This window comes from Anomaloglossus baeobatrachus, chromosome 1 (assembly GCF_048569485.1).
Source record: "Anomaloglossus baeobatrachus isolate aAnoBae1 chromosome 1, aAnoBae1.hap1, whole genome shotgun sequence".
In the NCBI taxonomy this organism is placed as follows: domain Eukaryota; kingdom Metazoa; phylum Chordata; class Amphibia; order Anura; family Aromobatidae; genus Anomaloglossus; species Anomaloglossus baeobatrachus.
In genome coordinates, this window is record NC_134353.1 from 852,995,044 (window position 1) to 853,571,759 (window position 576,716).

The 576,716-nt window shown below is 47.2% G+C and overlaps 4 protein-coding genes across 8 annotated transcripts in view; 3 read left to right on the forward strand and 1 right to left on the reverse strand.

The window, feature by feature from the left end:
- The window catches only part of HMGCR (3-hydroxy-3-methylglutaryl-CoA reductase), a 72,433-nt gene extending 41,391 nt beyond the window's left edge, over window positions 1-31,042 (forward strand). For all 4 annotated transcript variants that reach the window (XM_075325441.1, XM_075325463.1, XM_075325448.1 and 1 more), the window contains exons 14-20: window positions 5,694-5,851; window positions 7,009-7,114; window positions 19,143-19,313; window positions 19,769-19,909; window positions 19,995-20,153; window positions 28,908-29,062; window positions 29,591-31,042. In XM_075325441.1, coding sequence (XP_075181556.1) covers window positions 5,694-5,851; window positions 7,009-7,114; window positions 19,143-19,313; window positions 19,769-19,909; window positions 19,995-20,153; window positions 28,908-29,062; window positions 29,591-29,645 — 945 coding nt within the window. In that variant the 3' untranslated portion in view covers window positions 29,646-31,042. The remainder of the gene's footprint in view (window positions 1-5,693; window positions 5,852-7,008; window positions 7,115-19,142; window positions 19,314-19,768; window positions 19,910-19,994; window positions 20,154-28,907; window positions 29,063-29,590) is intronic.
- Window positions 31,043-133,084: 102,042 nt separating this feature from the next.
- On the reverse strand, window positions 133,085-235,267 carry CERT1 (ceramide transporter 1). The gene is made up of 17 exons (XM_075325475.1): window positions 234,978-235,267; window positions 226,525-226,659; window positions 208,777-208,893; window positions 182,013-182,120; window positions 181,713-181,851; window positions 172,199-172,279; window positions 171,377-171,534; window positions 162,963-163,055; window positions 162,295-162,378; window positions 161,483-161,575; window positions 159,192-159,287; window positions 158,976-159,108; window positions 158,811-158,881; window positions 156,819-156,947; window positions 150,555-150,681; window positions 150,230-150,367; window positions 133,085-135,668 (listed from the first exon to the last, which is right to left on the reverse strand). Exons 1-16 carry the CDS (start codon window positions 235,191-235,193, stop codon window positions 150,240-150,242), a joined length of 1,908 nt encoding a protein of 635 aa, XP_075181590.1. The 5' UTR covers window positions 235,194-235,267; the 3' UTR covers window positions 133,085-135,668; window positions 150,230-150,239.
- Window positions 235,268-243,690: 8,423 nt separating this feature from the next.
- On the forward strand, window positions 243,691-401,757 carry POLK (DNA polymerase kappa). Of its 2 annotated transcripts, XM_075325483.1 has the most exons (15): window positions 243,691-243,778; window positions 304,211-304,377; window positions 308,571-308,690; window positions 319,492-319,644; window positions 322,124-322,255; window positions 324,651-324,816; window positions 333,533-333,763; window positions 340,678-340,802; window positions 360,592-360,758; window positions 364,075-364,107; window positions 367,311-367,407; window positions 371,685-371,856; window positions 384,500-385,423; window positions 396,042-396,093; window positions 399,846-401,757. In XM_075325483.1, the coding sequence occupies exons 2-15, from the start codon at window positions 304,240-304,242 to the stop codon at window positions 399,928-399,930; spliced, it is 2,595 nt and encodes an 864-aa protein (XP_075181598.1). In that variant the 5' UTR covers window positions 243,691-243,778; window positions 304,211-304,239; the 3' UTR covers window positions 399,931-401,757. The 2 variants fall into 2 exon arrangements, with proteins under 2 accessions (XP_075181598.1, XP_075181607.1); XM_075325492.1 differs by lacking the exon at window positions 243,691-243,778 and having other exon boundaries at window positions 304,324-304,396.
- Window positions 401,758-434,913: 33,156 nt separating this feature from the next.
- On the forward strand, window positions 434,914-567,479 carry ANKDD1B (ankyrin repeat and death domain containing 1B). The gene is made up of 15 exons (XM_075342283.1): window positions 434,914-435,076; window positions 445,964-446,067; window positions 448,047-448,145; window positions 449,914-450,012; window positions 452,386-452,490; window positions 497,348-497,446; window positions 507,268-507,366; window positions 513,967-514,065; window positions 516,554-516,652; window positions 528,903-529,001; window positions 538,233-538,331; window positions 542,734-542,829; window positions 546,573-546,765; window positions 557,588-557,719; window positions 567,041-567,479. Exons 1-15 carry the CDS (start codon window positions 434,914-434,916, stop codon window positions 567,097-567,099), a joined length of 1,644 nt encoding a protein of 547 aa, XP_075198398.1. The 3' UTR covers window positions 567,100-567,479.
- Window positions 567,480-576,716: the final 9,237 nt, after the last annotated feature.

The window sequence follows — 576,716 nt, forward strand, 5'->3', positions numbered from 1 at the left end:
GGTTCCGGTTTACGTGGCTCGCTCCCACGATCCTCAGGCCTTCGCCGTGGACGCTCTGGTTAAAGACTGGTCCCAGTTTCGTCTGTCCTACGTGTTTCCCCCTCTAGCTCTCTTGCCCAGAGTTCTGCGCAAGATCAGAATGGAGGGCCGTCGAGTCATCCTCATTGCTCCGGACTGGCCCAGGCGAGCTTGGTACCCAGACCTGCTCCATCTGTCCGTAGAGGTGCCGTGGCATCTTCCGGACCATCCAGACCTTCTCTCACAAGGTCCGTTTTTCCGCCAGAATTCTGCGGCTCTCAGATTGACGGCGTGGCTCTTGAGTCCTGGATCTTGACGGCTTCTGGTATCCCCCCTGAGGTCATCTCCACTATGACTCGGGCCCGGAAGTCTTCCTCTGCCAAGATCTATCACAGGACTTGGAGAATTTTCCTGTCCTGGTGTCGCTCTTCTGGCCATCCTCCTTGGCCTTTTTCCTTGCCGACCCTTCTGTCCTTTCTACAGTCCGGTCTGCAGCTGGTACTGTCCCTCAACTCTCTCAAGGGACAAGTCTCTGCTCTGTCAGTGCTGTTCCAGCGGCGTATCGCCCGGCTGGCTCAGGTCCGCATCTTCTTGCAGGGCGCGTCTCACATCATTCCGCCTTACCGGCGGCCCTTGGATCCCTGGGACCTCAATTTGGTTCTCACGGTTTTGCAGAAACCCCCCTTTGAGCCTCTTAGGGAGGTTTCTTTGTTTCGTCTTTCACAGAAAGTGGTCTTTCTAGTGGCCATAACTTCCCTCAGGAGAGTCTCTGATTTGGCTGCGCTCTCTTCGGAGTCACCTTTTTTGTTTTTTCATCAAGACCAGGTGGTTCTTCGTCCGACTCCGGACTTTCTCCCTAAGGTGGTTTCTCCTTTCCACCTTAACCAGGACATTACCCTACCTTCCTTTTTGTCCGGCTCCTGTTCATCGCTTTGAGAAAGCGTTGCATACTCTGGATCTGGTGCGGGCGCTCCGGATCTGTGTCGCACCGCTGCTCTTAGGCGGTGCACCTCTCTTTTTGTGCTAACCACAGGTCGGCGTAAGGGCCTCTCTGCTTCTAAGCCGACCTTAGCCCGTTGGATTAGGTCAACCATTTCGGATGCCTACCAGTGTTCTCAGGTGCCTCCCCCGCCGGGGATCAAGGCACACTCGACCAGAGCTGTCGGTGCCTCTTGGGCTTTCAGGCACCAGGCTACGGCTCAGCAAGTCTGTCAGGCTGCCACTGGGACTAGCCTGCATACCTTTTCAAAGCACTACCAAGTGCATGCTCATGCTTCGGCAGATGCGAGCTTGGGCTGACGCATCCTTCAGGTGGCTGTCGCCCATTTGTGAAGTTAGGCTCCGCCTACTTCTTAGTTTTTCTGTTTATTCCCACCCATGGACTGCTTTTAGACGTCCCAATGTCTGGGTCTCCCATAGGAACGATAAAGAAAAAGAGAATTTTGTTTACTTACCGTAAATTCTTTTTCTTATAGTTCCGTATTGGGAGACCCAGCACCCTCCCTGTTGCCTGTTGGCAGTTTCTTGTTCCGCGTGTTATCACCGGCTGTTGTCATGGACAGAGTCTCCGGTTGTTCCGGTTCTTGCTCTGTTTTTACTTGTGGGTGGCTATTCTCCTTCAGCTTTTGCACTAAACTGGCTAGATCTGGTTCTCCAGGGGGTGTATAAGCTCAGAGGGAGGAGCTACACTTTTGAGTATAGTACTTTGTGTGTCCTCCGGAGGCAGAAGCTAAACACCCAATGTCTGGGTCTCCCAATACGGATCTATAAGAAAAAGAATTTACGGTAAGTAAACAAAATTCTCTTTATTCTACATACACACACACACTAGAAGGTTGCCCGATTCTAACGTATCGGGTAGTCTAGAATGTGTATGTAGGGTAGCAGATTGAATAATAATATAGCAAGTCTTGAATAATGGTTCATTTCTTGCTCGTTGGTCTCCCGCTGTGCAGCACGCATCGGCGTATTTGACAGTGAGAGACCAACGATCTGAATGGGCAGGGTAACTATGCAATTGGGTAACTATGCAAAGCGCTTTGCTTAGTTACCCGATGTGTACCATGGTTACCAGCGTACGCCGGCTCAAGCACACATGTGCCGGGGAGGCGGGGGTAAGGTGGTACTATGGTACACATTGGGTAACTAACGAAAGCGCTTTCCATAGTTACAGGATTGTGTACCATTTGTTACCAGCGTACGTCGGTAAGCTGATAATCATGGTACACATCGGGTAACTAAGCAAAGCGCTTTGCATAGTTACCCAATTGCATAGTTACCCTGCCCATTCAGATCGTTGGCGTCTCCGTGTGGGTCGAGGAATGCGTGCGGGGGGACGGGGCCAGGGCGAGCATCCAATGCGTGAGGGGGCGGGGCCTGGCCAAGCGTCCAATGCGTGCAGGGTGCCGGGGCGAGCGGCCAATCCATGAGGGGGGGGCCAGGGCAAGCCAAGCGGCCAATCCGTGCTGGGGGGCGGGGCCATGCAGAGGCCAACGGCCAATCCGCTGGTTGTCACCGTAAGGACACAAGTTTGGAGCAAGACAGACAGAATAAGATATATATATATATATATCTCTCTCTATATATATATATATATGTATATATCTATATATATCTATATATAATATATATATCTATATATATCTATATATATATCTCTCTATATATATAGATATATATATATATATATATATATATATATATATATATATATATATATCTATATATATCTATATATCTATATATATCTATCTTAATCTCTTAATAAGAAGCACATGAAATATATATATATATATATATATATATATAATATAAACAATATGTATATAAATTATATTTATATATATATATATATATATATATATATATATCTATATATATAATTGCCTTATTCTGTCTGTCTGTCTGTCTGTCTGTTCATGCTCCGAAATTGTGTCCTTACGGTGACACAAAGCTGATTGGCCGCTGGGCTCGCCATGGCCCCCGCCCCCCCCACACGGATTGGCCTCTCGCCCCGGCTCTCTGCAGGCCCCGCCCCCTCACGCAATCCACGCTCGCTCTGGCCCAACTGACACGGAGCCCCGATTCCCAGGTGAGTACACACACACATCACATCACACTCACTCTCACACTCACACTCACTCTCACACACACCTCACACATCACAACATGCTGGGATATCTCTTGCTTCTACACCGGCTCCGTCAGGATCCCGGCAGCGCCACACATAACCTTGCGATGCTGGGATCTTCACGGAGGCCGTGAAAGCTGGTAACCATTATACACATCGGGTAACTAAGGTCCCTTAGTTACCCGATGTGTATCATAGTTACCAGTGTACACCGGCTCGCACTCACTCTCATACACACCTCACACACACATCACATCGCATCCACACATCAAGGTCCTGCAGCTGCGGAAAATACAGACACATAACAGCACACACACACACACATACACACACAAATCAGATCACACTCACACACACCTCACACATCACATCGCATCCAAATACTCACAACATCCTGGGATATCGCTTGCTTCTCGCCTCGATACTGTGCTGTTGTGATCTTCCAGGACCTGCCGGAGGATCACATGGCCAGAAGCATGTGATATCCCCGGATGTTGTGAGTATAAGCGCGTATGTGCGATATCGTCAGTGTCTGTGTGTGTGAGTGGATGCGATCGGGTGTGTGTGAGTGGATGCGATCGGGTGTGTGTGAGTGGATGCGATCGGGTGTGTGAGTGTCGGCAGAGGAGCACGGCGTGCTGGAGGAGGCTGGGAGCAGAGACGCTGATCATGGGGAAGGCTGGGAGGAGAGAGGCTGATGCTGGGGGAGGCTGGGAGGGGGAGGCTGGGACGAGGGAGGCTGATGCTGGTGGAGGCTGATGCTTGGGGAGGCTGATGCTGGGGGAGGCTGGAAGGAGAGAGGCTAATGCTGGTGGAGGCTGATGCTTGGGGGAGGCTGATGCTGGGGGGAGACTGGGAGGGGAAGGCTGATGCTGAGGGAGGCTGGAGGAAGGAGGCTGGGAGGAGAGAGGCTGATCCTGGGGAAGGCTGGGAACGGGAGGCTGATGCTGAGGAGGCTGATGCTGAGGGAGGCTGGGAGGGGAAAGCTGATGCTGGGGAAGGCTGGGAGGACGGAGGCTGGGAGGAGAGAGGCTGATCCTGGGGAAGGCTGGGAAACGGGAGGCTGATGCTGGGGAAGGCTGATGCTGAGGGAGGCTGGGAGGGGAAAGCTGATGCTGGGGAAGGCTGGGAGGACGGAGGCTGGGAGGAGAGAGGCTGATCCTGGGGAAGGCTGGGAGAGGGAGGCTGATGCTGGAGGAGGCTGGAAGGAGAGAGGCTAATGCTGGTGGAGGCTGATGCTTGGGGAGGCTGATGCTGGGGGAGACTGGGAGGGGAAGGCTGATGCTGAGGGAGGCTGGAAGGAAGGAGGCTGGGAGGAGAGAGGCTGATCCTGGGGAAGGCTGGGAACGGGAGGCTGATGCTGAGGGAGGCTGATGCTGAGGAGGCTGGGAGGGGAAAGCTGATGCTGGGGAAGGCTGGGAGGAAGGAGGCTGGGAGGAGAGAGGCTGATCCTGGGGAAGGCTGGGAACGGGAGGCTGATGCTGGGGAAGGCTGATGCTGAGGGAGGCTGGGAGGGGAAAGCTGATGCTGGGGAAGGCTGGGAGGACGGAGGCTGGGAGGAGAGAGGTTGATCCTGGGGAAGGCTGGGAGAGAGAGGCTGAATCTGGAGGAGGCTGGAAGGAGAGAGGCTGATGCTGGCGGAGGCTGATGCTGGGGAGGCTGGGAGAGGGAGGCTGATGCCTGAGGGAGGCTGGGAGGAGGGAGGGCTGGGAGAGGTAGGCTGAGAGAAGAGAGGCTGATGCACACACACACACACGCGCGCACTGCACAACACACCACACACACACACACACACACACACACACACACTGGGAACCACAAACAACTGCCCTACACAGGACACCCACACACACAGACAACGCTGCACACACACAACACCCAACACACAAACACCGCGGCACACACAAATATACGCACATACCGCACAACACACACATTGCACAAAACATACCTCCCCCCAAAACACACCACACACACACAAACCACGCAACACACACACAACGCTACAGACACACAGCGCTCCACAAACAACGTAACACACGCAACACACATACAACACTGCTCTCACCCCCCGTCACACCCAGACAACACCCAGAACATGTACAGCGCCCTACACAAACACTTGGTAACTACAGACAACAACATCTCTCTCTATATATATATATATAATATATATATATATATATATATAGTATATATATATATATATATATATATAACAAAAATCATACATGAACTACACAATACGTAAATTCTAGAATACCCGATGCGTAGAATCGGGCCACCTTCTAGTATATATATATATATATATATATCTATATATATAGATATATATATATATATCTATATATATATAATATATATATATATATATATATATATATATATATATATATATATATATATATATATATATATATATATATATATATATATATATATATTTCATGTGTTTCTTTAGAAAATAATTTCTGCTCAACGGTATGACATCGCTGACTACTATGAGGTCTGTTGGGAAATGCTAAGCTTGTTTCCTTTTTCATAGCTGGGCGGAGGAGCGCACAGCCGGATCCTTGCTGATGGCATGACTCGTGGACCAGTTATCAGGTTGCCTTCAGCCTGTGAAGCTGCTGAGGTTAAAAGCTGGCTTGACAGTCCTGAGGGGTTTAAAGTTATAAAAGACACCTTTGATAGCACAAGCAGGTAGGTGAATTAATATATTATATAATTTATTGCTGTACACATCATAGCTATGCACCGTGCTGATTACTGCTATTGTGAAAACATGGGACAATCTTGCCTATGGTTTGCAGAAATACTTCTTATGTGATTTTCCCAAAATAGGGTAATATAAGTCTAATCGCTGAGCAGACCACTACTGGGACCCCCACAGATGACTAGAATATTTCTCCCAAGTGGCTTGTTCCTCTGCACATGACCATAGAATTGAGAAGATAGAATTGATTAGGGTTGAGCATGTGTCCTGTCACTCCACTGATTGTCTATAGGGGCTGAAGGAGTTACAGGAGAATACAGCGATCGGCTATCTGAGTCCTATAGCTTTTGAATGGAGGTGCACTATGCCTTTTTTATGTAAATTATTTTTATTTATTTTAACAAAAAAACAAAACCTCTTTTTCACCTATAATGGACTTTTTATGCATATTGCAGTAAAACTAATTGACTTATTTCTATTATGGTAGCAATTAGTGATTAGTAAGTATGATGATAATATATGTAGTACATGGCAGTCCCACTGCTCGGGTAAGGCCTAAGACACACGGCGAGAAACTGTGCGAGTGGAGTGTGATAAAACATTGCATTCCACTTAGATAAAACATTGCATTCCACTTAGACCAATATTAACCTGTATGTCAGCACTCGGCACCCATGAGCGATTTATTTTTCTCAGCCCTAATCGGACCGAGAAAACAATCGTAGCATGCTGCGACTGTAATGCGAGACTTTCTCTCGCACCCATTCAAGTGTGTGGGGGCGAGAGAAAAATCGCACTGTACTCACAGTACACCGGTGTACCACAAGTGCAGGGCCAAGAATGGCAATAGCCAGCTACGGAGGAGAGAGGGAGATAAATCCCTCCCGCCCCTCCTCAGAGCCGGCCCGCCCCCCCGCAGCTGAGGTCCGCTCCCACGGTCTGACCTCAGTTGCAGGGACATTAGCATGACACTCTGCTCTGCTGTAATGCCAACGTGAGCCGAGTGTCATGCGAGGGGATTGCAGTAGTGCCCCCGTGTGGCCCCAGCCTGAGAGGCTTTCCTGCAGGACCATGTTCAGTGACCACTCCTGCTATTTGTGTTGTTATCCAAACCTTCCCTCTTTAATCATCTTATTTACTGCAGGTTTGCTCGTCTTGGGAGACTTCAGACCAGTGTAGCCGGACGAAACCTATATATTCGCTTCCAGTCTAAAACAGGAGATGCTATGGGAATGAACATGATTTCAAAGGTAAACTGCCTTGTCTACTGGTAAAATTGTAACTCTTCTTGTTTGTATGTTTTTTGCGCACTGACATTTTCTTCAGCGCTCTATTGGGGAGACCCAGACGATTGGGGTATAGCTACTGCCCTCTGGAGGCCACACAAAGCACTACATCAAAAGTGCAAGGCCCCTCCCCCTCTGGCTATACCCCCCCCGTGATATCACGGGTTCCCCAGTTTTAGCTTTTGTGTGCGAAGGAGGTCAGACATTCCATGCATAGCTCCACAGATTTTAGTCAGCAGTAGCTGCTGACTATTTCGGATGGAAGAAAAGAGGACACATATAGTGTCCCCAGCATGCTCCCTTCTCACCCCTGGATGGTGTTGTAAGGTTGAGGTACCTATTGCTGGTACAGGGCTGGAGCCTGACATGCTGTTTTCCTTCCACATCCCCTGGTAGGGCTCTGTGGAAGTGGGATCCTGCCGGCCTCTCAGCTCTGACGCCGGGCTCCATCCACAGACCCATTAGAACCTGATGGAGACGGAGCAGGAGTACGATCAGGGACAGGCCCTGCATCATACAGGTACTCTGTGTCCCCGGCAGGCACAGACACACTCCGGGCTGGCTGGGTGTTGTAGTGCGCCGGGGACCGCAACGTTGGAGCTAGTGTCCCTACAGATTACTGGGGGATTGTTTGTGTATGGGAACGCAGCGCCGACCCCCTCTGGACCGGGCGGCGCTGCTGTGACTTGTGGTGCGCCGGGGATCCGCCGTCCGCGCTTTTACGGCGGCGGCGGTTATAAATTGAGTCCCCGGCTTTTTGGGCCTAGGAGCCGGCAGCTCCGATTCGTTCCCGCCCCCACCCTGTCATTCAGGGTAGGGGAGAGACGCTGTTCGCTAGCAGCGACGAGGGCTGGAGCCTGATTTACATGCTCCAGCCCTCACACTAGGCACAGAGGGAAGCAGGCTTCCCGCTCTTAGCCAGGAACGCCCAGGGCCCGCCCCCCTTCCTCTCAGGACGCCGGCAGCCATTACATGCAGTCTGGCTGGAGGAAGGACGCAAGGCTCTGGGAGACCTGGACTAGGGGCTATCTGGCGACCACACACCCGCTTTTTAAGCGGGCGGTAAGCGATTTTTCTGTGCTGGTCCCTCTAGTGCCTCACGGTGTATCGGTGTACTGTGTACAGATATATAGATATTGTTTTTCTTGCACTGTGAGGTCGCTTCTGGCTGCTCTCCCAGATCACTCTGTGGAAGCAGCAACATGCCATCCTCAAAACGCAAGGCTGCCAAGGCCTGGGCTGTGTGTACTGCGTGTGCTGCATGTGGGGCTGATCTACCAGCAGGCTCCCATTGTGTGCAATGCTCCGACCCGGTGCTGCTTCGCCAGCCGGAGTCAGGAGAGGTAGTGACCCAGGCTGAGACGCTTGTAAGTTCTGCCCCGGTGACAGGGACAGACTTTGCAGTTTTTGCTGATAATATGTCTCTGTCTATGGCAAAAATCCTTGAAACCTTGCAATCTATGCATGGGGCTCAATCTTTGGGCACGGCGAGGCCTCTGTCCTCAGGTCCCCCTCACTTGGAATTAATCCAGCCCACAGGGGGGTCCCCGGCTTCACAGGCCGAGGATTATGACTCAGATGATAGCCCCAGCCACCCTAAGCGAGCTCGCTGGGAAAGACCCTCGACGTCATCACACTGCTCAGGGTCTCAGCGCAATCAGTCTCCCTGTGATGTGTCTGATGAGAGTGATCAGGAATCCATTCCTGGAACCCCTCTCAACCTGGATACCCCTGATGGGGATGCCATGGTAAACGACCTTATCTCAGCCATCAATAGGCTGTTGGATATTTCTCCCCCAGCCCCTTCAGCAGAAGAGGCAGCGGCAGAGCAGGAGAAGTTTCGTTTCCTTTATCCCAAGCGTAAATTGAGTGCTTTCTTGGATCACTCTGACTTCAGAGAATCAATCCAGAAGCACGACGCTCACCCAGAAAGGCGTTTCTCTAAACGATCTAAAGATACGCGTTTCCCTTTCCCCCCTGAGGTGGTCAAGCGCTGGACACAGTGTCCAAAGGTAGACCCCCCGATTTCCAAACTCGCAGCTAGGTCCATAGTTGCAGTGGAGGATGGCGCTTCACTTAAAGATGCCAATGACAGACAGATGGACCTTTGGTTAAAATCTGTCTATGAAGCTATCGGCGCGTCGTTTGCTCCGGCATTCGCAGCCGTATGGGCACTCCAGGCTATTTCAGCTGGCTTAGCAAAAGTGGATGCTATCATACATCCAGCAGTGCCGCAAGTGGCGCATCTTACCACGCAGATGTCGGCGTTTGCGTCTTACGCTATCAATGCGGTCCTAGAATCTACCAGTCGCACCTCAATGGCGTCCGCCAATTCGGTAGTTTTGCGCAGAGCCTTGTGGTTAAAGGACTGGAAAGCAGATGCTGGTTCCAAAAAATGTTTAACCAGTTTGCCTTTATCTAGAGATAGACTGTTTGGCGAGCCATTGGCTGATATCATTAAGCAGTCCAAGGGTAAAGACTCCTCTTTACCACAACCCAGAACAACCAAACCTCAGCAGAAAAAGTGGCAGCAGAGGTTTCAGTCCTTTCGAGGTTCGGGCAAGACACCATTTACCTCGTCCAAAGGGACTCAGAGGACGCAAAGAAACTCAGATTCGTGGCGGGCTCACACGCGCCCCAAGAAAGCAAATGGAGGTACCGCTTCCAAAGCGGCTACCTCATGACTTCCAGCCCCCTCCCTCCGCATCGCCGGTCGGGGGCAGGCTCTCCCGCTTTTCCGGCATTTGGATGTCACAGGTCAAAGACCGGTGGGTGACGGACATTTTGTCTCGCGGGTACAGAATCGAGTTCAATTCTCGTCCTCCAGCTCGGTTCTTCAGAACCTCCCCACATCCAGACCGAGCAGATGCTCTGCTGCAGGCGGTGGACTCCCTAAGAGCGGAAGGAGTGGTGATCCCAGTCCCTCCTCAGGAACAAGGGCAAGGGTTTTACTCCAATCTCTTTGTGGTTCCAAAAAAGGACGTCTCGTTCCGTCCTGTTCTGGACCTAAAACGGCTCAACAAACATGTGCACGCCAGGAAGTTCCGGATGGAAACCCTGCGTTCTGTCATTGCCTCAATGTCCAGAGGAGACTTCCTTGCCTCAATAGACATCAAAGATGCTTATCTCCACGTGCCAATTGCTACAGAACATCAACGTTTTCTACGTTTTGTGATAGGAGACGACCATTTTCAGTTCGTAGCTCTGCCATTTGGTCTGGCGACAGCCCCACGGGTCTTCACCAAGGTCATGGCGGCGGTGGTAGCAGTCTTGCACTCTCAGGGACACTCGGTGATCCCTTACCTAGACGATTTATTGGTCAAAGCTCCCTCTCAAGAGGCATGTCAGCACAGCCTGAATGCTACGCTGGAGACCCTACAGTCTTTCGGATGGATCATCAACTTTCCAAAGTCGATCCTATCACCGACTCAATCACTAACGTATCTTGGCATGGAGTTTCATACTCTAGCAGCGATAGTGAAGCTTCCGCTGAACAAGCAGCGGTCACTACAGACAGGGGTGCAATCTCTTCTGCAGGGCCAGTTGCATCCCTTGCGGCGCCTCATGCATTTCCTAGGGAAGATGGTGGCAGCCATGGAAGCAGTTCCCTTTGCGCAATTTCATCTGCGCCCACTTCAATGGGACATTCTCCGCCAATGGGACGGGAAGTCAACGTCACTGGACAGGAAAGTCTCGCTTTCCCAGACGGCCAAGGACTCCCTACAATGGTGGCTCCTTCCCACCTCATTGTCTCAGGGAAGATCCTTCCTGCCCCCATCCTGGGCAGTAGTCACGACAGATGCGAGTCTGTCAGGGTGGGGAGCGGTATTTCTCCACCACAGGGCTCAGGGGACGTGGACTCCGCAGGAGTCCACCCTTCAGATCAATGTTCTGGAGATCAGAGCAGTGTATCTTGCTCTACTGGCCTTCCAACAGTGGCTGGAAGGGAAGCAGATCCGAATCCAATCGGACAACTCCACAGCGGTGGCATACATCAACCACCAAGGAGGGACGCGCAGTCGGCAAGCCTTCCAAGAAGTCCGGCGCATTCTAATGTGGGTGGAGGACACAACATCCACCATATCCGCGGTTCACATCCCAGGCGTAGAAAACTGGGAAGCAGACTTCCTCAGTCGCCAGGGCATGGACGCAGGGGAATGGTCCCTTCACCCGGACGTGTTTCAGGAAATCTGTCGCCGCTGGGGAGTGCCGGACGTCGACCTAATGGCATCCCGGCACAACAACAAGGTCCCGGCATTCATGGCGAGGTCGCGCGATCAAAGAGCTCTGGCGGCAGACGCCTTGGTTCAAGATTGGTCGCAGTTTCAGCTCCCATACGTGTTTCCGCCTCTGGCGCTCTTGCCCAGAGTGCTACGCAAGATCAGATCCGAGTGCAGCCGCATCATACTCGTCGCTCCAGACTGGCCGAGGAGGTCGTGGTATCCGGATCTGTGGCATCTCACGATCGGTCGACCGTGGTCACTGCCAGACCGACCAGACTTACTGTCCCAAGGGCCGTTTTTCCATCAGAATTCTGCGGCCCTGAACCTGACTGTGTGGCCATTGAGTCCTGGATCCTAGCATCTGCAGGATTATCTCAAGGAGTCGTTGCCACAATGAGACAAGCTAGAAAGTCGAATTCGGCTAAGATCTACCACAGAACGTGGAAGATTTTCTTATCCTGGTGCTCTGCTCAGGGAGTGTCTCCCTGGCCATTTGCATTGCCCAAGTTTCTTTCCTTCCTGCAATCGGGGTTAGAAAAGGGCTTGTCGCTCAGCTCCCTTAAAGGGCAAGTTTCGGCACTATCCGTGTTTTTTCAGAAGCGTCTAGCACGTCTTTCTAAGGTGCGCACGTTCCTGCAGGGGGTCTGTCATATTGTGCCCCCGTACAAGCGGCCGTTAGATCCATGGGATCTGAACAGGGTACTAGTTGCTCTCCAGAAGCCGCCCTTCGAGCCTCTGAAGGAAGTTTCCTTTTCTCGGCTGTCACAGAAAGTGGCGTTTCTTGTTGCGATCACATCGCTTCGGCGAGTGTCTGAGCTGGCAGCTCTGTCATCCAAGGCTCCCTTCCTGGTGTTCCACCAGGACAAGGTAGTGCTGCGCCCTATTCCGGAGTTTCTCCCTAAGGTCGTATCCTCTTTTCATCTTAATCAGGATATATCCTTGCCTTCTTTTTGTCCTCATCCGGTTCACCGGTATGAAAAGGACTTACGTTTGCTAGATCTGGTGAGAGCACTCAGAATCTACATTTCCCGCACGGCGCCCATGCGCCGTGCCGATGCACTTTTTGTCCTTGTCGCTGGTCCGCGCAAGGGGTTGCAGGCTTCTAAAGCCACCCTGGCTCGATGGATCAAAGAACCAATTCTAGAGGCCTACCGTTCTGCGGGGCTTCCGGTTCCTTCAGGGCTAAAAGCCCACTCAACCAGAGCCGTGGGTGCGTCCTGGGCATTTCGTCACCAGGCTTCGGCTCAACAGGTGTGCCAGGCAGCTACCTGGTCCAGTCTGCACACTTTCACCAAGCATTATCAGGTGCATACCTATGCTTCGGCGGATGCCAGCTTAGGTAGAAGAGTCCTGCAGGCGGCAGTGACACCCCCGTAGGGGAGGGCTGTTTTGCAGCTCTAACATGAGGTATTTCTTTACCCACCCAGGGACAGCTTTTGGACGTCCCAATCGTCTGGGTCTCCCAATAGAGCGCTGAAGAAGAAGGGAATTTTGTTACTTACCGTAAATTCCTTTTCTTCTAGCTCTTATTGGGAGACCCAGCACCCGCCCTGTTGTCCTTCGGGATGTTGTTTTGTTGTTTGCGGGTACACATGTTGTTCATGTTGAACGGTTTTTCAGTTCTCCGATGTTATTCGGAGTTAATTTGTTTAAACCAGTTATTGGCTTCCTCCTTCTTGCTTTGGCACTAAAACTGGAGAACCCGTGATATCACGGGGGGGGTATAGCCAGAGGGGGAGGGGCCTTGCACTTTTGATGTAGTGCTTTGTGTGGCCTCCAGAGGGCAGTAGCTATACCCCAATCGTCTGGGTCTCCCAATAAGAGCTAGAAGAAAAGGAATTTACGGTAAGTAACAAAATTCCCTTCTTCTTTGTCGCTCCATTGGGAGACCCAGACAATTGTTTTTAGACAATTGGGTGTATAGCTTCTGCCTCCGGAGGCCACACAAAGTATTACACTTAAAAGTGTAAAGCCCCTCCCCTTCTGCCTATACACCCCCCGTGCATCACTGGCTCCTCAGTTTTTATGCTTTGTGGAAGGAGGCACACATGCACGCATAGCTCCACAAATTAGTCAGCAGCAGCTGCTGACTATATCGGATGGAAGAAAAGAGGGCCCATACAGGGCCCCCAGCATGCTCCCTTCTCACCCCACTCTGGTCGGCGGTGCTGTTAAGGTTGAGGTACCCATTGCGGGTACATAGGCAGGAGCCACATGCTGCTTTCCTTCCCCATCCCTTAAGGGCTCTGGGTGAAGTGGGATCCTAATCGGTCTCCAGGCACTGGGACCGTGCTCCCTCCGCAGCCCCTGGGCAATCTGCTGGACAGGAGCCGGGTATCGTCAGGGACAAGGCCCTGCTACTGTGAGGTACTCTGTGTCCCCTTGGGGACCGCGCATGGAGCGCTTGTGCCATACACGCTGCAGCACTGCTGGGTGTGTTAGTGCGCCGGGGACTACCGCGCTGACCGCGCTTATTTGCCGGCCGCGCTTATAACTTTAGTCCCCGACTTTTGCGGCCTAGTACCGCATATTCCCGCCCCCAGGCCTGCCAGTCAGGGGAAGGGCGGGACGCTGCACAGGACGTCAGCGCTGAGGGCTGGAGCATACTTTGTATCCTCCTCCCCCCTCACTGAGCACCGTGGGGCACCAGATTCCCGCACTTTCTAGGGCACGCCCACGGCCCCCTCCTTCTCACAGAACGCCGGCAGCCATTCCTGTCAGCACATCTGAAGCTGGAGAGGAGAGCCTATATATGCTTATATGCTATACATTTACACTGTACGGTCGCACTGTTGATTTTTGGCTATATACCCTCCTGGATTGTACTCAGAGGAGACAACAGCATGTCGTCCGCAAAAAGCAAGGGTGCCAAAGCACAGGCTTACTTTGCAACCTGTACCTCATGTGCGGCTATACTACCGGCAGGTTCCACCGACCCTCATTGTGTGCAATGCTCGGCCCCTGTGGCACTTACTCAGCCGGAGCCTCTGCTACTGGTGGCCCAAGTGGAACCACCTGCTACCACTGTCCAGGTGACAGGGACGGAGTTTGCAGTATTTGCTGACAAACTTTCTGAGAGTATGGATAAATGGTCTGCTAAGATACTAGAAGCCTTGCAGTCCAGACCGGTAACTCAGGCCCCGGGCACTGTTGAATCATTGACCCCAGGCCCCCCTCGGTCGGAGCAGCAAAGTGCTCCTGGGGTGACTCATAGGTCCCAGGGTGAGGTCTCTGACACGGACCGCAGTCCCAGACCGCCTAAGCGGGCTCGCTGGGAAATTCCCTCGACTTCATCACACTGCTCAGGGTCTCAGCAGGAGGACTCTCTGGACGATGAAGCGGAGGTGGCAGATCAGGATTCTGATCCTGAGGCCGCTCTCAACCTAGATACACCTGAAGGAGACGCCATAGTGAATGACCTTATAGCGACCATCAATCAGGTGTTGGATCTTTCTCCCCCAGCTCCTCCAATTGAGGAGTCAGCTTCTCAGCAGGAGAAATTCCGTTTCAGGTTTCCCAAGCGTACAATGAGTACGTTTCTGGATCACTCTGACTTCAGAGAGGCAGTCCAGAAACACCGAGCTTGTCCAGATAAGCGCTTTTCCAAGCGCCTTAAGGACACACGTTATCCCTTTCCCCCTGACGTTGTCAAGGGTTGGGCTCAGTGTCCCAAGGTGGATCCTCCAGTCTCCAGACTGGCGGCTAGATCCATAGTTGCCGTGGAAGATGGGGCTTCACTCAAGGATGCCACTGACAGACAGATGGAGCTCTGGTTGAAATCCATCTATGAAGCTATCGGCGCGTCCTTTGCTCCGGCATTCGCAGCCGTATGGGCACTCCAAGCTATCTCAGCGTGTCACTCGCAGATTAATGCAGTCACACGTGCATCTGCTCCGCAGGTGGTGTCCTTAACCTCTCAGGCGTCGGCGTTTGCGTCCTACGCCATTAATGCTGTCCTGGACTCTGCGAGCCGTACGGCGGTAGCATCCGCCAATTCGGTGGCAGTCCGCAGGGCCATGTGGCTACGTGAATGGAAGGCAGACTCTGCTTCCAAAAAGTTCTTAACCGGTTTGCCGTTTTCTGGCGACCGCCTGTTTGGTGAGCAATTGGATGAAATCATTAAACAATCCAAGGGAAAGGACTCATCCTTACCCCAGTCCAAACCAAACAGACCTCAACAACGGAAGGTACAATCGAGGTTTCGGTCCTTTCGGCCCGCGGGCAGGTCTCAATTCTCCTCATCCAACAGGCCTCAGAAGGATCAGAGGAACTCCGATTCATGGCGGTCTAAGTCACGTCCTAAAAAGACCGCCAGAGGAACCGCTCCCAAAGCGGCCTCCTCATGACTTTCGGCCTCTTCACACCGCATCCTCGGTCGGTGGCAGGCTCTCCCGCTTTTGCGACGCCTGGCTGCCACAGGTAAAACACCGTTGGGTGAGAGACATTCTGTCTCACGGTTACAGGATAGAGTTCAGCTCTCGTCCTCCGACTCGATTCTTCAAAACATCTCCGCCCCCCGAGCGAGCCGATGCTCTTCTTCAGGCGGTGTGCACTTTGAAGGCAGAAGGAGTGGTGATCCCTGTTCCTCTTCAGCAACAGGGTCACGGTTTTTACTCCAACTTGTTCGTGGTGCCAAAAAAGGACGGATCCTTCCGTCCTGTTTTGGACCTAAAACTGCTCAACAAACACGTAAAAACCAGGCGGTTCCGGATGGAATCGCTCCGCTCCGTCATCGCCTCAATGTCCCAAGGAGATTTCCTAGCATCAATCGACATCAAAGATGCTTATCTCCACGTACCGATTGCACCAGAGCATCAGCGCTTCCTGCGTTTCGCCATAGGGGACGAACACCTTCAGTTCGTGGCACTGCCTTTCGGCCTGGCGACAGCCCCACGGGTCTTCACCAAGGTCATGGCAACAGTAGTAGCAGTCCTGCACTCTCAGGGACACTCGGTGATCCCTTACTTAGACGATCTACTTGTCAAGGCACCCTCTCAAGTGGCATGCCAACACAGCTTGAACATTGCTCTGGAGACTCTCCAGAGATTCGGGTGGATCATCAATTTCCCAAAGTCAAATCTGACACCGGCCCAATCACTGACATATCTTGGCATGGAGTTTCATACTCTCTCAGCGATAGTGAAGCTTCCGCTGGACAAACAGCGTTCACTACAGACAGGGGTGCAATCTCTCCTTCAAGGTCAGTCACACCCCTTGAGGCGCCTCATGCACTTCCTAGGGAAGATGGTAGCAGCAATGGAGGCAGTTCCTTTTGCGCAGTTTCATCTGCGTCCACTTCAATGGGACATTCTCCGCAAATGGGACAGGAAGTCGGCGTCCCTCGACAGGAACGTCTCCCTTTCTCAGGCAGCCAAAACCTCCCTTCGGTGGTGGCTTCTTCCCACTTCATTGTCGAAGGGGAAATCCTTCCTACCCCCATCCTGGGCGGTGGTCACGACGGACGCGAGTCTTTCAGGGTGGGGAGCGGTCTTTCTCCACCACAGGGCTCAGGGTACCTGGACTCAGCCAGAGTCCTCCCTTCAGATCAATGTTCTGGAGATAAGGGCAGTGTATCTTGCCCTAAAGGCGTTCCAGCCGTGGCTGGAAGGCAAGCAGATCCGAATTCAGTCGGACAACTCCACAGCGGTGGCATACATCAACCACCAAGGCGGAACACGCAGTCGGCAAGCCTTCCAGGAAGTCCGGCGGATTCTGCTATGGGTGGAAGCCACAGCCTCCACCATATCCGCAGTTCACATCCCGGGCGTAGAAAACTGGGAAGCAGACTTTCTCAGTCGCCAGGGCATGGACGCAGGGGAATGGTCCCTTCACCCGGACGTGTTTCAAGAGATCTGTTGCCGCTGGGGGATGCCGGACGTCGACCTAATGGCGTCCCGGCACAACAACAAGGTCCCGACATTCATGGCACGGTCTCAAGATCACAGAGCTCTGGCGGCAGACGCCTTAGTTCAGGATTGGTCGCAGTTTCAACTCCCTTATGTGTTTCCTCCTCTGGCACTGTTGCCCAGAGTGTTACGCAAGATCAGGTCCGACTGCCGCCGCGCCATCCTCGTTGCTCCAGACTGGCCGAGGAGGTCGTGGTACCCGGATCTGTGGCATCTCACGGTGGGCCAACCGTGGGCACTACCAGACCGACCAGACTTGCTGTCTCAAGGGCCGTTTTTCCATCTGAATTCTGCGGCCCTCAACCTGACTGTGTGGCCATTGAGTCCTGGATCCTAGCGTCTTCAGGGTTATCTCAAGAGGTCATTGCCACTATGAGACAGGCTAGGAAACCAACGTCCGCCAAGATCTACCACAGGACGTGGAGGATATTCTTATCCTGGTGCTCTGATCAGGGTTTTACTCCCTGGCCATTTGCCTTGCCCACTTTTCTTTCCTTCCTTCAATCCGGATTGGAAAAGGGTTTGTCGCTCGGCTCCATTAAGGGACAAGTCTCAGCGCTCTGTGTTTTTTCAGAAGCGCCTAGCCAGACTTCCACAGGTACGCACGTTCCTGCAGGGGGTTTGTCACATAGTCCCTCCTTACAAGCGTCCGTTAGAACCCTGGGATCTGAACAGGGTGCTGATGGCTCTTCAAAAACCACCTTTCGAGCCAATGAAGGATATTTCTCTTTCACGCCTTTCACAGAAAGTGGTCTTCCTAGTAGCAGTCACATCACTTCGGAGAGTGTCTGAGCTAGCAGCGCTGTCATGCAAAGCCCCTTTCCTGGTGTTTCACCAGGACAAGGTGGTTCTGCGTCCGGTTCCGGAATTTCTCCGTAAGGTGGTATCCCCCTTTCATCTCAATCAGGACATCTCCTTACCCTCTTTTTGTCCTCATCCAGTTCACCAATGTGAAAAGGATTTGCACTTGTTAGATCTGGTGAGAGCACTCAGACTCTACATTTCTCGTACGGCGCCCCTGCGCCGCTCGGATGCACTCTTTGTCCTTGTCGCTGGCCAGCGTAAAGGGTCACAGGCTTCCAAATCAACCCTGGCTCGGTGAATCAAGGAACCAATTCTCGAAGCTTACCGATCTTCTGGGCTTCCGGTTCCCTCAGGGCTGATGGCCCATTCTACCAGAGCCGTGGGTGCGTCCTGGGCTTTGCGGCACCAGGCTACGGCTCAGCAGGTGTGTCAGGCGGCTACCTGGTCGAGCCTGCACACTTTCACGAAACACTATCAGGTGCATACCTATGCTTCGGCAGATGCCAGCCTAGGTAGGCGAGTCCTTCAGGCGGCGGTTGCCCACCTGTAGGAAGGGGCCGTTTTACGGCTCTATTACGAGGTATTATTTTACCCACCCAGGGACTGCTTTTGGACGTCCCAATTGTCTGGGTCTCCCAATGGAGCGACAAAGAAGGGAATTTTGTTTACTTACCGTAAATTCCTTTTCTTCTAGCTCCAATTGGGAGACCCAGCACCCGCCCCTGTTTCCTTCGGGCTGTTGTTATTTGTGTACACATGTTGTTCATGTTGAATGGTTTTCAGTTTTCCGAACTTCCTTCGGATTGAATTACTTTAGACCAATTTATAGGTTTCCTCCTTGCTTTTGCACCAAAACTGAGGAGCCCGTGATGCACGGGGGGTGTATAGGCAGAAGGGGAGGGGCTTTACACTTTTAAGTGTAATACTTTGTGTGGCCTCCGGAGGCAGAAGCTATACACCCAATTGTCTAAAAACAATTGTCTGGGTCTCCCAATTGGAGCTAGAAGAAAAGGAATTTACGGTAAGTAAACAAAATTCCCTTCTTATATCTTGGTACAGGGCACCGAAAAGGCTCTTTCTAGATTACAAGAGGAATTTCCTGAGCTACAAGTTCTTGCCGTTAGTGGTAACTACTGTACTGACAAGAAACCGGCCGCAATCAACTGGATAGAGGGCCGGGGGAAATCTGTCGTGTGTGAAGCTACTATACCAGCAAATGTGGTGCGAGAGGTAAGAATTGAACACTTTGCTATTGCTCCGTTTTTGTTTTTGGTTTGTATATGCGCAGGAGTCAGTTTTTCTTCTGAGTGGCTAAAATGATTGTACAAGATTTGCACAATCTTGACTGATTATGAGCTGCAATTGGAGAGCAGGGGAAAATATTGTGGGGTTTTTTTGTTTTTTTTTCTAATGTACAACTTCTCTAAGGCCACTTGCACACGTTTCAGTATTTGGATATTTTTCCTCAGTCTTTGTGGCCAATACCAGGAGTGGGACAATCAGAGGAAAAGTATAATTTGTATAAACATAACAAAATGTATAAACATGAGCACCAATTCTGTATTTATCACCCATTCCTGGTTTCATCTTGCAAATATTGAGGTTAAAAACTCACCAAATACTCCATGTGTACACATGGCCTAATATGGATTTTGTGTCTGACACTAAATGTCTGACATCTGCAGGTACTGAAGTCCTCTACAGCTGCATTGGTTGAAGTGAACATCAACAAGAACTTGGTTGGCTCTGCAATGGCGGGCAGCATCGGGGGTTACAACGCACATGCGGCCAATATTGTGACTGCAATTTACATTGCCTGTGGACAGGTCAGATTATAGGAAAGTTGACTATATACAACAGCTCTACATGGAGTGAATTATATGTGATAACCTTTTTGTTTTTGCTTTATAGGATGCTGCCCAAAATGTTGGAAGTTCAAACTGCATCACATTAATGGAAGCTACAGGTCCCACCAATGAGGACTTATACATCAGCTGCACAATGCCTTCCATAGAGATCGGTACTGTGGGAGGAGGAACCAACCTGGCCCCGCAGCAGGCTTGTCTGCAAGTACGTATATTCAACTATTTAATTGAAGTCAAAACAATACTGCTAACACCTTTATAATATGGTGTGTTACATATAAAAGTCATCATTTAATAGGGTTTTCTGAAGACTCTGCCATTTTTAAGATCACCGGATGAACCATTTTTAGTCATTGCAGTCTCCTTAGCATTTCAGTTGTTGCACACAGACTGTAGTATTATATGGCAGCACTTTGACGAAGGTCTATGTATGTAATACATGGACTGCCTGCGTCTGCAGGTTTGAAAGCTGCAGCCTGTTAACAGCTCTCTACTATACACCGTGTGCAGAATTATTAGGCAAGTTGTATTTTAGAGGATTTTTTTTATTGGTCAACAACTATATTCTTAATCAACTTAAAAGACTCATAAATATCAAAGCTTAATATTTTTGGAAGTTGGAGTGGGTTTTTTTTTTTTTTAGATTTGGCTATCTTAGGAAGATATCTGTTTGTGCAGGTAACTATTATGGTGCAGAATTATTAGGCAACTTAATAAAAAAACAAATATATTGCCATCTCACTTGTTTATTTTCACCAGGTAAACCAATATAACTGCACAAAATTTAGAAATTAACATTACTGACATGCAAAAACAAAACCCCAAAAAATTTGACCAATATAGCCACCTTTCTTTGATGACACTCAACAGCCTACCATCCATAGATTCTGTCAGTTACTTGATCTGTTTACGATCAACATTGGATGCAGCAGCCACCACAGCCTCCCAGACACTGTTCCGAGAGGTGTACTGTTTTCCCTCCCTGTAGATCTCACATTTTATGGGGGATCACAGGTTCTCTATGGGGTTCAGATCAGGTGAACAAGGGGGTCATGTCATTATTTTTTTCATTTTTATTTTTTTTTTAGACCTTTACTGGTCAGCCATGCTGTGGAGTAGTTGGATGCATGTGATGGAGCATTGTCCTGCATGAAAATCATGTTTTTCTTGAACGATACCGACTTCTTCTGTACTACTGCTTGAAGAAGTTGTCTTCCAGAAACTGGCAGTAGGTCTGGGAGTTGAGCTTCACTCCATCCTCAACCCGAAAAGGTCCCACAAGTTCATCTTTGATACCAGCCCATACGAGTACCCCACCTCCACAATGCTGGCATCAAAGTCGGAGTGGAGCTCTCTGCCCTTTACTGATCCAGCCTCTGGCCCATTCATCCGGCCCATCAAGAGTCACTCTCATTTCATCAGTCCATAAAACCTTTGAAAAATCAGTCTTAAGATATTTCTTGGCCCAGTCTTGACATTTTATCTTATGTTTCTTGTTCAAAGGTGGTCATTTTTCAGCCTTCCTCACCTTACCTGCTCTGAAATATGGCCAAACTGGTGGCAAATGGCATCTTGGCAGCTTCACGCTTGATTTTCCTCAATTCATGGGCAGTTATTTTGCGCCTTTTTTGCCCAACACGCTTCTTGCGACCCTGTTGGCTATTTGCCATGAAACGCTTGATTGTTCGGTGATCACGCTTCAAAAGTTTGGTAATTTCAAGACTGCTGCATCCCTCTGCAAGACATCTCACAGTTTTGGACTTTTCAGAGCCCGTCAAATCTCTCTTCTGACCCATTTTGCCAAAGGAAAGGAAGTTGCCTAATAATTAAGCACACCTTATATAGGGTGTTGGTGTCATTACACTACACCCCTCCTCATTACAGAGATGCACATCACCTGATTTACTTAATTGGTAGTTGGCTCTCAAGCCTATACAGCTTGGAGTAGGACAACATGTATAAAAATTATCATGTGATCAAAATACTCATTTGCCTAATAATTCTGCACAGTGTAGGTGGGCCTAACCTAATGGGAACTAGGTCATGGATTCCCGTCTGTTAGATAGTCCGCACCCTCTACATATACATACCTCAAATAGGATCTGTATGGCCTTTATCAAGGATCTCTCAAAACAGGCACATCTTTCAAAAATGTTATCCTGTATTCCTTTCTGAATGTGTATGTGATGTAGGGTAGGTGCATTATATTCCAGTGCTTTACCGACATTATCATCACTGACCCTATTGGGGCTCGCACTATCAATATGTCATTGAACGTGGAGGAAACCCACACAAACAAGGAGAGAACATACAAACTCCTTGCAGATGTTCTCCTTGGTGGGATTTGAACCCAGGACTCCAAAGTAACAGTGCTAAGCACTGAGCCACCGTACTGCATTTACCATTTGCCATCTTCCCTGGTTTCCAGTGCCGCTCTTTTCCTCTTTTGGATTATGGGACTTCAGATCTGACTAGCCAGATCACTCAGAGGTTTGTGTGAACCAGAAGTTGCTTTCACAGTCACAAGTCTATTGGGCCGTATGCAGATTCTCCTAGATTTACATTAGTGGTAGTAACACTTTCCCATACAGCAGTTCCTGTGTGAGTGGTAAAGCTGAGGATCACTCACATGGGCCAGACGTCGAGCGGAGCATCGCTGGAAACAGGGGAAGATGGCAATTGGTAAGTATTTCTTTGTCGCTTCATTGGGAGACCCAGACAATTGGGGTGTATAGCCATGCCTCCGGAGGCCGCACAAAGTATTACACTAAAAGTGTAAAGCCCCTCCCCTTCTGCCTATACACCCCCCATGCTCCCACGGGCTCCTCAGTTTTTTGCTTTGTGCGAAGGAGGCAGACATGCACGCATAGCTCCACAGCTTAGTCAGCAGCAGCTGCTGACTATGTCGGATGGAAGAAAAGAGGGCCCTTCACAGGGCCCCCAGCATGCTCCCTTCTCACCCCACTCTTGTCGGCGGTGTTGTTAAGGTTGAGGTATCCATTGCGGGTACGGAGGCTGGAGCCCACATGCTGTTTTCCTTCCCCATCCCCCTTAGGGCTCTGGGTGAAGTGGGATCCTAATCGGTCTCCAGGCACTGAGACCGTGCTCCATCCACAGCTCCAGAGGATTCTGCTGGATAAGGAGCAGAGTATCGTCAGGGACATGGCCCTGCTACTTTGAGGTACTCTGTGTCCCCGTGGGGACCGCACACAGCAACACTCCAGCATTGCTGGGTGTGCTAGTGCACCGGGGACCGCGGCGCTGACCGCGTTTGTGCCATTACACACTGCAGCGTCGCTGAGTGTGTTAGTGTATGGGGACTACCGCGCTGACCGCCGCTGCCATTGCTATCACTGCGGCGCGGCTGGGACTGTTAGTGCGCCGGGGACTTCCGCGCCGACCGCGCTTATACGGCGGCCGCGCTTATAACTCGAGTCCCCGGCTTTTGCGGCCTAGTCTCTTTTTTCTTCCCGCCCCCAGGCCTGCCAGTCAGGGAAAGGGCGGGACGCTGTACAGGACGGCAGCACTGAGGGCTGGAGCATGCTTTGCATACTCCACCCCCCTCTCTGTGCACAGTGGGGCACCAGTTTCCCGCACTTTCTGGGTCACGCCCACGGCTCCCTCCTCTCCTCAGGACGCCGGCAGCCATTCCTGTCAGCTCCTCTGACGCTGGAGAGGGGAGACAAGCTCTGGGAGACCCAGGCAGGGATTCTGGTGACCACACAACCGCTTTAAGCGGGCGGTAAGCAGAACCTGAGGTGCTGGCCCCACTAGTGCAGAAGTGTACTTTATAGATGATTGTTTATAGGCTATACTTTCCACTGTACAGTGCACGGTTGATTTTTGGCTATATACCCTCCTGTGTTGCTCAGGGGAGACAACAGCATGGCGCCCACAAGAAGCAGGGGTGCCAAAACACAGGCTTACTATGCTGCCTGCGCCGCATGTACGGCTATACTACCGGCAGGTTCCACTGACCCTCATTGTGTGCACTGCTCGGCCCCTGTGGCACTTACTCAGCCGGAGCCTCTGCTAAGGGTGGCCCAGGGGGAACCACCTGCTAACACTGTCCAGGTGACAGGGACGGAGTTTACAGTTTTTACTGAAAGACTTTCTGAGACTATGGCTAAGATACTAGAAGCTTTGCAGTCCAGACCGGTATCTCAGACCATGGGCACTGTGGAATCATTGCCCCCTGGTTCCCCTCAGTTGGAACAACAATGTTCCCCCGGGGTGTCTCATAGATCCCAGGGTGAGGTCTCTGACACGGACCGCAGGCCCAGACCGCCTAAGCGAGCTCGCTGGGAAATCCCCTCGACCTCATCACATTGCTCAGGGTCTCAGAGGGAGGACTCTCTGTATGATGAAGCGGAGGTAGCTGATCAGGATTCTGATCCTGAGGCCGCTCTCAACCTTGATACTCCTGATGGTGACGCCATAGTGAATGATCTTATCGCGTCCATACATCAAATGTTGGAAATTTCTCCCTCAGCTCCTCCAGTGGAGGAGTCAGCTTCTCAGCAGGAGAAATTCCGTTTCAGGTTCCCCAAGCGTACAACGAGTATGTTTCTGGATCACTCCGACTTCAGAGAGGCAGTCCAGAAACACCGAGTTTGTCCAGATAAGCGTTTTTCCAAGCGCCTTAAGGATACACGTTATCCCTTCCCCCCTGACGTGGTCAAGGGCTGGACTCAGTGTCCCAAGGTGGATCCTCCAATCTCCAGACTGGCGGCTAGATCCATAGTTGCAGTTGAAGATGGGGCTTCGCTCAAGGATGCCACTGACGGACAGATGGAGCTCTGGTTGAAATCCATCTATGAAGCTATCGGCGCGTCTTTTGCTCCAGCATTCGCAGCCGTATGGGCACTCCAAGCTATTTCAGCGGGTCAAGCGCAAATTGACGCACTCACACGTACGTCTGCGCCGCAAGTGGCGTCCATAACCTCTCAAACGTCGGCATTTGCGTCCTACGCTATTAATGCTGTCCTGGACTCTGCGAGCCGTACGGCGGTTGCAGCCGACAATTCGGTGGTAATACGCAGAGCCTTGTGGCTACGGGAATGGAAGGCAGATTCGGCTTCCAAAAAGTGCTTAACCGGTTTGCCATTTTCTGGCGACCGTTTGTTTGGTGAGAGGTTGGATGAAATCATCAAACAAGCCAAGGGAAAGGAAACATCCTTACCCCAGGCCAAACCAAAATTACCCCAACAGAGGAGGGGACAGTCGAGGTTTCGGTTCTTTCGGGGTGCGGGCAGGTCCCAATTCTCCTCGTCCAAAAGGCCTCAGAAGGATCAGAGGAACTCCGATCCATGGCGGTCTAAGTCACGCCCTAAAAAGACCGCCGGAGGTGCCGCTACCAAGGCGGCTTCCTCATGACTTACGGCCTCCTCACACCGCATCCTCGGTCGGTGGCAGGCTCTCCCGCTTTTGCGACACCTGGCTGCCACAGGTAAAAGACCGTTGGGTGAGAGACATTCTGTCTCACGGTTACAGGATAGAGTTCAGCTCTCGTCCTCCGACCCGATTCTTCAGAACATCTCCGCCTCCCGAGCGAGCCGATGCTCTTCTGCAGGCGCTGGGCACTCTGAAGGCAGAAGGAGTGGTGGTCCCTGTTCCTCTTCAGCAACAGGGTCACGGTTTTTACTCCAACCTGTTTGTGGTTCCAAAGAAGGACGGGTCTTTCCGTCCTGTCCTGGACCTGAAACTGCTCAACAAACACGTAAAGACCAGGCGATTCCGGATGGAATCCCTCCGCTCCGTCATCGCCTCAATGTCCCAAGGAGATTTCCTTGCATCGATCGATATCAAAGATGCTTATCTCCACGTACCGATTGCTCCAGAGCATCAGCGCTTCCTGCGCTTCGCCATAGGAGACGAACACCTTCAGTTCGTGGCACTGCCGTTCGGCCTGGCGACAGCCCCACGGGTTTTCACCAAGGTCATGGCTGCAGTAGTTGCGGTCCTCCACTCTCAGGGTCACTCGGTGATCCCTTACTTAGACGATCTGCTGGTCAAAGCACCCTCTCAAGAGGCATGCCAGCACAGCCTCAACGCTACTCTGGAGACTCTCCAGAGTTTCGGGTGGATCATCAATTTTCCAAAGTCAAATATGACACCGGCCCAATCACTGACATATCTTGGCATGGAGTTTCATACCCTCTCAGCGATAGTGAAGCTTCTGCTGAACAAGCAGCGTTCACTACAGACGGGGGTGCAATCTCTCCTTCAAGGTCAGTCACACCCCTTGAGGCGCCTCATGCACTTCCTGGGGAAGATGGTGGCAGCAATGGAGGCAGTCCCGTTCGCGCAGTTTCACCTGCGTCCTCTTCAATGGGACATCCTACGCAAATGGGACAGGAAGCCGACGTCCCTCGACAGGAACGTCTCCCTCTCTCAGGCAACCAAAGCGTCCCTTCGGTGGTGGCTTCTTCCCACTTCATTATCGAAGGGGAAATCCTTCCTACCCCCATCCTGGGCGGTGGTCACGACGGACGCGAGTCTGTCAGGGTGGGGAGCGGTTTTTCTCCACCACAGGGCTCAGGGTACGTGGACCCAGCAAGAGTCCTCACTTCAGATCAATGTTCTGGAGATCAGGGCAGTGTATCTTGCCCTAAAAGCGTTCCAGCAGTGGCTGGAAGGCAAGCAGATCCGAATTCAGTCGGACAACTCCACAGCGGTGGCTTACATCAACCACCAAGGCGGAACACGCAGTCGGCAAGCCTTCCAGGAAGTCCGGCGGATTTTGATGTGGGTGGAAGCCACGGCCTCCACCATCTCCGCAGTTCACATCCCGGGCGTGGAAAACTGGGAAGCAGATTTTCTCAGTCGCCAGGGCATGGACGCAGGGGAATGGTCCCTTCACCCGGACGTGTTTCAGGAGATCTGTTGCCGCTGGGGGATGCCGGACGTCGACCTAATGGCGTCCCGGCACAACAACAAGGTCACGACATTCATGGCACGATCTCACGATCACAGAGCTCTGGCGGCAGACGCCTTAGTTCAGGATTGGTCGCAGTTTCAACTCCCTTATGTGTTTCCTCCTCTGGCACTGTTGCCCAGAGTGTTACGCAAGATCAGGGCCGACTGCCGCCGCGCCATCCTCGTCGCTCCAGACTGGCCGAGGAGGTCGTGGTACCCGGATCTGTGGCATCTCACGGTCGGCCAACCGTGGGTACTACCAGACCGACCAGACTTGCTGTCTCAAGGGCCGTTTTTCCATCTGAATTCTGCGGCCCTCAACCTGACTGTGTGGCCATTGAGTCCTGGATCTTAGCGTCTTCAGGATTATCTCAAGAGGTCATTGCCACTATGAGACAGGCTAGGAAACCAACGTCCGCCAAGATCTACCACAGGACGTGGAAAATATTCCTGTCGTGGTGCTCTGCTCAGGGTTTTTCTCCCTGGCCATTTGCCTTGCCCACTTTTCTGTCCTTTCTTCAATCCGGATTGGAAAAGGGTTTGTCGCTCGGCTCCCTTAAGGGACAAGTCTCTGCGCTCTCTGTGTTTTTTCAGAAGCGCCTGGCCAGACTTCCACAGGTACGCACGTTCCTGCAGGGGGTTTGTCACATCGTCCCTCCTTACAAGCGTCCATTAGAACCCTGGGATCTGAACAGGGTTCTGATGGTTCTTCAGAAACCACCGTTCGAGCCAATGAGGGATATTTCTCTCGCACGCCTTTCGCAGAAAGTGGTTTTCCTAGTAGCAGTCACTTCACTTCGGAGAGTGTCTGAGCTAGCAGCGTTGTCATGCAAAGCCCCTTTCCTGGTGTTTCACCAGGACAAGGTGGTTCTGCGTCCGGTTCCGGAATTTCTCCCTAAGGTGGTATCCCCCTTTCATCTCAATCAGGATATCTCCTTACCCTCTTTTTGTCCTCATCCAGTTCACCAATGTGAAAAGGATTTGCACTTGTTAGATCTGGTGAGAGCACTCAGATTCTACATTTCTCGTACGGCGCCCCTGCGCCGCTCGGATGCACTCTTTGTCCTTGTCGCTGGCCAGTGTAAAGGGTCACAAGCTTCCAAGTCAACCCTGGCTCGGATCAAGGAACCAATTCTCGAAGCTTATCGTTCCTCGGGGCTTCCGGTTCCTTCAGGGCTGAAGGCCCATTCTACCAGGGCCGTGGGAGCGTCCTGGGCCTTGCGGCACCAGGCTACGGCTCAGCAGGTGTGTCAGGCAGCTACCTGGTCGAGCCTGCACACTTTCACGAAACACTATCAGGTGCATACCTATGCTTCGGCAGATGCCAGCCTAGGTAGGCGAGTCCTTCAGGCGGCGGTTGCCCACCTGTAGGACGGAGCCGTTACGGCTCTATTATGAGGTATTATTTACCCACCCAGGGACTGCTTTTGGACGTCCCAATTGTCTGGGTCTCCCAATGGAGCGACAAAGAAGAAGGGAATTTTGTTTACTTACCGTAAATTCCTTTTCTTCTAGCTCCAATTGGGAGACCCAGCACCCGCCCCTGTTTTTTTGTGTACACATGTTGTTCATGTTGAATGGTTTCAGTTCTCCGATATTCCTTCGGATTGAGTGTACTTTAAACCAGTTTATAATTTTTTCCTCCTTCTTGCTTTTGCACCAAAACTGAGGAGCCCGTGGGAGCACGGGGGGTGTATAGGCAGAAGGGGAGGGGCTTTACACTTTTAGTGTAATACTTTGTGCGGCCTCCGGAGGCATGGCTATACACCCCAATTGTCTGGGTCTCCCAATTGGAGCTAGAAGAAAAGGAATTTACGGTAAGTAAACAAAATTCCCTTCTTTAAGGCTCCTACACTAAATCACATGCAAATTTAGAAAGGATTGTGGAATACAACTTTTCCGGTTAGAGTGCTTCATTTCATAAAAAATGTATGGCAAAAAATAAGCAAATATGGTGTTTTTAAGGCCAAATACATTCTGGTAGGTGTAACTGATGCTAGCTATATATTAACTATCCCTTTTTTTTTCCCTTTCTGTACAGATGCTAGGAGTCCAAGGAGCCAGCACAGACTACCCTGGAAAAAATGCCTGCCAGCTTGCACAGATCGTCTGTGGCACAGTAATGGCAGGAGAACTCTCCTTAATGGCTGCCTTGGCAGCTGGCCACCTTGTCAAGAGCCACATGGTCCACAACAGGTAATATTGAGGGTAAAACACTTTCAATAAAGGTGAAAACAAATATAAACTTGTAGAGAAACTTATTATATACTTTGCAAAACTGTAGTAAAATACCAGTGTAAAAACCAGTGGTTGTCCCCAGCTCTACAATTTGAACCCCCGAACAATCTCATCAGTCTGATCCATGCACTTCTCCTCCTACAGCTGTTCTATAGAAAACTGAGCTACTAATGCCACATGTGAGTGCCTCGTAACGGTCCAGCACATGTGAGGCTGTGCAACACCTCAAGCCAAAATGTATCTTCTGAACCAGACCTAAATAACATTCCTGGTTCTGTCGGCCCGCTCACCTATGGTTGCATACAACCGATATACCTAGAAAGATGAGCTTACCCACTGCATTCATATGACTGCACTGTCCAATGGTTGTAGCTTCAGAGACTTGTCACATTTCTGACTTTAAGCCTTCTCTTGACCAGTTGTACCATCTTTTATACATTGAAGAATATAATTCTTTTTTTTTTTTTTTTCTCTCCCTCTCCTTAGATCCAAAATTAACCTTCAAGACATGCCTGGTACATGCGTGAAGAAAGCTGCCTGAGCACTTACCACCTGCAGCGATTTCACTTGGCTCAAAGAAACATAGCAGGAAATCTAAGGGAACGAGCAGAATATTTAACGGAAACATTTCTATAAGTAAAGGTGCTTTGTCACCAGTGGGAAAAAAAGATGTACAGGCAACATGAGAAAAAGACCTAAGACAAGCCAGCATCAACCTGTGTTTATAAAGATCCACGCCCCTCATGTCCAGACTTGGAGGGTCCACTAATCACTGTCTTTATATGTCTACGGCGGGGCAAAAGCCAAATCAATGGAAGGCTCGGATCTCGCTTTGTAATTTTTTTTTTATTTTTTTATTTTTTTTTGAGATAGTGCTGCTTGCAAAGGACCTTTCACTTACTTTAAAGCTACTTTACAGTTCTGTTCAGAAAATGTCTATTTTTTATTTAATCGTATCTGTGTAATATACTTTGGTTTAGTTAATATAAATTAATTTATTACTGGTCTAGGTTCAGCTGCAGTCTTATGAGACAGTGCGATGTCAGCAAGTAAGCTAAAACTTAGCGTATACTGCCCCCTACTGACTTGATATACATACTCTGCCCATACCTGCTTTCAGCATCACTGTGGGAACTTATATCTGCAAAGTGACAGGTAGCGCGCCACAGATACAATATTGCATTGGTCACCAGCTGTTATTGAACTACCACTCCCAGCATGCTTCAACAGCCACACAAAGCCATTTTCCTTTCTACTCTAAACAAGCACAGTGTTATGAAAGTGTCCACAAGCCATAAATATACAGCTTGACATGTCGGCAGACGTGTGTGTGTCTATTTTTATCATTATGCTGCAGACCCTTCTTTTTTTTTTTCCAATCTGTTTTTGTTTTTTGGGTTTTTTTTTTGCTACTGGAAAAAGCAAAACCCCTTCAAAATTTAGAATTTCTGGTATTGGCAGCCAAATATTTCCTGGTGGTCTATCGCTACCTCATCAGCATCATTGTGACCATCTCCTGCCATACCCGATGCGATTATTCAGCCCGTGTGATGCACTCAGTCCAGACGTGGCCAACATAGAATCTGGGTACAGTTTTATACAACTGTTTAGAAACAAAAGTAGATCTTTATCATTTTTGAGATTCTCTTTTGTAACACATTACTTGTCTGTAAGATCCAGTACTTGGCATTCATTGGCTTAGAAATGTATAAATGACCCGGACGCAATGTGATATCTACTGTAGCTGGCGCCTGTGCCCTCTTTTTCTCATGCTGGTGAAGAGGTGACCTCTTTATGAATAAAGCATCTGTTTCTGTTGATTTTTCCCAATCTGGTGTTTTTTGGAAGTTGAACTAAAAGGTCAATTTTTTTTTTCTTGTATATAAAATCAAAATGATCTTTTTAAGATACTGGAATAAATGTAATTATTTTTTTACATTTTGTTGTTTGCGTTGGTGCCTGTCTTATTTTACCAAGAGTTGGTTCAGTGTGTGGAAATGGAAAGAAAAAAAGAGGGAGAGGGAGAGCACCACCTGCTGGTGGGATCACCTAGGTACAGAAACAGTGCATGCTGGAAGTGGAAAGAATATGCTGTATAATTGGGCTGCAGAAGCAAGATACACTCTTCCAGAGCTGTGGAAGTCAATAAGGGCTGTTTCACACATCCAGCTTTTCGCCGGCTCCAGCGCACACCAGTACAGTGTATACAGTACAATGGCAGCGCGACAAGCTTCAGTCACATGCGGTCGTGTGACCGGAGCATGTGACCCGGAAGCTGCCGCGCTGCCATTGTACTGTATCACACTGTACTGGAGTGCGCCGGATTCGGCGAAAAGCCGATTGTGTGAAACGGCCCTAAGCCAAACCTCCAACTCCTCAATTTCCCTGATTCAGACTCCCTCATACATTGCTCATAGTTTCATAGTTTTTAAGGTTGAAAGGAGACTCTAAGTCCATCTAGTTCAACCCGTAGCCTAACATGTTGATCCAGAGGAAGGCAAAAAAACCCCAATGTGTCAAATAAGCTCCAATGGGGAAAAAAATTCCTTCCTGACTCCACATACGGCAATCAGACTAGTTCCCTGGATCAACACCCTGTCATAAAATCTAATATACATAACTGGGAATATTATATTTTTCAAGAAAGGCGTCCAGGCTCTGCTTAAATGTTAGTAGTGAATCACTCATTACAACACCATGCGGCACAGAGTTCCATAGTCTCACTGCTCGTACAGTAAAGAATCCTCGTCTGTGGTTATGATTAAACCTTCTTTCTTCGGCGCTCTATTGGGAGACCCAGACGATTGGGTGTATAGCACTGCCTCCGGAGGCCACACAAAGCAATTACACTAAAAAGTGTAAGGCCCCTCCCCTTCTGGCTATACACCCCCAGTGGGATCACTGGCTCACCAGTTTTTCTGCTTTGTGCGAAGGAGGTCAGACATCCACGCATAGCTCCACTGTTTGTAGTCAGCAGTAGCTGCTGGCTATATCGGATGGAAGAAAAGAGGGCCCATATGGGGGCCCCCAGCATGCTCCCTTCTCACCCGCGGTGGTGCTTGTAAGGTTGAGGTACCTATTGCTGGTACAGAGGCTGGAGCCCACATGCTGTTTTCCTTCCACATCCCCTGGAGGGCTCTGTGGAAGTGGGATCTTGCCGGCCCCCAAGCCCTGGGGCCGGGCTCCATCCACAGACCCAGAGAACCTGCTGGATTTGGAGCGGGAGTGCCGTTCAGGGACAAGGCCCTGCAACTTTCAGGTACTCTGTGTCCCCGGCAGGCACGGACACTCTCAAGGCTTGCTGAGCGTTATAGTGCGCCGGGGACAGTAGCGCTGTGCGCTGGGGTTAGGTCACTGCAGCTTTGCTGAGTGACGTTACATGTTGGGAACTACTGCGCCGACCGCTACTGGAGCGGCGGCGCAGCTGCGACTTGTGGTGCGCCGGGGACTTTGCGCCGACCGCGCTTTTACGGCGGCGGCGCTTCTAACTTTAGCCCCCGGCTTCTGCGGCCTAGCGCCGCTTCGTTCCCGCCCCCACCCTGTCAATCAGGGTAGGGGAGAGACGCTGCTCAATTGGCAGCGCCGAGGGCTGGAGCTTTATTTACATGCTCCAGCCCTCTCACTAGGCACAGTGGGAAGCAGGCTTCCCGCTCTTCGTCTGTATACGCCCAGGGCCCGCCCCCCCTCTCCACAAGGACGCCGGCAGCCATTACACATGCGGTCTGGCTGGGGAAAGGCAGCAGGCTCTGGGAGACCCAGACTAAAGGGATTTCGGCGACCACACACCCGCTCCTAAGCGGGCGGTAAGCTGCACTTTAGTGCTGGCCCCACTAGTGCCTCAGTGTTATATTAGTGTACTTTTTTCTTGGTACCATATATATATATAGTTGCACTGTAAGGTCGCTTCTTGGCTGGACACCCTGTACTGCTCTGAGGAGGCAGCAACATGTCATCCGCAAAACGCAAGGGTGCCAAGGCACAGGCTGTGTACACTGTTTGTACTGCATGTGGGGCTAATCTACCAGCAGGCTCCAACGACTCTCATTGTGTGCAATGTTCAGTCCCAGTGGCACTTCGTCAGCCAGAGCCTATGGTGGTAGTGGCCCAGGCAGAGACGCCTGTGAACCCTGCCCCGGTGACGGGGACAGACTTTGCAGTTTTTGCTGATAAAATGTCTGTGACTATGGCAAAAATCCTGGAGACCTTGCAGTCCAGGCCAGTTGCTCAGACCATGGACACTGCTGTGTCTATGCTCTCCGGTCCCCCTCAGTTGGAAGTAATCCGTACTTCAGGGGGGTCTCAAGCATCACAGGCTGAAGTCTCTGACTCAGATGACAGTCCCAGGCAGCCTAAGCGAGCTCGCTGGGAAAGACCCTCCACGTCATCACACTGCTCAGGGTCTCAGCGACAAGAGTCTCTCTGTGATGAGACTGAGGACGGTGATCAGGATTCTAATCCTGAGGCCCCTCTCAATCTGGATGCCCCTGATGGTGACGCCATGGTTAATGACCTTATATCGGCAATTAATAGACTGTTGGATATTTCTCCCCCAGCCCCTTCTGCAGAGGAGGCAGCTGCACAGCAGGAGAAGTTCCATTTCCTATATCCCAAGCGTAAATTAAGTGCTTTTTTGGACCACTCTGACTTCAGAGAATCGATCCAGAAACACGACGCTCATCCAGACAAGCGTTTCTCTAAACGTTCTAAGGATACCCGTTATCCTTTTCCCTCTGAGGTGGCCAAACGCTGGACCCAGTGTCCAAAGGTGGATCCCCCAATTTCCAAGCTTGCGGCTAGATCCATAGTCGCAGTAGAGGATGGCGCTTCACTTAAAGATGCCAACGACAGACAGATGGACCTTTGGTTGAAATCTGTCTATGAATCTATCGGCGCGTCGTTTGCTCCAGCATTCGCGGCCGTGTGGGCACTCCAAGCTATTTCAGCTGGTTTAGCACAGGTGGATGCTTTCATACATCCAGCAGTGCCGCAAGTGGCGTCCCTAACTTCGCAAATGTCTGCGTTTGCGACCTATGCTATCAATGCTGTCCTAGAATCTACGAGCCGTACCGCTATGGCGTCCGCCAATTCTGTGGTTTTGCGCAGAGCCTTGTGGTTAAAGGACTGGAAAGCAGATGCTGGTTCCAAAAAATGCTTAACCAGCTTGCCATTATCTAGAGACAGACTGTTTGGTGAGCCATTGGCTGAAATCCTAAAACAGTCCAAGGGTAAGGACTCTTCCTTACCACAGCCCAGAGCAAGTAAACCTCAACAGAAAAAGTGGCAGTCGAGGTTTCGGTCCTTTCGAGGCTCGGGCAAGGCCCAATTCTCCTCGTCCAAAAGGACTCAGAAAGAACAAGGGAGCTCAGATTCCTGGCGGGCTCACTCACGCCCCAGGAAAGCAAATGGAGGAACCGCTTCCAAAGCGGCTACCTCATGACTTTCGGCCTCCTCCCTCCGCATCCTCGGTCGGTGGCAGGCTCTCCCGCTTTTGCGACATTTGGCTGTCACAGGTCAAAGACCGGTGGGTAACAGACATTCTGTCTCGCGGGTACAGAATCGAGTTCAGTTCTCGGCCTCCACTTCGGTTCTTCAGAACCTCCCCACACCCCAACCGAGCAGATGCCCTGCTGCAGGCGGTGGACTCTCTAAGAGCAGAAGGAGTCGTGATCCCTGTCCCCCCTCAGGAACGGGGGCGAGGATTTTACTCCAATCTCTTTGTGGTTCCAAAAAAGGACGGCTCCTTCCGTCCTGTTCTGGACCTAAAACTGCTCAACAAGCATGTGAACGCCAGGCGGTTCCGGATGGAATCCCTCCGCTCAGTCATTGCCTCAATGTCTCAAGGAGATTTCCTAGCATCAATAGACATCAAAGATGCTTATCTCCACGTGCCGATTGCTACAGAGCACCAATGCTTTCTACGCTTCGTGATAGGAGACGACCATCTTCAGTTCGTAGCTCTGCCATTTGGTCTGGCGACAGCCCCTCGGGTGTTCACCAAGATCATGGCGGCAGTGGTAGCAGTCTTGCACTCTCACGGACACTCTGTGATCCCTTACTTGGACGATCTACTGGTCAAGGCACCCTCTCAAGAGGCATGCCAACTCAGCCTGAAGGTTGCACTGGAGACTCTCCAGGCGTTCGGGTGGATCATCAACTTCCCAAAGTCAAATCTGTCACCGACCCAATCACTAACGTATCTTGGCATGGAGTTTCATACTCTCTCAGCGATAGTGAAGCTTCCGCTGGACAAGCAGCGGTCTCTACAGACTGGGGTGCAGGCTCTCCTTCAAAGTCAGCCGCACTCCTTAAGACGCCTCATGCACTTCCTCGGGAAGATGGTGGCGGCAATAGAGGCGGTTCCGTTTGCGCAGTTTCATCTGCGTCCACTTCAATGGGACATTCTCCGCCAATGGGACGGGAAGTCAACATCCCTGGACAGGAAAGTCTCCCTTTCCCAGACGGCCAAAGACTCTCTGCAGTGGTGGCTTCTTCCCACCTCATTATCACAGGGAAGATCCTTCCTACCACCGTCTTGGGCGGTGGTCACGACAGACGCGAGTCTGTCAGGGTGGGGAGCAGTCTTTCTCCACCACAGGGCTCAGGGTACGTTGTCTCAGCAGGAGTCCACCCTTCAGATCAATGTTCTGGAAATCAGAGCAGTGTATCTTGCCCTACTAGCCTTCCAGCAGTGGCTGGAAGGAAGGCAGATCCGAATTCAGTCGGACAACTCCACAGCGGTGGCATACATCAACCACCAAGGGGGGACACGCAGTCGGCAAGCCTTCCAGGAAGTCCGGCGGATTCTGATGTGGGTGGAAGCCACAGCCTCCACCATATCCGCAGTTCACATCCCCGGCGTAGAAAACTGGGAAGCAGACTTCCTCAGTCGCCAGGGCATGGACGCAGGGGAATGGTCCCTTCACCCAGACGTGTTTCAGGACATCTGTCGCCGCTGGGGGGTGCCGGACGTCGACCTAATGGCGTCACGGCACAACAACAAGGTCCCAACCTTCATGGCACGGTCTCGCGATCAAAGAGCGCTGGCGGCAGACGCCCTAGTGCAAGATTGGTCGCAGTTCCGGCTCCCTTATGTGTTTCCACCTCTGGCACTCTTGCCCAGAGTGCTACGCAAGATCAGATCCGATTGCAGCCGCGTCATACTTGTCGCCCCAGACTGGCCGAGGAGGGCGTGGTATCCGGATCTGTGGCAGCTCACGGTCGGCCAACCGTGGGCACTCCCAGACCGACCAGACTTACTGTCCCAAGGGCCGTTTTTCCATCGGAATTCTGCGGCCCTGAACCTGACTGTGTGGCCATTGAGTCCTGGATCCTAACGTCTTCAGGATTGTCCCAAGGGGTCGTTGCCACCATGAGACAGGCTAGGAAGCCCACGTCCGCTAAGATCTACCACAGAACGTGGAGGATATTTTTATCCTGGTGCTCTGCTCAGGGAGTGTCTCCCTGGCCATTTGCATTGCCTACCTTTCTTTCTTTCCTGCAATCTGGGTTAGAAAAAGGTTTGTCGCTCGGCTCCCTTAAAGGTCAGGTCTCGGCGCTATCCGTCTTTTTTCAGAGGCGTTTGGCACGCCTTCCTAAGGTGCGCACGTTCCTACAGGGGGTTTGCCATATCGTACCCCCGTACAAGCGGCCGTTAGATCCATGGGATCTGAACAGGGTACTAGTTGCCCTCCAGAAGCCGCCCTTCGAGCCTCTGAAGGAGGTTTCACTTTCTAGACTATCACAGAAAGTGGCTTTTCTGGTAGCGATCACATCTCTTCGGAGAGTGTCTGAGCTGGCAGCACTATCATCCAAGGCTCCCTTCCTGGTCTTCCACCAGGACAAGGTTGTGCTGCGCCCTATTCAGGAGTTTCTCCCGAAGGTGGTATCCTCTTTTCATCTTAATCAGGATATCTCTTTGCCTTCGTTTTGTCCTCATGCAGTTCATCGGTATGAGAAGGATTTACATTTGTTAGATCTGGTGAGAGCACTCAGAATCTACATTTCCCGCACGGCGCCCTTGCGCCGTTCGGATGCACTCTTTGTCCTTGTCGCTGGTAAGCGCAAAGGGTCGCAGGCTTCTAAGGCCACCCTGGCTCGATGGATCAAAGAACCAATTCTTGAAGCCTACCGTTCTGCTGGGCTTCCGGTTCCATCAGGGCTGAAGGCCCATTCTACCAGAGCCGTGGGTGCATCCTGGGCATTACGACACCAGGCTACGGCTCAACAGGTGTGCCAGGCAGCTACCTGGTCGAGTCTGCACACTTTCACCAAACATTATCAGGTGCATACCTATGCTTCGGCGGACGCCAGCCTAGGTAGAAGAGTCCTGCAGGCGGCAGTTGCCTCCCCGTAGGGGAGGGCTGTCTTGCAGCTCTAACATGAGGTATTTCTTTACCCACCCAGGGACAGCTTTTGGACGTCCCAATCGTCTGGGTCTCCCAATAGAGCGCCGAAGAAGAAGGGAATTTTGTTACTTACCGTAAATTCCTTTTCTTCTAGCTCTTATTGGGAGACCCAGCACCCGCCCTGTTGTCCTTCGGGATTGTTGGTTTGTTTGCGGGTACACATGTTGTTCATGTTGAACGGTTTTCAGTTCTCCGATGTTACTCGGAGAGAATTTGTTTAAACCAGTTATTGGCTTTCCTCCTTCTTGCTTTTGCACTAAAACTGGTGAGCCAGTGATCCCACTGGGGGTGTATAGCCAGAAGGGGAGGGGCCTTACACTTTTTAGTGTAATTGCTTTGTGTGGCCTCCGGAGGCAGTGCTATACACCCAATCGTCTGGGTCTCCCAATAAGAGCTAGAAGAAAAGGAATTTACGGTAAGTAACAAAATTCCCTTCTTCCTCGAGACGTAGCGGATGCTCCCGTGTTCCAGTTGCAGGCCTAGGTGTAAAGAGATCTATGGAAAGGTCTCTGTACTGTCCCCTCATATATTTATACATTGTGATTAGATCCCCCCCTAAGCCTTCGTTTTTCCAAACTAAATAACCCCAAGTTTAATAACCTGTCTTGGTGTTGCAGCCCACCCATTCCTCTAATAATCTTGGTCGCTCTTCTATCTACCTGTAAGATTATGCTATTTATAACCTTCTATACTTTTGCTATCAAGAAAAGCATCCATTCCTCTCTTAAATTCATTCAGTGAGTTGGCCAACAACACTTCCTCAGCAAGAGAGTTCCAGAGCCTCACTGCTCTTACCGTGAAGAACCCTCTTCTATGCTGATGTAAGAATTTTCTTTCCTCCAATCGAAGAGAATGCCCCCTTGTTCTTGTCATAGTCCTTGGTACAAACAGATCATGGGAGAGATCTCTATATGGCCCTCTGATATATTTGTACATATTTATTAGGTCTCCCCTAAGTCTTCTCTTTTCTAGAGTAAATAGACCTAATTTTGATAACCTTTCCGTGTATTGTAATGCACCCACTCCATTTATTATTTCAGTAGCCCGCCTCTGAACCCTTTTCAAGTTCAGTAATGTCTTTCTTGAGCACCGGTGCCCAAAATTGCACACAATACTCCAAGTTTGTCTGACGAGTGATTTGTACAGAGGGAGAATGATGTTTTCATCTCGTGCCCCCAGACCTCTTCTAATGCATCCCATCACCCTATTTGCTTTGGTGGCTGCTGCCTGACACTGGGCACTCCAATTTAGATTCTTATTGACTAAGATGCCTAAGGGTACCTTCACACTTAGCGATGCAGCAGCGATCCGACCAGCGATCTGACCTGGTCAGGATCGCTGCTGCATCGCTACATGGTCGCTGGTGAGCTGTCAAACAGGCAGATCTCACCAGCGACCAGTGACCAGCCCCCAGCCAGCAGCGACGTGCAAGCGACGTTGCGCTTGCACGGAGCCGCCGTCTGGAAACTGCGGAGACTGGTAACTAAGGTAAACATCGGGTATGGTTACCCGATGTTTACATTAGTTACCAGTGTGAGCAGGGAGCAGGGAGCCGCGCACACTAAGCGCTGGCTCCTTGCTCTCCTAGCTACAGTACACATCGGGTTAATTAACCCGATGTGTAATGCAGCTACATGTGCAGAGAGCAGGGAGCCGCGCACACTGAGCGCTGGCTCCTTGCTCTCCTAGCTGCTGTACACATCGGGTTAATTAACCCGATGTGTACAGCAGCTACATGTGCAGAGAGCCGGAGCCGGCAGCACAGGCAGCGTGAGAGCTGCTGGTAACTAAGGTAAATATCGGGTAACCACCTTGGTTACCCGATGTTTATCTTGGATACAGCTTACCTCAGCTGTCAGATGCCGGCTCCTGCTCCCTGCTCGCTTCATTTGTCGCTCTCTTGCTGTCACACACAGCGATCTGTGTGTCACAGCAGGAGAGCGGCTTTGAAGAAAACGAACCAGGGCTGTGTGTAACGAGCAGCGATCTCGCAGCAGGGGCCAGATCGCTGCTCAGTGTCACACACAGCGAGATCGCTAATGAGGTCACTGCTGCGTCACAAAAAGCGTGACTCAGCAGCGATCTCGGCAGCGAGCTCGCTGTGTGTGAAGCACCCCTAAGTCTTTTTCCATGTCTGATTTCCCCAGCAGTTTCCCATTTAGTAAGTAATCGTAGCATCTGTTTCTCCTTCCCATGTGCATAACCTTACACTTTATCTGTGTTAAACCTCATTTGCCATTTTTCAGCCCAATTCTCCAATTTACTCAAATCCATCTGTAGTTGCAAACTGTCCTCCTTTGTGTTAACTACCTTACATAGTTTTGTATCATCTGCAAATACTGATATTTTACTCTGTAAACCATCCACCAGATCATTAATAAATATATTAAATAGTAGGGGGCCCAATACAGACCCCTGTGGCACCCCACTAGTAACCCTGGCCCAATCTGAGTATGTGCCATTAATAACCACTCTTTGTTTTCTACCACTAAGCCAGCTACCTACCCATCTACACACATTTTCCCCGAGCCCAAGCTTTCTCATTTTACTTAGCAGTCTTTTATGTGGGACAGTGTCAAATGCTTTACCGAAGTCGAGATAAATGACATCCAATGATTCTCCTCGGTCCATGTGAGAGCTTACATCCTCATAGAAGCTGATCAGGTTAGTTTGACAGGAGCGATCCTTCATAAATCCATGTTGATATGGAGTTAAACAATTATTAACATTGAGACATTCCATTATAGTATCCCTTAAAAACCCTTCAAACATTTTACCCACAACAGATGTTAAGCTTACCGGCCTATAGTTTCCAGGTTCCCTTTTACACCCTTTTTTGAATATTGGTACCACATTTGCTAGCCGCCAATCCAGTGGAACAGACCCAGTTTCTATAGAGTCTTTAAATATAAGGAATAGAGGCCTGTCTATCAGATTACTTAACTCCCTTAATACCCGAGGGTGAATGCCATCAGGGCCTGGTGATTTGTCAATTTTAATGTTACTAAGTTGGTTCTGCACTTCTTCCTGGGTTAGGCAGGTCATACTTAATGAAGCGTTTACATGATCACTCTGCATTTCCCGTGGCATATGCTTTTCCTGTGTGAACACAGTTGAGAAAAAAAGTATTTAAAACATTTGCTTTTCCCACATCGCTTTCTATGATTTTACCCTCATTATTCTTTAACCCCTTCACGACCGCGAGCAGTAAAATTACGTCCTATTTTAACGTGACTTAACGACCAGGGATGTAATTTTACTGCCTAAACTTCATTTGATTGCCGTGGCCATAGCAACGGCTTTCAAATGATGGCCCCTGCTGTTTCTTACAGTAGGGGACCTTTGCTTGACCCCAGGGGGGGTGGCATCGCAACCCCCCATCGACGATCGTTGTGATTGGCTGTTCAAATCTGAACCGCCAACCACAACATTTGCACTGATTTCGGCAAAAATAATGCCCGAATTAGTGCGATACTATGAGATCCTGCTATGATCTATTGTAGCAGCTACAACAGATCATAGGTGGATCTCAAACGTGCCGCCCCTGCAGCACTGATTGGAGCGATCGTGCTATGACGCGCAATCGCTCCAATCAGTGTGCAATGGGGCGGTGTGATCTGCAGTTGGCCGCCCTCCCCAGGCCTGTGCTGGTCTGGGGAGCCTCCCCCAACATGTCTGCAGCGTGGAGTGGCTGGTACTTGTGGTACCACGCCACCGCTGCCGCCGCTAATGTCACAGTCTTCTTGCCTGCTCCACGTGAGTATTGCACTCTTCTTCCAGCCCGTGCGCGCTCCCGTTATGGCCCCTGCGCGCTCCCGTTATGGCCCCTGCGCGCTCCCGTTATGGCCCGTGCCCCCCCCCGATCTGCCCCCCCCCCACGCCCCGATCTGCCCCCCGACATCCCGATCTGCTCCTTCTGCGATCTGCCTGCCTCCTCCATCATCTCTATTCTGCTTCCTTCCTTCCTTCTTTCCTTGCTTCTCCGGTATCCCCCTCTGCTCTCTCGCCCCCCCTCTGCTCGCCCCCCCCTCTGCTCTCCTCCCCTCTGCTCTCCCCCTCCCCTCTGCTCTCCCCCCTCCCCTCTGCTCTCCCCCTCCCCTCTGCTCGCCCCCTCCCCTCTGCTCGCCCTCCCCCTCTGTTCTCCCCCTCCCCTCTGCTCTCCCCCTCCCCTCTCCCCTTGACGTCCTCTTACCTGCCTTCACCGGGTCGTCCGATTTCTTCACTGGCCCGATCACATCTGCCTCCATCTCTGGGTCCTTCCTGGGTCTTCTGCTGATCTGTCCAACGTCCTGCCTGCTGCTCCTGTACAGCTGTCTATCTCGCTTGCCTTCTGTTCCTCCTGCTACTCCTCTGGGTACTGTGAGTATAACTTTTTTTTTTTTTTTCCCTGTATCCTGTCCATTTTTACACCTCATCTGTCCATGCGTCCCGCCGAGCACTGATCACGGATGCAAATAACGGATCTGCATCCGTGGTCAATTTTTGGCGTGACTTTTTTTTTTTCCGTATCCCCAACGCGTTTTGTATTGCATCTGTCCGTGCGTCCCGCCAATTGCTGATCAAGGATGCAGATAACGGATCTGCATCCCTGCTCAATTTTTGGCGTGACTTTTTTCCGTATCCCCGACGCGTTTTGTATCGCATCCGTCCGTGCGTCCCGCCGAGCGCTGATCAGGGATGCAGATAACGGATCTGCATCCCTGTTCAATTTTTGGCGTGACTTTTTTCCGTATCCGCAACGCTTTTTGTATCGCATCTGTCCGTGCGTCCCGCCGAGCGCTGATCAGGGATGCACATAACGGATCGGCATCCCTGCTCAATTTTTGGCGTGACTTTTTCTTTTTTTTTCCGTATCACCGACGCTTTTTGTATCCCATCCAAATGTGCGTCCTGCAGCAGTCGATCAGCGCACCGCGTCTGTGCGTTTGAAAAGTCAAATAGCGTTCCTTCTCTTCTGAGCCCCACCATACGCCCAAACAATTTATTTCCACCACATATGAGGTATCTGCGTACTCAGGAAAAATTGCACAATACGTTTTATGGTGCAGTTTTTCCTGATACCGTTGTAAAAAAAAAAAAAAAAGCTACCTGGTTGATGCAAAAATTTTGTGAAAAAAAAAAAAATTTCACGGTTCAACGTTATCAACTTCTGTGGAGCCCCTGGGGGTGCAAGGGGCTCACCAAACATCTAGATAAATTCCTTGAGGAGATGGGGTCACTTGTGAGGGAGCTCCACTGTTTTGGCACCATAGGGGGTCTCCAAACATGACATGGCGTCCGCTAATGATTCCAACCAATTTTGCTGTCAAATGGTACACTTTCTCTTCTGAGCCCTGCCATGCGCCCAAACAATCTCAGGAGAAATTGCACAATACGTTTTATGGTACATTTTTTCCTGATACCCTTGTGAAAAAAAAAGCTACGTGGTTCAAGTAACAGTTTTGTGGCGAAAAAAAAATTGTATTCATGGCTCAACATTATCAACTTGTGTGGAGCCCCTTGGGGCTCGCTAAACATCTAGATAAATTCCTTGAGGGGTCTAGTTTCCAAAATGGGGTCACTTGTGGGGGAGCTCCATTGTTTAGGCACCATAGGGGGTCTCCAAAACGTGACATGGCGTCCGCTAATGATTCCAACCAATTTTGCTGTCAAATGGTGCCCTTCTCTTCTGAGCCCCGCCATGCGCCCAAGAAATTACTTTCCACCACATATGAGGTATCGTCGTACTCAGGAAAAAATGCACTATAAATTTAATGGTGCATTTTTTACTGATACCCTTGTGAAAAAAAGCTACCTAGTTGAAGCAACAGTTTAGTGATAACAATTTTATTTTTTTCTTTTCACAGCTCAACGTTATAAACTTCTGTGAAGCCCCCAGGTGTTCAAAGTGCACACCAAACATCTAGAAAAATTATTTGAGGGCTGTAGTTTCCAAAATGCAGTCACTTTTGGGAAAGCTCCATTGTTTAGGTACCTCATGGGGTCTTCAAACCCGACATGGCGTCCGCTAATGAGTGCAGCTAATTTTGCACTCAAAAATTCAAATAGCGCTCTTTGCCTTCTGAGTCCTCCCGTGTGCCCAAACATTTGATTTCCACCACATATGAGGTATCTGCGTACTCAGGAGAAAATGCACAATACATTTTATGGTGCATTTTTTACTGATACCCTTGTGAAAAAAAAGCTACCTAGTTGAAGCAACAGTTTTGTGGTAAAATTTTTTTTTTTTCTTTTCACAGCTCAACGTTGTAAACTTCTGTGAAGCCCCCAGAGGTTCAAAGTGCTAACCAAACATCTAGAAAAATTATTTGAGGGCTCTAGTTTCCAAAATGGGGTCACTTGTGGGGTAGCTCCATTGTTTAGGCACCTCAGGGGGTCTTCAAACCCGACATGGCATCCGCTAATGAGTGCAGCTAATTTTGCAGTCAAAAATTCAAATGGCGCTCCTTGCCTTCCGAGCCCTGCCGTGTGCCCAAACAATTGATTTTTACTACATATGGGGTATCAGCGTACTCAGGAGAAAATGCACAATAAATTGTATGGTGCACTTTCTCTTTTCTCCCTTGTGAAAATTTAAAATTTTATGGCTAAAGTAACATTTTTGTGTTTAAAAAGTAAAATTTTCATTTTTTCCTTCCACATTGCTTTGGTTGCTGTGAAGCACCTAAAGGGTTAATAAACTTCTTGGATGTGGTTTTGAGCAGAGTGATGGGTGCAGATTTTAGAATGGGGTCACTTTTGGGTATTTTCTGTCACCTCGGCCTCTCAAAGTCACCTCAAATGTGATGTGGTCCCTAAAAAAAATGTGTTTGTAAATTTTGGAAAAATGAGAAATTGCTGATGAGCTTTGACCCCTTCTAACTTTCTAACGGAAAAAAAAATTGTTTCGAAAATTGCGCTGATGTAAAGTAGACATGTGGGAAATGTTATTTAGTAACTATTTTGTGTGACATATTTCTCAGATTTATAGGCATATATTTTCAAAATTTGAAAATTGCGAAATTTTCAAAATTTTTGCAAAATTTCCTAAATTTTCACAAATAAACGCAAAAAATATCGGCCTAAATTTACCACTGACATGAAGTACAATATGTCACGAAAAAACAATCTCAGAATCGCCAGGATCCGTTGAAGCGTTCCAGAGTTATAACCTGTCAAAGTGACACTGGTCAGAATTGCAAAAAATGGCCCGGTCATTAGGGTGTTTTAGTGGCCGGGGGTGAAGGGGTTAAAGGGCCAACACCATCAATTTTAATCTTTTTTCTGTTTATATAATTAAACAATAGTTTGGGATTTGTTTTGCTTTCCTTAGCAATGAGTCTCTCAGTTTCTACTTTTGCTAAATATATTTGTTTCTTTTTCGCTCCTAATTGGGAGACCCAGACAATTGGGTGTATAGCTACTGCCTCCGGAGGCCGCACAAAGTACTACACTTAAAAGTGTAAGGCCCCTCCCCTTCTGGCTATACACCCCCCCGTGGGAGCACGGGTCCCTCAGTTTTTTGCTTTGTGCGAAGGAGGTCAGACACGCACGCATAGCTCCACTATTTAGTCAGCAGCAGCTGCTGACTATGTCGGATGGAAGAAAAGAGGGCCCATACAGGGCCCCCAGCATGCTCCCTTCTCACCCCACTTTCTGTCGGTGGTGCTTGTTAAGGTTGAGGTACCCATTGCGGGTACGGAGGCTGGAGCCCACATGCTGATTCCTTCCCCATCCCCATTAGGGCTCTGGGCGAAGTGGGATTTTACCGGTCTCCAGGCACTGAGACCGTGCTCCATCCGCAGCCCCTGGAGAAGCCGCTGGATATGGAGCTGAGTATCGTCAGGGACATGGCCCTGCTCCGTCAAGGTACTCTGTGTCCCCGTGCATACGCGCGCACACCGCAGCATTGCTGGGTGTGTTAGTGCGCCGGGGACAACAGCGCTGCTGCGCTTGTGCCATTTCCTCACTTCAGCTTAGCTGAGTGGGTAGACTCAGGGAGAACGGTCGCGCCGGCCGCTGGGACTGCGACGCGGCTGGGACTTGTGGTGCGCCGGGGACTTCCGCGCTGACCGTGCATATATCACGGCCGCGCTTATTACTACAGTCCCCGGCTTTTGCGGCCTAGTTCGTTCGTTCCCGCCTCCGCACCTGCCAGTCAGGAGGAGGGCGGGACGCTGTACAGAGCATCAGCGCTGAGGGCTGGAGTCTTTTTTACATACTCCAGCCCTCACACCAGGCACAGTAGGACGCAGTTTCCTGCACTTTGTTTGTGGCACGCCCATGGTCCGCCCCTCTTCACAGAACGCCGGCAGCCATTCCTGCCTGCACGCTGAGCTGCAGAGGGGAGACGGGGAGACCCAGACACGGGATTCTACGGCCTCATACCCGCTGTTCAGCGGGCGGTAAGCAGCCCTCAAGGGCTCACCCCCACTTGTGCCGTTTGTATACTGAGTATTTTGTGTTTGCAAATACTTTGTACTGTACGGTCGCTGGTGATTCTCGGCTATATACCCTCCTAGATTACAAGGAGGCAACAGCAGGTCGTCCGCAAAACGCAAGGGTGCCAAGGCACAGACATTATATGCTGCCTGTACCGCATGTGGGGCTGCTCTACCGGCAGGTTCCGCTGACCCCCATTGTGTGCAGTGCTCGGCCCCTGTGCAACTTGCACAGCCGGGGCCCCTGCTGGACGTGACCCAGAGTGTACCACCTGTGAATGCTGTCCAGGTGACAGGAACGGAGTTTGCAGCTTTTGCTGACAGATTGTCTATGACCATGTCAAAGATTCTTGAAACATTGCAGTCTAGACCAGTAACTCAGACCATGGACACTGTGGCATCATTGCTCCCTGGTCCCCCTCAGCTGGAACACTTCCAAGCTCCGGGGGTGTCACATGCACCCCAGGGTGACGATTCTGACTCAGACAACAGTCCCAGACAACCTAAGCGGGCTCGTTATGAGGGGCCCTCAACTTCGTCTCACTGGTCAGGATCCCAGCGGGACGAATCTATGGGTGATGAGGCGGATGTAACTGATCAAGATTCTGATCCAGGGACCGCTCTCAATCTGGATACACCGGATGGTGACGCCATAGTGAATGATCTTATAGCGTCCATCAATAGGATGTTAGATATTTCCCCGCCAGCTCCTCCTGCGGAGGAGGCAGCTTCACAGCAGGAGAAATTCCATTTCAGATATCCCAAGCGTAAATTAAGCACTTTTCTGGACCACTCTGACTTTAGAGATGCAATCCAGAAACACCACGCTTATCCTGAGAAGCGGTTTTCTAAACGGCTTAAAGATACACGCTATCCTTTTCCCCCTGACGTGGTCAAGGGTTGGACCCAGTGTCCCAAGGTGGACCCTCCAATCTCCAGGCTTGCAGCTAGATCTTTAGTTGCAGTAGAAGATGGAGCGGCACTTAAAGATGCCACTGACAGGCAGATGGAGCTCTGGCTGAAATCCATCTATGAAGCTATTGGAGCGTCGTTGGCGCCAGCTTTTGCAGCCGTATGGGCACTCCAAGCCATTTCAGCTGGGCTTATACAAGTCGACTCGGTCACACGTACATCTGCCCCGCAGGTGGCACCATTGACCTCTCAAATGTCTGCATTCGCGTCTTACGTGATTAATGCTGTCCTGGACTCTACGAGCCGTACGGCGGTGGCGTCAGCCAACTCCGTGGTTTTGCGCAGAGCCCTGTGGTTGAGAGAATGGAAGGCAGATTCTGCTTCCAAGAAGTGCTTAACCAGTTTGCCTTTTTCTCGTGACCGATTGTTTGGGGAGCGTTTGGATGAAATCATTAAACACTCCAAGGGTAAGGACTCATCCTTACCTCAACACAGACAAAACAAGCCCCAACAAAGGAGGGGTCAGTCTGGTTTTCGGTCCTTTCGAGGCTCAGGCAGGTCCCAATTCTCCTCGTCCAAAAGGACTCAAAAGGATCAGAGAGGCTCAGATTCTTGGCGGACTCAGTCACGCCCAAAAAAGACAGCAGGAAGAACCGTTACCAAGACGGCTTCCTCATGACTTTCAGCCTCCTCTCTCCGCATCCTCGGTCGGTGGCAGGCTCTCCCGCTTGGCGACATTTGGCTGTCACAGGTCAAAGACCGTTGGGTGAGGGACATTCTGTCTCACGGGTACAGGATAGAGTTCAGCTCTCGTCCTCCAACTCGTTTCTTCAGAACTTCCCCACCGCCCGACCGAGCCGATGCTCTGCTGCAGGCGGTGGCCGCTCTAAAGGCGGAAGGAGTGGTGACTTCCGTTCCTCTTCAGGAACAAGGTCACGGTTTTTACTCCAATCTGTTTGTGGTGCCAAAGAAGGACGGGTCCTTTCGGCCCGTCCTGGATCTAAAGTTGCTCAACAAACACGTAAAAACCAGGAGGTTCCGGATGGAATCTCTACGCTCCGTCATAGCCTCAATGTCTCAAGGAGATTTCTTAGCATCAATAGACATCAAAGATGCTTATCTTCACGTGCCGATTGCGCCAGAGCATCAGCGTTTTCTACGCTTCGTTATAGAAAGCGAACACCTGCAGTTCGTAGCGTTACCTTTCGGGCTGGCAACAGCCCCTCGGGTCTTCACCAAGGTCATGGCAGCAGTAGTAGCTGTCCTGCACTCGCAGGGTCACTCCGTGATCCCGTATTTGGACGATCTACTTATAAAGGCACCCTCTCAAGAGGCATGCCAACACAGTCTGGACGTGGCACTGAAGACTCTCCAGAGTTTCGGGTGGATTATCAACTTTTCAAAGTCAAATCTAACCCCGACCCAATCACTAACATATCTTGGCATGGAGTTTCATACTCTCTCAGCGATAGTGAAGCTTCCACTGGACAAGCAGTGCTCTCTGCAGACGGGTGCAATCTCTCCTGCAGAACCAGTCCCACTCCTTGAGGCGCCTCATGCATTTCCTAGGGAAGATGGTGGCAGCAATGGAAGCAGTCCCTTTCGCGCAGTTTCATCTGCGCCCTCTACAATGGGACATTCTCCGCCAATGGGACGGGAAGTCGACGTCCCTCGACAGGGATGTCTCCCTCTCTCAGGCAGCCAAGGACTCTCTCCGATGGTGGCTTCTTCCCACCTCATTGTCAAAAGGAAAGTCGTTCCTACCCCCATCCTGGGCGGTGGTCACGACAGATGCGAGCCTATCAGGGTGGGGAGCAGTGTTTCTTCACCACAGGGCTCAGGGTACGTGGACTCAGAGAGAGTCCACCCTTCAGATCAATGTTCTGGAAATCAGAGCAGTCTATCTTGCTCTGCGAGCCTTCCAACAGTGGCTGGAGGGCAAGCAGATCCGGATTCAGTCGGACAATTCCACAGCGGTGGCGTACATCAACCACCAAGGGGGAACACGCAGTCGGCAAGCCTTTCAAGAAGTCCGGCGGATTCTGACGTGGGTGGAAAACACAGCATCCACCATATCCGCAGTTCACATCCCAGGCGTGGAAAACTGGGAAGCAGACTTTCTCAGTCGCCAGGGCATGGACGCAGGGGAATGGTCCCTTCACCCGGACGTGTTTCAGGAGATCTGTCGCCGCTGGGGGATGCCGGACGTCGACCTGATGGCGTCACGGCACAACAACAAGGTCCCGGTTTTCATGGCACGGTCTCACGATCACCGAGCTCTGGCGGCAGACGCCTTAGTTCAGGATTGGTCGCAGTTCCGACTACCTTATGTGTTCCCACCTCTGGCATTGTTGCCCAGAGTGCTCCGCAAAATCAGGTCCGACTGCCGTTGCGCCATTCTCGTCGCTCCAGACTGGCCAAGGAGGTCGTGGTACCCGGATCTGTGGCATCTCACGGTAGGACAACCGTGGGCGCTACCAGGCCGTCCAGACTTGCTGTCTCAAGGGCCGTTTTTCCATCTGAATTCTGCGGCCCTGAACCTGACTGTGTGGCCATTGAGTCCTGGATCCTAGGGGCCTCAGGTTTATCTCATGATGTTGTTGCCACCATGAGACAAGCTAGGAAACCATCCTCCGCCAAGATCTACCACAGAACGTGGAAGATATTCTTATCTTGGTGCTCTGCTCAGGGAGTTTCTCCCTGGCCATTTGCATTGCCTATTTTTCTTTCCTTCCTGCAGTCTGGGTTGGAAAAAGGTTTGTCGCTTAGCTCCCTTAAAGGACAAGTCTCTGCGCTATCCGTATTCTTTCAGAAGCGCCTGGCGCGACTTCCTAAGGTACGCACGTTCCTGCAAGGGGTTTGTCATATCATTCCCCCTTACAAGCGGCCATTGGAACCCTGGGATCTGAACAAGGTTCTACTTGCTCTCCAGAAGCCACCTTTCGAGCCTATGAAGGAGATTTCCTTTTCTCGGCTTTCACAGAAAGTGGCTTTTCTGGTGGCGGTCACGTCTCTTCGGAGAGTGTCAGAGCTGGCGGCGTTATCTTGCAAATCTCCCTTCCTGGTGTTTCACCAAGACAAGGTAGTACTGCGTCCAATTCCAGAGTTTCTTCCCAAGGTGGTATCTTCCTTTCATCTCAATCAGGATATCACTTTACCATCTTTGTGTCCGCATCCAGTTCACCAATTTGAAAAGGGTTTGCATCTGTTGGACCTGGTGAGAGCACTCAGGATCTACATTTCCCGCACGGCGCCTCTGCGCCGTTCGGATGCACTCTTTATCCTGGTCGCTGGTCAGCATAAAGGGTCGCAAGCTTCCAAATCCACCCTTGCGCGGTGGATCAAGGAACCAATTCTTCACGCCTACCGTTCTGCTGGGCTTCCGACTCCTTCTGGACTGAAGGCCCATTCTACCAGAGCCGTGGGTGCGTCCTGGGCATTACGGCATCAGGCTACGGCTCAGCAGGTGTGCCAGGCGGCTACCTGGTCGAGTCTGCACACTTTTACCAAGCATTATCAGGTGCATACCTACGCTTCGGCGGATGCCAGCCTAGGTAGACAAGTCCTGCAGGCGGCGGTGGCCCACCTGTAAGAAAGGGCTGCCTGACAGCCCGATCACGAGGTATTCTTTTACCCACCCAGGGACTGCTTTTGGACGTCCCAATTGTCTGGGTCTCCCAATTAGGAGCGAAAAAGAAGAAGGGAATTTTGTTTACTTACCGTAAATTCCTTTTCTTCTAGCTCCAATTGGGAGACCCAGCACCCGCCCTGTTTTTTCTTAGGGTATTTGTTTTTCGGGTGCACATGTTGTTCATGTTGATAAGTTACGTTCTCCGATATTGTTTATCGGATTGAATTTGTTTTTGAAACAGTTATTGGCTTTCCTCCTTCTTGCTTTTGCACTAAAACTGAGGGACCCGTGCTCCCACGGGGGGGTGTATAGCCAGAAGGGGAGGGGCCTTACACTTTTAAGTGTAGTACTTTGTGCGGCCTCCGGAGGCAGTAGCTATACACCCAATTGTCTGGGTCTCCCAATTGGAGCTAGAAGAAAAGGAATTTACGGTAAGTAAACAAAATTCCCTTCTTTTTACACATTATTTTTTTCTCTATATATTTTTAATGCTTCTTCGCTGCCTTCTTGTTTTAGCTTTTTAAATGACTTTTTCTTATTATACATTGCCCCTTTTACATCCTTATTTAGCCACATTGGTTTTCTCCTGTTCCTAGCTCTTCTATTTCCGTATGGTATGGCTCGCTCGCAGTGGGTGTTTAATACCGATTTAAAAATTTCCCACTTATTTTCTGTGCTCCCATTTTTGAGGACATTGTCCCAATCAATTTGGCTAAGGTCTTCTCTAAGCTGATCAAACTTTGCTTTCCTGAAATTCAGCGTTTTTGTAACCCCCCTCCAAGGCACCCTACTGAAGGACAAGTGGAATTGTATTATATTGTGGTCACTATTCCCTAGGTGCCCATCCACTCGTACGTCTGTTATTCTATCTGGCCTGTTGCTTAAAATGAAATCCAGAAGGGCTGCCCCTCTGTCATGTCTGTGATAAATTTACTGTACTAAAATGGTAACATCTGGCTTTTCATCATTTATTATAATGCAATAATCAGGCTATTTATAAAACTTTAATAAACTGTAGATATGCAATACACTATGTAGTTAGTGGGGCGAAAAAACAGTTATCAACAAAAATGTACAGAATAACATTTGTGCAGTCTATGAATTTGTTGTAAGAAATGGTATCGCCTCCATCAGATCCTCCTTCATAGATGACCTCAAATCTGATCTCATTATTTTAAGGCTAGAGAACAGCCCCTCTACACTAACTTGGGTTGGTGGTGACCACATCGGCAACATCTCTAACAATCTCAAGGTATAAAGGAATTGCCTCATACACAGTCAGTGTTGATAAACGGTTGAACTCTTCTACTTCTTTGATAGCAAGTGAAATATTTTGCTAAACTTTTTTCCCTGCGCAACCTTTTGCTGCTCAATGTCATCCAAATACTTTTCAGAATTAAACTACTTATCTGACAGCACAGTTCAGGGTAAATGGGAGCCTCTCACAGTCGTTTGAGATAAATAATGCAACAAACCAGGGCTGCCTCTTGTCGCTGTACGTTCTGGTCATGGAGCATTTAGCTACAGCAATAAGTAAAAACCATTCCATCAAATGGGTTCCTGCGGGGGATGGAGAAGATAAATTGACCCTTTTTTGCTGTCGATTTACTTTTATACGTAACGTCACTGCCTAATATTATTAGGAACTTTACAAATTTGGGACCATGAGTAATTTTAAAACAAACTACCATAAGTCAAAAGTCCTCAATATCACGCTCCCGCTAACTGTAGTTGACCAATTGCGTGGATCCCTCCCCTTCCGCTGGTGCAGGAAATCCATCCAGTACTTGAGCATTAGATTGATGGATGATAAGGCAGGCCTTTTTAGCTCAAACTTTCTTCCAGCTCTGCAGGCTGTAGAGGCTGACTTTGGAAAGTGGAATTCATTGCACCTCTCCTGGTTTGGGCAGATCAACACAATTAGGCTCTGTGCGCACTAGAAAAGTGATTTTTCTCAAGAAAATTTCTTGAGAAACTTCTGGGAGTTGAAGATTTCCGCACCTGCGGAAAAATCCGCGGGAAAAACGCATGCGGATTTGCCGCGGATTTACCGCAGGTTGCTCCCTGCGGTTTTGCAATAAATAATATGGATAATCGATAGACAGATAATGGATAGAGTGAAAGATGGATAGATTAATAGATAGATAGGCCTGTTTCACACGTCAGTGATTCTGGTACGTTTGTGCTTTTTTTTAAACGTACCAGAATCCCTGACATACGCAGACCCATTATAATGAATGTGTCTGCTCACACATCAGTGATTTTTCACTGCACGTGTCTCCGTGCGGCGTACCCGCGTGTGCGTGATTGCCGCACGGAGACATGTCCATTTTTTTCTGGCATCACTGATGTCGTGGTCCGTGAAACACGTGCCAGAAAAAAACGTGCTTTTAAAATAAAAAACATTTTTACTCACCCGGCTTCAGCGGCGCTCTCTGCAGCCCGTGCAGCCTGCTGCTTCTGAGCCGGCTCATTACTGTCGCGCATATTCATGATGTACGACACAGCCGACCCGGAAGCAGCTGCTGCGGGGGTCAGCGCCGGCCGGATGCTGCACCGCGGGAGCGATCAGCACCATAGAGAGCGGGAGCGCGCACAGGTGAGTTAATCTCACTCTAAGTGCAATCACGGGCCACGGAGAACGGAGCCCGGATTGCACTTAGACAACCCACGTGTGCCGTAATTCACGGCACATGCAGGGACATGTGCATGTTTTACACGCCAGTGAAAAACGTCAGTGTTTTTCACTGACGTGTGAAACGGACCATAGATAGATAGATAGATGAGAAAGACCTATAGAATGTCCCACCTCCCTGCATTTTCTAAGCTGGCACCCTTTAGTGACTTTCATGTGGCACTAAGGCTATGTGCGCACGTTGCGTACAGTCACTGCAGAAATTTCTGCAGCGATCTGAAGAGCACATGTGCGCTTTAAATCGCTGCAGAAATGTCCGTAGTGAAAAAAAAAAAAAGCCGATTCCATGCGCTCCTGCCATAGACAGAGCAGGAGCTGCCGGCAAAGCGCACGGAAGAAGTGACATGTCACTTCTTAGAACGCAGCGCTTCGGCAGAAGCCGAAGCGCTGCGCTCTAAAACGCCACGTGCGCACGGCCCCTGCACAATCTCCATAGACTGTGCAGGGGACGCAGGACGCATGCAGTTACGCTGCGCTACAAAGCGCAGCGTAACTGCATGTATTTACGCAACGTGTGCACATAGCCTAAAGGGTGCTTAGCCTTGTATTTAGCCATAAAATAAATAAATAATTAAAAAAAAAACGACGTGAGGTCCCCCCATCTTTTGTAGCCAGCTAGGGTAAAGCAGACGGCTGCAGCCTGCAAACCACAGCTGGCAGCTTCACCTTGGCTGGTAATCCAAAATAGAGGGCACCCCACGCTGTTATTTTACATTAAATAAATAATTTAAAACAAAAAACGTGGGGTCCCCCCCAAATTGGATCACCAGCCAAGGTAAAGCGGACAGCTGTGGTCTGGTATTCTCAGGCTAGGGAGGTCCACTGTTATTGGACACTCCCCAGCCTAAAAATAGCAGGCCGCAGCCACCCCAGAAGTGGCGCATCCATTAGACGTGCCAATCCTGGCGCTTCGCCCCAGCTCATCCCGCGCCCTGGTGCGTTGGCAAACGAGGTAATATATGGGGTTGATGCCAGATGTGTAATCAAGCCAGATGTGTAATGGCATCAAGCCCTGGGGTTGGTGAGGTCAGGCGTCTATCAGATACCCGACATCACCAACCCAGTCAGTAAGAAATAAAAAAATAGACAACAAACAAAGTTTTATTTGAAAAAACACTCTCCAAAACATTCCCTCTTTAACCAATTTATTGAAAAGAACAATCAATTCCACGTCCGGCGTAATCCAATAAGGGGGGGGGGGGGCACGGCGATCCATACCATAGTCGCTGTCCCAGTCAATGAAGAACAGAATGTTCCCCATTGGCTGGGAGAGCAATGCAGTGACCTGAGCTAACATCAATAGGTCAGCTCAGGTCACTGCAGGGGATGACGAGCGCTGCTGCCAGGAGCATAGATGAGATCATTACCTTCTGTGATCATCTCCTGTACTGCTGACGTCAGCGCTGTCACTGACTTCTATGCCCGCCATGTTGTCAGCAGTATCGCGAGAGCCCGTGACGTCACCGCTAGTGACAGTCTCGGGCCGCTCGCGAGACGGGCATAGACAGCAGTGACCGCGCTGACGTCAGGAGGCAGGAGATCGGCACAGCAGGTAATGATCTCACCTCCTGACAGCAGCGATCGTCATCCCCGCGGCTCCCAGCACTGCAGGGTGTCAGTGTCTGCCTGCGCTGCCGCGTGACAGGCTGCTGACACTGCGGGCAGACACTGACACCCTGCAGTGCAGGCAGCCGCGAGGCCGGAGCAGGACACAGACTGCACGGGCACCTGGAGGTCGCACGGAAGTGCTTCTGTGCGGCGTCCAGGCAGTGTGACGTCTGTGTTTACTCTGCTCCGCTTCCTCTTCCTGGCATAATGACATCGCTTCCTGCAAAACCGCAGGCAGCGATGAGCATTACCGCAGGTAAATCGCGGCTATGCCGGGGGTATACCGCACATCATTTGCTACCTGCGGTATACCCCCGGAATTTCGCGATTACATTACAGTGAATGGAGTGAAATTCCGGGGGTATTCCGCAGGTATCTGCGGAAAATAATGGACATGCTCATTTTCTCAAGAAAGTTTCTCGAGAAAATCTTCTCAAGGAAATTTCTTGAGAAAAATCCGCACAGTGCGCACAGCTATTTTTTTTTTCTCATAGAATTTGCTGGGAAATGTCTGCACAAAGATTGCAGACATTTCTCAAGAAATTTCTGCAGCAAATCCGCGGGTAAATCCGCGGGCAAAACGGCCTAGTGCGCACAGAGCCTTAAGATGAACATCCTTCCCCGCCTCTTATATTTCTTACAGGCTATCCTCATCCTCCTGCTGGCATCATACCTCTCCAGACTAAAAGCGGCAATCACAAGGTTCGTCTGGCCGCACAAACATCCCCGCCTGGTCTATAAATTGAGAAGAAAATGGGGGCGGGTCTCCCAGACCTTCAGCTTTACAACTATCCCTGGGGACCTGCTTCTTGGACCACTATCCTAGGAGGACCGAGAGGTTGGTCACTGTAGACATGTCAAAAACAGACCTCAACCCTCTAGTACAGATCTGGCCCGTGCCCCTCTCTGGTCATAAATTTGCCGACCTGCCATTATTAACCAGGCAACTTGCCTTTTTTGTCGGGAGGACCAATTTTCGCTCGCCTGTCTCAGTCTACTTTTCCTGGCCCGCTCGTCCCAGTAATCAATAACCCGGCCTTTACAGCCGGGGTATCCAGATCCAACCTTCATAAAACAAAAGACCAGGCCCCAGTTATTCATGACTATATAGCTGGCTCGTCCATTAGGCCTCTCTTTTTCCTTAGGGTAGCGCCCCCCCCTGCCGCCAAGTTTCTATACGTAAAGATTAAAAGTTACATAAAATCTTTATCCCCCCCCAGGCAAACATTTTCAGACCACTAACCATGTTTGAGAAGCTGTCTGCAGAAAGAAGTCTCGCTATTATCTATTATATAGCTTGTTTCAGGACCCCTCACCGCCTGGACAGTCTTGCCCTCCTTTCCTCTTGTCGTGGTAGAGGGACTTGGGCAGGACCTTTACAGACATGGTACGAGACAGAAATTTCGCACTCAGAAGTCGTCGCTAAATGCTCTGTCACAGGAAAGGGGCTATAAGATTGTCTCCAGGTGGTACAGGTGCCCCTCCAAGATTTGCACTATGTTCCCCACTGCCCTCGACACTTGCTGGAGGTGTGAGCAGGGAACTGGATCATACCTACATATCTAGTGGGAGTGGCCAATGCTGAAGAGCTTCTGGGACGCTGCCTTTCAATTGATAAATTTTCCTCTGATGAACTCCGCCCCACACCAGAGATGGCGCTCCTTTCACTTGGGCGGGGGGTGGGTGCTCTATATCTGAATTTAAAAAGGATATGGCACGGCACGTTCTAATAGCGGCGAGAAGCCTAATCCCTAAGTACTGGAAACGGAAAGAGATCCCCTCGTGAACGGCACTCGTATCGGAACTCAACATGATTTATACAATGGAAGAGTTGATTGGTCAACAAATTGGTACACGGGAGAGGGTCGTTGAGATCTGGGCGTCCTGGATTATGCTTAGGGGGCTCCCAGAATTTCTTGTATGGCTCCGGGAAGTGGGTTGATTGACCCGAGTTGCCGTGGACCACACTCTAGGCATAATGTACTATCTCTTAGCTGCGGCTGAATCCAGATGGGAATCTTCTGTTCCTACTCTTACTATCCCCCCTCCTCCCACCCTCCCTGCATTTCCTCCCCTCCCCCTTCCGCCTTGTATGTTATGTCTTGTTTTACTGCCTTATAGCGATATTGGTCCATACTGAGCTTGACTGCCTTCGTGGGGCATCAGCCCTTTCTGTGGTAGAAATGGACCAGGTTAAGGTTCACCTCTGGGAGACAATAGGTTATTGGGGCATATTGTGACTTGGATGTGTTTTATAGTAACAATGAATGTAATAATGTAATATGCTTCAAGATCTTATGTTGAAAACCCAATAAAATTTGACATACAAAAAAAACTCATCTGATGAGGCTGAAGATATGGCAACAGTAGCAAAAGCAGGATCCAAGTCCTCTTGCTCTTGGCAGTCCTATAGCACACTAGCTTCTACCTCTATCACAGCTTCTTTTACTTTAGTAAGCTGTTGATCATCCAGCAATATATGATTGATGACTTGGGTCCACATACATAGCTGCCAGAAGAATTTTATTTTATAATAGCAGTGTCTCTCTCTGTTTTATTGAAGCAGCAATCCATCTGTGAGTAAACCTCCTCTTTGGGACAGGTAAAACAGCAGGTTTTCCTCTCCTTTATGAAAATGCCGGTCAAAATTCTCAGCTTGTAATGTTTTAGTTACTCTGAAAGGGTGATGAAACAATTCCTTCAATTTTGCCACTTATGTCCATTGACCTTCATTTAGTGTTACCTGATGGTTGGCTATATCTACAAAAAAGGATTTTAGCTCAAACAATCGCTCCATCATAAATAAGTGGTGCCCCACCGAGTGGCTTGATCGACAATTGCCTCTTTTCCAGCACGTCTCTTCAAGATGGAATCCATTTTAGGGGTTCTGGCGGCAATAACCAATTTCCTCACTTGGACATGCTGGAACTCTGATTGGCAGTCTTGCAGACTATTTCTTATTGCCACTTGCAGCGTGTGCACAACACAGCGCATGTGATAACTAGGAGAGAGATATGAAGCAGCTTCAACAAGATCATCCCATTCTAAAAGGATCATTTTGCTGTTTATTGAAAGTTTAGGGGTACTTCTCACATAGCGAGATCGCTGCTGAGTCACGATTTTTGTGACGCACCAGTGACCTCATTAGCGATCTCGCTGTGTGTGACATTGAGCAGCGATCTGGCCCCTGCTGTGAAATCGCTGCTCGTTACACACAGTACTGGTTCATTTTTTGGACGTCGTTCTCCCGCTGTGAAGCACACATCGCTGTGTTTGACAGCGAGAGAGCAATGATCTGAATGTGCAGGGAGCCGGCTTCTGGCAGCCTGCGGTAAGCTGTAACTAAGGTAAATATCGGGTAACCAAGCGAAGCCCTTTGCTTGGTTACCCGATATTTACCTTGGTTACTAGCGTCCGCCGCTCTCAGGCTGACAGTGCTGGCTCCCTGCTCCCTGCACACGTAGCCAGAGTACACATCGGGTAAATAAGAAAAGCGGTTTGCTTTATTAACCCGATGTGTACTCTGGCTAGGAGTGCAGGGATCCAGCGCTAAGCGGAGTGCGCTGGTAACCAAGGTAAATATCGGGTAACCAAGCGCTTTGTTACCCGATATTTACCTTAGTTACCAAGCGCAGCATCGCTTCCACGCGTCACTGGAGGCTGGTCACTGGTCGCTGGCGAGATCTGCCTGATTGACAGCTCACCAGCGACCATGTAGCGACGCACCAGCGATCCTGACCAGGTCAGATCGCTGGTGGGATCGCTGAAGCGTCGCTAAAGTGTGACGGTACCCTTAGGCGGGCTATGCACGTTGCGATGTCGCACGCGATAGTCCCTGCCCCGTCGCAGGTACGATATCTTGTGATAGCTGGCGTAGCGAAAATTATCGCTACGCCAGCTTCACATGCACTCACCTGCCCTGCGACCATCGCTCTGGCCAGCGACCCGCCTCCTTCATAAAGGGGGTGGGTTGTGCAGCGTCATAGCGACGTCACACGGCAGGTAGCCAATAGCGGCGGAGTGGCGGAGATGAGCAGGATGTAAACATCCCACCCACCTCCTTCCTTCCGTATAGCTGCCGGCGGCAGGTAAGGAGATGTTCCTTGCTCCTGCGGCTTTACACACAGCAATGTGTGCTGCCGCAGGAACGAGGAACAGCATCGTACCTGTCGCGGCAGCGTAATTATGAAAAAGTCGGAGCCTGCACCGATGATACGATAACGGCGCTTTTGCGCTCGTTAATCGTATCATCTAGGATTTACATACAACGATGTCGAAAGTGAAGCCGGATGTGCGTCACTTTCGATTTGACCCCACCGACATCGCACGTGCGATGTTGCAACGTGCAAAGCCGCCCTATAGGCCCCGTCACACTAAGCAACATCGCTAGCAACATCGCTGCTAACGAACAACTTTTGTGACATAGCAGCGATGTTGCTAGTGATGTCGCTGTGTGTGACATCCAGCAACAACCTGGCCCCTGCTGTGAGGTCGTTGGTTGTTGCTGAATGTCCTGGCCATTTTTTAGTTGTTGCTGTCCCGCTGTGAAGCACAGATCGCTGTGTGTGACAGCGAGACAGCAACAACTAATGTGCAGGCAGCAGGAGCCGGCTTCTGCGGAGGCTGGTAACCACAGTAAACATCGGGTAACCAAGAAGCCCTGTCCTTGGTTACCCGATATTTACCTTTGTTACCAGCCTCCGCCGCTCTCACGGTCAGTGCCGGCTCCTGCTCTGTGCACATGTAGCTGCAGGACACATCGGGTTAATTAACCCGATGTGTGCTGTAGCTAGGAGAGCAGGGAGCCAGCGCTAAGCATTGTGCGCTGCTCCCTGCTCTGTGCACATTTAGCTGCAGCACACATCAGGTAATTAACCCGATGTGTGCTGTAACTAGGAGAGCAGGGAGCCAGCGCTCAGTGTGCGCTGCTCCCTGCTCTCTGCACGTGTAGCTGCGTGCGCTGGTAACCAAGGTAAATATCGGGTTGGTTACCCGATATTTGCCTTAGTTACCAAGCGCATCTTCCATGCGGCGCTGGGGGCTGGTCACTGGTTGCTGGTGAGCTCACCAGCAACTCGTGTAGCGACGCTCCAGCGATCCCTGCCAGGTCAGGTTGCTGGTGGGATCGCTGGAGCGTCGCAGTGTGACATCTCACCAGCAACCTCCTAGCAACTTACCAGGGATCCCTATCGTTGTTGGGATCGCTGGTAAGTTGTTTAGTGTGACTGGACCTTTAGACTTGCTTTAAGAAGTACCTACCTTAATCCTACTTTCCTGTTCCCTCTAGGGTCTTCAGCAGTTCTGAGATGATTGCAGGCATTGTTTGTGTCTTTGTTTTTATCCTTAGAAGTAGTGAAGCTTCTCTTCTACAGATATCATGTAGCTGAAGTGCAGCACAGATTCATCTCGGCTAAAAGCCGAGATTGTTGATAAGGAATAGAACAGAGATTTATAAAACATTTCATAACTTTCACACATTCTTATGAAAAAAACATTCATACATACTCCATTTTATTATATATTTTAGGAGTCTGAGCATTTTATACCGACTCTGACTCCACCAAAATGGACACTGACCCTGACTCTCCGATTCAGACTCCACAGCCCTGCTCTCTTCATATAGAATATTTGTGCTTAAAGGGGACTAGATAACTGGGTTTTCCAGAATCCTGGCTTTTTTAGGTCATGGGCTGTCTAAAGTTGCAACTAATCCTGATTACCTAAATGGGCTAGAACTGTGGTAGCAAGAATAAAAAAAATACTTTATAATTGTTCCTATACATTCTCTATAAATAGCACTATACACTGGATAAGTTGGGCATATGATTAGGCAGAAGGTTGGGGGGGGGGGACAACAATGGTGTGGCTGACAATCAGAAGTATTTGACTGTGAGAATGACTTTGCATGTAACAAATCTACCTTTGTACAAGAACATTATGTCTAACCTCCATTATTTAGTGCCATAGAAACTGGTAAAGCGTCCACACTTGTTATAGAGTTAGTAGTGTCTGGGAAGAGAAGAAAAACTATCATAGTGATTCTAGATTCCAACATTCGTGTTTTCTAGTCTATATACAGACTGTGATGCACTAACTAGCCACTGGTCCCTGACCTTAAAGGGTTATGCCCATCTCCAAGATCCTATCCCAATATGTAGTAGGTGTAATAATATTAGCAAATACTTCTCAATTAGAAATGTAGTATAATTCTCCTGATTATAGCCATGTCTCTTACCTCGTGTGCACGGCATTGCAGTTTAGGTATCCAATGTTAAAAAAAAAAAATGAATCCTGCAAAAATCTTTTTTTTTCGTTCCAAAACTGACTAAGTTTGCACAACTTTTTTTTACCAACGGATTGCTGCTGGATCTATTCTGACGGATGATTACTGCACGTGTGAACTTAGCCGCCAAAGAGAGGCGATATTGCGCTTTGGGTTATAAATATGGTGACTATTGCGCTGTGCTCGTGTCTGAGTGATTGCCTGCACTGCTGGAAGTCTTTGTCTCAAATTAGAATTTCATTCAGCATACTGAGATGTCTTGTTCACGGAGAATTTAAAAAAAAAACACAAAAAAAACAACACCGCACACGCACCTCCGGAAGTGTCTTGCTATGGGCCTAAATCAAAACATTTCCAGAGGTGGGTGGGCAGTGTTTTTTTTAATTTTATTTTAAATTCTCCGTGAAGAAAATATCTTAGTACAATGAATGAAAGCCTAGTTTGAGACGAACAAAGACTTTTAGCGCCGACAATGCAGGTAGTTGTCGCGGGCGGGGAGGTACGCCGCTGCCGCACTCGCTAACGCTCGGGTCCGGCGCTGCTGCGGCTGCTGCTGCTCGGTGGCTCGAGCGGCACTCCTTGCCCGTGAGTGAAAGGGGTGGTTGGTTTGGGGGATTTAGTCCGTGACGCCACCCACGGGTTGTGGTGAAGATAGGCACCACCGCTGCTGGTGACGGGGATCCCGGAAGCGATGGTAGGGAGCAGCTGGAATGTTGTTTCCCCCCTCTGTGGGTAGGGGTCGGTGGTCCCGGGGCCCGGCGGTGTGACGGGGAGGCAGGGTTGGTGAGGTGCAGGGTTGCAGGGACAGCGCGGCGCGGTGCCGGATGGCACAGGTGTACTCACTCAGTAAGAGATGCACAAAGTCCTCGGTAAACCAAACGGCTGGATGGACGGGTCCCGCAGCCGGCTGCAGTGTCTCTCCCCGGACAGGTGATGGCGGCTATCTTTCCCTGCACCTTTGTGTACTTGTTTGACTACGGTGGATCCCCAACGGTAGTCCGCTCCCCGGTGTATGGATGCCGGAGGAGCCCTTTTGCCCGCAGGCGCTGGCCCTTGGGTCTCTAGCCTTAGGCGGTAGCTGTATACCCTCACGGTGTGGGCAGTTGCCTTCTGACCGGTCTTTGGCTGTTAGGAAACCCCTGGGGTTCCTGTCACACTCGGATTTGACTGTTGACGGCGACTCCAAGCCTAGTCGGGGTCCGATGGCCCTGCCTGTGTGTGCTGGCTTCACTTCGCTCCCCGGTCGGTACCGGCGGGCCAACGCCCAACCCCGGTCCTACGGTTCCGCGTTGATTCACCACTCCTGCAGACGGCCACCACCATCTGCCAACCTTGTTGTCAGTGCCTGGGCCCCAAACCCCGACACTCTTCACTTCAACCTCCTCCACTCAACTCCTGAACTCGACTGTCACTTTTCCCGCCTCCAGGCCTGGGAACTCCTCGGTGGCCGGGCCAACTGCTTGGCTCCGCCCTACCTGGTGTGGACATCAGACACTGGAGGGAGGCAACAAGGGTTTTGTGTTTGGCTAATGTTACTGTCTAATGGGGGTGGGGGGGTGTGAGTGTTATCTGTGATGACCTGGCTAGTCCAGGGCACCACATAATCACTCAGACACAAGCACAGCACGATATGCACCACGGGGATTTTCACATAATTTTCCAAGCTCGAGCCTGAGGTTCACTCATCTCTACTGCCAAGAACACTCGTCTCCGCAAGCATGTTGCCCACCTTCATGAGGTATGTTCAGGTAGATACAACTTTGCTAACGCCCCCCATACTCACTAGACTAAAGTCATGCCATACCTGCCGATAACGACAAGGTTGTTCCTGTGTATGAGAGAGATGGCCAAGACAGCCGCCAACCAAATGACCAGCCAAACCATTGTTTGGCCAAGAGCCATCTAATATGTATGGGCATGCTTTACTTGCTGCTTCCCATCTGTTACAGTAAACGTTTTATACAAGGTATGCCACTATTGCCAATGAAGTTCAAATTTGGAGAGAAAAGGGTTAATAAACTGCCACCGTAGAAAGGAGGATCCATGTAGAAGGGATGATTTTGTCTACGCGTTTCAAAGCCTTATGGCTTCTTCCTGAGGACAACTCATATATAACATCAGACATAAAACAGGGGGTATATATAGGAGGAGAAAGGGGCGGGCCAATGGCACACCATCATTTTTTTTTAGATTACTGTAAAATATTGCAGGGACACGCAAGCTGAGACACACTCTGCTTTAAAATAGACTATAGTGCAATAGCTTCAAGAAGCAGGTTTTACAAGTATTAACATGTATTCTGATCAAAAAAAAAAAATGTTAGGGACATACAAGACTTTATAGCTGAAACTAGGAATAAAGCAAAAAAAAATTCTAGCTCTTTTTTTGTATTTGTTCACAGGGATGTAATGATCTCAGTAGCAGAGGGTAAAACTGCAACCAGGTCGGGAGGTGCAGTGGACTCCGCAGTGTAGAAGGCCCAATTACAGATATATGGCAGTACTTTCTTCAATTTAATGCAGTTCAGCATGGACACCACAGGACTTCTAAGCATAGCACCACGCATAGCAGTGAATTAGTGGCTTTTGTGTTAAAAGTGGAGTGGGGTGTTCACACGGATGTTGCGCTGTAGACTCCAGTGCTGATTGCATGGGAGCTGAGTAGAGATGAGCGAACCAGTTGCAGTTGCACCAAACCCCTGGAGTCTAATGCCTGCTTTACATTCTTCAATATATCTTTCAATCCGTCGCCGGGGTCAAGTTGTAAGTGACGCACATCCGGCATCGTTCGTGCCGCAGTTGCGTGTGACACCTACGTGCGATCAAGATTGAAGGCAAATACGGTGATCGCATACACGTCGTTCATTCCTCAAATATTGAACGTTTGGTTGTACGAAACTAGTCAATTGTAACGTGTGACATCCATCATACGATTTATTAATTCCAACTTTGTAACGTCATAAGCTGTGGGGGGTGTCTTTGCATGTCAATTTTGTACGCCCAGCGCCATCAAGGTAATTAATCGCACATGCGTTACGGCGTAATGACTCCTTAAATAGGTTTTTGCAATGCTTTGTTAAACTGCAATGATGTATGTGTGTGTTTATACTGCTGTATTTCGTGCGAGCGCATCGGTGTCCTTATTGCGATCTTTCTCCATTGCATACATTGTGCTTTCCCTTTTTTTTTTTTTTTTTTTTAGGTAAGTTTTATTTTATAAATATTAATTTTTTTGTTGGTTTTTTTTTAAATTAGATTTGTTATTTTTATTGCCTAAAATCTTTAAGTTTTTTTTATTTTTTACATATAATTTTGGCTTTTAAATCAACTGTTTTTTTTATTACTGTTTGGTATTCATTTTATTCTATATTATTGTTGAAGGTTTTTTTTTTCTTTTTACAAAAGTTTATGCATAATAATCATTATAAAAAAATAGAAAGCCACACATAGCATTTATTTAAATTTAACAATATCATTTCCATTAGGTTGATCATGTTGTCAGATCAAGAATATGCTGTTTTAGCCATTGGGTTGGTTCACACAGCGTCCATAGAGGAGGAGGAAGAAACTAGGGCAGACAACCCACAAGTCCGGCGACTTTGGTCACGAGAATGGCTTATTCGACGACCAGTAATAACCCATATGCACCTCCTAAGGGAATTGCAAGACACCCATCCCCACGATTACCAGAATTATTTGAGGATGTCGGAGGATTCTTTTTTGTACATTAATTCGAAAGTTAAACCATTCATACAAAGGCAAGACACAGTTATGAGACCTGCGGTACCAGTTGAAGAGCGTGTAGCTGTCACCCTGCGTTTCCTGGCAACTGGACGCTCAGTAACGGACCTACAGTTCTCCTCTGCAATATCACGGTCCCTTCTCAGTAGCCTCATCCCCGAAACTTGTGTCGCTATGATAAATTGCTTAAGAGAATATATGCCATTTCCAAAAAATGCAAATGATTGGTCAAAAATTGCGGAGGATTTCCAACATCTATGGCAGTTTCCTAATTGCGGAGGCGCAATAGATGGGAAACACATCCGAATCACTCAGCCCCACATCCTTGCAAATTCCACGTTCTACTGGTAGTAGGAGAATGGAAGTCGTTGCCAATAGAGACCATTATTGTAGTTACTTCAACATGATCTGAAATATTGCACACAATATTGGTCAATTTAACACATACTACTAACGCACGTGTGACAGCAAATACACGACCTATGTACGATCTCAGTAAATCGCATATGCGACCTGGGCGTGACACATCGCATACGAGATCGCACACATAATTGCAAGGTGTAAAGCTGGCTTAAGGGGCCCAAATGGTCCCTCTGGCCTATAGGAAAAGATCAATGCTATAATAGAGTTGGGGGCCCTTATGGAGATTTTGCATTGGGGCTTATGAGCTTCAAGTTACGCCTCTGGTTGGAGGGCATTGAGAGCAGAGTGGGGTTAATTCAAAATTTGCTCTGGAGGCTAATGGACCCAGTTTAGTCACTATTCATTCACCATTTTGAATTTTCCTGCAATACATATTAAAACCAATCATTATTTGTCATCTCAATACTGGAAAATAGTAAAGATGATTATAAACCATTGACTACAAGATTTAGTGATGACAAAGCATATACAATACAGGTGCAAAAGAAAAACGGAGTAGCTCCCCCTCCACCCTCCCCACACACCAGTGGTGGATACCGCGTGTCTTCCTCCTAACTCTCCCTGCACCTAGACATGGCCATTGCCTGACCCCTTATCTTCCAACGGGTGTCACCGCTCACCTGCTTAAACAGGCCAATTGCTTTACTTTTAGGCCACCTTCACACGTCAGTGAAAAACACTGACGTTCTTCACTGACGTGTAAATCACGCACATGTCCCTCCGTGGTCCGTGATTCACGGCACACGTGGGTTGTCCATGTGCAATCCGTGATCTGTGATTGCAAATGGACATTACTCACCTGCCTTCGCTCCTGCTGTCCATGGTGCTGAACTCCTCGGCTCTGCAGCGTCCGCCCATCGCTCTCTGCAGCTACTTCCAGGTCGGCTGTTCCTGCTTTCATGAATATTCATGAGCCGGGCAGGAGCTGCAGAGAGCAGAGTCTGCACAGTGAATCGCTGCAAAGGTTAGTTGAAAATGTTTATTATTTAATGTCAGTGTTTTTCTGGTAAATGTTTCACGGATCACACACGGATCACACCATAGTGTGGTCTGTGGGTCATCAGTGATGCCAGAAAAAAACGGACTCGTCACCGAGCAGAATCACAGACACGCGTGTACGCTGCACGGAGACACGTTCAGTGAAAAATCACTGATGTGTGAGCAGACCCATTGATTATAATGTGTCTGCGTATGTCAGTGATTCTTGTGCGTATAAAAAAAACCACAAACGTACCAGAAACACTGACGTGTGAAGGGGGCCTTAAACAGAGTTACCATCACCAATCGTCAGGAGATGAGTAGCTGCTCCTGATCATTACCTTGATCCTTTTTTCTCAGTAATAAAGATATATTTCCGGATTTAGGGCTCTTTTCCACCTGTGATTTTCATGTGCGAGTGGAATCCTATAAAAAATTAGATTGCACTCGCACCAGTGTTAATCAATGAGGTAGCGTACTCTTGCTTATTTTTCTTCAACACGAATCATGTTCTTGGTGAAATCGCAGCATGCTGCGTTTTGCAGCGAGTCTCAGTTCACGCACCCCCATACAAGTCTATGGGAGCGTGTGAAATATCCACAGCACTCGCATGTTATGCAACTGCAGTGTGATATACGACAAGACAGACAGCGGAGGATATGGGGAGAAAGTGCTCTCTCCCTCTTCTCCGCACCACATCACAGTCGCATGACCCTCGGCTGACACCCGCAGCAGAGGGTCATTAGCATATCGCTTCCTATGCTCTCGCATTGGAAGCGGTACGCAAGTGGAAAAGAGTCCTTATGCCATACCTTCACTATCTTTCCTTTGATCATTTCATCGTCTCTATTTCTTTACATACAGCAAGTTCCTATGACAAAGGTCAGCATATTGACCGAAACGTTGCATTCAAACTGTTTACTCTGATTAATAAAGTCTTCCATAAAAATGTCCATGTTGGAGTGCCTGGTTCAATTATATTGATTTTCTATACCTATAAAAGTACCCGGAAATAAATCCAATTGATTTTGAATCAAATATAATCTTTATTCCAAGAAAAATACATAAAATACACAGCAGTATAAAATGTAGAATTGAGTATGTGGCACATGGAAATGACTGATAGTCACACAATGCACAACTGCCAACGTGAATTTTAAACCATCATAGGTAATTATTACATGAAACTTGACAGTGTGCAATAATGTTCACAATCACCAAACAGTGGGAACAATAAATATATCAGGGACTAGCTGTGCCACAAAATTAAATGGTGAAACCTACATTAATAGTAAGATGACATAGGCATAATATGATAGCAATGTGGAACAATGTAAAAATAAGTAAGATGGCAAATGAAAAAGAACTAAACATATGAAAGGGTATGCCCTTGGAGAAACCCACGGCGAAACGCGTCCGGGTATCTCATTGGTAAGGCTTTATTAATATGTAGCAATGTGGTATAATCGTCTATTGGCATTTGTTAGTTTAGTTACTTTTGTATCGGGGTTCTAATATTCTTGTCCCTGACATATCTATTATTATTATTATTCATTATTTTTCATTTGCCATCTTACTTATTTTCACATTGTTCCACATTGCTATCATATTATGCCTATGTCATCTTACTATTAATGTAGGTTTCACCATTTATTTTTGTGGCACAGCTAGTCCCTGATATGTTTATTATTCCCACTGTTTGGTGATTGTGAACATTATTGCACACTGTCAAGTTTCATGTAATAACTACCTATGATGGTTTAAAATTCACGTTGGCAGTTGTGCATTGTGTGACTATCAGTTATTTCCATGTGCCACATACTCATTTCTACATTTTATACTACTGTGTATTTTATGTATTTTTCTTGTAATAAAGATTATTTTTGATTCAAAATCAATTGGATTTATTTACGGGTAGTTTTATAGGTATTGATTTCCCACTGAGCAACTACTTGGTTGTTCTTTAGATGTTAAGTCTTCTTTCTTTGAGTAGTGGTCAATATTGTAGGTTTTCTATATTGATTTTCTATGGAGTTGGCCCCTACCAGAGCAGTCATGTTATCAGAAGTGCCGTGCTACTCTATATCAGTTTTATTTTGTATTTTAACTGATTCAAAACTTGAAAACTCTAAGTATTATGTTCATTCTTCGAGTGGCTTCCGCTCAGAATCTGCTCTCTCAGTGGAAGATATAGTAAAAAGACACCTGCGAAGACGGCAGAAAAACTGCTGGGGGAGCCTCTACAGGAAAAAAAAAAAGTCTCCATCTTTTTTGTGCAGAAGCCTTCTGTAAGAAAACTCCGGCTGCGGTGTCAGGGTCGAGCAGACACCGTGTGACCGCGCACATGGCCTCCTTGGGTATTTTTTCAGCATTCTGCTTTCATACTTTCAGCTTAAACATAAAAGTGCATCCAAAAATGTATTAATATATTTTTTCTGTATTTAGGGTGCTCACCTAGTTTTGTGTTTTAAAAACAAAACCATGCACAATGTATTATTAGGCCTCGGTTCCAATTGCATTTTGCACGGTCAAGTGCAATCCATTAAAACATCGCCTGCGCTAACATCAGTGTAAAACTATGGGGCAGTGCCCATCTGCTATTTTTTCTCATGCCATATTGGCATTAGAAAAGAATCTCAGCATGCTGCGTTTAGCAGTGAGTTTTACATCACATGGACTCATACAAGTCTATGGGTGCCTGTGAAACATCACACTGCACTCGAATGTCATCAGAGTGCAGTGCGATGTACGCAAAGACAGACAGTGGAGGAGATGGAGATGGAGATCACTCCCTCACTCTTCTCCACACCTGTGAACTGATTGCAAGATCGGATCACAGTTGCATTACACTCGGCATACGCTCGCAGCAGAGACTGAGCCGAAGGTCATTAGCATATTGCATCCAATGCTCTCACATCAGAAATGATACGCACGTGGAACTGAGGCCTTAGGCCTGGGCTTCATGGCAGCACATGCTTTGTGTCATCTCTGGCTAAGTGGGTGTAATTTTACCCATAATTCAACATCCATTATAAAGCTCAGCAAACTGCATTACACAGTCACATCCCTAAAGGCTTGTGCACACGTTGAGTATTTGTAGCAGATATTTCTGCACCAAAAATCAGAGTGTTGACAGAAAAATCTCTATGTAAGATACGTGTGTTTATTTATGCGCTTTTGATGTATTTATATTTGCATTATTTCACCATTCATTTAAATGGGTGAAAATGTCCAGAGAACTGGATGGATGGCCCATAAAACATCCACAGCGCACATTACCATTGTAGCCAATCACTGAACTGGGAAGCTTGTGCGGTCTACCTCAGCACAGTTGCTGTGCTCTGTGGCTGTCTACAAAGGTGATGTGCGCTGTGGACATGACAACACCATTGCAGTGCTGGAGTGGAGCTTTAACTCTAAGCACCCTGCCGCCAGTCATATACTCATCTTCCGGCAGCTTTTACCGAAGCCGCTCCAGTCCCACGGCACCATCTTGTGCCTGTAACTTCTGACTGGCCGGAAATCAGAAGTGACATCACAGGTTCCCAATCAATCTCTATGAGAGCCAGAACGAGGCTCTCATAGAAATGCATTGAGTTTTGACCTCTAGTGCGCTTCAGGAAACACTGGAGCTGCCGGCAGGTCAGATATTACCGAAGACCTACTGAAGTGGTGACAATAGCCACTGGAAGGAGAGTATAAGACAGGGGGCAGGTGACTTACATTAAAAGCACCACTCCAGCAGCGCAATTAAAAAAAAATCCCAAACTCTGGAGTGTTGCTTTAAGAGTCTCCTTTGGATAGTGGGAAGACATGGAGGGGTCTTACCTGGAGAGTGTGTTCCTCCTTTAAGGGTTCGCTCACATTGCTGCTTAAATCTGACAAGTGCAATGCAAGAAAAATATTTTATCATCCCGATTCGCATGAGAAGACAAATCGCAGCATCTGTGAATGCCTCTGCAAATCAGATCACATGCACAGATACAAGTCTTTGGGTGCATGTGACACATCGGGCTGCACTGATGTCATCTGAGTGCAGCCCAATTTACGCTGACATAGAAGATGGAGAGATTAATTCTCCGCACTTGTGATTCAATTCTCACGTGAGAGAATCAGAGGACAGTAGATGACACTCGGTTCATGCTCGCAGCGGAGCCTGAGCCGAGTGTCATTATTAGCATATCGCATCCGACTCTCTCACATTGGATGCTCTATGCTAGTGTGACCTCAGCCTAAGGCTGAAGCCACACTGGAATTAATGCGAGTCCTCGCATGACACTCGGCTCACGCTCACAGCACAGCGGGAGCTGAGGGTCATGTGACTGTGGACCGATCGTGCGATCAGACCACAGTTGCGAAGAGGGGGGCGGAGGAGAGGGAGGGATTTATCTTCCTATCTCCTCCGTTGTTGGCTGATGCGAGAATCGCACTGCTTCCGCATTACACCCGTGTAACACGAGAGCAGTGCGATGTTCCTCTCGCCCCCATAGACTTGAATGGGTGCATGTGCAACAAGATCGCATTCCACTTGCAGCATGCTGCGACTGTTTTCTCGGTCCGATTAGGGCTGAGAAAATAATCGCTCATGGCGGCCCATAGAGTAATATTGGTCTGAGTGGAATGTATTTTTTTATCGCATTCCACTTGCTCCTTATTACTCGCCGTGATAGCAGTGATTTTCAGATAATGAAAAAGTTCCAGACATTTCCTAGATAGTCACATCTTCTGCAAACATTACATTGTGTTTCCCAGTTCAAAAATATATTTATACTACATAATGCTAAAAGTAAGAATCTGTCACAAAATGTCAAAAAATGCATCTAACAGGCTCCTTTATGTTATTAGATACTATAACATTGGACTGTGTAGCTGGTTAATGACTGATTAAATGACTGGAGAGTCTTCCATGCCCCGAGCTGACATGAGACCACACTGCAGCCCATTCTTGTGCGCAGCACTAGGTGCCTCGTCCTACAGTAACGGTTTCCTCATCAGACCGGAGCGAACCAATGACTGCTGCTGACATCACATCTCCTCAGCATATGGCCTGATGCTCTCATTAACCCTCTGCATTCCAGCGATAAATATGCGTGTACACACACTATCATTACACATAACTGCAGCCGTCTCCTCGTTCAAAGGAATTTTATGGATTTGAAATTCTCACATTCTCAAATTCATAGAACGGAGAGGACGCTGCGCTCACTTCGAGGATATGACCACTTTTTCTTTTTTTTTTTTTTAAATGTATTTATTTTTAGCTAAAATCATTTTTCCATTTGGGTTTTAAAAAATTGCCCCAGTTTGGCTTTTCTAGACTATTCTCTGCACATTACCGGCTGCAGAAAGAGTTAATCGTGACTCTTCAATTTACTTTAATTAATTTTCCATTAACATGAAGTCTGTAGATCTTTTATTCTGCCGATATATTTTCAGCTCAACTTTGATGTTATCTGTAGTTATAAATCAGCTGTTTATTTACTTTGCATCACAGAGGCTAAAAAAGGCAAATGGTGATTCATTTTTAATGAAACCCAATTACAACAATAATTTTTAACTCAAAATACATGGATTTTAGTAAAAAAGCAAATGCCTTTAAAGGTTTACCACACCTTGTCCCGGCTTCACCATCTTTGTTACAGCTTATTGTGAAAACGCCAAAAGTCGCAGTATTTTTTTGCAATTCACACCATGGTCTGGGTAAGGTATTCAGACCAATGAAGCTTAGGAAATCAATATAATTTAAAATATGAATTTTATTCAAAATTCATTGTATTAAAAAGTATGAGTAAAAAGTTCCACAAAATAACTACCAGGGACATGGAAGAAGGCCAGAATTATATGGATACAATTACAACAGCACTATATAATATGTTATTTCAATTGACATAGAAAAGTAATAATACATCAAAATATTGAATCACAAATGGTGCATAAAAAAAATCAATAAGTATAAAGTGCTCTGTGCTATGCAAAGTCGCTGGTTAGTATAAATTATCCAAAGATATAATAAGTATAACCATTATTACTTCATACTTATAGCCAGATGCACTATATTTTATGATATGTAAACTTGCACAAATATGTGAAATGTGAATCACGGTATATTAATACAATCTATGCATAATTAAATAAGATTAAAGTGCTACGTGCTATGCAAAATCATTGGTAATTATAGATCATCCAGGTAGTATAATGTGCATATCTAGTGCTCCTCTATGCCTGAAACTAGATAACACGGTCATTCATGACACCCCCTGAAAATGAAGTGGCGAAACGTACGTTGGGGTAGTGGAACGTGGATCCAGCGGCCAGCAGTAAGTACTGCTTATCTATGTGACTCCTATATCTATGGGCATGAATGACCGGGTTATTGTGAATTTGTGAATCAATATTTTGATGTATTTATTACTCTATGTAAATTGAAATAATATATTATATAGTGCTATTGTAATTGTAACCATATCATTCTGGCCTGCATTCATGTCACTGGTTGTTATTTTGTGAAACTTTTTACTCATACTTTTTAATACAATGAATTTTGAATAAAAATTTATATTTTAAATTATTTTGATTTCCTAAGCTTCATTGGTCTGAATACCTTACCCAGACCATGGTGTGAATCGTAGTCTATTGAAGCATCATCACTTTTGTGGGGAAACAGAAGCAAATTGTTTAGGCCTATTGTGATTAATTAATTAATATTTTTTTGCAGTAGAAATTTTATTTATTTTCAAAACTTGTTACACCAATTGTCTGTTTTAAAAGCTTTGATGACTCGGTTCATAAAGTTTGGGACTCTCAGTCTTATACTTCAGTTTTTGTGCTTCATCTTCTGCAAAGAATCCAAGTTATTTAGTTTTGTTTTTACTATTAGTTTACATTGATAGCAAAGATACGGTTGTCAAATTTCTCACAATAACGAAATAAGTCATTTTTAGGAATTTGCCTGTGAATGATATTCCAAATAATTATATTATGTCCTTCTAGATTCTGAGGGGCGCAGCACTAAACATAATCCACATTCACCTATATCAGGGGTGGGGAACCTTTTCTGCAGTTCCTGGGAATTGGAATCTGCCCGCATTTTGCCGGCTGCCTGCCATTTAAAGCCTGACTTGTAATGTGAGCACGTGCACGCAACGTTCACTATTGAATGCTGCGTGCACATGCATAGAAGGATTACATGCTCATGCTGGCCAGGGCAAATGCGTACTTTGTGGGCGGAGTTAGCGCGTAATGTGCTCCCATCCCACACATGAGGAGCAGCAGGACTAGCATCGCCCAGCAATGTCTATGTATATGCCCCCAGCCATGTCTGTGTTTTTGCCCCCCAGCATCCCCAGTGATTCCTATGCCCCTCAGCCATGTCTATGTCACCCAGTGTCCGCAGTGATGCCTATGCCCCTCAGCCATGTCTACATCACCCAGTGTCCCCAGTGATGTCTATGTCCATCAGCCATGTCTATGTCACCGTGTCCCCAGGTATATCTAAGCCCCTCAGCCATGTCTATGTTACCTAGTGTCCCCAGTGATGTCTATGCCCCTCAGCCATGTCTGTGTCCCCAGTGATTTCTATGGCTTCCAGTGATATCTATGCCCCCCTGCCATGTCTAGGCCCCCAGTATCCCCAGTGATGTCTAATAATAATTCTGTGCAGCCCCCGAAATATGGTAAACATTGCCAAATGTCTTTTGGCAGACAAAAGGATCCTCACCCCTGGTCTACATAGTACAAAAAGTAGATATAGAGAGGGATTAGCCTTAAGCGGCTTATACTGTAGATAATATTCTCTTGCCATCAGCTTTAGTCTTCTTTACAGCCAGCAAAAAAGAAATACATAATCTACAAAACCTAGAATACAGTGTGCGCAACAGACGTATTCCCAATAAAGGCTTAAGAAGGTATTAGTATTAGTACATTGATATCGAACACACTTTGTTCCACACATTATTTCTACATGAAGTATAATATTATTTGGGGCCTATTATTAGGGGTGATAGATTAGGCCATTGAATACTCTTTAAGGCTATGTGCGCACTAGAAATGTGAAGTTTCTCAAGAAAATTTCTTGAGAAACTTCTGCCAGTGAAAGATTTCCGGACCTGCGGAAAAAATCCGCACCAAATCCGCATGCGGTTTTGCCGCGGATTTGCTGCGGATTTACCGCGGATTTACCGCAGGTTTGTCCCTGCAATAAATAATAAAGATAATCGATAGACAGATAATGGATAGAGGGAAAGATGGATAGATGAATAGATAGATAGATAGAGGGATAGATAGATGAATAGATGAATAGATAGATAGATAGAGGGATAGATGGATAGAGAGATAGATAGATAGATAGATAGATGGATAGATAGATAGATAGATAGAGGGATAGATAGATAGATGAGAAAAACCTATATAATGTTCCACCTCCCTGCATTTTCTAAGCTGGCACCCTTTAGTGACTTTCATGTGGCACTAAAGGGTGCTTAGCCTTGTATTTAGCCATAAAATAAATAAATAATTAAAAAAAAACGACGTGAGGTCCCCCCATTTTTTGTAGCCAGCTAGGGTAAAGCAGACGGCTGCAGCCTGCAGACCACCGCTGGCAGCTTCACCTTGGCTGGTAATCCAAAACAGTGGGCACCCCACGCTGTTATTTTAAATTATATAAATAATTTAAAACAAAAAACGTGCGGTCCCCCCCATATTGGATCACCAGCCAAGGTAAAGCGGACAGCTGGGGTCTGTTATTCTCAGACTAGGGAGGTCCACTGTTATTGGACACTCCCCAGCCTAAAAATAGCAGGCCGCAGCCGCCCCAGAAGTGGCGCATCCATTAGACGTGCCAATCCTGGCGCTTTGCCCCAGCTCATCCCGCGCCCTGGTGCGTTGGCAAACGGGGTAATATATGGGGTTGATGCCAGATGTGTAATATCACCTGGCATCAAGCCCTGGGGTTGGTGAGGTCAGGCGTCTATCAGATACCCGACATCACCAACCCAGTCAGTAATAATTAAAAAATAGACAACAAAAAAAGTTTTATTTGAAAAAACACTCCCCACATAGCCTCTTTAACCAATTTATTGAAAAGAACAATCAATCCACGTCCGGCGTAATCCAATAAGGAACGGCGATCCATACCATAGTCGCTGTCCCAGTCAATGAAGAACAGAATGTTCCCCATTGGCTGGGAGAGCTGTGCAGTGACCTGAGCTAACATCAATAGGTCAGCTCAGGTCACTGCAGGGGATGACGAGCGCTGCCATCAGGAGCATAGATGAGATCATTACCTTCTGTGATCATCTCCTGTACTGCTGACGTCAGCGCTGTCACTGACTTCTATGCCCGCCGCGTTGTCAGAAGTATCGCGAGAGCCCGTGACGTCACCGCTAGTGACAGTCTCGGGCCGCTCGCGAGACGGGCATAGACAGCAGTGACAGCGCTGACGTCAGGAGGCAGGAGATCGGCACAGCAGGTAATGATCTCACCTCCTGACAGCAGCGATCGTCATCCCCGCGGCTCCCAGCACTGCAGGATGTCAGTGTCTGCCTGCGCTGCCGCGTGACAGGCTGCTGACACTGCGGGCAGACACTGACACTGCAGTGCAGGCAGTCGCGAGGCCGGAGCAGGACACAGACTGCACGGGCACCTGGAGGTCGCACGGAAGTGCTTCTGTGCGGCGTCCAGGGAGTGTGACGTCTGTGTTTACTCTGCTCCGCTTCCTCTTCCTGGCATAATGACATCGCTTCCTGCAAAACCGCAGGCAGCGATGAGCATTCCCGCAGGTAATTCGCGGCTATTCCGGTGGTATACCGCACATCATTGCTACCTGCGGAATACCCCCGGAATACCGCAGGTACCTGCGGAAATTAATGGACATGCACATTTTCTCGAGAAAATTTTCTCAAAAATTTTCTTGAGAAAAATCCGCACAGTGCGCACAGCTTTTTTTTTTCTCATTGAATTTCATGGGAAATGTCTGCACAAAGATTGCAGACATTTCTCAAGAAATTTCCGGGGCAAATCCGTGGGTAAATCCGCAGGTAAAAAGCTCTAGTGCGCACATAGCCTAAAGGAAATTATTCAAGTGAAAATACTTCTTTGATTCTCACAATCTTGCAGGAGAATCTTAAATGTTATGGCCAAAATAGTTCAGTGAGGAAATATTTTGAGAGATCAGTTGTAATCAATACACGTGTCCATAAACCGTCTAACAAAAGTCTGTCAGTTTGAAACCTCAGCTTCACTCTATTCTCTTCAGATCAGTAAAAGGGTTTTCTGGTTTCTGAAAGGCCCTCTTCCCCAGCTGCAGTTTGGTTTCCAAAAACTAACTGTAATTTACTCACCCGCCCTGAATCCAGCTCTAAGGGGTACTTTGCACGCTGCGACATCGCAAGCCGATGCTGTGATGCCGAGCGCGATAGTCCCCGCCCCCCTCGCAGATGCGATATCCTTGTGATAGCAGCCGTAGCGAACATTATCGCTACGGCAGCTTCACATGGACTCACCAGTCCTGGGATGTCGCTCTGGCCGGCGACCCGCCTCCTTATTAAGGGGGCGGGTCGTACGACGTCACTGCGACGTCACACGGCAGGCGGCCAATAGGAGCGGAGGGGCGGAGATGAGCGAGATGTAAACATCCCGCCCACCTTCTCCCTTCCGCATATCCTACGGAAGCCGCGGTGACGCCGGTAGGAGATGTTCCTCGCTCCTGCGGCTTCACACACAGCGATGTGTGCTGCCGCAGGAATGAGGAACAACATCGGACCGTCGCGTCAGCGTAATTATGGATTACGGCGACGCTGCACCGATGATACGATTACGACGCTTTTGCGCTCGCTAATCGTATCATCGAACCTTTACACACTACGATGTCGCATGCGATGCCGGAAGTTCGTCATTTTCAATTTGACCCCACCGACATCGCACCTGCGATGTCGTAGTGTGCAAAGCCCGCCTAACTCTAGCTCTGAGTCTCCACCGCTGTACCCAGCGTATTTCATTGGCTGCAGCGCTGATGTCACATCAGTAACGCTGCAGCCAATCAGTGAACTTAGCGGCTCTGCCTGAGTTGATGGAAAGAGCCACTGAGCTCACTGATTGGCTGCAACTTCTTGCACTGTACACATTTTTGAGTGCTTTGGTCATTTGGCCCATTGCTGCATATAAACATATTAGTGGTTTTATATAATAAAATAATATTTTATGAAAAGATCTCATAGTCAAATTTGGGCAGCGGCATCTGAGAGACGTACATGTTTTATATTTCTATCAGAGTAGCCATATTAGGACTTGTCAAAGGGAACCAAACATCAGGATTTTCATGTATAAGGTGCAGCCAGTGCAGTACTGGCACTATCAGGCACAGGCTGTACGTACCATAAGGGTGCAGCTCGGGTGTTTAGTCAGTGAAATCCAACTTTATAAAGTTTGAAAATTCGTGCACTTTTTGATTGACGTGTGCACCACTCTCCTAATGTCTGGGCATGTTATGCACGTTTATCCCCGCCGCCTGTTTCTCCCTCTCTCCTAATATGCGGGCATGTTATGGACGTTTATCCCCGCCCCCTGCTGCCTGTTCCTCCCTCTCTCCTAATGTCCGGGCGTGTTATGCACTTGTATCCCCGCCCCCCCGCCGCCTGTTCCTCCCTCTCACTGGCCGTATGTAAATTTCTCTCTTCAGAAACATAGCGCCAGAGTTGGCACCTGCGCATAACGCTTATCTCCGGCGCCATGTTTCTGAAACCCGCTGTACTTAGCATTTTGCAGGAGAGGCCGGCACATGCACCCTCGCTTCTTCAGATCCCGTTGTGACCACGGGAGCGCGCATGGTCACAACAGGACTGCAGAACAGCTGATGAGAGGACGCAATTACCTGCAGCTAATCGCGTCCTCTCATCAGCTGTTCTGCAGTCCTGTTGTGACCACGCGCGGTCACATTGGGATCTGAAGAAGCGAGGGCGCAAATACTAAGTACAGCGGGCTTCAGAAACATGGCGCCGGAGATAAGCGCTATGCGCAGGTGCCAACTCCGTCGCCATGTTTCTGAAGAGAGAAATTTACATACGGCCAGTGAGAAAGAGGAACAGGCGGCGGGGGCGGGATTACACGTGCATAACACACCCGGACATTAGGAGAGAGGGAGGAACAGGCGGGGGGAGGGGCGGGGATAAACGTGCATAACCTGCCCGGACATTAGGAGAGAGGTGCACACGTCAATCAAAAAGTGCACGAATTTTCAAACTTTATAAAGTTGGATTTCACTGACTAAACACCCGAGCTGCCCCCTGATGGTATGTACACACTGTGCCTGATAGTGCCAGTACTGCTCTGGCTGCACCTTATACATGAAAATCCCAATGTTTGGTTCCCTTTAAAGTTTTTATTGTTACTTTTTTGTAACTTTTTTTTTGAAGGATAGCAGAGGGGAGGGGAAGAGAAATAATGCTAAGAACCAAAAAACCCCTCTACCATTTCAACACTATTTGTGCCATTTATTTCTTCCCGGAACCCACAGTGTGGCCAAAATAGCAAGTTACCTTTATTCTACAAGTCATTATGTGGAGCTACCAAATAACCTGGATTGTTGTAATTAAAATTTCCTGTCACTGAATACATTGGGGGACATAGCATCACCTTTTTGGCCATGCCACATACACCCCCCCCCCCTCCCTTTTAAGCCACTAGGCATTCAGTTTTGTTCCAAAAGTAGTAGGAAGCAAATAATGTATCAAATGGGCAACTAGGATTCAAATACACAAGTACATAATGTCCCACAGGTTGATGACCTGCTTCCGGTCTTCCAGAACACTGTCCTTTAGTATGAGGAACATAGGGCCCAATGCACAAGCAGAAAATCTGACAACAGCTCAAAGAATTTAATCCCGGATTATAGCCTGACCTAAAATCAGTCAGCATACCAGTTTTACAGACTTATTGGCAAAACTGTCATGCAAGATGATGTTGAAGGCACCATAATGTTCACCACGATGTCTCCAGACTTTTACATGTGTGCTCAGTCAGAACCTGCTCTCATCTGTAAAGACAACAGGACACCCATGGCAGATCTGTCAGTTTTGGTAAATGCATGGTGCTGGGCTGTGAGCAAAGGTCTCTGTAAGGCTACTTTCACACATCCGGTTTGAGCCGTGCGGCTCAATCCGGCTGTGAAACCTATGCAACGGATGCGGCGAAAATACCGCATCCTTTGCATAAGTTTTTACATGCGGCCGGTCCGTTTTTTTCCGGTTGCGGCATGCTACTGAGCAAGCGCAGTGGAAGAAACCGCATGCGGCGGCCGGATGCGTTTTTTTCCACATCGCGCCGCATCCGGCGTCCATAGGCATCCATTGAAAAATGCGCCGCATCGGCCGGATGCGGCGCGATGCGGTTTTTTTGCCGGAGCAAAAAACGTTGCAGGCAACGTTCCATCCGGCCGCGGCATCGGCTAAATCTGCCGCATGCGGCAAAAACCGGACCGAACGCAAGCCCATGCGACACAATACGGCACTAATGTAAGTCTATGCAAAAAAACCCGCAACCGGCAGCAAAAAAAAACGGTTGTGGTTTTTCTGCAGAGCGCCGTATTGTGCCGCAGAGCAAAAACCGGATGTGTGAAAGTAGCCTAAAGAACATTGGGCTCTCATGTCACCATCATAGATTGAGTTTGACTCTGACAGTTTGGTCAGAAACATGACCACCAGTAGCCCGCTCAGGTATTTTGAAGGGCTTCAGTTCCCCACAGCTTCTATAAGCCATCCCTCGATGATGGGCTGTTTCGGGGGATGGCTTAACGAAGCTGTGGGGAAGTGATATCCTGTTTGAGAATCCCTTCAAATGAAACATGACAAGAAGAAAGAAATAACAGACATAGGGAATAACGTTACAGGTAGAATGGTAGGAAATGTAATAATAAAGCAAACGAGAAAACTTGATAGACATTAAAGATAGATATTTTTAAAGGGTAAAGTTATCGGATATCCCCTTTAATCAGCAATAAATATAATCCATAATAGAGTATACATCATAGTCTACATAATAGAGCTGTACCTGTGTATTAGGCCTACACAGGTACAGCTGCAGCAACCGAAAGGACCCACTGTTATTAACAATCCGCAAAAATCTCTTGTAGTGTACTCTGGCGCCCTCTAGTGGTAGAATGTGATATATGACTTTCCAGTGTAAGGAAAGAGGAACACAGTACTGATATCACATAACAACCCAAGAATACCCCTACAGGAATTGGGGAAGAGAGGAACATTAACCAGCAAAAGTTGACTATAATACCGCAGTGTGCTGGGTGCTGTCACCTGTGGGTTTAGATGGGATCATACAGTGTCAGAATAACATAGCTGTTTGTTTAGGTTTTGCTGCTCAGGGCTATTCGCATGAATGGAGCTATGAATATCAGATACAGATCATCCACAGGTGCGGCAAGATTTTTAGAAGGAAGCAACCATGTTTTTCTTAACACCGCACAACCCCTTCAATATTACCAGGACAGCAACATCAGTCAGATCCCAAGACAAATGAAATATTCTGGCAATCCAAACTATCCCTACTTAACCCCTTCCCTTTCATGCACCCGCGGCCTTGAAGAGGTTGACTTGTGAAAACAAATTATCATCTATATAGAGGGTACCTGATCTCTGATTGATCATGGGGGTCCGACTGCTGTAACCTGCAAAACAGGGAATTGTTATCCCCATTAGAATGGAGCAGCAGGGGGCACGTGCTCGATCGCCGCTCATTACCAATGGGGCTGCATTTCGTCCGCTTTTCCAGCAGCCCCACAGAGGGGTAATGGAGCTGTGGTTCGGCATCTGACCTATGGCTTCATTTCATAACAGGGATAAAAATTCCCTATAAAGATGAAAAATCTTCGTTCTGCCAAGTGGTGGGACATTAACCATTCAGAAAGTTATCACAACCTGTGACTACGAGATAACTTGCATTCACTGGACAACCCCTTTAATGACCAATGTCTTTACCTAACAGGTTATAAAACCGTGGTAATTGTATATATTCCCATGAATTTAAATATGTCCAGGACTTAACATTTAGTGATCTATGTGTAGGAGGAGCTATTCACGAAACACAAACGTCACATACAGTATATCACAAAAACGGAGTACACCCTCACATTTTTGTAAATATTTTATTATATCTTTTCATGGCACAACACTTTGATACAATGTACAGTAGTCAGTGTACAGCTTGTATAACAGTGTAAATGTGGTGCCCTCTAAATAACTCAACACACAGCCATTAATTTCTAAACTACTGGCAACAAAAGTGAGTACACCGCTAAGTGAAAATGGCCAAATTGTGCCCAATAGCCATTTTCCTCCCCGGTGACATGTGACTCATTAGGCTATGTGCCCACGGGACCTTGTTTCTGCGGATTTTGCCACGGAAAACCTGCGTATTTTTCTGAATTTTCCAGATAAATCCGCAGGTTTTAGCATGTACAGTCACTCCCCATGTTATCCTATGGGACATGGGGAGTGCTGTGTCCACGCTGCGGAAAGTGCGACTGCCGAACATCCTGCGGATGTAGGCATCCGCATGTATAATTGTATGTCAATTATTCATGCGGAATTACCTGCGGATGTCCCGGCCCTCCGCTATGGAGATAAGAGGCCGGGACGTCCGCAGGTAAGCCGCATGAATGTCCGCATGTTTCCCACAGCTATTCCGCTGTAATCTAGCAGCTAAAAATAGCTGCGGATGCCGGCGGGCAGCTGCGGGAAACATGCGCTCGTACCTGCGGATACATCCGCAGGTACGAGCGCCCGTGGGCACATAGCCTTACTGTTACAAGGACTTAGGTGTGAATGGGGAGCAGGTGTGTTAGGCGGGAGTCACACTTGTGAGAGACTCGCGCAAGTCTCGCATCGCATCACCCAGCACGGCCTGATGGTCTCCGGACAGGAGCTTCTCAGCTGCATAGAAATCCATGCTGCCATCCCGCTCCTGTCTGGGGAGTGTGCGGCCATGCCGGGTGATGCGATGCGAGACTAGCGCGAGTCTCTCACAAGTGTGATTCTGGCCTTAAACTGGTTTGGTGTTGAGCTGCAACACAGTGGCCAAGACTATACAGCAGTTTAACAAGACAGGTTTCACTCAGAACAGTCTACGCCATGGCTGACCACAGAAGCTGAGTGCACGTGCTCAGCATTATACCCAGAGGTTGTTTTTTTTCAAAATCAACGTATGAGTGCTGCCAGCATTGCTGCAGAGGTTAAAGGGGAGGGAGTCAGCCTGTCAGTGCTCAGACCATAGGCTGTGCGCTGCATCAAATTAGTCTGCATGACTGTCGTCCCAGAAGTAAGCCTCTTCTAAAGAAGATGTGCAAAAATGTGAGGGGGTGTACTCACTTTTGTGATTTACTGTTTATTGATTGCCTAATGGCATCTGCAGAGTACTGCACCTTACATTAAAATATTGAAATGAATGGGAGACAGACTGCTGCTTTGCTCTGCTCCATATATTGTTTATATGGATACAATAAGTCATTAATTGTTAACCCTTTAATGTTTATTCCTTCCCTCCATTCCTCCCCCCACCCTTCCAAAGAAATGAGGGCTTCCTTTGGTGATATACTGTATATTTTAAGTATTCTTTACTGTCTTTATTTTTGTGTCAATGTTACAAAAAGACTAAAAACTGTGGGTAAAATAAATAATGCGGATTTCTACAATCTCATGTGTAATCCTTTTTTAAATAGAATGTTTTACTTTTGTTTGCCACATTTGTTCCAGTACTTGTGCTGGTTACATGTAGGCCAAATATACGTGTATGGTTTATTTATTTTTTTTTAGATTAGTAGATCATCTAACATAATTTCATATAATTTATATTTAAAGGGAACCTAACAACTGATGCTGTCCAAAATGTAGGCAATATTCTTTAATAGCCATCCCTGGCTATATGCACACATAGGCAGGGACCTGCCAATCCAGGGTAGTGGATGAGAAAAAGCTGCTGTGGACTTGCCTGTGTGACTATTAAAAGTATGTTTTCCTCTGAAACGCCACAGCATTGCAGAACCAAGCACACCTGGCTGGGATAATACAGTCAGTGCCTCTAAGTACTGGGAGACTAGGTCACAGATGCATGGAGGAGACAGGCTGTGGATAGCTTTGTATGTCATGGTTAAGGTTTTTAAATGGAGTCGTAGGGCAATGAGAAGCCAGTGAAGAGATTGGCAGAGAGAGGTCAGGGAATAGCGGGGGAACAGGTGGATTAGTCATGCAGCATAGTGTTGTAGCTGTTCTGTTTTGTCACAAGTCAGCTTATGGGATCACCAGTGAGGTTCTCTTGAGTTAGGCCTCTTCAGACCTAATCAAGATCGAGCGCTCGGAGAGAAAAGACCAGCATCCATGTGGGCATGATCAATTTCTTCTGTTTATTTCATCAAAGTACAGTTTATTTATACCATTTACAGATCAATGTGATATTGCAAAAGAAAAAGAAAAAACTTCGAGCTGAACTTTACTAATTGTTCATATGACCTTTAAGTTTTAGCAAAACAAAAATGTAGAGTCATGCATATGAGATAAGAAGAACATTTAGAAACCATAATAATCCTTGAGTCTGTCTCTTATTCCGTAGGCTCCATAATGACTATGAACTACCATCAGATATACTTACTAATAACAATAAATCTTTAATAAAGAAAAAGAGAAACTATTAACCCTTCTATATCAATAGTTTAGAATTGATTGTAGGGGTGTGAGAGTGTTCAAAGGGAGGCCATAGAGCAGGGGGTTGTAGTAGTCTAGGTGGGAGATAATGAGGGCATGCACTAGGGTTTTTGCAGCTTCTTGGTTAAAGAATGTACAAATATGGGAAATATTTTTGAGTTGTAGTGCATGTATCAGCATTCTTCCATGAAGACCACTTCTGGGAAGACTTCTCCGAACAGTAGACGAGTGTAGCTGGTACCATAAGATACTGGCAGTTCTGAGCTGATCTTACTGCTTTCCATCATCTGGTTTCGACGGGAAGCATGATGTGTTTGTCATCATCTGTAGTAAGTTTCATTGGCCATCCATCGCATCTCTAGTCCTCAACGTTGCTCATTTTTGGTGCGTGTTCAGAACAGCCTTCCCAGTAGGTCATGATCTCTCCTCTAGCAAAACTAGAAGCAAGAGGAGAGTCGAAGAGTTGCTGGAGAGTACAGACCAAGTATCCCACTGCTCATTACAAGTGCCAAGCACCGGAGCATGGTAGTGCTCGCTCTTCACTAGTGATAAGGCTATCACAGCTTCCTGCATGCCCTGACTGTTAGCTCTTAAGGTCCAGTCACACTAAGCAACTTACCAGCGATCCAAACAACGATAGGGATCGCTGGTAAGTTGCTAGGAGGTTGCTGGTGAGATGTCACACTGCAACGCTCCAGCGATCCCACCAGCAACCTGACCTGGCAGGGATCGCTGGAGCGTGGCTACACGAGTTGCTGGTGAGCTCACCAGCAACCAGTGACCAGCCCCCAGCGCCGCGTGGAAGATGCTGCGCTTGGTAACTAAGGTAAATATCGGGTAACCAACCCGATATTTACCTTGGTTACCAGGGCACGGAGCTACACGTGCAGAGAGCAGGGAGCAGCGCACACTGAGCGCTGGCTCCTTGCTCTCCTAGCTACAGCACACATGGGGTTAATTACCCGATGTGTGCTGCAGCTAAATGTGCACAGAGCAGGGAGCAGCGCACACTGAGCGATGGCTCCTTGCTCTCCTAGTTACAGCACACATCAGGTTAATTAACCCGATGTGTCCTGCAGCTACATGTGCACAGAGCAGGAGCCGGCACTGACAGTGAGAGCGGGGGAGGCTGGTATCAAAGGTAAATATCGGGTAACCAAGGACAGGGCTTCTTGGTTACCCGATGTTTACATTGGTTACCAGCCTCTGCAGAATCCGGCTCCTGCTGCCTGCACATTTAGTTGTTGCTATCTCGCTGTCACACACAGCGATCTGTGCTTCACAGCGGGAGAGCAACAACTAAAAAATGGCCCAGGACATTCAGCAACAACCAACGACCTCACAGCAGGGGCCAGGTTGTTGCTGGATGTCACACACAGCAACATCGCTAGAAACGTCACAAAAGTTGTTCGTTAGCAGCGATGTTGCTAGCGATGTTGCTTAGTGTGACGGGGCCTTTATCCTATTCAGCAGTGCTGGAGATTAAGGGGTACTTCTCACATAACGAGATCGCTAGCGAGATCGCTGCTGAGTCACAGGTTTTGTGAGGCAATAGGGGTCTCACCAGCGATCTCGTTATGTGCGACACTAAAGGCCCCGTCACACTAAGCAACATCGCTAGCAACATCGCTGCTAACGAACAACTTTTGTGACGTTGCTAGCGATGTTGCTGTGTGTGACATCCAGCAACAACCTGGCCCCTGCTGTGAGGTCGTTGGTTGTTGCTGAATGTCCTGGGCCATTTTTTAGTTGTTGCTGTCCCGCTGTGAAGCACAGATCGCTGCGTGTGACAGCGAGACAGCAACAACTAAATGTGCAGGCAGCAGGAGCCGGCTTCTGCTGAGGCTGGTAACCAATGTAAACATCGGGTAACCAAGAAGCCCTGTCCTTGGTTACCCGATATTTACCTTCGATACCAGCCTCCTCCACTCTCACTGTCAGTGCCGGATCCTGCTCTGTGCACATGTAGCTGCAGCACACATCGGATTAACCCGATGTGTGCTGTAACTAGGAGAGCAAGGAGCCAGCACTAAGCATTGTGCGCTGCTCCCTGCTCTGTGCACATTTAGCTGCAGCACACATCGGGTTAATTAACCCGATGTGTGCTGTAACTAGGAGAGCAAGGAGCCAGCGCTAAGCATTGTGCGCTGCTCCCTGCTCTGTGCACATTTAGCTGCAGCACATATCGGGTTAATTAACCCGATGTGTGCTGTAACTAGGAGAGCAAGGAGCCAGCGCTAAGCATTGTGCGCTGCTCCCTGCTCTGTGCACATTTAGCTGCAGCATACATCGGGTAATTAACCCGATGTGTGCTGTAACTAGGAGAGCAAGGAGCCAGCGCTCAGTGTGCGATGCTCCCTGCTCTCTGCACGTGTAGCTCCGTGCGGTGGTAACCAAGGTAAATATCGGGTTGGTTACCCGATATTTACCTTAGTTACCAAGCGCAGCATCTTCCACGCGGCGCTGGGGGCTTGTCACTGGTTGCTGGTGAGCTCACCAGCAACTTGTGTAGCGACGCTCCAGCGATCCCTGCCAGGTCAGGTTGCTGGTGGGATCGCTGGAGCGTTGCAGTGTGACATCTCACCAGCAACCTCCTAGCAACTTACCAGCGATCCCTATCGTTGTTGGGATCGCTGGTAAGTTGCTTAGTGTGACGGTACCTTAAGCAGCAACCTGGCCCCTGCTGTGAAATCGCTGATCGTTACATACTGTTCTGGTTTATTTTCTTCAAAGCCGATGTCCTGCTGGGCAGGATGCATAGCTGTGTTTGACACCTACCAAACAGCCTCCTATACAGGTCGCTCATCGTTATACAGGTCGCTGATCGTTACTGCGTCGTTGGTAAGGTCTGCCTGTTTGACATCTCACCAGCGACCTCCCTGCGACTTACCAGCGATCCTTATCAGGTTGCATCGTTTTTGGGATCGCTGGTAAGTCGTTAAATGTGACGGCGGCTTTAGGCTACATGCGCACGCTGCATCTTTTTGTGTTCAGAAACTGTAGCCAAAACTGCAGCCAAACTGTACCTTGACAGAAAGAGCATGAAAATGTCACAAAAAATGCTTGCAATTGTAGGTGCGTTTTTCACAACATGCGTTTTGGATGCGTTTTTGTAACAAATGTTGACAAAAGCGCAGGAAGAATGAACATGCTGCATTTTTTTGTCACAAACTTTTGACAAATAAAACGCTGACAAATAAACTGCAGTGTGCGCATAGCAAATCTGACTTCTCATAGACTTTCCTGGGAAGTCAAATGTCAGAAAGTTCTGACAACAAAACTGCAGCCAAAAACGCAGCAAAAAACGCAGCGTGCGCATGTAGCCTAAAGCCCATTAATGACTTTTATAAAAAGGGGTGTAGGCAGTCATTAAGGGATAATTATTACATGCTAGGTGCTAACATAATAGGCAGTTGTTCGGATATGTGTGCTTCGGCATACGTGAGCAGCATGTTATAGAGGAGGAGAAGGAGAACAGATCAATATACCGATTCTTATCCAACAAAACTATATATATAATTTCTATTTTTATTCATTAATATCACTGATGTTTCCATGCTTAGACGTTCTTGTGCGGTTCTACGCAGTCACTCACTGAAAGGACATCATATCCAGAAAACACCACGGAAAAAAAAAAAGCGCCTACTGTAACCATCACACTTTAGCGATGCTCCTGGTCAGGATCGCTGGTGCGTCTCTACATGGTCGCTGGTGAGCTGTCAATCAGGCAGATCTCACCAGCGACTAGTGACCAGCCCCCAGCCAGCAGCGACGCGTGGAAGCGATGCTGCGCTTGGTAACTAAGGTAAATATCGGGTAAACAAGCAAAGCACTTCGCTTGGTTACCCGATATTTACCTTGGTTACCAGCGCACACCGATTAGCACTGGCTCCCTGCACTCCTAGCCAGAGTACACATCGGGTTAATAAGCAAACCGCTTTGCTTATTTACCCGATGTGTACTCCGGCTACGTGTGCAGGGAGCCGGCACTGGCAGCCTGAGAGCGGCGTATGCTAGTAACCAAGGTAAATATCAGGTAACCAAGCAAAGGGCTTCGCTTGGTAACCCGATATTTACCTTGGTTACAGCTTACCGCAGGCTGCCAGAAGCCGGCTCTCTGCTCCCTGCACATTCAGATCGTTGCTCTCTCGCTGTCAAACACAGCGATGTGTGCTTCACAGCGGGAGAGCAATGTCCAAAAAATGAACCAGCACTGTGTGTAACGAGCAGCGATTTCACAGCAGGGGCCAGATCGCTGCTCAGCAGTGTCACACACAGCAAGATCGCTGATGAGGTCACTGGTACGTCACAAAAACCATGACTCAGCAGCGATCCGCTATGTGAGAAGTACCCCTAACATTATATCCCCCAGCCAATACCATATTGTAATCAGGCTTCAGCAGTAGCTATTGTCCTTGATCTGGTGGGGGTTGCATATATATTGTTCTCCTCTGCAGGAGGCTTCCCTAATACACAATCTCTGGAGACTGTGTCTAGAAACTTCTTTCTAACTAGGAGCTACAAGTAGCAAATGTTAAAGGGGTGGGTCTGAGCACTTCTCCCCATCCAGGGGGTGGATCTAAGGAGAGGTGGGAGATTCAGCCACATGTTTTTTAGTTTAGTTATGCTTTGTTCTGGGTGAAGGGCTAGGACCTGTGCTGAGGCCAGCTCCTTTTTTGCCCGTACATGGACGATTGGACATTGAGGATCAGCTGCCACGCTGCTGGATTTAGGGAACTCATCTGAGTTACATTTTTCTTGGCGTCGGATTGCCCCGGATCTGTTTCCTTTGTGTGGACTCTAAAGAACCATTTGGATATTGGATGTTTTATGCTCCCTGCCTCATTAAATCTTCTTGGATTGTTCATTGGTCTGGTATCCCTTACTGCTCTGCCGCATACCCCGTCACACCTACCATTTACCAATGCTTTATCACAATGCAAACGCAGTTGCTTAGTATTTTATGCAAAAAGATGAGACTTGTATAATTTGCACCCTGTCACGTTACAGCCTATGACACACTCACCAATTAATAAATAGCATTTCTGAATACTGAATGACCAGGAACCTTAATAAATAAAAATTATTACTGGTGTTCTATATTTTTGTGGAAAAACTTTCACTATATCAATCAGTTCAGCTACTTCTAGTGTGAGGAAAGAGTTAACCTTTTTCACTGACTTAGAAAATAATAGAAATTCATTCTCCCTGGCAAGACCGAACCAGACTTATTTGCGTAATAAACTATGAGACCAACTTCAAGGACGCAGAATGTTTTGACTTAGAGACGACTGAAAAACATTCTTGTTATGGAAAAAGAAACGTCATAGACTGTTATGGGAGTATAAGTCATTATATTAATTTCTCTTGCTGGGAATATGCAATCCACGCCTTAATGAATGTAAATTAATGAATATGTATGTTGCATAGTTACGCCCTAATCAACTTTGTATAACTTTGTAATGTAAACAATACCAATACACTTTCTATTCGGAGCCGCACATCTCCAGTCTTATGTGTATAACGGCGTTCGCTTGTTTTCATTGAGACGGAGTAGCAGAGGGGGGGTCACCGGTACCTTCTCTGCATTCGGACATCGCTGGCAACAGCTGTGACCGTTAGGTCAACCTAACATTATCTGGCGCCCGAACAGGGACCTGTGTTTCTAATCCCAGGACGCAGTGGACTATCTTGCCATTCAGAGGAGGAGTGGACCAGACGTGGGGACCAGAAACACCTGGCCAGGTAAGAGTTGAACCTTATTCTTCTCTTTATGCTCCCCACATCTGATCTCCCCTCTCCTCAACGCGCAAAATGGTACACTGTGAGTAGAAACTGGGTTATTGGCGGGTTTCCACTGAACTCTGAGAGAGCCTTGCCAGCTGATGTTTTCTGTGCCTTGTTTGTTTGTTTCTCTGTGTTTCTCTGCCTCTCCGTGTGTCTGCTCTCCTGCGCTTTACTTCTGTGCTGTTGTCCTTGTTGGTTGTCATAGATCCCATACATCAGTGAGTGTTGAAAGGGAATAGTGTACCTGCTCTGTCCAATGGATGTGATATTCACTGCCCTAGTGTTAGTGGGAATAGCCCTGTTTGCCATTGCCATCGGATATAGAGTGTACCTGTGGTACAAGAAGGGCAACCCAGCGCCATTCAACATTCTCAGCCCCCTCTGAACAGTTAGGACACCACCTTTCAGTAGGAATACAGATTAAGAGTCAGTCTCTGGGTACTTCCAGGAAAGGTGGTTCTAGACCTCACCTTAGGTAGGAATACAAAAGGAGTTAGTCTCTGAGTATCTCCAGGATAGGTAGGTTTAGTCCAAAGGACGTTCAAGGGTCTAAAAGCTGAAGAAGATAGACGAAGAATGGGACAAGGAATATCAAAAGACAGAAGAGCTGGATGCACCCTGCAACATCTCATTACGTGTTATCATGGCAAGAGGACAGCCAGTCAGTCCAAGGAAGTTTTCAAGACATTTGGATTGAAGGGAAAGGATCAATTGGACCCCAACAAATGGAATACAATAACAGCTACTAGAGCAGGAGTGATAGCAGATAAATCATGGACTAAACTGGTCAGAACTCTTTCTGACATTGCAAAAACAGCCCACGATCAAGGTTGGATATACCATGAAGAATCAGACACATGGGAAGAAGCTGGGAAGCAAGCTAATAAGGATCACCAGCCTCCTCCGTACCTGTCAGCTACTCCTGGAACGACTCCAAAAATAGCAGGATCCCCGGAATGGACCTGCACAAACTGTAGCCAACAAAATCCGGACTGGAGTGAAAAATGCCTAGCCTGTGGAGCTCCACAGCACAAGCTACAAGCCACAGCACCAGTGCCTCTTTATCCCGTAGTGGAAAGAAGAGTCCTGATAAGACCACCTGTTAATCCACAAAACCCAGATGCTCCTAGAGATGCAGTTCCCCGTACATATGAAGACTACGTACCCTGGACTCCAGCCGAGCAGATGGCTTTTCTGCAAAATGCTCCAGATCCGACTAGAAACCCAGTCAGTTTTTCACGTTACCTGAACCAAATACAGGTCTCCTACAGAAGCACTTGGTTGGACATGGAAGGTTTGTGTAGAGTTAAAATGTCTCCCGAACTGTATGCCAAACTCACTGCCCACCTGACAGGACATGCTCCGGACGATACCCTTAATGTGGAATCGGGCCAAGACTTCATGATAAGACTCAATCTCTTCTGCGCCCAGGAGCAAAGAACTAAGGGCACAATGGGACCAGTGCATCAAGGTCCTGTGGAGAATGTCAGCTCATTTTACTACAGATTGATGCAGTCATTCGCAGATGAAGAGCTGGACTTACAAGCGGGTGCAATACGTCGCCTGATGGTAAGATCCTTCATGGATGGAATACATGCACCTCTGGCAGAAAGATTGAAAGCGTGCTGCCCAGAATGGAGACACATGGAAGACATAGATCTTCTAGTTAACAAAGCAAGTGGCTTAGAAACCGACGCAAAGGATAAAAGGAGCAACAAGAAAGTTGTCATAGCAGCAGTGGACGGTCAGCCAGAAGGTACAAGAAGGAAGGCACCGACCTGCTACTATTGTGGAGTCAGAGGACGTGATCAGAGACTGTAGAAAGAAGAAGAGGGACACTCAAAACCAACGCGAGAGTCAGGAGGAGAAGACTGCCTGACTTGCGGCAGCACGGGATAGGGATGCCAGAGGTCCATTTAAAAATGTCCCCCTTCACATTGGCAACAAGGAAATAAGAGCTTTGGTGGACTCAGGAGCCTCACGCTCCTGAACCCCAGGAACCTAGTGCCTGAAGGATCCATCTCATCTGAAGCTACTGTAGTATCCGGATTTGATGGACAAGCCCAGATAATCCCAATAACACATCCACTGAAGGTGAAACTGGGACCACACATGTTCGTGTCTAAATTCTTAGTGTCCCCCCTGGGTGGAGATGCCCTAGTGGGAGCAGATTTACTATCAAGACTACAAGCTCAGATTGTATACAATGAAGATGGATCTGCTATCCTGCAAATTCCAGAAGATATCCCAGAAGAAATCCTGTGCACTCTCCAGATGATAGAAGATCAACCAGAATCTGAAGTTACACATGAAGTAAACACGGACCCAATACTTCTACAAGTTCCTGCAAAACTCTGGTCCACATCAAAAACTGACCTCGGCACACTACCCGTGCCCCCCGTAAAGGTTTCAGTAAAGCCTGGAATTACGCCACCGCAGCTGAGACAATCCCCCCTCCCGCTACCTCTCGCAGTGCATCTACCAGTACGTGGATGATTTACTACTGTGCTTCCCTAGTGAAGAGGAATGCTTACCTTTCTGGCAGAAGTAGGATGCAAAGCAAGCAGAGATAAATGCAGACGGTGGATTCCCAATGCGTCACTACTCATGCAACCGCTGTATGATTGCACAAAGAATATTCCTTTCTCCCTCACAGAAGAAGCTCAACAAAATTTTCAAAAGCTCAAGGAACTAGTGATTGATGCACCTGCTCTGGCACTCCCAAACTATGATCTCACCTTTAATCTGTTCATAGCAGAGCTTCAAGGATTTGCCGTAGGAGTACTCACCCAGAAGACGGACAAACATCACATAATCGGGTACTACTCCTCTCAACTCGACAACGTTACCAGAGCAGCACCAACCTGTGTCCGTGCTGTTACAGCAGTTTCAAACATACTGCAGAAAGCATCTGAGATCTCACTAGATTTCCCGACTACCATCCTTACCAGCCATGACATTTATGCTGTTCTCAATCAAGTGCAGTTGGAACATCTCTCCATGGCAAGACAAGTCAGACTCCAGTGCACGCTGTTGCTACCCCCAAACATCTCATTTGCTCGAGTTACAAGTCTAAACCTTGCTGATCTGCTGATCTTTACAAGTTTAGAGGGGGGGACAGAAGAGAGGACAGCAGAGAGTGACAAACGTACCAGCGCACCATTTGATCATGATTGTCAGGAACTCATTGAACATGAGGCAAAGCCCCTGCACAATATTCAGACAACACCGCTTACAAATCCAGACTTTGAATTTTTTGTGGATGGTAGCAGATACGCTGATGAAGCAGGCAAGTTCCACATCGGATTTGCAGTAGTGACTCTATATGCAGCCTTAGCCAAACAACCGCTACCTCCACGCATATCTGCTCAAGAAGCAGAACTTCTTGCCCTCATTTGGGCAATTGAGTTTCTGGAAGAACGAACAGCGAACATCTACACGGACTCAGCCTATGCACACGGCATTGTGCACGATTTTGGCACCATCTGGCAGACTAGAGGATTCCTCACAGCAACAGGAAATCCTATCAGACATGGAGCTTCAGTGAAGAAACTAATGGAAGTAGCCTTGATACCAAAACAGCTAGCAATCATAAAGGTTGCTGCCCACACCAAGGCTCAAACACCCGAGGCAAGGGGAAATCGCTTGGCCGACCAAACAGCAAAACAAGCAGCCTTACTCCCTTTGAAGGAGACGGAAACAGTGTCAACGACGGAGGAAGAAATGCAGAACCTCTTTGAGACACAAGAAAACGCCTCTGAGGAAGAAAAGGCCGGATGGCGGGCCAAGGGGGCAGAAAAGGTGGAGGGGATTTGGCGCCTAAACGGACTTCCCGTCCTGCCACGCAGTTGGTTCCTTGCCATTTTCCAAGTACTCCACTACCCCACACACGGTAGCACAAACTCAATCATGAACCAGATGCAACCATATTGGATAGCCCCCCCGGCTTCAGACAATACGCCTCCCAGAGAATAAAAGCTTGTCACATCTGTCAACAACATAATCCAGGCCAGCTAACTAAAACCCCGCAAAGACACATGCCAAAGACGTTCGCCCCATTCCAAAGAGTACAAATAGACTATATACAGTTGCCAAGACATGGCATCTACGAGTTTGTACTTGTCTGTGTAGACCTCTTCTCAGGATGGCCAGAGGCCTACCCTGTCAGCTCAGCCACGGCCCGAATTACAGCAAAGAAATTGGCCTGTGAGCTGGTACCCCGGTTTGGACTCCCTGAAGTCATAGAGTCGGACCGAGGTACTCATTTCACTGGACAAGTTTTCCAGAACACCTGTGCCCTGTTAGGCATTCAGTCAGCCTTACACACACCTTACCACCCACAGTCATCAGGGAAAGTGGAAAGGTTAAATGGAACTCTAAAGCTCAAACTAGCCAAGGCAGTGGAGGAGACTGGTAGACCATGGACAGAATGTCTCCCCATAGTTCTTTACTCTATAAGGACTACCCCACAGGGAAAGCACAGGCTCTCACCCTTTGAAATACTCTTTGGTAGTGCACCCAGATTAGGATGCTACTTCCCGCAGGAGTTACACCTGCAATGTGATAGCCTAACGTCTTATGTTGTTTCCCTGCAGAAGAGACTAACTGAAACCCATCAAAGGGTCTACTCTTCTCTACCTGATCCTGATGCCATTCCAGGAACCCACTCTCTAAAGCCTGGCGACCGGGTCTACCTAAAGAAGCACGTGAAAAAGACCCTTGAGCCACGATTCGAAGGGCCTTTGACTGTCCAGCTGACCACTCCAACCTCCGTCAAACTTGAGGGGGAGATCGACATGGGTCCATGCCAGCCACTGCAAGAAGGCCTAATACTGCTGATAAGTATTTCTATGTGTACTCCCTTTTTGGGGCCTTCTACACCATGGCAGAATACATTTGAGACCCATCATGAAGTGTTAGCTGAAAAACTTGAGATCACAGACTGCTGGATATGTACACACGCACTTGTGACAGCCTCTTCCATGCCATACTTAGCCATACCAGTCCCAATAAACAAAGTGTTTCAATGGGGAGGCTGTTACAACAGACTATCAGTGTTCCAAGTGTTACTCTGTTTACTAGTTGCTTATGTAGTGTTCAAGTTGCTAATGGCTTTGTTTTCCCGCTGCTTGAAGCAATGTAGATACAATGATTATTCAGCACCCGTAAGAAATCACTAATATGCCTTTTTTCTCTTCTCTACTCTTTCCTCTAGAAATCACCTTGGCGTATCATGATGAGACTCCTATCGAGAGGCATGCAGGCAGTCCTGGGTGACGGATGTGAGACGACACTCCCTGAGCACACCCGCGGCTCAGAAAGTATCTGGAGGCTAGCCTGCTTTCTCTATAGTCCAAAGCTTCTCGATGGCCCCCTGTCCATCAATCACGCCAATAGGGGGGATTGTGAGGAAAGAGTTAACCTTTTTCACTGACTTAGAAAATAATAGAAATTCATTCTCCCTGGCAAGACCGAACCAGACTTATTTGCGTAATAAACTATGAGACCAACTTCAAGGACGCAGAATGTTTTGACTTAGAGACGACTGAAAAACATTCTTGTTATGGAAAAAAGAAACGTCATAGACTGTTATGGGAGTATAAGTCATTATATTAATTTCTCTTGCTGGGAATATGCAATCCACGCCTTAATGAATGTAAATTAATGAATATGTATGTTGCATAGTTACGCCCTAATCAACTTTGTATAACTTTGTAATGTAAACAATACCAATACACTTTCTATTCGGAGCCGCACATCTCCAGTCTTATGTTTATAACGGCGTTCGCTTGTTTTCATTGAGACGGAGTAGCAGAGGGGGGGTCACCGGTACCTTCTCTGCATTCGGACATCGCTGGCAACAGCTGTGACCGTTAGGTCAACCTAACACTAGTATACCTGCAGATCAGACACAGTGTACCAATAAGACAGGCTATCTTTAACCCCTTCAGCGATTTTCTGTTTTTCATTTTCGTTTTTTCCTCCCCTTCTTCCGAGAGACATAACTTTTTTAAATTTCCATTAATATAACCATATAAAAGCTTATTTTTTGCAGGAGTTGTAATTTTGAATGATAGCATTAATTTTACCATATAATGTACTGGAAAACTGGGAAAAAAACCCCTCCAAATGTAGAGAAATAGTGAAAAAAGTGCAATTGCAAGAATGTTTGGAGGTTTTTTTTATTCACCATTTTTAATCTATGGTAAAACTGGTGTGTGACTATGATGCCTCAGGTCGGTACAAATTCGTAGATACCAAACATGTATACTTTTAATTTTATCTAAAGGGCCAAAAAAAATTTCAGAAGTTTGAAAAGAATAGCACTTTGTTGCCATTTTCCGGGCTCTGGGGCTGAGTGTCTGCTTATTTTTTGTGCCTTGAGCGGATATTTCTAATTATACCATTTTTGTGTAGATGTGCTCTTTTGATGGCCTGTAATTGCATTTTATCCCCTTCACCCCGGGCGATTTACTGTTTTTCATTTTCGTTTTTTTCCTCCCCTTCTTCCAAGAGCCATAACTTTTTCTTTTTCCATCAATATTGCCAATATCAATACTGAGGGCTTATTATTTGTGGGACAAGTTGTACTTTTGAAAGAAACCGTTAATTTAACCATCTAGTGTACTGGAAAACTGTAAAAAAAAAAAAAATCTGGTGATATTGCAAAAAAAAAAAAAAAAAAGTGCAATTGCACATTAGTTTTTGGGGTCTTTTATTCACAGTGTTCACTGTATGGTAAAACTGATATGTCTGTATGATACCTCAGGTTGGTACAAGTTCATAGATACCAAACATGTATACTTTTAATTTTATCTAAGGGGGTGAAAAAATTCAGACATTTGTCCCAAAAAAAAGAGTAGCACTTTTGGCGCCATTTTTCGAGACCCATAGCGTTCTGATTTGTTGGGATCTGGGGGTTAGTGATAGCTTATTTTTTGCGCCACCATAACAACGCATTGGCGGCCCGTGATCACCATTTAAGTTGCGCTGTTTGAAAGCATGATCTAAAGGGTTAACAGATCCACCTGCGCCTGTTAAGGTGGCTTTACACACTGCAACATCGCAAACAACATCGCTGTAACGTCACCGGTTTTGTGACGTAATAGCGACCTCCCCAGCGACATTGCAGTGTGTGAAACACATCAGCGACCTGGCCCCTGCTGTGAAGTTGCTGATCGCTACAAATCGTTCAGGACCATTCTTTGGTCCTTTGTTTCCCGCTGTGCAGCATGATCGCTAGAAAGTCTCAGGGTTTTAAGGGGACTTAAATGTGCAGGCAGCAAGAGCCGGCTTCTGCGGACACTGGTAACCATGGTAAACATCGGGTAACCAAGAAGCCCTGTACTTGGTTACCCGATATTTACCTTCGTTACCAGCCTCCGCCGCTCTCACTGTCAGTGCTGGCTCCTGCTCCTTGCACGTGTAGCAGAGTACACATCGGGTAATTAACCCCATGTGTGCTGTAACTAGGAGAGCAGGGAGCCAGCGCTAAGCAGTGTGCGCGGCTCCTGCTCCTTGCACGTGTAGCTACAGCACACATCGGGTAATTAACCAGATGTGTACTGTAGCTAGGAGAGCAGGGAGCCAGCGCTAAGCAGTGTGCGCTGCTCCCTGCTCTCTGCACGTGTAGCTGCGTGCGCTGGTAACCAAGGTAAATATCGGGTTGGTTACCCGATATTTACCTTAGTTACCAAGCGCAGCATCGCTTCAGTGCGTCGCTGCTGGCTGGGGGCTGGTCACTGGTTGCTGGTGAGATCTGCCTGTGTGACAGGTCACCAGCAACCCGTGTAGCGATGCTCCAGCAATCCCTGCCAGGTCAGGTTGCTGGTGGGATCGCTGGAGCATCTGACTGTGTGACATCTCACCAGCGACCTCCTACCAACTTACCAGCGATCCCTATCAGGTTGTATCGTTGTTTGGATCGCTAGTAAGTTGTTTAGTGTAAAGGGGCCTTTAACCACACATGTCTGCTGATCAGATCAGCAGACATGTGTGGGTAATACCGCTGGCACACCGCTGGAGCCTGCGGATTACTTGGAGGGAGGCGACTAAGGAAGTGTCAGTACGTCCTTGGTCGTAATGTGGTTAAAACAATGGCTATTAAAGCCTGCATATTATATACTACTCAAAAAAAGTTAGGGATATTCGGCTTTCAGGTGAGATTTATGGAAAACATAAAAAATTCACACTACAGTGATATTTTATCATGAAAATCAGGCATTACGTAGAAGCATGCAATGGTGATTTCCTCATCTCAATCAATTCATTGAAACAAAAGTAAACAACAGTAGTGGGTATAGCCCCCCAAAACGTCACTGTCTCAATAACTTATGTGGCCTTGAGTATTAATTACAGTTTAACGACGTATCCTGCTGTTCATAAGTCGAGTGATTGTCTGTTGAGGCATGGCATCCCACTCTTCCTGAATGGCGGCCCTCAGGCTATTAAGGTTCTGGGGTACAGAGTTACAGCCTCTACATGGTGACTCAGCTGATCCCACAGGTTTTCTATGGTATTAAGTTCTGGAGAAAGTGCTGGCCGCTCCAACTGAGGTACCCCAGTCCCCAGCAGCTATTCCCTAATAATGCAACCTCGATGAGCTGAAGCATTGTCCTCTATGAAGATGAAATTAGGCCTGTGTTGTTCATGGAGACGCACAATGACTGGATTAATGATGTTATTCTAGTAGTAGGGGCTGTCACTTTACCATTCACAAAGTGTAGTGCAATTGTGTATTGACTAAGCAAACCTGCCCACACTGTAACACCTGCACCACCACCAAAGGCTCATCTGGTGACAAGTGGCAGATGCACAGTGCTCTCTTTGACGTCTACATCATTGACAAAATCAACTTTCATCAGTGAACAGAACTGAGGTCCCCATGTCCCTCGTCTAGCGCAGATGATGCCTTTGCCTGGTGGAGTGGTCAGGTACCCTTACAAATCATCTAGCATGCAGAAGACGCTTATGTAAACAGTTTTGAATTGTCTGACATGACACTTGGGTGCCTTTCACCTCCCTTATATGTGCCTGGAGATGTGTAGCATTCATCATCCAGTTCCAAAGGGAATTTTTCACAATGAAGTGGTCATCAATGTGGGATATGGCCAAAGGACGTCCACTTCTGTGCTTTTCTGTGACTCTTCCAGTCTCTGTTACAACCTGCTGGTGATACTCTAAGCTCAGTGGCCCTTTCCATCTAAGAACATTCTGCTTGAAACCTTGCAATGGCAATGTACTGTTGATCATATGTCGTCTTGATCGAAAATATGTCAAAATGTGAACAGCATGAGGAGGGATATTTAAATACTAATTCTAATTTAATCCCGAAATGTATTGGGCGATTAATGGATCGAACACCTGTTCTGAATTTTTCCATTAAGCTCATTGTTAGAGAACCGCACGTTGTGCAAAAAGTACTGAGACATTGAAGTTGGACATGTGCATCCAAATGTTTAGAGAAGGTCACATTAAGGTCACCCTAAAAGGTTAGAGGGCATTTTAGGATCATTCTGAGATTTCACTCGAAAACCAAATATCCCTAACTTGTTGTGATTAGTGTATAACCAGCCATTGGTGCTCTTTGTATTAAATAGTCAAAACATGGTTTTGAACTCATCAATGGAGATATGCATGAGTGAGTAGTGCTCTACAAAGAGTATATAGATTGAAGCCTTAAGGCCCCGTTACACGCAACGACGTATCTAACGATATATCGCCGGGTCATGGATTCCGTGACACACATCCAGGATCGTTAGCGACGTCGTTGCGTGTGACACCGAGCGACCATTAACGATGGAAAATACTCACCAAATTGTCCATTGTTGACATGTCGTTCATTTTCAAAAAATCGTTGATTGTTGAGGACGCAGGTTGTTAATCGTTCCCGAGGCAGCACACATCGCTATGTGTGACGCCCCAGGAATGACGAACCAGAGCTTACCTGTGCACGCCGGCAATGAGGAAGGAAGGTGGTGGGCGGGATGTTATGGCCGCTCATCTCCGCCCCTCTGCTTCTATTGGGCGGCCGCTTCGTGACGCCGCACGAACCGCCCCCTTAGAAAGGAGGCGGTTCGCTGGCCACAGCGACGTCGCTAGGCAGGTAAGTCCGTGTGACAGCTCCTAACGATTTTGTGCGTCCCGGGCTGCGATTTGCCCGTGACGCACAAACGACAGGGGTGGGTACACTCACTAGCGATATCGCTGCGTGTAAAGCCCTCTTTACACCCTTTTATCAGGGAAAAAGCAGACACTTTAATACCATTGGTTAGAGTTCTCTGCAAACAGTTTTTGGTATTGAATCCACCTAATAACACATAGCATACCACTGCCTACCACTTACTCCCTTATTATTCTCACAGTTTAAATGTTATATTGACCATACTCCTCTCAAGCATTATATGTATGTTCACTATACCGACTTTTCCCTCTATGATCCTTTATCACTTGGTGCTGCATCAGACAATCCTAATGTAACAAAGTGCACATTACAGGTCATGTATATTCTCCATCCTGCTATTCCTCATTAGAGAGAACTTTGTCGGTCCTTGTATTCCGGCATCTTTAAAAATTCTCACTCATTGCATCAGACAATTGTAATGTAGCAGAAAAAGGGTTTATTGCATTTCCACTTTTTTTTGCCTTGTTTTAGGGTCTGATTTATCAAAGCTTTCACATTATACAGTAAAGGAAATAATTATCCCTTGCTAATTTTGTAAGTTTTACCACTGAAAAAGACATGAACAGTCTATAATAAGGGTAGGTTAATTTTAACAGTGAGCAATAGAATATCCACAATACACTGTGTTCCAAATTATTATGCAAAAAATATTTTTTCATATTTTCCTAAATTAACTTTATGAATTGCAGTCATTGTTATTTTCCAGTCATCTACTATTCGAGTATAATTGAAATGTTTTTGATCAAACTACCTATGAAAACAGTATATTTTTAAAAATAATAAACACTCAAAATGCACTCAAAATGCATGTTCCAAATTATTATGCACAGCAAAGTTTTCAACCTTTTTATTTTTATTTTGAAAAACAAAATGGTCAATTGTGAAATTTAAGCATTATCAGCTTATTACAAAATGAAATCAAACAGTTTTCAAGTCAAAACTTCATTCTAGGTGACGTTACATTTGCACATAGGACCCCTTGTTTGAAAGAAGTATCTGAACTCTCTCGTCCATTGAATTTGTCAGTTTTTGGATGGTTTGTGCTTCAATTGTTTTGCATGTGGACAGAATACCCTCCCAGAGCTGTTGCTAAGATGTGAACTGCCTCCCGCCATCATAGACACTCCTTTTGATGATGCTCCAGAGGTTCTCAATGGGGTTGAGGTCAGGGGAAAGATGGTGGCCACACCATACGTTTGTCCTCTTTTATGCCCATAGCAGCCAGAGATGCAGATGTGTTATTTGCAACATGAGGTGGTGCATTATCATGCATGAAAATGATCTTGCTGCGGAATGCACGGTTCTTCCTCCTGAACCATTTCAGGAAGTGCTGTTTTAGAAACTCCACATAAGATTATGGAGTTCATCTTTACCCCTTCAGGGATCCAAAAGGGGCCAACAATCTCTCTCCCCATGATTCCAGCCCAAAACATTACTCCACCTCCTCCTTGTTGGCGACTTAGCCATGTTTTCATGGGGTGTCCATCAACCAGCCATCCTCCACTCCATCCATTTGGACCATCGAGTGTTGCACGGCCCTCATCGGTGAACAAAACAGTTTGGAAGTCAGTCCTCATGTATCGTTTGGCCCACTGGAGCAGTTTCTGCTTGTGTGCAGTGGTTAGAGGTGGTCGACAGGATGGCTTACGCACAGCTGCAAACCTCTGAAGGACCCTGCATCTTGTTGTTTGGGGGACGTTGGAGGCACCAGCAGCTTCCAAAACTTGTCTGCTGCTATGACCAGGCATTTTAGCAGCTGCTCTTTTAAACAGATGCAATTGCCTGTTGGAAAGAGTCCTCCATTCTCCTTATCAGCACGCACACGCATGTGCTGCAAATCCGCTACATACTTCTTGATTGTGCGATGATCACGATGAAGTGTCTTGGCAATGTTGATTGTAGTCATGCCTTGACCTAAATACTCCACAATTTGTTGCTTCTCAGCAGCCGACACATCCTTTTTCTTTCCCATTTTGGCAAAAAATGTAGGCTGCTTAATAATGTGGAACAGCCTTCTTAAGGAGTCTTGCCTTTATTTGGACACACCTTCCAAACTAATTTGCACAGGTATCTGTAATTGCTTTCAGTGATATAAAGAGCCCTGACACACATCACCATCAATGAGTTTAAATGACAAACAAAACATTTCTGACCTTATCACTCCTAAAGTCTTTTTGCATAATAATTTGGAACACAGTGTAAAATTCAGAAAATCACATTGCATAAATTATATACATTTTGCAGAGAAATAAATATTTGATCGCTCTGGCAAACAACACTTAATACTTGGTGGCAAAACTCTTGTTGGCAAGCACAGCAGTCAGACGTTTTTTATGAGGTTTACACATGTCAGGAGGAATTTTGGTCCACTCCTCTTTGCAGATCATCTCTAAATTATGAATATTTTGAGACTGTCACTCTGCAAATTCTCTATGGGATTAAGGACTGGAGACTAGCTGGGACACTCCATAACCTTATTGTGCTTCTGTGACGCCCTGGACTAGTCAGGTAGTCACAGATAGGCCCCGCATAACACCGGTCCCCTAAAAAGGTAACAGCAGCCAACCACATTAAAACCTAGTCACCTCCCTCTGAGCTTGATGGTCACACCAGGGGGCAGAGTCAGGAGGTTGGCCACGCCCACCGAGGAGTCCAGAGGGCCAGAGGCAGGAGAAAGAGAGGAGTTTGTCGGTGGCCAGTTGACAGTGACAGTAGTCAGTTTGAGTTGAGAGGAGTAGAGTGCAGCAGGCCTGTGGTGACAGGTCTGCAGCGGAAACTGACAGGTGTGAGGGTCGTAGCCCGCACACCTTGGCTAGGAGGCAGGCAGTGGCCTTAGCCTGCAGGAGCCAGGAAGACGGCCAGGTAGAACTGTAAGGGACCGGGACAGGGTAGTGGCCCGCCGGTACCGAACCGGGGAACCGACTGGAAACCGGAGCACCAGGGGGGTACTCAGACCCGGAACAAGGCCCAGAAGCCACTGGACCACGTCAAATTTACTGATTGAGGTCTGGACTTTAGGTCCATTCCCATCCCAAGTCCCGACTGAAGGCAACAGCCTACCGAGGGGGATAGAAAGCCACCGCACAGGCAGAGAAATCCTACGGGCCAGCGTCTGCGGGCAAACGGACTCCACTGACACATACATAGCCGGGGAGCGGATTCCCGTTGCTGAGGCACAGGCAGTCTACACAAACACAACACGGTGCAGGAGAAAGGCCAAGACCACCAACCCGGGTGGGGAACCAGACGCAGCCGGCTGCGGGCACCGACCACCATCAACTTTGTTTACCAGAGACTTGTGTGTGTCAATAATTTTGAGTACAACTGTGCCATCCAGCCGCACGCCGCCCTGCACCGCCAAGCAACTACTCTCCCCAAAGTGGTCCCGGGGCCACCACCCCTGCCCACGGAGGGGCTAACATCTTGCTGCACGCCCATCTCCCCTGGGTGCCCAGGTAACTGCAGCGGTGGAGTCTACACTTTCACCACGTCCCGTGGGTGGCGTCATGAACTCAAACACGGCTCCGGCGTACACCTACCTAACCATCCCCCCATCAAGATCGCCAGCAACCCCCTTGCAGAGCGACGTGACCCTCGGGTCTGGAGGCGCTTGAGCCACCCACCAAACGAGCCCGGATCCGAGCGGCTCAGCTGCAGCAGAGCGCGGGGCGGTACACTTCTTTCTGAGCCACCCCTTTGTTGCCTTGGCTGTATGTCTTGGGTCATTGTCGTGCTGGAAGACCCAGCCATGGTTTTAATGTCCTGGTGGAAGGAAGGAGGTTGTTACTCAGGATTTTATGGTACATGGCTCCATCCATTGTCCCATTGATGCGGTAAAATAGTCCTGTGCCCTTAGCAGATGAACACCCCCAAAACATAATATTTCCATACCCATGATTGACAGTGGGGACGGTGTTCTTTGGGTCATAGGCAGCAATTCTCTTCCGCTACACACGGCAAGTTAAGGCCAAAGAGCTCAATTTTTGCCTCATCTGACCACAGAACCTTCTCCCAATCACTCTCAGAATCATGCACTTATTCATTGGCAAACTTCAGATGGGCCAGCACATCTGCCTTGTTGAGCAGTGGGACTTTGCGGACAGTGCAGGATTTTGAACCATAACGCCATAATGTGTTACAAATTGGTGACTGTGGTGCCAGTTGCCTTGAGAGCCTTAAGAGTCACCCCCCCCGTGTAGTTGCAGGCTGATCTCTCACCTTCCTCATGATCCTGGATACCCCAACAAGGTGAGAGATTTTGCATGGAGTCCCAGATCGATGTCGATTAACACTCATTTTTTATTTCTTCCATTTTCTTACTATTGCACCAACAGTTGGCTCCTTCTCCCACAGCGTCTTACTTATGGTTTTGTAGCCCATTCCAGCCTTGTGCAGGTCTATGATCTCATCTCTGACATCCTTAGAAAGCTCTTTGGTCTTGCCCATGTTGTAGATGTTCGAGTCTGACTGCTTGAGTCTGTGGACAGGAGTCTTGTATACAGGTGACAATTTAAGACAGCCGTCTTTAATCCCTTAACGGCCGCGGGCAGTAATATTACGTGCTAGCGGTCATAACTTTACTGTCCGCGGTCTGCCGTCGGCAGCATGCCACGATCGGCACACATCTCTGCTGATTTTCACAGCTGAGATGTGTGCCTGCTAGGCACGAGCAGAATGATTATCTGCTCGTGCCGTTTAACCCCTTAAATGGCGCTGTCAAAATGTGACAGCGCCATTATATTTGCGATCGCGGTAAACTTTTGCTTACCGTCTGATACGGGAAGTCATGTGACGTGATCACATGACTTCCGATAATTGTCATGGTAGCACAGGGTCATATGATGACTCCTGTACTTGCCATGAATTACTTTGTTTCACTTGGCCCACAGCCCAGTGAAGCAGAAAGTGAGCGTATCTGCTGTTTACAGCTGCGTAGCTGGGATCAGCAGATAGGGCAGAGTGATTGGATTGTTGATCGCTATAGCCCCCTAGGGGGACTAGTAAAATAAAATAAAAAACAAAACAAAAAAAAAACCCTAAAAAGTTCAAGTCGCCCCCCTTTCGCCCCATTGAAAATGAAAGGGTTAAAAAAATTAAAAACACACATTTGGTATCGCCGCATTCAGAAACGCCCGAACAAAATATAAAATCAATTAATCTTATCAGCAGTGTAGCAGCACAAAATTTCCAAATACCAAAATTAAGTTTTTTTGTCGCCACAACTTTTGCGCAAAGAAGGGAATTTTGCTTACTTACCGTAAATTCCTTTTCTTCTAGCTCCTATTGGGAGACCCAGACAATTGGGTGTATAGCTACTTCCTCCGGAGGCCACACAAAGTATTACACTTTAAAAAGTGTAACGCCTCCCCTCTGCCTATACACCCTCCCGTGCATCACGGGCCCATCAGTTTTGGTGCCAAAGCAGGAAGGAGGAACTTAAAAATTGGTCTAAGGTAAATTCAATCCGAAGGATGTTCGGAGAACTGAAACCATGAACCAAAAGAACCCTTCAACATGAACAACATGTGTACACAAAAGAACAACAGCCCGAAGGGAACAGGGGCGGGTGCTGGGTCTCCCAATAGGAGCTAGAAGAAAAGGAATTTACGGTAAGTAAACAAAATTCCCTTCTTTGTCGCTCCATTGGGAGACCCAGACAATTGGGACGTCCAAAAGCAGTCCCTGGGTGGGTAAAAGAATACCTCGATAAAAAGAGCCGAAAAAACGGCCCTCTCTTACAGGTGAGCAACCGCCTCCTGAAGGACTCGCCTACCTAGGCTGGCATTTGCCACAGCATAGGCATGAACCCGATAGTGTTTCGTGAAAGTGTGCAGACTCGATCAGGTAGTGCTGACACACCTGCTGAGCCGTAGCCTGGTGACGCAATGCCCAGGAGGCGTCTGCGGCTCTGGTAGAATGGGCTTTCAGCTCTAAAGGAATCGGAAGCCCAGAAGAACGGTAGGCTTCAAGGGTCAGTTCCTTGATCCACCGAGCCAAGGTTGACTTGGCAGCCTGCGACCTCTTACGCTGGCCAGTGACCAGGACAAAGAGCGCATCAGAACAGCGCGGGGGCGCAGTGTGCGAAAAGAAGAGCCGAAGTGCTCTCCTGAGATCTAACAAGTGCAATCCTTTTCACAATTGTGAACTGGATCCAAAAGAAGGTAAGGAGATATCCTGATTGAGAAGAAAAGGAGGATACCACCTTAAGTAGGAATTCCGGGACCGGACGCAGAACCACTTCATCCTGGCGAAACACCAGGAATGGGGCTTGCATGACAGCGCTGCTAGCTCAGACACTCTCCGAAGTGATGAGCCTGCCACTAGGAAGACCACCTTCTGTGAAAGGCGTGATAGAGATAACTCTGACAACGCTAAGAGCCAGGACTCAATGGCCACCCAGTCAGGTTGAAGACCGCAGAATTCAGATGGAAAATGGCCCTTGAAACAGCCAGTCTGGTCGGTCCGGGAGTGCCCACGGTCGACCCACCGTGAGGTGCCACAGATCCAGGTATCACGACCTCCTCGGCCAGTCTGGAGCGACGAGGAAGGCGCGGCGGCAGTCGGACCCTATCTTGAGTAACACTCTGGGCAGCAGCGCCAGAGGAGGAAATACATAAGTCAGTCGAAATTGCGACCAGCCTTGAACTGATGCGTCCGCCGCCAGCGCTCTGTGCTGGTGGTTGATGTACGCGACCGCCGTGGTGTCGTCCGACTGTATCCGGATCTGCCTGCCGTCCAGCCACCGCTGGAACGACTTTAGGGCTAGCTACACTGCCCTTATCTCCAGAACATTGATCTGAAGGGAGGACTCTGTCAGAGTTCAGGTTCCCTGAGCCCTGTGGTGGAGGAAGACTGCTGTCCACCCTGACAAACTCTCGTCCGTCTTGACCATAGCCCAGGATGTGAGCAGGAAGGACCTTTCTTTCGACCAAGAAGTGGGAAGAAGCCACCACTGAGGAGAGGTTTTGTCTGCCAGTGAAAGAGAGACGTTCCTGTCTAGGGACGTCAACCTCCTGTCCCATTTGCGGAGAATGTGCCATTGGAGTGGACGCAGATGAAACTGCGCAAGGGGAACTGTCTCCATTGCTGCCACCATCTTCCCTAGGAAGCGCGTGAGGCGCCTCAAGGGGTGAGACTGGGCCCGAAGGAGAAAGTGCACCCCTGTCTGCAGTGAACGCTGTTTGTCCAGCGGAAGCTTCACTATCTCTGAGAGAGAATGAACTCCATCCCGAGGTAAGTCAGTGAATTGGGTCGGTGTCAATTTTTACTTTGGGAAATTGATGATCCACCCGAACCTCTGGAGAGTCTCCAAAAGAATGTTCAGGCTGTGTTGACATGCCACCCGGGAGGGTGCCTTGACTTAGGAGATCGTCTAAGTAAGGGATCACCGAGTGTCCCTGAGAGTGTAGGCTCATCGCCACTGCAGCCATGACCTTGGTGAAGACCCGTGGGACTGTCGCCAGGCTGAAAGGAAGAGTCACGAGCTGAAAGTGTTCGATGAAAGTGTTCGACCCGGATGGCGAAACACCGGGAGCGTTGATGCTCTGGTGTAATCGGCACATGGAGATAAGCATCCCTGAAGTCGATTGATGCTAGGAAGACTCCCTGGGACATCGAAGCGATGACTGAGCGGAGAGATTCCATCCGAAACAGTCAGGTTCTCACGTTTCTGTTGAGCAGAATGAGGCCCGGAAACGGACCGGAATGATCCGTCCTTTTTTGGTACCCCGAACAAGTTGGAGTAAAGACCGCGACCACGTTCTTGAAGCGGAACGGGGATCACAACTCCATTTGCAGAGACAAGTCGGAGGATGAGAGCTGAGCTCTATCCTGTAACCGTGAGACGGAATGTCTCTCACCCATCGGTTTTTCATCCAATTGCTCGCCAAACAAACGGTCGCCAGAAAATGGCAAACCGGTTAAGAACTTCTTGGAAGCAGAGTCTGCCTTCCAGTCGCGTAGCCACATAGCCCTGCGGACTGCCACTGAATTGGCGGATGCTACCGCTGTACGGCTCGCAGAGTCCAGGACGGCATTCATGGCGTAGGACGAAAAAGCCGACGCCTGAGAAGTCAAAGACACAACCTGCGGAGCAGAGGTACGTGCGACCGCATTAGTCTCAGACAGACAAGCTGATGATAGCTTGGAGTGCCCACTCGAATGCGAAGACCGGAGCAAAAGACGCGCCTATGGCTTCATAGATGGATTTCATCATGAGCTCTATTTGCCTGTCAGTGGCATCCTTGAGCGATGAACCATCTGCCACTAATACCACGGATCTAGCCGCCAGTCTGGAGACTGGAGGATCCACCTTGGGACACTGAGCCCAACCCTTAACTACGTCAGGGGGGAAGGGTAACGTGTCGCATTAAGGCGCTTAGTAAGCGCTTGTCCGGAAATGCTCTGTGCTTCTGGACAGCATCTCTGAAGTTAGAGTGATCGAAAAACGCACTCTGGGTACGTTTGGGAAACCTAAACTGGTGTTTCTCCTACTGTGAAGCCGACTCCTCTATAGGTGGAGTTGGGGGAGAAGGACTAGCACCTGGTTGATGGACTTTATAAGGTCATTTACTATGGCGTCCCCTTCAGGTGTATCCAGATTGAGAGCAACGTCAGGATCAGAGCCCTGAGCTGCGACCTCCGCTTCATCCTCCAGAGGGTCCTCATGCTGAGACCCCGAACCGCGTGATGCAGCCGGGGAAGGTTCCCAGCAAGCCCGCTTAGCCTGTCTGAGGCTGCGGTCCGTGTCGGAGTTCTCACCGTGGGATCTGGGTGCCACCCCAGGAGCCCTTTGCTGTACCGACCGAGAGGGGCCTGGGGATGATGAACTCACAGCGCCCTGGTCCTGTGTTACCGATCTGGACTGCCAAGCTTCTAGTATCTTAGCAGACCATCTGTCCATAGACTGAGCCATGGAATGTGAAGCGACTCAGAGCGTTTCTCAGTCAAAATTGTAAACTCTGTCCCTTCCATCTGTGCAGTGGAAACCGGCAGTACCACCTGAGCCGAGGGTCCCACCAGTGCCGGAGGCTCCGGCTGAGTGAGTGCCACAGGGGCCTAGCATTGTCACAATGAGGGTAGGTGGAACCTGCAGGTAACATAGCCGCACAAGAGGTACAGGTCGCAAAATAAGCCTGTGCCTTGGCACCCTTGCTTTCTGCGGACGACATGCTGTTGTCTCCTCTTAGAGATATAGCCAAAAGCAAATAATGCTGCCGAATAGAGAAAATGTATACTATATATATATATATATATATATATATATATATATATATATATATATATATATATATATATATATATATATATATATATATATATATACATATATACATACACACACATACACACTACGGCACCCAAGGGGGTCCAGCATCTGACAACTGGTGTGGCTTACCAACCGCCCCAAGCGGTGGTGTGTCCACCAGATTCCCTGCCTGGGACTCCCAGAGCTGCAGAGCTCTGTCTGAAATCCTCCACCGGCAGAGGTAATTATAACAATGGCTGCCAGCGATCTGAGGGGAGGAGGGAGCCGTGGGGGTGCCTAATAAAGTGCGGGCATCTGGTGCCCCACAGTGCTCAGTGAGGGGGGAGGAGGATACCAAAGCATGCTCCAGCCCTCACTGCCGACCCGTCGGCCGTCCCGCTCTTACCCCTGACTGGCAGGCCCGGGGGCGGGAGTACATGTACTAGGCCGCAAAAGCCGGGGACTAAAGTTAAAAGCGCGGCCGGCCAACAGGCGCGGGCGGCGTGGTAGTCCCTGCTCACAAACCACACAGCAGCCGCTGCGGCGTCTGAAACACAGGCGCTGCATGCACCGTCCCTAAGGGGACACAGAGTACCTCATGGATGCAGGGGCTGCGGAGGGAGCCCGGTCCCAGTGACCGGCGACCGGTTAGGATCCCACTTCTCCCAGAACTGCGGAGCCCGGTCTGAAATCCCCCACCGGCAGAAATGATCATAACAATGGCTGCCAGCATTCTGAGGGGAGGATGGAGCCGTGGGAGTGCCTAATAAAGTGCGGGCATCTGGTGCCCCACAGTGCTCAGTGAGGGGGGAGGAGGATACCACAGCATGCTCCAGCCCTCACTGCCGACGTCCAGTCGGCCGTCCCGCTCTTACCCCTGACTGGCAGGCCCAGGGGTGGGAGTACAGTAGTAGGCCGCAAAAGCCGGGGACTAAAGTTAAAAGCGCGGCCGGCCAGCAGGCGTGGTCGGCGCGGTAGTCCCGGCTCACAAACCACACTGCAGCCGCTGCGGCGTCTGTAACACAGGCGCTGCATGCACCGTCCCTAAGGGGACACAGAGTACCTCATGGATGCAGGGCCCTGTCCCTGATGATATCCAGCCTCCTGTCCGTCAGATTCCCCCAGGGGCTGCGGAGGGAGCCCGGTCCCAGTGACCGGCGACCGGTTAGGATCCCACTTTTCCTAGAACTGCAGAGTCCGTTCTGAAATCCCCCACCGGCAGAAGTGATTATAACAATGGCTGCCAGCGTTCTGAGGGGAGGATGGAGCCGTGGGCGTGCCTAATAAAGTGCGGGAAACTGGTGCCCCACAGTGTTCAGTGAAGGGGGAGGAGGATACCAAAGTATGCTCCAGCCCTCACTGCCGACGTCCAGTCGGCCGTCCCGCCCTTACCCCTGACTGGCAGGCCCGGGGGCGGGAGTATATGGTACTAGGCCGCAAAAGCCGGGGACTAAAGTTAAAAGCGCGGCCGGCCAACAGGCGCGGTCGGCGCGGTAGTCCCGGTCTCAGAAACCACACAGGAGCCGCTGCGGCGTCTGTAATACAGGCGCTGCATGTACCGTCCCTAAGGGGACACAGAGTACCTTATGGATGCAGGGCCCTGTCCCTGATGATATCCAGTCTCCTGTCCATCAGATTCCCCCAGGGGCTGCGGATGGAGCCCGGTCCCAGTGCCTGGATGACCGGTTAGGATCCCACTTCTCCCAGAGCCCCTAAGGGATGGGGAAGGAAAACGGCATGTGGGCTCCAGCCTCTGTACCCGCAATGGGTACCTCAACCTTAACAGCACCGCCGACTCAGTGGGGTGAGAAGGGAGCATGCCGGGGGCCCTGTGGGGGGCCCTCTTTTCTTCCATCCGATACAATCAGCAGCTGCTGCTGTCTAAAATGTGGAGCTTGCGTGCATGTGTGCCTCCTTCAACACAAAGCATAAAACTGATGGGCCCGTGATGCACGGGAGGGTGTATAGGCAGAGGGGAGGGGTTACACTTTTTAAAGTGTAATACTTTGTGTGGCCTCCGGAGGCAGTAGCTATACACCCAATTGTCTGGGTCTCCCAATGGAGCGACAAAGAAATGCAATAACAAGCGATCAAAACGTAGCATCTGCGCAAAAATGGTACAATTAATGTCAGCTCGAGACAAAAAATAAGCAGTCACTGAGCCATAGATCCCGAAAAATGAGAACGCTTTGGGTCACAGAATATGGCGTAAAACGTGCGCCACTTTTTTCGGACAAACTTCCGATTTTTAACCATTTATATAAAAGTAAATCTATACATGTTTGCTGTCTACGAACTCGCACTGACCTGAGGCATCACACCCACACATCAGTTTTACCATATAGTGAACACAGTGAATAAAATATCTAAAAACAATAATGCTATCGCACTTTATTTGCAATTTTTTTGCATTTGGAATATCTTTGCAGTTTTCCAGTACACTATATGGTAAAACTTATGGTTTCATTTAAAAGTACAGCTCGTTCCGCAAAAAATGAGCCCTCACATGACCATATTGACTGAAAAATGAAAAAGTTACATCTCACAAAAAGAATGGCGAAAAAAAAACCGGAAAGCAAAAATCGGCCGATCGTGAAGGGGTTAATGCAGGTAACGAGTTGATTAGGAGCGTCTAAGTGGTCTGTAGGAGCCAGAACTCTTAATAGTTAGTAGGGGATCAAATACTTATTTCTCTGCAAAATGCAAATAAATTTATATCATTTGTACAATGTGATTTCCTGGATTTTATATTGGATATTCTCTCACTGTTAAAATTAACCTGCCCTGAAAATTATAGACTGTTCATGTCTTTGTCAGTGGGCAAACTTACAAAATCAGCAAGGGATTAAGTAATTCCCTTCACGGTAGTTCTGAAATAAAAGCTTTAAAAAGTCACAAAACAAGAAGTTGCGCCTAAATTTTGCTACGTTCTCTCCAGCTTCTCCCAGCTCCGACAAAATGGTAAAATGAGAAAGCTGGTCAATACCAGCGAAACGCATGGTGTCATTTGTTTTCCACCCTTTTGTATAATCTTCACCTGTACTCCACACAATTTATAGGTATTTATATTCTGTAATTATCTCATGTTATATTTATTGGATGTTTGATATTAGTATGGGGATTTACTTGTGTAATAGAACATGGTTTTGGACATTAAATCGGGGGTTCATATACAGTTTTTAGCTTTCGGATATGCTAAAAATGGGAATTTCTTGGCCTTTTTTGTCATTTGAAATTGATTTTTTTTCCCTTGTGCAATTTACTTTGTATAATAAACGTTTTTTTGGAAGTGCCTCGATTTTTGTGCGTGTGCAAGCTTAACTTTACTCTCATCCGCTGCTGTCCATTCCTGCAGAATGTCAGTCTGTCCTTGATGTTTTTCTTGGAGAGAACTTGCTTGCTTTCTGCCTTCTTATCAGAACAGCCTCAAAGAAGGGAATTTTGTTTACTTACCGTAAATTCCTTTTCTTCTAGCTCCTATTGGGAGACCCAGACAATTGGGTGTATAGCTACTGCCTCCGGAGGCCACACAAAGTATTACACTTTAAAAAGTGTAACCTCTCCCCTCTGCCTATACACCCTCCCGTGCATCACGGGCCCATCAGTTTTGGTGCCAAAGCAGGAAGGAGGAAACTTATAAATTGGTCTAAGGTAAATTCAATCCGAAGGATGTTCGGAGAACTGAAACCATGAACCAAAAGAACAATTCAACATGAACAACATGTGTACACAAAAGAAACAAATAGCCCGAAGGGAACAGGGGCGGGTTCTGGGTCTCCCAATAGGAGCTAGAAGAAAAGGAATTTACGGTAAGTAAACAAAATTCCCTTCTTCTTTGTCGCTCCATTGGGAGACCCAGACAATTGGGACGTCCAAAAGCAGTCCCTGGGTGGGTAAAAGAATACCTCGATAAAAAGAGCCGAAACAACGGCCCCCTCTTACAGGTGGGCAACCGCCGCCTGAAGGACTCGCCTACCTAGGCTGGCATCTGCCGAAGCATAGGCATGCACCTGATAGTGTTTTGTGAAAGTGTGCAGACTCGACCAGGTAGCCGCCTGACACACCTGCTGAGCCGTAGCCTGGTGCCGCAATGCCCAGGACGCACCCACGGCTCTGGGGGAATGGGCTTTCGGCCCTGAAGGAATCGGAAGCCCAGAAGAACGGTAGGCTTCAAAAATCGGTTCCTTGATCCACCGAGCCAAGGTTGACTTGGAAGCCTGCGACCCCTTACGCTGGTCAGCGACAAGGACAAAGAGCGCATCAGAGCGGCGCAGTGGCGCCGTGCGAGACACGTAGATCCGGAGTGCTCTCACTAGATCTAACAAATGCAAATCCTTTTCATATTGGTGAATTGGATGAGGGCAAATGAAGGTAAGGAGATATCCTGATTGAGATGAAAGTGGACACCACCTTAGGGAGGAAGTCCGGGACCGGACGCAGAACCACCTTATCCTGGTGAAATACCAGGAAAGGGCCTTTGCATGACAGCGCTGCAAGCTCTGACACTCTACGGAGTGAAGTAACCGCCACTAGAAATGCCACCTTCCGCGAAGGACGTGATAGAGAGACATCCCGCAGCGGCTCAAAAGGTGGTTTTTGAAGAGCCCGTAGAACCATGTTGAGATCCCAGGGTTCCAGCGGACGCTTGTAAGGTGGGACTATGTGGCAAACTCCCTGCAGGAACGTGCGGACCTGCGGAAGCCTGGCTAGACGCTTTTGCAAAAAAACACGGAAAGCGCCGAGACTTGACTTTTGAGAGAGCCGAGAGACAAACCCTTGTCCAATCCCAATTGAAGGAAGGAAAGAAACCTGGGTAAGGCAAACGGCCAGGGGGAAAACCCCCTCTCAGAGCACCAGGCTAAGAAGATCCTCCAAGTTCTGTGATAGATCTTGGCTGACGTTGGTTTCCTGGCCTGTCTCATAGTGGCAATGACATCTTGAGACAACCCTGAGGACGCTAAGAGCCAGGACTCAATGGCCACACAGTCAGGTTGAGGGCCGCAGAATTCAGATGGAAAAATGGCCCTTGAGATAGCAAGTCTGGTCGGTCTGGGAGCGCCCACGGTTGCCCCACCGTGAGATGCCACAGATCCAGGTACCACGACCGCCTCGGCCCATCTGGAGCGACGAGGATGGCGCGGCGGCAGTCGGACCTGATCTTGCGCAACACTCTGGGCAGCATTGCCAGAGGAGGGAATACATAAGGCAGTTGAAACTGCGACCAATCCTGAACTAAGGCGTCCGCTGCCAGAGCTCTGTGGTCCTGAGACCGTGCCATGAATGCCGGGACCTTGTTGTTGTGCCGAGCCGCCATGAGATCGACGTCCGGCGTTCCCCAGCGGCAACAGATCTCTTGAAACACGTCCGGGTGGAGAGACCATTCCCCCGCGTCCATGCCCTGGCGACTGAGGAAGTCTGCTTCCCAGTTTTCTACGCCCGGAATGGGAACCACGGAGATGGTGGAGGCTGTGGCCTCCGCCCACAGCAGAATCCGCCGGACTTCTTGGAAGGCTTGACGACTGCGAGTGCCGCCCTGGTGGTTGATGTACGCAACCGCCGTGGCGTTATCCGACTGCATGCGGATCTGCCTGCCCTCGAGCCACCGATGGAACGCCTTGAGGGCTAGATACACTGCCCTTATCTCCAGAAACAATGATCTGAAGGGAGGACTCTGTCGGAGTCCAGGTTCCCTGAGCCTTGTGGTGGAGAAAAACCGCTCCCCATCCTGACAGGCTCGCGTCCGTTGTGACCCCAGCCCAGGATGGGGGCAGAAGGATTTTCCTTTTGACAGAGAAGTGGGGAGAAGCCACCACTGAAGTGAGGTCTTGGCTTCCAGAGACAGAGAGACGTTCCTGTCTAAGGACGTCGGCCTCTTGTCCCATTTGCGGAGAATGTCCCATTGGCGAGGACGCAGATGAAATTGCGCAAATGGAACTGCCTCCATTGCTGCCACCATCTTCCCAAGGAAGTGCATGAGGCGCCTCAAGGGGTGCGACTGGGCCCGAAGAAGGGATTGCGCCCCAGTCTGCAGCGACCGCTGTTTGTCCAGCGGTAGCTTGACCATCGCTGAAAGAGTATGAAACTCCATCCCGAGGTACGTCAGTGACTGGGTCGGAGACAATTTTTGACTTTGGAAAATTGATGATCCACCCGAACCTCTGGAGAGTCTCCAGAGCAACGGTCAGACTGTGTTGACAAGCCACCCGTGAGGGTGCCTTGACTAGGAGATCGTCTGGGGAAGGGATCACCAAGTGGCCCTGAGAGTGTAGGATCGCTATGACGGATGCCATGACCTTGGTGAAGACCCGTGGGGCTGTCGCCAGGCCGAAAGGCAGTGCCACAAACTGAAGGTGTTCGTCCCCGATGGCGAAACGCAGGAAGCGTTGATGCTCTTGAGCGATCGGCACATGGAGATAGGCATCTTTGATGTCGATTGCTGCTAGGAAGTCTCCTTGGGACATCGAAGCGATGACAGATCGGAGGGATTCCATGCGAAACCGCCTGGTTTCTGTTGAGCAATTTGAGGTCCAAAACGGGACGGAATGAGCAGTCCTTTTTTGGCACCACGAACAGACTGGAGTAAAAACCGCGACCGCGTTCCTGAAGGGGAACGGGGATCACCACTCCTTCTGTTTTCAGAGTGTCCACCGCCTGAAAAGCGCAACGGTCCGTTAGGGGGACGGAGATGTTCTGAAAAAAACGAGTCGGAGGACGAGAGCTGAACTCTATCCTGTAACCGTGAGACAGAACGTCTCTCACCCATCGGTCTTGGACATGTGGCCACCAGGCGTCGCAAAAGCGGGAGAGCCTGCCACCGACCGAGGATGCGGTTTGGGGCGGCCGAAAGTCATGCGGAGGCCGCCTTGGAGACGGTGCCTCCGGTGGTCTTTGGAGGACGTGACTTAGACCGCCATGCAGAAGAGTTCCTCTGCCTGTCAGTGGCATCCATGAGGGATGAACCATCTGCCACTAATACTACGGATCTAGCCGCCAGTCTGGAGACTGGAGGATCCACCTTGTGACACTGAGCCCAACCCGTAACTACGTCAGTGGGGGAAAGGGTAACGTGTGTCATTAAGGCGCTTAGTAAAGCGCTTGTCCGGAAAGTTCTGTGCTTCTGGACAGCCTCTCTGGAGTTAGAGTGATCGAAAAAACGTACTCCGTGTACATTTGGGAAACCTAAACTGGTGTTTTTCCCGCTGTGAAGCAGACTCCTCCATAGGAGAAGATGGGGAAGAGAGGTCTAGCACCTGGTTGATGGGCGCTATAAGATCATTTACTATGGCGTCCCCTTCAGGTGTATCCAGATTGAGAGCAACGTCAGGGTCAGAGCCCTGAGCTGCGACCTCCGCTTCATTCTCCCTAGAGTCCTCAAGCTGAGACCCCGAAACGCGTGATTGAGTCGTGGAAGGTTCCCAGCGAGCCCGGTTAGCCTGTCTGAGGCCGCGGTCCGTGTCGGAGATCTCACCATGGGATCTGGGTGTTACCCCAGGAGCCCCTTGTTGTACCGACCCAGAGGGGCCTGGGAGCGATGAACTCACAGCGCCCTGGCCCTGTGTTACCGGTCTGGACTGCAAAGCTTCCAGTATCTTAGCAGCCCCTCTGTTCTAGACTGGGCCCTGGAATGTGAAAGCGACTCAGAGTTGCTCAGTCAAACGTGCAAACTCTGTCCCTGCCATCTGTGCAGTGGCAACCGGTGGTACCACCTGAGCCGAGGGTCCCACCAGTGCCGGATGCTCCGGCTGAGTGAGTGTCCCAGGGGCCAAACGATGATAGGTGGAACCTGCCGGCAATATAGCCGCACAAGAGGTACAGGTTGCAAAGAAAGCCTGTGCCTTGGCACCCATACTGTTTGCGGACGACCTGCTGTTGTCACCTCTTAGTAATCAGCGAGGGTATAAGCCAAAAGCAAATAGTGCTGCCGAACAGTGAAATCATATACCATATAAATTATATATATATATATATATATATATATATATATATATATATATATATATATATATATATATATATTTATATATATATATTATATATACACACACTTCGGCACCCAAGGGAGGCCAGCCCCCGATTGGGAAACTGGTGCCCCACAGTGCACAGTGAGGGGGGAGGAGGATACCAAGTATGCTCCAGCCCTCACTGCCGACGTCCAGTCGGCCGTCCCGTCGTTACCCCTGACTGGCAGGCCCGGGAACGGGAGTATATGGTACTAGGCCGCAAGAGCCGGGGACTAAAGTTAAAAACGCGGCCGGCAAACAGGCGCGGTCGGCGCGGTAGTCCCGGTCTCACAAACCACACAGCAACCGCTGCGGCGTTTGTAACCCAGGTGCTGCATGCAGCGTCCCCAAAGGAGACACAGAGTACCTTATGGATGCAGGGCTCTGTCCCTGATCATGTCCAGTCTCCTGTCCGTCAGAATCCCTCAGGGGCTGCGGATGGAGCCCGGTCCCAGTGCATGGCGACCGGTTAGGAACCCCCTCTCCCAGAGCTGCAGTGCACATTCTGAGATCCTCCACCGGCAGAATCTCCATATAACAATGGCTGCCGGCGTTCCGAGGGGAGGAGGGAGCCGAGGGCGGAACCACAAAAGTGCGGGAATCTGTGCCCCATAGTGATCAGTGAGGGGGGAGGAGGACAGCGAAGTGTGCTCCAGCCCTCACTGTCGGCATCATACCGACCGTCCCGCCCTTCCCCCTGACTGGCAGGCCCAGGGGCGGGAGTTCAATGCACTAGGCCGCAAAAGCCGGGGACTAAAGTAAAAACCGCGGCCGGCAAACAGGCACGGTCGGCGCGGTAGTCCGGTCAAAAAAAAAAAAATCACACCGCAGTCGCTGCAGTGTCTGAGGCCCAGGTGCTTCATGCACCGTCCCAAAGGGGACACAGAGTACCTGTAGATGCAGGGTCCTTCCCTGACGATACTCAGTCTCCTGTCCGGCAGATTCCCCCAGGGGCTGCGGAGGGAGCCCGGTCCCAGTGGCTGGATGACCGGTTAGGATCCCACTTCACCCAGAGCCCCTAAGGGATGGGGAAGGAAAACGGCATGTGGCGGCTCCTGCCTGTACCCGCAATGTGTACCTCAACCTTAACAGCACCGCCGACTCAGTGGGGTGAGAAGGGAGCATGCCGGGGGCCCTGTTAGGGGCCCTCTTTTCTTCCATCCGATCTAATCAGCAGCTGCTGCTGACTAAAATGTGGAGCATTGTGTGAGTGTCAGCCTCCTTCAACACAAAGCATAAAACTGATGGGCCCGTGATGCACGGGAGGGTGTATAGGCAGAGGGGAGGGGTTACACTTTTTAAAGTGTAATACTTTGTGTGGCCTCCGGAGGCAGTAGCTATACACTCAATTGTCTGGGTCTCCCAATGGAGCGACAAAAAAGCCTTTGCCACACTATACGAGGATGCACTGACATCTCCCATTCCTGAGCAATTTCTGTATTTGTTAGACTTTCTTGGGTGCCCTGAAGCCTTCACAGCATGGGTCCCAATTCCAGTCCTCAAGGGCCGCCAACAGTGCATGTTTTCAGGATTTCCTTAGTATTGCACATGTGCTAATTTAATCACCTGCACAGTTGATGATTCCAACACCCATGCAATGCTAAGGAAATCCTGAAAACATGCACTGTTAGCGGCCCTCGAGGACTGGAGTTGGGGAACCCTGCTTCACAGCATACGAACCTAGAAGTTCTTGATGATCCAGAAATGATATAGGGCCAATGTTACAAGCAGCAATGTCCTTGCTTGTAAAGCCTCTTTTGATGAAAAGTAAAGATGGCACATGTTTCCTTGGAGGTAGCCATGCGTAACAAAAGATGACACGGATTGAAAGCACTAGCCCCTTTATAAGAGTAGACCTGATTGTCTTACAAGTCAAATCAGCATTACAGAATAAAATCAGACGCCTTGTCCTCATTAAAAGGAATCAGTCAGCAGGTTTTTGCTACCCAATCTGAAGACAGCATAGTGTCAGGGTTAACATACATATTTCAGCAATTTATCTCTTATCACAAGGTGCGTTTTGGTTAACCGCAATATTTTAAGCTTCACTAGCTTTATCATTAGTCCACTGGAGTCCAACTCTGCTCCCCCCCTCCCCCCCGGTAATTAGCAGGTTTTGTCTATCGAAATGTACACTGAAAACTTTGTGAGCTTTTTAATCTCTGCTACATGCTAAATTTCAAATCTTATGATTACTGGCTGCAGCCATTCTGACAAAAAAGTGACATCGTTGGATTCAGGATCTCTTGGCCTACATTATGCTGCTCTCAGATGAGGTAAAAAAAAGTCCTAGCTGCAGACCGGACGGTAGAAAAGACAGAAGGGTCGGCAAAGAGAATGGCCAAAGAGGATGGTCGGTAGAGCGACACCAGGACAGGAAAATCTCCATCCTGTATATCCAAGTCCTGTGATAGATCTTAGCGGAGGAAGACTTACGGGCCCGAGTCATAGTGGAGATGACTTCAGGAGGAATACCAGAAGCCGTCAAAATCCAGGACTCAAGAGCCACGCCGTCAATTTGAGAGCCGCAGAATTCAGACGGAAAAACGGACCTTGCGAGAGTAGGTCTGGACGGTCCGGGAGATGCCACGGCATCTCTACGGACAGATGGAGCAGGTCTGGATACCAAGCTCGCCTGGGCCAGTCCAGAGCAATGAGGATGACTCGACAGCCCTCCATTCTGATCTTGCGCAGGACTCTGGGCAAGAGAGCTAGAGGGGGAAACACGTAAGACAGACGAAACTGGGACCAGTCTTGAACCAGAGCGTCCGCGGCGAAGGCCTGAGGATCGTGGGAGCGAGCCACGTAAACAGGAACTTTGTTGTTGTGACGGGATGCCATTAGGTCCACGTCCGGAGTGCCCCATTTGCGGCAGATTGACTGAAACACTGCCGGGTGCAGGGACCACTCACCACCGTCCACGGTTTGACGGCGGAGATAATCTGCCTCCCAGTTTTCCACTCCTGGGATGTGGACTGCGGATATGGTGGACTTTGAGTCCTCCGCCCATTGAAGGATGCGTTGTACCTCCATCATTGCCAGGCGGCTGCGTGTCCCGCCTTGGTGATTGATGTAGGCAACCGCTGTCGCGTTGTCTGACTGGACTCGAATGTGCCTGCCCGCCAACAGGTGCTGAAAAGCTAGGAGAGCTAGAAGCACGGCTCTGGTTTCCAGCACATTGATTGAAAGGGCTGATTCGGATGGAGTCCAAGTGCCCTGCGCTCTGTGGTGGAGACATACCGCTCCCCAGCCGGATAGACTGGCATCCGTGGTGAGAATCACCCAGGACGGGGCCAGGAAGGAGCGCCCTTGGGACAGGGAGAGGGGCCGAAGCCACCACTGAAGAGAGCTCCTGGTCCGTGGCGACAGAGCCACTAACCTGTGTAAGGAGGAAGGCCGCTTGTCCCAACAGCGGAGAATGTCCAGCTGCAGGGGGCGCAGATGGAACTGGGCAAAGGGAACAGCCTCCATGGACGCCACCATTTGACCCAGCACCTGCATCAGACGCCTGAGGGTATAACTGCGGGGCCTCAGTAGAGAGCGCACCGCTAGCTGGAGTGACTGCTGTTTGACTAAGGGCAACTTCACAAGTGCCGGCAAAGTCTCGAACTGCATCCCTAGGTACGTGAGACTCTGGGTCGGAGTCAGAGTGGATTTGGGAAGATTGACCAGCCACCCGAATTGGGCTAGAGTGGCGAGAGTGAGCGAGACACTCCGCTGACAGTCTGCGCTGGATGAGGCCTTGACTAGAAGGTCGTCCAGGTAAGGAATCACTGCCAACCCCTGTAGGTGCAGAACCGCAATCACTGCTGCCATGACCTTGGTGAATACCCGAGGGGCCGTGGCTAACCCGAGGGGGAGAGCCACGAATTGGAAATGATCTCCTATTGCAAAACGTAGCCAACGCTGGTGTGAAACTGCAATTGGCACATGCAGATAGGCATCTCTGATGTCGATGGATGCCAGGAAATCCCCTTGGGTCATTGAGGCAATGACTGATCGCAGAGACTCCATGCGAAAATGCCGCACCTGAACATGCTTGTTGAGAAGCTTGAGATCCAGGATGGGCCGGAAGGTACCGTCCTTTTTGGGAACTAGGAAGAGATTTGAGTAAAAACCTCTGAACCGTTCCCGGGCGGGAACCGGTACAATTACTCCGTTTGCCTGCAAGGCTGCCACGGCCTGTGAGAAGGCGGCGGCGGCCTTGGAGCAAGGGGGAGTTGAGAGAAAAAAAATCTGTTTGGCGGGCTGGAAGAGAATTCTATCCTGTAGCCGTGGGAGATTATATCTCTCACCCACTGATCGGAGACGTGTTGAAACCAAGCGTCGCCAAAGTGGGAGAGCCTGCCACCGACTAAGGACGTTGCTGGAGCGGGCAGGGAGTCACGAGGAGGCTGCCTTAGTGGCAGCTCCTGCGGTCTTCTGTGGACGCGCTTTTGGGCGCCAGTTGGATTTCTGGTCCTTGGCTGAGTTAGCGGACGAGGCCGAGGGCTTAGAGGACGACCAGTTGGAGGAACGAAAGGAGCGAAACCTCGACTGATTCCTACCCTGGGCAGGTTTCCTGGCTTTGGTTTGTGGCATGGAAGTACTCTTCCGCCAGTAGCTTCCTTAATAATTTCATCCAGCTGTTCTCCGAACAGCCGGGACCCAGCAAAAGGGAGCCCAGCAAGGTACTTCTTAGAAGAAGCATTTGCCTTCCACTCTCGAAGCCACAAGATCCTGCGGATAGCGAGGGAATTAGCCGAAGCCACCGCAGTGCGGTGAGAAGCCTCCAGCATGGCAGACATGGCATAAGATGAAAAAGCTGAAGCTTGGGAAGTTAAGGCAACCATTTCGGGCATAGATTCCCTGGTGAGGGAATGCATCTCCTCTAGAGAAGCAGAGATGGCTTTGAGAGCCCACACTGCTGCAAAAGTAGGGGAAACCGCGGCCCCCGCCGCTTCATACACTGATTTGGCCAGAAGGTCAATCTGACGGTCAGTGGCATCCTTAAGGGAGGTGCCATCAGCCACCGACACAACGGTCCGGGCTGAAAGCCTAGACACCGGAGGATCTACCTTTGGGGAATGAGCCCACTCCTTGACCACCTCAGGTGGAAAGGGAAAACGGTCATCAGAACCACGCTTTGGGAAGCGTTTGTCAGGACAGGCCCTGGGCTTGGTCACAGCGGGCTGAAAACTGGAGTGGTTAAAGAACACACTCTTTGCTCTCTTAGGCGAGGTAAACTGGTGCTTTTCTGCCAGAGAGGGTTGCTCCTCTGATACTGGCGGATTGAGATCCAGTACAGAATTAATGGAAGCAACCAAGTCACTAATATCTGAGTCACTCTCGGACAGATCAATGGGGTACATGGAGTTAGCCTCCGAACCCCCTGTAAAGGCATCCTCCTCATCCTGCGAGTCAGCTCTTGAATCAGAGCCGCGGGAGGAGGAGGGAGAGGGAACCCTGCGTCTCTTCTTAGGAGGACGGGGTCTGGGCCCTGATGAGGAATCCTCTTGTGAGCTCCGGTTCTGAGGGACCCTTAGCAGCAGAGGCACCCTGTGAAGGGGGCTGATGCATATTCATCAAAGTCCTGGACAGAAGTCCCATGGACTCAGCAAAAGACTGGGAGATAGACCTAGAAAAGGATTCTACCCAAGCCGGGGGTTCAGCCACAGGAGCAGGAGCAGCATGAGAGACCACTGGGGGTGAGACTCCAGGCTGTGGCACCGCCAAGTTAGAGCAGACATCACAATGTGGGTAGGTGCTCGGTTCAGGCAGCAGAAGCTTACATGCAGCGCATACAGCATAAGGCTTTGGAGCCTTGCTCCTCGTGTGAGACATGCTGCTGGAGTGGGGGCTCTGCCAGAGAATGAACCCCAGAGAGTATATACAGAGGTCCACAACCAGAGACCGGTTGTGGCTTACCAGACCGCTGGAGCGGTGTTGTGTGCCCTCCAGATCCCGAAGCCCAGACCCCCAAGCACAGCACCTCAGCAGGGATGCAGAGTGCAGAAAAGCCCAGCGCAGAGTGAACTCTGAGAAAATGGCTGCCGGAGCGAAGAGAGGGGGTGGGACTTGCTTGAAGAGCAATGAGGATGAGGAGACACGCACAGCAGTGGGGAGTGTCCCTCCCCTGTGCAGAACGGCCGCCGGGAGGAGCCGAGCCTGTCCCTCTGCATGAGTGACATACGAGGGCAGTGAACAGAAACTAGGCCTCCGGCAAAGCCGGGGCCTAAATTTGAGCGGCGAGGCCGACGCGCAGGCACCATCGGCGCGATTCTCGGGCGACAGCTAGAGAACGCGCCGGAAATGCCAATAAATACAGTAAGCACACTCTTCCCCAAACAATAAAGCACAGGGACCCCCAATATATAAACGTCTCAGGTACTTAGCTGCTGAGACGCAGTGCCAGGTCCCTGGGGATGAGTGCTCCGGTCCAGCAGAGTCCTAAAGGGCTGCGGATGGAGACCGGTCTCCTGCCAGGCATGGAGACCGTGCTGGCTCCCACTTCAAGCCAGAGCCCAGGAGGGATGGTGAAGGAGCACGGCATGTAAGGCTCCAGCCTAGGAAATCAACCTTACAACACCGCCGACACAGTGGGGTGAGAAGGGACATGCCGGGGGTCCAGACGTGGACCCGCACTTCTTCAATCTCATTCCAAAAGGAAAAAATCATATGAGAATGCATGTGTGGATGTATGCCTCCTGAACACAAAGCGATAAACTGGCTGGGTCTGCTCACCAGAGGGAGGAGCTACACTTTTAAGTGTAGTACTTTGTGTGTCCTCCGGAGGCAGAAGCTAAACACCCATGGTCTGGGTCTCCCAAAGGAACGATAAAGAAATCAACATCTAATATATAAAGATGAATGTGTGTGTGTGTATATATATATATATATATATATATATATATATATATATATATATGTGTGTGTGTGTGTGTGTGTGTGTGTATATATATATATATGTGTATATGTGTGTGTGTGTGTATATATATATATATGTGTATATGTGTGTATATATATGTGTGTATATATATGTGTGTATATATATGTGTGTATATATGTGTGTGTATATATATATGTGTGTGTGTGTGTGTGTGTGTGTGTGTGTGTGTCCGGGATTGGCATCTGCACAGTCGCAGCTATAGCCACAAAAGTTTGCACACTGACATGTCTAGATCCCCAGAGCATCATAGGCTATGTTGTGAGGTGAAATTTTAACCTCGCACGTTCCAATTTACCAATCAATTTTGCCCCTATCTACATAAATGGGGAAAAAGTGAAACAAAAAGTGTATCCGCACCGTCGCATTTACAATCACAACATTTTGCACAGACACCTCATGTGACTCAGGGAACGTCATAGACTAAAAGAAGCTTATATGTGAGGTAATAAGATGTCGGTGGGGAGACAGGCCGGGGAAAGAGAGACAGGCCGGGGAAAGAGAGACAGGCCGGGGAAAGAGAGACAGGCCGGGGAAAGAGAGACAGGCCGGGGAAAGAGAGACAGGCCGGGGAAAGAGAGACAGGCCGGGGAAAGAGAGACAGGCCGGGGAAAGAGAGACAGGCCGGGGAAAGAGAGACAGGCCGGGGAAAGAGAGACAGGCCGGGGAAAGAGAGACAGGCCGGGGAAAGAGAGACAGGCCGGGGAAAGAGAGACAGGCCGGGGAAAGAGAGACAGGCCGGGGAAAGAGAGACAGGCCGGGGAAAGAGAGACAGGCCGGGGAAAGAGAGACAGGCCGGGGAAAGAGAGACAGGCCGGGGAAAGAGAGACAGGCCGGGGAAAGAGAGACAGGCCGGGGAAAGAGAGACAGGCCGGGGAAAGAGAGACAGGCCGGGGAAAGAGAGACAGGCCGGGGAAAGAGAGACAGGCCGGGGAAAGAGACAGGCCGGGGAAAGAGACAGGCCGGGGAAAGAGACAGGCCGGGGAAAGAGACAGGCCGGGGAAAGAGACAGATAGAGACAGACAAAGAGACAGAGACGGACAAAGAAAGACAGACAGACAGGCAGACTGGGAAAGAGGCAGACCTGGAAAGAGACAGAGAGCACATTACTTGGCCAATTTACTTAAATCTGTGTGGAATATCTGTGGTGTTGAAATATATGTTGTGAAATGCTTTTATTAGCTTAGTTTTTACCTTTTAATAATTACATTTCTATTTGTTTTGTGGTTTGTGTGTGCAGAATACATTTTTGTTAATACATTCTATTTTATTAACAGCAGTTATTAACCCGGGCGAAGCCGGGTAGCACAGCTAGTTGTATATATAAGCCTCTCTGGCTACAAATAAGTATAGCAGAAACCAGCTCAAAGCATATTGTACATCAACTAATAACATAAGTTATTAAATCAGCCCCAGCCTATATTGAGCAATCTCTCTGGACAACAGCCCTGAATGGTTATCCAAGGTGCCCATATCTTATCAAATTTATTAATACAATTTCTTTTAACATACAATGTTTTTCAATATTACCAAATTTATTTTGTCTACAAATTTCGACCTTCCAGGGGGTCGCTCGCATACCCAGTGTTGTGCCAGTAGTTTTCTGGCCATGTACAGCAGCTAGGCTACGGCTATCTTACCATAATCTATGAGCAAGTCCTCGACATATCCTAGCGCACATGCCAATGGGATCAGCTCAATTTCAACAGAGTATACTCTGCTAATAGTGCTCATGACCGCTCTCCGGAATCGTGCAAAGTTTGGGCAGGACCACACCATGTGCAGTAGGTTTGCGACATTGGTTTAGCATCTATTAAATAGAGAAGAAGAGCGTAGCCCTATGTAGAATAGAAACAGTGAAGTTCGGTATTTATGATGGAGCAGATACAGTTGTGATAATCTATGTGGCTCACTCAGACAAATCAGGACAGGACCCACTGGTTATCCTGAATGGGTCCCAATAGAGATTAATCCCCTCAATCCCCTGGTTTGTACTATCCTGAGAATAATAAGGTTCTGGGGAATATCTTCATCAAGAGGAAGTCTCTCAGCTTGGAACGCGTGTCTCAATTGTACATATCAATAAAATTAGTTGAGGAAGGCCGAATTCTGCGTGCAGTTGGCAAAATTCCTTATTCTGACTGCCCACCAAGATATGAGAGAATCTATCCTGCTCTGCTTCCAGGTATGAAAGCCCAATAGCCCATGCATGTGAGGAAGCCACAGGGTCTCCCACATGGAGGTGTAGTGTGATATACTGGAGATTTCTGGTAGAGCTCTTACTTTCCACCATATTTTGTGCATCAAGACTACAGTAGGGAGATAAAGAGAATTTTGTTTACTTACCGTAAATTCTTTTTCTTATAGTTCCGACACGGGAGACCCAGACCATGGGTGTATAGCTACTGCCTCCGGAGGACACACAAAGTACTACACTCAAAACGTGTAGCTCCTCCCTCCGGGCTATATACACCCCCTGGATGACAATCTAACCAGTTCAGTGCAAAAGCTGAAGGAGGACATCCACCCATAAGTAGAGATAGAGTAAAACTCGGAAAAACCGGAACTCTGTCTACAACAACAGCCAGTGAAAACACACGGAACAAAAACTGCCAACAGGCAACAGGGAGGGTGCTGGGTCTCCCATGTCGGAACTATAAGAAAAAGAATTTACGGTAAGTAAACAAAATTCTCTTTTTCTTCATCGTTCCTATGGGAGACCCAGACCATGGGACGTTCCAAAGCAGTCCATGGGTGGGAAATAAACCAAACTGAGAAGTAGGCAAAACCTAACTTCACAAATGGGCGACAGCCGCCTGAAGGATGCGTCTGCCCAAGCTCGCATCTGCCGAAGCATGAGCATGCACTTGGTAGTGCTTCGAAAAAGTGTGCAGACTGGACCAAGTGGCAGCCTGACAAACCTGCTGAGCCGTAGCCTGGTGCCTGAAAGCCCAGGAGGCACCGACAGCTCTGGTCGAGTGCGCCTTAATCCCCGGCGGGGGAGGCACCTGAGAACACTGGTAGGCATCGGCGATAGCCGACCTAATCCAACGAGCTAGGGTCGGTTTAGAAGCAGAGAGACCCTTGCGCTGACCCGTGGTTAGCACAAAAAGTGAGGTGCACCGCCTAAAAACGGCGGTGCGTGACACAGATTCGGAGCGCCCGCACCAAATCCAAGGTGTGCAACGCCTTCTCAAAGCGATGCACAGGGGCCGGACAAAGAGAGGGCAATGAAATGTCCTGGTTAAGGTGGAAAGAAGACACCACCTTAGGGAGAAAGTCCGGAGTCGGACGAAGAACCACCTTGTCTTGGTGAAACACCAAAAAGGGGGATTCCGAAGAGAGCGCAGCCAAATCAGAAACTCTCCTGAGAGAAGTTATGGCTACTAGAAAAACAACTTTCTGTGAAAGTCTAAACAAGGGAATCTCCCTAAGAGGCTCAAAGGGGGGTTTCTGTAAGGCCGTGAGGACCAGATTAAGGTCCCAGGGATCCAAAGGCCGCCGGTAAGGAGGAATGATGTGAGCTGCGCCCTGCATGAAGGTGCGCACCTGAGCCAGTCGGGCGATACGCCGCTGGAATAATACCGACAGAGCCGACACCTGTCCCTTGAGGGAATTGAGGGACAGTCCTAGCTGTAGACCAGACTTTAGAAAAGACAGGATGGTCGGCAAAGAGAACGGCCAAGGAGCATGGTCGGAAGAGCGACACCAGGACAGGAAGATCCTCCAAGTCCTGTGATAAATCTTGGCCGAAGAAGACTTTCGAGCCTGAGTCATAGTGGAGATGACCTCAGAGGGAATACCTGAAGCCGTCAGGATCCAGGACTCAAGAGCCACGCCGTCAATCTGAGAGCCGCAGAATTCTGGCAGAAAAACGGACTTTGAGAGAGAAGGTCTGGGCGGTCTGGGAGATGCCACGGCACCTCTACAGACAGGCGGAGCAGGTCTGGGTACCAAGCTCGCCTGGGCCAGTCCGGAGCAATGATTATGACCCGACGGCCCTCCATTCTGATCTTGCGCAGAACCCTGGGCAAGAGAGCTAGAGGGGGAAACACGTAGGCCAGACGGAACTGGGACCAATCCTGAACCAACGCGTCCGCTGCGAAGGCCTGAGGATCGTGGGAGCGAGCCACGTAAACCGGAACCTTGTTGTTGTGCCGGGATGCCATTAGATCCACTTCCGGAGTACCCCACTTGCGGCAGATTGACCTGAACACTGCCGGGTGCAGGGCCCACTCGCCGCTGACCACGGTTTGACGGCTGAGATAATCGGCCTCCCAGTTTTCTACGCCTGGGATGTGGACTGCTGATATGGTGGACTTGGAGTCCTCCGTCCACTGGAGGATTCGTTGAACCGCCAACATCGCCAGGCGGCTGCGAGTTCCGCCCTGGTGATTGATGTAGGCAACCGCTGTCGCGTTGTCCGACTGGACTCGAATGTGCCTGCACGCCAACAGGTGGTGCAAGGCTAGGAGAGCTAGAAACACAGCTCTGATCTCCAGCACATTGATCGGGAGGGCTGATTCGGACGGAGTCCAAGTGCCCTTTGCTCGGTGATGGAGAAACACTGCTCCCCAACCGGAGAGGCTGGCATCCGTGGTGAGAATCACCCAGGACGGAGTCAGGAAGGAGCGTCCCTGTGACAGAGAGAGGGGCCGAAGCCACCACTGAAGAGAGCTCCTGGTCTGTGGCGACAGGAGCCACTAGCTTGTGCAGGGAAGAGGTCCGCGTGTTCCAACAGCGGAGAATGTCCAACTGCAGGGGACGCAGATGGAACTGTGCAAATGGAACCGCTTCCATTGACGCCACCATCTGACCCAGCACCTGCATGAGGTGTCTGATGGAATGACGGCGGTGCCTCAGCAGAGAGCGCACCGCTAGCTGAAGGGACTGCTGTTTGACCAAGGGCAACTTTACAAGTGCCGGCAGTCTCGAATTGCATCCCTAGGTACAGAAGTCCCTGGGTCGGGGTCAGAGTGGACTTGGGCAGGTTGACAAGCCACCCGAACTGAACAAGCGTGGCGAGAGTGAGCGAGACACTCCGCTGGCAGTCTGCTCTGGATGAGGCCTTGACTAGAAGGTCGTCCAGGTAGGGGATTACTGCCAACCCCTGAAGATGCAGGACCGCAACCACTGCTGCCATAACCTTGGTGAAAACACGAGGGGCCGTGGCTAACCCGAAGGGGAGAGCCACGAATTGGAAATGTTCCTCTCCGATTGCAAAGCGGAGCCAACGCTGGTGTGAAACCGCGATAGGCACGTGCAGATAGGCATCTCTGATGTCGATGGATGCCAGAAAATCTCCTTGGGTCATTGATGCAATGACCGATCTCAGAGATTCCACGCGAAAACGCCGCACCTGAACATGCTTGTTGAGAAGCTTGAGATCCAGGATGGGCCGGAAGGAACCGTCCTTCTTGGGGACTAGAAAGAGGTTGGAGTAGAAACCTCTGAACCGTTCCCGAGCGGGAACCGGAACAATAACACCGTTGGCCTGCAGGGATGCCACGGCCTGAGAGAAGGCGGCGGCTTTGGAGCAGGGGGGGGGTGGACAGAAAAAAATCTGTTTGGCGGGCTGGAAGAAAATTCTATCCTGTAGCCGTGGGAGATGATATCCCGCACCCACTGATCGGAGACGTGTTGAAACCACACGTCGCCAAAGTGGGAGAGCCTGCCACCGACCAAGGACGTTGCTGGCGCAGCCAGATAGTCAAGAGGGGGCTGCCTTAGTGGCAGCGGCTCCTCCGGACTTCTGAGGACGCGGCTTCGCGCGCCAGATGGGTTTACGATCCTTGCCTGCGGTAGTGGACGAGGCTGAGGGCTTAGAGGAACGAAAGGAACGAAACCTCGATTGGTTCCTGCCCTGGACAGGTCTCTTGGCTTTAGCTTGTGGCAAGGAAGTACTCTTCCCTCCAGTAGCTTCCTTAATTATTTCATCCAGTTGTTCACCAAACAGCCGGGACCCAGCAAAAGGGAGCCCAGCAAGGTACTTCTTAGAAGAAGCGTCTGCTTTCCACTCTCGAAGCCACAAGATCCTGCGGATCGCGAGAGAGTTAGCGGAGGCCACCGCCGTGCGGTGAGAAGCCTCCAGAATGGCAGACATGGCGTAGGATGAAAAAGCCGAAGCCTGAGAAGTTAAGGCCTCCATCTCAGGCATAGAGTCCCTGGTGAGGGAATGTATCTCTGCCAGAGAGGCAGAAACTGCCTTAAGAGCCCACACTGCCGCAAAAGACGGGGAGAAGGAGGCTCCTGCTGCCTCATATACAGACTTGGCCAGAAGGTCAACCTGGCGGTCAGTGGGATCCTTAAGAGAGGTGCCATCGGCCACCGCTACGACTATGCGGGCTGAGATTCTAGACACCGGAGGGTGAAGGAGTGGGGACTGAGCCCACTCCTTCACCACATCTGGTGGAAAGGGAAAACAGTCATCAGAACTACGCTTTGGAAAGCGTTTGTCAGGACAGGCCCTGGGTTTGGTGACCGTGGCCTGAAAACTGGAGTGGTTAAAAAACGTACTCCGAGCTTTCTTAGGTGAGGAAAACTGATGTATCTCTACCAGAGAGGCTTGTTCCTCTAACACTGGTGGAGTGAGATTCAGAACGGAGTTAATGGACGCAATCAAGTCACTAACATCCGCATCATCCTCAGACAAGGCAATGGGGTACCTAGAGCTAGCGTCTGAACCCACAGTAAAAGTATCCTCCTCGCCCTGCACCTCGGCCCGTGAATCAGAGCCGTGGGACGAGGAAGGAGAAGGGTCCCTACGTCTCCGTTTAGGAGGACGGGGTCCTAGAACATGCTCTGAGGGCTCTGCAGAGCTCGGAGCAGCAGAGGCGCCCTGAGAAGGGGGCTGATGCATGGTCAGCAGTGTCCGGGACAGTTGTCCCATAGAGTCGGCAAAAGACTGGGAAATAGCTCTGGAAAAAGATGCTACCCAAGCCGGGGGATCAGTCACCGGGGCTGGAGCGGCCGGAGGAACCCCTGAGGAGGCTCCAGGCTGAGGGACCACCATATTAGAGCAGGCATCACAATGTGGGAATGTGCTTGGCTCTGGCAGAATGAGCTTACATGCAGTGCATATAGCGTACAGCTTTGCAGCCTTGCTCCTAGTGACAGACATGCTGCTGAGGTGGAGGCTCTGCAGCAAGAATACACTCCTGTAGAATGCCCTGAGAGTGTATAATAAAAAGCCCACAACCAGAGGTTGTGGCTTACCAGACCGCTCTCTGTGTGCCCTCCGGATTCCACAGCTCAGACCCCCAGGGAAGCGTCAGCCTTCCTAAACAGCAGCAGCTGCAGCATCCAGCGCCGATCAGTGTAAGAACGCTGAGAAAATGGCGCTGGAAGGAGGAGGGGGGCGGGGAGAAGCCCAAGAGCGGGAAACCGGAGGGCCAAGGAGAGATACAGGGGAGGGAACATCTCCTCAGAGAGGAGTGTCCTCCCCTCTGCTGGCCGGCCGGTGGGCGGCGCCACGCTATGCATCTGCATGAATGACATGCAGGGAAGCCGAAACCGAAACTAGGCCCAAACTGAAGCCGGGCCTAGATTTTAACATGCGGCCGACGAGCAGGCACCCCCGGCGCGGTTCTCCGGAAAAACACCGAGAACCGGCCGGAATTACAGTAAAAGACAAAAAACATACTCTCCCCTCAATAAAAGTACCCGGGACCCCTGAAAAACGTCTCAATACTTAGCTTTTGAGACGCAGGGCCATGTCCCTGAGGGAAGGTCAAACGCTCCGTCCAGCAGGAACCTGACAGGGCTGCGGATGGAGACCGGTCTCCTGCACAGCAGAGAGGACAGAGACGGCTCCCACTTCAAACCAGAGCCTGAAAAGGATGTTGAAGGAGCGCGGCATGTGAAGGCTCCAGCCTTGTAAAGTCAACCTTAACAGCACCGCCGACACAGTGGGGTGTGAAGGGACATGCCGGGAGTCCAGATTGGACCGCTTTTCTTCCATATCTTTAAAAACAAAAATCTTAAAAATGAAAAATCAGAGAATGCATGTGTGTGTGTGCCTCCTGAAACACAAAGCATTGAACTGGTTAGATTGTCATCCAGGGGGTGTATATAGCCCGGAGGGAGGAGCTACACGTTTTGAGTGTAGTACTTTGTGTGTCCTCCGGAGGCAGTAGCTATACACCCATGGTCTGGGTCTCCCATAGGAACGATGAAGAAAATCATGTAAAGACAAGGTCTTATTATCATGAAATGTTGCATAAACGTTTTAAAATATTGTTGAAGCAGCAACCACTGGATACCACTCACCCCGTTGAATCGAAACAACCCAGAATATGCTTAAGTTGGGCCGCTACAAGGTACGCCCAGGGATTCGGAGCAGCCATTCCTCCTGTCCCTTTGCAGCTTTTCTAATCTAATTCTAGGAGCCTTGTTTCCCTAAATTAATTCTCTAAAAAGGCTACCTACTTTATAAAAGCATCTTTTCGGTATCCAGGCCGGGGCATTATGTAAAACATAGCAGCTGAGGCATCCAAATCATTATGAGATTGGCCTGTCCCACTACCAATAATGGCAATTTAACAGACACGTTCAGTTTGTTCTGAAATTTTTTAAGTATCGGTACAAGGTTCAAAGTTTCATATTCCGCCGTTTTGTTGTGATATGGATACCCAGACATTTAACCTCTGGTACCACTTGCAGGCCCAAGCTTGCATAAATTGCCACTGTTGTCTATCGGGAGCAGGACTGACTTATGCCAATTAATAACTAGACGAGACTATGTCCCAGACTTTCAAATGACCTCCATTGCTACCCTTAAACTAGATGTGGCATCCGCCAAGAACAGGAGTGCATCATCAGCATAGAGGGCCACATTCTCTTCCACATTGCCCTTTCGAAAACCCACCACACCCGGATGCTTCCTGATGATCGCCGCGAGGGGCTCAATTGCCAGTGCACAGCACAAGATTTTTTCACAAATGTATTTCAGTCCCAATCGTCCCCCTAACCCCCATCTGGATTTTTGCGCCATTTTAGTAGTACGATTTATCATGTAAATTTAAAAAACAGAAAACGCTTGTAACTTAGTGTAATACATTTATTTACAGAATAGCAAAAGTACATCACATTTAGTGCAAATGCAACTAATGATATTAAGATTTATATATTATTTTGTAAACGTCCCATAAGCCTTTGTAAAATAAAGCTTTCAAATTCAGCACTTTAAACGCTGGACAGGTTTGCAATGTATTATGGCTGAATGCACTGCAGGCTTTTCCATCACTGAAAGTGCCAAAGTCCACGATATTAACCAAATATAACCAAGCTTGTTCAACATTCATTAACTAGATTTAGAATGATCTTTTTTCCATACCAGGATAAGTGGCCTTTCAAAAAAAAATTTTTATACAAAATCACAAGACTCTTAAAATATTTGTCTATAGATTTCTGGTTTCCGATCATCTGCTCATTACCACGTAGGCACTTCTACTTCTGGATCATTTCTTGAACAGAGCTTTTTAGTGGTAAGGCAATATATATATATTTTAGTTATGTGCGTTGTATACAATTAAAAGCAAGTAAAACATCCCGCGAGGAGCTTCGGGGGAAAGAGACCCTCAAAGCACAAAAAGCCTGCGGGCAGCTGTTTATAAAGTTTTTACACAATACTTCAATTATATACATCTGTTTCCATATGCTCATTGTAACCTAGCTTATGAAAATGTTAATCATTCGGTAAGTGACACCAATATATACTGTAGATCTATTTCGACAGATGCACAAGACTGATATGAATCAATAGAAAGGAGGAGTCAGCTGGGATTCCTAACCACACTCACAATAAACGGGATGATAAACGTATGACGGACAGTGACTGATTAAAATAAAATGATTTTACATTGCAGGCTAGAACTATTTTGTTATGATTTCCAAATTAACACACATCAGACTTGAAAACTCTTGGAATCTTTTTTTGAGACTGTGCACCCACTTTCTTGGTGGCAAATGTGATTTTGAAGACTGTCGATAGCAAGGCTCAGGAAGCAGCTCACTTTGTGACACATGGACAAAACTTTTTTGATAACCTTTTTGAAGAAGGGCTTACACAGAAGAATGCATTCCAAAAGGGAGAAAAGAACCCCTCCCCTTCCTAATTGTGTAATCAAATCCCTTACCATATCCCACTAAAGCAAGATTGTCACTGAACAGGGATTCACATACAAACCTAACAAGTGATTTTGTGCAAGATTCACAGCTCTCCCCTTTAATCGTACAACAAACCTAGAAGCAAGTAGGATTGTAGATATTGCACTCATACAAAGGGGCAAACACTGTGCTGTGTACAGCTGAATAGGCCTATGGATCTACTGACAGAAAATGGTCATAAAAATAGAATAAAATTCACCACACGATATGACATCCAGAAACAGTATTAAAACAATATTGTAAGATGAAAAAAAAAAAAAAGTTTCTGGGCGTTAAAAGGCTCGCCGGTGATGGCTTTATTATTAGCGACCCCTGGCCTAAAGGTTGCAGCATTCAATAATGCACCTATTGGCTATACACTGATGGGATGGAGGCAAGCACATTGGGGTTGGAGCCAAGCCATTCACTGGAAACCATTGACTGAAGCACGAGGCGAAAATGTGTACCTCCGCCAATAATGGCAGCCTCCATTGTATTTAGATGACGGATACATTCACAGCTGTACTTCCGCTAGAGGTATGCAGTAAGACGGTTCAAGTCACACCAGAGATTAAGCTGCAGCAAAAACATTATCTATGGGGAAAAAAAAAAAAAAAAGAAAATAAAAGAAAAAAAAGAAAAAAAAAAAAGAAGAAGAAAATGACGGCCTGCAGACCCCGAACAAGACAAGACGTCTGGAAAGGACTCAATTTACACTAAACAGACTCCCAACTTGTCAAGGAGTGATCGTGAAATTTCTGGATCAAGTTACAGAACACGCTTCATTTTTGCTCCAAGTTATTAATGCAACTAAAAATACAAATAGAAATATATAGATTTATGAAAAAAATAAAGCTTTTAGAATTTTTTTTTTTTCGTAAAACTCCATCAGACTCAAGTCTTCATTGGAGTTACAAAAGGAAAGGCAAAGCCATAGCTTAAAACAGCCCTCAGTCATTACCATCACAAAAGCTAGCCATAAGCTAGCACATAAAGAAAGAAAAAAAAACAAAAAAAAAAACACCCCTTCCCCCCAATTACCCGTCAACCCAAAAACTGACTTCAAATAACCTTAAAAAACACCATGTGTTTCTGTTTGTGTACCCCTCACCATGCCCAGAAACACAAGACCGTTATGGCTTCATTATTTTTACAGGCCTATGGTAGGTAAGCAGTTTCTGGTTGTAGAAAATTAAAGCCTCCATCCTTACAGTTACTCATTTCATATGACGCTTCAAAGCAAGCAAGCAAATCGAAAAGGACCGAAAGAAAAAACACAACCATGTTATTTAGTAGTTTTAGAATTTGTACAAGAATCCAGAAAGTAGCAGAAGTCCAATAGTGTTTGATGTTCAGTCTCCTCAGAAAAATGTCTCCATATGTTAAGAAAAAAAAAAAGCCTTCAGATCACAAACTCCATCTTGAAGGTGTAAATTCAAAGCTTGATCCATCGTGGAATGTTCACACCGCCTCGTCATTTCACTGCAGAATGAGACAAGACTATTAGTCTAGAGAAGATGGCGGCAATGTACGGAGCAAGAAGAAGCCATGTAATTCCACTCATGACCCACATCTATAGGATACACAAGGTCTGTGTGTAGCCTCAACCTGAAAATGTTAGCCACAATTTCAATAGCTGTGATGAATTTATGATTACAATAACTTATCACTGTCCTGTGGGTAGGTGATAAATGTAAGACCAGTAAGGCTAAGTTCACACTTCCGTTGTTTTGCATCAGTCATAATCCGTCGCCTAGAGGAATTACGGTATCCTGGAAAATATTTTGCAGGAATCCTGTTTTTCCCCCATAGGTTTCTATTGGTGACGGATTGCGACTGATGATGCTGCGTTGCATCCGCTGCGTCGCGGTCAGTCACTTTTTAACTGACCGCCGGGCGGGAGCAACGCAGCCTGTAACGTTTTTTGAGCAGCGCGATCCGTAGGATTTTGCTGCGCATGCTCTCTCTGGCTCCCTGCCCCCGTAACCAGGATAAACAACGGGTAACCAAGCAATGCGCTTTGGTTAGTTACCCGATATTTACAGTGGTTACGGGTGCAGGGAGCCCGCGCTAAGCGGTGTATGCTGGTAACCAAGATAAATATCGGGTAACCAAGCAAAAAGTGCTCTGCTTTTAGTTAACCGATATTTACCCTGGATACAGTGTGCAAGGAGGCCGACACTTCACCACTCGGCTCCGCCCCCTCCCGCACTCTGCATATGTGTGTGTGTACACACACACACACACACACTTGCCCCAGCCCTGCAGTCCCCGCGGCACTGACGTCCTCAGCTCCACGGCCCCGCCCCCTCCCGCACTCCGCATGTAGACACACACAATCGCACACACATACACACACACACACTCACTCACCTGTCCCCAGCCATGCAGACCGCGGCACTGACTTCCTCAGCTCCGCCCCCCGCACACAACGGAGTCCGACAACGAAATTCTTTTCTTTGTCATCCGTTGTACAACACATCAGTCACATGCGTCAAGCAACGCATGTGACTGATGCAAAACAACGGAAGTGTGAACTTAGTCTCAGGAGATGGCAAACTGGAAGCAGAGTCATATGCCAGGCTCAAGCAATTCTCCCTTATGGGTCCAACAATTCATAAAAACCACAGTAAAAGCTCAAAAGTGTCCTAAATAACTGAACAAGCTACTTATACCAACCAGAACTGGATTAGAAAAGAAAAAGCAAATTCAGATCCATTGGTTGCCATGTGCAAATGTGGTTTACTAGAGGTGATCCAGTACCTCTGGCCGGCATCACATGGTACAATATATTGGGCGATATGTCGTCGGGGTCACGGATTCCGTGACGCACATCCAGCATCATTAGAGATATCGTGTGACACCTCCGAACGACTGAACGAGCAAAAATACTCACCTTATCGTTGCTCGTTGACATGTCGTTCATTTTCAAAATGTCGTTCCTCCTTCTGCGCGCCGGTTGTTCATTGTTCCCATGGCAGCACACATCGCTCCGTGTGACACCCTGGGAACGACGAAGACCGCTTACCTGCGTCCCGCCGGCAATGCGGAAGGAAGGAGGTGGGTGGGATTTTACGTCCCGCTCATTTCCGCCCCTCCGTTTCTATTAGCCGACTGCTGTGTGACGTCGCTGTGACGCCGAACGTCCCTCCCCCTTCAGGAAGAGGATGTTCTCCGCCCACAGCGATGTCGTCCAGGAAGTAAGTGCGTGTGACAGGGGGTTAACGACTTTGTGCGCCACGGGCAACTAATTGCCCGTGATGCACAAACGACGGGGGCGGGTACGATCGCTCGTGCGATCGCACGATGGATCGTACCGTGTGACGCCGGCCTCTCACTTTCACATTGGTGTAGACCTAATATTTTGTCTGCTGCTTGCCTGTGCACCTGTTCTATTATTCAGAATAGGCCAGTGTATTAATGGTCTGTCATACACAGTCAACAGATGGGGGATGTGAGAATAGAGGGTTTATCGTGTTAATATTTATTATGCGTTGCTTAGATAGCGGCATCATATTACGCGTTTTACATGGTGGTTTATTATCCCACCATTTATGATCTTTGGAGTGTGGGAGGAAACTAGAGAACTTTGAGAAAACCCAAGCAAACATGGGAAGAACCAGAGAACTTGGAGGACACCCAAGCAAACACAGGGACAACCATACAAACTTGTTGCAGATGTATTCCTTCGTGGGTTTTGAACCAGGACCCCAACGATACTAACTACTGAGGTACAAATTTTACAGAACCAGCATCACTATCCTTAGATTTGATTTAAACGGACGGATCTTTAAAAAGGGATCCGGACCTGGGGTTCACTAGGTGCACTGTCAGGATTCTCCAGTGTCGGTACCAGGTGGTCATGTGACCACAAGTATGCGATTTGCAGACTTCTGGCCACACACTGATACAAATGAATGGAGTGAGGTTGTGCAAAACTCAAACGAAGTTGTGCAAGTCTAGTAGACACATCTAGTCTAGTACTTTTATGCAAATCACATACTTGTGGTCAAACATCCGCTCCCACAGGAGTATACTGACAGCAGGCTATGTGCGCACAATGAGGATACACAAGTCTGCAGTCACACAAGAGAGACTGCAGACTTAAACTCAAAGCCTGGAGGTCTTTAATGTATGTAGCAGGCTGTGCAGCTATTAATCACCTATTAAAGGACAAGTCTTCAAGAAGAAGGGAATTTTGTTTACTTACCGTAAATTCCTTTTCTTCTAGCTCCAATTGGGAGACCCAGACAATTGGGTGTATAGGCTATGCCTCCGGAGGCCGCACAAAGTATTACACTTAAAAGTGTTAAGCCCCTCCCCTTCTGCCTATACACCCCCCGTGCTCCCACGGGCTCCTCAGTTTTGGTGCAAAAGCAAGAAGGAGGAAAAAGAATTATAAACTGGTTTAAAGTAACTTCAATCCGAAGGAATATCGGAGAACTGAAACCATTCAACATGAACAACATGTGTACACAAAAAAACAGGGGCGGGCGCTGCGTCTCCCAATTGGAGCTAGAAGAAAAGGAATTTACGGTAAGTAAACAAAATTCCCTTCTTCTTTGTCGCTCCATTGGGAGACCCAGACAATTGGGACGTCCAAAAGCAGTCCCTGGGTGGGTAAAATAATACCTCGTAAGAGAGCCGTAAAACGGCCTCTTCCTACAGGTGGGCAACCGCCGCCTGAAGGACTCGTCTACCTAGGCTGGCATCCGCCGAAGCATAGGTATGCACCTGATAGTGTTTCGTGAAAGTGTGCAGGCTCGACCAGGTAGCCGCCTGACACACCTGCTGAGCCGTAGCCTGGTGCCTCAAAGCCCAGGACGCGCCCACGGCTCTGGTAGAATGGGCCTTCAGCCCTGAGGGAACCGGAAGCCCAGCCGAACGGTAGGCTTCGAGAATTGGCTCCTTGATCCACCGAGCCAAGGTTGATTTGGAAGCCTGTGACCCTTTACGCTGGCCAGCGACAAGGACAAAGAGTGCATCCGAGCGGCGCAGGGGCGCCGTACGAGAAATGTAGAGTCTGAGTGCTCTCACCAGATCTAACAAGTGCAAATCCTTTTCACATTGGTGAACTGGATGAGGACAAAAAGAAGGTAAGGAGATATCCTGATTGAGATGAAAGGGGGATACCACCTTAGGGAGAAATTCCGGAACCGGACGCAGAACCACCTTGTCCTGGTGAAAAACCAGGAAAGGGGCTTTGCATGACAGCGCTGCTAGCTCAGACACTCTCCGAAGTGAAGTGACTGCTACTAGAAAAACCACTTTCTGCGAAAGGCGTGAGAGAGAAATATCTCTCATTGGCTCGAATGGTGGTTTCTGAAGAACCAGCAGCACCCTGTTCAGATCCCAGGGTTCTAACGGCCGCTTGTAAGGAGGAACGATGTGACAAACCCCCTGCAGGAACGTGCGTACCTGTGGAAGTCTGGCTAGGCGCTTCTGGAAAAACACAGAGAGCCCTGAGACTTGTCCCTTAAGGGAGCTGAGCGACAAACCCTTTTCCAGTCCAGATTGAAGGAAGGACAGAAAAGTGGGCAAGGCAAAAGGCCAGGGAGAAAAACCCTGAGCAGAGCACCACGACAGGAAAATTTTCCACGTCCTGTGGTAGATCTTGGCGGACGTTGGTTTCCTAGCCTGTCTCATAGTGGCAATGACGTCTTGAGATAACCCTGAAGACTCTAGGATCCAGGACTCAATGGCCACACAGTCAGGTTGAGGGCCGCAGAATTCAGATGGAAAAACGGCCCTTGAGACAGCAAGTCTGGTCGGTCTGGTAGTGCCCACGGTTGGCCGACCGTGAGATGCCACAGATCCAGGTACCACGACCGCCTCGGCCAGTCTGGAGCGACGAGGATGACGCGGCGGCAGTCGGCCCTGATCTTGCGTAACACTCTGGGCAACAGTGCCAGCGGAGGAAATACATAAGGGAGCTGAAACTGCGACCAATCCTGAACTAAGGCGTCTGCCGCCAGAGCTCTGGGATCTTGAGACCGTGCCATGAACGTCGGTACCTTGTTGTTGTGCCGGGACGCCATGAGGTCGACGTCCGGCACCCCCCAGCGGCAACAGATCTCCTGAAACACGTCCGGGTGAAGGGACCATTCCCCTGCGTCCATGCCCTGGCGACTGAGATGAAGGGAATTTTGTTACTTACCGTAAATTCCTTTTCTTCTAGCTCCTATTGGGAGACCCAGACGATTGGGTGTATAGTACTGCCTCCGGAGGCCACACAAAGCATTACACTAAAAAGTGTAAGGCCCCTCCCCTTCTGGCTATACACCCCCAGTGGGATCACTGGCTCACCAGTTTTAGTGCAAAAGCAAGAAGGAGGAAAGCCAATAACTGGTTTAAACAAATTCACTCCGAAGTAACATCGGAGAACTGAAAACCATTCAACATGAACAACATGTGTACCCGAAAAACAACCAAAAATCCCGAAGGACAACAGGGCGGGTGCTGGGTCTCCCAATAGGAGCTAGAAGAAAAGGAATTTACGGTAAGTAACAAAATTCCCTTCTTCTTCGGCGCTCCATTGGGAGACCCAGACGATTGGGACGTCCAAAAGCTGTCCCTGGGTGGGTAAAGAAATACCTCATGTTAGAGCTGCAAAGACAGCCCTCCCCTACGGGGAGGCAACTGCCGCCTGCAGGACTCTTCTACCTAGGCTGGCGTCCGCCGAAGCATAGGTATGCACCTGATAATGTTTGGTGAAAGTGTGCAGACTCGACCAGGTAGCTGCCTGGCACACCTGTTGAGCCGTAGCCTGGTGTCGTAATGCCCAGGACGCACCCACGGCTCTGGTAGAATGGGCCTTCAGCCCTGATGGAACCGGAAGCCCAGCAGAACGGTAGGCTTCAAGAATTGGTTCTTTGATCCATCGAGCCAGGGTGGCTTTGGAAGCCTGCGACCCTTTGCGCTTACCAGCGACAAGGACAAAGAGTGCATCCGAGCGGCGCAGGGGCGCCGTGCGGGAAATGTAGATTCTGAGTGCTCTCACCAGATCCAACAAATGTAAATCCTTTTCATACCGATGAACTGCATGCGGATAAAAGGAAGGCAAGGAGATATCCTGATTAAGATGAAAAGAGGATACCACCTTAGGGAGAAACTCCTGAATGGGGCGCAGCACTACCTTGTCCTGGTGGAACACCAGGAAAGGAGCTTTGGATGACAGCGCTGCTAGTTCAGACACTCTCCGAAGAGACGTGACCGCTACCAGAAAGGCCACTTTCTGTGAGAGTCGCGAAGTGACACATCCCTCAGAGGCTGGAAGGGCGGCTTCTGGAGAGCAACAAGGACCTTGTTTAGATCCCACGGATCTAACGGCCGCCTGTACGGAGGTACGATATGACAAACCCCCTGCAGGAACGTGCGCACCTGAGAAAGTCGTGCTAGACGCTTCTGAAAAAACACGGATAGTGCCGAGACTTGCCCTTTAAGGGAGCCGAGCGACAAGCCCTTTTCCAACCCAGATTGCAGGAAGGAAAGAAAGACAGGTAACGCGAATGGCCAGGGAGATACTCCTTGTGCAGAGCACCAGGATAAGAAAATCTTCCACGTTCTGTGGTAGATCTTAGCAGACGTAGGCTTCCTAGCCTGTCTCATGGTGGCCACGACCCCTTGGGGTAATCCTGAAGACGCTAGGATCCAGGACTCAATGGCCACACAGTCAGGTTCAGGGCCGCAGAATTCCGATGGAAAAACGGCCCTTGGGACAGTAAGTCTGGACGGTCTGGTAGTGCCCACGGTTGGCCGACCGTGAGATGCCACAGATCCGGGTACCACGACCTCCTCGGCCAGTCTGGGGCGACGAGTATGACGCGGCCGCAATCGGATCTGATCTTGCGTAACACTCTGGGCAAGAGTGCCAGAGGTGGAAACACATAAGGGAGCCGGAACTGCGACCAATCTTGCACTAAGGCGTCTGCCGCCAGAGCTCTGTGATCGCGAGACCGCGCTATGAAGGTCGGGACCTTGTTGTTGTGTCGAGACGCCATTAGGTCGACGTCCGGCACCCCCCAGCGGCGGCAGATTTCCTGAAACACGTCCGGGTGAAGGGACCATTCCCCTGCGTCCATGCCCTGGCGACTGAGGAAGTCTGCTTCCCAGTTTTCTACGCCCGGGATGTGAACTGCTGATATGGTGGATGCTCTTTCCTCCACCCACATCAGAATCCGCCTGACTTCCTGGAAGGCTTGCCGACTGCGTGTCCCTCCTTGGTGGTTGATGTATGCCACCGCTGTGGAGTTGTCCGACTGAATTCGGATCTGCTTTCCTTCCAGCCACTGCTGGAAGGCTAATAGGGCAAGATACACTGCCCTGATTTCCAGAACATTGATCTGAAGGGTGGACTCCTGCTGAGTCCACGTCCCTTGAGCCCTGTGGTGGAGAAAAACTGCTCCCCACCCTGACAGACTCGCATCTGTCGTGACCACTGCCCAGGATGGGGGCAGGAATGATCTTCCCTGTGATAATGAGGTGGGAAGAAGCCACCATTGCAGAGAGTCCTTGGCCGTCTGAGAAAGGGAGACTTTCCTGTCTAGGGAAGTTGTCTTCCCGTCCCATTGGCGGAGAATGTCCCATTGAAGTGGGCGCAGATGAAACTGCGCGAACGGGACTGCCTCCATTGCTGCCACCATCTTCCCTAGGAAGTGCATGAGGCGCCTTAAGGGGTGCGACTGACCCTGAAGGAGAGACTGCACCCCTGTCTGTAGTGACCGCTGCTTGTTCAGCGGAAGCTTCACTATCGCTGAGAGAGTATGAAACTCCATGCCAAGATACGTTAGTGATTGAGTCGGTGCCAGGTTTGACTTTGAAAAGTTGATGATCCACCCGAAAGTCTGGAGAGTCTCCAGCGCAACATTCAGGCTGTGTTGGCATGCCTCTTGAGAGGGTGCTTTGACAAGTAGATCGTCTAAGTAAGGGATCACCGAATGTCCCTGAGAATGCAAGACTGCTACCACTGCCGCCATGACCTTGGTGAAAACCCGTGGGGCTGTCGCCAGACCAAATGGCAGAGCTACGAACTGGAGATGGTCGTCTCCTATCACGAAACGTAGAAAACGTTGGTGCTCTGTAGCAATCGGCACGTGGAGATAAGCATCTTTGATGTCTATTGATGCAAGGAAATCTCCTTGAGACATTGAAGCAATGACGGAGCGGAGGGATTCCATCCGGAACCGCCTGGCGTTCACATGCTTGTTGAGCAGCTTTAGGTCCAGAACAGGACGAAACGAGCCGTCCTTTTTTGGAACCACAAAGAGATTGGAGTAAAAACCTTGCCCTTGTTCCTGCTGAGGAACAGGGATCACCACTCCTTCTGCTTTTAGTGAGCACACCGCCTGCAGAAGGGCATCTGCTCGGTCGGGATGTGGGGAGGTTCTGAAGAACCGAGGCGGAGGACGAGAACTGAACTCTATCCTGTACCCGTGAGACAAAATGTCTGTTACCCACCGGTCTTTGACCTGTGGCAGCCAAATGTCGCAAAAGCGGGAGAGCCTGCCACCGACCGAGGATGCGGAGGGATGAGGCCGAAAGTCATGAGGCAGCCGCCTTGGAAGCGGTTCCTCCGGTTGCTTTCTTGGGGCGTGAGTGAGCCCGCCAGGAATCTGAGCTCCTTTGCTCCTTCTGAGTCCCTTTGGACGAGGAGAATTGGGTCTTGCCGGAGCCTCGAAAGGACCGAAACCTCGACTGCCACTTCCTCTGTTGAGGTTTGCTTGATCTGGGCTGGGGTAAGGAGGAGTCTTTACCCTTGGATTGTTTAATGATTTCAGCCAATTGTTCACCAAACAGTCTATCTACAGATAGTGGCAAGCTGGTTAAACATTTTTTGGAAGCAGAATCCGCTTTCCATTCCTTTAACCACAAGGCTCTGCGCAAAACCACAGAGTTGGCAGACGCCATTGAGGTACGGCTTGTAGAGTCCAGGACAGCGTTGATAGCGTAAGTCGCAAACGCAGACATTTGCGAGGTTAGGGACGCTACTCGCGGCACTGCTGGACGTATGATAGAGTCCACCTGTGCCAGACCAGCTGAAATAGCTTGGAGTGCCCACACGGCCGCGAATGCTGGAGCAAACGACGCGCCGATAGCTTCATAGACAGACTTTAACCAAAGGTCCATCTGTCTGTCATTGGCATCTTTAAGTGAAGCCCCATCCTCCACTGCAACTATGGATCTAGCCGCAAGCCTGGAGATTGGGGGGTCCACCTTTGGACACTGGGTCCAGCGTTTGACCACGTCAGGGGGAAAGGGATAACGTGTATCCTTAAGACGTTTGGAGAAACGCTTGTCTGGGTAAGCATGGTGTTTCTGGACTGATTCTCTGAAGTCAGCGTGGTCCAGAAAAGTACTCAGTTTACGCTTGGGATACCTGAAATGGAACTTCTCCTGCTGTGCAGCTGCCTCCTCTGCAGAAGGGGCAGGGGGAGAAATTTCCAATAGACTATTGATGGCCGCTATATGGTCATTTACCACGGCGTCACCATCAGGAGTATCCAGATTGAGAGCGGTTTCAGGATTAGACTCCTGATCACCCTCCTCTGTCTCATCATGTAGAGACTCTTCTCGCTGAGACCCTGATCCGCGTGATGACGTGGAGGGTCTCTCCCAGCGAGCACGCTTAGGCTGCCTGGGACTGTCATCTGAATCAGAGCCGTCAGGCTGAGATGCCTGGGACCCCCTTGAATCACGGATTAACTCCAAATGAGGGGGACCGGGGAACGTTGCCGCAGCAGTGTCCATGGTCTGAGTAACTGGCCTGGCCTGCAAGGTCTCTAGTATCTTTGTCATAGTGAGAGACATTTTGTCAGCAAAAACTGCAAACTCTGTCCCCGTCACCGGGACAGGGTTCACCGGCGACTCTGCCTGGGCCACTACCACCATAGACTCCGGCTGACGAAGTGGCACAGGGACCGAACATTGCACACAATGGGGGTCATTGTAACCTGCCGGTAGATCAGCCCCACAAGCGGCACAAGCAGCGCTTACAGCCTGTGTCTTGGCACCCTTGCGTTTTGCGGATGACATGTTGTCGTCTCCTCAGAGCAAGATAGGGTATACAGCCAAGAAGCGACCTTACAGTGCAATATATATATACATATATATATGGTATAGAGAAAAAAGGTACACCAAAATAACACTGTGGCACTAGTGGGGCCAGCACTAAAGTGCTGCTTACCGCCCGCTTAACGCGGGTGTGTGGTCGCCAGAAATCCCTTGTCTGGGTCTCCCAGAGCCTGTGTCCGTTCTCCAGCCAGACTGCATGTAGTAATGGCTGCCGGCGTCCTATGGAGAGGGGCGGGCCCTGGGCGTGTGCAGACAAAGAGCGGGAAACTTGCGTCCCCCTGTGCTCAGTGAGAGGGCTGGAGCATGTAAATAAGGCTCCAGCCCTCGGCGCTGATTAATCGTACAGCGTCTCTCCCTTGCCCTGATTGACAGGGTGGGGGCGGGAACGAAGCGGAGCTAGGCCGCAGAAGCCGGGGACTAAATTTATAAGCGACGCCGTCGTAAAAGCACGGTCGGCGCTAAGTCCCCGGCGCACTACAAGTCGCAGCCGCGCCGCCGCTCCAGGGGCGGCCGGCGCGGCAGTCCCCAACACATAAAGTCACTCAGACAAACTGTAGTGACTGTAACCCCAGCGCGCAGCGCTACTGTGCCCGGCGCACTAGCACACCCAGCAAGCCTGGAATGTGCGCGGCCTGTTTGGGACACAGAGTACCTGAATGTCGCAGGGCCTTGTCCCTGAACGGTACCCAGCTCCGTATCCAGCAGGTTCCATGGGTCTGTGGATGGAGCCCGGCCTCAGGGCTTGGGGGCCGGTAAGATCCCACTTCCTCAGAGCCCCTCAGGGGGATGGGGAAGGAAAACAGCATGTGGGCTCCAGCCTCCGTACCCACAATGGGTACCTCAACCTTAACAAACACCGCCGACATAAAGTGGGGTGAGAAGGGAGCATGCTGGGGGCCCTAGTATGGGCCCTCTTTTCTTCCATCCGACATAGTCAGCAGCTACTGCTGACTAAACAGTGGAGCTATGCGTGGATGTCTGACCTCCTTCGCACAAAGCAGAAAACTGGTGAGCCAGTGATCCCACTGGGGGTGTATAGCCAGAAGGGGAGGGGCCTTACACTTTTTAGTGTAATGCTTTGTGTGGCCTCCGGAGGCAGTACTATACACCCAATCGTCTGGGTCTCCCAATGGAGCGCCGAAGAAAATCTGCTTCCCAGTTTTCCACGCCTGGAATGTGAACTGCAGAGATGGTGGAGGCCGTGGCTTCCACCCACATCAAAATCCGCCGGACTTCCTGGAAGGCTTGCCGACTGCGTGTGCCGCCTTGGTGGTTGATGTATGCCACCGCTGTGGAATTGTCCGACTGAATTCTGATCTGCTTGCCTTCCAGCCACTGCTGGAACGCTTTCAGGGCAAGATACACTGCCCGTATTTCCAGAACATTGATCTGAAGCGAGGACTCTTGCTGGGTCCACGTACCCTGAGCCCTGTGGTGGAGAAAAACCGCTCCCCACCCTGACAGACTCGCGTCCGTCGTGACCACCTCCCAGGATGGGGGTAGGAAGGATTTCCCCTTCGATAATGAAGTGGGAAGAAGCCACCACCGAAGGGAAGCTTTGGTCGCCTGAGAGAGGGAGACGTTCCTGTCGAGGGACGTCGGCTTCCTGTCCCATTTGCGTAGGATGTCCCATTGAAGAGGACGCAGGTGAAACTGCGCGAAAGGAACTGCCTCCATTGCTGCCACCATCTTCCCCAGGAAGTGCATGAGGCGCCTCAAGGGGTGTGACTGGCCTTGAAGGAGAGATTGTACCCCTGTCTGTAGTGACCGCTGCTTGATCAGCGGAAGCTTCACTATCGCTGAGAGGGTATGAAACTCCATGCCAAGGTATGTGAGCGATTGGGCCGGTGTCAGATTTGACTTTGGAAAATTGATGATCCACCCGAAACTCTGGAGAGTCTCCAGGGTAGCGTCGAGGCTGTGTTGGCATGCCTCTTGAGAGGGTGCCTTGATCAGGAGATCGTCCAAGTAAGGGATCACCGAGTGACCCTGAGAGTGGAGGACCGCTACTACAGTAGCCATAACCTTGGTGAAAACCCGTGGGGCTGTTGCCAGGCCGAACGGCAGTGCCACGAACTGCAGGTGTTCGTTTTCTATGGCGAAGCGCAAGAAGCGCTGGTGCTCTGGAGCAAATCGGTACGTGGAGATAAGCATCTTTGATATCGATCGATGCAAGGAAATCTCCTTGGGACATTGAGGCGATGACGGAGCGGAGGGATTCCATCCGGAACCGCCTGGTCGTTACGTGTTTGTTGAGAAGTTTCAGGTCCAGGACAGGACGGAAAGACCCGTCCTTCTTTGGGACCACAAACAAGTTGGAGTAAAAACTGTGGCCCTGTTGCTGAAGAGGAACAGGGACCACCACTCCTTCTGCCTTCAGAGTGCCCAGCGCCTGCAGAAGAGCCTCGGCTCGCTCGGGAGGCGGGGATGACCTGAAGAATCGAGTCGGGGGACGAGAGGTGAACTCTATCCTGTAACCGTGAGACAGAATGTCTCTCACCCAACGGTCTTTTACCCGTGGCAGCCAGGCGTCGCAAAAGCGGGAGAGCCTGCCACCGACCGAAGATGCGGAGTGAGGAGGCCGAAAGTCATGAGGAAGCCGCTTTGGTAGCGGCACCTCCGGTGGCCTTTTTAGGACGTGACTTAGACCGCCATGCGTCAGAGTTCCTTTGATCTTTCTGAGGCCTTTTGGACGAGGAGAATTGGGACCTGCCCGCGCCCCGAAAGGACCGAAACCTCGACTGCCCCTTCCTCTGTTGGGGTATGTTCGGTTTGGGCTGGGGTAAGCATGTATCCTTTCCCTTGGATTGTTTGATGATTTCATCCAAACGCTCGCCAAACAATCGGTCGCCAGAAATTGGCAAACTGGTTAAGCGCTTTTTGGAAACAGAATCTGCCTTCCATTCCCGTAGCCACAAGGCCCTGCGGAGTACCACCGAATTGGCGGCTGCAACCGCCGTACGGCTCGCAGAGTCCAGGACAGCATTAATAGCGTAAGACGCAAATGCCGACGTCTGAGTGGTTATGGACGCCACCTGTGGCGCGGACGTGCGTGTGGCTGCGTCAATTTGCGCTTGACCTGCTGAGATAGCTTGTAGCGCCCATACGGCTGCGAACGCTGGGGCAAAAGAAGCGCCGATAGCTTCATAGATGGATTTCAACCAGAGTTCCATCTGCCTGTCAGTGGCATCTTTGAGTGAAGCCCCATCTTCCACTGCAAGTATGGATCTAGCTGCCAGTCTGGAGATTGGAGGATCCACTTTGGGACACTGAGCCCAACTTTTGACCACGTCAGGGGGAAAAGGATAACGTGTATCCTTAAGGCGCTTAGAAAAACGCTTATCTGGACAAGCATGGTGATTCTGGACTGCCTCTCTGAAATCAGAGTGGTCCAGAAACATACTCTGTGTACGCTTGGGAAACCTGAAACGGAATTTCTCCTGCTGAGAAGCTGACTCCTCCACCGGAGGAGCTGAGGGAGAAATATCCAACATACGATTGATGGACGCAATAAGGTCGTTCACTATGGCGTCCCCGTCCGGAGTATCAAGATTGAGAGCGGCCTCAGGATCAGAATCCTGATCAGCTGTCTCCGCATCATCAACCAGAGATTCCCCCCTCTGAGACCCTGCACAATATGATGATGTCGAGGGAAAATCTAAGCGAGCTCGCTTAGTCGGTCTGGGGCTGGGGTCTGTGTCAGAACCCTCAGCCTGGGATCCATGAGATACCCCGGGAGGACATTGTTGGTCCAGCTGAGGTGGGCCAGGGAACAAAGATTCAACAGAGTCCCTGTGCTGAGATACCAGCCTGGACTGCAAGGCTTCTAGTATCTTAGCCATAGTCTCAGAGAGTTTTGCAAACTCCGTCCCCGTCACCTGAACAGTGTTAGCAGGTGGCTCTCCCTGGGCCCCTCTTAGCAGAGGCTCCGGCTGAGTAAGAGCCACAGGGGCCGAACAGTGCACACAATGAGGGTCAGTGGAACCTGCCGGTAGCGGGGTCGTACATGCGGCGCAGGCAACATAATAAGCCTGTGTTTTGGCACCCCTGCCTTTTCCATGGCCGCGGCGGTCAGTGCGGCAGTCCCTATACATAAACACACTCAGCAACGCTGAGTGTGTAATGGCACATATTAACCCGGTCAGCGCCGTGGTCCCCGGTGCACTAGCACACCCAGCAAAGCTGGAGTGTTGCTGTGCGCTGTCCCCACAGGGATACAGAGTACCTCCAAGTAGCAGGGCCATGTCCCTGAACGATACCCGGCTCCTATCCAGCAGGCTCCACAGGAGTTGTGGATGAAGCACGGTCTCAGTGCCTGGAGACCGATAGGATCCCACTTCACCCAGAGCCCTGAGGGGGATGGGGAAGGAAAACAGCATGTGGGGTCCAGCCTCCGTACCCGCAATGGATACCTCAACCTTACAACACCACCGACAAGAGTGGGGTGAGAAGGGAGCATGCTGGGGGCTCTATATGGGCCCACTTTTCTTCCATCCGACATGGTCAGCAGCTGCTGCTGATTAATCTGTGGAGCTGTGCGTGCGTGTCTGACCTCCTTCGCACAAAGCAAAAAACTGAGGAGCCCGTGGGAGCACGGGGGGTGTATAGGCAGAAGGGGAGGGGCTTAACACTTTTAAGTGTAATACTTTGTGCGGCCTCCGGAGGCATAGCCTATACACCCAATTGTCTGGGTCTCCCAATGGAGCGACAAAGAAAAGGGATAATAAAGTACAGCAGTGATCATTCCTGTTGGGTTAAACATGGTAACTAATGGGAACTGTCTAAACAGAGGAGACTAGGAGCCATCAGAGCACTACATTGTATTATTCCTAGGCGCAGGTTGAGGAACGAATAGCTTCTCTCTATCCAAAACAGAAAATATTAGTCTCAATAGTGCAATACTACATAAAAATTCTAGAAAGCTAGTTATCCTGCTTTTATACCTACATGCTACAACCCATAAAGCATCTTACCTGGCAATTGTTAGAAAAGTATAGGTTTGCCTGAGGTCTTCTCCTGCACATATGTAGTAAACCTTTTAAGAAATTTTGGGTATTCCCGTTTGGCCACTGCTCGTAGTACAGAGGCAGGAGCCCACCCTCCAGGATTCACTAAAGGAAAGACCAAAATAAGACGTCAGGATACAAAACTCACCAGTTACCATGAAGACAATTCAAATTTAAAAAACAAACAAAAAAAAAAATATGTGGAAATAGGATTAATGTCCCCACAGAATGGCGGGTGTGGAGACCTGGAAATATATACCTATCAGATCAAGCACTGAACAGCGGCTCTTACCATTAGCAACGTATGTAATTTTGCACTGAATGTTGTCTCTGCTGATTTCTTTGTTGCCCTCTGGTGGACTAACAAGAGTCTGACAGATCATGGCGATGTTGATTTTGGCACGTACACACCGGTTAAGCTTAAAAGAGAAGAAACAAAAACACATGAACAAATTAAAATCCAGAGCATTCAATAAAGAATCTCAGAAGTTCATATTATTGTGAGAATGCCAATTACAGCCCCTCCTGGCAAGAGTCGCAGCTGTGACCATGCGGTGCCTTCTGGCCTAATAGACTTTGTACTGCACCCGCTGAAGCCCGATATTATGAACTTGCTCTGTATTAAAGGGCTCGCTCTGGGTGGTTGTACAAAAAACACACATGCCGATGTTCACACGTTGGGCTTTTTTCTGTAGCCAAAACCACCTCTCTTGGCAGTAAAAAAAAAAAAAGAGTGGCTTCCAAAAAGCTGCATTTTTTGTTGTTTTATGGTGTGTTATTGTCTACAGTACATGTTTAATAAAATTAGTTTCCTTCATCACAACGAGCAGTAAAAAGCAGTGGTTGTGTCTTCTGCAGCGTTTCTGAAATATCACATTGCTGTCAATATTGCAAAAATGCTGTAAAAACGGTGAAAGACGGGGTATGTCCAGAATTCTGAGCCAATAGGTCATGGGAGACTGGAGCTCCAGCCAGACACTGCTATTTAACGGTTATTTTCCTGCCCCGTCCGAATAACAACCTCCTCCTGACATGGACCCCTGAGGGTGATGACTTCTGCTGTCGCTGCACCTCCACAGCAGGGTTTGCACTGGACATTTTTCTCAAAGTGTTGGCGGGCTTTGGCCTTGCGGCGTCATCTTGCCATTTGTCAGCACTCCTCTCTGCAGAAGAAACGGCAAGAGCCTCTGAGGTAGGAGAGGGTCCGGTCCCTGTGAAGGCAGAGGGGAAAGACCAGGGGAAATATTACACCCCCAGCCCTGAATCAGACTTTTCACACTTGCAGTCTGGGCTGGAGCAGAGTGTCTCGAGGCATGTCTCCCACATGCACCTGCAGCTCTGGGACCTTTACTATGTGGGGATTCTGCTGGGTCTTAGCCCAGGGCCTCGATATTTATGACCCCTTTGCCGACAAGACCAGACAGAACATGCCCTAATAAAAGACCCACATTGAAGGGGTTAATTGAGAGAACTCTGATATGGGGGGGTACTATTTTGAACACAGATATACCACCTATTCAGAGGCTGTAAGCTCTTCCCCTGCCCTACTGGCTGAAAACCATGGTCCCACCTAGTCTCCCCCTGAAAGGAAAAAGTTCCTTAGTCATCTCCCATCTAGAGAGGACTTAGCTCTTTAATTACTGAAGTCAAGGAAATGTGCAAGTCTGAAATTGCGTCCGATACAAGATGTGCAATATATTACAGGAAGACTTGACACTGGAAGAGGATCATGATGTTACCAGTGCAAGTACCTTGTTTCTACGAAAAGAAGACTGTCTTATATTAATTTTTGCTCCCAAAGATGGGCTAGGTCTTATTTTCAGGGGGTGTCTTATTTTTCCATGAAGAAGAATTCACATTTATTGTTGAACAAAAAAAAAAAAATGAACATTATATACTGTACAGTAGTGGTCATCGCAAACCATCCTAAACAGACAAACTGTGAATCTTATCAAGAATTTCTTGTTACTACCATTATTTCCATGTACAACATTCCCTGGTGTTCTGTTCGGACGGCATGCTTTTAAACAAAAACTTTGCTAGGTCTTACTATCAGGGGAGGCCTTATATTTAGCAATTCAGCAAAACCTCTACTAGGTCTTATTTTCAGGGGATGTCTTATTTTTGGGGAAACAGGGTATGTAAGATCTCCAACGGTTAATAACATCTCAAAAAAGAGAGGTAAACAAGTTCTAAACGCATACTGACAACCTTGATAACGGACAGGCTGTGCAATATAAGAGTACGGGGTATTCCTAAATTGATGGATCAGAAAGATACTAAGGATATGCGTCAAACTATTTTAAATTCTATTCTGGGAAATCTTCTGGCAACACCCATAAAGTTTGATAGAGCACATAGGGCTCTGAACACTAAGGGCTCCTTGCCTCATCCCCGTGAATTAATTTGTTGCTGACATGACTTTGAAATATGATGAAAGCCAGATCCCAGCGGTCTATCACATGTGCAATGAATCAGATATTCCCCGATCTCTCCCGCATAACCCGTCAGAAGAGGAGACATCTAAGACCTTTATTGAAGACCCTGCAGGATCAACAGTTCTCCTACAGATAAGTTTTTCCTTTTGAATTAACTGCTCGCAAGGATGGGGATATCGGCGACCCTGAGGTCCCTGGAGGACTTGTTCTGTGATAAGCTAGTCCTGTCATTACCAGATCGGAACTTATCGCTGCCTTCACATTCCTCTCGACTGGTGTGGTGTCAAGAGTGAAAAAAGTGGAAGGAAGAGCACAGAGGAGTACACAGCCCAGACCAACTCGACTTTGGCTAGAAGGAGCAGACCCAGCTCTTGATTGTCCAAAATTTTTGGGAGATTCTTCTTCTTAGATTCATAGACAGTTTGAAAAAGAATTGGTTCATGCTATTGCAGGTCATGCATAACACCACAAAGCAGTTTCCTTTTCTCTGAAGTGGTTTGGGTCTCCCATAACTCAATGGTGTCTTTTGCTTGGTTGGATGCTTTGATGGATTTCCATTAGTTTCTCTACTCTTTGGCCGTGGTGTCCTCCCATTGATAAAATATACCGTGTTTCCCCGAAAATAAGACAATCCCCGAAAATAAGACATCCCAGGAGTTTTCAGGGAAGCTTTAATATAAGACATCCCCTGATAATAAGACATAGCTGCGGTCAATAATGAAGTGTCATGCAGCGGTGAAAGAGTTAAAGACACTGCAGGACACTTCATTATAGGCAGCGGGCACCCCCAGAAGAGAGAAGACAGAAGAAAGAAGACCCCCGATCATACTTACCAGAAGCCGACCGGGAGCAGGGGAGCGCATCAAGGTCCTGCAGCGGCGGAACACACGCACGCACGCACGCACGCACACACACCTCACACACAACATCCGGCGATATCGCTTGCTTCTCGGCGTGCAGTGACCTTCCAGGACCTGCTAAGGATCACATGGCCGGAAGCATGTGGTATCTCCGGACGTTGTGAGTGTGTGAGCGCGTATGTGCGAAATCGTCAGTGTGTGTGAGTGTATGCGATCGGATGTGTGCGTGTATGCTGTCTGAGTGTGTGTGTGCGTGTATGCTGTCTGAGTGTGTGTGTGCGTGTATGCTGTCTGAGTGTGTGCGTGTGTGTGTGTGTGTGTGTGTGTGTGTATGCGATCGGATCTGTGAGTGCCGGCAGGAGGCAGACGAGCATGGCGTGCAAAACAGCTGCTGGGACCGCCCACCGGAGGGCACAGGGAGAAGTAGGTGTGTGCGAGTGTATGCGATCAGATGTGTGCGTGTATACTGTCTGATGTGTGACTGTGTGATCATAAGCGATCGGATCTGTGAGTGTCGGCAGGAGGCAGAGGAGCACGGCGTGCAGCACAGCTGCTGGGATCGCGGGGTGGGTGTGTGTTTGTGTGTGAGTGAGTGTGATCTGGTGTGTGTGTGTGTGTGTGTGTGTGTGTGTGTGTGTGTGTTCTGATGTCAGCCAGACGCAGGGGAGGCGTGCAGCGTACCTGATGGTAGATCACAGAAGGATCTTGGAGCCATACAGACGCCCTGGGCTGGTAAATATGACGATCCTGGGATGGGTGACGGTCTGCTTTTTGTGGGGGGTAAACTTACCCCCAACCATGTCGTCTCGAGAATAAGACACCCCCTGAAAATAAGACCGTGCTTTTTTTCAGGGCAAAAAAAAAAAAAAATATAAGACAGTGTCTTATTTTCGGGGAAACAGGGTATTTCGGGTTACTCTCGCTTTCTTTCTAAATACTAGATTGGTGGGGTCACAGTGCCATTGGGAAACATTGTTAAAATTGTAAGAATGCTTATGTTTTCTCCTCATGTTTTTTGTTGTCTATGTCTTCCCCTTTGCCCTGTTAGGTCTCTCTATATCCTTTATGTCAGATCAGCCACTCTTTCTGAAGGAAGGTATACCTATTGAAGAAATTATTGTACACGGTCCTTCGGGCTAGTCTGGGAAATGAATCTATGAGGAGACTCATGCGAGTGAGTATGGTTATGATTTGTATTGTTTCTCCTACATTATGTAAGTAATTATGAAACGTGTGGTTTCTCTCATCATAAGGGGTTTTAAGAGGCGAATTACACTTCGAGCGTTAAGGGGCACTGAAGGTGAATATTGCTTTTCTTCAGGCGACCCATAAACGACAAGTCAGGTACTTTTCAGTTCAGTATTAATCACTTCCTTAATATATATTCTGCTTTTAGCAACAACGGGGGACCAATATAAAAAAAAAAAAAAAAAAAAAGGGGAGTAGCCATATTAATCTCATACTGTTCAATCTGGGTGATTAAGTCTCACTTGGACCCAGGTGGTAGATTTATAATTCTTGAAGGTTTAATAAAAGGGTAAGCCCATCACTCTAATATTGATGCCCCAAACATAGGACAATTACACGTGTTCATAATTTTTTTTTGCTTCTGCAGAAACTACACCCTGCGGCCTTAATGATAGTGGTTGATCAATGCCCTCTTTTCTGAAATATCGGACAGGCTTTCATTTCAAAAAGGGTACGGTTCCACTTGTGTAAGACTTGCATGAGTCTCGCATCGGTATCTCCCGGCATGGCCCTCTCAGGAGTGTGTGCGGCTGTGCCGGGTGATACCGATGCGAGACTCATGCGAGTTATAGAACTAACAGAGTTAAATAGATGGGTAGAGTGCTCAAAAAGGGGACTAACATGTAATCTCAACCCTATTTTAAAAATGTGCAATTTTTATTAATATTCATTAAAATGTACCCACAAACAGACACAAACATATAAATGAGAATGGATCACGCTATCCTTGTAAATAACCAAGGAGTTTTATATACACACTCACTTTAGGAAAGGGAAGGGAAACTAATATAGCCCTATAAGGGTAGTGTATCCCTACCTAACAACGGAGGGTATGACACCATACGTTACCGGGCGCCCCCGTTCCACGTCGGCTCTCCCTCTCCCTGACCCTGATATAGGGATGGGATGGAAAGCCCTATAGTGGTGCTTGCACAGTACAATATATATGAGTTCCCAAATGGTAATACTCTTCCCTGTATTGTTTTCCTTAGATCAAGAAGGTATCAATTTACTGATCTACAACCAGGAATTCCTATTCATGATACTAGCACTGTACAAGACGTATAGACTTCTATTCCTAATAGATTATCTTTATGCAAGGTAGTGATCCATAAGAGTTATTTACAACCACATATGTTACAGGGTGGTATATCCCAAAAGTATATTACAGTCACCTAGAGTCATATCACAAGGGGCTCAGATAATCTCCTGGCAGGCCTGGATTCCTGCTTCTCAGGGAAGTAATTCATCTTTTCTCCCTGTTATACTATATTATATAGAATATGATTGGAGCAACCTTTTCTATTTTGCAGTAATTTGCAGGGGTGTCTGTATCCCATTTTTCTTTCAGCTCCTGGGGTATAATGGGGAGATTATCTGAGCCCCTTGTGATATGACTCTAGGTGACTGTAATATACTTGTGGGGTATACCACCCTGTAACATATGTGGTTGTAAATAACTCTTATGGATCATGGCCAGGTAATGTATTTATGTTGTAAGATTTTATGTTAATATTTAAGAGACCACTGTTGAATTTCATTCCATCTGATATAAGTATCATTGACATTTACAGTGCCATATAAACTACGTGACTATTTTTTCTCTACATGTGCTTTGTAAACATTATAACTTTAATAAAAAAAAAAAAATACTGTATAAAATAAAAACCACTGATAGAACTGACCCGCTGCGTCTTTCAAAAACACAGCAGTTCTCCATTTGTCAGGAAAATAAGCAAATGTGTATGAGATTTCTGAAATTTCAGCTTTTAATTTGCTTAAGACTTACAGAAAAATGCTGCAAAATCACGTGTGAACATAGCCCATTACTCTCTGCAGCACTATTCTTGCTGTACAAAAAACAAAAAAAAGTAAACCTGATGAGTCTCCTCAGGGACTACAGTATAGATTGGGATCTATTTAGAGACTAATCATTTTTTTTTCTACAAATGCAAGCTAACACTAGAACAAGCTTGGCATAATCTGCATCCATAAAAGCAATATACTCACAGGAGCGTTGTCATGGTCCACGGAGAAGTTGCACACAATCCAAGTGTCTGTTTCATTTTCACTAGCCGCTGGTATCATCCGGATTGCAGATAAATACAAGACGTCCCGCTGAGAAGCCGGCCACACTCTCTGCATAGCACACAATAGTGAATTTTCATTAATACAGATACTACAGCTCAAACACCATTATGTTCTTCAGACTGAACTTAGCAGGATCTTAAAAAGGATTTTTAACTTAAATGTTGTCTAACGACGACTGGGAATAGTCACTTTGACATTGCGAAAGGTTATCAAAAATGTCCCTTAATATAATTAAAAAAAAAAGCTAAACAAGACACTCCAATATGGTGAATAAACAATGATTAATTTAGTGGTATAACAGCAATCCAGAGTGTGACAACATTTCCGTCTAAATTAAGACTTTCATCAGTTCACAGATTGCTGCCTGGAAATGGGAGTGCAGGTGAAAGCAGGTGGTATCCAACCAAACGGAGAGGGCGCTACGCGGAATCCAACAACGCGGTATCCAACCCAACGGAGAGAGGGCGCTACGCGGTATCCAACCCAACAGAGAGAGGGCGCTAAGCGGTATCCAACCCAACGGAGAGAGGGCGCTACGCGGTATCCAACCCAACGGAGAGAGGGCGCTAAGCGGTATCCAACCCAACGGAGAGGGCATTACTTTCCATTGTGATGGATACCACATGCTTTCATCTGAGCTCCCATTTCCAGGCAGCCTTCCCACAGCAATTTGTGAAATGATGAATGTCTAATTACACAAATGTTTTCACACTGTGGATTGCAGTTACATCACCAAATAATTCATTGTTTATTCACTTTATTAGAGTACCTTGCTTAACTTTTTGAAGTTACAGGACTGGATGCTACTTGAGCACCCATAATCAGAAGTGCCATGTGCTTTTTATACCTTAATAGGATTAGTGACAGGATGCCCTAAACCCAATAGGCTCTTATAACTACTACTTCATCTGATATATCTGGTTCTGAAAACTTCCAGACACACACATTGACATGGAAATAATTATAGCAGCTCTATTTTTGAAGCGTTTATTCCCAATACCAGGTTATAATCTCACAAATCTTCCTTATAGAATTCTAAATACGTTTGCCAAGGCAAAGTATTTTTAAATATGCACCATTCTGCAGATCCCCCCCCAATTGCAATTGGAAATGTCCTCCTGTACTTCCAACGGTAATGGGCTGAACATACATGGTAATCTCATGTTCTGCCAGACTGAGGCGGTTCTTTCTAGGATCACCTTTCTCTGCAAATACTGCTGCAACTCTTTTGGGGTATATCTCTAGCAGCTTTGCACTTCTAGAGGATGAAATCCTTGCCCATTCCTTTTTGCAAAATGGCTCTAACTCAGTGAGATTGGATAGAGGCATCTGTAAACAGCAGTTTTCACATCTTGTCACATATTTTCAATGAGATTTAGGTCTGGACTGTGACATTCACATACGTGAATATGCTTCCTGCTAACAGGTAAAACTGTGCCCCAGGCTCAAGTCTTTTCCAGCCTCTAACAGGTTTTCCTTCAGGATTGCTGTGTATTTCGCTCCTTCCATCTTACCATTAACTCTGACAAGCGTCCCTGTCCCTGCTGAAGAAAATTATCCCAACAGCATGTAACTGTCACCACCATGTTTGACAGTGGGGATGGTGTTTTCAGGGTGGTATGCAGTGTTCATTTTCCAACACAAATAGCATTTTGCATTAGCCCAAAAAGTTCTACTTTGGTTTCATCTGACCAGATCACCTTCTTCCACATACCATGTAAGGGACACAGCTAGTAGGAAGCTTAATTACCTTTAAATGTTTCTTAGATAAGAATGCTAATACTAATAATAATTTATTATTTTTTATTATTATTATTATTATTATTATTATTATTATTATTATTATGTAGGTTAGTAAATCTCAAATTCCCAAAATTTGGGGTACCAGATTTTTAACATTGAAAGACATACCTTGTGCGTTTGGTACACAATAATTGACTTTGGGGATAGTTTTTCAACAACATGGAAATTTTCAATGGTTGCTGTGGGGACAAGACATAAAACAATGAATAAAATATAAAACAAAATAACCATGAAACACAATATTAGTATATTTGGCTCTAGAAATGGTCTTACTCTCCCAGTCGTTGCGTACATCAACATTCCAAAAGTGCTGGCACACTTCGTGCCCTGTGACTCCTTTCACAGAATGAGTGGCCTTCAGGGGGTCAAGAACAATGCCATTTTCTTCTACTTCCCTTCTATAAACCTGCAAAGATCAGATTTGTCAGACAGCAGATCGAGAAAGTAGTCATTTTATTTGGCGACTTGTATGATAAAGGATTCCCTTACCTTCATTTCTCCTTCTTCTACAACAAGTTGCCAGTTGGCATCTCCACCAACATCTTGTAGTGAGTACGTCATGTGGTTCTGTACCATCTCATCCACCTACAACAGAACAGTAAGTTATTCAGATAGTATGATCAGATTGTAGCACAGCACTGTCCTTGCACAAGAAACTATTAATCCTGAGCATTTAAAGGGGTTTTTAAACAATGCCATTCATCTGGTTACCGTTTATTTTTAAAATCACCCTCCCGGGTCTAGTGCTGAGTCTCCACCGCTGCTTCTGGTGTCTGTTACTGTCTGCAGCGCTGAGTCTCCACCGCTGCTCCTGGTGTATGTTACTGTCTGCAGCGCTGAGTCTCCACCGCTGCTCCTGGTGTATGTTACTGTCTGCAGCGCTGAGTCTCCACCGCTGCTCCTGGTGTATGTTACTGTCTGCAGCACTGAGACTCCACCGCTGCTTCTGGTGTAGGTTACTGTCTGCAGCACTGAGACTCCACCGCTGCTTCTGGTGTATGTTACTGTCTGCAGCGCTGAGTCTCCACCGCTGCTTCTGGTGTATGTTACTGTCTGCAGCGCTGAGTCTCCACCGCTGCTCCTGGTGTATGTTACTGTCTGCAGCGCTGAGTCTCCACCGCTGCTCCTGGTGTCTGTTACTATCTGCAGCGCTGAGTTCATGTCGACAACGATGTAACAAGTAAGATTGGTGGCCACTAATGAAAATAACAGACACCAGGAGGAGATGGGACTCAAGGAGGGTGAGTAAAGCAAAGTTTGTTTTTATAAAAAAAAAAAACCCACAAAAAACAACACTGTACCTAGAAATAAAGGTGTTTCTGAAAACAGAAAACCCCTTTAAAAGGGATTCTGTCAGGTTTTTTTACATTAAATCTGAGAGCAGCATGATGTAGGGACACATTCCAGCAATACTGGGCAGCTTGCCGCAGTTTTTGATACAGTCACAGTTTTTATCTGCTAGAGATCTAGCAGTTGACTGCAGAGCTCTGTATAACTCCGCCCACAACATTGATTAGCAGCTTTCTGTGCTGTGCACAATGTGCATAGGCAGAAAGCTGCCAAAAACTGGTGGGGGCGGGTTTAGAAAGAGCAGGAAGACAAAATGGCATCAAACAACTAGTCTTCTAGAGAATCTACTGCTACTAAAATACTGATTTTATTGAAACCTTAACAGTCCTTAGGGATACATCACTGCAATCAGGGTCTCTACATCATGGTGCTCTCAGATTAAATAGTTTACAGTCTATAGTTTATAGATTAAATAGATTTACTTGCTAATAAATTCCCTTTAAAAGGGGTTGTCCAGGCTTCAGTCCAAAGGCCACAGTCACTCGGTGACTATAGAGGTGTGAATCTCAATGACCAGCGTGCGTGCTTGTCAGGATTCTTCGGTGTCAGGCAGTCATGTAACCACAAATATGCGATTTGCATACTTCTGGACACATTCTGAGTAGACGTGTCCATCCGCACTCAATTCACTGGTATTGAGATGTGCCGACTAGACGTGTGGCCTATGACCGCATGCATGCAAATTGCAGGGGGCTCCAGGTAATCCTAACAGCGTGCACACTGCGTGCTGTGAGGATTCACAAGTCTGCGGTCACAGAGTGACTGCAGACTTTCACCCCAAGCCTGCACAACCCCTTTAAACTTTGATAATTTCACCTGTGTTCAAGTAAAAAAAAAAAAAAATAAATCTGTTGACAGCAAACAATGAAAACCAGTGAGATGAACAATTGGGCTTGGCTCAGTAACTTGTTGCACTCCAGTTGTCGTGAAACCACAACTGACAGGCAGTGGTTGTCTGGGAATGCCAGGAGGGTAGCTTCACAACAGCTGAGTGTGGAGGATTGCCAACACCTTCATTAGGAAGTAATGGAGCACATAAATGGAGGAGTAAAGAGAACGTTGTATTCAAATTATCTCATCATGGTAAGTGATGGCCTGGACTAGTCTGTACAGTCAGGAGGCGACAGTGGTCGGTAAAGCACAAAGTCTTTTAGGTCCCCCCCACCCCCTCTCTTCTATTGGGGTACTTGGACCCCCCTTTTAGAGACCACTGTCTTATTACTGCCATGTCAGTAATTACGATGTAAAGAAATTACAGTAACTGTCTTGTAATACTTTACAGGACACAAAATAGATCCTGCCACATGCTGCAGAATCCCCACTGATAGAAGGCATGTGAGCACCTATGTGATCCGAAGCTCATCCAACAAATGGCTGGCGTCCCTTCAGACACGAGCTTTTACACATAAGACCACCGTCAGTAGACTTACCGCTCGGACAAATCGGTGATTTTCCAAACCAAGGAATGCATCACTGGCTGGTAAAGATGAAGACAAGTGTGATCTAGTCTTTTCTGACTGAGACTAGAAAAAAAACAAAACGTTGTCATGATTGATATTTGGGACAATCCATGCATTTCAGAAATGACCCTATTTGTGTAGAAGATCACTTTGGTCTTTGGAATTGGCAATAATGCAATAAAGAAATCAGAATCAGGTTCATAAGGAACAAAGTATAATGTGTGGAGTTAGGTTTTTTGGGATCCTGCATGAGCAGTGGATGTCAGAGGACAGGTTACCAGGTCAAGGGTGGATAGCTCCCGTAATTTTAAGCCTCGCCCATGAATATCTAAATTTTTTCTTAAAATTTGCCATATTCTTTCAGAGATATAGGCCCATTGCATTTAGTGCTACTTTCTATGGTCTTTACAAGGGGGTGTGGCTCACAATGCAGACTAAGGACACGCCCCCAAGGGATCCTGTGACGACACCACTTTGTATAGTGCTAAATTAAAAAGGCCCATATCTACTGAGCAGTATGGTGAATGCAAAAAATAAAGCCAACAAAATAGTAAAACGAGCAGCAGGAATAAAATAAGAGTAAAAACTGATCACTTTTTATCTGGTGACGGGTCCCCTTTAAACCCCAATCTAGCATCTACTGGTTACAGCCCTCTTGTTAAAAAATGAGCACATCCCACCCGTCTATGCGGCATAATGTGCCATATACAGATACAAAACATTTCCTGATCTGCTTTCTATTGCACACAGTCCTTTGGGGCGACACATAGCATCACAAATACCTGCTCGATTTTGTCTTGTCGGTCCAAAGCGGCTTCAACTGCATCAAAGAATTCCTCCTCATTAATTAAACTGTTTGGTCCCTCCTGTCAATGTAAAAGTGAGGGTTATTCACCGAGCACTGACCGTTCCCCGCTTTCTAAAAATCTCGATTGGGCAGCAATATTTTCATAGCACGTCACATGCAGGATGTTTACCTTCTCACTTCTGAATTGCAAAGTGATTATTGTCTTTATTCCTGCTTCTTTATATTACTGATTAGTTAGGGTGAATCTGATGCCACACAGCCCCCCATAGAAGTCCCCCCCCTAGCCAATCAGCGGCCGCAGCCTTCTCATTCCATCTGAAACAAGATTCCTATTACGGATGGACTGGGAGGGCTGCAGCCAATCAGTAGACGCTAATCGGGTGCAGCAATCAAGGGGCTCCTTTGACTGACAATGCCAGTAGCCACGGCTTCAAGAGAAGATCAGATGTGGGCACAGTTACAGGGCCGTAAGCGGTTATTCACAATATCATGCAGTAAGGTGTGTACTAGAAACGAGTGGACAGTTAGTAAAACAGGTCCGGTTTCTACAGATATGAAGAATCACATGTGACATGGTCTGTCATCAATCTATCATATCACAATAAATCTCACAATTGGACTGGGGGAGGGTACAGTACATACTTCATAGTCTGGTCCACCAAAGTGAGATTTCTTCTTCAGCTCGGTCATTGCATTTTTGTAAGCTTCTTCCACTCTTCTTCTCTTTTCAACCTCCTAAAATAAGTAGAACTGGTTATGTATTGGAAAAAGAATGGATGAACAGGGTTGATGAAGCCATGGCGCAGTCATAGAAAGCTCCCACAGGCACCATCCCTGAGCAGAAGGTGGGATCTGGATGGCCGGCAGCTCCGCTCACAGGGCTAGCTCACTTGTAACCCTCGCCATATTTCATATGGTGCATCTTTACATTTACCAATTACGTTAATGGTATCTCATCTGTACGTATAGACATTAGAGCAAAAAGCTTTTTACTGATTATGTGAAAAACCCAGCGGAAATCCCTACATTAGCATTTTGTGGTTGTACTGCCTTAAAAGCAACTGACTCAATATCCATATTATAGTGTCCTGTAAATTATTACAAAGGGGAATCCATTACAGTAAGCTTAGGTTAAAGGTTATGTCATTCTACAAAAATTAACCTTAATGTGAAATTTTAATTAAAGTTTTGGATTTTAGTGGAGTGACAAACTGTCAGCACAAAATGACTGTTCAACCCAAGTACAGGCGCTCGGTGCACCATGGTGGCTACGTGATCAACGTTCCCGACTCTGACAACAGAGGAACCTCAGTGCGTGATGTGAGGATTCTCAAAAATGCAGACAGAGCGCGCCACACACACACACACACACACACACACACTGCAGACTTGTGGATTTACACTCTACAACCCCTTTAATAGTGATTTTGTGTCGTTAGACTTAACACAAAATTCAAAACATTAAACGTGGGTTAACATATTGATACAGATTTGGGGTTTGACCTGTTTTTATTTCAATTTTGTAGAATTAGGGCCTGTAGCTGAGCTTCACAAGAGTACCAAGATGTGATTAGGTCATCACATTGCAGAGGTCATCACGTTGCTCCTGTCAATGCAGAGGCAGCTGAGACAGCGAAGTTGAACAGTAAGCTCTCCATGGCGCAGCCAAAGATTAAATGTTATTACTGTAGGTGGGGGTTGTTAGTCTCAGGTGTGTCTTATGGAGATGGGGCAGTAGTGAGAGGTGTGGGACATTAAGGAGTGGTGGCAGTGTGAAGCAGCAGTATGAAGAGGTGGGGGACAGTATGGCGTTGTGGGAGCGTGGGGAACAGTATGGAGTGGGTGGGAGCATGGGGAGACAAAGGAGTTGTGTGGGGACAACATTGAGTGGTGTGAGCATGGGGGGCATTATGGAGTGGTGTGTGCATGGAGTTGTGGGGGGACAACATGCAGTGGTGGGAGCATGGGGAGAGGAAACCAGTATGGAGCTATGGGAGCATGGGGAGACATTATGGAGTTGTGGGGGGACAACATGGAGTGGTGGGAGAATGGGGGAAGAAGTCAGCAATGCATTGTGAGATCCATGAGGGACAGTATGAAGTGGTGGCAGCATGGGAGGACAGTATGGAGCTGTGATAACATGGGGGCAGCATGGAGTGTTGGGAGCATGGAGGGCAATATGGATTTGTCAAAGCGTGAGGGAACAGCATAGAGATGTGGGAGTGTGGAAGGACAATATAAAGTTGTGGAAGACCAGTATGGAGCAAGGGTGCTTTACACGCTGCGACGTCGCTAGCGATCTCATTAGCGATGTGACAAGCTAGATCGCAGATGCGATCTGCCGAGATTGCACATAGGTCGTTTTTGAGATCGCTAGCGATGTCGCAGTGTATAAAGCACCCTTTAGTGTTAGTATGGAGTTGTGAGTGTGAGGGGACAGCATGGAGTGTGTATGGAGTGGTAGAGTTTTAGGGTTAGAATGTAATTGTGAAGAAGGAGAACAGCATGAAGTGTTGGGAACAAGGGGGCAGTATGGAGAGGTGTGGGGGTGTGTGTGTGTGTGTGTGTGTGTGTGTGTGTGTGTGTGTGTGTGTGTGTGTGTGTGTGTGTGTGTGTGTGTGTAAGGACAGCATAAGGATGGTTTTGAGGCTATAGTCCACAATGGGCAGTATAATGATACTTTTATTTTCCAGGACGCCACATGACAGCACGGTAGGAGTTGCTCCTTTGACCTTTACAGGGACAGGAAACGCAAGAGTTTAAAAGCCCCTCCCCATCCCCCTTTCCTCAGTGTTTTTCCTGTCCCTGTACAGGACGGACGCAAGTCTTACCGTCGGGATGTACGGGGTCCAGGCGGATCAGGGGGGGGGCTTGCTCTCTCCTTCCGGCCTGTCAAGCAGCCCCTGGCCGACACCTCTACAGGAGAGGTCCCTCAGCCGGCCGGTGGAGCAGGAGTTCCCGGCAAAAGCCGCTTCCCTCAGGTGAGGGCTCTCGGCATCCCGCTGTTTGCCGCGGCCATGTGGCACTTCCGGGTGTGCACACGCCATGCGTTCCAGCCTGACACGCTGATGCATGTGCAGCGCAAAGTCTTCCGCATTTCCTGGTCGGAATATGGCGGCGCCCAGGAAGGCGGCGTGTGATCCGGGTCGGAACACTGGAGGCGGGAACGGGCCCTGTCGTCGCCCAAACAGGTATCAAACCTTGGGAACGGGGAAATATGCATTCTGTGTGTTTCTGTATAACGACCTGCTCACTGCTTATTACAATGGATGAAGGTGACAGGTCTGATGCTAGCCCCCCTGACGAGTCCCAGGGTCACGTAAGTGCAGGTGCGTCAGGAATCTGACCTGTAGTGGTGTGGGTAGAGCCTGATTCAGTCTCCCCTTCCGTTTAGGATTCTTCCACGGCACGCACCGGCACTATCCCTAAAAAAGTTCAGAGGAAGTCGGCCAGAATAAAAAAGTGTGCAGTCTGTCATTCACATCTGTCAGAGTCCTGCACTAAAATTGGAAATTTAGCCTTGGAACTTTCTAAGTAGATTATGCTGCATGGTGAGGTTGCTGCCTCATGTTTTGCTGGGCTCAGCAGACCTCATGTTTAAGTTCAGAATTTACCTGTTGATGGAACCTTGTGTGGATCCTCCTGTTGTGGTTTAATAACACATTTGATTCCACACTTATCTCACCAGACCAGGTTCTGTCTGATTTACTCCTTCTATAGGAGGGAAAATTGTGGATATAACACATTATCTCGCATTGGAACTTGCCCTCCAGCTGAACCTCAGGGTGAGTTAATTGGTTCAGGTGTGACTAATTTGGCATGTAGGATACCACTCATGCAGTAGGTGTATCCTGAAGTTCACAGGTGAATTACACTCTTAGGGGTATCTGATCGGGCCTCACACCTCTGGCCTCGCGCCTCAGGGTTCTGGCCTCGTGATGACTCTGGCTCACGCCTCACTGCTCTGGCCTCCTGGGGCCTCGCACCTCCTGGCTCCGGCCTCGCGCCTCCTGGCTCGTACCTCACAACTTGGGGCTCCGGCATCGCGCCTCATGGGTTTGGCCTCGGCCCACACGCCACACAGCTCTGACCACACGCTAGCTTGACGCCTTGGGACTGTCAAGGCCTCACTGCTTGACGTCTCTGGTCTTACTGTTTCTCAGCCTTGCCATTCATGGCTTGGCTTCACTGGCTTTGGGCCTCTGGGCTTGTACCTTGGGCCTCTGGGCTTGGGCCTTGTGCCTCTAGGCTTGTGCCTCTAAGCTTGTGCCTTGTGCCTCTAGGCTTGTGCCTTTGGGCTTCTGCCTTGTGCCTCTAGGCTTGTGCCTCTAGGCTTGGGCCTCTGGGCTTGTGCCTTGTGTCTCTAGGCTTGTGCCTCTGAGCTTGTGCCTTGTGTCTCTAGGCTTGTGCCTCTGGGCTTGTGCCTTGTGCCTCTAGGCTTGTGCCTCTGGGCTTGTGGCTTGTGCCTCTAGGCTTGTGCCTCTAGGCTTGTGCCTCTAGGCTTGTGGCTTGTGCCTCTAGGCTTGTGCCTCTGGCCTTGTGGCTTGTGCCTCTAGGCTTGTGCCTCTGGCCTTGTGCCTTTTAGGCTTGTGCCTCTGGGCTTGTGCCTTGAGTCTCTAAGCTTGTGCCTCAGGGCTTGTGTCTTGTGTCTCTAGGCTTGTGCCTCTGGGCTTGTGCCTGGTGTCTCTAGGCTTGTGCCTCTGGGCTTGTGCCTTGTGTCTCTAGGCTTGTGCCTCTGGGCTTGTGCCTTGTGTCTCTAGGCTTGTGCCTCTGGGCTTGTGCCTTGTGTCTCTGGGCTTGTGCCTCTGGGCTTGTGCCTTGTGTCTCTAAGCTTGTACATCTGGGCTTGTGCCTTGTGCCTTTGGGCTTGTGCCTCTGGGCTTGTGCCTTGTGCCTCTAGGCTTGTGCCTCTGGGCTTGTGCCTTGTGCCTCTGGGCTTGTGCCTGGTGCCTCTGGGCTTGTGCCTGGTGCCTCTGGGATTGTGCCTTGTGCCTCCGGGCTTGTGCCTCCGGGCTTGCGCATTACGCTTCATGCTTCTGGCATTGTGCGTCTGACATTGCGCTTGTGCCTCTGGCCTTGCGCCTCCGGCCTTGCGCCTCTGGCATTTGCGCCACTGGCCTTGCGCCTCTGGCATTGTGCCTTGCACCTCTGGCATTGTGCCTTGCGACTTGGGGCTTGCGCCTTGCGCTTCATGTTCCGGCCTTGCGTGTCTGGCATTGCGCCTTGTGCCTCTGGCTTTATGCCTTGTGCCTCTGTCTTGCGCCTCTGGCCTCTGGCCTTGCGCCTCTGGCTTTGCGCCTCTGGCCTTGTGCTTTGCGCCTCTGGCCTTGCGCTTCCGGGCTTACGCCTTGCGCTTCCTGTTCTGGCCTTGCGTGTCTGGCATTGCGCCTTGTGCCTCTGGCTTTATGCCTTGTGCCTCTGCCTTGCGCCTCTGGCCTCTGGCCTTGCGCCTCTGGCTTTGCGCCTCTGGCCTTGTGCTTTGCGCCTCTGGCCTTGCGCTTCCGGGCTTACGCCTTGCGCTTCCTGTTCTGGCCTTGCGTGTCTGGCATTGGGCCTTGCGCCTCTGCGCCTTGCGCTTCTGTGCCTCTGCGCCTTGGGCCTTGCGCTTCTGCGCCTTGGGCCTTGCGCTTCTGCGCCTTGGACCTTATGCCTCTGCGCCTTTGGCCTTGCGCCTCTGCGCCTTTGGCCTTGCAGTGGCCTCGTCCCTTGCGCCTCGGGTTGCATACTTCGCATTGGGTCTCTCGCATCGGCTTTGGTTAGAGGGGCCTCACACTTCTGGAACGGCACTTGGCTTAGCCGTAATAGGCTGTCATGTTTGAGTTGGCCTAGTTTTCTCCTTATTATGGCTCAGACCTGGAATCTGAGTTCAGCTACGGTCCTTCTTTTCTAATCAGTAGTATTCAGCGGTGCTTAATTGCTTAGCTCTGGTCTTTCTTTTATAACTTATGACTAAAGAGAAATGTTATCGAGTTCATCCTATGGTGGAAAGAACTGAATGTAGCCAATCATGGTAATAGCCCGTTTTACTGTGACAGGTCCTTTGATGGCAATTGGACTGGTTTTCTGGCCATTGTTCAACATCCAGAATCTCGTAAATAACCTGTGAGGTTTTCCAGCCTCTTGTGGCAGGGAACTCCATAGTCTCCCTCATAGGCTCGCTGTTCTCACGAGAAAACATCCAGGGTCTCACCACTGCCAAATGAACTATCACTCTGTGATTATTGGAGGCCCTCACTCCTCTGGAGGAAGTTCCCTGGTCACTATGGAAGACTGTGTGGTATGTTTACGCTAGTGTCCGATATAGTGGTACTTACAGGCTAATGGAGTATAGTGCATTTCTGGTTGGGTAGTCTACCCAGGTGGTAGTGGTTTTCTTTCCGCCAGCTCAGGGCAACACTAGTCTCCTGTGTTTGCTGCCACGGATATGGCAAACCACTTCTTTAAATTCCAATATATATACTGTATACAGTGTATCTATGAGGTTGGCCACCTACATTTTCTGGGACGCTTCCTCCCATCCAGATTCCATACCCCGCTGTCCTTGGCATCTGCATCTTGGGAACAATGCTTCCTTCAGGTGGTCGGATGATGTACTTGGCTTGCTAATATCGGTCGACGTGCCTTCCGGACTCCAACTCTTCACGTCTTTGGTTCATGATGGTCCTTCTCATTACTCGAGGTCCAGTAGTTATGCCTTGTCATCTTGGGCTTCTGGAGCCAGGATATGAACTCTGGCGGTACGGTGGGCTGGTCTGTGACCAGGGGTAATCGTTTGAACCTCGGAGAGCTGATGTCCGTACTGACCTGGTTTATTAAGCCCGGACATGTTTATTCTTGATCTAGCCGGTGGTCATTCTATCGGGCTGTGGTTTATTCATTCCTTGATAGGCTGTTAAGGACTTTAACTTCTATTCTATAGTTGCGGTGTTCAGAATGTTCATTAACCCATTTCGGGCATGTCTCACTGTCTCTGGTCGCTGTAGTGTAAGCTGTCTACCTCGTTTATTCTCAGTCCCAACAGGCAGAGCTCCTTCGCTCTTGGACGTCAGACGAGCAGTTCTGGCATATTTAGAGGCTACCAGAGTTGGCGCATAGCTTCTGCCCTCTTGGTGCAAATTGCGGGAAAGTGCCGAGGGAAGTCGATGTCTAAGACAACTGTCTCGGTAGGTTAGGGCCGCTGTTTCAGCTACTTACCAGTCCGCGGGTCGGGACCTCCCAACTCGCATTGGGGCCCACTCCGCCAGGGCTCTGTCCTCTTCTTGGGCGGAGAAGGTGGGGGTTTCCTTGGATCTGATTTGTCGTACGGCAACGTGGTCGGGTCCCCACACGTTTTGTAAGCATTATAAACTGGGCCTTCTCACCGATCAGCACATGTTGTTCAGTAGCAGGGCTTTGCAGGCTGTGGTCCCCCCCTCATGTGGATTACTTTGGCATTCTCCTACCGTGCTGTCATGTGGCATCCTGGAAAATAAGAATTACTACTTACCGGTAATGATGTTTCCAGGAGCCAACATGACAGCACGCTTATTTCCCTCCCGTCTGATTATGTACCGTGTGTTGTGCGTTCTGCATTAATAAAATGGTGTTATCTCCCATCCTGGTGTGGTACTTTAAAAAACACTGAGGAAAGGGGGATGGGGAGGGGCTTTTAAACTCTTGCGTTTCCTGTCCCTGTAAAGGTCAAAGGAGCAACTCCTACCGTGCTGTCATGTTGGCTCCTGGAAACATCATTACCGGTAAGTAGTAATTCTTATTTTTAAGGGCACATTGTCAGAAAGTGCGGCAGAATATAGTAGAAGAGGGAAGTCTACAGATATGAGCTCTGGGAATGAAATCTCATCATAGCATCTGTACTACATGGAGAAAAAAAGGATGAGTATGATTCAGAGAACATGTCTATAAAAGGTGCCTGAATGTAAATGATTATTTGTGATACTGCCTGTGTGTCATCAGTACTGTGGTTCACAGTCTGATGATGGCTGTTAACAAATCCCAGTATCTCCTTATCAGTATTATGGAGATAATGGGAGCTGAAGGTTCATGTGATGCACATACATACGGGGCTGATTTGACATTGCAGTTGACCTCTGTACTAAGCTTGTTGAAGTAGTCATGTACTGATGGTAGTTTACGTGCCAAATTCTTTTACTAAGTGTGGTTCTGCTGCTGAATTCATGTACTGAGAGTGGTTTTGAGGCTGTATTCATGTACCGACGGTGGTTCTAATGTTCTACACATGTAGCCATCCATAACTGGTCAGATGACATGCTACAAGGGTAGATTACAACTCAAAAATCCTCAAAACATGGTGTTTGGAGATTGAGAAGGATTTGAAGCATTTGTGCTGCAAAAAAAAAAAAAAAAAACTAAAAAAAAAAACCAAAAAAACAAAACAATGTCAACACACTAACTTAGAGTTTTCGGAGCAGAAGGTTAGAGCGTGATGACAATTGTGTTTTTTTTGCAGCAGAAACTTCAAATTAGTTGCGGTAATGTATTTATGTACCCAAGGTGATTTTGATCATGTATGTCTGTAAATACCCCTTTAAATCTTTTGTCATCGTGGTTTTATACAATTTGACCACGACACCTGTATACACCCCAACACCACGTAATTCTGATGAAAGAAAGGTGCACGAGGACTGGGCTCCAGCACCAATAGGAAAAGGTTAAAACATAAATTTTACTGTGCCATTAAAAACATGGTAAGAAAAAGCAAAAAAATAAGATTAAGGATCCATAAGCTTATGAATTTCAGTATAGCAACCCTTATTCATAGTTATAAGGTTTGCTAACCCAAAACCTATAAACTTAAGGATCCATAAAGGGGTTGTTCACTACTTGGCCAATCCCTCCTACTCCTTCCACATGTTTGGCCCTTTTACAATAATAAAGCTGGGTTCCAGGCTGGTGTGTTTCTTCGCTCCTTGCACCACACCCTGACCAAACAAGGTCTACCAAGGTTCCTGTGTGAACACAAGTGTCTCCCCACACTGAATTGTCCTCCCTACATAATCCTGAAGCCTATATGTAACCACACTGCAGATCACCATTACCTTGTCCAGCCTTTTTTGCCAGCTGTCCTCTCGTTTAACCATAAGGTCAATACAATGCGATAGAGTGGATAATATCCCGGCTGTAGTCGCCTTAAAGGTAATTGCTTCTCCTTTAAAATCAATTCCATTTATGCCCCTAGGCGTTACATGCGGGAACACTGAAATGCAAACAAATCACAGTCATACATCCTCAGCTATGTATACATTGTCACATATTGATATAGGGTAGAAGTGCTGTAAAAGTGCGGGTGGAAATAGGAAAATACTGTTAAAGAAATCGCTCCCTGTTCTGAGGACTGGCTATATAAAATGGGAGCAACGTACAATGTACAAATATAAATCCGCACACTCTGCTTTTGAGGATTTGATTTCCCGAACACTTGCTGTACAGCAGGTGAAATAGAAAAAAAAAAATACATGGAAAGTCAGGCATCTGAAAGTCTTCTAGAAAATTCTGATTTTTATTTATGCAAACTCCAGAAAACGTAATGAAGTCACAGCTTCATGATTAAAAAAAAAAGGATAAAATACCCGATTTCATCATGAAGCTGCAAATTCATTACGTTTTATGGATTTTGCATGAATAAAAATGTGAATTTTATTGATTTTTCAGATGCTGGATTTTCCATATATTTTTTTTAAAATGTATAATATAATACAACGAAGAGAGGAAAGCAGAATAAAGTCAGTGAAGACCGAACGGGGCTTATCTTCACTGGAAGATGCAAGATTACAAGTTACCGCAACCCGGGTTATGATTTCTGCATCCGAGACTCCAAGATAAGCAAGTAGCAAATTACTGTGTACAAGCAAATGGCTTACCTTTTTCCCTGTTCCCATTACTGCTGTGAATATAATCTCCACTGTGGTTTTGCAGGAAATCTTCTTCGTCATCTTCAACAACTAAAGGAAAAAAAAATCAATCAATAAAATAAAATTATATACCTATACACAAATACTATATATATTTAGATGTATTGTTCTTTTTTTTTTTTAAATCAAGTGCAACAGAATGGGTTCACACTACAACCTCCAAGGTATCACGAAACGTACCGTATTTTTTGGATTATAAGACGCACCTTTCCTCCCAAAAATTTGGGAGGAAAATGTGGGGTGCGTCTTAAAATCTAAATGTAGCTTACCGGGTGCTGCCGGCGCTTGTCAGTATGGCGCTGTTGTGTGCATCGGCTCCACTCTGCCCTGCGCGCGGCTGCTTTGTGCGGCGGGCGATCATTCTGAAGATGTCAGCGGTCAGGGATTCAAATAATGGAGCCTAGAGTCAGTGCATGTGCAGATTGAACTCTCAGCTCAGACGGTCATATGCGCACGCGCCGACTATGACCGCCATTATTTGAAGCCCTCACCGTAGACCGCCATCTTCAGAATAGCCAGTGACTCCCTGCCCCCCGCACAGAGCAGAGCGGCGTCACCGGCCCCGCACAGAGCAGAGTAGTCACTGGCCCCGCACAGAGCAGAGTGTAGTCACCGGCCCCGCACAGAGCAGAGTGTAGTCACCGGCCCCACACAGAGCAGAGTGTAGTCACCGGCCCCACACAGAGCAGAGTGTAGTCACCGGCCCCACACAGAGCAGAGTGTAGTCACCGGCCCCACACAGAGCAGAGCGTCTCTGGCCCCTCACAGAGCAGAGCGTCTCTGGCCCCTCACAGAGCAGAGTGTAGTCACTGGCCCCTCACAGAGCAGAGCGTCTCTGGCCCCTCACAGAGCAGAGTGTAGTCACCGGCCCCGCACAGAGCAGAGCGTTTCTGGCCCCTCACAGAGCAGAGTGGCGTCTCCGGCCCCGCACAGAGCAGAGACCACAGTGAGTATCTGGGCTGCGTCACCCCACTCCGCTGCTTCCCCCTCTCCCTGGTAAGACACCACCAGATTATAAAACGGACCTTATATATTTTTTTTTTCACCTTTTTTTCCTTCAAATTTGGGGTGCGTCTTATAATTCGGTGAGTCTTAAAAAAAAAAACCCTGAAAAGAACGGAATTTTGTTTACTTACCGTAAATTCCTTTTCTTCTAGCTCTAATTGGGAGACCCAGACAATTGGGTGTATAGGCTATGCCTCCGGAGGCAGCACAAAGTATTACACTCAAAAGTGTTAAGCCCCTCCCCTTCTGCCTATACACCCCCGTGCTCCCACGGGCTCCTCAGTTTTGGTGCAAAAGCAAGAAGGAGGAAATATAATTACAAACTGGTTTAAAGTAACTTCAATCCGAAGGAACATCGGAGAACTGAAACCATTCAACATGAACAACATGTGTGCACAAAAAAACAGGGGCGGGTGCTGGGTCTCCCAATTAGAGCTAGAAGAAAAGGAATTTACGGTAAGTAAACAAAATTCCGTTCTTCTTTTTCGCTCTATTGGGAGACCCAGACAATTGGGACGTCCAAAAGCAGTCCCTGGGTGGGTAAAATAATACCTCGTAAGAGAGCCGTAAAACGGCCCTTTCCTACAGGTGGGCAACCGCCGCCTGAAGGACTCGTCTACCTAGGCTGGCATCCGCCGCAGCATAGGTATGCACCTGATAGTGTTTCGTGAAAGTGTGCAGGCTCGACCAGGTAGCCGCCTGACACACCTGCTGAGCCGTAGCCTGGTGCCTCAAAGCCCAGGACGCGCCCACGGCTCTGGTAGAATGGGCCTTCAGCCCTGAGGGAACCGGAAGCCCAGCCGAATGGTAAGCTTCGATAATTGGCTCCTTGATCCACCGAGCCAGGGTTGATTTGGAAGCCTGTGACCCTTTACGCTGGCCAGCGACAAGGACAAAGAGTGCATCCGAGCGGCGCAGGGGCGCCGTACGAGAAATGTAGAATCTGAGTGCTCTCACCAGATCTAACAAGTGCAAATCCTTTTCACATTGGTGAACTGGATGAGGATAAAAAGAAGGTAAGGAGATATCCTGATTGAGATGAAAGGGGGATACAACCTTAGGGAGAAATTCCGGAACCGGACGTAGAACCACCTTGTCCTGGTGAAACACCAGAAAAGGGGCTTTGCATGACAACGCTGCTAGCTCAGACACTCTCCGAAGAGAAGTGACTGCTACAAGGAAGACCACCTTCTGCGAAAGGCGTGAGAGAGAGATATCTCTCATTGGCTCGAATGGTGGTTTCTGAAGAACCATCAGCACCCTGTTCAGATCCCAGGGTTCTAACGGCCGCTTGTAAGGTGGAACGATGTGACAAACTCCCTGCAGGAACGTGCGTACCTGTGGAAGTCTAGCTAGGCGCTTCTGGAAAAACACCGAGAGCGCAGAAACTTGTCCCTTAAGGGAGCCAAGCGACAAACCCTTTTCCAGTCCAGATTGAAGGAAGGACAGAAAAGTAGGTAATGCAAATGGCCAGGGAGAAAAACCCTGAGCAGAGCACCATGACAAAAATTTTCCACGTCCTGTGATAGATCTTGGGGAACGTTGGTTTCCTAGCCTGTCTCATAGTGGCAATGACATCCTGAGATAATCCTGAAGACGCTAGGATCCAGGACTCAATGGCCACGCAGTCAGGTTGAGGGCCGCAGAATTCAGATGGAAAAACGGCCCTTGAGACAGCAAGTCTGTTCGGTCTGGTAGTGCCCACGGTTGGCCGACCGTGAGATGCCACAGATCCGGGTACCACGACCTCCTCGGCCAGTCTGGAGCGACGAGGATGGCGCGGCGGCAGTCGGCCCTGATCTTACGTAACACTGGGCAACAGTGCCAGCGGAGGAAACACATACGGGAGCTGAAACTGCGACCAATCCTGAACTAAGGCATCTGCCGCCAGAGCTCTGGGGTCTTGAGACCGTGCCATGAACATTGGTACCTTGTTGTTGTGCCGGGACGCCATGAGGTCGACGTCCGGAACCCCCCAGCGGCAACAGATCTCCTGAAACACGTCCGGGTGAAGGGACCATTCCCCTGCGTCCATGCCCTGGCGACTGAGATAATCTGCTTCCCAGTTTTCCACGCCTGGGATGTGAACTGCGGATATGGTGGAGGACGTGGCTTCCACCCACATCAAGATCCGCCGGACTTCCTGGAAGGCTTGACGACTGCGTGTGCCGCCTTGGTGATTGATGTATGCCACCGCTGTGGAATTGTCCGACTGAATTCGGATCTGCTTGCCTGCCAGCCACTGCTGGAACGCTTTCAGGGCAAGATACACTGCCCGAATTTCCAGAACATTGATCTGAAGCGAGGACTCTTGCCGGGTCCACGTACCCTGAGTCCTGTGGTGGAGAAAAACCGCTCCCCATCCTGACAGACTCGCGTCTGTCGTAACTACTTCCCAAGATGGGGGAAGGAATGATTTCCCCTTCGATAATGAAGTGGGAAGAAGCCACCACCGAAGGGAGGCTTTGGTCGCCTGAGAGAGGGAGACGTTCCTGTCGAGGGACGTCGGCTTCCTGTCCCATTTGCGTAGGATGTCCCATTGAAGGGGACGCAGGTGAAACTGCGCGAAAGGGACTGCTTCCATTGCCGCCACCATCTTCCCCAAGAAGTGCATGAGGCGCCTCAAGGGGTGTGACTGGCCTTGAAGGAGAGACTGTACCCCTTGCTGTAGTGACTGCTGTTTGATCAGCGGAAGCTTCACTATCGCTGAGAGGGTATGAAACTCCATGCCAAGGTACGTCAGCGATTGGGCCGGTGTCAGATTTGACTTTGGAAAATTGATGATCCACCCGAAACTCTGGAGAGTCTCCAGGGTAGCGTCGAGGCTGTGTTGGCATGCCTCTTGAGAGGGTGCCTTGATCAACAGATCGTCCAAGTACGGGATCACAGAATGACCCTGAGAATGGAGGACCGCTACTACAGTAGCCATAACCTTGGTGAAAACCCGTGGGGCTGTTGCCAGGCCGAATGGTAGTGCCACGAACTGCAGGTGTTCGTTTTCCATGGCGAAGCGCAAGAAGCGTTGGTGCTCTGGGGCAATCGGAACGTGGAGATAAGCATCTTTGATATCGATCGATGCAAGGAAATCTCCCTGGGACATTGAGGCGATGACGGAACGGAGGGATTCCATCCGGAACCGCCTGGTCTTTACGTGTTTGTTGAGAAGTTTCAGGTCCAGGACAGGACGGAAGGACCCGTCCTTCTTTGGGACCACAAACAAGTTGGAGTAAAAACCGTGGCCCTGTTGCTGAAGAGGAACAGGGACCACCACTCCTTCTGCCTTCAGGGTGCCCAGCGCCTGCCGAAGAGCCTCGGCTCGCTCGGGGGGCGGAGAGGACCGGAAGAATCGAGTCGGGGGACGAGAGATGAACTCTATCTTGTAACCGTGAGAGAGAATGTCTCTCACCCAGCGGTCTTTTATTTGTGGCAGCCAGGTGTCGCAAAAGCGGGAGAGCCTGCCACCGACCGAGGATGCTACTAGAGGAGGTAGAAAGTCATGAGGCAGCCGCTTTGTTAGCGGTGCTCCCAATGGCCTTTTTAGGACGTGACTTAGACCGCCATGCATCAGAGTTCCTTTGTTCTTTCTGAGACCTTTTGGACGAGGAGAATTGGGACCGGCCCGCGCCCCGAAAGGACCGAAACCTCGACTGCCCTCTCCTCTGTTGGGAGAGGTTCTGCTTGGGCTGGGGTAAGGATGTATCCTTTCCCTTGGATTGTTTGATGATTTCATCCAGGCGCTCGCCAAAGAGCCTGTCGCCAGAAATTGGCAAACCGGTTAAACGCTTTTTGGAAGCGGAATCTGCCTTCCACTCCCGTAGCCACAAGGCCCTGCGGACTACTACCGAATTGGCGGTCGCAACTGCCGTACGGCTCACAGAGTCCAGGACAGCATTCATAGCGTAAGACGCAATTGCCGAGGTCTGGGAGGTAATGGAAGCCACTTGTGGCGCAGCCGCTTCAATTTTCGCTTGACCTGCTGATATAGCTTGTAGCGCCCATACGGCTGCGAATGCTGGGGCAAAAGAAGCTCCGATAGCTTCATAGATGGATTTCATCCAGAGCTCCATCTGCCTGTCAGTGGCATCTTTAAGCGAGGCCCCATCTTCCACTGCAAGTATGGATCTAGCCGCCAGTCTGGAGATTGGAGGATCCACTTTGGGACATTGAATCCAACCTTTAACCACTTCCGGGGGAAAAGGATAACGTGTATCCTTAAGGCGCTTAGAGAAACGCTTATCCGGACAAGCATGGTGATTCTGGATTGCCTCTCTGAAATCAGAGTGGTCTAGAAACATACTCTGTGTACGCTTGGGGAACCTGAAGCGAAATTTCTCCTGCTGAGAATCTGACTCCTCCGCCGGAGGGGCTGAGGGAAGAATATCCAGCAACTGATGAATGGATGCAATAAGATCATTCACTATGGCGTCCCCGTCTGGAGAATTAAGATTGAGAGCGCTCCCAGGATCAGAATCCTGATCAGCTGTCTCCGCATCATCAACCAGAGAATCCCCCCGCTGAGACCCTAAACAATATGATGTCGAGGGAAATTCTAAGCGGGCCCGCTTAGACGATCTGGGGCTAGGTTCTAAGTCCGAACCCTCCGTCTGGGAGGTATGAGATACCCCGTGAGGACATTGTTGGTCCAACTGAGGGGGGTCAGGGACCAATGATTCAACAGAGTCCCTTTGCTGAGATACCGGTCTGGACTGCAAGGCTTCTAGTATCTTAGCCATAGTCTCAGAGAGTTGATCCTTAAAGGCTGCAAACTCAGTCCCCGTCACCTGGACATTGTCAATAGGTGGCTCCCCCTGGGCCCCTCTTAGCAGAGGATCCGGCTGAGGAAGTGTCACAGGGGTCGAACACTGTACACAATGAGGGTCAGTGGAACCTGTCGGTAGCTGGGTCTTACATGCGGCGCAGGCAACATAATAAGCCTGTGTTTTGGCACCCCTGCCTTTTGTGGGCGCCATGCTATAGTTTTCCCTGAGTAACACAATAGGGTATATAGCCAGAAAGAACTGTGCTCATACAGTGTAAATTATATACAGTACACAAATAATGTACCCATACAATACAGCACCCTGGGGCTAGCACCACATGTGCTGTTTACCAGCCGCCTAAGCGGTTGTGAGGCCACCAGAGACCGTGTCTGGGTCTCCCATGAATATGTCCCTCTCTGCAGCGTCGGTGGAGCTGACAGGAATGGCTGCGGCGTCCTGACGAGCTGAGGAAGCTGTGGGCGTGGCCTGGAAAGAGCGCGAAACGGGCGCTCACACTGTGCACGGTGAGGGGAGTGGAGCATGTAAATCATACTCCAGCCCTCATTGCTGCACGCTCCGTGCAGCGTCCCGCCCTTCCCCTGCCTGTCAGGGCTGAGGGCGGGAGAGAAAAAGGGAAACTAGGCCGCAATGAAGCCGGGGACCGTAGTAATAAACGCGGCCGCCGTAAAAGCGCGGTCGCGTGAAAGTCCCCGGCGAACTACAAGTCCCAGCCGCGCCGCAGTGTCCCGTGGCAACGGCGGTCAGTGCGGTAGCCCTTACATATAAACACACTCAGCGACGCTGAGTGTGTAATGGCACATATAGACCCGGTCAGCGCCGCGGTCCCCGGTGCACTAGCACACCCAGCAAAGCTGAGGTGATGCCGTGCGCGGTCCCCATAGGGATACAGAGTACCTTTAAGATGCAGGGCCATGTCCCTGAACGGTATCGGCTCCTATCCATCAGGCTCCACAGGAGTTGTGGATGAAGCCCGGTCTCAGTGCCTGGAGACCGATAAGATCCCACTTCACCCAGAGCCCTAAGGGGGATGGGGAAGGAAAACAGCATGTGGGCTCCAGCCTCCGTACCCGCAATGGATACCTCAACCTTAACAACACCGCCGACAAAAGTGGGGTGAGAAGGGAGCATGCTGGGGGCCCTATATGGGCCCACTTTTCTTCCATCCGACCTAGTCAGCAGCTGCTGCTGACTAATCTGTGGAGCTGTGCTTGCATGTCTGCCTCCTTCGCACAAAGCAAAAAAACTGAGGAGCCCGTGGGAGCACGGGGGGTGTATAGGCAGAAGGGGAGGGGCTTAACACTTTTGAGTGTAATACTTTGTGCTGCCTCCGGAGGCATAGCCTATACACCCAATTGTCTGGGTCTCCCAATAGAGCGAAAAAGAAACACGGTAAGGCTAGTTTCACACTTGCGTTGAATGGTATCCGTTGCATTGCGTTGTGTGACGGATGCAACGGATGCTGCAAAACAACGGAATCCGATTTTATTTTTTTTTTATTTTTTACAGTTTACCGGCGGCAGACTATTGTGAACGATCAGCTGATCGCTCTCAGTAGCCGGCCGCCGGGTGATCAGCTGATCGCTCCCAGTAGCCGGCCGCCGGGTGATCAGCTAATCGTTCGGCCGCAGAGAATGTGTGCGGGGGCGGAGTGCGGGGTGGGTGGAGCCGAGCGTGGCCATGGCGCTGAGGACAGGTGAGTGTGTGTATATACACATGCGGAGTGGAGTGCGGGAGGGAGCGGAGCTAGGCAGGGAAGTGTCGGGCTCCCTGCATACGTAGCCAGGGTAAATATCGGGTATAACTAGGCAAAGCACTTTGCTTGGTTACCCGATATTTACCTTGGTTACGCGTGCAGGGACACAGAGAGAGCATGCGCAGTGAAATCGTGAGGATTCCGCTGCTCAAAAAAAAAAACGTTACATGCTGCGTTCCTCCCGCTGGGCGGAAGCAACGGAGCGTCGCCCAGCGGAAGCAACGCAGGTCCTTTTGGCACAATCCGTCATTCATACAAGTCTATGGGAAACAGCGGAATCCGTTAACGGATTCCGCTGTTTTCCAAAAGGGCGGATTGTGACGGAAGGAAAAAAACGCAAGTGTGAAAGTACCCTTAGTTGTAAATAAATCAAGTGGTTCTGACTTTGAGACTGGTTTGTCACGGTACCTTGCGGGGCGTGACGTGAACCCATTCAGTTGCACAATGCTGTGAGCTGTGACGTAGCTTTGGTTGACGACCTTTGTTGCAGCCAAGTTGCCATATGGCCCCGGCCTTATCAGTTGGGATCTACAGAATATCCCATCAGGAGTCTCTGTATAAAGTCTGCTTTAATTTGTTAAATATAGATTTTAGAAAGTACAATAAAAAAAAGTATATTTTGAGTGCTCATCCTGTGCTGTTGCCATCAGCCACATTTGCTGAAGACTTGTCCCTTGTGGCTAGCAGCCTCTAATACCGGCTGTACGGCAAGTTATCCCCTATAGCGAATGGCTGACGATCTGACTGCTGGGACCCCCAGGGATCCAGAGAACAGGATTCTGGAATCTTGCACACGGATGGAGGGAAGGTGCACATGCTGGGGGCCAAGAGGTTTTACACTCAGATCTGCACGTTTTCATTTATCATGTGGCCACGCCGTATAGAATGGTTATTTGGCACAACATGGTATCAATTAAACACTGAATAAAAGGGGTAAGGGAGTATCACACAAGTCATTGATCAACCCAAAGACAGCGCTGGGTGGAAAGGACTGACATTCTTCAATACACAATAGTATTTTCTCTTATTTTTATTGTCAAAGTTGTGCTTGGGTAATATGGGATTTTCCAGGTGTGGCTATACGGTATCTAGGGGGAGGCTGCAGGACCTTACCTGTGGCCAGCCAACAGAGGTGCCAAGAAACATAAGTCATGTAAATGACCAGGTCACAATATTAAAAGGGAATCTGTCACATCATTTAACATATGTAACCTATTAATATGGGCAGACAGGTAATAAATTGCAGAAAATAATCATTCCAGTATGCCTCATATCAGATGCCTTCTTGTAAAAAAATATCTTTCATCCCTTTATGTAAATGAGGTCTTCCAGGCTATGGGGCGGATGCTGCCCAGAGGATAGTGCTGACTCCTTGCTTCATTAGTGTGGCTTCTCCCTCTCATCAGCCTCATGGTATCCCTGTGATGTCTACTTTCCAGCCTCCTTTGGGCATTGGCTTCATGTGTCTCCTTCTAAGCAGGCGCCGGATCACTGGAGCAAAAGCAGCAGTGACTCTCCGGTGCCTGCACTGAAGACACATGAAGCCAATGCCATTAAGAGGGTGGAACGTCTGAAATTGTGGGTGAGCAGGCATGGGATTTCAGGACCACAACTAGATGTCACAGGGATAGTGTGACACTGATTGGCGGCGAGAGCTCCGCTAATGAAGACAAGAGGCAGTGCCATCTTCCAGGCAGCATCCGCCCCATAGCCTGGAAGACCTCAATTACATAGAGAGAATAAAGATGATTTTTCCACAAGACATTTTCTATGAGGCAGACAGGTATGAGTATTTTCAGCACTTTATTACCTGTCTGCCCATATTAATAGACTACATATCTCAAATGGGGTGACAGATACCCTTTAAGATGCATCAGCCAGAAGTTTACGTGGCTGGGCCTGATAGCAACACAGTACACCGTACCTTTATCACGTTCGAGCTCGTCTTTGCACACCGCATCTGCACAAGCATCAAAATACTTTTGCAATGTGTCGACCTGTCTGCACAGAATGTCGCGGAAAGTCTCCATTTCGGCAAGTTTCTCCCGTAGACTGTGTCCTTTCTAGCAAAGGATGAGGAGAAATACAAATGAAAGAATATAAAAATGGTAGAGGCCAAAAAAGAAGAAGAAAAACCCTACACAAGATCACAGCACTTTACTTAAAAATCATTGCAAAAACACACTTTATATAATAGCGGGTTATGACAATAAGTATATATTACCTTAAATGACGACGTGGAAGTAGCAGAATATCCGCTTGCTCCAGAAACCAGGGAAACCATTGAGCCATGCCTCCGTAAGCTGGACTCTGATCCATAGCCAGATTCAGACTGAAAGGGAGAAAAGCAACAAAGATGGGTCAATTTCTGACAATGTGCGCTGCAGCCTCCAACACAGATGAACAACAAGGATGAAGCTATAGAGATGACAATAGCATACAGCGATGATGCTGATGAGGACCGAGCCCCCGGCCGGTCACATGCACTGTACATGTGGCTGACGTCACTTCTATTATAGGGCACTGATGTCCTGCAGAGGTCACCGCTGCAGCCACTCACCACCAGAATGACAGTAAAAGCCACATATCAACTAACAATCATGTGCAGAGATCGGACATCGCATCCTTTACAATGAGGGAACATTTAACCAAGCAATGGAAAACATCTCTCGGGGTGAAGCCGCGAGGAGCCATCAGTGACCTGCAATAATGGAGCAGAGGTCCCATCTGTACTTTAGGTCCGGCCGGCTGGCTTTAGGACACCGGATCTGGCTGGCAGAGATGTGACATTTTCCACCATCTTTCTATAAACACATTTCCCGCATGATCCATAGCATTGGCTTTGTAATACATGGACAACAATTTGTGACGGTTTATGGGATGTGTCTGTGCCTAATAAAAGTAACATTGCTAGAAGGCAAAACCCAACAAGGAACCTCAGCGAGTAAAGCAAAGCACTGACCCTCAGCCCTCCAGTCCATCCCGTACACGCGGTGATCTGGTACCAGGAACACAACAAAGTCACAAGTGAAAGAATTGCAGAAAATTAACAAGAAAAAAAAAAAATTGAAAAACCCACATCTGCGGCAGCACGGTGCCTAGTAATCTGACCGAGCGCTACTCACATCAGAAAGGCACTCAGAAATGAGAGGATCGATAGAAAATGCCAACATGCAGAGCAATGCCAGACCAAAGTGCCTACCGCCTTAACCCCATCAGTGCCAAGCAGCTAGGAGAGGCAACTAGAGGGCACAACTACTGCTTGAGCGTCACCAGCAGTTACCTGGCCCCTGCCTAATGTCTAGGACACCGGCAGCGTGCAGAAAGTCAGTACAGTCCTGCCATTCTGGTTACCGGTCTAAACCCTGCTGCACTGCGTCACCTTCTCCATCACTTTGGATGTCCGAGCAGGATCCATGTTATGACTTCCTTTTCCCAGTAGTTCCTCCAGATAGAAGAGGAGATGAAGCACTTAAGCCACACCCAACGCCTTCAGATGCTCGCCAAGGAAGGAGGTCCAGGCTCACTAGTATGCAGCCTGAGGACACAAGGCGAGCATGCAGGGGCTGCTCACTCTGCGAGATGAAAGGGTTAAATCACACTAATGACTGAAGAGGCTCATGGGAAAATCCTCCAACTTTAACTGCATTTTCTCCAGTTGCATCCAGGGGACGCCAATCGATCGCAGATTCTATTTACAGATGCGACTAACGACGAGCCCCATACATCGCCGCAGAATAGGTTAGCTCTATGTCAGCAATGGGAAAATCATTTTCAACAGTTTATTTTCCAAAGAGAATACAATGGAAAAAAAAAAAAGTAACGATATATACGCACACAGTGGAACATCTCCAGAAGACCACCTATTGGATAAGACCACCCATCAACACCAATTTTCAAAAGAATTTTTTGGTAGATGTCTCACAATGGTGTTACTATAATAAAATCTGGACATTTCAAAGAGGTGAGACCAGCATCTAGTCCGGTGAGGTCCGTCACTCCTGCGTCCAGCATACTGAACATCTCTGGGGCTGCTTAGGCCCTGAATGGTCATGTCACGATTCTGCTAAGTGACCAAGCCTCTTTACATTATTGGCCCTAGGAAGCTGAAGAGGCACTAGATACTACAAAAGGATCCGCCCACTTGACAATTTATTGACTCTCCTGTTGAAGTGAATGAGCAGTCACCTCTCCACTAGTGGTGCGGCAAGACAAGGCCCCAATGCTTGGGTTAATCCTATTAACAGGATTGGCATGCAATTGTTTTTTTGTACATAGGTTTATTGAAGCTTTAAAGGGAATCTGTCACCAGGTTTTTGCTCCTCCATCTGAGAGCAGCATAATGTAGAGACTGAGAACCTGATTCCAGTGATGTGTCACTTACTGAGCTGTTAGTTTGATAAAATCAATGTTTTCTCTGCTGCAGATCTATCAGTTATACAGAGCTCATGTATATGCTGGACTATATGCAGCACGCCAAGTAGTCCTCTAATGATAACCAACTGCCAATTAAACACTGATTTTATCAAAACTACAGTAAGCAGCTCAGTAAGTGACATCGCTGGAATCTGGATCTCTGCCCCTACGTTATGCTGCCCTCAAATTAGGTGGGAAAAACATGGGGAGATTCCCTTTGATATTAATAAGCTTTCTGTAGACTAGGCTTTGAATATCAGATTCAAGGTGGCTTCATCTGTATTATTTTGGAGCTGTTGTAATGAAGCCCATTTCTATTTAGAAACAACCTCACCTCTTCAATGCCTTCAGGATCAATTTTCTGCAGAATTTTCTAATAAAAAAAACATTTTAATAAACATTGCAGAAAACCTCCCCATAAATCTCTCAAATAAAAAAGCTGACAGCCAGAAAGGCACCAATCCAGACTCTTAAATAGTTGCTATTTGTGCAAAAGAGCATAAGCAGCGCTCATCAAATTATACCACAGAGGTCCCCAAATCCTTTCCTTAGAAGCCACATTCGAGAGCCGCATTCTAGAAGGAATCATAAAAGCCCAGTAACCAATAGGAAACAGAAAACAAGTGAAAAAAGGGTCATAGGGCCCTGACTAACTGGGGTGAAGCTGCTGGGACTGGAGTCCTCTCTGAGTGTGCTGCCTGTGCAAAATAGCCGGCACCAGCTGCCACCCCCTCACTTTACACTCATCTTGGAGAAGGGCAGGTTTGGGGAAGTGATCTGAGCCCCGTGGATTAGGCGGAGATCAGACAAGCATATGAAAAATCATCTGGGTTCCTCCAAGAAAACTTGGGCTATCTTCATCTACATTATGTCCCGGGTGTCCGACTTTTCCGTCTGTTTGTCATCTGTTATTACACATAAACATTATAAAATGTACAAGATCAAACACTGTCTCTTAGGTTAATAATGGCAATGTATCCAGAAAAATCAGATGCTGCACAGATGATCTGTATGGGATCCAATTTAATTTGACTGGGAAAAGACTTGGAAGAGACAAGCGCGTGCTGCAAAAGCCCTACTGAATTGCATTGGTCAGTGTGCTGCCTGATTTTTACTTTGACGGCACATGTATAAATAACACACTGGAATGAAAGAGCCAATGTGTGTACTCCAATGCATAGAGGAGTAGGCAGTTGGGGAGGTAGGCGGCCGGGCAAGAACAACCCAGGAGGTAGGCGGCCGGGCAAGAACAACCCAGGAGGTAGGCGGCCGGGCAGGAACAACCCAGGAGGTAGGTGGCCGGGCAGGAACAACCCAGGAGGTAGGCGGCCGGGCAGGAACAACCCAGGAGGTAGGCGGCCGGGCAGGAACAACCCAGGAGGTAGGCGGCCGGACAGGAACAACCCAGGAGGTAGGCGGCCGCAGTGATACCCTACAGACCTCCTCACCACTTTGTCCTGCTCATGGCAGCTATGCCCACCACTAATGTACCAAGCTAGCAGATAGCAACAAGCCATGTTTAGTGGACCCCCATTACGCCATATGAAAGTCTATTTTGTTGCAACATATTGTGACGCCTGCCTGGAGCCACGGACTTGGGATCGGTGAAACAGGTGAATAGAAGCAACCGCCCACAAAGCACAAACCTGGACCCCGCAGCCCTTTAACCCCTATACAGGGATTTGGAATTACGTCAGGGCCCAGGTGATCACTGCCTGCGGAAGACTGCAGTCCTGAGAAGAGCAGCAACCAGGCAGGGTCAAATCCAGAAGGTAGAACAGGGACAAAAATCGTCAGGCGGGAGAGTGGTCAGATATCAGGCTAAAAGGTCAAAACTGGAACTAGCAGCGAAGTACAGGAACGGCAGGCAGAAGAGTGAGTAGGTGGTCAAGCCAAGGTCAATATACGGCAATACAAACAAACAGCAAGGAACCAGAGTGTAGCAGGGAATTACAGGGCTATATCTGGCACCTGCTAGCAGAAGGGAGAAAGTATAAGAGGGGTGTGGTGCCTTCCCATTGGCCCCAGCTAAAAGGTAGCTACTCCAGCCGGAAGGCACACACCACCACAGTCAACTAGTGGTACTGCAGGTCCTAGTGAAACCCAGCTTAATAGATGAGCGGAGCCTGCGCTCCCTGCACCCTCGTCCCCAGCACAGTCCACTGTGGTGACGCGGCGGCGGCGTCTGGTGATTGAAGCAGAAGTTGACTCAGGTGGAAATGCGACATATATTCTGCTACATATCACTGACCCTATAATTAATCCTGTCGCTATCCTATAATATATTTTTTCCTTTTTTTTTTTCAAAGGCAGCATAATACACAGCACTAGCCATGACCATGAATTCCCCTAGACATCTGTGGCCTGGGGCGGGCGTCTGTCTGTAACGTGAGGAGTCGGCAGAAGCATGTATTTGTGGCTGGAGATGCCCCGGCACAGTCGGCGACACACGGCAGGCTACTGAAAGCAATATGCTCCGGCATCTGTGCTGTTCTTGGCAGTCAGTGAATAGAACACACCCAGGAATAACAGAGGTGGAGAAGTCGCCTTCTGGTCAGCGAGGGGAGCGGGCCCAGCAGACCACACATTCCCATGTCTGTCCACACCCACGCCAATCATCTGTTTACACAGCTATGGAATTTGTAAGGACACACGGGAGATATGCGAGACCTGAGTAATAGGATACACATGTAATCAGCAATTTATAAAGCCTACGCACACAAGGGTTAAACCCCTCTAAATAGGCGGAGGAGAGGCCTGTCACTTATGCGATATTACACAATGTAATTTGTATAGAGGCTGCAAATAACCCCATGAGAAGTGCTAAAAATGCAAAGAGACCACCAAACGCAAACATCCTATTGAATAGGACTGCATAAAAATATCCAATAAATGATGAACCGCCCCACAAGAACCATGAGGATGCGGCTCCGGTCTATATTTTGACAGCTGGGATGCCCAGTAGAGCAGGCAGGATGGTTTATATAGAGCAGCATGGAGAATCAATTACCGGGACATTAATAATGTATGACTCCCGGGACGGTAACATAAAACGAGGCGCAGTACACACCGGCCAACACTAGATGGCGCTGGAGACACAGCCAGCAGAGATACAGTGGAGGTTACTATCGGTCATAGCCCAAAGGTAACACATCAGACCATACAACGCTGCATTAATATAATGAGCAGATAATAGAATACACACACTTGACCTATAACACAACCGCCCCTTCTTGTTTCCATCTTTCATGCAGAGAAATGGAAGCCGAGTTTTAAAAGCTTTTACTACAAACAAATTCTGGAAAGGCTCGAACTTGTTGTAGCCGCCAGGTAATCACGGATCTTAAGATTTCCATGATCACTGCCCACAAGCTGAAGACCGCATCCATCAGACATGGGTATGCATTGCTGCTGCGAGAAGAATCAAAGACACGTCCAAGACAGGACCAAGAAACCAGCTCACATCTTACCCCAATGAAAACGCCACATTCAGAGGAGCAAGAAACCAGCTCACATCTTACCCCAATGAAAACGCCATATTCAGAGGACCAAGAAACCAGCTCACATCTTACCCCAATGAAAACGCCATATTCAGAGGACCAAGAAACCAGCTCACATCTTACCCCAATGAAAGCGCCACATTCAGAGGAGCAAGAAACCAGCTCACATCTTACCCCAATGAAAGCGCCATATTCAGAGGAGCAAGAAACCAGCTCACATCTTACCCCAATGAAAACGCCATATTCAGAGGAGCAAGAAACCAGCTCACATCTTACCCCAATGAAAACGCCATATTCAGAGGAGCAAGAAACCAGCTCACATCTTACCTCAATGAAAACGCCACATTCAGAGGAGCAAGAAACCAGCTCACATCTTACCTCAATGAAAACGCCATATTCAGAGGACCAAGAAACCAGCTCACATCTTACCCCAATGAAAGCGCCACATTCAGAGGAGCAAGAAAGCAGCTCACATCTTACCCCAATGAAAACGCCATATTCAGAGGAGCAAGAAACCAGCTCACATCTTACCCCAATGAAAGCGCCACATTCAGAGGAGCAAGAAACCAGCTCACATCTTACCCCAATGAAAGCGCCACATTCAGAGGAGCAAGAAACCAGCTCACATCTTACCCCAATGAAAACGCCATATTCAGAGGAGCAAGAAAGCAGCTCACATCTTACCCCAATGAAAGCGCCACATTCAGAGGAGCAAGAAACCAGCTCACATCTTACCCCAATGAAAACGCCATATTCAGAGGAGCAAGAAACCAGCTCACATCTTACCCCAATGAAAGCGCCATATATTCAGAGGACCAAGAAACCAGCTCACATCTTACCCCAATGAAAACGCCATATTCAGAGGACTAAGAAACCAGCTCACATCTTACCCCAATGAAAACGCCACATTCAGAGGAGCAAGAAACCAGCTCACATCTTACCCCAATGAAAACGCCATATATTCAGAGGAGCAAGAAACCAGCTCACATCTTACCCCAATGAAAGCGCCACATTCAGAGGAGCAAGAAACCAGCTCACATCTTACCCCAATGAAAGCGCCACATTCAGAGGACCAAGAAACCAGCTCACATCTTACCCCAATGAAAACACCATATTCAGAGGACCAAGAAACCAGCTCACATCTTACCCCAATGAAAACGCCACATTCAGAGGAGCAAGAAACCAGCTCACATCTTACCCCAATGAAAACGCCATATTCAGAGGAGCAAGAAAGCAGCTCACATCTTACCCCAATGAAAATGCCATATTCAGAGGACCAAGAAACCAGCTCACATCTTACCCCAATGAAAGCGCCACATTCAGAGGAGCAAGAAACCAGCTCACATCTTACCCCAATGAAAACACCATATTCAGAGGAGCAAGAAACCAGCTCACATCTTACCCCAATGAAAACGCCACATTCAGAGGACCAAGAAACCAGCTCACATCTTACCCCAATGAAAACACCATATTCAGAGGACCAAGAAACCAGCTCACATCTTACCCCAATGAAAACGCCACATTCAGAGGAGCAAGAAACCAGCTCACATCTTACCCCAATGAAAACGCCATATTCAGAGGAGCAAGAAAGCAGCTCACATCTTACCCCAATGAAAATGCCATATTCAGAGGACCAAGAAACCAGCTCACATCTTACCCCAATGAAAGCGCCACATTCAGAGGACCAAGAAACCAGCTCACATCTTACCCCAATGAAAACACCATATATTCAGAGGAGCAAGAAACCAGCTCACATCTTACCCCAATGAAAACGCCACATTCAGAGGAGCAAGAAACCAGCTCACATCTCACCCCAATGAAAACGCCATATTCAGAGGACCAAGAAAGCAGCTCACATCTTACCCCAATGAAAGCGCCACATTCAGAGGAGCAAGAAAGCAGCTCACATCTTACCCCAATGAAAACGCCATATTCAGAGGAGCAAGAAACCAGCTCACATCTTACCCCAATGAAAGCGCCATATATTCAGAGGACCAAGAAACCAGCTCACATCTTACCCCAATGAAAACGCCATATTCAGAGGACCAAGAAAGCAGCTCACATCTTACCCCAATGAAAGCGCCACATTCAGAGGAGCAAGAAACCAGCTCACATCTTACCCCAATGAAAACGCCATATTCAGAGGAGCAAGAAACCAGCTCACATCTTACCCCAATGAAAGCGCCATATATTCAGAGGACCAAGAAACCAGCTCACATCTTACCCCAATGAAAACGCCATATTCAGAGGACCAAGAAAGCAGCTCACATCTTACCCCAATGAAAGCGCCATATATTCAGAGGACCAAGAAACCAGCTCACATCTTACCCCAATGAAAACGCCATATTCAGAGGAGCAAGAAACCAGCTCACATCTTACCCCAATGAAAGCGCCATATATTCAGAGGACCAAGAAACCAGCTCACATCTTACCCCAATGAAAACGCCATATTCAGAGGACCAAGAAAGCAGCTCACATCTTACCCCAATGAAAGCGCCATATATTCAGAGGAGCAAGAAACCAGCTCACATCTTACCCCAATGAAAACGCCATATTCAGAGGAGCAAGAAACCAGCTCACATCTTACCCCAATGAAAGCGCCACATTCAGAGGACCAAGAAACCAGCTCACATCTTACCCCAATGAAAACGCCATATTCAGAGGACCAAGAAACCAGCTCACATCTTACCCCAATGAAAACGCCACATTCAGAGGACCAAGAAACCAGCTCACATCTTACCCCAATGAAAACGCCACATTCAGAGGAGCAAGAAACCAGCTCACATCTTACCCCAATGAAAACGCCATATTCAGAGGACCAAGAAACCAGCTCACATCTTACCCCAATGAAAACGCCATATTCAGAGGACCAAGAAACCAGCTCACATCTTACCCCAATGAAAACGCCACATTCAGAGGAGCAAGAAACCAGCTCACATCTTACCCCAATGAAAACGCCATATATTCAGAGGAGCAAGAAACCAGCTCACATCTTACCCCAATGAAAGCGCCACATTCAGAGGAGCAAGAAACCAGCTCACATCTTACCTCAATGAAAACGCCATATTCAGAGGAGCAAGAAACCAGCTCACATCTTACCCCAATGAAAACACCATATATTCAGAGGACCAAGAAAGCAGCTCACATCTTACCCCAATGAAAACGCCATATTCAGAGGAGCAAGAAACCAGCTCACATCTTACCCCAATGAAAACGCCATATTCAGAGGAGCAAGAAAGCAGCTCACATCTTACCCCAATGAAAACACCATATATTCAGAGGACCAAGAAACCAGCTCACATCTTACCCCAATGAAAACGCCATATTCAGAGGAGCAAGAAACCAGCTCACATCTTACCCCAATGAAAGTGCCATATATTCAGAGGAGCAAGAAAGCAGCTCACATCTTACCCCAATGAAAACGCCATATTCAGAGGAGCAAGAAACCAGCTCACATCTTACCCCAATGAAAGTGCCATATATTCAGAGGAGCAAGAAAGCAGCTCACATCTTACCCCAATGAAAGCGCCATATATTCAGAGGAGCAAGAAAGCAGCTCACATCTTACCCCAATGAAAACACCATATATTCAGAGAACCAAGAAACCAGCTCACATCTTACCCCAATGAAAACGCCATATTCAGAGGAGCAAGAAACCAGCTCACATCTTACCCCAATGAAAACGCCACATTCAGAGGAGCAAGAAAGCAGCTCACATCTTACCCCAATGAAAACACCATATTCAGAGGAGCAAGAAAGCAGCTCACATCTTACCCCAATGAAAGCGCCACATTCAGGCCTGTACGAGAAGAAAACCTCATCACAGTAATACACAGGGCTGAAAAATGGCCGAAGATCCCATACAGGAACCATTAGAGAAGGGTGTAACGGCAATCCTCAAAATCTCTACTAATAGTACCATCCACCTGTTACCAGTGAACACATGCGGTACATGGCGGCACTGCGGGTCACAATACACCAAGAACCAATCTTACTACATATAGGTCGGTTATTTCCCTCTTAAATGTTGAAATTTGCTGTAACTCCTCTTTTCAGGTTTTTCCGTGTCCATGAGAAGCAACATCATTTCTGCCCATTACATGACTAGTATCCATCTTCACCAGTTTTCCCCTCCGGACTGATCTCTAAGCTAGTAGATGAAGACTCGCTGCTATGGTGGCAAGTGCCGGCCCTCTACATATATTCTTATTGCATTAATGGTCGTAGCCGCCCCCTGGACCATTCACCCTTCGTCACTCATCTTTCCCAAAAACGTTTTAATTAGATCTAAGCTGAATTTTATATATTCCCAGTTCATACAGAGACCTTAATGGGCACATAGAGTCTATAGTTCAGAGTTTTGGGGAGAACTTCTCGTTAGTCGGCAGTTTATACACTTTTTTTTCTTTAACAAAAAAAGTATTAAGTAGCTTAAGTTTTTTACGGGTATAACAATATGTGCTAACAAATGGAGTATGTATATAAAACTGCTGTGATGTCTTCCATACACTGAACACAGACATGAAGGATTCCTGCTCTCTCTTACGCACACAGGTGATCAAAAGCAGCGGGGGACGGAGACGCCACAGGGCGGCGGCAGCGGGGGACGGAGACGCCACAGGGCGGCGGCAGCGGGGGACGGAGACGCCACAGGGCGGCCGCAGCGGGGGACGGAGACGCCACAGGGCGGCCGCAGCGGGGGACGGAGACGCCACACAGCAGTACTGAGCTGTGTGGCTGTGAATCCTGCACTGGAGTCACATCAGTTGCATGAAGCTGCAGTGCAATCTGACGGGGCTCTCACTGTACTGAGTGATCCTTACTACTTTCCCCTCTCTCCATACTTTAATAGGCGTCCTCAGTGAGCAAACAGATTTGGGCAGTTTCACAGAGTGGTTGGTGAGTTCAAGCGCTGGGGGGGGGGCGAAGTGTCCCAAAAATGCCAGAAAGCCGCATGTTTCTCCTACAAGATATGGTAAAAAGTTTCTTATAGTCGATTTAGGCAAAGTCATTTGAAATGACAGTGAGCATGCAAGTCAAACGGGAAAAAACCCTTAAAATCGGTGATACCCTGCAGTTAGTCATCTTTCTATGGCGCTTGACACATTCACAACCAATCACTGGTAGAAAAAGTTAGACATTAACAAAATGAAGGCCATGAATTCTACAGATCGTTCTTATTGGGGACCTCAGAGGAACGCATGGATACGTGAAGCTGGAGTGTAGCGATCTGCAGATGTAATATGGGCACGGCACACAGATGAGGGTGGTCTGCACGCTGCGGTTTAGAGTACCCTCGGTGTTTAGGAGTAAAAGGGTTTTTTTGTTATTTATTTTATTATCTATTCTATTTGAGTCCTGGCATACATTCAGATATACTTTCCATGAGTTAGAATAGCAGGTACAACAGCAACAAAGTATAACAGTATCTGGTATACAACGTAGGGGTGCGGAGCGTGCCGGAGTGCTGCTTCCCCTTAAAAGTCAGTATTAATGTTAAAGGGTTGTTTTTTTTTTTATTCAATGACTAGGATAAGAAAAATTAAAAATAAAGAAAACATTTTTCTCACATGAGCCACTAGGGTTATTCTATACTGCTACTTACTGATCGTCAGGAAGCACATCTACATTAGCAGCAATAGACTGACAAAAGACTATTATTGAAGCAACTAATGAGTGTGTGCAAAAGCACAGCAAGCAGGGTCAGCGGTGACATCGCCTAGAGGAAATGGCTGCTACCGTGTTATCATTGCAATCCTGTCTGTGAAGATAATGAGGCTGCTGCCAAGTCTTCTGTAAAGAACAAGTAGTATGAATGTAAAAAAGCACAAGTGGCAGTGTGGAAAAATACAAGGTCTGTTTTTTGACTGCAATACAGATGAAAATTAAAAATACATTTGCCACCCTAGTTTTCTGACGTATCCCTATCAGCCGATTTATAAAGTGATGGATCCCACAGATTTCATAATCCAAAGGTTAGGCCATAATTTACAAAGAAACAGATTTGTGCCCTTTAAAAACGTACTTCCAATATCAGGGAGAGCAGCTATTGCCTGCATTTACACAGAAGTGGGGGAGCTTCTGGATTATCAGATGCCAGATTAACCCGTCACCTGTGCAGTTTCCTGCTGACTTTCTGCCACATATGTACTATATGCTAAGACTCCTAAGCACTCATCTGCTCGCAGGTCCGTTCATTGGCACCAGAGTATTATAGCGTCTGTCTTGGAGATGGAAGTCAGTCAGGATCAGACGTTCAGGACGAAAGCCGATTAACAACTACAGTCAGATGGAGGATGACGCACGTGCCGGAGACTGCTAATATATGTCGTGGAGAAACTAATGCCTGAGATTCCTCATAGGAACAAACGGCTCAGAAAATCAGAGGTTCCTAATGTTCATACCCGACCTAGATAACGTGTGAAGCAACGTCTCCGCTCCTGGTATCTACGGTGCGTTACATACAGACAGCTCTGAGACGTCTTATAAGGGGAGAGGCTCCTTATCGGTCAAGGGTATTGTACAATAATGGGCCACATGCGGCAGGTCGGAGTGATTACTTGCGCTTTTAGCATCTGTTCACATCAGGTTTATGTCCATAACTTGACATATATGGTGTAAAAACACCTGAAGAAAAGGAAGAAGGAGCTGTATATAACTGCGCGGGCATCTCTGCGCCGTCCCCCCCCCCCCCACGTGCCGGCATCTCGGCGCCGTCCCCCCCTCCACGTGCCGGCATCTCGGCGCCGCCCCCCCCCTCCCACGTGCCGGCACCTCAGCGCCGCCCCCCCCCCCCCCCAACGTTCCTGCATCTCGGCGCCGCCCCCCCCCACATGCCAGCATCTCGGCGCCGTCCCCCCCCCACGTGCCGGCATCTCGGCGCCGTCCCTCCCACGTGCCAGCATCTCGGCGCTGTACCCCATATCTGCTGAAGGTGGGGATAAAGACACTTTTTGGACCCCGTCAGCAAGTAGACGAGTGTGCCTGCTAAACTGGCATAACTAATGCGATCAGGGTGGGCATTTGCTATGAAAAGGGAGTTTCTCCTAATCCCCGTGATAAACCTGCCACACGTCATTTCTACAACCGCAGCAGCACGTGTACAGGGAGACTCGGAGACTCGGAGGCACATGTTCAGTGAGTCATGGGATGGTGAATCCTGGAACTGAAGTGACATGGCGGAAATCGTGTCCTCGTCGGACTGCAGGAAGCAAGCGCTTCACTTTACACCCTGCAGATTACACACACTGTTAGTCAGACACGGAATATAATCCAGGAACAATGAGCTGAGACTGAGGAAATATCTGACTAGTAACCCAGGAATGCCGGCCACTCATCGGAAGGGAACATCCTACAGCTACAAAGGCGAGGACTCCCCCTGGAACTGTATTGTGACAGATTCATGGATAAATCAGTGCGGCTGCCAGGAGCACACATGTAACAGATAGTGCTCACCCCGCAGATCAACTACAACACCCCCAAATTTAAAGCGGTTCTGTAATTTCACAATTACCCCAGAGCAGAGATCATACTTCTGCCATAAACCAGTTAAGAGCTACAGACAAACCACATAGCCTAAATAGGTTATGTGCGCACAGTGCGTTTTTAGGGTGTGTTTTTGGGCTGAAAACTGCATGATTTTGCTTCTCCAGCAAAGCCTATGAGTTGTCATTTTTTGCTGTCCGCACACAACTTTTTTTTTTTTTTTTTTAATATGTACAAGTCAATTCTTTCCTGTGTTTTTCTGCATTTCCCCCCCCATGCAATACATTGGAAAAACGCAGCCAAAAACGCGGTAAAAACACATGCGTTTTTACCGGTGCGGTTTTTGCACTTTTTGCCGTGGGTGCGTTCTTAGCGGCCAAAACGCAGCGTGCACACAGCCTTATACTCCATGGGAAAACCACACACAGTGCCAGGAGGGATAACAGAGGAATGATTTTACAATTAAATACGTAAAAGCAGTCCAGGGTAAAATACACAATCACTCGTCACTGATCTGCGGATGGTATTTACACCGTTACGGGCTTTTGGATGTTACAAATTGGGTTGATACTGGTAGATCTGTAAACCTGTAATAGGCAGCCTCAGCAGAAGTGGCTTGCAGGGATTAAGTTTAGTGTCTGTAGCAGATTATACAGATTAGAAAGACTAAGCATGTTACATCGATTACACTGCATCTGGACAGCGTAAGCCAGGAGTAACAGCACAAATAAAAGAATTTAGAACCATCCACAATGCTCTTTCCTACTGACAATGCGGAGGGTTCAGGTACTGTTTCGCCGTTTGCGCTGCCTCAGGTGCGCATACAGAATGACGTTCACTGGTGTACAGTCACACATACATATGAAAAGCAACCAATATTTCTCATTGCAAGCAGGGCAAAGACTGGCTGGATAGGGTGGGTGTAACCTGGGTGCAATGCCGAGGCCCCGATTTGTCAGTACTGGCATTAATTTCCTCTATTTTTCTTTTTCATTATTGAAAAGTAATACGGTACATTTAGTTCTAAAAATCATCCTCCTTTCTTTGAAACACACACTGACATGATCGGTGGCATTCTGATTCATTTTCCCAATTAGTGTGTACAAAATAGTTGCCAACTTCCCTAAAACATCTACTCAAAGAAAATTGGGAGATCTCCTGGACAAGTTGGCATATCTGTCAGAAGCCCCACAGTCTTGGTCTACAATGGCACCGGGGGCTCTGGGAAGAGCAGGGATGGGGGACAGTACATGGCTTAGGCTGCTTTCACACTACTTTTTTTAGCATGCGTCATGAACGTTTTTTTGCTGCAAAAGCGGATCCTGTTTTTGCAAAGAAAAACGCATGAGTTATTTTGCAGGATCCTGTCACTTGAAGGGGGGGGAGGAAGGGGAGGGGGAGGGAGGGGGGGGGAGGAAGGGGGGGAGAGGAAGGGGGGGAGAGGAAGGGGGGGAGAGGAAGGGGGGGAGAGGAAGGGGGGGAGAGGAAGGGGGGGAGAGGAAGGGGGGGAGAGGAAGGGGGGGAGAGGAAGGGGGGGAGAGGAAGGGGGGGGAGAGGAAGGGGGGGAGAGGAAGGGGGGGAGAGGAAGGGGGGGAGAGGAAGGGGGGGAGAGGAAGGGGGGGAGAGGAAGGGGGGGAGAGGAAGGGGGGGGAGAGGAAGGGGGGGGGGGGAAGAGGAAGGGGGGGGAAGAGGAAGGGGGGGGAAGAGGAAGGGGGGGGAAGAGGAAGGGGGGGGAAGAGGGAGGGGGGGGAAGAGGGAGGGGGGGGAAGAGGGAGGGGGGGGAAGAGGGAGGGGGAAAAGAGGGAGGGGGGGGAAAAGAGGGAGGGGGGGGGGGGAAAGAGGGAGGGGGGGGGGGGAAGAGGGAGGGGGGGGGAGAGGGAGGGGGGGAGAGGGAGGGGGGGGAAGAGGGAGGGGGGGGGAAGAGGGAGAGGGGGGGGGAGAGGGAGGGGGGGGGAGAGGGAGGGGGGGGGGGAAGAGGGAGGGGCGGGGAAGGGGGGGAGAGGAAGGGGGGGAGAGGAAGGGGGGGGAGAGGAAGGGGGGGGAGAGGAAGGGGGGGAGAGGAAGGGGGGGGAGAGGAAGGGGGGGAGAGGAAGGGGGGGAGAGGAAGGGGGGGGAGAGGAAGGGGGGGAGAGGAAGGGGGGGAGAGGAAGGGGGGGAGAGGAAGGGGGGGAGAGGAAGGGGGGGAGAGGAAGGGGGGGAGAGGAAGGGGGGGGAGAGGAAGGGGGGGAGAGGAAGGGGGGGGAGAGGAAGGGGGGGAGAGGAAGGGGGGGAGAGGAAGGGGGGGAGAGGAAGGGGGGGAGAGGAAGGGGGGGAGAGGAAGGGGGGGAGAGGAAGGGGGGGGAGAGGAAGGGGGGGGAGAGGAAGGGGGGGAGAGGAAGGGGGGGAGAGGAAGGGGGGGGGGAGAGGGGGAGAGGAAGGGGGGGAGAGGAAGGGGGGGAGAGGAAGGGGGGGAGAGGAAGGGGGGGAGAGGAAGGGGGGGAGAGGAAGGGGGGGGAGAGGAAGGGGGGGGAGAGGAAGGGGGGGGAGAGGAAGGGGGGGGAGAGGAAGGGGGGGGGGGGAAAGGAAGGGGGGGGAAGAGGAAGGGGGGGGGAAGAGGAAGGGGGGGGGGAAGAGGAAGGGGGGGGGGAAGAGGAAGGGGGGGGAAGAGGAAGGGGGGGGAAGAGGAAGGGGGGGAAGAGGGAGGGGGGGAAGAGGGAGGGGGGGGGAAGAGGGAGGGGGGGGGAAGAGGGAGGGGGGGGGGAGAGGGAGGGGGGGGAAGAGGGAGGGGGGGGGGAAGAGGGAGGGGGGGGGGGAAGAGGGAGGGGGGGGGAAGAGGGAGGGGGGGGGGGGGAAGAGGGAGGGGGGGGGGAAGAGGGAGGGGGGGGGAGAGGGAGGGGGGGGAGAGGGAGGGGGGGGAGAGGGAGGGGGGGGAGAGGGAGGGGGGGGAGAGGGAGGGGGGGGGGAGAGGGAGGGGGGGGAGAGGGAGGGGGGGGAGAGGGAGGGGGGGGAGAGGGAGGGGGGGGAGAGGGAGGGGGGGGAAGAGGGAGGGGGGGGGAAGAGGGAGGGGGGGGAAGAGGGAGGGAGGGGGAAGAGGGAGGGAGGGGGAAGAGGGAGGGTGGGGGGGAAGAGGGAGGGGGGGGGAGAGGGAGGGGGGGGGGGAGAGGGAGGGGGGGGGGAGAGGGAGGGGGGGGGAGAGGGAGGGGCGGGGGAGAGGGAGGGGCGGGGGAGAGGGAGGGGGGGAGAGGGGGGGGGAGCAAGACTTATCACGAGGCTGGTTTCTGGGCATGCTCAGTAGAGCAAGCAGGATCCTATCTATCAGCATGCCAGCGTTCACATGCGTTTGCGTGCAGTATAGTCAGGATCCAGCAATTTGCAGTATTTGGACGCAGCTCAAAAACGCTACAAGTAGCGTTTTTGAAAAAAGTTAAAAAACTGCAAGTCGCTGGATCCTCACTATAGCGCACGCAAACGCAGGTGAACGCGAGTCCATTGCAAATGCATTGAAATGAATCGCTCATTTGCACTGGACCAGTTTTTGCATTAAAAAAAACGTTCATGACGCATGTTAAAAAAACGTAGTGTGAAAGCAGCCTTAGCTGCCACAGGCCACAATTTAAAGGGGCTGTCTGCAACTTTGAATTCTTTAGGTGTGAACTGTAATAAAACAACAAAAAACTCATCATGTCACCTCCTTGAATCCGACGCAGGCCGCCCCAATAGTCAGTGCAAGCTTCAGAAATCCGGAAGTCACAGGACCCCTGAAGACTGTGATGGCTGAGGGGTCAGGTGACAGACGACTGGCGGATAACCCCCTTAAGGCGGTGTAGTCTTCATTTACAAGGTCTAAAAATCTATCAGCTTCAGTAAATCTGCTCCATTGTGCAACACAGAAAGCGCTATCTGACGTACAAAGGTCAATGTGCATCCGAACAAGGACTTTGTCCATCAAGACTGAGTTGGAAGGAGACCTCTCCCATGACGCGATGTGGTAAGATCCTACAAGACGAGCCTTGGCCTTCGTGTGTAATCTGCCCTATAATGACAGCAGGAACCCCAAGTACATGATTGCTGGTCTCCACTATTCTCCCTGATACAAGGAGGTGCGGTGTATATATTGCAGTGAGTGGTAACACTATAGTGCGTGTTTATAGATGGCGACTCGCTGCAATCACAAGCTGCAGATCTGTAGGGTATCGATTGCTGACATTTTAGAAACCATTTGCTCCATTACAGAAATCTCCGCTGTGTAGCAGGATGACATTGGAGATGGCAGATCAATAATTCTCATGTGTTTGTTTAGAAAAAAGACAGTAAGGACATGGCGAGACATAATGACTGACTGCCACAGAGGGGGGAGCGATAGCGGCAGGAGAGGATGCCGAGCCTAATGTGAGGAACATGGTCCGCACCGTCTATGGTCCGCACCGTCTATGGGGATCTGCAGCCTAGGGCTATGTACCCACGGGACATTGTACCCGCAGACTGTGCCCCAGGTTTGTCCGCAGGTTTTCCGCAGCTGCTCCCCGGAATCCGCAGCTATACGTTGCTGCAGGATTCGAGCATTCTTGTTGCGGTAAACCTGCGGGACAAGTGCAGAAATACCTGCGGACATCCCCAGCCTCTATCTCCATAGCGGAAAGGCAGGAATTCCGCAGATATTTCCGCATGAATAATTGACATGCAGTTACGTGCGGGTGCGGGACATCGGCAGCATTTTCCACAGCCGCACATACCGCAGCATTGATACAGCACTCCCCAAATCCCATAGGATAACATGGGGAGTGTCTGTACTTATGTAAACCTGCGGATTTAACTGGAAAATCCGGATAAATCCGCGGCAAACTCCACAGGTACGTAGTCCCGTGGGCACATAGCCTAAGGCCTCATGCACACAGGACTGCTCTACATGGAGCACAGACCTTACTGACCGGTGCCCCACCATGGTATCCACCATCACGTTATCGGAATTATAGAATACACTTTCTCTGAAGAAACGGCAGAACCTCTTTCATGACAAAGCAACCACCACAATAAGGACACATGAAGGGCCAGTGCCGTTTATCTTTACATATATAAAGGGAATGTCAGAAGTTGCTTTGTAATCAGAGGACGGCATGGTTGAGATACTGATTTCCGCAATATTTCCTTTATTAGGCTGTTTGCTGTTTTCACACAATGAACGTTTTATCACCAGGTGATTATCACTGCTAGGACTACAGTGCAGTGAGCCCTGGTCCAACACACACCCCCTCCTGTGATAAGCAGCCCACTGTCAAACTATGTACATAGATAGCTGTGGGTTAGCTTTCTGAGCTCAGCTACATCTGAGAATTCTGATAGTTTACGGCTTGCAGCAGTTGTGACACAAAGCGATACGTCTTTGTATTCAGGGTCTCTCTGCCCATGTCATGCTGCTCTAAGACGAGTTTGGAAATAAGAATTATTCTTACCGATAATTCGATTTCTAGGACCTTCCACGACAGCATAGGAGGTTGTCTCTCCACGCCCTAATTGGGACAGGAAGTTCAAGAGGTTTAAAAGGACCCTCCCACCTCCCACAGCCAGTGTCTTACAAAGAACCCATAGCATATGAGAAGTACCACATATTCAGGAATATATGAATACAAAGGGGGAGGGAATTACCTGCTGTCGTGGAAGGTCCTAGAAACCGAATTATCGGTAAGAATAATTCTTATTTCTCTAGTCCCTTCCACGACAGCATAGGAGGAATACCAAAGAATTGATACCTAGGGGGGGACCACAGCCTGCAGGACCTTCCTGCCAAAGGCCAAATCCCTGTTGGAATCCAGATCCAAACGATAATGCTTCGTGAAAGTATGGAGCGAAGACCACGTAGCCGCCTTGCAGATCTGCTCAGGGAAAGCCCCTGCCCGTTCAGCCCAGGAGACAGAGGTAGCTCTGGTGGAGTGCGCCGTAAATCCGGTAGGTGGAGAGAGATGCTGAGCGAGGTAGGCGTCTCTAATTGCCCGCACAATCCAGTTGGCGATGGTACTCTTAGCTACCTTCCTGCCCTTATTTCGACCAAAGGGCTGGATAAACAGGTTATGATCAAGCCGCCAAGAAGCAGTAACCTCCAGGTAGTGCAACACAGTCCTACGGACGTCCAAAGAATGAAACACTTCCTCACCGGGAGTCCGAGGATTCTGACAGAAGGAAGGCAGGATGATGGACTGAGAACGGTGGAAATCCGAAACCACCTTGGGAAGGAAGGAAGGGTCCAGCTGAAAAACAATGCTGTCATCTCTCACGGTCAGGTAAGGTTCCCGAATAGACAAAGCCTGAAGTTCTCCGACTCTGCGAGCAGACGTAATAGCCACAAGAAAAGCAGTCTTGTGAGAAAGAGAACGAATGTGACAAGAGCACAGTGGCTCAAAAGGTGACAGAGAGTCCGGTAAGGACCACATTGAGATCCCAGCGAGGCGTCAGGACCCTCTGACGTGGACAGAGTCTACTAGCGGACACAAAGAACCGACGGATCCAACGATGATCTGCCAGAGCCGTGTCAAAGACTGCACTGAGGGCTGACACCTGAACTTTCAGGGTGCTAGGCCTAAGGCCTAAGTCCAATCCACTCTGGATAAAGTCCAGAATCTGCGCAATATTAGGCCGAAGTGGGTCAGGAGGCCGAGAACCACACCAGGAGGAAAATCTCTTCCAGATTTTGTTGTAAATACTATTAGTCACTGGTTTACGGTTCTTCTGCAGGGTAGCCACAACCTTGTCAGAAAGCCCTTGGGCCTTCAGTGCCCGGGCCTCAGAAGCCAGGCAGCCAAGTTGAGTTTCTGGGGAGCCGGATGGAAAAATCGGACCCTGGGACAGTAAGCTGGGGTCCGAACCTAAGAGGACTGGGCCGTCTATTCCTAGAGTCATGACCAGGCTGTACCAACTCCTCCGAGGCCACAGCGGGGCTACCAGTATAGTTGGGACCCCCTCGACTCTGATCTTCCTCAGGGCCCTTGCGAGAAGAGGAAGAGGGGAGGAACGCGTAAGCGAGGCAAAAGGACCAATTGTGGCAGAAAGCGTCTACCCCTAACGCCTTGTCCCGTGGGTTCAGGGAGAAAAATGTTGCGACCTTGCGATTCCCTGCCGAAGCAAAGAGGTCCACCTCTGGAGCACCCCACCTTGCCACCAGAGAGCAGAACACCGCCTGATCCAGACTCCATTCCCCCGGATGAACATCCCGACGACTCAGGAAATCCGCCTGAAGATTTAGGGAGCCCTTCAGATGGACCGCAGAAAGGGATAGCAGTGATTGTTCCGCCCATTGAAAGATCCGGGAGGACACTGACTTCAGGGCGCCTGAGCGTGTACTGCCCTGATGGCGGAGATGTGCCACTGTTGTGACATTGTCTGAATATACCAGGACGTGAGAGTCCCGGACGAGGTCCTGAGCCGCAAGGAGGGCTTCCCTGACTGCCCTGAGCTCCCGGTAGTTGGAGGATTGGGAGCTGACGTAAGGACTCTAGACCCCTTGAAATGGGGAGTTTGCCACCATTGCACCCCATCCTCGCAGGCTGGCATCTGTGGTCAGTGTAACCAGGGGTGCCTGCGTCCAGGCAACCCCCACCTGCAGGTTGCTGGGCCGCAGCCACCAGAGAAGGGATGAGGAGACGGGCCCCGAGAGGCGAACCCGTCTGTTTAGGGACGACGGGAGTCTGTCCCAATGCGCCAGGATATGATCCTGGAGACACAGAGAATGGGCCTGAGCCCACCTGACTGAGGGAATGCAGGACGTCATAGAACCCAGAGCTGACATAGCCGCTCGAAGCGTCGGGCGAGCCTGCCTGCGAAGCTTTGATATTTTGGCTAACAGAGCTACCCTGAGGCCCTCCGGGAGAAAAGATGCCTGTCGGTCGGAGTCCAGCAGCACTCCGAGAAACTGCCGAGTGGAGGAGGGGGTTAACTGTGATTTTTTGAGATTGGGAATCCATCCCAGGGACCGAAGGATTCCTAAAGACTTTTCCACATGGCTCCGGAGGGTTGGAGCAGATGGAGCCATGAGAAGAAAGTCGTCCAAATATGGAACCAGACAGATACCCTGCAATCTTATGAAGGCGACCACCTCTGCCATGATCTTCGAAAAGATCCTTGGAGCCGAGGAGATCCCGAAGGGAAGTACATTGAATTGGAAATGAAGCACCTCCTCCCCGTGAAGAACCGCAAACCTGAGGTATTGCCTGTGACCCGGATGGACGGGCACATGGAAGTAGGCGTCTTTCAGATCTATAGAGGCCATCTGGTGGTGTAGACCTATCAGGGGAATAGCTGATTTTACTGACTCCATTTTGAACCGCCGGTACCTGACCTGACGGTTTAGACGCTTTAAATTGATTATTATGCGGACGTCTCCAGACGGCTTCTTGACAAGGAAGAGGCGGGAGTAGTGTCCTACCCCTTCTTCCCGACTCGGGACTGGGGAAACGACCCCCGAGTGCATTAGCTCTAGAATCTTTGCGTACAACAGAGCCTGTGAAACCTGCGACGCCAGAGCAGTGACTCGGAGACCCGGACGAGGGGGGGAGAGGAATTCTATTAGGAGACCTTCCGAGACGATCTTCAGAACCCATTGGCAAGTGGTTATGGACCGTCACCGGGGAAGAAACGCCGAGAGTCGTCCCCCCACCCGGGCCGAGTCACTGTTTGTCCTGCTGAGGACGTTGTTGATGGGGAGGGATGAGGATGTTTCTCCCTCTACCCTTAGATAGCTCCACCTGCCTGCCTTCCCTTTCCCTCTGGGCTGGGAGGCCTGAGGCCTCGAGGGACGAAAGGACCGCTTCCTGGTGGGTCTAGGATCAGGTAAGGCCTTACGATCGGTCGCCTTGTCCAGAATATCATCCAGGGCAGGCCCAAACACCAAATCCCCTTTAAACGGAAGGGAGCAAAGCCTCATTTTGGAGGTGGAGTCTCCACTCCAGGCCTTAAGCCAGAGGGCACGTCTGGCAGAGTTTGAAAGAACCGAGGTCCTGGCCGCCAGGCGGACAGATTCCACCGAGGTATCTGCCAAAAAACTGGTAGCCTTCCTAAGCAAGGGAAGGGATTCCAGCAATTCCTCCCTAGGGGTCCCTTGGGAAATATGAGCCTCCAACTGGTCTAACCACCTAATTAGGGACCTGGATACACAAGTGGAGGCAATGTTAGCCTGAATAGAAGAAGACGATTCCTCCCAGGATCGCTTCATTAGGCCTTCTACCTTCCTATCCATCTGATCCTTAAGTTGGGAAGTATCTTCAAAGGGAAGAGCCGTTTGTTTAGCTACCCTAGCCACCTGTACGTCTACTTTTGGGACCTCCCAATGTAATCCAGAAGGTTCTAGAGGAAACCGGCGTCTAGGGTCACTCCGTACCCGCCTCTCAGGAAATTCCCATTCCTGAGAGACAATATCCAGAATATTGGCATGAACTGGAAATCCTAATTGTTTGACTGTTTTCAGGCCAGCAAACATTTCATCCTGGATTGAGGGAAGAGACTGCACTTCCTCTAACCCCATAGTGCTCCGCACTGCCCCAATAAGATCCCCCAAATCTACTGAGGGAAACAGAAAGGACTGGTCAGACCCCCCAGAGGGAAATCCTTCATCAGGGCCCTCAGAGGTGGAATCAGCGTCCTCCTGATCAGACGGGGCCGACTGGAGTTTCCTCTTCTTTGGAGAAGAGGGTCCAGGAGCAGGGCCAGGAGCAGGGCCAGGAGCAGGGCCAGGAGCAGGGAGGGAGGCCAGTGAGGCCCGAATCTCCTGTTTCATCATGGACCGCAACTCGTCTACCAGGGACGGTTGTTCGGCCCTAATAATCTGGTCCGTACATTGTTGGCAAAGCTTTTTGTCCCATACTGCAGGGAGCTTCTTTATACAGAGAGGGCATTTTTTAATTTTTTCAAATCTGTCAGGTCTATCCGGCTTATCGGACTTGTCAGCCTTCTCTGACTTCTCAGACTTCTCTGACTTTTCATTTCTGTCAGTTTTCTTAGTGGCCTTGTCCTCCTAGAAAACACAGACCAGAAAGCCATAAATCATCTGCCTGAGACCTATGTCTGAGGGACCATCCCCCTCCATACTTACAGTAGCAGGGGGCACACTGGGTTCTGCAGATGCAGCTGCAGCGGAAGACATGACAGGGAGCACGGTTGCTTACCATGATCTGACGTCTTCACGGCAGCCCTTATGCAAAAGGGCCTGCCCCCCCCAGTGACGGCTAACGTTCCCCGCCTCCTGCATCCGGTCCCGGACAGGCCGTGTCAGCGTCGGCGTGTCCTCCACGCTGCCTCCGCAAACCGGAAACGCTCAACCGGAAGTTCGCTAGACCGGAAGTCCCGCCCCCGGGAGCACTTCCGGATCGCTCCGGCAGCGTGCATGCAGGAAGCGGCCGGCGGCTCAGGGAGGACGCCGGCCGGGGAGCTCCACAGCCTGCATCACCCCAGAGGAGTTCCGGAAGGCTGGAGCCGCGGTCCCCCACAGCGTGAGGGAACAGCAAGGGAGGAGCGGTGAAGGCCCGACCGATGCTGTCCGGCTTAAGGTAACAGGGGAAGGAAGAAAAAAAGAAAAATATTATACTGTAGTTCGCCAGCCACCAAAGCATAGGAGAAAATAAAAAACCTCTCCATGCCCCATGGGGACAGGAAAGACACTGGCTGTGGGAGGTGGGAGGGTCCTTTTAAACCTCTTGAACTTCCTGTCCCAATTAGGGCGTGGAGAGACAACCTCCTATGCTGTCGTGGAAGGGACTAGAGAAAAACCTGGTGACAGATTCCCTTTAAAAGGAATCTGTCACCAGGTTTTTGCTCGCCCATCTGAGAGCAGCATAATTTAGAGTCAGAGACCCCGATTCCAGTGATGTGTCACTTACTAAGCTGTTTTCTGTCATTTTGATAAAATCACTGTCTTCTCAGTCGCAGATCTAGCAGTTATACAGAGCTCATGAATATGTGGACTACCTGCAGCACGCCAAGTAGTCCTCTAATGATAATCTACTGCTGATTACACATTGATTTTATAAAAACTACACTATGCAGCTCGGTAAGTGACATCGCTGGAATCAAGATCTCTGCCTCTACATTATGCTGCTCTAAGATAAGGTAGAAAAATACTGATGACAGATTCCCTTTAAGTCTACCTACAACGTAAAATCTATGAAGACGACTGGCTGTGCGTATGTTTAGTCCTTTGTACCTTCCTTTAAATCACCTCAGATTTCCAAACAAAACCGGGGAGTAGCAGATCAGCGCTGGACCTGGGGATGGTGAGTAACACTCTGCTTTTATTTTTTGAATAGTGCCTGCAGCTTATAGAAGAAAGTTTTCTGAAAGAGGCAACCCCTTTAAATATGGTCGTGTCACAAATCTGCAACGCCCGGCTACCATAAATGCACAGAAATTCATCTTGTATCCGCACTGTCCTTGTCTCTGTGGGTAACAAGGACGCTTTCCGGGACGGTTGGCCCACAAGGCCGCGCGCTGATTCCCCGGAACGCAGGCTGCTTCGCCTCTATGTAATCCCCACCAGACTATCCTGCTCATCCAGTTTGCAGAGCCTTGGGAAGGAGCCAAGACTGCTCTTTTTAGACACAAGTTTACACGAAGCTCATGAATAGGAATCAGACTGAAAGCAAAGTCCACAAGGATCTCATGTTGTTTCAAGGAGGGCGGATTGTTGTGTCCAACATCTTGTATCCACTACGTGACCATTCACTGCGGAGACAGAAGCCCCCGGCCGCCTCCTTTCTCGCCCGACAGCGGCCATCATTAACACACTAAATCCTATTTATCTTCTGGAGTGCTCATGGAGTACAATACTTGACATAAACATGCGTTATCCCCTGTCCTATAGACGGCAGGTCAGGCCTTTCACAGCAAACCAAGAAAACACACAACAATGGGGCCAGTGTAGAGCAGCAGTCACCAAGCTCTGACCCCCCGGGGAGCGGACAGGTCTCTATACAACACTGGGGATTACTCCTACAATAAACTGCTTTATAGAGCCCCAAAAGCATTTCCACATTCTCTCTGCCCCATAGAAGTGACTGGGATTGATGGCAGTCGTGTGTCCCGGTAAACGGGGCAGACATATAGCTGAAATATACCACCCTCCACTCACACGGGCGCATTGGGACCTCCGTTCTCAGGATCAGTGGGGTCCCAATGCTCAGACTTCCAGCTACCAAACAGTTAACCATGGTCGCTTTCTATCAGAGACAATGGCGCTTTGATCTTCTGTACTGAAGCTCAGCACTATTCGATGGCGTGTGACAGCGCTGCAGTACCGCACACTACCACGGACAAGTGTGGCACTGTTTATTTTTTAAATCAGGTTCATTTTTATTAACCGCCGAAAAACACATAGCATAGCAAACAGTCCCTTTCCCTCAAAAAACAATTCGGGAAAACGGATTAGACCATCTCCGATCATCAAAACAACACTGAAATTATACAATAAAATAAACTAACTCCTCTTATCGGAGGGGTGGGGGGCGGCAGTGGTGGTGGAGCGGGGTCACAGGAGGTAGGGGCGGTGCTTGAGTAGGGCCATGCTGCTGGGGCTGCGATGGGGGCTGTGCTGGCTGCGGGGCGCAGTGTTAACTGTGTAGAGCAGGGCGGTGCTTGAGTAGGGCCATGCTGCTGGGGCTGCGATGGGGGCTGTGCTGGCTGCGGGGCGCAGTGTTAACTGTGTAGAGCAGGGCGGTGCAACGGGTGTCACATGCTCTGTTAGTGGTGCGGGCTTCAAAGAAATAGCGCCCGGAGACGGCGAGTGCACAGATGAGATCTTGAGCAGACCGCTCCTTCTGCGCACATGCTGACTGCGGGGGCCATTATTTGAAGCCCGCACCGATGACAGAGCATCTCACCTGCCACACAGCCCCGCTCCACACAGCCCCGCTCCACACAGCCCCGCTCCACACAGCCCCGCTCCACACAGCCCCGCTCCACACAGCCCCGCTCCACACAGCCCCGCTCCACACAGCCCCGCTCCACACAGCCCCGCTCCACACAGCCCCGCTCCACACAGCCCCGCTCCACACAGCCCCGCTCCACACAGCCCCGCTCCACACAGCCCCGCTCCACACAGCCCCGCTCCACACAGCCCCGCTCCACACAGCCCCCAAAGTTTTGGGATGAAAAGTGCATCTCAATCAAAAAAATATGATACCTGTAACTGTATGGACTTCCTATTAGTATGGAGGCTGGTATGAATGGATTCGCAGGGCCTGATCCATCGGCCACCTGTAATCTGTGACTGCTGGATGAGTGCTCGGCGGCCGCCTCTACCTCCCAGAATCCACTGATCTTTTTTTGATTAACCTGCCTGGTGCAACATCACTGCTGAGTAGCACAAGGCTGGTTAATCAAAAGAAGAGCTTCAGATGACAGGCACCCATCCAGCGACCGCAGGTTACTGATGTGGCTGATAGACCGGGCCATGCAAATCAATTCCCACTAATTCTAGGGAAGGCAGATTCTAAAAGCAGAAGAAAAAAAAATCATTTGGTCATCCATTACCTAGAAACAAATCAAACTATTGATCGTAGGAGCTGCAGCCACCCGTTACATGAAGCAGACCAGGAGGAGACCTGTAGCCTTCCGTCTGTATTATAGGCTTACCTTGTGCTGCTCTATGGCATCTATCCAGCTCTGACGGTGCTCGGGGTCCTGGGCGCGCAGGTACCACACGCTGTCATTAACACTGATGTCAAAACGGCATTCATCAAATTCATGGGGCTGAAAAAGAGAAGATGAGGAAAGTTATAAATCAGGCGAGATTCACCCTTCAGGCCATTACTCGGCCCTGGGACCCCCGGTTGTTCCTCCTACTGAGGAATGGGGATCACGTTTTGCTCAGATTTGTTGGCCCTTGTAAGACCAGGAGAGCGGATTCCCTCCCACAGAAGCTTTCTGGCAGTATTCATGTGGAAACCATGTAACAGAAACGTGTGACTGCTGCCACCTAACACCCCAAAGTACACATATAATTATGTCTCCTAATGCTCACACATACGCAGGTCACGGTGTCAGGAGATCTGTGCGGCAAAAGCACCATCACCGCGGCACATTCTCTGGTCTCTAAAACGGTTATTCTCCAAAACAAAGTTGTCATCCCCAATCCACAGGGCAGGGGATAGCCTGCTGGTTGCTGAAGGGGGGTCTGACCACTGGAAGCTCAGCAATAAGCCCAGTCTTGAATATAATGGAGGTACATAGGCGGCTAGGTGGGGGCTCACGCTGTACATAGGCGGCTAGGTGGGGGCTCACGCTGTACATAGGCGGCTAGGTGGGGGCTCACGCTGTACATAGGCGGCTAGGTGGGGGCTCACGCTGTACATAGGCGGCTAGGTGGGGGCTCACGCTGTACATAGGCGGCTAGGTGGGGGCTCACGCTGTACATAGGCGGCTAGGTGGGGGCTCACGCTGTACATAGGCGGCTAGGTGGGGGCTCACGCTGTACAGTGGGTACGGAAATTATTCAAACCTTTAAATTTTTCACTGTTTCATTTCAGCCATTTGGTAAATTCAAAAAAGTTCATTTTTTCATTAATGTACAACTATACCCCATCTTGGCAGAAAAAAAAACAAACGTCGAAATTTTTTGCAAATTTATTAAACAAGAAAAACTCTCAGACACTCCTATTTAACACTCAACTGGTGAGGTGGGGTTTGCAACACCCCAGGGAAATTCTGTTCAGCTGTCATTCATTGGAAAATGCTGGTATGAATCATCAATTTATTACATTTTCCGATATTTGTGAGTGTCAAATATTTGTTCTACTCATGTGTAATCAATCGCCAATAAGAAAACTATTAAAACAAACGTGATCTTTGCATTTTCTATGAAAATTAGAGATTTCTAAACACTGGGGTATAGGAAGCTCCACATCACCAGTTGTGTGACAAAAATCCCACCTCACCAGTTGAGGGTTAAGTCACATGCTGTCCATTTCCTTGTGATCCTCCTTGAGATGGTTCTACTCCTTCATTGGAGTCCAGCTGTGTTTAATGAAACTGATATAACTTGATTAGGAAAGGCACACACCTGTCTATATAAGGGTACCTTCACACTTAGCGATGCAGCAGCGATCCGACCAGCGATCTGACCTGGTCAGGATCGCTGCTGCATCGCTACATGGTCGCTGGTGAGCTGTCAAACAGGCAGATCTCACCAGCGACCAGTGAACAGCCCCCAGCCAGCAGCGACGTGCAAGCGACGCTGCGCTTGCACGGAGCCGCCGTCTGGAAGCTGCGGAGACTGGTAACTAAGGTAAACATCGGGTATGGTTACCCGATGTTTACATTAGTTACCAGTGTGAGCAGGGAGCAGGGAGCCGCGCACACTGAGCGCTGGCTCCTTGCTCTCCTAGCTACAGTACACATCGGGTTAATTAACCCGATGTGTAATGCAGCTACATGTGCAGAGAGCAGGGAGCCGCGCACACTGCTTAGCGCTGGCTCCTTGCTCTCCTAGCTGCTGTACACATCGGGTTAATTAACCCGATGTGTACAGCAGCTATATGTGCAGAGAGTGCAGAGAGCCGGAGCCGGCACTGGCAGCGTGAGAGCTGCAGAGGCTGGTAACTAAGGTAAATATCGGGTAACCACCTTGGTTACCCGATGTTTATCTTGGATACAGCTTACCTCAGCTGTCAGACGCCGGCTCCTGCTCCCTGCTCGCTTCATTTGTCGCTCTCTTGCTGTCACACACAGCGATCTGTGTGTCACAGCAGGAGAGCGGCTTTGAAGAAAACGAACCAGGGCTGTGTGTAACGAGCAGCGATCTCGCAGCAGGGGCCAGATCGCTGCTCATTGTCACACACAGCGAGATCGCTAATGAGGTCACTGCTGCGTCACAAAAAGCGTGACTCAGCAGCGATCTCGGCAGCGAGCTCGCTGTGTGTGAAGCACCCCTAAGACCTCACAGCACATGTCAGACCAAATGAGATCAAAAGGAAATGCTCAAGGAGCTCAGAGACAATTGTGGCAAGGCACAGATCTGGCCAAGGTTACAAAAGAATTTCTGCAGTACTCAAGGTTCATAAGCGCACAGTGGCCTCCATAATCCTTAAATGGAAGAAGTTTGGGACCACTGGAACTCTTTCTAGACCTGGCCGTCCAGCCAAAATAAGCAATCGTGGGAGAAGAGCCTTGGTGACAGAGGTAAAGAAGAACCCAAAGATCACTGCGGCTGAGCTCCAGGGATACTGTAGGGAGATGGGCCTTTATGGTAGAGTGGCCCGAAGGAAGCCTCTCCTCAGTGCAAAACATATGAAAGCCTGCATAGAGTTTGCAGAGAATAAACAAAAAAAACAAACAAAGATGAAATTTTTTGGTGATAATTCGAAGTGGTATGTGTGGAGAAAACCAGGCACTGCTCATCACCTGCCCAATACAATCCCAACAGTGAAACATGGTGGTGGCAGCATCATGCTATGGGGTGTTTTTCAGCTACAGGCACAGGATGACTGGTTGCAATTGAAGGAAAGATGAATGCGGCCAAGTACAGAGATATCCTGGAAGAAAACCTCTTCCAGAGTGCTCTGGACGTCAGACTTGGCTGAAGGTTCACCTTCCAACAAGTCAATGACCCTAAGCACACAGCTAAAATAACAAAGGAGTGGCTTCAGAACAACTCTGTGACCATTCTTGACTGGTCAAGCCAGAGCCCTGACCTAAACCCAATTGAGCATCTCTGGAGAGACCTAAAATGGCTGTCCACCAATGTTTACCATCCAACCTGATGGAACTGGAGAGGATCTGCAAAGAAGAATGGCAGAGGATCCCCAAATCCATTTGTGAAAAACTGGTTGCATCATTCCCAAGAAGACTCATTGCTGTACTAGCTCAAAAGGGTGCTTCTACTCAATACTGAGCCAAGGGTCTGAATACTTATGACCATGTGATATTTCAGTCTTTCTTGTTTAATAAATTTGCAAAAATTTCTACATTTGTTTTTTTCTGTCAAGATGTGGTGCAGAGTTTACATTAATGAGAAAAAGAGAAAAAAAAATAACTTTTTTGAATTTACCAAATGGCTGCAATGAAACAGTAAAAAACTTAAAGGGGTCTGAATACTTTCCGTACCCACTGTATATAAGGCGCTATCTGGGGGCTCATACTCTATAAGAGGGTATGTGAGGGCTCATATGTAGGGGTCTGTGTGTGGGCTCATCCTGTATATTGGGGGTCATACTGTATAAAGGGGATGGCAGCATACCCAATTCTGGTTAATATTAAGTGATATAAAACAATTTATAGTAATGTTAAGTGCAATGTTAATATTAATATTGAGCATAATTAATTTCAGCCTATTGATTCGACCTCCACAACAGGCACTGTCTTATATGGCCCCTAGGGAAAATTAATTGCCCACCCCTGGGCTACGGCTCTGCAGGCAAATGAAGAGCGATGTGCTCATCTATTTCCAGCAGTCCCATTAACTATGTATAGAGCGGATAGTGTGTGTGACTCTGTGCCACTCGAGACGCAGCCCCGGTTTCAGCTTTATCTTTTCCCAGTGATCAGAACGTTATTTCCTATGCAATGGAAAAGGGAGAGCTTATTTTTTAGAGGAATAACCCTTTAAGGCATCACTTTAAGCTTAAAGTACGAGAAACCGACCACTTGTTCAGCCTAAGGCCTCTCCTAACTCCCTTATACACCTGGATGATAGGCCAGGTATTCTCTATGGGGAGAGTGCAGCAAGTCACTAATGTGACTCAAAAGCATCAGGCGACAAAAATAATACCGCCGATGCTTGCAGCATTTGTAGGGAGCATTTCCCAGCATATGCTTCTGACAGAAGACTAAGTGACCTCTAGGCGGCGGAGAGGGGGTGGGGGGGGGGGGGAGTAATGTTTAATACAGGCAGACTATACGGCAATGAAAAGTCTCATGCGCATGTTGCAGATTCCAATCTGCAGTAGGCCAATCCTTGTAGCATTTGTGCAGCAGATGTTTCCCATACTAAGGCTATGTGCCCACGGGAGCTCGCACCTGCGGATATATCCGCAGGTACGGCCGCAGGTTTCCCGCAGCTGATCCCTAGATTCCAGCGAAATATCTGCGGTAAACCTGCGGACATTCCTGCGGATTACCTGTGGAGGTCCCGGCCTCTATCTCCATAGTGGAGGGCCGGGATTTCCACAGGTAAATCCGCAGGAATAATGGACATGCAGTTATGTGCGGCTGCGGGACATCCACAGCATATTCCGCAGCCGCACTTTCCGCAGCATGGACACAGACACTCCCCATGTCCCATAGGAAAACATGGGGAGTGTCTGTATTTGCTGAAACCTGCGGATTTATCTGGAAAATCCAGATAAATCCGCAGGAATAAGCTCCCGTGGGCACATAGGCTTAGGGTATGTGCACAGTCTTTGGTGCAGAAATTTGTGCATCTTGGCAGGGAACATGCAGAGGCAAAAACATGCGTTTTTACCATGTTTTTGCGCTTTTAATGCAAATTTTTAAATCCGCACCAAATCTGCAAAGGGAAAATAAGCAACGTGTGCAGGAGACTACAGGATTCTCATTCACTTTGATGGCGAGCAGAAATTATGAATAATCTAGGTAGAAAAAAAAAAAATCCGCCAAACCTATAAAAAAAATCTGCAACTTATGCACAGGCCCTAATGAGTGGGGACAAATCTACCCCCAAAACACATGTAAGAAACGCTCACAAAAAAAAGATCATATTTTACGTTGCGTTTTGACGGAGAGGCAGACATGGTGCAGATATTTCTGCACCTACTTAATATGTGCACATGCCCTGATAAAAGTCCTCAAATCACCACAGGTAGCTCAGCTGTCCAAGCAACAAAATGACAACAGTTTAAAAACCTTTAGGTGAGCTGTGCCATGCAAGCGAGGACGACACAGCCCCAGCTGGAGAGCCAAGACGTGCACACCAAGTCTGATGTCAGACCCCTCTCCTCACTGACTGTAGGAATACACTTACAGCTCAGTACGCTGGACCCTTTAGTGAGTGAGGTGGCCGTGACCATTAGTATTTGATTGTAGAGGAAATCATACTACTTGTGAGGAGCTGGCTGCGGATTAAAGACTATTGGACCAATGGGCATAGAGCAAAGCCAACAGCTCTAAAGGATTTGGACTTTTCACAACATGGAGAGCCAGTAATGTCAATCTTATTGTTTGCTCTTAAAGTTTAAAAGTACACAATTTGAAGGGGGAAGGGGTTGTAAATGTGTGTATCCTAGTTGGCCTCTAATGTTATCAGGCCTGCAGTATGATTCATTGTCTTGCATCTCTTGGGTGCTTGTGCATCTATTGTTATTCTCTGCAGGGGCCTCCCTGATATGCAATCCTGGAGACTGGCTGGAGACTGCCCTCCTTAATACTTGGAGATACATAAAAAAAAAAAAAAAAAGTGTGTAAAGGCCACATCTCACTAAGCAACATCGCTAGCAACATCGCTGCTGAGGCACGACTTTTGTGACGTTACAGCGATGTTGCTGTGTGTGATATCCAGCAACAACCTGGCCCCTGCTGTGAGGTCGCTGGTTGTTGCTGAATGTCCTGGACCATTTTTTAGATGTTCCTCTCGCTGTGAAGCACACATCGCTGTGTGTGACAGCGACAGAGCAACAACTGAATGTGCAGGGAGCCGGCTTCTGCGGACACTGGTAACCAATGTAAATATCGGGTAACCAAGAAGCCCTTACCTTGGTTACCCAATATTTACCTTCGTTACCAGCGTCCGCCGCTCTCACGCTGTCAGTGCCGGCTCCCTGCACACATAGCCAGACTACACATCGGGTAATTAAACCGATGTGTACTCTGGCTTGGAGTGCAAGGAGCCAGCGCTAAGCGGTGTGCGCTGGTAACCAAGGTAAATACCGGGTTGGTTACCCGATATTTACCTTAGTTACCAAGAGCAGCATCACTTCCACGCATCGCTGCTGGATGGGGGCTGGTCACTGGTTGCATCTGCCTGTGTGACAGCTCACCAGCGACCCGTGTAGCGACGCTCCAGTGATCCCTGCCAGGTCAGGTTGCTGGTGGGATCGCTGGAGCGTCGCTTAGTGTGACGGTACCTTAAGGGGTGGGTGTGATGAGCACTTCTCCAGGGGGCTAATCCCAGATGATGAAGACAAGTCACATGTTTGGTCAGGAAGTTGGTGCTGTGACATGGAGGGGGAAGATCTGTTGCTGCGGCCAGGTCCTGATGCCCATGAATGTACTATAGAGATTGAAGCTGGATACACACGTCTAGATTTAAGGCTATGTGTCCACGTTGCTTTTTACCTGCTTTTTTGCTGCTTTTTCAACTGCAGCGTTTAATGCCAAAATGGATGTGTTCTGCTTTTCAAGCATAGTCTATGGGAATTTATGGGTTTCTTGTCCGCTCTATGCTGTTCAAAGAGGTGCCTTTTTGTGGCAGAAATTTGGGCAAAAACTCTGCTTTGCAGTTCAAAACACAAATGGCAAAAACAATTGACCTGTTGCTTCTTTGAAAAGCAGAGTTTTTGCCCAAATTTCTGCCACAAAAAGGCACCTCTTTGAACAGCATAGAGCGGACAAGAAACCCAAATTCCCATAGACTTTGCTTGAAAAGCAGAACACATCCATTAAAAGCTGCAGTTGAAAAAAGCAGCAAAAAAGCAGGTAAAAAGCAACGTGGACATAACAATAGTCCTTAGGATAGTTCCTAAGGCTGTCGTCTTTAGCAGCTTTAAAGGACTACAGTAAATAAAAACGGTTGTATCATTAACCCACGACCTCAGATCTTCACACCTGTAGAGACGTATTTCGCGCTGGACCCGGGGTGTATTGAAATTCCAGTCAGTTCTGTGCAGACGGGTACAGCTGACAAGTCTGAATGAATGCCAGTGCTGTGCTGTTGACAAAGCTGGCAGAGAGCTCTTCTTTGAAGTCCCATGCAGGGCATGAAGTCAAGCTTTTGGAGGTTTGGCATCGGTAGTTGTGGCCTTCTTCTGTATGTAATGCTCCAACATTCAGACTACGAGCAACGCAGAAACGTCTATTGGATTATTCAGAAACCGCTCCATCATAGAAGGAATAGCTGACAGGAGAGAGGCAGACACTGAAGGGAGGAATCTCACGTATGGCTACTTTCACACATCAGTTTTCTGCATTCAGGCACAATCCTTTTTTTTTCCTGATCCAAAGGATCCGGCAAAAAAAATGTAAAACCGTATCCATCGGATCCGGTTTTTAACGGATCCATTATGCCGGATGTGTACAAAACCGGATCCGGTAGATACGGTTTGCATCCGGTTTGTCCGTTTTTTTGAAGGATCAGCTTTTTTAATTAATTTGGTGCATGCGCAGTTTACAAAAACGGATCCGGTAGCCGCATCCATTTTTTACCGCATTGCACCGGATCCGGCATCCATAGGCTTTCATTGTAAAACACGCCGTATCGCACCGGACCCGGCGCGATGCGTTTTTTTTGCCGGACAAAAAAACGTTGCAAGACACGTTGCCTCCGGCCGCCGCTTTGATTAATTTTGCCGCATCCGGAAAAAAACGGATGCAACACAAAGCCATCAGGTACAATCCGGTAACAATGCAAATCTATGGGGATACAACGGATGCGGTACCGGATCCGTTTAACCCGTTTTTTTTCCGGATTGTACCTGATGGAAAAAAACTGATGTGTGAAAGTAGCCTTACACCGTGGAGCTAGCCCCGCTCTCCAGCTCTAACAGAACGTCCCCGATTTAGGCTGGGAGCGATCTGTGACCACATTTTCTTTAATTAACCATCGTTCTGCTCAGCAGGCCCACAGATCAATACTAGAATATGTGCCGCACTGCTCAGGGCAGGAGACCAGACGGGCAGGACTCTCAGCTTTCCCATCCGAGGCCACCTCTGACCATACACCCCATCTGACGGACCAATAAAACCGACGGCAGCCTCTGCTTTTGGTTACTAAGATCAATGAAAATGAATCATTTCACCCGACGTGGGGCTGAGCAGCAATCATTTAGTTACCGGCGTCTAGAGGAAACGTAGGATACCCCAATGCCAAGTCCAAATGATATCTGCAATGTACGGACCCCAGTAAGGCTGCTTTAACACATCCGGTTATTGCTGAGCAGCACAATACGGCGCTTTGCAGAAAAAACGCAAGCGGGTTTTTTTTTGGCGCCGGTTGTGTATTTTCCCGTATAGACTTGCATTAGTGCCGTATTGTGCCGCATGGCCTTGTGTTGCGTCCGTTTTTTGCAGGATGCGGCATAGTTAGCACATGCGGCGGCCGGATGGAACGTTGCCTGGCACTTTTTTGTGCGGCGAAAAAAACGCATCGCGCCGGATCCGGCGCGATTTACAATGCAAGCCTATGGACGCCGGATGTGGTTTTTTGCACTGCGCATGCTCAGTATCAAGCCGCATCCGTCAAAAAACGGACAGGCCGCATGGAAAAACTTATGCAACGGATCCCGTTTTTCCGCCGCATCCATTGGATAGGTTTTTGAGCCGGATTGAACCGCAACGCAAAAAATGGATGTGAAAGCGGCCTAAGCAGACATTACAGAGAGACCAGCAGGCTGCTCTCAGAAATTTGGATAATGTGATGATCAATTTACTGATTATTCCAGAGGTTCTTGGGACAGAACGCCATCATTCACACCAGGAGTACGATCATACGAGCCGAGCATAGACTGGGCCGCATAATGCAAACACCAAAACTACACCATAACGCCACAACCAACACCAAGCATCAGACACCTGAGGATTTGGCTCAGTCTCAGCCATGGACACGCAGAACATGGAACTTTCCAGGCTGCCATGTCAGCTATAAGGTCTTTTCCCTTTTAGGATGAGAGATGTAACATTTACCCATTGCTGACAGAGCTATAGGAACAAAGTACACGAGGAGCCCTACTGAAAGAAAATCCGTCAGCAGGTTTTTGCTTTGTAATCTGAGAGCAACAATCTGTAGAGGCAGAGACCCTGACTACAGCGATGTGTCACTTGCAGGAGGGTTTACTGTCATTTTCATAGTCAATCACTGTTTTCTCTGCTGCAGACCCGAGCCCTGTACAACCCACCCTGGCCTCTGCCCACTTTTTAACAGCTTTCTGTGAACACTGTAGAGGAGACAAAAAGATGCTAATGAGTGGTGTGCGTGCACGGTGCGTTTTTGCGCGTTTTGGATCTTAAAATTGTATAACACTGCTTCCCCAGCAAAGTCAATGAGTTTTCATTTTTGCTGTCCGCACGTTGCAGTTTTGTTTTAGGAGCGTTTTTGTGGAGACCACAAAGATGGAACATGTCAATTCTTTGTGTTTTTGACAGCGTTTTTCACCCATGCAGTGCATTGGAAAAACGCAGGAAAAAAATCGCGGCAAAAAACATGGCAAAATGCGCAAAAATGCATGGCTATTTATGTGTTTTTACCGCGGGTGTGTTTTAGTGGCCAAACGCTGCATCTTTGTTGTCACAAAAAAAGGCAACGTGCGCACATAGCCTTATACAGAGCGGCTGACTAGTAGGCATGATGAGACACTTAGTCCTATAGTGACAATGTTCTAATAATAGCACAGCAGCACCCAGCCAAGTAAGTGACATCACTGGAATCAGGGTCTCAGCCATTAAATTATGCTGCTCTCAGATTACATAGCAAAAACCTAATGACAGATTCCATTTAATAGAGCTTACCCGACTCCTGAGGACAGTAGTCCTCACAAATAAGGGGAGCGCATGCAGATTTAGCCACAGATTTCTACTCTTTCTGCACGTCACCTTAAAGTGAACCTGTCATGTGCAATATGCACCCAGAACCAGGAGTATATTTCTAATCCCTGCCTAGCAGTCCCAGGGTATAGTAGCATAGATATAGAGAGCTTTAGAAAAAGTATTTCTAAAGATTCTTTATGTTATGCTAGTGAGGTCAGTGACTAGTCAGAAGGGCGTGTCTTCCCTTGGCTAGTGGGCCCCCTTAGCATGTTAGTACGCCCCTGTGGGTGTGCTAACATGCTAATGAATGCACAGTGTCAGAGGATGGTTGCGCTCACCTCTCTGCTGCCATGGGGTCCGACGCTGGACATTGGTTCAGTGCGCATGATTCCAAACTTCAGTCAGGCACACTACATGAGTTTGAAGCCAGGACGCGTACACCCGGCTTCATAGTGTGCATGACCGAAACGCCGGGATCATGTGCACTGAGCCGAAGTCCAGTACTCAGACACGATGGCAGCTGAGAGGGGAGTGCAACCATCCTGTGACGCTGCGCATTCATTAGCATGTTAGTACGCCCACAGGGGCGTGCTTACATGCTAAGGGGGCCGACTAGCCAAGGGAACTAACACTTTTGCGACTAGTCCCTGGCCTCTTTAGTATATCATAAAGGATCTTTAGAAATACTTTTTCTAAAGCTCTCCAACTGTCCCAGCCTATAGTAGCATAGATAAATAGGGATTAGCAATATGTGCCCAGGACTGCTCGTGGTTCTGGTGCATATTGGACCTGACAGGTTCCCTTTCAAGTGCCCTTTAAATATTTGCAAAACTGCTAATAGATCTAAATTGGGTCGTGTCCGAATAATAATCACGCCATAAGAGTCATTTACAATTGTGGCTGAATATCTCTGGTGATCAGACTTATGCACGCCAGCTCAAAGACATAGAAAACGAGTCGACGTCACAAACAAAGGCAGTACGGCGCAGAGCGGCTCTGAACGGCGCCCGACAAACTGGAGTGGAACGATTATATCAAATGCAGAATGTTCCTACATCCAATTTCGTCTAATCTCTTCCCCTCAGCCTTGGTGCGCGGCATAAATGAGGCTACAGATGACAATGGTGCATTCTCCATGCTCGTCTCCTCGCCTTTATGTCATTTCTTCGGGGAAACGCTTACAGCATAAAGCAGATATTTTAAAACCCAATTTCAGATCTCGCTCCTAAAATGCGCACATGAAAATCATTCTGCCGCGATTTCCAGCATTATGGCATTAGGAGCTGACAGCGGCGTGACTAAATCATGCTAAGATTACAATGGGGGACGTTATGTTCTGGTCACTGGGTGAGAAGTACAATGCGGCGGCTGACAATGAACTTCTTTAAAGGGACACGGCTTGGAAATAAAAAAATTAAAAAAGGGAAAAAAAAAGCAGATCTGACAAGCCTAGTTAAAAGGGATGGACTGGGGAGGCGCGGATTTTGGAAGAACGCATGATGTAGGGACAGGGACCCCAATTCCAGCTATCAAACACAGAGGGAAAAAAAGTCCCGCACCACACAGCGTTACCTTGCGGGGTGTCGCACCAGCATGGGAATCAGCTCAGGCACTCAGGGATCCCGGCTCAGAGGTGCACGTCTGTTTAGATAGAGGGCTCCATATGTAGTCTATAGAGGGCTCCATATGTAGTCTATAGAAGAGATAAGACTGCAGTCTCCGGAGTATGCCAAAAAAAATCTTCTTTATTCAATTATCGGTGCAGGGTAAAAAGCAGGAGAGGAGCTAGGTGCAGGGCCCCTCACGGACGACGGCCGTTTCGCGTCTAATCACGCTTCGACGCAAAACGGCCGTCGGCCGTGAGGGGCCCTGCACCTAGCTCCTCTCCTACTTTTTACCCTGCTCCGATAATTTAATAAAGAAGATTTTTTGGCATACTCCAGAGAGTGCAGTCTCATCTCTTCTATGGCCTAATTCCAGCTATGTCAATTGATGACCTGCCTGCTGTCATTTTGGTACAATCACTGTTTTCTCTGCTGCAGATCTAAATGATTTTTTCCCCCTAATCATGTAAATCCCTTTTAATATAGGTTTGGCTGTATAGTATGTGATACTGTAAAATGTCAAAGGTTCCTGTTCATTACACCCACCCAAGTAGGCTCAGAATAAAATGACTGAAAACTCGTTAGGTCTCATTTCACTGCCAAAAAAGCCCCGTGGTGCCAACGTGCGGCGCTCAAATGTTAAGCAGCTCCTACACGTCACCAATGTAAGCCTGGTGCCTGTCAGCCATTGTTAGGGTGGATTCAAATAGATCAGAAAAAAAAAAAAAAAAATGCAGGAACTTCACTCATCTGTGGTTGTCCCTCGCTGAACTGTCATGTGGAAAACATGATGAAATGGATATGTGCCAATGCTGCGTCCGACTATTACACAACTGAACATTTCCTACAACAGGACAGACATCTGCCTGTGACGAGGGCTGCGATGGCGACACGGCTCCGAGTAATCAATCTGCAGGACGCAATGAATGAGCCACAATGGGAGTCATGTGTCCAAACCGATGCAGCAAGGCATGGGGGCACGAGAGCCGGCCTCTGCATGGAATAATGGCCCCAATGCACCGGCTCCCGAGCTCTGGAGTGATCCCCGGCCGGGGGCTGGGGGGAGGAGTGCACTGTATTTAGGCAATAGGATGACTTTTCATATTTAGTGTTTCTTCACATAACTTAAAAAGGGGTTTTGCTCCCCCCCCCCACCTTAAATGCAGATGTTTGAGGCTAAAAAATATAGTTTTGCAACTGGGTGTCATTAAAAAATAAAATTTACACTAGCTCTTCAGGATTTTTCCTCCCTGCACATTCAACCTTCAGGTGGCCCGTGGTCATAGATCAGCTGAGGACCCCAGAAATAGACAGATAAAAAAGGTACAAACTTGGCAGACTGGCACAAGCTTACTGACCGAGTCTCAGTTAACTCATCCAGCAAAAGACAGTGCAAGACAAACTATAGGCATAGATAGGCAAACAGTGCAAAGCTTTAATAAAACTCAAGTGAAAAAAATTGAGCCCCATATGCATAAATTTAAGTAAAATAGATACTAAAGGTGGACAATCCCTTAAAGGCACATGCAAACCACTGCAGCATTCTCTATTCTGTGTTCCTCCAACTCAGTCACAAGCAGCGGAAGGAGTTTTCTGGGCACAAAATTCTGTATTGACTATAGATTGCAAAGTAGAGTGTGCAATGCGCACACTGTCATGATTCTCCTGTATTCGCAGGCCATGTGGAACATGACCGAAACTATGTAAATCGTACACTTGAGTCATGTGACTGTATGCTTGCATGGGGAATACAGAAGAATCCTAACTGTGTGCGTAGCACACTGTCAAGATTCAGCAGTCACAAATTTGTACAGAAACTGAAAACACCCTTTATGGCGCCCTGGGAGATTTTCTCATGGTGATCAGGGTTAGAGCCAAATCATATATTAGCATTTGAATTACAAGTGCATTTGTCAGACCAACTGAGCATCCACCATTAGAAAGTTTGGGCCTTCAGACTTGTGGTCAGAAGGGAAACTGCCAATACGGGCTCAAAAAAGTAGTCACATGTCCTGCATTCATCGGAATTAGACCTTAGAGGGAATTATCACAAGGCGAAACAAATACAGATGATGAATTGGACAGTCACAAATTTAAGAAAGTCCTCGGTGCCTTAAGCACAGGCAGCATGAAGACGTTGCCGACTGTTATTAGCGCCGTGCATGCTGAGAGTATCTACTTTAAAAAGTTGATCATGGATGAAGAGTCTCAGATGAGCCTTGTGACCTCTCCGTTCTTCACACCCCCCTCAGGCGAGCAGGGCCGGGAGACGCCTCTCGGACTAGTCATCTAGTCACATCGTCCCAAGCTGCCATTTCAGAGGGAGTACATGGCGGTAATAACAGAGCCGGCCTCTGATTCCGCTGTGGTCACTGCTGCATAAATCAGCGGCCACATTCCCTTTAAATCCAATGGTCCGTGTCTTGCATGGTGCTTATTTTTAGGAACATGGCACAGAATTGGATTGAGCCACGCATGATTCGTAGGCCGAACACTACAAGCGCTCCATTGTGTCAGGCTCCGGGCAGAGAACTAACATCCAGCCGTACTAGAAACCCAGGAATTCCACTCCAGTGAAAACTCCTTATGGTTCTTATCGTTATTATGCAAGAGGAAATCCAGTTGTGATCAAAGTCAGCTGCTGCTCATGTGACCGCACTCCACAAGACAAATGATTACTTTAGCATGTTCTTCTGAGCGTTCCCCTGTACGAGGACATTCCTCCGAGCACCGCCCTACCACGAACAATCCAGCGTATCCTCCATCAACCAGAGGCACACAGACAAGTGCTGGGGAAATCTACAGCCAGGCTAATGCATATTGGGGGTTACCTGACTCCCCAACAGCAGATGCACTGGCAAAAGACAGGAAACAACAAATAAAGGTCGGGCATGTTGGATTTTGAGATGCCCGATCCATTGTTCTCAAGGGAAATAAGCAGCTAAGAAAAGTATATGACAGCAGCTTATCCCCGACTCGCAAAGAGCACACAAGCGTGGATGTGCAGATAGAGGAGAGAATCTTAGCTCCTCTAAAGACCACTAAATAGGAGCGTCCATTGATCCTAATGGAAAGTAACATTGTACCCAGCGGTGTAAAAAAAAAAAAAAAGCATGACCCGGAAGGAGTTTGCTGCCATGACACAGTCTCGGGTGTGTACACCGCGTGCGCTCCTACCCCCCTGTCCCCTCCACAAACGTTTTTAATCTCCGGATTCTGGTCCCCATTGACTTATATGGGCACCGAATTCCAGAGCGGATCAGATTTTTTTTTAATTTTTTTTTTTTTTTTTTAATAGAGCAGTGATCCGCCAGTCCCGTTTTTTGCGAGATCGAGCAGCTTTAGTCTGAAAAGATGATTTGTCAGATCTAAGAAGTCATTACCAAAGGGATCTAGAAAGTTAAAGGGGCTTTTCAGACAGGGAAGAAATGTCTGCTGTCACTGTGCAGACGCAGAAAGCCGAATGGCAGTGTGTGATGAGCACATTGTCACGATTCCCCAAGGAAGTGGGCAATGACATCAATGTAAGGATGTGATTTGCACAGATGCGGCTATGTGCCGACTACACTGCTCGGCTTCTTTCAATGTCCTAGTGAGACCGTGCACTGACCGTAACTATGCAAATCAGATTATTGACCGCCCACTGGCATAGGAAATACAGGGGAATTGTGACAGTGTGCACATCAGATACCAGTATTTGGCAGTCAGCGGTCACAGGGTGGCTGCAGACTAGACATCTCAGCACAGAAAACCTCTTCAACTTTCTAGATCCCTTTGGTAATGATTTCTTATATCTGACATAAGACATGACTGATAGAGAAGGTGCTGCTTCTATATTTGTATTTGTGCCATGATTAATACAAAACTGGGTTTATTTTTGCAAACGTAGGCTAGTTTCACACTTGCGTTGAACGGCATCTGTTGCATTGCGTTGTGTGACGGATGCAACGGATGCGTTGCATATAATGGCACAACGGATGCAATGGATCGTACAAAACAACGGAAAGCTTTTTTTTTTTTTTCTCTTTTTTACAGTTTTACCAGCAGCAGACTATTGTGAACGATCAGCTCAGCGCTCTCACATGCCGGCGGCCGGGCGCTCAGCTCAGCGCTCTCACATGCCGGCGGCCGGGCGCTCAGCTCAGCGCTCTCACATGCCGGCGGCCGGGCGCTCAGCTCAGCGCTCTCACATGCCGGCGGCCGGGCGCTCAGCTCAGCACTCTCACATGCCGGCGGCCGGGCGCTCAGCTCAGCGCTCTCAATAGCCGGCGGCAGGGCACTCAGCTCAGCGCTCTCACATGCCGGCGGCCGGGCACTCAGCTCAGCGCTCTCACATGCCGGCGGCCGGGCACTCAGCTCAGCGCTCTCACATGCCGGCGGCCGGGCACTCAGCTCAGCGCTCTCACATGCCGGCGGCCGGGCACTCAGCTCAGCGCTCTCAATAGCCGGCGGCCGGGCGCTCAGCTCAGCGCTCTCAATAGCCGGCGGCCGGGCGCTCAGCGCTCTCACATGCCGGCGGCCGGGCGCTCAGCTCAGCGCTCTCAATAGCCGGCGGCCGGGCGCTCAGCGCTCTCACATGCCGGCGGCCGGGCGCTCAGCTGAGAGCTCTCAATAGCCGGCGGCCGGGCGCTCAGCTGAGAGCTCTCAATAGCCGGCGGCCGGGCGCTCAGCTGAGAGCTCTCAATAGCCGGCGGCCGGGCGCTCAGCTTAGCGCTCTCAATAGCCGGCGGCCGGGCGCTCAGCTGAGCGCTCTCAATAGCCGGCGGCCACCGAGAGACAAAATAAAGTTTGTGGGTTTTTTTTTTTAAAACCAAAAAAAAAAAAAAAAAAAAAAAAAAAAAAATAGAGGATTCTGCCTCTCAAAAAATGTTACATGCTGCGTTCCTTCCGCCCGGCGGACGCAACATTGGCCAGCAGAAGCAACGCAGGTACTTTTGGCACAATCCGTCATCCATACAAGTCTGTGGGAAACAGCGGAATCCATTAACGGATTCCGCTGTTTTCCAAAAGGGCGGATTGTGACGGAAGGAAATTAACACAAGTGTGAAAGTACCCTAATACAGTTATGCAAAACCACAGTATATTTCCTTTGGTTCTGTAAAACGATCATTCGGACACATTATCAATGTAGAAATCCTTGGATAGTGGCGGGTCCTGTTTGTTCTCTGCACACTGGTATGAATGGCGATTTGGGTGCACAAAGTGTCCCTGCAAACATCACTGGATCACTGGCAGGAAGTGTTGTCATGAGAGCAGAGGACTTTGTGACCTTTTCAGATCCAGGATCTCCCTTCCTATAGCTCTGCGCGTGCTAATTCAGGATGTGGTGGCACGGGGAGACGTCGTATGTGGCGACAGCCATTTTTAATGAAAACAATTAATACAACAGAGAACAAAAAACATGTCGTGGGACTGGCGGAGACGACTTAATAAAATCGGGAGGACATTATTTGTTTTACGAAAATGTCATAAAGAGAGAACGGAGCTTAGACACCAAGGCAAAGTCTATAATAGCCGCTTTACAAACAAACCAGTTCATTAACTTCTTATAAACGGCAGCTACCGGGGTGGCGGAGATTTACATTTAATACATCGCTGATGAAACATCACCCGGGAAGGCGGCTATTCAAGTGTCACACTAATCCCGGAGCTTAGTGCCCCGTGACCCCTGTGTGAACGGGATAATCAGCTCTACCCATGTACATAGTCACACATTGTGTGCTACGACACCGCAGGTCACCGGGATCATGGAGAAATTGTGCCCTTGTTCCCCCATAACAACCGACCAGAAACTCTCCTCCAGTCTCAGAACCTATAGACCGCCATAGGCCTTCATCAAGCAGGAATATTCATTTTAGTTTATTGTAAGTATGCAATACATTATCCCATACAATTACTATACAGCAAAATAAACCCTTATACTGCTCAGTTTACATTTTTTTTTTTTACCCAAAAAGCGTCATATACCACACTATTCCTACACAGCGGGACACGTTATGGGGGCTCATCCTCCGGAGAGCCGGACTAGGTATTCTCTACCGGTAACGGACGCCCATCACATACAGAGATTGGGGACAGTAACACTTACCGTGATAACTGCCTTGCTGAGGCATATGGAGCCCCGGCACCCGTACTCCGTCTCATCCTCAGATTTGTAGTAGCTTAAGGTATTACTCTTTAGGATCACCCATCGGTCCTGCCAGCCATGTATGTAGTTGGTCCACTAGAAAGGAAAAATACATACAATCAATATCTCAGGAACAAGAAACTAAAGCAAATAACCAAGTGTTGTATATAGACGGGCAGACATTGAGGTGACTATCACAAAGGAGATCCGTCACATGTTACAGTGTGGACACAGGGCGTGGGTATGTCCACAGGGGGCATAACGAGGGAAAGAGTGGCTGTATCATAGCATTACCTACTCAGGGATAATTCTGGAAAATTTGTCTCGTGTATTGTTGAGGCGCGCTCAGCCTGCGCTCTCTCCCTCCTGCCCCCCCTTCACACAGGCGCACTCAGCCCGGGCCCCCTCCCTCCCCCGGGTGCGCTCAGCCCGGGCCCCCTCCCTCCCCCGGGCGCGCTCAGCCCGGGCCCCCTCCCTCCCCCGGGTGCGCTCAGCCTGCGCTCTCTCCCTCCTGCCCCCCCTTCACACAGGCGCGCTCAGCCCGGGCCCCCTCCCTCCCCCGGGCGCGCTCAGCCCGGGCCCCCTCCCCCCTGGACGCGCTCAGCAAGGCAAGGGACGCGCTCTGCCCGGGCTCCCTCCCCCCCCCGGCGCGCTCAGCCCGAGCCCCCACCCCCCCTCCCCCAGGCGCGCTAAGCCAGGCCCCCCACCCCCCCCCTCCCCCAGGCGCGCTCAGCCCTCCCCCTCTCCCCTCAGCACGCTCAGCCCTCCTTCCCTCCCCCCCAAGCGTGCTCCGCCCGGGCCCCTCTCTGGCTCCCCATACTGCTGTATAAAGCAGCTTTGTTTCTGTAGCATACATGTGCAGGGGCCCCTGAGGACTGTCTGATAGAGCAGTAGCGACCATTTCAGAGTGGCGCTTGTAAACTCGATAAGCAAAGAGATTGTAAGCGCTGCACCCCTTTGCCTAGGGGACTGGCTACTTTTCATACACTGCAGTTAGCCAGTAACCTAAGGAATCAGCAGTAAACAATAACATTTGCAATTTCACTGAAACTAAACTTTTTTTTAATCATTCTCTCTAGCGTGGAAAATCAGTTTAAGAGTCTGTCTTCAATCCTATTAAAAAATAAAATCTCATGTAAGTGGCTTCCAAACCTTGGCTTCTCCCCAGACTATTTCCTGCCTTCAGCTGTACGGATATCAGAGCGTACTCATTTGGAGTACAGATGATGGCAGTGATGGGTCAGTGCTGTGTCCTCCTCAGTGTTCTGCTTATCAGAACAATCTCCTGCAGAGCTTATCCCCAGAAATGACACAGGTGCTGAGCTTACACTTTCACTGCCATCATCTGTACTCCAAACCAGTACAATCTGAAATCAAATACACTGGGGAAAAGCTGGCGATGGGAAAAAAAAAAAAAACACTGTTATACAGGAATTAAGACAAATTTCCTTATAATGTGATAATCCATGCAAAAATTTTTAAAAAAGAATTGTATTTACTAATGAGGAAGCAGTTGTTAAAGCCAGTCATGACACGTACACAGGATCTTACAAAACCCGGCAGACAGGTCGGAGACACTACGGGGGGACGATCCAGTAATACCTGTATCCCATGCGGTTCAGCAACTTTCCTTTACAATCTAGCAGTCGCCACGTAACAATAATGACGCAGTACACCACATGGAGGAGAAAATGTAGGGAGGGACTACCGGGACCAATATTGTTCCAGAAGCACAGCGACCGGTCAAAACATAAACAGGTAATATGAGTGGGGGGTGCAATGACCACCACTACCCCAGCTGGGACGCTGCTTGTGGAATCATCACAGACGGTCAATCAGAGGAGACTCCTCAGCCTGTCTGACGTTGTAAACTTGTTAGCTTAAGAAGAGAAATGGCTTTTATACATTTCCAGGAGGAATAACAGAGGAAGGATAAAGCAGATCTCAAGGAAAAGCTCCAACATAATTGATAAGTAATTGCTAAAGTAAAGTGTCATGGGCTGATGATTTTCCAAGCAATCATTCCGAGTTGTTGCCCCATGTGAACGTGACTGATCAGACGGGAGACCACTGCCACGTGACCCCCACTTCTGTACAAGTGACCAAGACCACTCCACTGAACAGGCGAGCGGCTGCCACACACCAGACCCCAACTATTTCATGGCAGCAGGATGATACCCCGACCTGCCTGATGCCCGTCTCTCCGAGCGGCCCCCTGGACATGCAGAATGTGGCCGGCTGTGGACGCAGGCACTAACGTACAGATCTAGAAGAGGTGGATGTCCTGTACCATCACTCGTCTCCTCTGCTACAATATGGCCGCATCCTCCCATCACAGAAGCCTCATCTACACACAGACTTCTGACCAATGCTACAGATGATGACGTTGATCTGCTCTAGTCATTTACACCAACACACATTGTATCCCCCGTAATCTGTGCGACTGTCCTAAAATAATACCCCCATTTTCATTTACAATTCAGACCAACCACAGACCGGTAAAGGTTTGACGATCAGTGGGCGTTTCACTCCACAGAACAATCAGTAACAGATCGTCCTGTGCACACAAGTGGACGGCATTCTCCGCTGCACATCATGTTTACCAGCTGCCAACAAGGATTTTTAAAGGAATCTGTCAGCAGGGTTCACCCCCCAATGTATTATATGCACATGTAGCTCTTTCAAAGACGTCCAGCTTTACACGGCCGGTCCGTTACTGAGAAATCAGCGTTTCATATACAAATGAGGCTGAGGAGCTTTCTGGGCATGGAAGCGCTTCTAAAGCCTCCACCACTCCAGCTCTAATCCCAGCTCAGCATTACTTCCTACTGATTGACTGATGGCTTCTTTCACACAGTCTAGAGATTGTCAGTCATGAGGCGGTGGAGCTGGCTGGAAAAAGAGCTGGAGCGACAGAGGCTTCAGAGGGTCTTCCAAGCCCAAAAAGCACTCCCGCCTCACTTACATACCCAAACACTGACTTCTAAGGAACTGCATGACTTGTCTTGGAAAAAGTTATATGTGCATAGAAATAGTTTAGGAGGTGAAATCCTGCTGATCGGCTTTAAGTGAGCTTTAAAATGATGTACTCCGATGAACCAGGGTTTTGTCTTGATTGTCACATGACTGGCAACCTGTTTATACGGGCCAAAACTTGAACGTTTCCCCCTCCGCCCGGGTCCAGTGCATCCCCCTATAGCTGCTTAGGAGACTGATTGTTTAAAAGGCCGCAGAGATGACATTGACTGCTAAGGTCAGTGATTGCCTGCAGCGGTGATTTCACCAATGAAGCCTGTAAACAATAACCAAAGTAGCAGGCGAGGGGCTGCACTGAACCGGGGGGGGGTGGGGGGTGTAGTATTAGAGCATTTTAAGATTTTAACCCCCCCTACACAAAAAAACCCCGCTCTTCCTGGAAAACACAAGTGCGTTGGGTCAATTTTCCGGTAGAGGTGTCAGATTTTATCAGATGGCTATGTACACAAACCTACTCGGGTGTGACTGGACAGGTCGCTGCCTTAGGGTGAGACACAGGATGTCCTCTCAGGTTGGTAAGAGCCAAAACGCACCCGAAAAAGTGCTAAACTAAAAAGAGTGATCATTTGCATCTCTATATATAACACTTCTTGTTTATATGTTCAGGGGTTTTTTTGGCTTCTTTTAACTGACGTTTCCTAAGACATGAAGTGGTTAAACATATTCAGACCTTTCGCCACGTGTCCTCCGACTGGAAGCCGTTTACTTATCTATAAAACACAACCAAATAAAAATGGCTGCAGGCGAAAGATGTGGCAAGAAACGGACCCCAAAATATGAAGATGTTTCAGGAGTAAAGACGTCAGCGTGTCCTTCCTCGTCTTCCTCCGTGGCGGGTTGGCTCGCACACACATGAAAAGAGTCGTGTGCACACAGAAAACCACCTCAGTCCTGACAGTGTGAACTGGAGAGCACATGGGCCCCATCCACATCACACCGGTGGGGGAGACACCGGGTACAATAGTTGGTAACAGGAAGGAAGTGACCACATCCTGGTGGTCCTCACATCGCACAAGACGAGCGCTCCCCTGTAACAGCACATGATCCAGGAGAAACAAGCTCAGAAATTATTTATTTCCTATCAGCCATGCAAAGGTCAGAAGCAGTGTGGCATAATCTGGGCAGCGCCTCCATTCACAAACATTAGCCCAGCGCCGTATACATAGAGTCAGGAGCCCTGAGGAGAAGCTGCTCCATACAGACACACCCAAGTGGACGCGAGACATTCCAAAGCCTTCTATTAGGACGTCTGATGATTTCCAACTGTAGCGGGGAGGACGGCACAAAACCGCTCACTACGAGGGGCCGACCGGAGAGCGCACACATCTGGCCACAGCACGAGTGGGGGGCACCTGACCCTACAGGAGAATTACACTGCACCTTCTCATGAATGGCCTCCGCCCGAAGGTGCCAGCCACACGCCATGATATGATTCAAAGCGCAGACTTTCCTATAAAAATAATCCGCACTACAGGACTCCGAGCAACCAATCATTAAGGGGTCTCCGATTCCAGGCCATAGTAACCACCAGCACCTCTAACAGAGACCCCTCCGCACCTGCGAAGGGGATAAAGGGGTGACGTCCCCTGTGCAATCCTGGCCGATATAATGGCTGAGGATCCAGAAGAAGAAACAGTAGGGGCTTGTTCACATGCTGCGTTTTTCTTTTAAGAGTAAATAAATGCTGCACTTTAGGGTTGATCCAGATGTCAGTGACCATCCATTCGATCTCTGACCACAAACACAGACTGGACCCGGGCGTCACAGCCTCATAGGAATATATGAAGTGTCATGCTCCAGGCAGGAGAGCCACGGCCGGTCCACACATGGCGGTCACAGATCAGTGTGTGCACGGACTGGACCCGGGCATCACAGCCTCATAGGAATATATGAAGTGTCATGCTCCAGGCAGGAGAGCCACGGCCGGTCCACACATGGCGGTCACAGATCAGTGTGTGCACGGACTGGACCCGGGCATCACAGCCTCATAGGAATATATGAAGTGTCATGCTCCAGGCAGGAGAGCCACGGCCGGTCCACACATGGCGGTCACAGATCGTTGTGTGCACGGACTGGACCCGGGTGTCACAGCCTCATAAGAATATATGACGTGTCATGCAGCAGGCAGGAGAGCCGCTGCCAGTCCACACATGGCAGTCACAGATCGGTGTGTATGGACTGGACTCGGGCGTCACAGCCTCAGGACAATGAGGCCGTCATGCTCCAGGCAGGACAGCCACAGGAGGTCCACACATGGCGGTCAGAGATCAGTGTGCACAGACTAGACCAGGGCGCCACAGCCTCAGGAATAAATGAGGCTGTCATGCTCCAGTCAGGAGAGCCGCGGCCGGTCTGCACACTATGGTCTCAGATCGGTATTCGCGGACTGGACCAGGGCGTCACAGCATCAGAACAATGAGGCTGTCGTGCTTCAGACAAAAGATCCGCGGCCGGTCCGTACATGGCGGTTAGAGATCACTGCACAGACTAGACCCTGGTGTCACAGCCCGAGGAATATACTGTATGTCATGCCTCAGACAGGAGAGCCGCGGCAGGTCTGCACACTGTGGTCTCAGATCGGTGTGCATGGACTGGATCCCAGCATCACAACCTCAGGAATATATGAAGGGGTCGTGCTCCAGGCAGGAGAGCCATGGCTGGTCCGCACACTGTGATCTCAGATCAGATGTTGGATAAGCCCTTAAAGGAACAGGAGCGAGAAGGAGATCTAGGGAATCTCAGGCATAACCTGGTTATTCCTTCCTTATGGATGTGAACTAAACAATCACATCTGCATCAGGTCAAATCTTTCAGGGTTTCCTGCAGTAATTTTCCTACAATCTGTTTCTGGTGCAGAAAAATGTGCTGCAAATACTCACTGTGCACCCACAGCCTGACATGAACCCGCCGGACAGCCGACATGTGGAGGGGTGCGGACATAAAGTCATGTAACAGGCGGCACATCGAATGCAGCGACATAAAGACGCACCAGGGATCACACAATGTAATAAAGGGTCAGTGCAAAACCCGATCTGTGTGCAGAGGAATAAAACCACTACATGGAAACAAATCAACAAGCAGTGACTCACGAGAGTGGAGGATGGGTGGAGTAGTCATTAATGGAGGTGAAGGACAGGTCCTATGTCCACGTAGACAAGATGATAATCAGGAGCTCCCGTTAGTTATTGCCCAGTGTAAAGATGGAAATCACCAGAGAAATTAGCAAAAGTTCTCTACAGTGCACACTGCACACGGTGTCCGTCAGGTGGACGAGCCCCATGTGATGTATGATTAGTACCAGCGTACTCTGCTGTGCACACTGTGTCCGTCAGGTGTACATGCCACATGTGATGTACGATTAAGGCCTCTGCGGTGCACACAGTGTCTGCCAGGTATATGTGCGATGTGTGAAATACGATTAGTACCAGAGTCCCCTGTGGGGCACACTGCACACAGTGTCCGTCAGGTGTACACTTAGTACCCAAGTCCTCCGCAGTGCACACTATGTCTGTCAGGTGTACAAGCCACATGTGATGTACGATTAGTACCGAAGTCGTCTGCAGTGCACACGGTGTCCGCCAGGTGTATGTGCTCTGTATGATGAACACTTACAACCCAAGTCCTCTGCAGTGCACAGTGTCCATCAGATGTACATACCCCGTGTGATGTACGATTAGTACGAGAGTCCTCTGCAGCGCGCACGGTGTCCGTCTAGTGTACATGACCCGTGTCATGTACCATTAGTAAGAGCGTCCACTGCAGTGCACACGGTGTCCGTCTGGTGTACATGCCCCGTGTAATGTACGCTTAGCACCTGAGTCCTTTGTAGCGCACACTGTCTGTCCGGTGTACGTGCCCCGTGTAATGTACACTTAGCACCAGGGCTGTGGAGTCGGTAAGCCAAACCTTCGACTCCGACTCCGACTCCTCAAATTCTCTTGCACCGGCTCCGACTCCGACTCCTACATATATTGCTTATAGTTAGGTGAAAAATTTATTGTAGTACATGAATATGTGTATGTGAACATTAGACATTTAATAATTTTTATGATACAATAATCAAGATATTTGGATAGAACATAAAATATATTTATTGGATACAACTTTAGAACACAAAAAACTGTAATAAATTGTAAATATGTAATACACTATGTAATATACAGTAGATTACATATATATCTTGTGTGTGTGTATATACACTGTATATATATATATATTATATATATATTACATATTTACAATTTATTAGTTTTTTGTGTTCTAAAGTTGTATTCCAATAAATATTTTATGTTCTATCCAAATATCTTGATTATTGTATCATAAAAACAATTAAATGTCTGATGTTCACATTGTACTACAATAAATTTTTCACTTAAATATAAGCATTATACTAAATGTTATTATTTAGTAAAATATTCAGCACATTCTGCATTGCACTCCTGTCCCCAATTTATTATATATTTTAGGAGTCGGAGTCGGTGCATTTTATACCAACTCCGACTCCACCAAAATGAGCTCCGACTCCGAGACTCCGACTCCACAGCCCTGCTTAGCACCCAAGTCCTCTGCAGTGCACACGGTGTCTGTCCGGTGTACATGTCCCGTGTAATGCATGCTTAGCACCAGAGTTCTCTGTAGTGCACACGGTGTCTGTCTGGTGTATACGTCCCGTGTGATGTACGTGCCCCGTGTGATGTACACTTAGCACCCAAGTCCTCTGCAGTGCACACTATGTCCGTCGGCTGTACATGTCCCGTGTAATGTACGATTAGCACCAGAGTCCTCTGTAGTGCACACGGTGTCTGTCTGGTGTACGTGCCCCGTGTGGTGTACGTGCCCCGTGTGATGCACGATTAGCACCCGAGCCCTCTGCAGTGCGCACCGCGTCTGTCACTGCCTTAGTTCCATTGAATGCCATCTAACAACTAAAAAGTTGATGCATTAAACATGCGCTTTTCTTTTTCAGCCCTGACGGGGTGGGGGGGGCAGTGCACCATATGGCGGTGGTTTCGGATATCGCCACCACATCTAATACATAGAGAAATCTGCTGAGCACCGTGGTCTATGTATCTGTCAGTCTGGTTACTAGGGAAACACTGCCTAGCAACCAAAGTGCTGTCCATGGCGTCCCCTCGGTTGTCTGTAGCAATCAGTTTCACGTGATCAGCACTATCACTGAACTGAGAACACGTCCTTATAGTGCCGATGTGATTGTTACGATAATATCGCCTACAATCTGCACAATCCCACCACAGATGAATAAAGGACTAAGCCAGCACCGTGCGCTATAATCTGCGATCGGACGGATCATATTGGAGCGATATCGGAGCGCACCGGACAGGCGCACGATGCGGTGTGTGAGCGGAGCCGGCACTCACCTTAGACAGGAGCCCGCACAGCTCCACGGGCGGCCCGGACTCGGTCTCCAGGTCTTCCTCTGACCCGGAGGAGTTCCAGCTCTGATTATCCGACATGAGCGGCTGCTCGGAGCGCTGCGCTGCGCCGGTGACGACGGTCCGGGGAGCCTGCAGGTAGTCCTGCCCCTGCTGGCCGCCGCTCCGTGCGCCGCGTACAGACCTCAGGTAAATAAACATGCGACAGAATCGGGCAGCAAACTAGCGAGAGCCTAACGCCGCCATGTTCTCCCCCAGACGTCACAGCCCTGTGGAAGGCGTGGCCGAGAGGGACGTACAGCTTTAGAGTCAGCCACGCCCCTTTTTTGTAACCCACCCCCTCATCAGCTCAATCGAACTTTGGCTGGCGTGACAGCCTAACCTGTCTGTGAAAGACCCCGCCCAGACGTAGTAAACGTAGGACGTTGTAGCCGCCATGTCAGGCATTGGCAGCGCCGTGTGACGTCACCGCGTTTCGGTTACAATTTCATAGCATTGTACATTTTGAAATCTTAAACTTTATTGATAATAAAAGAAAAGTACAAGAGGAAAAGTATTCTTTCTTCACAGTGTGGAGCTCCCGGACTTTGACGCCTTGACTCTAGTAGCTGCTGTGGGAGTCTGGGGTCACATGGGGCACCTCAGTGTGGAGAAACCACGCCCACATGTACATTGCTTCAGTTTTCAAATTTAAAGGGGTTTTCTTTAACCCTTTCATCACCAGGCGATTTTCCATTTTTCATTTTCGTTTTTTGCTTCCCTTCTTCCGAGAGCCGAAACTTTTTTATTTTTCCGTCAATCTTGCCATATGAGGGCTTATTTTTTGCGGGACGAATTGAACTTTTGAATGAAATCATAAGTTTTGCCATATAGTGTACTGGAAAATGGGAAAAAAAATAAATGTGGTGAAATTGCAAAAAAAAGTGCAATTGCACAATTGTTTTTTGGGGTCTTTTATTTACCACTTTCACTACATAGTAAAACTGATGTGTCGGTGTGATGCCTCAGGGCAGCACGAGTTTGTAGATACCAAACATGTCTAGTTTTACTTTTATCTAAGTGGTGAAAAAAAATCAGAAGTTTGTCCAAAAAAAGAAGGGCGCTTTTGTCACCATTTTCTGAGACTTGTAGCATTCTATTTTTTCGGGATTTGGGGCTCAGTGATGGCTTATTTTTTGTGTCCTGAGCTGATGTTTTTAATTATACCATTTTTGGGTAGATGCTACCTTTTGATTACCTGTTATTGCATTTTTATGAAATATTGCGGCAACCAAAAAACGTAATTTTGGCGTTTGGTTTCTCTTTCTTGCCACGCTATGTACTGATCAGATTAATTGATTTTATATTTTGATAGATCGGGCATTTCTGAACGTTGCGATACCAAATTTGTGTATATTTATTTATTTTTTAATTGTTCTATTCATAGTTTTTCAAACCTTTTTCTTTTACATCTTTTATTGAGTTACGAGTCCATCTAGGAGAAGTTATTACTGCACAGTCCCATCGCAGCATCGCTCTGATCAGGAGAAATGCTGATCTCCTGTGAGTGCTAGCACTCTGTCAGTTCTCACAGGAAGTGAGTCATGACAGTGTTAGTTGTCATCAGCTGACCCTGTGCTACCATGACAACACATTGGCGCCCCGTGATTGCATCACAGGGCCGGCGATGGCAGCGGGGAATGGCGCGATCCCCGCTGTGGCCTTTTAAATCGCAATCAGTGTTTGACAGCGTGATCTAAGGGGTTAACAGGTGTGGGTGTATCTCCAATCCACCTGCGCCTGTTAGCCACAGCTGTCTGCTGATTAGATCACCAGACGTGCGGGGAATACCGCAGGCTCACCGCCGGAGCCCGTGGTAACCGGGGAGAGACGACCAAGGACATACCAGTACGTCCTTGGTCATTAAGGGGTTAATGGGTATTCCCATCTCCAAGATCCTATCCCAATATGTAGCAGGTGTGAAAATAATATTAGCAAATACCTCCATTTAGAAATGTAGTATAGTTCTCCTGATTAGCTATGTTTCCTACCTCCTGTGCAGGGCATTGCAGCTTGGGTATCCATGGTTACCACTACTCATATAGAGACAGTTAGTTGCTCATGGTTGTAACCATGGACATCTAAGCTGCAATGCCCTGCACATGAGGTAAGTGACATGACTATAATAGATGTATTTCCTAATAATATTATTATAATTACGCTTACTACATATTGGGATAGGATCTTGGAGATGGGAATACCATTTTAAAGCAGTTTCCAGAATGAGAAATATATATTTTTTCCCCCCCTAGGAACATCTGCCCACACCTTTCTACAGCTCGTGTGTAATACTGCAGCTCAGCCATATTCATGTTAATGGATTAAAGGGGTAGGTCACAAACTCTTATTAATGGGGTTGACTCAAGTGTAGTAATTCTATCACATCCGTGATTGCTGGAGCCCTGAGAGTTGGGGCTCTGAAGAGCCCATGTGAATGGAGCTAAGGTCAACCATCCGCACGGCCGCTCCATCCACAATGGGACTGCACTGTGCTCGGATATCCAGCACTCATATTATTAATGAACAGATTGGAATGTGCATGATCGATCACCTCTCCAGTCACACCAGTACTAGGGATCGTGGGTTTCCAGCGGTCGGACCCCAACAATCAGCAAGTTATCCCTCTCGCATGATAGCGCGCTCTTTTAGGTGGGATGTAAAAGATCTCATGTGCCCATACCCTAACACCCACTTCTGCCTTCGCACCCTCTATATCTGCACCTCTGTGTTCATTCTCTGTGTCCACACATACACAGTGCATTATTGGAACATGTGAAACTATAACACAGCACTATTGCAAAAAATGTTTTATGCCTTTTGGAATAAGGTAATAGTCAATGGTCTAAAAATAGAGAACGTATTAGTGTTTTATTGATCTACAACGTCTGTGTAAATGTCTGCTGTTTCCGAACAACCTACCTTAAATAGCAGTTACTTAGATGTAGCTATAGTGTGATATTAATAATATAGGCACCAATGTCTGATGGTGGCGAACAAGCAGAGACCTGTGATCTGGAGAACGGGGGAATCGGTCATATTAAAGGGAATCAACCTGCAGGATTTTCCCATGTAAGGCTATGTGCGCACTTACCGGATTTTGCCGCGGATTTTCCGCGGATTTGCTGCATGTTTCGCTGCAGAAAATGTTCATAACATCTCTGCAGTGAATCACCAGCAAATCCTATGGAGAAAAAAAATGCTGTGCGCACTGGGCGGAATTTGACAGCTGCATGTTTTGCTGCGGGAATCCCGCAGCAAAAACAAGTGCATGTCACTTCTTTTCCGCACATCGCTGCGGGATTTCACTCCATTGACTCAATGTTAATCATGAAATCCCGCAGGGAATAAGTTTTCCTGCGTTATTCCCTGCGGTATTTCGCGGTTTACCTCCGGTAATGTGCATCGCTTGTCTGCGGTTCTGCAGGGAAGTGATGTCATTACAGGAAGAGGAAGCAAAGCATAGAGTAAACACACACACATCACAGACACATCACAGACATAGAACACAGACACATAGAACACACATAGAAAGAAAACGGAAATATAGAAAAAAAAGAACGTGGGCTCCGCTGCATATTTACCGTCCAGCCGAGGTAAGCACACAGCGGCGTCCCGGTATTCTCAGGCTGGGGAGGGAGAGGGGCAGGGATAATGTCCCCTGCCTCACTCCCCCTCCGGCAGCCGAGAATATCAGCCGCCCCCGGCACTGTCGCATGCATTATGCGGCAATACCGGAGTGTCCTCGGCTCTTCTTGCCACCGTGTAGCAGTGGTGGCAAGGTAATACAAGGGGTTAATGGTGATGGGGGACCACCGCCATTAACCCCAGGCTTGATCATGGCAGCGTCTATGTGACAGCTGACATGATCAACCCGTAAGTAAAGTGAATAAAACACAGACACCGAAAAATCCTTTATTTTAAATAAAACAAACAAGCCTCGTTCACCATTTTATTAACCCCCCCCAAACAAAGCTCCGGCGTAATCCATAGGTCCGACATAATCCACAGCTCCGGCTCTGGCGTCCTGCACTGCTGACATCCAGCCGCGACTGTCACAGACACAGGATGAATGCAGCAGACAGCAGAGGTAATTACCGGTCATTTCCCACGGCCGGTAATGTGAACTCACTGCCGACCGTGGGAAATGCAGCGATCTGTCCTCTATCTATCCCTCTATCTATCCCTCTATCTGTCTGTCTATCTATCTATCCCTCTATCTATTCTTCTGTCTATCTACTATCTCAGAATTAAATGACTTTTTTTTTTTTTTTCAATGTGCTTTATTGCATTGAATGCAATAAAGCACATCCCAACCCGCACGCGGCAAAACCGCGGCAATACCGCGAATAATACCGCGGTAAAACCGCAGCAAACCGCGGCAAACCGCATGCGGTTTTCGGGTGCGGTTTCCCGCGGTTTTTTACCGCGGGTGCGGTAATCTTTGAGGGCATGCGGAATTTTCTCAAGAAAATTCCATTTCCCAGTGCGCACAGAGCCTTAAGCAAAGGCAGTGCTATACTGGCACTAGGATGATGATTAAAACCTTACCTTCACTTTTCAGATTGGATCTTTGATTGCAGAAAAAAACATTCGTAAAGGTCCAGAAATTGTTGCAGTCGTTGATTGGTGTGTGCGGTGGAGTGGACTTTTACGGGTCGGGTCCTCTGTGTATATTCCTCATCCTGGCTTGCCCCTTTTCTTCATGTAAATTTCGCGCTGTGCCTCCATTACTGCTGTTGGTGGCAAATACTCATTGTTAGTGTAATGATGTCTTTAATAAAATGGCGCCAGAGCCATCGCATGTGTATTGACTCGCCCCAGGGCTATGGGGTACTCGGTCACGGGCGGTGTACTACTGGGACATGTCACTGGGTGGCTGTTGCCCAGTTCCGTGATCCTGGGGGTCACTTTAAAAGGGGTTATGTACAGGGGAATATTCAATAAAGTTTATGTCATGACGCCACTTGCGGGTTGCGGTTTTGGAGATAGAACCGCCGCTGCACAGTCTCTTGCCTCTGGGGCTGATGTTGATGGCAACCTGGATGTTGGGCCCTCCGCAAGTAGGGCCGGGGCCCCAGGGGGTAGGTGATGGAGTTAGGCGCGGAAAGAAGGTAGGCCACACAAGGGATTGCAGTGTAACTGGTTCTCTTTACTCACAGCTGTTAGATGGCTGGTACCCGGCAGAAGGCTGGTCCTCACTACTGGTCCCCTTAGTCCCAGTGCCGGTTTGGTGACCTGGTGGCTTCTTTCCCCTGCACCTTTCTCAAGTTGGTGGGTCCCCGTGGCTTGGAGCGTCTGGAGGTCCCCTCCTAGTTGTCTCTCTGGTCTGTATGGCGGGCAGTGTGAACCCTGTAGGGTCGGGGTTCCGTTCCGTTCCCTGGTTCTCTCTTTACTGCTGGTGCCCCCGGATTTCTAAGGTCAGTGAGGTACTGGATGGTCCCCTCGTTGTGCAGACTTTATCACGTCTCCCTGGAACGTAGGGCTCTGTACCCAGTCGGTACTATGGTTCCGGGAGTACTCCACCATATTCCACCAGCAACCACACGCCTGGGCCCTTAGGTCACCGTTACACTCTCCTGTCAGTGTGGTTACGTTTGTCTCCTCTCACTTACTAACTGTCTGACTGTCCATCCCCTCCCACCTGGTTGTCGTCTCGTGGACTGGATCGGCTCCAACCCTAGATGGCCATCCATTGGATCCAACTCTAGTCTGTCACCAGTCCTTGAGGATGGGGAAAAACTGGGATTAAAGTGTGCTTTGCTGTTACCGGCACTGGTCTTCCAGATCCCTGAGGGTACGCCCTGCATCTTTGACAGGATGCAGTACCTTGTAGTGCCCTGATGGGTTCAGGGGCGCTACATGTAGCACCCACGGGGCAAGGGGTCAAATGTTTACTTGTTGCCGGGCCTGGTGATGTCGGATCTGGGGATGTCACGGGAGGCCCTGCCTGGCTTCGTGGCCTCGAGGCGTAGAATAAAAGGGAGGATGATGATGGTGGGAGAGAGTTTGATAATGGGGATAGTTTGTCTTGTCTCGTGACGCCACCTGCAGTACACGGCCAGGGATTAGCCGCCGCTGCTCTCGCTGTCCTCTGGGGCAGATGGTTGTAGCAGCTAGGATGGTTCTTCTCCCCACAGGTAGAGCGGGCCCCGGAGAGGATGATGAGGGGAGTAGTGGCCGTTGGTGCCGAAGCGCGGGGCTCCAGCGCCGGCAAGGGCAGGCGGACACAGTTTCTGTGGTTTCAAGGTTTCTTTACTCACAGTCCCGGTTGCCATTCCCAGAGTACCGGTCTTCGCCGTGCTGGGCCCCAGTCGATCCCGAGCAATTTGAGGTCACCACCGGTGTTCCCACTGGGAGTCCTTTCTGGTCAGGGTCCCTCCAATCCTGGTATATGTGGAATGTGGAATGGGCTACGGGTGTTTCCTGCACTCTCCGAAGACCATTTAAGCATAACAGAGCAGTATACGTGGACTTCATACAGAGTAATAGGCAACAACTTCAAAGAACATATACATACACAGAAGACCAGAAGTCTTTAGATTTGCCTAAATAACCATATACCCCATAGTCCAAAAATCACCAATACATGCACACCAAATGCATATAAAAATATATTTTTATTGGGTCGGACATATGAAATCATGGTATATAGATAATAGTGACATATAAAACCAGGTTTAGCAGACAAATGAAGGCGAATAGATTCCCCATGTGGGGCCGCATGCAAATTAGTACAGGTACAGGTATATACTGGCTCCCTGATATGGTAAGTGCAAGGTGATTTACAAGTAAAGTGAACAACTTTAATTCACAGCAGGCGATATGCTAGACAAAAGTCAAAGGATCACCTGATAGAAGGATAAATGCATAGATATCACCACAGCACAGAAACCCAGCAGGGAGCTTACCTAGGTGGATGAAAGAGCATGCAGACACACATGGGGACCAGTCCCAACACGTGTTTCGTGTGATGAGATGACTTCCTCAGGGTACTGTGTGGTGTGCATGTATTGGTGATTTTTGGACCATGGGGTATATGGCAAATCTAAAGACTTCTGGTCTTCTGTGTATGTATACTCTCCGCAGACCCTGGACTCCCATGTAGCTGTAGAGAACCCGGGCTGAGCTACCTGCTCCAAGTTGCAGGCCCTATAGCGCTCCCAGAATTGTTTGGTAAAAGAAGATTGTGTGACGCCCTGGACTAGCCAGGTAGTCACAAACACAACATCACACACACACCCTCCCCTGGTTAGGCAACAACAGTCAAACAAAATCCTTGTTGCCGCCCTCCAAGCTTGATGTCCACACCAGGTGGGGCGGAGCCAGGCAGTTGGCCCCACCCACCGAGTTCACAGTCCTGGAGGCGGGAAAAGTAGTCAGTTTCAGTTAGTGATGGGCAGTCCGGCTCTTTTTGGTGATCCGGTTCCCATGGCTCCGTTCACCAAAAAGAGCCGGATCTTTCAGATCGTTCTCGGCTCCTTATTAAATATGTGTTCACCCCAGGTGAACATATATTTAAGATTATAGTAACGCCGCCAAAGCCCCGCCCACCCGCGGCTAAGCCCCACCCACTTACAAGTGGTAAATTAGATTGCTGAGTAGGCGGAGTTTAGCCGCGGGTGGGCGGGGTTTGACGGCGAATGAGCCGTTTAGATATTTTTAGTGGCTCACACTAGTGATCCGGCTCCTGTCGTTCACAGCAGGGAGCCGGATCTTTGTGTCGGATCGTTCGCAACCGACACATCACTAGTTTCAGTTTAAGTTGGGAGTTGAAAGTGACAGGAGAGAAACTGTTGGTGTCTGGGTAGGAGCCAGATGCTGGTAAGGAAGGTAAATATCGGGTAACCAAGGTAAGGGCTTCTTGGTTACCCAATGTTTACCGTGGTTAACAGCGTCCGCAGAGGCTGGCTCCTGCTGCCTGCACACGTAGCAGAGTACACATCGGATAATTAACCCAATGTGTACTCTGGCTAGGAGTGCAGGGAGCTAGCGCTAAGCGGTGTGCGCTGGTAACCAAGGTAAATATCAGGTTGGTTACCCGATATTTTCCTTAGTTACCAAGGGCAGCATCGCTTCCACGAGGCGCTGCTGGATGGGGGCTGGTCACTGGTTGCTGGTGAGATCTGCCTGTGTGACAGCTCACCAGCAACCCATGTAACGACGCTCCAGCGATCCCTGCCAGGTCAGGTTGCTGGTGGGATCGCTGGAGCGTCGCTTAGTGTGACATCTCACTTAGTGACCAAATGTAGAACTGTTGGAGGAAGGTTCAACTAGAAGACATAGGTCTTTTTTCAACCTATCTGTAACTATGTAACAAAAAAAAATAAAAAATAGTATATACAGTGTGACAGCACCAGGAATGGTCAGCATGCCAGCACTGTATAGTATAAATTTTGCCTCACAGTAAGCCCTCCATTTGAAATGGAGGGCTTACTGTGAGGCAAAATTTATACTATACAGTGCTGGCATGCTGACCATTCCTGGTGCTGTCACACTGTATATACTATTCTCTGCGTCAAAACTGTGCTGCAATCATTACCCTCCAGTGATCTAATTACACGTTCTAAACCTGTCTGTTTCCCTTATCAAAGATGGCGGCCATGGCTTCCTGTGTAGGAGGGGCTGTAATCTTCCAGGAAGAGAAGCTTCAGAGTCGGACAGTGTTCTGTATAGGAGGAAGCAACGGACTGTGTGTGAATGGAGGGAAAAATAAAAGTGAAGCTGCAGCTGATAGCACCCACTCTCTGGTAAGTGATCTATAGGGCTGTGCGGCGCCATCTTGTCCAGATGCAGGGAGGTCATTATGTGACTGGACTCTGCGGTCACCATCTGCAGAGATGTCCAGACTTGTCCCTGCTCCACGTCAGGGAACAATGACAGCTTATATCAGATGCTGGGACTTTCTGGTTAAGGAGAAACTACAACTCCCAGCATGCTGCAGATGTCAGGGCTTGCTGGGACCTGTAGTTTCACAACCTTATTCACTATATTATTACTAGTGATGAGTGAGCGTGCTCATTAACGATCAGGCACGACTCAAGAACCGAGTATAATGGAAGTCAATGGGAAATTCGAGCAATTGTAAATTGCGATGCTCAATGGAGAAACAAGCAGTGGTGACACTCGCCCCTCAGTGGATGGGCTGCAGCGGTTGAGCCGCACAGAGTTACATGCTTGGACATTTCGGGATCTGTTCACATGGGGCAGCAGTGGTGCAGAAACTTATTTTCAGAGCGGGAGGGAGGTTTTTTTTTTCTTATTTTTTGCAGAAGTTTCTGTAACCAATGTTTTGTGTGTGAATTATTTTATTCCGGATGTTTGGGCTCTTGCTGTGACTCTTGGTCCAAGCACAGCCGTCCGGGGGTCTCAGACCAGAGCTTGACAAGCCCACAGGTGTGTATAAGGCTACTTTCACACTTGCGTTTTTTTCCTTCAGTCGCAATCCACCGTTTTGGAAAACAGCGGAATCCGTTAATGGATTCCGCTGCTTCCCATAGACTTGTATGGATTACGGATTGCGACTGATGGACCTGCGTTGCTTTCGCTGGCCGACGCTGCGTTGCTTCCGCCGGGCGGAAGGAACGCAGCATGTAACATTTTTTGAGCGGCGGAATCCTTTATTTTTTCACTGCGCATGGCATGCTCACACTTTTTTTTTTTTATTTTTATCACAGAAACTTTGTTTTGTGTCTCGGTGGCTGAACGATCAGCTGATCACCCGGCAGCCGGCATGTGAGAGCGCTCAGCTGATCGCCCGGCCGCCGGCATGTGAGAGCGCTCAGCTGATCAGCCGGCATGTGAGAGCGCTCAGCTGATCAGCCGGCATGTGAGAGCGCTCAGCTGATCAGCTGGCATGTGAGAGCGCTCAGCTGATCAGCCGGCATGTGAGAGCGCTCAGCTGATCAGCCGGCATGTGAGAGCGCTCAGCTGATCAGCCGGCATGTCAGAGCGCTCAGCTGATCAGCCGGCATGTCAGAGCGCTCAGCTGATCGCCCGGCAGCCGGCATGTCAGAGCGCTCAGCTGATCGCCCGGCAGCCGGCATGTCAGAGCGCTCAGCTGATCGCCCGGCAGCCGGCATGTCAGAGCGCTCAGCTGATCGCCCGGCAGCCGGCATGTCAGAGCGCTCAGCTGATCGCCCGGCAGCCGGCATGTCAGAGCGCTCAGCTGATCGCCCGGCAGCCGGCATGTCAGAGCGCTCAGCTGATCGCCCGGCAGCCGGCATGTCAGAGCGCTCAGCTGATCGCCCGGCAGCCGGCATGTCAGAGCGCTCAGCTGATCGCCCGGCAGCCGGCATGTCAGAGCGCTCAGCTGATCGCCCGGCAGCCGGCATGTCAGAGCGCTCAGCTGATCGCCCGGCAGCCGGCATGTCAGAGCGCTCAGCTGATCGCCCGGCAGCCGGCATGTCAGAGCGCTCAGCTGATCGCCCGGCAGCCGGCATGTCAGAGCGCTCAGCTGATCGCCCGGCAGCCGGCATGTCAGAGCGCTCAGCTGATCGCCCGGCAGCCGGCATGTCAGAGCGCTCAGCTGATCGCCCGGCAGCCGGCATGTCAGAGCGCTCAGCTGATCGCCCGGCAGCCGGCATGTCAGAGCGCTCAGCTGATCGCCCGGCAGCCGGCATGTCAGAGCGCTCAGCTGATCGCCCGGCAGCCGGCATGTCAGAGCGCTCAGCTGATCGCCCGGCAGCCGGCATGTCAGAGCGCTCAGCTGATCGCCCGGCAGCCGGCATGTCAGAGCGCTCAGCTGATCGCCCGGCAGCCGGCATGTCAGAGCGCTCAGCTGATCGCCCGGCAGCCGGCATGTCAGAGCGCTCAGCTGATCGCCCGGCAGCCGGCATGTCAGAGCGCTCAGCTGATCGCCCGGCAGCCGGCATGTCAGAGCGCTCAGCTGATCGCCCGGCAGCCGGCATGTCAGAGCGCTCAGCTGATCGCCCGGCAGCCGAGAGCGCTCAGCTGATCGCCCGGCAGCCGAGAGCGCTCAGCTGATCGCCCGGCAGCCGAGAGCGCTCAGCTGATCGCCCGGCAGCCGAGAGCGCTCAGCTGATCGCCCGGCAGCCGAGAGCGCTCAGCTGATCGCCCGGCAGCCGAGAGCGCTCAGCTGATCGCCCGGCAGCCGAGAGCGCTCAGCTGATCGCCCGGCAGCCGAGAGCGCTCAGCTGATCGCCCCCGGCAGCCGGCTTTTGAGAGCGCTCAGCTGTTCGCCCCCGGCAGCCGGCTTTTGAGAGCGTTCAGCTGATCGCCCGGCAGCCGGCTTTTGAGAGCGCTCAGCTGATCGCCCGGCAGCCGGCTTTTGAGAGCGCTCAACTGTTCGCCCCCGGCAGCCGGCTTTTGAGAGCGCTCAACTGTTCGCCCCCGGCAGCCGGCTTTTGAGAGCGCTCAACTGTTCGCCCCCGGCAGCCAGCATGTGAGAGCGCTCAGCAGATCGCCGGGCAGCCGGCTTTTGAGAGCGCTCATCTGTTCGCCCCCGGCAGCTGGGTGATCAGCTGATCATTCACAATAGTCTGCCGCAGGTAAAACTATAAAAAAAAAAGCAGATTCCGTTGTTTTGTACGATGCGTTCAACGCAAGTGTGAAACTAGCCTACGCCTGTCACCTTCTGCAGCTCCTGGATCAAATTTGCATTTTCATGGGGTTCTGAAAAAGTTTTACAGCTCACTGGTTGTTTACTAGTTGCAGCCTTGTGCTGTCCGGTTTCCCTGACTATTTCATAATTTAGAAAGCTTTTTATCAGGTTTTTTTTATTTTATTTTATTTATTTACATTTGAAAAAAAAATTGACACTGCTGAAAATCTGATCCAGGCCATGGACATTGGTCCGATTTTATATTTCTACTTTTTTTTAATGTATGAGAAAAATCTGACTGAGGCCAACAATGTCCGGCGGATCAGACCTTTCCCTCCAAAAATAAAAGGGTCTGTAATAATATATGAAAAATCCTCCCGGCCATTTGGGGTGAGGGTAGGACATAGGGACGGTAATATTTCCCCCAATATAATTATCAGATTGTGGTCCGATAGAACATGGTGTAAGTACAGAAGACAGAGGTGACGTGAGATTTGCACATTATGCAGTTGTTTATTTAACCCCCTCCCACCCCCCAAATCCCAGTAAATGTGACGTGCTGCAATACTATGCTCAGCCTGTATAAATAGGACACATCGTGCAGTATGGCCTAATGTAAACTATGACGAGGCCTCTTTTAGCGGATCGTCGGGGATGCCAGGAACCAGACCCCACCCATCTAATGGCTCTCATTAGTAGGGAAAAATTAGGCTACGTGCGCACAGTGCGTTTTTCGCAGCGTTTTTGCGCGTTTTTAGCTGCCAAAAACGCACAAACGCAGCGTCAAAAAAACGCAGAGTGCGCACATAGCCTTAGAGGGTTGAATTTATTTTTTAAAGGGGCTGTCTATCCCTTCGATACAGATGGTCTAGCTTTAAGTTATCAATGTCATATTTGTGGGGACCGGCCATCTGTCAACCCAAACAGTTGTGTCGAGCTCCTGTTACGGACAGATATACAGAGCCGGTGTGCCGCAGAACGCCATACACTGTACAGTGGCCATTCTCCGGTACTGCAGCTCTTCAACCGTGTACCAAAAAAAATCTAAGAGGTTTGATCATTGAAGGTATGCTTTAATTGAAAAACAAAAATTACTAAAAGATGCTATTTTTTCCCCCTATTCCCGGTGATCTTCCATTTATAGTAAATCGATGATTTTCTTGCCTCTTTGATGTGTGTGGACGGTTTTCGTCTATTCTTATTATTATTGGATTTAGCCATTTTCCAGTAAAGATTTAATGTGACATTTAACTGAAAATTATAGATTTACCATCAAGATTTCACCTTAAACAGGACGTTCCGGTAGCGCTCCGTCATGTTTAAAAGTAGAAACGAGTATCGTTCACATGTTGTCACAGTGGTAGAATATTTGCTTTAATTTTCCCGGACATTTAAAAATAGAAACCATTAAAAAAACGTATCCAACCATGATTTTCATGAGAAAATGTTAAATCACAACCAAGTTGCCCTAATATTGCTGTGACTTGGGGTGGTGGGAGGTGTTTCAGGCTATTTGGAGATTTAAAGGGAATCTGTCACCAGGTTTTTGCTCCATCTCAGAGCAGCATAATGTAGAGACAGAGACCCTAACTCCAGCGATGTGTCACTTACTGAGCTGTTTGCTGTCATTTGTTTTCTCTGCTGCAGATCTAGCAGTTATACAGAGCTCATGAATATGCTGGACTACCTGCAGCACGCCAAGTAGTCTTGTAATGATAATCTACTGCTGATTAAACAGTGCTTTTATCAAAACTACACTAAGCAGCCCAGTAAGTGACACATCAATGAAAACAGGATCTCTGCCCCTACATTGTGCTGCTCTCAGATTAGATGGCAAAAACCTGGTGACATATTCCACTTAAGAAGGTTATCGCCTATTCACTGGGACTGATGGGGAGAACTGGGCACTTGTAGAAGAGGGGCAGGTTAGTCTATATCTTCCACTCCATTTCCCTCCTTCTGGCTTCAGTCTGATGGCCAGAGAATAGAACACAAGTCCATTGTCCTGGCAATTGTCCAGGTCTTATTGGTGCACACTGATCTATCACTGTTCAGAGGTGATAAGTAGTGGTGGGAGGACTCGCAGGTACCCGGGATCAGCGGGTCCAACCAGGTTTAAAAAATAAATAAATTAAACCCGATTCAGGCCCGGAATTGATCCCGGATATCAGGCTAGACGTCCAATCAGGAGGTTAAAAATGGTGGTAAAAGGGATAGGGGGATTGGAGCAGGCGCGTTATACTTACTGCTACTTCCGGGACCACTCATTAACCTCATACATAAGCACTGCTTCCACCGCCCGTCCCCACATCTTTGATTGGTTTCAGTCAGACGCGCCCCCACCCTGTGTGACAGTGTGTATGACTGCTTTCAATCAGAGGTGCTGTGTGTGTATCTATTGCTGTAAAAATACCTGCAGCCGCTCAGGTTTGTTGCATCCATTAGTTGTAACAATCCCGAAACTTTACCTGTGAGTCCTGATTGCCCTGGTGTGGTGGCAATTGGGGTAATAAGGGGTTAATAATGGTTCACAGCTACCACTAAACCATAGATTAGTAATGAAAGGTGTCTGAGACGCAAACACTGACAAAATGATTTATTTGATGTAAAATACAAACAAAGCACCCTCTTTCACCCCTTTATTAACTCCGAAAACACCCAGGTCCGACGTAATCCACAGAATGTCCGATGACGATTTCAGCTCTGCTACATCTGAAGTGACTGCATGCGGGTCTAGAATATGACCACCCGCTGTGAGCTTCAGGCAGAGACTGAGCCATGCGATGAGTGGTGATGTTGCTCAGTTTATTTGTGGTCACAGCTGGAGATTTCCATTTTCCTCCACCTGTCATTGCAGGTAAACTGACCTCAGGTGACCTCATTGATCTGAGCCATACACTAAAGGGAATCTCGCACCAGGTTTTTGCTCCCTCATCCGGAAGAAGCTGTATGGAGAGAGATCATGATTCCAACAATGTCACTTAGTTTATTGGATGCAGCAATTGTGACACAATCAGACGTCTTAGTTGTAGCAGAGCTCAGAGGGTTAAACCTGCCACAGACTTCTGTGTACTGTCATGGTTCCACCTCCCCGTCCACATGGCTAGGGGGATGAGCCTTCTCTCGGGCCTCACTTCCGGAGCTTGGATGCTTTAAATTCTGTCATCTCTGGTGAACCTATAAGCTTAGCACTGCTTTGCCTGTGATTGCTGGTCCCTGTGTTTCCTGATCCGTCCTTCCCCTGTGCGCTGTCTGTGTTCCGTCCCACCTCCCACAATAGCCCCAGTCGTTCCCCCTTCTCCTACCTCCCCACTCGGTTGCTTCCTCTGGTACTGACCTCGACCCCGCTTTTGCTCGTTCCTCCAGTTTTTCTCACCGTACTGTGTATGGCCTGGCCTGCCTGACCATTCCTCGCACGCCCCGTGGCCTCTGTATTCTGGCTGACTCTGCAGGGCAGTGCTCCCGCGCACACTGTGTGTCCACCTCCATGCTGATGCAGCTCTGTGTAGTGTCTTTTCCTGCAGGGCTCCAGCTCTCCCTGGTGGTAGCCTGACATGTACATTGTATAGTGTTAGTGAGCTGCTTATCAGAGGAGGGGGTGTGTTTGGACCACATGGCACAAGGCAGCTAGTCACAGCAATGATAATGTCCTAGTAATAAATCCTTCATTGTAAGTAAACAGCACACAGCCTAATAAATGGCACAGGGGCTGAAACACAGATTTCAGCACTATCTCTTCCTGCTTTCAGATTACATAGCAATAAACTGCTGATAGACTCCCTTTACACGTTGAGAAAAAAAGCTACGTTTTTTTTTCACCCTTCTTGGAATTTTTTTTTCCTCCATTTTTTCATAACAATATAAGTTAAATGTAATGGTTGAATTAAAAACGATTAATCATCCTGTAAAAGAAAAAGTCCTCGTATAGCTGTGCCAATGGGGGGGAAAAAAGGCAAAAAAGAAATTACTAAAAGCCCAAAACCCCCAAAAATCACAGTCATGAAGATTTTAAACCAAATACCCCTTTACTATACTAGTGAGACTGCTGTTTCTTTTGACTTCAATGAGTCTGTTGCTTATACGTTTAACACTAGACGTCCCAGAGAGGGGTCATTGAACATTTCTACCATTGGAATCCTATGGAGCTCGAAATTCCTGGGACTTCTAGTGTTAAAGAGGTAAAGGGGTTGTCTGGAATGAAGGGGAAAAAAAAACTAGCTAAAATTGGGAATACAGTGGAACCTCGCTTAACGAGTAACCCAGTTAGCGAGTATTTCGCCTAACGAGCAAAGCTTGCTGTAAATTTATAACTCAGTTTACGAGCAAGCTTTGCTGTACGAGCAAAATACCGCACACACTTCCGGTTCTGTACATCCACCGCGCTCTAACCCGCTCTTGCAGTCCACACAAACAAACAAACACGCACACACTTATATTATGCTCACCTTACCTTCCGTTCCATCGCTGGCCTCATGGTTCTTGTAGTTCGCCGGTACAGGATGTGTATCGGTAACCATAGCGACGAGGGAGGAACTTGCTCTGGCAGCGGAAGTTCCTCCCTCGTCGCGATGGTTGCAGATACACATCCTGTACCATGAGGCCGGCGATGGAACGAAAGGTACAGTACACATATTATGCTCACCTTACCTTCCGTTCCATCGGCGGCCTCATGGTACAGGATGTGTATCGGAAACCATCGCGACGAGGGAGGAACTTCTGCTGTCAGCCGCTACTCAAAGGCAGCTAGCTGGCCAATCGGAGGCATGCGGCTCCTGCCTTTGACGTCAGCGCTCTGGCAGCGGAAGTTCCTCATCGCGATGGTTACCCGATACACATCCTGTACCGGCGAACTACAAGAACCAGGAGGCCGGCGATGGAACAGAAGGTAAGGTGAGCATAATATGTGTTTGTGTGTGTGTGGAATGGCACAATAGGGGACCAGGATGGGACATTTAACAAGTTGTGGAACAAATTGTCTGCATTGCAATGATTTCCTATGGGAAATCTTGCTTTGCTGAACGAGTAACTTGGTTTACAAGCACACTACCAGAACGGATTGTTCTCGTTAACCAAGGTTCCACTGTATATTAAAGAGTTGATCCACATGTTACATTGATAGGATATCCTTAGGATAGGTCATTAATGTGTGATCAGCCGGGTCCAACAACATACACCCCTGCCGATCAGCTGCTCTTGGTGTTGGCGGTGGCAGCAGATGACCAGAAATGCTCAGTTCCGGAGCTGCTGATGGCGGCCGGGTACTGCACATCTGCCTCTCATTCAGATCAATAGAGGTGGATGTGTAGTACCTGGCCGCTATCTGAAGATGGGGCAGCGCTGGAACTGAGCATTTCCTGCTGCCACTGCCAGCACTGAGGACAGCTGATCGGGGCGGGGTATGAGGTTTCGAACCCCGGCCAATCACACATTGATGACCTATCTTAGGGTTGGGCCAAAAATGTAAAAGTAGTGGACAACCCCTTGAAGCATCACTCACCTCCTCAATCCCCCACGGTCATAATTTAAGGGTGAATAGGGATCACTGGAGCGGCGGTGGGTTTAATAGCTAGATAATAATTCTTATACGTTTTCAGTTGTTAGCCCTTTAATTATTTTAGTGCTAGTGCAGAAAAAAAAAGAGGCGTCTTTGTGTTTTTGAAGAATCCCGGGAGCGGTAATAGATGTCCATGGAGTAGTTGTAGTGGTTTCTCGCTTTTGAGTAATGGACGGTCTGGAGCTCTTTAATCTTAAGTGAAGCATTAATCTTCCAGAGCTGAGATATTGACAGGATTGCGTCACTAGTAATGTGTATTTAAAGGCTACCACTAAAAGGGCACTTCCAGCTACAACTACTATTGACATAATTGCAATGGGAAATTTTTTTGAAGGGTTAAGATGTAATTAGAAATGGGATTTGGTTAAAAAAAAAAAAATAACAGTCCTGATAGTTTACAAGTTTGAATAAGGCTCATAGAAATGAATAGGTTTCCTTGTAGTGTAGAAATGTTAGAAGCTCCATACATTGGTCTTCCTCTCTGGCTTTAAGAGGGGAGTCCTCCTAATATTTAACTTTATTCGCCTGACAACCCCTTTTATTCATTGGGTAGGAGGAAACTTACTGATTGTGGGGGTCCGACCGCTGTAACTCGCACCTATTTGCATAAAGAGGCACTTTTATCTCCATTACAAAATGTAGTCACCGGTTCGGACAACAGCTCCATTCATTCTCTATAGGGCTGCTAGAAAAAGCCAAGCGCAGCACTCAGCAGCCCCATAGACAATGAATGGAGCTTCGGTCCAACACACACTGCGCTCTATTCTGGTGGGCTTGAGAGAGCCACATTGGGACACCCATCATCAACAAGTTATCACCGAGTCTATAGATAGGTAATACCTTGTTTTTATCTGGCAACCCCTTTATTTTTGAGTGGTTTTAATCATCAGACGTCTCTGTCCTAAGACCCCCACCCATCACCTGAACCAAGGGACACAATTGCTCAAGTCATGATCAAATATACATCGATTTGCGAAACAGTTGCTTTTGAATGATGGACTCAAGACTAATCCTCTAAATAAACCGGTCACCACTAGTATATGGGCTATCACAGATAAAATTTGATTAAAAGTTAAAATCTTTGTGAGTTTTTCCTATTCAAAAATATGCATCTAGCCTTTTCAGAGAGAAAGAGGACAGGAGCTTTAGTGCCACCTACTGTAAATGGCAACCCTAAAGTTATTGTTCCTTTCCCCGTGACTTGGTATAAGAAGCCAAACTTGCCACACTGTTTAGAAACGACTATTTCAGGGTGGTTGCCCCTCATCAGTGCAAAACATGAGATCTGATTTGGCTGGGTGAGGAGCCTATGACAGAGGCGGCTAAGGGGAGACGTTTCTACTTGTTAAGAAAGCCCATATTGTGCCCATCCTTTAGGGCTAAGCCACACGGCGAGAAAATCGGTGCGAGTGGAGTGCGATAAAACATCGCATTCCCCTCGGACCAATTCTAGCCTGTGTGTCAGCACACATGGGCGATTATTTTCTCAGCCCTAATCGGACCGAGAAAACAATCGCAGCATGATGCGATTGTAAGCTGAGTCTCTTTCTCTCGCACCCATTCAAGTGAATGGGGCGAGAGAAAAATCGCACTGCACTCGCGGTACACCGGTGTACTGCTAGTGCAGTGCGAGAATGGCAATAGCCGGCTACACAGTAGAGAGGGAGAGAAATCCCTCCCTCCCCTCCTGAGTGCCGGCCCGCCCCCCGCAGCTGAGGTCTGCTCGCACGAACGGACCTCAGTTGCAAGGACACAGGCATGACACTCGGCTCTGCTGTACTGCCAGCACGAGCCGAGTCTCATGCAAGTGGATCGCAGTAGTGCCCGTGTGGCCCCAGCCTTAGTAATATCCTCATACTGGTCCCCTTCTTGTCCCATATTATGCCGTTGTACACACACACACATTATATATATATGTGTATATGTATATATATATATATGTATATGTATATGTATATATATATATATATATATATGTATATGTATATATATATATATATATATATATATATATATATGTATATATATATGTATATATATATATATATATATATATATATATACATACATACATACATACATACATACATACATACATACATATACATATATATATATATATATATATATATATATATATATATATATATATATATATATATATATATATATATATATATATTTATTATAAATATATGTGTGTGTATGTATATATTATAAATATATGTGTGTGTATGTATATATAACACACACACACACACACACACACACACACACACACACATCCTCTTACCTGCTTTTTGCAGACCGCAGGCACATAGACCCCTCGGTGATCCCTCGGTGATCGCTGCCAATACACGGGGCCGCCGCTGCTGTAGGTGCTTTACTTCAGTTGAATGTAAATCGTTCAAATGAAGTAAAGCGCTGACGACAACAGCGGGGGTCCCAGCACTGGCCGTGGTCACCGAGGGGTCTATGTGCCTTTGTCCGTAAGAAACAGGTAAGAGGATAGGTGAGAATAATTTTTTGTGGGACCCTCAATTGACTATAAGCTGAGGGGGTCTTTTTTTTTTTATTTTTAAAATGATAAAGTGGTCTGAAAAGCTCAGCTTATACTCGTGTAAAAAGCCTCTTAGACAAGGCGGTGTTGTAAAACTGTAAAAAAAACCCAAACATAACAGCAAATGATAAAACTGTATTCACGTGATGTTTAATGTCGGTATTCTATCTATTGGATTCCGATCTCCTGCACATAAACACACAGATAATAGTTTCTAAGGATACTTACAGCCTAATATTGGGGGGGATCTTTTCCTATAACTGCACTATACATAAAATAATCTACCAATTAAAGCAGCTGCTCATTCAAAAAGTGTCAACCATTTGGTCCATATCAATAAATTTTCAACTTTTGGCTAGACTTGTTATCACTTCTGATGACCACTGCCTCTACCCCTTATGACCTCACATTGCATATCGGTATACATTAATATGCAGTCAGTTTTCCCCTTACAGCTATAAAGCTTCTTCTCTTCTGTGAAGGCTTTCTACAAGATTTTGGAGGTGTCTGTGGGAATATTTGGCCATTCGTCTAGAAGAGCATTTGTGAGGGTGGACACTAATGTACCGCCCCGCGGGCTTGGCTGCGACCGCCGAGCCGCTCGGATCCATGCTCGTCGGTGGGTGGCTCGAGCTCCTCACGGACCCTGGGGTCACGTCGCTCTGTAAGGGGGTTGGCGCTACACGCAGGGGCTTCAGTGAGGAGTTCCGCGGCCGGGGCCGCAGTGGTTTGGAAGGGATTTAAGTTCTTGATGCCACCCACGGGTTGTGGTGAATGGATGGACACCACCGCTGCCGTTAACTAGGCCTCCCGGGGACGGTGTTGCGCAGCTTGGTGTTGACCCCTCCATGGGTAGGGGAGTGATGGTCCCGGGGCCCGAGTGAGGTGCTGAGGCGTGGGGACAGGTGCGTGCTGGATGCTGGTGCGGCGCGCGGCCTGAAGGCACTGGTGTACTCACTATGACACAATACACTGGAGTCTCTGGTAAACCAAACTGGATGATGAACGGGGCCCGCAGCCGGCTGCAGCTTCTCCCTTAACAGGTTGGTGGTTTCCGCCTTTCTCCTGCACCCCTTTGTGTGAATGTTTGACTCCTATGCCTAAGCAACAGTAGTCCGCTCCCCGGCTTGCTGGGTGTCGGAAGAGCCCTGTTTGCCCGCAGACGCTGGCCCCTTGGGTCTCTATGCCTTGGCGGTGGCTTTACCCTGTATGGTTGGGCTGTTGTCTTCTAACGGGTCTTGTGTGGGAAAGGTCCTTAAGTCCAGTCCTCAATCAGTTGATTTGACTCGGCACTGTCGGTTCGGGGCTTCGTTCTGGGTCTGAGTAACCCCTCCTGGTGCTCTGGTTTCCAATCTGTTCCCCGGTTCGGTACCGGCGGGCCACCGCCCGACTTTGGTCCCTATGGTTCCACCGGCTGTAATCCCAGCTCCTGCAGGCGGCCACCAACGTCTGCCTCCTTGCCAGAGGTGACTGGGCTCCAACCCAGACACCTGAGTAGACTATTGGCAGGCCTGGTCACAGGTCAGCCCTTGAACTCGACCTCTCTCCTTCACTGTCAATACTAGACTACTACACACTCTAAACTTGTGTCTCTTTCCCGCCTCCAGGCCTGTGAACTCCTCGGTGGGCGGAGCCAACCACCTGGCTCCGCCCCCTGGGGTGGACATCAAACCTGGAGGGTGGTGACAAGGTTTTGAAGTTTGGCTGCTGTCACCTTTTTTAGGGAGGGGGGTATGTGTGCGTGGGACTACCTGGGACGACCTGACTAGTCCAGGTCACACTAATATTGGATGTGAGAGTAGAGCTCAATCTCAATTCGAGTTCATCCCAAAGGTATTCAGTGTTGATCAAACTCACCCGAGCACAGTCGTGAGGAATAGAAAAGGGTCTTCTCCAAACTTCTCACAAAGATTGAAGCTACAATTGTCTACAATCTTATGTATGCTTAAAAATTAAAATTTCTCTTCACTAAGCCAACTCTTGGTAAGTAACTCCAGTCCATTATCCCGCCACTTCCAAACTTTACATCTGACACAATTCAGTCATGCAAGTAACGTTTCTGGTATTCACCAAACCTAGATTTGACCATCAGACGTGAGCTAGAGACGTGTGATCCATCACTCCGGAAGCCAGTGGTGGCGGCTCCATCCTGGCATTGTGCTTGGTGATCTAAGGTTTGCATGTACCTGTTCGGCCATGAGTCTCCTGGTGTGCATTTTTCGTGTTGATGTTAATACCAGAAGATACTTGGACTCTGCAGTTATGGAGTCAGCAGAGCGTTTGTGACATGTATGCGCTCGGAGACCCCGCTTTGTAACTTTTCATGGTCTCCACTCTGTGGCTGATTTGCTGCAGGTGATAATGGAATATTTAAGAGGGAAGAAATCTCATAAGCTGACTTGTTAGGGATAGGACACACTGCGAGTAAAACTAAAAAATCGCATTCCACTCGGACCAATGTTACCGTACGGGGTCGTTCCCATCTGTGATTATTTTCTCTGCCCTAATCGGACCGAGAAAACGGTTTCATCATACTGCGAGTGGAATTCGATCCGTATTCACTCGCACCCATACAAGTCTATAGGTGTGAGTGAGACATCGCCCTTCTCTGCCACACAAGGCTCTATTAGCTTTGACATGTCCTCCTCTATATTCAGGGTTGTTATACAAGTACATGCGTTTTTAACCTTAGAAATCACTTTTTTTTTTAAATGTTAATACTTATTTGAATTTGCCGGATAAACCTTGTCATATTTTGTATTTTAATATTGCATCTCCTGTTCCACCAAAGCCTCCAAGGTCGGAGTTCGGCACAACTCCTGGAGGAGTACAATTGCTTTCCTGGCTTTGAAATATAGGATATGTCTGTTTACTGAAATGCGTGGGGCAGCACTTACCACGAAAAGGTTTGTTTAAATCTCCTACTCAGGTTGGCTTTTCTTCAACTAGATATTTTATGGCTTTGTTTTTGTGTACTGACATGGGAACCCTATATTTGTAATAGGCCTTTGGTTCCTGTGTGTTTTTTGGGGCATAACCTTTTGTGCATTTTCCTTTATATGTCTCTGGATCACTTGTAGACTATTTCTGTAGATCCCTGCCACATTCCAGTGAGGATCCTGTGTCCGCGGCCAAATCGACTGAAGTTAAAGGGGAAACACTTGTAAAAACATCAGTTTCCAGAGTAATTATTCATTTTGGAGTCTTTAAAGCCCCTATTTTCTGGCCGCTGCTTAGTAAAATGAGACATGATTAGCAGTCGCTACTTATTTATTTCACCGTCAGCCCTTCCTGTCCCTGCTGCAGGGCTTAGAAATATGGCGTCAAGACTGCGTTCACACCTCGACCTGCGGGAGAGCCAAAATCGCTGCAGCTGAGGGCAGTGCTGTCCTTCCTTCTGATTTTTTTATTTTTTTTTTCACAATTTTCACATTATATAGCAAAAACAAACATACAAAATTGGCTGAGCAGACCCTATGAAAAACTCATACAGAGAACAGTCTGTCATGATCCTGTCACATTCAGTTCAGGAGACCATCGTCGAGTCGGTGCGTCATGGTCCGTACTCTACCTAAGGCCACGTGCACACGTTGAGTATTTGGTGACTTTTTTACCTCAGTATTTGGAAGTTAAAACCAGGAGTGGGTGATAAATACAGAAGCGGTGCTCGTGTTTCTTTTATACTTTTCCTCTGATTGTGCCACTCCTGGTTTTGGCCACAAATACTGAGGTAACGATGAGTGAACGATGCCAATAATCATGGAAGATGCTTTAAATTATTTGGAAACCACCACTTTGTTGGAACAGGGGAGATTGTCTTCTCCGTGGTCTTCAGAACTTTAGTCTGTTGTACTTTTTTAAGGGGCTGTCCACTACTTGGACAACCCCTACTCATTCAACTTGTTCACCCCGGTAAAAATAAATAAGCCGATACTCCTCTCCGGTGCGGCCACGGTTCCAGTGATGTCTGAAGTATTGTTCCTGGTGTCCACGTGACATTGTTATAACACGCGAGCCCCATGACCAATGAGCGCCCGGTGTCTGTCTCCTTGCTTTCAGACATTTGAGCAGGATGTGAGCGCAGCGCTGACTTCCTACTCAAACGTCTGAAGACGGGGAGAAGGAAGCCGGCGCTGATTGTTATGACACGCGAGACCCACGACCAATGTCACGTGGGTCCAAGAACGCGACTTCAGACATCCTTAGAACTGCGGCCACATCGAGGGGTGTATAGGCTTATTTATTTTTATGGGGGCGAACAACTGGAATGAGAAGGGGTTGTCCAAGTATTGGAGAACCCCTTTAACTTCTTTACTGAATTTTTGCATTGAAACGGCAGTTTCAGTGCGTGGTCAGTCGTACCACCTCAGTACTGCTGTGGATTTTATCTGTTCTGTGTGTACACAGTCTAATGGTGCTGAATCAGGGACTTCCTGGGACTCCAATTATAATTTTGCTGGTCTTCGTTATCCATCATGTGCAAATGTGAGCATAACTGTACCTGAGAAGTTTATTCCAATTTTTTTTTTATTTCTCTTATTTTTATATACTGTCCCTTTTTTTTTTTTTTTTTTTTTTAGGGTTGTCCAAGCTTTGGATTCAAGTCTTCAGTCTATGTGACTGCATACTGGTGAATCCTCACAGCGTGCACATTCCACGCTGTCGATATTCTCTAGTCCCGGGAATGTCAATTATGTGACCCCCAAGTATGCGATTTGTCTACTTCTGGCCTCGCTTAATACTTTTGCATTGTGAGAGGATGCGCACATATCGTTGGTACGTGATTGCATGTATGCAAATCTCATATTTGCAGGTGCTTGCCTGCCCGCCTCCGACTTCCTAGGATCCTGACAGCACACAGTGTGCGCACTGTGAGGATTTACAAGTCTGCAGTCACATATAGTGACCGCACTCATGAGCCTAAAACCTGAAGAACCCTTTTAAATAGAACACAATTCAGCTTATGCCGCTCTCTTTAGGGATTGATCCGGGGAAAAAAAACATAGTGTACAGTTTAGATGATAGACGCGACCACAGACTCCCTACTTGATAAATACTTTTGATCTAAATATCCCTTTAAATTCTAAACCCTCTTGTACCCACAGTGCTGAAGCCTCCTACATTTCACATGACTCTATCCATTAAAGTCTTATATTAGTCGGTCATGGCCAAGCTAAGATTCTTATCATTACAGCGTTATTGCCTTGCAATGCTGTCATTATGTAGCTGGAGATCAGATTAAAGGATAATAATGTATGGATTATTGCCATTGAAATATGCAACACTGGCATATAATGGAACATCAGTAAGTTGCTCGGTCTTGTTTCTCAGCGCCTGGCTTGTGCTTTTTAAGATTAATAATACTGAAAACCATAGGTAATAGAATAAATCCTGAAGGGAAAACACTTATTATCCAAGAATACAACGATATCTGAAAAAATTGTTACAAATATTGTATATTATAAGTTGTATTATTGAAGTGTAGACCTCATGCCTATATCACTAAAGAAAAGTGGTTAGGTGCGACTGTGCCAAAAAATAAAAAGGTAAATGGAGACATAGCTTGGGAGGAAGCCACAAATGGTGACGCTGCCCCGCTTCCACTGCCATCCATGATTGTAGTATGTACTTGGTCTCTTCAAGGGAATCTGACACCAGGTTTTTGCCACCTTATCTGAAAGCAGCATAATGTAGAGGCAGAGACCCTGATTCCATTGATGTGTCACTTACTGGGCTACTTGCTGTAGTTTTGATAATTTCCTGCTGCTAAAAACAGTGATTTTTATCACGAAAGGACTAATAACCCTACTGCCAAGTATTCCCCAATAGTCATGAACTCTGTATAATTACACCTGCACATCTGCAGCAGATAAAACAGGGATTTTAGCAAAATTGCAGCAAGCAGCCCAGTAAGTGACACATTGTGGGAATCGGGGTCTCTGTCCCAACATTATGCTGCTATCAGATTACATAGCAAAATCCTGATGACAGATTCCCTTTCAGGTGTCTAGTATTATTAATGCATTGCACTGATACAGTGGAGGGGGGGAATATATTTAGTCAGCCACGAATTGTGTAAGATCTCACCCCATGGAGGTTGAAATGACCACAAGAACGGTGAGGAAAAATCCTACAACCAGACGGGGGGACCTAGTGAACGACCTGCATAGAGCTGGGACCACCATAACAAAGGCTACCATCAGTAACCCAATACACCGTGTGCAGAATTATTAGGCAAGTTGTATTTTGGAGGATTTTTTCCAGCACCCATGACGGCACCACGAGAGAGGGGATCCGCCCTTCAAGGACAGGAAACCTCCAGAATAAAAAGGGCGGCACCTCTCCCCGCATCAGTTGGTTTCCTGTCCTTGAACAGGGAGCCTCCAGAGATCTCATCGATTCCAGAAGGTCCTGAGGGGCCGAAGATTCAAGTCCGGCGCCCGATCGACCGGCTCTGGCAGCGGCACGGGTCCTGCTGCGGTCGGCCGCGGGGCTGTGGAGCTGCAGCATCAGACCCATGGGGGTCCGGAGTGCGTGCAGAGCGCCCGATTGGAGCGCCAGGAGCCTGCGGGGCAGGTAAGTGGATCCTCCAGGGGACCTGTCCGCAGGGCTCTCCCGTCGCAGCATACCCACGGGGGTTATGTCTGCGCACGGGCTCCTTCCCTTCCTCCCCCCCTCCTCTCCTTACCGGCGTCCTGTTTTCTGAGGAGCTGTCAGTGGAGGACACAGTGTCCGGGCGCGTGCCGGCCGAGATGAGGGGGACGGCTGCTGCGATCCCTGCGGGGCGTCCTCGTGGCAGCTGAGGTTGGGGCGCTTCCGTGGAGCGCCATGTTGCGTGTGGTAGGAGATGTCCGGGCTGTGCGCAGGCGCGCGTTTGTTCCAATGTGCGGCCTGTGGAGCCGGATGGGACGTCCGCCGGAAGTGGGCGGAGTCGCCAGCGTGTCTTTGAAAATTAGAGCGGCAATCCTCTCTAGGGTGCCTGTGCTCTGTGGCCATGACGGACAAACAGTCGGCAGCGTCTCCTTCGCCTCCCTCCTCTCCAAAACCTCCCTCTGATAATGATACAGCCTCCCTGAAGCGGCAGCAGAAGGGGGGAAAGGAGGACAGTGTCGCTGGCTCAGGGGGCAAGCGTGGGGGGACGGATGACCGGTCCTCCAAACGAAAGGAACCTGACTCTCCTGACAGAAGACGGCCTTCTAGAGGAAGGAAGTCAGATGAGGGCCCTGCTGAACCGGTATAGCCTCTGGGCATCGGTGGGTGAGTGCACCTCGGATGTTCCGCTTTTAATGGCGGTCATATTGTCTGTTTTTTTTATAGGAGCGCAGTAAACCTAAGAAGTGTTTATCTAAATCCAGACATAAGGAATGTGCCTTGTGCTGTAAAGAACTTGCTGGTTCTTGGACTAAAAGATTGTGCAAGGGCTGCATTCAGCAAACTTTGTCAGAGGAACAGCCGGGATTTGCCTCCGATCTCCGGTCCATCATACGGGAAGAGGTCAGGGACTCCCTCCGATCCCTGTCTGGAGCGCAAAGTGCTGGGGGTTCCAGGGCTCCCTCGCCGGTCCACGAGGACTCTGATAGGTCTGATGGGGAATGTGATTCCTCAGGCTCTACTTCCCGCTCCTCCTCTGATAGTGACTCAGGGGGTCGCCAGTGCTTCCCACTCGATAATATGAAGAAGTTAGTTAAAGCGGTGAGGACCACCATGGGCCTCACGGATGAGAAACCTGAAAAGTCTATCCAAGATAGGATGTTTGGGGGCATGGAACAGAAGACACGGCGCTCCTTCCCGGTGGTGGATAAAATACAAGCCTTAATTGCCCGGGAATGGGAGAGACCTGATAAGAAGCATTCCATTCCTGGCGCCTTTAAGAGAAAATACCCGTTTGAGGAGGCCTCCTGCTCCACATGGGATAAGGCACCGAAATTGGATGTGGCTGTCGCTAAGGCATCCAGAAAGTTTGCCTTGCCATTTGAGGACATGGGCTCCCTGAAAGACCCATTAGATAAGAAAGCTGATCACTTCCTGAAGAATACCTGGGAAGCTGCCGGAGGACTAAGGCCCGCCATTGCGGCTACCTGTACGGCTAGATCCCTGACTATATGGATTGACGAACTGGAAGACCAGTTTAGATCCCGAGCACCTAAGGAGGAGATTGCGTCCTCCCTCTCCAAATTGCGGGGGGCGGCGGCCTTCCTTGTGGATGCCTCGGCGGACTCCACTAAGTTGGCTGCAAAGTCAGCATCCCTCTCCAATGCGGCTAGAAGGGCTCTCTGGCTGAAATGCTGGCCAGGGGATCTGCAGACTAAGTCTAAACTCTGCAATATCCCTTGTCAAGGTGAATTCCTGTTCGGGCCGGTGCTGGATGACATCCTGGAAAAAGCTAGCGACAAGAAGGGCGGCTTTCCCTTTCCCTCATTTCCTTCTTCACGGCGGTCCTTTCGGAGGAAGCCTGTTCGCCGCCCCACCCGACCGCGGGATCGGAATACCTGGTCCGATAGAAAGACTCAGGGAAAAGGGTTCATGTTCAAGGGCCCCTCAAAAGATCAGAATAAGTCGTCCAAGTGACTCGCTTTCCCAGGTCGGAGCCTTCCGGCCTGGGAAAGGATTTCCTCCAGTGCATGGATACTGGCCCTTATACGCTCCGGCCTCCGGCTCCCCTTCCTTCGGCCTCCTCCTCACCGATTCGTGGTCACCCCTCTGCGTCGTTCCCCGGCGGAACAGCTGGCATTGGAAGCAGAGGTCCGTCACCTCCTCTCCAAGAGGGTTCTAGTGGAAGTTCCCTCAAGGGAACAGGGAGAAGGGTTCTATTCCACCCTCTTTCTGGTAGGGAAGCCCGACGGTTCCTATCGCACAATCATCAACCTGAAAGCCCTCAACCGGTTCCTTCAAATAGACAGCTTCAAGATGGAGTCCGTGCGGTCCATAGTGAAATATCTGTATCCCCACTGTCACATGGCTGTCATAGACTTACGCGATGCGTATTATCATGTCCCAATCCACTCTCTCTTCCAATGCTTCCTCAGGATAGCCCTCCACATGGACGGTCGGGTCTGCCATTTCCAATACAAAGCCCTCCCCTTCGGTCTGGCCATCGCCCCGAGGATTTTTACGAAGATAATAGCAGAAATGTCGGCATATCTGCGTCAGGGAGAGGTACTTCTGATTCCTTATCTGGACGACTTCTTGATCGTGGGCGCCTCGGCTCTTCATTGCGCGGCCCTTCTCCGGCAGGTGCGAGTTTCCATGCGGGAGCTGGGCTGGTTGATCAACGAGGAAAAGTCCAGATTAATTCCATTGAAGGTTCAGCTGTTTCTGGGACTCACTTGGGACTCCGACACTCAACTCTGTCGGTTGCCTCCTTCCAAAATGGAAGCCCTTCGGACCCAGATAGACCGGACTCTGAGGCACCGGCGTCTGACTCTCAGGGGGGCGATGTCCCTCCTGGGCTCCCTGACTGCGACCATACCGGCCGTCAGATGGGCTCAGGCACACACCAGGGTCCTGCAGTGGAATATCTTACAGCATCAGACGGCTCACGGGGACCATCTGGACAGACTCATCGTTCTCACACATCGCACATTGCAGTCCCTCTATTGGTGGCTAGATCCGGTCCACTTGGGCAGCGGGGTGCCTTGGAGGGCGCCAGAGCCCGTGGTGGTAACCACCGACGCCAGTCTCTACGGTTGGGGGGCACATCTGGGCGCTCATTTCATTCAGGGACGATGGTCTGGAGAAGAAGCTCAAAATTCCTCGAATACAAGGGAATTGCTGGCGGTGGAAAAGGCGTTAGGTCATTTCATGCCATGGTTGAGGGATCAGCATGTAAAAGTTCTGTCGGACAACCAAGCGACGGTAGCTTATCTCAACCACCAGGGGGGTACTCGCTCCAGACACCTCATGTCCGTCGCGAGCAGGATCATGTCTCGGGCGGAGGCTCATCTGGGTTCCCTGTCGGCAGTGCACATCCGAGGGAAGGAGAACGATTTGGCGGACTTTCTCAGTCGCACGCAGTTTCACCAGGGCGAATGGTCTCTAAATCAGTCCGTTTTCAACAGGATATCGGGGATGTGGGGAGTTCCCGAGATAGACCTCTTTGCAACTCGGGCCAACAGGAAGGTTCCCCGATTCTGTTCCCTGGATCCAAGGGATCGTCCTCACTCGGTGGACGCACTGTTGCTCAAGTGGGACTTCCGCCTCGCATATGCCTTCCCTCCACTCATCCTCCTCCCTGCAGTACTCAGGAAGATACGGGAGGATCAGGCAGTCGTGATTCTCATAGCACCCTTCTGGCCAAAGAGACCTTGGTTTTATTGGCTGACGCGTCTGTCAGTCACCGATCCATGGGTTCTCCCAGACCTACCGGATCTCCTATCCCAGGGGCCAGCCTTCCACCCACAGCGCACCAGGTTGCACCTGACGGCGTGGCTCTTGAGAGGTCGTTGTTAGGCACTAGGGGGTTTTCTCAAGGTCTGATCTCCACCTTGATGCAGTGCAGAAAGCCTGTCACTACTCGCATTTATGGGCGTATTTGGGCGAAATTCCTGACCTCTTCGGGTGCGGATCCTACTGAGCCACCCTCCGTCCCGGTTGTCCTGGAATTTCTCCAGAAGGGTTGGGAACTGGGTCTATCCGTTAGTACCCTTAAGGTGCAGGTCTCCGCACTGAGCGCCTTGTATAACCATGCCCTGGCTGGTAATCCCTGGATATCTAGGTTCGTTAGGTCCTGTGCTAGGTCTAAGCCTCGGGGAACCATGCCTCTTCCGTCCTGGGACCTTAACTTGGTCCTTTCTGCTTTAACATGGCCCCCATTTGAGCCCTTAGATTCTATCTCTCTCAAGCATCTGTCCCTTAAGACGATTCTCCTGGTAGCCCTCACTTCTGCCCGTAGGGTTAGTGACCTTCAGGCCTTATCCATTTCTCCTCCGTATACCCAGTTTTTTGAGGACCGAGTAGTTTAAGTACTGACCCTGCCTATTTGCCGAAGGTGCATTCCCACTTCCATCGATCACAGGAAATGGTGCTCCCCTCTTTTTATGCCAACCCTTCTACTCCGGAGGAGATGGGATGGCACTGCCTGGATGTTAGGCGTTGTCTTCAAAGGTATCTGTTGGTCACCTCGGAGGGGAGGAAGGATAAGTCTGTTTGTAGTCTTCCAGGGCTGTAGGAAGGGGCTTAAGGCTTCTAAATCCACTTTGGCGAGGTGGATCAGGGATGCCATCTCGGTTGCCTACGCAGCCGGGGGGGAAGACGTACCTCCTGGTTTGAAGGCACACTCCACGCGAGCGATGGCATCTTCCTGGGCGGAGAGATCAGAGGTCTCCATCGAGCAGATATGTAAGGCGGCAACCTGGTCTTCTCCGTCCACCTTTTTTAATCACTATCGTCTTGATTTGTCGTTCACCGACATCACCTTTGGGAGGCTGGTTCTGCAAACTGTTGTCCCTCCCTAGGTCTTCCTCTCTGTAATTCTCTCGTGGTGCCGTCATGGGTGCTGGAAAAATACGTAATTACTTACCGGTAATGTGTTTTTTCTGAACCCATGACGGCACCCTTACATTCCCTCCCTGCACTTGGGGGTTGCTAGTTTGCTTCCCTTTTCACTCCTCTTCACTGGGCGGTTATGGTGGCGGGATATGTTTTTTAACGATGTTGCTTGTTTCGGAGGTCCTGTCATGCTTGGTAATCAACTGATGCGGGGAGAGGTGCCGCCCCTTTTTATTCTGGAGGTTTCCTGTCCTTGAAGGGCGGATCCCCTCTCTCGTGGTGCCGTCATGGGTTCAGAAAAAACACATTACCGGTAAGTAATTACGTATTTTTTTATTATTGCTCAACAACCATGTTCTCAATGAACCCAAAAGACTCAAATATCAAAGCTTAATAATATTTTTGTAAGTTGGAGTGTTTTTTTTTTTTTAGATTTGGCTATCTTAGGAGGATATCTGTTTGTTCAGGTAACTATTACTGTGCAGAATTATTAATAAAAGTGAAACATGGTCTGATAGAGCGCTAAGGAGGCCACAATATCGTTTGGATTCAGTAAATTTTAATTGTTTTATCAAAGCCACAACGCGTTTCGATATACACTATCTTTGTCACGTGGCCTCCTTAGCGCTCTATCAGACCATGTTTCACCTTTATTGATACCCTCTCCCCCCCCTTGGGGGTCCATGGCAAGAGCTGCTTAAATGGAGACTCAATCAAAACCAGGACCTTTTGGACGCCTATTTCCTCCACTAACCCGCGGCTGGATCAGGCACACAGGAATAGAGGGCTGCACAACCACATCAGGGGAGCAGTTTTAATTACCAGTCTCACCGCTAACCCTGAGACTCTTCACATGCGCTCCCTTGTCTTCACTTTTTATTTGTGCAGAATTATTAGGCAACTTAATAAAAACCAAATATATTCCCATCTCACTTCTTTATTTTTACCAGGTAAACCAATATAACTGCACAAAATTTAGAAATAAACATTTCTGACATGCAAAAACAAAACCCAAAAAAATTAGTGACCAATGTAGCCACCTTTTATTTATGATGACACTCAACAGCCTACCATCCATAGATTCTGTCATTGCTTGCTCTGTTTACGATCAACATTGCGTGCAGCAGCCACCACAGCCTCCAGACACTGATCCGAGAGGTGTACTGTTTCCCTCCCTGTAGATCTCACATTTTATGAGGGACCACAGGTTCTCTATGGAGTTCAGATCAGGTGAACAAGGGGGCATTGTCATTATTATTTCATTTTTTAGACCTTTACTGGTCAGCCACGCTGTGGAGTAGTTGGATGCATGTGATGGAGCATTGTCCTGCATGAAAATCATGTTTTTCTTGAACGATACTGACTTCTTCCTTCACCACTGCTTGAAGAAGTTGTCTTCCAGAAACTGGCAGTAGGTGTCTGGGAGTTGATCTTCACTCCATCCTCAACCCAAAAAGGTCCCACAAGTTCATCTTTGATGATACCAGCCCATACCTGTACCCACCTCCACCTTGCTGGCGTCTGAGTCTGAGTTGAGCTCTCTGCCCTTTACTGATCCAGCCTCTGGCCCATCCATCTGGCCCATCAAGAGTCACTCTCATTTCATCAGTCCATAGAACCTCTGAAAAATCAGTCTTAAGATATTTCTTGGCCCAGTCTTGATGTTTTATCTTATGTTTCTTGTTCAAAGGTGGTCGTTTTTCGGCCTTCCTTACCTTGGCCATATCCCTGAGTATGGCACAATTTGTGCTTTTTGATACTCCAGTAATGTTGCAGCTCTGAAATATGGCCAAACTGGTGGCAAATCGCATCTTGGCAGCTTCACGCTTGATTTTCCTCAATTCATGGGCAGTTATTTAGCGCCTTTTTTGCCCAACACGCTTCTTGCGACCCTGTTGGCTATTTGCCATGAAATGCTTGATTGTTCGGTGATCACGCTTCAAAAGTTTGGCAATTTCAAGACTGCTGCATCCCTCTGAAAGATATCTCACAATTTTAGATTTTTCAGAGCCCGTCAAATCTCTCTTCTGACCCAATTTGTCAAAGGAAGGGAAGATGTCTAATAATTAAGCACCCCTTATATAGGGTGTTGATGTCATTACACCACACCCCTCCTCATTACAGAGATGCACATCACCTGATTTACTTAATTGGTAGTTGGCTCTCAAGCCTATACAGCTTGGAGAAGGACAACATGTATAAAAATTATCATGTGATCAAAATACTCATTTGCCTAATAATTCTGCACACAGTGTACACCGCCAGGGACTCAGATCCTGCAGTGCCAGACGTGTTCCCCTGCTTCAGCCAGTACATGTGTGGGCCCGTCTGAAGTTTGCTAGAGAGCATTTGGATTATCCAGAAGAGTATTGGGAACATGTCATATGGTCTGATGAAACCAAAGTAGAACGATTTGGTAGAAACACAACTCGTCGTGTTTAGAGGAGACAGAATGCGAAGTTGCATCCAAAGAGCACCATACCTACTGTGAAACAAGGAGGTGGCAACATCATGCTTTGGGGCTGTTTCTCTGCAAAGGGACCAGGACGACTGATCTGTGCACAGGAAAGAATGAATAGGGCCATGTATTGTGAGATTTTGAGTGCAAACCTCCTTCCATCAGCAAGCAAGGGCATTGAAGATGAAACATGGCTGGTTCTTTCAGCATGATAATGATCCCAAGCACACCGCTAAGGTAACGAAGGAGTGGCTTCATAAGAAGCATATGAAGGTCCTGGAGTGGCCTAGCCAGTCTCCAGATCTCAACTCCATAGAAAATCTGGGGATTGAGTTGAAAGTCCGAGTTGCCCAGTGATAGGCCCAAAACATCACTGCTCCGGATGAGATCTGCGTGGAGGATTGGGCCAACATACCACTAAGGGCTAAGCCACACGGCGAGAAAAACAGTGCGAGTGGAGTGCGATAAAACATCGCATTCCCCTCGGACCAATTCTAGCCTGTGTGTCAGCACACATGGGCGATTATTTTCTCAGCCCTAATCGGACTGAGAAAACAATCGCAGCATGCTGCGATTGTAAGCTGAGTCTCTTTCTCTCGCACCCATTCAAGTGAATGGGGCGAGAGAAAAATCGCACTGCACTCGCGGTACACCGGTGTACCGCTAGTGCAGTGCGAGAATGGCAATAGCCGGATACGCAGTAGAGAGGGAGAGAAATCCCTCCCTCCCCTCCTGAGTGCCGGCCCGCCCCCCGCAGCTGAGGTCTGCTCGCACGAACGGACCTCAGTTGCAAGGACACAGGCATGACACTCGGCTCTGCTGTACTGCCAGCACGAGCCGAGTCTCATGCAAGTGGATCGCAGTAGTGCCCGTGTGGCCCCAGCCTAACAGTGTGTGCCAACTTTGTGAAGACTTACAGAAAACGTTTCACCTTTGTCATTGCCAACAAAGGATATATAGCAAAATATTGAGATGAACTTTTGTTATTGACCAAATACTTATTTTCCAACATATTTGCAAGAAAAGTCGTGCCACATCAGACGCGGTGATTTTCTGGATTTATTTTCTCATTTTGTCTCTCATAGTTGTGGCCTACCTATGCGGTCAATTACAGGCCAACCTCATCTTTATAAGTGGGAGAACTTGCGCCATTGGTGGCTGACTAAATATTTTTTTTGGCCACTATATATGTATGCTAGCTAGATATTAAGATATACTTTCTCGTCTGCTCTTTTTGTTTCGGTCATGCCCATTCTTATGGCTACCCTGTGCAACAATATGGTGCTTCCATATGGCACCACATTATGCACATATATTCCTTAGGCTGTGTTCACACTGAGTTTTTCTTAAGTGTTTTTTTTCTTTTTTTTTCTTTTTTTTTATTATATTAAAAACAGCTTTTAATACTAATGAATAGTGATAAGTGAGCACTATCATGCTCGGATACTCCTAATGAGCAGTTGATTCTCAGATGGTTGCGACTCAAGCACCCGAGTATAATGGAAGTCAATGGGGGACTTGAGAATTTTTACTTCATCATTAGTTACAAGTATGGAGCACTTGAGCATGGTAGTGCCCGCTCATCACTAGTTATGAGTACCGAGCCGCTGAGCATGGTAGTGCTCGCTCATCACTAGTTACGAGTACCGAGCACCTGAGCATGGTAGTGCCCGCTCATCACTAGTTATGAGTACCGAGCCGCTGAGCATGGTAGTGCTCACTCTTCACTAGTTACGAGTACCGAGCACCTGAGCATGGTAGTGCCCGCTCATCACTAGTTATGAGTACCGAGCCGCTGAGCATGGTAGTGCTCACTCTTCACTAGTTACGAGTACCGAGCACCTGAGCATGGTAGTGCCCGCTCATCACTAGTTACGAGTACCGAGCACCCGAGCATGGTAGTGGTCCTAATCAGTAGTTACGAGTACCGAGCACCCGAGCATGGTAGTGCTCCTCATCACTAGTTACGAGTACGGAGCACCTGAGCATGGTAGTGGTCCTAATCAGTAGTTACATGTACTGAGCACCCGAGCATGGTAGTGCCCGCTCATCACTAGTTACGAGTACTGAGCACCCGAGCATGGTAGTGCTCGCTCATCACTAGTTACGAGTACCTGAGCATGGTAGTGCCCGCTCATCTCTAGTTACGAGTACCTGAGCATGGTAGTGCCCGCTCATCTCTAGTTACGAGTACCTGAGCATGGTAGTGCGTGCTCATCACTATTCATTAGTAGTAAAAGCTTGTATTTTGTTTTTTTTTTGTGTATGCAAGACAAATGGATGCTGCACTGCTGATAAAAATGGACACAGAATATGATTGGATTCTGCCCACTGAGGAAAAATATTTGTTTGCAAAAGAGATGAATGCGTAAATGGGGCCTATATCATCAGCCATCGTCCATAAATCCTATTTATCAATCACAACTTATCCTCCCCATACAAATTAGTTGAGAATTGATGGAAATAGTCGTTTAAAACTTTACTGTTGCATTTTTTTCATACTTTCCCTCTGTGCAGGTTATTATATGGGCCACTTGAGCGAAAAAGGAAGGACTGAGCTATAAGCTGGCTCACTAATTCTCCTGCTCATCCGGCCATTTTTCTCTGTATGGCCAGCTTTTGGTATGTTCACACAACATTTTTTTTGTTTTCCGATAGTTCCACTTTGAAAACCCCCTGAATAAGTGCTAACTAAGCGCTCAAACGCCATTCTACGATGAAAAAGCTGTTAATACAGTCAGGCTTTTGAGCATGTTTTAAGGATGCCAACTGGTTAAAAGAAGTGACCTGACCATTCTTCAGGCATTCAATACAAGTCAGTTAGAACACTTACAAGACGCCCGTTGTCTTCTTGAGCATTATGCCTTCAGGTTAAGTTAATAAATCACTAGCCATTTCTTGACTTTGGAACGGAGTTTAAAATAAAAAAAAAAAAGTCTAAAACATGCCCCCAAAAATTGCTTGAAAAATGTGCAAAACAATGTACAAGTTGCCAAAAACAGTAAAAAAAAAAAACTCAAACAAAAAAAAGCTAAAAAAAAGATTCTCAAGTAAAAAAGTAATGCGTGTATTTCCTGAAGCATCCTACTCTTGAAAATCGTGTTTTTACCGCCCTAGATGGCTGATGGTGCGGCTGCCAGCCATCTCTCCATACACTGGAGTGCCCATTATTCTGAGCACTTCTGTGTTCTCTATGAGAAAGCGGCTGCAGACATCTCTGCCGGTGGCTTATCTCTGAGAGAACAAAACCTTCAATCCAAAATCCTACAAACCCCATCAGGAGCGACATTTCCGCCAACAATTATGTTTGGGGGCGCCAGGAAACTATCGACATGTCCAATGTGTTTTGGGGGGCTTTAAATTGTAAAAGTGCTATTTTTATTTTATTTTGTTTTTACTTTTTTATTTTGTTTCCCAAGTGCTGATTTTGAGGACTACCTGGGTGTGGACATGTGTTGTGATTTATTTGCCTTTCTCACCTGATTTAGCAGACTTTAATTTGTATGGGGGCCTTAAAGGGAACCTGTCAGGTGCATTATGCACCCAGAACCACGAGCAGTTCTAGGTGCATATTGCTAATCCCTGCCAAACTGTCCCTGTATATAGTAGCATAGATAAAGGGTATCTTTAGAAAAAGTATTTCTAAAGATCCTTTATGATATGCTAATAAGTGCAGGGACTAGTGTTAGTTCCCTTGGCTAGTCGGCTCACAGCATGTTAGCTCGCTCACAGGGGCAGACCAACATGTTATTCAGTGACCATTGCCCAGTGTCCTCAGCGGTGATGTCCGTTGTCACCGTTTCAGATGCTGAGTTTAGGCACAGTACACATGATCAGAAGTCCAGGCACTTCCGGTCATACGCAGTAGACGTCTCTGAAGATGGGACACGTACTCCCGGCTTCATAGTGAGTATAACCGGAAGTGTTGGGCATTCTGATCATGTGCACTGAGCCTAAACCCAGCGTCTGAAGCGGTGACAACGGACACAGGTACGCGCGTCACTGCTGATGACGCTGGGCAATGGGCATTGAGGAAGGGCTAGTCGGGGGATAGAATGCCTTTGCGACTAGTCCCTGCCCTCATTAGCATATCATAAAGGATCTTTAGAAATGTTTTCTAAATATCTCTTTATCTATGCTACTAGATACAGTGACAGTAAAGCCCCCGTAACACATAGCGAGATCGCTGAAACGTCACAGGTTTTGTGACGTATCCGTGACCTCGCCAGCAATATTGCTGTGTGTGACAAGCAGCAGCGAGCGGGCCCCTGCTGTGAGGTCGCTGATCGTGACACAACGATCAGGACCATTTTTTGCTTGTTGGTCTCCCGTTGTGCAGCACGCATCGGCGTGTTTGATGGCGGGAGACCAAAGAGCACCGGTTCTGAGTGTGCTGAGAGCCGTCGTTACATAGGTCGCTGATGGCTGGTCGCTGTGGAGATCTACCTCATTGACAGCTCAACAGCAACCATGTAGCGACGTTCCAGCGATCCTTGCCAGGTCGGATCGCTGGTGGGATCGTTGGTACGTCGCTATGTGTAACGGGACCTTTAGACAGGGATTAGAAATATACACCCAGAACTGCTCCTGGTTCTGGGTGCATGTTGCACCTGTCAGGTTCCCTTTAAGATTACTGCTCGGGTTCCTTATGTTATTTTAGGAGATTGGAAGAGGTCTTCAGTTATATGTACGCTGTCAAGGAAATTATCACCTGTTCTAGAATAGCGACCTTACATGTCACATGAAGCGCCAATCTACTACTGTCATCTGCTGGGACTGGGCACTCCGGAAGATTGTATTTGGTAATGCTTGAATAACGAAGTTACAATGGTGTGAAATTAGTTTTGTGTAGGTTTAATGGACGGCGGCTGAGAAATAATCCATTAGTGTGATGAGCCTGATGGTAAGAGCCACGGTCCGGCCTGCCCATGTTATCTCCATGTTCTAATCTCCTATGTGTGCAGTATATGGAGAAATCCCTGGGGAAGCGTGGTTAAAGGGAACCTGTCAGCAGAAATTTCGCACTAAACCTAAAAGATTCCCTTCTGCAGCTCCTGGGCTGCATTCTGGAAAGGTTCCTGTTGCTATTGTGCCCCCTTTGAGACCTAAATAAATACTTTATAAAGTCTTACCTTTTTGTATGCAAAACTTTTTTTATAGTCACGGGGGCGGGCTGTCTTGCGTCCGTTATTCTCCCTCCTGACGCTCTACGCCGTCCCCCATCGCTCATTTCCATAGTTGAGGACGCGACCTAGTGCTCCCGAGGTCCCCGCGCATGCCCAGTGCCACTCTCGCGGGACTGAGCACTGTGCACAGTGTGACCGCTGGTGACGTGATTGCGCTGGCATGAGATTATGGGCGTCGCTGTGATTATCAGCAAGTACCCGCCCATAATCTCGTGCCCGCACTTCTCACTCTGCCTCCACCGTTCTGCACTTTAGGGCTTGTCACTTTGCAAAAGACAATGTGTGCCTTTTTGTTTTTACAGTTTTTTTTACTGTGTACTTCAGTAAGCTCGTCTCCGCATCTCCTCTTGATCGGTGCTGTGCTGCTCCGCTCCTCCCATCTGTTTCCTGCTCCAGGGAAAGATGGGAAACAGGTGACGTGGGTTCATCTGGCCAGCGCTTGCGCAGAACGGTGGAGGCAGAGTGAGAAGCGCGGGCACGAGATTATGGGCGGGTATTTGCTGATGATAATCACAGCGTGACTATATAAAAAAGTTTTGCATACAAAAAGGTAAGACTTTATAAAGTACTTATTTAGGTCTCAAAGGGGGCAACAGGAACCTTTCCAGAATGCAGCCCAGGAGCTGCAGAGGGGGAATCTTTTAGGTTTAATGCGAAATTTCTGCTGACAGGTTCCCTTTAATGAGTTGCAAAGTTATCTAGTGGCGCTTTGTTGGGTCACTGGTGGAAAAACAAAACAAAACTCCCTCACATCACTAGAGTTATGACTGCAATATCAAAAGATCTCCTGCAGCTGCATTGCTTCTACATGATGGCGGCAGTGATGTAAAAATAACATGTATACAGTATATCACAAAAGTGAGTACACCCCTCACATTTTTGTAAATATTTTACCTCTTTTCATGGGACAACACTGAAGATCTGACACTTTGATACAATGTACAGTAGTCAGTGTACAGCTTGTATAGCAGTGTAAATGCGGTGCCCTCTAACTCAACACACAGCTATTAATGTCTAAATGAGTACACCTCTAAGGGTGCTTTCACACATCCGGATTTTTGCTCTGCGGCACAATACGGCGTTCTGCAGAAAAACCGCCACCGGCTTTTGTAACGCCGGTGGCGGGTTTTTTTGCATAGACTTACATTAGTGCCGTATTGTGCCGCAGGGGCTTGCGCTCGGTCCGGTTTTGGCCGCATGCGGCAGATTTAGCCGATGCGGCGGCCGGATCGAACGTCCCCTGCAACGTTTTTTGCTCCGGCAAAAAACACCGCATCGCGCCGCATCCGGCCGCTGCGGCGCATTTTTCAATGCATACCTATGGAGGCCGGATGCGGCGTGATGCGGAAAAAAACGCATCCGGTCGCCGCATGCGTTTTTTTCCACTGCGCATGCTCAGTAGCATGCCGCAACCGGAAAAAAACGGACGGGCCGCATGTAAAAACTTATGTAAAGGATGCAGTGTTTTCGCCGCATCCGTTGCATAGTTTTCACAGCCGGATTGAGCCGCAGGGCTCAAACCGGATGTGTGAAAGTAGCCTAAGAGAAAATGGCCAAATTGTACCCAATTAGCCATTTTCCCTCCTTGGTGACATGTGACTCTTTAGTGATACAAAGTCTTAGGTATGAATGGGGAATAAATGTATTAAATGTGGAGTCATCGCTCACACATTCTCTCATACTGGTCACTGGATGTTCATCATGGCTCCTCATGGCAAGAATTCTCTGAGGATCTGAAAAAAGAAATGTTCTACATAAAGATGGTCTAGGCCAGTGATGTCTAACCTGTGGCACTCCAGCTGTTGCAAAACTACAATTCCCATCATGTCTTCACAGCCAAAGCTTTTGCTTTGAATGGCCAGGCATGATGGGAATTGTAGTTTTGCAACAGCTGGAGTGCCACAGGTTAGCCATCACTGGTCTAGGCTATAAGAAGATTGAGAACACCCTGAAACTGAGCGGGGCTAAGGTCATAAATCGGTTTAACAATAAAGGATCCACTCAGAACAGGGCTCACCATGGTCGATCAAAGAAGTAGAGTTCACGTGCTCAGCGTCATATCCAGAGGTGGTCTTCAAAAGAGAAATATGAGTGTTTGCAGTGCTGCAGAGGTTACAGGGGTGGGGGTCAGGCTGTCAGTGCTCAGACCTTACGCCACACACTGAATCAAATTAGTCTGCATGGCTGTCATCCCAGAAGGAAGCCTCTTCTAAAGATGATGCACAAAAAAACCCACATTTCTTCGGCGCTCCATTGGGAGACCCAGACGATTGGTGTATAGCACTGCCTCCGGAGGCCACACAAAGCATTACACTAAAAAGTGTAAGGCCCCTCCCCTTCTGGCTATACACCCCCCGTGGGATCACGGGCTGCTCAGTTTTCAAGCTTTGTGCGAAGGAGGTCAGACATCCACGCATAGCTCCACTGTTTAGTCAGCAGTAGCTGCTGACTATATCGGATGGAAGAAAAGAGGGCCCATACTAGGGCCCCCAGCATGCTCCCTTCTCACCCCATTCCTATTGGCGGTGTTTGTTAAGGTTGAGGTACCCATTGTGGGTACAGAGGCTGGAGCCCACATGCTGCTTTCCTTCCCCATCCCCCTGAGGGGCTCTGAGGAAGTGGGATCTTACCGGCCCCCAAGCCCTGAGGCCGGGCTCCATCCACAGACCCGTAGAACCTGCTGGATACGGAGCTGGGTACCGTTCAGGGACAAGGCCCTGCAACATTCAGGTACTCTGTGTCCCCGTATGGACAGGCCGCGCACACTCCAGCCTTGCTGGGTGTGCTAGTGCGCCGGGGACAGTAGCGCTGCGCGCTGGGGTTACAGTCACTGCAGTTTCTCTGAGGGACTTTATGTGTTGGGAACTGCCGCGCCGGCCGCCCCTGGAGCGGCGGCGCGGCTGAGACTTGTGGTGCGCCGGGGACTTAGCGCCGACCGTGCTTTTACGACGGCGGCGCTTATAAATCTAGTCCCCGGCTTTTGCGGCCTAGCTCCGCTTCGTTCCCGCCCCCACCCTGTCAATCAGGGCAAGGGAGAGACGCTGTACGATAGTCAGCGCCGAGGGCTGGAGTCTTATTTACATACTCCAGCCCTCTCACTGAGCACAGTGGGACGCAGGTTTCCCGCACTTTGTCTGCACACGCCCAGGGCCCGCCCCTCTCCACAGGACGCCGGCAGCCATTCCTACATGCAGTCTGGCTGGAGAACGGACACAGGCTCTGGGAGACCCAGACAAGGGATTTCTGGCGACCACACACCCGCGTTAAGCGGGCGGTAAGCAGCACATTAGTGCTGGCCCCACTAGTGCCACAGTGTTATATTGGGGTATTTTTTTCTCTATACCATATATATATATATATATTGCACTGTACGGTCGCTTCTTGGCTGTATACCCTATATTGCTCTGGGGAGACGACAACATGTCATCCGCAAAACGCAAGGGTGCCAAGACACAGGCTGTATACGCTGCTTGTGCCGCTTGTGGGGCTGATCTACCGGCAGGTTCCAAGGACCCCCATTGTGTGCAATGTTCGGTCCCTGTGCCACTTCGTCAGCCGGACCCTATGGTGGTAGTGGCCCAGGCAGAGTCACCGGTGAACCCTGTCCCGGTGACGGGGACAGAGTTTGCAGTTTTTGCTGACAAGATGTCTGTCACTATGACAAAAATCCTAGAGACCTTGCAGTCCAGGCTGGTCACTCAGACCATGGACACTGCTGCGTCAATGTTCCCCGGTCCCCCTCAGTTGGAGTTAATCCGTGCTTCAAGGGGGTCCCAGGCATCTCAGGCTGAAGGCTCTGACTCAGATGACAGTCCCAGGCAGCCTAAGCGAGCTCGCTGGGAGAGACCCTCCACGTCATCACGCGGATCAGGGTCTCAGCGAGAAGAGTCTCTGCATGATGAGACAGAGGAGGGTGATCAGGAGTCTAATCCTGAGACCGCTCTCAATCTGGATACTCCTGATGGTGACGCCATGGTAAATGACCTTATAGCGGCCATCAATAGACTGTTGGATATTTCTCCCCCAGCCCCTTCAGCAGAAGAGGCAGCTGCACAGCAGGAGAAGTTCCATTTCAGGTATCCCAAGCGTAAACTGAGTACTTTTCTGGACCACGCTGACTTCAGAGAATCAGTCCAGAAACACCATGCTTATCCAGACAAGCGTTTCTCCAAACGTCTTAAGGATACACGTTATCCCTTCCCTCCTGACGTGGTCAAACGCTGGACCCAGTGTCCAAAGGTGGATCCCCCAATCTCCAGGCTTGCGGCTAGATCCATAGTTGCAGTGGAGGATGGGGCTTCACTTAAAGATGCCAATGACAGACAGATGGACCTTTGGTTGAAATCTGTCTATGAAGCTATCGGCGCGTCGTTTGCTCCAGCATTCGCGGCCATGTGGGCACTCCAAGCTATTTCAGCTGGTCTGGCACAGGTGGACTCTATCATACGTCCAGCAGTGCCGCAAGTGGAGTCCTTAATTTCGCAAATGTCTGCGTTTGCGACCTATGCTATCAACGCTGTCCTGGACTCTACGAGCCGTACCTCAATGGCGTCTGCCAACTCGGTGGTTTTGCGCAGAGCCTTGTGGTTAAAAGAATGGAAAGCGGATTCTGCTTCCAAAAAATGTTTAACCAGCTTGCCACTATCTGTAGACAGACTGTTTGGTGAGCAATTGGCTGAAATCATTAAACAGTCCAAGGGTAAAGACTCCTCCTTACCCCAGCCCAGATCAAGCAAACCTCAACAAAGGAGGTGGCAGTCGAGGTTTCGGTCCTTTCGAGGCTCCGGCAAGGCCCAATTCTCCTCGTCCAAAAGGACTCAGAAGGAGCAAAGGGGCTCAGATTCCTGGCGGGCTCACTCACGCCCCAAGAAAGCAACCGGAGGAACCGCTTCCAAGGCGGCTGCCTCATGACTTTCGGCCTCCTCCCTCCGCATCCTCGGTCGGTGGCAGGCTCTCCCGCTTTTGCGACATTTGGCTGCCACAGGTCAAGGACCGGTGGGTAACAGACATTTTGTCTCACGGGTACAGGATAGAGTTCAGTTCTCGTCCTCCGCCTCGGTTCTTCAGAACTTCCCCACATCCCGACCGAGCAGATGCTCTTCTGCAGGCGGTGGGCTCACTAAGAGCAGAAGGAGTGGTGATCCCTGTTCCTCTTCAGGAACAAGGGCAAGGTTTTTACTCCAATCTCTTCGTGGTTCCAAAAAAGGACGGCTCGTTCCGTCCTGTTCTGGACCTAAAGCTGCTCGACAAGCATGTGAACGCCAGGCGGTTCCGGATGGAATCCCTCCGCTCCGTCATTGCCTCAATGTCTCAAGGAGATTTCCTTGCATCAATAGACATCAAAGATGCTTATCTCCACGTGCCGATTGCTACAGAGCACCAACGTTTTCTACGTTTTGTGATAAGAGACGAACATCTCCAGTTCGTAGCTCTGCCATTTGGTCTGGCGACAGCCCCACGGGTTTTCACCAAGGTCATGGCGGCAGTGGTAGCAGTCTTGCACTCCCAGGGACACTCGGTGATCCCTTACTTGGACGATCTACTTGTCAAAGCACCCTCTCAAGAGGCATGCCAACACAGCCTGAATGTTGCGCTGGAGACTCTCCAGACTTTCGGGTGGATCATCAACTTTTCAAAGTCAAATCTGTCACCGACTCAATCACTAACGTATCTTGGCATGGAGTTTCATACTCTCTCAGCGGTAGTGAAGCTTCCGCTGGACAAGCAGCGGTCACTACAGACAGGGGTACAGTCTCTCCTTCATGGTCAGTCGCACTCCTTAAGGCGCCTCATGCACTTCCTAGGGAAGATGGTGGCAGCAATGGAGGCAGTCCCGTTTGCACAGTTTCATCTGCGCCCACTTCAATGGGACATTCTCCGCCAATGGGACGGGAAGTCAACTTCCCTGGACAGGAAAGTCTCCCTTTCCCAGACGGCCAAGGACTCTCTGCAATGGTGGCTTCTTCCCACCTCATTATCACAGGGAAGATCATTCCTACCCCCATCCTGGGCAGTGGTCACGACAGACGCGAGTCTGTCAGGGTGGGGAGCAGTTTTTCTCCACCACAGGGCTCAAGGGACGTGGACTCAGCAGGAGTCCACCCTTCAGATCAATGTTCTGGAAATCAGGGCAGTGTATCTTGCCCTACTAGCCTTCCAGCAGTGGCTGGAAGGCAAGCAGATCCGAATTCAGTCGGACAACTCCACAGCGGTGGCATACATCAACCACCAAGGAGGGACACGCAGTCGGCAAGCCTTCCAGGAAGTCCGGCGGATTCTGTTGTGGGTGGAGGACAGAGCATCCACCATATCAGCGGTTCACATCCCGGGCGTAGAAAACTGGGAAGCAGACTTCCTCAGTCGCCAGGGTATGGACGCAGGGGAATGGTCCCTTCACCCGGACGTGTTTCAGGAAATCTGTCGCCGCTGGGGGGTGCCGGACGTCGACCTAATGGCGTCGCGGCACAACAACAAGGTCCCGACGTTCATGGCGCGGTCTCGCGATCAAAGAGCTCTGGCGGCAGACGCCTTAGTGCAAGATTGGTCGCAGTTCCGGCTCCCTTATGTGTTCCCACCTCTGGCACTCTTGCCCAGAGTGCTACGCAAGATCAGATCCGATTGCAGCCGCGTCATACTCGTCGCCCCAGACTGGCCGAGGAGGTCGTGGTACCCGGATCTGTGGCATCTCACGGTCGGCCAACCGTGGACACTACCAGACCGACCAGACTTACTGTCCCAAGGGCCGTTTTTCCATCGGAATTCTGCGGCCCTGAACCTGACTGTGTGGCCATTGAGTCCTGGATCCTAGCGTCTTCAGGATTATCCCAAGGAGTCGTTGCCACCATGAGACAGGCTAGGAAGTCCACTTCTGCTAAGATCTACCACAGAACGTGGAGGATTTTCTTATCCTGGTGCTCTGCACAAGGAGTATCCCCCTGGCCATTCGCGTTACCGACTTTTCTTTCCTTCCTGCAATCTGGTTTGGAAAAGGGCTTGTCGCTCGGCTCCCTTAAAGGGCAAGTCTCGGCACTATCCGTGTTTTTTCAGAAGCGTCTAGCACGACTTTCTCAGGTGCGCACGTTCCTGCAGGGGGTTTGTCATATCGTCCCTCCGTACAGGCGGCCGTTAGATCCATGGGATCTAAACAGGGTACTAGTTGCTCTCCAGAAGCCGCCCTTCGAGCCTCTGAGGGATGTTTCACTTTCTCGTCTCTCACAGAAAGTGGCCTTTCTAGTGGCGGTCACATCTCTTCGGAGAGTGTCTGAGCTAGCAGCGCTGTCATCCAAGGCTCCCTTCCTGGTCTTCCACCAGGACAAGGTAGTGCTGCGCCCCATTCAGGAGTTTCTCCCTAAGGTGGTATCCTCTTTTCATCTTAATCAGGATATCTCCTTGCCTTCCTTTTGTCCTCATCCAGTTCTTCGGTATGAAAAGGATTTACATTTGTTAGATCTGGTGAGAGCACTCAGAATCTACATTTCCCGCACGGCGCCCCTGCGCCGCTCGGATGCACTCTTTGTCCTTGTCGCTGGTAAGCGCAAAGGGTCGCAGGCTTCCAAAGCCACCCTGGCTCGATGGATCAAAGAACCAATTCTTGAAGCCTACCGTTCTGCTGGGCTTCCGGTTCCATCAGGGCTGAAGGCCCACTCTACCAGAGCCGTGGGTGCGTCCTGGGCATTACGACACCAGGCTACGGCTCAACAGGTGTGCCAGGCAGCTACCTGGTCCAGTCTGCACACTTTCACCAAACATTATCAGGTGCATACCTATGCTTCGGCGGACGCCAGCCTAGGTAGAAGAGTCCTGCAGGCGGCAGTTACCTCCCCGTAGGGGAAGGCTGTCTTTGCAGCTCTAACATGAGGTATTTCTTTACCCACCCAGGGACTGCTTTTGGACGTCCCAATCGTCTGGGTCTCCCAATGGAGCGCCGAAGAAGAAGGGAATTTTGTTACTTACCGTAAATTCCTTTTCTTCTAGCTCCTATTGGGAGACCCAGCACCCGCCCTGTTGTCCTTCGGGATTGTTGGTTTTTTTCGGGTACACATGTTGTTCATGTTGAACGGTTTTCAGTTCTCCGATGTTACTTCGGAGTGAATTTGTTTAAACCAGTTATTGGCTTTCCTCCTTCTTGCTTTAGCACTAAAACTGAGCAGCCCGTGATCCCACGGGGGGTGTATAGCCAGAAGGGGAGGGGCCTTACACTTTTTAGTGTAATGCTTTGTGTGGCCTCCGGAGGCAGTGCTATACACCAATCGTCTGGGTCTCCCAATAGGAGCTAGAAGAAAAGGAATTTACGGTAAGTAACAAAATTCCCTTCTTTGCTGAAGACATGCAGACTAAGGACATGGATTACTGGAACCATGTCCTGTGGTCTGATGACACCAAGATAACTTACGGTATTTGGTTCAGATGGTGTCAAGCATGTGTGGCTGTAACCAGGCTAGGAATACAAAGACAAGTGTGTCCTGCCTACAGTCAAGCATGGTGGTGGGAGTGTCATGGTGTACTCACTTTTGTTGACAAAGAGCAGCGTTTTTACTTCCAAGAGAAGATTTTGGCAGCAGGAAAATGCAGCAAAAAACACAACATGTGAACGTTGCCTTATTGTCTACAGCTCTGACAACATGTTCACTCGCTGTAGCCAAACACCATCCTCAGCAGCTCTGCCTGAGCAGAGGCCACTAGCTGCTCGTTACCCTGAACTTACTGATTGGCTGCAGTGACAACAATAGTGGATATGGGGAGTAGCGGTGGCGACTCACTGCTGGACCTGAGGAGGGTGAGCAAAGCTCAGATTTTGTTTTATTTTTTTTTTTTTTTTTTTTTAACAAAGCTCCTAGGAGATTTCTAAAACCAGAAAACTGATAACTCCTTTGATGTTGACATTCCTTTTTATTATTATTATTTTTTTTTTAATATACAGTTATATGAAAAAGTTTGGGCACCCCTATTAATGTTAACCTTTTTTCTTTATAACAATTTGGGTTTTTGCAACAGCTATTTCAGTTATATATATATATATATATATATATATATATAATAACTGATGGACTCCGTAATATTTCTGAATTGAAATGAGGTTTATTGTACTAACAGAAAATGTGCAATCCGCATTTAAACAAAATTTGACCGGTGCAAAAGTATGGGAACCTCAACATAAAAGTGACATTAATATTTTGTAGATCCTCCTATTGCAAAAATAACAGCCTCTAGTCGCTTCCTGTAGCTTTTAATGAGTTCCTGGATGAAGGTATATTTGACCATTCCTGTTTACAAAACAATTCCAGTTCAGTTAAGTTTGATGGTCGCCGAGCATGGACAGCCGCTTCAAATCATCCCACATATTTTCAATGATATTCAGGTCTGGGAAATGGGATGGAGATTCCAGAACATTGTAATTGTTCCTCTGCATGAATGCCTGAGTAGATTTGGAGCGGTGTTTTAGATCATTGTCTTGCTGAAATATCCATCCCCTGCGTAACTTCAAATTCGTCAATGATTCTTGCACATTATTGTCAAGAATCTGCTGATACTGAGTTGAATCCATGCGACCCTCAACTTTAACAAGATTCCCGATGCCGGCATTGGCCACACAGCCCCAAAGCATGATGGAACCTCCACCAAATTTTACTGTGGTTAGCAAGTGCTTTTCTTGGAATGCCGTGTTTTTTGCCTCCATGCATAACGCCTTTTTGTATGACCAAACAACTCAATCTTTGTTTCATCAGTCCACAGGACCTTCTTCCAAAATGTAACTGGCTTGTCCAAATGTGCTTTTGCATACCTCAGGCGACTCTGTTTGTGGCGTGCTTGCAGAAACTGCTTTTTTGCATCACTCTCCCATACAGCTTCTCCTTGTGCAACGTGCGCTGTATTATTGACCGATGCACATTGACACCATCTGCAGCAAGATGAAGCTGCAGGTCTTTGGAGGTGGTCTGTGGATTGTCCTTGACTATTCTCACCATTCTTCTTCTCTGCCTTTCTGATATTTTTCTTGGCCTGCCACGTCTGGGCTTAACAAGAACTGTACCTGTGTTCTTCCATTTCCTTACTATGTTCCTCACAGTGGAAACTGACAGTTTAAATCTCTGAGACAACTTTTTGTATCCTTCCCCTGAACAACTATGTTGAATAATCTTTGTTTTCAGAGTTGTTTTGAGGAGCCCATGATGCCACTCTTCATAGGAGATTCAAATAGGAGAACAACTTGTAAGTGGCCTCCTTAAATACCTTTTCTCATGATTGGATACACCTGCCTGTGAAGTTCAAAGCTCAATGAGGTTACAAAACCAATTTAGTGCTTTAGTAAGTCAGTAAAAAGTAGTTAGGAGTGTTCAAATCAAGAAATTGATAAGGGTGCCCATACTTTTGCACCGGTCAAATTTTGTTTAAATGCGGATTGCACATTTTCTGTTAGTACAATAAACCTCATTTCAATCCAGAAATATTACTGAGTCCATCAGTTATTAGATATATGAAACTGAAATAGCTGTTGCAAAAAGCCAAATTGTTATAAAGAAAAAAGGTTAACGTTAATAGGGGTGCCCAAACTTTTTCATATGACTGTATATACTGTATGTGTGTGTGTGTATATGTAATATATATTAATATATAATATTTATTTATTTTTTAAATCTTTCTGTTTTCTTCAATTAGAAAACTCATAACAAAGACCCATACTTTGCAGCTGACCCCGAGCTTTTCGGCCTTACCTCTGTGGCCCACTGTGTGATTTCGTACACACTGTACATGTAGCTGAGTTTCGTTTTTCCTCCTCGCACTCACTAATTGTAAACTTGATTTGGACTAAACTTGATTATTTAATGATCATAAATAACGCTAAATTTAGATAACCTGCCAGGATATAAATAGTTGGGACATTTAGGATCCCTCCTGCCTAAAGAAGTATAATTTCCTTTTTACATATTGTCTCGATTGACGTTGGCTCCAGACTGTCTAACCCCCTAGGCTCAAAAATTGAACCTTTTTTTTGTCAACAAAGCTCTTTTCCATGAATGACTTGTGTCAGACCGTCCTTGTGTATGAAATTGGAGGCATACGGAGGTGCTACAGTAGTCCTATTATGGGTGACCTTAAAGGGGTGTTCCGGTCTCAGCAAGTGATGGCATATCGCTAGGGTTTACCATCATTTAAAGGGAATGTTACATGAGAAAATGACATGTTGTTATAATCAGGTATTTTGTGTTTAAAGGGGTTGTCCACTACAAGGACAACCCCTTCAGATTCCATATATTTCCCCCAGGTAAAATAATACAGGATTTGCTCACCTTCCGTACCGGCGCCCTTCCAGCAGTGTTCGGGTACGTGGTGTCGGGGCTCACCTGGGATTGTGACATCACACCAACCCCACATCCAATCAGTGTGGGTTCTTTCTCACCGCCTTTGGACCAAACAAGTTAATCAACAGGAAGTGAGCACAGCCACAGCACTCACTTCCTGTTGATTAACTTATTTGGTCCAAAGGCAGGAAGAAAGAAGCCGACACTGATTGAACGCATGACTTCACAACCCCACGTGAGCCCCTGGAACAACACCGCTGAAAGGGCGCCGGTACATGAGGTGAGTATAGGCTTTATTATTTTACCTGGGGGAAACATGTGGAATCAGAAGGACAACCCCTTTAAATGCATGTTTAAACATCTTAGGCAATTAAAATATAAAAAAACAATGTGTATTGAAAATAAACATGAAAAATGTTGTTTTTTCTACATTCATACATCCTGTTCTTTCAGGAATTCCGCATGTACATTAGCATCAATGAGCAGACTGAACCCATCTATTGTATCCAAGCATCTAATGATCATTTCTAAGGCCTAAAGGGCCCGTTACACGCTACGATATATCGAGCGATATGTCATCGGGGTTACGTCGTTAGTGACGCACATCCGGCATCGTTTGCCATATTGTAGCGTGTGACAGCTACGAGCGACTGTGAACGAGCAAAAATACTCACCTTATCGTTGCTCGTTGACACGTCACTCATTTTCAAAATATCGTCCCTCCTTCCGTGCGCCGTTTGTTCATCGTTCCCGAGGCAGCACACGTCGCTCCATGTGACACTCCGGGAACGACGAACACAGCTTACCTGCGTCCCACCGGCAATGCGGAAGGAAGGAGGTGGGCGGGATGTTACGTCCCGCTCAGCGAGTGTTAACGATGGAAGATACTCTCCAAATCGTTGATCGTTGACACATCGTTCTAATCCCAAATATCGTTGCTGTTGCAGGACGCAGGTTGTTCGTCGTTCCTGCGACAGCACACATCGCTATGTGTGACACCACAGGAACGAGGAACATCACTGTACCTGCGACCGCCCGCAATAAGGAAGGAAGGAGGTGGGCGGGATGTTACGGCCGCTCATCTGCGCCCCTCCGCTTCTATTGGGCGGCCGCTTAGTGACGTAATTGTAACGCCGCACGAACAGCCCCCTTAGAAAGGAGGTGGTTCGCCGGCCACAGCGACGTCGCTAGGCAGGTAAGTCCGTGTGATGGGTGTTAGCGATGTTGTGCGCCATGGGCAGAGATTTGCCCGTGAAGCACAACCGATGGGGGCGGGTGCTTTCACCAGAGACATCGCTTGCGATGTCGCTGTGTGTAAAGCCCGCTTAAGGCTGTGCACACGTGGCGGTTTTGTTTTTTTTGTTCTTTTTTGTTGTTTTTTTTCGTTTTTCATGCGTTTTTCTTTGCTTATTTTAATAAATAAAAGCAAGGAAAATGCGTCCCAGCAAAGTCTGAGAATCTTGACTTGCTGTGCACACGCTGCTTTTTTTTTTTTCCTTGCAGATATTGTTGCTGAAAAAAGAAGCAGCATGCCAATTCTTTCTGCTTTTTTTTCTGCGTTTCTATAACACCGGCAATGCTTTATTACTACAGTGGATGATATTGCAGCACTTTGCCTCACACACCGTGCATACAGCATGGTGTGTGAGGCTCTCCGGAGCTCAGTAACCCGGGAATGTCATGGTGACAACCCAGGGTTACTATGGCAGCGACTTGGTCCTTGTCATCGCATTACAGGGACCCGATCACCAGGGAGAGGTAAGTGATCCTCTCCCTGCCTTCTGAATGCAGCGTTCGCATTGATTGCAGCATTTAGGGGTTAAATTGCTGGGAGCAGTGCAAAGAGAGCCGGGTTCCGGATGTATCATCAGCCGCATACCTGGCAGCGATCATGGGGGTACAGAGCCTGAACCCCGCGATCGCCATGATTATAAAAGCACAAAAAGAAGCAGGAAAAACGCATGTGAAAAAAACCCAAACGCAATAAAAAATGCGTGTTTTTTTTCTGGCAAAATATAAAGAAGCACATAAAAAAAGCAACGGTTGGCACAGCCTTAATTAGGTTTCCCCGGATCGCCCGGCTATTCTTCTTGTAAACAGTTCATCATTATTGGTGTCACTTTTTTTTTTTTTTTTTTTTGCCTCTTCTCTTATTTCTTTTATCATTACACCAAAAGCAATTGTGACAATAGGAAATGAAAACTGTTTATCAGCCTCACAACCTTAGATTGCTTCCAGCGCTGCAAGGAGGAGTCGTTCCTTATTTTGCAAGAGTCTTTGGTCTTATTGAACAATGGAGATGATGGTTTTTTAAGATTTATGCAAAAGCCTTCAAAATGCTCTTTAAAGGGGTGTCTGCTTTCACTTAAAATTGGAAAAGAGGCAAAAAAAGTATTAAAATAACAAACCCAGCACTAGAGCTCCTTCAGACGAGCGAAATATACGGACGGAGTAAGAATCACAGCCCTGTAAGGCTACTTTCACACACCCGGTTTTTGCAGTGCGGCTCAATCCGGCTGTGAAACCTATGCAACGGATGCAGCGAAAACACCGCATCCTTTACATAAGTTTTTACATGCGGCCCGTCCGTTTTTTTTCTGGTTGCGGCACGCTAATGAGCATGCGCAGTGGAAGAAACCACATCCGGCGTCCATAGGCATGCATTGAAAATTGCGCCGTAGCGGCAGGATGCGGTGCGATGCGTTTTTTTTGCCGGAGCAAAAATGTGTCAGGGAACGTTCCATCCGGCCGCCGCATCGGCTAAATCTGCCGCATGCGGCAAAAATTGGACGGAACGCAAGCCCATGCGGCGCCAATGCAAGTCAATGCTGGAAAAAAACAAAACCGGCGGCAAAAAAAAAACGGTTTCGTTTTTTCAGCAGAGCGCCGGATTATGCCGCACTGCTACAGCCGGATGTGTGAAAGTAGCCTAACCTGCATATATCAGCAGCGCTGTTCACATGACAGTTTCCATGTGTGGGGGGTAAAAAAAAAATCCCCCCTCAAAAATGAGTCCATTTAGCTCTATGGTTAAAAAAAAGATCAGATCCCCATATGGATCATCTGCTTAGCCTCCGGGTTTTATAGACACACAGCCGTTATTATCCTAGGAAACTGTATTTGGTCTTGTACTTGTTAAGCTGTTGATGTATAAATTCGGATGTCATATGGACTTAAAAAATGGATACACAGATGACAATACAGATGAAGATTGTCCAAGGTTACGAGTTGAAAATTGAATGATTTGTCATTCACTCATCTGAGGGTTAGGAATGAGCAAACCTGAACAGGGCGGCTGCAGGCTGGTGTTTTTTGCCTGGGAAGGGTCAAATAACCAAGGCCTTCCCAGCCTGATATCACCAACCCTCAGCTGTCTTCTTTACTTTGGCTGGTAATCAAAAATTAAGGGGACTCCACTAACATTTCTTTTTTTTTTTTTTTTATATACTATCCACATTTATTTGCAGAACAATTGCGCTGCTCTTACCCTTATTTTGCTCACTTTTGCAGCCCATAACTCTTATTACGACCTGTTTATATCTATTTTACAGCACTAAGGGCGGCTTTGCACGTTGCAACATCGCACATGCGATGTCGGTGGGGTCAAATCGAAAGTGACGCACTTCCGGCCTCACTTTCGAGATCGTAGTGTGTAAATGCTAGATGATACGATTAACGAGCGCAAAAGCGTAGTTATCGTATCATCGTTGCAGGCTTTGACTTTTTCATAATTATGCTGCAGCGACAGGTACGATGTAGTTCCTCGTTCCTGCGGCAGCACACATCGCTGTGTATAACGCCGCAGGAGCGAGGAACATCTCCTTACCTGCCGCCGGCGGCTATGTGGAAGGAAGGAGGTGGGCGGGATGTTTACATCCCGCTCATCTCCGCCCCTCCACTCCTATTGGCCGCCTGCCTTGTGACGTCGCTATGACGCCGCTCGACCCGCCCCCTTAGGAAGGAGGCGGGTCGCCGGCCAGAGAGACGGTCACAGGGCAGGTGAGTGCATGTGAAGCTGGCGTAGCGATAACTTTCGCTACGCCAGCTATCACAAGATATCGTACCTGCGACAGGGGCGGGGACTATCGCGTGCGATGTCGCAACGTGCAAAGCCCGCCTAAGGTTCAGTTCCCCATTAATCTATACATAGGGTTTGAGTCCAGGGTCAAGTCCAGGTACCACACCAAACTTTTTTTTTTTTTTAACTAAAGCTTGGGTGTACCTGAACATCCATGGGGTCCGCTCATACCTACTTAAAGGGAATCTGTCACCACGTTTGTGCCACCTAATTTGAGAACAGTATAACATAGGGGTAGAGACCCTGATTCCAGCGTTGTGTCACTTACTAGGCTGCTTAGTGTAGTTTTGATAAAATCACTGTTTAATCAGCAATAGATTATCTTTAGAGGGCACTACTTGGTGTGCTGCAGGTAGTCCAGCATATTGATGAGCTCTGTATAACTGCTAGATCTGCAGCAGAGAAAACATTGATTTTATCAAAATGACAGCAAACAGCTGAGTAAGTGACACATCGCTGGAATCGGGGTCTCTGTCTCTATATTATGCGGCTCTCAGATGGGGGAGCAAAAACCTGGCGACAGATTCCCTTTAAGGTGCATTCACACCATCCTATGCACTGTGTTAACCGACCATCAGATGTGCACAGAACGCTTAGTAATAGATCATTCTCGACACACAGGCTCCAATTGATATTGATGAAAAATTCTCACGGTACTTCTGTGAGGGTGTGGGTGCTCAGGTAGGGTCCAAGTCCAAATACAGAAAGATTAGCACCAGGCACTCCAATTAATGTGAAAAAAATAATAAATTTTATTACAACGTCAAACCGTTTTAAGTTGTAATAAATTTTATTATTTTTTTCACATTAATTGGAGTGCCTGGTGCTAATTTTTCCAATCGATGTTGATGGCACAGGTCCTATTTGCGCAGGACAATGCACTGATTTGATGATCTTTTCAGCAGCCCAAAAATTATTTCACCCAACGAACAAGCATTTTGCTTATTTGAGAGGCGATCATAAAGCCTGTTTATACTGCATGATTGTCAAGAAAAGAGCATTGCAAGGGATGTTCATTCCAGATAATTGTGCGGAGATTGCTAGTATTGTCTGACAGTCTTATTTGTATGGGGGGCTTCATGACAGACCCTGACTGATGTCGGGAGAGAGAAGAGTCCGGTGTGTCACATTTTGTTGCTAAAACCGTGACACAGCTTTCTCATAGACAGCACAGCAGCCCTCGGCAGAGCGCGCCGGGGTATGGAGGAGTTGGGAGAAATGGCCAGCAGCCAAATCATCCTTTGGGCAGCTGTTATCTAATGTGAACGGGCGCCGACCTACATGACTTGCCGTGATCCTTTTTTTTTTTTTTTTTTTTTATTTCCCATCACACGTGGCTCATCTCCCGCCATCCTGTGTTCTCCTCTCCCTGGTGGCAATAGTGGAAACACATTGGCTTGGATACATCATTGCTTTTGCAGCTTTTTTTCATCTAATTTTGTGTTGTGCGCCTGTTTTTTGTTTTGTTTACGGACAATTCATTATTCTATTTGCGCCTTTTTGGAGTCTATTTTACATGTGCTCACCTGTGGGATTTTTTCCATGCAGTTTTTATCTTTTCATATGTTGGGACAGTTTGGAAATGATGCAAAATTCATAAAATAATGGTTTAAGGGAACCTGTCACCAGGTTTTTACCTGATGAGCTGCAGCCACCACCAGTGAGCTCCTATATACACCATTCTAGAATACTGTATATAAGAGCCCAGGCCGCACTGTATAACATAAAAAACACCTTTATAATATTCACCATGGGGGCGGTCCGGTTCCATGAAAGTCGCTGCTCTCGGTCCAGCACCTCCTCCGTTTTGTGCGTTCGCCATCCTCCTTCCCAGCCCCGTGTGGATGATGCATCCTATGTTATCCTCAAGGAGGTCTACCTTGTGCTCCTGCGCAGGCGCACTTTGATCTGTCCTGTGAGGTCTGAGCAAAGTACTGTAATTCGCAGGCGTGAGGAAAGGTCAAAAACCTCCTGCTAATGCGCACTACAATACTCTTCTCTGCCCTCAGCCTGCGCAGGAGCGCAATGGAGGTCTCTGTGGATGACACAAGATGGATGACACAAGTTTCTAAAGAAGACTTGCCAAGCCTGTCTCCAGACTAAACCCTATTGTGCATCTGTGGAGCCTCCTCAAACAGAAGGTGGAGGAGCGCAAGGTCTCTTCCATCCTCCATAATGACATCATGGAGCTGGTGGATGTTAGAGGAGCCAGCATCTCCTGTGAAGCTCTAGTGCAGGGGTGGGGAAACTCCGGCCCGCGGGCCGTATGCGGCCCGCCATGACCTTTTCTGCGGCCCCCGGGCACATTCCACAGTCTACAGAGCTCGTGAGGCAGCAGCGTCTTGCTTGCTGCTGGCCCTTTAAACCCTGTATGGCTTACGTCCTCATGCTAGCGTGAGGACGTACTTTGTGGGTGGAGTAAGCGCTCAACTCGCTCTTTTTCCACAGAAGAGAAGCTACTACCTCAGCGTCCGACAGGTGTGTTTGTGCTCCCATGCCTGTGTGTGCCCCTGCACATCCCCACTGCAGCCTGTGCTCCGTGCAGCGTCCCATCCACCTTGCGCATTCCCACTGCAGCGTCCCGTCCTCCTTGTGCATTCCCACTGCAGCCTGTGCTCCGTGCAGCGTCTCATCCTCCTTGTGTATCCCCACTGCAGCCTGTGCTCCGTGCAGCGTCCCATCCTCCTCACTCTCCCCCACGGCAGCCTGTGCTCCTCACTCTCCCCCACGGCAGCCTGTCCCCCTGTGGCCTCCCCACGGCAGCCTGTGCCCCTGTCGCCTCCACACTGCTGCCTATGCCCCTGCGGCCTCCACACTGCTGCCTGTGCCCCTGCGGCCTCCACACTGCTGCCTGTGCCCCCCTGGTATGTCAGAACCCCTAGCAATGTCCTTATATTTCTCCCAGCCCTCCCAAGTGATATATAATCCTCCCCAGTGATATATAATCCTCCCCAGTGATATATAATCCTCCCCAGTGATGTCTAGTCCTCGCAGCCCTCCCCAGTGATGTCTAGTCCTCCCAGCCCTCCCCAGTGATGTCTAGTCCTCCCAGCCCTCCCCAGTGATGTCTAGTCCTCCCAGCCCTCCCCAGTGATGTCTAGTCCTCCCAGCCCTCCCCAGTGATGTCTAGTCCTCCCAGCCCTCCCCAGTGATGTCTAGTCCTCCCAGCCCTCCCCAGTGATGTCTAGTCCTCCCAGCCCTCCCCAGTGATGTCTAGTCCTCCCAGCCCTCCCCAGTGATGTCTAGTCCTCCCAGCCCTCCCCAGTGATGTCTAGTCCTCCCAGCCCTCCCCAGTGATGTCTAGTCCTCCCAGCCCTCCCCAGTGATGTCTAGTCCTCCCAGCCCTCCCCAGTGATGTCTAGTCCTCCCAGCCCTCCACAGTGATGTCTAGTCCTCCCAGCCCTCCCCAGTGATGTCTAGTCCTCCCAGCCCTCCCCAGTGATGTCTAGTCCTCCCAGTCCTCCACAGTGATGTCTAGTCCTCCCAGCCCTCCCCAGTGATGTCTAGTCCTCCCAGCAATGTATATTCCTTCCAGCCCTCCCCAGTGATGTATATGCCCTCAGCATCTCCTGTGATGTATATGCCCTCAGCATCTCCTGTGATGTATATGCCCTCAGCATCTCCTGTGATGTATATGCCCGCAGCATCTCCTGTGATGTATATGCCCTCAGCATCTCCTGTGATGTATATGCCCTCAGCATCTCCTGTGATGTATTTACAGCAGTCCCAGCTGACACAAACGTGGAAAAACAGTTGTGAGAAGCAATAAGATCAATATTGAATAATATAGCCGCACCAAAAACAAGAAGCTTCAGCCGCCACGATGAGTTAATTGTTTGACTAAGTATAGCAGGGTAATTTTAAGTTGATAGTTTTGTGCGGCCCCCGAAGGTTGGTAGAAAATTCCAAATGGCCCTCGGCATTAAAAAGGTTCCCCACCCCTGCGAGTCTAGTGGATGACACTAGGGCAAGACAACGGCAATCGCACAAGGTGGAAGAGATGCTGGACCCAGAGCAGCAACACCCATTGGACCAGACCGCTCCCTAGGTGAGTATTATAAAAGTGATTTTTACATTATACAGTGCGGCCTGGGCTCTTATATACAGTATTCTGGAATGTTGTATATAAGGGCTCACTGCTGGTGGCCGCAGCTCATCAGGGAATAACCTGGTGACGGGTTCCCTTTTAATGACCGGAAAAACAAAAACATGTTTTACTCTGCCCCAAATTCATAAAACTTGTGCCATTTTTATGAATTTGGCGCAATAAACATCAGCGAATGCCACAAAACAGAGAAAAGTGACTTAAAAAAATGCAAATGAGGAATAGAGGTCATTGACTATAATTGTCATCCTGGAAGGTAAGGGAAGGAGACTGGCGGGGGATTTGGAAAAGAGGAGACGTGGGGGGATCCAGGGGCGAGTACCTGCTATTGATTAATTTATTATTTGGCAGTTGTATAGCACTTTATCAGACCCCTGTCCAGTTACATGGACTGACAGTATGGCCCATAGAGATCCTGATCCGACCGTCCATAGAGCGCTACTACTTTTCCATAGTAATGAATAAAGAGCCCCCAGGTGCACCGGTTGTAATACAGTAATAAAGCCCTGCAATATGGCCGCTTGCGTCTCCAGCCTTGCTATTTAACTCCTTTTACTCTCTTCCCACATGCACATACTGTATATTGTGCTCACATTAAGGAGGACGTTTTGCACATAAAATGTGACAGTGATGATAGGATTTGGATGCAAAGTGTCTGGATGTTTGGCTTTGCTGACAGTTTTCTCCTGAAATGCGCATGTTGTGTGGAGGATGAAGTGTGTCTAAATTGATCTTGACGTGCACCTCCGCTGCGGAGACTCGGTTCCCTGCAGTGCGAGACGCGCTTCCAACAAATCTTTCCTCAGTCAAAGAGTAATCAGATTGACTCGTGTGTCATCTCATAGACACACGAATGCCCCCCAGAGAAAAACAATAAGGAGCACTCGTTTTTCTGACTGTCTAGGTTCAGAAGTGTACTCCATGTTCCGAATAACTGCAAGTCGCTGCCAAGAACTTGAGCTTCAGCTATACTTTTATCTAGAGGTCTGTGCCTCGGGAGCGGATTACTGGTGCAACTACACCCTGTACATTTCTAACAAAACAAGTTTGGTCAAAATAGAAAACCCCTCTTAGTTTGTAGGGTGAAATCCTGCTGACAGATCCCCTCTATTCGTGTCCATGTAGCTCTTTCCAGAACAGCAATGCTTTACTATGGCCAGTCCGTTACTCAGAAATCTGTCCAGTCCATCCTTAAGGCCGGGGCCACACAGGGACTACTGCAATCCTCGCATGACACTCGGCTCACGCTGGCAGCACAGGGGGAGCTGAGTGTCATGTGAGTGTCACTGTGACTGAGGTCCGATCATGCGATCGGACCACAGCTGCGGGGGGCGGGCCGGCTCTTAGGAGGGGAGGGCTGACGCTGAGGAAGGACTGGCCAGTGCTGAGGAGGGGCGGGCCGGCGCTGCGGAGGGGAGGGAGGGATTTATCTCCCTCTCTCCTCCATAGTCTGCTATTGCCATTCTCGCCCTGCACTTGCGGTACGTCAGTGTACCGCGAGTGCAGTACGATTTTTCTCACGCCCCATAGACTTGAATGGGTGCAAGAGAAACCAGGAATGCATTGCACCTGCAGAATGCTGCGATTGTTTTCTCGGTCCGATTAGGGCTGAGAAAATAATCGCTCATGTGCGCTGACACACAGGCTAATATTTGTCCGAGTGTAATGCGATAAAACATCGCGTTCCACTTGCTACGATTTTCATGCCGTGTGTCTTAGGCTTAATGCAGCAGCCAGGGTCACCTATCTGGCTAACCGTTACTCGGATGCCTCTGCTCTGTGCCAGTCATTGCACTGGCTGCCCATATATCACAGGATCCAATTCAACTGCTTGTTCTCACCCACAAAGCTCTCCACACCGCGGCACCCCCCTACATCTCCACCTTTATCTGTCTATCACCCTACCCGTTTCCGTACGACTTTCGACTAACATCCACACTAATCCGAACCTCCCACTCCTGGCTTCAAGACTTCTCCCAAGCTGCACTGGTCTTCTGGAATACTCTACCCCAAGACACCAGGACGAACCACAACTTATTCAGCTTCAGACGCTCCCTAAAAACACATCTTTTTAGGGTGGCCTATAATACTCAATTCACTAGTCCCTCCACTACTTCTCACAACATAACTCTCCGTCAAACTCCACCGCACTTAATAGCATCACGGAGATTGGCTGATGACTGGCCCATGCAGCCTTTGTCTATCCCTATTTCTTTGAGATGGCTGGATTGTCGTTGTAAATAAGCCCCTGTCCCCCAACACTCCTCATTGTAGATTGTAAGCTCTTACAAGCAGGGTCGTCTTTATTCTTGTACTAATGCATTTTCTATACTATTACTTGTATTTGAACCTCTGAATTGTAAAGCGCTGTGGAATATGTTGGCGCTATAGAAATAAATATTATTATTATATGCAAATTAGGTTGAAGGACTATTTGTATATCTGGAACCTCTGTCACTCCAGCTCTGTTCCCCACCTAGCACCACCACCTGATAACTACCGTCCTGTCCGTGCTGTTATTACTTAAGGCCAAAAAGCTGTCAGTGAATCAGTATGAGGCACTGCTAGGCAGGGAATAGAGCTGGAGTGACGGACGTTTCAGATCTACAAACAGTCCTTCTGAGCCATTGCGTAACAATTCAAACATTCATTTCTCACTGCCTAAGGGACTGAGCATGTAAAGGTATTGCTGGACTTGTATTGGGAAGACCTACATGAACAAATAAATAGTTTGAGGGGTGAAATCCTGCTGACGGATTTTGTTCCAAATCTCTGTAGACCAATTTTAGTTTTCCTAACATCTGCTAAAGATCTATAATCTTTGTATTCATGTCTTCATGAGCAGGTTGGCTATATTTACGGACAGCTATTTTTAGGGGTATTCCAAAATCCACACTTGGGTCATGGTCTCACTTTTTTACCCCCATTTGTAATGAATAAAGAAAGTGCACATGCTGGACAACTCCTCTATTTTCTTATATCTTTTCATGAGACAACACTGAACATATGACACTGATACAATGTAAAGTAGTCAGTGCTCAGCTTGTATAACAATTTGGTAAATTTGGTGTGTCCTCTAACAACACACAGTCATTAATGTCTAAACCACTGGCAACAAAAGTGAGTACACCCCTGATAATTGCGAAATTGTGCCAAAGTTTCAATAATTTGTGTGACCACCATTATTTTCAAACACTGCATTAACTCTCTTGGGCATGGAAGTCACTAGAGCTTCACAGGAGATGCTGGATCCTCTAACATCCACCAGCTCCATGATGTCATTATGGAGGATGGAAGAGACCTTGCGCTCCTTCACCTTCTGTTTGAGGAGGCCCCACAGATGCTCAATAGGGTTTAGTCTGGAGAAATCCTTGGCAAGTCCAGCACCTTTACCCTCAGTTTCTTTAGAAAGGCATTGCTTGTTTTGGAGGTGTGTTTGGGGTCATTATCATGTTGGAATATTGCCCTGCGGACCATTTTCTGAAGGGAAGGGATCATACTCTTCTTTAGTATGTCACAGTACATATTGGCACTCATGGATCCCTCAATAAACTGTAGCTCCTCACAACCGGCAGCACTCATGCAGCCCCAAACCATGACATCCACCACCATGCTTGACTGTAGGCAGAACACACTTTTCTTTGTACTCCTCACCTTGTTGCCACCACACACACTTTTAACCATCTGAACCAAATGAGCTTGTTTGTCTCATCAGACCACAGGACATGGTTCCAGTAATCCATGTTCTTAGTCAGCTTGTGCTCAGCATACTGTTTGCAGGCTTTCTTGTGCATCAGTGTTAGAAGAGGCTTCCTTCTGGGAGGACAACCATGCAAACCAATTTGATGCAGTTTGCGGCTTATGGTCTGAGCACTGACAGGCTGACACCCCCCCCTCCTTTAACCTCGGCAGCAATGCTGGAGGCAGTCATATGTCTATTTTGAGAAGACAACCTCTGGATATGACGCTGAGCACGTGAACTCAACTTCTTTGGTCAACCATGGTGAGCCCTGTTCTGACTGGATCTTTTCTTGTTAAATCGCTGTATGGTCTTGGCCACCGTGCTGCAGCTCAGGTTCCGGGAGTTGGCAATCTTCTAATAGCCTCGGCCATCTTTTATAAAGAGCAACAATTCTTTTTTTCAGATCCTCAGAGAATTCTTTGCCTCGAGGAGCCATGTTGAACGTACAGTGACCAGTATGAGAGTGTGTGAGCGATAACACCAAATTTACCACTTTGCTCTCCATTCACACCTGAGACCTTGTAAGACTGAGTCACATGACTCCAGATAGGTAAAATATTTAATTGGGCACAATTTGGCAATTTTCACTTAGAGGGTGTACTCACTTTTGTTACCAGAGGTTTACATATTAATAGCTGTGTTATTTAGAGAGCACAAACACTGTTCTATAAACTTTACAATGTCAGATCTTCAGTGTTGTTCCATGAAAAGATATAAAATATGTTCAAAAATGTTGGGGTGTACCCACTTTTGTGATATAGCGTAGATGCTAGAAGTGGCTCCACAAATGAATTTCTTAGTTTGGAATATACATTTTTAATAATTTCCCCTAGTATTTTAGGCCTGTTTTTTATATGTGATGGACAAAAGTTATAAGTGAGTGCAGTTCTGTCACTTGTGGTGCTTAAATTTCGATTTCAACTGAGAATATCCAAAAATTCAGAAATCCAGCAAGCCATAAGATGCACATTATGGTGCAACGATTAGGTAAGCTTCTTGCATGATTGAAGAAAAAAGTTGCACAAGTTGTAAAAGACTTCAGACGTCGTCTTGCTAATATAAGTAGACCTAATGGGAACAACTAAAAAACTTTTTTTTTTTTATTGACATATAGATTTAAAGGGAATCTGTCGCCATGAACATGCAGTCCAATCTGCAGGCACCGTGTGTTAGAGCAGGGAGAGCTGAGTGGACTGATATACAGTCATTGCATAAAGTGTTAGTGCCCTTGAAATTGTTCCAGAAAATGAAGATTTTTCCCAGAAAATTATCACAATTACAGATGTTTTGTTAGACACATGTTTATTTCATTTGTGTGTATTGGAACAACATGAAAAAAGAAGAAAAAAACCCAAATTGGACATCATTTCACACACAACCCCAAAAATAGGCCGCACAAAATTGTTTGCACCTTTCCAAAATTGTGGGTAAACATTTGTTTCAAGTATGTGATTCTCATTCAAACTCAGCTGTGGCAAACTCACCTGTGTGGGCAATATGAAAATCACACTTGAAACAAGGGGACAAGTTGACTCAATCTTTGTATTGCGTGTCTGTGTGTGTCGCACTAAGTATGACGAACAGGAAGAGGGGAAAAGAGAGCTGACTGAGGACTTGAGAACCAAAATTGTTGAAAAATATCAATAATCTCAAGGTTACAAGTCCATCTCCAGAGATCTTGATGTTCCTTTGTCCACGGTATGCCACATAATCAAGACATTTACAACCCATGGCACTGTAGCTAATCTCAACAACACGGACGGCAGAAAAAAATTGACTAAAGGTTGCAACAGAGGATAGTTAGAGTGGTGGATAAGCCGCCGCAATCAACTTCCAAAGAAATTCAAATTGTCCTGCAGCTCAGGGTGTATTAGTGTAAGCGCCAACTATCCGTCAACATTTGAATAAAATGAAACCCTATGGCAGGAGATCAAGGAGGACCCCTCTGCTGACACATAAAAACCTGGACTGTGGTTTTTGCAAAATATACGTAAGAATTCCAAAATCCTTCTGAGAAAGTGTCCTGTGGGCAGATGAGACCAAGATAGAGCTTTTTGGTAAAAAAAAAAACAAACCCCATCATTCTACTGTTTACTGAAAATGTAATGAGGCCTACAAAGAAAAGAACACACTACCCACAGTTAAATATGGTGGAGGTTCAAAGATGTTTTGGGGTTGTTTTTCTATTATTTATGCTTAGTATGGCACACACGATACAAAGATTGTGTCAACTTATCCCCCATTTATCTGGTTTCAGGTGTGATTTTTCATATTGCCCACACCACTTACTTGTCCACACCTGTTATTTTACCACAGATGAGTTTGAACGAGCATCACTTGCTTAAAGCAAAGTTGTTTACCCACAATTTTGGAAAGGTGCAAACAATGTCAGGCCCATATTTGAGGTTGTGTGTTAAATTGTGTCCAATTCGCCTTATTTTTTTCCTGTAAATTTTTTTGTTTTTCTAATACACACAAAGGAAATAAGGGTGTATAACAAAACGTGTAATAATTTTCTGAGAGGAATACTTTGTTTTCTGGAACAATTTCAAGGGTGCTAACACTTTTGGCCATGACGGTAATATATTTTTGTGAGAAAAGATCCAGTCTATTCTGTGCTTTGATCATTCATCAGCTCTTTCCTGGGATTTTTAGTCCAGTGGGCGGTCCTATCAGTGACTGACAGCTTTCTTTATAGAAGTGTGCATTCTGAGAATGCTGTCAGTCACTGCTGGCACCGCCCACTGGACCAAAAATCCCAGAAAGAGCTGAAGTAAAAATAATGAAAACATAAGTTATTTTTTTTTTTCTTTCCCCACAATACTACACAGTGTGTCCACCCATATCCTGTCCACCACCATTAATTTGAGAACGGCGGCAGCTATAGGCATAGAAGTGGTGTCTAGGTATAGTAAAGTAGCCATGCGCTATGCAATGAAACCACCTATAGCGCCACCTGGTGGAAAACAACGGAGATAGCATTTTTATCTTGAAAACGGAACGAGATAGAGACAAAAAGTGAATTACAAGGTTGTAGGGCATCATCAATTCAATACGAATCGATACCTTGCATACAGAAATGCTATGATTAGAACGTGTAAAACTCACAAGGCTGCGGACGTGAAGCGATACCTCATGGAGACCTTCCTACAAGTCATTGGGTATGGTGGCTGCGTGGAGTGGCCTCCACACTCACCTGACCTGACCCCATAGGACTTCTTTCTGTGAGGTCACATCAAACAGCAGGTGTATGCGACCCCTCCACCAACATTGCAGGGTCTACGACGACGTATCACAGATGCTTGTGCAAACGTGTCACCTACCATATTGCACAACGTGCAGCAAGATACAGTATGCTGTCCAGAGTCCAGATGAGCATTGCAGCTCACGGTGGCCACTTTGAGCATCAAAGTTAAATGAGCGCCATATGCGTGACAAGCATTCAATGTTTTGGGGGGGTTATGGGTTTCATATCATAGCATTTCTGTATGCAAGGTGTCGATTCGTATTGAATTGATGCTGCCCTACAATTTTTAAATTCACTTTTTTTCTCTATCTCGTTCCGTTTTCAAGATAAAAATGCTCACTCCGTTTTTTTTTCACCAGGTGGCGCTATAGGTGGTTTCATTACGTAGTGCATGGCTACTTTACTATACCTAGACACCACGTCTATGCCTATAGCTGCCGCCATTCTCAAGTTAATGGCGGTGGACAGGATAAGGGTGGACACACTGTATATCAATCTGTTCTGCTTCTCCTCTATAACATTGTATCTGCAGATTAGACTGCATTTTCATGTTGACATGAAGAAAATAGGGCAATAGGGCACACTTTCTCCAAATTACTGCCAACCAAGGGCAGACATGTTGTCTCGGTTTCATGCAGTCGGACAATATGATAATGGAAACGTGGATACAAGTCTATCTAAATATTTAGACTATGTAATAGAAATGGGTAACATATTAAACAGGATTTAATTTAGTGATTGCAATCAACTGGCAAAGGCTGTAAAACCTGAAATGCTTGGACCGACTCCTAAGGAAATTCATTGCTTGGGGCTGTAATGTGGACTGATAACACTGGACGCATTGTTATATTGGATCAGGTTTATAATATAGCAGGAGTTTAGCAGGACAACAATGTTTTCGTTCCGGAATTAACGGAAGAGTAGTAATTACTCTGGATTACGTGCCGTGCCTGTACTGTGTGATATCCCCTTCTCAGGGACAATGGGGTCCAACCCCCAGATAACGTTCTGCTATCACCTATCCTATGGATACGTGGCAACTTGCCGAGATGAGCACGTAAGCTGTCTGAAAGAAAAAAAAATTGTCGTGCTTCATCGTGTCCCATGTAACGCAGCTATTTCCATAATAGATTAGATTTTTATTGCAGTGCAATATACAAACTAATCAACAAAACCCAAACCCTGCCCAGGACCCGGCACGGCACAAAGGAGCGAGAATGTTTCTTCTGATTATCCACTATCCTAAGGCCGGTTTCACATTGCGTTCTGATCTCCATTCAGTGGTCCTTTCGGGACGTCCGTCCGTTACCCCCCCCCCTTATGCAAAACAGGTTTTGTACGTATGCGCCAACGGGGCATCTGACTATAATGGAGCACCGTGTGCCCTGTCTCGCTCCATTATCGGGAGTATACGCCTTTGGAGGTAGACACCCAGACATAGTAGACTGAGTGTGGGTGTCAGCCTCCAGGAAGCGTACACTCCCGAAAGTGGTGCAAGACAGCGCACACGCTGACTCCATCTGCTCCATTATAATCAGATGCCCCATCGGCGCACACGTCCGAAACACGTTTTGCGAGGGGGTTCGGATAGAAGGCCTGATAGGATGTCCGTTCAGTGGTCCTAACGCAGTGTGAGGCTATGTGTCCACGTAGCGTATTTTCATGCAGTTACGCTGCGTTCTCACCGCAGCGTAACTGCATGCGTCCTGCGTTCCCAGCACAATCTATGAAGATTGTGCCTAGTCCATGCCCACGTGGCGTATTAGAACGCAGCACTTTGGCTACTGCCGAAGGGCTGCCTTCTAAGAAGTGACAGGTCACTTCTTTCATGCGCTTTGCATGCAGCCCCCGCTCTGTCTATGGGAGGGGCTGCATCCAGAGCGCATGAAATCGGCTTTTCAGTACGCACTGTTTCTGCAGCAATTTTGAAGCACACGTGTGCTGTTCAAATCGCTGCAGAAATTTCTGCAGGGACAGAACGCAACGTGGGCACATAGCCTGAAAGTGGACTAATTATTTTCAGTTTTCACAAATTTTGCTGCAGCCCATGAAAATCGGACGGCACTCAATGTCATGATTTCAGAGACCCATAGACAGACGTGCATTGCCGACTTTGATCTGATGATCGGATCAAAATCTGATATCTTCGCAATTTTCTCGAGTATGGGATTGGCGCCATAGACTATCGCAAGTACCAGTGCTCTCCGGGAAAACCATCAATGGCATTCGTACAAGATCATCGGATGTCAAAATTAGCCCTTGAGGCTCTCGAAAACATCCGAGCAACATGTTCCAAAGATAAGCCACAATGGCCAGACTGGCCGCGGCGCTCCTTTCCCGAGCATGCCCACTTCATACCTTTATTTATATGAGGATGTCACACTCGGGTTGTGAGACTCATGTCTACTCCGATAATCGTGGTCCATGCTCGGACCGTGTTGTACAGACATCTGCGTGAGCCCTTAAACATAGCCCTCATCCTGATTACTATTCAACATTGGCCCTGTTGCAGCTTTTCAGTAGGGTGACATGGGGTGATATGTGACTGCTTTGTGGGTGTAAATCAAAGTGATGAAACTGCTCCAGTTTTAAAAGTGAATGTTACATGGGTACATGATTTTCCTCAAAACCAGCTGTATCATCCTCAGAATAGTGCTGTCTGTTGTAATGCTTCTGTGGTTTTATGGGTGATTACAGCTGTTTTCTTGCAGAATCATGTCCACTTAATGATTTTTTTTTTTTATTTTTAAAAACTCCACTCTGATTTTCGTTTTCTGCCACCCTGTATGACCCTCTTACTTATACTAAGCCCAACAAATAGTTTTTGTTTTGGGTATCTTTTTTTTTTCTTTTGTGCATTTAGCTTCACGTATCTAAATGGTCATTCCTTTTTTTACACTGCTAAAACTAGCAGCAGCACTTGCTTCTCCTCAGTGCTGCACAGCCCTCCCTCCTCTCCTGTGTCCTCATGACAAGCCCACTCTTAATTATCAAGCTAATAACAGTATAGAATTCGCCTTATGCTCCTGTGCACCCCCCTGCTTCTGCACAGTAGGCTGCCTGACCGATTTTATCTTCTGCCGTCTATATCCTGTATAATTTTACACCATTAATAGCGGTTTTCTAGGTCCCTCTCAGCTCATCTCTTCTGCCCTACACCACCTTCAGGGTTTACAATAACTAGAAAGCGCTGAGCTGAATTTGTTGCCTTTTGCTCAGAGATTAGGGATGTGAAACTGCAAATGCTGCTTTATTGCTGCATATGGCAGATGATTATTTTCTGTCATATGCATCAACAGTGCAGCGTTTGTAGTTGTACATCATTAAACTGTCAGCAGCAGGCAACAAGTTGCTCAACTCCTCTCAGGCTCTTTATATACAGTCCCAAACTACAGGATACCACATATCTCTGTCCCATTCTACAGAATATCACTTTCTCAGCCCCTCTATATACAGCTCCATCCTGCAACACAACTCTCTTCTCAACCCCTCTGTGTACAGCCCCATTCTAAGTATATGTGTATATTATTATAAAATCACATTATGGTTTTGGGAATAAACCTTTAACACTAGAAGTCCCAGAGAGGGGTCATTTAACATTTCTACCATTGAAACCCTATGGAGCTCGAAATTCCTGGGACTTCTAGTGTTATGTAACTTTTATTTGAATAGACTTTCACCAATTAGGATTAAAAAGAGTCTGCAGTGTTTGACATTAAAGGGCAGATCATGACCATGTTTAGTAGAAAAGGTCCATTTGAAAAGATGGCATTATCGTCAGGTTTTTCATCATTTGCTTAACAGTTTTGCATTTTCTTAATGTCTCTACCGGAACCCATTTGGAATATCTTTAAAAGTAACGTGGTATGAAGAACACTAATTGTGAATTGTCTTTATCCTAGGCGGTGACCCACAATCTGAAATTCAGAAAATGGATTCCCAAAAAGAAAAAGACATTACTCCGAACAATGAGGGCTTTCAGTTCACAATGGGCCTTAATGACAACAAGGCTGGAATGGAAGGTCTGGATAAGGAGAAGATCAATAAGATTATAATGGAAGCCACAAAAGTGAGGAAACATGCACGCTGTATGCAGTGAATTATCCTAGAGCAAAAATGTTTTATCACCAAGTAGTATTAGGCTCTAATTGACACATTGGCATATCCAGTGATTATGCCAATGTTTAATTGCCTCTTTACGGTATTAAAAAAACATAAGTGCACAAGATAAGAGGAGTATTTCTTGTCTTTCAAAGTACATAAAAGTCGAATGCTGCTGGAATCAAATCTTACATCTAGGGATGATCAGACCCGTGGAAGTCCGGGTTCGAACAAACTTTAAAGATTGGTTTGGGACCTGGACTTACCCCTGGACACCATATAAGTCAATAGAGACCTGAACTTCTGTGCAGTCGAATGGCTATTAAATGGTTATAGTAAGGGGTAGGGGGCCGCAAAATGGGGGCTATTGCCCTGCAAGCAAATGTGAATAAGGAATAATAATTTAAAAAAAAAAATGAAGTGGGGTCCCACCTATTTTTGATAACCAGCATAGGTAAAGCAGACAACTGCTAGCTGCAACCCTCAGCTGTCTGCTTTACCTTGGCTAGTTATCAAACATAGAGGAGATCCCATGCCACTTTTTAAAACTATTATTATTATTATTATTATTATTATTTATTTATAGAGCACCATTAATTTCATGGTGCTGTTCATGAGAAGGGGTTACATACAGAATACATATACATATTACAATAGACAGACTGGTACCGAGGGTAGAGTACCCTGCCCTTGCGGGATTACATTCCTGTAGGATTTTGGGGAGGAGACAGTAGGTGGGGTGTTGGTCGGGCGGCAGTTCCGGCACGGTGGTGAGGCAGCAGCTGTGGTGTAGGTGAAGATTATAGGCATTTCTGAACAGATGAGTTTTCAAGTTCCATTTGAAGCTTGCAACTGAAGCAGATAAGCTGACGTGTTGAGGCAGTGAATTACGGCGGACAGGGGAAGCTCGGGAGAAGTCTTGGAGGCAGTTGCATAAAGAGCGAATGAGAGAGGAGGAGAGAAGGATATCTTGGGAGGACTGGAGATTGCGTGTTGGAGTGTACAGGGAGATTAGTTTGGAGATATACATAGGAGACAGATTATGGACAGCTTTGTAGGTCAGCGTTAGTTTGCGTTTGATACTGTGGAGGATTCGGAGCCAAGGGAGGGATTTGCAGAGGGGAGAAGTAGGGTGGTATTGAGAAATAATCATTTAAAAAAAAAAGGTGTGGCTCCTTCCAAAGTTAGCCAAGGTAAAGCAGATAGCTGAGGGCTGGTACTACCTGGCTGGGAGAGCCCATGGTTATTTGGCCCTTCCAAGCCTAAAAATAGCAGTCTACAGCCACCCCAGATATCCCGCATCACATTAGATACACCAATTCTGGCACTTTGCCCGACTCCTCCCGATTGCCATGGTGCGGTGGCAATCAGGTTAATACTTTTAGAATTTATATGAGCTGTGACTTGACAGCTGCCATCAATCCCAGGGTTAGTAATGGATAGGCGTTTATCAGACAACCCAGTACTAACCCAATAAGTGTAAAAAAAAACAACAAAAAAACACAAGCGAAAAAAAGTTGATTTGAATAAACACTCCTCCACACTCCCTCATTCACCAATTTATTGAATAAAGAGAAATTCTGGAAGTTACGACATAATCCAATGGACTAATGTCTTATGATGCCCATCAATTCCTATGGATCTTCATTCTGAGAATGGTTACTGCTGATTAGCGGCAGTCCAGAGGAAAAAGAAAGTTTCTAATGAGGCACCTTCAGGTATATGGAAATTGCACCCAAGAATAAACCAGACTTTTGCAAGTCCAGAATTCTCTTCCTGAGATCTTAGCTGATCTCTTTTGACTTTCCTATGTTGCTACACAAAGAAGCAGTGTGTTTCAGGAGTGCATTAAAATACATCCACAGGTGTGTCTCTAATTAACTCAGAAGTTGCCAATAAACCTATCAGAAGCTTCCAAAGACATGACATCGTCATTTGGGCTGTCCCATACTGTTTAAAGGCATAGTACCCTTCGTGTATGTAAACTTTTGACTTGCAGAAAGTAATAAAAATGCTTTAAAACATTCTCTATCATTATTCTGGCATTTGGCAAATATAAATAATTTTGGTTCCTAATTGACCAAAAACGGGAAAGGTTTATTCTGATCTCATGCCATATAGTGAGAAAAACATGCAGATATGCCTTTTTAGATAGGGCATGTAAACGTCCGGTTTCAAGTGTGTGTGTGTGTGTGTGTGTGTGTGTGTGTGTGTGTGTGTATAATGTATAATATATCTAATGTATGTCTGTAAGTTTCCTAATTATTGCGGTCTTCTGATCCTTGATTACGTATGTCTCGCCATGCTTGGCTTGTGTGTTTTCAATTTGGCGCGACTCCTCTGACAGCGCCATTTCTTCAACAGAAACAGGATGAAATTCTATATACTCGATCCTTCTTTTTGGAAGTGTCAGGACATTCGATGTGGGTGTGACCACATTACATCTAATGTGTTTGGGCACCTTTAAGGAGCTGTCCAATCTGGAGAATGTATGGCATGTCTATAGCGCATACTATACGTGTCCAGTACATGCAGGTCGCACCCCTGTGATCCTTATCTATCTCGCAAATGGGTCTTGTCTCCCACTTTCAGCAATGACTGCAGATATCAGTTGTCTTCATTTATTTCTTTTGGAGCTACCATAATCTTTAAAATTCCCATTGAAATAAATGAGGAGGACCATTCTCAAGACCGATATGGTAACTAGTGATGGGACCAAAATGTATTGGAAATAAGTGTCATATACTATCGATATGCCATAAATGTCCCAGATAGAACAACCCTCTTTAAAAGTAAAACATATTCTTGATATAGTGGGTTATTACCTATGATTTGATGGTCTCCGCTCCAAAACCAAAAATGGCCATAATTGGTTAGACAAGTAGCTCACCGGTAAAGGGAATCAGTCAGCAGGTTTTTTCTATGTAAGTTGAGAGCATCATGATGTAGGAGCAGAGATCCTGATTGCAGGGATGTCACTGGGCTGTGTTTTGCCGTTTCAGTACAATCAGTGTTTTGTCGGCAGGAGATTACTACTACAGGACAACTTGCCTTGTGCCCTAAAGGCCACGTCTCACTAAGCAACATCGCTAGCAACATCGCTGCTGAGGCACAACTTGGTAGCAATGTTGCTGTGTGTGACATCCAGCAACAACCTGGCCCCTGCTGTGACCATTTTTTAGTTGTTGCTCTCCCGCTGTGAAGCACAGATTGCTGTGTGTGACAGCGACAGAGCAACAACTGAATGTGCAGCGAGCAGGAGCCGGCTTCTGTGGACGCTGGTAACCAATGTAAATATCGGGTAACCAAGAAGCCCTTTCCTTGGTTACCCTATATTTACCTTCGTTACCAGCGTCCGCCGCTCTCACGCTGTCAGTGCCGGCTCCCTGCTCCCTGCACACATAGCCAGACTACACATCGGGTAATTAACCCGATGTGTACTCTGGCTCGGAGTGCAGGGAGCCAGCGCTAAGCAGTGTGCGCTGGTAACAAAGGTAAATGTCGGGTTGGTTACCCGATATTTACCTTAGTTACCAAGCGCAGCATCGCTTCCACGCGTCGCTGCTGGCTGGGGGCTGTGGTCACTGGTTGCTGGTGAGATCTGCCTGTGTGACAGCTCACCAGCAACCCGTGTAGCGACGCTCCAGCGATCCCTGCCAGGTCAGATTGCTGGTGGGATCTCTGGAGCGTCGCTTAGTGTGACGGTACCTTAATAGTCCATCCACACCACAGCACTGATTAGCAGCTCTTACTCACTACACATTGTACACAGAAAGCTGTGATGTGGGCGGGGATTATACACAGCTCAATAACTGTGTTCTGCTAGATCTGGAGCAGAGAAAACTGTGACTACCTACTGCACCTAGTAATATAAGTAATACATCGCCGAATTCAGGGTCTCTGCCCTTCCTCATGTTGCTGTCAGATTACATAGCAAAAACCTGATGGAAGATTCCCTTTAATAAATCTACTTCATTTACATTATTGATCAGTTATTAAAGAGGTGATTATTATTAAAGTAATATTAGTATATGCCATCATTTTTGGAAGTCACTGTTTTCATTTTGGGTGAATTTCTAAAATGTAAAGGTCTGACAAGTTGTGGAGAGACCCCGATACACAGGACCCTATTATAGTGTTGACTTGATCTGTGTATTTCAGGGCTCGAAATTTTATGACAATGAACTTAAGAAAGACCAACAAGTAAATCAGCGCATCGAGAAAATGCTGCAACAAAAGTCCCTGCTGACCGGTGCACAGATAAAGCAAGCCCAAATCCAGGTACAGTAATGCTCCATCCTCTGCCGCGTCCTTGGGAAGTATTCAGAGATTTTTTTATGCTTACGTTAATTCTTTTTTTTTTTTCTTTTTCCTTTTTCAAACTCTTGTGTTGGCAAATCTGTCATCCCGATTTGGTTTCTCTTAGTCTCCATCCATTGTCTTCAAAGGTTCTGATACTTTTGTTGCCAAGAATAGCGCGCCGTGTTGTACTCTTCTTGCCCTTGAAAAGAAAGAAACCTCAACAGAACCGTGATAGACCCCATTAAAAATCAGTAAGGTCATTTAGGCACCCTTCATATACACCACAGGATGTGGTGCAACATTGTGTCATCTGTTATTAAGATCATTATACCCCAGTAATAAAGATAACACATGGTGGCAGAGATGGTTTTGCCATAGGGCGGCATGGTGGCTCAGTGGTTAACACTGCAGCCTTGCAGCGCTGGGGTCCTGGGTTCAAATCCCACCAAGGACAACATCTGCAGGGCATCTGTATGTTCTCCCAATGTTTGTGTTGGTTTCCTCTGGATTCTCCGGTTTCTTTCGACACTCAAAAGACCTACAGGTCTACGATGAGCTCCAATGGGGACAGTGATGATCACGTCTGTGAAGAGCAGTAGAATCAATGGCCCCTTTCACATTGCGTTCTGACCTCCGTTCAGTGGTCTCATCGGGGCTTCTGTCTGAACCTCTCGCAAAACGGGTTTCTGATGCATGTGCCGACGGGGCCATTGACTATAATGGTGCAGATGGAGTCCCTATGTGCTCTGTCTTGTACCATTTTCGGGAGTATACGGTTTCTGGAGGCAGACACCCAGACACAGTCTCCTACGTCTGGGAGTCCACCTCCAGAGAGCGTTTACTCCCAAAAATGGTGCAAGGCAGAGCACACAGTGACTCCATCTACACCAATATAGTCAATGGCCCCTTCCGAAACCCGTTTTGCGGGGGGTTCGGATGGAAGCCCAGATAGGACCATTGAATGGCGATCACAACGCAGTGTGAAAGCGGCCTTAGCAAGTGACATGAATATGACTTGTTCTACAATGTAAGAATGTTAGTTTGGAGTGCCAATAATGGCCCCGCTTCTCTCCAGCTTTCCTCGAATCTATATGCTGTTGACTAATGCACATTTTAGGAAACATTTTTTATGCTTTTTAATGTTTTGTTTTCCCTAAACCTCTGAATGAAAAATTATAGATTGCAAAAAAGGGAAATATCTTTTCTTAATAAAGATAAGTAACTTTGCATTTTTTTTATGCTCCATGTTTTTATTCTGATAGCCCAGATATAGAGCTTCACGTACAGGGAATCTGTCAGCAGGTTTTTGTTTATGTAATTTGAAGGCTGCATTCTGCAAAGGCTCAAACATAAAATTCAGGCCTGCCTGTCTTGTCAAGGTGCAATCTGTTGTTTATTAGCTATATTTGTTTAAGCTGCAGGACTTATCATTGCTTGGACTACAATGTCACATGCAGCAGTCTGGCACGCCCCCTCTTCTGATTGATACCTCCCTGTTAATGTATAATCTCTATAGAGAGTCTGGTGTGGGCAGGGACAGCCCTCTCAGCTCTGCTACATGGCTAAATCTAAAAAATCTGATTTGTTTCAGAACGGCTGCAGCCAGTAATGTAAGTGAATCATCATTGGATTCAGGATCTCTTTGCCTACATCCTGCTGCTCTCAGATGAGGTAGCAAAACCTACTAACATAGTCCCTTTTAAAGTGTTTTGTCACAGTGCACAGGATAAGTGGTAGCATGCTGAATAGTGGAGTGTAGGGTGTCCCACCACTTGGACAGTGATGTATTGCAGTTCATGGTACCAAGTGATCCTTTCCCTAGGGGAAATCTAATATATAAAGCTGAGTGTATGTGTAATATATATATATATATATCTATATATATCTATATATAGATAGATAGATATAGATATATATATATATATATATATATATATATATATATATATATATATATATATATATATATATATATATTGTATATATATAATATATGTGTGTGTGTGTATATATATATATATGTGTGTATATATGTGTATATATGTGTATATATATATATATATAATATATATGTGTATATATGTGTATATATGTGTATATATATATATATAATATATATGTGTATATATGTGTATATATGTGTATATATATATATATAATATATATGTGTATATATGTGTATATATATATATATGTATATATATATGTGTATATATATGTATATATATATATATATATATATATATATAATATATATATATATAATATATATGTATATATATAATATATATATATATATAATATATATGTATATATATATATGTATGTATATGTGTGTGTGTATCCGCTAAAGGAATCCACAACGTCGCATTTACAATCACGAAATTTTAACTACAGTTTATTAATGGCAGATATGATTGATTGCTATAGGAACAAGGGAAAGTGTTAGGATAAGAAGCTTATGTGTGGGGTAAAAAGATGTCAGTGGGGAGACGGATAGACAGACAGGTGGTGAAAGAGATAGACTGTGACACAGACAGGCAGACAGGGACACAGACAGGGACAGAGACAGGCAGAGAGACAGACAAAGACTGATGGGGATTGAGACAGACGGGGAAAGAGACACAGGAAAAGACAAAGAGCTGGACAAAGACAGACCTGGGAAAGAGACAGACAGAGAGAGACAGACTGATACAAAGACAGACAGAGAGATAGAAAGAGACATAGACACACAGAGAGAGAGAGATAGAAACAGACAGACAGCGACACAGAGACTGGGAGAGAGTTACTATCCCGGGCAACGCCGGGTACTACAGCTAGTGAAAATAATTTTAAAAGGTTTTAAAAAAATAAAGCAAACAAAAAAGTAAAAATCTTCCCCATCCAAAAAGAAGAGATTGAAATGATTATAAAAAGCCTATCCAGTGTTGTCATGTCTATAAATGTCCCAAAAAAGGTAAATGATGTAAAGGAAAATAAGATAGAATTGGCACTTTTTGATTGCCGCACCTTCCCATCCAAACAATACAACTGAACCAATCAAACTGTTGTAGGCATCCCATAATTATACCAGTAAAGCAGAAATCAATCTCTTAAGCTCCATGGAGAGAATCCCATCATTTTCAATTTAGTTTGCTGTATTTTTTTTTTTCTTTTACCTTTTTTAATTACTTTTCAGTTTTACAACTTTTATCTTGAGAGCGGCAAAGTCCTCCTTCCACGTTTGCCTTTCACACTTGATAACACAAGGACCGGATTGTACTTTGTTTCAAACCTCAATTTATCCTGTGTTTCTTATTCTTTTTTTCGCCTGGCTTGCTGAAAATCTTGAAGGTCAAGGTTTAACAGTGCTTGACCGCGAGCTATTAAATAGATGTCCTATTGTTGGTGTGACGGGTGTGCTGTAAGCCAGTCATAGGTTCTGGTCATGCCTGGATCAAGAGTTTTATGAGTTTTGAAAATCATAAGACAAAGCTGGAATGCACTCAATCATTAATACCAGCGTGAAGAAGTTCTCAAAAACAAGTCTGAATCACGCAGCGCTCCACAAATTGTCTCCGCCTGATACTTGGTGGTAAAAAAAAAAGGATTTGTACATTTTTATGTTCCTCTTTTGATACATTGTTTTATTGGTTATTTGGCCAGCATTGATAAAGGAGCACAGCACCATTATGTGGCTTTTTAAAAGAATATTGAATACAAGTTTTTGGGGTGAGAAATAATTTTTGCAATTCAGTTTTCAGACAAGCTCTGATCTAGCCTCATGCTCCTCCACCGGCAGCCACTGTATGGACAAGAGTGCTGGGTAGTGTATAAGGAAAGCGAAAAAGAGAAAGTGGTCAGCCTTATCTGAGAATCCATCCGAGAGCTTGTTTGATGGACTAATAAGAAAGTTTGTAACTCTATCATTTTTTTTTATGAGCGCCTCTCAGCTGATTTATGGCCAAAAACTACCTTCTTCCAAAAATAAGACAGGGTCTTATATTGTGTTTCCAAAAAATGGCTAGGGCTTTTTTTGGGAGGGCTTATTTTTTTTCCATGAATAACAATAACACATTTATGCTTCAATTTACCTTGATGGCCAGCTTCAGCTTGACGGTGTATGGCCAGCTTCAGCTTGAAGATGTATGGCCAGTTTCAGCTTGACAGTGTATGGGCAGCTTCAACTTGACTGTGTATGGCCAGCTTCAGCTTGACGACGTATGGCCAGCTTCAACTTGACGACGTATGGCCAGCTTCAGCTTGACGACGTATGGCCAGCTTCAGCTTGACGACGTATGGCCAGCTTCAGCTTGACGACGTATGGCCAGCTTCAGCTTGACGACGTATGGCCAGCTTCAGCTTGACGACGTATGGCCAGCTTCAGCTTGACGACGTATGGCCAGCTTCAGCTTGACGACGTATGGCCAGCTTTAGGGTTAGTAACCTGAAACCCTAACTTACATTCACAATTGCTGGTGCAGTGTCAGTGCCTCTTATGGTAACACCTACTGGCACTCTCAAAACACCTTGCGGGGCAGTGCCACTCTTCTGCTCTATGTGGCCAGAAAGGGGGCAGAAGGCGGGAATCTGGAGCGGGACTTGGGAACGGTGGTTGTGATGTCACACGCGGCTGCTTCTGTGGGAGCGAGCAGGGTCGGCCGGGAGGCGGGATCCAAGAAGTGGCACTCGGGAGGCAGGAGGTGGGACCCTGGAGCGACAGCCAAGCCCACACCATAGCGCACTAATGGCCGGGGGGCAGGACCCAAGAGGCAGCATTCGGGAGGCAGAACTCTGGAGTAGCAACCAAGCAAACATCGTAGCGCAGTAGCGGCCAGGAGGCGGGAACCAGGTGACAACACTCAGGAGTTGGGACTCGGGAGCAGGTGAGCAGATTTTACCCTGCCATGATGGGAGTAAGCGGCAGTACGACCTGGGAGTTACATTATGCCTATTCCAGTGCCTCCAGCGCTAGGTTATGTCTCCATGATGTTAGTGACATAACCTAGCCCTGAAGGCGCTGACTAACTAAGGCTTTACTCTAAAAATCAAGCTAGGGTACATTAGAGGGGTATTCTCCAAGATCCTATCCGAATAATTAATAAGTATAATAATAATAATAATAATATTAGAAAATACCTCCAATTAGAAATGTAGTATAGTTCTCCTGATTAGCTATTCATGGGTAGGGCATTGCTGTAGCTTAGGATCCATAGTTATGACCTCTCATATAGTGACTGTTAGTTGCTACCGTGTTTTTCCAAAAATAAGACCTCCCCCAAAAATAAGCCCTAGCAGGGATTTTCAGCATTTTCGGAGAAAGGCTTAAATATAAGCCCTCCCCCGAAAATAAGCCCTAGTCCCGGATCAATAATGAAGTGTTCGTGCAGCTAAAAAAGATACAGATACTGCAGGACACTTCATTATAGACAGCGGCACCCGGCAATTACACTCACCCGACACTGAGCGGCAGGACCTGCAGTGATCACACACATCAGCTCACACACATCAGCTCACACACACACACACACAATCAGATCTCACTCACACACCGGATCGCACACACAGTCAGATCACACACATAAGCAGATCGCACACACAAACATCGGATCACACGCAAACATCAAATCACACACACACACACACACACAAACATCGGATCACACACACATCGGATCGCATACACACTCACCTCATCCAGCGACACCGATCTCTTCTCGCCGGGAGAATCCTGAGAGGCAGTGTAGTGGAGCGCAACGAACAGGACCTGCGGCCGGAAGTGACTTGCTCTCATTCCCTGCTGCCGTAAGTGCTGGATGTGATGTGATGTGATGTGTGTATGTGTGTGTCTGCAATCGGCTGTGTGTGCCTGTAATCAGATGTGTGTGCCTGTGATCGGCTGTGTGTGCCTGTGATCGGATCTGTGTATCTGTGATGGCTGTGTGTGCCTGCGATCGGATCTGTGTATCTGTGATGGCTGTGTGTGCCTGCGATCTGCTGTGTGTGATCTGCTGTGTATATCTGCGATCTGCTGTGTGTGTGTGATCTGCTGTGTGTGTGATCTGCTGTGTGTGTGATCTGCTGTGTGTGTGATCTGCTGTGTTTGTGATCTGCTGTGTTTGTGATCTGCCGTGTTTGTGATCTGCTGTGTTTGTGATCTGCTGTGTGTGCCTGCGAACTGCTGTGTGTGTTAGCTAGCAGCAGGGTAGGATGGCATGCAGCACCAACCGGAGATCACAGGAGGTCCTGGGAACCACGCAGACGTCCTGGTCTGGTGAGTATGAGTCTCCTGGGAAGTGGGGGGGGGGGGGTCTGCTTTTTTGAGGGGTAAACTTACCCCCAACCGTGTTTCTCCAAGAATAAGACCTCCTCCAAAAATAAGCCCTAGTGCTTTTTTGGGGGGCAAAAAAAAATATAAGACAGTCTTATTTTTGGAAAAACACGGTAGTAGTCATAACAATGCATACCTAAGCTACTAAAATGCCCTGCACATGAGGTAAGAGACATGGCTATATCAAGAGAACTATACTACATTTTTAATTGGAGGTATTTGATGCTATTATTATTATTACAGCTACTACATATTTGGATAGGATCTTTGAGATGGGAATACCCCTTTAGGCTATGTGCCCACGTGTGTGTGCTCTGCACCGCAGCATACAGTCACTGCATGTCCGCTTCAGAGCGCAGCTGAAAAGCTCCGTTCTGAAACTTTGGTGACTGCAGAGTTCGTGCGCTCTGGATGCTGCCTCACCCTATAGACAGAATGGAGACAGCATGCAAAGCGCACGAAAGAAGTGACATGTTGCTTTTTAGAACGCAGCGCTTCGGCAGCATGCAAATCACTGCGTTCTAAAACGCCACATGGGCATGGATTAGGCACAATCTTCATAGATTATGCTGGGGACGCAGGATGCATGCAGTTTATTTTTTTTGCCCTAAATACATATATTAAAGTAAAACAAAAAGCTGTCCCCAAAGGTGACCAGAACCTTTATAAAGAAGCAGTGCAATGATTTATTTGTGATGCTATTCGTCACTATTCACGGGCTAGCCATGAGGCTGGGTATTCAAGAGGTCTGGGGTCCGATACCAGGAGGGCTAGCAATAACAAAGGAGTGACAAAAAGGCATAGTCAGGTAATGGTCCAAGGTCAACATCCCAGGAAAGTAGTGGTTCAAGGCAAAGGGGCTTGGTGAACGGATCGTCAGAAGCAGAGTCCAAGGTCAGTAAACAAAAGCTCAGACTTTGCACAGGAACAACAGACACCACCAAGCTAAAGCTAAGGGGTACTTCACACACAGCGAGATCGCTACTGAGATTGCTGCTGAGTCACGTTTTTTGTGACCTCATTAGCGATCTCGCTGTGTGTGACACTGAGCAGCGATCTGGCCCCTGCTGTGAGATCGCTGCTCGTTACACACAGCCCTGGTTCGTTTTTTTATTGTTGCTCTCCCGCTGATAAGCACACATCGCTGTGTGTGACAGCGAGAGAGCAACAATCCTGAATGTGCAGGGAGCAGGAGCCGGCGTCTGACAGCCTGCGGTAAGCTGTAACCAAGGTAAACATCGGGTAACCAAGGTGGTTACCCGATATTTACCTTCATTACCAGCCTCCGCAGCTCTCACGCTGCCACTGCCGGCTCCTGCTCCCTGCACACGCTTAGTTAAGCGGTGTGAGCTGGTAACTAAGGTAAACATCGGGTAACCATACCCGATGTTTACCTTAGTTACCAGTGTCCGGAGCTTCCAGACGCTGGCTCCGTGCAAGCGCAGCGTCGCTTGCACGTCGCTGCTGGCTGGGGGCTGGTCACTGGTCGCTGGTGAGATCTGCCTGTTTGACAGCTCACCAGCGACCATGTAGAGATGCAGCAGCGATCCTGACCAGGTCAGATCGCTGGTTGGATCGCTGCTGCATCGCTAAAGTGTGAAGGTACCCTAAGACTGGCAGTAGTTAAAGGCAGAGAGGCAAGTAAATAGCAGGGTAATAACTCCAAACAGGAGACACATGGAGGAACCCTCGCACACCCCAGCCCTGATTAGGTAGCTGAACTGTCCATCACCATACTGACAGCTCAGCACGTCGCTGCCCAAGATTGGACGGCTGAACTATCACTGCGTCCAGACACGCCGATAAAAGGATTTGTGACGACATTTTTCCCACCCACGTAGGCACGTAATTGTCTATCATACTCTGTACCTCTTTTACTTAGGGTGTACTTACTTACCAGCAACGCCATCTTCATTTCCAGATTTCACCTTGCACATTTTTCTTTTTTGCTCACCTATAAATCCAATGAAGCCTCAAAGCAGCATCTCACAGGCGGTGGAGCCATCTCTGGCTTCTGTGACAATACTGTGATGATCCATGCTGCTAAATCTTTCTAAATGAGCTAATATATTATTAGTTTAGTCATTATGACTGTGACAGGAGCTGTGTAATCATAATCAGTAACTGTGATAGAAGGTTTTTTTCAGTGGAGAACTTCTTTGGTACAGTCCGTTCAGTTTAATCATATAGGAACTTCTGGAGATTGGGATGGTGATTCCCTTCAGAGACCATAGTCATGTACTTTCCTGGGTGTCACCATTAGATCACATGACCCAACTTAAGTAACGTATGCTAGGATTCTCCAGATAGCTGGGAATATGTATAAGCTACTACTACCGTAGCTGAATTATAGATATTGGTGGATAGTTCTGTCAGATTCCAGCTTTCAGCAGAATCATCAGCACTCAGGCCCTGTTTTACCTGGGACATGCAACAACTTTTATTTTTGTCATCCGCAAAATGGAGGATAAAGGAAAGAACTGATAAAAACCAAACCCAATGTCATACATTACAGTCTAGACAAACTGTAGACATTATAAGCAACCTGTCAGGTCCCATATGTGTTCTAACTTTTAAGCAGGGTGATGTGTGGCTTATTAACCCCTTCCTACCCATCCCTATATTGTAATAATATGTAATATGAATGTATAAAAATGTTTTATTACTTTCATGTTCCCTATGTAAATGATCAGAGGGTCTAGTCCCCTGGACGTCGCTTCGCCCCGTGGGCGTTTGCATGCTTTCTGTGATATCACTCCCCTGTGGGCGTGATACCATGGATTGACATGAGCGACGTACCGTCAGCTCCTTGAGAATCCAGCGCGTGCTTCTCATCTTCAGACGCGCTCTGTGCATGGTCGGAACCGCAGGAGTCTTCTGAGCATGCGCAGAGCGTGTCTGAAGCCGACAAGCAAGCACCTAGATAACAAGTCTGTGGGAATGGCAAGCGCGCGGAATCTCAAGGAGCCGATGGTGACATCGCTCATGTAAATCCATGATATCACGCCCACAGGGGCGTGAGACCACAAAAAGCATGAAAATGCCCACAGGGCGATGCGATGCCCAGGGGACTAGATCCGATGCTCATTTACATAGGGAACATGTAAGTTATAAGATGTTTTTTTTTTTTTTTATACATTCATATTACACAATATTACAACACAGGGATGGGTAGGAAGGGGTTACTAGGCCACGCATAACCCTGCTTGTAGGTCAGAACGCATATGGGACCTGACAGGTTCCCTTTCACAGTGAAAACACCACAATCTGCAGTCAACGTCATACAGTATAAGCCTGCAGCTGTCGGTATTACTCCAACACTAGTGATATGATGAATTAAAGAAAATCACTGTTGTACTACTTTAATGTACTGTGATTTGTAGAGCGACACCACAAGTCCCAGCAGTTCATGCACAATGCCAGGCATTGACTGTGGCACGTCACTGGTGTCTGGGTGAATCCACTCTCTTACATACTGCCGATCAGCAGGATCTGGCAAATGCGTAAAGAAGCCTGCCCCATATAGTATATACAGTGGAACCTTGGTTAATAAGAACAATTCGTTCTGGGAGTGTGCTTGTTAACCAAGTTGCTCGTTCATCAAAGCAAAATTTCCCATAGGAAATCATTGCAATACAGACAATTCGTTCCAAAACTTGTTAAATGTCCCACAAACACGTACAAACACACACAAGCACGCACACGCACATATTATGCTCACCTTAACTTCCGTTCCATTGCCGGCCTCCTGGGACTTGCTGTTCGCTAGTACGGGCTGTGTATCGGGTTACCATCACGACGAGGGAGGAAGTTCCACACCCAGAGCGCTGACGTCAAAGGCAGGAGCCGCTTGCCTCTGATTGGCCAGCGCGCTGCCTTTGAGTAGCGTCTGACAGCGGAAGTCCCTGCCTCGTCGCTATTGTTGCCAATACACATCCTGGAGCAGCGAACTACAGGACCCAGGAGGCCGGCGATGGAACGGAAGGTACACACATTATGCTCACCTTACCTTCCGTTCCATCGCCGGCCTCCTGGGTCTTGCAGTTCGTCGCGAGGATTCCTCCCTAGTCGCAATGTACCGGCGGACTACATGAACCATGAGGCCGGCGAAGGAACGGAAGGTAAGGTGAGCATAATACTGTATGTGTGTGTGCGCGCGTGTTTGTTTGTGCGTGTTTGTGTGTTTGTGTGGACTGCAAGTGCGGATCAGAGTGCGGTGGATGTACGGAACCGGAAGTGTGTGCGGTGAGTATTTTGCTCGTACAGCAAAGCTTTCTCGTAAACCGAGTTACAAATTTACAGAAAGCTTTGCTTGTTAAGCGAAATTCTCGTTAACTGGGTTACTCGTTAAGCGAGGTTCCACTGTACTGCCTATTACAACAATATGCGAAAAGAAGACACTGTGGCACTGGTTTTTGTGGCCATATTTTTCCAGTGTGAGCTAGTATTAATGTTGGCAATTTTATTTAGGTGGACAAACTGGCTCTGGAGCTTGAGCGGAGTCGTGACCTGAGCCGGGTCATTGTACACGTTGATATGGATGCATTTTACGCTGCAGTGGAAATGAGAGACAATCCAGAACTGAAGGACAAACCCATGGCGGTGGGGTCCATGAGCATGCTGGTGAGTAGTGGCAAACCGGATATATGAATGGTAATACATAAATGGTATTCATGGTTTGGCGGGCAGGAGCTGACACTCCTTAAAGCGGTAACTATAGGTTTTTATTATATTATTATTATTATTATTATTATTATTATTATTATTATTATTTGCACACATAAAATTAAGAAATTTTGTAACATATCTTATTGGAGAAATTAGCTTCTGTCTTCTCCTGGACTGATTACTCATTAATTGAGAATTCTGAGAATTAAAGTCTGTTTTTATTCACTACAGATTTTCCCTTTACGACATATAAGCTGACGGTTGGTGTTCATAAATGTTTATGGAACCTGCAGCTCCTGTCTCCGCCTCTAACTCCTCCCCCTCCATAGAATGTTACAAGCACCAGCTGTCATCTCCTATCTCCGTATTATGAAAATGTATTTAAATACAGATTTTACCCACGAATCGAGAAAGAAGCAGATTTTTATATATAACATAAAGGCTTATTATCATGTGTTCTGTTTGTTAATGAAATAGAAATTAAATTGACGGTTACTGTCTTTTTTGCAATGCATCATGGGAAAAACATGAAAATTAGCTATTCGACAGCTAAAGTGTTTCCTTTCAGAGAAGGCAACTTGCAAGTTACTAAAAATGTCACTTACATATTTTACTTTGATGACTAAGATTGAAGAGCACAGAATATTAATCTAATATGGAATAGCCCTGTCCATATTATTGTGAATGCGAGGTCCTACTCTTAAAGGGAACAAGTCACCAGGTTTCCCCTTTAACCTGCAGCCACCACCATATACAGCGTTCCGGAATACTGTATATATCAGCCCAGGCCGCTCTGTAGAACACAAAAATCACCTTTATTATACTCCCCTAAGGGGCGGTCTGTCCGATGGATGTCGCTGCTCTCCGATCCTGCGGCTCCTCGAGCTTGAGGGATCACCGTCCTCCTACCCAGCTCCGTGTTCATGACGTGTCCTGTGTCATTCACACAGAGGTCTCCATTGTGCTCCTGCGTCTGCTCACTTTGATCTACCAGGGTGAGGGCAGATCAAAGTACAGTGGCACCTCGCTTAACGAGTTACCCAGTTAACGAGGATTTCGCTTAACAAGCAAAGTTTTTTGTAAATTTGGAACTCGGTTTACGAGAAAGCTTTGCTGTACGAGCAAAATACTCACCGCACACACTTCCGGTTCCATACATCCACCACGCTCTGACTCGCTCTTGCAGTTCACACAAACACACACAAGCACGCACAAACACACACAAACACGCACGCACGCACATACAGTATTATGCTCACCTTACCTTCTGTTCCATCACCGGCCTCATGGTTCTTGTAGTTCGCCGGTACGTTATGACAAGGGAGGAATCCTTGCGGCGAACTACAAGACCCAGGAGGACGGCGATCGAACGGAAGGTAAGGTGAGCATAATATGTGTACCTTTCTTTCCATCGCCGGCCTCCTGGGTCCTCTAGTTCGTCACTCCAGGATGTGTATCCACAACCATGGCGGTGAGGCAGGAACTTCTCCTGTCACCCGCTACTCAAAGGCAACGCGCTGACCAATCAGAGGCAAGCGGCTCCTGCCTTTGACGTCAGCGCTCTGGAAGCAGAAGTTCCTCCCTCATTGTGATGGTTACCAGATACACAGCCCGTACTAGCGAACAGCAAGTCCCAGGAGACCGGCGATGGAACGGAAGGTAAGGTGAGCATAATATGTGCATGCGTGCTTGTGTGTTTGTGCATGTGTGGAATGGCACAATAGGGGACCAGGATGGGACATTTAACTAGTTGTGGAATGAATTGTCTGAGCTTGCATTATTTCATATGAGAAATCTTGCTTTGCTGAACGAGTAACTTGGTTAACAAGCACACTCCCAGAACGGATTGTTCTCGTTCACCAAGGTTCCACTGTATTGTAGTGCGCATGATTGGGCGGTCTTTGACCTTTCATTGCGCCTGCGCATTATAGTACTTTGCTCTACCGTCAGCAGGGCAGATCAAAGTGCGCAGGAGCGCAACGGTGGCGTTTGTGTGAATGATGCAGGAAGCGTCAGACACACGGGGCTGAGCAGGAGGACGGTGATAGCACAAGATGGAGGAGGATGCGGACCGAGAGCAGCGACACCCATCCGACTGGACCACCCTCAGCTGTGTATTATAAAGGTGTTCTTTACAGTATACAGAGCGGCCTGGTATCCTATATACAGTATTCTGGAATGCTGTATATAAGAGCACACTGGTGGTGGCCGCAGCTCATAAGGGAAAAACCTGGTGACGGGTTCCCTTTAGGATGCTTTTCTTCAAGAAAGAGTGGAGAGCCTCTTGGCTGCAATTCCAGACACTGTCCATAGACCAGAGTGGCACTAGCCATATGAGGGCAAAATATTCCCCCCCTTTTTTTTCCCCACAATTAGACATGTTCATCCATGTACGCCTCCTAAATGTATGTTTTCTTTTATTTTTTCTATCAAGTCCACATCAAACTATTTAGCAAGAAGATTTGGTGTGCGGGCAGCTATGCCAGGATTCATTGCAAAGAAACTGTGTCCAACTTTACAGATTGTTCCAACAAACTTTGACAAGTATCGGGCAGTAAGTAAGGAGGTAGGTACCAGAATGGGGAAAAAAAACATTGTATCAAATTAACAGGATCCTATTAGTACTCCTTAAAGGGAATCTGTCACCAGGTTTTTGCTGCCCCATCTGGGAGCAGCATAATGTAGAGACAGAGACCCTGATAGCAGCGATTTGTCACTTACTCAGCTGTTTAGTGTAATTTTGATAAAATCAATGTTTTCTCTGCTGCAGATCTAGCAGTTTTATTGAACTCCTGAATATGCTGGACTACTTGCAGCACATCAAGTAGTCCTGTAATGATAATCTACTGCTGATTAAACAGTGATTTTTTTTTTTTATTAAAACTACACAAAGCAGCCCAGTAAGGCTACTTTCACACATCAGTTTTTCACTGTCAGGCACAATCCGGTTTTTGCCTGATGCACGGGATCCGTCGCAGAATGTGTTACAACTGATGCGACGGATCTGGTGACAAAACTGATCCGTCGTACCATTTTTTTTAAAGAAAAGGAATTTTCATGTCATCTCAGCCTGCTCAGATTAAAAAAACGGATCCGTCACTGGAATGCATTTTTCGCCACATTCTGATGGATCCGGTTCTCATAGGCTTTCAGTAGCCAACACACCACACCGCGCCGAACCGGCGCGGTGCGGCTTTATCCGGAGACAAAAACGTCCCAGTGTGCATCTTTTCAGATAGCCGAACCAGCAAATTTCGCCATATCTGACGCACACTAGATGAAACGCGACACCATGCGATACAATCCGGCGCTAATAAAGGTCTATGTTTGAAAAAAAATGATCCGGCGACAACAGACGCTGGATCGATTTTATCCACAATTCGTCGGATTGTGCCTGACGGCGAAAACCTAATGTGTGAAAGCAGCCTAAGTGACACATCACTGGAATCAGGATCTCTGCCTCTACATTATGCTGCTCTCAGATTAGGTGGCAAAAACCTAGTGACAGATTCCCTTTAACTCATTAATGGATTTTAGGATTTCTGACCAAATTGGAGCTTAAAAATATACAAATGCAGCCGCATTCGAAGTGCGCTAAACTATTTCTGAATATATGAATTTTGATCTGTATTATTGCTATATAGACGTTGGGTCCTGGGGAGTTTCCGTGTGATAGTGAAGGTGTGTGCTTCTTGACATAGTTGTTGTACCAGGCATATTGGCCGCCTTATGTGTTCTAAACTTCTAAATTTTAAAGGCAATCTGTCCATAAAATGAACCTCACTCCCAAACCGCAAATACAAACAGGAAGGTTTTTGAAGTGTAAATTCATCAACCTCTTCTATCTGTTGCTGCATTCCCAAGACATACTCTGTTTTAATTAATATGCAAATTGGGCACTAAGTACTGACACTACACAGACAGTGAGCTATGGATAAAGCTAAAGAGACTGGTGCTGAATGGTAAAACAACCTGGAGAGGCAGAGGCAGGGAATATTTCAGCAGGTGTTTGCTATGTTGTCTGAGGACAGCATGATGTAGGGGTTAAAACACTGTATTCAGTGAAGTCACTTATCTGGATGTGTTGTTGTTTACTACCAATAAATATTTTTTCACCTGGACATTATCATTGCTGGCACTAGCTTCCTTGTGTCAACTCGTCAGGCCATGCCCCCTCCTCTGATAAGCAGCTGACTGTCAATAGACAGTGTACACAGAGAATTTTGGAGTGGGTAGATTAACTATCTGAACTCTGCTACATCTAAGAACTCTGTGCCACAACTGCCGCACCCAATAAACTAAGTGATACATGGTTAGATTCAGGGTCTCTCTTCCTGCATCACCCTGCTCTCAAATGAATTAGCAAACCCCTGTAGACAGATTCCCTTTAAGTGCTCTGTCACTCCCAGAGCACTTAGAGCCTTATTTGCATATTCATTAATGCTGATTACTTAGTAATGCAGCAACAGATAGAAGATATAAAGGTGTCCATGGATTTACATTTCAAAAACCTGCATGCACATACAGTATATGCGAATTGGGGATGTTATTACTGACAGGTTCCTTGTTAAAGCGCACCTATCATTAAACATTTTCCTATATAAACTAAAGCCAGTGCTATACGATGTATAGGTTTTGAAATCCAAGCAAGTAAAGTTAGAGAAATGAGCAACAGCTGCCGAGCAACTAATAGAGAGATTCTGCCCCCCCCCCCCCCACCCCACCCCCTGCCTGTTGTTCCTCCTCTTATCTTTTATTTATGCTAATTCTACTATAGAACCATTTTACTACTGGTTGTGGCTAAATCAAAGTGGCTAGAAGGACCTGTGCTGATGTCATACCCATGTGACCAGAAAGGGCGGGGCGTCATCCAGCAGAAAAATAATGTTGCTTCCTGGTATCAGCTATGTTGGCTGAGGCCCCGCCCCTTCTATATGATTTTTTTTATTTTAAATTCTTAGGTTCGAGAAATTTTTTCTGAGTATGATTCCAACTTTTTACCTTTGAGCCTCGATGAGGCCTATCTGGATATCACCGACCATCTAGAAGAACGTCTGACGTGGCCCGAGGAACGGAGAAGATTTGTTGTTAGAACTGGAAGTGGTGAAGATGTAAATCCTCCAGCAGGTATAGAGCCTTAAAAGTAAATCTAGTGATCTTGTCCCCTTCTACATTGATTGGAAGTCTTAACTGATTTTGATTTGGGATTATTTTACATATGTCTAGAACTAATTGTAATTTCTTGGTGTTGCGTTCTTTTACAAATCACAAATTTAAGGTCTTGTTTCTTCATCGTTCCTTTGGGAGACCCAGACCATGGGAGTTTAGCTTCTGCCTCCGGAGGACACACAAAGTACTACACTTAAAAGTGTAGCTCCTCCCTCTGAGCTCATACACCCCCTGGTAGCCAGTCCTAGCCAGTTTATCGCTTTGTGTTCAGGAGGTCATACATCCACACATGCATTCTCATCTGATTGTTTGACTTTTGGAAAGAGTTTGAAGAAAAGCGGGTCCATGTCTGGACTCCTGGCATGTCCCTTCTCACCCCACTGTGTCGGCGGTGTTGTTAAGGTTGATTTACAAGGCTGAAGCCTTACATGCCGCGCTCCTTTACCATCCCTTCTGGGCTCTGGCTTGAAGTGGGAGCCAGCACGGTCTCCATGCCTGGCAGGAGTCCGGTCTCCATCCACAGCCCCTTGAGGATTCTGTTGGACCGGAGCACTCATCCCTAGGGACATGGCCCTGCGTCTCAGCAGCTAAGTACCTGAGACGTTTATGTTGGGGGTCCCGGTTCTTTATTGTAAGGGGAGAGTATGCTGTATGTGATTGTTTTTAACTTTTCCGGCGGGTTCTCCAGCTTTTGCCTGAGAACCGCGCCGATGGTGCCTGCTTGTCGGCCTCGCCGCTTAAATTTAGGCCCCGGCTTCGCCGGAGGCCTAGTTTCGTTTTCCTGCCCTCGCATGTCACTCATGCAGAGGGACAGGTTCGGCTCCTCCCGGCGGCCGTTCTACACAGGGGAGGGACACTCCCCACTGCTGGGGCGTCCCTCCTTCCCGGCAGATCTCTATAGCCCTCCAGTTCCCGCTCTTTTATAGGAACGCCCCTAGTCCCGCCCCCTCCATTTTTCAGGCAGAGTTCACTCTGCTCTGGGACATCCTGCATTCTGCATCTCTGCTGAGGTGCTGCGCTCTGGGGGACCAGGCTTCGGGATCTGGAGGGCACACAACACCGCGCTCAGCGGTCTGGTAAGCCACAGCCGGTCTCCGGTTGTGGACCTCTGTATATTCTCCCTGGGGTTCATTCTCTGCAAAGCCCCCCACTCCAGCAGCATGTCTCACACAAGGAGCAAGGCTCCAAAGCTTTATTCTGCATGCACTGCATGTAAGCTCCTGCTGCCTGAGCCGAGCATTTATCCACACTGTGATGGTTGCTCTAACTTGGCGGTGCCACAGCCTGGAGTCTCACCCCCAGTGGTCTCTCAGGCTGCTGCTGCACCTGTGATTGAACCCCCGGCCTGGGTAGAGTGCTTTTCTAGGTCCATATCCCAGTCATTTGCTGAGTCCATGGGACTTTTGTCCAGGACTTTGATGAATATGCATCAGCCCCCCTCTCAGGGTGCCTCTAATACTCTTGACAGAGGACTCCTATGTATCCCATCGATTTCTCTGAGGGTGACTCAGATCTTAGTGATTTGATTGCTTCTATTAATTCTGTGCTGGATCTCAATCTGCCAGTATCAGAGGAGCAACTCTCTTTGGCAGAAAAACATCAGTTTACCTCGCCTAAGAGAGTGAAGAGTGTGTTCTTTAACCACTCCAGTTTTCAGACCGCTATGACCAAACCCAGGGCCTGCCCTGACAAACGCTTTCCAAAGCGTGGTTCTGATGACCGGTTTCCATTTCCACCTGAGGTGGTCAAGGAGTGGTCTCACTCCCCAAAGGTAGACCCTCCGGTGTCTAGGCTATCAGCCCGGACCGTTGTGTCTGTGGCTGACGGCACCTCACTTAAGGATTCCACTGACCGTCAGATTGACCTTCTTGCCAAATCTGTGTACGAAGCTGCGGGGGCCGCGTTTTCCCCGACTTTTGCAGCAGTGTGGGCTCTCAAAGCCATCTCTGCTTCTCTAGAGGAGATGCATTCCCTCACCAAGGAATCTATGCCTGAGATGGTTACCTTAACTGCTCAGACTTCAGCCTTTTCATCTTATGCCATGTCTGCCATGCTAGAGGCTGCTCACCGCACTGCGGTGGCTTCAGCTAATTCGAGAGTGGAAGGCAGATGCTTCGTCCAAGAAGTTTCTTGCTGGGCTCCCTTTTGCTGGTTCACGGCTGTTTGGTGAACAGCTGGATGAAATCATTAAAGAAGCTACTGGCGGGAAGAGTACTTCCATGCCACAAACTAAGACCAGGAAACCCGCCCAGGGTAGGAATCAATCAAGGTTTCGTTCCTTTCGTTCCTCCAACTGTTCATCCTCTAAGCCTTCCGCCTCGTCCGCTAACTCAGTCAAGGATCAGAAATCCAACTGGCGCCCAAAAGCGCGTCCGCAGAAGACCGCAGGAGGTTCTGCCACTAAGGCAGCTTCCTCATGACTCTCGGCCCGCTCCAGCCACGTCCTTAGTCGGTGGCAGGCTCTCCCACTTTGGCGCCGCTTGGTTAAAGCAGGTCTCCGTGGGTGAGAGACATCATATCTCACGGCTACAGGATAGAATTCTCTTCCAGCTCTCCAAACAGATATTTTCTCTCAACTCCCCCCTGCTCCAAGGCCGCCGCCTTCTCGCAGGCCGTGGCGTCCTTGCAGGCAAACGGAGTGATTGTCCCAGTTCCCGCTGAGGAACGGTTCAGAGGTTTTTACTCAAATCTCTTCCTAGTTCCAAAAAAGGACGGTACCTTCCGGCCCATACTGGATCTCAAGCTTCTCAACAAGCATGTCCGGGTGCGGCATTTTCGCATGGAGTCTCTGCGATCAGTCATTGCCTCTATGACCCAAGGGGAGTTCCTGGCGTCCATCGACATCAGAGATGCCTATCTACATGTGCCAATCGCAGTGTCACATCAGCGTTGGTTACGTTTTGCGATAGGAGAGGATCATTTACAATCCGTGGCTCTCCCCTTCGGGTTAGCCACGGCCCCTCGGGTATTCACCAAGGTCATGGCGGCAGTGATTGCGGTCCTGCACCTCCAGGGGTCAGCAGTGCTTCCTTATCTGGACGACCTTCTGGTCAAGGGTCCATCCAGCGCAGACTGTCAGCGGAGTGTTTCGCTCACTCTCGCCACCCTAGCCCAATTCGGGTGGATTGTCAATCTTCCCAAATCCACTCTGACTCCGACTCAGAGTCTCCCGTACCTAGGGATGCAGTTCGAGACTTTGCCGGCACTTGTGAAGTTGCCCTTAATCAAACAGCAGTCTCTCCGGCTAGCGGTCCGCTCTCTCCTGAGGCCCCGCCGTTATTCCCTCAGGTGCCTGATGCAGGTGCTGGGTTAAATGGTGGCTTCCATGGAGGCGGTTCCCTTTGCCCAGTTCCATCTGCGTCCTCTGCAGCTGGACATTCTCCGCTGTTGGGACAAGCGGCCTTCCTCCTTACAGAGGTTAGTGGCTCTGTCGCCACGGACCAGGACCTCTCTTCAGTGGTGGCTTCGACCCCTCTCCCTGTCCCAAGGGCGCTCCTTCCTGGCTCTGTCCTGGGTCATTCTCACCACGGATGCCAGCCTATCCGGCTGGGGAGCGGTACATCTCCACCACAGAGCTCAGGGCACTTGGACTCTGTCCGAGTCAGCCCTTTCAGTCAATGTGCTGGAAACCAGAGCTGTGCTTCTAGCTCTCCTAGCCTTTCACCTCCTGTTGGCGGGCAGGCACATTCGAGTCCAGTCAGACAACGCGACAGCGGTTGCCTACATCAATCACCAAGGCGGGACACGCAGCCGCCTGGCAATGATGGAGGTCCAACGCATTCTTCAATGGGCGGAGGACTCAAAGTCCACCATATCCGCAGTCCACATCCCTGGCGTAGAAAACTGGGAGGCAGATTATCTCAGCCGTCAATCCGTGGACGGTGGCGAGTGGTCTCTGCACCCGGCAGTGTTTCAGTCAATCTGCCGCAAGTGGGGCACTCCGGACGTGGACCTAATCGCATCCCGTCACAACAACAAGGTTCCGGTTTACGTGGCTCGCTCCCACGATCCTCAGGCCTTCACCGCGGACGCTCTGGTTCAAGACTGGTCCCAGTTTCGTCTGTTTTACGTGTTTCCCCCTCTAGCTCTCTTGCCCAGAGTCCTGCGCAAGATCAGAATGGAGGGCCGTCGAGTCATCCTCATTGCACCGGACTGGCCCAGGTGAGCTTGGTATCCGGACCTGCTCCAACTGTCCGTGGAGATGCTGTGGCATCTTCCGGACCGTCCAGACCTGCTCTCGCAAGGTCCGTTTTTCCGCCCGAATTCTGCGGCACTCAAATTGACGGTGTGGCTCTTGAGTCCTGGATTTTGACAGCTTCTGGTATTCCTCCTGAAGTCATCTCCACTATGACTCGGGCCCGTAAGTCTTCCTCCGTCAAGATCTATCACAGGACTTGGAAAATTTTCCTGTCCTGGTGTCGCTCTTCCGGCCATTCTCCTTGGCCATTTTCGTTGCCGACCCTTCTGTCTTTTTTACATTCCGGTCTGCAGCTAGGACTGTCCCTCAACTCTCTCAAGGGACAAGTCTCAGCTCTATCAGTGCTGTTCCAGCGGCGTCTCGCCCGGCTGGCTCAGATCCGCCCCTTCATGCAAGGTGCGTCTCACATCATTCCGCCTTATCGGCGGCCCTTGGATCCCTGGGACCTTAACTTGGTCCTCACGGTAATGCAGAAACCCCCCTTTGAGCCTCTTAGGGAGGTTTCTTTGTATCGTCTTTCTCAAAAGGTGGCCTTTCTAGTTGCCATAACTTCTCTCAGGAGAGTCTCTGATTTGGCTGCGCTCTCCTCGGAGTCACCTTTTTTGGTTTTTCACCAAGACAAGGTAGTTCTCCGTCCGACCCCGGACTTTCTTCCTAAGGTGGTCTCTCCCTTCCACCTTAACCAGGATATTTCGTTGCCTTCCTTCTGTCCGGCCCCTGTTCATCGCTTTGAGAAAGCGCTGCATACTCTAGATCTGGTGCGTGCTCTCCGGATTTATGTGTCTCGCACCGCTGCGCTTAGGCGGTGCACCTCTCTTTTTGTGCTAACCACAGGGCGGCGCAAGGGTCTCTCTGCTTCTAAGCCGACCTTGGCCCGTTGGATTAGATCGACCATTTCAGACGCCTACCAGAGTACGCAGGCGCCTCCCCCGCCGGGGATCAAAGCACACTCGACCAGAGCTGTCTGTGCCTCTTGGGCTTTTAGGCACCAGGCTACGGCTCAACAAGTCTGTCAGGCTGCCACTTGGGCTAGCCTGCATACCTTCTCGAAGCACTACCAAGTGCATGCTCATGCTTCGGCAGATGCGAGCTTGGGCAGACGCATCCTTCAGGCGGCGGTCGCCCATTTGTGAAGTTAGGTTCTGCCTACTTCTTAGTTTTTTCTGTTTATTCCCACCCAGGGACAGCTTTGGAACGTCCCATGGTCTGGGTCTCCCAAAGGAACGATGAAGAAAAAGAGAATTTTGTTACTTACCGTAAATTCTTTTTCTTATAGTTCCGTATTGGGAGACCCAGCACCCTCCCTGTTGCCTGTTGGCAATTTTCTTGTTCCGTGTGTTATCACCGGCTGTTGTCGTGGACAGAGTCTCCGGTTGTTCCGGTTCTTACTCGGTTCTACTTGTGGGTGGCTATTCTCCTTCAGCTTTTGCACTAAACTGGCTAGATCTGGTTATCTAGGGGGTGTATAAGCTCAGAGGGAGGAGCTACACTTTTTAGTGTAGTATTTTGTGTGTCCTCCGGAGGCAGAAGCTAAACACCCATGGTCTGGGTCTCCCAATACGGAACTATAAGAAAAAGAATTTACGTTAAGTAACAAAATTCTCTTTTTTTTGGACATCGCTGTTCATAATGTCTTTCATTAAGTCAATGATTCTCAACTAGTGGCAGAGACGCTGCAATTTTCTCCTCTTCAATGGGGAATTGATATCTTTCCCATCTCCAAAAGTTAGGTCATATTTTTGCATATGTGTAGTAAGGCGTGTTTAAAAAAAAAAAAAAAAAAAAGTATCTTTGTACTATAGAATAGTTGTGGATGGTAGACAGAATGAAATATTTTAGTGTTATAGGGAATCTGTCAGCAGGTTTTTGCTACCTCATCTGTGAGCAGCAGGTTATAGGCAAGGAGATTTTTAATCTAACAATATATCACTTAGATTACTGGCTGCAGCCTTTCTGACACAATGTGCATTTTTAGCTTTAGTAATGTAGCTGAACCCAGGGAGCTGCACACCAGACTCTTTATAGAGATTGTACAAGGAAGTGATGTGTCAAGCACAGGAATGGGCATGCCGGACTGCCATGCACCTGCCAGCTAGACCTAGCAATGATGATTACCAAGCGATAAAGCATTTAGTTTAAGTGAACAACAGCACACAGCCTGATAAGAGAGGCATAGTTGATTTTTGTTTTTCAACTCTTACAGCATGCTGGCTTCAAATTACATAGCAAAATCCTGCTGACAGATTCTCATTAAAAACTACAGTATCTACACCTTTGTATATATAGTTAGTACATTTAATGTATTACGTGGAAATAAACATTTGTGCATTTCATTTTCCGTAAACCTTTTTTTTTTTTCTTCACCATTTTTCCCTCTGCCGCTTACATGCGTTACAACACACTGCGAGCTGCTTGCTTCGGCTCAGTCTGAATCCCAACTACCAGCTCCGTCTCAAGCACCCCTTTCTCCTCTCATGAGAGTACACCTACCCTCAGATCAAATCAGAATTGACCTTACCTGTTCATGAGATGAGGCATTAGAGACTATGTTTGGCTAAATAGAACTGGGCAGGTACTGTAAGATATGCAACCTGCAGAAAAGAAACAAAAAATGAAAAGCTTTGCAGAAATATTGATACACAGTAAAAAAAAAAATATAAAGCTGCTCATCGCCAATCTGGAAAGCCACTGCCGGTCATTGACCGTGCATTGCGGTTTCAGATCGGACCGATGTGCATGAATGAGTCCTTAATCTGCAATTGAAGTGTAAAGAGCTGCATGAAATTGTGCGGGTGTGGCAGCCAGATTTCCCATAAAGAAGGCAGAGGTGGTTTATTAACCGTCTCTACCTTCCTGATCGCTATATAATCATCACTGAACAAGCGCTCGGTATACATTATAGGAAACAGGCCTTATGACCCTGTGACTCAATTTGCCCTGTAATTGGGGCCAATATTCGAGTCCCAGTTAGAGGGTAAATCAGATATATATTAAAAAAAAGTCTTAAAATGTACAACTGCCACCCCGAAATTATTTTATGAATTTATGGGGGGCACAATATGTGAAATAAATCATTTAAAAAAAAATAGGAAAAAATTAAAAAACAAACCCCATATTGTTGCTACTATAAATGCCCTTGTCAAGATTAAAAAAACATGTCTGAAGTATAAGAATATTTTTATCAATGAGGGAACAAAATGTAAAATCGGTCAGTGGTCCTCTTATGGATTTCATAAGAAAGAGTGAAAAACCGACGTATATTTTACTATTTTTCCTTAAGAAAATCATCTGATATCTGAGGAAATAAGAATATGGAAAAAACAAAAATGATTCCTCCCGTAACGTGTAAAAACAAGGAACAATTATGTGAATGTCTGAACAAATTTGTATGATTGAGCTCCTAAAGGGAATCTGTCACCAGGTGTTTGCTATTTAATCAGAGAGCAGCAGGATGAAGTGTCACAGACCCTGATTCCAAGGATGTTACTTGCTCAGCAGCTTGCTGTAGTTTCAGTGAAATCAGTGTTTTATCAGCTGGAGATTACTACTCCAGGACTCAGGCAGTCCAGAAAATGTAACCCCGTCCCCAACACTGATTGGCAGCTTGCATATGATGTACACAGGAAGCTGCCACTCAGAGATATAGGTAGGTTACATACTACCCTGCATTCTGAACACTTCTACATCTATTATTATTATTTATTATTATAGCGCCATCAATTCCATGGCGCTTTACATGTGAAAGGGGTGTACATAATAGGGACAAGTACAATATTCATAAACAGTACAAGGCACAGACAGGTACAAAAGGAGAGAGGTCCCTGCCCGCGAGGGCTCACAGTCTACAAGGGATAGGTGAGGATACAGTAGGTGAGGGTAGCTGGGAAAACGGGGATTATATCAAGACTGCATCTAGCAGTCCAATAAGTGATACATTGTTGGAATCGGGGTCTTAGCTACTACATCATGCTACTGTCAGATTTGTTAGCAAAAAACTGTTGACAGATTCTCTTTAAAGCCGTGTGTATGAAAAAAAAATGTGCCTGGTCAAGAATGATGTTGTCTTGAACTTGATACAGAGATTTTCCAGGACTATAACCTTGATATTGTCCCTGGGACTCCCATAGATAAGCACAATGAAGGGATATGATACCACATCTCCTGTTATTACAATGATCAACGGGGTGCCCCAAAGTTCAGACTCTCAGTAATCAAACATTTATAGCCTATCTTAAAGGGAATCCATTACCAGGTTCTGCTTCTCTGTCGATGTTTTTATGAAATTCCTGGCTGAGTAGTCTTCTTCATTATATACTCTTCCACTACTGATTAAACACTTTCTGCCTATGCACAGTATATCGAGAAGGCTGTCAATCAGCTGGGGTTTGGGGAAGGGTTGCAGTAGAACACGAGGGTTTCATGAATAAAATGAGTAATACAGTGCTGGAATCTTGTTCTCTGCTTGTCCTTGTCTAGATTTGGAGCGTATTAAGGCCGATGGAGAAGAAACCCTTTGCACGTCACCGATCCTCTTTGAGGACAGTCCTCCCTTTCTGCCAGACCAATGCCTCGACTCCGCCAGACAAGATCCCGAGTGTCAGAAGAAAGAACAGGAAAATGCTTTTGTCTTTGGAACGTCAGCAGAGGAAGCTGTAAGAGAAATGAGGTTTCGCATAGAACAGAAAACCACCCTGACCGCCAGTGCAGGTAAGGGTTAACTCCTCTTGTCTAGCGCTATGTGATCGGAGCTCCTGCTTTGCCAATGCAATCTGTCATCAATGATTGGATCATTTCAATGTCATGGTACCTCTTACTTGAGTTCATTTCTCTGCAAATGTTTTTCTTGTTAAGAATAAGGATGTCGTGCCTGGACGCTTAGTGCAGAACTAGCCAGGCAGCGTGGCCATTCTCTTCTGCGTTGTCCGCCAACATAAATGGGAAGATATTTACAATCCAGCTCTGATTTTCACCAAAAATTCCCTGTGTTGACATTAGAGCTCAATGATAAAATTCTGCGTGCCAGCAGCCACCACCAGAGGGAGCTAATGAGCTTATGCAACACCCAAAATTCTAACCACTGCCAGAATTCAATTATATTTAACTAAAAGGTGGCCCGATTCTAATGTATTGGGTAGTCTAGAATGTGTATGTAGGTTAGCAAATTGAATAATAATGTAATGAATGGACTGGATGGGCTAGGTTTAATTTAGTATATTCTTATAATTGTTTATTGGTTTTAAAATGACAAACGCGGTGTGCGGGGGGTGGAGCCGAGCGGGGCCATGGCGCTGAGGACGTCAGTGCTGGGGACTGCATGGCTGGGGACAGGTGACTATTCGTGTGTGTGTGTATTTGTGTGTGTTCAGTGTATATATGAGGAGGGCGGAGTGCGGGTGGGGGGTGGAGCCAAGTGGGGTAATGTGTGCGGGGGGCGGAGGTGAGCGGTGGGTATGTGTCGGCTGGGTTGCCGGCTTGGGCTCCTGGGGGTGCAGCACTCACCGAGGAGTCGGGGCTCCATGTGGGTGAGGGGAGAGGTGTCGGACGTCGTCCTGTCGGCCCGTAGTTCGGGCTGTTCAGTTAGCTGAGCCGTTGGTCGCAGGCTCTTTAGCGCGCGCGGTGTGGCGACGGTTGTTACTGTAATGACGTCATTTTGGAGCAAGACACAGACAGAATAAGGCAATTTTAATATATTATATAATATATATATATATATATATATTTTATATCTGTGCATAAAAATTTTAAATTCTATATCTAAAAACCTGAACTCCACAAGGTATAAAGCTATACAAAACAATTAGAGGGGTTGCTGGATGACTCAAAAAGTCTTCTAATTGTTTGCAGTTGTAACTTAAAGGGAATCTGTCACCAGGTTTTTGCTCCCCCATCTGAGAGCAGCATAATGTAGAGACAGGGACCCTGATTTCAGCGATGTGTCACTTACTGAGCTGTTTGCTGTCATTTTGATAAAATCAATGTTTTCTCTGCTGCAGATGTAAGTTATACAGAGCTCATGAATATGCTGGACTACCTGCAGCACGTCAAGTAGTCCTGTAATGATAATTTACTGCTGATTAATCAATGATTTTATCAAAGCTAAGCAGCCTAGTAAGTGTCACATGGCTAGAATCAGGGTCTCTGCCCCTATGTTATGATGCCCTTACATGAGGTGTTAAAAATCTTATGACAGATTCCCTTTAATGAAGCGTACTAATATATTTAAATTCTGAAAACTCTACAGATGGCCTGATTTCAGTCCTTGTTGTGTGGTCCCAGAAACTACTCCTATCTAAGCAGAGGCGTCCCTTCCTGCTCTTATGTGATATTGTGGAGGCTTTCTTGCTCTGTATCATCATATCACCATATCTGGGTGGCACTGCATGTATCACGGGCTTCATAAAGCCCATTGGTAATTTTAAAGGGGTTGTCCCATGTGGGCCACATTTTACATCAGAAATATCTGATTGAGCAGTAGGACCCGCATCTTGATCACTGGATCGCACTGTTTAGTGTCCAGTATGGAGAATTGGCCTTATATGTGCTTCTGAATAATTTGTATGGGAGTCCCAAAAATTGCTGTGCATGTGTTTTCTGCCATTTTTGGAACTTGTTAACAAAGCAATGGACGGAGCTGCCCATGCGCAGCCACCTCTCGGCTGACGGTGTTTGAAATCGGACTATCCCTTTTTTGTGCTCTGTGTGAGCAATGGATCGCACACCAGCCATTGTGAACCTAAAGGGCCCGTTACACGCTACGATATATTTAACGATATGTCGTTGGGGTCACGTTGTTAGTGACGCACATCCGGCGTCGTTAGAGATATTGTCGCGTGTGACAGCTACGAGCGACTGTGATCGAGCAAAAATACTCACCTTATCATTGCTCGTGGACACGTTGCTCATTTTCTAAAAATCGCACGTCCTGTTGTTCATTGTTCCTGAGGCAGCACACATCGCTGTGTGTGACACCCCGGGAGCGATGAACACAGCTTACCTGCGTCCCGCCGGCAATGCGGAAGGAAGGAGGTGGGTGGGATGTTACGTCCCGCTCATCTCCTCCCCTCCGCTTCTATTGGGCGGCCGCTGTGTGACGTCGCTGTGACGCTGGCAGAAAGAAGAGAAAAGCTACTGCATATAAACAGATGCACACCAATAATAAATAAAATGAACAGGAAGCCTTTATTGGGTACAAAATGTAAAAAACATTAAAACCAAGGTGCAACATAAAAGACAAACAGGAGGTGAGGTAAGCCCGCCCTGGGCCAAGTACAATGAATAAGAATAACAATATCGCGCACCTGAACGCCAATATACAATGCTGAAAAACAGTCAATACACAGATGCGACAACAGGTAATGCAAAGATCGTATATAGCAATTCAAAATATCAAAAGATATGATGCGTGAGAATAACCTGTATCAGAATGATAAGTACAGCAAAGTACAGGGTACACCAACCCAATGTGGAATAATGAATGGAACACTCATAAATACATAGGTATCAAACATGGACCTAAAGCACAAGACATGAAGTAGGTATCTAGTGATAAGTATGCTAAGCCCGCTATTGAAGTACAAAACAATATGTAGAGAATTTACAGACAATATAGCGGCGGGCTAGCAACGCACAGAACTGGCACACTGGGATGCAGAGGTCACTAGAGTATATAGACAAATGCCAAAAAATAACTTGGGAAAAATTGCATGAGATCAAGAGCAGATAATGTGCATACTGGACCTACTCAGCAAGTGCAGGTAGTGCAGACAAAAGCATCAGGTAGCTGGCATTGGATTCCTAAAAATAGGACATGTGCACCACTGCTGGACCTCAATGTGACTGGAGATGTATGAATCCAGGTGGCCACAAGCACAAACCGTGCAGATGGTAGGGTCAAGGAGAAAAAATCAGAGGCCAGCAATGGGAAATATTGGACGCAGGCAAGGTGCAGCAAGATGCCCAGGGCGGCTGGGCCAACGCGTATCGCCGCGAGAGCGGCTTCCTCAGGGAAAGTGCGCTGTGACGCTGAACGTCCCTCCCCCTTCAGGAAGAGGATGGTTGCCGCCCACAGCAAGGTCGTTCGGGAGGTAAGTACGTGGGACGGGGGGGGGGTTACCGACTTTGTGCGACACGGGTAACAAATTGCCCGTGACGCACAAACGATGGGGGCGGGTGCGATCGCATGATAAATCGCCGCGTGTAAAGCAGCCTTTAGTGCATAAGGGCTATTTTTCTTGAAGAATTCAGTTCCTCAAAGAAAGAATAGCAAATTTACAGATCCGACTAGTGCATATGAATAGCGGGCAGCTCCTATACCTGCGCACATTGCAGACGGGCACTCGGAGCTGCACACAGGGCCACGATGTCCACAATTTGCGGGCGACACTGGCCTGGGAAATTCAACACCTATGTGAACTTAGCCTAACTGTCCCTGAGCTGCACATGTGAACAATGCCATATTTTTTTCTAATTAGCTGCCTCTAATATAATGGGGTTTGGCTTTTCTTACCTGCCTACAAGCGCTCGTCCTCTCATGGGTTAGTTTCTTATCTGCCTGACAATCCATTTCACCACTGACTTAACAAATGTCTCAGTAACACATTATAAGCAAATTACTGCAGCCGTCATATTGCAGATTACATTCTCAACGATTAATTCCCACGTGTGCGACGTCTCGTACAGTGCAATTACCCACTTCAGGCTTATCGCTCATTTCTCACTTGTTTTTATCTTTAATCCTCAGACACAGTTGTTAGCGAAAGAAATGCATTTTTTTCTTTTTTTTTTTCTTTTTTTGTTAAAGCCGATCGACATGTTACAATTACATTTTGAGATTGAGATAGATATGTGTATATTGTATATACAGTGGGGAAAATAAGTATTTGATACACTGACGATTTTCCAAGTTTTCCAACCTACAAAGAATGAAGAGGTCAGTAATTTTTCTCATAGGTACTCTTCACCTTTGATAGATAGAATTCCCCAAAAATCCAGAAAATCACATTGTAGGATTTTTAAATAATTAATTTGTCTTTATTGCATGAAATAAGTATTTGATAACCAACCAGGAAGAATTCTGGCTCTCACAGACGTGTTATTTTTCCTACTCTGCACTCATTACCTGTATTAATTGCATCTGTTTGAACTTGTTAACGATATAAAAGACACCTGTCCACACACTCAATTAATCACTCTCCAACCTCTCGACCATGGCCAAGACCAAAGAACTGTCTAAGGACACCATGGACAAAATTGTAGTTCTGCACAAGGCTGGGATAGGCTACAGGACAATAGGCAAGCAGCTTGGTGAAAAGGCAACAACTGTTGGCACAATTAGTAGAAAATGGAAGAAACACAAGATGAATGTCAATCTTACGCAGTCTGGGGCTCTCTACCTTTAAGGATGATTCTGCAAAAGGTTAGGAATCAGCCCAACTACACGGGAGGACCTGGAAAATTACCTGAAGAGAGCTGCGACCACAGTCTCAAAGATTAGTTAGTAACACTACGCCATCCTTGATTTAAATCCTGCAGGGCACGCAGGGTCCCCCTGCTCACGCCAGCACATGTCCAGGCCCGTTTGAATTTAGCCAATGACCATTTGGATGGTCCAGAGGAGGGAAGGGTGAAGGTCATGTGGTCAAATGAGACTAAAATAGAACTTTTTGGTAACAACTCCACTCGCCATGTTTGAAGGAAGAAGGATGAGTACAACCACATGAACATCGTCCTAATTGTGAATCATGGGGGTGGAAACAGCATAGTGTGGAGGTGCTTTTCTTCATAAGGGATAGGACTACTGCACTGTATTGAAGGCAGGATTGATGGGTTAATGTATTGCAAGATTTTGGCCAATAATCTCCATCCCTCAGTAACCATTGGAGATGGGTCATGCCTGGATCTTTCAGGATGTCAATGACCCAATACACACAGCCAGGCAACTAATCAACTAATCAGTTAATCAGTGGCTCCATAAGAAGCATTTCAAGGTCCTGGAGTGCCCTAGCCAGTCTTCAGATCTAAACCCAGTAGAAAATCTTTGGAGGGAGCTGAAACAGCGACAGCAAAGTCGCAAAACAGCAAAGTTTAATCTGCTCAATTTGACCATAGAGGACTGGAGTAAGGTAATCTTCTCTAATGAGTCTAATTTTCCCGCTTTGCCCAACACCTGGTCGTCTAATGGTTAGACAGAGACCTAGAGAGGCGCACAAGCCACAGTGCTTGCACCCACTGTGAAATTTGGTGGAGGATCGGTGATGATCTGGGGATGCTTCTGCAAGGCTGGAATTGGGCACGTTAAACTTTGTGAAGAACATATGAATCAAACCGCATACAAGGTTATCCTGGAAAAACAGTTGCTTCTTTCTGCTCAGGCAATGATCCCATCCCAAACTCTGAGGACTGTTTTTTCCAGCAGGACAATGCACCATGCTACACAGCTAGGTCAATCAATGTGTGGATGAAGAACCACCACATCAAAACCCTGTCATGGCCAGCCCAATCTCCAGACCTGAACCCCATTAAAAACCTCTAGAATGTAATCTAGAGGAAGATGGATTGTCACAAGCCATCAAACAAAGAAGAACTTCTTAATTTTTGTACCAGGAGTGGCATAAGGCACCCAAAAACAGTGTGAAAGACTGGTGGAAAGCCAAGACGCATGAAAGCTGTGATTAAAAAACATGGTTATTGCACAAAATATTGATTTCTGAACTCTTCCTGAGGTAAAACATTAGTATTGTTGTTACTTAATGATTATGAACTGGTTTTCTTTGCATTATTTGAGGTTTTAAAGCAATGCATTGTTTTGTTATTGTTACCATTTCTCATTTTCAGAAAATAAATAAAAAAAAAAAAAAAAAATTTATTGCTTGTAAATTCGAAGACATATTGTCAGTTGTTTATAGAATGAAAGTACAATTTACATTTTACTCAAAAATATACCTATAAAGAGAAAAATCAGAAAAACTGAACATTTTGCAGTGGTCTCTTAAGGCGTGTGTGTGTGTGTGTGTGTGTGTGTGTGTGTATGTATGTATGTGTGTGTGTGTGTATATATATATATACATATACATATATATATGTATATATATATATATATATATATATATATATATATATACATATATGTATATATATATATGTGTGTATGTATATGTGTGTGTGTGTGTGTGTGTGTGTGTGTGTGTGTGTGTGTGTGTGTGTGTGTGTGTATGTATATATAGATAGATATAGATATATATATATATATATATATATATATATATATATACACACACCTAGCTATCTACAGTGTGTGTGTGAGATATATAATATATATATATATAAATTAGATGGCTTCCACGTTTACACTGTCCAGTGGTGTCGCGTTGGCGCTGTTGTTCTCTTGCATAACAGTGCCTTTAGTTGGCGTGTCTCTAAACTTGATGGTTTTTGCAAAACAACTTGAGAGCTTTGAACACTTCAATTGTTAAGCTATTACTGGAGAAGTGTGATACTTGGTGGCTTAAAAACCACTCACGCGTCCTCTGTCCCCAATGCTTCCTGTGCCAATAATTTAACCATTAAGCTGCTGCTTGACTTGTAGGATATAAAGGTCATTGTTAATCATTTTGTGCTTTCAGGCATTGCTCCTAACATGATGTTGGCCAAAGTTTGCAGTGACAAGAACAAACCCAATGGACAGTATATGATTCCACATGACAGACCGGCGGTAATGGACTTTATCAAAGACCTGCCTATCAGGAAGGTAGGCTGCAGCTAATCATCCACCTCGCAGGATGGTTCTGTTACCAGTGGGTATAAGAGCAGGTTCACACATGACTGATCTGTTGCGTATTCAATACTAGGCATACGAATTGGGTTTTACATGCTGTAGAAAGATACATTTACACATCTTTTAAGGCATAATTTTTCATACATCATGTTTTATTTTGCTGCAGAAACCCTCAATTGCGCCAGATAAAACGAAAAAAAAATTCCCTAGAAATAGCGCCCCACTTGTCCGTGGCCTGATGCAGGTATTGCAGCTTAACCTCATGACCAGGTTACAGAGAGATGGCAGAATCATTGTGCTCTGATCAGTTTACATGTATGTTCAGTTTTCTTTTTACCTGGGTCCATTGAGAATACCAATTGGGGAAAATCAATCATTTTCATTTCATGGCTTCTCATGTTTCCCTATCTGAGCCTATAGTGCATTTTCTACTATCAATCTGCACACCAGATTTCATTTTACAAATCGAAATTAATGCGTTATGTGCGCACGTTGCGTACTAGCCCTGCAGAAATTTGTGCAGCGATCTGAACAGCACACGTGCGCTTCAAATCGCTGCAGAAAATGCCCGTAGAGAAAAAAAAAAAAAAGCCGATTCCATGCGCTCTGCCTGCAGCTCCTGCCATAGACAGAGCAGGGGCTGCCGGCAAAGCGCACGGAAGAAGGGACATGTCACTTCTAGAACGCAGCGCTTCGGGCAGCAGCCGAAGCGCTGTGCTCTAAGACGCCACGTGCGCACGGCCCCTGCACAATCTCCATAGACTGTGCAGGGGACGCAGGACGCATGCAGTTACGCTGCGCTACAAAGCGCAGCGTAACTGCATGTATTTACGCAACGTGCGCACATAGCCTAAAAGATTGATGCAGTTCTCAGTGATTCAAAAACTTTTTTTTCAATAAAATTGTTTTTGTGTAAAAGCGGCAAAACATAAAAGATATGGTATCTTTGCAAATGTAGATTAAAGCCGTTTTATCAATTTTGCCACAAAGTGAATGATGTGACCCCCCCATTAAAAAAAAAACAAAAAACTGTTCCTGAATTGCTGTTTCATGTTCATTCTGCCTCACTAAAATCAGAATAAAAAGCGATCAAACATGTTACCAATAAAAACGTCGACTCATCCCGCAAAAAACAAGCCTTCATATGACTTTGTTGGCAGAAATAAAAAAATAAACAAAGAAACAAAACTACAGCTCTTTTGTGTGGTATAAGGCTGCTTTCACACATCCGGTTTGAGCCGTGCGACTCAATCCGGCTGTGAAACCTATGCAATGGATGCGGTGAAAACACTGCATCTTTTGCATAAGTTTTTTTACATGCGGCCCGTCCGGTTTTTACCGCTTGCGGCATGCTACTGAGCATGCGCAGTGGAAGAAACCGCATGCGGCGGCCCGGATGCGGTTTTTGCCGCATCCGGCATCCATAGGGATGCCTTGGTAAAAGCGACGCATCGACCGGATGCGGCGCGATGCGTTTTTTTTTTGCCGCACAAAAAAACGTGCCAGGCAACGTTCCATCCGGCCGCCGCATCGGCTAAATCTGCCGCATGCGGCAAAAACCGGACGGAACGCAAGGCCATGCGGCACAATACGACACTAATTAAAGTCTATGCAGGAAAAACGCAACCGACAGCAAAAAAAAAACGGTTGCGTTTTTGCTGCAAAGTGCCGGATTGTGCCGCATAGCAAAAACCGGAGGTGTGAAAGCAGCTATACTCAGTGGTTTAATTGCATAAAAATTCAAAGTTGTAAAATTGCAACATTTTTAAGAAATGTTGGCAAATTTTCGATAATTTCGTAAACATAGATCATATCAACCTAAATTTACTACTAACATGAAGTACAATGTGTCACTAAAAACAATCTTGGTGTTCCAGAGTTATTACTACATGAAGTGACACTGGTCAGAATTGAAAAAATTGGTCTGCTCAGGAAGGTAAAACCACGCTCGGGTGAAGGGGTTAAGCCTCTATTAGATTAGTAGGAGATGCACGTTATCCATCTGGACACCATTTTTTTTTCATTAGCCATTTGCCGTACAGTAAACATTGTATGAAAAGAATAGATCAGATCACCGATTTGGAAACAGTCCAGTCAGTCCTCTGATTCCTCCTGGAGATCCACGCTCTGATGAGGCGGAGGCACACCACACAACATGTGACACGATCCAGCGAAGAATCAAATCCAGGGTAAAGTAAAATAAGTCCTTTATTGTAAATATTCTTAAAAATTCAGAACAGTAGTACACACTGGCATAGTAAACCGTCTCCAATAGACTACGCGTTTCGGCTATACCGCCTTCATTAAGATCTTTCATAGACCTTGATGAAGGCGGTATAGGCGAAACGCATAGTCTAGAGATCGTTACTATGCCATTGTGCACTACTATTCTGGATTCTTCGCTGGATTCTCTACTCCTTCTGCCACAATAAACATTGCTGACCTCAAGAAAGTAACATATTATACATTCCAATCATTGAAAGAATCTTGAAAGATATAGATTTTCTCAACCATCAGTACCACTGGTGTTTTTGGGTTTCGTCTGAGATTGCAGCTCATTCCCATGCAATTTAATAGGACTGAGTCACAATTCAAGATAGCACAATTTTTACCAATTGTCTGTTTTTTGTTTTGTTTTTTTTTTTTAAAATAGCTTTATTTTGTTTAATAATCCCAAACTTGTTGCTTTCACTTGACATAAATATACAATTTTTCACCTGATGTTAATGCCACGGTTCACCTGAATCTGCCGTTTCCTTGCTTGTTTGTTTCTCTAAGGCTAGGTTCACATTTCCGTTGTTTATGATCGGTCACAATCCGCCGCTCTGGTAAACAATGGAATCCGTTTGGCGGATTTCATTGTTCCCATACACTTGTACAAGCGGCGGATTGTGACTGATGATGCTGCGTTGCATCCGCCGCCCGACGGATCAATCGTGGAACGACTGACCGTCGGGCGGCAGCAACCCAGCATGTAGTGTTTTTTGAGCAGCAGAATCCTTTTGATTCCACTGCACATGCGCTCTCTCGGCGGCCGAACATCGCCCGGCAGCCGCCTTTTGTGAGCGATCAGCTGATCACCCGGCGGCCGGCTAATGAGAGCGATCAGCTGATCACCCGGCCGCCGGCTAATGAGAGCGATCAGCTGATCACCCAGCGGCCGGCTAATGAGAGCGATCAGCTGATCACCTGGCGGCCGGCTAATGAGAGCGATCAGCTGATCACCCGGTGGCCGGCTAATGAGAGCGATCAGCTGATCACCCGGTGGCTGGCTAATGAGAGCGATCAGCTGATCACCCGGTGGCCGGCTAATGAGAGCGATCAGCTGATCACCCGGTGGCCGGCTAATGAGAGCGATCAGCTGATCACCCGGTGGCCGGCTAATGAGAGCGATCAGCTGATCACCCGGTGGCCGGCTAATGAGAGCGATCAGCTGATCACCCGGTGGCCGGCTAATGAGAGCGATCAGCTGATCGCTCTCATTAGCCGTCCGCCGGGAGATCATCTGTTTGCTCTCAAAAGCCGACGGCCGGCTAATGTGAACGATCAGCTGATCACTCTCTCTCTCATGTTTTACAACAGAGTCCGACAATGAATTCTATTCTTGTCATCCGTTGTACAACGCATCAGTCACAAGCATCAAGCAACGCATGTGACTGATGCAAAACAACAGAAAATGTGAACCTAGGTTTAGTTTTTTTCCGCCTGTATGTTCCAGAGATATGGTCCCTGTATGTAAATTTAGTCTTGCTGCTAACTGGGTGTGGCTTTCTAAAAGTCTCCCAGAGAGGGGGTTGAGGACCCCGCCCACTTAGGAACAAGTCTTGATTTACATACAGGGAAGAAATGGAAATATCTCTGTAATGGAGAGGATCAGGAACAAAATAAAAACTATGCTGGATTCAGAAGAACAGCGGCATTTACACCAGGTAAAGATGTTTAGATGTGAGAGATCCCCTTTAAGTTTCTCATAGGATTCAGAATGATAACAAAATGGTGTAAACATATACGGTATTTGGCCAAATTACAAGTTACATTCTCTCACCACTACAATTAAAGCATCTATGGAAAATAGTTGCTTTAGTTTCCATGTGTGTTCTTTCCAAGCAGTGCTCAGCCAAGACATGGAAAACTCTGCCATATCTGGTATAGGAATAATGCTCGTACCTTTATCTCCACTCCTGTTATCTCGTGAACTCACTGTAGCCACAGAACTGGCTTTTTTTCAGCCATATTCCTGATGAGGTATTTTGCAGAAACTTCTAAAAACACATTCAGGTTGATGCTTTCTTCGGCGCTCCATTGGGAGACCCAGACGATTGGGTGTATAGCACTGCCTCCGGAGGCCACACAAAGCAACTACACCAAAAAGTGTAAGGCCCCTCCCCTTCTGGCTATACACCCCCAGTGGGATCACTGGCTCACCAGTTTTCTGCTTTGTGCGAAGGAGGTCAGACATCCACGCATAGCTCCACTGTTTAGTCAGCAGTAGCTGCTGACTATATCGGATGGAAGAAAAGAGGGCCCATATGGGGCCCCCAGCATGCTCCCTTCTTACCCCACTTGTGGTTTGTAAGGTTGAGGTACCCATTGCGGGTACGGAGGCTGGAGCCCACATGCTGTTTTCCTTCCTCATCCCCCTGTGGGGCTCTGAGGAAGTGGGATCTTACCGGCCACCAAGCCCTGAGGCCGGGCTCCATCCACAGACCCATAGAACCTGCTGGATGTGGAGCGGGAGTGCCGTTCAGGGACAAGGCCCTGCAACTTTCAGGTACTCTGTGTCCCCGTATGACAGGCCACGCACATCCCAGACTTGCTGGGTGTGCTAGTGCGCCGGGGACTGTAGCGCTGTGCGCTGGGCTTATAGTCCCCGCAGATTACTGGGGGACTTTATGTGTGTGGATCGCCGCGCCGACCGCCCCTGGAGCGGCGGCGCAGCTGCGACTTGTAGTGCGCCGGGGACGCGCCGACCGCGCTTTTACGGCGGCGGCGCTTCTAACTTTAGTTCCCGGTTTGTTCTGCGGCCTAGCTCCGCTTCGTTAACGCCCCCCACCCTGTCAATCAGGGTAGGGGAGAGACGTTGTTCAATCGGCAGCGCCGAGGGCTGGAGCACGATTTACATGCTCCAGCCCTCTCACTGAGCACAGTAGGACACAGGCTTCGCGCTTTTTCTCTGTGCACGCCCTAGGCCCGCCCCCAGGCTTGCAGCTCCCCAGGACGCCGGCAGCCATTATACACATGCAGTCTGGCTGGAGAACGGACGCAGGCTCTGGGGGACCCAGGCTAGGGATTTCTGGCGACCACACACCCGCGCTAAGCGGGCGGTAAGCAGCACATACGTGCGGCCCCACTAGTGCCACAGTGTTATATTTGTGTACTGTTTTTCGCTGTACCAGATATATTTATATATATATATATACTGCACTGTTTGGTCGCTTCTTGGCTGTATACCCTATATTACTCTGGGGAGACAACAACATGTCATCCACAAAACGCAAGGGTGCCAAGGCAAGGGCTGCTTACACTGCTTGTACAGCATGTGGGGCTAATCTACCAGCAGGCTCCAACGACTCTCATTGTGTGCAATGTTCAGTCCCAGTGGCACTTCGTCAGCCAGAGCCTATGGTGGTGGTAGCCCAGGCAGAGTCGCCTGCGAACCCTGCCCCGGTGACGGGGTCAGAATTTGCAGTTTTTGCTGATAAAATGTCTGTGACTATGGCAAAAATCCTGGAAACCTTGCAGTCCAGGCCAGTTGCTCAGACCATGGACACCGCTGTGTCTATGTTCCCCGGCCCCCCTCAGCTGGAATTAATCCGTAATTCAAGGGGGTCCCAGGCATCACACGCTGAGGGCTCTGACTCCGATGACAGTCCCAGTCCGCCTAAGCGAGCTCGCTGGGAGAGACCCTCCACGTCATCACGCGGATCAGGGTCTCAGCGAGAAGGGTCTCTATATGATGACTCAGAGGTGGGTGATCAGGAGTCTTGTCCTGACGCCGCACTCAATTTGGATACGCCAGATGGTGACGCCATGGTAAATGACCTTATAGCGGGCCATCAATAGGCTGTTGGATATTTCTCCCCCAGCCCCTTCTGCAGAGGAGGCAGCTGCACAGCAGGAGAAATTCCATTTCCTGTATCCCAAGCGTAAATTGAGTACTTTTCTGGACCACTCTGACTTCAGAGAATCCATCCAGAAACACAATACTTATCCGGACAAGCGTTTTTCTAAACGCCTTAAGGATACACGTTATCCTTTTCCCCCTGACGTGGTCAAACGCTGGACCCAGTGTCCAAAAGTGGACCCTCCAATATCCAGGCTTGCGGCTAGGTCCATAGTTGCAGTGGAGGATGGGGCTTCACTTAAAGATGCCAATGACAGACAGATGGACCTTTGGTTGAAATCTGTCTATGAAGCTATCGGCGCGTTCGTTTGCTCCAGCATTCGCGGCCGTGTGGGCGCTCCAAGCTATTTCAGCTGGTCTGGCACAGGTGGACTCTCTCATACGTCCAGCAGTGCCGCAAGTGGCGTCCCTAACTACACAAATGTCTGCGTTTGCGACCTACGCTATCAATTGCGGTACTGGACTCTACGAGCCGTACCTCAATGGCATCCGCCAACTCTGTAGTTTTGCGCAGAGCCTTGTGGTTAAAAGAATGGAAAGCAGATTCTGCTTCTAAAAAATGTTTAACCAGCTTGCCATTATCTGGAGACAGACTGTTTGGTGAGCAATTGGCGGAAATCATTAAACAGTCCAAAGGTAAGGACTCCTCCTTACCCCAGCCCAGATCAAGCAAACCTCCACAGAGGAAGTGGCAGTCAAAGTTTCGGTCCTTTCGAGGCTCGGGCAAGCCCCAATTCTCCTCGTCCAAAGGGACTCAGAAAGAGCAAAGGAGCTCTGATTCCTGGCGGGCTCACTCACGCCCCAAGAAAGCAACCGGAGGTACCGCTTCCAAGGCGGCTGCCTCATGACTTTCGGCCGCCTCCCTCCGCATTCGGTCGGTGGCAGGCTCTCCCGCTTTTGCGACATTTGGCTGCCACAGGTCAAAGACCGGTGGGTAACAGACATTTTGTCTCACGGGTACAGGATAGAGTTCAGTTCTCGTCCTCCGCCTCGGTTCTTCAGAACTTCCCCACATCCCGACCGAGCAGATGCCCTTCTGCAGGCGGTGAATTCTCTAAGAGCAGAAGGAGTGGTGGTCCCTGTTCCTCTTCAGGAACGAGGTCAAGGTTTTTACTCCAATCTCTTTGTGGTGCCAAAAAAGGACGACTCATTCCGTCCTGTTCTGGACCTAAAACTGCTCAACAAGCATGTGAACGCCAGGCGGTTCCGGATGGAATCCCTCCGCTCAGTCATTGCCTCAATGTCTCAAGGAGATTTCCTAGCATCAATAGACATCAAGGATGCTTATCTCCACGTGCCGATTGCTACAGAGCACCAACGCTTTCTACGCTTCGTGATAGGAGACGACCATCTTCAGTTCGTAGCTCTGCCATTTGGTCTGGCGACAGCCCCACGGGTGTTCACCAAGATCATGGCGGCAGTGGTAGCAGTCTTGCACTCTCAGGGACACTCTGTGATCCCTTACTTGGACGATCTACTGGTCAAGGCACCCTCTCAAGAGGCATGCCAACTCAGCTTGACTGTCGCACTGGAGACTCTCCAGACGTTCGGGTGGATCATCAACTTCTCAAAGTCAAATCTGTCACCGACCCAATCACTAACGTATCTTGGCATGGAGTTTCATACTCTCTCAGCGATAGTGAAGCTTCCGCTGGACAAGCAGCGGTCTCTACAGACTGGGGTGCAGGCTCTCCTTCAAAGTCAGTCGCACTCCTTAAGACGCCTCATGCACTTCCTCGGGAAGATGGTGGCGGCAATGGAGGCGGTTCCGTTTGCGCAGTTTCATCTGCGCCCACTTCAATTGAGTCCTGGATCCTAGCGTCTTCAGGATTATCCCAAGGGGTCGTTGCCACCATGAGACAGGCTAGGAAGCCCACGTCCGCTAAGATCTACCACAGAACGTGGAGGATATTCTTATCCTGGTGCTCTGCTCAGGGAGTGTCTCCCTGGCCATTTGCATTGCCTACCTTTCTTTCTTTCCTGCAATCTGGGTTAGAAAAAGGTTTGTCGCTCGGCTCCCTTAAAGGTCAGGTCTCGGCGCTATCCGTCTTTTTTCAGAGGCGTTTGGCACGCCTTCCTAAGGTGCGCACGTTCCTACAGGGGGTTTGCCATATCGTACCCCCGTACAAGCGGCCGTTAGATCCATGGGATCTGAACAGGGTACTAGTTGCCCTCCAGAAGCCGCCCTTCGAGCCTCTGAGGGAGGTTTCACTTTCTAGACTATCACAGAAAGTGGCTTTTCTGGTAGCGATCACATCTCTTCGGAGAGTGTCTGAGCTGGCAGCGCTGTCATCCAAGGCTCCCTTCCTGGTCTTCCACCAGGACAAGGTAGTGCTGCGCCCCATTCAGGAGTTTCTCCCCGAAGGTGGTATCCTCTTTTCATCTTAATCAGGATATCTCTTTGCCTTCGTTTTGTCCTCATGCAGTTCATCAGTATGAGAAGAATTTACATTTGTTAGATCTGGTGAGAGCACTCAGAATCTACATTTCCCGCACGGCGCCCTTGCGCCGTTCGGATGCACTCTTCGTCCTTGTCGCTGGTAAGCGCAAAGGGTCGCAGGCTTCTAAGGCCACCCTGGCTCGATGGATCAAAGAACCAATTCTTGAAGCCTACCGTTCTGCTGGGCTTCCGGTTCCATCAGGGCTGAAGGCCCATTCTACCAGAGCCGTGGGTGCGTCCTGGGCATTGCGACACCAGGCTACGGCTCAACAGGTGTGCCAGGCAGCTACCTGGTCGAGTCTGCACACTTTCACCCAAACATTATCAGGTGCATACCTATGCTTCGGCGGACGCCAGCCTAGGTAGAAGAGTCCTGCAGGTGGCAGTTGCCTCCCTATAGGGGAGGGCTGTCTTGCAGCTCTAACATGAGGTATTCTTTACCCACCCAGGGACAGCTTTTGGACGTCCCAATCGTCTGGGTCTCCCAATGGAGCGCCGAAGAAGAAGGGAATTTTGTTACTTACCGTAAATTCCTTTTCTTCTAGCTCCTATTGGGAGACCCAGCACCCGCCCTGTTGTCCTTCGGGATTTTTGGTTTGTTTGCGGGTACACATGTTGTTCATGTTGAACGGTTTTCAGTTCTCCGATGTTACTCGGAGTGAATTTGTTTAAACCAGTTATTGGCTTTCCTCCTTCTTGCTTTTGCACTAAAACTGGTGAGCCAGTGATCCCACTGGGGGTGTATAGCCAGAAGGGGAGGGGCCTTACACTTTTTGGTGTAGTTGCTTTGTGTGGCCTCCGGAGGCAGTGCTATACACCCAATCGTCTGGGTCTCCCAATAGGAGCTAGACGAAAAGGAATTTACGGTAAGTAACAAAATTCCCTTCTTTCCTGAGTTTTCTGAAAACTACTGCAAAAACTGCATTGTGTACAAACAGCCTTAGGCCTCCTTCACACCAACGTGCCTCCCACACTTAGGGTACCGTCTCACTAAACGACGTACCAGCAATTCCGACCACGATACGACCTGGTCAGGATCGCTGGTACGTCGCTACGTGGTCGCTAGTGAGCTGTCAAACAGTCAGATCTTCCCAACGACGCAGCAACGACACGGCAGTCACTGGGACCTTGTCACATAGCACGATTAAAATCTTGATTAGTAACATAGGCGTGCATCTACATTGCCCTTTTCGCGCACCCTCTGCTCCGATTGGTGGTCGTAACTTCGTTTTTACTGGGCGACCTTGCCTTTAGAGAAGGCAACATAATAGCGCTTCCATCCTTCTCCATCCTTGTCCATCCTACAGTCCCGATGCAGAATGGACTGTATTACGATCTGCTGCTACACGCGGTCCGGGACAAGTGAATTCAGCCCTCTGAAATGTATTGCGATCTACAAGCCAGAACAGAGGGTGGAAGCGGCCAATCCGAACGGAGTGGTGATCACCAATCGGAACAGAGAGGGCGTAGAAAACAACGAAGATGCATGCCTACGTGAGTCACGAACGAGGTCGTTGGGTAAGGTGTCAAACACGCCGATAAGTGTTGTCCTGCGGCAGCCCGACAACCAAAAAATGAACCTGAACAGTGTGTAACGATCAGCGATTTCACAGCAGGGGCCAGGTCGCTGCTTAGTGTCACACACAGCGAGATCGCTGATGAGGTCACTGGTACGTCACAAAACCTGTGACTCAGCAGCGATCTCGCTATGTGAGAAGTACCCCTTATGGTATCCGTTTTCACACATACCGAAGACACATGCATACTAACTCAAGTCAATAGAGATCTTCACACCTCCGTGTTTTCACACCGACCATGTGTCCCTGTGAAACGACTGTGTGTCCGGGTGAGTCACAAGGATACAATTCAGTTTTTCCAGCAGGACAGGTCAAATATGGACCATACGGATGGCATCTGTGTGACATCCATGTGACCGGTAATGGAAAAAAAAACAGATGATACTGAAATCAATGGGTTTTTATGTGCAAAAGTAGTGCAAAGCTAGATAAATGGTAGAGAGAGCAAGATATATCTTGTACAGCAATTTAGCAGAGTTAACAAATCATTTCAGTAGAAAAATTGTTAGGTTCCCCCTAATTTTCATAACCAGCACAGGTACAGCAGAAGCTGTGGGCTGCAACCCCCAGCTGTCAGCTGTAACTTGGCTGGTTTTGTACAATAAAGGTGATCTGACACTAATTTTCTTTATCGTTCCTTTGGGAGACCCAGACCATGGGTGTTTAGCTTCTGCCTCCGGAGGACACACAAAGTACTACACTAAAAAGTGTAGCTCCTCCCTCTGAGCTTATACACTCCCTGGTGAGCAGACCCAGCCAGTTTATCGCTTTGTGTTCAGGAGGCATACAACCACACATGCATTCTCATATGATTTTTCCCTTTTAGAATGAGTTTGAAGAACTGGGGGTCCACGTCTGGACCCCCGGCATGTCCCTTCTCACCCCACTGTGTCGGCGGTGTTGTAAGGTTGATTTCCTAGGCTGGAGCCTTACATGCCGTGCTCCTTCACCATCCCTCCTGGGCTCTGGCTTGAAGTGGGAGCCAGCACGGTCTCCATGCCTGGCAGGAGACCGGTCTCCATCCGCAGCCCTTCAGGACCCTGCTGGACCGGAGCACTTATCCCCAGGGACATGGCCCTGCGTCTCAGCAGCTAAGTACCTGAGACGTTTATATTTGGGGGTCCCTGTGCTTTATTGTTGGGGGAGAGTGTGCTTATTGTATTTTCTGACATTTCCGGCGGGTTCTCTAGCTGTCGCCCGAGAACCGCGCCGATGGTGCCTGCGCGTCGGCCTCGCCGCTCAAATTTAGGCCCCGGCTTCGCCGGAGGCCTAGTTTCGTTTCACTGTCCTAGCATGTCACTCATGCAGAGGGACAGCGCGGCTCCTCCCGGCGGCCGTTCTGCACAGGGGAGGGACACTCCCCACTGCTGTGCGTGTCTCCTCCCCTGTAGGTCTCTATGGCTCTCCAGATCCCGCTCTTTATGCAAGTCCCGCCCCCTCTCTTCGCTCCGGCGGCCATTTTCTCAGAGTTCTCTCAGCGTTGGTCTGCGTTCTGCATCCCTGCTGAGGTGCTGTGTTTGGGGGTCCAGGCTTCGGGATCTGGAGGGCACACAACACCGCTCTACACAGCACAGCGGTCTGGTAAGCCACAACCGGCTCTGGTTGTGGACCTCTGATATACTCTCTGGGGTTCATTCTCTGGCAGAGCCCCCACTCCAGCAGCATGTCTCACACGAGGAGCAAGGCTCCAAAGCTTTACTCTGTATGCTCTGCATGTAAGCTCCTGCTGCCTGAACCGAGCACCTATCCACATTGTGATGCCTGCTCTAGCTTGGCAGTGCCACAGCCTGGAGCCTCTCCCCCAGTGGTCTCTCAGGCTGCTCCTGCACCTGTGGCTGAACCCCCGGCCTGGGTAGAATCCTTTTCTAGGTCTATCTCCCAGTCTTTTGCTGAGTCCATGGGACTTCTGTCCAGGACTTTGCTGAATATGCATCACTCCCCCTCACAGGGTGCCTCTGCTGCTAGGGCTCTCTCAGGACCGGAGCTCACAGAGGATTCATCATCTGGTCCCAGACCCCGTCCTCCTAAGAGGAGACGCAGGGTTCCCTCTCCCTCGTCCTCCCGCGGCTCTGATTCAAGAGCGGACTCGCAGGATGAGGAGGATGCCTTTACAGGGGGCTCGGAGGCTAACTCCATGTACCCCATTGATCTGTCCGAAAGTGACTCAGATCTTAGTGACTTGATTGCTTCCATTAATTCTGTTCTGGATCTTAATCCGCCAGTATCAGAGGAGCAACCCTCTTTGGCAGAAAAGCACCAGTTTACCTCGCCTAAGAGGGCAAAGAGTGTGTTCTTTAACCCCTTAACGACCCATGACGTACTAGATACGTCATGGATCGTGTTCCGGTAAGCCCCGCCCCCTGCCGCCGGCAGGCGGCGGCGAGACGCGCACATATCAGCTGTTATCAACAGCTGATATGTGTGCCTGCTAGCCGCGGGTGGAATCTCTTCCACCCGCGGCCATTAACCCCTTACATTTCGCTGCCAAAGTCTTGGCAGCGATATGTATATGGGCGCCGCCATGACAGTGACTTACCCCGCCCCCGCCGGAAGTCACGTGACATGATCACGTGACTTTCGGCGGTTGCCATGGTAGCACAGGGTCATGTGATGACGCCTGTGGCTAACATGAGTCACTTCCTCTCAATGCCGGAATACAGCCGGCATTGAAAGTGAAGCAGCAAATCTGCAGTTCTCAGCTCTGTAGCTGAGATCTGCAGATTGTGCAAAGCGATCGGATTGCTGATCGCAATAGCCCCCTAGGGGGACTAATAAAATAAAAAAAAAAAAGTAAAAAAAAAAGTTTTAAAAAATTAAAAAAAAATAAAAAAACCTAAAAGTTCAAATCACCCCCCTTTCACCCCATTGAAAATTAAAGGGTTAAAAAAATAAAAAATACACACTTATTTGGTATCGCTGCGTTCAGAAATGCCCGATCTATCAAAATATAAAATCAATGAATCTGATCAGTAAACGGCGTAGCGGCAAAAAAATTCCAAACGCCAAAATTACGTTTTTTGGTCGCCGCAAATTTTGCGCAAAATGCAATAACAGGCGATCAAAACGTAGCATCTGCGCAAAAATGGTACCGTTAAGAACGTCAGGTCAAGACGCAAAAAATAAGCCATCACTGAGCCTCAGATCCTGAAAAATGAGAACGCTACGGGTTTTGGAAAATGGCGCAAAACGTGCGCCACTTTTTTCGGACAAGCTTGTGAATTTTTTTTAACCCTTTAGATACAAGTAAACCTATACATGTTTGGTGTCTATAAACTCGCACCGACCTGAGGCATCATACCCACACATCAGTTTTACCATATAGTGAACACTGTGAATAAAATATCCCAAAAACTATTGTACAATCCCACTTTTTTTGCAATTTTTCCGCACTTGGAATTTTTTTGCCGTTTTCCAGTACACTATATGGTAAAACTTATGGTTTCATTTAAAAGTACAACTCGTCCCGCAAAAAACAAGCCCTCATATGGCAAGATTGATGGAAAAATAAAAAAGTTACGCCTCTCGGAAGAAGGGGAGCAAAAAACAAAAATGCAAAAACGGAAAGTGCCCGGGGGCTGAAGGGGTTAACCACTCCAGTTTTCAGGCCTCTGTGTCCAAGCCCAGGGCCTGTCCTGACAAACGCTTCTCGAAGCGTGGTTCTGATGACCGTTTTCCCTTTCCACCTGAGGTGGTCAAGGAGTGGGCTCAGTCCCCAAAGGTAGACCCCCCGGTGTCTAGGCTCTCAGCCCGGACTGTTGTGTCGGTGGCTGATGGCACCTCCCTTAAGGATTCCACTGACCGCCAGATTGACCTTCTGGCCAAATCCGTATATGAAGCGGCGGGGGCCTCGTTTTCCCCGACTTTTGCAGCAGTGTGGGCCCTCAAAGCCATCTTTGCTTCTCTAGAGGAGATGCATTCCCTCACCAGGGAATCTATGCCCGAAATGGTTGCCTTGACTTCCCAAGCTTCAGCTTTTTCATCCTATGCCATGTCTGCCATGCTGGAGGCTTCTCACCGCACTGCGGTGGCTTCGGCTAATTCCCTCGCTATCCGCAGGATCTTGTGGCTTCGAGAGTGGAAGGCAGATGTTTCTTCAAAAAAGTACCTTGCTGGGCTCCCTTTTGCTGGGTCCCGGCTGTTCGGAGAACAGCTGGATGAAATTATTAAGGAAGCTACTGGCGGGAAGAGTACTTCCATGCCACAAACCAAAGCCAGGAAACCTGCCTAGGGTAGGAATCAGTCGAGGTTTCGCTCCTTTCGTTCCTCCAACTGGTCGTCCTCTAAGCCCTCGGCCTCGTCCACTAACTCAGCCAAGGACCAGAAATCCAACTGGCGCCCAAAAGCACGTCCACAGAAGACGGCAGGAGGTGCTGCCACTAAGGCAGCCTCCTCGTGACTATCTGCCTGCTCCAGCAACGTCCTTGGTCGGTGGCAGGCTCTCCCACTTTGGCGATGCTTGGTTTCAACACGTCTCCGATCAGTGGGTGAGAGATATCATCTCCCACGGCTACAGGATAGAATTTTCTTCCAGTCCGCCACACAGATTTTTTCTCTCAACCCCCCCCCCCCCCCGCTCCAAGGCCGCCGCCTTCTCACAGGCCGTGGCATCCTTGCAGGCCAACGGAGTAATTGTACCGGTGCCCGCCCGGGAACAGTTCAGAGGTTTCTACTCAAATCTCTTCCTAGTCCCTAAAAAGGACGGTACTTTCCGGCCCATCCTGGATCTCAAGCTTCTCAACAAGCATGTTCAGGTGCGGCACTTTCGCATGGAGTCTCTGCGATCAGTCATTGCCTCAATGACCCAAGGGGATTTCCTGGCGTCCATCGACATCAGAGATGCCTATCTCCATGTGCCAATTGCAGTCTCACACCAGCATTGGTTACGTTTTGCAATCGGAGAAGATCATTTCCAATTTGTGGCTCTCCCCTTCGGGTTGGCCACAGCCCCTCGGGTATTCACCAAGGTCATGGCTGCAGTGATTGCGGTTCTGCACCTACAGGGGTTGGCAGTGATCCCTTACCTGGACGACCTTCTAGTCAAGGCTTCATCCAGCGCAGACTGTCAGCGGAGTGTCTCGCTCACTCTCGCCACTCTAGCCCAATTCGGGTGGCTGGTCAATCTTCCCAAATCCACTCTGACTCTGACCCAGAGTCTCACGTACCTAGGGATGCAGTTCGAGACTTTGCCGGCACTTGTGAAGTTGCCCTTAGTCAAACAGCAGTCCCTCCAACTGGCAGTGCGCTCTCTGCTGAGGCCCCGCCGTTATACCCTCAGGCGTCTGATGCAGGTCCTGGGTCAAATGGTGGCTCAATGGAAGCTGTCCCCTTTGCCCAGTTCCATTTGCGCCCCCTGCAGCTGGACATTCTCCGCTGTTGGGATAAGCGGCCTTCCTCCTTACACAGGCTAGTGGCTCTGTCGCCACAGACCAGGAGCTCTCTTCAGTGGTGGCTTCGGCCCCTCTCTCTGTCCCAGGGGCGCTCCTTTCTGGCCCCGTCCTGGGTGATCCTCACCACGGATGCCAGTCTATCCGGCTGGGGAGCGGTATGTCTCCACCACAGAGCGCAGGGCACTTGGTCTCTGTCCGAGTCAGCCCTTTCAATCAATGTGCTGGAAACCAGAGCCGTGCTTCTAGCTTTTCACCACCTGTTGGCGGGCAAGCACATTCGAGTCCAGTCAGACAACGCGACAGCGGTTGCCTACATCAATCACCAAGGCGGGACACGCAGCCGCCTGGCAATGTTGGAGGTACAACGCATCCTTCAATGGGTGGAGGACTCCAAGTCCACCATATCCGCAGTCCACATCCCAGGCGTGGAAAACTGGGAGGCAGATTATCTCAGCCGTCAAACCGTGGACAGTGGCGAGTGGTCCCTGCACCCGGCAGTGTTTCAGTCAATCTGCCGCAAATGGGGCACTCCGGACGTGGACCTAATGGCATCCCGTCACAACAACAAAGTTCCTGTTTACGTGGCTCGCTCCCACGATCCTCAGGCATTCGCCGCGGACGCTCTGGTTCAAGACTGGTCCCAGTTTCGTCTGTCCTAAGTGTTTCCCCCTCTAGCTCTCTTGCCCAGAGTCCTGCGCAAGATCAGAATGGAGGGCCGTCGAGTCATCCTCATTGCACCGGACTGGCCCAGGCGAGCTTGGTATCCAGACCTGCTCCATCTGTCCGTAGAGATGCCGTGGCACCTCCCGGACCATCCAGACCTTCTCTCGCAAGGTCCGTTTTTCCGCCCGAATTCTGCGGCTCTCAAATTGACGGCGTGGCTCTTGAGTCCTGGATTTTGACGGCTTCTGGTATTCTTCCTGAAGTCATCTCCACTATGACTCTGGCCCGTAAGTCTTCCTCCGCTAAGATCTATCACAGGACTTGGAGAATTTTCCTATCCTGGTGTCGCTCTACCGACCATCCTCCTTGGCCTTTCTCCGTGCCGACCCTTCTGTCTTTTCTACAGTCCGGTCTGCAGCTAGGTCTGTCCCTCAACTCTCTCAAGGGACAAGTCTCAGCTCTGTCTGTTCTGTTCCAGCGGCGTCTCGCTCGGCTGGCTCAGGTCCGCACCTTCATGCAGGGCGCGTCTCACATCATTCCGCCTTACCGGCGGCCTTTGGATCCCTGGGACCTTAATTTGGTTCTCACGGTTTTGCAGAAACCCCCCCTTTGAGCCTCTTAGGAAAGTTTCCTTGTATCGTCTTTCACAGAAAGTGGCCTTTCTAGTGGCCATTACTTCCCTCAGGAGAGTCTCTGATTTGGCTGCGCTCTCTTCGGAGTCACCTTTTTTGGTTTTTCATCAAGACAAGGTGGTTCTCCGTCCGACTCCGGACTTTCTTCCTAAGGTGGTCTCTCCTTTCCACCTTAACCAGGACATTACCCTACCTTCCTTTTGTCCGGCTCCTGTTCATCGCTTTGAAAAAGCGCTGCATACTCTGGATCTGGTGCGTGCTCTCCGGATCTATGTGTCTCGCACCGCTGCTCTTAGGCGGTGCACTTCTCTTTTTGTGCTAACCACAGGTCGGCGCAAGGGTCTCTCTGCTTCTAAGCCGACCTTAGCCCGTTGGATTAGATCGACCATTTCGGACGCCTACCAGAGTACTCAGGTGCCTCCCCCGCCGGGGATCAAGGCACATTCGACCAGAGCTGTTGGTGCCTCTTGGGCTTTTAGGCACCAGGCTACGGCTCAACAAGTCTGTCAGGCTGCCACTTGGACTAGCCTGCATTCCTTTTCGAAGCACTACCAAGTGCATGCTCATGCTTCGGCAGATGCGAGCTTGGGCAGACGCATCCTTCAGGCGGCTGTCGCCCATTTGTGAAGTTAGGTTCTGCCTACTTCTTAGTTTATTCTGTTTATTTCCCACCCAGGGACTGCTTTGGAACGTCCCATGGTCTGGGTCTCCCAAAGGAACGATAAAGAAAAAGAGAATTTTGTTTACTTACCGTAAATTCTTTTTCTTATAGTTCCGTATTGGGAGACCCAGCACCCTCCCTGTTGCCTGTTGGCAATTTTTTCTTGTTCCGCGTGTTCTCACCGGCTGTTGTCGTGGACAGAGTCTCCGGTTGTTCCGGCTCTTGCTCTGTTCTACTTGTGGGTGGCTATTCTCCTTCAGCTTTTGCACTAAACTGGCTGGGTCTGCTCACCAGGGGGTGTATAAGCTCAGAGGGAGGAGCTACACTTTTTAGTGTAGTACTTTGTGTGTCCTCCGGAGGCAGAAGCTAAACACTCATGGTCTGGGTCTCCCAATACGGAACTATAAGAAAAAGAATTTACGGTAAGTAAACAAAATTCTTTTTTAAAACTTTTTGAAAAAATAAAATTTAAAATAAAGTGCAGGGTTCCCCCCTGTTTCCCCTTTTTCTTTTTTTTTTTTTTCTTCAAAACCAGTCAAGAGACAGCAGACAACTGGAGGCTGATATTTTTAGTGAGCTAAGGGCCATGGTAATGTGGCCCTTCCCAGCCTAAAAATAGAAGCCTCCAGTTAAGTTACACCAGAAGTTGAGCATCTATTACATGAGCAATTTCTGGAGCTGTACTGTGCTTTTCTCATCACCTTGGTGTGGTGGCAAACGGGGTAACGTGGTGTTGATGCCAGCTGTGAATTGACAACTGGCATCCAACCCTGGTATTATTGGTATTATTTGACAGCTGTCTGTCCCTTGGCTAATTTTGGAAACATTGGGGGGTACCCCACACCGTTTTTTTGTTGTTTTTTTTAAATTATGTTTCCAAATAATTTAAAAAATTAGCTTGGGATCCCCTCCATTTTACAAAACCAGCCAAGGTACAGCTGAGGTTTGCAGCCGCAGCAATGGATGGGCAGAATAGTACGGGGATGGGCAGAATAGTACGGGGATGGGCAGAATAGTACGGGGATGGGCAGAATAGTACGGGGATGGCCACAATACTACGGGGATGGGCAGAATACTACAGAGCACAATACTACAAGGATGAGCACAATACTACAAGGATGAGCACAATACTACAAGGATGAGCACAATACTACAAGGATGGGCTCAATACTACAAGGATGGGCTCAATACTACAAGGATGGGCTCAATACTACAAGGATGGGCACAATACTACAAGGATGGGCACAATATTACTGGGCACAATACTACAAGGATGGGCACAATATTACTGGGCACAATACTACAAGGATGGGCACAATACTACAAGGATTGGAACAATATTACTGGGCACAATACTACAGGGCACAAGGATGGGCACTATACTACTGGGCACATACTACAAGGATGGGCAGAATACTACTGGGCACAATACCACAAGGATGAGCACCTTACTACAAGGCACACGGATGGGGACATTACTGCAGCATGGGCACATTACTACAAGATGTTGGCTAAGATTACTATATGATGCTGCTAATTGTAAAATAATTACAAGAAGGTGATAAAATGTAAAAAAAAAATAAAAAATCCTAAAGCATGACTTTTTTTTTTACATTAAAAATGCTTTTCTGTATATAAACTTAACAAAAAGTGCATGTTTGTTACAATAAACAAGCGAAAAATGTGTAAAAAGGTGATCCAAGATGTATAGAAAAAAAAACATGGATTCATTAAAAATGTTCACTTTGTCCTGCAAATAATGCGGCCCCCCTCAATTTTCTTTTTTCTATATGCGGCCCATGCACCCAGCTGAGTTTGAGACCCCTGCCTTAGATGGTGTCTAACCCAGAGCCCACCTAGCAGAATGAAAACGTCTGCACTACAGGATTTGTAGGAGGTTCACTGTATCTTATATTTGTTATGAAAAGACCCACGCTAAATGTTTGCCAAGTGTCGGGTCATCATAATTTTTCACTTTATATTGGAGCCATGAAGATGGATTAGGGCAGATTGTTTATATGTTATCATGAGATCCCCTCCCGTTACACACAGACACATATTTTGTAGCCCGCAGCGCATCGTGTGTTCCTGGCACACATAGTAATGAATGGTAATAAAACCCAAATTATTCTTTCTGCCTGGTAAGAAAACACAGCAAGCTTTAACAAATCAGCGCTTGGAAGATATTGTGCTTGTCAGCAGTAACATTGTGCTACACCCGATGTAGTGCTGCCAGCTCTCTGTATAGTGTTACTGATAATTGTGTTTATTGCTGCAGGTTCCAGGCATAGGGAAAGTCACCGAGAAAATGTTACGAGCGCTGGGAATTACGACGTGTACCGACCTTCACCAGCAGAGGGCGCTGCTCTCACTCTTGTTCTCTGACATATCCTGGCACAACTTTCTGCACATTTCTCTGGGTCTGGGGTCAACGCGCATAGAAAGGTGAGTGGATGTGCTTATGGTGGGCGTAGATCTCATTCATCACCGTGATATAAGTGCTAGAGGTGGGGAGACAGAAGGCGCAAATAGGGTCTTATCCGATAAACCAGAAACGACAGAAAGTTATGGTAACACTCACCTGATCAGGTTGTGCCAGTCACAACTCCTGAAATCGCATGTGAGTGTCAGCTTGGTTAGAAAGCAGCGGCCCCGTGAAACAGCAAAAATCATATATGAATAGGAAAACGGGTTTAAGCCGCGCTGAAAAACCACTGGTGCAGGATTAATAAAGAAGTTTCTTTTTTATTACAGCATTTCCAACGCGTTTCAGAGACTGGAACCGTCTCCTTCCTCAGGGAAAAAAGAAATCATTGATTGATGATTTCTTTTTTCCCTGAGGAAGGAGACGGTTCCAGTCTCTGAAACGCGTTGGAAATGCTGTAATAAAAAAGAAACTTCTTTATTAATCCTGCACCAGTGGTTTTTCAGCGCGGCTTAAACCCGTTTTCCTATTCATATATGATTCATCACCGTGATGTCACACATAAGAGGATAGGTTTTTGTTTTTATTTTTTAGAAAAATGAAACCCAATCTTGCAGCCATAAATGACAACTATCTAATAAAAATGTTAATATTGGAAATATCTCTTTTTAGCAGCAGGAGCAATTATCCATGGGTACATGGACCTTCAAATCTATACCTGAGTATAATGGAAGTCAATGGGGAACTCGAGCATTTTCCCGGAAGATTTCCTGGAAAAATGCCTGAGTCCCCCATTGGCTTTCATTGTACTTGGGTACTTGAGTCGTCTCCATTCGACCATTCAACTGCTGGTTAGGAGTACAGAGCATGGTAGTTTCCACTCATTACTAGTTAGGAGTACTGAGCATGGTAGTGCCCACTCATCACTAGTTACAAGTTCCGAGCACCTGAGCATGGTGCCCGCTTATCACTATTTATGAGTACTGAGTATAATAATAATAATAATAAGTGAGCATGGTAGTTCTTGCTCATCACTAGTTACGAATACGAAGCACCCAAGCATGGTAGTGCCCGCTCATCACTAGTTACGAGTACCGAGCACATGAGCATGGTAGTGCTCGCTCATCACTAGTTACGTGTACAGAGCATCTGAGCATGGTAGTGCTCGCTCATCACTAGTTACGAATACGGAGCACCCAAGCATGGTAGTGCCCGCTCATCACTAGTTACGAGTACCGAGCACATGAGCATGGTAGTGCTCGCTCATCACTAGTTACGTGTACAGAGCATCTGAGCATGGTAGTGCTCGCTCATCACTAGTTACGAATACGAAGCACCCAAGCATGGTAGTGCCCGCTCATCACTAGTTACGAGTACTGAGCACCTGAGCATGGTAGTGCCCGCTCATCACTAGTTACGAGTACTGAGCACCTGAGCATGGTAGTGCCCGCTCATCACTAGTTACGAGTACCGAGCACATGAGCATGGTAGTGCTCGCTCATCACTAGTTACGTGTACAGAGCACCCGAGCATGGTAGTGCTCGCTCATCACTAGTTACGTGTACAGAGCATCTGAGCATGGTAGTGCTCGCTCATCACTAGTTACGTGTACAGAGCACCCGAGCATGGTAGTGCCCGCTCATCACTAGTTACGTGTACAGAGCACCCGAGCATGGTAGTGCCCGTTCATCACTAGTTACGAGTACTGAGCACCCGAGCATGGTAGTGCTCGCTCATCACTAGTGGTGACAGATTCATCTCCACTCCATTCAAGACAGGCATGCAGACCCGGTACACATGCGACTATATAGCTAATCACTGCTGTCAGGCATTAGTTGGAACGAGAAGTCAGGAACCCCCTTTTTGGAGATAGATGTGGGTCCCAAAGCGGGCACTCAACATCTATTAGATCTTTATGGCAGATCCTACCGATAAATCGTAAAGTTCTAATAGATATCTCTCCGGTAGTTTGTTTGATGGCTCACTGTGCAGACGCCAGCTCTCAATCCTATAGATGCCGCTCACAGCATAGTGACTGTAATTGCTGATCGCTGATGCCCCTATGACTGACAGTGAGTGGCCCCAGCTGGTAGATGCACATCCTAAGCGGCCGGACGGCATTGTAACACTATTTACCTTAAAATGAACCTTATATCAGCAGGTAAATAGAGTTTTTCCACATTATAGGTTTTCTTTAATAGGAGATTCACATTTGTTTAAGTTGGAAATTCCACATTAAGGGGTTGTCTCACAATGAAAATGTATAGGTTGTCCACAGGATCTGCCTTAAAGAGCTATGATGCGCTGCACAGATGTTCTACAGAGTGAGCTGTCAATCAAACTGTCGGGGAGTTATCTATGAAAACTTTATGGACTATCCACAAGATCTGCCATAAGAGCCCAATAGATGGGTGATTGCCACCTTTGGGACCTACATCTATCTCCAGAATGCAGTCCCCTGATCTCTCGATCCAGTCGGTACGCGGTGGTGGTGACAGGCTATGCTAGCACATGTGCTGACTCGGCAGCCCTTTCTTGGAGCAGTGGTGCGCATGCGAGGCCTCAGATCCATTCATTGAGCTATGGATGAAACTGCTGGACAAGCTGAGTACAGCTCTCGTCTTTTTAAGGCCTCCTTCACACGTTCGCATAAAAACATGTGTTTCATGGTCCGTGGTGTAGGTGCGTATCTATGCGTGCGTGTGTATGTGTTCCGTGGGCTGTCCCTGTGCTATCCGTGTGACATCCGGATAGCACACAGGCAGCAAGAACTTGTATTTGTACTTACCTGTCTCCAGCGCTTCTGTTACTTGTGGGTCCACGGTCAGTGCAGCGAATATGCATGAGGCATAATGAGCGGGCTAGGAAGCAACGCCGGAGACAGGCAAGTAAAAAAAAAAAATCTTTATTTTTATGTCACCTGTGTTTTCTCTGGTACATGTCACACGGATTACATCTGTGTGCGGTTCTTATGATACCCGTGCTGCTGGCAGAAAACAGACATGTCGCTGTGTGGAGCACACGGACATGCGTCTGCTGCACACAGTGCTTGAGAAAACATGGATGTGTGAGCAAACCCATTGATTTTAATGGGTCTACGTGTCTCCGGTACATGTGGAAACGGACGTCACACGTACTGGAGACATGGCTTTGTGAAGGAGGCCTAAGGCAGCCCTGTAGACAATGATAGGAGCAGAGCTGGAGTCTACACACCTTTGCTTTATTCAGGATGACCCCACAGAGCTCAATTCTCACCAAAATGTAGACTATATTAAAAAAAATTTGATGAGTTGTTAAAGGGTATTTAAAAAAATATTTTTTCTTTTTCTTGTTCAGAGATGGAGAAAGAAAAAGCATGAGCACAGAAAGGTACGGATGATCCTTTTTTTTAAAAAATTGTATTCTTGTTTCTGATCTGTCTCATTTGATGACAATGCATGCATTAGTGGGTGTGAGACCACTTTATGTGATGACAGTGCTGGATATACTGTATAATGGACAATAGGGGGTTTCTCGTCTACAAACTAATATATAATAACTCTGTAAGGGAATTTTGAGTTAAGAGAGCTGGATCATCTGGTGAGCCAAGGTCCTTTCCCTCTGGAGGACCCTCACAGTGGGACCTGTGTAATGCTTGATTTGGCCTCTAGACAACTTAAAAGCCTGCTGACAACGTCTCATGTAGTAGAAAGTATAAACTCCGACACACCAATAGTGAAAAATATGACAGCGATTTTATGTTAGGAATAAGTATCAGATAAATTCCAATGTTAACGTTTCGGCTCAGCCTTACTCACGGAATATTATCAGAATGATGGTAATAACGTGTCAATTGGCAAAATCGCTGCAAAAAGATAGCTGTCTGGGCTCTCCTTACACCAGGCTTCACTTTATAATTAGCTCGGGCACACTCCCTTTCCTCCTTTCCCACAAGCTGACATCAAGACAGCTATCTTAGCGGTAATTTTGCCAATTGACACATTACTACCATCTTTGTGTTAATATTCTGTGAGGAAGGCTCAGGCTGAGCCGAAACGTTAACGTTGGAATTTATCCGATACTTATTCCTAAAATAATATCGCTGTCATATTTTTCACTATTTGTGTGCCGGAGTTTATACTTTCTATTGATTTACTTTTTTGCTCCCGAGCACCACCCAAGTAGTTGAGTGGGGGCTCATTTTTCTTATTGGACGTCTCATGCAAAACACAACTGATTGCAGTTTATATTAGCAGAGGGTTTGCCTGTGATCAGTTTATCAATGTGGGGTCCTTCGAAGAAAAAGGCAAACCCCCTAAATTCTTAAAACTATACACCCTAATTTCACTAGATGCAGCTTAAAATACTCTGTGATTCCTCCATAGGTCTGCATATAATCCTTCCTGGGTACTATTATGGGTAAATCAGATTCAGATGTGCAAATCAATAGTCATTTACTAAGTTTCTTCTCCCAAATTCCCAACCTTCCGCTCCATAAATGAGGTTGTCTGGGCTTGAAAAACAACTTTGTCATAGGATTTCCCAATGCACACTGGGTACATATTTAGGTAACCTTCACACATTTTGCAGTCCGTGGTGTATGTGTGTGCAAGTGTCTGTGTGCTGTCAGTGTGTTATCTGTGTGATATTCGGATAGCACACAGACAGCATGAGCTGGTACGCTTACCTGTCTCCAGCGCTGCTGTTACTTCCGAGTCCGCGGTGAGTGCAGTGACTATGCAGTGAGCATAATGAGTGCAACCTGTAAGCAACAGCAGAGGCAGAGACAGCAGCGCCGGAGACAGGTAAGTATAAAAATTCTTTATTTTTATGTGACCTGTTTTCCCCTTACCCATGACAGCACCACGTGATTATATGGGTGCTGTCATGGGTTTTGGAAAAACCGGCTACCGGTAAGTAACCGAGGTGTTTTCCCCCGCTACGTGTCACACTGATGTAACATGGATCACATCAGTGTTTGGTCCGTGTGACACCCATGCTGCCTGCAGAAAACTGACGTGTCGTTGTTTGGAGCGCACAGACACGCATGTTCTTCACACAGACACACTGTCCGTTGATTTTAATGGGTCTACGTGTTTCCGCGTCTTCGGTACATGTGAAAATGGACGTCACACCTACCGGAGACACGGATGTATGAAGGAGGCCTTAAATGGATATCTTAGACCTAATGACCCACTCAAGAGGTTTGCCGTGACGTGGCAGTGGGCTTAATACAATCTGATCAGAATGGTAACAAAAGAACCTCATGTTCTATTTAATTTTTTGCCTAGCGGCTTTAGATCATTGTATTTTTGGGATGTGCGATCCATGTCTTTTTCTTCATAGTATAGACCTAATGAAGCTTTGTCAGAATGACTGTATCATCCTTTATGGGGATTTTCCCACCTGATGTTAAAGTTAGCATTTCATTATTTCAGGTCAGCTGTATATCAGGTTTTTAAATATATAGCTTTTAAAAAAAAAATACTCCAGCCTGACCAGGCTTAAAAAATCTATTTAATAATGTATTTACCTTATATTGTGATATATCAAATTTCATATTGATGACTTTTCGTAGTAAATTGGCCATTAATTTTAGGTCAGTGGGGGTTAATTCCCAGCCCTTCTATGTGTGAAGATGTTGTTTTACTCCAGTGAGCGCTATGGTTTCTCTAATATTGTCAATGAACTGGTCTGTGTGATAACCAGCAGCGGCACTAAGGCCTTGTTCACACACTGCGTTTTTATCCGCGTTTTTTTTTTTTTGCGTTTTTGATGCAGAAATTTCTTGAGAAAATGGTTGTAACCTTTCTGCAGATATTCCCCAGCAAAACCTATAGAAAAAAAAATTAGCTGTGCGTACAATGCGTTTTTTTCTCAAGAACATTCTTTCTGTAGAATTTCTTGAGAGAAAGAATGAGCATGTCACTTCTTTTCTGCAGGTACCTGTATTTTTTTCCATAGATAATGGTAAAAAAAAATGCAGGGACCAACCTGCGGAAAAAACGCACCAAAAACGCATGCGGTTTTCGGTGCGTTATTGGTGCGTTTTTTGACCGCAAGTGCGCTAATCTTTCAGATAAGAAATTTCTTGAGAAAAATCCCTTTTCTAGTGTGAACAAAGCCTAAGACATCTCTGATTTCTTTTGTACTTAAGTCAACTTATATATCATTCATAAATGAGCAGTTTTTTTTATCACATTTCTTGGTTTGATGTTTCATAGATGTAAAACCATTCCAAGAGGAAGAATCTTTCTTGCCGTCTTTGGCGGTCTTTTCTTTTTGAAGAAGACTCTGGTTGGGCTGAATCTCCTTAGGCGTGAGGCAAAGCTAGTCAACACTGACTTGTAGGGTGGCTACCTTCAATAGGTGGTCCTAGACAGCCAGCTTTTTTTTGTCTTGAACTGGGCTATTTGCATAACTTTTTGTCCAGACTATAGGCTTAACCCGCTAGACCTAGATGTAAAGCGATAACTTTATGTTGCTTTCTACTCTTACCAGTCAGATTTATTTTATTATAGATATTATTATGTTGAATTTTTACATATGCAGCAACTCTAATAAATGATCTTTTCCATTCTGACCAATTTCAGGACCTTCAGTGAAATGAGTTCCGCCGAGGAACAATATGAGCAGTGTCGGGAGCTTTGTAAGGATCTTGCAGAAGACCTCAACAAGGAGGGATTAAAGGTTTGTAAAACTTTGTGAAACAATTTCTTGAAGCCTTGGTTCTCTGATGTGATTGTATGTGTCACGGGCGTGGTACTGACAGACCAGGGGTTCCTAAGCTGGCCCTAAGACTGGGGCCCCTATGCTTACCCTCAGTCCGGGGGTACCCTTAAAGGTAGGGATGCCCAGGTCCCTGACCTGGCTCTATCTCCTGTCAGAGCCCTGATCTTAATCCCCCCATCCCTGGGAGCAGGCCGGAAACCCAGTAACAAAACCCCACAGAAAATACATAGACAAGGGACAACAAAACCCCGTACAGAGTGCACTCACACACAAAGGAGAGAGACTAAATGTTTACTTTGGGAATAAAGAAAAGGGTAGGGAATAACTCACAACAGGGGAATGTTCACACCACTCAACAAAGCAACTGTTGTTCACCATTAACTGAGAACCACTGAGACCGGGATCGGTGATGCTATCTTCGGTGGTCTACTACTACACACCCCAGCATTAAGTAGGAAGAGACCATCTGTGGAAGGTAATCAGCAACCTGGTTCTCAGAAGAGCTCACTCTGCTCGAAAAATGATTAACTCCTGCATGTCTGTAAGCCGTGAAATAACTCAGCCGATGCCTAGCAGAGCTGAGAACATAAGAGAAACCAGGTTGCCTGCCATATTCTGCAATGTCAACAAAGTCCGACGTCGCAGTAGTAATCCACGTGTGCAGTTCTGGACAGCGCATGACCATATGGAGGTAAAATTGTTAAAGCTCTCTACAGTAAGCCATTGCCCAATAAATTGTCGATCTTTATTTCATATTTGGAAAACTGCATTTACGCCTTCGTTACTCCATTGCAATCAGGGAGAGATGTGGAAACCTCAAAGTGATTAGATATTGCGGGTAGGAAGTTTCAGAGAAACGTCATCTATAGTAACACCGTAATGGATGTGATTTGAGATTGTACCTACAAGAGCTGTTACTTGGGAGCTTCTTTAGTAGCAGCCTTAAAGGTAAGGTCATCAAAAGCCAATATTTGAAGGAATAATATAATTATTGTCCACAGTTTCCTAAAAGGATCAAATGGCCGCATTCTCATGCAGTAAAGGCCTAAAAACCCACTTGCCCCACTGTAAGCATAGCCCTATTATAAGGTTTTTTTTTTCTGTGTACAAGCACTTTAATAAAGAAGGACAATAAAGGGGTCTACTGCTTTCATATTGGTGACCAATCAGTAGGATAGGTAATCAAATTGATGGGGGTCTGGCACCTGGCACCCCCACCGGTCCGTTGTTATCGGCATTGGCTGCGACCAGATATAAACTGTCTGTGGAAAGGAAATATCACGTCACCCTACACAATTTAATGGCTTCTGTTTAACCAATCTGATATTGATGACAGAGTCTAGAGATAGATTAGCAATATTAAGGCTGTGACAAACCTTTTTAATTAAGTTGTGGTGTAACGATGTACCTAAAATCTTAAAATACCTTATTTTAAGAGCCCAGATCTAAACCCCGTATATACAGGCCTTCCTCCCCATATATATATATGTCAAGACAGACCTCATCTTTAACACTGCAAGTCCCAGAGAGGGGTCATTTAACATTTCTACCTTTGGAACCCAGAGACGGGTCGAATGACCTGAAGGATTTTAGCTAACATCCTATAATCATTGTCTTTTGTTCTGTAATTGAGGCCATTACTGTCGCACCACAGGAGGTTGTTGTTTTCCATTGAGTTTAGCCATTTAGTTTCTAGTTAGTGCTATTCAGTTTGGACTAAGGCTCATTTGACCCTCTTTCGGGACTTCAGGGGGGAGCTCGAAATTTCTGGGACTTCTAGTGTTAAACAGAACCCTTCTGTAAACCAAATCATAGACAAGACGCCTCCTTTATAGAGCGATCCTCCTTTCTACAAACCCAAGACTGGGCTGAAATCTGGAGGACACGTGTGGCAGTCTTGAGGGACCTTATTGCTAACATTTAAGACATTTATGAAAGAACTAGAAGGTGGCCCGATTCTACGCATCGGTATTCTAGAATTTACGTATTGTGTAGTTCATGTATGATTTTTGTTATATATATATAGATGTTGTTGTGTGTAGTTACCAAGTGTTTGTGTAGGGCGCTGTACATGTTCTGGGTGTTGTCTGGGTGTGGCGGGGGGTGAGAGCGGTGTTGTATGTGTGTTGCGTGTGTTGCGTTGTTTGTGGAGCGCTGTGTGTCTGTAGCATTGTGTGTGTGTGTGTTGCGTGGTTTGTGTGTGTTTTGGGGGAGGTATGTTTTGTGCAGTGTGTGTGTTGCGCGGTATGTGCGTATATTTATGTATGCCGCGGTGTTTGTGTGTTGGGTGTTGTGTGTGTGCAGCGTTGTCTGTGTGTGTGGGTGTCTGTGTAGGGCGGTGTTTGTGTTTCCCAGTGTGTGTGTGTTGTGCAGTGCGCGTGTGTGTGTGTGTTGGGGGGAGGTGTGCACCTCCCATCGTGCTCCATCCCCCATCCTGCGCACCCCCCATCGTGCTCCATTCCCCAAGCTGCGCACCCCCCATCGTGCTCCATCCCCCATGCTGCGCACCCCCCATCGTGCTCCATCCCCCATGCTGCGCACCCCCCATCGTGCTCCATCCCCCATGCTGCGCACCCCCCATCGTGCTCCATCCCCCATGCTGCACATTCCCCATCGTGCTCCATCCCCTATGCTGCGCATTCCCCATCGTGCTCCATCTCCCATGCTGCGCACTCCCAAACGTGCTCCATCCCCTATGCTGCGCATTCCCCATCGTGCTCCATCTCCCATGCTGCGCACTCCCAAACGTGCTCCATCCGCCATGCTGCGCACTCCCAAACGTGCGCCATCCGCCATGCTGCGCACTCCCAAACGTGCTCCATCCGCCATGCTGCGCACTCCCCATAGTGCTCCATCCTCCATGCTGCCCGCAGCATCAGCCTCTGTGCCCGCAGCATCAGCCTCTGTGCCCGCAGCATCAGCCTTTTCTGTCCCTAGCATCAGCCTCTCTCCTCCCAGCCTTACCCCAGCCTCAGCTCCATCCGCCATGCTGCGCACCCCCCATAGTGCTCCATCCCCCATGCTGCCTGCAGCATCAGCCTCTGTGCCCGCAGCATCAGCCTCTGTGCCCGCAGCATCAGCCTTTTCTGTCCCCAGCATCAGCCTCTCTCCTCCCAGCCTACCCCAGCCTCAGCCTCCTCCAACATCAGCCTCTCTTCTCTCAGCCTCCCCCCTCCCAGCCTTCCCCAGGATCAGCCTCTCTCCTCCCAGCCTCCTCCAGCACGCCGTGCTCTTCTGCCGACACTCACAGATCCGACCGTATACACTCACACCCACCCACCCGATCGCATACACTCACACCCACCCACCCGATCGCATACACTCACACCCACCCGATCGCATACACTCACACACACCCACCCGATCGCATACACTCACACACACCCGATCGCATACACTCACGCACACACACATTGACGATATTACACATACGCGCTCACACTCACAACATCCGGAGATACCACATGCTTCTGGTCATGTGATCCTCCGGCAGGTCCTGGAAGCTCACAGCACAGGATCGCCACCGAGAAGCAAGCGATATCCTAGGATGTTGTGAGTGTGTGGATGTGATGTGTGTGTGAGGTGTGTGTGAGAGTGAGTGTGATCTGATGTGTGTGTGTGTGTGTACTCACCTGGGAGTCAGAGCTCCGTGTCAGTTGGGCCACAGCGAGCGTGCATTGCGTGAGGGGGGCAGGGCCTGCAGAGAGCCGGGGCAAGAGTCCAATCCGTGTGGGGGGGCGGGGCCATGGCGAGCCCAGCGGCCAATCAGCTTTGTGTCACCGTAAGGACACAATTTTGGAGCATGACAGACAGACAGACAGAATAAGGCAATTATATATATAGATAGGCGGCATCTTATTCCTCCATCCATTCTAACGTTGACTATCTTTGTTCCCATGCTTGAAGAACATGTCCTCGACTCTCCTTCAGAATTTTGTTTATTTTACTTCTGTTTTTTCGCTTCCTATATAAGTTTTTATAGACGTCCTTGTCCAGTTATTTCCTGCTTTCTACTTTGAGGCTAAAAAGTTAGTGTTTCCTAAGCATTTATTAACGTGGAGTAATAATATTGTGGCATGTGCTTGGAGCAGTCAGAGTTCAGCCGATGGGTGGATCTCACAGCTTCCATTATAGCTGGAACTTCCTAACCTGTATGTGAACTTTCATTGTGCGGCCAAAAACAGCACTGGAGCTTCTATAGGGTTATAAATGAACTCCTGCTTCCTTTATTATAGGGCAGAACGGTTACACTGAAACTGAAAAATGTCAAATTTGAAGTCAAGACCAGGGCATCAACCGTTTCCTACGCCGTCTCTACAGAGGAGGACATTTTTTCTGTTGCAAAGGAAATTCTTAAGGCAGAAATTGATTTGGCTTCACCGGAACCTCTACGTCTCAGATTGATGGGTAAATATAGAATTCGATATTATGAAATTTACTTTGAGATGAACAAATACATTTAGGGTATGTGTACATGATGCAGATTTGGTGCAGAATTTTCTGCATCAAATCTTCACCTTCTGGCAGAAAAACTTTTTCCATACTTTTTTTTTTTTTTTTTTGTTTTTTGAAGGGCTAAAAAATGCAGGAGAAACGCCCCAACAGTTGAAATGCTGTAGATTTTTTCGGCACCAAATCTGCAAGGAATAAAAAGCAACATTTGCACGGCACTTAAGAAATTTCATACACTTTGCTAGGCGAAGGAAAGACATGCAGTTTTGGGCAACAAACTGCACCAAAAACTACAGCGTGCGCACACATCCTTAGAATGTACCATTTCTGCAAAAGAAAAAAAAGACTTTGCTTGCGTCAGGATAGGCATGCAGATTTTGGTGCAGATTTCTCAAAAACCGCACCATGTGCACAGGCCCTAAAGCTTACCTGTCATTATTTTCAGAATAACGTGTTGTGAGGAATAACTTTATGGCAATTAAATTTCTTGAATCTTGCATATTTTACCAGTTTTCCCCACTGCAGGCTCAATCTCTTATTTCCAGTTGTCTCTGAGCTAGTGGATGGAGACTAGCTGATATGAGGTCTCCCATAGACAATACACAGAGACATGATAGATTACAGCTCTCTTGTCTTTATGTAGCACATTCTTAGCAGTATGAAGGACATTATAGGGCAGCAGTAATGAACAGTGTATCTGTGACTCCAGCTCTGAGGTGAGATAAAACACTTACCAGAAAGCTGCAGCATCACATGTTTATGTATTTTTCTGCCTGTTCTCTCACTCCTCCCCTCTACCTCAATGACCTGGCAGTCTGGTTTTGACCAGGACTGATTTCTAGCAGTTTTTTTTATTGATTGTGGAGTCCAGGGAACAGGGAGAAGAGAAGGAAAGGTCTGTATCAGTGATAAGATATAAAGCAATGTTTCTTTCTCTAATACCCCTCCACGACAGGACCACAGGAGGTTACCTTCCCATCCTAATTAGGGACCTGAAACAAGAAGAGGGTAAATAACCCCTCTCCTCCCTCCATCCTCAGTATGTTCCCTCTTCCTAAGGGCACGGAGAGGTTTCCTGGGATGCTGTAGCCAACAGTCACTCTTTCTGTTTTACCTTTCAATAGCCGGGCAGCCAGCGGTCAAGCACGCTGCTTTCCTCCCCTGTACACTGAACCCATTCCTCCTGGAGCGGGACCACACCATCCTCCCGGGATAACATTGAATATTATTGGGCTAGGGTCCTCTCATAGCTCTTCAACCTGCATCCCTGTCCTCCTTCCACCTGTATAACAAAAGCCAAGTTCTATTGGTTGCAGCAACTGGAAGATTATACCTGTGGTGGCACCCCTAAATAACTAAATTAAGATCTGCTGGCCTCAGTGCCACTCCTTTGAAAGGCAGTTGGATTCCTAGCAGGTCCTACTAAAAGGCAGACATTTTGTCATGGCAACCATTGACCTACAGGATGCATATTGCCTATTAACACATGCCCATACATCAGGCATATTGGAAATCCTAAGATTCGTGGTAACGCAAGGACAAGAAATTCTTAATTTTCAACTACATGTCCTTTCTTTGGGGATCTCTTCAGATCCTTGAATATTTACAAAAATCATGGCAGATGTGGTAGTGTTCATCAGGAAGCAAAACCTTTGCATCATCCTTTATTTGGTCGATGTTGGCTCACTCTGTTCCACGTCCACGTCTCTAATCCATGTTTCAGATTCTAAAATCCTTGGGTTGGTTAATCAAGAATAATCAGACTGAACATCTTCCGCCAAGAAGGTCTATTTAGGTATCCACCTAAATTCCGGAGAACAGACCTCTTCCCTTCCAGTACTCTTCCCTTCACTGATTCTCTTCTCTTCCAGTACCCAAGAAAATACCGTTAAGAGCCAAAATATATACTCTAAGGAACCAGAAGACTGTCTCTATAAGATTTGCATTGTGAGTCTTGGGGTCCAGACCTCATGCATCCCAGCAGTTTCTTGGACTCAGCCCCATACAATAGTCCTCCAAAACGTCTTCCTTTCATGCTGGGATAGATCTCCAGGTTCGCTCAGCAGGAGGATACACTTACCTTATCATGTAAGGCCTTGTGCGCACTAGAAAATGGAATTTTCTTAAGAAAATTCTGCAGGCTCTGAAAGATTTCCGCACCCGCGGAAAAAAAACGCAACAAAACCGCACCGAAATCCACATGCGTTTTGGTGCGGTTTTGGTGCGGTTTTTCTGCAGGTTTGTACATGTGTTTTTAATGCATTCAATGCAATAAAGCGCATTGAAGAAAAAAAAAGTCATTTCCTTCTGATATAGATAGATAGATAATAGATAGATAAATAGATAGAGGGATAGATAGATAATGGATAGATAGATAGATAGATAGATAGATAGAGGGATAGATAGTTGGGTAGATAGAGGGATAGATAGAGGGGTAGATAATCAATAGATAGAGGACAGATCAATCAATAGATAGTCCCTGTGAGGACACACTGCAGTTCTCACGAGCAGTAATGTGTTCACATCACCGACCGTGAGAAATGACCTGGAGTTACCCCTGCATCCTCGTTGCGACGCTGCATTCAGTACAGTGTGTCAGATGCAGCTGCAGCAGTCTGCAAGTGTCGTGGGACCTGCGTGGATTACGCCAGAGATGTGTGTTGGGGGGGCAATAAAGGGGTGAAAGAGGGGCTTTTTTGCTATTTTATTTAAAATAAAGGATTTTTCGGTGTGTGTGTGTGTGTTTATTCACTTACAGGTTAATCATGGAAGCTGTCTCATAGACGCTGCCATGATTAAAGGGGTTGTCCGACATAACAAAAATGTTTGAGTTTAAGCTAATCTGTGCTGTATTGTCATATTAATCACCCCTACATTGTTATTTTCTGTTTTCTAACTTTTGTTCCTCTTGAATTATACCTTTATTCTGTGCATCTTCTTGTTTACATTCAGCTCCAGCAAACATGACCACTTCCTGTGCTAAACCTCCCAGTCACAACTGGCACCGCCTGGCCTCAGTGTCCAGCCTCACCCCAGTGTCCAGCCGCACCCTCTGCCCGCCCCCTGCACACACATTCCCTGTCAGTATATTCTGCCCCAGCACTGACCTCTCATCACTACACGGCAGGACACTACACGGCAGATCACTACAGGGCAGCACACTACAGGGCACTACAGGGCAGCACACTACAGGGCAGCACACTACAGGGCAGCACATTACAGGGCACTACAGGGCAGCACATTACAGGGCACTACAGGGCAGGACACTACAGGGCACTACAGGGCAGCACATTACAGGGCACTACAGGGCAGCACATTACAGGGCACTACAGGGCAGCACACTACAGGGCACTACAGGGCAGGACACTACAGGGCACTACAGGGCAGCACATTACAGGGCACTACAGGGCAGGACACTACAGGGCACTACAGGGCAGCACATTACAGGGCACTACAGGGCAGCACACTACAGGGCAGCACATTACAGGGCACTACACGGCAGATCACTACAGGGCAGGACACTACAGGGCACTACAGGGCAGAACATTACAGGGCACTACAGGGCAGCACACTACAGGGCAGCACATTACAGGGCACTACAGGGCAGCACATTACAGGGCACTACAGGGCAGCACACTACAGGGCAGCACATTACAGGGCACTGCAGGGCAGGACACTACAGGGCACTACAGGGCAGGACACTACAGGGCACTACAGGGCAGCACATTACAGGGCACTACAGGGCAGCACATTACAGGGCACTACAGGGCAGCACATTACAGGGCAGGACACTACAGGGCACTACAGGGCAGCACACTACAGGGCAGCACATTACAGGGCACTACAGGGCAGCACATTACAGGGCACTACAGGGCAGCACACTACAGGGCAGCACATTACAGGGCACTACAGGGCAGCACACTACAGGGCAGCACATTACAGGGCACTACAGGGCAGCACACTACAGGGCAGCACATTACAGGGCACTACAGGGCAGCACACTACAGGGCAGCACACTACAGGGCAGGACACTACAGGGCAGCACATTACAGGACACTACAGGGCATGGCACTACAGGGCAGCACATTACAGGGCACTACAGGGCAGCACACTACAGGGCAGCACATTACAGGGCACTACAGGGCAGCACATTACAGGGCACTACAGGGCAGCACATTACAGGGCACTACAGGGCAGGACACTACAGGGCACTACAGGGCAGCACATTACAGGGCACTACAGGGCAGCACACTACAGGGCAGCACATTACAGGGCAGGACACTACAGGGCACTACAGGGCAGCACACTACAGGGCAGCACACTACAGGGCACTACAGGGCAGGACACTACAGGGCACTACAGGGCAGCACATTACAGGACACTACAGGGCAGCGCACTACACTACAGCATTGCAAATAACAGCCCCACATCGGGCTCTACACCCCACACCACATCGGGCTCTGCACCGCATACACAAACATACATACACACACATCGGGCTGTGCAACACACACACACACACACACACACACACACCACCCCATAGGGAGTACATACTCACCTGTCCTCGGTCCCCGCCGCTCCTGCACGTTCGCGCGCTGTCTGTGCTCTAGACATATTAGCACAGTGGTGACGTCACCGCTGTGCTGAAGAGAGCTCAGACAGCGGGAAGGACAGTGATGAGAAGCAGCGCTGCGCTGCTTCTCATCAGCACTTTCAAATGTACCGGCATCGGTGATCTGTGATGCCGGTATATTTGAATGTGTGATCCTGAGCAGGGGGGCCGGTGCTGGAGCTGATACCATGGCAGCCGCCGCCAGGCCCCGCCGCCAGGTCACGGACCCCCACAGCAGTGCAGGGGGAGGTGCGGGGGAATGTGTGGGAGGGTGCAGGGAAGGGGGCGGCGCTCATCGCACTGTAGACACCCAGCAGGGAGGCGACATGCTGTTTCCACATTTGCATGTCAACATGGCCCTGCCCATGTAGACGTGCAATGACCGGAAGCAGCAAAATCACGGCAGGAGCGGTCACATGACCGCTCTGAGCTGGGGGAGAGGGGCTGACAGCAGGGCAGGTAAGTGGTCTCTATCTACTTACCTGCCCCAATGTAGCCCAATAGGGAAATAATAAAAAAAAGCAAATTAAGCCGGATAACCCCTTTAAGCTTGGACTTAATGCCAGCGATCCTTTAACTCCTTATATTACCTTGATTGCCACTGCATCACGGCAATCTGGAAGAGCCGGGGACACTCCGGGACTGTCGTATAATGGATGCGACCGTCCCGGGGCAGCTGCGGGTTGATATTCTCGGCTGCGGGAGGGGGGCGGGCATTAACCATGGCCCTCGCCCTTCCCAGCCGGAGAATACCGGGCCGCCGCTGTGTGTTTACCTCGGCTGGACGGTAAAAATATGGAGCCCGCAATTTTTTTATTTTTTATTTTTATATGTACATTTTGATTTCTATGTGCATTCTATATGTCTGTGTCTGTGTGTGAGTGTTATCTGTATATGTTTACTCTCTGCTCCGCTTCCTCTTCCTGTCATAATGACATCACTTCCCTGCAAAACGCAGGGCAGTGATGAACATTATGTCCCGAAACACCGCAGGGAATAACGCAGGAAAACGCCGTGAACCGCACAGAATTTGCTACCTGCGTTATTCCCTGCGGGATTTCACGATTACATTACAGTCAATGGAGTGAAATGCCGCAGCTACCTGCGGAAAAGAAGTGACATGCAATTGTTTTTGCTGCGGGAATCCCGCAGCAAAACATGCAGCTGTCAAAATCCGCCTAGTGCGCACAGCATTTTTTTCCCCATAGGATTTGCTGGTGAATCACTGCAGAAAGGTTAAGAACATTTTCTGCAGCGAAACATGCAGCAAATCCGCGGGAAAATCCGGCAAGTATGCACAGGGCCTAAAGGCATCACAAGGCTCAGCCCAGAAAATCAGGCTAAGGCTATGTTCACACAGGGCTTTTTTGGTAAGTTTTTGCTGCGTTTTTTAGCTGCAGATTTTCCTTGGTTTTATGCAAATCCATGCTAGTAAAAAGCTATTTTTTTTCAGTCCCAGCAAAGTCTATGAGAGTTCTGAACTCTCATGCACACACACACAAACACATCAGGTTTTTTTTCCTGACTGTTCTGTCAAATACCTGCATTTTTGGTCAGGTTTCTAAAGAATGAGCATTTCAATTCTTTGCTGCAGATTTGCTGCATTTTTTTCATTGATACAACTTATTTTGTAAAAAAAAAGCCGCAAAAACGCATGAAAAACGCAGATGACTCAAAGGAGATTTCCTGCCACAAGATCAGGTTTTGGTCAGGAAAAAAACTCACCAAAAAGCCCTGTGTGAATATAGCCTAAAGGAAAGTCTTTAATTCAACATCTCCTATCATGAGTAACAACAAATACCTGCAAGAGAGGTTGGGGAGTAGTTCTCTCAGGTCGCCTTCCAAGGTGTCTTGCCAGATGACATCAAATCTTCAGACTTCAGAGAGATCAGAGCAGTAGAAGCAGCCCTCAAATCAGTATATCTTTATTGTGAGGAACTCATGTCAGGATCTATTCAGACAATGTCACCACAGTATCTCACCTTAAACATCAAGGGAGCACAATATGAAGGAACTTTAGGGAAGTCTCAGCAAGGATCTTTTGTAGGGCACAACATTACCTACTGTCCTTGCCAGCTCTTCATCTAAAAGGTTCTGACCATAAGCAGACCATGAGCAGACTTCATAAGCAGAAGAGATAGTCATCCTGGAAAATGGAGCCTGAATACGAAAATCTTCTAGATGCTAACCAAACAATGCGGTTATCCAAAAATAGATCTTTTTGCGGGTCATCAAAACGCAAAGGTAGATCTATGTTTCTCCTTGGACCCAAAGAATTCCTCAGTGAAGGTAGACACATTTGTTCAACCTTGAAGCTTCAGGATAGCTTATGCCATTCATCCAATTCCTTTACTACCAAGGACATTAAAAAAAATCAGAATGACCAAAGTCAAAACCGTTCTGATTGCATCTTTGCTGCCAAAAAGGAACTGGTTGGAGCTTTGATGGTCTTGAAGGTGGAGGTTCCTCTTATCCTTCCTCCAGACCTTGACCTTCTACTTCAAGATCCGATATATCATCTGGCCCGCCAGAGTCTGTGCCTGGCTTCTGAAGCCTCAATCCTGAAAGCTAGAGGTCTCTCAGATAGCGTCATAGATACCCTGCAAAAAACTGATTACATATGTGACCTACGGTAAAATATGGAACAATTTCATTTTATGGTGTAGGTCTACTGTTAGATCCGTGTCGTTCAGATATAGCCAGGATTTTGGACTTTTTAAAAGATGGTTTGTCAAGAGTTAAATCCCAGTCGAGTGTCAGCCTTAAAGAGAACCTGTCACCAGATTTTTCCCTATTAAACTAAAAGAATCACATTCTTCATCTCCTGGGCTGCATTCTATGAAAGTGCACCTTGCCCCTGACTCCCCTTCCAGACCCCAAAATTAACTTTATAAAACTTGGCCATTAGGTATGCTAATTACCTTGGTTGGCTGGATGGGCGGGCTCATTTTCTGCTCCCTTATCCCCCTCCTGCCGCTGATCGCCATCCTCCTTCCTTGATTGATAGCATGGCGCCCTCCGATATCCTCCTCGTCGCATTTTCAAATCTCGCGTCTGTGCAGTTAGGTATGCCCGCGATATGGCATTGCAGACTGTTCCTGCACGAGCAGACCTAACTGCACAGGCGCGAGATTTGAAAATGCGACGAGGAGGATGACGGAGGGCGTCATCCCGTCAATCAAGGAAGGAGGACGGGGATCAGTGGCAGGAGGGGGTAAGGGAGCAGAAAATGAGCCCGCCCATCTGGCCAACCAAGATAATTAGCATACCTAAGGGCCAAGTTTTATAAAGTTATTTTTGGGGTCAGGAAGGGGAGTCAGGGCCAAGGTGCACCTTCATAGAAAGCAGCCCAGGAGCTGCAGAAATTGATTCTTTTAGTTTAATAGGCAAAAAGCTGGTGACAGGTTCCCTTTAAGTTCCTTTTTTGACCAAAAATTGGCAGACTACCAATAGATAAAAATGAATGACTGCAGCTTCTAGATGCACCCACAAAGATTATAATATAGTGCCATCTTGGTACCTGAATGTGGTATTCAAAGCTTTGACCATGTTACCTTTTGAACCAATATCCCAAATTCAATGGTAGTCATAATAACAGCGAGGGGAGTCTGTGTGATCTAAGCCCAATTTTTAGAAAATCATGTGTGAGAATCCTGGCCGATAGGGTGGTATTGCCTAGACCCATCTTTCCTGCCCAAAGTAGTAACAGATTTCCATATGTCATAAGAAATAATCCTCCCTTTTGCCAAAACCCAACATGCAGCAAAGAGGAATTTAATTTCAGAGTACATCCGGATGACAATTCTCTACTATCTGGATCAAACAGAGTCTTGGCGAAGTGATCAGAGCCTTTTATGTTCAGCACTGTGGACCGAATAAAGGGAAGAAAGACTCAAGAAGCACTCTGGCAAATTCGATCTAGATTTCGATATTATTCCACGATCGTTTTTTTGATCTATCTCCTCCAGTATCGCTAAAAACTCAATCCACAAGAGCTATATCGGTCTCCATGGCTGAAAGAGCTAGTGCATCTATCGAGCAGATCTGCACAGCTGCCACTTAGTCCTCGGCTCATACCTTTACCAAACACTATAGATTAGATTTGACATCTATGGAAGATTTAGCCTTTGAGAGGAAAGTTCTCCAGGCAATTGCGCCTCCCTAGCGTTATTCTTTGGTGTTTCCCCTGTGGTGCTGTCATGGAGAGGATTAGAGAAAACAGAATTAGACTTACTAGTAATTCACTTTCTAAGACCCATCCATGGGTAGTTTCACCCCATTTTTGTTCATGGTTATTTGATTCCTTAGTGTTTAAATAAATATTGGAAGCACGGTGGCTCAGTGGTTAGCACTGCAGTCTTGCAGCGCTGGGGTCCTGGGTTCAAATCCCACCAAGGACTCCATCTGCGAGGAGTTTGTATGTTCTCCCCGTGTTTGCGTGGATTTCCTCCGGGCACTCCGGTTTCCTCCCACACTCCAAAGACATACAGATAGGGACTTCTGATTGTGAGCCCCAATGGGGACAGTGTTCCTGATGTATATAAAGCGCTGTGGAATATGTTAGCGCTATATAAAAATAAAGATTTTTTTTTTTTTTTTGGAAGCATTCATACCAGTGTGTTCCTTTAAAAACACTGAGGATGGAGGTGAGGTGTTATTTGACCTCTTAAACCCCTATTCTACTGCTAAAAATTTTGTGCTAAAGCAAAAAAATTGCCTCCAGGCGGGTACATTCACACTGGCAATATCTGTAATTTTTCAAGCGTTAAAGGGAACATGTCAGGCTGTTCACGCTGTCCAAACCGTGAGCATCATGAATACGCAGCCAGGTATATAATTCTCGGAAATGCTCCTCTGTGCATTTCAGTGAAAATATACATATAAAATCCAGCTGTGGACTATAGGCAAAGACCAGAGTAGTCTGGTTCTGCCGTAGGCGGGCTCGTCCCAGCATAGCTCCAGGTGATTCACAAATCTTTGACAGGTATATCCCTATGCACATGCAAGGCAACCTCCCCTAGCCACACTGGAAAGAGCTGACCAGGAGAAGAGCCAGACTAGTCTGTTCTCCAGCTATGGCAATTCAAGTGTCTGCTAAATGGGAACAAATTAGGAAGGATGTTTAGTTACTCTTTAAGCCTCTGTATTGGAAAAACTACCATAGACTTACCTCTAACATGCCCCCTTAATCACATGTACAGCTCCCAATGTTATCCCTCACATCAGCTGCTTCTTATATTTGCTACAGACAGACTGTTTGCCCCCTTAACATGGACTTCATGATAGTTTCCACTACCCCTGTCCATTGCAGGATGCTGAACCGCGGTAACTCTTCTTTAGTGATGGGCATACTCGCAGACAACCAGGACTGGTGGACCTAACCAGATTTTTTAAAAAATGAAGTTCTGGCCCGGAATTGATCCCAGTTATCTGGCCAGATGCCAGTCACCATATAAGTCTCTGGGGACCAGAATCCGGCAATTAAAAATGGTGGTAGAAGGGATAGGAGGATAAAAGCAAGCACTTCATACTTACTAAGTCTCCAGGATGGCTGTAACTGCTTCTGCGGCTGCTCATTAACATCCAGAACCGCTCCTTAACCTTCATGCATATGCACTGCTTTCCCCGCCCAACAGCGTCTATGATTGTTTGCAGTCAGATGCGCCCCCACCCTGAGTGACTGTGTTTCTGATGCTTCCAATCACAGTCGCTATGTGCATCTATCATGGTTTAAAAATAAATTAAAAAATGGCTTAAGGTCTCCCCATTTTATGATACTCCGCACAGATGAAGCTGCAGTCTGCAGCCCCCAGTCATGTGCTTATCTTCGCTGTGTATCAAAATAACAGGAACGATATAGACCCACAGAGCGTCTGTGATTGGAAGTGTCAGACGCTGTCACACAGGCTGGGGGCGCGTCTGACTGCAACCAATCACAGATTCCGGTGGGTGGGGAAAGCGGTGCATATGCATAAAGGTTAATGCGCGGGCCGGGAAGTGAATGAGTGGCTGCAGAACCACTTATGGCCGGACCGGAGCCTCAGTAAGTATGAAGCGCCGCTTGCTTTTTTTTTTTTTTTGTATTACCCAAGTGCCGGATCATTAGCTGGAATTCCTTGAGAATTTCGGGCCCAGCATTCTGGTATAAGGATCTGGACTTTTACAGTCCGGGTCTGATCATCACTACTCTTCCTCCTGTTTGCTCTCTCCTCAGAGCACATCTTTGGGACTTTCCAGATCCAACTCCTTTGAGAGCAGTCTGGAGAATTACCTTCTTCACCGATCTCCCCAGACTTTTTTCTGTTACACCATAATGACACTCCATGAACTGATATTGTTTCTTCATGCCGAGACTTTTTTAATGTCTAAAACATGAATTCCAGCTCTATGGGAATATTTAACTTCCCCTTTCTATAAATCTAGCTACCAAAGGTTGGTTTAAAACTCTAAAGGCACATGGAGGATTGAGTACCCCAAATTGTTAATCGCCATAAAGATTTAAGACCTGGATTTACTGGAGTTTCCAGATTCTGTCGAATTGAAAGACATTTTGACCCAATAAGTTGAATGTCGGCCATTCCTGTGGGGAATGAGTGATCCCCATCTTTTCTATATTGTGTTGTTACTAGCCCTCTCTCTACTTTTTTATCCTTTTCATATCTTCCTAACCTCTTTCTTAACATTTTTTCCATGTGGATGCAGGCAATTCTTTTTTTTTTTTTTTTTTTGATTCCTATCTTTCAAAACCCACAGCTATTTTATGTTTTTATCGACAATGGCTGTATGAGGTCTTCTTTTCAGCAGGACTGGAAAAAGATCTTCTCTACTTTCCGTTGGTGTAAGAAACATATTAGACAAGGCATCACACATTATCTCATCTGCCGATGTATAATTAACAAAACAATACTATTCCCAAGCAGAAAGCTTTAGTGTAGGATTTGTTTTTTTAGAATCGAATACCTGGAGTGAAAATGGTAAATTTTAAAGGGAATCTCTCATTTCCTCACTTGTAAATATATTTATGTGCAGTGTTGTCTAACCACATTACTGAAAGCGCAGCTATTTAGAGAAAATTAACTTTATTCCTCCCAGCAGCCGCAGTGACTGAAATAAAGCCCATTTTCTCACGATAGCTGCGCTTTCAGTACGGCGACAACTCAGCTTTGGAACGCTGCTAGTCAGCAGGTTAACCTTGTATCTTCAGGTTAATAGTGTTTGGAGACAGGACAGGTGAGATAGTAGAAGCCGTCAGTGATTGATTTGATAAGGTGAGTGGTGACCTGAAGAAAAGTTCCTGTGTTCCCTACTGGAGTAGACTGTGTAGAGCAGGGGTCCCCAACCTGTGGCTCGCGGGTCCATGATATGTGACTCGCGGCTATCTTCCAGCTTGATGCATAAACACCAGGTCTAGCAAACAGCTATGAAAAGGAAGTCTCAATTTGGTGAGACTTGTGAGTAGCCCCACATAAAAGAGCAAATCAAAATAGGGGGTACGGTAGGCAACCCTGGATCTTGGTATATTGTCTCGGTGTGATTTCTGTGGAAAAGCTTTTGCTGTCTTGATACTGATAATAGGGACTCTGGTTGTCACTACTGTAAAGGAGGCGGGAGCTGGAAGTGGCTTGTAAAACTCTCTCTGAGCTGGAAGTGGCTCGCAAACATCTCATAGAGCAGGAAGTGGCTTGCAAACCTCTCAGCTGAAAGTGGCTCACGAGTCTCTCATAGAGCTTAAAGTGGCTTGTGAACCTCTCATAGAGCGGAAAGTGGCTTGTGAACCTCTCATAGAGCTGAAAGTGGCTTGCGAACTTCTATCAGAGCTGGAGGTAGCTCTCAAGATCAGAAAGGTTGGGACTTCTGGTGTAGAGGATGGGAAGATGACATAAAGGGGTAAATTCACATGTCAGGTTAAAATCTTAATAAGACTGTTATTTGGATAATTATTGAACTCCATTTTGACTTTTCTCTAACTACTGTCATTTTCAGGTGTGAGGCTTTCTGGATTTTTATCAGAAGATGACAGAAAATATCAGAAAAGTATCACTAGTTTCCTGGGTTTGAGCAAAGCTACAAAAACAAAATGTTCAGACATGGCAGATAATTCTGGCCAAGTAACTCAGACTCCCGCCCCCCAGAGAGAAAGTTTCTTTAATCAGAAGCGTGCAGAAAGACAACTAGGACTGGAACAAGAGAGCAGGGAACAAGGGTCCGCAAGCAACGCAGTCACAAGCAGGGAGCAGATTGAGACACCGGCTCCATGCGACCAGCAGGAGGACATTACTCAGGTGGACCAGATTTGCCAAGAGCCTGATTTCACGTGTCCTATTTGTATGATGAGGCAGAGTGATTGGGATCTGGAGGCATTTAATAAACATATTGACCGATGTCTCAGTAAATCCCCTCCTTCCGATAACACTGAAATAGTAGGCAAATGTGAGAACGTACCTGGAGCATATAATGATAAAGCCAAAAAAAGTCATGAAGGCTTCTCGGGCGGCCTCGGTAAAGATGTCCATATAAAGAACCTTAAAAACAAAATGGTGACAATCACGCCATTCGATGACATGGAAGACTTTGTTATAGATAAAAACACAATTCCTGTCATCCATGACCAACAAGTACAGAAGGATCACTGCAAAGATGAAAAAAATTGTAAGAACCCTATTGTATATCGGGTAAAATGTGACGTGAAAAGGGACGAGAGTAAAGCAGCGTCACAACCAAGTTCATCAGTATGTCCTGGAGAAACCGTATTTATCTGCCCAGTATGCAACATACAGCAAGATACCTCCGACCTCGCAGTGTTTAATAGACATGTCGATGTGTGCCTCAATAAGGGTATTCTAGACGAGCTGAAGGAACATCCTGCAAAATCAGATCGAAGACCCCCCAAAAATGATCATCAGAATGGTGAGTGCATTGTAGAGTGTAGAAGTTGTATAATAGAAACCTTACCAGTTTAATTGCTAAAAACTTAAAAACAAAAATACAGAAGCTTCTTACTTCACAGCAGCTGAAATATTTGCTAAATTTATTGAGGCCAGGTTTGATAAATCAGAATCCAGGTTTTTGGATCATTTTTGGTGCTGTTTTTGCATCTGGGCTCTGTTTGCTTCAGTTGATTCAGTGGTATGAGGTCAGTTTTAGACATCTAAGTATGGACCGCAATGCATGGACTTGAGCTTAAGAGCCTCCTACATTCCCATGATGCTGTCGAATTCGTACCTGGTCCATGCATCAAGGCTTAATTTGGAATCTTTTTCAACCAGAAACACGTCAAGGATTGATGTGCTGCTTCTTTTTCCACGTGTATGTGTAATCATACCCTTACAGCTGTGGATGGAACATAGCTCTCCTAGTCTAGGTTAAGTATAACCAACACTTAGCTTGATCCGATACAGCAGTGACTTATCGGCCTAAATACTGAATTGCTTTCTAAATTTAAGGGGTATCTGTCAGCTGTTTCATGCCACCAAAACCGTTGACTGCAGACAGGTATCGGTGTTTCAGAGAAAATATAGGTTAGAGATCTGGCTGTAGACCATAGCCAGAGATGAGATTAGTCTGGTGCCACCCCCAGCCAACTTCTCAGAGCACCACTCTAGTTAAAGGGAACCTGTCACCAGATTTGATTTGGCAACTATAAGCTGCGGCCACCACCAGTGAGCTCCTATATACAGCATTCTAGAATACTGTATATAAGAGCCCAGGTCGCTCTGTATAACCTAAAAAAAACACCTTTATTATACTCACCTGTGGGGCAGTCTAGCCCAATGGGTGTCGCTGCTCCCCGGTCCAGCGCCTCCTCTCTGTGACAATCTTTGTCCTTCTGAGGCCCGTGTGCATGGCGCGTCCTATGTCATGCACACTAGCCGACATTGAGGTCCTTTACAAGCACACTTTGATCTGCCGTGCGCAGGGCAGATCAAAGTATTGTAGTTCGCATGCGCGTTCAGTCTTTAATCTCTCCTCGTGACGGCGGATTACAGCACTTTGATCTGCCCTCAGTGGGGTAGATCAGATCAAAGTGCGCCTGCGCAGGACCGCAGTGCCAGCCAGTGTGGATAACGTAGGACTATACATCTATACTGGGCTGGATAGAAGGCAGATAGGAGGCACCGGACCGGAGAGCAGCGACTCCCATCGGACCCCCTAGGTGAGTGTTATAAAGGTGTTTTTTATGTTCTACAGAGTGGTTTGGGCTCTTATATTGAGTTTTGTAGAATACTGTATATAAGAGCTCATAGTCGCCAAATCTGGTGACAGGTTCTTTTTAATTTAATTTAATTTAATTTGTCAGGTCTCTTCCATGTACATAGATTGGGGAGACATGTCAATAACGTAGATCAGCGCTGGCAAGACCCAACAAAGGGCGGAGCCAGACTAGTCCTGTTTCTGGCTATAGTTCACAGCTGGACCTTCAAACAATATTTTCTCTGAAATGCCGGAGCATTTTAGATAAAAATATACCTGACTGCAGTCATGTAGCAAGGGTCTGATTTATGTTGCCCCCGGTTTGGGCATCATGAATTAGCTAACAGGTTCCCTTTAAATTTTGTATGCTGCTTATTTAGTAATGATTCCATAATCTATTAGTTTCCATATAATCCCTCTAGTCCACATTACATTTGTATTATTCATGGTCTTACTCTTGTACAGCCATCAGTAGTCATAGCAGTGATGGCTGTGTGAACAGATCCTGACTGTCAGGAGCTGCCAGTGACCTTTGGCTGCACCGTTTTGCTCTAGGTGAGTGAGCCATTAGGAGCACAATCTGTACACATGGCACGGTGCCTAGCACACAGACAAAAGTCCTGTGGAAAATAATAAATCCTGCCAGGACTTTTCTCTTTTTTTCTCTTTGCATAAAACTTTTACTGCCCTCTCGAGGTTTACAGCTCAGTTAGCAGGTTTTACAGCCGGCAGCAGCAGAAGGACAGAGCTATTCTTGCTGTATATTACCGTATATTGTCCTACTTGTGCTTATGTGGACTGTGTGTGTGAGATAGAGAGACATATATAATATATAATATAATATAATATAATATATATATATATATATATATATATATATATATATATATATATATATATATATATACACACCGTCGCATTGGCCCTTTGGCTCGGCCACGCCCCCCGCACACACTGCCCGCTCGACCACTCCCCCCGCACACACTGCCCGCTCGACCACACCCCCCGCACACATTGGCCGAGAGGCCACGCCCCCCGCACACATTGGCCGAGCGGCTCAACCATGCCCCCCGCACACATTGGCCGGTCGGCCAGGCCACGCCCCCCGCACACATTGCCCACTCGGCCACGCCCCCCTCACACATTGCCCGCTCGGCCACGCCCCCCGCACACCCGCTCGGCCCTGCACACATTGGGCACCTATACACCTCCCCCCAGGACTACTCCACCTATTATCCTCCTCTCCCCCCCAGGACTACTCCTCCTATTATCCTCCTCTCCCCCCAGGACTACTCCTCCTATTATCCTCCTCTCACCCCAGGACTACTCCTCCTATTATACATCTCACCCCCCAGGACTACTCCTCCTATTATACTCCTCACCCCCAGGACTACTCCTACTATTATACTCCTCTCCCCCCAGGACTACTCTTCCTATTATCCTCCTCTCCCCTTAGGACTACTCCTCCTATTATACTCCTCTCCCCCCAGGACTACTCCTCCTATTATCCTCCTCTCCCTCCAGGACTACTCCTCCTATTATACTCCTCACCCCCCAGGACAACTCCTCCTATTATACTCCTCTATCCCCAGGACTACTCCTCCTATTATACTCCTCACCCCCCAGGACGACTACTCCTATTATCCTCCTCTCCCCACAGGACTACTCCTTCTATTATACTCCTCTCTCCCCAGGACTACTCCTCCTATTATATTCCTCTCTCCCCAGGACTACTCCTCCTATTATATTCCTCTCTCCCCAGGACTACTCCTCCTATTATACTCCTCTCTGAGTGGTGTGCAGCATGGGGGGAATGAAGCACAATAGGGGGTGCGCAGCATTGGGGGATGAAGCACGATGGGGGGTGCGCAGCATGGGGGGATGAAGTACGATAGGGGTGTGCAGCATGGGGGATGGAGCACGATGGGGGTGTGCAGCATGGGAGATGGAGCACGATGGGCGGTGCCCAGCATGGGGGATGGAGCACGATGGGGGTGCACACCTCCCCCAAAAACACACACACTGCCACACACGCACTGCACAACACACCACACACACTAGAAACCACAAACACCGCCCTTCACAGACACCCATACACATAGACAACGCCGCACACACAACACCCAACGCACAAACACCACGGCACACAAATATACGCACACACCGCGCAACACACACACGTTGCACAAAACATACCTCCCCCAAAACACACACACACAAATCGCGCAACACACACAGCACCACACACACACACAACGCAACACACAAACAACACCGCTGTCACACACCCCCACACCCAGACAACACCCAGAACATTTACAACGCCCTACAGAAACACTTGGCAACTACACACAACAACATCTATATATATATTTAACAAAAATCATACATTAACTACACAATAAGTTCTAGCATACCCGATGCGTTAGTCGGGCCACCTTCTAGTGTGTGTGTGTGTGTGTGTGTGTGTGTGTGTGTGTGTGTGTGTGTGTGTGTATAATATATATAATAATATATTTTATAGAGCGAGATATATATAATCTCTCTATGTGTATATGTATTCGTATATATGTGTATATCTCTATCTCCTGTTATATAATATATATAATATATATATATATAATATACAGACCAAAAATTTGGACACACCTTCTCATCTCTAGAACAACTGTTAAGAGGAGACTTTGTGCAGCAGGCCTTCATGGTAAAATAGCTGCTAGGACACCACTGCTAAGGACAGGCAACAAGCATAAGAGATTTGTTTGGGCTAAAGAACACAAGGAATGGACATTAGGCCGGTGGAAATCTGTGCTTTGGTCTGATGAGTCCAAATTTGAGATCTTTGGATCCAACCACCATGTCTTTGTAGAAAAGGTGAACGGATGGACTCTACATGGCTGGTTCCAACCGTGAAGCATGGAGGAAGAGGTGTGATGGTGTGTGGGTGCTTTGCTGGTGACACTGTTGGGGATTTATTCAAAATTGAAGGCATACAGAACCAGCATGTCTACCACAGCATTTTGCAGCGGCGTGCTATTCTATCCGGTTTGCGTTTAGTTGGACCATCATTTATTTTTCAACAGGACAATGACCCCAAAACACACCTCCAGGCTGTGTAAGGGCTATTTGCCTATGAAGGAGAGTGATGGGGTGCTACGCCAGATGACCTGGCCTCCACAGTCACCAGACCTGAACCCAATCGAGATGGTTTGGGGTGAGCAAGACCGCAGAGTGAAGGCAAAAGAGCCAACAAGTGCTAAGCATCTCTGGGAACTACTTCAAGACTGTTGGAAAACTATTTCCGGTGACTACCTCTGGAAGCTGATCAAGAGAATGCCAAGAGTGTGCAAAGCAGTAATCAAAGAAAAAGGTGTCTACTTTGAAGAACCTAGAATATAAGACATATTTTCAGTTGTTTCACACTTTTTAAGTATTTCATTCCACATGTTTTAATTCATAGTTTTGATGCCTTCAATGTGAATCTACAATTCTCAGAGTCCTGAAAATAAAGAAAACTCTTTGAATGAGAAGGTGTGTCCAAACTATATATAGTTTATGTACACACATATAATTAGATAGTACTCACAAAAGTGAGTACCCCCTCAAACTTTTGTAAACATTTTATTATATCTTTTCATAGGACAGAACTGTATGTACAACACTTTCATACAATGTAAAATACTCAGTGTACAGTTTGTATAACAGTGTAAATTTGGTGCCCACTAAATAACTCCACACACAGCCATTACTGTCTAAACCATTGGCAACAAAAGTGAGTATACCCCTAAGTGAAAGTGGCCAAATTTTGCTCAGTTAGTCATTTTCCCTCCTCGGTGTCAAGTGACTTATTAGTGTGACAAGGTCTCAGGTGTGAATGGGGAGCAGGTGTGATAAATTTGGTGTTATCGCTCACACACTCTCATACTTGTCACTGGAAGTTCAACATGGCTCCTCATGGCAAAGAGACCTGTCTCGGGACCTGAGATCCACAGTTGTTGAAAAAATATCAACAATCTCAAGGATACAAGGCCATCACCAGAGATTTTGATGTTCATTGTCCTTGGTGCCCATGTCACTGCAGCTAATCTACCTGTATGTGGATGGAATGAAAGATTACAACGCAGGGTAGTCCAGATGGTGGGTAAGCAGCCCCAATTAAGTTCAAAAGAATTCAAGCTGTCCTGCGAGCTCAGGGTGCATTAGTGTCAGTGCGAACTATCCGTCTACTTTTAAGTGAACTGAAATACTATGGCAGGATACATTGGAGGACCCCACAGCTGACACAGAGACATAAAAAACTAGAGTGCAGTTTGACAACATGTACATGGGTAAGACAAAATCATTCTGGGAAAGCGTCTTTTGGACAGATGAGACCAAAGTAGAGCTTTTTGCCCAGTGTCAGAAAGCTGAGTTTGCATCCTCGGTCATGGGTCTTCCAGCAGGACAATGACCCCAAACACACTTCAAGAAGGACACAGAAATGGATAGAAAGAAAGCACTGGAGAGTTCTGAAGGGGCAGCAAAGAGTGCGGATCTAAATCCCATTGAACACCTGTGAAGAGATCTTAAAATTGCTGTTGGGAGAAGGTGCCTTCACTTGAGAGACCTGGAGCAGTTTTCAAAAGAAGAGTCCAAAATTCCAGTAGAGAGGTGTAAGAAGCTCGTTAATAGTTATAGGAAGTTTTTGATCACAGTTATTCGTTCCAAAGGGTGTGCAACTAAGTATTAAGGTGATGGAGCCAATAAGTTTGTCCTGTACATTTTTCAGAGTTTTGTGTGAAATTATTATTCCGGTAGAAATACCTTATTCTCTTAAACGATTTCAAAGGTGCCAACATGTTCGGCCATGACACACACACACACACACACACACACACACACACACACACACACACACACACACGATCTGTATCTATCCATATATATATATATATCTATATATATATATCTATATACATATATACTGTGTGGCCATCTGTATTATCCTACATTGTTACTGATTCTGCGGGGCTGCGGCTATTCATCTTCGACCACGTCTGCACAGGTGCTGTGACTCTCACAACCCTGACAGGTGAGTGTACCTATACAATCGTTATACCCTATTGCATCGGATAAGACCCTATTGCGCTATTTGTTCCACAGTCTCTCCTTCTCATCATGTAAAAATATATAACACCACATGGTACATGCAGTTTGACTGGATAGGAGTTTTGTGGTCAAAATGGCACTCTTTTGGACTCTGAATAATTAAGCCTTTTGGGCAAGTTTAGTGTACTGTGAGGTAGCGACCACCAATGTTGTGGATGGTCGTTGTGTGTCGTAGTGAAGAATCCCCTGCGATATTGAACTGAAGGTGTGACTGTGGGACCTGTAGTTCCACAGAACTTGGGTTGTAATTAAGGGTTTGGTTCCCTTTAAACTATGACCGGTGTGATGGACAGAGCTGGAGAATCACATACCTCCACCTGTGGGTGTATCCAGTTGGGTTTAAGAGACTGTTTGGTTTTAGAGACAGGGGGAGGTCTGAGAGTGCTGCACATGGATGATGTGTGCTGGAGGTCTCAGTCTGTGTGAAGACTGGAGACAGACTTCTGGAAATCAGTCCAGGTGAGGACTGGGGAAAAGACTGCAGCCTGGCTGGAGAGTGCTGGAGGCTGCAGGAAGCAACCACAGTGAGTGTTCGCTGGCAGGGGCCAGAGTGTGGAGACTCCACTATGGACATTTAATGGACTGGAAGCCCACGGTATGTGGATGTGTTATATTTTCCTTTAAGCCGAGAGAGGCTTTGTTACATTTTGTTTAGCAGTTTATGTTGAGTGTTTTAAATAAACTGCCAGAATTTTTATAAAGAGACTGTAGCTGTGTTGCTAAAGCTACCTCGCACTGCTGCAAGTGAGTGGAACCCCCCAGGTTGCGGGGTGCAACCTTACATATGGTGCTAGACTGCGGGCAGCAATCCAGGCAGCACGTCTAGCAGCTGCAACGTTTTGTTTTTTTTCTGCTGTCTACACACTGCAAGGAAGTGCAACCTTACAGTACACATTGTGAACTTTCCTTGCTTAGGCCGCTTTCACACTGCATTTCTCTCCCCATTCAGTGGTCCTGTCAGGACTTCTCTCCGAATCCTCGCATAACTGAATTCAGACGTATGCGCCAACGGGGCCATTGACTATAATGGTGCATGCAGAGTCAGTGTGTGCTCTGTTGCTCACCATTTTCGGGAGTGTACACTTACTGGAGGCGGACACCCAGACGCAGTCTCCTAGATGTGGGTGCCCGCCTCAAATAGGCGTATCCTCCCGAAAATGGTGCGTGACAGAGAATACATTGACTCTGTCTGCACCATAATAGTTAGTGGCCCATCGGCGCATACGTCCGAAACCCGTTTTGCAGTGGGTTCGGATGGAAGGCTCGATGAGTCCACTGAAAGGGAAGAGGAATGCAGTGTGAAAGCGGCCTTCAGAGGGCCTTACACGCAGCGATATCGCTAGCGAGCGTACCCGCCCCCATTGTTTGTGCGTCACGGGCAAATCGCTGCCCGTGGCGCACAATATCATTAGGAGCCGTCACACGGTCTTACCTGCCTAGCGACGTCGCTGTGGCCGGCGAACCACCTCCTTTCTAAGGGAGCGGTTCGTACGGCGTCACTAAGCAGCCGCCCAATAGAAGCGGAGGGGCGGAGATGAGCGGCCATAACATCCCGCCCACCTTCTTCCTCATTGCTGGCGGCCGCAGGTACGCTGTAGTTCGTCGTTCCCAAGGTGTGTCACATAGCGATGTATGCTGCCTCGGGAACGACGAACAACCTGCGTCCTCAACAATCAACGATTTTTTAAAAATGAAAGACGTGTCAACGATGGATGATTTGGTGAGTATTTTCCATCGTTAACGGCCGCTCGTTGGTGTCACACGCATCGACGTCGCTAACGATGCCTGATGTGTGTCACGGAATCCGTGACCCCGGCGATATATCATTAGATACGTCGTTGCGTGTAACGGGGCCTTTACACACTAAACCATGATAGACTTACTGGTGATTCATAGGATCTCTGGTATAGGACCTCAGCGTTTGATCCTCCAACCATCAGCACAACAAAGGGACCGCAGCAGACGCTTCCATTGCTTACACAAGCCCAGAGTATGGTCCAAATAGGAGGCTTTATTTCTGCTGCATTTCCAGTCTAACAAATGTCATCATATTTCAGCAGCATGTCTCCCTTCATGCGTCATACAGCAAAGTGCAAGCCTGCACAGTAAGGAATCGCACCGCAGAGTTGTTCTATGCCCCTGAGCTAGATGTACAGGGATGACTGATGCTCTGAGACAGCACAAATGCGAGCGTTAAATCCTACCTTTCTGCTTATAACCTCACGTCTCTATCAATCACCGTCTTCCTGTAAATGTACATCGGGGCTTTGTAGTGATTAATTCCGGCTTGGACGGTAATTTTTGTTTGCAGACAATTCTTTTGACGGAATATTTGTCCTTTGTAAAATAGCTATTTCTTTTTATGAATCATATGACATAAATTTGTGCAAGATGTATGAAAAGTGGTGATTCTGCTGATCTTAAAAGGAATAGATTACCCACAAAGGCACACGCTATAGATATAAACTGCATAAAAAATTTAATAAATACTTTGCATTAATACTATATGCTTATGGTGAATTAAATTATGTTTTCCGCTTCATTCATGTTTAAAACAATAAAGCTCTTAATTTAAATTTAAAATTTAAAAATACCTGTGGTCGTCCGGTGCCGGACATGTTATGACCAGATAACCCCTTTAACTGTTTGAAGGGGTGTTCTTAAATTATATAATTGGTTTCATTAGTTAGACAGCATGAAAATAATTAAGTTTGGACTTTACTTGCTATTTCGATCTGCTTCCATTCACCTGCAATGAGATCTTTTATCTTATGTAGTGTATATCTTCTTTCCATTAAGCTCGGCCACCAGAACATGGCAGAGTATTGAGTACATAAATTTCAGGAGAGGCGATACCTCTAAACATTTCAGTCATCTGTCTTTAGCTCATTAATTGCTATGCTGTAGTTAGATTACTCCCTCTCAGCTCCTGACAAACTGCTCTTATTAGTTCTGTGGATTCACAATACCTCAACATCACAGCTCTCACTTTTCTGTTCAAATGGCCTGTTATCTCTTTATGGACATCCAGTCATCACTGTGTAGACTCCAGAACAAACTATTCATAGATGAATATATTACACCAGAACCTGTGCTGAGCTTTATAGTTCTACCAGTATTACAGTTCTGTTACTCACCAGAACTGTCAGTCAGGGAGGAGTGCCCGCCCTACCCGAAACTAGGAAGTAAGGAAACTGCAGAGCTGTGAGCTGCTCATGAGACAACGGGAGAATAACCTTTTAAATGCCTCACATGGCATAAAAAAAGCATAAACTTGCCTCCTGAACCGGCTCTGTTTTTGCAATGTTGATGTTGCAATTTTTGGCAGGATTAACATTGTCACATGAGCAACTCAAGCTATAAGTAGACTGCAGCCTTCATACTTCCAGAAGGACCTATGAGTTCTACAGCAGACGCTGTTTTGCTGCAGTTGGCACTTGACATAACACTGTAACATAAACTGCTGCAAATTGCAGTGCTGACATCGCGTTAGTAGGCGTCTGTGCCACAAAACCTAAATCCTACAGTAAAAAAAGTAAACATTCCTTTCTCCGTCTTCTGCATTTCGGCAGCACGGTGGCTCAGTGGTTAGCACTGTAGTCTTGCAGCGCTGGGGTCCTCGGTTTAAATCCTACCAAGGACAACATCTGCATGGAGTTTGTATGTTCTCCCCGTGTTTGCGTGGGTTTCCTCCGGGTTCTCCGGTTTCCTCCCACACTCCAAAGACATACAGTTAGGGACTCTAGATTGTGAGCCCCGATGGGGACAGTGTTGCCAATGTATGTAAAGCGCTGTGGAATTAGCGCTATATAAATGAATATTATTATTATTATTGTTAATATTTCAGCGATCTCCCTTGATTTTGTGTTTGGAGCGCTGCTGTTCTTGAATTCTTGCAGATATTTTGTTTGGTGATCTTGCTTTGTTTTCCGCTAAACATGGAGAATGTTAAACGCTTTGCGTTGTCCCAGCAGATTTATTAGAGAATCCGCGCAGCATTGGATGTATAAGGAACACGCTTTATATATTGGGGAATGTACCCTGTTTGTTTAGAAAACTAGTCTGTGACCGATTTCTCCCATTATCTTTGTTACATTAATGTTTATTAGAATATGGGACGATCCGTTAGATGCTTTAAATTTGTTGGAACGACTAATTTTTTAATTTGATATTTTATTTTCTTCAGGGATCACAGTCAGAGGAAATGCGGGAAATAAATCCACTTCACGAACTAAACGGTAGGTTTGGCTTTTCGGGAGACTGTGATCTGGAAGGAAATCTGCAGAATGTTTGGCAATTCAGATTTCCCAGCAGATATTCTGCTGCCAAAATTCTGCAGTAGATCCCACCTGTGGGGAATGTGCATTTCTAGGATTTTTTTTTCTTCACTAAAGAAGTCAGAATATAAACACTTTTACATGAAATTACTCTCTTTGCTTAAATGGGTTGTCCAGAATTGGGACAAAAGTCTGCAGGCACTCTGTGAATGCAGACTGCTGAATCGTATCACTGTGCAGTGCGCATACCCCAGTATTCCTCATGCAAGCAGGCAGCCATGTGCAAAATAATACAGTGGAACCTTGGATTACGAGCATAATTGGTTCCTGGAGTGAGCTCTTAAACCAAGTTACTCTTATATCAAAGCAAATTTTCCCATAGGAAATAATTGAAACGTAGACAATTCGTTCTACAACACAAAAATATTTACTGTATTTATACAAACTTATTACAGTAATACAAAATAATGTACTGTTCATATAAAATGATTACAGTGCACTAATACAACATACTGTGCAGTACACTAAAAACATAAAGCAAATTAAACTGCTTGTTAGCTTACAATAGAATTGTTGGTGTGCGGGGAGGTACAATATAAGCGATATGCTGCACTGGTTAGCCGAAAGTGAGTACAATACTGTATCCACAAATGCAAATTGATAGATATGTTAAACAGTATATACAGTACTTTACAGTGGTATACTGTATACAGTAGATATGGACAGAAAATTACCTCCAGAGCAGGTCAGAGTGCAATCAAAGGATGGAACTGGAAGTGTGCACGGTGGGAATTTGCTCTTCTTGCAAAGCATTGCTCTTAAACCAAGTTACAAATTTTTAAAAAGCTTTTGCTTGTCTTGCAAAATGCTCTCAAACCAAGTTACTCTTAAACCAAGGTTCCACTGTATGTGATTTTTAAACTTGCAGTCATGTACATCATTATCTCATTTGATTTCTTTCTATTCACTTTTATTGAGACAAGCCAAACAAGTCTGATCGGAACATGACCTCAAGCTGCATACATGAGTTCGCATGACTGCTTGCTCACATCGGAAACATCGTGAATTCAGGACTGTCACCAGTCTGAAGTTATAAAGTGACTGCTGTCTTTTGTCCCAAGCCTGGATATCCCCATTAATCATGCCAATTACCAATTGCCAATTATTATGGAGACTAAAGGTCCAGTCACACTAAGCAACTTACCAGCGATCCCAACAATGATATGGATCGCTGGTAAGTTGCTAGGAGGTTGCTGGTGAGATGTCACACTGCGACGCTCCAGCGATCCCACCAGCAACCTGACCTGGCAGGGATCGCTGGAGCGTCGCTACACGAGTTGCTGGTGAGCTCACCAGCAACCAATGACCAGCCCCCAGCGCCGCGTGGAAGATGCTGCGCTTGGTAACTAAGGTAAATATCGGGTAACCAACCCGATATTTACCTTGGTTACCAGCGCACGGAGCTACACGTGCAGAGAGCAGGGAGCAGCGCACACTGAGCGCTGGCTCCCTGCTCTCCTAGTTACAGCACACATCGGGTTAATTACACGATGTGTGCTGCAGCTAAATGTGCACAGAGCAGGGAGCCGCGCACACCGCTTAGCGCTGGCTCCCTGCTCTCCTAGTTACAGCACACATCGGGTTAATTAACCCAATGTGTGCTGCAGCTAAATGTGCACAGAGCAGGAGCCGGCACTGACAGGGAGAGCGGCGGAGGCTGGTAACAAAGGTAAATATCGGGTAACCAAGGACAGGGCTTCTTGGTTACCCGATGTTTACTGTGGTTACCAGCCTCCGCAGAAGCCGGCTCCTGCTGCCTGCACATTAGTTGTTGCTCTCTCGCTGTCACACACAGCGATGTGTGCTTCACAGTGGGACAGCAACAACTAAAAAATGGCCCAGAACATTCAGCAACAACCAACGACCTAACAGCAGGGGCCAGGTTGTTGCTGGATGTCACACACAGCAACATCGCTAGCAACGTCACAAAAGTTGTTCGTTAGCAGCGATGTTGCTAGCGATGTTGCTTAGTGTGACGGAACCTTAAAGCTGGCCATACACGTGATGGCTATCAGCCCCAAACAATGCTTTGACCAATCGTTCCGCCAACAGCCATCTTAGCCAGCACGGCTATATGCGCAAGAGCACTTGTTTGGTCTAACGCTTTTGTGTTCTCTGTTAGAAAGGCAAGCGAAAAGATTGGCAACTTTTTAACAAGGACAATACGGTCAGAAGACTGAAATTGGGCTTGCGCAATCGACCTCTCTCCCAACCATCGGTCAGCTGAGCCCCATGCACATTATACTATTAGCCGAACGTGTCGATATCATTCGGCTCGGCCAAGATTATTCTAATGTCTGTGGGTCTTTAAGATGTTTACTGGCATCTGTAGAGAATAATTTTTTGTGTGTTTGTGTTCAGTTTGAGCGATTTATGAGAAGATAGGGGCATTATGCATATGTGGATTCAGGGTATCTCAGATTTATATTTTAGGAGTTGTGCATCTAAAGAACCCCATACATATTAGATTAAATTTGGGCAAACCTGACTATTTTGGGTGAGCTGAATGTTCATGTGTGACTGTTAGCCAAGAGTTATCTAAAGTGTATAGGGAACTTTAAACTCTGGTGTATTAAAACTTTTAGCACGGTTTACAGACGTTTACACTTTAAAGTGAAATAACATGAAGACCCCAATAAACATAAAATGCAAGAGTTAAAGGGGTGACCATTATTTGTCCCCATTACGTAAAGTTCATTCTGAGGAGGACTTGAAATGACGGCTTTTTTTTGCAGCCGCACACTGACTGTGGTAGACACTGTGCTGTGGTGTTCTACACTTTCCCCATCTAGTCATTATAAATGTAACAACTTCCCATATCTAGTGTTTGCCTAGGGATTCAGTATCCATTTGTGAAAGCGGTCATAAAAAAAAAAGTTGAGTTGACTGAAGGCCAGTTTACACACAGAGAGAAATCTTTGGCAGATCTGTGGTTGCAGTGAAATCATGGACATATTGTTCCATTTGTACACAGCCACAAACCTGGCACTGATTGTCCACAATTTCACTGCAACCACAGATCTGCCGCAGATTTATCTCTGTGTGTAAAGTGGCCTTTAGTCTAGTTAGGCCGGGGCCACACGAGGCACTACTGCGATGCTTGCATGACACTCGGCTCGCGCTAGTGGCCGACTGCGGACCGACTGTGCGAGCAGACCGCAGCTGCAGGGGGAGGGCCGGTGCTGAGGAGGGGCAGGCTGGCACGGAGGAGGGGAGGGAGGGATTTATCTCCCTCTCTCCTCTGTTGCCGGCTATTGTGATTCTCGCTCTGCATGCGCGGTACACCGGAGTACCGCGAGTGCAGTGCAATTTTTCTCTCTCCCCATTCACTTGAATGGGTGCGAGAGAAATGAGTCTCTCATTACAGTTGCATCATGCTGCGATTGTTTTCTCGGTCCGATTTGGGCTGAGAAAATAATCGCTCATGTGCGCTGACACACAGGCTAGAATTGGTCCGAGTGGAATGCGATGTTGTATCGCACTCCACTTGAACCGATTTTCTTGCCATGTGGCTTAGGCCTTAGGCAAAGTCTAGAAAGTCTTTCTATGGACATCTGCATCAGGAATTGTTGGGAGAAAGATGTTTTTATCCAGCCCAATCCTTGGTTTGATGTATTTGATTTTTCAATTTTTGCTTCTTTTTTTTCCAACAGACCGGGAACAGCACAGCCGAACCCCGCTTCTAAGAAAGCCAAGACAAACTGCTCCAGTCTGACTATTGATGCTTTTTTTAAATGATGCTTTCAGATCCCTATTAAACAATGTTATATTTGGTAGCGCAAGAATAAAGTTGCAAAAGTAATATATTTTTAAATATTTATTCAGGGAAGATCCATTTTCCACCCTTGATGGCCCACATTACAGGTGCCATTTTGTTAGTAATAGTGGTTTGCATCTGTATGGACGAAGATCATTTCTAGTCTAATATGGATGTACACATGGTTTACCTCATCTGCACTGTGAACAGACTCTAAAATGATGGAGTTGTTTTATTTTTTATTTTTAATTAAAGTCAGGCATGGATGTCTTAATTCAGTCCTGAAACCTTCATCCAAGACTTAGATAATAATATATTTGAATTTTCTATGTTATTTTATTGCAAAAGGTTTTATCATTTTGATCTTGTTTTAATAATTAAGTAAAGGAAATGTCTAATTGAGCAACACTTTTACCGTGGAAGACTTCCCTGGCCACAGACTGATTGATTTATTTTACAGTAGTCGTCTGACCTGCAATGGCTACCACCGACAGGACAAGAAAGAGATCCAGAACGTGCACATTACTTATCCGATGACTTATTACACACACGTCCGTAATAATTGTATTCAGACTTGTTCCACATGAAGAAAGGAATTAGTGTGGCCTGAAGACATCTTGAATTTCCCAGAAAGGGCATTGGGAAAAAAAAGTATTTATGATTATGAAGTTCCTAGAACTTCCCTGATTTCCAGACTAAAGGGGATCACTCCACATCCCTTTGGTAGTGCTTAGAAACTTTTAGGAAAAAGTTGAGAACTTACGTAAGGGCCTTTGAAATCAGTAATATATAGATGAGCATAATCATTTGTGGTGCCCTAGTTTGGCGTCCTAGTCTGGGGTCCAGTCCATGGCAATTTTCACTTCTGCATCAGGCATCCTGAATGTTGCTTGGGCCTTGTAAGTGCAACAGGTGCCAAGGATGCTGGTGTACAAGTAAGGACAGTCTTAGTCCAGGTGCCATGGAGGACTGGGTTTGGTTCCAAAACAGAGTAGCGCAAATCTTTTTGGTAAACTCTAAATAGTAATATTGTCCAAAAGAGTCAGATTTGGAGAACTCTATAAAGCCCAGTCATTGTGGAACTGGTGGTGGACAAGTGTCAGCTTCTCACCTCTATCTACAAGATATCAGAGGATCATTTTGACTTTACGAGATTTGTATCCAGCAGTATCACCAGTTGGCTACAGGTGACCTCAGAGCTCCATGTGGTTTGTTTGTTGGACTGATAAATGCTGAGAATTTTTTTCTCCGATGTCCAAGCCTGCATAAATCAGTGTCATGTACTGAAGATTTGCAGTTAATATATTATTTTATAGTTATTTTTAAATTTCTTTTAAATGCATCTGTATATATATTTGAAACATTGTTAAAATATTTTTTTATCCATACATTTTTTTGGTACTGTGTGAATCTGCAGACCTCTGGGAATAAGTTGGCAAAGTAGAAAGGAAACTTGGCAAACCTATAGGAACAGTACCAGACTTGTCTATATGTGCCGCCATAAACCTGAATGGCGCTGAGCTGCTGTACCACACGCAACCTGAGGACACGTATGGCTCTGTTTCTTTAAAAAAAAAAGTTTCCTAACCCCTCTATCCATCATTATATATTTTATACCAATAAAGGCCCCACGCCTTTTAGAACTTGGTTTATATATTTTTTATTTTTCAGTGCACTCTAAAAAGTACCTCTCTGATAACCAAACCTGGACCTCCTTAGGTTATTTATTTGCAGTAATATTTTCACTTAATATTTTTAATGCCGTATATTTATTCTATTTGTAATTTATGAAATAAAATAAAAATGTGAGCTTAAAATGTTTGTTTCAATGTTTTTGTTATTTTGATTTTAAAAATAAAAGTTGCTCAATGTTTTGTGATTTTATTTTTTTTTTTTCTTTTGAATGGCTCAAAGCGTAACTGTCATTTTAATTTTTAGATCCCCCTAGATCCCCCCTCTGCCTCTAGATCCCCCCTCTGCCTCTAGATCCCCCCTCTGCCTCTAGATCCCCCCTCTGCCTCTAGATCCCCCCTCTGCCTGTAGATCCCCCCTCTGCCTCTAGCTCCTCCCTCTGCCTCTAGCCCCTCCCTCTTTCCGTCATCAGAATCTCATCAGTCACAGCCACCATCTCCTATCTCAGTAATGGGAAAGTCTTCACTGAATACAGTGAATGACTGATCAATTCTGGCAGAGAAAGAAGCAGATTTGTCTGATAAAATATATTACAAAGTTACTTATTTTCAACTATTTATTTATGAAATAAAAATTAAATCGACAGTTACACTTTAGCTTTGAATTATTTGCTCCAGCTATTAGGTTATCTGCTTCAAATCAGCACACGTGAAATACACTGAGTGAATGCAGTCAACTTTCTAATTCAGATGATTATTTTGACACTTTTTCTACTTTACGAGATTTATAATTACAATTTGTCAAAGCTGTAGAAGTCCTCAAAACATCTAATCAATCCCTGCAGAGGTTGGAACTTTAAATAAATTGCAAATGGCGCCTCCGCTCACCGTTGGCTGGACCTAATGTGTCTTATACTGACCATAAGTTATCAACTCCACATGTACACAGAAAGCCAACATATGACTAGTCTATATGACAGAAGCTAGTACCCAAACCGAGTCAGGATGTCCCTAATCACAGTATATAAATATTCAGATTAGTACATTTGGCTCAGGTAAGATGCTGCGATGAATAAGTCACTAACACAGGTTGAGACAAATTTGTGAACAATGTTTGATAGAAAAAGTCTTAGATCTTTGAGTTCAGCTCATGAAAAATGTGAGAAACAGCAAGTGTTGTGTTTCTATTTTTGTTCAGTGTAGTCTCACACAGGGTCACACATGGTGCAGCAGACTCATTGAAGTCCATAAACTGTGAAGAACCATAATCGGCTGCTTCTGGCAGGCTCCCACAAGGTCTGCCACTCACTTAACAGACCATGTGTATAGCCCCGAGTTACCCCATCTATATGATCATAACCACACAGTCCTCCACACAGTATAATGCTTCCACACAGTAATGGCCCCCAAACAATATGATGACGTCCATAGCCCTCCACACAGTAAAATAGCTCAGAAGACAATATATTGCACCTGCACAGTCCGCCAAACAGTGTAATGACCCCCAAACAGTATGATGACCGCCAAAGCCTTCCACAAAGTATAAAAGGAGATCACTCCCCTCTCCCTGCTCCTCCGGTCTCTGAAGTGTGTTCTGAAGCGACGCGTAGCGGCACGATGTAGTGATGTCAACGCGGCTGCTATGCTAAGATGTCACAGCTCAGAAGCATAAGGAGAATAATTGAACAAGGAGCTGATAAGTTCCAGCATTGTTTTCAACTGTATCTACATCTAGGAAAGAGATACAGTTGAAGGTGTGGTGCCGGCACTGGGCCCCCACTACCCTTTGGCCCCATAGCTGCCGTGTGGTATGCCGCTATTAGCCACTGATGGCATAGATTATCTGCAGGTCATTGCAGTGGAGCTCCCTACTGTGCACACTGACGGGCTCATCTACTAACATTCTAGGACAGTTTTCCGATATTGTAACAGGACAGTGGGCACTGTATTTTTATAGTGATCACCACCCTAGACAAAACCATTTTGATTTTCTAATTAATTTTATTTAGGAATAGATAATGAGATTTCCTGTAGTTATTTGTTCTTCCATTCGTGGAGAATCCCTTTAACTGACAGCAAACAGATATTATGAAGATACAACACAGTTGCAATTACCCAGTCCCTGGATTCTGTAACTCTGTAATAAGAAACAGTCGCTGACTGCGCAGTGCATGTTTTTCAAGTTTATTTCTTTGTTCTCAGTGTTTGGTAAAGAGAAAATAATTAAAATGTAATATATTGTAAGACGATGAACTAGCTAGACGTGACTTTCATTATCCGGAAATGCCGAGTCAGCAGGGAGACTATCAACAGTCTGTATTGTGACAAATATTATGTTTGGAAACAATGAGCGTTCACTCCCCTATTATACTGATCAAAGAAAGAATAATATTATGATCCAAGTGGAGGGTTAAGAAGTTCCCAATTAATAATCATTTTTATATTAAATGAGCGTGTCATGCTGATCCACTTAATATTTAGGAATTTTGACCCATCCCTTGATACTATGTTATTATAAAAATTGCAAGTAAACAGTCAGTTCTTGAAGTATTTTTTAAACTACTCAAAAAAAAGTTATGGATAATTGGCTTTTGAGCAGGGTTGGTTTGGCCCACCAGAGAACTGGAGGATCCTCCAGTGGGCCCAGCCACTTGCGCCTGCTGGCAGGGCCGCCAATAGGGCGTTACTTCCCTTACTGATGGGGCCCGGTGAAGAGGGGAGCCCGGCCCTGGCCAGGGTACGTAATTCATTTTATTAAGCCCCAGTCACAACCGCATTATACATGGCTAATTTGCATGCAATGCGCTTCAGGTGCCTCATATGCAAGTTAGCCATATGGTGGTGCCTGGGGTAGGGCACGGGCGTGTCATGCGGCGGCCCAGCATGCAGCAGCGTAATGAGGTCATCATGCCATGATCTCATCACACTGTTGCAGGCAATGCAGAGCCACAGAGGTGTCGAGGACGCAGCAGCTGGCGAGGCAAGGTAAGCACTTCATGAGCTGAAGACATAGACAGAGCGATTGCTGGGGGGTGGGGTGGCCCACTGAGGGCACACATCCAGCTGAATGCATCACGGCACAGAGAGGACACCACTCAAATGGGATCCGGAGAGGGTGAGTAAAATGTTTAGTTTTTGGGGGAAAGACATTAAATGCAAGGAAGAGCCCAGGATGGGACATATATACCAAGAGTGGAACATATGTACCAGGAGGAGCCCAAGAGGAGGGACATATATACCAGGAAAGAGACAAATAAACCAGCATCGTCCCAGGAAGAGAACAAATAAACCAAGATGGGGACATATATACTATGAGGGGCCCAGGATGGGTACATATATACTCGAGGGGCCTAAGATGGGGACATATATTTCAGGAGGGGGACATAAGTACCAGGAGGCGCCCAGGATGATGAACTGGTCCCCTCCCCCTGTATCACCCCAGACTGACTGAGCCCCTTCTCCCCCTGTATCACCCCTGCCTTTACTGCACCCCCTTACTCTATGTAACCCCTGACTGACTGCGCTCCCTTCCCCTGTATCACCCCTGACTGACTGGGCCCTTTTCCACCTGTATAACCCCTGTGTGACTATGCCTCCTCCTGTATCACCCCTCACTGGGCCCCTTCTCCTCTTGTATCACCGCTGACTGACTGCCCCCCCTCCCCTTTATCACCCCTGACTGCGCCCCCTTCCCCTTTATCATCCCTGATTCCATCCCCTTCCCCTGTATCACCCTTGACTGACCTAGTACCTTCCCCCTGTATCAACCCTGACTGACTGTGCATCCTTCCACTGTATCACTCCTGACTGCGCCCCTTTCCCCCTGTATCACCCCTGACTGACTGACTTGTTTTTTTCCCCCACCACAAAATGAGGCTTTTCATAAAAAATTATGGCCTTATACAGTTAGGTCCAGAAATATTTGGACAGTGACACAAGTTTTGTTATTTTAGCTGTCTACAAAAACATGTTCAGAAATACAATTATATATATAATATGGGCTGAAAGTGCACACTCCCAGCTGCAATATGAGAGTTTTCACATCCAAATTGGAGAAAGGGTTTAGGAATCATAGCTCTGTAATGCATAGCCTCCTCTTTTTAAAGGGACCAAAAGTAATTGGACAAGGGACTCTAAGGGCTGCAATTAACTCTGAAGGCGTCTCCCTCGTTAACCTGTAATCAATGAAGTAGTTAAAAGGTCTGGGGTTGATTACAGGTGTGTGGTTTTGCATTTGGAAGCTGTTGCTGTGACCAGACAACATGCAGTCTAAGGAACTCTCAATTGAGGTGAAGCAGAACATCCTGAGGCTGAAAAAAAAGAAAAAATCCATCAGAGAGATAGCAGACATGCTTGGAGTAGCAAAATCAACAGTCGGGTACATTCTGAGAAAAAAGGAATTGACTGGTGAGCTTGGGAACTCAAAAAGGCCTGGGCGTCCACGGATGACAACAGTGGTGGATGATCGCCGCATACTTTCTTTGGTGAAGAAGAAACCGTTTACAACATCAACTGAAGTCCAGAACACTCTCAGTGAAGTAGGTGTATCTGTCTCTAAGTCAACAGTAAAGAGAAGACTCCATGAAAGTAAATACAAAGGGTTCACATCTAGATGGAAACCATTCATCAATTCCAAAAATAGACAGGCCAGAGTTAAATTTGCTGAAAAACACCTCATGAAGCCAGCTCAGTTCTGGAAAAGTATTCTATGGACAGATGAGACAAAGATCAACCTGTACCAGAATGATGGGAAGAAAAAAGTTTGGAGAAGAAAGGGAACGGCACATGATCCAAGGCACACCACATCCTCTGTAAAACATGGTGGAGGCAACGTGATGGCATGGGCATGCATGGCTTTCAATGGCACTGGGTCACTTGTGTTTATTGATGACATAACAGCAGACAAGAGTAGCCGGATGAATTCTGAAGTGTACCGGGATATACTTTCAGCCCAGATTCAGCCAAATGCCGCAAAGTTGATCGGACGGCGCTTCATAGTACAGATGGACAATGACCCCAAGCATACAGCCAAAGCTACCCAGGAGTTCATGAGTGCAAAAAAGTGGAACATTCTGCAATGGCCAAGTCAATGACCAGATCTTAACCCAATTGAGCATGCATTTCACTTGCTCAAATCCAGACTTAAGACGAAAAGACCCACAAACAAGCAAGACCTGAAGGCTGCGGCTGTAAAGGCCTGGCAAAGCATTAAGAAGGAGGAAACCCAGCGTTTCGTGATGTCCATGGGTTCCAGACTTAAGGCAGTGATTGCCTCCAAAGGATTCGCAACAAAATATTGAAAATAAAAATATTTTGTTTGGGTTTGGTTTATTTGTCCAATTACTTTTGACCTCCTAAAATGTGGAGTGTTTGTAAAGAAATTTGTACAATTCCTACAATTTCTATCAGATATTTTTGTTCAAACCTTCAAATTAAACGTTACAATCTGCACTTGAATTCTGTTGTAGAGGTTTCATTTCAAATCCAATGTGGTGGCATGCAGAGCCCAACTCGCGAAAATTGTGTCACTGTCCAAATATTTCTGGACCTAACTGTAGGTGACAGAGATTTCTGTAAAGTGTATGGGGAATGTGAGGAAATTTAGGACCCCAACCACTTTTAGTACATATACTGTAGTATGCACATTCACATAATGTATTTGCTGCAGAATTTCTACAATGGAAATTAACAGCAAATTAACAGCGGTAATATCCACTAAAATATTGTGGAGATATTGGTGGGTTTACTAGTACGATGCTATTCTTTTGCCAGAAGATGCAGATTTGGTGCAGGAATTTGGTGTATAAATTTCAGCATCAAATCTTCATCTCCTGGCAAAAAAAAACCAAAACACGCAGTTTAGGTAGTTTTCTGCCAGGATATGCAGATCTGGTGCAAAAATGTCTGTACCAGATTTCTGCACCAAATTTGCATCTCTTGTCAGAAAACCAAACCAAAGCAGCATTGAAAGCACGTTTTTTGTGTGGTTTTCTGCCAGGAAATGCAACTTTGTTGCTGGAATTTATATACCAAATTCCTCCTGCACCAAATCTGCATCTCCTGGTAAAAGACATATCAAAACCGCATTGTGTTTTTTATGGATTTCTTTTTTTGCGCCAGAAGATACAGACTTGGTGCAGGAATTTGCTGTATAAATGTCAGCACCAAATCTGCATCTCTTGGCAAAAAAAACGCAGTTTAGTTGCAATTATCAGGAGATGCAAATTTGGTGAAGAAATATCTGCACCAGATTTATGTACCAAATATGCATCTCCTGGCAGAAAACCAAAACGGCGGTTTTCTGCTAGGAGATGCAGATTTGATACTGGAATTTATACATAAAATTCCTGCACCAAATCTGCATCTCCTGGCAAAAAAAAAAGCATCAAAACCGCATTGCATTTTGAGGTGTTTTTCTGCAAGGAGATGCAGTTTTGGTGCAGCAATTTGGTGTATAAATTCCAGCACCAAATCTGCATTATTTTGCAAAAAACTTAGTTTTTTGCCAAGAGATGCAAATCTCATTGAGTTCAATGAGTTCACTAGAGGTGAGTTTACCTTCGGCCGCAAATGAGGTGCTGTGGGAACCTCCAGCTATGACAGCAGCTAAACTTGGTGGTAATGTTCTTTAATGTCTGCGAATGCTGCGACTTCAGTATGTAGCAGAACTGGGATTGTAGTGGGACATGGTGTGTATTACATAGGACCTGGGTGTTTTGGGGGTTAATAACTTGGAGAAAAAGTTTTTGGTTTTTTTTTTTTAAAGATAGGAATTTTCTTTGTGTTTTCTGTTTATTTATTTTTTACTTAAAAGGTTAGTAATAGAGGAGTCTTATTTCGACAAATCACAGCTGCATTAACCCCTTATATTAACCCGATTGCCATCGCATGAGGGTAATCAGATGAGCCGGGTAAAGTGCCGGCATTGTCCCATCTAATGAATGCGATGATTCTGGGCGACTATGTGCTGCTATTTTAAGGCTGGTGAGGTCAAATAACAATGGGTGTCCGCAGCCTGAGAATACCAGCCCCCAGCTGTCAGCTTTATCTTGGCTGAGTATCAAAAATGGATGGGACCGCATGTAGTTTTTAAAAATGATTAAAAAAGCCACATTGGATCCCTCATATTTTGATACACAGCCAAGATAACGCGCATGGCTGGGGGCTGCAACCTGTAGCTGTCTGCATTATGTGCGCTGGGCATCAATATATTTAGCGACCTTATGTTATTTTTAAAAAAAAAAAATGTATTTATTTTTACACCACTATAGGGACGCAGACAGTGTGTGTGATTCCAACCAATCACATATGCTATCACAAATGGTGGGGGCATGGACTGACTGTAACCAATCACAGAAGTCGGGACTGACGGTGGGCAGGGGAAGCAGTGAATATGTATGAGACCTAATGATCAGACCCGGAAGCAGTGTTACAGCGCGGGGAAATTCAGTAAGTTATAATTGTTCTGCTTTATTCCTTATTTTCTTTCTTTTGCAACTCCCCTAGCCCTTACTAACACCATTTTATAACACATAAGTTTGGGTACTTTAGACTTATATGGGGCTCGGCGTAAAGGGTAAAGTTCAACTGCTGAACCCAATGTTGTTTTAGTTTGTTCTGGTTCGACGAGCCCGAATATCCACGGGTTTGCTCATCACTAGTACAGAGCTTCTTTAAGAATTACCCACATACAGTATGTCAGAGCTGCTACTGGATGTGTGGGCTGTCTGTGTGTTTCAGCCTTCTCAACCTTCTGATGCTTGCCTGTCCGTGCTGCAGCATCACTTCTGCCTTCCCGCTCACCACCTTATATGCGACATACGAACAAGGTGGAACTCCACCTTGCATGTGATGGAAAGACTGTGCGAACAGAAGCAGGCAATAGCGGAGTTTCACCTGCAGCATGCATGAGTGAGAATTTCTGCGGAACAACACCAATTCACCACCAATGATTGTTACTAGAGCTGATTACTGAATGCCCACCCTGCTTGATCCCCACTACAAGGACAACATGCCATCCTGTCACGGATGACAGTCATGTGGTTTCTGGCCATGGAAGGTCACAGTGTCTGGCTTTGCAGAATACTCCCTGACATTCCATTGGTCCTGCTGTCAGTTTATAGGTAGTTTTCCTGCTGGATTCATCTCTCCCCTTTTGTACCCAGCAGGAGCTCGTCTTCTACCCAGCTGCTTATCATCAGCATTGTCTTGGTGCTTAAATACTTCCTTGGACTAGTGCTGGTGATATTTTCAGTTTATTCAATCGCTGGATGCAAGCAGGAGGCTTGTTCTCCTCTGTGGTATCGTTGCTGAAAACTTTACTGAACTTCTACCTGTGTCATCTGTAGACATATAGTTCATCAATTTCCCCCCTGTGTGTCCTCCTTGTGTTGTCTAGTGTTTAGTGGGGTTGACTAAGAGCTCATCCCAGCCAATCCCTATTTAGGGTCCAGCATTAGGGATACCTAGGGTCAGGTATCCGGCTTGGCACATAGGTGCTGAACCTATCTAGGGTGGTGAGGAACCCCAGTGACCAGCAGTAGGTTTGGTCAGGGGTCACTATGAAGTATACCAGCCATTGTTATACTCTCTTTGCCATATCCAGTGTTTTAGGGCCTTCCCAAGTATGAAACAAACAACAGTGTTAGCTACCTCTTCCTCCGCCTCTTCCACTTACACCTCCACATTCACTTCCTCTTACACTTGGACACCTGCCTCCTGGTTCAAAATTATTATTTTTTATTTTACTTTTTATTCTCTGTTATTTTAAGTAATTTCCCTAAACAAAAAACACAAAAACAGTTTTGGATACCTCCTCCGCCTCTTCTACCTACACCTTCACATTCTACTCCACTTGGACCTCCATCTCCTGGTTCAAGATTATTTTTTATTTTGTTTTTTATTCTCTGTTATTTTAAAAAATTCTGAGGCTTAAAAACTAACATGGACTTTTCACAGAAGTCAGCATCCGAGTTTGGGTGCTGTTCAGATGCTGAATAAAGTATGTTAAAAAGGCTGCAGCACAGCTAATCAACAACCTTCACCTGTATGCTGCTGTGAACAAAATAAATAAAAAGAAATTATGTGGGGTTTCTCTCTATTTTTCATAACCAGCGCAGGTAAAGCAGACCACTGCGGCTGCAGCCCTCAGCTGTCTGCTTTACTTTGGCTGGTTATGAAAAACAGATAGTTTTTCATAAAAACTTATAGAAACTTGGAGCTGGACTACGGTAGGAAGGGGGTGGCCATGACGAGGCATGGGACTTTCCCAGTCACTAGGACATCCACCTGGGGGGCAGGTTCCACTTGGGGTAGAAGTAGGAACCACCTGGACACTAAGCCAGTCAGTCTAGCCGGGACTTCAGTTCTGGCGACACAACACCACTCTCATCTTCTTTTTCTTTCACGGGGCCTGAGGCTTGGAGCAGGACGCTCAGCCCGGGTTCCTCACCACTGGAGGGGCAACTCTTAGAAAGGACAATTTCAAAATACAGGTGGCTACCTAATACTTAACTGAGATTGACTGTGGCCCATTACGGCGGTGACCGGCACTCTGGGACTGCACTGGAACAGTGAGTAAAGCTACCTGGAACTGCAGAGACCGTGACGCCGCCACCCCGCGCTTCGGCGCTTATGGCCATCACTACTCCCCTCGTCATCCTCTCCGGGGTCCGCTCCACCTGTGGGGAGCTATACCGTCTTTGCTGCTACAGACCAAACTGTTTATTGGTGGTGCCTCCCATAAAAGGAAGAATGTTATCTGTTTATTGCATACTAAAAATTGCGGTGTATTAACTTTATTTGTTATCAGCTTGGGAGTACTGCCATTTCCTGTGGGGGTATGTGGCACCCCTGAGGCTTCAGTCACCACAGGGTACTGTGTTATGAATATCATCAGGGATGGTGCTGTTGTAGCTGTTCTGTTTTGTCACAAGTCAGCTTATGGGATCACCAGTGAGGTCCTCTGAATTAGGCCTCTTCAGACCTAATCAAGAGCGAGCGCTCGGAGAAAAAGACCTGCATCATTCATGTGAGCATGATCAATTCTTCTGTTTATTTAACGTACAGTTTATTTATACCATTTACAGATCAATGTGATATTGCAAATAAAGCTTCTAGCTGGAAATTTACAAGTTGCTCATATGACCTTTAAGTTTCAGCAAAACAGAAATGTAGAGTCATGCATATGAGATAAGAAGAAGATAAGAAGAACATTTAGAAACAATAATAATCCTTGATCTTGTCTCTTATTCCGAAGGCTCTGACTATGAACTACTTACTAATGAAATAAAATATCTTTAATAAAGAAATAGAGAAGCCATTTAACCCTTCTATATCAATTTCCTCCTTTTGTAAATGGTATAACCTTCACTACAGGGTCAGTAGGCGTCCAAACAGGAGCTGCTGGCTCATGGGCCTAGTACCCATGAGGGGTCTTCCTAAGACTTCACCCATCCACCCTCAGTGTGGACACCTACTCCCGGTCAGCAGAGGCCATTTGGGGTCCGTAGTAAACTACAGAGGGTTCAATACTGAAACTCTTAGAACATACATTATTCAATAGTTTAGCTAACGCATATATCAATGCTTTTACAGCTATATAAAGCAATAGACAGAATAACAATATTTGCATACAGGTTTGTATAATGCCAGAAATCCAACCTGCTAGGCCCTTAAACCAATTAGCTGGATTCATAAAAGAAAATGTCCAAGAAAAATGTCCAAAAAAAAAATATAAAAGAAAATGTATTTCCCCACCAGGAGTCTTTGCTGGAATCATCCATATATATACATATATACGTATAATAGGAGAACAGACAAAAACTGGTGACTATGTATGTAGATACACACATAGACACAAACACACGGAAACAATCATTGTCCTTTCCACAGATAGCAACATCATTATATTGAAGACTGAACCATAATCCATCGTAGGTAATGGGGCCTGAATGAGGGATCTTAGTCTTTACTTTGGTAACTACACCCTCAATGTCCGGATTGTATTCCATCCACCACGACTGTCCCCTAGGCTGTGTGATATTTAGCTGGAACCAGGGATTAGTGACCTTTCCAGCTATAGTCAAGGTGGCAAATACATCTTTTCACCAGAATATCGATAGAGTCCAGGTTTCATTGTGTATACAGTCTGGTACCAACACCTCCTGTGGTTCCAGAGGTAAGGCTAAATAAGGCATAGTCTTTGAAGAAAATAAAACTGTGTGTGCAGATCCAGCAGTCTTTTGGCTTTTCTCCTTCCATGTCCTCAGTAAGAGAAATATGGTGGCGAATGAGTTTGTTATCCCAGTCCGTAGTTAAAAGTTCGCTCAGTGTCTTTGTTTGGCGCAGCAACCCTGCTACACCTAGCAGGATAATTAGCAAACCTGTCATTCTGCCGGTGGAGTGACCTTTTTACAGTGACTGGCGTGGATCCAGGTGGGCTTTCCCTCAAGTTTCACTGAGGTGGATGTGGTCAGCTGGACTTGGAATGGGCCATCAAAGCGTGGATCTAGGCTCCTTCTCACGTGTCTGCGCACGACCACCCAATCACCTGGATTCAGCTGATGCACATCTGCACTTGCATTGGGATCTGGAATGGATGAAAAGACATGTTTATGCACCACATTAAGTCTTTCCTGTAAGGCCTGGATGTAGGCTGTCAAAGTGCCGTGTTGCATCTGTAACACTTGTGGAAAGTAGAGACCTGTTTTTGGGGCACTACCAAACAGGACTTCAAAAGGAGACAAGCCTGCCTTTCTATATGGAGTGTGTCTGACTGAAAAGAGTGCCAGGGATACGCACTCTACCCAATTCTTTCCTGTGTCTGCCATGGCCTTTTGAATTTTTAGTTTAAGTGTCCCGTTTAATCTCTCTACTTTTCCACTGCTCTGTGGATGATAAGGGGTATGGACGCCTGCTCTATTCCCAGGGCCTGCATAATGTCCCTCATTATTTCTCCAGTGAAGTGTGTACCCCTGTCACTTTCTATGGCTTCTGGGATGCCATACCGACAGACTAGTTCCTTCATCAGTTTTTCTGCAGTTGTTTTAGCATTTGCACATTTTACTGGATAGGCCTCAACCCATCCTGAGAAGAGATCTACACATACCAGGACGTATTCATACACTCCTACCTTGGGTAGTTGTATGTAGTCTATTTGCAGTCGTTGACACGGTAGAGCGGTCTGGGTGTTGCTTTCTTAGGGACTTTTACTGTTTTACCTGGGTTGTGTTGTGCGCAGATAATGCAGGATTGTACATGTTTGGAGGCTACGTAACTGAAGCCAGGAGCGATCCAGAAGGCATTCACCTGGTTACACATGTGACTTTTTGAGGCGTGAGTGGGGCCATGTGTTGTTTGTGCCATCATAGGGAACAGGGACCTTGGTAAACACAACCTATCCTTACTTTCCCATACTCCATTTGAGTTCAGCCCAGCTCCCATTTTCCCCAGTGTTCCTTCTCTGTTTGGGCAGCCTGATGCTGGAGGGATTTCAGGACATCCAGACTCACTGTGGCTGGGACTTGCTGGCTCCCTGCCACTATCCTCTGATCCCTAGGCTTCTTTGCCGCTGCTTTCGCAGCTGCATCCGCCCTTCTATTGCCCGCTACCTCCAGTGAGTCACCTTTTGTGTGTGCTTTCACCTTAATGATGCCAACCTGGACTGGTAACATTAGTGCCTCCATTAACCGTTTTACCAATTCTGCATTTTTAATAGGCTTACCAGCTGACGTAAGAAAAGCACTACTTCTCCAGATAGGGCCAAAATCATGACAGATCCCAAATCCATAATTTGAGTCTGAATAAACATTAATTTTCCTACCTGATCCCGCTCTACACGCCTCAATGAGCGCTGTTAGCTCCGCCTCCTGCGCGGACATGTGCGGCGGGAGTGGTTCAGCTCTGATTACCTCATGCGAGGATACTACTGCATATCCAGTGTAGAATCTCCCATCCAGGTGGTATCTGGAGCCATCTACAAAAAACTCAAAATCTGCATTAGTAATAGGTGTATCATAGACATGGAAAACCTGCAGTCTCCTGACTCATCAGCTCTATGCAGCCATGCTCGTGCGTCATGTCAAAGTATTCATCCTCACTTGTCACCAATTCCCCCTTTTCTGAATCTACTGGCAAAAGGGTGGCTGGATTCAGAACATTGCACCTCTTGAGGGTGACATACTCAGGAATCAGAAGGGCACATTCAAGTCTGAGCTGTCTGGCCATAGACAGGTGTTTTGGTTGGACTTGCACAAGTATAGCATGGATGTCATGCGGGGAGTAAATTGTTAAGGGAAATGTCAATGTGATCTAGCAAGCTTTCCCTAGCAGTACTGCAGCAGCCGCTACAGCACTAATATTCTACTTTGCTATAAAACCTTCATCCCCATTTGGAGGGGAAGAAACACACAATATCTCACTATAAGGACAGATCCCAGGACCACTTGTCCTACTCATTCATTGATTCCAGAAGCATATGTAACAATACCCCTTCCAAGGATCAGTTAACCTCACATGCAAATAAAATTATCTAAACCGCTCTTGACACTGATGGGAAAAAAATACATATGTCAGGTATCCACTCAAATACTCTATATGGCTATGCCCTGTGACATTTCATAACCGGAACATCTTTTCACAGTCCACAGTATGACCTATAACCATTAGACTTATACATACATATTATTTCACCAAGTCTCTTATCTCAATTTCTCATCACTTTGCTATTCAGAGGCTTCTCATCAATATACAACAACCTATTGCCTGCCTACTTTATCTAGGCATTAATATGGAACCACTTATGAACACATATCCCTAGACCAGTGTATTGCCCATCAAAGATGCAAAGATGGCCAAAGCAAAACACAAAACACAGCAACACAGCAAATGCAATTATACAGAGACTGTCCCAAATTCCGTGCTATGCACTCTATGCAATCAGTTAATGGACGGACAACAGATTATCTTATTACTCTATATTTCAACTCTCATTCAGACATGCATGAAAAAACAATACTCACTGGTGATGCCAGAGTTCTTGAACCGTGTGTACAGCCTTACCCAGAATATTCGGGAAATCAGAGAGAGTGAAATGAAGTGTAAGAATAAAGCTTCTCACCTTGCTGCAGCTGAAATTTCACTGTCTCAAGAGCCCCCAAAACTTCTTCCGAATAGGCTGGTTGGCCACGGCTCCACGTTGGGCACCAAAAACTGTTGTAGCTGTTCTGTTTTGTCACAAGTCAGCTTATGGGATCACCAGTGAGGTCCTCTGAATTAGGCCTCTTCAGACCTAATCAAGAGCGAGCGCTCGGAGAAAAAGACCTGCATCATTCATGTGAGCATGATCAATTCTTCTGTTTATTTAACGTACAGTTTATTTATACCATTTACAGATCAATGTGATATTGCAAAACAAGCTTCTAGCTGGAAATTTACAAGTTGCTCATATGACCTTTAAGTTTCAGCAAAACAGAAATGTAGAGTCATGCATATGAGATAAGAAGAAGATAAGAAGAACATTTAGAAACAATAATAATCCTTGATCTTGTCTCTTATTCCGAAGGCTCTGACTATGAACTACTTACTAATGAAATAAAATATCTTTAATAAAGAAATAGAGAAACCATTTAACCCTTCTATATCAGTGCGGTTCCTGGGAGTGTTTCTGGGCTTCCTCTGGTGGTGAGTCTGATTCTGCATCTGTCGCTTAGACAGGTGTGGAGGATGATTGCTGTTCCAGGAAAGCCAATGAAGTCCAGTCTGGAGGAATATAGGAAGGCGTTTTCTGTCTAATTTTTGCCGGTGAGAATTGTTTCTGCTCCAGGAACAGATGTCCTGAAGTTTGTCCTCCTGCCTTTAGGGTTTTTTTGCCTTTTCATGTAGGATTGGTTTTTGCTTTTTTTTCTGCTCCTTTTTGGATTCTCCAGGAATGATTTCTACAGTAGTTTTTTTCATTCCTTTGCATCAGTTTTGGTCCTATGTCATCCAGAGTCTGCAGATATGCCTGATAAGTATTTTGTTTTTTTCTTCCTGAGATTAATTCGTTCTCATTAATTTTCCTGTCTTTTTGTTTGCAATTAATGGGAATTGTGTAATCTCAGTGATTTTTCCTTGTGAGGGTTTTTTCTCTTAGGCGGGCTTTGCAAGTTGCAACATCGGTAACAATGTGTTACCGATGCTGCAGCGATAGTCCCGCCCCCGTCGCACGTTCGATATATAGTGAAAGCTGCCGTAGCGATTATTATCGCTACGGCAGCTTTACACGCACATACCTGCCGTGCGACGTCCCTCTGGCCGGCGACCCGCCTCCTTCCTTAGGGGGCGGGTCGTGCGGCGTCACAGTGACGTCACACGGCAGGCGGCCAATTGAAGTGGAGGGGCGGAGATGAGCAGGATGTAAACATCCCGCCCACCTCCGTCCTTCTCATTGCAGCCGGGAGGCAGGTAAGGTGAAGTTCCTCGCTCCTGCGGCTTCACACACAGCGATGTGTGCGGCCGCAGGAACGAGGAACTACATCGTACCTGTCGCTCCCCCGGCATTATGGAAATGTCGGAGGCTGCAGCGATGATACGATGACGACGATTTTGCGCTCGTTCATCGTATCATCTAGGATTTACACACTACGACATCGCAAGTGACGCCGGATGTGCGTCACTTTCGATTTGACCCCACCGACATCGCACCTGCGATGTCGTAGTGTGCAAAGCCCGCCTTAGTCTGGACTTGGTTTAGGCTGAATTGTATTTATGGGTGTTTCTGCTTAACCTGTGAAGTCTGTTCCTGGTTTATTGTTTGAGAAGATTCTCTTTTGTTTCTTGCATGGGAATAAAGGGTGCTTTACACGCTGCGATATCGCTAACGATTTATCGCCGGGGTCACTGTGTTTGTGATGCACATCCAGCGTCGTTAGCGACATCGCAAAGTATAACACGTACGAGCGACCTTCAACGATCGCAAAAGTGGTAAAAATCGTTGGTGTTGGAGAGGTCGTCCAAACACCAAATATCGTTGTCAGGTGAGTAACGAGGTTGTTTGTCTTTCCTGCGGCAGCACACATCGCTGTGTGTGACACCGCAGGAACGAGGAAACTCACCGTTACAGCGTCCTGCCGGCAATGAGGAAGGAAGGAGGTGGGCGGGATGTTAGGCCCGCTCATCTCCGCCCCTCCTCTACTATTGGGCGGCCGATTAGTGAAACCGCAGTGACGTCGCTATGATGCCGAACGCACCTCCCCCTTGAAGGAAGGATTGTTCGGTGGTCACAGTGACGTCGCTGCAAAGGTATGTGTGTGTGAGACGCTGCCGTAGCGATAATGTTCGCGACGGCAGCGATCACTAAATGTCGTACATACGACGGGGGCGGGAGCTATTCAGTTCTGGCGACATGACGCCACGCTCATCATCTTTTTCTTTCATGGGGGCCTAAGGCTTGGAGCGGGATGCTGAGGTCGGGTTCCTCACCACTGGAGGGGCAACTCTTAGAAAGGACACTTTGAAAATACCGGTGGCTACCTCTAACTTAACCAGGATTGACTGGGGCCCATCACGGCGGTGACACTCTGGGACTGCACTGGAACAGTGAGTAAAGCTACCTGGAACCGCAGAGACCATGTCAGCTTGTTATTACCGGTGCCGCCACCCGGCGCTTAAGTGCTAACGGCCATCACTACTCCCCTCATAATCCTCCCTGGGGCCCGCACCACCCATGGGGTGTAATACCATCTTTGCTGCTACAGACCATCCGCCCCGGAGGACAGCGACAGCAACGGCGGCTTATCCCTGGCCGCGTACCGCAGGTGGCGTCACGACAATCATCCCACTACAACCCCCATCATCCCTTCCCATCTCACTTTCCATGGACACCTCGGGGTCACGAAACCAGGCAGGCTACCTGTGACATCCCCCCAACCCTTCACCGACCCGGCGATGAGTAATTCCCCCCAGGCCCCGTGGGGTGCTCCATAGACAACATGTGTTGTATTGCAATTTACGCAACACTTACCTTAAAAGCATATTTTTTGTTTTTTTGTGTTATTCAGATAAACATTTGTTTTGTCAATATATTTACAGAAATTAAATTTATTTCCTCGGAACATAAGGATCCATATATTGAAGCCATGTTAGCTTTTTACAATCACTACCGGTATTAAAAAAGCAAGGAGAAATACGATTGCCAATTTTTTTTTAGCCTTTATGGCTACACATCTAAAACCTTCTTATAGAATTATGGACAGAGTCTCATCTTGATGTACAATAAGTAGAAATTTATGTAGTAGGGAAACACGTCCTTCATTACATGTGTAGGATGGCAAAAGCTAGCTTTTAGGATAGAGTTCCCGCTAGTCGGTTTCCTGTACAGAGTAGTGTGTATTACACCCATCATATCACCTATCTAGGAAGGGGACAGCAGTGATTGTTAACAGTGAATCTTAACTTCATAGATTATTGATATAATCCTTGATTGGCACAATATCAGTAAAGAGAGATACATAGGGAAGAACCTGCCAAATCATTATCAGGTCGTCTATGTATCTCCCATACCATCTAATGCTTAGAGGAAAAGGATGTACGGTATGTCCAAAACGCTTAAAGCAGAGGCTTTTTTAGCCCATAAATATGTGTTTTTACAATCTGTTTTTATGAAGTTCCAATAAAGAAATTATTATACTGAAGAATGGAGTGATGGATCCTTTAAAGAAGGCAGGAATCCAGCATCAAGGAGAATGTAGAAGAGTAAAAAATTTTTCTTTTATTGGAATTTTCTTAAAAGTGAATATTCAATCCAGTAAGCACAGAGGCACAAGTATGTTAGCGGATTATCCAACGCGTTTCGACCAGAAGGTCTTACTCATGGCATGTATTTTACCCCAAAATGATCACATATAAAGGGTGCACATAAACGTCATTGGCGAAGCTGGGTGCTTAATTACAATTAAAAACAGACAGGTGCAAATTCCCATGCAGTAAAGAAATGCATAGGATGGGAATAAAAACATGTATAAAAGAAACCGCAATTTGAGAGAAAGTGTATGAATATATACATATACACACAGATCATACAGCACTATATAGGAATAAATTCATTCTGGAAAAATATATATTTATAGAGATGTGCAAGTATAACAATAACTATTGAATTGATGAAATAGGAATATAATTGTTTGCAAGTAATACAGACATCTTGTCCCAGTAAATATACCAGCTCTGCAATATCTAAGTATCCCATCTGAAAGAAAAATAATTGTTAATGGGACTCACTATTAAAAAATTCTTTTTTCTATTATTTTTTGTTTTTTTGTTGTTATTTCTGCTCCCATTGGTTACTTCTCTAGCCGTTTTAATGATCCAATATAAGGTATCTATATATGTCCAAGGGTCCCTGTATGCTATAGAAGAGCCTGAAACGGCTGTGATATTGAGGACAAGGACTAGGAGCCAATATAAGAAAAACATTTTTTTGGAGATATATAGAGTAGATTCAGGAGCTATTATAATTATAGGAGGGAAAACATTATTTTAAGAGTATTGTAGGATCAAGTCCTGTCGGGTGTTCAGACCATGCGGTACCCTGGTACCAAGTCTGAAAATCCAAAAGGACTCTCTGTTAAGGAGTTTTCTCCTGTGGTTACCTCCTCTGGTCGGCTTGGTAACCCTTTCAATACCCATGAAGGTTAGAGAATCCATACACCTGTCGTGGACATTGACAAAATGACGTGAGACCGCAGAAATATTGGAGGCATTAACATTTAAGGTATCCGAGAGATGGCGCCCAATTCTTACTTTTAATGGGCTCCCTGTACAACCTATGTATTGGATCCTGCAGAGGGTACATTCGATTAGATAAACTACAAAAGATGTATTACAATTAATATAATTGTTAATATCATAAGAATGACCTGTATGTGTAGACATGAAGGTTTTGCTGATTTTGGCATGTTTGCAGGCAGTGCAATAGTTATGGCCGCAGCGAAAAAATCCTTTGCAAGAAAGCCAATTTTTTTGTTGCACCGCAGAGCCCATAACCACACTGGGAGAGAGGATATTTGCTAAGCTGGCCGCACGTTTAGCAACGAAGTTGATATTATGTTGCTCTAAGATGTTAAAAAGAGTTTTATCCTGGTGGAGTAAAGGTATATGTTTTTTGATGATTTTAATTATATCATTATATTGAGGAGAATAGATGGTACTGAAAGTGATTGTATCAGAATCACCACTTCTTGCTTGCTTTTTTTTGTTTTTTTTATTTTTCAACAAATCAGCTCTATCAATATTTTGTACTATATTACAGGCTCTTTTGAGACACCAATTAGGATAGCCCCGATTTTTTAATTTGTTTATAGTTTTTTTGCTTTCCTGTGGGAAGACATCAGCAACCGAACAATTCCTTTTGGTTCTGATTAATTCTCCCACAGGGATGTTTTTTATTATGTGTGCCGGATGGCAAGATTTAGCCAGCAGCACTGAATTGCAGTCAGTGTCCTTACAGTATGGAATAACGTCAATACGGCTTTGATTCCCCACCAACGTGACATCAAGATAATGTATTCTTTGTGGATCAGTATTATACGTGAATTTCAAATTAAAAGGATTGCTGTTAATGTAATCAATAAATTCTGGGATTTTTTGGATGTCACCCTTCCAAATTAACAGTAGATCGTCTATATATCTAGTATAGAAAATAATCTGGTCTGAAAAATGATTATGGGAAAAGTCAAAGATGTACATTTCCTCAAAAACTGCCACAACTATATTAGCTAAAGAGGGGGAAAATTTCCCCCCCATACTGACTCCACACTTCTGTAGATAAAATTCTTTATTAAAGGAAAAATAGTTGTGTGTTAAAAGGAAATTGACTGCTGTTACAATATAATCCTGTATTTTGGAAGGATAAGAGCTATGTTTAGAAAGAAAATATTCTAGACATTCTAGTGCCACATGGTGGGGAATAGAAGGGTATAGACTCACTATGTCACAAGTGATCCAATTGTAGTCAGACTGCCAGGTGTGTGAGTCAAGATTGAACAGGAGGGCTTTGGTGTCTCTCAAAAAACCAGGTAATTCTTTCACAAGTGGTTGTAGAAAGTGATCAACCCAGGAACCAAGTTTCTCCCCTAACGATCCAATGCCCGAAATGATGGGCCTGAAGGGGGGGGGGAAACCCCCTTGTGGATCTTGGGAAGGGCATGGTAGATGGGGATCACTGGAAAATCCACCTTTAAAAATTCAAAAACCTTTTGTGAAAAAATCCCACATGTAAACCCATCCTCTAATAATTTGTCAATCTTGTTTTTGAACAAAATAGTGGGGTCTCCCTTGAGATGGATATAAGTATTAGTGTCTTGTAATGTCTCAGTGTTCAGTTTGATATACAGAGATAAGTCCAACACAACAATCCCCCCCCCCCCTTATCAGCTTCTCTAAAAACCAGTGTGTTATTGTCTCTCAGAGAATCCAATGCAGTTTTTTCAGCTGATGTAAGATTATAGGAAGTGAATCTATGAGCCTGATCCAAAAATACCAGATCATGCTCTATTCTCTCCTGAAAAACATCCAAAATACTAGGACGAGAATGTAAGGGGTAGAAATAGGGATTGGATGTTTTAAAAGTTGTTTCAGGTAGCTGATTGAGTGACCTAGATTCCGATTCCAATGCTCTTAAATCTGTGAGTCTGGCTAGTTCCTTGAAACTGGGAATCACATTGTCTTCTGTGATGTAGGAGTCTTGGGGCACATTCACATTAGTATCAGACGCAGGGGCAAAATGGCACTTGAGTGTTAGGTTCCTAGCGAATTTATTGATGTCCAACAAGGTGGAAAAAATGTCAAATTTCTTTGTTGGGCAAAACTTCAAGCCCTTTGACAAAACTGATAGTTGGTCGCAAGAAAGGATTTGAGCGGAAAGATTCCAAATAGGACATGTTAATATCTCTTCCTTTTCTTGCGGCGGTCTGGATACCTGTTTCCTCCTGTGCTTTCTGCCCCCTCTTCGGTGTAGTTTTTTGACATTTTTTTAGGAATGTTGGTGGTGATATTCCTACGATAAGTCTCAGGCTCACTCGTAGAATCTGAGGAGTCATCCATGGTATAGTTGGTAGAAGCTGATGCAGTGCTGACATCACCAAAACTAACCCTTCTAGTGCGGCTAGTGTGGGGTGTTTTATTTTGGTATTTAAATTGTCTGCGGGAGGAATAAGACGGAAGACGCCAGGTGTAAACTTTGTTTAGTTTATAGTCCTGAACATCTCTATCAAATTTTTTCTTTTTTCTATCAGCAATAATATTTTCCAAGTCGTTGAGTCTTTTGTTCATCCCATTTTGCATACTGCTGAAATCTTTATGATTTTTGAAAGACTCTAATGATTTTTCAGTCTCTAGTATGGAGTTTTTGATACTGTCTAATTCAGAAGCTTCATGCTTGATGATAAGCTCCATAAGTTTGATAGAGCAGTCCGACAGTATAGAATTCCACTTGCACATGAAATCCTCTGTGTGATTTGAAAAAGTAGGATTTTTAAAAAGTCTGAGACCGCGTGGTATCATATTTTTTTCCACATATGAATGTAGTGAAGTCGAGTCCCACCACAGCTTTGTCTCTTTAATTTTGAATTTTTCCAAAGATCTGTGAAGTTGTTCAAAATCTTCATTTACTTGTGCATGTGCATTACCCTCTGTAGATTCAGTTGTAGACTGGGCAGTCTGGATGTTGAATATAGCATTAAATCGAGTTCTCCTATTAGTTGAGGAATCCATATGGAGTGGTTTTAAGTTCACACGTGGAATGTGGTGAATATTCACTTTTAAGAAAATTCCAATAAAAGAAAAATTTTTTACTCTTCTACATTCTCCTTGATGCTGGATTCCTGCCTTCTTTGATGTTGCCTTCCGCCCGGGTCAGGGCGTTCCTTGCATCGGTGTGGAGTCCGGGAGTGAGGAGGGGTGAGCTGACATACATTCTCTTGTTTATTCTGATGGATCCTTTGCCCTATCCTTTTTTGCATTAGCATATAGCATCCAATTCTCTCGCATGAGAGAATCACCAGTGTGACATTGGCCTTAAAGAGATGCTGCCAGACATCTCTGGCAATGAGTTATCTCATCACTGGGGTAGGGGGAACGTGTGTGTGTGTATATATATATATATATATATATATATATATATATAACACACACACACACACACACACACACACACACACTCACACTCACATATATATGTATACATATATGTTTTGCTCTATTTAAGTAGTCCCTCTATCCAGAGTTTTACGTTTTTTAACAATTATGAGTTTTGGTGTTAAAAAGTGCCAACAATTGGTTAAAGATAAAAATAAAAATCATTTTTTAATTTGTACAATTTATGAAATGTGTGCACCATTGTGAAGTATTTGGTAAAAAAAAATGTCAACAAATACCATGAGAAAGACAATACACATTCATCACAAATGATGAATTGTGCCCCAAGTTTGTAGTCTTTGCACCAAATTAATGAACTGCTTGTGCCATTGTGAAGAAGGTTTTTTTGCAAAAAATGTCTGCACATACCGCAAGATAAAAAATAAAAGTGACTTCTATAAATGACGATTAATCGGTTCTAAGTTTTGATTGCTTTTGAGTTTCTCCTCCAAAAACTCGCTGTTCCTATCTACAGTGTCCCCCACACTGCCAGCTCTGTATACTGTGATTTCTAGGGTGCCAACTCATCATACTGTCTTCCCCACGTGCCCACATCTCTATACTGTCCCTCACACTAACAACTCTCTACACTAAACAAAACCGAAGAGAAAAATAATATGGACATACACCCTGCTGTAAATAAGTAAAAAGCAATAGTGCATATAAAAAAACATAGGATACTTAGTAAACACTATTTTTAATTAATAAAAAGTGTCAAGCCATCCCACCGTGACAAGGTGTGTACCTAACACTCTCTCTCCAATGTTAAAACATTGACACATGGTAAAGTTTTAACATTAGAGAGTGATAGGTACATCCCGATTTGGGTACACCTTGGCCAGTGTAAACATACACTTATAATTTGCATGTATATCAACTCATGCTCTGGCTCTTTTTTTTTTATTTCTCCTAACTCTTTAATCTGCACCCTCTGTAATACTTTCCCCCCATTGTACACTGACCCCAACATACTGTTTCCTTACAATTATTATAAACAGGCAGAGTTAATGTATTATCTTCAGCTCCATAGAGTGCTGACCTTGATATTTTCATCTCCTCTTTAGTGCAGCTTTGACAGCAGCAGTGTGATGACTTCATCATGCTGCTGCACATCAGCATGGGGAGCTGATGAGCGCTCCTCTGCCCCGTCCAAGCACTTATGTGTTCAAAGGTATTCAAAAGACGCAAATGCAATTATATTCAGAAATAAGGGAACTCTGCCTTCTACTGGTTCTCCAAGCAGGACCTTCTGCTAATGTCTTTTTTTTTTTTTTTTTTTTTTTAGATATTCCATCCAGAATAATGTGTGTACATATGCATGTATTATACAAAAGTGTATGGGTGAATGACCTCTGACGTCTGCAAAATCCTGCATATGCCTTGATTACAATTACGAGATAATGTCCTCAATTCTATGTATAAAGCAGTGGGCAGCTACAAAGAAAGCAGAAACATGCAGGTCTTAAGCTGGGTTCACACATAGCGACAGCGACAACGACATCGCTGTTACGTCACCATTTTCTGTGACGTAACAGCGACCTTGTAAGTCGCTGTTATGATCGCTGCTTAGCTGTCAAACAGCGATGCAGCAGCGATCATAACGTCGCTACATGTGCAGAGAGCAGGGAGCCGCGCACACTGCTTAGCGCTGGCTCCTTGCTCTCCTAGCTACAGTACACATCGGGTTAATTAACCCGATGTGTACTGCAGCTACATGTCACAGTGCAGAGAGCAGGGAGCCGCGCACACTGCTTAGCGCTGGCTCCTTGCTCTCCTAGCTACAGTACACATAGGGTTAATTACCCGATGCGTACTGCAGCTACATGTGCACAGAGCAGGAGCCGGCACTAGCAGCAAGAGCGGCGGAGGCTGGTAACGAAGGTAAATATCGGGTAACCAGGGAAAGGTCTTCCCTTGGTTACCCGATGTTTACAGTGGTTACAGCTTTCCGCAGCTGCCAGACGCCGGCTCCTGCTCCCTGCTCGCTTCATTTCGTCGCTCTCTCGCTGTCACACACAGCGATGTGTGCTTCACAGAGGGGGAGCGACGACGAAAAAATGAAGCAGGACATTCAGCAACGAGCAACGACCTCACAGCAGGGGCCAGCTCGTTGCTGGATGTCACACACAGCGACAGCGGCGGGACGTCGCTGCAACGTCACAGAAAATGGTGACGTAGCAGCGACGTCATTGTCGTCGTCGCTGTGTGTGACACCACCTTTAGGCTATCTGGGGACAATCCCTTTAATTCACTATCTGTTGAATAGGTGATAACCTGCTGATGAGGGGGGTGTGACTGTTGTGACCTGCACCATTTGGCAGTATGGGGGAATACTTTTATCCATATTAGAGCGGAGCGGCTACGCACCTGTGCGACCAGCCCTCCATTCATTCCTTCCTATGGGACTGCTGAGATCTGCACTTTCCAGAGGCCCCAATGAAGATTAATAGAATAGTGATCAGACAGACGACCAACCTGCTGCCCCATTTTATAATGGGAAAAAACTCTCCTTGATGCACTGCAGGTCCTAGCAGTGTACTCCACTGATCAGCTAGTTATAACCTTTACGATTGCTAGATAAAAAAACTGGATTTAGTCGGACAACCCCTTTTAAGAGGTTTCAAAGTGGGACATCATTATTATAAATGGCATAAAGGGACATTGGGGCCCATAAGGTATTCTTTTGTTTATATTTAGAGGTATCGATCAGTTCAAACTTATTACTGTAGGGATAAAGGCAGTAGTGTAATTTGTAATTTGAATTGATCCAAACTCTAACAGGGCTCCCAACTATCTTGGATATTTTAAAGTGTTGGACTTCTCATATGGGCCGAAGAGGTCTTTTGGGCTCCAAGTCCTGGTTGGAACTGCAACCCCTATACTGTAGTTGTTCCCCTGGGTAGATACTGTACATACTGTATATAATCTGCACAATCTATTTATGTGATGTGATCACATGTAATATATGATCACTTCTATGTCTCGTACTTGCGTACATTGTTTACAATGCTTGCATTTTTTCAGTAGAAAGTTTTCTGAAAAGTGGGACAAACCTCAGGGCAGATCTGTCATCCAGTTCTTAATCTATTAATCTACAAAAATGTTTAAGATATTTTGCTGCTTCATTCTTATTTATAACATTATAAGAATAGCTGCAGTTAACTTGAAAACTGCACCAATCTGCATGTCAGCAGAGTATAGACCACTATGCAACCACAACCTGTAAACCCAACCTTAAAGGGAATGTCTGCGTTAACATATTTATGACCTATCCATAGGTCATTAATATGAGATTGGTGGGGGTCCAACACCTGGCACCCCCATAGATAAGCTGATATCTGCTCTGGCAGTTGCTGGATATGAGCAATGTATACAGAGAAACACAGCGGCTCCATACAATGTTTAGTGGCCACTGCCGAATATTCTAGTTTATCTCCCATTCACTTAAAATATAGTAACAATATAATAGATATAGCATTATAATAAAATAGTAATGCACATAGTGATGTCAAATCACATGGATGCCGACTCTTCATTATAACTCATGGCTAATGCGTATAGTGATTTCACAGTACAGAAGTAATAAAGACAGTGATGTCACGATGTAAGAGTTCCATGGGGCAGTAGTCACGGGCGAGGGGCTGAGCCATCCTTCGGTGGACCCCGCCCCTGCCCCCTCCACAGAGCAAGGGAGAAGGGATTGGTCACTGTGTTCCTGGCTGGGTGTGTGGTCTTTGTGTGTGTAAGCCTTACCTGTGATTAGGCCATCATGCAGACCGGGATTATTCTGCTAGAGAGTCATCGATATAGACTGAGGATTCTTTTTCACAGTCTTTTATTACGATACTGCGGACACAACACTTGAACATGTTCTGTACAGGATATTTGACTTTACGGCACACTTTTACATTAGGCTCATTCCTGGTACTATTACTGCTGTTGGTCCGTCTTCCTCTTTACTAGTTGGCACCACAGTTTCACACAATAAAGTCATATAGTCCTCCCTGGCTGGGATCTCATCCCACCCACAGAGATCCGTTATCTATAACTGTGTTGACCGCCATCAGACTCGCCTTGTCTACCGTATTTCCTGTGCTGACCTGTTTACCCAGGTCTATGCCAAGTTTCTACTTGAGGACTAGTACCACTGGAGTCAGTCGACTGACAGGGGAACCCCCGTAGAGTTCGGGCCTGGAGTTCATGACTGCGGGACAGGGGTGATCCACTACACATCCCCGACAGTAGTCCTTCCCGGGAGCTCTGTTTCCACTGTTGACCTGAGGGTCAGACCAGGAATGCCACAAACACCCACTTACTCTGGCCTAAGGTATCTGATGGGCTTGCACACTTTTCTTGCTTGCTATACTACCCACTATCACAGCTTTCTATACTCTAACTACTACTAAACCAGGATGGAATCAGGCTGTTCCCTGCAGCTGACTCCTCCTCCTGTGAGCGACCCACATAATTATCTGTTCCCTACCTATAGTCCTCCTGTTGCTAGGCAGAACCTATTTTCTAAAACAGGGAGAAATACCTAAAACCCAGCCACTAGATGGCCATACATACTTTAATCATAACAGTGTCTTCAGGGCAGGAGCATACTGGTCTAGTCCACCCTCTTACAAAAGTAAGGCGATAATAGATATAGCATAATAAAAGAATAGCTATAGATATGTCATATCACATAGCAAAGAATTACAATACAAAGATAATGCAAATAGATATAATATTACTGATATTATGCCAAGGCTTGTAGGTGCGTGTATTTCTACTCATAATACTGTACAGATCATGTGAATATCGCCAATACATCTATCCATCCTGTGATTTCCACAAGATCACACGTGGGCAGACACTGACAGCTTGGGGCCCGTGTGCAGCAAATGTTTGAACCCCCCTTCTCTTTTGGCAAATATATATATCTCTCTCTCTCTGTTGCCCCACACCTCCATCGTGTTCTAATATCCCTCATGTTGCTAAATATGTTCTTATCCAGGTCCCCTTCCTAATAAATATGTCCTCCATCCAAAGCCCCATCCTAATATATACAAGTGCATCTCAATAAATTAGAATATAATAAAAAAGTTAATTTATTTCAGTAATTCAATACAAAAAGGGAAGCACATATATTATATATAATCAGTACACACAGAGTGATCTATTTTAAGCGTTTATTTCTGTTAATGTTGATGATTATGGCTTACAGTCAATGAAAACCCATAGGTCATTATCTCAGAAAAATAGAATAATTACCAAAAAAAAACCCTCAAAGGCTTCTTAAACATTTAAAATGGTCACTTAGTCTGTTTCTGTAGGCTACACAATCATGAGGAAGACTGCTGACTTGAGAGTTGTCCAGAAGGCAGTCATTGACACACTCCACAAGGAGGGTAGCCACAAAAGGTCATTGCTAAAGAAACTAGCTGTTCACAGAGTGCTGTATCCAAGCATATTAATGGAAAGTTGAGAGAGAGGAAAAAGTGTGGTAGAAAAAGGTGCACAATCAATCAGGATAACCACAGCCTTGATAGGATTGTTACGAAAAGGCCATTCAAAAATTGGGGGAGATTCAAAAGGGTGATCCAAGGTGTTGTTTTCAGATGAAAGTAAATTTTGCATTTCATTTGGAAATCAAGGTCCCAGAGTCTGGAGGAAGAGAGAGGCCATAATCCAAGCTGCTTGAGGTCTAGTGTGAAGCTTCCACAATCAGTGATGGTTTGGGGAGCCATGTCATCTGCTGGTGTAGGTCCACTGTGTTTTATTAAGACCAAAGTCCGTGCAGCCACCTACCAGGAAATTTTAGAGCACTTCATGCTTCCCTCTGCCGACAAGCTTTTTGGAGATGTAAATTTCATTTTCCAGCAGGACTTGGCCCCTGTCTACACTGCGAAAAGTACCAATACCTGGTTCAATAACCACAGTATCACTGTGCTTGATTGGCCAGCAAACTTGCCTGACCTAAACCCCTTAGAGAATCTATGGGGTATTATCAAGAGGAAGGACTAGAGACAACAGACCCAACAATGCAGACGAGCTGAAGGCTGCTATCAAAGCAACCTGGGCTTCCATAACACCTCAGCAGTGCCACAGGCTGATCACCTCCATGCCATGCCGAATTGATACAGTAATTCATGCAAAAGGAGCCCGACCAAGTATTGAGGCATTTACTGTACAGACTTTTCAGTAGGCGCCAACATTTCTGAGTTTAAAATAATTTGTTGAGTTGGTCTCATATAATAATATAATTTTCTGAGAATGACTTTTTGGGTTTTCATTGGCTGTAAGCCATAATCATCAACATTAACAGAAATAAACACTTGAAATAGATCCCTCTGTGTGTAATGACTCTATATAATATATGTGTTTCCCTTTTTGTATTGAATTACTGAAATAAATTAACTTTTTGATGATATTCTAATTTATTGACATGCATTTCTATGTCCCCCATCCTAGTATATATGTCACCCATCATAGGCACTATTCCAGTATATATGGCCCCTTCATGTTATATATGTCCCTCATCCTGGTAAATATGTCTCCCATCTTGGTATGTATGTCACGCTTCGTGCATGAGACAACCTTCATTTTATAGATAATCATCTTGGTAACTCATACATAAATTTGACTTGCTAGTATTTAGCATATGATTAATTATGCACATTACTATAATCTCACTACATAGTTACTGCTTTGCTCTTAAAGTTTTAACTGTAAATTTTTATTATTTTGTTAGTATTTTGTAAATCCACCTTTGGATTTCAGCATTGCTTGAATCCTTCTGGGCATGCTCTCCAACAGATTCAAGCATGTCTAGACCGAAATCTCATCCCAGGTCTCTTCTACACCTTCCCAATGTTGGTGCATACTGGTCAACTCACTTGGGCATGTATACAGCTTTTTCTTCAACTCTAGCCATAGCACCTCTACTTCATTATCATTGAACCATTTCTTCGCCAAATCTCAACGTATGATTCTGGTTGTTGTCCTGCTGGAACACTATGTCGTCCCTTTCATACCCATAGTATTCGAGTGTACGAAGTAACTCGTCTTGTAGAATACTCACATGTAGCTCAACATGGAGGACCCATCAATCCTGGTCAAGTATCCAACACCTTTGGCTGGTTGTGAAACAATCCCATATCATCCGCCACCAAACTTGACAATTCCTTCTATTTATCGATCCGTTAGGCTGCTTTCACACATCCGGATTTTGCAGTGCGGCTCAATCCGGCTCAAAAACCTATGCAACGGATGCGGCGAAAAACACGGATCCGTTGCATAAGTTTTTCCATGCGGCCTGTCCGTTTTTTGACGGTTGCGGCTTGATACTGAGCATGTGCAGTGCAAAAAACCGCATCCGGATGCCGGATGCGGTTTTTGCCGCAGGACGCCGCATCCGGTGTCCATAGGCTTGCATTGTAAATTGCGCCGGATCCACGCGATGCGGTTCACAAAAAACGTGCCAGGCAACGTTTCATCCGGCCGCCGCATGGGCTAAATATGCCGCATCCGGCAAAAAACGGACGCAACGCAAGGCAATGCGGCACAATACGGCGCTAATGCAAGTCTATGCAGAAAAAAACGCAATCGGCGGCAAAAAAAACGGTTGCATTTTTTCTGCAAAGCGCTGTATTGTGCCGCTTAGCAAAAACCGGATGTGTGAAAGCAGCCTTAGACCCTTTTTCCCTTGTTTCTTCCAGACATTTCAGAGCCTAGTGTATTGATTTTTGTCTCATCGCTCCAAATCACCCGTTTCCAATCTTCTACTGGCTTTGTTGCTGGTGCCGACAGGTCCCCCACCTGTGGGATCCAGTGTAGCTGAACAGCCCCTAAGTCCACGACTTTTCCTTCTTGGTGTTGCAATTTCAATGTTGAGGAGTGTATATATACAGTATGGCCAAACGTTTTGGCACCCTTGTAATTCCAGAAAATTAAGTATTTCTCCCAAAATGTTTATTCCCTTTTTTATGCATTGGAGCTACACAAAAAAACTGACAAAAAAAGGCAAATTGGACATAATTTCATGCAAAACCCCCAAAATGGTCTGGACAAAATTGTTGGTACTTTTCCAAAATTGCAGATAAGCAACTTTGTTTCAAGCATGTGATGCTCGTTCAAACTCACCTGTGGCAAGTAACAAGTGTGGGCAATATGAAAATCACACCTGAAACCAGATAAAAAGGGGAGAAGTTTGCAATTGTGTTTACAAAAAAAAAGTTTACAATCTTTGCATTGTGTCTGTGAGCACCACACTAAGCATGGATAACAGAGGAGAAGATAACTTTCTGAGGATTTGAGAACCAAAATTGTTGAAAAATATCAATCTCAAGGTTACAAGTCTGTCTCCAGTGATCTTGATATTCCTTTATTCAAAGTGCCTAACATAAAAAAAATATATCTTTGTACCGTGTTAGCCAGTAGAGATATCAGAAGTGTCTTTAGTTTTTTTAGTTTAGTAAAAGGTATCAACCACTGAGGACTTTCTGTTCTTTTAAACAAATTTTTTTAACATAAAAAAGACGTTTACAACCCATGTGCCATATCTGTGACTAGGTGACGCTAGACACTACTTGCGTACAGTGTATGGAGAAGTATTCAGTCAAACAGAGCAGAAACCGAGAGGATACAACAGGACACAGGGAGCAGGCAGAGACGAGGTCAAGATACAAGCAGAGGGTCAGGATTCGAGGAGAGTATGTTCAGGATACAGAGAAAAGGCGGGGACTTGGTCAGGAGGAGGTGTGAGGTCAGAAGCCAGGAGGCAACAACAAAAAACAAGGCGACAAGCAGAGAAAAGTCACAACAGTCCAGAGTCAAGAGCCAAGATCAAATCACTGAGCACTCTGGGAGTCAAGAGCACTACTGTATAAACAAGAAGTACGACTGATGACGTTCCGGGTGAGCATATTCCCTAATGAAGCAGATCAATCACTAGGAGCATCTGCGTAGGCACCTCCCAGGACCAACATAGCACCCAGTGCTGAGGGACAACCCGTCTATAGGTCCTCAAGACAAACAGCGTCCACCTGAAAAAGGCTTTACGTGATGGAACAGCAAGTATCAGCTCTGCGGGTGAGCATGGTAGAACATAACAACACAAAATGCTCTGCACAACTGAACCGCGACACCATGACATTGTAGCTAATCTCCTGGATTTGGACGGTAGAGAGAAATTGATGAAAGGTTGCAACGCAGAAAATTTTGCATGGTGGATAAGCAGCCCCAATCGAGTTCCAAAGACATTCAAGCTGACCTGCAGCTCAGGGTGCTTCAGTGTCAACATGAACTATCTGTCAACATTTGAATTAAATTAAGCACTATGGCAGGAGACCCAGTAGGACACCACTGCTGACACAGAGACGTTATAAGCTAGACTACAGTTTGCCAATATGTACGTGAGTAAGCCTAAAGTACTTGTGGGACAGTATCTTGTGCACAGATGAGTCCAAGATAGAGATATTTTTTGGTTGAGCATGTGATTCTACCGTCTACCGAAAACAGAATGAGGCCTACAAAGAATAGAACACAGGACCTACAGTCAAATATGGTGGAGGTTCAAAGATGTTTTAAATTTGTTTAGCTGCCTCTGGCACTGCCTGCCTTGACTATGTGCAAGGCATCATGAAATCTGAAGATTACCAAAGGATTTTGGGTTGCAAAGTAGTGCCTAGTGTCAGAAAGCTAGATTTGTGTCCTAGGATATGAATCTTTCAGTAGGACAATGTCCCCACACATACTTCAAGAAGCACCAGAAATAAATGGGAATAAAGTACTGGAGAGTTCTGAAGTGGCAATAATGAGTCTGAATCTAAATCCCATTGACCTGTGAAGAGATCTTAAAATTGCTGTTAGGAGAAGGCACTCTTCAAATATGAGAGACCTGGAGCAGATTGCAAAAGAAGAGTCGGACAAAATTGCAGTTGAGAGATGGAAGACGCTTGTTGATGGTTATAGGATGTGATTGATTGCAGTTATTTATTCCTAAGGGTGTACAACCAAATACAGTATTAGGTTGAGAGTACCAACAATTTTGTCAGGCCCATTTTTGTGGTTTTGTGTGAAATTATGTCCAATTTGCCTTTTTTCTTTTTGTGTTGTTCCAATACACATAAAAAAAATAAACATGTGTATAACAAAAGGGTAATTGTGATAATTTTCTTGGAGAAATACTTCATTTTTTGCAACAATTTCAAGGGTGCCAACACTTTCTTCCATGATTATATAGTTTTCTATTTCCCTAGTGTCTACTTTGTTTAAACCAATGGCGGACACAAAGAGGAGTAGGCCCGTTGTGTAAAGGCTGCTTTACACACAACGATATCGCTAGCGATGTGACACGCCCAGATCGTTGTTACGATTTGCCGAGATCACTCATAGGTTGTTTTGTAGCGGTCACACGTACACATCTCACAAACGACGCTACACCATTCAGCGATATATTGTTTGACCAAGGCGGTCATGTGGATGTTGTTCGTAGTTGGCAGGGTGTCAAACGTAGCAATATGTCTGCTGCGTTCCAAACGACGAACAATATTTTGAAACTGAACGACGTGTCAACAATCAGCGATTTTCACCCTATTTGCGATCGTTCGGAGTCGCACGTAGGTGTCACACGCAACGACGTCGCTAACAATGGCGGAAGTGCGTCAGAAAAACATATCAGATAAATCGTAGCGTGTAAAGCGGCCTTCAGAACAGTGTATGGGCTCTTGCAGTCCAATAGTTCATCATAAGGTAGAAGTTGCCTTCTCGGCACTGTGCGGTCGCACCAGTGATATATCCGCCCTGGCTTTTCACAATGTAGCGCTTTCTTTATATAACTATTTTGCTGCATTGGGATTAACTTCCAGGTTACTTCTTACCTTAATGACGCTTTGTTTGAAGTAAAGTTTATAACTTTCTAGGTCATAAGTGCCTTCAGGTATGAGTCACTTGGGGCTGGTTATATTACACCTGAGGGGACTCCCATCACTGACAGAGGAAAGACCTGATTAACAGCCCAGCCCAGGTCTCTCTCACTAATGTGCTCAAAAAGCAGAAACACCACAGGGCGCATAGAGCTCCTGCATGGAGGGAATCCTGAGCAGAAATCTATAGCATAGTCTGTGATACTTGGATACAAGGTTTATAGTGAAAAAGGGAACATACGGCACAGACATGAGGGAAGAAGAAGAAGAGAGGAAGAAAGAAGATAAGAAAACAAAGCTGGTTGAGCTGGGAAGAAATGGAGCCCAGAAGATGCTTGGTACTGTCAATGGACTGGTTCAGACTGTACGGAATAAAACTACCCCTCAGGCCCCGACTGAGGATCATCAGATATGTAAGTTACAGCAAACGCTTATAGACAATCTTTCTGTGTTAAAAATCAGACCAGATATATTTTTAGAAGATGTTGCAGATTAGTTTCTAGATGTCTTCAATGTGTATCGAATGTATCAGAAAGTTCCACCAATGCTAACAAATACAGATCTATTAAGGGGGTTGTCCTTTATTAACTGTTATTACTCTTTAGGCTACTTTCCCATGATCAGGATCAGTTGTGTTTTTGACTGCAGATTTTCTGCACTTTAGTTTATGTGCTTTTTTTTCATTGTGTTTTTGTATGCGTTTTTGATGCTGCATTTTTATCTGTTTGGTGTGTCATCCTTTAAATGCATTTTTTTTTTTTAAAACTTCCTGATGTTGACATCATTAGTTGTGGATTACATATGTTTTTGGTGCGTTTTCAACACTTAAACGCACCAAAAAGGCATGTATGCCTTTTACCTCCTGATTTACCACATCTTATACAAGTCTATGGGGAAAATCCATACAGAAAACAAAGTGTTCCCGCAAAAGAACTTGACATGTTGCTACTTAAAAAAATGCACTGCAGGTCAGTTTATGCAGTGTAAAAAAGCACAGTGGGCAAGAGATTGCTATTAATCCCATAAACTTTGCTTCTACTGTAAAACGGGGCATTTTGTACACAGCGAAAATACACAGTGTCCAGAAGGCAAGTAACAGTAATCATGGGAACGTATCCTGAGACTCAGAGACTGTTAAAATAAATTCAGTTATTACTCATCCACAGATCCAGCTATGTCTTTCCATTGCTTCTCCATTCTTTGTTAATCAGCTGCAGCGCTGATGTCACATCTACAGTCCTTGCAACCGCTGCCGCCAATCTTTGGAATTAACAACTCTGCCAATCTAGATGGCACAAGATGTACAAAAAATAGATGTGGTTCTGCACCACCGCTGCATGACCTGTTTACAATCCTGGGGAGGAGTGGATTAGAAGCAGTACCGTATTCCCTTAGTAAGTCCTAGGTGCTCGCTGATGAAACAGGATAACTGTAGGTATGTGGAACCCTATAGAAAAAAGTCCAGCGGCACACCGAGTCTCCGGTAAAAAACTTTTTCTTTTTTTTATTAAATTAAGCGGTGCATATTAAAAGGGCAGTGAAACGGCAGTCGTCCGTGAGGGATCCTGCACCCGGCTACTTGACTTCACTTTTAATATGCACCACGTAATTTAGTAAAAAAAGAAAAGTTTTTTACCGGAGATTCGGTGTGCCGCTGGACTTTTTTCTATATGGTTCCACATAGATGGCACAAGATGTTGAGCCCAGTGGTTGGCGATTGGCTCTAGAACTGTTCATGTAGCATCACCAATTAATAAAGACCATAGCAGCTGCAGAGAGAGATTACGGAATTGGGAAGGGTAAGTAAAAGCTCAGTTTGGAGTCAATTTTGAGTGAATGGAGCAAGAAAGGGTAAAAAAGAGCAACTTCTTTAAGGTAGTTACTCATGCCTGGAAATTTGTATCCTGCATAACTATTCAATACACTTCAATACCATGTAGTGCCATGTGATAACTAAATCAATATAATATGTACCATCCTCAGTCTTAGGACCCATGTACACAGCAACCCTACATAACCCCCTACGTATTCTTTATAGAGCCATACAGCTTCTGTACCCTGCTTTGCCTCTGTGCCCCTGCTTTGCCTCTGTGCCCCTGCTTTGCCTCTGTGCCCCTGCTTTGCCTCTGTGCCCCTGCTTTGCCTCTATGCCCCTGCTTTGCCTCTGTGCCCCTGCTTTGCCTCTGTGCCCCTGCTTTGCCTCTGTGCCCCTGCTTTGCCTCTGTGCCCCTGCTTTGCCTCTGTGCCCCTGTTTTGCCTCTGTGCCCCTGCTTTTCCTCTGTGCCCCTGCTTTGCCTCTGTGCCCCTGCTTTGCCTCCATGCCCTGCTTTGCCTCCGTGCCCTGCTTTCCAGGTCAGCTCAGGTAACGGTGCATATTTATGAAACTAAATGAACCAGAATTGTGATGTCATTTGTGCAAAAATACCCAACCCTTTTTTTTCATAACTCCCACCATTTTTATGATGTTTTGGACACTTTCTGCCCCATTTCTGACTAGGTGGTGTGGCTATTGTGAAAAGGGAGAAGGTATTTCTGAAAATGGTTTGTGATCTCTATGTGCCAAAAAATGTACAAATATATTAATGTTAAGTTTTTGGTACAAATTAAGTCAGTGAATAGGTGGTGTAAACTTACAGAAAGTTTTCAAGTTAGATTTATCAAACACTACTTTCATAAACTGGTGCATTTTAACCCTGTCCAATCCCAGTTTGCATTGTCTAAGAATTAGATGGTATTGCTATATCTGATGCTCCTTGTGTACTGAATGACAGAGAACACGTCCGTACACAATATAAAGTATTTTTTATAGATTACGGCACAATTTTCCATCATAACAAAACACTTGTTTGTCTCTGTATGAGGTTAGAGGTGTGGAGAGGTTCAGTAAAAGCCTAATTGCTTCTGTGGCCGTCGCCTCTGTGGCCGTCGCCTCTGTGGCCGTCGCCTCTGTGGCCGTCTCTTCTTTGGCCGTCCCTTCTATGGCCGTCCCCTCTATGGCCGTCCCTTCTATGGCCGTCCCTTCTATGGCCGTCCCCTCTATGGCCGTCCCTTCTATGGCCGTCCCATCACTGCTCTGTACAAGGTGGAGCTGGAATATGGAGTCTGCATGAGCCCATATAGAATGAGCACATAGTGATTGTGAGGGATGTTTCTAATGCTTGTTATCTCTCCCCTTTTAGCTGGATCATCAGATTGTGCACTGTCAAGAAAAATATTTACAATTATAGTAAAACTATATAATCGTGTTATTTTTCTATATTGGCAATGCATTAAGATCATTATTTACATCATATGATGGATATTGAATCCTTTTATGGTTGAGATCTAATAAACGTTGCATTAAATGACAAGTAAAACAAAACAAATGCCCAAATAGTAAGACAAAAAGATAAATGCCGATGCCCATATGTCACAAAAAATACATGATGTGAATTTAGTCTTGGAGAACAACTAATTGTTTTGGCATGTGGGATATAAATAAAACTTAAGAGGTTTAATTGGGAACTGACAACGGAAGATAGTTTTGTGACTTAGGGGTACTTTGCACACTACGACATTGCAGCTGCGATGTCGGTGGGGTCAAATCAAAAGTGACGCACATCCGGTGTCGCTGTCGATATCTGAGTGTGTAAATCGTTTTTGATACGATTAACGAGCGCAAAAGCGTCGAAATCGTATCATCAGTGTAGTGTCAGTCATTTCCGTAATGTCGTGGCAGCCACAGGTACGATGATGTTTCTCGTTCCTGCGGCAGCACACATCGCTGTGTGAGAAGCCGCAGGAGCGAGGAACATCTCCTTACCTGCGTCCTGCGGCTCACGCCGGCTATGCAGAAGGACGGAGGTGGGCGGGATGTTTACGGCCCGCTCATCTCCGCCCCTCCGCTTCTATTGGCCGCCTGCCGTGTGACGTTGCTGTGACGCCGCACGACCCGCCCCCTTAGAAAGGAGGCGGGTCGCCGGCCAGAGCGACGTCGCAGGGCAGGTAAGTGCATGTGAAGCTGCCGTAGGGATAATGTTCGCTACGGCAGCTATCACAAGATATCGCAGCTGCGACGGGGGCGGGAACTATCGCGCTCGGCATCGCTACCATCGGCTTGCGATGTCGTAGTGTGCAAAGTACCCCTTAGGCTTCTTTGAAGAAATGTTTCTATAGGCACAATAAAAACTGGCATAATACCCCCAAGTGGGTTTTTTCAGAGCCTACGTTCAGCTTTGGTGCGCTTCGTGTGGGGGGGGCAGGAGGCCCCGGATTGGGTTACGCTCCTTGACTCGCCTAAAGGAAGAGGGGGGAGCTGGACTCCCTGACTTTAAAACATACTTCCAGGCCTCGGCTCTGGTCCGAGTGCTGGATTGGACTTACCAGAATAAAAATAAACAATGGGTACAGATAGAACAGACAGATATTCCAGTCCCTCTGGGCCATCTCCCTTGGATACCACTACCAGACAATTCCATGATGGGTCCGGCACCGAAATACACAAGGGACACCCTCAAAGTTTGGCATACAGTATCAAGCAAATTTGCTCCACCAAACACTCTAGGCCCCATGTATCCCCTCTTTTCTTGCCCTTCTTTCCGTCCTGGTTATCGGAAGAGCGCTTTTCTCGGATGGAGGGCAGTGGAGGACACCCGCGTCGGAGACATTCTCGTGGATGGTAAGCTGCCTGACTTTCAGGATATCAGATTGCGGCCTATGGGGAGAGGAGTGCAGTGGTTTGAGTACATACAGCTGCGGTCGTTTCTCGCTGCACGGGAGGCAGAGGGCCTGATCCGCAGAACTCTTACTCCACTGGAGGAACTGTTCGGAAGGGGGGACTCCCCGGATCATGCAATCTCCCTCATATATAAGGTCCTCATCGGACATGGGGGAGCTGATAAGATAAACTACCAGCTGGCTTGGGAACGGGATCTGGGGGAGACCATCTCCCAGGAGGAGTGGGCGAAAGGTTTCTTATTCAGCCACAAGATGTCAATTGCATGTTCTGCCCAGGAGAAAAATTATAAAATATTAACAAGGTGGTATCAATATCCGTCAAAGCTTCACGCGATCTTCCCGCAGGTCTCCCAGGTGTGCTGGAGGTGTAACAAGGAGAAGGGCACCATGATTCATGTCTGGTGGGAGTGCCAGTTGATAAAACCCTTTTGGACTAAGGTATTTGACAATTACCGACTCATAACTGGGAGACAGGTGGTGAGCTCTCCTAAAATTGCCCTACTGTCCATCTTGCCACAGTCAATATCTTACCACAAGAAGGACATCCTGAGATTCTGTATAACAGCCGCCCACTCGGTAATTCCAAGATATTGGAAAATGACCACAATTCTTCCAATCACAGAATGGTATTCGGAAATGACCGATATCTACAGAATGGAGGAAATGTCGGCTGACCTCTCTGGATATGGAGACAAGTTCTATACAACCTGGAGTGAGTGGATGAGTTTCCATGACTCCACGGATTTCCATAAGCTTTTTTAAGAAACCTTGAAATGGGATGACAGGGACACTTGCCTGCGCGGAGAGATTTTGAAGGAGGAAAAGGGGCTTCGGTTTGACCCTTGGTCACGGGTCCCCCAGGTGACTTCTTTCCCTTCCCCTCCCCCCCTTTTTCCCCCTCCTCCCGCCCCCCCTTCACACCCTCCCCTGCTTTCTCTTTTCTCTCATCTGTATCTTTCACGCTGTTCTTTACTCAATCCTATCAATAGTCTTGATGGAGTCTTTAATCTCTCTGGAAGTGACGAACAACATAATATTTATTAAGATATTTTGTCCTAGTGACCCAGGAAGTCCAAATGTAGTCGTTTGTGGCTACATTCCTAGTATTGCATGAACCCAGCACAAAAGGTCATGGGGATACGTGGGTAAAGTTCGGAATGGACAGAGGGAGTTGTGTCCTAGGACACAAAAGGACATAACTAAACAATTCGTTGCATTTTTGTGTTGGAAATTTGTAAATGTTTTCAATATATGCTCATGATGATTATTGTAATTGTGAAAAAATACTTAATAAAAAAGATTGAACATAAAAACTGGCAAATGTTAAAAACAAACCTAATGTTCCTGGGTAGCGATTTCACTGGATGAAGCAGCCCAAAGTCCTACAGATAATAGTGAGAGGACGTAATATGGGAGGATGGGCGTTATAGGTCACTGGACCAGCAAAGTGGCAAATTTAAGGCATTGGGTTTGAAAGCCAAAATGTATGACGGAGGAGAAATGTGGAGAGTTTTGTAGATGAGAAGAGTTTGGACTTCATCAATCCTAATAAGCAGCAAGTAACCAGGTGTAATATGCAACAAAGATCAGAGGAGTGAGTATAACACCGGACAGAAAGATATATGTATTCATAGACTTTAGGTGAAGTTGCTCCAAGGGTTGTACAGTCAGTGGTGTAATATTGTCAATGGTTTTGCTTGTTCATATGTTGCGTTTTTTCCGAAATTTTTTTTAGTGTTTTAGAGTACCACCAATGAGATTAAGGCTATGTGCGCACAGTGCGTTTTTCGCGGCGTTGTTGCGCATTTTTCGGGTGCGTTTTTGGCCTCAAAACTGCATGACTTTGCTTCCCCAGCAAAGTCTATGAGTTTTCAATTTTGCTGTCCGCACACAACTGTTTTTTTAAGCTGCGTTTTTGAGCTTGAAAAAAAAAATGGACATGTCAATTCTTTCCTGCGTTTTTCTGCGTTTTCCCCCCATGCAATGCATTGGAAAAACGCAGCAAAACGCAGAGATCAAAAACGCAGCAAAACGCAGCCAAAAACGCACCAAATCGCGGTAAAAACGCATGCGTTTGCAAAAATGCAGGTGCGTTTTTGTGCATTTTTAGCGGCCAAAAACGCACAAAAACGCAGCGTCAAAAAGACGCAGTGTGCGAACCTAGCCTTAGATGTCTAAGGCTATGTTCACACACTGCCTCTCTTCTTAACCACAAAGATGTAACATTTGTGGCCCCAAAAAACGTACCTGCGGCAAAAACGCATAAAAAGACACATGCATTTTTGCCGATTTTTTTTTTTTTTGTTTGTTTGGTTTTTTTTTTGTTATTTTTTTTTACCGCATTTTGCCCAATGTGTTTTTTAAGTCAAATCTATTGACTGGAAGTCCTCAAAAACACAGGCAAAAACGCAACAAGAATTGACATGCTGCATCTTCAAAAACACAGCCAAGATGAAGACAAAAAAAAGATACACAGTGTGGACAGCAAAATAGAAATCTCATAGACTTTGCTGGGGAAGGAAATGCATGCATCTTTGTGACCTCAGAAACGCACCAAAAATGCACTAAAAGATGCAGTGTATGAACATTATTTTTTTCCTTGTAGATTTGAGCCATCAAAATGTTTTGTTTTTTTTTTATTTCATATCTGCAGCATGTCAATTCATTCAGCATTTTCTGCAGTTTTTCACCCATTCAAATTAATGGGGGAAAAAACGCAAGTAAAATCATACCAAAAACACAAGAAAAACTAGCGCATTTAATGCAGTGTTTTTCCTGCCAACACTATGTGGGGTTTTTTGTAGCATAAAAATTTGCTGCAAATATTGAACGTGTGCACATTCTCTTATAGTTTAGAAATATAGAATATAGGGACTGATTCAGCAAGCAGAATTTACCAAAATTCTGGGTTAAAACCGATATAAATTTTTTGCACAAAAATTTGAGGGGTTTTACTCCTGTCCCATCCATATCCTCAGACTTTTTAAAACATGGGCGATGCTAGGGCAGGACATAATATGGCTAAATACACCCAACAAATTCATCATACTTTGCATCACAAAGGAAACGTAACTTATCACAGAGAAGTATACCAGCCTGGTATACATTAATGGCAATAAAACGTGGATAAAATCCCCGTTTTAACGACTCAGTGCCATAATGTACAATAGTATATACTTATTAAAAATTTAGATTTTACCATATTATTATTAGGATCTGAGCCTCTTCCAGAATATTGGCCTTTTGTTAAGTGTAATTGAAGATGTTGCTTAAAGTTCCTGGGCTCAAATACAGAATTTGAGAGAGGGCGCGCCTTCTAACATGAATCCTTTACAGCGCTAGTGACCTCCTCAGTGTCAGAGAGCCTTTGGCCCCCTCAGGCAGTAAGTAGACTGCTACCTCTGCGTTTGGATATATCTTTATATTATTGCTGTTTTATATAAAAATCTAACACAAGAAAGGTAAAGCAAATTAAACACAACTGGAAGAGCATTAGTATCCACTGTAACCATAAAAATACAATAAATATTCCATGTAACCACTTAAGTGTACACATCAGACGTCTGTTACATTCTGGTCTTTCCAGTTTGTGCAGAATTTGACTTTCCTTGTAAATTTTTCTCTGTAAGGCAATGTCTCAAATTTTTTTTTTTTGAAAAACAGAAACTAAATTTAAAGCATTATGTCGTCTATAGAGTGGGCAAAAACATTATCTTAGAGGGAATCTGTCAGCAGGTTTTTGCTATCTATTTTGAAGACCGCATGCTGCAAGAGAAAACACAAAGAATTCAGTTGTGTTTCTTATCACATTATGTGCCGTTGTTTAGCTGCAATGTTCATTTTAGCTTCAGAAGCTTATCATTGTTGCAGAAAATCAGCTAGAGGTCAGCTAGTCCGGCACGCCACCTGCTGTGATTAGCAGCTCACTGTTTATAGACTTTGTATACAGAGAGCCTGCTGTGGGTGGATGCAGCTCTCAGTTCTGCTACATGACTAAATCTGAAAACTCTGTGTCAAAACCACTGTACTTAGTAATCTAAGTGATACATCATTGGATTCAGGGTCTCTTTTGCCTACATCATGCTGCTCTCAAATGCTGTGCCAGGGTTAGAGGGTGGTAAACTGGGCAGTTGGCCAAAGCCTCTACCCCTTTGGGCCTCCAGAGTCTACAGCAAGGGCTACACTGATAATAGCATTAAAACAATTAAAGAAAATAAAAAATACACGTTTGGTATTGCTGCATTTGTAAAGGTCCAATCCATCAAAATTTAAAGTGAATTAATTTGATCGATAAATGGTGTAATGAGAAGAATAATCAAAATGCCAGAATTACAATTTTTTTGGCCTCCGCAACATTGCAATAAAATAAAATAAGAGGCAACATTATATCTGCCCTGAAATGGTATCAGTACAAACATCAGCTCGGGGCAAAAAAAATAAACCCTCACACAGCCCCAGATCCGAAAAATAAAAACGTGATAGGTCTCAGAAAATGGCGTCAAAAACATTTTTTTTTAATTTACATTTTCAGAATTTTATATATGTGTAAACACAAATATGTGTATGTATGTTCTCTGTATACATATGTGTGTATGTGCTCAGCAGAGGCGGACATATCATTGGGGCAACCTGTGGAGCCACAAAGGGGCCCAAGAAGTAAGGGGGGTCCTTTTTACCTCTAAAGCACGTATAATTGTGCATTATGAGTTATTGGACTCCAAAGGCCCATATACATTTCTTGCAAAGGGGCCTTTTCTGTATCTGTCCTCAAGTGGTGTTTGGTGTATACATGTGTGTGTGTGCTATGTGTGTATACATGTGTATGTTTATGCTTGTTGTATACATGTATGTCTGTGCTTGGTGTATACATGTATGTTTGTGCTTGTATACATGTGTGTATGTGCTTGGTGAATACATGTGCTGTGTATGTGTGTATGTGCTTGCTGTATATGTTTGTGTGTGTATGTGCTCAGTGTATACATGTGTGTGCCACATACTGTGTGTATGTAGTATCCATTTATAAATCCTGAATGCACAAATAAGAGTTCATAGCTGTCAGAAATCGCCCAATGGACAAGCAAAATGCTGCTCATTTATTGGGTTGATTGGATTATGGCGGAACAAAAGTCATTGTTCTCGGCAGCAAATCGCCTAATGCAAACTTCAGAAGTGCTGCTGACAACATGATACTGCATGGAGACAGATTGATCGATTAGTGATCATTCTGTGCCCATCATTCTTCATCGGCCTGAGGAAAGAGGACGGGAAACAAGGACTTCAATATTGTCGATCGCGTTAGTTTACCAGTCTAAACTGAGCGCGTGTAAATGCAACTAAATTTTTGAGTGTGATGGAGCAACATGTGAGCATTTAGGGACACAGTTTGCCTAAAAACGGCCCTGCTCAGATCAGATGGCAAAATCCTGACGACAGATTGCCTTTAACACAGTAGACCTTCACCTCATACCAAAGAGCATCAAACCTTATATAACGTGTCTACATAATTAGTTTTCACTCTGGTAGAGATTTGACTAACAGAAAAAAAAAAAACACTGAACCTAAAAAACAGCAATCTTCAAATCAAAAAAAGCAAACAAAAGTTACTTTGGTCGCAGTTGATCAAAGCTGGTGATGAAAACTTGACGTGCACCTGTAGAAGTGAAGATCGGGGCCAAAATGGCTGTCGTCCAGCTCAGTTCTTTTGTCTGTACTGTCTCCCCCTGTTTCCACTAATACACTGTGGCTGCTGTTTTTATATACCTTGATCAATAAAAGAAGAGAACTTTTAGATTGAAGTGTGCCGCTGTTCTTCTGTGTTCCTGGAAAACTTGTGAGGATGTCTGACTAACGTTTCCTAGCTTTCAAAAAGATGAAATGTAAAATGTGCCTTTCACTGTCCTATCAGTAAGTCTACTCTGTGAAGGCTCTGGTCAGATTAGATTTTTGCATCCTTATCATAGTCACTGTTTTTTTGGATGTACAAATTTACCCTTTAAAGCAAGACCATCGGAAAACAAAAAATAATGTAGATCCCTTTCTTCTGTCCAGATGGATCATATCTTTGTACAAAGAAATCGGCTCAGAATGTAACAGTTGGATAGCTATTTTAATGCTTCTTGTTTTAAAGGTACCTGTTTTTTACTCTTAGGCTTCATTCTGGTTTTCACATAGGCAAAACATCCCCCAAAAACCAAGTGTCATCAGTGTTTGGTCAGTGACAGCTTGTACCATCAATGTTTCATCAGTGATTATCATGTATGGATAAATGAATTACAAAGCTTCTGCTATACCTTACAGTGTTAATTATGGACGGCACACAACGCATACTGTTGCCGTGTCATGGACCCTTAAGACTTATAGTTGCAATTAGGATCAATGGATCAAAAATGGACGTCTCCATAATATTTTGCAGATACATGAAAAATGAATGTCTGAATGAGGCCTTAAATAATAGATTGTGATTGAAGGTGAACAGGGTCCAACAACTTTTTCTTTTCCCAGTTTTTCGCTTTAGGCAGGTAGTTTTAATAGTTTCTTAATTTTTCTTCATTACTTCCATTAATTTTAATATTATGTTATTCCAGTGCTAAAAAATGAGATGGAGTTTCATCAGGCAGCAAAGAGAAATGATGTGGAGAAAATGACCTTACTGAAAGAAAAGAGAGTGAACATCAACTCTAGAAACGTGGTAAGAAGTATTCCTATAGCGCCGGAAGGATCAGAAAAGCCTACATTAGTTTTTGGTCCAGAAATATCTTCAAAGTAAATGACTCTTCTTCAGGTGCCATATAAAGTGTGTTACTTAGAGCTGTGAGTACAGGAATAAGCGTCCCACTATGGGTTCAGGAGCTAAACATCTTCGTTGTTTGGCCTCACTACAAATCCAAGCCAAAGTTTTAGACTGTGTTCACATAGAGCATAAATAGTGGGGTATTTATGCAGTTGTCCACACTAAAATCAGCTATATCTAGTCACTCATTATTGTTTTTGCTGCATTTTTTATGCCTTTTTCTTTTTATCACATGCATTTTTGGAACAAATGTGAAATAATATTTTATTTTAAGGTCCCCATAGAGAAAAAAAAAGCACAAAGAAGCACATAGTGCAACAGCATTTTTACATGCACCGTGAACACGAATTTTCAGGAAATCCTATCCATTTTGCTTGAAATGCATGAGATTTTCTGTATAAAAAAACACAACTGAGAAAAAAAGCTGTATTTATGGTACATGTGAACATGGCCTAAAAGTACTGCTTTGGAAAGAACCAAATGCTCTAGGAGAAAATATGAATATGAATGTGAATGTGAAATGACCTGAGCCAGATCGGTAAAAGTGGGTTACTTTGCTAAAATAAGTCTATTGCTGATATTCTACATTGTTCTGTTCCTCTGTTATTCCTCCAAGAAATGTATTAATAAATTAAAGGGATGTGTCCCTGGCAATATCAAGATCGGACAATGGTAAAGTGTGTATGGACACAACTCCCCAAATAATATACCCAGGTGTTAGTTTATGGCTAAATTTTATGGAAGAATAATAAAGGAGCGTAACAAAGTAGATAAATAAGAAAAGATTCTCAGATAATTGTTACATCATCCGATGTTAGTGATGACCGGTCCTGTTTAAGCCGAATCCCCTGCAAAACGGGTTTTGGACATACACACTCACAGGGCCATTGACTATAATGGTGCATACAGAGTCATCATTTTTGGGGGTATACGCTTACTGGAGGCGGACACCCAGATGCAGTCTACTACGTCTGAGTGTTCGCCTCCAATAGGCGAATACCCCCAAAAATGGTGCATGACAGAGCACACGGTGACTCCGTCTGCACCAATATAGTCAGTAACCTCATCGGTGCATATGTCTAAAACCCATTTTGCAGAGAATTCGGAAAGAAGCCCCGATGGAACCACTGAACGGGGAGAGGAACGCAGTGTGAAAGCTCCCTAAGGCTCTTGTCACATTACATTTTTGCATCCTGTTGATAGATACTTTTTTTTAGGGGGAACATTTACCTCTGAAGCAGGTACATCAGGATACAAAAAGTTTATTTTTAACCTTTTAATTGGATCATGATTGTTTTCTTCAGTACCCTTCAGACTTGCACAGATGACAGTATTTCCGGTCCAAGTGCTATCTATCAAAAAATCGGATTGCCCTAAAACCAATGGTATTCAATGAGGCAGTGCACATATCTGATTTTTTTTTCCTTGGACTGAAATATCAGCGTGTACAATTTGCTTCTAAGAATCGGATGGCACTTAGCCATTCAACCCTATGGGTCTGTGAAAAAAAAAATGAGACCGCATTCGGATAATTTTCTCAGACTGACCGAATGGAGAAGGTGGAGAAATTAGTTTTTTCTTTATTCTCCACCTCCGAAAGAAAAACGATCAGACTCTGATTAGCATAATCTGACCGTTTTTTTGGGATGATGAAGAAGATACATTCGTGTGACCCAGCAATGTTACAATGTAGACATCTAAGAAAATCTGATCCAGAATCCTTACATTAAACACTCTTTGTTTTTCAAAGTTCAAAAACAATTTTGTAGACCTGCATAAACTGTAACCGCAAATGACACGCAACATTGTGTTCTACTGTGTACAGAAATCTAATAATGCACAGAAAATAAATATATCTTTGATTTTTCTTTTCTTAGCTCGATCGCACGGCTCTACATTTTGCGGTTGCGGGAAAACATTATCAAGCCGTATCTTTTCTTCTCAATCATAAGGCACGGGTTGATGTTGTGGATAGGGTAAGAGGCAATCTACAATATTTGTTTTGCTGCTTGATCACAATTTAAAGGGATTGTATGAGGTTAGTAAAAAAGGGTCTGTTCCTCTTACCAAAAAACAGCACCCCTGTATATATTCAGACTGTTGAGCGTGGACAGCAGGACCTTACGTGATCATCATGGATAAGAGCGACTCTGCTTCTGGGGAGAAAAATGAGAAAAACAAACACACAAAACTTTTCTTGTAATTTGATACTTTCTTTGATTAAGTTACAAATGTATTTATACAATTATTCTGTTGCGTGATAACTTTAATAAAAGGATGTTCATTATTTTACACATTTTATAGATGTTACTCATGGTTAGTTGGGCTCATGATCATATGAGGTATTTGATACTGATCAGATACATTGGCAAGATTTATGGTCTATTTTTTTGCATCTAGTGCGCAAATTGTTTAAAAAAAAAAGGGGTATACCCATCTCCACCATCCTAGAGATGGGAATACCCTTTTCAGCTACTATTAAGCTACCAGGTAAAATAATAAAGCCTATTATATATATATAAAGCGTTCCGTACCAGTGTCCTTCCATCGGTTTCTGGGATTGCGGTGCTGGAGCTCTTGGGAGGTTGTAATGTCACATGAGCCCTGCGTCCAATCAGCACCGGCTTCTGTCTCCCCGCCTTCAGATCAAATAAGTTAACCAACAGGAGGGGAGCACTGAAGCTGTGCTCAGTTCCTATTGATTGTTCGTTTGGTCCAAAGGCGGGAGACAGAAGGCGCTGCTAGAGTTTACCCTAACTGAATGAGTATTCACCAGAGCCTCAGATGGTGAGGATGGGCTTTGGCTGCCAGCAGACTCCAGGTGCCACTGTAGCACTATAAGACTGTAGCAGCTGACCCCCAGGGTTGCAGAGGCAGGGATGGACTTGGGCACAAGCAGGAACAGTCTCTACTGCAGGCGAGTGCAGCCAGGATGGCTGAGGTAGACAAGAAGGCTGGTGCAGAGAGGTACGATGGGTACGGCAAGGATACAGATAACGGGACAGGAACACGGGACCTGACAACTAGCTAGCAGGTGGGTAATTGATTAACTAATTGTGTTGCACAGGCACTTCCCCTAGTGGGAGGATGCCTTAAGTATCTATTCCAGGAAATGGTGCACTGGCCTTTTAAGCGCAGCGAAGGTGCGCACATCCTAAGGGCGCTCCCGGGGGGATCTGTGCACAGACCCCGGGAGCAGGAGGAGGGAGGAAAGCACATGGAGGACTGTGGTGAAGTGTAGGAGGGCTCAGTCCAGCCGTGGCAGGGATTAAGTCAGCGTCCCTTCTCCAGCGTTACTCTGGCGTTACATAAGCCCTCCTCACCCACTCCACCACTCTTGTCTGTAGCATGCCTCGGCGAGTAAGGAAGTGACGCCCTTGCCCACGACTGTCACCTTGTCCCAGCACGTCACAACCTCTTGTGAGCCCCGGTATCGCAATCCCAGACACTGCAGGAAGGTACGGGAAGTGAGTATAGGCTTTATTATTTTACCTGGGAGAAACATGTGGAGTCAGACAGGGTTGTCCTTCTAGTGGACAATCCCTTTAATAACTAAGGTGATGGGAAAAACAAACTATGACTGAGCGCCTTCTCTCAAAGGAGCCCTATATGGTACACTTTTATGCCAGGAATTAGTTTGCTTCTTGTTCTTACATTTATATTTCTTTATTGAATCACCCCTGCATTTTTGCTTCAGCTGCAATTTAACATAAACCTCTTTTGACCAAGTTGCTCTTTTCCCAGCATGGCCTCACTGTCCTTCACCTGGCCGGATGGTCGGCAGATCTGACAATTGTGCAGATGCTGATCAAAGCAGGAGTAAATCAGAAGGCGAAAAATCAGGTTTGTAGCATTTACTACTCAGTGCCTTGAAAAAGTATTCATACCCTGTAAACATATCCACATTTTTCACATTGCACCCACAAACTTAAATGTATTTTATTGGCATTTTGCACTGTGTGTTAGGCAAATGAGTATTTTGATCACATGATACGTTTTATACATGTTGTCCTACTCCAAGCTGTATAGGCTTGAGAGCCAACTACCAATTAAGTAAATCAGGTGATGTGCATCTCTATAATGAGGAGGGGTGTGGTGTAATGACATCAACACCCTATATAAGGTGTGCTTAATTATTAGGCAACTTCCTTTCCTTTGGCAAAATGGGTCAGAAGAGAGATTTGACGGGCTCTGAAAAGTCCGAAATTGCCACCAGTTTGGCCATATTTCAGAGCTGCAACGTTACTGGAGTATCAAAAAGCACAAGATGTGCCATACTCAGGGACATGGCCAAGGTAAGGAAGGCTGAAAAACGACCACCTTTGAACAAGAAACATAAGATAAAACATCAAGACTGGGCCAAGAAATATCTTAAGACTGATTTTTCAAAGGTTTTATGGACTGATAAAATGAGAGTGACTCTTGATGGGCCAGATGGATGGGCCAGAGGTTGGATCAGTAAAGTGCAGAGAGCTCCACTATGAATCAGACACCAGCAAGGTGGAGGTGGGGTACTGGTATGGGCTGGTATCAGCAAAGTTGAACTTGTGGGACCTTTTTGGGTTGAGGTTGGAGTGAAGATCAACTCCCAGACCTACTGCCAGTTTCTGGAAGACAATTTCTTCAAACAGTGGTACAGGAAGAAGTCGGTATTGTTCAAGAAAATCATGATTTTCATGCAGGACAATGCTTTATCATATGCATCCAACTAGTCCACAGCGTGGCTGGCCAGTAAAGGTCTAAAAGATGAAAAAATAATGACATGGCCGCCTTGTTCACCTGATCTGAACCCCATAGAGAACCTGTGGTCCCTCATAACATGTGAGATCTACAGTACACCTCTCGGAACAGTGTCTGGTGTGTCAGTGTGTGGTGGCTGCTGCATGCAATGTTGATCGTAAACAGATCAAGCAACTGACAAAATCTATGGATGGTAGGCTGTTGAGTGTCATCATAACGAAAGGTGGCTATATTGGTCACTAATTTTTTGGGGTTTTGTTTTTGCATGTCAGAAATGTTTATTTCTAAATTTTGTGCCGTTATATTGGTTTACCTAGTGAAAATAAACAAGTGAGATGGGAATATAGTTGGTTTTTATTAAGTTGCCTAATAATTCTGCACAGTAAAAGTTACCTGCACAAACAGATATCCTCCTAAGGCCTCTGCCACACTCATGTGAAATTCACGCACGTGCCGAGAGACACGTATTTTCCCTGCGTGTTGCGTGCAGGTAAGTACGTGTCTCTGGTACGTGCGTGACACGTGTGTTCTACGTGTGCTATCCGCGATAGCACACGTAGAATCGGTAATTATTATACTCACCTGGTCCTTCCTGATGTCCGCGCTGCTGTCCGTGGTGCTGATCCTCGGTCTCCAGCCCTCCCGTCTCCCCGCTGCTGCTGCTGCCAGGCAGTGAAGTGAATATTCAATGAGAATAATGAGCGGCGGTCGGCAGCAAGAGGCAGCAGCGGCAGAGACAGGAGGGCTGGAGAAGGTGAGTTAATGTTTTTTTTTATTTTCAATGACATGTGTGTTTTCTCCGGCGCGTGTCACACGGGACCGCATCCACACTACACCCGTGTGGTGCGGGTGCGGGCCGTGTGACACCCGTGCTGCCGGTGAAAAAACGGACATGTCAGCGCTTTCAAAAACGCACACACGTACAAACGCACACGGACACACGTTCCGTGTGGTTTTACGTGTGTGTGCCTGCTACAATAGGGTAGCATTGGTTAAAGTGTCTCCGTGCCGCCGGTACGTGTAAAAAATGACAAACACGTGCCGGAGGCACGGATGTGTGGCGCAGGCCTAAGATAGCCAAATCTAAAAAAAAAACCACTCCAACTTCCAAAAATATTAAGCTTTGACATTTGAGTCTTTTGGGTTGATTGAGAATATAGTTGTTGATCAATAATTAAAAAAATCCTCTAAAATACAACTTGCTTAATAATTCTGCACTTCATGTATGTAATATACCAACAATTTGTAACAAATATTTGTGACATGTAAAGGAAATGATACATGGTATTCAAAATATTTTAAAAATTGAAATATGAAAATTCTAAAAAATAAGAAAAAATAAATATTATTGTATTTTGCTAAAGACAGAATTAATTTTATGTATTTCTCTCTAATCTTTCTCTATTATAGTCATGGTAATAAAATACTAAAATAAAGGACAAGAATAATAAATGTAAACTTGATTGTGTCCCGCAGGATGGAATGAATGTTCTGCATTTTGCTGCCCAGAGTGATAAGAACGACATAGTGGATTATTTACTGAAGGAGATGCAGCTGAAAGATTTAAATATTAAGGATAATGTAAGTTTTCTAATTTTTATACTGTATTTTAGGAGTCAAAAGCAATAAAAACTTCCTAGCACTGTATGTTATATAGACACCATCAGTGATGGTGTTAGAGGGATGCCCAGGCCGACCCTTGGGGCCCTGAGGGTCTACAGCAGGAGCTAAAGTGTTAACATTATTAAAACAATAAAAAACATAAAAAATACAGATATTTGTCATTGCTGCATTTGCAAAAGTCTGATCTGTTAAAATATAAAGTAAATTAATCTGATCGGGAAATGGCGTAATGTGAAAAAAATCAAAACGCCAGAATTATGTTGTTTTTTTTTTTGTCCTCTTCAACATTGCAATACAATGCAATAAGAGGCGATCCAAACATCATATCTGTCTGGAAATGGTATCAGTAAAAATGTCAGCTTAAGGCACAAAAAAATAAGCCCTCACATAGCCCAGTAGCCATAAAATGAAACTGTTACGGGTCTTTGAAAATGGCGACAAAAGCAACATTTTTTTTTTTATTACAAATCTCAGAATTTGTTTTCACCACAAATCAAAAAAACTATACATATGTGGTATCTGTGTACTCGTACTGACCTGAGTATGCATTTTGCGAGGACAGTTTTACCATATAGTTAACATGGTAATTAAAAATATATAATCATAGCTGTAAAATGTAATTAAAGTTAGCATACCTCCTTAACAACTTGATGACCAAGGACGTACTGGTACGTCCTTGGTCGCCTCTCTCTGGTTACCGCCAGACATGTATGGCTAACAGGCGCGGGTGGATCGATGAACACTTGCCTGTTAACCCCTTAGATTTAGCTGTCACACACTGGGGGATCGTGCCGTTCTCAATCGGCAGCCCAGTGACGCAATCACTGGGCACCAATGTGTTGTCATTTTAGCACGGGGTCAGTTGATGACCCCTGATACTGCCATGACTCACTTCCTGTGAAACCTGATAGAGCGCCAACACTCACAGGAGAACAGCATTTCTGCTGATCAGAGCAATGCTGCAGCATAGCTATAATTAGGACAAGCGATTGGATACTGCAGTAATTTCTGCGGACTAGTAAAATCAATAGAAAAAATGTGAAAAAAGTTTTTAAAAATATGAAAAAGTAAAAAAAAAAAAAAAAGTTCAAATCACCCCCTCTTTTGCCCCAGTGAAAATAAAACAATTAAATACACATATCTGGTATTGCTGCATTCAGAAAATACTAATTTTCGATACACAAAATGTTTTCTTCACTCTTTATTGTATTTTTTTTTAGGGAGGTGTGGTGATAAAAAAGCAACATTTCTCATACAAGTTAATGAATTTTATATTATGATAGTTCAGACTTATACAGGTTTGGCCATATCAAATATGTTTATTTTTATCAGAAGCAAAAAGGCAGGGGTGATTGAAAAATGTATATACTTTTTATAATTTTAAAAATCTATTTTATCGCTATTTTGTAGTCGACTTAGCTGACTTGAACCTATGATCCCTTAATTGCATCTTCTATATACTACAATATTACACTATTGCTGTAAATGGTTTAAATCAAAGGTTTCCATGAAGCTCAGCCAATAGTTGGGCTTCACAAGAGTATAAAGATGGCAATCATGGTAACTCATTGGTATAAAAGAATTGTTTGTCTGCAGTCAATGAGAGCTATAACTGCCGTAAATGTAGAGAGATTGACAGCAGCATATAAACAGTTAACAGCAATGATCAAACTTTTGTTCTGGCCACTATCATTGTGTGACACAGACAGCAAATATCATATCATTGATCATGGATTTACAGTGTTAAAGGGTTAAAAACACTTGGGATACTCTTCCTATCCATTTCTATGGGAAATCCACATTGCTGTTGATATGAGTAGATATTTTAGTAGTTGGGTTTTCTTTTTCCTAAAGAGGTTTTGAAAAAGTGCTTGCCACTTCTATGAAGAAGATCCTTATGGAATTCACTCCAAGCCAGGCACTGTTAAATCAAAAGGATAAGAAAAAACAAAAACAGGAAAAACTTGCAGAACGCTTCAAAACCGCTTCATGAACCACTTTAAAGCCCCTTTCACACGTCCATATAAAAACATATACATGTGGATCTGTCCGTTTCGACATCCGTGTTTATTTCTAATCGCCCATCTGTGTGTATGTTTTTAAAACATGTGTCATCCATTAGTGTTGAGCGAGTAGTTGACTATTCGTACTCTCTATGCTGTTAGCGAGTACTGTCCGCTACTCGCAGATTCGTTACGAGTAACGGACGTAATGTAAGTTAATGGGAATTACTTGCTAAGTAGCAATTAACCTGAAAGCCATACTTTTCGTGCGAGTAACGAATAGTACGGCTTTCGGGTTACTCGTTACTTAGCGAGTGTTTCCTATTGACTTAAATTGCGCTCGCTACACGTAACGAATATGCGAGTCACGGACAGTACTCACTAACAGCATAGCGAGTGCGAATAGTCAACTACTCGCTCAACGCTATAATCCGTATTTTTCCAGTATGGATGTATAAAACGAAATTACAAAGCTTCTCCTATACTTTTCAATGTTAAATACATATAGCACATGGACTGTACACGGATACCAACCATGTGCTGTACACGTTTACATGGATCCATAGACTTGCATTGGCCCTTGTCATCCATGCTACTGGAAAAAAATGGACATGTCTCCATGTGGGTCACATGTACACACGGTCCGTGTGAAAACACAGACATGTGAAGATCACCATAGGCATACCTCCAACTTTGGAAAAAACAGAAAAAGAGGGACAAACTATGCAACGCGTGCCATGGCAAATTGTGACCAAGCCCCTAGCCACATCTCCAGCCACACCCATCTGCCATTCTTTCTAGCCTGGCAGGAGGAGATGTCAGAGGGGTAGTGGCAATGAGGGACATTCAGCAGATAGCCGAGACTGCAGGGCGTAGACCTAAATCTGGCACTGTCACACTTCAGCCATGTTGGCTGAGACTAGAGATGAGAGTATTGAATCACGTGACTCCGATCCACAATCCAGGTCAGTGGTATATGGCAGGCTGGACAGGAGGCTGCAAATCTTACTTTTTGGCTTCTCCAGAGCGGCTTTTGATTATCCTTGGCTGGCGCAACGTAATTTGTGCGTCCTGCTCATTTCTAGTTGGGACCTATGGATTTATTTTTTGTTCATTCACTCATTCATTCATAGTCATATGTCATAGAGAAATTGTGAAACTTTTATCTAATAAAATGCAGAAATTGGGTTTGGTTCTTTGTCACTCCTTGGAAGGTACAGCTTGTTCTGGGTTCAGTCTGTTTTTCCTAAGGAGTACCTCCCTCCTCTAAGCCCTGAAGCCATCGCAGTGACATCAAGTTTAGTAATTTTCTTTTGTTTAATCCTCTTCGTAACAGCTTTCTATATTTCTACAAACAATGCCTACTTTTCGGATTAACCCCATTCACAACCTATGACGTATGTTTACATATAGATCGTGTACCTTGCCTTGATGTGGGATCGCATGGCGAGCCTGCATCTTTCCCTACACATGCCAGCTGATCTGATCAGACGACATGTGCTTGTAACAGGCGAAGGTGGATCGTAGAGATGAGTGTGGCTGTTAACCAGTTATATCTCGCTGTCAGTCTCTGACAGTGGGATTTAAATTGCGCAGGCGGGGAGCGCATCATTCATCGCTCCCATCTGCGGCCTTGTGACGTGATCATGAGGCACCAATCAGTTACCATGACAGCGGGACGTCAGCTGATGACCCCTGTGCCTGTCATGAATTTCCTGTGAACACTGGCTGTGAGTCATCTTTCATTGGAAGTCATAATTTCAGTCGGAAGATTGCAGCTTCAAGTCCGCTAAGAATAGTAAATACAATAAAAAGTGGAAAGAAAAGTTTTTAAAATTATGAAAAAAATTGCAAAAAAAGTTCAAATTATCTCACTTTTCCCCACTGAAAATAAAACAATAATAATAAAAAATATATACATACATATTTGGTATTGCTGTGTTCAGAAATGTCTGATCTATCAAAATATAAAATAAATGAATTGATCGGTGAAACGCAGAACAAAAAACCCCAAAATGCCAGAATTAGTTTTTTACAATATTTGAATAAAATACAATAATGGTTTCTACTCAAATATGGTATCCGTAAAAAACATCACTTTAGGGTACAAAAAATAACCCATCTCTTTGCCGCAGATGTCGAAAAATATAAACATAACATAACGGGTCTCAAAAAATGGCACCAAAAGCAACATTTTTTTAACAAAATTCAGAATTTTTTTTCACTAGATAAAATGAAAAAACCTATACAATGAAGGGAATAATTATTTGATCTCTTGCTGATTTTGTAAATTTGCCCACTGACAAAGACATGAAAAGTCTATATTTTTAAGGGTAGGTTAATTTTAAAAGTGAGAGAATATCCAAAATAAAATCTAGAAAATCATTGTATGAATTATATAAATTTATTGGCATTTTGCAGAGAGAAGTAAGTATTTGATCCCTCTGGCAAACAAGACTTAACACATGGTGGCAAAACCCTTGTAAGCAAGCACAACAGTCAGATGCTTTTTTTGTAGTTGATGCTGAGGTTTGCTCACATGTCAGGAGGAATTTTGGTCTACTCCTCTTTGCAGATCATCTCTAAATCTTTAAGATTTTGAGGCTGTTACTTAGCAACTCTGATCTTCCGCTCCCACCATAAGCTTTCTCTGGGATTCAGGTCTGGAGACTTGCTAGGCCACTCCATGACCTTAATGTGCTTCTTTTTGAGCCACTCCTTTGTTGCCTTGGCGGTATGTTTTAGGTCATTGTTGTGCTGGAAGACCCAGCCACAACTCATTTTTAATGTACTAGAAGAAGGAGATTGTCACTCAGAATTTTACGGTACATGGCTCCATCCATTGTCCCATTGATGTGATGAAGTAGTCCTGTGCCCCTAGCAGGAAAAAACATCCCAAAAACATAATGTTTCCACCTCCATGTTTGACAGTAGGGACGTTGTTCTTTAGGTCATAGGCAGCACTTCTCTTCCTCCAAACACGGCGACATGAGTTAAGGCCAAAGTGCTCAATTTTTGTCTCATCTGACCACAGCACCTTCTCCCAATCACTCTCAGAATCATCCAGGTGTTCATTGGCAAACGTCAGACGGGCCTGCACATGTGCTTTCTTGAGCAGTGGGACTTTGTGGGCACTGCAGGATTTTATGCCATTACGATGTAGGTTACAGTGGTCCCAGCTGCATTGAGATCATTAACAAGTTCCCCCTGTGTAGTTTTGGGCTGATTTCTCACCTTCCTCATGATCCTAGATACCCCACGAGGGGAAATTTTGCATGGAGCTCCAGATCGATGTCGATTGACACTAATTTTTCTACTTTTTTACTATTGCACCAACAGTTGTCTCCTTCTCACCCAGCATCTTATGTTTTTGTAGCCCATTCCAGCCTTGTGCAGGTATATGAACTTGTCCCTAATACTAAATAAGATAACTGAAGTGAGCACTAATATATATTATGAGTGCAAGCCAAAAAAATACATAGTACCTAAGGATAAGGCTGCACATCAAAGTTAGATAATAGTATAATGCTATAAGCATACCGAAGAACATTGAAGCATACAATGAAAAATGCCACTTGCTAACTTGAAAGTGTGAATAATGAAATGCATACCTGCCATGAATATTAGGAAAAAGGAGATATTTAGCAATCGCATTGATCAATGTAACTGAGCCCCAAAACCTCATCAAGGTATATCTCTATATTGAGGTCCCTAGCTCTATGACCCTAACTGTGTGTCATCTCATTGCAATTAAAAAAAATTTCTGAATGTGAACACAGCTCCGCCCCTTTCGGCCATGTTTTTTTTCCATCTCCTATATAAGAAAGTCCTTGGTTACCCCTCTCTACACACAGCAGTTTTTAATTGCAATGAGATGACACACAGTTAGGGTCATAGAGCTAGGGACCCCAATATAGAAATATACCTTGGCGAGGTTTTGGGGCTCCGTTACATTGATCAATGCAATTGCTAAATATCTCCTTTTTCCGAATATTCATGGCGGGTATGCAATTCATTATTCACACTTTCAAGTTAGCAAGTAGCATTTTTCATCGTATGCTTCAATGTTCTTCAGTATGCTTATAGCATTATACTATTATCTAACTTTGATGTGCAGCCTTATCCTTAATGTACTATGATCTTGTCCCTGACATCCTTAGAAAGCTCTTTGGTGTTGCCCATATTGTAGAGGTTAGACTCTGACTGATTGAGTCTGTGGACAGGAGTCTTTTATACAGGTGACAATTGAAGACAGGTATCTTTAATGCAGGTAACAAGTTGATTAGGAGCGTCTAAGGCTGCGTGCCCACGATCAGTGTTTGCTCCATTTTGGACGCAGCATGCTTTAACTGCGTCCAAAACGCTGCATTGTACAGTACAAGCAAATTGGATGGATTTCTATAAATCCCATGCCCACGGTGCTTGTTTTTTCTGCAGCAAACACTGACATGCGGTGTGTCTATCCAGACCGCAGCATGTCAATTGTTTGCTGCGGATTGACATGCATGTTCCATAGGGAGAACGCAAGCGAGAGGTCACAGCTGCTCGAACCCTTCTTGTGGGTACAAGCAGTTGCGGTCTCCTGCGTTCTCCTACGGAGGAGACTCGCAGCCCCGCAGGTCAGGACCCGCTGTGTCCAAGACGCAGTGAGTCCTGATTGTGGGCAAGGTCCGTAGAAGCCAGAACGCTTAATGGTTGGTAGGGAATCAAATACTTATTTCTCTCTGCAAAATGCAAATAATTTTATATAATTTATGCAATGTGATTTTCTGGATTTTATTTTTGATATTCTCTCACTGTTAAAATTAAAATACCTTTAAAATTATTGACTGTTCATATCTTTGTCAGTGGGCAAACTTACAAAATAAGTAAGGGTTCCTTCACAGTACATGTTTAATATCTAGATACCTATACTGACTGGATAACCATAATGCTAAGTCAGTTTTACCATATGTATACATGGTATGTAAGAAACCCAATCAACAATTGTGGAATTGCACTTTTTGTAATTTCACCGCACTTGGATCCCCCCCCCCAATTTTACAGTAGACTATATGGTAAAATTAATGGTTTCATTCAAAAGTTCCCGCCGAATCCCGGATAATTTGGAGCTAGGCCATATGTTTTAATGTGTACATGTGGTATCCATGAAAAAAGTGTCAAATGTATGGATGCCACACATACCGGAAACATAGACATGTTAAGGGGGCCTAAGAAAGAAAAATTCCTCCAAAAACTTCTCATACATTGCCCTTGAAAAATGTATTACTTTTGAAGAACTCCAAAATCTCTGTGTGAACATGGCCTGTATTAAGGATCAGCCTTTGACTTCATGTGGAGTCATACAGAGTGTTATTTTCTACTATATGTGCATGTATAACAGCATCTTCCCAGGGATGGGTCCTGCTGATCTAGAGGCAGTGCTGTATTCTATAATTCTATGAAGTATGTGGATTATATATATATCCGCCTCCCCTCTGGTAAACACGACTCAGTACATTTCTTTAGTAAGAATTGGGTGGGCTGAGTGTAAAAGTCTTTAAATATTGGCTCTGTTAGGTGTGTCTGGCTCCTTTGTGAAATACGGTAGTTGCCGGGTACAATATCTATGAAAAGTCCTTGTGGTTTAATCTGCACATAATCCTTGGGTGACTAGGTAAAGAGTAAAAACTTAGCTGTGTGTCATCATATTGAGGCTTTAGCTGGTGGCAAATATAGAATTTAGCACAGGGTAAGATGGAGAAGATTATCACACCCATTTTAACGAGTATTTTACGTAACTTACTTGGACTAGTAAGGTGGTTCTCCGGCATATTTAGAATTGGCCCTCAATGTTTTATTGCAGGGCTCCAACCTTAAAGGGGTTTTCCCCTTAACAAAGTTAATTTCAAAGTATATTTTAATCAATAGATCTTGGAATTATAATAATTTATACAATTGGATGTGTTTTGAAAAAATGTTCCTGTGCTGAGATAATCTTATATATGTGTCCCTGCTGTGTACTGTGAACTGGCTGTGTCTGACCTTCCAGGAACAAAGCACATCTCCTGGGCAGGGGAGAAGCAAAAGAGTGTATACAGACAGCACATCAACGAGATTATATCGGATTCTTTTTGGGAGGTAAAGCATTTCCCTGCCTGTTTTTAAAAAAATATTTTACCTCACAGAATAATTTGTAATCCTGTGCTGGAATGTCTGTATACTTTATTGTAGTATGATCAGACCGTGTTCCATGTACGGTCAAACACGGCCATTACACAGCACATAGCAGGGGCACATATATAAGATTATCTCACCACAGGAACATTTTTTTAAAATATATCCAATTGTGGAAATTATTAAGATCTATTGATTAAAATCAACTTAAGGCTATGTGCGCACTAGAAATTGACTTTTTCTTAAGGAAAAGACAGACCCTCTGAAAAAATCCCGCACCTGCGGTAAAAAAACGCACCAAAACCGCAACGAAATCTACATGCGGTTTAGCCGCGGTTTGGTGCAGTTTTGGTGCGGATTGGCCGCGTTTTTTCTGCAGTTTGGTCCCTGCAGGTTTTAACCATTATCCCTGCAGAAATGAAGTGACATGCACATTAATTCTGTAAAGGAAATTCCGTGGGTAAATCCACAGGTATAAACAAATGCAGTGCGTGCACAGCATTTTTTTATACTCATAGGTTTTGCTGGGGAATAACTGCAGATATGTTAGAAGCATTTTCTGCAACAAATCCGCAGCAAATCTGCGGTAACATCCGCGGTAAATCCGCAGCATGCGCACAGCCTTAAAAAGAACGTTGTTCATCGGAAAACCCCTTTAAGGATCCCTGCCAATATGCAGAAAAAAATTCTTGTTATTACAACATGATGCATCCTAAGTATGAGAAAACAATACCTTTTATGACAGGTTTAATAAAGGGCTATTCTGAAGTTGTCTTTTGAGCAGCTCACAGTTTTCCAGTTTCCTTTTTTCTTTCAGCTTTCTGTGCACATTGTATAATAAGAGAGAGAAAAAGCTGCTAATCAGTGCTGGGGTCAGGGTTGGACTTCCCTGCACAAGTCAAATTGTCCTATAATGATAATCTCCTACTAATAAAACACTGATAGTGTTGAAACAGCAAAACACAGCCTAGTAAATGACACATTGCTGGAATCAGACTCTTTTCAACTATATCATGGTTGTCTCAGATTACATAGCAAAAACCTGCCGACAGATTCCCTTTAAGTATCAGTAGATGGTAATCTGTGGCTGGTAATTTTACAAGATTTATAATAGCAACTTGTTAGAAGCTTAGAGGGAGAAAAATTAGAAATTAACTGCTGTAAAGACGTTAATGGGCTAAAGAAAGGATCTCTGGAATGTTAGGGGTTAAAGGGAATCTGTCAGCAGATTTTTTCTATGTACTGTAGTCTGACAGAAGCATCAAGTAGGGTGAATAACCATAATTCCAGAGACATTTTAGAGTCAAACATACCTGGTTGAAATCATGTAATCAGTGTCTTATACAACAAACCTACAAATATGACAACACCCAATAAAATGTAAATATTTATTGAACATAGAAATAAAAGTCATGAAGAGATAAAAGTGTCACAAACAGAAAATAGGAATGGATAAGGGCAAGAACATAAATATGTACAGTGACAAACAAAAGGGTAATAAGGTTTTAAGCTTTTGCCTTTCAGGCTCCATATCTCGCCATCCATTACATTTTTGAGCGTGAGACTACATTCATTTTATAGACATTCATCTTGACTATCTCATTCATGAATTTGACTTGCTACTATTTAGCATATGATTAGTTATGCAGATTCTTGTCATGTCACTGTATTGTTACTGATTTGCTCCTGGTGTTTGAATTTATTTTTCTTCCTGTATACTATGAAGTACAACTTGTTCTCACATTTCCTAATAATTCAGTGTGTTATTAGGTTCATTCTCAAGTGAAAGGTCACTGGTTCAAATAGAGGAGCAGCCATGAAGAAGATTTCCCAAGAACAAAAGAACAGCTCATCGGTAGCAGTCTTTCGGCTAAGAAAATTGCCAAACTGCATCATGTGAGGCCATGATAGTTGGAAGAATACAAGATGAAGTCCGTCCATCCATTGAAAAGCCAAGAGGTGGACATCCATGTAAAATAACGAAAGTAACAAGTCAATTCATCACAAGGTCTATCAGTTCTGGCGCGAAAAACACGGCAGTGTAGGTGGCTCGTATGGCTCGTAATAGTGAGATCAGACATTTGTGTGACGCACATTACACAAGTCTGGAATGGTGGCCCGAAAAAAGGTGCAAAAGACTCAGCTTCAATATCATCATAAAATGCGTCTGCTCGAATTTGCAAACAAGTGCGAAAAGTGGACAGTAGAAGATTTGAAACAGGTGATTTGGAGCAATGAGACGAAAATCAATAAACTAGGCTCTGATTGGTAAAAATATTTCTGGAAGTTAAAAGGGGAAAAAGAGGCTAACGGATCGAGAAATTGAAGGAACTGTCGAGCTCAGGAGGAGGAAGCCTGGTATGGGGTTCTTTTACAGCCAAAGGCATTGGAAACTTGGCCAGGATCGATGATAGTCTCAGAGTTGAGCTGTATGTACAAGATGAGTTACTTCATACACTCAAGTACTATGGGTATAAAAGGACGACATAGTGTTCCAGCAGGACAACGACCCGAAGCATATGTCAAGGTTGGCGAAGAAATGGTTCAATAACAATGGAGTAGAGGGGCTGAATTTGCCCCTACAGTGCCCAGATCTCAACACAATAAAAAAAATGTGTGGGTGGAGTTGAAGAAAGAGCTGTACACATAAACAATTGAGCCAACCAGTATGCACCAACAATAGGAAGGTGTAGAAGAGTCAAGACATGCTTGAATCTGATCGAGAGCATGCACAGAAAGAGACAGGCAGTGTTGCAAACCAATGGTGGATTTACAAATTTTTTTTTAAAATGTAAATTTTGATTTAAATTGGAACTGTCAGGTGCAAAATGCACCCATAACCACGAACTACGAGTTATTGCAGACCCTGTCTCAGGAGTTTTCGTAAATGCGGTCTGAGGTTGTGCAGCAGCTGCAACAAATTTCTGAGTTTTCGGTGTCTGCGCATGCCCTGGCGCAACCAGAAGCTAATATAACCCTCCCGGATAAGATTTCTGAAGGGAGGGATAAATTTACCACCTTCAGGGAAGCCTGTAAACTATAATTTAGGCTCCACCCTCGTTCTACAGCGAGTGAGGACCAGCAAGTGGGGATTGTGGTCTCTCTGTTGCGGGGAGATCCCCAGTCCTGGGCCTTTTCTCTACTGACCAACTCTCCATCATTACGGTCGGTGAATGAGTTTTTTGCGACTTTGGCCCTTGTATACAACGACCCTGATGGCATCATGTTCGTGGAATCAAAACTCTCAAGTCACCAGCAGGGGGAGCGGCCAGTGGAAGAGTATTGCTCAGAGTTCCGGAGGTGGGCCACTGACACCCAGTGGAATGACCCTGCACTTAGGAGTTATTTCTGCCAGGGGTTGTCAGGTAGGCTTAGGGAGTCTCTGATGCAGTACTCCACCCCGGAGTCGCTGGAGGCTGCCATGGCCCTTGTCACTAGAGTGGATCGACGCCTCAGGGAGAAACCCTCCGGGACCCTGTCCCCTGTCGTTTTCCCCAAAGAGGAACTCCCACTGCTGCAAGTGTGATGCCCTGGCCTATCAGGTCGTCACAAGGGTGCCATGCAATCTGCCCTTCTGCATGGTGCCCGCTCCTCATTGGTTACGGGTTCTGTCCCTTTTGGTGTTGCTAAGAACAGGTATACACAAATCCTGAGGAACACTCTGCACCACACCCACCAAACACCCATTGAGCAGCCTGAGGGGAATAGGGCCGCCCAGATGGAGGGATGGTAGAAGGAGGGCCAGAAGTGTCAGTTGTAGTCAGAGAGTGTCAGTGAGCAGTGACAGGAAAGGTCACGCTGCGGAGCTGGGCTCCTGTACCCGTCTCAGGTGCCAGACTTTGGCCTGGCCTGGAAGGAGCTGGAACCCCAGTCGCAGGAGGAAGTACCAGGGGGCACGGTACTGCCACGGAGGGCAGATCGGCGGACTTGTACTACAACAGGGCAGGGGCCAGGGCACGACGGGGTACGCGGACCCTAGGCTGGGAAGTAGCTTTATGCAGCCCAGTAATTCACCCGAAGAGGACGGAATCTTCATGAACCGCTCTCCACCAGCTCCAAAATCAGGGTACTAGCGCAACAAGAGGGATAGGACTTCTCAAACCCATCCAGAAAATCCCAAGTGTGAACCCTGAAAGCAAGCTCACTCAGCTAGCCATGCAGGTGAGTGGGACCCGAGTAGTTTTAAGCAAAAGGGATCCACCAAGTGTAAACACAGTGCCAAGGGACTAGGCTTCAGACCAACCAGCAATGCCAAAAGGGCACGGAGCCAGTGTGTTCGAACTAAGGCTGCAGGGCGTTCAAGACTTTGGTTTACCTGGTGTCAGTATCTCTGGACTGTGTGAGTACGTTGTGCCCCTTTGCTTCCAACAGGTCCCCAGCCATCCATCACCGAGCCCCGGGACACCATCCCCTGCCCACGGAGGGGTTAACATCATTAGCTGCCATTCCATCACTCCCGGGCGTTCTCCCTCTCTCCTAAACACAGTAGTGGTGGTATCCCATTTTACCACGACCCGTGGGTGGCGTCACGAACACTATCCCATCCACCCTCTCTTTCCCCCTTTTTATTTTCGAGAGGCCGCGCGACCCTGCCTCGGGTCCAGAGACCCGTCGAGCCACTGCTGATCCGGATCCGAGCAGCCCGTCGGCTGTTGCGGGGAGGTACACCCTTGAAAAATTTGGCGTCTTGAACAGGATGCGAGCAGGACCCACTATCCTGGGTGACGTGCGCCTTGAAAAGTGAAGTCCGGGAGTCCAAATTATTTTTCCCGCAACGTCTGCCATTTTTCCGCTGTTTTCGCGCCAAAAACGCTATCTTCCTCGGAAAGCGTGCAAAGTCGAAGCCCCGCCCTTAGTCCTCAGCCTGAAGCAGGAACCCTAAGTTCCCAGAGGGCCACATCGCGCGAAAGAGTGCTGGGAGAAAACCAAGGGGGCGCGTGAAAATGTCGGCCCCAGATGACAGGAGTGTGGAGGCGCTGCCTCCACCCGACCAGGGTAATGCTGATGAGGCGGCTGCCGCTCCGGTCACAAGAGCGCCGGCACCGCCACCTGACGCCGTTGTGCCCATAATGCCCATAACTCTGCCCTATGTGCCGGGCGCTGCCTGGCTTCCCCAGTATGATGGTCGGCCAGATGCGCTGCAAGGATTTAAGAGGAAGATTTGTAATGTGCTTGACATGTATGCCTTAAATGGACGGCAGCGGGCGTCGGCAGTGCTCGGGCAGCTGACCGGCGCGGCTGAGCTAGAAGTGGAGACATGGACTGAGGCAGATCGGACCTCTGTAACCGCCATTTTTCAGAGACTGGGAGCTGCGTTTGATACCCGCACTGAAGCAGAGTTACGGATGAGGTTTTACAGCTGCAAGCAACGGCCCCAAGACAGCATTAGGGACTATGCCTTAAAGCTACAGGCAGCGCTGCGGACCCTGAAACTGACCAATGACATTGGAGAGCCGGAGGAAAATAGAATGCTAGGGGAGCAATTCCTGCAGGGCCTTAAGTTAGTGGAGGACCGCAAGCAACTACGACTGTGGGCCCTAGAACACCCTGCTTTGGACTTTGCTACTTTGAAAGAACGGGCAATTAAGGCCCTCCAACCTAAAGAGACTCCTGACTCCCCACTCCCAGCTCGGCAGGCGGATGCATCCCCGTTACAAATGAGGACACCTGCATTAACCCTGCCCGAACCAGCCCTTTCAACAACGTCCGGGGCCGTCACCAGCGAGTTGCCTACCCAAGTACAGCAGCTGACCAGAGATGTCGCCCGGATCCTGGAGGCCATGCAGTTAAAATCCATGACCACCTCGTCAAGGGAGATCCAACTGTCCAGAGGACGTACCCTGGATGCAGAAGCGGACCTCAGCATATAAAGGACGGAGCAGCGACCGGTACGGCCCACCTGTCTGTTACAAGTGCAGCAAGACTGGCCACTACGCAAAAAGCTGTCCTTTTAAACGGGCAACCCCTGGGGCCAGGGGCCAATCCCCAGGAATAAATTGCCAAGGCCTAGCAGACTAGAGAGAGCGGTATGTAGGGGGACGTCCCATTGTTTCTATCACCCTGGATGGGATCCCAACCTCTGCACTCCTCGATACCGGCTCCCAGGTAACCACTATTCCTTATGTACTATATAAGAAGTTCTGGCTGGATGATGACTTGACCCCTCCAGACGATGACTTGACTATCTATGCTGTCAACGGGTTACCTGTGACTCAAATTGGGTTCAAGGAGGTGACCATTAAAGTGGGCCGTGTAGAGTTAGCCCGGCAAGGCCTGATTGTAGTCCAAAATGACCATAGTGATTGGAACCCGAAGATCATTTTAGGAACAAATGTGATAGAGAATTGCATGGGTGAGGCGTTGTTTTTGCTTCAACAGCTGTCTGAGACTGCAGGGGCAGGGCGGCAGAGTCCTGCAACGTGAGATCCGAGCACTCCTGCAGCGGCAACAGGTAAATCTCTCTGAAGGTAACATAGGTGGTGTACGGGTAATGGATGTAGCTCCTCTAGTGGTACCACCAAGAAGTGAAATGTTGATCTGGTGCAGGGCAGCTGTAGGCTCCCGGGGACAAGATTACCAGGCAGTGGTAGAGCCCCTGCCTTCAGAGCTTTGGCCTACAGTGTGTACAGCCAGAGGGGTAGTCGATGTCTAGAAGGGGAGGGTGCCCGTGCGAGTACTCAACTGTGGGGAGGAGGAGATTATACTGCCCGGGTACGCCACCATAGCCAAGCTGTTTACAGTGAATTCAAACGACATCCATGCAACCAGCTCTCCAGACATGCCCCGCCAGACCCCCAGGGCTAATCCTCAGAATCCAGAAGAGAAGTGGTGTCAGGAACTACATGTGGGCACTGACTCTACACCTGCACATCACAAACAAGGAGTCTACAGGGTTGTCAAAAAGTATGAGCAGGTTTTTAGCAAATACCCATTGGATTTTGGGCGGATTAAACGGGTACAACATCACATACCCACAGGCACTCACCCACCCATTAAGGAAAGGTATAGACCCATACCACCTGCCCACTACCAATATGCTAAAGACATGCTCAGAAGTATGAAGGAAGCAGGAGTGATCCGGGATAGCTGCAGTCCCTGGGCCGCTCCATTGGTCCTTGTAAGGAAGAAGGATGGGACCATGCGGATGTGTGGACTACCGCCAGATTAACAATCACCCACAAGGATGCTTACCCTCTACCCGAATTGAGGAATCGTTAGCCATCTTAAAATCTGCTACTTATTTTTACACTCTTGATCTTACCAGCGGGTACTGGCAGGTGGCAGTCGCTGAAGAGGACCAGGAGAAGACCGCATTTGCAACTCCAGTGGGTCTGTGTGCGTTTAACAGCATGCCAGTTAGGTTGTGCAATGTGCCCGGGACGTTCCTGAGGTTGATTGAGTGCTGTTTGGGCCACTGTAACTTTGAGACCGTCTTGCTGTATCTGGACGACGTCATTGTCTACTCCAAGACATACGAGGCCCACCTGGAACATCTGGCGGAGGTATTTGATGCTCTGTCCAAATACGGGATGAAGCTCGAGCCGTTCAAGTACCATCTTCTCAAACCGAAGGTACAATACCTGGGGCACGTGGTGAGTGCTGAAGGTGTGGCACCCGATCACGATAAAATCACAGCTATCCAGAGCTGGCCGCGGCCTACCACCATCAAAGAAGTGCGGCAGTTCCTGGGCCTTATGGGGTACTACCGAATGTTCGTCAAGGGGTATACCCAGATGGCGGGAACCCTTGCAAGACCTCCTGGTGGGTCAAACCACACACGGAAGACCCTCAGGGCCTCCATTCCAAAGGGGTCCGGAACAAGAAAAATCTTTTGAACAGATGAAGTCTGTCCTGACTGGGGACGAAATCCTGGCCTACCCGGATTATGGCCTCCCGTTCGTGCTGTGCACAGATGCCGGTAATGTGGGACTGGGAGCCGTCCTGTCCCAGGTACAGAAGGGTAAGGAAAAAGTGATCGCCTATGCCAGCCGGAAGCTGAGGCATATAGAGAGGAATCCGGAGAATTATAGCTCCTTCAAGCTGGAGTTCCTGGCGCTCATATGGGCTATGACAGAGAGGTTCAAGCACTACCTTGCCGCTGCTAAGTTCACTGTGTACACGGACAATAATCCACTGACTCACCTGGATACGGCGAAGTTGGGCGCCTTGGAACAAAGATGGGTTATACGGCTGGCTAATTACAACTTTACTATCAGATATAAAGCTGGCTGCAAGAACACCAATGCGGACGCATTGTCCAGAATGCCCCATTTGCTGGATGAAGAAGGGGACGAAGACCACCTGGAAGAGTTTGAGCTACCAGCATTCCATCAACCCCCTTCAGGAGAGCGGCCTCGAGCAAGCATTCACCAGCAAGAGATAACTTGTGACCCATTGCCTCACCATGGCTGGCAAGAAGCTCAGAACCGGGATCCCGCAGTCAAGCTAGTCAAGTTGCTGTTATCCAGGGACGATGCCCATTTGCGACCAGATGCCCCGGAAGAGGCCAGAAAACTGTGGCAAGACCGGAGTCAGCTGTACTTATACCAAGGCAAGTTGTGTAGGAATCTAATCAACCCCAAGACCCATGAGAGGATCTACCAGTTTGGGGTCCCCAAGTCGCACGTCCCAGTGGTGCTGGAGGCCTACCACGATGAGACCAGGCACTTTGGGTGTAAGAAGCTGGAAATGTTGCTAAGAAGTCGCTTCTACTGGATTGGAATGAGGGACTCCATCGAGGCCTGGTGTAGGAATTGTGGTCCCTGTGCCTTGAGGAGATAAGATGGCACCAGTCAGTGAGTACCACTCCAGCCATCACCCAGCAGCCTCTGGAGATTGTGGCTCTGGACCATGTTAAGTTAACCACCAGTCGCAGTGGATACACATTACACGTATGCACTCACCATGGTCGATCACTACTCACTGTTCCTGGTGTTAGTACCTGTCAAGGACTTGACAGCCAGCATGGCGGTGAAGGCGTTCCAGGCCCATTTCTGTAGGCTGCATGGGTATCCCGACCGAGTCTTGACGGATCAAGGCCCCGCTTTCGAAGTTGAGATCTTCCAAGAGTTCTGCAGTCTGTATGGGTGCAAGAAGATACGCACTACCACTTACTATGCACAGACGAATGGGATGTGTGAGAAGATGAACCACCTGGTGATTAACTTGTTGAAGACCCTTCCCTTGGAGGAGCGGAACTTGTGGCCTGAGAAATTACCAGATTTGGTAGACATGTATAACCATATCCCGGTGGGATCCACCAAATGCACCCCAGCGTACCTGATGAAGGCTTGGCCTGGAAGACTCCCAGTGGACTTGGAGATGGGGGTTGAATTACCTGAAACCTATGCATCTGGAGAATTTTGGGATTCACGTCGCCAAGCTCAGTAGAAGCAGATTTAGAAGTGTGTCGAGGAAAGCTTGAATCAAACCCGGGAGCGGCAAGAGAGGAACTTTAACAAACAAGCTAAAGCAGCCCCCTTCGCTACCGGAGAAGTGGTGTTGAAAAGAAAAAGGAGACAGCACAAGTTGGATGATCAGTGGGAAAAGGAGCCGTACGTGATACAGCCGTCCAACTTTGATAACCACAAGACCTGTTTGATCAGCAAGGACCATGGAAGAACCACGGCTACGGTATCCCAGGACCATCTAAAGAAGTGCCCAGAACCACTCAGGGTGACGGAAGAGCCTAGACCCCAGCCTCCAGTGGTGGAAAGAAAGAAGGTGATCCGCACTATCCTAGGTGACTTTCCGAAAGATTGGCCTATGCAGAATGGAGCAGTAATAGTCCCAGTGTTAACATTCCCACAACCCATGGAAGAAACAGAACAGGAAGGGCATACTGACACTTCACCCACTGCAGCACCTAGAGTAGCACCTATTACCTTGCCACGCACATGTAGGGTCTTACCTGCAACACCCAGTACAGAGGGCAAAGAAGCTGCAGGGAGCGTAGCCATGTCATCAGAAGGGAATGAGAGTCCAGAGTTAAGAAGGTCCACTCGTGCTAACTTTGGTCAACCTCCACAGAGGTATAGAGAAGAATATTAAAGCAAAAATGTTAATACTGTAAAAGTTAACGATGCCATAGAATTGTTAGGTATCGGTGCTTTCATTTGTTGTTTTTCACAGTTTGTTATTTTTCATATAGAAACTGCTAGAAAATGAATGCCTTAATAAAACGGTTTTAAATTAAACGGGAAAGTAACCTGAGTTTCCTCTAGATTTGCTACAAGTGTACACTGGTACATGGACTTTGCCAATTTTTCAAGGACTTTGTTGTTTTAAATAGTTAAGTAAATATGGACCACGGTCACAGGACTGGCGTGACCAACACAAACTTGTATCTTGTACATAATTGCACCTCCTGTGCCAAAAGAGTCATCTGGCACATCCCGGGACCTTAACCCGGTCAAGGACCCACCTTAGGTTTCCAGGGGAAACAGGTTATTTGGGTGGGAGGTTATTGGGATCTGGGACGTTGGGACTGGACTGTCGCAGGAAGGGACCGCAACGGGGTAGGTTGAGTCCCCGCTGCCATCACAACCGGTGGCGTATAAGTGCCTCCCTAATGTGGGATGAACCTGTTAATAAATGTTGTTAATGTTAACCTTTTTTCTTACAAGTTTAATAAATGCTTGGCGTCCAGTAGATCGCGGACGAGCTACGTTTAACCAAGGGGGAATGTGACGCCCTGGCCTATCAGGTCACAAGAGTGCCATGCAATCTGGCCTTCTGCATCGTGCCCGCTCCTCCTTGGTTACGGGTCCTGTCCCTTTGGTGTTGCTAAGAACAGGTATAAACAAATCCTGAGGAACACTCTGCACCACACCCACCAAACACCCATTGAGCAGCCTGAGGGGAATAGGGCCGCCCAGATGGAGGGATGGTAGAAGGAGGGCCAGAAGTGTCAGTTGTAGTCAGAGAGTGTCAGTGAGCAGTGACAGGAAAGGTCACTCTGCGGAGCTGGGCTCCTGAACCCGTCTCCGGTGCCAGGCATTGGCCTGGCCTGGAAGAGCTGGAACCCCGGTCGCAGGGGGAAGTACCAGGGGGCACGGTACTGCCATGGAGGGCAGATCGGCGGCCTTGTACTACAATAGGGCAGGGTCCAGGGCACGACGGGGTACACGGTCCCTAGGCTGGGAAGTAGCTTTATGCAGCCCAGTAATTCACCCGACGAGGACGTAATCTTCCTGAACCGCTCTCCACACGCTACAAAATCGGGGTACTAGCGCAACGAGAGGGATAGGACTTCCCAAACCCGTCCAGAAAATCCCAAGCGTGAACCCTGAGAGCAAGCTCACTCTGTTAGCCACGCAGGTGAGCGGGCCCGAGTAATTTTAGACGAAAGGGATCCACCAAGTGTAAACACAGTGCCAAGGGACAAGGCTTCCGACTAACCAGCAAAGCCAAAAGGGCACAGACCCAGCGTGGTCGAACGAAGGCTGCAGGGCGTTCAAGACTTGGTTTACCTGGTGTCAGTGTCAGCATCTCTGGACTGTGTGAGTACATTGTGCCCTTATGTTTCCAACGGGTCCCCAGCCTGCCATCACCGAGCCCCGGGACACCTTCCCCTGCTCACGGAGGGGTTAACATCATTAGCTGCCATTCCATCGCTCCCGGGCGTTCTCCCTCTCTCCTAAACACAGTGGTGGTATCCCATTTTACCACAACCCGTGGGTGACGTCACCCTCTCTTTTCCCCCTTTTTTTTTTATTATTATTATTTTCGAGAGGTCGCGCGACCCCGCCTCGGGTCCGGAGACCCCTCGAGCCACTGTGGATCCGGATCCGAGCAGCCCGTCGGCTGTCGCGGGACAGTACACAAGCCGACGAACCTACACAGTTAGGGGAACCTCTACTCAGACAGAGTCGCTTGCGGTTCGTCGTGGGTCTGGGTCCTGCTTCTACTGTGGGGATAAGGAGCAATACATCAGGGTGTGTCTAATAAAACCTAAGCCAACCCCATTTGGCAAAAATTTTGCGTCCTCTTGGTCGGGTGGAGGGAAACAACCAAGCTGTGTACATCTCCTCTATCTACACGTCCCAGTTCACCATCACAGCAGAGGTGGCTTTTGGAGGAAAAACTGAGACAATCTCTGTGCTGGTCGACAGCAGAGTCGGTGCCAATTTGGTGGATTTTTGTTTTGCTCAGACTCTAGGTCCGACGCGTAGTGTACTTGTGGAGCCCCGCATTACCTTAAGGTCGCCTCAGGGTCTTCAGGGACTCCACGTGCTGGTGATCTTCTGGCCACAGGTAGGTCAGGTTAACTTCTATGGGAATCGTGACGCCATTCTCGGTATTTGCGGTCAAGGGGTACCACCACTGCAGTTTAGGGAGCGCCTGGAGCTGATGGTAAATGCAGTCGGATCTTGAAGCCTACCGAGAGTGAGGATGGCCCCAGGGCCCAGTGTAAGTGTGTAGTACCACAGGTCGCAGAAGAACTCACACACAAGCAGCAATATCTTTCAGGGTTTTTACTCACTTTCAGATGGTAGCTGTGAGTCAACCCGGGCGATGCTATGATGAACCAGGTGGAACCAAGTATCCCTTCGGCTGATATAGGGGTACTGCTGACTCGCCTTCCTAGCCCTTCTTGTTTTGAGGTGACTCCTACTTGTAGTATTACTGGAATCACCCAGGGAAGTCGCAACTGCCGTTCTCCCCTTTCTGGCCCGTTTGCTGACAGCGTGGACCAAGGATAAGATGGCTCCAGGCTCGATACTCCTTATGGGCCCCCTCGTTACTGTTGATGATGCGGACTCTGTGTAGGTTGGTGAGGCACATACAGTACCCACACTAGCAGGTTTAGCAGGCCGAGTAAATGGGTTCCTGCTCTAGGGACCTGTTTCCCCGTGCGGGCTGGGTCTACTGGTAGTACCCTTACTCAGCCACCTTTTGCTTCTACCCTAGGTGGATTTCAGGCGGCACCACTGGGTAGCCTCTCTCCCCCGCCAGCAGCCACTACAGGTGCAGGATCTGTCAGGGTCCTGCTCCTCTGCTCTACCCTCCAGACGCGGCTCCTCCACTCCTTCTCCTCTGGCTGCCACTGCACACTCCTAGTCTCCAGTCCCACTACCCACCACTAGCTGGGATGCGAGGGCCACACCCCCTCCCTGGGACTGCTCAGGGGTCCCCTCTAAGTTGCGTGTGTGTTCCTGGTTACTTCATGTCTGTGTGTCTACACCCTAGTCAGACTCTGGGATTACCTGTTTGGAACTCACTCAGCCTGAGTGCAGTACTCAGTGGTGCCTGACCAGGTCAGGGGCGCCACATACTGACAAGATCCATTCCCATTCAGGCTATTGATTCATCTCCGATCAGCCAGGGAGAGTTCACCCATACCGTGCCAATTAACCTGCGAGTAGGCTCAATGCATAGTGAACGTCTGTTCTACTATGTTTTGGAAGGTCTGCCCACCCCCATCGTGCTGGGACTTCCCTGGTTGAAAAGGCATAACCCGGTGATTGACTGGCAGACAGGGGTGGTTCTTATTAAAAAACTGTCACCCTGTCCACCAGAAGTATCTACCAGGATATCTGGGAAAATAGATGGTGTGCTACCCCCACCTCAGGGGAAATGTAGGCCTCAGTGCGGCCCCTGTAGAGGTGATTGGGAGAGGGTAGTTGTTCCCACTAAGTGTACGATACCAGAGTGTAAGGTATGGAATGGAGAGACTCCTCTGTTGTCAGTTTAGTCTGGAGTGTTTCCACTATTAGCAGGTGCACATCTATATATATAATTGCCTTATTCTGTCTGTCTGTCTGTCTGTCTATCTGTCTGTCTGTCATGCTCCGAAATTGTGTCCTTACGGTGACACAAAGCTGATTGGCCGCTGGGCTCGCCATGGCCCCGCCCCCCCACACGGATTGGCCTCTCGCCCCGGCTCTCTGCAGGCCCCGCCCCCCTCACGCAATGCACGCTCGCTCTGGGCCAACTGACACGGAGCCCCGATTCCCAGGTGAGTACACACACACATCAGATCACACTCACTCTCACACACACCTCACACATCACATCCACACACTCACAACATCCTGGGATATCGCTTGCTTCTACACCGGCTCCGTCACGATCCCAGCAGCGCCAGACATAACCTTGCGATGCTGGGATCTTCACGGAGGCCGTGAAAGCTGGTAACCATTATACACATCGGGTAACTAAGGTCCCTTAGTTACCCGATGTGTATCATAGTTAACAGTGTACAGCGGCTCACACTCACTCTCACACACACCTCACACACACATCACATCGCATCCACACATCAAGGTCCTGCAGCGCCGGAAAATACAGACACATAACAGCACACACACATAACAGCACACACAAATCAGATCACACTCACTCACACACACACACATCACATCGCATCCACATACTCACAACATCCTGGGATATCGCTTGCTTCTCGGCCTCGATACTGTGCTGTTGTGATCTTCCAGGACCTGCCGGAGGATCACATGGCCAGAAGCATGTGATATCCCCGGATGTTGTGAGTATAAGCGCGTATGTGCGATATCGTCAGTGTCTGTGTGTGTGAGTGTATGCGATCGGGTGTGTGTGAGTGTATGCGATCGGGTGTGTGTGAGTGGATGCGATCGGGTGTGTGTGAGTGTATGCGATCGGGTGTGTGTGAGTGTATGCGATCGGGTGTGTGTGAGTGGATGCGATCGGGTGTGTGTGAGTGTATGCGATCGGGTGTGTGTGAGTGGATGCGATCGGGTGTGTGTGAGTGTATGCGATCGGGTGTGTGTGAGTGGATGCGATCGGGTGTGTGTGAGTGGATGCGATCGGGTGTGTGTGAGTGGATGCGATCGGGTGTGTGAGTGTCGGCAGAGGAGCACGGCGTGCTGGAGGAGGCTGGGAGCAGAGAGGCTGATCATGGGGAAGGCTGGGAGGAGAGAGGCTGATGGTGGGGGAGGCTGGGAGGGGGAGGCTGGGACGAGGGAGGCTGATGCTGGTGGAGGCTGATGCTTGGGGAGGCTGGGAGCGGAAGGCTGATGCTGAGGGAGGCTGGGAGAGGGAGGCTGGGAGGAAGGAGGCTGGGAGGAGAGAGGCTGATCCTGGGGAAGGCTGGGAAGGGGAGGCTGATGCTGGGGGAGGCTGGAAGGAGAGAGGCTGGAAGGAGAGAGGCTGATGCATGGGGAGGCTGATGCTGGGGGAGGCTGGAAGGAGAGAGGCTAATGCTGGTGGAGGCTGATGCTTGGGGAGGCTGATGCTGGGGGAGACTGGGAGGGGAAGGCTGATGCTGAGGGAGGCTGGGAGGAAGGAGGCTGGGAGGAGAGAGGCTGATCCTGGGGAAGACTGGGAACGGGAGGCTGATGCTGAGGGAGGCTGGAAGGAGAGAGGCTGATGCTGGGGGAGGCTGGAAGGAGAGAGGCTGATGCTGGTGGAGGCTGATGCTTGGGGAGGCTGATGCTGGGGGAGACTGGGAGCGGAAGGCTGATGCTGAGGGAGGCTGGGAGAGGGAGGCTGGGAGGAAGGAGGCTGGGAGGAGAGAGGCTGATCCTGGGGAAGGCTGGGAAGGGGAGGCTGATGCTGGGGGAGGCTGGAAGGAGAGAGGCTGATTCTGGTGGAGGCTGATGCATGGGGAGGCTGATGCTGGGGGAGACTGGGAGCAGAAGGCTGATGCTGAGGGAGGCTGGGAGGAAGGAGGCTGGGAGGAGAGAGGCTGATCCTGGGGAAGGCTGGGAAGGGGAGGCTGATGCTGAGGGAAGCTGGAAGGAGAGAGGCTGATGCTGGGGGAGGCTGGAAGGAGAGAGGCTGAGGCTGGGAGGAGAGAGGCTGATGCTGGGGAAGGCTGATGCTGAGGGAGGCTGGGAGGGGATAGCTGATGCTGGGGAAGGCTGGGAGGACGGAGGCTGGGAGGAGAGAGGCTGATCCTGGGGAAGGCTGGGAGAGGGAGGCTGATGCTGGAGGAGGCTGGAAGGAGAGAGGCTGATGCTGGCGGAGGCTGATGCTGGGGAGGCTGGGAGAGGGAGGCTGATGCTGAGGGAGGCTGGGAGGAGGGAGGCTGGGAGAGGTAGGCTGAGAGAAGAGAGGCTGATGCACACACACACACACACACACACACACACACACACACACGCGCGCACTGCACAACACACCACACACACACACACACACTGGGAACCACAAACAACTGCCCTACACAGACACCCACACACACAGACAACGCTGCACACACACAACACCCAACACACAAACACCGCGGCACACACAAATATACGCACATACCGCACAACACACACATTGCTCAAAACATACCTCCCCCCAAAACACACCACACACACACAAACCGCGCAACACACACACACAACGCTACAGACACACAGCGCTCCACAAACAACGCAACACACGCAACACACATACAACACCGCTCTCACCCCCCGTCACACCCAGACAACACCCAGAACATGTACAGCGCCTACACAAACACTTGGTAACTACACACAACAACATCTCTCTCTATATATATATATATATATATATATATATAACAAAAATCATACATGAACTACACAATACGTAAATTCTAGAATACCCGATGCGTAGAATCGGGCCACCTTCTAGTGAGGAAATAAACATCTAAATCCAGACCTGGCTAAGAATGACTGTGTGTGTGTCCACTAAAAACTCCAGGTGGAAGTGTGTGTCTGGGGCTTTGGACTCAAGGTTTGTCAGTCACTTTAGGGTAACTAACAGTCTTAAATCTATGGCCGTGCAGCTGGAGCTTTCCCCAGCACCTAAAACCCATGACGTAGTCCACAGGTCCTTGCTCCAGAAGTGTGTTGCCGCCTACTGGTAACTGGAGGGACCTGTTCACATTTGAGTTGGACGATGTTTCCAGTCATGAGAGTTTGGAGCCCTCTCGTTAAAGTGTAGGTACTGTCATAGTTGTCTCCTTGTTTTTGGAGACTAGTGGCAGCTTGAGGTTTGGAGCTCCTTATTGCTATCCAGGGCTCTGTATTTAAATGTAATTTTGTTTCCTTTGGCACTGAAGTAGTTAATGCCAGTTTTTCTGTTGGCAGCTCTCCTGCAGTTGAGCTCAGCTGCATCTGCTTTGTAGACACACCACCTTGTGCCTAAATAGCCAGGTATCCCAGCAAGCTTTGCTGACTATTCAAACCATTTGTAGGAAAGCCGCCTTGGAGGAAGTAAACTGCTACGGATTGTCCTGAAGTCGTATCCACTCCATTTTTGGTTGTTTACCCCCTGTTTGTTTCTTATACCCTCTTGTCTCTTTAGTGCAGCGGTGGGTCTAGTGAACCTTACCTGCCTCTCACTAGTCAGGGCTTCTCAGGGACCTAGGGTGCTGCTAGGTGTCAATTGCGGAGACTGTATAGGGACTGGTAAGGAGAGTAGGGACAATTTAGGTGAGGTTAGGAGGCATCCATCTACCCTCTCACTAATGCCACGTCCCACCATTGTTATTGTGTTCCCCCTTGTCCCTGGTGTTTTTTTGTTGTGTTTCAGACCTTGGTTGGCCTGAACACGTTTGTTGCGTGACACTGTGGTAGGGGCCATTATACTGTATGTAAGCCCATTATACTGCAATTCACTGTGGGGGTATCATAGAGTGTTTGGGGGGGCACTTTTGTTGGAATCCTAATTTATGGGGGGAATGAAAGGGGAATCTAGGGGCTTCAATAGGAGTAAAATTACTTTGCAAGGGCTATAAAGTTGTAAGCTATGCTCCTCTGTGACCAGATGACTATATATATGTAGATATATATATTTTCTGGGGGGGCAATTAGAATTTCTGCTATGGGGCATCGTGATGTCTTTGTAACCCCCTGCAAATGGGACACTTGTTAGATGCCGGATCAGCAGCCATATCTGGCATTAGTTCTGGAGTACTGAGCGATTGTCACTGTGTAGGGTGAAGTGCAGACAAATAAATCACACAACACAATACAGTTAGGTCCAGAAATATTTGGACAGTGACACAATTTTCGCGAGTTGGGCTCTGCATGCCACCACATTGGATTTGAAATGAAACCTCTACAACAGAATTCAAGTGCAGGTTGTAACGTTTAATTTGAAGGTTTGAACAAAAATATCTGATAGAAATTGTAGGAATTGTACACATTTCTTTACAAACACTCCACATTTTAGGAGGTCAAAAGTAATTGGACAAATAAACCAAACCCAAACAAAATATTTTTTTTTTCAATATTTTGTTGCGAATCCTTTGGAGGCAATCACTGCCTTAAGTCTGGAACCCATGGACATCACCAAACGCTGGGTTTCCTCCTTCTTAATGCTTTGCCAGGCCTTTACAGCCGCAGCCTTCAGGTCTTGCTTGTTTGTGGCTCTTTCCGTCTTAAGTCTGGATTTCAGCCAGTGAAATGCATGCTCAATTGGGTTAAGATCTGGTGATTGACTTGGCCATTGCAGAATGTTCCACTTTTTTGCACTCATGAACTCCTGGGTAGCTTTGGCTGTATGCTTGGGGTCATTGTCCATCTGTACTATGAAGCGCCGTCCGATCAACTTTGCGGCATTTGGCTGAATCTGGGCTGAAAGTATATCCCGGTACACTTCAGAATTCATCCGGCTACTCTTGTCTGCTGTTATGTCATCAATAAACACAAGTGACCCAGTGCCATTGAAAGCCATGCATGCCCATGCCATCACGTTGCCTCCACCATGTTTTACAGAGGATGTGGTGTGTCTTGGATCATGTGCCATTCCCTTTCTTCTCCAAACTTTTTTCTTCCCATCATTCTGGTACAGGTTGATCTTTGTCTCATCTGTCCATAGAATACTTTTCCAGAACTGAGCTGGCTTCATGAGGTGTTTTTCAGCAAATTTAACTCTGGCCTGTCTATTTTTGGAATTGATGAATGGTTTGCATCTAGATGTGAACCCTTTGTATTTACTTTCATGGAGTCTTCTCTTTACTGTTGACTTAGAGACAGATACACCTACTTCACTGAGAGTGTTCTGGACTTCAGTTGATGTTGTGAACGGGTTCTTCTTCACCAAAGAAAGTATGCGGCGATCATCCACCACTGTTGTCATCCGTGGACGCCCAGGCCTTTTTGAGTTCCCAAGCTCACCAGTCAATTCTTTTTTTCTCAGAATGTACCCGACTGTTGATTTTGCTACTCCAAGCATGTCTGCTATCTCTCTGATGGATTTTTTCTTTTTTTTCAGCCTCAGGATGTTCTGCTTCACCTCAATTGAGAGTTCCTTAGACCGCATGTTGTCTGGTCACAGCAACAGCTTCCAAATGCAAAACCACACACCTGTAATCAACCCCAGACCTTTTAACTACTTCATTGATTACAGGTTAATGAGGGAGACGCCTTCAGAGTTAATTGCAGCCCTTAGAGTCCCTTGTCCAATTACTTTTGGTCCCTTGAAAAAGAGGAGGCTATGCGTTACAGAGCTATGATTCCTAAACCCTTTCTCCGATTTGGATGTGAAAACTCTCATATTGCAGCTGGGAGTGTGCACTTTCAGCCCATATTATATATATAATTGTATTTCTGAACATGTTTTTGTAAACAGCTAAAATAACAAAACTTGTGTCACTGTCCAAATATTTCTGGACCTAACTGTATATTATCTGTAATTTTTTCTTATTTTATTGGAATAGCAATAAGCAACATTGTAATGAAAATATTACTGGCCCTTTAATAAATGAAACAAGGGTCACAGTGACTCTCAGGTCCGGCCCCGATGGAGACCACAGAACTTGCTACGGACAATGTGGACCTGATGAAAGCCACCGGACCTAAAGATCCAGAGGAAGGCGAAGAAACCCCCCCGGAGAGTTCTACCTCAGGGGGGAAAAAAATTCCTTCCTGACCCCATTTCTGGCGATCGGCTATCTCCCTGGATCTCGTCTGTCCTGCTGCATATTGCTGTATAACTGTACATCAGGGGTGGACGTAGGCAGGAGAGGCCCCTGTGTCAGAGCATGATAGGGGCCCTGTGCACTCCAATATCTCCTCATAATGCACAATTCCATCTGCTTTGGAGGTGATCATGCATAGCTCTTCACCCAGTGGCATACCGCCAATAGTGGCAGGCCATGCCATTGCTATGGGGCTCATGAGTTAGAATGGCCCGGTGCCCACCTCCCACCTCCCCGCAGGTCCCCTGCCAAGGATCGCACTTTCAATTGTATGGGTCCTAGCTTCCCGACCAGTTTTGCCCTGTCGGGTAGTAGCTGCCCAACCAGTTTGGCCCTGCCGGGTCCCAGCTGCCCAACCAGTTTGGCCCTGCCGGGTCCCAGCTGCCCAGCCAGTTTGGCCCTGCCGGGTCTCAGCTGCCCAACTAGTTTGGCCCTGCCGGGTCCCAGCTGCCCAACCAGTTTGGCCCTGCCGGGTCCCAGCTGCCCAACCAGTTTGGCCCTGCCGTGTCCCAGCTGCCCAACCAGTTTGGCCCTGCCGGGTCCCAGCTGCCCATCCAGTTTGGCCCTGCCGGGTCCCAGCTGCCCAACCAGTTTGGCCCTGCCGGGTCCCAGCTGCCCAACCAGCTTGGCCCTGCCGGGTCCCAGCTGCCCAACCAGCTTGGCCCTGCCGGGTCCCAGCTGCCCAACCAGTTTGGCCCTGCCGGGTCCCAGCTGCCCAACCAGTTTGGCACTGCCGGGTCCCAGCTGCCCAACCAGTTTGGCCCTGCCGGGTCCCAGCTGCCCAACCAGTTTGGCCCTGCCGGGTCCCAGCTGCCCAACCAGCTTGACCCTGCCGGGTCCTCATAATGCACAATTCCACCTTCTTTGGAGGTGATCATGCATAGCTCTTCACCCAGTGGCATACCGCCAATAGTGGCAGGCCATGCCATTGCTATGGGGCTCATGAGTCAGAATGGCCCGGTGCCCACCTCCCACCTCCCCGCAGGACCCCTGCCAAGGATCACACTTTCAATTGTATGGGTCCTAGCTGCCCGACCAGTTTCGCCCTGCCGGGTAGTAGCTGCCCAAACAGTTTGGCCCTGCCGAGTCCTAGCTGCCCAATCTGTTTGGCCCTTCTGGTTTCTAGCTGCCCAACCTGTTTGGCCCTGCCGGGTCCTAGCTGCTCAACCAGTCCGGGCCTGCCGGGTCCTAGCTGCCCAACCAGTCCGGCCCTGCCGGGTCGTAGCTGCCCAACCAGTCTGGCCAAATTTATGAATAAATTTAGCGTCCCCCCCCCCCCAATCTCCCCAGCCCCAGGTATGTAATGTGAACAGGCCCCCGAAACTGAGACGAGATACTTATCTAGACTTGTCACCTTCGTGCCGTCAGGGTCTAAAAACACAAAAAGATTCTGGTTTAGTACTTTGTATGTTCTATTGTAATTGTGATATCACGAAATGTTGGTGATGTCAGCTGAGCTGTGATGTCATCAGAACGGTCACTGCTATTATGGATCAAGTTTACAATATCAAGGTAGAGTTAATTTAGTAAATAAGTAAAACCCTATTTTAAAATCATGAGATGCACATTTAAAGGGACCCTTCTATTTTATCCATATTATCTAGTTACCTTTGTACTAAAGGAAAACTCAGAACTCCATATTGGTGCTCCTGACCACAGTAAACGTCAACTCCCAGGTCAGCCACTGATTCCACAGTAACAAAAGAGCTTACACCAGAGACTAATAGCATTTGGACCTTGATTTCTGTTCCAAAATGCTACCATTTATCCACATAAAATGGCAAATTTACCCAAAAATGGAGCCACATGGAGTTGTCTCTACCCGTGTCTGTGTTTATATTGGGTTGTATATATATATTGATATGTGTGTTTACATATGTACAGTACAGACCAAAAGTTTGGACACACCTCATCTCTAGAACAATTATTAAGAGAAGACTTTGTGCAGCAGGCCTTCATGGTAAAATAGCTGCTAGGAAACCACTGCTAAGGACAGGCAACAAGCAGAAGAGACTTGTTTGGGCTAAAGAACAAAGGAATTGGGTATTAGACCAGTGGAAATCTGTGCTTTGGTCTGCTGAGCCCAAATTTGAGATCTTTGGATCCAACCACCGTGTCTTTGTAGAAAAGGTGAACGGATGGACTCTACATGCCTGGTTCCCACTGTGAAGCATGGAGGAGGAGAGGTGTGATGGTGTGGGGGTGCTTTGCTGCTGACACTGTTGGGGATTTATTCAAAATTGAAGGCATACAGAACCAGCATGCCTACCACAGCATCTTGCAGCGGTGTGCTATTCCATCCGGTTTGCGTTTAGTCGGACCATAATTTATTTTTCAACAGGACAATGGCCCCAAACACACCTCCAGGCTGTGTAAGGGCTATTTGACTAAGAAGGAGAGTGATGGAGTGCTACGCCAGATGACCTGGTCTCCACAGTCACCAGACCTGAACCCAATCGAGATGGTTTGGGGGTGAGCTGGACCGCAGAGGTGAAGGCAAAAGGGCCAACAAGTGCGAAGCATCTCTGGGAACTCCTTCAAGACTGTTGGAAGACCATTTCCGGTGACTACCTCTTGAAGCTCATCAAGAGAATGCCAAGAGTGTGCACAGTAGTAATGAAAGGTGGCTACTTTGAAGAACCTAGAATATAAGACATATTTTCAGTTGTTTCACACTTTTTTAAGTATTTCATTCCACATGTTTTAATTCATAGTTTTGATGCCTTCAATGTTAATCTACAATTTTTAGAGTCATGAAAATAAAGAAAACTCTTTGAATGAGGTGTGTCCAAACTTTTGCTCTGTACTGTATTTACACATAGATATCATGGAGAGTGGGCTCCATAGTGGTGAGTCAGTGCAAATAGCAGCTCATGTTTTGGAAGATCCCACAAACCTTTATTACATAGTCATCCTCCTATTATAGGGGCCGTAATACCGAATGTGTCCTGCAGGGGTCGCTACTTCCCACAGCAATAACAGTTGATTACAGAAGGTTTTAGCTGCCTTCCCCTATAAGTAAAGAGCCACCTACCTGCACTCGTCTTCTTCCGCTGTCAGGTCCTAGTGACACAAGATGGCTCTGGTTCAAAACTTTGTACATTCTATACCCATTTTGAGGTCATCGTATGTCATGTGTCCTGTGATGTCATCATAACTACCTAATACTAATACGACATTTACCTGTTGTAGATAATGAACACCCCATAGTCCTCAAGTCAAAATTAACTGTTCTCATGACCATATACTAAGAAATAAAGAGCCACAGCGCTCTGTGATTGGCTGCCGTACATTCAACGTGACATCACCACTGCAGTCAACACTACACAACAGAGAATAGGGTAGCAGTGTAGGGTCATCCCTGGACCTGGGGAGGGTAACATTCATTTATTTTTAGAAGTAAGTCAACATATGGCATAGTTTTCTAAAAGGGGCCCTTTAATATGGATGACCTTTCATTAGGAAATCACATCTCATATAGGCCAGGGAGGGTCTGAGTCCCAGCCGGCACCCCCACCTATAAGCTGCTTTAACCTATGTCGGTGGCCAGATATAAAGGAGCAGAACACCACAGCTGTGTGCACTGTTTGGTGGCTGATGTGGATCAGCTCCTATTCTATTTAGTGGCCACTAAGAATAGGTCAGCAATATAAAATGAATGAACAACCCTTTTAACCTAATAATGACAGGGATTGAAAAATCTGATATCCTCTCATCGCTCTGCATATATCAGTCAGCAACTTAGGGGCTGCCGCTTATGTCACCCTGTATTTCAGGGGCATACATACTGTTCTGCTGTTGTGTCTCTCAGTAATCACACTCAGTGGAGATCTTCAGGCTCTTTATTAGGTGGTATTGTCAGCCATTGCATCTCCCACTGCTGCCTGCACTCTGTCTGCAGTACCAGCGAGTTCCCACTTGCTTGTGAACACATACAAGTAGTGAGACCCCTAGAGGCCCCTAGAGGCCATACAGCATATACATATTGCTACATCCTTTCTCTTTAACCCCTTCACGACCGGCCGATTTTTCGCTTTCCGTTTTTTTTTTTCGCCATTCTTTTTCTGAGAGACGTAACTTTTGTATTTTTGAGTCAATATGGTCATGTGAGGGCTCATATTTTGCGGAACGAGCTGTACTTTTAAATGAAACCCTCAGTTTTACCATATAGTGTACTGGAAAACGGCAAAAAAATTCCAAATGCAGAAAAATTGCAAAAAAAGTGCAATAGCACTATGGTTTTTGAGATATTTTATTCACTGTGTTCACTATATGGTAAAACTGATGTGTGGGTGTGATGCCTCAGGTGCGAGTTCGTAGACACCAAACATGTATAGGTTTACTTTTATATAAGAGGTTAAAAAAAAATCGGTAGTTTGTCCGGAAAAAGTGGCGCACGTTTTACGCCATATTCCGTGACCCGTAGCGTTCTCATTTTTCGGGATCTATGGCTCAATGACGGCTTATTTTTTGCGTCTCGAGCTGACGTTTTTAACGGTACCATTTTTGCGCAGATGCTACGTTTTGATCGCCTCATATTGCATTTTGCGCAAAAGTTGTGGCGACAAAAAAAACCTCGTTTTGGCGTTTGGAATTTTTTTGCCGCTACGCCGTATACTGATCAGATTAATTGATTTTATATTTTGATAGATCGGGCGTTTCTGAAAGCGGCGATACCAAAAGTGTGTATATTTTTTATTTTTTTAACCCTTTAATTTTCAATGGGGCGAATGGGGGGTGATTTGAATTTTTAGGTTTTTTTTTTTATTTTTTAAAACTTTTTTTTAACTTTTTTTTTTTTTTATTTTACTAGTCCCCCTAGGGGGCTATTGCGATCAGCAATCCGATCGCTCTGCAGTATCTGCTGATCACAGCTACAAGGCTGTAAACAGCAGATTCGCTCTCTTTCTCTTTTGCTGTGCCGCTGGCACAGCGAAAGTGAAAGCAAGTCAGGTGTAGTACAGGAGTCATCACATGACCCTGTGCTACCATGACAACTATCGGGAGTCACGTGATCGTGTCACGTGACTTCCGGTATCGGGCGGTAAGTAAAATTTTACCGTGATCGCGCTTATAATGGCGCTGCCACATATTGACAGCGCCATATAAGGGGTTAAACGGCACGAGCAGATAACGATTCTGCTCGTGCCTTGCAGGCACACATCTCAGCTGTGAAAATCAGCTGAGATGTGTGCCGATCGCAGCATGATGCTGCTGGCAGACCGCGGGCAGTAAGGTTATGACCGCAGGGACGTAATTTTACGGCCCGCGGTCGTGAAGGGGTTAAACAAGAACAATCAAACTTAATAAACACAACGGTTAATCTGACCAAGTAAAAGATAATTACAATATATACAGTTTGATATAATCCTTGGGGTGCGCAGGCTTTCTGATCATTCTGCCCGCCCTAGTAACATAAGAAGAGTCAATGTCCACCTCTGGTAGTTGTTCTGATTCTGGTAATGTGCCTTCTGATATTGCCTGTCTCTGGTTTACAGTCTCACCCTGATGGTCAGCAGTCACTGTTGGTACTTGGCTTGGACTTGCTGCCTCGTTATCTTGGGTATCAGGATATTGTTCAAAAGGCCATGAATCTTCTTGTTCTTGTGTTTTCCTCAAATATCTCCGATTTCTCCTTAGGCTTCTTCCGTCTTCTGTTACAATTTCGTAGGACCGAAGTCCTAGTTTCTGGATAACCTTTGCATTTTGCCAGTGTTTGCCGTATTTGCTGCTTGGCTGCAGCCGTATGTTGTCATTCCTCTGGAGATCTGGCAGATCCTTTGCAGATTTATTGTAATAGAAAGCTTGCCTATCTTCATTTTTCTTTAGTTGAGCTTTGATGTTTCCCACCAACTTTGGCTTTAACAGATGACTAGCGGTTGGTATGAGTGTCTTTGTACGTCTACTCATGAACCTCTGTGCCGGACTGCTGTCTATGCCGTGGGTGGGTGTGTGTCTATAATCCAGTATAGACAGATATACATCAGTACCTGCCTGTTTTGCTTTTTTTAGGAGTCTTTTGGCCGTTTTTACTGCGGACTCTGCTTTGCCATTACTCTGTGGATATCTTGGAGAAGACGTCTGGTGTTCAAATTCCCATCTCTTGCTGAAAGTTTTAAACTCTTCTGAAGTAAACTGAGCAGCATTGTCAGAGAACACGATATCTGGAATGCCATACCTGGCAAAATGGGCCTTGAGTTTTTTAATCACTGTTCTCGCCCTTGTGTCCTGTAACAAATCAATCTCCCAAAAGTTAGATAAATAGTCCACTGTAATCAGGTATTTTTTGTCATTCCATGTGAACACATCTGTTCCAATTTTTGACCAAGGCCTCTGTGGAATTTCATGAGGTTGCAATGTCTCCTTCTGTTGCTTATCACTGCAGGATGCACATATTTCACTTTGTGTTATATAGTTTTTAATGTGGCCATTCATTCCTGGCCAATAAATAGATTCTCTTGCTCGCCGTAGACATCCTTCCCTGCCTAAGTGCGAAGAGTGCAGTGTTTCCAGTATGTCTCTTCTGAGTGCTTCTGGTATAACAGCTCTGTCTCCTTTAAAGATGATTCCTTGCTGCACTAACAGTTCATCTCTTATGTGGAAGAATGGAGAAACTTCCCTAGGAACATGCTGCTTGTATTTTGGCCAGCCCTGCAAGATGACAGTCTTTAAGATCTGGAGTATTTTATCCTTCTCTGTACAAGTCTGTATTTGCTTAAACTTGTCTTTTGACACCGGCAGATAGTCACACATATTGATGGTTTCAATTTCATTCTCCTCATCATTTGTGACAGGTAGGTATGCTCTGCTTAGACTTTTTCAAAAAAATCCAGCACCGAATCCAGGAAATGTATTAAAAATTAATGACGTTTATTGAAACATATTAAAAAGTCCAAATAGGGTCCAGAGCAAAGAAACGGAGAGGACGCGTTTCGAACTGTATAGTTCTTAGTCTGTCAGACAGGGACAGACTAAGAACTATACAGTTCGAAACGCGTCCTCTCCGTTTCTTTGCTCTGGACCCTATTTGGACTTTTTAATATGTTTCAATAAACGTCATTAATTTTTAATACATTTCCTGGATTCGGTGCTGGATTTTTTTGAAAAAGTCTCCATACAAGATTGCCAGCTGGTTTATCCTTGCACGTGTCTGGGAAGCATTGGTCTCCTTCATACCACAGGTGAGCGGATACATACTTTCCTTGGACTATGCTCTGCTTAGAGTATCTGCAATCAGTAAGTCTCTTGCTGGACAGTAACAGATGTCAAAATCGTATTTGCGAAGTCGTAACAGCATGCGCTGTAGTCTCTTTGGGGCATTTAGTAGTGGTTTCTTTGTAATGCTCTCCAATGGCTTGAGATCAGACTGCAATGTTACTCGTCGACCATAGGGTAACTGGTGAAACTTCTCCATCCCAAATACCACAGCCAGTAACTCCTTCTCAATCTGAGCATATCCCTGCTCTGTTGTTGTTAGGGCTCTGCTTGCAAACGTGATTGGCTGTTTTTTCTGCATTAGTGTAGCTCCAAGGCCTTTTCATGCAGCATCACATTGTACCACCACTTCTCGATCTGGGGCGAAATACTTCAGGGTTGCTGCATCTGCAATAGCCTTCTTTACTGACCAGAAAGCAGTTTCCTGGTTTTCTGTCCATTCCCAGAGCACATCTTTGTGGGTTAGCTGTCTCAGTGGCTCACACATATCTGACAGATGCTTGCAAAACTTGGAGAGATAATTTACCATGCCCAGAAATCGTTGTACTCCACACACATCAGTTGGGGTTGGCAAATCTTGAATTGCTCTCACCTTTTCTGGATCCACTTTTACACCATTTGAGGTCAGAAGATGTCCAATATATGCAACTTCTGTCATTTTCAGTTTGAATTTGTCCAAGTTCAGCTTTATTTGTTTTGCTCTACATCGGTCCAAAAATTGTATCATCTTCTGATCATGATCCTTGATTGCAGATTCCATATCTTCGCCTTCTCCCACTATAAGGATATCATCTGCTATTGTTTTTACTCCAGGAAGTCCTTCCAAAGCCTGCATCAATTTCTGCTGGAACATCTCCGGAGCAGGTTTTAGTCCCATGGGCAGTCTCAGCCATTTATAGCATCCAAATGGTGAAGAAAATGTTGTCAATAAACTTGATTCTTCAGTCAGTTCCACATGCCAGAATTCATTTTTGACATCACATACAGAAAATATTTTAGCGTTTGATAGATCTGGGAGAACATCGTCCAATGTTGGCATCGGGTAATGATTTCTTTTCAGTGCCTTGTTGAGTGGCTTCGGATCAATACATATTCTTAACTTGCCTGATCGTTTCTGCACTATGACCAAACTGCTGATCCAATCTGTACTCTTCTGGACTGGTGCTATCATGCCTCTTTTCTGTAAATCTTGTAGCTCTACCTTCAGTGGTTGCATTAAAGCTACAGGCACCCTTCTTGTAGGTAATCTGGTAGGCTGCACGGTTTTATCAATTTCTAGCCTGTATTTACCTTCAAAACACCCATCACCTTCAAATAAATCAGCATACTCCATTTTTATTTTTTGAAATTCCAAATTGCGCTCTGCATTTAGTTTGGGATTTGGTATATCCTGGGAAACTTCAACAGACATAATGTTCTGCGACTGTACTTTCATTAAGTCCATTGCCTGCACTGCTTTTACTCTCAGGATTGGTACATGGTTCCCACCATGCAGCACGGTAAATTCAACTCTGTAATCATGGGTTCTGTATTTTGAGCTTACATGTCCCCATAGGTTTCAGAACACTTTTGTTGTACATCACCAGTACCTTGTCCGTTGGCTCAATGTAAACCTGCTTGTTCAGCAGAGCACTTGGAATTACATTGCAGCTTGCTCCACAATCCAGCTGAAATCTAATTGGCTTCTCATCCAACAGGAAGGTTGCATAGAGCTGCTTGGCATCCTTGACTACTGGCTGCCTGATTACATTGACATTCTCTGTTGCAGGTCGCAGCTGTAGCCATATAATGTCCTCTGCACTGTTAGTGTCTGGTGTCACAGTGTGGACCTGTTTATGCTGTCTGCTTGTTCCCAGCCTGCAGACAGCTGAGAAATGATTCTTCTTGCCACATAACCTGCAGGTTTCGCCATATGCTGCACACTTGGTCTTGTCTCTCTCATGTCTCTTACCACAATATTTGCAGTGGATCATGCTTATAGGGGAGCTTGGTCTTGTCTTTCCTCTCATAGATACTGCATGTACCTCATCATTATTATCACTGGTGCCTGCCATCATCTTCAGGCTGCGCTTTGTCAGCTCTGCAGGCCTGCAGATTTGCATGCATCTCTCTAAGGTCAGCTCTTCCTCTCTGAGTAACCTTTCTCTGAGCCGAGTGTCTTTGATGCCACATACAATTCTGTCTCTTATGAGGCTATCTCTGATTTCCCCAAAGCCACATGTTGCAGCCAATGTCCTCAGCTCTGTCAGATATCTGACTATATGTTCATCATCCTTCTGCTGTCTTGTGAAAAACTTGTATCTCTCCACAGTCTCATTTCTCTTGGGGTCACAGTGCTTATCAAATGCCTCCGCAATGTCTGCTAGGACGAGGTGGTCTGTGTCTGGCAGTAAGGTCTGGGCTAGTTCTCTGCCTTTTTCCCCAATTAAGTAATAAAACAGCTTTACTTTACGTTTGTCATCACTGGGGGCCACTGTCAGATCCACATACAGAGTAAACTCCTCTTTCCAGTGTCTCCATGTCTGGGATAGATTACATGATGAGACATCCAGTTTCTGAGGGGGCTTCAGACCAGTCTCCATCTTGTAGTAATGACAGGAAATCTGCACTCACAGTTGCTATGATGTTCTGTACAGTCCCAGTCTCACGCAAGCTCTGAGGATCTGCAGGTGTGTCACATGAAGGTTCTGCCACCATGTTCTGTTGTTGTGTCTCTCAGTGATCACACTCAGTGGAGATCTTCAGGCTATTTATTAGGTGGTATTGTCAGCCATTGCATCTCTCCCTGCTGCCTGCACTCTGTGTGCAGTACCAGCGAGTTCCCCCTTTGTTGTGAACACATACAAGAAGAGAGACCCCCTAGAGGCCCCTAGAGGCCATACAGCATATACATATTGCTACACATACCATTAGTGTAACACGTGCAGCTGCACAGGGTCCCAAGGAATAAGGGGGCCACTTCAATCTACAAAGCAGATGGAATAGTACATTATGATGAGCTTTCATCTGAGTCCATTCCTGCTATATTCTGTCGATGATATGGCGGCTCAGGGTTTAATAAGCCAGCAGATGTGTGATTGCAGAATGTTAGTTTCCCTTCTCCGTTATTGTCATGTTTCTACTTATAGGAGGAAGAAATCCAAAAATCGGTGCATTTTAAAGAATTTCTACCTTCACTGAAGTTCTAATGGTAGTTAGCAATATTCACAGTTAAGGGTGTAGCTATAAGGGGTGGAGAGCTAACATACAAAATTCCCTGATACAAATGTTTCATTGCAGCTCTGAAGCTTCAAGTTACATCTGTGTTTAGAGCACCACTCCAGCACTTTTTTTTCCACCACTGGAGTGGTCCTTTAAATCTAAGTCACCTGCCCCTAGTCTTATACTTACCCTCTGGCCAGGAGCAGTTTTAGACAAAATAGATCCCTAAATGCTCATGTACCGCCCCGCGGGCTGGGCTGCGACCGCTGAGCCGCTCGGATCCATGCTCGTACTGCGGGTGGTGGCTCGAGCCTCTCACGGACCCGGGAGTCACGTTGCTCTGCAAGGGAGTTGGCGCTACACGCGGGGATTTGGGTGTTTAATTTGGGATGATGGTTCGTGACGCCACCCACGGGTTGTGGTGATTGTGGACAACGCCGCTGTGGTGAAGGTATGGGGCTCCCGGGAGCGATGTAATGGCGCAGCTAGGTGTTGACCCCTCCGTGGGTAGGGGGTGTTGGTCCCAGGGCCCGGTAGGCGAGGGCCGGGGTGCAGGGTGAAGTGTAGCGGTGCAGTGCGGTGCGGTGCCTGATGGCACTGGTGTACTCAGTCTGACACAAGACACTGGAGTCTCTGGTAAACCAAACGGAGTGATGAACGGGGCCCGCAGCCGGCTGCAGCTTCTCCCGGAATCGGTTGGTGGTTTCCGCCTTTCTCCTGCACCTCTGTTTGTAAATGTGTGACTCCTATGCCTAGACACCGGTAGTCCACTCCCCGACTTGCATATGCCGTAGGAGTCCGTTTGCCCGCAGACGCTGGCCCTTTGGGTCTCTATGCCTTGGCAGTGGCTTTACCCTGTATGGTTGGGCTGTTGTCTTCTAAAGGGACTTGTGTGGGATAGGTCCTTAAGTCCAGTCCGCAATCAGTGGATTCGACTTGGCCCTGTCGGTTCAGGGCTTTGTACGCGGTCTGAGTACCCTGCCTGGTGCTCCGGTATCCAGTTAGCTCCCCGGTTCGGTTCCGGCGGGCCACTACCCTGTCCCGGTCCCTTATGGTTCCACCGGTCGTATTCCCGGTCTCCTGCAGGCGGCCACCACCGTCTGCCTCCTTGCCAATGGTGACTGGGCTCCGACCCAGCCACCGGAGTAGTCTATGGTAGGCCTGAACGCAGGTCTGCCTGTGAACTTGTCTGCTCTGCACTCGTACTTGAACTTGACTCCTCGGGAGCCTGAGCTAGACTGCTCTCTGTGTTTTCCCGCCTCCAGGCCTGTGAACTCCTCGGTGGGCAAAGCCAACCACCTGGTTCCGTCCCCCCTGGTGTGGACATCAAACCTGGAGGGTGGTGACAAGGGTTTTAGGTTGGCTGGTGTTACCTAACTGGGAGAGTGTGTGTTGTTGTGTGTGACTACCTGGGATGACCCGAATAGTCTGGGGCGTCACACTCACATATTGCACCATCACACTCACACATTTAGGTTACATTTACAAGTGCGGAGTTCAGACACCACTACAGTCTTTTTTTTAATTGCACCGCTTGAGTGCACCCCTCATAGTACTCCATATTATAATGCACCCCAAAGAGTATAATGCACAACCCATAGTCCTCCATGTAGTATAATGCACAACCATAGAATTCAAAGAGGCACACTTTAAATGGTGCTTAAATGTAGGTCCCCTGTCTTTTACTCACCTTCCGATGCTTTCATCTTTTTCTACCGCCGCTCTGGTCAGTCTTGGACAGTTTGTGGGCTGGAAGATCGTGATCTCTGGGCACTCGTTATAACTATGGCTGCTGACCCGACAGCATGGGACGTCCTCTGTGTAGGGAATCCGTTCTACCCGGTCTGTGTGTGTGGAACTAATACAATGGAAAAATAAGTGACAAGTATCCTCTGTCGAGCATAATATAACAGCATGGAATGTGAATTTGGATGTCCCTTATTAATTATAGTTGGGTCGATTAAGGTATTCCTTATCTGCTGAATCGTTTTTCCTGGCCAGGGAGCTTGTATAATATAGATATGTTTTCTCTGGGAATACGGGTTTTCATCTGCAACCAAACAGAGGGATGTTTTTTGTCCTTTGTGCCCCAACACAGTATGTATATTTTTCTAACATTTGATATATTATTTATGGCTATGTGTGGTATGTAGCTAACAGTTTTGTCTATACACTCCTGAAGATTCATAGATGAGTAGGGGGAAACGCGTCTGGTGGTTTCTTCTAATTTTTAGTAGGGAAATAAATATATACAGTCAGGGCCAGAAATATTTGGACAGTGACACAAGTTTTGTTATTTTAGCTGTTTACAAAAACATGTTCAGAAATACAATTATATATATATAATATGGGCTGAAAGTGCACACTCCCAGCTGCAATATGAGAGTTTTCACATCCAAATCGGAGAAAGGGTTTAGGAATCATAGCTCTGTAATGCATAGCCACCTCTTTTTCAAGGGACCAAAAGTAATTGGACAAGGGACTCTAAGGGCTGCAATTAACTCTGAAGGCGTCTCCCTCGTTAACCTGTAATCAATGAAGTAGTTAAAAGGTCTGGGGTTGATTACAGGTGTGTGGTTTTGCATTTGGAAGCTGTTGCTGTGACCAGACAACATGCGGTCTAAGGAACTCTCAATTGAGGTGAAGCAGAACATCCTGAAGCTGAAAAAAAAGAAAAAATCCATCAGAGAGATAGCAGACATGCTTGGAGTAGCAAAATCAACAGTCGGGTACATTCTGAGAAAAAAAGGAATTGACTGGTGAGCTTGGGAACTCAAAAAGGCCTGGGCGTCCACGGATGACAACAGTGGTGGATGATCGCCGCATACTTTCTTTGGTGAAGAAGAACCCGTTCACAACATCAACTGAAGTCCAGAACACTCTCAGTGAAGTAGGTGTATCTGTCTCTAAGTCAACAGTAAAGAGAAGACTCCATGAAAGTAAATACAAAGGGTTCACATCTAGATGCAAACCATTCATCAATTCCAAAAATAGACAGGCCAGAGTTAAATTTGCTGAAAAACACCTCATGAAGCCAGCTCAGTTCTGGAAAAGTATTCTATGGACAGATGAGACAAAGATCAACCTGTACCAGAATGATGGGAAGAAAAAAGTTTGGAGAAGAAAGGGAACGGCACATGATCCAAGGCACACCACATCCTCTGTAAAACATGGTGGAGGCAACGTGATGGCATGGGCATGCATGGCTTTCAATGGCACTGGGTCACTTGTGTTTATTGATGACATAACAGCAGACAAGAGTAGCCGGATGAATTCTGAAGTGTACCGGGATATACTTTCAGCCCAGATTCAGCCAAATGCCGCAAAGTTGATCGGACGGCGCTTCATAGTACAAATGGACAATGACCCCAAGCATACAGCCAAAGCTACCCAGCAGTTCATGAGTGCAAAAAAGTGGAACATTCTACAATGGCCAAGTCAATCACCAGATCTTAACCCAATTGAGCATGCATTTCACTTGTTCAAATCCAGACTTAAGAGGGAAAGACCCACAAACAAGCAAGACCTGAAGGCTGCGGCTGTAAAGGCCTGGCAAAGCATTAAGAAGGAGGAAACCCAGCGTTTGGTGATGTCCATGGGTTCCAGACTTAAGGCAGTGATTGCCTCCAAAGGATTCGCAACAAAATATTGAAAATAAAAATATTTTGTTTGGGTTTGGTTTATTTGTCCAATTACTTTTGACCTCCTAAAATGTGGAGTGTTTGTAAAGAAATGTGTACAATTCCTACAATTTCTATCAGATATTTTTGTTCAAACCTTCAAATTAAACGTTACAATCTGCACTTGAATTCTGTTGTAGAGATTTCATTTCAAATCCAATGTGGTGGCATGCAGAGCCCAACTCGCGAAAATTGTGTCACTGTCCAAATATTTCTGGACCTAACTGTATAGGGCAAATTGCCGTTGTATCCCTCTGGTGTAATTATATTTGTCGGATACACATCTGAACATCGTTGTTGGATATACTTCACACATTTACTCCTCATTTTTTATATTATCTAGTTTTTTTTTACTCTAGGTTGTGAATTTTCACTGTTCTCCCTTTAGGAAAAAGTCAACGGTGAGCGGGGGGCGCCAACAGCGCAGGTACTAGGGCGCCGACCTCCGCTGCAAGGTAGGGGCAGTAGTATGGCCTACTAGGGTCAGCCTCCTTGTGTGTGTTTTCTATAAAAAAAATAATTTTTTTCAGTGATATATAGTGATATATTGAATGTGAAGTTTTAGGAGTTTTTTGTTAATGATATACAGTTTGTGACCTGCCGGCTACTCCAGTGTTTCATAGAGCATGATGGAGATCATAACTCAATACAAGTCCATGAGAACATCGTTCTGGCTTTCATAGACTGTAGCATGGCTGTAAAATGGTCATAGGAAGGTCTAGGAGGCTGCAAAAGGAAGCAAAATGCGGGCAATTGCTCTGCAACAAATGTGGATAGGGAATAAATAAAAAATAAATAAAAAATTATGTGGGGTCCTGTCTATTTTTGATAACCAGCTCAGGTAAAGCTGACAACTCTGCGCTGCAGCCCTCAGCTGTCTGTTTTACTTTATCTGGTTATCAAAAATATCAATATCAAATCATTTAAAAAAAATGGCGTGGGCTCTGCTCTTTTTTTAATAACCAGTCGAGGTAAAGCAGACAGCTGGAGGCTGGAATCATCAGGCTATGAAGCCCCTTGGTTATCTGATCCTTTCCGCCTAAAAATAGCAGCTCGCAGCAGCACCAAAGTGGCGTATCCATTAGATGGTAATCGGGGTAATACTTTTGCGGTTGATGTCAGCGGTGAATTGACAGCCCAGGGGTTATTATTGGTTGGGTATTCATTACTAACCCGGCAAGTATAGTGGTAGAGTTAGAAAATGCACACAGGGAAAAAAAATGTTTATTTGAATAAAGACTCCCTCACGCGCCCTCATTCACCAATTTATTAATTTAAAAAAGTCCTCTTAGTTCCGACGTAGTCAATTGGGTAATAAATATTTCCCCACACTCGCTCGTTTCACCAATTTATTAATTAGAAAGAAATCCTTGAAGTTCCGACCTAATCCAATAGAATAATGTCCCCCGTGTCGCGGGCGGCGGGGCGCTGCACGCGCTAACGTTCGGGTCCGACGCTGCAGCTGCTGCTCGGTGGCATGAGCGGTGGGCTGGATCCGGGGACTCGAGCGGCGCTCCTCGCCCGTGAGTGAAAAGGGGGTGGTTTGTTTGGGGATTTAATTCGTGACGCCACCCACGGGTTGTGGTGAAGATGGGCACCACCGCTGTTGGTGACGGGGATCCCGGGAGCGATGGTAGGGAGCAGCTGGGATGTTGTTTTCCCCCTCCGTGGGTAGGGGTTGGTGATCCCGGGGCCCGGTGGTGTGACGGGGAGGCAGGGTCGGTGAGGTGCAGGGTTGCAGGGACAGCGCGGCGCTGTGCCAGATGGCACGGGTATACTCACTCAGCAAGAGCTGCACAAAGTCTCCGGTAAACCAAACGGCTGGATGGACGGGTCCCGCAGCCGGCTGCAGTGTCTCTCCCCGGACAGGTGATGGTGGCTGTCTTTCCCTGCACCTTTGTGTACTGTCTTGACTACGATGGGTTCCCAACGGTAGTCCGCTCCCCGGTGTATGGATGCCGGAGGAGCCCGGTTTGCCCGCAGGCACTGGCCCTTGGGTCTCTAGACTGTGGCGGTGGCTGTATACCCTCACAGTGCGGACGGTTGCCTTCTAACGGGTCTTTGGTTGTTATGAAACCCCTGAGGTTCCTGTCACACTCGGATTTGACTTTTGTCAGCGGCTCCAAGCCTGGTCGGGGTCCGATGGCCCTGCCTGTATGTGCTAGCTTCACTTCGCTCCCCGGTCGGTACCGGTGGGCCACCGCCCGACCCCGGTCCTACGGTTCCGCGTTGATCCACCACTCCTGCAGACGGCCACCACCGTCTAGCAACCTTGCTGTCAGTGCCTGGGCCACAAACCCAGACACTCTCCACTTTACTCCTCTCACTTCAACCTCCTGAACTCTCTGACTGCTTTTCCCGCCTCTAGGCCTGTGAACTCATTGGTGGGTGGGGCCAACCACCTGGCTCCGCCCCACCTGGTGTGGACATCAGACCCTGGAGGGAGGCCACAAGGGTTTTGTGTCTGACTTATGTTACTGTCCGGGGGTGGGTGTGTGTGTGTGTGTTACCTGTGACGACCTGGCTAGTCCAGGGCGCCACACCCGACGCCTATCAATTCCTATGGTCACTCCCGGTCAGCGGCAGGCCTGGAATTTCTCATGCTCGTTTCATAGGAGCACTGCTATGACAAGCTTGGAGGTGCATTAACGAAACTTCTATAAAACAAGAGTGTTTTTTATTGTCTTTTCCAGAGAGGCAGAGAACCATTTCATCTAGCGGCTGAGAATGGACACATAAACATGATCAACAATCTACTTTCTATGGGATTATTCACATCTCAGGAAGACAAGGTGTAGTATTGCTCAGCCTTGTCCTTTTTCATTGCCATAAAAGTGAATCACATATTTCATGGTGACAGCACAATGTGTACCGTTGACTTTGGAGATTACATTCTTTGAAAACAAGTTTTTCAAGTTCTTGCATTACCATTTACCGCCAGTACTCTAGGTGTGGGCTCATGTCTTATGAACGGCTATAAGGAATATAATATGCTCTGAAAAGGGTTTGTCTGATCATAACAAATTGATGACCTCTCTCATGGATAAGTAATCAATATCGGATAAGTAAGGCGTTCAACACTGTACACCCCACTCAGCCGGTGTTTCCAGCTCCTGGATGTAAATAGTGAATGGATTGATCAGCACAGCGCTTACACAGTGTAGTGGACGTTCTGAGGTACTGCAGCTCAGATTCTGCTGACTTTAATTTTTTTTTATTCTTAAAGAAGTATACAAAATGTTATATTTTTCACATAATATCTCCTACAAGGACCCAAGACGTATAATGTTTTGGGGCATTCAAATGACCATCTAAATAGGTCTGAGATTAGACCACAATTTTTGGACAGGCCACGCTTCTCCTGACCCAAGTGTGAAAACTGCATAGTAATATATGAAGCTGTCACATTGTGGTTATAAGAAGCGTGGCCAGTCCCAGCATTATGGTCTGATCTTGGACTCATTTATATGGTCATCTGTATACCCCCTAACTGGGTCATCCACATGTGTTAAAAGGAAAACAACCCCTGAACTGCTAAAACATAGTAGCCCTGCTATGGTGGGCTGACACCCAGAAAACATGTGAGAGTAGAAGCCTGTGCGTATGGTATATGTCATAAAGGAGTTAAAGGGAACATGTCAGCAGGTTTTTGCTATGTAATCTGAAGACAGCATACTGCAAGGGTTAAAATATAGAATTCAGGGTTGCCTGTCTTGTCAAGGTCCGATCTGTTGTTTTCTTGGAATGTTTGTTTAACCAGCAGGACCTAGGAGGACTTATCATTGCTTGGACTACAAGGTCTTGCGCACTGCAGCTGAATACGCTACCTCATCTAATTGATACCTCCCTGTCAATGTACAATCTCTATAGAGAGCCTGGTATGGGCAGGACAGGACTCTCTCAGCTCTGCTACATGATAAATCTAAAAATTCAGATTGTGTCAGTGGTGCTAAATCCAGTAATCTAAGTGATACATAATTGGATTAAGGCTCTCTTTGCCTATATGATGCTCCTCTCAGATGAGGTAGCAAAAACCTGCTGACTTGTAATGGGCGGACCCGGCGCACTGTAACTTCTCCCGCGCCTACCCATTCATTTCCAGTGCTGCTCTTAAGGCTCATGCATATTCACTGCTTTCCCCACCCATCGGCTTCTGTGATTGGTTGCAGTAAGACACGCCCCCACGTTGAGTGACAGCCTCTCTGACACTTCCAATGAGACCCGGTCTGCGGGTCTATAGCGTACAGTAAAAATAAATAAATAAATTGGCTTAGGGTATGTTATAATACCCAGCACAGATAAAGCATACAGCTACAGGTTGCAGCCCCCAGCTGTGTGCTTATCTTGGCTGTGTATCAAAAAAAGAGAATCCATGTCTGACTGCAACCAATCACAGACGCCGGTGGGCAGGGAAAGCAGTGCATATGCATGAGCCTAGTTGTCGCGGGCGGAGGAGGGGACGCTTCGCTCTCCCACTGTTCGGGTCCGGCTGCTGCTGCTCGATGGTGGCTCGAGCGGTGGGCCGGATCCCGGGGACTCGAGCAGTGTTCCTCGCCCGTGAGTGAAAAGGGTGGGGATTGATTGTGGGGATTGGATATTGTCCGTGACGCCACCCATGGTTGTGGTGATATTGGTGACACCACCGCTGCTCTGGACGGGGATCCCGGGAGCGATGACAGGGAGCAGCCTGGATGTTAGTTCTCCCCTCCGTGGGTAGGGGGGGTTGGTTGTCCTGGGGCCCGTAGATGGGGGTAGGGGTGAATGGCAGGCGGGTTACGGGGCCTGGTGAGGTGCAGGGTCGCGGGGGCAGCGCTGTGCCGCATGGCACTGTGGTACTCACTCAGCCAATGATGAGGACACAGTTCTCGGTAAAACACACGGCTGGATGGACGGGTCCCACAGACGGCTGCGGTGTTTCTCCTCCCGGCAGTTTGATGGTGACTGCCTTTCCCTGCACCTGTGTAACGTGTACGGTTCCAATGGGTTCCCACCGGTAACCCGTTCCCCCAGCTTGGATGGGTGCTGAAGGAGTCCCTTTAGCCCGCAGGCTCTGGCCCTGGGAACTTTAGCCTTGGCGGTGACTGTGTTTCCCTCTCTCGGTTGGACGGTTGCCTTCTAACGGGACTTGTCTGCTGGGAAATCCAGAAGGTTCCCTTCGCTAACGAATTTGGCAAATTCACGGCGACTCCTAGCCTTGCCGGGGTCCGTAAGCCCCTGCCGGATGGTGCTGGCTTCTCTTTGCGTACCGGTCCGGTACCGCCGGGCCACCGCCCGTCCACTGTCCTTACGGCTAGCTCCAATAGGCCACTCCTGCAGACGGTCACCACCGTCCGCCAACCTTGCTGATCCGTCCGGGCCACACACCCGGACCAACTTCAGGCTGCTTAACTGCCACTTTCCTCCTTCCACCTTCACCTCCAAACTCTATCTGCCTTACCTTTCCCGCCTCCGGGACTGTGAACTCCTCAGCGGGCGGGGCCAACCGCCTGGCCCACCCCCTGGTGTGAACATCAGCCCCTGGAGGAAGGTAACAAGGGTTTTTGTCTGACTTCGGTGTGCCTGACTGGGAGTGTGGGGTGTGTTGGTGTGCTTGTGACGTCCTGGCTTGTCCAGGGCGCCACATAATGAGCGACCAAGGAGGTAAACGGGCGGTGACGGGAGCAGTTACTGCCGCGCCGGAGCCTCACTAAGTGTCGCGGGCGGAGGAGGGGACGCCGCGCTCTCCCACTGCTCGGGTCCGGCTGCCGCTGCTGCTGCGGCCTGCTGCCACTCGGTGGCTCGAGCGATGGGCCGGATCCCGGGGACTCGAGCGGCGCTCCTCGCCCGTGAGTGAAAGGGGTTTGGTTGTTGGGATAGTTTATTGTCCGTGACGCCACCCACGGTTGTGGTGATTGAGTGTACACCACCGCTGCTCTGGCTGGGGATCCCGGGAGTGATGGTATGGAGCAGCCAGTTGTGGTTTTGCCCCTCCGTGGGTAGGGGTTGGTGATCCCGGGGCCCAGTGATGGGATTGGATGGTGACCAGGTGGGTATGGGGCCTGTGGAGGTGCAGGGGCGCAGGGGCAGCGCTGTGCCGCATGGCACGGAGGTACTCACTCAGCCAGTAAACACGACACAGTTCTCGGTAAACAAACGGCTGGTTGGACTGGTCCCTCGGACGGTTACGGTGCTGATGTTCCCTGCAGTTGACGGTGATGGTCTCTTCCCTGCACCTATGTGTAGTTGTTTGGTAGCGATGGGTTCCCACCGGTAACCCGCTCCCCAGCTTGGATATGAGCCGGAGGAGCTCCACTCTTGCCCGCAGGCGCTGGCCCCGGGAAACTGGTGCCTTGGCGGTGGCGGTGTCTCCCCTTAATGGTCAGACTGTTGCCTTCAAACGGGACTTGGTTGTTGGGAGACAGTCGTCCCCTTCACTGACGGATTTGGCAAATTATGGCGACTCCTAGCCTTGCCGGGATCCGAAAGGCCCCTGCCCTGGTGCTGACTGTTCTTCGTATACCGCTCCGGTACCGCCGGGTCACCACCCGTCCATGGTCCTTTCGGCAACCTCCGAGCAGCCTCTCCTGCAGACGGTCACCGCCGTCTGCCAACCTTGCTGTCTCAGTCCGGGGCACACACCCGGACTAACTTCAGGCTTCTTTCTGTCACTTTTCTCTTGTCACTTCCACTACTGTCACTTGCTCCTTTACCACTTCCTTCTACTCTCAACTCTAACACTCATCTGCCTGGTTTTCCCGCCTCCAGAGCTGTGAACTCCTCGGTGGGTGGAGCCAACCGCCTGGTCCACCCCCTGGTGTGGACACCAGCCCCTGGAGGAAGGCAACAAGGATTTTAGTTTTGACTTTGTATGTACATGCAGGGAATGTGGGGTGCGTGTGGTGTTGTGACCTGTGACCCCTGGCTTGCCCAGGGCATCACATTCCCCCTTAGCAAAACGCAGACCGTCCTCAGGCTGCCCGTCCAACACCGGTTTTATTTTCCTTTTGTTTTTCTGTGAAAATAGAAAAAACAGTAACATATTTACAATTAAAGTAACTTCTTCCCACATCGGGAGGTACTCTTACTTAAACGGTTTCAAACGGTGTACGGTTACGGTCTCCGCTCTCTCCCACCCAAGCAACCTGGCCCTGATGCTGCCCCTAGAAAACAGGCAGCACCCCTTGACCCCAGTCCTGCACCAAGTCACCCGAGCGGGATCTGTCCTTCCCCTCCAGAGGGTAGCCACCGGTTCCTGTGGTGGCTGGGCCCCAGCCGGCTCTACTGCGGACCCTCCCTCCAACCTGCCTCTCCGGAGGCGGCAACTGCGGAAACGGTAACGGTAGCACAATTTATTTACATTCCACTTAACGTTTGTGGTTGCCCTGCAAGTTCACGGGCTTGTCCATAAGGAGTCCCCTATGCAACTTTTTAAACGGTCCCCACGGGGACAATGGTGCCGGCAACGGCCGGTTTTTCTATCACGGTTAGACAATCTGGTTACTTTTCGGTAATCATTTTGCTTATCATCATTTTTTATCTTTTCAAAAACTTTCAAACAAACACAAACAAACTTCGGTCCCCACGGGGACGGTGCAACGGTGCTCCGCTGCCATTACTCTGAGTCTTCAGCTAAGGCGGCTCCATCCCCCTCCACCAGCATATCCAGCATGCACTGACATGCCTGCTGTGACAGGGACACCCGGTACCCATTTCCACCGGTACGCGGGGTGTGGAAGACCACTGGACCTCCTACATAACGGGCACGCTCCATTGCCTCTTCCAACTCAGCAGCGGACCCGGCACTGGGGCCGGAGTCATCATCTCTTGTTCCTGCGTCAGGCGGGTTACCGCCAGCTGCCGCAGCCTCCTGGCCTCCAACATCCAGCACTTCAGACCCTTCTGCGGTAACACGGAGCAGCAGATTAGGCGAGCTTACACTGAGGCGCCCCATAAGTAACCGCAAGGGTGATGCATAGGCCGAGACTAGGCCGGGCCCCTCAGCCGCAGCGGCCGGTCCTGGTAGTACATAGGGACGTGGGTCACCAGTCGACTCTGTTACATCCATTCCCCCTCCGTACATCGGGGCAGTTGTAATCAGCATCTCCAGCTCGTTGGTCCACTGCTCCATCATCCGGAAGATCTGATCCTGCTGACGCTGGTGGAATTGCATCACTCGGGCCTTCATCCAGGCCACAGTCCCGGGCTCAGGGTCTGGCACAGTCACTGCTGGGACTTCTGGCACCATTTTGTTAAGGGGCCGCGGTCCTAACGGCTCCCCCTGGTGCACTTCAGGGACGTCCTGGACGTCTGCAGCCGGCTGGCCCGCCGGGGCGACTTGGCAGGGTATCGCTACCGGTTGGGCAGGTAGCGGGCCTAATGGCGGAGCGGCAGCAGCTATCACGGGTAGCGGGGAGAGAGGCAGGGTGAGCGGAAGCCGGCCGGGCCCCTCAGCTCCAATGGCCGATCCCTCAGGAATACAGGGGCGTGGGTCTCTTACCCGCTCCTCCAAATCCTCTTCCACCTCGCGTCTCCACATAGCAGCCACCACGTCCGCCATGTCGGTCTCCCACTCCTCCAGGAGAAGTTGCATGTGGGCCTGCAGACGATTACTCAGCGGGACGGTCCGGTCCCTCAACCACGTCGCCGTGCCGGGCGCGGGGGTCTCGCTGTTATTAATTGGAGCGGACATCTCGGCAGTCGTGCTTTCCAGGAACTAGCAACAAGATGGCCACAGGGTCCTGGCGTCCCTGCTTTTATAGCCACCTCACATGCGTCCAGCCGCCATTTCGTCCCCCTTAGCTTCTTTCCGGCCCCTCCACTATCGGGGCGGGGTTTTGGCCTTCGCGCCTCTGCTACTCGAGAAGACGCTCGAGCGGGAACTCTTCGCGCCAAAGATGGCGGCTTCTGAAATTTTTCGGCCGGACACCTCCGGCGGTAACAAGGCGCACCTCTACCAGACGGCAGAGCGGTAAGATCCTGTTCGTGACGCCAAGTTGTCGCGGGCGGAGGAGGGGACGCCGCGCTCTCCCACTGCTCGGGTCCGGCTGCCGCTGCTGCTGCGGCCTGCTGCCGCTCGGTGGCTCGAGCGATGGGCCGGATCCCGGGGACTCGAGCGGCGCTCCTCGCCCGTGAGTGAAAGGGGTTTGGTTGTTGGGATAGTTTGTTGTCCGTGACGCCACCCACGGTTGTGGTGATTGAGTGTACACCACCGCTGCTCTGGCTGGGGATCCCGGGAGTGATGGTATGGAGCAGCCAGTTGTGGTTTTGCCCCTCCTTGGGTAGGGGTTGGTGATCCCGGGGCCCAGTGATGGGATTGGATGGTGACCAGGCGGGTATGGGGCCTGTGGAGGTGCAGGGGCGCAGGGGCAGCGCTGTGCCGCACGGCACGGAGGTACTCACTCAGCCAGTAAACACGACACAGTTCTCGGTAAACAAACGGCTGGTTGGACGGGTCCCTCGGACGGTTACGGTGCTGATGTTCCCTGCAGTTGACGGTGACTGTCTCTTCCCTGCACCTATGTGTAGTTGTTTGGTAGCGATGGGTTCCCACCGGTAACCCGCTCCCCAGCTTGGATATGAGCCGGAGGAGCTCCACTCTTGCCCGCAGGCGCTGGCCCTGGGAAACTGGTGCCTTGGCGGTGTCTCCCCTTAATGGTCGGACTGTTGCCTTCAAACGGGACTTGGTTGTTGGGAGACAGTCGTCCCCTTCACTGACGGATTTGGCAAATTATGGCGACTCCTAGCCTTGCCGGGATCCGAAAGGCCCCTGCCCTGGTGCTGACTGTTCTTCGTATACCGCTCCGGTACCGCCGGGTCACCACCCGTCCACGGTCCTTTCGGCAACCTCCGAGCAGCCTCTCCTGCAGACGGTCACCGCCGTCTGCCAACCTTGCTGTCTCAGTCCGGGGCACACACCCGGACTAACTTCAGGCTTCTTTCTGTCACTTTTCTCTTGTCACTTCCACTACTGTCACTTGCTCCTTTACCACTTCCTTCTACTCTCAACTCTAACACTCATCTGCCTGGTTTTCCCGCCTCCAGAGCTGTGAACTCCTCGGTGGGTGGAGCCAACCGCCTGGCCCACCCCCTGGTGTGGACACCAGCCCCTGGAGGAAGGCAACAAGGATTTTAGTTTTGACTTTGTATGTACCTGCAGGGAATGTGGGGTGCGTGTGGTGTTGTGACCTGTGACCCCTGGCTTGCCCAGGGCGTCACATAAGTATAGCGCACCTCTTCCTATGCCTCTCTACCACCATTTTTATAGCTGGATTTTGGTCCCTATAGACTTCTATGGGGACCAGTGTCCAGCCAGATAGCCAGGATCAATTCTGGGCTGGAACCGAATTTTTTAAAAAAATCCGTTTAGGTCTGTCGATCCCGGTTATCTGCCAGTCCGCCCATCAGTACTGACAGATTCCTTTTAAAAGTCCCAGCATGCATAACTATCAGTTTCTTCAAGGAGTTGTGAAGGATTAGAAATACCTGGCTGCTTTCTTCTAGAAACAGTATCTCTTCTGTACATGAATTGTATCTGATATTGCATCTGTGACGCCCTGACAAAATCAGGTTGTCACAGATCACTGCATCCATCTTCCAGATTCTAGGAATCTCTTCCCTTTGGCCTTCCAACACAACCTCCACACAGATACATACACCAGCCACAATAGCCTAGTCACCCCCCCCAAGGACAATAGGGACACACCAGTGGGCGGGGCCAGGCAGATGGTGACTCCCACCTAGGGTTTCTGAGGTGTCAAGGGGAGGGAACAAGTTAGTTAAGCCTGGACAGAGGAAGTGAGAGGAGGGAAGTGGTAGTCGGGGGTTGTAGCTTCCGGACTACCTGAGCTGACTAGGTGGCAGACGGCAGAGCAGGGCCACAGGCGACGGAGATCCGGTCGCGGGAGACCTTAAGTAGACCGGGGAAGGGTTGTTGCCCGCCGGTGCCGACAGCAGGCATCTAGTCCGAAGGCTGTGCACAGTCTGGGTACCTGGACCCTAGGGCGAGGACCGCTTCAAGCACCTTCCCAATTAGCTAGCAGGGGACAAGATTCCAAGTCTTGTCCCACTAGCAGCCCAGATAGAGCGAGACGGAAGCTCAATGCGGGGGATAGGGCATCTGCAAGTGCCTGCTCAAATCCCAAGGGTCAGATCTCGCAGGCCACAGCTCCCACAGCAAAGACACCGGGAGTGGACTTTTCCCGTTTTATGCAGACTAGTCAACACACAAGACAACAACACTCAAGTGCAGGAGGAAGGGCCCCTTTTCTGTCCACCAGTGTGCGGGACCCGAGCAGACCCCTCCAGAGGCTACCGGTATCTGGCCGTTGGTTTACTACCTGGACTCTGTGTGACTTTATTCCAAACAGTGAGTACACCGGTACCATCCGGTCCAGCCCTGTAGACTGCATCCCAGCACTCTACTCAACCTACACCTGGGCCCTGGGACTACACCTCCCCTACCCATGGAGGGGATACCTCTGCACCGCTCCATCAGCCCCAGGCATCCCATACCAAGGCAGCGGCGGTGTCACCAATAATCAGTGCAACCCACGGGTGGCGTCATTGACAAACTCTCCCCTGTAAATAACCCCCCTTCTTGTCACTTGCGGGCGACGGACGGGTGCTCGCGCCCGGGTCTGGTTGCCACTCGAGCCACGACCCTGGATCCGAGCGTCTTGAGCATCCCCCCTACCGTGGTCTGTCCCCCGCCCGCGACACATCTTGCTCTACTGAAGTCATTAGGACTGCAATTCCGCATACAATCCGGGAACAAGTGTGGCACTGTTTTTGAAATGTCTTTAACGTTTTTGTCATTAAATCCATCCTCTTAAAGCTATGGAAGCAATACTCTAGCTTGCTGCAGTAGTACAATAGCCATATGTTACTTATCCCTGCATTAAATGATGGCGCATATAGCAGTATTCAACTCCATCCGCCATCTGTCAGCTGCTTTTTGGTCTCCGGTGAGAATAACACGTGTGGTTTTGAAGTCAGTATTAATAATTTATTCTCAAACATCTGCGAACATTCTATTAACCGACAAAATAATTTAATTAGTAACTAATTTGTAGTAGTTTTTGGTGGCCATTCTGCCTGTTGCGGATACAATTAATCTTAGTTACATGTACTATACTGGCCTTGTGGGAAGCTCCTAAATAAATATGGGAAATCACAGTAACATTCTAGAAATATCTAGTATTGAAAGGGAACCTGCCACAGTGTACATGTAAGCCGATCTCTGAGGAGCATGATCTACAGAAGAAGCGGAGTAGAATGATATATTGGTTTGTTGGAAAAGTTTCAGTAGAACTTGAAGCTTACGAATTAAAATCCCTGGTGTTTGTAAATATGAGTCCAGTGGGCGGTCCTATTGAGTGATTGACAGCTATATTTGCATGCACAGTCGTACAGAGAAGGCTGTCAATCACTGACTAGGACCACCCAGTGGACTGATATGTCTACAAACACCTGGGATTTCAATGGCAAGTTCCCTTTAAGTACTGGATTTCTAGAACTGGATTGGATTTTCATGCAATATTCTATCACTGTCGAGATCATGGCTTGTACATAGATTGTAGATCAGATCATTTGATTGATTACGTCTTTACGCTCTTCATTGTTGTATTTGGCACAGGAAGGTAACACGGCTCTACATCTGGCTGCTGCTAATGGTCATGAAATAGTTGTGAGGGTTCTGCTGGAACATTTTAAAGAAAAGGATTGTCCGAATAAGGTAATGCAATCATCATAGACTTCTGGAAATTATAGTTAAGGGGATGACTAAGGCTTATATCAGGCCATCTATAATGGCCACGCAGAACGGTTATAATGGAGATCATTCTTTAGAGTGACTTTTAAGTAGGTTGTACATCATCCTGCTTCTACAATTAAGGTGTCAACATAAAGACCTATCTGCTTTGACATAATGTAGAGCCGGCTGTCAATCAAAGTGTTGGGATGTGCTTATAGCTGCTGCTCAGAGTGCTGTGGAATGTTTGGAGCAAAAACTGAGTGGAAACGCTCCAAATTCTCCTAAAAAACTAAAAGCTCCTCAAACAGTTGGAGTTTTCTTTCAATTTACATTAAAAAATCTTAACAAAAAAGACATTGTGTGCATATGTGACTGTGACGCCCTGGACCCCAGGGGTCACAGAATAGCACCACACACACACACACCCCTCCCCTGGGTAGGTACATCAGTCAAACAAAATCCTTGTTGCCACCCTCCAGGCTTGATGTCCACAACAGGTGGGGCGGAGCCAGGCGGTTGACCCCGCCCACTGAGTTCACAGGCCTGGAGGCGGGAAAAGACAGTAGATTGTAGTAGACAGTGGAAGTGAGAGGAGTAAAAACTGTGTGTGTCTGGGTCGGAGCCCAGGCACAATCAGCAAGGTCGGCAGACGGTGGTGGCCGTCTGCAGGAGTTGATGGAGGTCGGCGGAACCGTAGAACCGGGGTCGGGCGGTGGCCCACCGGTACCGAACCGGGGATCAGATTGAAGCCAAGCACCAAGGCAGAGTACTCAGACCCCGACTAGGCTAGGAGCCGCCGTAAAGGTCAAATTCTCTGATTGCGGTCTGGACCTCAGGGGTTCATTCCCAGCCAAGTCCCGTCAGAAGGCAACAGCCCAACCCGTCCGGATAAGAGCCACCGCCAAGGGCCAGAGATCCAAGGGCCAGCACCTGCGGGCAAAACGGGCTCTCCCGACATGTACACGCCGGGGAGTGAACTACCCGTGGGAAGCCATAGGAGTCAAACACACATACAGGTGCAGGAAACGACAGCCACCATCAACCCGTCCGGGGAGAGTGAGAACACCGCAGCCGGCTGCGGGCCCCATCCATTCAACCGTTTGGTTTACCAGAGACTCTGTCCTTCTGTGTCTGAGTGAGTACAACAGTGCCATCCGGCACCGCGCTGCACCGCAACGTTGCACCCGCGCCGCCTCCCCGCATCGGCACCTGCACCTATCCCTCCTTCCCTACTCCCCAACCGGGGCCCCGGGACCAACAGCCCCTACCCATGGAGGGGCCAACACCTCAGCTGCTCTCCGCCATCGCTCCCGGGAGAATCCCATCACCAGCAGCGGTGGTGCCCACCATCATCACAACCCGTGGGTGGTGTCACGACCGACATCCCACCACAAACCTCCCCTTTTCACTCGTGGGCGAGGAGGCGCTGCTCGAGCCCCCGGGTCCAGCCCCGTGCTCGAGCCACCGAGGAGCAGAAGCACCGGACCCGAGCGCCAGCGAACCCCCCAGGCGAGCGGCGTTCCCGACCCCTCCGCCCGTGACATGACGCCCTGGCCTATCAGGTTGTCACAGGGTATTGTGCAATCTGCCCTTCTGCACAGTATCCACTCCTCCTTGGTTACGGATCCTAGTCCTTTGGTGTTGCTAAGAGCTTAGCCAGTCAAGATCCTAGGAACACTTTGCACCATACCCACCAGACACACCATTGGGGGGCCTGAAGGGAATAGGGCCACCCACATGAAGGGTTGGTAGGGGAAAGTGAGAAAGTGACAGTGAGAAGGGAAACAGCAGTGAAAGGAGTAGGAGGTGGAAGGTGACTCTCTGAGAGGGAGAGGTCACCGGTCCGGAGCAGGGCTCCTGAAGTTTACTAGGGGGCAGACGTTGGTCTGGGCCTGGTAGGAGCTGGAACCCCGGTCGCAGGGGATCGCGTGAAGGGGCACGGACTGCCGAGGAGGGAAGCCGGCGGCCTTGAGCCATCACCGGGCAGGGGCCAGGGCATGACTGGGCACGTGGACCCTAGGCCAGGAAGTAGCTTTACACAGTCCCGGTAATTTACTCGACGGGGGTGAAGACTTCAAGATTCATCCCCAGCCTGCTCCAAAATCAGGGTACTAGCGCACCGATGGGATAGGACTTTCCCAAATTACAGTCCAAATAAATCCTTCGCGTGAACCCTGAGAGCAAGCTCTCAGCCATACGGGTGAGCGGGACCCGAAAAGTTTCAAGCTTGAGGGTCCAACTAGTGACAAGGTGCCACAGAGAAGGCTACAGGCTAACAGCAACACCAAGAGCACGGATCCACACAAGATCGCAAGCGATTGTACATGCCCCCGTCGGTTGTGCGACACAGGCAAATCGCTGCCTATCGCGCACAACCTCGCTTACCCCCATCACACGCACTTACCTGTCCTGCGACGTCTCTCTGGCCGGCAATCCGCCTCCTTTCTAAGGGGGTGGGTCGTGCGGTGTCACAGCGACGTCACACGGCAGCCGTCCAATAGAAGCGGAGGGGCGGAGATGAGCGAGACGTAAACATCCCGCCAACATCCTTCCTTCCACATAGCCATGGAGGCAGGTAAGGAGATGTTCGTCGCTCCTGTGGTGTCACACACAGTGATGTGTTCTGCCACAGGAACGAGGAACAACATCGCTAATTAGAAGAGAACGATTTTTTGTTTCAGGACGACCTCTCCGCGGCAAGTGATTTTTGCCACTTTTGCTATCGTTTTAGGTCACACATAAATGTCACACACTGCGATATCGTTAATGACACCGGATGTGCGTCACAAACACCGTGACCCTGACGATAATTCATTAACGATATTGTAGCGTGGAAAGCCCGCTTTAGTGTAATGTTGAATTCTGTTATGCCAACAGTAGGGAAAGAAACAGTTAATAGTTAAGAGTAGACCAGAGTGGGAGAGGCTTTGGAGCAGGGATAGTGACAGTTTCCTGTCAGATATGGCCCAGTGTGTCAGCGAGCCAGACCTAAGGTCTGGTTAGTCAACAAGGCTGCATAACGTGTATGTCCCTAGAGTGAGAGGAGACCAGGGGAAAGGATAGTGAGATCCAGAATATTGAGAGAGATAAAGAGAGAGAGAGCGTGACTTATTGAGTGATCTTTTGTAGCTCAGTCAGTGGATTGACCAAAGGACTAAGTGAACGACTGTAGACGGGTCCTGAGACAAGATGCCTAACAATATGGCCCTGATCTTATAACTTATAAAGTTAATGCGCCAGGACGGTACAGAAATGAGACCGAGTATCCCAGACGGAAATTCCTTATGCGGTAGTAAATTTTGAAGTTCGACCACATTGGCACCTCTTCTACTTTAAGAGAACAGGACAAGGAACCACATGTGCGAATTTCACAGCTTTATAAAAACCCAGCTTCCTCTAACCTTGTGCCAAAAAACAGTAGCCTTGGATTCTTTTAAGCAGCTGCCTAGTACTCTAAAAATGAAAATGGTGGAGGCTAACAACAGGAGAAGACAGAAGATGTGGGTGTGCACAACCGCCTTATGTCATACGTGGGTGCTGAGGAGGAGTAAGGCTATGTGTCCACGGTAGAATGTACCTGCGGATTTTTCTGCATGAAAATCCGCGACTTTCGCGGCAAATTCGCACCCGCGGATTTGCCGCGGATTTACCGCGGATTTGCCGCGGATTTTGATGCAGATTTTTTTTTTTTTTTTCCCCATTCTATACCCAAATCCGCACCAAAATCCGCAACAAATAATTGACATGCTGCAGATTTTTCCGCATCAAAATCCGCGGCAAATCCGCAGCGGAAAAATCCGCAGCATGGACACAGCATTTCCAAAATGCCATTGAAATGGCTTGGAAGTGCCGCTGCTGCAGATTTTCGGGAAATCCGCGGTAAATCCGCGGCAAATCCGCGGCAAAATCCGCTGTAAATCCGCAGCGTGGGCACATAGCCTAAGCCGCCTAGTCTGGTCGACAAGCTGCTGCATTGGTCCTGGGTGCTCGTGGTAAACAGAAGGAGATCCAAGCAGTTCACAATAAGGAAGAAAGCCACGGCACTCACAGTAAAATTCCAAATCCCTTCTTTATTCGTTCCAATAAGCAGGGTAAAAGAGCGGTAAGAGGGCCCCTAGGGACTACGGCTGTTTCGTACCTCCTGGTACTTCTACGGGTCCACCAAAAAAAGATGCAAAAGGTGTGAATATTGCACCAACCCCGTATCAAAAAAATTAATTACAGCATATAAATAATTAGTCCCAGGATCTAGGCAATTATAATCCAGTTATAAAGTATAAATAGGATTAAATATATAAATAACTACAGTATATAATTAAATACAATAATATATGATGCATTGGACTAAACAGTATAATAAAAAAATAGTTAATAAGGTGTATATAGTGGTAATAAATAATTTATCCTGTGACCTAGGCAATGAAAGTCCAGTTAGAAAATAGAAACCGGATTGATTAAATATATAGATATATTTCATATATTATATTGCACTGAACTCAGTAGAAATTTAGTTGGAAAAATTCATAATTAATAAGTATTTGTGACGCCCCTGGACTAGTCAGGTTGTCACAGGGTACTGCACGCTCTTTATCTCCCAGTGCAGGACTCAACCCCCCTTGGTTCTGGGTTCCTAACTTGCAGCACTGCCTCTACCAGCATCTAACAATCCTAACCACACCTCACACCACACCCTGTCAGGCACACCAGTTGGCTGCTATGCTGGAATAGGGCCGCCCACCTAGGGGTCAGGCAGGGAGGTGGGAGGTGACAAGTCAGTTCAGTGGTAGCCCTCGAGCTGTGAGGAGCTTGAGGAAGCTGGGAGTTGGGGCTCCCAGGGGAGAAGCAGATTAAGTTGCAGATGGTGGTCTGGACCCAGAGGAGTCGGAGACCCGGTCGCGGGAGATTGGGACTGGATGCCTGGCTAGTCTTGGAGGACAGCCAGCAGCTGCAGTTCAATAGCCAGGCTGGGACTGAAGGCACGTCAGGGTACATGGACCCTAGGTCGGGGAGAGGCTTCAAGCAACCCGGCCTTTATGGACTGTTCCCACGAAGCTCACAGATTGGGGGCACTAGCGCAACGAGGGGGATAAGGCTTTCGAAGCAAAGAAGCCCACTGAAATCCCAAGCGTGAGCTCCTGGGAGCAAGCTCCTCTATTACCCATAGTAGTGAGCGGGGCCCGGACAGCTCCAAGCTTACAGGCCACTTGGACACTTTCAAATTCTGTGCATGGAGGCAGGTTACAGACCATCAGGCAGTACTGCAGGGGATGGGACCCGGACGAGCTCCCCCAAGAAGGCAGCGGCACCCAGAGACCCTCGAGCCACCAGTAGCGACACCCGGATCCGAGCGGTTCGACCGCTGCTGGGCGCGGGACATGTCCAAAACAAATTCACAAAATAAAATATTCACACCTTTGCATCTTTTTTCTGTTGAATGTCTACAAATTAAGATCTTTGAACATGATTATATTGATAAATTAATAGATGCCTTTAGTGTATAATAAATTTGACACAATCCCTGTTTTTTTGGCTGTTTTCAATAAATGACATTTTTACATTATTTATACACATTTGATTATATCCCTATTCTAATATTAATATTATGCACTTGGCACTTTATTTAAAGGGGTATTTTATTAGAACAAATTCTTTTGGATAGATTGAATATTATGTCATTTTCTAAGTCTCTCTGATCTGTTTACACCTGTACAACTAACTGTTATTTATCCTTTTTAAAAACATAAAAAAATTTAAACCAATTATGCATAAATAAAAATTCTACTTTTTAGGCCTTATGCGGGCGTCACACGAGACGATATATCGTGCGATATGTTGGCGGGGTTCACGTCGTAAGTGACGCACATCCGGCATCGTTTGATATATCGTAGCATGTGACAGGTACGAGCGACGGTGAACGAGCAAAAATACTCACCTTGTTGTTGCTCGTTGACACGTTGCTCATTTTCAAAAAGTAATTTCTTCTTCTCTGCGCCAGTTGTTCATCGTACCCAGGGCAGCACACATCGCTCCGTGTGATACCCCGAGAACGATGAACACAGCTTACCTGCGGCTGCCGGCAATGCGGAAGGAAGGAGGTGGGCGGGATGTGTATGTCCCGCTAATCTCCGCCCCTCTGCATCTATTGGCCGGCCACTGTGTGACGTCGCTGTGTGACCCCGAACGTCTCCCCCCCTTCAGGAAGTGGATGTTCGCCGCCCACAGCGAGGTCACTCAGCAGGTAAGTGCGTGTGACCGGGGTTTAACGACTTTGTGCGCCACGGGCAACTAATAGCCTGTGACGCACAAACGACGGGGGTGGGTGCGATCGTCTCGTGTGACACCCGCATTATACTTGGTCTTGTGCTGTTGTCTATTATATAAAATCAGAAGTAAATTTGTGAATGAGGTTTATGTACCATAATATTTAGATGTAGCTGAACAGTAGGCCCCAGATTCAATCTTACTGGTAGGCCCCTAGCACCTCAGTCGGGTACTGACAACACCTGTGATATGATGTTGCAGAATAATATGTGAATACACAGTTCTGCCTTCTTAATAGTCTCTGTTTGGATTATTCCCTAGTCAGGGGCTACGCCATTTTTTTTGGCCGTTGAAGGAGGACATGAGAAATGTGTTCATCTCTTACTGGAAGATGGAAGTGATATCGACACTATGAACCGTGTATGTATTTTATTTTTATTTTGGATTGATAAATTATAGCGCTAAGTAAATTAAAACCATTACAGAAAGATTACAGCAGTCACATACCAAATGGGTTTTATGAAACAAACTGATCACAATGTTTGTGGATCAAAAAGTTCTGGATTTGTAGGCCGGGGCTCCATCTCGCCAGCGGTTGCAAGACTCCAACTTTCACACTGGTTGTAGTTTTGTAACAGCTGGAGACCTGCAGATTGGAGACCATCCAGGACTAAACAAGTCCAGATTTATGTTTATTAATGTTTTTATCTGTTCAAAGCGTCTTGATAAATACTTTAGCAATTCACAGTAAAAGTGGTTTTTTTGAGCGTGCTTCAAAAACCTGTTCCTCTTCTTCTTGTTTCCAGTTAAAATATTTTCTCACCATCTCAGATCATTTTTCAAATGAAGTAATATCTGCGATCAGCTGATTGCAATGGGTACGGTAAATGTATGATGTTGCTGGAGGCAGTGGCAGTCAGACAGAATTTTCCCCTTCAGTGGCCACAGCCGAGAACATGCCCATCATTTAAATGAGCATTTACGTTCACAATGCTGGTCAACCACTGCCATATTGCTTGCAATGCCTCTATTGCAAAGATGCATATGATTTTCAGATAGAGCTTAGTCAAAGTGTCAGTGTTTTTTTTGTTTTTGTTTTTTTTAAAGTACCATTAATTCCAGTGTGTTGTACATGTAAAAGGGATTACATACATAAAGTAAAGTAAACAAACTGATGGACAGGTACAGCGGAGGAGACGATCCTCAGTTGCGGGTTTGCAATCTACAGGGTAATGGAGAATGAAACAGTAGGCCGGGAGGTTGCAGCAGTTCCAGTGGTGGTGAGATTCCAGCGAAGTTATTGCAGGCTAAAGGCTTTCCTGAAGAGATGAGTTTTCAGGTTGTGTTTGAAGGTTCCAAATGTGGGCGACTAAATTTCAGAGGATGAGGCATGTTTGGGAAAAATTTTGGAGGCCATTGGGTTAGGAACGTATGATAGCAAAAAGAGGTCTTCTGATGACTGGAGATGTGTGAGGAGGTGGTATGAGATTAGTTTGGAAATATATGCAGGAGACAGATTATGGCTAGCAATAGAAATCATCGTTAGTAGTTTAAACTGGATTCAATGGAGAATTGGAAGCTAGTGAAGGGATTGGCAGAGGCAGAGGAGTAGCGATGGAAGAGGTGGATCAATTTTGCAGCGGAAATAAAGATGAAGGGATGCAAGATTTTATTGAGAGGCCACAGAGGAGGAAATTACAGTAATCAAGGTGGGAGATGGTGAGGGCATGCACCAACATTTTTAGTAGAGTTTGAGTTGTGGAAACAAAGGATTCTGGAAACATTTTTGAGTTGGAGGCAGAAGGAGGTAGTAAGGGCTTGAATATGGGGTTTGAAGGACAGTACAGAGGTTTATAAAGGCAGGGCCCTCGAGTTGGTATATGAGTGCTTTTGGAGGTTGGAGGGACACAGAGTGCACTTCAAAAGAAGGGAGAACAAGAGAGTAGATGTGAGATTGCGTTGAAGATGCAGGAAGGAACATAATGATGTATGAATACACAACTTTCAAAATAACCTTCAAATTTACTGAACTTTAATTGGAAATGAAAGTCACCAGGTGAAAACAAAAAGGAAGAGCTAGAGGGAAACTCGCCAAAAACAGCCATTAGCCACCAAAGGTCAAACAGCAAATGCACTAGCAGGATGCTGCTGCCGCCTATGATAAAGGCAGGGGGAAAATAGGTGCAGAATACCGATAAGACCACTCTCAACCTACCATATCATGGAGGGGGTGGTTGCTGGTATTAAACCTGCACACAGATGAGGTTTGCATAGGGCACCAGTCACACAGGTACATGCGATGCCTGTGTCTGGGGTGTCTGTACTGTGGGATGCACTTATATATTGCTGGGCAGCTCAATAGTATGGGTGTCATCAGTAGGTTGTAGTCAGACACTTTGCATCATAAAGCGGGGAATCCTCACAGTGCAGAGTATGTGCGCAGGGAGGATTCAGAAGTCTACATTCACATAGAGTGACTGCAGACTTATCATTTTAGACCCGACAACCCCTTTAACAATCCGCATGCATAGACCACCGTGCATGGTATACATATACACATATTACTTATTTTTTTACACAGCTGCATTTGTGGCTTTTTTCCCTTCCATATAGATTTTTTAATTCAAAACTAATTTGGACTTGGCAGAAAAGAAAAATTCCGCAATGTTCCAGCAATCTCACAAGACAAAACACAGACATGGATCACGTCCAGTAAAATGTGAGCCGCTGTTTTAGATCTCTGTTAGCAGCTTGTCCTCCTGGCTCATGGATTGGGGCTGGGATTGTAGATCTATATCATAATATACTATATTTTAGGCATATAGTTAATTTTGATACTAATACAATATGTAATATAATAGTTTTTGATTAATATATACTTAAACTTTACAATATACTCCATCTTCAGGAAGGATATACGGCTTTACATTTAGCAGCACAGAAAGGTTACTTATCCCTGGTCAACTTTCTCCTTAAAAACAACTTTGATGTAACGCCAAACCCCAATGTAAGTAACTATTAGTATTAGTGTCTCTATTAGAATCAAAAGTATGTAATTGTATTTATTTATTTTGTTTTCCTTTATAGTATTTATTTAATTTATTAATTTTTATTTGATTGTTTTTCAGATTTTTGATATAAGATACTTAAAGGGAACCTGTCAGGTCCAATATGCACCCAGAACCAAAAGCAGTTCTGGGTACATATTGCTAATCCCTGCCTAACTGTCCCAGCATCCAGTAGCATAGATAAAGAGATTTTTAGAAAAAGTATTTCTAAAGATCGTTTGTTATATGCTAATGAGGGCAGCGACTAATCGCAAGGGCGTTTCTCCCCTTAGCTAGTTGGACAGCATAGCTTGGTAGCTTGCCCCTGTAGGCGTACTAACATGGTAATGAATGCGCAGAGACGGTGCACATACCTCATTCTTGATGGCGGCCGGCGGAGGATGGATGCGTACTGCGCATGATCAGGAGTCCTAGCATGTCTGGTCATGCGCAGTACCTCACTGAAGCTGGGAAACTTACACCCAGTATAGTTAAGAGCATTAAAATAAATCCTTTATTAATTTTTCTAAAAGAGGAATCCACTCCCTCAAAAAAATTCTCAATTCACAAAGCCTTCACCATGTGTAATCCGTGCGTGCCCGTTTCATGCCGCTTTTAGAATATCATGGTGGAAGCCACTAGTTCAAAAACAACTGAATAAACCAACATAATAAACAAACACAATATGTTTATGCCAGATATGGATTTTTGGTCCAATTTGATAGAAAAAACGAAGGCATAAAAACTAAATAAACCTAACAAAAATTCACCATGTTCTTATAATGGTACTGACAACGGTCAGATATCGCATTATTGGTACATGTTAGGCATATAGCCAAATTGATTCAAAGACAGTGAACACACTAGTTTAAAAAACTAAATAAACCAACAAAAAAAACAAACACAATATGTTTATGCCAGATATGGATTTTTGGTCCAATTTTGATAGAAAAAACTAAGGCATAAAAACTAAATATACCTAACAAAAATTCATCATGTTCTTATAAATGGTACTGACAATGGTCAGATATCACTATTAGATAAGCATGTTAGGCATATAGCCGAATTGGTTCAAAAACAAAAAAACATACCAACGTAATAAACAAACACAAATTAATTATGCCAGAGTACGGACATTGGTCCGACTTAATAGAAAAACTAAGGCATAAAAAACTAAATATACCTAACAGAAAATTGCATCACTTGTTATATGATACTGACAGCGGTCAGATACCACACTTATGAACGAAATGTTAGGCATATAGCAGGAATGGTCTCACCAAATCCTTCCACAGATAGGGGGCAGGCAGTCTCTCCTTTTGGATTCCTGGGTTCAGTATGCTGGTCCGGCATTCACTCTCCCTGTCCAATCAGGAGGTCATAAAACAACAAATTACCTGCCACCCCAAACTCCCGTCCTAACAAGGACGGTCCACATCTAATGCAAGGTTGGACCCCTAGGCTGACCCTGTTACCGTCCCGACGCGTTTCGTCCACATTGACTCCTCAGGGGACATATTAGAGATACACCAGGTCCTCACTGCCAGCCCTCACATATCACAGATGTCAAAGGAAGCTGGCTCGTACATAATGGGGTCTTTTAAACATGGCGTTAATGTGGCTCCTCCAATCAGGAGGGACATCTCACCTGATGTTTTAATTACATTAGTATTATGTAGATAGTGATGTAATCCACTTAGTATTCGGCACATGTAGAGCAGCAATCCATGCTGCTCAGCGTTCGTTCCATCCCAAGAAAGAAACCACCCACAACTGTCAATAGATAGAGGTAATAGGAGGAGAAGAACATCTCCTCCCCCTCCACAATACGTCACCTCAATACGTCATCTGACCCATAATACACTGGCGTCTCACATAGAGGAAATCCCCAGCACGCAGAGACACGTGGCTAGAGGGGAGGGGGCGGTTCTCCCTCTCCCACTCAGAGCAGCATTTCCTCCTGCGTCGCCCAGGTTTGCGTTCCACGAGCGTTCCACCCGGGGAACGCCCCCGGAAATGACCGCTCATGGGTAAGAGGAGGGTCCTACTCCATCTCCGTCGGAGGTTGCTTCTCCATATTCCGTCCCCCAAGCTTGCGCTCCACGGGCGTTCCACCAAGGGAACGCCCCCAGGAGCGCATGTCCAGAAGGAGACATAATAGTATCCGCCCCATTGAAACTCCATTAGCTGAGAGCCCGGTCACTCTTACATAGAGCGGGGGATTGCATGGATTGCTGCTCTACATGTGCCGAATACTAAGTGGATTACATCACTATCTACATAATACTAATGTAATTAAAACATCAGGTGAGATGTCCCTCCTGATTGGAGGAGCCACATTAACGCCATGTTTAAAAGACCCCATTATGTACGAGCCAGCTTCCTTTGACATCTGTGATATGTGAGGGCTGGCAGTGAGGACCTGGTGTATCTCTAATATGTCCCCTGAGGAGTCAATGTGGACGAAACGCGTCGGGACGGTAACAGGGTCAGCCTAGGGGTCCAACCTTGCATTAGATGTGGACCGTCCTTGTTAGGACGGGAGTTTGGGGTGGCAGGTAATTTGTTGTTTTATGACCTCCTGATTGGACAGGGAGAGTGAATGCCGGACCAGCATACTGAACCCAGGAATCCAAAAGGAGAGACTGCCTGCCCCCTATCTGTGGAAGGATTTGGTGAGACCATTCCTGCTATATGCCTAACATTTCGTTCATAAGTGTGGTATCTGACCGCTGTCAGTATCATATAACAAGTGATGCAATTTTCTGTTAGGTATATTTAGTTTTTTATGCCTTAGTTTTTCTATTAAGTCGGACCAATGTCCGTACTCTGGCATAATTAATTTGTGTTTGTTTATTACGTTGGTATGTTTTTTTGTTTTTGAACCAATTCGGCTATATGCCTAACATGCTTATCTAATAGTGATATCTGACCATTGTCAGTACCATTTATAAGAACATGATGAATTTTTGTTAGGTATATTTAGTTTTTATGCCTTAGTTTTTTCTATCAAAATTGGACCAAAAATCCATATCTGGCATAAACATATTGTGTTTGTTTTTTTTGTTGGTTTATTTAGTTTTTTAAACTAGTGTGTTCACTGTCTTTGAATCAATTTGGCTATATGCCTAACATGTACCAATAATGCGATATCTGACCGTTGTCAGTACCATTATAAGAACATGGTGAATTTTTGTTAGGTTTATTTAGTTTTTATGCCTTCGTTTTTTCTATCAAATTGGACCAAAAATCCATATCTGGCATAAACATATTGTGTTTGTTTATTATGTTGGTTTATTCAGTTGTTTTTGAACTAGTGGCTTCCACCATGATATTCTAAAAGCGGCATGAAACGGGCACGCACGGATTACACATGGTGAAGGCTTTGTGAATTGAGAATTTTTTTGAGGGAGTGGATTCCTCTTTTAGAAAAATTAATAAAGGATTTATTTTAATGCTCTTAACTATACCTATCAATTGGGATTGCTGTATTAGAAACTTACACCCAGCATCAATTTAGTGTCTCGGAGACTCCAGATCATGTGCAGTGTGCATCCATCCTATGCCGGCCATCAAGAGTGAAGTATGTGCGCATCGCTATGCATTCATTAGCATGTTAGTACGCCCACAGGGGCATACTAGCATGCTATTTGGGCTGACTAACCATGGGAACTTACGCCCTTGCGACTAGTCCCTACCTCATTAGCATATAATAAACGATCTTTAGAAATACCTTTCCCAAAGATCTATTTATTTCTGCTAGTGTATACAGGGACTGTTAGGCAGGGCTTAGCAATATGCACCCAAAACTGCTCGTGGTGCTGAGTGCATATTAGACCTGACAGGTTCCCATTAATAAACTGATTCCTGAATTAAGATTTAAAGTAATCATAGTCACTATAATACTGTCTGTCATACTGATAGACAGCGAGTATATTTTATAAGTCAATGTTTATTGAATCTAAAAATTTTAAAAAAGGTGTATTATTATTATTATTATTATTGCGCCATTAATTCCATGGCGCTTTACAAGTGAAAAAGGGTATACATAAAAACTAGTACAACAATCATTTACAGTCCAAAGCAGACTGATACAGGTGGAGAGAGGACACTGCCCGCAAGGTCACACAGTCTACAGGGAATGGGTGAGGGTACAATAGGTGAGGACAGAGCTGGTTGTGCAGAGGTGTTCTGGACTGAGGGGTATTGTAGGTTGTAGGGTTGTCGGAAGAGGTGGGTATTCAGGTTCCTCTTGAAGCTTTTCACGGTAGGAGAGCATCTGATATGCTGGGGTAGAGCGTTCTAGAGTATGAGGGAGGCACGGGAGAAATCTTGTATGCTATCGTGGGAAGAGTAGTAGAGAAGGAGATCTTTTGAGGATCTGAGGTTGCGTGCAGGTAGGTACCGGGAGACTAGGTCACAAATGTAGGGAGGAGACAGGTTGTGGATGGCTTTGTAGGTCATGGTTAATGTTTTGAACTGGAGTCTTTGGGCAATGGGAAGCCAGTGAGGGGATTGGCAGAGTGGCAAGGCTGGGGAATAGCGAGGGGAGAGGTGGATTAAGCGGGCTGCAGAGTACAGGATAGATTGAAGGGGTGCCAGGGTATTGGAAGAGAGGCCAGAGAGCAGGAGGTTGCAGTAGTCGAGACGTGAGATGATGAGGGCATGTACTAATGTTTTCGCTGATTCTTGGTTAAGGAAAGCACGGATCCGGGAGATATTTTTGAGTTGTAGTCGGCATGAGGTGAAGAAGGCTTGGATGTGCGGCTTGAAGGATAGAGCAAAGTCGAGGGTTACTCCAAGGCAACGAGCTTGTGAGACTGGGGAGAGTGAGCAGACATCAACTTTGATGGATAGGCTTGGTGGAAGAGTTGAATGACGAGGAGGAAAGACAATGAATTCTGTTTTATCCATGTTAAGCTTTAGGATCGCACAGTGAAGAAGGATGAAATAGCAGACAGACATTGTGGGATTTTGGTTAGTAAGGAGGTAATGTCAGGTCCAGAGAGGTAGATCTGCGTATCATCGGCATAGAGATGATACTGAAAGCCATGGGACTCTATGAGCTGTCCCAGGCCGAAGGTGTAGATGGAGAACAGCAGGGGTCCAAGAACTGAGCCTTGGGGGACACCAATGGATAGAGGGTGGGATGAGTGAGAGATGCTGAAAGTTCGGTCGGTTAGGTATGAAGAGATCCAAGATAGGGCCAAGTTTGTGTATTAGTATTGTACTATGAATCTAAGCATTAACGTTAGATTACGTAAGTCATAATGGAGAAATCCAAGTGGGATGCTAAGTAAAAAGTTAAATGGTTTGAAAAGGAGAGCAAAAATAATATGTCAGAAGTTTAAAAAAAATGTTTACATGATTCCTGTGGACCACATCACTTCCTTTCTGACTTTGTGGCAACTCTTCACCAAAACCACCTAGAAAATCCAGCAAGATATACCCAAGGCACGGGAGTGTTCCTCAATTATCAACCTTGTAATGTGTGAGACAAACTAAAAAGTAACAAAAAGGAGACCGTTGCACTCTGTAGTGCTAAAATATGTTAACAAAGAATATGAGGATATAGACATGCATTACTGCTATGGAAAAACATGTAAAAATTGAGGTACTTAGCACACAAAATGGGCCAGATTTTATGAGCCCAACAGCCAGTGGCAAGGCGACTTCTTTTTGTTGGGTCCCTGCCTACATTAATGCCTCTCTTTGGGTTAAAAAACCTACATTTTATGGGTGGACAGGAACCTGTAAATGGAGAATTAAAATCGCTGAAGGGTGAAGAGCAGGAGTGCTCAATCAGAAAGCATAACCCTGTAATCTTAAAAAAAAAAAAACTGATGGCACATCCTATTTTTCTAATGTGAACAGGAGCACATTTAATTCTCCATTTGCAGGTTCCTGTCCGCCTATAAAATGTAGGGTTTTTTTTTTAAATATCCATTTTGTATGAATCAGCTCACCGTATAAAAGCTCAATCCCGATTCCGTCCTGGAGCACGGACAGGCACTGCCACAGCCCAATGAATTGCAGAAAAAAAGAAGATGTCCAGCTCTTCAGGCAAAGAATCACATCTTTATTTCATCATGCAGACACAGAGAATGACATGACCAGCACTACGCGTTTCAGGTGAAAACACACCCTTAATCATGATGCTGGAGAGACGGCGCTACAGAGTTTATATGCAAATGCTGATTAGCACAACAGATGTTTAAATCACTTAAGCACTTTACATATTCGAAAATATATTTTCTTTGCCTGAAGAGCTGGACATCTTCTTTTTTTCTGTGTTTTTTTTTTAACCCAAAGAGAAGCATTAGTTTAATAGGGACCCAACAAAAATGAGTTCGCTTTGCTGTTGGCTGTTGGGCTCACATAATCTGGCCAATTTTGTGTGCTAAGTATCTCAATTTTTACATGTTTTTCATAGCAGTAATGCATGACTATGTTCCCATATTCATTGTTCCACATGTATTTGCACTGCAGAGTGCAACTGTCTCCTTTTTGTTACTATGTTTCTATTCAGTTTGCATCTGTTCACATTAGAATGCTAAGATGTGTCATAAGTCCTTTTCTTAGACAAACTAAAAAGGACACAGATGGTCATTATCAAGCCAAAGTACCATAAAAAGGGCAACTTGTCCCTGTACAGGTGACAAACAGAGCAAGTCCATTCCATCTTTCTGCTCCCCCTTAAGGAAACATATTATGAATACAATGACTTTTGAAATTAAAGATTCATCTTTGCTGCTACCTTTTATGGGTTACCTAAATCTTGAAAAATGATGGCCTATTCTTAAGCTATCAATAATAGATTTGTAAGGGACTTAGGGGTCAATTCATGGAAGCTTTTACGCCACAGAAGTGGCATACAAGCTTTGAGAAATTGCAATTTTTTTACACAGAGTGGAGATGCGCAAAACAATTGCAAGTTTTGGCATTTTCACACCACTTTGGATCAGTTCCGCCTAAATGGGCTGAGCTGATGAGGAGCCAGGGAGGAGCAGGGCGTGATCATGCCTGATCAACAAATTAATGAAAGTGCTTTGGAGTTTTTAAAGCTACAAATGTTAATCCAGTCCTCGACTGGAGAAGCAATTCTGTCAATGGCACACGCCACTCAAAAAAAATCACCAAATTCAGTAAATGGTATGTGCTTCTTAATGAATTTGTCGCCTTTTCTTCTCCATCAAGTCTGGTGTAGAGCGATGAATCATCCCCCCCCCAGTCTCTGCACCCTCTCAATCAGCTATTAAAATGAATCTGTCACCAGGTTTTTGCCAAATGAAGGAAAGGAACCAGCTTCCAGAAAAATGTTCCAATAAAATCCACGTCTTTAATGAATTCGTAAAATCATACAAAATAGTAAATCTCATATGAAAAAAGACAGGAGTCACAACCAGCACTGAACACCAGATGCGTTTCGATCAGAAACTGATCTTAGATTTGGTGAGCATGTGAATAGGTCACTTAAATGCATCACATTCATTATGGATGATTAGTGACATGTGTGAGGAAAAACCTATATAAAAAGATTGCACAAACACAAATAAATAAAACTATTCATAAAATACCATCTGGATGAACAGAAATAATGAAAATGCCAATGATATCACCCCGCGACACATGAAAATGTCATCATTTAATAATGAAGCATAACTTCACTTTTCGAATTTAAACCATGCGGTAATTGTGTGTTAAAGGAAAAAATCCAAACAGCTTTATGTCACCAATCATCCATAATGAATGTGATGCATTTACGTTGGTGTGGCGACCTATTCACATACTCACCAAGTCTAAGATCAGCTTCTGATCGAAACGTGTCTGGTGTGCAGTGCTGGTTGTGACTCCTGTCTTTTTTCATGTGAGATCTACTATTTTGTACTATTTTAAGAATTTATTAAAGAAGTGGATTTTATTGGAATATTTTTCTGGAAGCTGGTTCCTTTCCTTCATCTGCCAATATGCACGCTGACAACAGCAGTGGGATCTTGCGCTTCCATGGCGTCGGATGATTTAACGCCAGAACATGTGGTGAGCTGGACTATTTTCAATTTCACCAGGTTTTTGCCACCTAACTGAAATCAGCATAATGTAGGGACAGAGATCCTGATTCCAGTGATGTCACTTAATGGGCTCCTTAGGCGGGCTTTACACACTGCGACATCGCTAGCATTTGCTAGCGATGTCGAGCGCGATTGCACCCGCCCCCGTCGTATGGCCGATATGTGGTGATCGCTGCAGTAGCGAACATTATTGCTATGGCAGCGTCATACACACATACCTGCTCTGCGACGTCGCTGTGACCGGCGAACCGCCTCCTTTCTAAGGGGGCGGTTCGTTCAGCGTCACAGCGACGTCACAGCAGCGTCACTGAACCGCTGTCCAATAGAAAAGGAGGGGAGGAGATGAGCGGCCAGAACATCCCGCCCACCTTCTTCCTTCCTCCTTTTCCGGTGGACTCAGGTAAGGAGATGTTTGTCGTTCCAGCGGCGTCACACATAGCAATGTGTGCTGCCGCAGGAACGACAAACATCGTACCTGCAGCAGCACCGATATTATGGAAATGAACGACGTGTCAACGAGCAACGATTTTGCATGTTTTTGCGCTCGTTGATCGTCGCTCATTCTGCAGCAGAGAAAACATTGATTTTTATCAAAATGGCAGCAAACAGATCAGTAAGTGACACATCGTTGGAATCAGGGTCTCTCTCTCTACATTTTGCTGCTCTCAGATGGGGGAGCAAAAAACTTGTGACAGATTGTCTTTAAAGGGACCCCTCCCTATGCATTGGTGAGCACTATATGCCTTTACAGCTCAGTACTTTCACTAGTGGTGGTGCCTGGTATTGCAGCTCAGTCCCATTTACATTGGTGGGGTGAAGATGTAGTAAATGGTTATAAATAAACAGAGCTGTGTGTGGCTACTTCCTTGACCCCCATAAAAGTGAGTAAATAGAGTAGCACAAATAAGCAGTCAACTCTGTTTCCACATCCAGTGGCCATCTAAACAGGCAAGATAAAGATTAAAGGACTACTGTACTGGAAAAAAATGGTTACACCCTCTTGACATTGGAATATTGTGCTATGCATGCCTAATATGTGACTACATATTCAAAGGAAAAATTAAAAGCGTATTGCCATCTCCAAGATTATGTCCCAATATGTAGTAGGTGTAAAAATATTAGCAAATATCTCCACTTAGAAATGTAGTATAGTTCTCCTGATATAGCCATGTTTCTTACCTCATGTGCAGGGCATTGCAGCTTAGGTATCAATGTTTATGACCATGAACAACTAAGTAACTGTCACTATATGAATGGACGTAACCATCTTATACCTTAACTGCAATGTCCTGCACATAAGGTAAGAGCTATGGCTATATCAGGAGAATTCTACTACATTTCTAATTGGAGGTATTTGCTAAAATTATTATTATTACACCTAATAAATATTGGGATAGGATCTTGAAGATGGGAATGACCCTTTGTAATAGTTTAATTCAAAAAGTTGATATGGAGTTTTTCATGCCAACTCTCACCATACCACCACCATACATACATATAAACAATGTATTGAGTCCCGTCAATAAATGCAACAACAATTTTATTTGAATTATACACAGACAGAAGAGCTCATAATGAATAGAATATATGTGGAGCTTACATTATAAAATATCATACAAAAAATGTTACTAAGAAATGACAAGAGAATGTGAGGATGCTGAGAAAAAAAGGGCCCTGCAAAGGAACGACACCTCAGCACTAAAATTATAACGTATAGAGTAGGGGGTAAAAGTCCCTGAAATAATCCTCATATGGTCTCAAAGTCAATTTAATAGGAAGGTGCATAAAGTATCTCAAGGGGCCACTAGGTGATGCTAAAATAGCAAACAAAACCCAATGTAGCCCATTCAGAACAACCTAACTAGATCCACCATTTTCAATAATCATATGACTAACAACGATAAGTCATTCATGATCCGGACTTACCCATAAGTATACCAGTGCCAGTGCCAGGATGGGTTAAAAACCCAACGTATGTTTTGAATCTATATTCCTCAGGGGCCCCCCGAGGAAGATAGATTCGGACTGATCCTTATGTCATTAAACTTTAAGTATGGACCTTTGTAGAAGTTGTAGAAGGATATCTCCCGTTCCCTCTACCACATGTGCTGGAGGGGGTAGACAAAGAGAAGCCATTTGCTGGAAAACCAGTTTGAGCCATCTGAGGCCTCAACCAGGATGGGAAGAGTCTTCTCCAACACATGGCAATGCACATGCCCACGTTACATCAGTTTTCAGCAAATGGTAGGGGAAAGAAATCATGGCACAGCCCCCCTAGATAAGCCGATCACACTTCCTGTGAGCTCTCGTGCCTCTTTACTTTTGGACCAACATGAAAGATGATCAACACATGACTATCAACCACCCATACTTTACCTGTAATTCTAATATCCCTGTAACCCCATATAGGGATAGTGTTAGTTTTGGGTGGGCTGTAATTGTGTGTGTTTTAGCCAACTTGGATAATATACAGTATTATTTGGTAATTGTGGGTTTAATTGTGTATTAGTGAACATATTTACTGGTGTTTTATTGTATTGTAATTGGGTATAAATTAGTATATGTATTTGATATTGCTTCATATATGTATTGACATGTGCTAGTATTATATTGTGAATTAAGTGTAGCTTTGGTAGCAAATAAACTTATAAAACAAAGATATAGTTTACCTGTATATAATATTTTATTATTATAATATACTGTTGTGAGTCTGCGCATGTATGGAACACACCAGATAGGGAAAAGCAGTAGTATCAGAGAAAATATATCCTTGAGACGATATTCTATGTGTAGGAATATCTTTGGAGGGAATAATAGTAATTAATATGGAATTTATTTTACATTTTACACCCTTTCATTATAAATGCATTGTGACATGGAATTAATATGTATCCAATATTCTTCATGTTGTCCATATAGTGTATTTTTATTTCTAAACAGTTTAAAGGGAACAAGTCAGCAGAAATTTTGCACTAAACCTAAAAGTTTCCCCTTCTGCAGCTCCTGGGCTGCATTCTGGAAAGGTTCCTGTTGTTAATGTCCCACCTTTTAGACCAAAATACATACTTTATAAAGTGGTACCTTTTCGTATGCTAATCTTGTTAATCGTACAGGGGGACGGGCTGTCTGGTGTACGTTATTCTGCCTCCTGCTGCTTTACGCCGTTCCCCTTCGCTCTATTTCATACCTCATGACGCCGCCCAGTGCGCCCGAGGTCTCGTGCATGCGCCGTGCCACTCTAGCGGGACTGACCATCTTACCATCTTGGTAAGAGGTGAGGTGGGGTCATCTGGCCAGTGCTTGCACAGAACGGTGGAGGCAGAGAGGAAAGCGCAGGCACGAGATTATGGGCGAGTACTTGCTGATGAAAATCACAGCGCCACCCATTATCTCACGCCTGCGCAACACATCACCAGCGGTCACACTGTGCACAGTGCACAGTCCCGCTAGAGTGGAACGGCGCAAGCGCGATGGGGGACGGCGTAAAGCAGCAGGAGGCAGGATAATGGACACCAGACAGCCCGCCCCCGTGTACGATTAACAAGATTTGCATACGAAAAGGTAACACTTTATAAAGTATTTATTTTGGTCTAAAAGGGGGGACAACAACAACAGGAACCTTGCTAGAATGCAGCCCAGGAGCTGCAGAGGGGGAATCTTTTAGGTTTAGTGCAAAATTTCTGCTGACCGGTTCCCTTTAATTACTCCCTTTGCCCATTTCCCCAAAATTTAACAGTCCCGTGTTTCCCATACTCCCCTTCGTTTTAGATCAATAAAAGACTTGTATACAGATACACTTTTTAGGTTCTGAAGCAGCAAATGAAAACCTTTCTAGCAAAATGTAGTGGATATCTCATCTTGTACCAACAAAACAACTTTTCTTGATCATTTTTGGAGTTTTATGGTGTCTCAAACTGAGTGACTTCTGAAGACAAATAAGTCAAAACTTTGAGACAATAATTCCAATTTGCAGTGAAATAAAGTGTAGCAGTCCTCTCAATGAGGTGGGACATAGAATAACTGTCAATTAAAACTGTATCAAGGTAAAATATAGTTTAAATCGGGGGTGGTCTTTTCAAATAGGCGGTCTCTAGATACTTGTCATTGACTTAATCTATTTATGTATTATTTGCACTTTCAGGATAAGCATACCCCCATCCACTTAGCCATTCTCAATGACCATATGGATATTGTAGATGTTCTCATGGAGACTGGATATGATATTAACGCTGTCAATGTGGTAAGTATTGCCTAATCTGGGTTAAATTGAATCTATCTGTAGGATTAACCCTCTTCACCCTCCTACCCCATGCAGGTTATAGGAAGTTAAAAAAATTATATCTTGATATCTGCGATCCAATTTCTTATTCCAGAGAAATCCCAGTTTTTCTTAACATCTAAATGAGCTGTAAAGATCTATGAGCCGGACACTTTATCTCCCTGAGAATCAGCCTCCAGAGCTTATTTTAAATGAAGTAAGGCGTTACCAGTGTGAGACATGTAATGACTGATACTTTGCTATCATAATCACACAAATCTGCACTAAGATGAAAACACAGTACCGCAAGAACAAGTTTCTCTTGTTGCAAACACATTTGCATGTACAGTTGTTCAGTTATAGTGCTATCAGCTCTGCTGCAGAGCTGTGCCATATTATAACCAACAAAGTACAGCAGAGGTGAGCCCTGTCTCATTACAAACACAACAAGCACCAGTTTGGTTAAATCTAAGTGAGGGCATCACACTCTGACACCTCACTTTATGCTGTAACTCCCCTTAACAGCTTATTTATCTTTAAGAAAATTGTGGATTTCTCTGTAATAAGACATTGGATTGCAGATATCAAGGTATAATTTTATTCAGCTTCCTATGACCTGGAGTATATCACAAAGTGAGTGCACCCCTCACATTTTTGTAAATATTTTATATCTTTTCATGGGACAACACTGAGAATATGACACTTTCATACAAGGTAAAGTAGAAAGTGTCACTTGTATAACAGTGTAAATTTGGTGTGGCCACAAAATAACTTAACACACGGCCATTAGTGTCTAAACCACTGGCAACAAAAGTGAGTACACCACTAAGTGAAAATGGCCAAATTGTGCTCAATTAGCCATTTTCATTTCCCAGTGTCATAAATCTCATTAATGTTACAAGGTGTGCATGGCGAGCAGTTGCGTTACATTTGGTGTTATCACCGCACTTGATCTGCATGGCTGTCATCCCAGAAGGAAGCCTCTACTAATGATGATACCCAAGAAAACCCACAAACAGTTTTCTGAAGATCAGCAGACTAAGGACATGGATTATTGGAAACATGTCCTGTGCCCTGATGAAACCAAGATAAAAGTATTTGGTTCAGATGGTGTCAAGCGGGTGTGGCGGCAACCAGGTAAATAGTATAAAGACAAGTGTGTCTTACTTACAGTCAAGCATTGGCGTGGGAGTGTCATGGTTTGGGGCTGCCAGAGTGCTGCCGGCTGTGGGGAGCTACAGTGCATTGATGGAATCATGAATGCCAACATGTACTGTGACATACTGAAGAAGAGCATGATCCCCTCCCTTTGGAAATTGGGCCACAGGCATATTCCAACACTAGAACGACGACAAACACACCACCAAGATGAGATTTTCCTTGCTAAACCCTATTGAGCATCTGTAGGGTATCCTCAAATGGAAGGTGCAGGAGCGCAGAGTCTCTAACATCCACCAGCTCCGAGATGTTGTCATGGAGGATGAAGAGGATCCAGTGGCTCCTGTGAAGCGCCGGTGATCTCCAAACCCAAGATAATGAAGGAAGTGGTTATAAATAATGGTGGCCACACAACATATTGATACTTTGGATACCTTTGGGCCATTTTAACGTATGAGGTGTACTCACTTTTGTTTACAGCAGTTTAGACATTAATGGCTGTGTGTTCAGTTATATAGATGGCAACAAATTTACACGGTTATACAAGCTGCACACTGGCTACTGTACAGTGTATCAAAGTTTAATATCTTCAGTGTTGTCCCATGAAAAGATATAATAATGTGATGAGTGTACTTACTTTTGCGATATACTGTACATGCCCATATAGGCGTCTTAGGGGGGTAGATCCTACTGAAAAATTTCCTTTAAGAGGGTGATTATGCAAATTATTTTCTAGACGCAAAACTTCTCCTTCACGTTTAGAATCCTTAATAATTGGCTTTGGTATTCTTAATTACATTAGGTAGACAAATTCTAACGGTAATTCATGAAGAGGAACTGTCTACGCCCCGGACATTTCTGTTTTTGTAAACACTTACATTCCTATTGAAGTAAATATTCTGGAGCATTTTTTCTTAGACCTTTGATTTGGGGTATTCTTCTGTTATTCCTCCTTGAAATGTACTATTAAATTGCAACTCGATGTTTAGCAGTTGGGCGTGTGTCACTGTTCTCCTACAACTTTGTCTCCAGATTTCAACTCAGGAGATACTTAGAGTGTATTTATGCATATTAATAAATTCAATAAACTCTTTTAGGATAAAACCCAAAACTTTATTAAACAATCAGATATACAAATATTAAAATAAACAGGGAGACACACCTTGTTGAAGGACGAATATAAGCCCCTATTCTAAACACACATCAGTATTATTAGTCAGATAAAATACAAAGATCACTAATTTTTAACTCTTATTAATACATCCAGTAAATTACTGTTAATAGAGGATCAATATTGTTACCTAGGTATTAGTGCTATACAACTGCAATATACTGCTATTTCTGTAAATTGTTGTATCACCAATATGCCATAGCTCAAAATCTTAAGTAGTGCACATCATTGTTACCCATGATTTGGCAACAGCCAACAATATAAATATGTGTCCTCAATAGTCTATATATAGATATACCAATGAGTGCACCATAAAAAAAAAACCAATGTTTTGGACAATACTGGGGAATATATTATGTCAAACCAAAAGGCAAGTATGTTATTTAAATTATTGCCTACATATATATGCCATTGCTCTTAACAGTCGGCTATATGCAGCGCTCAAAAGAAGATATTACCACATTACAATAAGTGATCTAAAGCTGTCATACACCTCAAGATTAATTCAATTCACCTGCAAAATGAAATGTCATAGCATGCACATAGTCAGAGGCATAGATAGCAGTGCATCAGAAAGATTTTTTCATTATATCCATACAGACACCACGTTACCATCGCGTTTAGCCCAGGTGCATAAAATACACCTATTGTAGTTCTTTAAACACATAGATAGATCAGTTGTTATATATAATATAACATTCCATTGGGCATATACTAGAATCGGTGCACTGTCATCGGTGCACTCACACCATGCGCATCTACCGCCCTAAAAGTTACAAAAGTATATATAAGTATTGCAGACAAAACTTATATCGCACCATGGATGTGCATCTTTGGATATTGGTACATATGTATACTTATAGGTATTTTTTTAGAAATATTCAGTATATTAATTTATATTTAACCTATGGTATCCTCAGAATCTCACAGGATTTTTTTAATTTAGAAACATATGTTCGTCTATAATCACACAATTGCAGCCCAGCTGCATATAATTTATATTCCCAATGCACATCCACGCTGCTTAATCACTTATAAATTTATAACATACATATAATCACAAGCATAGCCAATGCTGCAATGAACAAAGCTAGCTGCTGTCGCATTCAATTGGGGTGTACCGAACACACCTGTTCATAGTCAATAAGTGCACACATATAAGTGCACATTAAGCGCACACATATATCTAGTGGTACAAATTAATTTAAACAAGTGTGCCTATGGTGGAAGCAGTATTTGCTGAATAGCAAAGATGTATAATTTATTAAGCACATATACCAGAAAGCAAACTGACATAAATTCATTTACCTGAGTGTGGGGCAGCCCGTCCTTCCACCTTTGACGCACGTTTCACTAATGCTTCTTCAGAAAGAGGCGTGTGTGACAACAACTGATCTATCTATGTGTTTAAAGAACTACAATAGGTGTATATTATGCACCTGGGCTAAACGCGATGGTAACGCGGTGTCTGTATGGATATAATGAAAAAATCTTTCTGATGCACTGCTATCTATGCCTCTGACTATGTGCATGCTATGACATTTCATTTTGCAGGTGAATTGAATTAATCTTGAGGTGTATGACAGCTTTAGATCACTTATTGTAATGTGGTAATATCTTCTTTTGAGCGCTGCATATAGCCGACTGTTAAGAGCAATGGCATATATATGTAGGCAATAATTTAAATAACATACTTGCCTTTTGGTTTGACATAATATATTCCCCAGTATTGTCCAAAAATGTTTTTTTTTTTTATGATGCACTCATTGGTATATCTATATATAGACTATTGAGGACACATATTTATATTGTTGGCTGTTGCCAAATCACGGGTAACAATGATGTGCACTACTTAAGATTTTGAGCTATGGCATATTGGTGATACAACAATTTACAGAAATAGCAGTATATTGCAGTTGTATAGCACTAATACCTAGGTAACAATATTGATCCTCTATTAACAGTAATTTACTGGATGTATTAATAAGAGCTAAAATTAGTGATCTTTGTATTTTATCTGACTAATAATACTGATGTGTGTATAGAATAGGGGCTTATATTCGTCCTTCAACAAGGTGTGTCTCCCTGTTTATTTTAATATTTGTATATCTGATTGTTTAATAAAGTTTTGGGTTTTATCCTAAAAGAGTTTATTGAATTTATTAATATGCATAAATACACTGTAAGTATCTCCTGAGTTGAAATCTGGAGACAAAGTTGTAGGTGTCTAAACTGAGTGATGCTCCTTATTTTGAAGTTGGGACTAACGTGTTAATTAACGTGTGTCACTATTCTGCCTGTCAATGTTCAATCATGGCTGACAATGTCAGAATACATAGCAACACCTTTTTTGACAAAGGGATGAGATCAACTAATTGTCAATGAGTCCTTGCATTAGAATTCTTCTGTTATTTAGAGTGCAAATATGTACAGTACTTAAACACATTTGAACTTTGTAGATTAATAGTGATAAAATTATCGTATTTTTTGTTTTATAAAACGCACCGGATTATAAGATTAGAAAAGACCAAATTCAGAGCATCTTCAGAATGACCGCCTGCCGCACAGAGCAGAGCCACGTCACCAGCCCTGCACAGAGCAGAGCCACGTCACCAGCCCTGCACAGAGCAGAGCCACGTCACCAGCCCTGCACAAAGCAGAGCCACGTCACCAGCCCTGCACAAAGCAGAGCCACGTCACCAGCCCTGCACAGAGCAGAGCCACGTAACCAGCCCTGCACAGAGCAGAGCCACGTCACCAGCCCTGCACAGAGCAGAGCCACGTCACCAGCCCTGCACAGAGCAGAGCCACGTCACCAGCCCTGCACAAAGCAGAGCCACGTCACCAGCCCTGCACAAAGCAGAGCCACGTCACCAGCCCTGCACAGAGCAGAGCCACGTCACCAGCCCTGCACAGAGCAGAGCCACGTCACCAGCCCTGCACAGAGCAGAGCCACGTCACCAGCCCTGCACAAAGCAGAGCCACATCACCAGCCCTGCACAGAGCAGAGCCACGTCACCAGCCCTGCACAAAGCAGAGCCACGTCACCAGCCCTGCACAGAGCAGAGCCACGTCACCAGCTCTGCACAGAGCAGAGCCACGTCACCAGCCCTGCATCGAGCAGAACCACGTCACCAGCCCTGCACCGAGCAGAACCACGTCACCAGCCCTGCACCGAGCAGAGTCACGTCATCAGCCCTGCACAGAGCAGAGCCACGTCACCAGCCCTGCACAGAGCAGAGCCACGTCACCAGCCCTGCACAGTGCAGAGCCACGCCGCCCGATGCACCGAACAGCACCACACAGACCAGCAAGGGCAGCACACTGCATAGCATTAACCCTGCCTCCTTCACCACCCCCCAGTAAACTATATTCGGATTTTAAGACGCACCCCTCATTTTTCCTCCTAAATCTTTCTCTGTGATTTCCCATTTGTTATTCTTCCTAGAAATATAAAAAAAAAAGAGAACTGGGTGTTATTATTTGTCTTATAATAAGTTGTGTCCCTGCACAGTTTGAAACTGGCAGCAATGATTGGGCATTATCACTGTTTGGGGTCACATCCAACTAATATTATTTCTAGCATAAGTAACAGAAGAATGGTAGAGTTCTAGGAAAAGATGCTCTAAAATGACTATATTACGGTTTATATAATTTTCATACAACTAGGCCACAAGTCCTCTTTAAAGGGAATTAAAGTTTACCATAAGTGGCTCAACGTTCTATTTTTTTTTGTTTTAACAACTGTTCTAAGTTTCTAAGAAATATGACCCCATTACCTCTGCACCCTACATAAAATACAGCCACAGCTAAGGCTGCAGAAAGCTCTCCTGAGACAATAGTTTTGACTAATTTGGAGATTAGGTATTGACAAAAGCGTGAGAGAACAAAATGTAACACTGATTTACAGAAACAGATCTCTGCAGTCAGTGCTATACAGAGCACAACATCTTAAAGGGAATCTCATCCTTTTGATTTTTTTTGTAATTATTAATATGGGCATACAGGTGGCATTAATGTGAACTTAACCATACCTATATGCCTCCTGGATGAGGGGTCGTTTTGGAAAAATCTTTTTTTATATCTTCTATCTTCCTGGTTATGGGGTTACGGAAGATAAGAGCTTGCTCCGGTCTTCATTATACAGGATTCCTCCTCCCCTTCTCTTCAGAGATCCTGTGACATCAGGTGTGCAGCTGGATATCCCGTTCATGTGCATTCTACCTGTCGTCTCTCCCATACACTGTGAAGAAGCAGTGACTCCCTGGCGCCTGTGTATCGCCCCTGAAAGCCTTAGGGCACTACAAGGAACTGCATCCTCTTGGGGATGCAGGACCTACCCCCTGGAACCTGGAGTAATAGTGCCGGTTCCACCAACACACATCTAAATCCTAGTTCTCCTCTCCACACTGGGCATAAAGGGTTAACCATGTAAGGGGATGGTCGCCACGGGAACGAGTCTCTGGGTATAGCCAGCCTGGTGGGAGGGGTCAGTCAGTCAGAGAGGAGTCGAGAAGGAGGGAGCACACACAAAAGGTGTGCAGACGTGCCTGAGCTGGGTCCGTGTAACGGTGACCCCAGGGGCACAGGAAAGAGGTCGCCAGGACGGGTACCGGATACCGCTGGGACATGAGCATGCATGAGGCACAGGGCCCTAGTTCAAATGTCAAGTTTCAAACAGTTTAATAAACACCTGCACGGTGAGGATACCTTCATGGACTTCATCGAACCAAATAATCCAGGGGCATCAGCAGTAAACTAGGATCAGGGTTCGGACACTTACCTCCCCGCAGGGTCCGCACTGCCCGCCATACGGAGAAGGAGACTGTAGCCCAAAAGGAACAGTCTGGGTTCCCAAACGCTCCATGCTATGGGGACTCAATCTACAGAGAGTGCTGGGGATAGAGCAACCTGGGTCACTGATACTCCTGGGACTGGAACCAGCAAACCGAGGGTCCATGTGAGTATAGACTGTTAAAGTTAACCTGGTGTGGTCTCCATCATTATACCCCATACATCTCCCAGGCACAGCCCTACCTGCGGAGGGCCTACTACCATAGCTGCCACTATCACCATCCCTGGGAGTACCCACGTTGAGTAGCAGTGGTTCTCCATTCTTAACCGCAACCCACAGGTGGCGTCACGAACATTAACTCTATTATCCCCTGTAAATACTCCCCTTTTTATTAAGCATCCCCAAGGCACGGGAACGAGCAACGGCCACCTGAAGTGACATTCCCATTTGCAACCGCCCAGGACCGAGTACCCCCTTCCCTGGGTGACACACCTGCGCACAGCAAAATTGAAGACTGTGCACTTCCGTGGGCAGTCTTCAATTTTGATGCGTGCAGGCGCCGCAGAGCCGCTACAACTTTACAGTGCAGGGTGAGAAATGGCAGGTAGAATGCACATGCACGGCTTTTCCAGCTGCACACCTGATGTCATAGGATCTCTGAAGAGAAGGGGAGGAGGAAACCTGCATAATGAAGACCGGAGGCAGGCTTATCTTCCGGGCAGTGCATACTCCATAGCCGGAAGATAGAAGACATAAAAAAGGATTTTTCTAAAACAACCTATCATCCAGGAGGCATACAGATATGGCTAAGTTCTCCTTTATGCCACCTGTATGCCCATATTAATAACTAAAAAACTCAAAAGGGTGATAGATTTCCTTTAAAATAGAAGAAGGATAGATCCAGCGAGCCAAATTTGTGATGAATAAAAAATCTTTTTCTTTATTTCAAATGTAGATTAAAACATTTTTTCAATAGCAGCATAATACATATACAGGCAGAGATGAAAAATTACTGCTGTAGCGCGCACGGCAAGTGCGCTCTACAGCAGTAATTTTTCATCTCTGCCTGTATATGTATTATGCTGCTATTGAAAAGATTTTTTAATCTACATTTGCAATAAAGAAAGATTTTTTTATTCATCACAAATTTGGCTCGCTGGATCTATCCTTCTTCTATATCAATTGTTGGCAAGAGCTTCTGCCATTTATCCGTTGCTGAGCATCTATATGGAATAGCAGCCTATTCTTTGAATCTACTTGGTAAGCTGGCATTTTTTCTTCTTTTTTCATTTTTAAAAGGGTTGTCCCCTACATAGACAAGCCCTTCTCATTCAATATCTTTCCCTCTTTTAAAATAATAACACTAAAGGCCGCTTTACACGCAACGACATCGCTAATGAGATATCGTTGGGGTCACGGAATTTGTGACGCACATCCGCCCTCGTTAGCAACGTCGTTGCGTGTGACACGTACGAGCGACTGCTAATGATCAAAAATACTTACCAAATCATTGATCGTTGACACGTTGTTCGTTACCCAAATATTGTTGCTCGTTTTGGACGCAGGTTGTTCGTCGTTCCTGAGGCAGCACACATCGCTACGTGTGACACCCCGGGAACGACGAACAACAGCGTACCTGCGTCCTCCGGCAACGAGGTGGGAGTGACGTTCATGCGGCTGCTCTCCGCCCCTCCGCTTCTATTGGTGGCCTGCTGTATGACGTCGCTGTGACGCCGCACGAAGATCCCTCTTAAAAAAGAGGTTGTTCGCCAGCCACAGCGACGTCGTTAGGAAGGTAAGTTCGTCTGACACGTACCAGCAATATTGTTTGCCACGGGCAGCGATTTGCCCGTGACGCACAAACGACAGGGGCGGGTGCAATCGCTAGCGGCATCGCTAGCGATGTCGTGGCATGTAAAGCGGCCTTTATACTTACCTCTGGTGCTTTTCTAGCAATGTCGGCACTGTTACTCCCGAGATTATATTCTTGTGTGACTTATTATGATCCCTGCCATCAATCAGTGGCCACTTCACTCTCCCACCTTTTCGCTGTATCACATCATTTTTATTTTTATTTTGTCAAATATAGAGACGACAGACTCCTTTGCATTTAGTTTCTGAACTTAAGAACACTGATTTGGTGGAAAAGCTTCTTATAGCTGGATGTGACCTCAGGATTGCAGATAAGGTAATGGTCTATGAGTTTTATAAATTGTAAAACACGGAACTTTAAAAAAAAAAAAAAACGGGGTGGATTTATTACATATTTTAGATAGACAGTCTTAAAGCCATCATATTTAGCAAAATGAGATGGACATATTGCTCACGTCACCCCTTGATGACACCAATGTTGTTGTTGAGCTCTATAATGTGATGTGTTAGTAATGTGTAATGTGAATTGTGAGATAATGCATTGTAGTGTTTGCCTGTACACTGTGTGCAGAATTATTAGGCAAGCTGTACTTTAGAGGATTTTTTTATTATTGATCAACAACTATGTTCTCAATCAACCCAACAGACTCATAAATATCAAAGCTTAAAATTTTTGGAAGTTGGAGTGGTTTTTTTTGGCTATCTTAGGAAGATATCTGTTTGTGCAGAATTATTAGACAATTTAAACAAGTGAGATGGGAATATATTTGGTTTTTATTATTTTCACCAGGTAAACCAATATAACTGCACAAAATTTAGAAATAAACATTTCTGACATGCAAAAACAAAACCCCAAAAAATTAGTGACCAATATAGCCACCTTTCTTTATGATGACACTCAACAGCCTACCATCCATAATTTCTGTCAGTTGCTTGATCTGTTTACGATCAACATTGCGTGCAGCAGCCACCCCAGCCTCCCAAACACTGTTCCGAGAGGTGTACTGTTTTCTCTCCCTGTAGATCTTACATTTTATGAAGGACCACAGGTTCTCTATGGGGTTCAGATCAGGTGAACAAGGAGGCCATGTCATTCTTTTTTCATCTTTTAGACCTTTACTGGCCAGCCACGCTGTGGAGTAGTTAGATGCATGTGATGGAGCATTGTCCTGCATGAAAATCATGTTTTTCTTCAACGATACTGACTTCTTCCTGTACCACTGCTTGAAGAAGTTGTCTTCCAGAAACTGGCAGTAGGTCTGGGAGTTGAGCTTCACTCCATCCTCAACCCGAAAAGGTCCCACAAGTTCATCTTTGATACCGGCCCATACCAGTACCCCACCTCCACCTTGCTGGCGTCTGAGTCGGAGTGGAGCTCTCTGCCCTTTACTGATCCAGCCTCTGGCCCATCAAGAGTCACTTTCATTTCATCAGTCCATAAAGCCTTTGAAAAATCAGTCTTAAGATATTTCTTGGCCCAGTCTTGATGTTTTATCTTATGTTTCTTGTTCAAAGGTGGTCGTTTTTCAGCCTTCCTTTCCTTGGCCATGTCCCTGAGTATGACACAGCTTGTGCTTTTTGATACTCCAGTAACGTTGCAGCTCTGAAATATGGCCAAGCTGGTGGTAAATGGCATCTTGGCAGCTTCACGCTTGATTTTCATCAATTCATGAGCATTTATTTTGCGCCTTTTTTGCCCAACACTCTTCTTGCGACCCTGTTGGCTATTTGCCATGAAACGCTTGATTGTTTGGTGATCACGCTTCAAAAGTTTGGCAATTTCAAGACTGCTGCATCCCTCTGCAAGACATCTCACAATTTTGGACTTTTCAGAGCCCGTCTTTTCTGACCCATTTTGCCAAAGGAAAGGAAGTTGCCTAATAACTAAGCACACCTTATATAGGGTGTTGATGTCATTACACCACACCTCTCCTCATTACAGAGGTACACATCCCCTGATTTACTTAATTGGTAGTTGTCTCTCAAGCCTATACAGCTTGGAGTAGGACAAAATGTATAAAAAGTATCATGTGATCAAAATACTCATTTGCCTAATAATTCTGCACAGTGTATATGTTTGGATTAGCCCAAAGTGAAAGGGCTAGGTGAGGAGATGGTGTAGAGTTTACTGTCAGAACATCAGGTGGGGCCCAGTGTGGGACAAAGACAGACCTGAGTTCTTCTCAGTAAACAGAGCCGCATAACGTGGGTGTCCATAGACTGAGAGGAGACTGAGATATCGGATAGCAAGATTCAGCGTACCGAGAAGAGAGAGAGTGACCGAATTTCAGAGTGATTTTTTGGAGTTAGGTCAGAGGACTGACTGATGAACTAGTGACTGAGTGGAGATAGGTCTCTTAAACTCTTAGAGGTCACAGGACAGGATGGAACAGAATGTGAGAGGAAGTGAGTGCCCTGGGTGGGAGTTCCCTAAGCATCAGAAAGCTTGAAGCTGAGTCCAGCCATATTAGCAAAACAATCCCTTTAAGAGAAGAATAAGACGTGAAACCCCGGGAGGAGATGACTTTCCCTTACTGTACTGTGGTGCTGAGCTGGGTAGTTGTGAAACAAGTGAAGTTATTGGAGGCAGGAACAAGTGAGGCTGAAGAAGTAATGAGAATGTGTATGGAGATGCTCTGTGATAATGAAGAAATGTTTGAGAAGTTATGTACCCACTATCACTTGTATATAGTTGCCATCAAGTGTTTTTACAGTAAAGTACCGTTTGTTAAGAACTGGTCGTCTCCCTCATTTAACTGCTTACCATCTGGTCCAGGGCAGCTGAACAGTCCCTGACAAAAGTTCTGTCGCTTATCCATGTTATGTAAATAAAAGCTTATAACCTGACTTTAAATTCATCCATTGGTTTAATAAATTACTCTTTTGAAAGCTGAAACCCTTCCAATTAGTGAGCACAGGTGAGGATGTAAACTAGGATTGGGTGTATTATATGAGAAGGCGACAAAACTTTTGTCTTGCCAAAATCTGACCTTTCTGTGTTCTTTAAATGATCAATATTTCAGCTATGCAGCAACTTTATTTTCATAACCTAAACCAAATTTGGGAGCATTTCAGCTTCCAAAAGAGTAATCTATGAAACCAATGGATGAATTTAAAGTCAGGTTATAAGCTTTTATTTACATAACATAGATAAGCGACAGAACTTTTGTCAGGGACTGTAGTCATCGGCATCATGTGGCTGGGAAAGGCTTATCGCCTATCTAGCACTAGTCCTCACACCCAACCAGGGCCCCCCTTTCATGTAGCGTGCCAGGGAGCAGGAGATGACTACCTGGCCCACGACTACCACTGTGCTCTACACTACACTGTTTGATAAATTTGCCATGGCGTTGTCGGACTCTATTCCCACCACAGAGATGACATACGACCTGAGATTAGTTGCTTAACCTGACTGGGGCGTTGGCTGTATTAGCTTCACTGCTCTCCAGTCCAGTAGGAGTTAATTCTTGCTGGCTTTGTGAACTGCTTTTAAGAGCTCAGGCTGCTTTGACCAATCACAACTGTCTTCACTCTTTATTAGGTACTGGATGCAGTTGCTCGTTGCCGAATATAGCTCAGCATTGCTTCAGCGATACCGGTCCTTACTGTAGCAATTCAAAGCCTGGTGATTTCCTGTGTGCTTACGTGTGTGGTCTTGAAATATCCCTGTTGATAGTTTATTTTCTTTCTGTGTTTTATTTCTTCCTGGGCACATATTGTCTCTCCACTATGTCTGATTGCAGTGTGCATGTGCTTTGTTTTTTCCCTGTCTGTATCGTTTGTGGGGTTTGCTTCTCCTAGGGTGGGAGAGAGGGGGTGTTGGTTCACGGTTTGGACAGAAGTTAGGGTCACGCTGGCAGTCCAGACGTGGCTACCATCAAGCCTACCTCTGGGATAAGGGACAGTGCAGAGTCCCCAGTCTGAGGGCCAGTTTAGAGGTCCCTGCTTCCGTTACTTCTATACTTTCGTGATACCAGCTTCATTATTATTAATGAGAATCAAAGTAATGAGAATGGTTTAGGCCTCCTCATTACTTACCGCTTACTATTGATCATGACTTTCTCCAACAGCTATTCAAGTAATGCTGATCAGCACCGAAGAAATATCAGCACAAATTAATGCTATCATATTTCAAGTCAAAATAATGCCGTATGGCCCTAATATGGTGCAATTATAGTACCTCCAGTTACTTCTACAGCATGCCTAAAACATATCATACCCATATAACGTATACATATTTTGCCCCAGTGATGCCACCATACAGTGTCCAAAAAAGCAACTATATACTCTAAGTAGTTTCTTATCAATCACTCAATTAATTAATCATGAGAAGGAACTTCCCACTAAAACAACCTATGATATTGTTTCTGCTAAAAAGGCTATATAGTGCCACTTATCTATGTATAATACTTTTCACATCACTACTACATAGATGAAGTGTGGTCATGTGAGTACTCCCAATTTACATGGCAAAAGCCTGGCATATTAGAAGTGGCAATTGTTGGCATATTGGCTGCTGTCCGGTGTTGCCCTAATGCAGCCTCTGAATATAAACAATTAGAGGACGTGCTGTTCTACTAGAGCTGAGTGACAATTGGGAGATAGTTACTTCACTCAGTCATCATATTGCTCCTCCATGGGTATATATTTCACAAATATAACAGAATTATCATGTTTTCCTATTATATTTTTACTAAATATTATACCTGGGTTTGCAGCAAAACAAAACAGCACTTGATACGGCAGCAAGAAGCAATCACACCCTCATTGTGGATATGATTATCAAAGCTGAACGATATTACGCGTGGATGGAGGTAAGATGTAGTTAGATCTAGTGCAACAGCCATATTGAAGTATGGGGCTGCACTTGTACAGTATGTTGTGAACAATGGCTAAATCCCCCAAAACATTAGCACAATGTTAGACTATTTGCCCTCGTTGCTTTTTTATGTGCTTCTTTTCTGCACATAAAAAAACCATCATTTGGCAGGAAAAATGCAGCAGAAAAAACTTTCAGTTTTTATTGCATTTGTGCATTTTTTTTCATATGCTTTTTTTCCTACTTCTTTTTGTGCTTTAATAATTCATGGCAATAGCAGAGGTTCAGTCATTGTACCCCCGCAATCGCTGCCGGGTCTGCGGCTGATGTTACAGCTGGGACCCGGCTCACTGCCAGGAGAGGTGACTGTGCTGCTCCAGGCAGTTTAACCCCCTAAATACTGCGATCAGCATGATTGCAGCATTCGGGAGGCAGGGAGAGCGATCGCTTACCTCTCCCTGGCAATCGGGTCCCTGTAATAGGATCACAGGGACCCGATCGTTGTCATGGTAACCCTAGGTCATCAGCATAACGACTCCAGGTTACTGAGCTACAAATCACCTCACACACCATGCTGGATGCATGATGTGGGAGGCAAAGTGCTGCGATATAATCCCCTGTAGTGATAAAGCATTGCAGGGGATTATAGAAACAATTAATATGCTGCTTCTTGTTTCTGCAACAAAACCTGCAAGGAAAAAAGAAGAAGTGTGTGCACAGCAAGTCAAGATTCTCATAGACTTTGCTGGGATGCTTTTTCTTTGCTTTTATTGATAGAAAGAAGCAAGGAAAATGCTAGAAAAAATGATAACCCCAGATGGGCAGATAGTATTATAATATCATAATGTAATGTTCAATATTTTATGCACGAAAACTATCATGCCTAGTGCAAGACCTTAGGGGGCAGTGTCTCTATTAACTCAGTCACTAGAAATAGAAGTTATTTACTGGCATCCTCAGGTCCGGCGCTAAGCATAACTGTATACATCAGTATTTTCCTAAGGAGTTTTCTATAATAAAGAGAAAAATATTACTAAATAGCAATACTACCCAGTAATACAATATCATCTTTTATCAATTTAGCCATTTTTGTTATATCTGTTACTGGAAAAGCTATGCAACAACCAATGTGTCCACCATTAAAGGGAATATTGCTATGTAATCTGAGAGCACCATAATGTAGGAGCAGAGATCCTTATCACAGCGATTTGTCACTTACTGGGCTGTGTTTTGCTGTTTCAATACAATCAGTGTTTTTTCAACAGGATGATTATCCATATAGGACAACTGGCCTCATGCCTTCTAGTCCAACCATGCCTCCAGCACTTAGCTGCTTTTTTGTAACTAGAATATGTACACAGAAAGCTGTGATGTGGACAAAGTTATTCACTGATCTGCAGCAGAGAAAACTGTGATTATTATACCTGCTGCACCTAGTAATATAAGTGATACTGTTTTGGACGAGTCCCGCCCCAGCAGCGGTCGAACCACTCGGATCCGGGTGTCACTACTCGTGACTCGAGGGTCTCTGGACCCCGGGGCTTGAGGTCATGCCGAAACGTGATAGGGGGGGTATTTACAGGGGAGTTTAGATAGTTTGTGACACCACCCGTGGTGTGTGGTAATAGGAAGTACGGCCGCTGCCGTTGGGAGTACCCGGGGTGATGGAGTGGGGCAGCCAGATGACGTTACCCTCCACGGGTAGGTAAAGGCCCCAGGACCACGGATGGTGGGATGGATTACAGGGGGAGCGCAGGCTCGCTGGTTGCAGGAGTTAATCAGGTACTCGCTCAGAAGGAAAGCAGACACCGACAACGTAGTAGTAAACCAAGTCTCTGGGTGCCGCTGCCCTCTTGGGGAGCTCGTCCGGGTTCCGTTCCCTGCAGCACTGCCTGGTGGTCTGTAACCTGCCTCCGTGCACAGAATTTTGAAAGTGTTCAGGTGGCCCGTAAGCTTGGAGCTGTCCGGGCCCCGCTCCCTACTATTGGTAGAAGAGGAGCTTGCTCTCAGGAGCTCATGCTTGGGATTTCAGTGGGCTGCTTTGCTTGGAAAGGCCTATCCCCCTCGTGCAGGTTAATTGCCGGGTTGCTTGAAGCTTCTCCCCGACCTAGGGTCCAGTACCCTTTCGTGCTCTTGGCCCTGGACTGGCTATTGGACTGCAGCTGCCGACCGTCCTCCTCGACTAAGCCAGCACCCAGTCCCAATCTCCCGCGACCGGGTCTCCGAATCCTCCGGGTCCAGACCACCGTCTGCAACCCAATCTATGTTTTCCTCTGGTAGCTCCAACTCCCAGCTGCCACACACTTCGCTCCCCTGGAGCCAACTGACTTGTCACCTCCCACCTCCCTGCCTGACCCCTAGGTGGGCGACCCTATTCCAGCTTAGCAGCCCACTGGTGTGCCTGACAGGGTGTGGTGCGAGGTGTGATTAGGATCTCTAAATGCTGGTGGAGGTAGTACTGCAAGTTGGGAACCCAGGACCATGGGGGTTGAGTCCTGCACAAGAAGATGAAGAGCGCGCAGTATCCAGCGACTACCTGACTAGTCCATGGGCGTCACATTCCTCCTTGGTTAAACGTAGTTCGTCCCCGAGCTACAGGACATCCAGAGGTTTATTTTGTTAACTAGAAAGAGACAAATAACAAGTTTTAATCAACAATTTCGCTTCCCTCACAGGGGAGGCACATTACTTAAACATTACATTGTAAAACTCTTAGAGTTCATTTTTACTAGTAGAACCATGGGAACGCTACCGGTTGTAGCGGTAGTCGGTGACTCAGCCTACTCCACTGCAGCAACTTCCTACGACAGTCCACTCCCATTGTCCCTCTCCCTTCAACCCGCCACCCAAACAACCTGAAGCCCACCGCTTCCTACTTGGTTTCGTGACAGGGTTGAAGTCCTGGAGGCTAAAAAAAAGACGACTCTGTGACAGTCCTGGGTAACCTGGAAGCCATTACCCTTTTTGCCAACCTCCATCAAGGCCTCCTGGTGGCGTCTACTAGCGCCGCACCGTCCCAGACCCTGATGGCCCTTCTCCTGTAACAAAGCGTGGAAAGAGGGTTCAACAAGGATGACACCGTCTATTTGCAGGTCTGCAACCCAATCTACGTTTTCCTCTGGGAACTCAAACTCCCAGCTTCCACACACTTTGCTCCCCTGGAGCCAACTGACTTGTAACTTCCCACCTCCCTGCCTGACCCCTAGGTAGGCGGCCCTATTCCAGCTTAGCAGCCCACTGGTGTGCCTGACAGGGTGTGGTGCGAGGTGAGATTAGGATTTGTAAATGCTGGTGGAGGCAGTACTGCAAGTTGGGAACCCAGAACCATGGGGGGGTTGAGTCCTGCCCAAGAAGATGAAGAGCGTGCAGTACCCTGTGACGACCTGACTAGTCCAGGGGCGTCACTTACAACACTGGAATCAAGGTCTCTATCCATATCTTATGCTGCTGTCAGATTACATAGCAAAAACTTGCTGACAGATTCCCTTTAAAGCTCTCATATGAGTTATTTTCCACTTTCCCAGGCTTTTGGATGATATAAATTTGCTTAGTTACGCAATTATACTAATTGACAGTCAGTGCTAACGTGATCTTAATTGTGATTACATTCACTTTACACTAGAAAGAGATATAACCAATGGAGCATCTCATAGACTCTTATCTAATGATTTTTGGCATCATTTCTCATTTTTGTGAAGTCCTGTCTTGACGTCTGATTGTCTACATTGCTTTGCTTAGAGCCTTAATGAAGAGGTTAGCCATGAGGAACCTGTGACATTCAAACAAGATCACTTGTCAAAGACCACTCAGATCCGCTCAGCTCTCTGGGATCTAGCGTATCAGCAGCTGAAGCCTGATGAATGGAAGAGGTTGGCTCAGAGGTGGAATTTCTCAGAACAGCAGATTAAAGCCATTGAGATGCAGTGGACAGGTATAGAATAATGATTCATTAAAGAAACACTATAATTTTTGTGAATAGTTCATAGTCATATAATCAGTCACAGCCAAGGGCCATGTAAATAGCGAAATGCGATAGGCGGACCCAGACTCAAAAGGGTTTATTTTTACACCAATTACGGTAACCCACAGACAGCACCTGTGATTGGTTGCAGTCAGAAGCGCCCCCACCCTGTGTGACAGCGTCTGACTGCAACCAATCACAGATACCAGGACTGCCTGTGGGCGGGAGAAGCAGTGAATATGTATGAAGGTAAATAAGCTGCGCCAGAAGTAGAATGAGTAGCTCCGGAAGTGTCGAGGGTGGAGGGCCCGTGCTCGCCATGCATGGGACCGGGGCTTCTGCTGCTGCTCGGTGGCTCGAGCGGTTGGCCGGACCCGGGGACTCGAGCAGCGCTCCTCGTCCACGAGTGAAAAGGGGGTGGTTTGTTTTGGGAGATAGTTCGTGACGCCACCCACGGGTCGTGGTGATTATAGGCACCACCGCTGCTGGTGACTGGGATCCCAAGAGAGATGGTAGGGAGCAGCTAGGATGTTGTCCCCTCCGTGGGTAGGGGATGGTGATCCCGGGGCCCGGTGGTGTAACAGGGAGGCTGGATGGCTGGGGTGCAGGGTTGCAGGGGCAACGCGGCGCGATGCCGGATGGCACTGGTGTACTCACTCAGGCGGTCAATGACAGAGTCTCTGGTAAACCAAACGGCTAGATGGATGGGTCCCGCAGCTGGCTGCAGTGTTTGTGCTCTCTTCCCGGACAGTGTGATGGTGGCTGTCTTTCCCTGCACCTGGTTAGAATGTTTTGACTCCTGTGGTTGCCCACCGGTAGTCCGCTCCCCGGCGTATAGGCACCGAAGGAGCCCGTTTTGCCCGCAGGCGCTGGCCCTTGGATCTCTAGCCTATGGCGGTGGCTGTATATCCTCACGGTGTGGACTGTTGCCTTCTGTTGGGTCTTTGTTGTTAGGAAACCCCTGGGGTTCCGGTCACACTCGGATTTGACAGTTGTCGGCGGCTCCAAGCCTAGTCGGGGTCCGATGGCCCTGCCTGTGTGCTTAGCTTCACTCCACTCCCCGGTTCGGTACCGGCGGGCCACCGCCCGACCCCGGTCCTACGGTTCTGCACAGGTCCACTAACTCCTTCAGACGGCCACCACCGTCTGCCAACCTTGCTGTCAGTGCCTGGGCTCCGACCCAGACACTTGCAGTTTCTACTCCTCACACTTTCACCTCCAAAACGAATCTGACACTTTTCCCGCCTCCAGGCCTGTGAACTTCTCGGTGGGTGGGGCAAACTGCCTGGCTCCGCCCCACCTGGTGTGGACATCAGACCCTGGAGGGAGGCAACAAGGGTTTTTGTTTGACTGGTGTTACTGTCCAGGGGAAGGGGTGTGTGTGTTGTTATGTCTGTGACTACCTGGCTAGTCCAGGGCGTCACAGAAGCAGTTTCTACAATGCCGTACACCGGTAAGTAATCCCCCTATCCCTTCTACCACCACTTTTAAGCACTGGATTCTCGTCCGGATAGACTTATATGGGGACCAGAGTCCGAGAAGATATCTTGGATCAATTCTGGGCCAGAATCTTTTTTTTTTTTTTTAAACCCGGTTAGGCCCGCCAATCTTGGGTATCTGTGAGTTGGCCCATCACTGATAGCTAAGTAAAGTTTTAGACCTATATCTGTTTTAAATATGGTTTTCCAGTTACTATATTCTAAGCTGCTACATTCGCACATCTGTTTGAGTGTTACCATTCAAGAGGTCTATGTGGAAACATCTCTCCGTGTGGAGAGTGACATGCCTATGTAAGGAGTCTGATAGGCCATGGGACGTTCCTTTTGGAAATTTAAAATGCAAATCGCCTTGGCGGGGAAGGGGTGGGGCGTTGTTCTACCTGCCCATCGATGCACCCATGATGTGATCACGGGGCGCCAAAGGATTGCCATGACAGCCGGTGGTCTGCTAAAGACCCTATGCTCGTCATGACAGTTCTCCTGTGAACACCATCGTATAGCTGGCGTTCATAGGAGATTGGGATTTTCACTATACGTAGCAGTGCTGATGCACTCCTTTTAGAGTGAAACTCCTTCATCACGACAATCACAATTACTAATTAGTAATTGTGATTATAATGATGAATGAGTTTCACTCCAAAACAGATTGAATAAATCACATTCTGGGATACAATCATCTCTTTCTTCACACGGCAGTGCAGCGGTTTACCCTCATTTCTACTGTCATCAGGTTAAAACAATAAACTTAGGTTCTACCCACACTCCCCAGGTCCAGTACTGCCTCTCTTCTGCTATTCAATGTAATTGTTAACCGGCTGCGGTGGTAATGTCACTAGTTCAAGCCTGTAGGGATGACAAGCTTATAAGCAGAAACATTTTCATAAGTTAAATACTAAGTTGTCCTGATATTACATTGTAGTAAATTGGATTTGTAAAAATAATATGCACACAAAGTAGTAAAAGTGTAGTTTTCAGCTTTTATAATCTATTGTGGTCACGCTCTACCGAAAAACACACATACAATCTTTGGTGCTGCTTTTGATGTGGTGCTGCAATTGTAGTTTTCCATACAAGCTCCACTTCATGTGAACCTGCCCTCAAATCATCAACCACAAAACTACATCTTTTCTCTATTGATATAATTACAATATTAATATAAATGTCTGGGCAGTGCCAACCGTCTGACCCTAGCATCCAACATAGTACACATCCATTGTTCTCTGAGATCTTGTTGTTTTGATTTATTCCAAGTACCAACATTTTTTGCGGATAAATTCAATGCAGGAAAGGATAGGTAAGTGTGTATTTTGGACACTACCAATCTTGTTCCCATTTTAAGAACCATTTCACACCTGGTTAAGCTTCATGGCTTCCGTTTACCTCACCGATGCTCAATAAACCCATTATCTTATAATTAAATATATTGCAACAATTCTTTATTGCATGTTGTCCTGCTTTTTTCGTCTAGTTTTTAGTGTTTTGCACATTGCTTTTGTTTCAGTAATATATAACTTTTAAGTTTATGTTTATACTTCTATGTCTGTTATCATTTTTATTCCATCTATACTCCTGGCCACTTTCTTGTGGTTATTGGCCCAACTTCTGGGGTGCTCCCTTTATCACCATTCACACCACACCATTGTATGGTGCTTCCCTGCTTGACCCAGTTGCCACCATCCTCACCTGGCTTACTACCAGACAACATCTATCCTGACACGGCAGATTTCTGCAATTTACTCCTTATTTTTCTGGTCCACACTGCGCTACGCGCATGTGCGTGCCATCTTGCCTCACCAGGTCTAGACCGCGCTAGCGATGCGTCTCCCAGGTGATCGTTGCTTGTAAACTTATATGATTATATATATATACCCCTGTCATTGTGTGTCCTTTCCTCAACATTCCCATAATGAAGCTGCTGCGGCTATACGCGTGGGGCCTTGCAATTTGAATGTCCCAACTCCCACCTCTTTCCCTTACACGCTTTTACCATTACCCCTGTGCCTTTCCTGGTCATTTATACCACGACCCTCACACATTGAGCTCCATAGTGTCTTTGATTTTGGGTATGGCATTAGGTGAGTATATTGTATGCATTGTATGTGTGATGCACCTGCGGTAACCAGGTGTCACAAAAATAAGGTAACAATTAAGGTAACAGCCCAAGTCCAACATAACTGTGCCAGCCACTACACACACACTAGCACACCAGGACATTTACACTCGCTGCACATGGGTGGAGCCAGTCCAGTCAGGGCCAGATTATAGGCGGGGCAGGCGGGGCTTCAGCCCCGGGGCCCCCACCAAAAGAGCTTCCAAGGGGGCCCCCACCACCAGGGCCATACTTGCCACTAGGCACCTGTCAGCATTTTTTTTTTTCCTTCACACCCTCTCGCCCCCCCCGTAAAGACAGTCTAATAAATCAGCTATGTTTTCGGGGGGGGGGGGGGCGGGGTGTTGGCGCACCACCATTTATTTGTATCTGCGTCTTTAAGACGCAAAAACAAACTGCGGGCATAGGACGCTGATTGACCCCGAAAGTACCAGCGCTTGCACTTCCGGGGTCAGAAGTGTGCACTGCCAATGAGCTCCCTGCTATGTGCTGCGGCCGTTCCCAGCGAGGGGCAGGGGGGGGCACGGTGTAGTGGGCCGCTGTATCCGCTGTCCCCGCCGTGCTCCTCCGTAGTGTGTACAAGCCAGACACACCTAGCAGGAGCAGGAGGCAACGCGCTGTGCTGTGTGCCGGGCATGCACACAGGCAGAGGAGCGCGCCGGTGCCGGTGACCGCAGCTTCCTTCTTCCTATTCAAATGTATTTGCGTCTTTCAGACGTAAATACATTTGAACAGCGCGCCGGGACTGGGCCCTGCCCCCGACGTGCAGCAACGTGATGAGATCAGCACCTTGCTGACGTCATCACAGTGCTGCGGGCGCCACACAGGAGAGACCTCAGGAAGTGAGCGCTCCATGAAGGAGGTGAAGAGACAGGTTTCATGGGGGTGAGTGGGGAGGGGCTGAGGACACATAACTGGGAACATTTGTGAAGGAACACAGCTTTATGACAGGCAATGGAGGAGTACTGTATTCCGAGGGAGGGGGGAGGAGTGTGTAGGGATGGGGCAGTGTAATTTGTGTGTGGGGGGGTGCATTGTATTGTGTGAGGGGGGAGGGGTAATGCGGGGTGCATTGTATTGTGTGTGGGGGGAGGGGTAATGCGGGCTGCATTGTATTGTGTGTGGGGGAGTGTAAAGGTGGCTGCATTGTATTGTGTGGGGGGGAGTGTAATGGAGGGTGCATTGTGTTGTGTGTGGGGGGACTGTAATGGAGGGTGCATTGTATTGTGTGTGGGGGGAGTGTAATGGAGGGTGCATTGTATTGTGTGTGTGCGGGGAGGGGTAATGGCGGGTGCATTGTATTGTGCGTGTGGGGGGACGGGTAATGGCGGGTGCATTGTATTGTGTGCGTGTGGGGGGACGGGTAATGGAGGGTGCATTGTATTGTGTGCGTGTGGGGGGAGGGATAATGGAGGGTGCATTGTATTGTGTGCGTGTGGGGGGAGGGATAATGGAGGGTGCATTGTATTGTGTGCGTGTGGGGGGAGGGGTAATGGAGGGTGCATTGTATTGTGTGCGTGTGGGGGGAGGGGTAATGGAGGGTGCATTGTATTGTGTGTGGGGGGAGGGGTAATGGAGGGTGCATTGTATTGTGTGTGGGGGGAGTGTAATGGAGGGTGCATTGTATTGTGTGTGTGCGGGGAGGGGTAATGGCGGGTGCATTGTATTGTGCGTGTGGGGGGAGGGGTAATGGAGGGTGCATTGTATTGTGTGCGTGTGGGGGGAGGGATAATGGAGGGTGCATTGTATTGTGTGTGGGGGGAGGGGTAATGGAGGGTGCATTGTATTGTGTGTGAGGGGGGAGGGGTAATGGAGGGTGCATTGTATTGTGTGTGGGGGGAGGGGTAATGGAGGGTGCATTGTATTGTGTGTGTGGGGGGAGGGGTAATGGCGGGTGCATTGTATTGTGCGTGTGGGGGGACGGGTAATGGCGGGTGCATTGTATTGTGTGCGTGTGGGGGGACGGGTAATGGAGGGTGCATTGTATTGTGTGCGTGTGGGGGGAGGGATAATGGAGGGTGCATTGTATTGTGTGCGTGTGGGGGAGGGGTAATGGAGGGTGCATTGTATTGTGTGTGTGGGGGGAGGGGTAATGGAGGGTGCATTGTATTGTGTGTGTGGGGGGAGGGGTAATGGAGGGTGCATTGTATTGTGTGTGGGGGGAGGGGTAATGGAGGGTGCATTGTATTGTGTGTGGGGGGAGGGGTAATGGAGGGTGCATTGTATTGTGTGTGTGGGGGGAGGGATAATGGAGGGTGCATTGTATTGTGTGTGTGGGGGGAGGGGTAATGGAGGGTGCATTGTATTGTGTGTGTGGGGGGAGGGGTAATGGAGGGTGCATTGTATTGTGTGTGGGGGGAGGGGTAATGGAGGGTGCATTGTATTGTGTGTGGGGGGAGGGGTAATGGAGGGTGCATTGTATTGTGTGCGTGTGGGGGGAGGGATAATGGAGGGTGCATTGTATTGTGTGCGTGTGGGGGAGGGGTAATGGAGGGTGCATTGTATTGTGTGTGTGGGGGGAGGGGTAATGGAGGGTGCATTGTATTGTGTGTGTGTGGGGAGGGGTAATGGAGGGTGCATTGTATTGTGTGTGAGGGGGGAGGGGTAATGGAGGGTGCATTGTATTGTGTGTGGGGGGAGGGGTAATGGAGGGTGCATTGTATTGTGTGTGTGGGGGGAGGGGTAATGGCGGGTGCATTGTATTGTGCGTGTGGGGGGACGGGTAATGGCGGGTGCATTGTATTGTGTGCGTGTGGGGGGACGGGTAATGGAGGGTGCATTGTATTGTGTGCGTGTGGGGGGAGGGATAATGGAGGGTGCATTGTATTGTGTGCGTGTGGGGGAGGGGTAATGGAGGGTGCATTGTATTGTGTGTGGGGGGGGAGGGGGGTAATGGGGGGTGCATTGTATTGTGTGTGTGTGTGTAGGGATAATGGGGGGTGCATTGTATTGTGTGCGTATGGGGGGAGGGGTAATGGAGGGTGCATTGTATTGTGTGCGTGTGGGGGGAGGGATAATGGAGGGTGCATTGTATTGTGTGCGTGTGGGGGAGGGATAATGGAGGGTGCATTGTATTGTGTGCGTGTGGGGGAGGGGTAATGGAGGGTGCATTGTATTGTGTGTGTGGGGGGAGGGGTAATGGAGGGTGCATTGTATTGTGTGTGTGGGGGGAGGGGTAATGGAGGGTGCATTGTATTGTGTGTGTGGGGGGAGGGGTAATGGAGGGTGCATTGTATTGTGTGTGGGGGGGGAGGGGGGTAATGGGGGGTGCATTGTATTGTGTGTGTGTGTAGGGATAATGGGGGGTGCATTGTATTGTGTGCGTGTGGGGGGAGGGGTAATGGAGGGTGCATTGTATTGTGTGTGTGTGGGAGGAGGGGTAATGGAGGGTGCATTGTATTGTGTGTGGGGGGAGGGGTAATGGAGGGTGCATTGTATTGTGTGTGTGGGGGGAGGGGTAATGGAGGGTGCATTGTATTGTGTGTGTGTGGGGGGAGGGGTAATGGAGGGTGCATTGTATTGTGTGTGTGGGGGGAGGGGTAATGGAGGGTGCATTGTATTGTGTGTGTGTGGGAGGAGGGGTAATGGAGGGTGCATTGTATTGTGTGTGGGGGGAGGGGTAATGGAGGGTGCATTGTATTGTGTGTGTGGGGGGGAGGGGTAATGGAGGGTGCATTGTATTGTGTGTGTGTTGGGGGAGGGGTAATGGAGGGTGCATTGTATTGTGTGTGTGGGGGGAGGGGTAATGGAGGGTGCATTGTATTGTGTGTGTGTGTGGGGGGGAGGGGGGGTAATGGGGGGTGCATTGTATTGTGTGTGTGTGTAGGGATAATGGGGGGTGCATTGTGTGTGTGTGTATGGGGTGATGGGGGGTGCATTGTATATGTGTGTGTGTGTGTGTGTCAGAGCTGTGTGTGTGTATGTGTGTCAGAACTGTGTGTGTAAGAAGCAGTACTGTGTGTGTGTGTGTATATGAATTAGAGCAGTCTGTGCGGCCCCCCCAGAACTATATGGGTCCCCCAGAGCGCTATGTCACCCATCCCAGTAAGGCCGGTTTCACATATCCGGCTTTTCGCCGTTTTGAAGGATGCGGCGCACGCCAGTACAGTATGATACAGTACAATGGCAGCGCCACAACTTCCGGGTCACATGCCAGCATATGACCGGCGGTTGTTGCGCTGCCAGTGTACTGTAAACACTGTACGGGAGCGCGCTGGATCCTTCAAAATGGCGAAAAGCCGGATATGTGAAACCGGCCTAATGAGTACACCACCAGAGCTGTTTGCCACTCCAGTAACGTCTATGCCCCCTGCCCCTCCTGTAATGTATATATTGTAGCCCCCAGCCCCTCCTGTGATGTATATACAGCAGTGCTGTCAGTGTGCAGTCATGTCTGTTAGAGTCGTCTTTTGCAACACCCGGGACCTTAACCTGGTCACGGACCCACAAATAGGTATGCAGCGGGTCAAGTTGTTTGGGTGGCAGGTTGATGGGGTCCGGGACAATGGGACTGGACTGTCGCAGGTAGAGGCTGCAACAGAGCAGGTTGAGCCTCCGCTACTAACCTAACCGGTAGCGTTCCATTGTTGATATGATGAACTCAAAAGTTACCGTAACGTTTAAGTGAAAAGCCTCCCTAATGTGGGATGAAACCTGTAATAAAAATGTTTTCTTTTTCTATCTTTGCAGTTTAAAAAAAAAAAATAAACCTCTGATGTCCTGTAGCTCGAGGACGAGCTACGTTTAACCAAGGGGGAATGTGACTCCCCTGGACTATCTGGTCATCACAGGGTATTGCACAATCTGCCCTCCCGTGTAGTATCCACCTCCTGCTTGGTTTTGGGTCCCTAACCATATGGTGTTGCCTACATCAGCTAATCAAATCCTAGATACACCCTGCACCACACCCACCAAACACACCAGTGGACGGCTTGAGTGGAATAGAGTCGCCCACCTGGGGGGTTGGGGAGGGGAGATGAGGAGTGTCAAAAGAGAGAGTCGTCTGGAAGTGAAAGGGAGAGGAGGTCGGGAGCGGGGCTCCTAGGAAACAATCTAGGTGGCAGATTGTGGTCTGAGCCTAGAGGTGACGGACCCCCGGTCGCAGAGGATTGTGGCAAGGGGCACGGATCTGTCGAGGAGGACAGCCAGCGGCCTTGCACCATCACCGGGCTGGGACCAAGGCACAATGGGGTACGTGGACCCTAGGTCAGGGAGTAGCTTTAGGCAACCTGATAATTTACCCACGGAGAATGGAGCCTTCAAGATTTGTTTCTCACCCGCTCCATAATCAGGACACTAGCGCAACAAGGGGAATAGGACTTTCCATCAAAACGGTCCAGAAAATCCCAAGCGTGAGTCCTGAGAGCAAGGTCCCACACTTAGCCATAGTAGGGAGCGGGACCCGGCAAGTTTCACACTACCGGGACCACCAAAGAAGTAAACTTAGTGCCAGGAGGCAGGTCACAGATCAGCAGGCAGCACCAATGAGGACGGGACCCGAACTAAGCTCCCCTCAGCGGCAGCGGTGTCCAGAGACTTGTTTTACCAGTTGTCGGTGTCTGCTTAATGGATTGAGTACCAAAGTGACCCCCTACATCCCACGGCATCCATCACTGAGTCCCGGGGTATCCCCCCTCCTACCCGTGGAGAGTTCTGACACCTGGCTGCCCCATTCCATCATCCCCGGGTACTCCCAACTGCAGCGGTGGTACTCCTAATTACCACATACCACGGGTGGCGTCACGAACTCTATAACTATAAATGCATACAGTTGCACACTGAAAAAGCCAAAAATGTACAAGGGAAAATATGGCACTGCATTACTGCAAAAGAGAAATATTTAGTTTATGTATTGGCCAATGCATGTAAGCCCAGAAACCAACGGCAAGGTATATCTCTGTAATCCGGGAACCTAACTTAAATGCCACTATCTAGGTTAAAAACATCCGTATCTGGGCAAAATGCCACTATTTGGACTACAAACCTACATGTATGGGCAGCTAGGCTCCTGCTATAATGGTTATGAACACAGCCAGGTCTTAGGGCGGAGTGCCCAGTCAGAAAGAGACTCACTAGAAATATCAAAAAACTGACCCGCACATCCAACAAATGTGAACAGGTGCTAACTGAAAAACATAGTAACTATAAATGCATACAGTTGCACACTGAAAAAGCCAAAAATGTACATGTTCCCGGATTACAGAGATATACCTTGCCGTTTGGTTTCCGGGCTTACATGCATTAGCCAATACATAAACTAAATATCTCTCTTTTGCAGTAATGCAGTGCCATATTTTCCCTTGTACATTTTTGGCTTTTTCAGTGTGCAACTGTATGCATTTTATAGTTACTATGTTTTTTCAGTTAGCACCTGTTCACATTTGTTGGATGTGCGGGTCAGTTTTTTGATATCTCTAGTGAGTCTCTTTCTGACTGAGCACTCCGCCCTAAGACCTGGCTGTTCATAACCATTACAGCAGGAGCCTAGCCGCCCATACAAGGAAGTTTGCAGTCCAAATAGTGGCATTTTGCCCAGATACGGATGTTTTTAACCTAGATAGTGGCATTTAAGTTAGGTTCCCGGATTACAGAGATATACCTTGCCGTTGGTTTCCGGGCTTACATGCATTGGCCAATACATAAACTAAATATCTCTCTTTTGCAGTAATGCAGTGCCATATTTTCCCTAGTACATTTTTGGCTTTTTCAGTGTGCAGCTGTATGGATTTATAGTTACTATGTTTTTTCAGTTAGCACCTGTTCACATTTGTTGGATGTGCGGGTCAGTTTTTTGATATTTCTACGAACTCTATAACATCCCTTGTAAATACCCCCTTCATTTGAGTGGCCGCATGACCCCCGGGTCCGGAGACCCTCGAGCCACAGAGAACCCGGATCCGAGCAGCTCGGCTGCTGGCACGGGGGCGGCACACACGTAACACAGACGTCTGAATGAGGCCTAAAGCTTCCACTCTCTTTTAACTTGATTTACTGCGATTTCACATTGTGCTTCTTGATCATGCGTTTCACAGCGCTAGAGAATGTTTTACTTCTAAAATCCCCGTGTCCAATAACCGAGAATGTTCATGGTAAAATGTTGCTTTGTGGTCTGGTGTTTGGTTACATGGCACAACATGCCAATTCAGTAAATTAATTGAATATTTACATTTTCTTCTGTTAACAGATAAATTCAGCTACAAGGAGCATGGGCACCGGATGTTACTCATATGGCTACACGGCATCTTACTGAAAGAAGAAAATCCAATTAAATCTTTATATGAAGACCTGGTAGAAATAGGGCATCCACAGCTCGCTGGTAATTCACACTTTTTTCCACTCGTGCATAAAACTTTTACTTGTGAATAATCCATCTTAGTGTAGTTCTGCAGACCTAAAATTAATTGCTCCAGAACCTTGCGGTGTTATACAATTTTAAGAATATATAAAACTGGTTATATTTAAGGGTGTCATGCTTGGCTGGCAGTGCAGTTTCTATCAACACCCCAAGCTAATTAAAAGTTAACTTCAAATGGAATCTGTCAGAATGATTGCACACTCCAAACTATATATATGTGCATGCAGCTCTTTCAAAGATAAGTCTAGCAATACCTTTTAATTGCTGGTCTCTTTCTCCGTTACTGAGAAATTAGTATTTGAACTGAGATCTATATGAGGCTGAAGAGCTATTTATAGATTTGAAGCCTCAGTCACTCCAGCTCTATTCCCTGCCCAGCGCGGCCTCCTTTATTTAACTGACAGCCAGCCTCTATGCTATGTGACTTCAGGCAAAGGAGCCATCAAGCAGGAGTAAGCAGAGCTAGATGGGGAATAGAGGTGGAGTGACGGAGGCTTCAGAGCTACAAATAGTGCTTCAGCCTCATTTACATATCAATTAAAACACTGATCTCTCAATAACATAGGAACGGAGTGGTTTTGTAAAAGTATTGCTTGACTTGTCCTTGAAAGAGCTACATGTGCATATCAATAGTTTGAAATTAAGCTGGAAGATTCCCTTTAATATGTTTTTATTAAAGACCTGACACCTTTCATATCAGAATGAATTAGTTCCTTGTTTTTATAGACTAAGGGGTACTTCTCACATAGCGAGATCGCTGCTGAGTCACGGTTTTTGTGATGCACCAGTGACCTCATTAGCGATCTCGCTGTGTGTGACATGAGCAGTGATCTGGCCCTTGCTGTGAAATCGCTGCTCGTTACACACAGTGCTGGTTCATTTTTTGGACGTTGCTCTCCCGCTGTGAAGCACACACCGCAATGTTTGACAGCGAGAGAGCAACCATCTGAATGTGCAGGGAGCAGGGAGCCGGCGTCTGGCAGCCTGCGGTAAGCTGTAACCAAGGTAAATATCGGGTAACCAAGCGAAGTGCTTTGCTTGGTTACCCGATATTTACCTTGGTTACTAGCGTCCGCGGCTCTCAGGCTGCCAGTGCCGGCTCCCTGCTCCCTGCACACGTAGCCAGAGTACACATCGGGTAAATAAGCAAAGCGGTTTGCTTATTAACCCGATGTGTACTCTGGCTAGGAGTGCAGGGAGCCAGCACTAAGCGGTGTGTGCTGGTAACCAAGGTAAATATCAGGTAACCAAGCACTTGGTTACCCGATATTTACCTTAGTTACCAAGCGCAGCATCGCTTACACGCGTCGCTGGGGGCTGGTCACTGGTGAGATCTGCCTGATTGACAGCTCACCAGCGACCATGTAGCGACGCATCAGCGATCCTGACCAGGTCAGATCGCTGGTGGGATCGCTGGAGCGTCGCTAAAGTGTGACGGTATCCTAAGGTACCATATTCAAGGGCTTTTCCCACCTTCTTGTAATGTCAATGACTGATTACTATTAAAGGAGTTGTCTGCTTTCAGCATTTCATCTCTGTTAGGAGGTTTATTGGATTATGAAAGCAGGTGGCTTTAAACAAGGGTGAACATATCCCTCAGGGTACAAAACAGATTTAGAACAAAAAAAGCTGCAACAAAGGGATCAGCACAGGATAAATCATAGCATGTATTTAAAGCGTTAGGCCCTGTGCGCACTTGCCGGTTTTTGCCGCGGATTTCCTGCGGTTTTGCTGCATGTTTCGCTGCAGAAAATGTTCATAATCATCTCTGCAGTGATTCACCAGCAAAACCTATGGGAAAAAAAAATGCTGTGCGCACTATGCGGATTTTGACAGCTGCATGTTTTGCTGAAACAATTGCATGTCACTTCTTTTCCGCACGTCGCTGCGGCACTTCACTCCGTTGACTGCAATGTAATCGTGAAATCCCGCAGGGAATAACGCAGGCAGCAAATTCTGTGCGGTTCATTGCGTTTTCCTGCATTACTCCCTCCGGTATTTCGCGGTTTACCTGTGGTAATGTTCAGCACTGCCCTGTGCTTTGCAGGGAAGTGATGTCATTATGACAGGAAGAGGAAGCGGAGCAGAGAGTAAACACACAGATCACACTCACACACAGACATATAAAATGCACATACAAAGCAAATGGACATATAGAAAAATGTGGGCTCCGCCGTATTTTTACCGTCCAGCCGAGGTAAGCACACAGCGGTGGCCCGGTATTCTCAGGCTGGGGAGGGTGAGGGCCACGGTTAATGCCCCCCCCCTCCCGCAGCCGAGAATATCAGCCCGCAGCTGCCCCGGGACTGTCGCATCCATTATGCGGCAGTCCTGGAGTGTCCCCAGCTCTTCCAGATGCCGTGATGCGTTGGCAATCCAGGTAATAATGAGTTAAATGACAGCGGATCCGTGCCATTTAAGTCCAGGCTTGATCATGGCAGCGTCTATGAGACAGCTGACATGATCAACCCGTAAAGTAAAGTGAAAAAAACACACACACCGAAAAATCCTTTATTTTAAGTAAAACACACAAAAGCCCCTGGTTCACCCCTTTATTAACCCCCCCGAAACACCAGCTCCGGCGTAATCCACGTCCTGCGATGCTTGCATCCAGCCGCGACTGACACACAGCGCTGAATGCAGCCTCGCAACGAGACAGCAGAGGTAATTACAGGTCATTTCCCATGTCTAGTAATGTGAACAACACATTACCGCTCGGGAGAAATGCAGCGTGTGCTCACAGGGACTCTATCTATCCCTCTACCTATTCTTTTATCTGTCTATTTATCTATTTATCTATCTGCTATCTATCTCAGAAGGAAATTACTTTTTTTTTTTCTTCAGTGTGCTTTATTGCATTGAATGCATTAAAGCACATGTACCAACCCGCATGTGGCAAAACAGCGAACAATACCGCGGTAAAGCTGCAGCAAACCACATGCGGTTTTCGGGTGCGGTTTGCTGCGTTTTTTTACCACGGGTGCGGCAATCTTTCGGACCCTGCGGAACTTTCTTAAGAAAATTCCGTTTTCCAGTGCGCACAGGGCCTTAAAGGGAACCTGTCAGTTGCAATACGCACCCAGAACCATGAGCAGTTCTGGGTGCATATTGCTAATCTCTGCCTAACTGTCCCTGTATGTAGTAGCATAGATAAAAAGATCCGCTATGATATGCTAATGAGCGCAGGGACGAGTTGCAAGGTTATTTCCCCGTGACTAGTCCGCCCTCTTAGCATGCTATTCAATACCCAGTGCCCAGCATCATCGGTGGTGACGTGCGTACCTGTCTGTTGTCACTGCTTCAGAAGCTGGCTTTAGATTCAGTGCGCATGATCAGAAGTCCAGGCACTTCCGCTCATGCGCACTAGACCTCTCTGGAACCAGGACGTGTACACCCGGCTTCATAGTGCGCATGACCGAAAGTGCCAGGACTTCTGATCATGCGCACTGACACATAACCCGGTGTCTGATGCGGTGACAACAGTATGAACGTCACCGCTGATGACGCTGGGCAATCGGCATTGAATAGCATGTTAGCATGCCCCTGTGGGTGTGATAACATGCTGAGCAGGCGTAATAAGCGCAGGAACGAATGCTCTTGCGACTAGTCACTGGCCTCATTAGCATATCATAAAGGATCTTTAGAAATTCTTTTTCGATAGATCCATTTATCTATGCTACTAGATACAGGGACGGTTAGGCAGAGATTAGCAATATACACCCAGAACTGCTCCTGGTATTGGGTAGTATAAACAAACACTTCCAGTTCTTATTTAATTCGAACATTATTTTGCCGACTCCATCAACTATCGTTCCGAAAAAAATTGAGTCTTTAACGAATTTCATATTGTTGCAAATAGTATCAAAATATTTTATTAAAAATATAAAAAGGTTATCATGGTTTTGGGTGCATATTGCACCTGACAGGTTCCCTTTAAACAACTTTTTTTTAAAATTTAGATTAACTCTATAGGCCGCTTTACACGCTGCAATCTCATTACCGAAATTGCTAGCGTGCGTACCCGCCCCCATCGGTTGTGCGTCACGGGCAAATCGCTGCCCATGGCGCACAAAATCACGCGGACCCATCACACGGACTTACCTTCCCAGCGACGTCGCTGTGACCGGCGAACCGCCTCCTTTCTAAGGGGGGCGGTTTGTTCGGCGTCACAGCGACGTCACTAAGCGGCCGCCCAATAAAAGCGGAGGGGCGGAGATGAGCGGGACGAACAACTTGCCCACCTCCTTCCTTGCTCATTGCGGGACGCAAGTAAGGTGAGGTTCCTCGTTCCTGGGATCACACGTAGCGATGTGTGCTGCCGCAGGAACGACGAACTACATCGTTACTGCAGCAGCAACGATAGTCGAGATTAGGCGGGGATGTCACCGATTAGCGATTTTGAACATTTTTGCAACAATTCAAAATCGCTAATAAGTGTCACACGCAACAAAATCGCTAATGCGGCCGGATGTGAGTCACAAATTCCGTGACCCCAACGAGATCGCTTTAGCGATGTCGTAGCGTGTAAAGCGGCCTTATATGTGAATTGTTAAACGTGATCAAAGGTAGACATACCTTTTAAATCTTATTTACATAACACAAGAAGATCCCTTTAATGACAGATAAGTATTTCCAAAACATAAAATGTGGTCATATAAGACAAGACTAGGAAACTTTGTAATAGGAAAGTGTTTAATTTACAAAACAACATGAAAATATCAGCAGGAGCCATCAGCGTAATAGATGAGGTTGCAGATACGTAGCAGATGTAGAAAAATATTTATTCTTGTTTCCTGTTAATTGTTCTTCTCAACATGAGCCAGGCATGCAAAGAACATGACATTTTTGCTGTGTTCCCCTGTGTTACATATTAGTCACTGTTTGTTAGTTTGATGGCGTTCACAATGACTGAAAATGAGTCACAGAACAGTGCTTCATCTACCACAAAGGATTTTTCTCACATTTAACACCTTTGATATGTAACGAATCCAAAGAATGATGGTGCTAAGTCCTGTGCTCCTGGAAGAAACTTGTCAGTCGCAGAAGCTGCCAAGCGTGCTGACTCCATGTCCACAATGCAGGCATTTATAGAGTAAGCAGGGTGGCAGGGGGCGCTGTAGTCGTCGTCAGTGTGCTGTGCTGGGCCCCGTGGCCCTACTACAGATAGATTATGGGGCCCATGAACATTTCGGCTTTGACACTTACTTGCCATCTGGGGGATATGTACCGCCCCCGTGTCTGCAGCCGAGCTGCTCGGATCCGGATCCACGGTGGCTCGAGGGGTGTCCGGACCCAGGGGTCTCTCAGCCACTCGAATGATGGGGGTTATTTACAGGGGGTATGGTGCGTTGAAAGTTCGTGATGCCACCCGTGGTGTGTGGTAAGATGGAGTACCACCGCTGCGGCTGGGAGTACCCGGTGGCGATGGAGTGGGCAGCCAGGTGTTTAATCCCTCCACGGGTAGGGGGGAATGCCCCGGGACTCGGTGGTGGTTGTAGTGAGGTACCGTTGGGCAGGTAAGGGTCACTTGCGTACTCACTCAGTCCAATAACGCTGACACCGACAACTGTAGTAAACCAAAGTTCTGGACACCGCTGCCGCTGAGGGGGAGCACGTTTGGTCCCGTTTCTGTTGGTGTTGCCTGTTGATCTGTGACTTTTTCCCGTGGCACCTTCTTTCTTTCTGGTTGGTCACTGTAGCCTGAAACTAGTCGGGTCCCGCTCCCCAGAAAGGCTAACTGAGGGAGCTTGTTCTCAGGGTTCACGCTTGGGATTTCTTGGACCGTATTTGTGGAAAGTCCTATCCCTTTCGTTGCACTAGTATCCCGATTTTGGAGCGGGTGGAGAGCGGATCTTGAAGGCTTCATTCTCGTCGGGTGAATTGTCAGGTTGCCTGAAGCTACTCCCTGACCTAGGGTCCCAGTCATGCCCTGGCCCCAGCCCGGTGATGGTACAAGGCCGCCGGCTGTCCTTCACGACAATGCCGTGCCCCTTGTCACGATCCCCTGCGACCGGGGGTCCAGCTCCTACCAGGCCCAGACCAACGTCTGCTACCTAGTAGTTCCAAGGAGCCCAGCTCCTGACCTCCTCTCACTTTCACTTCCAACACTGCACTGGCCTACTCCTGACACTCCTGACCTCCCCTTAACCAACCCCCCAAGTGGGCGACCCTATTCCTCTCAGGTTGTCCACTGGTGTGTCTGGTGGGTGTGGTACAGAGTGTTCCTAGGATTTTGATTAGCTGGTCTTGGCAACACCAATTGTTAGGGACCCGTAACCAAGGAGGAGGTAGATATTGCACAGAAGGGCAGATTGCACAATACCCTGTGACGACTTGATAGGCCAGGGCGTCACAGATACTTCGTCTCTTCTGGTTTAGGGACAATCAAGGAGACGACACAAACGGCTTCTCTTTTCTTGAACACAACTTTTTTGTGGCAGGGTTCTCATACAAAAGGCAGTCATTCTCAAACTGTTTCTTTCTTCATGTGCACACTAGCACTATACTACACTTCTTTCTGTCTGTCTCTGTTGCTGTCACTCCTCTTGGCTGTGCTCTGTTACCAGATGACTAGTCTAACCCCGTCCTTCACCTGGGGTGAAGGACGGGGTTTTGCCCGGTGGGTCTACGAATTCCCTATGTCGCCCAGCAGGCTGCCGACAACGGACCTGCTTATAAGGGACCGGTCCACCCCCGGCACCACAACCACCCTGCTACTCAGGCAGCCATCTTTTTCCCCCTGAACATTTCCTTCCTCCCAGGGACCTAGTTCCCTAGCTCCCCCCACGGGCTCAACCTTTCCCTAACCCCTGCTGTACTTGCTGTGTAAATGCCACTGAGCTACCCGGCTATACCGCACCCCACCAGCACTGTTATCTACCTGCACTTGTATAACTCTGCTACATCTGTTCTATATAAAACAGCCTTACTCTTACACAATGCAGTATTTCAATATAAAAGATACAAAATACTACACTTTGAAGGCATACAAACACACATTAGGCATTACATACGACACTGTACCCATTTGGTCGCTAGATGGCACCGGCGGCACTTCTAATATCGTTATAAAATACCAGCCTAAAATCTACTAAATCATCTTGGTCGGGGTCTTCAGAGGGGGATTCTTCACACATCGACCACCCCCTTACAATAGCATATCCAATTCATATTCCTTCAGATATTAAAGGGGTAAAGGGGTTTAGCCCAACCTGGACAACTCCTTCTGAAATTTAGTAATCTCCTTTGTAGAATAAAAAAAGTCTGCTCTTGTAGTGGTGGCTAGGGAACCACCACTGTGCAGGATGCAAGTACTAAAGTCGAAATTGTAGAACCAATGGTAGGTTTATTAATGGAGAGAAATAAAACTTAATGCAAGCATACAGGGGAATTACACTGGCAAAGGTTACACTTCAACACACAAAACCCCTAGCTGGGGAGCGTGCAAGATCTGTCGCCCCAACTATTACACAAGTACTGTAACAATGAACTCTGGCAGGTAAAACAGATCAGGAACTACCCTGTATTAACAGCCTCACTGTCCTTTGCTACTCAGGCTGCATGGCTACCGCACCCTAGCTACAACGGCCTGGGCTATGCCCTACCAAGTGCGCACAATGGAATAAACTCACGGTCCAGTCGATATGACACAGGTCTACTTCTTGGAGTTCAGTTCTGTGGTCCTCATTGGTGCGCACTCCATCCTTGTAGGGCAGGGGGGGAACTGCTCCTTCCTTGGTATCGCTGTCCTCAGGATTGTCTTGGTCCGGTGTTTGCTAGTCGGTCTTCAGGGTCCTTTCACGGTCCACCTTGCAAAGACTCTTGCAGCCAGCATCGTACTTTTTCCCAAACCGCCACTCTCAAATAGAACACAGGGTCATCTCCTCTCTCTGGCAACAAGACTACTCCAGTTCCCACCTAAACTCTTCTCCTGCTCTTTCTTCATTTTTAGAGTGGGTCAGTCCAAGTTTACAGTTCAGAGTGGGAGCGCCGGTTGAGCCTGCCAGTCCATAACATACAGAAAAACAGGAACCAGTGTCTTAAAGTCACAGTACCATTCAACCATATTGTAGGGGCGATACCCCCTCCACGCTCACTTGCCTTGGACGAATGTTAGATAAAAGAAAGAAGTTGGAGCACAGCAGTCTAGTAGTAGACGCTGATTGGTTGCAGGGGTCACCACATGGTATAACTGTGTCAAATGAGACAGGGGAGACCGGATTTAACATTGATGAATTGATGCCTGTATGGGAGGTAAGTTTTTCCTTTGTTATTTTAAAGTGGGAGTGTCTATTTAGTTGACAACTACTTAAGAAGTTTTCTACTTCCAACATCAGTGACATTATCACGACTGTGGCTGTAACCTTTCCCTCTGGGGAAAAAAGTCACCCAAGATGGTTGGAAGTAGCATTGTAAGTCGCCCACTCCTTATTTTTTTTTACACCATCAACTCAAAGAAAACTTTACTATTAACCTTTTATTAAAAGTCTCCAATCTAAAGAATTGAGGGTTTTTGTAATATCATTGTTTGCTGCTCGTTGCATAGGTGACCAATCCCCTTTGCAGTGTAATCAAAGGTGGCCGGTCTCTTGGCCAAGGCATGCAGAGCTTCTAAGATTTTTGCTCTAAAAGTTTACAAGCACCACTCTGAATCTGGCCTCATCTCTGGATCTGACCTGCTAGAGTGTCCGTTTAGGGCCAACAACGTGACTGTGCTGGCAGTAGGAACCATCAATCTTCAGGAGCACACCACTACTCAGCAAGCAGGAAACACAGAGGCAAGGGAGTGGTGCGCTCCACAATAGAGTAGAAGAGACAACCCCTTTATGAGATTTTATACATAGCCGTTAAAAAACCACAGAGGGTCAGGGTTAAAGCGGCTTTCTGCTCAAATATGGCTGCTCTGTGTGATGGCAACCTCATGACTGTGTTACAGATGGAAGAATAAGGGCGTGGTGTAGAAGGCCAGGCTGGAAGGGCATGTTTCCCATTTTATGAGGTTTTAATAAGAGCAGTGATACATATTTTGGCACAAGACATCTTTGTATAGCTGTAGCAAGGCAGATATGTATGTTTGTAATTTCTGTAGGCTTATTGTACTCAGCCAGAAATAGATTCTAGAAACGTGAACTTATCTAGAAGCTTATACATAGCACCACATAATTAGGACAGCTTACATCTGATCTTACTATTGAAGATAATATACTGTACATTTGGAGTTCTGCCTAACCATGGTCAAAGTGCCTCCCGAGCTAACATTTCAATGTCTTCCTTTCTGTACAGAAAACTTCAGAGTACAGAGCAGTGATGGTGTGCAGCCCAAGAAGTGTACGATTTCCTAATACTGGACAGAACTGAAAATTGTACAAAATAAGGACTAACTCGAACCAGCAAACCAATGATCTGATGTCATCTCAGATTGGTCCTGGACCATACAGTATATATGTGAGGAGGATAAGAGAACACAATAGACCTCAGATCCTACAAATGGTTTACAGATTCCCTAATATTGTGAACAGCAGTATGACTCTCTGGATAAAGTATGAATGACATGATCTTAAAGGGAACCAGCCAGCTGATACATACTGCCCAAGCCATGGGGAGCTTGAATCAGCCACTGGCTGTATGATCACTGCCAGGTATGGCCGCTTTCACATTGCGTTCCATGCTCCATTCAGTGGTTCCATCGGTGCTTCCGTCTGAACCCCCTGCATTCGCAGACAGTGCCATTGACTATAATGGTGCAGACGGAGTCACTGTGTGCTCTGTCATGCACCATTTTCTCGGGATACGTTTTCTGGAACTGGACACCTAGACGTAGTAGACCACGTCTGGGTGTCCATATCGGTCTCTGGAAACCGTATACACCGGAAAATGGTGCACAACAAAGCACACGGTAACTCAGTCTGCACCATTATAGTCAATGGCCCCGTCTGCGCATGAAACTTGTTTTGCGGGTGGTTTGGATGGAAACTCTGACGGGACCACCTAATGGAGCATGGAACGTAATGTGAAAGCGGCCTATGTTTCACCCTGAAACGCAGCAGAGTTGCAGAGAAAAACATGCTTTTAATAGCCATCAGGGACTGAGCCGTGCTGTGCACTAGTTATAAAGGCGTGCCCCCTGAGGCTTCATCACGCCCACTGACAGTGACTGATAGATCTCTACCTACAAGGTGGGGGAAGCTGCGAGGGACCTGCCTGTATGACTAGGTCGGTCCCTAGCGACTATTAAAAGTATCTTTTTTCTGTGACAGGCTGCAACGTTTCAGCGTGAAACCTACCTGGCTGTGATCATACAGGCAATGATTGATGCATTGATTTGTATTAAAATGTCTCAGGTTTCATGAAAAATTGAGAAGTAATGTTATATAAATAATGCTTGCTGAGAGGTGAAGCTATAGATGGATATATCCCAAAAAGATCTGTGCTTCTAAATCTATTGCATTGCTGGCTTATGCAAATCTGTTTTTAACAATTATTTAAAGCATTATTAAATCCCAAAATGTAGATCCAAAGTTACATACATTATAAAGAAGAAAGTAACTGAAGCATAAAAAATAGAAGCTGCTGCAACCTGTGTGTGACTGCCTCAGTTTCTCACTTGGCTCCCCCCTTCATAGACTTCAATAAGCAGTTATCATTAGTGATGAGCGAGCATGCTTGTCACTACTCGGTACTCGCACGAGTATCACTGTACTCGGGCTGCTCGGCGGGGAACGAGTAATCTCGCGATACTCGTGCTGTACTCGTGGTCTTCATTTCTGCATGTTGGCGCTCTTTTGAGAGCCAGCCCTCATGCAGGGATTGGCTGGCAGACCACTGCAATGCCACAGCCCTGTTAGTTGTGGAATTGCAGTGATTGGCCGGCCTGCACAGCGTCACCGAGCCTTTATATAGGCCGGCGCGCTGTGCTCTGCTCACAGCTATTCTGACAGTGAGTGTAGGGAGAGTGTCGCTGATTCAGGGAAAGCTTTGCGGCCCTTTATAGCTTTTTCAGTTGCAGGGCTGCAAACAGTGTGACCAAAAGTCCTTCTCAGGACTATTCTAGTTGTATACAGGCAGGCAGGGTATAGCCAGGTCGGCGTACAGTAGCAGAGTCCTTCTCAGGACTATTGTTGCTATATACAGGCAGGGTATAGCCAGGTCTGAATACAGGCTAGTGACCAAAAGAGTCCTTGTCAGGACTATTGTAGCAGTATACAGGCAGGCAGGCAGGCAGGGTAGTGGTGACCGTATACCAGCCTTCATATCTGGGGCTGGTGTACACAGTGTAAAACAGTCCAGATAGTGTCTGACTTGTCTGTACTGTAATTGTCGCTCCCCAAAAAAACCTGTTAGGTTATTATTGCGTCCGTGCTTGGTTTTTAAAACCGCACGTGTGTGCCTGTTGGTGGCAGCGTACAGGTGCACTGGTGTGCGTTTACCAAACTATTATATAACGCACAAGTGTAGTGTATAATACACGTCAGTCAGCAGTGGCTGATAGTGTCAGAGTTCTTAATTTTTGCTCCTAAAACCTGTGTTAGGTTATTATTGCGTCCGTGCTTGGTTTTTAAAACCGCACGTGTGTGCCTGTTGGTGGCAGCGTACAGGTGCACTGGTGTGCGTTTACCAAACTATTATATAACGCACAAGTGTAGTGTATAATACACGTCAGTCAGCAGTGGCTGATAGTGTCAGAGTTCTTAATTTTTGCTCCTAAAACCTGTGTTAGGTTATTATTGCGTCCGTGCTTGGTTTTTAAAACCGCACGTGTGTGCCTGTTGGTGGCAGCGTACAGGTGCACTGGTGTGCGTTTACCAAACTATTATATAACGCACAAGTGTAGTGTATAATACACGTCAGTCAGCAGTGGCTGATAGTGTCAGAGTTCTTAATTTTTGCTCCTAAAACCTGTGTTAGGTTATTATTGCGTCCGTGCTTGGTTTTTAAAACCGCACGTGTGTGCCTGTTGGTGGCAGCGTACAGGTGCACTGGTGTGCGTTTACCAAACTATTATATAACGCACAAGTGTAGTGTATAATACACGTCAGTCAGCAGTGGCTGATAGTGTCAGAGTTCTTAATTTTTGCTCCTAAAACCTGTGTTAGGTTATTATTGCGTCCGTGCTTGGTTTTTAAAACCGCACGTGTGTGCCTGTTGGTGGCAGCGTACAGGTGCACTGGTGTGCGTTTACCAAACTATTATATAACGCACAAGTGTAGTGTATAATACACGTCAGTCAGCAGTGGCTGATAGTGTCAGAGTTCTTAATTTTTGCTCCTAAAACCTGTGTTAGGTTATTATTGCGTCCGTGCTTGGTTTTTAAAACCGCACGTGTGTGCCTGTTGGTGGCAGCGTACAGGTGCACTGGTGTGCGTTTACCAAACTATTATATAACGCACAAGTGTAGTGTATAATACACGTCAGTCAGCAGTGGCTGATAGTGTCAGAGTTCTTAATTTTTGCTCCTAAAACCTGTGTTAGGTTATTATTGCGTCCGTGCTTGCATTTAAAAACCGCACGTGTGTGCCTGTCGGTGGCAGCGTACAGGTGCACTTGTGTGCAATTTCCAGAAACTTTGATATAACGCACAAGTAGTGAATATACACGTCAGCAGTGCACAGCATTGCAAAATGCGCAAGGGCATTGGCAAGGAACAAGGAAGTGGACGTGATGGTGGTGCAGGCAGAGGCCGAGGTCGTGGGCAAGCTCTAATTTCGCCACAACAAAGGGCCACATCTAGTCGCTCGCACGTCCTGTCCCAAATTCTTGGGGACCGCAGCAGTACACCGCTCTTGAACCAAGACCAGTGTCAACAGGTTGTTAGTTGGATAGCGGATAATGCTTCCAGTCAGATTGGCACCACCACAAACACTCTGTCTTCCACACGGTCAAGTGTCAGTAGCCGTGATACTGCACCGCACATTTCTGAACCTGATCCTCCTTCCTACCACCAGGCTGAGTACACGTCCTCCTCGGACATTAATGATCCCACACTTGGACACTCGGAAGAGCTGTTCACGTTTCCATTCACACATTCTGGCCTCTCGCCAGCTCATATTGAAGTGGGTCATGAGGAGATCGTCTGTACAGATGGCCAAATATTTGAGCAGCCACGTTCTCACGAAGTTGGCAACGTGTCTCAACAAGTGGTGGACGATGATGAGACACAATTGTCAGCAAGTCAGGAGGAGGAGCAGGGTGCGGAAGAGGAAGACGACGTGGTGGATGATCCAGTAACTGACCCAACCTGGCAGGAGGATATGCAGAGCGAGGACAGCAGTGCACAGGGGGAGGGAGGCGTAGCATCACAACAGGCAGTAAGAAGCAGGGTGGTGGCCCCAGGCAGAAGTCAGGCAACCGTTCCCCGGAACAACACGACGACACAAGGTGCCTGTACAAATGTTAGGTCTTCACGAGTCTGGCAGTTTTTTAAGTTGGATCCAGATGATTCAAAAAAGGCCATTTGCAACACCTGCCGTGCCAGCATCAGCAGGGGTACCAAAACTAGCAGCCTGACCACCACCAGCATGATCAGGCACATGTCAGCCAAGCACCCGACTTTGTGGGAAGTACAACAGAGTCGAGGAGCAGTGCTTGCTGATGTCACTGCTACGTCTTCGCTGGTTGTGCATGCGAGCCAATCCTCTGTCCATGCTGCCTGCGAACAAGCCTCCTCCACTCCTGCACCTGCAGTTGCCTACGCAGAAAGAACACCATCATCAAGCACGTCCTTGTCCCAGCGCAGCGTTCAGTTATCCATTCAGCAAACCTTTGAACGCAGGCGCAAATACACTGCCAACACCCCACATGCCACAGTTCTAAATGCTAACATTTCGCGACTGCTTGCGCTGGAAATGTTGCCTTTTAGGCTGGTGGAGACAGAAGCATTCCGTGACCTGATGGCGGCAGCTGTCCCACGTTACTCGGTCCCCAGCCGCCACTATTTCTCCCGGTGTGCCGTCCCCGCGTTGCATAACCACGTGTCACAAAACATCACACGTGCCCTGAACAACGCTGTTTCACCCAAGGTCCACCTAACCACAGACACGTGGACAAGTGCTTGTGGGCAAGGCCGCTACATCTCGTTGACGGCACACTGGGTTAATATTGTGGAAGCTGGGACCCAGTCTGAGCGAGGGACGCAACACGTCCTTCCCACACCAAGGTTTGCAGGCCCTACCTCAGTCAGTGTTTCACCCACACTCTACAGCTCCGGAATGTCATGCTCTTCAGCCTCCTCCTCCTCCTGCGCATCCTCATCCACTGTGCCCTCCACACCAGTCACAAGCTGGAAGCACTGCAGCACTGCCTCGGCGAAGCGGCAACAGGCTGTGCTGAAGCTAATCTGCATAGGTGACAAACCCCACAATGCAGAAGAGCTGTGGACAGCTCTGAAACAGCAGGCAGATCACTGGCTCACACCTCTGAACCTAAAGCCAGGAAAGGTCGTTTGTGACAATGGCCGGAACCTGGTGGCGGCTTTGAGGCGAGGCCAGCTGACACATGTTCCATGCGTGGCCCATGTGCTCAACCTCGTGGTTCAGCGGTTTATAAAGTCATACCCAGAGCTGTCTGATCTGCTGGTAAAAGTTCGCCGCCTGTCTGCACATTTTCGAAAGTCACCTACTGCTTCAGCCGGCCTTGCCGGCTTTCAGCGCCGTTTGCATCTTCCGGCTCACAGACTGGTGTGTGATGTCCCCACGCGTTGGAATTCAACTCTGCACATGTTGGTCAGGATATGTGAGCAGAAGAGGGCAGTTGTTGAGTACCTGCATCACCTAAGCCGTCGGGAAATGGGTCAAACTCCACACATAACACCTGAGGAGTGGAGATGGATGTCAGACCTATGTACCATCCTCCAAAACTTTGAGGACTCCACCAAGATGGTGAGTGGTGATGACGCCATTATTAGCGTCACCATACCGCTACTCTGCCTTCTAAAACGGTCCCTGCTGAAAAACAAACATGATGCATTGCAGGCGGAGCGCGATGAGTTGCAGCAAGAAACAGTAGTGGGTGTGGGTGATAACACACAGCCCAGCCTCGTCTCATCACAACGTGCAGTGGAGGACTATGACGAGGAGGAGGATGAAGACATGGAGCAACTCTCCGGCCAAATTGAGGATATGACATGCACACCAGTCATATCCTCGATTCAGCGTGGCTGGCCAGAGGACAGGGTAGATGAGGAGGAGGAGGAGGAGGAGGAGGAGGAGGACAGCATGTTCAGTCATCTTGTTGGTCAGGCTACTGAAGTCCTGGCTGTTAAGAGTCTGGCGCACATGGCTGACTTTATGGTAAGCTGCCTGTCTCGTGACCCTCGCGTTAAGAACATCTTGGCCGACAATCATTACTGGTTGGTAACACTGTTAGACCCACGCTACAAGGAGAACTTTTTGTCTCTTATTCCCGTGGAGGAGAGGTCAACCAAAATGCAGCAGTTTCGGAAGGCCATACTCACGGAAGTAGGCAAAGCATTCCCCTCACAAAACGCTAGCGGCATAGGTCAGGAATCAGTGGACAACCGAGGCGTACAGCCGAGAGAGGCACAAGTCCAATCCGCCAGAGGTAGGGGAACAGTCTTTAAGATGTGGGACAGTTTTCTCAGCCCCTCACGTACCACAGCCCCTGAGGTGCGGGGTAGTGCCACAAGAAATCCTAAGTTTGCCCAGATGCTGAAGGAGTACCTTGCAGATCGAACAACTGTACTCCGACATTCCTCTGTGCCTTACAATTATTGGGTATCCAAGCTGGACACGTGGCATGAATTGGCTCTCTACGCCTTGGAAGTCCTGGCCTGCCCTGCTGCTAGCGTTTTGTCAGAGCGTGTTTTTAGTGCCGCAGGTGGAATCATTACAGATAAACGCACCCGCCTGTCAACTGAAAATGCTGACAGGCTGACTCTGATAAAGATGAACAAGGGTTGGATTGGGCCAGACTTCACCACACCACCAGCAAATGAGAGCGGAGTTTAAAGTTTGCCATGTACCTCCACTCACCCATGGGTACACTTCTCGACTTTGGATAATCGCTGGACTGCTCCTCCTTCTCTTCATGCGCCATCATGATGACCGTTACAATAGTTAGGTCTTTGTTTCAGGTATACCCCCAGTGGTAAATTTTTTCGCCCATTCTTTGCAGAATGGACATTACAACGACAGGAGACCCGCTCCTTTGCAATGGGAACAATGTTTTGAGGCCCTCATGCACGTCTCTACCCAGGGACAACGTGGAGCCTCCCAATTTTTGGCTGCCCTGCCTAAGGGCTATACTGAAATACACCCACTTCCTTACAATGGGCACTTCAGGTTTACAGGCCATCATGCACGTCTCTATCCAGGGACAATGTGGAGCCTCCCAATTTTTGGCTGCCCTGGCAAAGGGCTATACTAAAATAGACCCACTTCCTTACAATGGGCACTTCAGGTTTACAGGCCATCATGCACGTCTCTATCCAGGGACAATGTGGAGCCTCCCAATTTTTGGCTGCCCTGGCAAAGGGCTATACTGAAATAGACCCACTTCCTTAAAATGGACACTTAATGTTTTGAGGCCATCATGCACGTCTCTACCCAGGGACAATGTGGAGCCTCCCAATTTTTGGCTGCCCTGGCAAAGGGCTATACTGAAATACACCCACTTCCTTACAATGGGCACTTCAGGTTTACAGGCCATCATGCACGTCTCTATCCAGGGACAATGTGGAGCCTCCCAATTTTTGGCTGCCCTGGCAAAGGGCTATACTGAAATAGACCCACTTCCTTAAAATGGACACTTAATGTTTTGAGGCCATCATGCACGTCTCTACCCAGGGACAATGTGGAGCCTCCCAATTTTTGGCTGCCCTGGCAAAGGGCTATACTGAAATACACCCACTTCCTTACAATGGGCACTTCAGGTTTACAGGCCATCATGCACGTCTCTATCCAGGGACAATGTGGAGCCTCCCAATTTTTGGCTGCCCTGGCAAAGGGCTATACTGAAATAGACCCACTTCCTTAAAATGGACACTTAATGTTTTGAGGCCATCATGCACGTCTCTACCCAGGGACAATGTGGAGCCTCCCAATTTTTGGCTGCCCTGGCAAAGGGCTATACTGAAATACACCCACTTCCTTACAATGGGCACTTCAGGTTTACAGGCCATCATGCACGTCTCTATCCAGGGACAATGTGGAGCCTCCCAATTTTTGGCTGCCCTGGCAAAGGGCTATACTGAAATAGACCCACTTCCTTACAATGGGCACTTCAGGTTTACAGGCCATCATGCACGTCTCTATCCAGGGACAATGTGGAGCCTCCCAATTTTTGGCTGCCCTGGCAAAGGGCTATACTGAAATAGACCCACTTCCTTACAATGGGCACTTCAGGTTTACAGGCCATCATGCACGTCTCTATCCAGGGACAATGTGGAGCCTCCCAATTTTTGGCTGCCCTGGCAAAGGGCTATACTGAAATAGACCCACTTCCTTACAATGGGCACTTCAGGTTTACAGGCCATCATGCACGTCTCTATCCAGGGACAATGTGGAGCCTCCCAATTTTTGGCTGCCCTGGCAAAGGGCTATACTGAAATAGACCCACTTCCTTACAATGGGCACTTCAGGTTTACAGGCCATCATGCACGTCTCTATCCAGGGACAATGTGGAGCCTCCCAATTTTTGGCTGCCCTGGCAAAGGGCTATACTGAAATAGACCCACTTCCTTACAATGGGCACTTCAGGTTTACAGGCCATCATGCACGTCTCTATCCAGGGACAATGTGGAGCCTCCCAATTTTTGGCTGCCCTGGCAAAGGGCTATACTGAAATAGACCCACTTCCTTACAATGGGCACTTCAGGTTTACAGGCCATCATGCACGTCTCTATCCAGGGACAATGTGGAGCCTCCCAATTTTTGGCTGCCCTGGCAAAGGGCTATACTGAAATAGACCCACTTCCTTACAATGGGCACTTCAGGTTTACAGGCCATCATGCACGTCTCTATCCAGGGACAATGTGGAGCCTCCCAATTTTTGGCTGCCCTGGCAAAGGGCTATACTGAAATAGACCCACTTCCTTACAATGGGCACTTCAGGTTTACAGGCCATCATGCACGTCTCTATCCAGGGACAATGTGGAGCCTCCCAATTTTTGGCTGCCCTGGCAAAGGGCTATACTGAAATAGACCCACTTCCTTACAATGGGCACTTCAGGTTTACAGGCCATCATGCACGTCTCTATCCAGGGACAATGTGGAGCCTCCCAATTTTTGGCTGCCCTGGCAAAGGGCTATACTGAAATAGACCCACTTCCTTACAATGGGCACTTCAGGTTTACAGGCCATCATGCACGTCTCTATCCAGGGACAATGTGGAGCCTCCCAATTTTTGGCTGCCCTGGCAAAGGGCTATACTGAAATAGACCCACTTCCTTACAATGGGCACTTCAGGTTTACAGGCCATCATGCACGTCTCTATCCAGGGACAATGTGGAGCCTCCCAATTTTTGGCTGCCCTGGCAAAGGGCTATACTAAAATAGACCCACTTCCTTACAATGGGCACTTCAGGTTTACAGGCCATCATGCACGTCTCTATCCAGGGACATTGGTGAACCTCACAATTTTGGACTGCCCTGGCAAAGGAAAATACTACAAAGACTCACTTCCTCAAAATGGGCACATTAGACTCAAGAGGCCTTCATGTACGTCTCTTCTCAGGGACATCGGAGTGCCACACAATGTTTTCACGTAAAATCTTTCATGTATTAATCTCAAAAAGTAACATACACCAGCTCTATCTCACTATTGGGTATGTGCCCTTAACATTTCTGCCATGAAAAATCATTTTGGGGTCATTTTGGAAGGTTTTCTGGTGAGTCCGTAAAAATGGCGTAAAACGCGGACAAAATTGTTCACAGCTGTGACTTTTGAGTGATAAATGCTTCAAGGGGTCTTCCCCATGCTGTTGCCATGTCATTTGAGCACTCTT

Bases quoted from the DNA above. Each gene is read 5' to 3' on its own strand.
- CERT1 (XM_075325475.1), bottom strand. From the start codon at position 235,193: ATGTTTATTTACCTGAGGTCTGTACGCGGCGCACGGAGCGGCGGCCAG. The intron at 159,288-161,482 runs GTAAGTCTACTG...GTTCTGTTGTAG, and splicing joins ATCACCGATTTGTCCGAGCG to GTGGATGAGATGGTACAGAA. The intron at 158,882-158,975 runs GTAAGACCATTT...TTGTCCCCACAG, and splicing joins TGTACGCAACGACTGGGAGA to CAACCATTGAAAATTTCCAT.
- POLK (XM_075325483.1), top strand. From the start codon at position 304,240: ATGGATTCCCAAAAAGAAAAAGACATTACTCCGAACAATGAGGGCTTT. The intron at 322,256-324,650 runs GTAGGTACCAGA...TTAAATTCTTAG, and splicing joins ATCGGGCAGTAAGTAAGGAG to GTTCGAGAAATTTTTTCTGA. The intron at 324,817-333,532 runs GTATAGAGCCTT...GTCCTTGTCTAG, and splicing joins AGATGTAAATCCTCCAGCAG to ATTTGGAGCGTATTAAGGCC.
- ANKDD1B (XM_075342283.1), top strand. From the start codon at position 434,914: ATGAGGGAAGAAGAAGAAGAGAGGAAGAAAGAAGATAAGAAAACAAAG. The intron at 514,066-516,553 runs GTATGTATTTTA...CTCCATCTTCAG, and splicing joins ATATCGACACTATGAACCGT to GAAGGATATACGGCTTTACA. The intron at 557,720-567,040 runs GTAATTCACACT...CTTTCTGTACAG, and splicing joins AGGGCATCCACAGCTCGCTG to AAAACTTCAGAGTACAGAGC.